The sequence below is a fragment of the Muntiacus reevesi genome, chromosome 3 (genome assembly GCF_963930625.1).
Source record: "Muntiacus reevesi chromosome 3, mMunRee1.1, whole genome shotgun sequence".
In the NCBI taxonomy this organism is placed as follows: domain Eukaryota; kingdom Metazoa; phylum Chordata; class Mammalia; order Artiodactyla; family Cervidae; genus Muntiacus; species Muntiacus reevesi.
In genome coordinates this window covers 42,596,594-43,173,309 of record NC_089251.1, presented here as the reverse complement: position 1 = coordinate 43,173,309, position 576,716 = coordinate 42,596,594, and the positions used below count along the sequence as shown (strand labels likewise).

General features: G+C 37.7%; 2 protein-coding genes and 1 non-coding gene across 8 annotated transcripts; 1 reads left to right on the top strand and 2 right to left on the bottom strand.

Moving 5' to 3' along the window:
- Nucleotides 1-95,087: 95,087 nt before the first annotated feature.
- WDPCP (WD repeat containing planar cell polarity effector) lies at nt 95,088-383,385 on the bottom strand. 6 transcript variants are annotated; one of them, XM_065929069.1, is made up of 17 exons: nt 343,466-343,563; nt 332,773-332,797; nt 286,618-286,702; nt 273,648-273,695; nt 272,791-272,835; nt 271,176-271,246; nt 270,841-270,900; nt 243,991-244,105; nt 241,700-241,833; nt 237,988-238,179; nt 219,088-219,697; nt 196,438-196,626; nt 193,239-193,362; nt 156,205-156,268; nt 118,683-118,785; nt 110,972-111,154; nt 95,088-100,019 (listed from the first exon to the last, which is right to left on the bottom strand). In XM_065929069.1, exons 3-17 carry the CDS (start codon nt 286,676-286,678, stop codon nt 99,982-99,984), a joined length of 2,037 nt encoding a protein of 678 aa, XP_065785141.1. In that variant the 5' UTR covers nt 286,679-286,702; nt 332,773-332,797; nt 343,466-343,563; the 3' UTR covers nt 95,088-99,981. The 6 variants fall into 6 exon arrangements, with proteins under 6 accessions (XP_065785141.1, XP_065785140.1, XP_065785139.1 ...); XM_065929068.1 differs by lacking the exons at nt 332,773-332,797; nt 343,466-343,563 and adding an exon at nt 382,814-383,385; XM_065929067.1 differs by lacking the exon at nt 332,773-332,797 and having other exon boundaries at nt 343,466-343,561.
- Nucleotides 383,386-383,506: 121 nt separating this feature from the next.
- On the top strand, nt 383,507-405,580 carry MDH1 (malate dehydrogenase 1). The gene is made up of 9 exons (XM_065929073.1): nt 383,507-383,660; nt 388,528-388,626; nt 389,667-389,763; nt 392,189-392,364; nt 394,596-394,718; nt 403,269-403,445; nt 403,901-404,014; nt 404,582-404,671; nt 405,242-405,580. Exons 1-9 carry the CDS (start codon nt 383,658-383,660, stop codon nt 405,365-405,367), a joined length of 1,005 nt encoding a protein of 334 aa, XP_065785145.1. The 5' UTR covers nt 383,507-383,657; the 3' UTR covers nt 405,368-405,580.
- Nucleotides 405,581-564,361: 158,781 nt separating this feature from the next.
- Nucleotides 564,362-564,468, bottom strand: LOC136165633 (U6 spliceosomal RNA). Its single transcript, XR_010662638.1, has one exon. It is a non-coding gene; the product is annotated as a U6 spliceosomal RNA (small nuclear RNA).
- Nucleotides 564,469-576,716: the final 12,248 nt, after the last annotated feature.

The window sequence follows — 576,716 nt, the reverse complement described above, 5'->3', positions numbered from 1 at the left end:
AGTTGTTTAAATACCATTTATTGAAGAGTATCCCTTGTTCATTGAATTGTCTTTATACTTCTGTTGGAGATCAGTTGGGCATATTTGTATGAGTCTACTTTTGAGTTCTCTGTTTTGTTTCATTAATTTATGTCTATCCTTTTGGTAACACCACATTTTAATTAGTTTAGCTTTAGAGCAGGGAATGACAAACAACAATCCATAGCCAAATCCAGCCCATACCTAGTTTTATACCTATAATTTTATTGAAACAGAGTCATTCATTTACATATTGTCAATGGTTGTTTTATCTTTACAGTTACAGCCTTTTGTAGCTGTGACAGGGACTGTATGACCTGCTAAACCCAAAATATTTACTAACTGGCCCTTCACAGAAAATATTTGCTGCCTCCTGCTTTAGAAAGACTTAGGATCATGTATGATTCTTCAAACATTGTTTCCCATTTAAAAATTATTTTTCCTGTTGTGATTTCTTTGTCTTTCTCTATGAATTTTGTAATCACCTTGCTTGTGTCTACAAAAATCCTTACTGGGATTTTGCTTAGAATTGTGTTAAATCTTTAGATCAGTCAGAAGACCACTGATATCTTCACTATATTGAGTTTTCCAATCCATAAACTAGGTGAGTGTATCCATTTATTTTGATCCTTTATGATTACTTTAAATAGTATTTTATAGTTCTTGGCATACAGATTCTATTCAAGTTTTGTTAGATGTATTCCAGAGTAACTTCTATTTTTTTTTTTTTTTTCAGAGTAACTTCTAGATTAATATATTTTGGAGCTACTGTAAACTTTAAAAAATTTGACTTTCGATTGTACGCTACTTTTATATAGGAATACAATTGACTTTTATGTGTTGGTTGTATATTCTGTGATCTTGTTAAACTCACTTGTTAGCTGTAGTTTTTGGTAGATAATCTTGGGATTTTACATGTAGATAACCATGTTGTCTGCAAATAGGGGTGGTTTTATGTCTTTCACAAGCTATATGTTTCTTTCTTTTTCCTATCTTATTACATTGGCTAAGACTTTTAGCACAGTGATATATATGATTGGTGAGAGTGGACATCTTTGCTATTTTCCAAGCTGTGTAGTTTTGTTTTTGTAGCTTCTCTGTATAGATTGAGAAAGTCTCTTGTTTTTTTTTTTCTTTTTTTCTGAGTTTTAGAAAATCCTAAATGGATATTAAATCTGGTCAAATGCTCTTTTTGTATCGGTTGATCTGATCTACCAGTTTTTGTTGTTTGAACTTTCAATATAGTAGATTTCACTGATTTTTCAAAATTGAATGAGTGTTTCATTTTCCAAGGTAAACTACACTTGTTTGTGTTGTATTTTTTAAAAACACGTTCCTGAATTACATTTCTTAATCTTTTGTTGAGAATTTTTGCTTCTATATTTATGCGAGATACCAATATAAAGTGGTTTTTTGTTTGTTTTGGTAGCTTTAGAAACTAAGTTGTGACAAGTTTCGTAATCTTTATTTTCTTTTTTTTTTTTTTTTTTTTTTTTTAAATATTATTTTATTAGTTGGAGGGGGGATCGGGATGGGGAATACTTGTAACTATATGGCTGATTCATGTCAATGTATGACAAAATCTTTATTTTCTGATAGCAATTGTGCACAATTGATCATTTTTTTCCCCTCTCAATATTTGATAAGAGTTCACCAATGAGACTGTCTGGACTTCGATGTATCTTTTCTGGAGTTTTCTTTTTCTTAACTATAAAGTCAATTTTTAAAATAGCCTTAGAGTATTCAGATTATCTTCTTCATCTTCAGCAAGCTTGGTAGCTTGTGGTTTTTAAATAATTAGTCTGTTCCAACTGTGCTATCAAATTTATGTGCATAGAGTGGTTCATAACATTATTATCTATTTAATGTCTGAGGTCTATTAAGATATCCTTTCTTTCCTGATAATGAGAACTTATGTCTTCTCTTTTTTTTTTTTTTTGGTCAGTCTGACCAGAATTTTATAAATTTTATTGATCTTTTCAAACAATAACTTTTGACTTCATTGATTTTCTTTGTTTTTCTATTTTCAGTTTCAATGATGTATGCTCTTATGTTTACTATTTCTTTTCTTCTGCTTGTTTTGAGTTTATTTTGATATTTTTTTCCTCTAGTTTCTTAAGGTGGTAGCTTAGACTGTTCATCAAGACATTCTTAAAATAAGCATTTAGTGGAATAAAATCTCCACTAAGCACTGTTTTAAGTTATATCCCACAAATTTTGATATGTTTTATTTTGATATTTTTCAGTTTATATTATGTCCTGATTTCCTTGAGATTGCCTCAGTTCATTGGAGACAGATAAAACCGAAGAGAAAATGAAAATATTCATTTTGTTCTTCAGCTCCCATTATCTTTCTTATATTACCTTCATCTGCATTCTTAAACATAGGTAGAGATGCAGTGAAAACCTGTAAACATCTTTAGGTTGTCAGATTGCTGATACCCTTTCATGTTTATGTTTTAAAAGAGCTTAATATTGTCTATCTTTGGAAATATGCTTAAAATTAGCCAGTTTTAGCCCTATATTGAGCTTTAGAAAAAGACTTTTTAGTTTCTAGTTTTATGGCAACAGACACTTAGTAGGGATAATATGAACTTAACTAGTTCTATCTAATATACAATTAGCTACCTTAATAGCCAAACACATTGGATATGTTCAGTATATTCTACATTTTTTTCAGTTTAAGATGCAGAAATGGACTTCGTAGACATATGCCATATGTTCTTCTCTTATGCCAAGATAACAGGAATTAAAAGACTGAGATGAATAAACAAGGTCAACGTAGACTGAGCCAAATTAGACAACAGAATAATTGTCAGATTTTCTGTTGGCAGGGACAGTTTGTTTTGAGCCAATCTTCATGAATTATAGGCTGTAAATTTGTCTTTTTCTGGAAAGTCTACCACCAGGGATTCTGTTGACAATTATCTTTGTTTTGTAAACACTGAAGATTTTCATCAATTATATTGTTTATAAGCACACATAAGGATTCTGAATAGATGGCCATTTTTTTTTTTTTTTTGGTTCCAAGTTAAAGAAAACTGCTTTCATATGAATAAACACCAAAACAAAATTTAATAACTTTTAACAGGATAGTATTTCACTTGGAGTTTCTTAGGTATGAATTCAGATATAACAAAGCAAGAAACTAACCAATATTATAATAAATTTGTGACAGTAAATATCAGAGTAGATAAATTTGCTAAAATACAAAGTTTATTTGCTCTACAATAAAGAATTTTAGACATCAAAGGGGATTATTTAGTACAAATGAAAAATTGAAGCAACTAGAGAAGTTGACTACTTGAAATAAAATAACTAGGATGATATCACATATAAAGTAGCTTTTGCTTAGTCCTAGGATCATTTATTTGCTTATCATTGCTGTTCTCACGCTGTGTGGAATTTTTTCCTTCTAAATTGTTTTTTCTTTGAGTTGGGTAACTTTAAAAATTGCTGATCAAAAATATGAAAAATGAGCTATTTGAATAATGGTTGTCTTGGCCACATCAAAAATATGAAAACCAACTTGTTGAATAACGTGTTAATTGCATATAAGGTATGAAGTCTCAGTCAATTCACATAATGGTGGTATTTTTTAGAAACTCATTTATACCAAAGTGTTGTAACTGTTTTACATGCGAAAGTGTTTGATTCTTTTGTATATCTAAAATGTCTACTTTACACACTTAATACCAGCTATGTATTCTTATACCCTATACCTTTTCTTGAATTATAAACATAATCTTTTTATTTATTCAATATATATCTATTGAGTATCTGTTGCATGTCAGGCACTTTTCTTGAGTTATAAAGAACCAGCTAAAAAGTATCTTTATTTCCTTGTAAAACTCTCATAAATAATGGGAAATTGAGAAATGTGTTACACTGAATCCCAACGCTAGGCTGAATTTGGAATAAGTTTGGCTTCTATAGATAACCTCCATCTCTGCTTCATTCTCTTGCTGCTACCAGGCCCTTTTCAAAGTCCTGGAGGATGAAGCAGTGCATAATAAACAAAGAAAAGGCAAACATCTCTACCATCAGTTTAAATGCTAGGAAGTTTGTTTATAAACTCAAATGCAGTACAGTCTATTTAAAACCAGTTTTCAATTGGTTTCTATGTTACTTTTAGTTCAAATTAATTTGGTTTATTAATTTTGCCACACATTACCCAGAAATTAAAATTTTGTTCAGTGATTTTTAAGTATGTGAAGAATGAGAATAGTATATGGGAAAGATTTACAATTAAGAAAACACATTATGGTTCATTCATGGATTGTCAAAAGTCAAAGTGTTAGTTGCTCTGTTGTGTTCAACTCTTTACAACCCCATGGACTCTGGCCTGCCAGGCACCCCTGTCCTTGGGATTCTCCAGGCAAGAATACTGGAGTGGGTTGCCATTTCCTTCTCTAGGGGGTCTTTCTGACCCAGGGATTGAACCCGGGTCTCCTACATTGCAGGCGGATTCTTTACCACCTGAGCCATCAGGGAAGCCCATTCATGGATTGAATATTTGTTAAATGCTCACTCTGTGACTAGTATTGGGTTAGATGCTGTGGAGACAACAGTGAGCAAAAACAGACAGTTTTAACCACTGGTGAGTAGGTCCAGGCTATGGGCCATGCTGCCTTGCTCTTTTTCTGCCTCTCTGTCTTTTAGAGATTGAGACATTACCAAGCTCCTATAGAACTTTCTTTTTCTTGTCTCTGGTTAAACTTGCTTTGTCTACTGAGAGAGAAGTTACAACAAAAATTTTAATTATCTTTGGGAAGCTAAACTTCCCAAACTAATATTCAAATTAACTCCTGAGCCATAGTATTCAGATGGTGAAGCGTGAAAACAGACCTCACGTCAAAACTTCCCTTGATTTCAAGGCAGGTTTCCCTGTCAGTTCAGCACAATCAAAACGATCTATTAAAAATACAGACCACATCCTAACACTTTGTATCAGTTTTTTCTTCTACTGTAACAAATTACCACAAATTTAGTGGCTTAAGCAGCGTACATTCTTTCTGGAGATTGTGGAGGAGAATGTTTTTTTGCTTTTTGACTTCTTGCTTTCCTTGGCTTTATAGTCTTCTTCGTAAACTTTTCAACTTGTAGTGGCAGGTTGAGTCTTCTTACTGTGAATCACTCTGATAGTGTCTGTTCTGCCTCCTCCTTCCATGTTTAAGGACCTTCTTCCACATTTAAGGATTACATTAGGCCCATCTGGATAATCCAGGATAATCTCCCTATTTTAAATTTAGTCAGATAATTAGCAGTCTTAATTCCATCTGCTACCTCAGTTCCCCTTTGCCATGTAATAAAACATAGTCTCAGAATTGGAGGATCAGGATGTGTCTCTCTTTGAGAGACCATTATTCTGTCATTCATTCAGATGTCCTGTAGTGGCTTCTCACTGCAATCAGAACAAAGATCATACAGCATAGCATGGCCTACAGAGGCCCTAACTAATTTATCATCCTCCATTTGCCTTAACAGTTTGACTCTGCATACTGACTGCCTTTACGTATTGACTCTTTGTCACTCAGTTCAGTTCAGTTCAGTCACTCAGTCGTGTCCGACTCTTTGCGACCCCATGAATCACAGCACGCCAGGCCTCCCTGTCCATCACCAACTCCCGGAGTTTACTCAAACTCATGCCCATCGAGTTGGTGATGCCATCCAGCCATCTCATCCTCTGTCATCCCCTACTCCTCCTGCCCCCAATCCCTCCCAGGATCAGGGTCTTTTCCATTTAGTCAACTCTTCGCATGAGGTGGCCAAAGTATTGGAGTTTCAGCTTCAGCATCAGTCCTTCCTGTAAACACCCAGGACTGATCTCCTTTAGGATGGGCTTGATGGATCTCCTTGCAGTCCAAGGGACTCTCAAGAGTCTTCTCCAACACCACAGTTCAAAAGCATCAATTCTTCAGCACTCAGCTTTCTTCACAGTCCAACTCTCACATCCATACATGACCACCGGAAAAACCATGGCCTTGACCAGATGGATCTTTGTTGGCAAAATAGTCTCTGCTCTTTAACATGCTATCTAGGTTAGTCATAACCTTCCTTCCAAGGAGTAAGCGTCTTTTAATTTCATGGCTGCAATCACCATCTGCAGTGATCTTGGAGCCCTAAAAAATAAAGTCTGACACTGTTTCCACTGTCTCCCCATCTATTTCCCTTGAGGTGATGGGACCAGATGCCATGATCTTAGTTTTCTGAATGCTGAGTTTTAAGCCAACTTTTTCACTCTCCTCTTTCACTTTCATCAAGAGTCTTTTCAGTTCCTCTTCACTTTCTGCCATAAGGGTGGTGTCATCTGCATATCTGAGATTATTGATTTTTTTCCCAGCAATTTCAATTCCAGTTTGTGCTTCTTCCAGCCCAACGTTTCTCATGATGTACTCTGCATCTAAGTTAAATAAGCAGGGTGACAATATACAGCCCTGATGTACTCCTTTTCCTATTTGGAACCAGTCTGTTGTTCCATGTCCAGTTCTAACTATTGCTTCCTGACCTGCATACAGGTTTCTCAAGAGGCAGATCAGGTGGTCTGGTATTCCCATCTATTGAAGAATTTTCCACAGTTTATTGTGATCCACACAGTCAAAAGCTTTGACGTAGTCAATAAAGCATAGATGTTTTTCTGGAACTCTCTTGCTTTTTTGATGATCCAGTGGATGTTGGCAATTTGATCTCTGGTTCTTCTGCCTTTTCTAAAACCAGCTTGAACATCTGGAAGTTCTCGGTTCATGTATTGCTGAAGCCTGGCTTGGAGAATTTTGAGCATTACTTTACTAGCATGTGAGATGAGTGCAATTGTGCGGTAGTTTGAGCATTCTTTAGGATTGCCTTTCTTTGGGATTGGAATGAAAACTGACCTTTTCCAGTCCTGTGGCCACTGCTGAGTTTTCCAAATGTGTTGGCATACTGAGTGCAGCATGTTCACAGCATCATCTTTCAGGATTTGAAATAGCTCAACGGGAATTCCATCACATCCACTAGCTTTGTTCATAGTGATGCTTTCTAAGGCCCTCTTGACTTCACATTCCAGGATGTCTGGCTCTATTTGAGTGATCACACCGTTGTGATTATCTGGCTCGTGAAGATCTTTTTTGTACGGTTCTTCTGTGTATTCTTGCCACCTCTTAATATTTTGTGCTTCTGTTAGGTCCATACCATTTCTGTCCTTTATCGAACCCATCGTTGCCTGAAATGTTCCTTGATGTCTCTGATTTTCTTGAAGAGATCTCTAGTCTTTCCCATTCTATTGTTTTCCTCTATTTCTTTGCATTGATCGCTGAGGAAGGCTTTCTTATCTCTCCTGGCTATTCTTTGGAACTCTGCATTCAAGTGGGAATATCTTTCCTTTTCTCCTTTGCGTTTGCTTCTCTTCTTTTCACAGCTATTTGTAAGACCTCCTCAGACAGCCATTTTGCCTTTTTGCATTTCTTTTCCATGGGAATGGTCTTGATCCCTGTCTCCTGTACAATGTCACAAACCTCCATCCATAGTTCATCAGGCTCTCTGTCTATCAGATCTAGTCCCTTAAATCTATTTCTCACTTCCACTGTATAGTTATAAGGGATTTGATTAGGTCATACCTGAACGGTCTAGTGGTTATCCCTTCTTTCTTCAGTTTAAGTCTGAATTTGGCAATAAGGAGTTCATGATCTGAGCCACAGTCAGCTCCTGGTCTTGTTTTTGCTGACTGTATAGAGCTTCTCCATCTTTGGCTGCAAAGAATATAATCAATCTGATTTTGGTGTTGACCGTCTGGTGATGTCCATGTGTAGAGTCTTCTCTTGTGTTGCTGGAAGAGGGTGTTTGCTATGACCAGTGCGTTCTCTTGGCAGAACTCTATCAGCCTTTGCCCTGCTTCATTCCGTACTCCAAGGCCTAATTTTTTTTTAATTTTTTAAATTTTTTTATTAGTTAGAGGTTAATTACTTCACAACATTTCAGTGGATTTTGTCATACATTGACATGAATCAGTCATGGAGTTACCCAAGGCCTAATTTGCCTGTTACTCTAGGTGTTTCTTTACTTTCTACTTTTGCATTCCAGTCCCCTATAATGAAAAGGACATCTTTTTTTGGTGTTAGTTCTAAAGGTCTTTAGGTCTTCATAGAGCCATACAACTTCAGTTTCTTCAGCGTTACTAGTTGGGGCATAGGCTTGGATTACCGTGATATTGAATGGTTTGCCTTGGAAATGAACAGAGATCATTTTGTCATTTTTGAGATTGCATCCAAGTACTGTATTTCAGACTCTTTTGTTGACTATGATGGCTACTCCATTTCTTCTAAGGGATTCCTGCCCACAGTAGTAGATATAATTGTCATCTGAGTTAAATTCACCCATTCTAGTCCATTTTATTTCACTGATTCCTAGAATGTCGACATTCACTCTTGCCATCTCCTGTTTTACCACTTCCAATTTGCCTTGATTCATGGACCTAACATTCCAGGTTTCTATGCAATATTGCTCATTACAGCATCAGACCTTGCTTCTATCACCAGTCCCATCCACAACTGGGTATTGTAAACCTCCCAAATTAGTTCCCACCCAAAGGCTTTGCATGTACAATTTCCTCTCCCTGGAATGCTCTGTCAGTTCACCATATCTTCATATAGATGACTCTGTCATCAAGATCTTAACTCAGATATTTTCTTAGTGCATATGATATCTCTCTGATCACCGCGTCTTTGTATTTTTTACTAATAATTAGTTGGAAAAAATTTTTTTTGTTTTTCCGTAAGATGTTAGGAAGAACCCAAATGAACTTTGGTCAGCCCAGTACTTATCATTAATTGACTTTTTTACTTATGTATTTTTGCTTCTTACATATATGATTTTTCTTCCTTCTTTCATGCACCTGAGTGAGAACTCTTAAGAAAGCAGTGGTCCTACTGTGTGCCAACTATGTATCCTGAATTTTTTTCAGTGTTTTCATAGGTATTTCTGTGGGCTTATTTTTTATGTGAACTTTAGTATCAACTTGTCTAACTTCATAAAAGTATGTTAAGATTTTTACTGGGATTACATTAAATTTGTAAGTTAATTTAGAAAGAACAGACATCTTTATAATGTTGAGTCATCCCATCCACGAAGACGGGTTATTTTTTCATTTGTTCAAGGCTACTTTTATATCGTTCAGAGTGTTTTTAAGTTTCCCTCATATAGATTTTGCATATTTGTTGTTCAATTTATTACTAAATTTTTAATCTTTGTTGAATTCATAAATGGGATTTTAATCAACCATTCTCTAACTGGTTATTGTTTGTGTATATGAAAGCTATTGATTCCTACATGTTAATTTTATATTCCTTACTGAATTTTTTTTTGAGGCAAGGAATATGACTATTTTGGATGCCAGCAGGCCGAGAAGTTGACAGACTAATGTCTTAAAATAACCATCTTCTCCTTACTGATTTTTTAAAATATTTTATTTTCTTATTGATTCCTTAGGGCATTTCAGTTATATTTTCATTTCATTGCCAATAGAATTTTATTTCCTTACTAAATCTTATGTATCTCGTTTGAAAACTGGCAAACGTTTTTAGCAGAGGGCAAGACAGTATGTATTGGATTGGCCAGAGTTTGTTTAGGTTTTTCTATAACATCTTATGGAAAAACCAAATGAACTTGTTGGCCAACTCAGTACTTTAGGTGTTGAGCTGTATAGTTTCAACTATAAAGTCATGGACAGTAAATAAATTAATAGCTCTGTCTGTAAAACTTTATTTACAAAAGTAGGCAGCAAGTTTGTATCTGGCCTGTAGGCTATAGCTTGCCAAGTGTTGCTCTAGCTGACTTACCTAATGATACTGGCTTAATACCTCTTGTACAGTTTTGAATCATAGCAGAGGTATTGGGCATTTTGGCTTTGTTTCTGGTCTTAGTGGAAATGACCTTAGTTTTTACCAGTTAAATAAGATACTGGGATTAGGACTAAGTATATATATATTAGTATTATGTATGTAATGTATACTAATGTATATGTATTCTCTTGTTAAGAATATATCCCCCGATTGCTATTTTCTTGAGTGTTTTTTTAATCAGATATGGGGGGTGAATTTTGTCAAAGAAATTTTTATAGCACCTAAAAGAGATAAATCTTATGATTTTTATAGACCTTAGATTTATTAATATGTATGATATTAATGGATTTGGTTTGCTAATATTTTGTTTAATAGGAATTTAATTTTTAATTTTGACACTGATATTTATGAATGATATTGCTTTATAGTTTTCTTTTTCTGTACTTCAGAAAGTTTTTCTTTATTTTTAACAAATTGGGAAAATTTGTAGAACACTGAGAATATCTTGGTAGAATTCTCCTATCAAACCATTTGCGCTTGTTGCTCTGTGTGTGTGTGTGTGTGTGTGTGTGTGTATGCACGCATGAGCACACTCAGTCACTAAGTTGTGTCTGACTCTTTGCAGCATCATGGTCTGCAGCTTGCCAGGTTCCTCTGTCTGTGGGATTTCCCAGGCAAGAATACTGGAGTGGGTTGCCATTTCCTTCTCCAGGGGACCTTCCCAACCCAGGGATTGAACCCATGGAGTAGGATTGCTAGATCCTATAGTAGCTCTATTTTCAGCTTTTTAAGGCACCTCCATACTGTTTTCCATAGCGGCTATACCAGTTTGCATTCCCATCAACAGTGCAGGAGGGTTCCTTTTTCTCTACACCTTCTCCAGCATTTATTGTTGGTGTGGCCATTCTGACTGTGAGGTGATAACCTCATTGTAGTTTTGATTTGCATTTCTGTAATAATGAGTGATGCTGAGCATGCTTTCATGTGCTTTTTCACCATCTGCATGTCTTCTTTGGAGAAATGTGTATTTAGATTTTCCACTCATTTTTTGATTGGGTTGTTCTGTTTTTTTATACTGAGGTGCATAAGCTGTTTGCATATCTTGGACATTACTCCCTTATCAGTTTCTTGCTTTGCAGATATTTTCTCTCATCTTGAAGGTTTTCTTTTCATCTGATTTATGATTTCCTTTGCTGTGAAAAAGTTTATAATAGGCCTCATTTATTTATTTTTATTTTTATTTCCATTAATCTGGGAGGTGGGTCAAAAAATATCTTATTGTGATTTATGTCCAATTCTGCCTATGTTTTCCTCTAAGAATTTTATAGTGTCTGGCATTCCGTTTAGGTCTTTAATCCAGCTTGAGTTTACTTTTGTGTATGGTTTTCCAGCACCACTTGCTGAAGAGACTGTCTTTCCCCATTATAGTCTTGCCTTCTTTGTTGTAGAATAATTGGCTATAGTTGTGTGGGTTTATCTCTGGGCTTTCTACCCTGTTCCATTGATCTATATTTCTGTTTTTGTGGCAGTGGCATACTTTCTGGATGAAGGTAGCTTTGTAGTATAGCCTGAGGGAGACTGATTTCTCTAACTCCATTTTTATTTCTCAAGATTGCTTTGGCTATTTGTGGCCTTTTGTGTTTCCATACAAGTTTTAATTTTTTTTTGTTCTAGTTCTGTGAAAAATGCCATTGGTAATTTCTCAGAGATTGAATTGAATATGTAAATTGCTTTGCATAGTATGTCATTTTTTCAATATTAATTCTTCCTACCCAAGAGCATGTTATATCTCTCCATGTTTGTGTCATCCTTTATTTCTTTCATCAGTATCTTATAGTTTTCTGAGTACAGGTCTTTTTCCTCCTTAGGTAGGTTTATTCCTAGGTATTTTTTCTTTTTGTTGCAATGGTAAATAGGATTATTGCCTTAATTTCTCTTTCTGATCTTTTGATGTTAGTGTATAATAATGCAAGATATGCTTGTATATTAATTTTGTATCTTTCAACTTTACCAAATTCATTGATGAGCTCTAGTAGTTTTCTGGTTGCATCTTTAGGATTTTCTATGTATGTATAATGTCATCTGCAAACAGTGACAGTTTTACTTCTTGTTTTCCAATTTGGATGCCTTTCATTTCTTTTTCTTCTCTGACTACCTTGTCTAGGTCTTCCAAAACTGTGTTGAATAATAGTGATGAGAGTGGACATCCTTGCTTTGTTCTTATCTGAGAGGAAATGCTTTCAGTTTTTAACTATGGAGAATGATGTTTGCATGGATTTGTGTATATTGTCTTTATTATGTTGAGGTAGGTTCCCTCCATGCCCACTTTTTGGAGAGTTTTTATCATATGTAAGTTACGTGATTTCTTTACCAGCTGGCCTTGAAGATTATTAAAAAATTAATTTTCAAAATATAGGATTTTTGTTGGGAAATGTCTTAGAGCTGATTGTTCTAAGATAATTTTTCTCAGGGACTTGGTAGAATCTTCTAATATATAGATCCAAATGTTTGTTTTTTTAATTTAATTCTGAAATATTTTCCTGGATTATAGTTTTAAATCTTAATTCTGTTCCACTGTCTTAGTTTTCTTTTTCAAGGAATCAAAATATGTAAGTGCTGTTGCTATTTTGCTTTATCTCCCACTGCATTACTTTCTCCTTGACTTCCAAAAAATTTCTTTACTACCTCTTTATTCTCTTGTTTTCTGCCATTTTTAGTGCATTTTATTTAAGTTTAATTTATTCATTGGAATGCCTTGAATTTATTTTTCATTTCTCAAATAATATAATCTTTTCTTTCCTTTTCTTTCTTGAGTTCAGTTAACTTACACTCTACTGTCCTGCTGTCTCCTCTCTTTTTTCCTCTCCTTCTTAGTTTATGTCTTTTTAATCCAGTGGTTTCCATGTACTTAGTTGCTTGTTTGAGTATATTTAATTCTGCTTGCAATGTTGCTATATGATTTTCTTCTATTTCACAGTTGTTTTGAGGGAGAGAATTTTCCTTAATTAATGTGTATTGATTTTCATTTTCTGTTCCTTTAAAGTAACTCTGTGTGGAATTGTTTTATCTTCTTCTTTTTGTTGTGTTGGGTATATTTTGTGAAATTCTGGTTCACTAGTGCCCTCAGAGTAGCCAAGTCTAGGGAAGGTGTAAGGACAGATGTAGTAACCAGTGGAACTTAATGGCAAATCCAGATTTAATTTGCTTAAAGGCAAAACCTTTACATTTATATGGTCAACTGATTTTTGACAAAATTGCCAAGGCAATTCAGAGGGCGAAAGAAGTCTTTTTCACAAATGATGCTAGGAAAGTTGGATTTCTGTGTAGAAAATGATGAAGTTAGATTCTTACATCACATAATATGTGAAAATTAACTCAGAATGGGCTTACATGTAAGAACTAAAACTGTAGAACTTCTGAAACCAAACATAAGTAAAAATTGGGGGATTCTTAGGTTATAAAAGTACTTCAAAAGCCATTGTTAAGAAAATGAAATGGCAAGCCACAGACCTGGAGGAAATATTTGCAAATCACTTATCTGATAAAGGACTTACATTCAGACTATATAAAGAAATTTTGTAATTCAGTAATACGGGGACAACCCAGTGAAAAATGCATGTATGTTTTTTATAAGAATTTCACCAGAGAAGGTGTACTAATGGCTAATAGCCATATGAAAATATTCAGAATCGTTGGTCATTAAGGTAAGTTCAGTTCAGGTCAGTCGCTCAGTCATGTCCGACTCTTTACGATCCCATGAACTGCAGCACACCAGGATTCCCCGCCAATCACCAACTCTCAGAGCTTACTCAAATTCGTGTCCATCGAATCAGTGATGCCATCCAACTGTCTCAATCCTCTCTTGTTGCCTTCCCCTCCTGCCTTCAATCTTTCCCAGCATCAAGGTCTTATCCATTGAGTCAGTTCTTTGCATCAGGTGGCCAAAGTATTGGAGTTTCAGGTTCAGCATCAGCCCTTCCAATGAATATTCAGGACTGATGTCCTTTAGGATTGACTGCTTGGATCTTCTTGCAGTCCAAGGGAATCTCAAGAGTCTTCTCCAACACTACAGTTCAAAAGCATCTTTTGTTTGGTGCTCAGCTTTCTTTATAGTCCAACTCTCACATCCACACATGACTACTGGAAAAATGAGAGAGCTGATCCTTAGGTAGGTTGATAAGGAGTCTGAGCCCCTCAGGGAGGAAGGGGTCCAGGGTCCTTGAGAAGGAGAAAGGGGCCCAAGGCTCTCCAGGAGGAGAAAAGGACAATTTTTTTCCAACATTCCTTCCTCTTAGTCACATAAAAGGTTTTTTCTTTAAGCCCAGAGGTAATGGCTCAAGGGTATGTTTTTCCTTAAGCTCTATATTATGTATGTAACAACAGTCTATCTTGCTTGAGGATATGTTTCTCCTTAACAGGAACTTTCTGACTAATCCTGTTATCTTAAAACATACGTTGTGGGAGTGGGTCTGGTAAAAGTATATAAGGCCTTAATAAGACTAGTGAGTGGGGGCATCCTCCATCCTCCTTCTGATGTCTATGTCAGAAGTTTTCTCTGTCCCTTTTTATACTTTAATAAAACTCTGCTACACAAAAGCTCTTGAGTGATGAAGCCTTTTCCAATCAATCAGTTCTTCACATCAGGTGGTCAAAGTATTGGAGTTTCAGCTTCAGCATCAGTCTTTCCAAGGAATATTTAGGCCTGATTACCTTTAAGATGGACTGGTTGGATCTCCTTGCAGTCAAAGGGACTCTCGAGTCTTTTCCAACACCACAGATCAAAAGCATCAATTCTTCAGTGCTCAACTTTCTTTATAGTCCAACTTTCACATTCATACATGGCTACTGGAAAAGACTCTGATGCTGGGAAAGATTGAAGGTGGGGGGAGAAGGGGACGACAGAGGATGAGATGGCTGGATGGCATCACCTACTCAGTTGTCGTAAGTTTTAGTAAACTCCGGGCGTTTGTGGTGAACGGGGAAGCCTGGCGTGCTGCAGTCCATGGGGTCGCAAAGAGTAGGACTAGACTGAGCGACTGAACTGAATTAAGAGCCAGAAAGCAGACCAATGACTGACTCAGGGGTGAGATGGGAGTGGAAACTTTTTTGTAAATTGGCACACGGAACCTATTTGGGGTGATCGAGATATTCTAAAACTACACAGTTGTAGTTGCACAACTTTATAAATTTACCAAACATCACTGAATTTTATACTTAAAATGGGTGAATTTTATGGTACATATAAATTAAGCCTTGGTAAAATAGTTTTTTAAAAAGTAAGTAAAGACGTAGTAGGACTTCCAGGTGGCTGAAGATAATAGAGGCTGTCTTCATTTTTACCTCTATAAATGACACAGAGCATAGGAAAGGGAGGGAGGATTGAACCTCATGAGAGAAGCGAAACTACGTGAAAACTATACATTTGGCCTAACTTGAAGACAGAGAATGTCCAAATTTCAAAATAATTGTAAATAAAATGGGAAAAAATCCCAGTGCCTCATTTCTCGAACTCCTGGTGGCCTTGTAAATCAGTTATCTAGTTGTAATTTGAGTCATTTTTCTCAAGGGTGTTAAAAGTATATAGGTACAGTTGATAAATATGAAATATATATCATATTTCATGTATCACATATCATAGCTTATATTCACATATATAAGATATATATATGAAATGTGTGGCCTTGTGATAATTATTGTATATAATTGGAATCCTCAAGAGCAGGTGTACAAACTAAAGACAAAGAGCCAAATCCTGTCCACTACCTGTTTTTGCGTGCTTCCTGGTGACTCAGCTGGTAAAGAATCCACCTGTGATGTAGGAGACCTGAGTTCAAACCCTGGGTTGGGAAGACTCCCTGAAGAAGGGAATGGCTACCCACTCCAATATTCTGGCATGGAGAATTCCATGGGCTTTCAGTCCATGGGGTTACAAAGAGTTGAACATGACTGAGTGCCTTTGACTCACCTATTTTTGTAAATAAAGTTTTATTGTAACACAGCCATTCTCATTCATTTGTATATTGTCTGTGGCTGCACTCATGCTACAGTGCCAGAGTTCAGTAGTTGCAAGAGTCCACGTGGCCCACAAAGCCTATACTATCTGGCCTTTTACGCCAAAAGGTTTTTAACCTTAATTCAAAGCATTATCATTATTATAATTAATATTATAATTATCATTATAAAAAAATGCTATTACTTTGTCCAGTGTTTTTTATTTCACTTGTATTCTTTCTTGTTTTCTCAATAACCCAATGCAGCAAGCTGGATAGTTAAATGATCATTTATCATATTTCAAAAACAAATAGCAAGCTTGCATAAGTATGAACATATAGAATCCTAATGCTAAGTAAATATTCTAAGAATATTTTAATATTATAATGATACTAAAACTTAGCAACAGAATACAAATAGAATTTAATATATTATAGTAATTTCATTTGTCCTGGAGTAACATTCATTCTAACAGTGTACTTTTCATATTCTAGCTCCTCATGCCTGCTCTTCCATGACGAAACTGCTGCAAAATCCTGGCTGTGAGAAAATGCATAGTTTTTCCTTTGACATTTTGTAATTTCCTTGCTTAACTGTTAGTTTGCTTTTAAACAGAGAATATTTCCATTGTTTAATACTAAATACTTTTCCTTTATAGAGAAATTTTCTCAGTTTAGCATAGTTTACCTGTCAGCAGAGACATTCCGTGTTCTTTGTTGAATAATATGTCTGTGGATTGAACAATAAGGAGGGAGGTTATCTGTAAATGTGTCTTTAGCACCTTTAGCATGAGGTGCTAAAGATAGGCCAATAAAACCTTCATTTAGCATATCCCATTTGTCCAAAGGCCCCAGGGGTTTTGTTAAAAAAGAATTAAATTATAAGTCAAATACGAATGTAATTTCTAACTTGTTCATAAGCACAGATAAAGGAAAATTTTCACATATCCCAGTGAAACACACAATGGAAATCTTGTAGTCATGGTTCCCGACGTCTTGTGTTTTTCTTAGACTTAGCTCAGTCAAGGTAGTTTGATAACTGAATTTTTCTTAATTCAAATTTTCAAAATTCATTTATAACTTGTAATTCATAGTGTTTTAAAATAGCATTTTAGTAATCAAATATTCTGGTTTTTGGTTGTTTACCAATTAACTAGAATATATTATATTGGAAACTTGTATGAAATTTTTTATTTTACTCTCACATGTAGAACATAATTTGAAAACAGAAAGAAAAATCTTTTTTCCAACATTTATTCCTAGTAAGAATTTTAAAATGTCTGTAGAGTTTGCTGTTCCCACGTCATAGAAATGAATAGAGAACACTTTAATATTGGCAAATTTGATACAACATTGCTTGAAAAAAATCATTTGAAATATAATGACGTGTGAAAAATATATCTTGAAACACATAAACCTTGTTAAAAACTAACAGCTCTTAGAACTGTAGTGTATCTGTATATATTCTTCTTTATTGAAAAAAATTTTAATTGTAAAAATAGTAAACACATAATTTTTACTGTGTTGAGCATTTTTCAAGTGTATATCCAGATCTTGCAAAACTGATCCTGAACATCTGTTAAACACTCCCTATTTTTGCCTTCCTCCAGCACCATTTTACCTTGTTCCCTATAAATGTAACTGCTTAAAATGCATCATGTAAGTAGTATCATGCAGTATTTGTTATGTAACTGGCATATTTCAGTTAGCATAATGTCCTCATGGATCATCCATACTGTAGCATGTGACAGGATTTTCTTCCTTTTTAAGGGTAATATTCCACTGTATGTATATACCATATTTTGTTTCTCCATGAATATTTCGGTTCTATTTCCACTTCCTGGTTATTGTGAATAACGCTGCTATGAACATGGTGGGTCTGCAGATGTATTTTTGATACCCTGAATACAATTTCCTTGGATATGTACATATATAAATGGGTTTCCTAGATCATATGTAAGTTCTATATTTAATTTTTTGAGGAACTACCAAATAGTTTTCATTGTGGTTGCACCAATTTACAATCCCACCAACAATGCACAAGGGTCACAGGGTTTCAGTTTCTCTACATCCTTACCAACACTTGTTATCTTTTGGTTATTTTTTAAATTTCATAATATATATATATTTTATTGAAGCATAGTTGACTTACAGTGTTTCAGGTGCACAGCAAGGTGATGCAGTTATACATATATGCACATATATTATTTTTAATGTCATTTTCCATTATAGATTATTACTGTAATATAAGATACTATCTGTAGTTCCCTATGCTATACAGTAAATCTTTGTTGCTTGTTGCATATCTATTTGTTTAAACTAAAAATCTATCATTCTATTCACACTAAAGCAAACAAGTGGAGTCACAGTGTCATAAATTTTTTAGTTAAGCAAAACCTCCATAAATTTTCTAAGATATATATATTATACATACTATTTATGTATATGTATACAAAAGCTTTTCAATACTATGCTTGATAAAGTCTTGATAAAGAACATAAAAGGAGATGGAGAAATCGGAAAACAAAGTAATTGAAATGGGAGCATAGAATATGAAATAGAGAAAGTGAAAACAGACTAGATAAAAGTAAAAGATCATCATGTAGTCCAGTTGTTTTTAAACATGGTTGCTCATTAGAAAAATATCTGGAGCTTTGGGGAAAAGCAGTATCTGGGAATTTCTATTTTTCAAAAAATTTCAAGATAATTCAGATAGCATCTGTATTTTAAAAAGTGGTTACAAGTTTTTCTGCTAAATGGTAATTTTGGTGCTACAAAATTCTGTTACTTTTCTGTCCACCAGTTATGATAACAGCGGTATTAAGTGGATAATAGTTAACATGATCACAATAGTATCAGTGTATCAGTTTTCACAATCAATAGCCAGATAAAAAATAATGGAAAAATGATTGCAAGCCATAATGGAAAAATGATTGACCTAACAATATAAATACATACTTGTAGTTTGTGGGGTCAAGCAGATTGATTTGGTAAGTGAAAGTGCATATATGCACATGTTTTCATATGCTCAGCCAGTCTACTCTTTTGGTTGGTGCATTTAATACATTTAAATATAAGGTAATTATCAATATAAGGTAATGATCTTTTGATTATTAATTTGATCATTTGATAATTATCAAAAGATCATATTACCATTTTCTTAATTGTTTTGGGTTTATTTTCTGTAGGTCTTTTGCTTGTCTTGAGTTTCCTGCCTAGAGAAGTTCGTTTAGCATTTGTTGGAAAGCTGATTTTGTGGTGCTGAATTCTCTTAACTTTTGCCTGTCTGTAAACCCATTGATTTCTCCATCAAATCTGAATGAGAGTCTTGCTGGGTAGAGTATTCTTGGTTATATAGAGTATTCTTTCATCAATTTAAGTATATCATGCTGTTTCCTTCTGGCTTGTAGTGTTTATGTTGAGAAATCAGCTGATAACCTAGTAGGATTCCCTTGTATGTTATTTGTCACTTTTCCCTTGTTGCTTTTAGTATTTTTCAGCTCAGTTCAGTCGCTCAGTTCAGTTCAGTCGCTCAGTCGTGTCTGACTCTTTGTGACCCCATGAACTGCAGCACGCCAGTTCTCCCTGTCCATCACCAACTCCCAGAATCCACCCAAACGCATGTCCATTGAGTTGGTGATGCCATCAAACATCTCATCTTCTGTCATCCCTTCTCCTCCTGCCCCCAATCCCTCCCAGCATCAGGGGCTTTTCCAATGAGTCAACTCTTTGCATGAGGTGGCCAAAGTATTGGAGTTTCAGCTTCAGCATCAGTCCTTCCAGTGAACACCCAGGACTGATCTCCTTTAGGATGGACTGGTTGGATCTCCTTGCAGTCCAAGGGACTCTCAAGAGTCTTCTCCAATACCACAGTTCAAAAGCATCAGCTTTCTTCACAGTCCAACTCTCACATCCATACATGACTACTGGAAAAATCATAGCCTTGACTAGACGGACCTTTGTTGACAAACTAATGTCTCTGCTTTTTAATATGCTGTCTAGGTTGGTCATAACTTTCCTTCCAAGGAGTAAGCATCTTTTTATTTCATGGCTGCAGTCACCATCTGCAGTGATTTTGGAGCCCCCAAAATAAAGTCAGCCACTGTTTCCCCATCTATTTGCCATGAAGTGATGGGACTGGATGCTATGGTCTTAGTTTTCTGAATGTTGAGTTTTAAGCCAACTTTTTCACTCTCCTCTTTCACTTTCATCAAGAGGTTCTTTAGTTCGTCTTCACTTTCTGCCATAAGGGTGGCATAACTGAGGTTATTGATATTTCTCCTGGCAATCTTGACTCCAGCTTGTGCTTCCTCCAGCCCAGCGTTTCTCATGATGTACCCTGCATATAAGTTAAATAAGCAGGGTGACAATATACAGCCTTGACGTACTCCTTTTCCTATTTGGAACCAGTCTGTTGTTCCATGTCCAGTTCTCACTGTTGCTTCCTGACCTGTATACACGTTTCTCAAGAGGCAGGTGAGGTTGTCTGGTATTCCCATCTCTTGAAGAATTTTCCACAGTTTATTGTGATCCACACAGTCAAAGGCTTTGGCACAGTCAATAAAGCAAAAATAGATGTTTTTCTGGAACTCTCTTGCTTTCTCAATGATCCATTGGATGTTGGCAATTTGATCTCTGGTTCCTCTGCCTTTTCTAAAACCAGCTGGAACATCTGGAAGTTCACGGTTCACGTATTGCTGAAACCTGGCTTGGAGAATTTTAAGCATCACTTTACTAGTGTGTGAGATGAGTGCAGTTGTGTGGTAGTTTGAGCATTCTTTGACATTGCCTCTTCTTGGGATTGGAATGAAAACTGACCTTTTCCAGTCCTGTGGCCACTGCTGAGTTTTCCAAATTTGCTGGCATATTGAGTGCAGCAATTTCACAGCATCATCTTTTAGGATTTGAAATAGCTCAACTGAAATTCCAGCACCTCCATTAGCTTTTTTCATAGTGATGCTTCCTAAGGCCCACTTGACTTCACATTCCAGGATGTCTGGCTCTAGGTGAGTGATCACACCATTGTGGTTATCTGGTTTGTCAAGATCTTTTTAGGTTTCTTATCCATTTTTTTATTTGGTTGTCAGTTTTTTATTTTTTAATGTGGCCTGATTTATGTTTGAACATTAACCCTCTAGTGGTGACAGTATTTGTCATTTGCAAATACTTTCAGTTTATAGGTTATTGTTTCTTTTTTTTTTTTCTTTTTTTAATGATTTCTGTTGCTGTGCAAAAGCTTATAAATTTGACTAGATCCTATTTTTTTCTTTTATTTCTTTTGCCTCGAGAGATTTATCTAAAAAAATCATAAGATTTAGGTTTCACCCATTTTCCTTCAGCATCTTTGATGAATATAGATTCAATTTACTAATCTTTAGATTCTTTAGATGTGGATTTTTGCATCTATATTCATCAAAGATACTGTCCTGTCCTTTTTTTTTTTTTTTTTTTTTTTTGTAGTGTTTTCTGTCTGTTTTGGTATCAAGGTAAAGATGACCTTGGAGAATGAGTTTGGAAAGCTTTCCTCCTCTTCAGTTTTTTGGAGTAGTTTGAGAAGGATAGATTTACATTTTGCTTTCTATGTTTGGTGGAATGCCCCAGTGAAGCTGCTCAGTCTTGAAGGGTTTTTTTGGGCCATGCCAGTCACACAGGTTACAGGATCTTAGTTCCCTGGCCAGGGATAGAACCCTGGGCATGGCAGTGAAAATGCTGAGTCCTAACCACTGGACCTACAGGGAGTTTTTATTATTACAGATTCTATTTTGCATATAGTGATTGGTCTTTTCAAATTATCTTTTTTTCCTTGACTCAGTCTTGACAGGCTACATGTTTCTAAAGATTTGTCCATTTCTTCTAGGGTGTCTGACTTCTTGACATACACCTGTGCATGTTACTCTTTCGCTCTTTTTGTATTTCTTTGATACAAGTTGTTGTTTCTCCTCTGTTATTTCTTATTTCATTTAAGTCCTCTCCATTTTTGGCTAAAGGTTTGTCAGTTTTATCCTTTAAAAAACAAACCCTTGATTTTATTGATTTTTTATTTGTTCTCTTATTTTTCGTATTACTTTCCTTTTGCTGACTCACAGCTTAGTTTTTTCTTTTTCTAATTCTGTCAGGTGATAGGTTAGGTTATTTATTTGAGATTTTTCTTGGTTCTTGAGAAAGGACTGTATCACTATGAACTCTCCTCAAGCTGCTTTTCTTGCATCTAGAGATATTGTAGCTATGTTTTCATTTTCATTTTTCTTGAAGTATTTTCTGATTTCTCTTAATTTTATGGTTGACCTATTGAATTTTTTTCCTCCACATTTTTGTGTTTTTTTCTGTTTTTCTTTTTGTAGTTGATTCCTAGATTCATACCATCATGGTCAGAAAAAATGCTTGATATATTTTCTTTCAACTTAAATTTGTTGAGGCTTGTTTTGTGGCCTAGTTTCTGGTCTATCTAGAATGTTCCTTGTGTGCCTGGAAAGAATGTGTATTCTAATCTTTCTGGTAGTGTCCTGTAGATATCAATTAAGTCCAACTGGTCTATTGTGTCATTTAGAACTTCTGTTGCTTTACTGATTTTCTGTTTAGAAAATCTGTCCATTGATGTTTGTGGGGTGTTAAAGTCTTGTACTGTTATTATGTTTTTATCCATTCTCCCTTTAAGTCAGTTATTATATTTTAAGAATATATTCCGATGCTCCTGTATGTTAGCAAGTCTAATATCCACTTCATGTGTTCATCCCCTTATCATTATATGATGCCCTTTTCTTTCTTTATGGCTTTTGTTTTAAAGTCTATTTTGTCTGACATGTGTATTGATACTTTCACTTTCTTGTTATCATTTGCCTGAAATATCTTTTTCTATATCCTCACTTTCAGTCTTTGTGTATCTTTGTCCTGAAGTAAGTCTCAGGTAGTCAGTATACTGCAAGTTCTTGTTTGTAATCCATAGCCAGTCTGTGTCTGTGATCAGAGCATTTAGTTCATGGACATTAAACACATTATTGATTGGAGGGTTTCTGCAGAAACTAATGCCTGAGGCCAGTGATTTGTTACATAAATGAATACTGAAGCACCCTTGTTTGGGTAAGTATCCACTTTCTTTCATTTAATGTGTTTATTGGAAACTTCGTACATCTCTTCCCAAAGCTTTCTAATATCTTGTTAGCTTGGTAGGCAATATAACAGGCATCTCTAAGCAGGGGAACAGAACATCTGTTATAAATATACCATGTTTCACATTGCTTTCCCCTGAAGAGCAGACACTACACTTTTCTGGCAGCATTTCTTATTTAGTCCTGTGAGTATTATTTCTTTTAGAATATGTTGTTTTATTTTACCCAGTAGTCAACAATGTTTATATTTGTGGTGGGTTCTGTTAGAAATGAGAAAAATTTTTTTCCATTTATTTTTATTAGTTGGAGGCTAATAACTTTACAATATTGTAGTGGTTTTTGCCAAACATTGACATGAATCAGCCATGGATTTACATGTGTTCCCCATCTCGATCCCGCCTCCCGCCCCATCCCATCCCTCTGGGTCTTCCCAGTGCACCAGCCCTGAGCACTTGTCTCATGCATCCAACCTGGGCTGGTGATCTGTTTCACCCTTGATAGTATACTTGTTTCAATGCTGTTCTCTCTGAACATTCCACCCTCGCCTTCTCCCAGGGAGTCCAAAAGTCTGTTCTGTACATCTGTGTCTCTTTTTCTGTTTTGCATATAGGGTTATTGTTACCATCTTTCTACATTCCATATATATGCATTAGTATACTATATTGGTCTTTATCTTTCTGGCTTACTTTACTCTGTATAATGGGCTCCAGTCTCATCCATCTCATTAGAACTAATTCAAATGAATTCTTTTTGATGGCTGAGTAATATTCCATGGTGTATATGTACCACAGCTTCCAAATCCATTCGTCTGCTGATGGGCATCTAGGTTGCTTCCATGTCCTGGCTATAATAAACAGTGCTGCGATGAACATTGGGGTGCACACGTCTCTTTCAGATCTGGTTTCCTCGGTGTGTATGCCCAGGAGTGGGATTGCTGGGTCATATGGCAGTTCTATTTCCAGTTTTTTAAGGATTCTCCACACTGTTCTCTATAGCGGCTGTACTAGTTTGCATTCCCACCAACAGTGTAAGAGGGTTCCCTTTTCTCCACACCCTCTCCAGCATTTATTGCTTGTAGACTTTTGGGTAGCAGCCATTCTGACTGGCATGTAATGGTACCTCATTGAGGTTTTGATTTGCATTTCTCTGATAATGAGTGATGTTGAGCATCTTTTCATGTGTTTCTTAGTCATCTGTATGTCTCTTTGGAGAAATGTCTGTTTAGTTCTTTGGCCCATTTTTTGATTGGGTTGTTTATTTTTCTGGAATTGAGCTGCAGGAGTTGCTTGTATATTTTTGAGATTAATTCTTTGTTTCTTCATCTGCTGTTAGTTTCTCCCATTCTGACGGCTGTCTTTTCACCTTGCTTATAGTTTCCTTTGTTGTGCAAAAGCTTTTAAGTTTCATTAGGTCCCATTTGTTTATTTTTGCTTTTATTTCCAATATTCTGGGAGGTGGGTCATAGAGGACCTTGCTGTGATTTATGTCAGAGAGTGTTTTGCCTCTGTTCTCCTCTAGGAGTTTTATAGTTTCTGGTCTTGCATTTAGATCTTTAATCCATTTTGAGTTTATTTTTGTGTAAGGTGATAGAAAGTGTTCTAGTTTCATTCTTTTACAAGTGGTTGACCAGTTTTCCCAGCACCACTTGTTAAAGAGGTTGTCTTTTCTCCATTGTATATTCTTGCCTCCTTTGTCGAAGATAAGGTGACCATAGGTGTGTGGATTTATCTCTGGGCTTTCTATTTTGTGCCATTGATCTATATTTCTGTCTTTGTGCCAGTATCATACTGTCTTGATGACTGTGGCTTTGTAGTAGAGCCTGAAGTCAGGCAGGTTGATTCCTCCAGTTCCATTCTTCTTTCTGAAGATTGCTTTGGCTATTCGAGGTTTTTGTATTTCCATACAAATTGTGAAATTATTTGTTCTAGTTCTGTGAAGAATACCGTTGGTAGCTTGATAGGGATTGCATTGAATCTATAGATTGCTTTGGGTAGTATACTCATTTTGACAATATTAATTCTTCCAATCTATAAACACGGTATATTTCTCCATCTATTTGTGTCCTCTTTGATTTCTTTCATCAGTGTTTTATAGTTTTCTATGTATTGGTCTTTTGTTTCTTTAGTTAGATATACTCCTCTAAGTATTTTATTCTTTTTGTTGCAGTGGTGAATGGTATTGTTTCCTTCATTTCTCTTTCTGTTTTCTCATTGTTAGTGTATAGGAATGCAAGGGATTTCTGTGTGTTAATTTTGTATCCTGCAACTTTACTATATTCATTGATTAGGTCTAGTAATTTTCTGGAAGAGTCTTTAGGGTTTTCTATGTAGAGGATCATGTCATCTGCAAACAGTGAGAGTTTCACTTCTTCTTTTCCTATCTGGATTCCTTTTACTTCTTTTTCTGCTCTGATTGCTGTGGCCAAAACTTCCAAAACTATGTTGAATAGTAGTGGTGAGAGTGGGCATCCTTGTCTTGTTCCTGATTTTAGGGGAAATGCTTTCAATTTTTCACCATTGAGGGTAATATTTGCTGTGGGTTTGTCATATATAGCTTTTATTATGTTGAGGTATGTTCCTTCTATTCCTGCTTTCTGGAGAGTTTTAATCTTAAATGGATGTTGAATTTTGTCAAAGACTTTTTCTGCATCTGTTGAGGTAATCTTATGGTTTTTATCTTTTGATTGTTAATGTGGTGTATTACATTGATTGATTTGCGGATATTAAAGAATCCTTGCATTCCTGGTATAAAGTCCACTTGGTCATGGTGTATGATCTTTTTAATATGTTGTTGGATTCTGTTTGCCAGAATTTTGTTAAGGATTTTTACATCTATGTTCATCAGTGATGTTGGCCTGTAGTTTTCTTTTATTATGGCATCTTTGTCTGGTTTTAGTATTAGGGTGGTGGTGGCCTCATAGAATGAGTTTGGAAGTTAGAAATGAGAAATTTTCTGATGTATTGCTTTTGATAATTTTACAGTAATCAACTTCCTTTTATAATATACATAAGCTTGGAACAAAAACCTAAGGGAGCAAAATGTAAATGATAATGACAATCATAAGTTGTATAATTAACCTGTGATCAATTTTAAGCTTTAAGAACTTTGAATGGTGATGTTAATTGTATCACTCTCTAGAAACATATTGATTTATCTGTGGTCAGTAAAATTTGAGCAACAAAAAACATTATTATGTCTCTGGTCAATGATGTGTTAAAATAATTATTGATAGGTATATACTTATTGTCATTTTATTCTTGTTTTTCAATTGTTTTGTAGTTGTTTGTTCATTTCTTTTTGTTTTTGCTTAGTGGTTTGAGGATTTTCTTCTGTTGTGTGCTTGCGTTCCTTTCTTCATTTTTTGTGAATCTGCGGTAAGATTTTTGACCTGTGGTTACTGTGGGGTTCCTATGTGTTTACCAATAACTATTTCTACCTACTTTAAACTGATAGTCATTAAGTTCCAAGGTATTTTTCAAGATTTATGTTTTTTACTCCCCTCCCCTACATTTTGTTTAGATGTATATTTAGATGCCCTATTGTACATCCTTACTCTTAGCCTTTTAGTGTTTAATAGCTATAATCACTTTTACATTTTTTGGTTTGTTTTTTAATTATGTACTGTCTTATTTAAGTGATCTTCAATCCTTTCAGAAAGTTGCTTGCCTTTTGTGATTTTCCTTTCCTATATATTCTTGCTTTTCTATTTAGAGAAGATGTTTCAGTATTTCTTTTAGGTTAGGTTTAGTATTACTGAATTCTTTTAGTTTTTGCTTGTCCAAGAAAATCTTTATCTCTCCTTCTATTCCAAATCATAATCTTGCTTGGTAGAGTACCCTAGTTTGCAGGTTTTTTTTTTTCTTTTCAAGACTTTGAATATATCATTCCACTCCCTTTTAGCCTGTAATGTTTCTGCAGAGAAATCCACTGATAGCCTTAAGGAGGTTCCCTTGCAGGTAACTATTATTCTTTTTTTTTTTTCTTTTTTAAGTTATGAAAGTATGATAACACATTTGCAGGAGACTTGGAAAATACCAAATAAAATTTATATTCTTTCACTATACAACTGTTTTTTAAGTAGATAAGTTAAGATTTTTAGTTTAAGTTTCTATTTCAAACTCGAAAATTAATAGAAAGAATAGACAGAAAAGTAGAAGGATATAGTAGACTTGAGAAACACTATGAGCAAATTCAACATAATTAAGACTTATACAGTTTTCACACAACAACAGGATACAAATCCTATTCAAATTCCCATAGACTATGAACCAGTAGACACTGGAACATATCCAGAGATGTAAAACAAAGTGCAAAGTTTTCATGGTCTAGAGGTATTGAACTCATAGAGTCTATTCTCTTATCACTGTGGAATTATATTAGAAATCAATATTGAAAGCAATTTGAAAATAACCACATATTTTCAAGTGCAGTGTGACATTTACCAAGAGAGATGTTTGACTTAGCCATGGAAAGCCTCAATAAAGTTAAGAGCCTGAAAAATACACAGAAGGTGATTGCAGAGCAGAAAGCATTTAAGAGAGAGATTAATATCAAGGATACTTAGTAAAACCCCACATATTTGGAAATTAAATGTCCACTTTTTTTTAAAAAAAGCTTTAGTTGTAATATTCTTTGTTCATTGTCTGAACTGATATTACTAATGTAGGAATTGCAAACTGGACAGTAAATTTACACTTTTAAATGATGGGTATATCTAAGAAGCCATGACAAGGAAAATTAGAAAACATTTGTAAGCAACTCTTTGCTTTTCTCTTACTGCTTTTAGAATCCTCTCTTCAACTTTTGCCATTTTAATTATATCTTAGTATGGGTCTCTTTGGGTTTATCTTATTTAAGATATGTCCTTATGTTCTTTCTGTACCAGATATTTGTTTCCTTCTTTAGATTTGGGAAGTTTTCTGTCATAATTTCTTCAAGTAACCTTTTCAATCCCCTTCTCTTTGTCCTCTTCTGGAGCCCTTATTATATACAGGTTGGCTTTTTTTTTTTAAATCATATCATATCATAGAGCTTGTAGGTTGTTTTCTTTTTCCTTTTTTTGTTATTATGTCTGCTGTTCTGTTTCAGTGATTTTCATTGTTCTGTCTTCCAGATCACTCATTGATTTTTCTGTGTAACTTAGTTGGCTCTTCACTGCTTCTAGCTTGCATTTTATCTCAGAAGTTGAATTTCCTATTTTTGATAGGTTAATCTTTGTAGTTACTAGTTTCTTGTTACAGTTCCAGTGTTTATATTGATAATCTTTTGTAATTTAGTTGTACTTTAAAAATATTAATTGACTCATTCATTTGACTGTACTGGATCTTGACTGCGGCATCTGGGTTCTTCAGTCATCATTGCAGCACGTGGATTTTTAGTTGCAGCATGTGGGATCAAGTTCCCTGACCAGGGGTCGAACCTGGGCTCCCTGCATTGGGATTACGAATTCTTAGCTACTGGACCACATGGGAAGTTCTCAGTTACATTTTTATTGGCACCTTTTGAACTTGAGGTCTTGTATGATGATAGGCTTTGTTTTATTATTTATTATTCCAGGGGATCTTTTTTGTCCTTTTAATAGGGAGTAGTCTTTTTGCCTTTTCATTTAATTAAATTTCTCTGTCTTATGTGAGGTTTTATGTGAGAGCATGCTTGTGTAGACTGTGTGTACACTGTTTTTGATATAAGGCTGGTTTTGGTTTGGATGCCAGCCACGACTTTCCTCGGGGTGTACTGTTCAGTATCACCTTGATAGGGGATTTGCTTGTTGGGATATCTAGTCTGTGTAGGTTGTGAGGTGGGACTTGCTCTCTGCTCCATGTCACCTTCGTGTCAGCGGTGGGGTCTGCTCCCCAGTTGCTGGAATAAAAGCCCTGAGCGTTGGGCTTGATCCAGTACTGTTCCTCTTTAGTGCATACTCTGTCCCAGAGGAGGGGAGTGCTAAAGCAAGTGAGGCCATGTGCTCACATACAACTGATGTACCATCTGGGTAGGCATCCATAGCACTGCTCAGATGCAGCCCAATGTTGCATCCCTTCCCCTATTAGTTTCATCCCAGATCTAGTGCAAAATTGTGGCATGGTATGGGCACTTACTCAGCTTGTAGCTTGGCCAGGAGTGGGAACCAAGTCATGCTGGTTCTCAGCACCACCTGAATAAATATTGACAAGGGTTGCCACTGCCCTACCCCAGGCATATCTAGGCACTCCACGTCTCCTGCCAGTTTTCAGTTGTTTTCCATGAGAATTATTCCACACATAGGCGTATTTTTTATGTGTTTGTCAGGGGAGGTGAACTCCATGGTGAGCACCCTGTTGTCTCTGCATAGCTAGACTGAGTCTTTTCCCCCAGGCTGGCTGGCCCAGATTTTGTGCCAAGTTGTGGTGGGGAGTGAGTGGGGCCAGGGTTTTCACCCTACTCAGAGTGGGGAGAGTGGCAAGGTGACTGGACCAGTGCAAAATTCTCTCCACTGTGGTTGTCGGCAGGCCAGCATGTGTGCACTTTTTTGAGTAATGTCTAGGCTTCTCAACCCCTTCCATCTGTCCCAGGGGTTCATCTGTCCCAGCAAACAAGGGAAACCTTCCTGTAGCCCAGTCTGTGGCTCGACCAGCTTGCTCGCCATGATGAGAATCTATCTATGCATACTTTCTGTTCTTTACAGAGCCCTCCCAGGGGCAAAAGTCATGACCTTATGTCTTTTCTCCATCCTACCTAGTTAAATAGAACTCTTTCTTGTATTTTTGATTGTATAGAAGTTCTCCTGCCAGTTTCCAGTTAGTTTTCCATGAGAATTGTTCCACACATAGGCGTATTTTTTGATGTGTTTGTCAGGGGAGGTAAGCTCCATGTTCTCCTGCTCTGCTACCTTGATCTGATCTACTATTTTGTTTTTGGAGCATGGTCTTGAAGGATACAATAATCATGGTTGACAGTTTTTTCTTTCATCAGTTTAAACATATCATCCCCATTACCTTCTGACCTACAAGGTTTTCTGCTAGGAAATCTGTTCATAATCTGAGGCACTCTGCATGTGATGAGCCATTTTCTATTGCTATTTTTAAGATTCTCTTTTTGTCTTTGACTTTCAACAGTTTGACTATAATGTTGGTGTCTCTGTTTATACTAGTTGGAGGTCATTGATCTTCTACAGTTTGTATATCCATTTCTTCAGATTTGGAAAATTTTCAACCTTTATTTCCTCAATAAACTCTCTTTGTGTATGTGTTTTCCTTTTAGGACTCCCTCAATGCACACATTGGCCTCTTTGATGATGTCTCAGAAATCTTTTAGACACTCTTCACTTTTTTGCATTTTTTTATCTCTTCACTTTTACTTGATGATTTCTAGTGACTTGTGTTCAAGATTTGTGATTCTTTTGCCCAGTCAACTCTGTTTTTTAATCTCAAGTGAATTTTTCAGTTCCATTGTGGTATGAAATTTTTCCATGAAAATGTGAAATGGAAATTTTCAGTTCCATTTTTCAACTCCAGAATTGTTGCTTTTGCTTTCAATAGTGTCTGTCTCTGCAGATATTATCATTTTATTCATGCACTGTTTTCTTGAGTTTGTATAGCTTTATCTGTTCTCTTTCAGGTTATTTATCACCCTTATGACACTTATTTTAAATTATTTGCCACATAGTTCATAGATAGGACTACACAGAGGAGGTGGAACTGAGGGAACAGCAGATTATGTGCCTGCAATCCAGGCCCTCTGACTATGGCAGCTGAGCTAAGTGAAGCCAGTCAGATGGAGAGAGACAGATACCATAAGATTTCACTCATATATGGAATATTTAAAAAAAAAAAACAACTAATAAACACAAAAAAAGCCCAAAATGAATGAACGAGCCAAACAAGAACAAACATGTATGTAATAGATACAGAGAATAATTATGGTTACCAGAGAGGGAGGGCAGTGGGGGAGAATGTGAAACGGGTAAAGGGGATTTACCTGTGTGGTGACAGATGGAAACTAAATTCTTGGCGTTGAGTAGATTGTAGGGTAAACAGGAGTAGAAATATGTTGTACATGAGTCACATAATGTTATAAATCAATGATATGTCAGTAAAATTATTTTCTAAGTACAGAGTTCTGACTTTTTGAAAAATCATAAGATCTGGCAAAATCAGACCTCCATTTCTTAACAGCAGAAATTTGCTGAATAAGAATGCTATTGCCCACTTTAGTGGGATAGACATACTCCAGTTCATACCACGGGCTCCATCATACCCTATTATTTCCTCAACACTGAAGCTAAGTATCTGTTCTGGTTATCATCAGGCTTATACCCCCATAGGCATTCACATGCCTTCTCTTAGACACTCAGTTGTGTTCAACTCTCTGAGACCCCATGGACTGTATACTACCAGGCTCCTCTGTCCATGGGATTCTCCAGGGAAGAATACTGGAGTGGGTAGCCATTTTCTTCTCCAGGGGATCTTTCAGACCCAGGGATTGAACCCGGATCACCTGCATTGCAGTTGGATTCTTTACTGTCTGATCCACCAGGGACATCAAACTACTGGTCTTGGGCCAAATACAGTCAGCTTTCCATCCAGTTTTATGTGGTCCATGATGTAAAAATTTTTTTTTTTTTTACATTTTTAAGTGGCTGGAAAAACAGTTATATTGAGGCATGTGAAAATTACATGTAATTCATATTATATGAAATTCAAAAGTTTTATTGAAACATAGCCATGTTTATTTGTTTACATATTATCTGTGGCTGTTTTTGTGCTATGATGTCAGAGTTGGGATAGTTACATTACCTGTAAAGCCCAAAATGACTTCCCTGTGTCTCCGACAGTAAAAGCATCTGCCTACAATGCAGGAGACCCAGGTTCGATCCCTGAATTGGGAAGATCCTCTGGAGACGGAAATGGCAACCCACTCCAGTACTCTCGCCTGGAAAATCCCATGGTCGGAGGAACCTATTGGGCTACAGTTCACGGAATCACAAAGAGTCAGACACGACTGAGCGACTTCACTTCAAAGCCCAAAATATTTGCTAATGAAAGAATTTTGCGTAGTTCTGCTCTAGAACAAAAGGGGAAATGTCTCCTTACTCTTTTTTCTTTAATCTTTTCCCTTTTCTTGTCTTTTATACTGTTTTCTTGTTCTTATACACTTGCCTTCAGACCCAGGATAAAATTACATTATCAAATTTCATTTCACATCAAGACAGAAAACTGAAAAACCCAGGAAATGACAGTTCTCATCTATGCCTTTAATTCTATGTGATCTTAGACAATTTATTTAGTCTCTTTCAGCATATATTTCCTCATTTATTCAACAAAAATGATAAATAAGATAGTCTCTAAAATATTTTCTCACTTTGAAGTCCATGAAGCTGCAGGATAAAAAGGAACAGGGAAGCTAAAAGGTGCATGAATAAAGATGTAAAATACAGACTAAAGAATGATTGGGAGTCTCCTGGTTGCTAAGTATGTAAGACAGAATAATAACTGATACTTCGATTGAGTTAGACCCTTAACATATATTACCTCTAGTTTTCATAATGACCCTGTAAGGTAGATATCATTTTCCTATTGGCAGATTAGTCAAACAGATTAATTGATTTGTTCTAAATCAGTATCTACTAAGTAGCAAAAGAACAGAGGCACGTACCTGTAATGTCTGGCTCCAAAACCAATGCTGTTCCATTTCAACAAACTGCCTGAATCAAAAGAAGTGAGCTAAGAGAACTTAACTGCTGTTACACATTAGTCTACGAAATAAATGGCACAATTTCCCTGATGATCTTACACATTTTTCTTTAACTCTATTCTTTTGTTGGCCTTGTGCTTTAAAAAATATATATCCTTTCCAGTCTAAAATCTCAAAGGATTTTCAGGGTAAAATACATTATAAGATGTGTGATCATGTGAAAGAATGAAAATCTTAAAACTGACAGTGCTACTTAACAGAAGCCATTAAAATATTTACAAAGTAGCAGCTGCTCTTGCAAAAAAAAAAATACAGCTTCTTGGAGGTATAAAAATAAACAAGTTGATAAGTACAAGATAAAACATTTGATGGCTTCTTTGTGTACAGTGCACAAGATATAGAAAATGCTGATATTTACAAAACAATTATACTATAAAGCCTTGTAAGTTATAGGACATAGACCCAGACCCAGTAAGCTGTTTACAAGAATTCTTCATATGCATTTTCTAAACAAAATTTTAGGAAGCCATCGAACATAATAATCCTTTAAGAAGTATGAGGTTTTTGGTTTCTTTTAAAAATCAGCTTTGTTCTTAGAAGATAATTAATTTACCTATCTATCTATCTCAATTGGGAATTCTCTGTTGATCTAGAACTTCAGTCAGCAATCTCAAAAAAAAAAAAAAGGGCAAATCATAGGAAATAGACCAAAAAACCAAAAATGTTAAAAAGTAACTGAACCATCTGCATTTTAACACCTTCACTTCAGTTGCTCAGTTATGTTCGACTCTTTATGAACCCATGGACCACAGCACGCCAGGCCTCGTTGTCCATCACCAACTCATGAAGTTTACCAAACTCTTGTCCATCAAGTCGGTGATGCCATCCGCCCATCTCATCTTCTGTCGTCCCCTTCTCCTCCTGCCCTCAATCTTTCCCAGCATCAGGGTCTATTCAAATGAGTCAGCTCTTCGCATCAGGTGGCCAATGTGTTGGAGTTTCAGCTTCAGCATCAGTCCTTTCAATGAACACTCAGCACTGATCTTTAGGAAGGACTGGTTGGATCTCCTCGCAGTCCAAGGGACTCTCAAGAGTCTTCTCCAACACCACAGTTTAAAAGCATCAATTTTTCAGCACTCATCTTTCTTTATAGTCCAACTCTCACATCCATACATGACTACTGGAAAAACCATAGCCTTGACTAGATAGACATTTGTTGGCAAATTATGTCTCTGTTTTTTAATGTGCTGTCTAGGTTGGTCATAATTTTCCTTCCAAGGAGTAAGCGTCTTTTAATTTCATGGCTGTGCTCGCTTCGGCAGCACATATACTAAAATTAATTTCATGGCTACAGTCACCATCTGCAGTGATTATAGAGCCACACCAAAAAGAGTCAGCCACTTGTTTCCACATCTATTTGCCATGAAGTGATGGGGCCGGATGCCATAGTTTTCTGAATGTTGAGCTTTAAGTCAACTTTTTCACTCTCCTCTTTCACTTTCCTCAAGAGGGTGTTTAGTTCTTCACTTTCTGCCATAAGGATGGTGTCATCTGCATATGTGAGGTTATTGATATTTCTCCCGGCAATTTTGATTCCAGCTTGTACTTCATCCAGCCCAGCGTTTCTCATGATGTCCTCTGCATGTAAATTAAAACAAGCAGGGTAACAATATATAGCCTTGACGTACTCCTTTTCCTATATAGAACCAGTCTGTTGTTCCATGTCCAATTCTAACTATTGCTTCCTGACCTGCATACAGATTTCTCAAGAGGCAGGTCAGGTGGTCTGGTATTCCCATCTCTTTCAGAATTTTCCACAGTTTATTGTGATCCACACAGTCAGAGGCTTTGGCACAGTCAATAAAGCAGATAGATCTTTTTCTGGAACTCTCTTGCTTTTTTGATGATCCAGCGGATGTTGGCAATTTGGTCTCTGGTTCCTCTGCCTTTTCTAAAACCAACTTGAACATCTGGAAGTTCACGGTTCACGTACTGTTGAAGTCTGGCTTGGAGAATTTTGAGAATTACTTTACTAGCGTGTAAGATGAGTGCAATCGTGTGGTAGTTTGAGCATCCTTTGGCATTGCCTTTCTTTGGGATTGGAATGAAAACTGACCTTTTCCAGTTCTGTGGCCACTGCTGAGTTTTCTAAATGTGCTGGCATATTGAATGCAACACTTTCACAGCATCATCTTTTAGGATTTGAAATAGCTCAACTGGAATTCTGTCACCTCCACTAGCTTTGTTCATAGTGATGCTTCCTAAGGCCCACTTGACCTCACATTCTAGGATGTCTGGCTCTAGGTAAGTGATCACACCATTGTGGTTATATGGTTTGTCAAGATCTATTTTGTTTAGTACTTCTGTGTATTCTTGCCACCTCTTCTTTTTTCTTTTTTCATTTATTTTTATTAGTTGGAGGCTAATTACTTTTCAATATTGTAGTGGATTTTGTTATACATTGACATGAATCAGCCATGGAGTTACATGTATTCCCCATCCCGATCCCCCCTCCCACCTCCCTATCTACCCAATCCCTCTGAGTCTTCCCAGTGCACCAGGCCCAAGTACTTGTCTCATGCATCCAACCTGGGCTGGTGGTCTGTTTCGTTCCTGCCACCTCTTCTTAATATCTTCTGTTTCTGTTAGGTCCATACCATTTCTATCCTATTTGAGCCCATCTTTTCATGAAACGTTCCTTTGGTATCTCTAATTTTCTTTAAGAGAGCTCTGGTGTTTCCCATTCTATTGTTTTCCTCTGTTTCTTTGCACTGATCACTGAAGAAGGCTTTCTTATCTCTCCTTGCTATTCTTTGGAACTATGCATTCAATTGGTTATATCTTTCCTTTTCTCCTTTGCTTTTGGCTTCTCTTCTTTTCACAGCTATTGGTAAGACCTCCTCAAATACCCATTTTGGTTTTTTGCATTTCTTTTTCTTGGGGATGGTGTTGATTCCTGTCTCCTGTACATTGTCACAAACCTCCATCCATAGTTCATCAGGCACTCTTGTCTATCAGATCTGGTCCCTTAAATCTATTTCTCACTTCCACTGTATAATTGTAAGGGATTTGATTTAGGTCATACCTGGATGGTCTAGTGGTTTTCCTCACTTTCTTCAGTTTAAGTCTGAATTTGGCAATAAGGAGTTCATAATCTGAGCCACAGTCAGCTCCTCAGTGTTGCTTTTGCTGACTGTATAGAGCTTCTCCATCTTTGGCTGCAAAGAATATAATCAGTCTGATTTCGGTGTTGACTGTCTGGTGGTGTCCACGTGTAGAGTCTCCCCTTTGTTGTTGGAAGAGGGTGTATGCTATGACCAGTGCGTTCTCTTGGCAAAACTCTGTTAGCCTTTCCCCTGCTTCATTCTGTACTCCAAGGCCAAATCTGCCTGTTACTTCAGGTGTTTCTTGACTTCCTAGCACCTTACTCTACTAATTTGACATTTTATATTTAAATTGAATGATTGATTTTGCCTTTTTAAAATGAAACTTTTTAAAAAGCAAACATTACAGAGCTGCTTTGTTGATAAGTTTTATTAGCAATGATATACAATTTTATGATCCAAAAGTATTTATGAAGTGAGGATAAAATATAAGAAGGTGGCTTTTGTCAGTCTTGATAGTTAAATGGAAGACTGACACTTGTCATGGTCCTATGATACAAACTTGGAAATTTTATTTAATGACTTCTACTTTAACATTCAGAAAACTAAGATCATGGCATCTGGTCCCATCACTTCATGGGAAATAGATGGGGAGACAGTGGAAACAGTGTCAGACTTTATTTTTTTGGGCTCCACAATCACTGCAGATGGTGACTGCAGCCATGAAATTAAAAGATGCTTACTGCTTGGAAGAAAAGTTATGACCAACCTAGATAGCATATTAAAAAGCAGAGACATTACTTTGCCAACAAAGGTCCATCTGGTCAAGGCTATGGTGTTTCCAGTAGTCATGTATGGATGTGAGAGTTGAACTGTGAAGAAAGCTGAGTGCCAAAGAATTGATACTTTTGAACTGTGGTGTTGGAGAAGACTCTTGAGAGTCCCTTGGACTGCAAGGAGATCCAACCAGTCCATCCTAAAGGAGATCAGTCCTGGGTGTTCACTGGAAGGACTGATGCTGAAGCTGAAACTCCAGTACTTTGGCCACCTCATGCGAAGAGTTGACTCATTGGAAAAGCCCCTGATGCTGGGAGGGATTGTGGGCAGGAGGAGAAGGGGACGACAGAGGATGAGATGGTTGGATGGCATCACCGACTTGATGGACATGAGTTTGAGTAAACTCTGGAAGTTGGTGATGGACAGGGAGGCCTGGCATGCTGCGATTCATGGGGTCGCAAAGAGTCGGACACGACTGAGCGACTGATCTAAACTGAACTGGACTTTTGGTAAAAGTGTTAGAAGGAAAGTGAAGTCACTCACTCTTGTCTGACTCTTTGCGGCCCTGTGGACTGTAGCCTAACAGACTCCTTTGTCCATAGCTTTCTCCAGGCAAGAATACTGGAGTGGATTGCCATTTCTTTCTCCAGGGGATCTTCCCGATTCAGGGATCGAACCCGGGTCTCCTGCATTGCAGGCAGACGCTTTACCCTCTGAGCCACCAGGGAACCCAAACATTAAAAAAAGATACTTTAGCTGAACAAAAATATATTACTAATTTCTAAATCTGTGATATTAACAGTTTGAGAAAACCACATATTATAATTTGATTATTAAATACTCATGTATGTTACAGGATTATTCTGATCTTAAAAACATTTTGATAACATTTTTCCCCACCATCAAGTTCAATTTTTCTTGTCCTTTCAAACACGTTTACCATGTTCTTAAGAAATATAATGTGTTTGTATTTTTTAGAGCTGGAAAAGGGCAGGAACCTAAGGTGATAATATGAGAAGTGTTACGATGGTCAGGCATCATCAGTGTATCAAATTTAAGGAACAGCAGGAGGAAAGAGCCAAAAAATGTGAAAGAGGTGAGCATAAGCAGCTTATCCTTTAGTGTTAATGTTAATGAGGTCCAACACCATTCTCAGCAATTTCAGTGCAGATGATCTCTATGAAAGTCATGCCCTCTGATATAATGGTTCAACAACATATTTTGTTGAACAGTTATTGTTTTCATTAAAAAATATGCAAGCATAAATGGTAAAAGTATATATGTAATTGGATCACTTTGCTGTACACCTGAAACTAACACAACCTTGTTAACGAGCTATATTCCAATATAAAATAAAAAGTTAAAAAAGTAATGTCTTATCATCCTATCTGTGAGTAAAGTTTGTTGTTTTAACATGGAATTTTTGGATGTCATTGCTTGAGACCTTAGATATAAACTAATGTGCCTCTACAGAAATAATTAATAACAACTCATTTGTTGCTGTTGTTTTTCAGTTGCTAAGTCATGTCCAACTCTGTTACCCCATGGACTGCAGCACACTAGGTTTCCTGTCCTTCACTAGCTCCTGGAGATTGCTTAAAGTCATGTTTAAGCATGAGTTGATGATGCCATCCAACATTCTCACCCTCTGTTGCCCCCTTCTCCTTTTGCTTTCACTCTTTCCCAGCATCAGGGTCTTTTCCAGTGAGGTGGCTTTGCACATCAGATGGCCAGAGTATTGGAGTTTCAGCTTCAGTGTCAGTCCTTCCATTGAATATTAAGGGTTGATTTCCTTTAGGATTGACTGGTTTGATCTACTTGCTGTCCAAGAGCCTCTGAAGAATCTTCTTCAGCATCACAGTTTGAAAGCATCAATTCATCAGTGCTCAGTGTACTTTATGTCCAATTCTCATATCTGTACATGACTACTGAAAAAACAATAGCTTTGATTATCCCTGATAGCTCAGTTGGTAAAGAATCCTCCTGCAATGCAGAAGACCCTGGTTTGATCCCTGGGTTGGGAAGATCCCCTGGAGAAGGGAAAGGCTACCCACTCCAGTATCCTGGCCTGGAGAATTCCATGGAGTGTATAGTCCATGGGGTCACAAAGAGTCAGATTGAGAGACTTTTCACTTTACTTCACCTTTGTTGGAAAAGTGATGCCACTGCTTATTAATATGCTGTCTAGGTTTGTCATAGCTTTTCTTTCAAGGAGCAAGCGTCTTTTAATTTCATGACTATAGTCACCATCCACAGTGATTTTGGAGCCCAGGATCTTGGGCTGCTTTACTTATCACTGCTTCAACTTTTTTCCCTTCTATTTGCCATGAAGTGATGGAACCAGATGTCATGATTAGTTTTTGAATGTTGAGTTTTAAGTCAGCTTTTTCCCTCTCCCCTTTCCCCCTCATCAAGAGGTTTATAAATTCCTCTTTGCTTTCTACCTTTAGAGTGGTATCATCTGCACATCTGAAGTTGTTGATATTTGTCCCAGCAATCTTGATTCCAGCTTGTGATTCATTCGGCCTGGCATTTTGCATGATGTATTCTGCATAGAAGCTAAATAAACAGGGTGACAGTATACAGCCTTGATGTACTCCTTTCCCAATTTTGAACCAGTCTGTTGTTCCATGTCCAGTTCTAACTATTGATTCTTGACCTTCATACAGGTTTCTCAGGAGACAGGTAAGGTGATCTGGTATTCCTATCTCTAAGAATTTTCCTCAGTTTATTGTGATCCACATAGTCAAAGGCTTTAGCATAGTCAGTGAAGCATAAGTAGATGTTTTTCTGGAATCCCCTTGCTTTTTCTATGGTTCATTGGATGTTGGTAATTTGATCTCAGTTCCTCTCCATTTTCTAAATCCACCTTGCACATCTGAAAGTTCTTGGTTCACATACTACTAAAGTCTAGCTTGAAGGATTTTGAGCATTATCTTGCTAGCATGTGAAATGAGTGCAATTGTGTGGTAGTTTAAACATTCTTTGGCATTGCCTTTCTTTAGGATCAGAATGAAAACTGACCTTTTCCAGTCCTGTGGCCACTGCTGAGTTTTCCAAAATTTGCTGGCATATTGGGTGCAGCACTTTAGCAGCATCATATTTTACTATTAGAAATAGCTCGGCTGGAATTCCGTCACCTCCACTAACTTTGTTTGTTGTAATGCTTCCTAAGTCCCAGTTGACTTCACATTTCAGGATGTCTTGCTCTAGGTGAGTGACCACACCATTATGGTTTTCTGGGTCATTAAAACTTTTTGTGAACAATTCTTCTGTATCTTCTTGGCATCTCTTCTTAATCTCTTCTGCTTCTGTTAGGTCTTTGCTGTTTCTGTCTTTTATTGTGCCCATCTTTTCATGAAATGTTCCCTTGATAGCTCCAATTTTCTTGAAGAGATCTCTAGTCTTTCCCATTCTATAGTTTTCCTCTATTTCTTTGCATTGTTCAGTTAAGAAGGCTTTCTGATCTCTCCTTGCCCTTCTCTGAAACTCTGAAGTCAGTTGAGTATGTCTTTCCCTTTCATGTCTCTTTTTCTCAGCTATTTGTAAGACCTCCTCAAACAACCACTTTGCTTTCTTGCATTTCTTTTTCTTTGGAATGGTTTTCGTCACTGCCTCCTGTACAGTGTTGCAAACCTCTGTCCATAGTTCTTCAGGCACTCTGTCTACCAGATCTAACCCCTTGAGTCTATTTGTCACCTCCACTGTATAAGCATAGGGATTTGATTAGGTCATTCTTTGGGGTGATGTAGATATATTGAGATTAAAGTACTTTATAAGAACTTTGATTTTCAGTTATTTTTACTGTGTATTGATTGATGGTTGAGTTTCAGTGTACGTATATTATCAAAGTGTATCATATGGCAGTTACTTGAATCAGTCTAGTCAGAGTGATTTGGTGCGAAAATAAATCTCATTAACCAAGATCAAATTTTGTTTTTCAGTGTTCGTCCCAGGTTAGAAATTGTAGTGAATATCAAGAATCTCTATTATTTATTATAATATCTATTGTTTATTATATTTCACTTGGTAATCAGTTTGTTTTTGAAAACTGAAATTTAGTGGTGAGATACTAGTAATCATTATTCTATTTCCATATGTGCTACGTCCAAGTCACTTCAATTGTGTTTGACTCTTTGCGACCCCATGGATTATGGCCTGCCAGACTCCTTTGTCTGTGGGATTCTCCATCAAGAAGCCTGGAGTGGGTTGCTGTGCCCTCCTCTAGGGGATCTTCCTGACTCAGGAATCAAACCCGCGTCTCTTATGTCTCCTGCATTGGCAGGTGGGTTCTTTACCACTGGCACCACCTGGGAAGCCCTATTTCTCTACATTTCCTCAAAAATGTATGATAAGCTTACAATGAAATATGAGGGCGGTAAAATATGTAAAGTTGAAGTCCTGTTTAAGTATGATTTATTAAATGATTTACTGCTGCTGCTAAGTCTCTTCAGTCGTATCCAACTTTGTGCAACCCCACAGACGGCAGCCCACTAGGCTCCTCTGTCCCTGGGATTCTCCAGGCAAGAACACTGGAGTGGGTTGCCATTTCCTTCTCTAATGCATGAAAGTGAAAAGTGAAAGTGAAGTCGCTCAGTCGTGCCTGATTCTTAGCGACCCCATGGACTGCAACCTACCAGGCTCCTCCATTCATGGGATTTTCCAGGCAAGAGTACTGGAGTGGGGTGCCATTGCCTTCTCCCAAATGATTTACTAATAGTCTTTAAATTTCAAGGATTCGTTACTCTTATTTTTGAGTTAAAATTAATGGAAACCTATTTTCACTTATTCCATAAACTTTTATTAACTTGTAACTAGATTTTTAAAATAACTGGTAGAGGGTGGACTTTTTATTCAAAGTTTTAAAAATGCAAATTTAAAAACTGTTCCACTAACAAAGGCAAAATGATAATTATTGATCATTATATGAACTTTATTCTAGACCATACCATCTGGTCTTAGGTAGGTCATTTTTCATATTGTTAATGAGGGTGTTTAGACGTGAGCATCTTGCACATTGTTAATTGTGTATTGTTGTTAAATAAATCCTTTTTAAAGAGAAGTTTTTCAGTCTCTATAGAAATAAAAAATTTTCATACTCTTTTCTACCTTGGAAATCCTGTATCTTGAAATTTATCCTTTATAAACAATAGCATAACACGCACAAAGATATTTACAAAGATTTTTATGCCAACTTATTAAAAACACACACGTTTTATTATGAAATTTCAACATGTCTGAAATCAGGGAGAATACTGTAATGAATCTCTAAGTTAGTTGTCCATCATCTAGCACTTAGCAATTTATGGTCAACCTTATTTCTTCTACATCTCCAGCTACTTTCACGTTCTGCCCACTGGATTATTTTGAAGCTAATCCCAGACAGATAATTTTATTTGAGATATTTTATAACATATCTCTTAAAAGATAAGGGCTTCTTCCTCTTAAACATAACTCAGTCAAACCTGTACAGAAATAAAATCATTAAATATCCAGTCAGTATTTAACCTGGTTAGCTAGTTGTTATATATATATTTTAAGTTGCTGTGTTTGAATTAACAGCCAAATGAGGTCCACTAATTGAGTTTGGTTTGTAAATTTCTGAAATACTCTTTAGAATAATTATTCCCTCTTCTTGCACATTTAAAAAATTGGGTCATTTGTCCCACAGAGTTTCCCAGAACCTGGATTTTGTTGATTGAATCTTTTGGGGGTGATTTAACATGTTCTGCTGACCCCTGTATTTTCTTATAAATTAGTAGTTAGGTATTGGGACTTGATTAGACTTTCATTACTTATTTGGAGGGAAAGGAGATTAAGACTTCCTCATATATAATGTTACACCCTTCCATCACAAAATATATAACTTATGGTTATTTCTTTTCATAAGGTTAGTAGTTGGGGATGGTGACTGTGTCTGTTAATTAATCAGAGTTTGCAAGATAATTATGTTCTAATTTTGTCATTTGACTTTTAACATATGATATGTTCTGACCCAATACAGTGACTATTCTTAATGATGCTCAAGTTATTGAAATTTTAGCCAGTGGGACTCTATTCAACTTAGTTTTATGTCTTTCATAAATGACCCTACCATTAGTTCTTGATACAGTCTTTGCATTCTGCTCTGAAAAAGTGCTCCAGGATCATCTTAAACATTTCCAGCTACAGAATAGGAACTGACTTTCTTGCCAAGAACTTCTCAATCCTTTTAATGGGAAAAGTGGTATTCAGGAATCACAACCTGGTCAGTAGTGCCTTTTGATTTAGGAATGGTATTGTCTCTAGAAACTTTCAATGATAAAACCAGGATAAAGGTTTGGTTTTGTTTTTTAATTAAAAAAAATTTTTTGTTGGAGTATAGTTGTTTTATAATGTGTTGGGTTTTTTTAAAATTTTTTTAAAAATATAAACTGCATCACTAGTTTATACTTATATTGTCAATTCAGTATAGGCCTACAATGATTCATCAATGTTACTGTATTTATATCTTCATTCTAGCATGTTGAAGATTCTAGCTCTTACTGTTCATTTACTTTTATTCTCCACTATATGTGTGACTTTGTCACAGATTGTCTAACTCAATGAAACTAAGCCTTGCCATATGGGGGTACACAAGACGGATGGGTCATGGTGGAGAGGTCTGACAGAATGTGGTCCACTGAGAAGGGAATGGCAAACCACTTCATTATTCTTGCCTTGAGAACCCCATGAACAGTATGAAAAGTCAAAGTGGTAGGATACTGAAAGACAAACACCCCCGGTTGGTAGGTGCCCAATATGCTACTGGAGATCAGTGGAGAAATAACTCCAGAAAGAATGAAGGGATGGAGCCAAAGCAAAAACAACACCCAGTTGTGGATGTGACTGGTGATAGAAGCAAGGTCAGATGCTGTAAAGAGCAATATTGCATAAGAACCTGGAATGTTCGGTCCATGAATCAAGGCAAATTGGAAGTGGTCAAACAAGAGATGGCAAGAGTGAATGTCAACATTCTAGGAATCAGTGAACTAAAATGGACTGGAATGAGTGAATTTAACTCAGGTGACAATTATATCTACTACTGTGGGCAGGAATACCTTAGAGGAAATGGAGTAGCCATCATAGTCAACAAAAGAGTCTGAAATGCAGTACTTGGGTGCAATCTCAAAAATGACAGAATGATCTCTGTTCGTTTCCAAGGCAAACCATTCTATATCACGTACTCCAAGCCTATGCCCCAACCAGTAACGTGGAAGAAGCTGAAGTTGAATGGTTCTATGAAGACCTAAAGACCTTTAGAACTAACACCGAAAAAAGATGTCCTTTTCATTATAGGGGACTGGAATGCAAAAGTAGAAAGTAAAGAAACACCTGGAGTAACAGGAAAGTTTGACCTTGGAGTATGGAATGAAGCAGGGCAAAGACTGATAGAGTTCTGCCAAGAGAATGCACTGGTCATAGCAAACACCCTCTTCCAGCAACACAAGAGAAGACTCTACACATGGACATCTCCAGATGGTCAACACCAAAATCAGACTGATTATATTCTTTGCAGCCAAAGATGAAGAAGTTCTATACACTCAGCAAAAACAAACCTGGAGCTGACTGTGGCTCAGATCATGAACTCCTTATTGACAACTTCAGACTTAAACTGAAGAAAGAAGGGAAAACTAGACCATTCAGGTATGACCTAAATCAAATCCCTTATGACTATACAGTGGAAGTGAGAAATAGATTTAAGGAACTAGATCTGATAGACAGAGAGCCTGATGAACTATGGACGGAGGTTTGTGACATTGTATAGGAGACAGGGATCAAGACCATTCCCATGGAAAAGAAATGCAAAAAGGCAAAATGGCTGTCTGAGGAGGCCTTACAAATAGCTGTGAAAAGAAAAGAAGTAAAAAGCAAAGGAGAAAAGGAAAGATATTCCCACTTAAATGCAGAGTTCCAAAGAATAGCCAGGAGAGATAAGAAAGCCTTCCTCAGTGATCAGTGCAAAGAAATAGAGGAAAACAACAGAATGGGAAAGACTAGAGATCTCTTCAAGAAAATTAGAGATACCAAGGGAACATTTCACACAAAGATGGGTTTGACAAAGGACAGAAATGGTATGGACCTAACAGAAGCAGATGATATTAAGAAGAGGTGACAAGAATACACAGAAGAACTGTACAAAAACAATCTTCATGACCCAGATAATCACAATGGTGTGACCACTCACCTAGTGCCAGACAGCCTGGATTGTGAAGTCAAATGGGCCTTAGAAAGCATCACTATGAACAAAGCTAGTGGAGGTGACAGAATTCCAGTTGAGCTATTTCAAATCCTGAAAGATGATGCTGTGAACGTGCTGCACTCAATATGCCAGCACATTTGGAAAACTCAGCAGTGGCCACAGGACTGGAAAAGGTCAGTTTTCATTCCAATCCCAAAGAAAGGCAATGCCAAAGAATGCTCAAACTACCGTACAATTGCACTTATCTCACATGCTAGTAAAGTGATGCTCAAAATTCTTCAAGCCAGGCTTCAGCAATACATGAACTGCGAACTTCCAGATGTTCAAGCTGGTTTTAGAAAAGCCAGAGGAACCAGAGATCAAATTGCCAACATTGCTGGATCATCAAGAAAGCAAGAGTTCCAGAAAAGCATCTTTTTTTGCCTTATTGACTATGCCAAAGCTTTTGATTGTGTGGATCACAATAAACTGTGGAAAATTCTTCAAGAGATGGGAATACCAGACCACCTGACCTGTCTCTAGAGAGATCTGTATGCAGTTCAGGAAGCAACACTTAGTACTGGACATGGAACAACAGACTGGTTCCAAATAGGAAAAGGAGTATGTCAAGGCTATATATTGTGACCCTGTTTATTTAATTTATATGCAGAGTACATCATGAGAAACGCTGGGCTGGAAGAAGTACAAGATGGAGTCAAGATTGCTGGGAGAAATATCATTAACCTCAGATATGCAGATGACACCATTCATATGGCAGAAAGTGAAGAAGAACTAAACAGCCTCTTAATGAAAGTGAAAGAGGAGAGTGAAAAAGTTGGCTTAATGCTTAACATTCAGAAAACTAAGATCATGGCATCTGGTCCCATCATTTCATGGGAAATAGATGGGGAAACAGTGGCTGACTTTATTTTGGGGGGCTCCAAAATCACTGCAGATGGTGACTGCAGCCAAGAAATTAAAGGTGCTTACTCATTGGAAGGAAAGTTATGACCAACCTAGATAGCATATTAAAAAGCAGAGACATTACTTTGCCAACAAAGGTCCGTCTAGTCAAGGCTATGGTTTTTCCAGTGGTCATGTGTGGATGTGAGAGTTGGACTGTGAGGAATGCTGAGCGCCGAAGAATTGATGCTTTTGAACTGTGGTGTTGTAGAAGACTCTTGAGTGTCCGTTGGACTGCATGGAGATCCAACCAGTCCATCCTAAAGGAGATCAGTCCTGGGTGTTCACTGGAAGGACTGATGCTGAGGCTGAAACTCCAGTACTTTGGCCACCTCATGCAAAGAACTGATTCATTGGAAAAGCCCCTGATGCTGGGAGGGATTGGGGGCAGGAGGAGAAGGGGACGATAGAGGAGAGGATGAGTTAGCTGGATGACATCACCAATTCAATGGACATGGGTTTGAGTAGAGTCCTGGAGTTTGTGATGGCCAGGGAGGCCTGGCATGCTATGATTTACGGGGTCGCAAAGAGTCGGACACGACTGAGCAACTGAACTGAACTGAACTGATATATGTGACTATTGGATTCTCATTACCTACATTACTGCCATGGGGTGATATGATTACTATAAAAGCACAGAGTTTTTTTCTTTTTTCCCTTTTGGTATATCTATTTAGGATGTACAGTCACTATGGTTTTTAAAGTCACTTCTTATGATTTTTGTTTTATTATGTCCATGATTGGGACTTCCCTGTGGCTCAGATGGTAAAGAGTCTGCCTGTAATGCACGAGACCCAAGTTTGATCCCTGGGTTGGGAAGATCCCCTGGAGAAGGAAATGGCAACCCACTCCAGTATTCTCGCCTGAAATATCCCATGGATGGAGGAGCCTGGTGGGTTATAGTCCATAGGATGGCAAAGAGTCGAACATGACTGAACCATTTCACTTTCTTTCTTATGGCAGTGATTGGGTAGATTGTTTCATTTTTAGAACTGCTTTTTGTTTTATAATTATGTAAAATTTCTTGGTTCCAAAGTTTAACCTATAAAGCAACACATGCTCAAGGAAATCTAAATTCTATACCTGTTTCCTAGTTTCTTCTTCTCTATATATAATAAGGATTATAAAAATTAATAGTCATCGTTTGATTAAAAGTTAAAAATATATTTAGGCAAATGGTAGCATACCCTTTTCCCAACTTGTTTGTTTTTTCTTTTCACAATAGACCCTGAAGATCACTCTGTTGTATGCATATGTATATGTGTGTGTATTCTTTAATCCTCTCTAGAATGCTCAGTTCTCAATTATGTGGACATGCTATCATGTTTTCAACAAGTATCCTTTTAATAGATATTTTTGTTGTTATTCAGTCATTGAGTTGTGTCTGACTCTTTGCGACCCCATGGACTGCAGCATGCCAGGCTTCCCTCTCCTTCACCATCTCCCAGAGCTTGCTCAAACTCATGCCCATTCCATCTAACCATCTCGTTCTTTGTTGTTTCCTCCTCCCCCTGCCTTCAGTCTTTCCCAGCATCAGGGTGTCTTCTAATGAGTCTACTCTTCCCACTCTTCAGATGGCTAAAGTGTTGGAGCTTCAGCTTCAGCATCAGCATCAGTCCTTCCAATGAATATTCAGGATTAATTTCTTTTATGATTGATTAGTTTAATCTCCTTGCAGTGCAAGGGACTCTCAAGAGTCTTCTCTAACAACAGAGTTCAAAAGCATCAATTCTTCGGTGCCCAGCTTTCTTCATGGTCCAATTCTCATACCCATACATGACTACTATAAAAGCGATAGCTTTGACTAGATGAACCTTTGTTGGCAAAATAATGTCTCTGCTTCTTAATACGCTGTCTAGGTTTGTCATAGCTTTTCTTCCAAGGAGCAAGTGTGATCTTGGGCTCCCAAGTCACTGCAGATGGTGACTGCAGCCATGAATGAAAAGGCACTTGAATAGATATTTAATAGTGCTATAATAGTTTTTTGCATTCACCTGACCATGTGTGTGTATGTTTATACATTTTTCTTCTTTTTTGGCCAGGTCTTCGGTTAGATTTCTAGACATGGGATTTCTGGATCAGCAGGTAAATTAGATATTGCTAAATTCTCTTATATAGGCTTTATACAATTTTGTACTCTCAGACTTTTGAAATCTAACAGGTGAAAAATATCTCAGGGTAGTTTTATTTTGCTGTGAACTCTGTTCAGATCTTTGGCCCACTTTTTTAGAATTGGGCATCTTTTTCCCCCCTATTTTTAGAAGATATTTATATATTAGATAATTAAAATGTATTCATGTACATTACAAATATTGTCCTTATTATTTATATCTTAACATTTTGTTACTGTGCAGTTTTTTTGACCTCTGTTTTAATTTTAAGTTATCATATTTACCCTTCTTACTTCTAGATTTTGAGACATAATGTACTGATTTTTCTGTTGCTGCCATAAACAAAGTGAAAGTATTAGTTGCTCAATCATGTCTGATTCTGCAACTCCATGGACTGTGCCCACCAGGCTCCTCTGTCTACGGAACTCTCCAGGCAAGAATACTGGAATGGGTAGTTGTTCCCTTCTCCAGATGATCTTCTCAACCCAGGGATTGAACCAATGTCCCCTGCATTGCAGGCAGATTCTTCCATGTCTGAGCCACCACCAAACCGAGTGGCTTAAATCAACACCCAACTATTTCCTCACTGTTCCATGGGTCAGAAGTCCAGGTACAGTGCAGTTCAGCTTAGGTCCCTTGCTCAGAGCCCTATGAGACTGAAATAAAGTTGACTGGGCTAGACTATTGTGTGGTGTTTCTGTAGTTAAGATTGTACTCCCAAGCTTATTCAGGTTTTTGGCTGAATGCAGTTCCTTGAGGTTATAGCACAGAGATCTCCCTTTCCTTACTGGCCACCAGCAAGGGACATTTTTGCTTGTAGAGGTTACCTGAATTCCTTGTGAGCTTTCCATGGGGATTCCTTCAGCAACAGAAAGTCAGGTCTTTATCACACTTGAAATATTTTTGACCTCCCTTACTATCACATCTTTCTGACTCCTCTAGCTAGTGTGATAGATTGGGCCCATCTTGATAATCTCCCTGAAAATGTAATTATATTTGCAAAGTTCCTTTTTTACCATAATATAGCATATCTGTGGGTTTCCCTGGTGGCTCAGTGATAAAGAATCTGCCTGCAATGCCGGAGACTTGGGTTAGAACCCTGGGTTGAGAAGATCCCCTGGAGAAGGAAATAGCAACCCACTCCATTATCCTTGCCTGGGAAATCCCATGGACAGAGGAGCCTGATGTAGTATAGTCCATTGGGTCACGAAGAGTCAGACACGACTTAACTATTAAACAACAACGAGTGTATTCATATGTTCTGGGGATTCAGATATGGAAATCTTTGGGGGACCCATTTGGCCTACCACTCATTTTTAGGAAAAGTCTCCCCAATTCCCCAGCTTATACTAGACTTCACCCATGTATTCTAGTACTTACGTAGCTTACATTTAAATCCCTCATCCTTCTGGAATTTATTATGGTGTGAGGAGTAAATACAATTTTATCATTTAAAAAATCTAAAATAGCTATAAAGATTCCATTTATGAAAATGTTTAAGTTAATGTTTTCCTCACTGATTTGGATGGCCTTTGCATTGCTCAGTTGTGACTGACTCTTTGTAATGCTGTGGACTGTGGCCTGCTAGGCATTTCCCAGTCAGGAATACTGGATTGGGTTGCCGTTTCCTTCTCCAGGAGATCTTCCTGACCCAGGGATCAAACCCACGTCTACTGCAGTGCAGGTGAATTCTTTACCATCTGACCCAGCAGGGTAGCACTGGACTGCCTTGATTGTATACTAAATTTCAATGTAGATCATCTACTCTGTTCCATTGGGATGTTAATATAATACTTTTAAGTATAGAGTCTATAGAGTATTTTTCAGTGTCTGTGGGAACAGCTTCTCATTGTTATTTTGTAGGATTTTCCTGGATTATTTTGGTTATTTATCGTTCCAAAAGAATTTTACACTTGTTGATCTCAGGGGGAAAAAGTCTTGTGATATTTTTACATACATACTGTTAAATCTGTTAACTTGCAGAGAACTGATTTTGTCAAATGCCTTTTTGTGTGTCTGTGGAGGTGATCATGTTTTTATTCCTCAACTCTACAAATATGAATAAATATATTCCCTAGCAAAGCCAGTCTTGCAAATGGAAATAAAATACTTGGTTATAACTGTTTAAATGTGCTACTGAATTCCATTTCCTAACATTTCATTTTAGTTGCTTCAAGGATATTTATAAGTGAGAATGGTCTGCAGTATGGTCTTTAGGTTAAGATCAATGGTTTACTTTCCTCATAACAAGAATTTTGAAATTTTCCTTTTTTTAAAGTGGTCTGGAAAAGTTGAAGAGCCACTGAAATAATCTGACTTTTTACAAGTTTGGTAGAATTTCCCTATTAAATTATCTGAGCCAGGAGTTTTATTGTGGGGGGAGCCCTTTAGTTTTTCTGTTTTCTTCTAAGGTAACTTGCCATTTCAGTCTGGTAAATTGTGGCTTTTCTTAGAGATGAACCATTCCAACTAAGACTTCAAAGTTATTTGCATAGATACACAAAACAGTCTCTTATGATACTTTAAATTTCCTGTCTCAGTGATTATTCCCCATTTCTCACATCTGATTTTGTGTATTTGTGATTTCTTCTTTTCCCCATTAACTGATTAGGTTAGTAACTGATTTGTTTATGCTGATATTTTCTTCAAATGACCAAATTTTAGACTTAGTAGTTCTACTGGTTTTATTTTATAGTTTAAATTTCTAGAACCTAATTTCTGCTCTTATTTTATTCTTTCATTCAGCTTTTTTGGGGGGAGGGAGATTTGCTTTGTTATTGTTTCTGAAGTTTTTAAAGTTATGTCTGATTTTTAAAATTTTATTTTTAATATAAGTATTAAATGCTATATTTTCCTGATAACTTAAATATATTGAAATATTTTAATTATTTTAAAGAAATTTTGTAATTTAACTTGATCTAAGAATTAATCACTACTATGTTTTTAAATTTCCAAGTGACAGGCCTATTAATTTTTGTTATTCATTTCTCATTTTACTGCTTTCAGAAAGGTTATTTTTCCATGTTATATGGCTAATTTTCCTAAATGTTTTCATGAGCATTTGCAGAAATTTATATCCTCCATTATCAGAATTTAAAATATATTATTAGAGATCTAAAAGAGTTAACTTACTAATTACCTACATCATTAACCTACATAATTAACCTTAACCTACATAATTAGTAATTAACCTTACTAATAAGCCTATATCATTTGGGTCTTCTTTTCCCTAAGTTTTTGTCCAATTCATCTGTCTTATTTTGAGAAAAGTATAATAAAGTCTCCTTTGATTGAGCAGTTTTCTTTTTATCTCCTCTTGCATCTCTTGTAATTTTTTGATGAAAATTTGTTGCTGTATTGTTTGGAATTTTCCATAACTGTTACACCTTCATTGTGAGTTGCATCCTTTAGTAGTATGAAGTGTGCTATTTGTTTCTTCTTTTGGTCAAAATTCTAAATTCTACCATATCAGATATCAAGAGTGTACCCTCTTGTTTTTTTTAAAATTTGCATTTGTCCACATCTTTATCCTTTTATTTTTAACCTTTCTGAAAATCTCTCCTTTTCCCTCTCCTTCCATTCCTCCTTTACCCACTCCCTGAGAGAGTGAGACCATTTGTATCTATTTTGCAGGCAGTATAGTATTGGATTTTGCTTCGCTAGATAATCCAAACCTTTTTCTTTTTGTAAATGAGATAAACTAAGTTTTATTTATTGATGTATTTGTTAGGCTTCACCTGTCATATTGTTTCACTGTACAAGCACAGTCTATGTGATCTGATTTACTTAGTGTATATATCTAATAAGAAGTTCTATATTTATTCTGATGTTTACATTTCTGTATTATGTCTGTTCAGTTCACTTCAGTCGCTCAGTCGTGTCTGATTCTTTGCAACCTGATGGACAGAAGCACACCAGGCCTCCCTGTCTATCACCAACTCCTGTGTTTACTCAAACTCATGTCCACAGAGTCAGTGATGCCATCCAACCATCTCATCCTCTGTCGTCCCCTTCTCCTCCCACTTTCAATCTTTCCCAGCATCAGAGTCTTTTCCAATGAATCAGTTCTTTGCATCAGGTGGCCAAAGTATTGGAGTTTTAGCTTCAGCATCAGTCCTTCCAGTGAATATTCAGGACAGATTTCCTTTAGGATGGATTGGTTGGATCTCCTTGCAGTCCAAGGAACTCTCAAGAGTCTTCTCCAACACCACAGTTCAAAAGCATCAGTTCTTCAGCTCAGCTTCCTTTATAGTCCAACTCTCACATCCATACATGACCACTGGAAAAACCATAGCCTTGACTAGACGGACCTTTGTTGGCAAAGTAATGTCTCTGCTTTTTAAATTTAATATGCTGTCTATGTGGGTCATAACTTTTCTTCCAGGAAACAAGTATCTTTTAATTTCATGACTGCAGTCACTATCTGCAGTGATTTTGGAGCCCCCCAAAAACAAAGTCTATCACTGTTTCCTCATTTGCCATGAAGTTCTGGGACCAGATGCCATGATCTTAGTTTTCTAAATGTTGAGTTTTAAGCCAACTTTTTCACTCTCCTCTTTCACTTTCATCAAGAAGCTCTTTATTTCTTTTTCACTTTCTGCCATAAGGGTGGTGTCATCTGAATATCTGAGGTTATTGATATTTCTCCTGGAAATCTTGCTTCCAGCTTGTGCTTCATCCAGCTCGGCATTTTGCATGATGTACTCTGCATATAAGTTAAATAAACAGGGTGACAATATATAGCCTTGACGTACTCCTTTCCTTATTTTGAACCAGTCTGTTTTCCATGTCCAGTTCTAACTGTTGCTTCTTGACCTGCGTACAGATTTCTCAGGAGGCAAGTCAGGTGGTCTGGTATTCCCATCTCTTGAAGAATTTTCCACAGTTTGTTGTGATCCATACAGTCAAAGCCTTTGGCATAGTCAATAAAGCAGGAGTAGATGTTTTTTCTGGAACTCTCTTGCTTTCCTGATGATCCAGTGGATGCTGGCAATTTGATCCCTGGTTCCTCTGCATTTTCTAAATCCAGCTTGAACATCTGCTTGTTCACAGTTCACGTACTGTTGAAGCCAGGCTTGGAGAATTTTGAGCATTACTTTGCTAATGTGTGAGATGACTGCAATTGTACGGTAGTTTGAGCATTCTTTGGCATTGCCTTCCTTTGGGATTGGAATGAAAACTGACTTTTTCCAGTCCTGTGGCCACTGCTGAGTTTTCCAAATGTGCTGGCATATTGAGTGCAGCACTTTCACAGCATCATCTTTTAGGATTTGAAATAGCTCAACTGGAATTCCAGCACCTCCATTAGCTTTTTTCATAGTGATGCTTCCTAAGGCCCACTTGATTTCACATTCCAGTATGTCTGGCTCTAGGTGAGTGATCACACCATCGTTGTTATCTGGTTTGTCAGGATCTTTTTTTGTTTAGTACTTCTGTGTATTCTTGCCACCTCGTCTTAATATTTCTGCTTCTGTTAGGTCCATACCATTTCTGTCCTTTATTGAGCCCATCTTTTCATGAAATATTCCCTTGGTATCTCTAATTACCTTGAAGAGATCTCTAGTCTTTCCCATTCTATTGTTTTCCTCTATTTCTTTGCATTGATCACTGAGGAAGGCTTTCTTATCTCTTCTTGCTATTCTTTGGAACTCTGCATTCAAATGGGTATATCTTTCCTTTTCTCCTTTGCTTTTTCACTTCTCTTCCTTTCCTAGCTGTTTGTAAGGCCTCCTCAGACAACCATTCTGCCTTTTTGCATTTCTTTTTCTTAGGGATGGTTTTGATCATCCTCCTGTACAATGTCATGAACCTCCATCCATAGTTCTTCAGACACTCTATCAGATCTAATCCCTTGAATGTATTTGTCACTTCTACTGTATAGTCATTTAGTGTACTGTACTGTATGGTCATTTAGCCTACTGTATAGTTATTTAGTTCAGTTCAGTTGCTCAGTCGTGTCCAATTCTTTGCAACCCCATGAATCGCAGCATGTCAGGCCTCCCTGTCCATCACAACTCCCGGAGTTTACTCAAACTCATGCCCATCGAGTTGATGATGCCATCCAGCCATCTCATCCTCTGTCATCCCCTTCTCCTCTTGCCCCCAGTCCCTTCCAGTATCAGGGTCTTTTCCAATGAGTCAACTCTTTGCATGAGGTGGCAAAAGTATTGGAGTTTCAACCTCAGCATCAGTCCTTCCAGTGAACACCCAGGACTGATCTCCTTTAGGATGGACTGGTTGGATCTCCTTGCAGTCCCAGGGACTCTCAAGAGTCTTCTCCAACACCATAGTTCAAAAGCATCCGTTTTTCGGCACTCAGCTTTCCTCACAGTCCAACTCTCACATTCATACATGACCACTGGAAAAACCATAGCCTTGACCAGACGGACCTTTGTTTGCAAAGTAATGTCTCTGCTTTTTAATATGCTGTCTAGGTTGGTCATAACTTTCCTTCCAGTGAGTAAGCATCTTTTAATTTCTTGGCTGCAGTCACCATCTGCAGTGATTTTGGAGTCCCAAAAAATAAAGTCTGACGCTGTTTCCACTGTCTCCCCATCTATTTCACATGAGGTGATGGGCCCGGATGCCATGATCTTAGTTTTCTGAATGTTGAGCTTTAAGTCAACTTTTTCACTCTCCTTTTTCACTTTCATCAAGAGGCCTTCTAGTTCATCTTCACTTTCTGCCATAAGGGTGGTGTCATCTGCATATCTGAGGTTATTGATATTTCTCCTGGCAATCTTGATTCCAGCTTATGGTTCTTCCAGCACAGCATTTCTCATGATGTACTCTGCATATAAGTTAAGTAAGCAGGGTGACAATATACAGCCTTGATGTACTCCTTTTCCTATTGGACCCAGTCTGTTCTTCCATGTCCAGTTCAAACTGTTGCTTCCTGACCTGCATACAGGTTTCTCAGTGATTTAGGTCAAACCTGAATGGTCTAGTGGTTTTCCCTACTTTCCTCAATTTAATTCTGAATTTGGTAATAAGGAGTTTATGATCTGAGCCACAGACAGCTCCTGGTCTTGTTTTTGCTGAGTGTATAGGGCTTCTCCATCTTTGACTGCAAGGAATATAATCAGTCTGATTTCACTGTTGACCTTCTGGTGATGTCCATGTATAAACGTTTCTCTTGTGTTGTTGGAAGCGGGTGTTTGCTGTGACCAATGCATTCTCTTGGCAAAACTCTGTTAGCCTTTGCCCTGCTTCATTTGGTACTCCAAAGTCAAATTTGCCTGTTGACTTCCTACTTTTGTATTTTCAGTCCCCTGTAATGAAGAGGACATCTTTTTTGGGTGTTAGTTCTAGAAGGTCTTGTAGGTCTTCATAGAGCTGTTGAAGTTCAGCTTCTTCAGCATTACGAGTTGACACATATACTTGGATTACTGTGATATTGAATGGTTTGCCTTGGAAATGCACAGAGATCATTCTGTCGGGGATCATTCTTTCATTTTTGAGATTGCATCCAAGTACTGCATTTTGGACTCTTTTGTTGGCTATGATGGGTACACCATTTCTTCTAAGGGATCTTGCCCTCAGTGGTAGATGTAATAGTCATCTGAGTTAATTTCACCCATTCCAGTTCATTTTAGTTCGCTGATTCCTAAAATGTTGATGCTCACTCTTGCCATCTCCTGTTTGACCACTTCCAATTTGGCTTGATTCATGGATCCAACATTCCAGGTTCCTATACAGTATTGCTCTTTAAAGCATTGGACTTTACTTCCATTACCAGTCACATCCATAACTAGGTGTTGTTTTTGCTTTGACTCTGTCTCTTCATTCTTTCTGGAGTTACTTTTCCACTCTTCTCCAGTAGCATATTGGGTACCTACCAACATGGGAAGTTCATATTTTAGTGTCCTATCTTTTTCACTTTTCATACTGTTCATGGGGTTCTCAAGGCAAGACTGCTGAAGTGGTTTGCCTTTCCCTTCTCCAGTGGACCATATTTTGTTAGAACTCTCCACCATCTTGGGTGACCCTACAGGGCACAGCTCATAGTTTCACTGAGTTAGACAAGGCTGTGGTCCATGTGTTCAGATTGGTTAGTTTTCTGTGATGGTTGTTTTCAGTCTGTCTGCCCTCTATGGAAAAGGATAAGAGTCTTATGGAAGCTTCCTGATGGGAGAGACTGACTGAGGGGGAAACTAGGTCTTATTCTGATGGGCAGGGCCATGCTCAGTAAGTCTTTAATCCAATTTTCTGTTGAAGGGCGGGGCTGTGTTCCCTGTCTGTTACTTGACCTGAGGCCAGACTATGCTGGAGATACTAAAGATAATGGCTACCTTCTTCAAAAGGTCCCCTGCATGCACTGCTACTCTCATAGCCCCCACCCTGCAGCAAGCCATCAGAGACCCATGCCTCCACCAGTGACTCGTGGACTCTCATGGGCAAGTCTGGATCAGCCTCTTGGGGGGTCACTGCTCCTTTCCTGGTTCTGTTTGTGCTCACCCTGTACCTTCATGTAAATGCCCTTACGCCTAAGAAAGAGGGTTTTGTCTGTTGGTTCCCTACTGTGAACAATACTGGAATTAACTGTTGGCACCTTTTCCACTTTATCCTTCTTCTACAGTATCAGATTTGAAGTAATACTCCTTTTACCTCCAGCCAGTATCTGTAAGGCAATCACTGTAATTATTTTACCCTTATAATTTTTTTCAACACTTCTTGGTAGTTACATTGTGTCATGTCATTCTGTCCGCTGCAACTATCATTTAGGTTTTTTTTTTTTTTTAATGTGTGGTAAAAATAATGCAAGTTAAAATTTGTCATCTTAACTTTTTAAGTACACAATTCAGTATTGTTAAGTATAGTCACATTGTTCTGCAACAGGTCTCAGGAACATTTTAATCTCACAAAATGAAACTCTGTGTCTAGTAAACACTAGTCCCCCACCTTCTGCCTCAGCAACCACCTTTCTACTTTCTGTTGGACTACTTTTGATACTTCATGGGAGTAGAATCATACAGGATTTGTCCTTTTTGTCACTGCTTTCATGACTTTTGTGACTGGTTTTCAATAAATGTTTTTTTTTTTTTTAATTTTTAATTCTCACTACTGGTCTTCATTTAGATGTCTTCATTTATTTTGGTTGTCTGAATATCTTTCTCTTTTAGATTTCCCAGGAATGGCTAATGGGAATAATAGGTTGTTTTGAATGAATTTGGTTGAGATTTTCTTTTCTTGAGTGTCTTACATATATTACTATATTTTGTACTGGAATAAATTGATGCTATAAAAAAGTAATCATAATCTGATTTTATTTGCTTTATAAGAACCTATTCTTGCCTAAATGACCAAAGGATTTCATTTGTCTGTTTTCATTAAAGTTTAAGAATTTCATTAACATATGTCCTGGTGTCGGCAAAAGTACACTGATTTTTTCCTAGTTGTGTGACATACCTTTTAATCTTATAGTATAAAGTATTAAAAAAATTTTATTAGAATATAGTTGAATTACAGTGTTGTGTTAATTTCTGCTGTACAACAAAGTCTATCAGTTAGAGGTATATATATATATCCACTCTTTTTAAGATTATTTTCCTATATACCTCATTATGGAGTATCGAGAATAGTTTCCTGTGCTATATACAGTAGGTCCGTATTAGTTATCTATTTCACATAGAGTAGTGTGCATGTCATTTGTCATTCCCAGTCTCCCAGTTATTTCCTCTCCCACCTGCTGGCTTTCTCCCCAGTAAGCGTAAGTTTGTTTTCTACATCTGTGACTCTATTTGTGTTTTGTAAATAGGATCATTTGTACTGTTTTCTTTTTTTTTTAATTCCACATATACGTGGTCAGTCAGTTCAGTCAGTCATATCTGACTCTGCGACCCCATGGACTCCAGCACGCCAGGCCTCCCTGCCCATCACCAACTCCCGGAGCTTGCTTAAACTCATGTCCATCAAGTCGGTGATGCTATCCAACCATCTCATCCTCTGTTGTTCCCTCCTCCTCCTCTCTTCAATCTTTCCCAACATCAGGGTCTTTTCCACATCAGGTGGCCAGAGTCTTGGAGCTTCAGTTTCAGCATCAATCCGTCAAATGAATATTCAGAACTGATTTCCTTTAGGATTGACTGGTTGGATCTCCTTGCAGTCCAAGGAACTCTTGAGAGTCTTCTCCAGCACCACAGTTGAAAAGCCTCAATTCTTTGGTGCTCAGCCTTCTTTATGGTCCAATTCTCACATCCATACATGACTACTGGAAAAACCATACTTTTGACTATATGGATATTTGTTGGCAAAGTGATGTCTCTGCTTTTTAATATGCTGTCTAAGTTTGTCATAGCTTTTCTACCAAGGAGCAAGTGTCTTTTTAATTTTATGGCTGCAGTGATTTTTGAGCCCAAGAAAATAAAATCTGTCACTATTTTCATTTCCCCCCATTTATTTGCCATGAAGCAATGGGACAAGATGCCATGATCTTCGTTTTCTGATAGCTGAGTTTTAAGCCAGACTTTTTACTCTCTTCTTTCAACTTCATCAAGAGGTTCTGCTCTTTAGTTCATGTTCACTTTCTGCCATTAGGGTGGTGTCATCTACTTAATCTGAGGTTATTGATATTTCTCCTGGCAATCTTGATTCCAGCTTGTGCTTCATCAAGCCCAGCATTTCGCATGATGTACTCTTCATAGTTACACATTTTTTTTTTCTTTTAATGAGGACTTACATGATCCATACTCCTAGCTAATTTTGAATATGCAACACCAAACTGGATGCTTGCTCCCTTGCCAACACTTACTGACAAAGGTCCATGTAGTCAAAGCTATGGTTTTTTCAGTGGTCATGTACAGATGTGAGTTAGACCATAAAGAAAGTTAAGTGTTGAAGAACTGATGCTTTCGAACTGTGATGCTGGAGAAGACTCTTGAGAGTCTCTTGGACAGCAAGGAGATCAAACCAGTCAATCCTAAAGGAAACCAACCCTGAGTATTCATTGGAAGTACTGATGCTGAAGATCCAATACTCCGGTCACCTGATGTGAAGAGCCAACTAATTGAAAAAGACTCTGATGCTGGGAAAGATTGAAGGCAGGAGGGGAACAGGGTGATAGAGAATGAGATGATTGGATGGCATCACTGACTAAACGGACATGAGTTTGAGCAAACTCCGGGAGTTAGTGAAGGAAAGGGAAGCCTGGCGTGCTGCAGTCCATGAGGTTGCAAAGCACTGGACATGACTAAGGGACTGAACAACAAAGCTATAGTCACCAAGTTGTACATTACCTCCCTATGACTCATTCATTTTAAAACTGGAAATTTATACTTTTTGACCCTCTTCAACAATTTTGCCTGCACACCCTTCCTCTTACCCTGTTTCAGGCAACTACCAATTTGTTAGCTATATCCATGAGCTCATTTTAATATTGTTTTTGTTTTTAGACTCCACATATAAGTAAGATTGTATGCTCTTTATATTTTCCCGTCTGACTTTTTTCACTTGGAATAATGCCGTCAAGGTCTATCCATGTTGTCAAAAACGGCAAGATTTCATTCTTTTTTTATGGCTGAATAATATTCCACTGTGTGTTTGTGTATATGCCACACTATCTTCATCCATTCATCAGTTGGATAAAACAACACTTCAGTTTCTTCAATGTCTCAGCAATTGTGAATAATGCTGTAGTGAACATGGAGTGAAGATATTTCTTTGAGATCCTGATTGCAGTTTTTTTTGGATTTATACCCAGGAACAGAATTGCTGAATTATATTGTAGTTCTGCTTTAAGTTTTTGAGGAATCTCAATACTGTTTGCTGTAGTAGCTCTACAAATTTACATTTCACCACAATTGCACAGACTTCCCTTTTCTCTGCATCTTCACCAACACTTGTTATTTTTTTTTTCTTTTTGATAACCGCCATTCTCACAGGTATAAGGTAATACCTCATTGTGATTTTCTTTTCCTAAAGTTATGTAAGTATGGTAGCACTTTTATAGGAGACTTGCAAAATACAGAACAAAGTTACATACAGAAAGGATCCTGATGCTGGGAAAGATTGAGGGCAGGAGGAGAAGGGGTCGACAGGATGAGATGGTTGGATGCCATCACTGACTCAACAGACATGAGTTTGAACAAACTCCAGGAGATAGTGAAGGACAGGGAAGCCTGGTATGCTACAGTACATGGGATCACAAAGAGTTAGACACAACTGGACAACTTAACAACAAAATATATTACAATTATTTTCTAGTAGATTCAGTGAATTTTCAATATCAAACTCCAAAAAATTAATAGATTGAATAGGCAGAATAGGAGGACATAGTAGGTTAGAAAAGCACTATGAACCAATTCAACATAATTAAGAATTGTACAATTTTCTCACAACAGCAGAATACAATTTCTATTCAGCTTCCCATAGAGTATCAATTAGTAGAAACTGGAACATATCTAGAGATGTAAAACAAGGTACAAAAATTTCATGATCTAAAGGTACTGAAATCATAGAGTTTGTTCTTTTATCACTGTGGAATTATGTTAGAAATCAATATCAAAAAATATTTGAAAATAACCCACATATTTTCAATTGTAATTTGAAATTTACCAAGAAAGATCTTTGACTTAGTCATTTGAAAGTCTTAATTAAAAGACTGAAAAAACACAGAGGGTGATTGCAGAGAAGAAAGCATTTAAATGAGAAATTAATATAAAAATGAGAGATTGCTTTCAAAGGTACTTTAGAAACATTGTGTTTTTGGAAATTAAATGTCCACTTTTAAATGATGAGTGTATCTAAGAAGCCATAACAAGGAAAATTAGAAAATATTTGTAATGGAATTTTTAAAATGAACGGAACATTTATCAGATTTGAATTTGCATGCAGGTGAAGCTGCTCAATACAATGTAGAATGTTGAGTAAGATATGAAAACAAATAATGGATACTAGCATAAAATTTTGTGAAATCTGAATGAAATCTGTACTTTAGTTAATAATACTGTATCACATGTTAATTTTCTATGTTTTTTACCACATAGTATTTTACATTCTCAGAAACAGATTAGAACTTCAAGCTTCATTCAAAATGTTTTTTTTAAAAAACCACTAAATAATAAGCTTTCTAAATTTTTAGCTATTATAGTCGATGTCAGAATAAATGGAACTATATCAAAATTTTTAGCAAATATAAATTAGATATCTGGCATTCCATTCATACTTAGTCAAACAAATGGACCCAGAATGTCATAATTTTTTCAGCTGAGCAGAAACTTGTAAGTTTCCTAAAATATTTTAATATGATGCATACTATTTATATATTGTTGTTCAGTCACTCAGTTGTATCTGACTCTTTGTGAACCCATTGACTGCAACGTGCCAGGTTTTCCTGTCATTCACTATTTATATATATGTATATGTATACAAAATCTTCTCTACTACACTTGATAGAGACTTGAGAAAGAAAATAAAAATGGAGAAATTGAAAAACAAACTAAATGAAATGGGTGTATTGAATATGACGTAGAAAAAGTGAAACAAACTAGATGAAAGTAAAAGGTCATCCTATACTGCAGTTGTTTTTTAAACTTGGCTGCTCATTAGAATCACATCTGGAGTGTTGGAGAAAAAAAACAATAACTGAATATTTCTATTTTTCAAAATATTCCAAGATAATTGTAATGCACATCTGGATTTTGAAAAATGATTATGCATTGTTCTATTATATGATAGTTTTAGTGATACAGAATCCTATTATTTTCTGTTGACCAACCATGATACAGTGATAGTAAAACAACTAATAGTTACATAATCACAACATAAAAAGATGTTTATCAGTGTTCATAATCAATAGCCAGAGGAAAAAATCATAATCGCAAGCCATAATAGAAACATTATTAACCTAACAATATAAAATAATTACATACAATCTGGGATATTAAGTAGAGTGATGTGGTAAGTGGAAGTGCACACATACATGTGTTTTCATGCACCTAGCCTGTCTGTGTCTTTTGGTTGGTGCATTTGATTCATTTACATTTAAATTAGTTACCAATATGTATGATCCTATTCAGTTCAGTTCAGTCGCTCAGTCGTGTCGGACTCTTTGCAGCCCCATGAACTGCAGCACACCAGGCCTCCCTATCCATCACCAACTCCCGAAGTCCACCCAAACCCATGTCCATAGAGTCAGTGATGCCATCCAACCATCTCATCCTCTGTTGTCCCCTTCTCCCCCTACCCTCAATCTTTCCCAGCGTTAGGGTCTTTTCCAATGAGTCAGCTCTTCACATGAGGTGGCCAAAGTATTGGAGTTTCAGCCTCAATATCAGTCCTACCAGTGAACACCCAGGACTGATCTCCTTTAGGATGGACTGGTTGGATCTCCTTGCAGTCCAACAGACACTCAAGAGTCTTCTCCAACACCACAGTTCAAAAGCATCAATTCTTCGGCACTCAGCTCTCTTTATAGTCCAACTCTCACATTCATAGGTGACTACAGGAAAAACCATAGCCTTGACCAGACGGACCTTTGTTGGCAAAGTAATGTTTCTGCTTTTTAATATGCTGTCTAGGTTGGTCATAACTTTTCTTCCAAGGAGTAAGCGTCTTTTAATTTCATGGCTGCAGTCACCATCTGCAGTGATTTTGGAGCACAGAAGAATAAAATCAGCCACTGTTTCCCCATCTATTTGCCATGAAGTGATGAGACCGGATGCCATGATCTTAGTTTTCTGAATGTTGAGCTTTAAGCCAAATTTTTCACTCTCCTCTTTCACTTTCATCAAGATGCTCTTTAGTTCTTCTTCACTTTCTGCCATAAGGGTGGTGTCATCTGCACATCTGAGGTTATTGATATTTCCCCTGGCAATCTTGATTCCAGCTTGTGCTTCCTCCAGCCCAGTGTTTCTCATGATGTACTCTGCATATAAGTTAAATAAGCAGTGTGACAATATATAGCCTTGATGTACTCCTTTTCCTATATGGACCCAGTCTGTTGTTCCATGTCCAGTTCTAACTGTTGCTTCCTGACCTGCATACAGGTTTCCCAAGAGGCAGGTCAGGTGGTCTGGTATTCCCATGTCTTCCAGAATTTTCCACAGTTTATTGTGATCCACACAGTCAAAGACTTTGGCATAGTCAATAAAGCAGAAATGGGTGATTTTCTGAAATTCTCTTGCTTTTTTCATGATCCAGTGGATGTTGGCAATTTGATCCCTGGTTCCTCTACCTTTTCTAAAACCAGCTCGAACATCTGAAATTTCACGGTTCACGTGATCCTATTACCATTTTCTTAATTGTTTTGGGTGTAGTTTTTTTAGGTCCTTTCCTTCTTTTGTGTTTCTTGCCTAGAGAAATTCCTTTAGCATTTGTTGGAAAGCTGGTTTCATGGTGCTGAATTCTCTTATCTTTTGCTTGTCTGTAAAGGTTTTGATTTCTATGTCAAATATGAACAAGAGTCTTGCTGGACAGAGTATGCTTGGTTGTAGGCTCTTCCCTTAATATAATGTGTCATTCCTTCTGGCTGGTAGAGTTTCTGTTGAAAAAGGAGTTTCCTTGTATGTTATTTGTTACTTTCCCCTTGTTGCTTTTAATATTTTATCTTTGCCTTTAATTTTTGTCAGTTTGATTTCTATGTGTCCTGGTATATTTCTCCATGGGTTTGTCCTTCCTGAGACTCTGCTTCCTGATCTTGGTTGACTATTTCCTTTTCCATGTTAGGGAAGTTTTCAGCTATTACCTCTTCAAATATTTTCTTGGGTCCTTTCTCTCTCTCTCTCCTCCTTCTGGGACCCCTATAATATGAATGTTGGTGTGTTATCCTAGAGGACTCTTAGATTGTCTTCATTTTTTTTCCATTCTTTTTTTCTATATTTTGTTTTGCAGCAGTGATTTCTAACATTCTGTCTTCCAGGTCACTTATCTGTTCTGCCTGTTTCTCTGCTTTATTCTTTCTAGTGTATTTCATTTCTGTTCATTTGTTCTTTAGTTCTTCTAGGTCTTTGGCAAACATTTCTTGTTACTTCTCCATTCTTTTTCTGGAATCCTGGATTATTGTAAGTATCATTATTCTGACTTTTTTTTCTGGAAGATTGCCTGTCACTTCATTTATTAATAGTTGTTTTTCTAGGGTTTTATCTTGTCCTATCATCTGGGATATAATCCTCTGTACTTTCATTTTTATTAACTTTCCATGGTGTAAATTTTGTTCTGGTAGATGCAGGATTGTAGTGCTTCTTGTTTCTTCTGTTTAACCTTTGGTGGATCAGGCAAAGAGGCTTCTTTAAGCTTCCTGATTGAGGGACTGGCAGTGCGAAAAACTGGGTCTTGCTCTGGTGGGCAAGGCCATGCTCAGTGAACCTATAATCCAATTGTCTACTTATGGGTGAGGTTGTGCTCCTTTCTTGTTAGTTTTTTGGTCTGAGGCAACCCAGCTGTGGAGTGTACAGGCTCTATGATAGGGTTAATGGCGACCTCCAAGAGGGCTTACACCAAGGGCACCTCCCAGGATCGCTGCTGCCAGTGCCCCTATCCCCTCAGCAAGCTATTGCCAACCAACACCTCCACAAGAGACCATCCAACACTAGTAGGTAGGTCTGGTTAAGTTTCCTGTGGGGTCACTGCTCCTTTCTCCTGGGTCCTGGTGTGTGCAAGATTTTGTTTGTGCCCTTTAAGAGTGGAGTCTCTGTTTGCCCTGGTCCTGTGGAAGTCCTACAATCAAATCCCACTAACCTTCAAAGTCACATTCCCTGGGGATTCCTAGCCCCTTTGCCAAATCCCCAGCCTGGGAAGCCTGACGTGGGGCTCAGAACTTTCACAATAGTGGGATACCTTCTTTGTGTTATTGTTCTCCAGTTTGTGGGTTGTCCACCAGGCAGGTATGGGATTTGATTTTATTGTGATTGTGCCCTGCCTACCATCTTACTGCAGCTTCTTTTTTGTCTTTGGATGTGGGGTGTATTTTTTTGGTGTGTTTCATCATCTTCCTGTTGGTGGCTGTACAACAGCTAGTTGTGATTGCAGTGCTCTCACACAAGATGAACACACGTCTTTTACTCCACCATCTTGAACCAATCTCTCGATAGCTCAATATTCTAAATATGTTGTATTGAATATTTATCGAGATATGTGCATGAGATTGAGTAACCTTGTAGAGTTTGTGAACTAAGTATTAATAAGAATGAACTTTAGAGCTTCCCGGGAGATTCAGTGGTAAATAATCTGCCTGCCAATTCAGGAGACACAAGTTTGATTCCTGGCCCAGGAAGATCCTACTAATGCCCATGTGCCACAAATACTGAGCCTTTCATTGTGGTTTTGATTTGTATTTCCCAGATGATATGCTGAACACCTTTTCATGTACCTGTAGCCATCCATTAATCTTCTATGGGAAAATGTCTGTTCTGCTCCTCTGGCCATTTTTTAATCAAATCATGTGTCTTTTTGCTATTAAGTCATTGAGGTGCTGTTAAGTTATTGAGTTCTTTATATATTCTGGATATTAAGCTGTAATCAGATTTATGATATGCAAATGTTTTCAAACTTTTTGTTGATGATTTCCTTCACTGATTTCTAATTTTTAAATGTTTCCACCTTTAAATTCTCTAGTTTTCAAAAGGCATTGAGTTCTCTCTTAAGGCCATAGTAAGTCCCTTCATGTTCCTAATTAGATGATAAGGCATTTGGCTACCTTAAGAGATTCTTGGTTACTTTTATCATTTACCAGAACTTCATTGTATTTCTTCATTTTGACATTCAGAACACTAGGCAGAAATCATACTGCATTAGCACTCAATATGGGCCTTTGTGAATGTATGAAAATTTTAATACATTTTGCTGGTTATTTGTTCTAATCCACTTATATTTGGTGATTGATGGGAATATGTTGTTACTAGATTTTGGTGTAGATAGATTTTGGGGTTTACTATCCTATTTGCTCTTTATGTTTTACAAGGAATTTCAAAGAGATTGCAATAATACAGTGATGCCATCTTTTCAGAATCCTCTGGCAGCACTGATTTTCATGAAAACTGAGAAAAACTCAAATATCCAGCAATAGAATACTAATGAAACAAATTATAGTATATCCATACAAATTAATAATATAGCTGTTTAATAAAAAGGGGTCAATCTAAATACACATGAAACTTTCCAAAATATTGTTAAAACTTTTGTAAAGGAAATTTGTAAAATAAAGCAATATGTGACCATATTTTGTTAAAATATGTTGGGGAAAAACTAGAAAAATATGTAAAATGTTAAGATTTCTTTTGTGGTAGGTGGGGTTATACACAGCTTTTATTTTTCCTAATTAAACATTTCATCAATGCTTGAATTTTATGTAATGGACATGTATAATTAATGTTTGTTATCAGAATACTTAATACCTCACAATACTTAATACTCATCTAAAACAGGTATTTTGGAAGTGGCCAAACTTACTTTCTTTTCCTGAAAGTTCATTGGCATAGGAAATTTTAAAACAGAATAAATGGAGCTAGATTTTATACTGCAAAATGATGTTTTCTGTTCAGGGCTACTATAATAATAATGTGGTCTAAAGTCACTGGATTAGGTTCATCTAGAAGAAATATTTTAAATGGCAATGTTACCATTTACTCATTCTAGCAACTCATTGATAAGATTTTAAAAGATCTATCGAATACTTTGAATAAGATTTCAAAAAAAAATTTAAAAAACCTCTGTGACATCCTTTTCTTTTGAAGCATTGAAATAATTCACAAAGCAAGAACCCAAATAATCTGTTAGAACAAGGGTTGCCAAACTATGACCAGGCCCAATCTAGTCTGCTGCATTTTTTTCTGCAACCTGTAAAACTAAGAATGATTTTTCCATTTTCAGTGGTTGGAAGAAGATCAATAGAAGAATACTTTGTTACATGTGAACATTATAGAAAATTAATATTCAAGTGTCCATAAAGAAAGTTTTATTGGAACACAGACTTGATCTTTCATTTACACATTGTGTATGGCTGCTTTTGCACAATTTCAGATAAAGAGTTGAATTGTTGTGATAGAAACTATATGGTTCACAGATTCTAAAATATTTACCATCTGGACCTTTACAGATAATAATTTGCTAACCTCTGCCTTAGAATACTTCATTAACTTAGAAAAGTGCAGTCCATTAGAATTATAGGTTTTAAATCTCTCCAATTCTATTTTGGTTTAAATAGAGTGATGAACAAAACAATTTGTTTGATCCTCAGTAAATAGTTTTTTTGTTTTCATTCATGACTTAACATAAATTCTTGAGAGCAAAAGGTAAAATAAAATATTTGAAATAGCTTTCTTTATCCTGAACTAAAATCCTACCTCACATCTGTCATGCTAGAGTAAAAGGGATGACTAACATATCATTTTGTGTTGGGCCACATAATTAATGGACCAGTGCACACATTGATGAGTTTAGATGAAAAGTGACTGAAATTTGAACTGTTAGCTTTCCCTTTCTTGTTACTTCAAAACTAGTTTGGGCTTTAAACATCAGCTTAACAGGTGCTTATCTTTTCTTGTCAGATAAATAGGCTTCCTAAGACATAGTACTGTGGTTTGGTCCACCTGAAAAAGAAAAACCCAAGATTCCTACAAATGAATAACAGATAGACTAGATTATCTCATGCCCCTAAAGATTGCCTCCACCCATTGACACAGCCTTCATATCCCTTCAAATACAAAAATTAGAACTGTCACCACTGAATACCAAGTGACTGAGTAATCACACAGAAAAGTTTTTACCTTAAATTTGAGCACTGACTAGAATTCAATTTGGTAATTCATGGTATGATTCCTGCGTCGGGAAGATTCCCTGGAGAAGGGAATGGGAACCCACTCCAACAGTCAATGTATGACAAAAACCACTATAATATTGTAAAGTAATTAACCTTCAACTAATAGAAATAAATGGAAAAAAAAATTCCATGAACAGAGAAGCCTGGTGGGCTACAGTCCCTGGGGTTGCAGAGTTGGACGCAACTGAGCGACTAACACACAACACAACAAATTCATGGTACAGGTATTAAAACCTTTAATATTTAACCTAAAAGGTAGATATTTGAATTATTACCTTATTTAAGTTTAGACCACAAAAATTATTTTGTTGGAAGTAAGATTTTGGTCAGATTAGCAGGGGAAGATCATGGGGGATTTTTATTGACTTTATTGTGCTTTTCTGTACAGTTTCTACTTTTTGACGAGTTTATATTTTATTAAGATTAAATTATCTAAAATTCAGGAAAGAATATTTAGAATATTATTAAAACTGTAATACTTGTTTTCCTTATTTCAATCCAAAATTATGTAGTTGTTAGAAAAGTATGATGTGAATATGTATTTGTTTTTGCATTTAATATTTTAATGTAACATTAGTCATTTCTCATAAGCTATACCATGCTTTAAAAGAGATTTCCCCATAGTTCTTTACAAAGATAGTAAAGGTCTTCAGTGAGACGTCTCATATTAATAGCAGTTTAAATTCAATATATATTAACAGTATGTTTTAAAATACTTGTTAAAGGGAGGGGGGATCGGGATGGGGAACACATGTAAATCCATGGCTGATTCATGTCAATGTATGGCAAAAACCACTACAATATTGTAAAGTAATTAGCCTCCAATGAATAAAAATAAATGAAAAAAAAAAAATACTGGTTAAAAACTGCCAACAATTAATAAAATTATTTTCTTCATCCTCAATCTGAAATAGTTGCTGAACTATAATGAAGTTTGTTTTATCTAATTGTTATGTTTAAATATTCAATTTATATACATACATAGTGCCATAAATATTCTTTGCCTTCCTCTTTATTGTTTGGATTTTTTATTTAGTTATTTCCCAGATGGATGATTTTATGAGCCAAAACACAGGAGCACTTTCTGAATTTACCTTTAGGCATTAAGACAAAAGAAGTAGGAGTATTATAACCTGACTTGTTTAAAACATCACCATGCTACTTTGAATGACAGTTTACAATTTACAAGTAGGGTGTGGCTAATAAAGTCACTGAAGCAGACATAAGCATAGGTTTTCCTTTATACACAGTTCTGGCCTGTCAATCATACCTCCTAAATGCTTTGTTGCACAGGCATGCCAATAACTAAAACCACATTTTATCACTTTGTACCCAAAGGCTTTAAAAGGCCATGCAACCACATCAGCGTTTGAAAATCCAAGATTAAAGTGTAAGTCCTCAAGGAGAGACTTCTATTCCACCTACAAGAGTAAAATTTCCTTGCAATTAAAATAATGTATTATAAGAATTATAAATACTACATTTTAACAAAATTGTTAAAACTTGGTATTAAAGTGCTTGTTCTGACTTGCTTCCAAATTTTCTATAAGGGAACTTTCACACATCTAGAAAATATTAATATGAATGACTTAAATATGTGTATTATCTACAGTGGTATAATGAATATTTATGCATGTTAAGGCATGGTAAAAACAAAATAACAGCAAAACAAGAAAAAGCTATGGCTATGAATATGCTGACTGTACCTCTTTCCCATGCTGCCCAAACATGGCATCCTTAGTAATTTTTTTTTATGTGTTGTCCATGTATATTCCATCTTTTGTGTAGTAATCTGGTACATAGTTTTAACTCAAGGAAATAGATTTTGATGGTAGAAGCAGGGTTTAAGCCAATAAAAGTTCTCTATATGTCTCAGTGCTTTTTAGTTTTAGAAAATTGGTTCCTGTTATAGCAGATTGGAAAGCTGGACATGAGGTTTTTGGGAGCTTGTTAACTTCTTGCATTCCTTCTATGACTAGGGCATGGGATGGGAAAGTTAACGAGAGTTGTAAGGTGCAGCAAAAGAATGAGTAAATCTGATTGAACATGCATAACACTAAGCTAAATGTGAGGTAGTTGACTGTAAGTATGACTCTGAAAGGCTCTAGTAAATTTTTAGCTAAAATGAATAGATGGATGTGTCCTGGAGGAAAATGTTTTTTCCAGCTTTGATGATGTCTCCTGATCACTGTTGTTTTTTGTTTGCCATTTTAGAAAGTTTTCACTGCCTTACTAGGTGTCTGAAGTTCTCCCTAACTAGTGATTGGTGAGAGTTTATAAAGTTATCCAGTACTGCAGATAGAAAGCAGGTATAGAAGTCAAAATTACTATGCAGTAATATTCATCAAATGAATGTAGTAAATTATTATTTACTGGTTAGTGCTGGACCTATGTTTGAATTTTCTTTTAGATACTGAGCCAGGTATATTTGCAGAGAACTTCTCCATTTCCTGGCCTGTATCTCTTTTCTTTTTTTTTAAAATAAAATTTTATTTTGCTGATTAGTTTACAGTGTTCTTGTGGTTTTTGCCATACATTGATGTGAATCAGCCATGGATTTACATGTGTTCCCCATCTTGAACCCCCTTCCCACCTCCCTCCCCACCCCATCCCTCTGGGTCTTCCCAGTGCACCAGCCTTGAGCACTTGTTTCATGCATCAAACCTGGAGTGGCAATCTGTTTCACAATTGATAATATGCATGTTTCAATGCTATTCTCTCAGATCATCCCACCCTCGCCTTCTCCCACAGAGTCCAAAATCTGTTCTATACATCTGTGTCTCTTTTTCTGTCTTGCATAGAGGGTTATCGTTACCATCTTTCTAAATTCCATTTTTATGCATTAGAATACTGTATTGGTGTTTTTCTTTCTGGCTTACTTCACTCTGTATAATGGGCTCCAGTTTGATCCACCTCATTCGAACTGATTCAAATGTATTCTTTTTGATGGCTGAGTAATATTCCATTGTGTATATGTACCACAGCTTTCTTATCCATTCTTCTGCTGATGGACATCTAGGTTGCTTCCATGTCCTAGCTATTATAAACAGTGCTGCGATGAACACTGGGGTACACGTGTCTCTTTCAGATCTGGTTTCCTTGGTGTGTATGCACAGGAGTGGGATTGCTGGGTCATATGGCAGTTCTATTTCCAGTTTTTTAAGGAATCTCCAAACTGTTCTCCATAGTGACTGTACTAGTTTGCATTCCCACCAACAGTGTAAGAGGGTTCCCTTTTCTCCACACCCTCTCCTGCATTTATTGCTTGTAGACTTTTGGATAGGAACCATTCTGACTGGCGTGAAATGGTACCTCATTGTGGTTTTCATTTGCATTTGTCTAATAATGAGTGATGTTTTCATGTGCTTGTTAGCCATCTGTATATCTTCTTTGGAGAAATTTCTATTTAGTTCTTTGGCCCATTTTTTGATTGGGTCATTTATTTTTCTGGAATTGAGCTGCAGGAGTTGCTTGTATATTTTTGAGATTAATTCTTTGTCTGTTTCTTCATTTGCTATTATTTTCTCCCATTCTGAAGGCTGTCTTTTCACCTTGCTTATAGTTTCCTTTGTTGTGCAAAAGCTTTTAAGATTCATTAGGCCCCATTTGTTTATTTTTGCTTTTATTTCCAATATTCTGGGAGGTGGGTCATAGAGGATCTTGCTGTGATTTATGTCAGAGAGTGTTTTGCCTCTGTTCTCCTCTAGGAGTTTTATAGTTTCTGGTCTTGCATTTAGATCTTTAATCCATCTTGAGTTTATTTTTGTGTATGATGTTAGAAAGTGTTCTAGTTTCATTCTTTTACAAGTGGTTGACCAGTTTTCCCAGCGCCACTTATTAGAGAGGTTGTCTTTCCTCCATTGTATATCCTTGCCTCCTTTGTTAAAGATAAGGTGACCATAGGTGTGTGGATTTATCTCTGGGCTTTCTATTTTGTGCCATTGATCTATATTTCTGTCTTTGTGCCAGTACCATACTGTCTTGATGACTGTGGCTTTGTAGTAGAGCCTGAAGTCGGGCAGGTTGATTCCTCCAGTTTCATTCTTCTTTCAGAAGATTGCTTTGGCTATTCAAGGTTTTCTGTATTTACATACAAATTGTGAAATTATTTGTTCTAGTTCTGTGAAGAATACCATTGGTAGCTTGATAGGGATTGCATTGAATCTATAGATTGCTTTGGGTAGTATACTCATTTTGACAATATTGATTGTTCCAATCCATAAACACGGTATATTTCTCCATCTATTTGTGTCCTCTTTGATTTCTTTCATCAATGTTTTATAATTTTCTATATATAGGTCTTTTGTTGCTTTAGGTAGATACATTCCTAAGTATTTTACTCTTTTTGTTGCAGTGGTAAATGGTATTGTTTCCTTAATTTCTCTTTCTGTTTTCTCATTGTTAGTGTATAGGAATGCAAGGGATTTCTGTGTGTTAATTTTATATCCTGCAACTTTACTATATTCATTGATTAGGTCTAGTAATTTTCTGGTAGAGTCTTTAGGGTTTTCTATGTAGAGGATCATGTCATCTGCAAACAGTGAGAATTTTACTTCTTCTTTTCCTGTCTAGATTCATTTTATTTCTTTTTCTACTCTGCTGTGGCCAAAACTTCCAAAATTATGTTGAATAGTAGTGGTGAGAGTGGGAACCCTTGCCGTTTTCTTGACTTTAGGGGAAATGCTTTCAGTTTTTCACCATTGAGGGTAATGTTTACTGTGGGTTTGTCATATATAGCTTTTATTATGTTGAGGTATGTTCCTTCTGTTCCTGCTTTCGGGAGGAATTATTTTTTATCATAAATGGATGTTGAATTTTGTCAAAGGCTTTCTCTGCATCTACTGAGATAATCATATGGTTTTTATCTTTTGATTTGCTAATGTGGTGTATTACATTGATTGATTTGCGGATATTAAAGAATCCTTGCATTCCTGGGATAAAGTCCACTTGGTCATGGTGTATGATCTTTTTAATATGTTGTTGGATTCTATTTGCTAGGATTTTTGTTTGTTTGTTTGCTAGGATTTTGTTAAGGGTTTTTGCATCTATGTTCATCAGTGATATTGGCCTGTAGTTTTCTTTTTTTGTGGCATCTTTGCCTCATTTTGGAATTAGGGTGATGGTGGCCTCATAGAATGAGTTTGGAAGTTTACCTTCTTCTGCAATTTTCTGGGAGAGTTTGAGTAGGATAGGTGTTAGCTCTTCTCTAAATTTTTGGTAGAATTCAGCTGTGAAGCCATCTGGTCCTGGGCTTTTGTTTGCTGGAAGATTTCTGATTATAGTTTTGATTTCCATGTGTGTGATGGGTCTGTTAAGATCTATTTCTTCCTGGTTCAGTTTTGGAAAGTTGTACTTTTTTAAGAATTTGTCCATTTCTTCCAAGTTGTCCATTTTATTGGCATAGAGCTGCTGGTAGTAGTCTCTTATGATCCTTTGAACTTCTGTGTTGTCTGTTGAGATCTCTCCATTTTCATTTCTAATGTTGTTGATTTGGTTCTTCTCCCTTTTTTTCTTGATGAGTCTGGCTAACGGTTTGTCAACTTTATTTATCTTTTCAAAAATCCAGCTTTTAGCTTTGTTGATTTTTGCTATGGTCTCTTCTATTGCTTTTGCATTTATTTCTGCCCTAATTATTAAGATTTTTTCCTTCTGCTAACCATGAGGTTCTTCGTTTCTTCCTTCTTTAGTTGTCTTCGGTGTAGAGTTAGGTTATTTATTTGACTTTTTTCTTGTTTCTTGAGGTAAGCCTGTACTGCTATGAACCTTCCTCTTAGCACTGCTTTTACAGTGTCCTATAGGTTTTGGGTTGTTCTGTTTTCGTTTTCATTCATTTCTATGCATATTTTGATTTCTTTTTTCATTTTTTCTATGATTTGTTGGTTATTCAGAAGCGTATCATTTAGCCTCCATATGTTGGAATTTTTAATAGTCTTTTTCCTGTAATTGAGATCTAATCTTACTGCATTGTGGTCAGAAAAGATGACTGGAATGATTTCAATTTTTTTGAATTTCCCAAGGCTAGCTTTATGGCCCAGGATGTGATCTGTTCTGGAGAAGGTTCCGTGTGCACTTGAGAAAAAGGTGAAATTGATTGTTTTGGGGTGAAAAGTCCTATAGATAACAATTAGGTCTAACTGGTCCATTGTATTATTTAAAGATTGTGTTTCCTTGATAATTTTCTGCTTAGTTGATCTATGCATAGGTGTGAGTGGGGTTTTAAAGTCTCCCATTATTATTGTGTTATTGTTAATTTCCCCTTTTATACGTGTTAGCATTTGCCTTACATATTGCGGTGCTCCTATGTTGGGTGCATATATATTTATAATTGTTATATCTTCTTGGATTGATCCTTTGATCATTATGCAGTGTCCTGCTTTGTCTCTTTTCACAGCCTTTATTTTAAAGTCTATTTTATCTGATATGAGTATTAAACTCCTGCTTTCTTTCGGCCTCCATTCGCGTGAAATATTTTTTTCCAGTCCTTCACTTTCAGTCTGTATGTGTCCCTTGTTTTGAGGTGGGTCTCTTGTAGACAGCATATATAGGGATCTTGTTTTTGTATCCATTCAGCACGCCTTTGTCTTTTGGTTGGGGCATTCAAGCCATTTACATTTAAGATAATTATTGACAAGTATGATCCAGTTGCCATTTACTTTGTTGTTTTGGGTTTGAGTTATACAACCTTTTTTTGTTTCCTGTCTAGAGAAGATGCTTTAGCATTTGTTGGAGAGCTGGTTTGGTGGTGCTAAATTGTCTCCGCTTTTGCTTGTCTGGAGTGAAGGTCGACATGCTAGGAATCAGCTAACTAAAATGGACTGGAATGGGTGAATTTAACTCAGATGACAATTATATCTACTACTCTGGGCAGGAATCCCTTAGAAGAAACGGAGTGGCCATCATAGTCAACAAAAGAGTCCGAAAAGCCGTACTTGGATGTAATCTCAAAAGTACCAGGATGATCTGTGTTCGTTTCCAAGGCAAACCATTCAATATCACGGTAATCCAAGCCTATGCCCCAACCAGTAACGCTGAAGAAGCTGAAATTGAATGGTTCTGTGAAGACCTACAAGACCTTTTAGAACTAACACCGAAAAAAGATGTCCTTTTCATTATAGGGGACTGGAATGCAAAAGTAGGAAGTCAGAAAACACCTGGAGTAACAGGCAAATTTGGCCTTGTAGTATGGAATGAAGCAGGGCAAAGGCTAATAGAGTTTTACCAAGAGAATGCACTGGTTATAGCAAACACCCTCTTCCAACAACACAAGAGAAGACTCTACACATGGACATCACCAAATGGTCAACACCAAAATCAGATTAATTATATTCCTTGCAGCCAAAGATGGAGAAGCTCTATACACTCAGCAAAAACAAGACCGGGAGCTGACTGTGGCTCCGATCATGAACTCCTTATTGACAAATTCAGACTTAAACTGAAGAAAGTAGGGATAACCATTAGACCATTCAGGTATGACCTAAATCAAATCCCTTATGACTATACAGTGGAAGTGAGAAATAGATTTAAGGGACTAGATCTGATAGACAGAGAGCCCGATGAACTATGGACAGAGGTTTGTGACATTGTACAGGAGACAGGGATCAAGACCATCCCCATGGAAAAGAAATGAAAAAGGCAAAATGGTTGTCTGAGAAGGCCTTACATACAGCTGTGAAACGAAGAGAAGTGAAAAGCAAAGGAGAAAAGGAAAGATATTCCCATTTGAATGCAGAGTTCCAAAGAATAGCCAGGAGAGATAAGAAAGCCTTCCTCAATGATCAGTGCAAAGAAATAGAGGAAAACAATAGAATGGGAAAGACTAGAGATCTCTTCAAGAAAATTAGAGATACCAAGGAACATTTCATGCAAAAATGGGCTCAATAAAGGACATAAATTGTATGGACTTAACAGAAGTAGAAGATATTAAAAAGAGGTGGCAAGAATACACAGAAGAACTGTAAAAAAAGATCTTCACAACTCAGATAATCACAATGGTGTGATCACTCACCTAGTGCCAGACACCCTGGATTGTGAAGTCAAATGGGCCTTAGAAAGCATCACTACGAACAAAGCTAGTGGATGTGATGGAAGTCAAGTTGAGCTATTTCAAATCCTGAAAGATGATGCTGTGAAAGTGCTGTACTCAACATGCCAGCACATTTGGAAAACTCAGCAGTGGCCACAGGACTGGAAAAGGTGTTTTCATTCCAATCCCTAAGAAAGGCAATGCCAAAGAATGCTCAAACTACTGCACAATTGCACTCATCTCACATGCTAGTAAAGTAATGCTCAAAATTCTCCAAGCCAGGCTTCAGCAATACGTGAACCGAGAATTTGCAGATGTTCAAGCTGGTTTTAGAAAAGCCAGAGGAACCAGAGATCAAATTGCCAATATCTGCTGGATCATTGAAAAAGCAAGAGACTTCCAGAAAAACATCTATTTCTGCTTTCTTGACTGTGCCAAAGCCTTTGACTGTGTGGATCACAATAAGCTGTGGAAAATTCTTCAATAGATGGGAATACCAGACCACCTGACCTGCCTCTTGAGAAACCTGTATGCAGGTCAGGAAGCAACAGTGAGAACTGGACATGGAACAACAGATTGGTTCCAAATAGGAAAAGGAGTACATCAAGGCTGTATATTGTCACCCTGCTTATTTAACTTATATGCAGAGTACGTCATGAGAAACACTGGCTGGATAAGGGCAAGCTGGAATCAAAATTGCCGGGAAAAAATATCAATAACCTCAGATATGCAGATGACACCACCCTTATGGCAGAAAGTGAGGAGGAACTAAAAAGCCTCTTGATGAAAGTGAGAGAGGAGAGTGATAAAGTTGATTTAAAGCTCAACATTCAGAAAACTGGAGATCATGGCATCTGGTCCCATTCCCTCAGGGGAAATAGATGGGGAAACAGTGGAAACAGTGTCAGACTTTATTTTTGGGGGCTCCAAAATCACTGCAGATGGTCATTGCAGCCATGAAATTAAAAGACGCTTACTCCTTGGAAGGAAAGTTATGACCAACCTAGATATCTTATTAAAAAGCAGAGACATTACTTTGCCAACAAAGGCCCATCTAGTCAAGGCTGTGGTTTTTCCAGTGGTCATGTATAGATGTGAGTTGGACTGTGAAGAAAGCTGAGTGCCGAAAAATGGATGCTTTTGAACTATGGTGTTGGAGAAGACTCTTGAGAGTCCCTTGGACTGCAAGGAGATCCAACCAGTCCATCCTAAAGGAGATCAGTCCTGGGTGTTCATTGGAAGGACTGATGCTGAAGCTGAAACTGCAGTACGTTGGCCACCTCATGTAAAGAGTTGACTCATTGGAAAAGACCCTGATGCTGGGAGGGATTGTGGGCAGGAAGAGAAGGGGATGACAGAGGATGAGATGGCTGGATGGCATCACTGACTCGATAGGCATGAGTTTGAGTAAACTCCGGGAGTTTGTGATAGACAGGGAGGCCTGGTGTGCTATTATTTATGGGGTCGCAAAGAGTCGGACATGACTGAGCGACTGAACTGAACTGTAAGCTTTTGAATTCTCCTTCATATCTGAATGGGATCCTTGCTACGTACAGTTATTTGTGTTGTAGGTTATTCTCTTTCATCACTTTAAGTACGTCCTGCCATTCCCTTCTAGCCTGAAGGGTTTCTATTGAAAGATCAGTTGTTATCTTTATGGGAATCCCCTTGTGTGTTATTTGTTGTTTTTCCTTTGCTGCTTTTAATATTTGTTCTTTGTGTTTGATCTTTGTTAATTTGATTAATATGTGTTTGGGGTGTTTTGCCTTGGGTTTATCCTGTTTGAGACTCTCTGGGTTTCTTGGACTTGTGTGACTATTTCCTTGAACATTTTAGGGAAGTCTTCAACTATTATCTCCTCGAGTATTTTCTCATGGCCTTTCTTTTTATCTTCTTCTTCTGGGACTCCTATTATTCAAATGTTGGTGCATTTTACATTGTCCCAGAGGTCCCTGAGGTTGTCCTCATTTCTTTTGATTCTTTTTCCCTCTGTGCTTCATTTATTTCTACCATTCTATCTTCTACCTCACTTATCCTATCTTCTGCCTCTGTTATTCTACTGTTGGTTCCCTCCAGAGTGTTTTTTATCTCATTTATTGCATTATTCTTATATATTAACTCTTTTATTTCTTCTAGGTCCTTGTTAAACATTTCTTGCATCTTCTCAATCCTTGTCTCCAGGCTAGTTATCTGTAACTCCATTTTGTTTTCAAGAATTTGGATCATTTTTATTATCATTATACTAAATTCTTTTCCAGGTAGATTCCTTATCTCCTCCACTTTCATTTGGTTTGGTGGGCATTTTTCATGTTCCTTTACCTGCTGAGGATTTCTCTGCCTTTTCATCCTGTTTAGATTGCTGTGTTTGTGATGGCCTTTCTGTATTCTGGTAGTTTTTGGTTCCTCTTTATTGTGAAGGTTCCTCCCTGTGGGTGGGATTGGACGATTGGCTTGTCGATGTTTCCTGGTTAGGGGAGCGTGCATTGGTGTTCTGGTGGGTGGAGCTGGATTTCTTCTTTCTGGAGTGCAGTGGAGTGTCCAGTAGTGAGTTTTGAGATGTCTATGGGTTGGTGTGACTTTGGGCAGCCTGTATATTGACACTCAGGGCTATGTTCCTGTGTTGCTGGAGAATTTGCGTGGTATGTCTTACTCTGGAACTTATTGACTCTTGGGTGGTGGTTGGTTTCAGTGTAGGTATGGAGGCTTTTGGATGATCTCTTATTAATTAATGTTCCCTGGATTCAGGAGTTCTCTGGTGTTTTCAGGTTTTGGGGTTAAGCCTCCTGACTCTGGTTTTCAGTCTTATTCTTCCAGTAGCCTCAAGACTGCTCCATCCAGATAGCACTGATAATAAAACTTCTAGGTGAATGGTGAAAAGATTCTCCACAGTGAGGGACACCAAGAGAGGTTCACAGAGTTACATGAAGAAGAGGAGAGGGAGGAAGGAGATAGAAGTGAGCAGGAGGAGAAACAGGGGGACTCAAGAGGAGAGATACATGTCCAGGCAGTACTCTGTTCCCTGAGTGTTCTCTCCTGTCCAGAACACCCACAGAGATTCACAGAATTGGGTTGAGAAGAGAAGGGAAGTGGGGAGGAAATAGAGGTGACCTGGGGGAGAAAAAGGAGAATCAAAAGGGGGAGAGAGTAATCAATCCAGTAATCACTGTCCTGAGTAAAAATGGGTACTGAAGATTGGATTCTTACATGTACAAAGTTGATATCAAATACTGAAAAACAAAGATTAAAAATCTAGAGTAGAGGCTAGACTCTTAAAAATACAATATGAAAAAAAACAAAAATAAAAAGTATAAGAAATATATATGAAGTTTGCTTTAAAAATAGGGTCCTCTTTTTTTTTTTGCAAGGTAATAGTGGGTTATAAAAATGAAAATTAAAGGAGTAATAGAGGACTTAAAAAAAAGAAAAAATTTTTAATTAAATAAAATAATAATAGTAAAAATATATCTAGGAATTTCTCTGGAGCTGTTGTGGGCAGTGTGGGTTCAGTTCAGTTTCAGATAGCTCCTTGTTCCAGCTAATATTTCTCAATATCTATAGACCCCTTCCAGTGTAGTCGGTGTTAACCACAGGGATTTTAATCTGTTGCACCTGTCACTTTTAAAGCAGTTCCCTTTGTTTATTTAGTTTGTTTGCAGGTCTGGTCTGTTCAGTATCTAATTTCCGCCCTGACATAAGGGGATGGAAGTGGTCTCTTGTTTAGGCTCACTTGCTCAGTCGTGCTGGGGGGCGGGGGAGGGGCACTGCAAATATCACTGGCGTGTGTGGGGAGCACTTGCACTGTTCCCGCCACACTGGGTTTGCCCCCGCTCGCGGCGTTGTGCTTTCCCAGTCTACACTGCTCAGGCTCCAGGCTGCACTACAGGGAGCGGGCCCTGAGTTGCCTGCACTTCCCAGGCCTAAGCCACTCAGGTTCAGGTTCTTGGATACTCCACAAAGGCACAGACTCAGTTGGGCCTGCGTTTTGTGCTGTTTCCAGTCTGAGCAGCTCAGGCAACCAGGTGCTTGTCGAGCACACTCTCTTCAGGTGCAATGAGACTTATCTCTCCCCATCCCTGCCTCGGTTTCTGGGCGTGCCTGGTCCCGTGTGCCTTGAGTCTCTTCTGAGGAGCTGATCTCTGGCTTCGACCCTCCTGGCGGATGTCAGCCATCCAGAATCTCAGGAAGTTTTTGGTTAGAAACTGGAAGCCTGTTTGCAGTTTGGTAGGGGATGCCCTCTCTGGGGCCGAGTTTGCCTCTTTCCGGCTCTAGCTAGCGCCTGCCTCCCTCCCTGCCTCCTGCCTTCTGCAGCGGATGGGTCGATCTGCAGAGGGCTAGCTCTTCTCCCGTATTGCTCAGTCCTGTGTTCTGTGAATGGCTGGCAGTGCCTTAGGTGAGGGCTTTTCACAGTTAATTCTCTCTCTCTCCTCTCTCTCTCTCTTGCTATCCCACAGTTTAGGTTGCTATCTCACGTTAGCTCCCTCAGATTGCCCTCAGGGCATTCAGGCCTGGTCCTTACCCTAAGCAATGCCTCCCGCTCTTCTCCGTTCAGCCCCCACTTGCTGGTGGCGGACGCCAGCGTCTGGGGTACTTTCCTGCTCGGAGTTGCCTTTAGGCTTATAATCTGTGGGTTTTATTTACTTATTTTTCCTCCCGTTTAGGTTGCCCTCTGAGACTCGAAAACTTCCCCCAGACCCGCCGGTGAGAGGGTTTCCTGGTGTTTGGAAACGTCCTCTATTAAGACTCCCTTCCCGGGACGGATCTCCTTCCCTAACTCTTTTGTCTCTCTTTTTATCTTTTATATTTGGTCCTACCTCCTTTTGAAGACAATGGGCTGCTTTTCTGGGTGCCTGATGTCCTCTGCCAATGTTCAGAAGTTGTTTTGTGGAGTTTGCTCAGCGTTCAAATGTTCTTTCGATGAATTTGTGGGGGAGAAAGTGGTCTCCCTGTCCTATTCCTCAGCCATCTTAGCTCCTCCCTGGCCTGTATCTCTTACCCTGAGGGGCCTGTCTCGAAAAGATTCCTGATTAGGTTAGGCATTGCTATGTGTAGACGTCCAATTGTTTATTCCTATTGTCTCAGTTTATTAAAACAGTGGAAAATTTATGATTAGAACTCAGGCAAAGCTTTATACACTTTTTTAAAGGTTAATTAAGCAGGACAATGAGGTTATAAAAATAGAAGATGAAATAATGTGTGAGTCCCAGAAGAGTTTAAATATTTTTGATGAGGGGGTTTGTCATCCTACTCTATGCTGGATCCTTTCCTATAGTTGCATAGAATATTGCTTAGGAGAATCATCTCCAGGCTCTTAAAGATGCATTGTTTGGGGTTGGTCAGGTGGTGTTACTCTTACAAGAAATTTAGCCTTACCTGGATAGAAACTTATATAAAGCTGAAAATTAAGATTAAAAATCAAAATCATCCATATATATGATTACTCCTGATACATTATAAAACATCAGCCTTTGGAGTCTGGCTGAAGCATTGCACGGGTTTAAAGGGCCATCACAAGTTTTAGCTCAAGAGTATTTGGAAGACTTTTTCACTTACAATTCTACCCAGTAAGTCCAGATCCTTTAAGACTCACACCATCAGAGCTGTAAGGTATTGGCACAGTAGGAGTTCCCCCACCCTCACCCCCATTTTAAAAAACAAGACAGTGGCTAAAATTGAAGATATTATGTACCATGGCTGGAAATTGGAATACAGGAACAAGAACTGCTGGCTTGGATAATAATTACATTGCTTGCCATGCTAAATAACAAGTCTTTTACTTGCAGTTATAGTGATCATGTAACTCTTTTTGTCTCCTGGTCTGAGGAGGCCAAGAGGAGGCAGCACATTTGGTCAGAATTCTACTAGTGGATAGAGCAGATGGTGCACATAGCTAGGTGGTTTTTCGACTATGCTTAAGGCCCTGCCTAGAGGTGAAGCTTGCAGCATTTGAGTCCTCAGTACAACATTGATATATCATTCTGCATTTATAGTGATTACATTTACAGTGATTTTATATACATCTATAAGCTAGTTAATACTTCATTATACCTTTCAGTATAGAAGTGTCACAAGGACTTAAAATTTTAAAATAGTAAGACTAACTTACATTTATTTCTAATCTACATTAAAATTATAACAATGTATTATCTTATTAAAATTATGTATGTGTGATAGGTACATATTATCTATGACTGATTATAGCAAAGGAAAACTGATGTCACATATTTGTTTTAGAAGAGGAAAAGGTAGAAAAATGTTAAGAACAGCTGATCTAACCTATAAAGCATAAAAAACGGGGAAGTAGCACAAGAAACCAATTATCTATAAAATGGATAAATTCTAAAAAAAAGGGATAAATTCTTTCATTCTTTTAGTCCCTGATGGACAAAAATGAGAATTAATTATATCAGTACTGAATAAATATTGTTGTTGTGTTCAGTTTCTAAGTCGTGTCCAACTCTTTGCAACCCTATGGACTGCAAATCTGCTCACTACTTTATTGTTGCTGTTCAGTCCTTACATCGTGTGCCACTCTTTGTGACCCCATGGACTGCAGCATGCCAGTCTTCCCTGGTCTTCACTATCTTGTGGAGTTTGCTCAGACTCATGTCCATACAGTTGGTAGTGCCATCCAACCATCTCATCCTCTGTCATGTCCTTTTCCTCCTGCCCACAATCCTTCACAGCATCAGGGTCTTTTCCAGTGAATCGGCTTTGCACATGAGGTGGCCAAAGTATTGCAGCTTCAGCATCAGTTCTTCCAGTGAATATTCAGGGTTGATTTCCTAGAGGATTGACTGGTTTGACTTCCTTGCTGTCCACAGGACTCTCAAGAGTCTTCTCCAGCACCACAATTTGAAAGCATCCATTCTTTGGCACTCAGCCTTCCTTATGGTCCAACTCTCACATCATACAAGACTATTGGAAAAACCATAGCGTTGACTATATGGACCTTTGTTGGGAAAGTAATGTTTCTGCATTTTAATATGCTGTCTAGGTTTATCATAGCTTTCCTTCCAAGGAGCAAGCATCTTTTAATTTCATGGCTACACTCACTGTCTGCAATGATTTTGAACCCCAAGAAAATAAAGTCAGTCACTATTTCCACTTTTTTCCCATCTATTTCCCATGAAGTGATAGGACTGGATGTCATGAGCTTAGTTTCTTGAATGTTGAGTTTTAGGCCAGCTTTTTCATTCTCCTCTTTCACCTTCATCAAGAGGCTCTTTAATTTGTCTTCACTTTCTGCCATTAGGGCAGTGTCATCTGCATATCAGAGGTTATTCATTTTTCTCCCGGCATTCTTGATTCCAGCTTGAGCTTCATCCAACTCATCATTTGCGTGATGTACTCTGCATATAAGTTAAATAAGCAGGGTTACAATATACAGCCTTGATGTACTCCTTTCCCAATTTTGAACCAGTCTGTTGTTCCATGACCAGTTCTAACTGTTGCTTCTTGACTGGCATACAGGTTTCTCAGGAGGCAGGTGAGGTGGTCTGGTATTCTCATCTCTTGAAGAATTTTCCACAGTGTGTTGTGACTGATCTACACAAAGGCTTTAACATAGTCAGTGAAGCAGATGTTTTTCTGAAATTCTTTACCTTTTTCTATGATCCAATGGATGTTGGCAGTTTGATTTCTGGTTTCTCTGCCTTTTCTAAATCCAGCTTGTACATTGGAAGTTCTTGGTTCAGGTACTGTTGAAACCTAGCTTGAAGAATTTTGAGCATTACCTTGCTAGCATGTGGCATGAGCTCTGTTGCATGATATTTGAGCATTCTTTGGCAATTCTCCTCTTTAGGATTAAAATGAAAACTGATCTTTCCAGTCCTGTGGCCACTGCTGAGTTTTCTAAATTTGCTGTCACATTGAGTATAGCATCATCTTTTAGGGTTTTAATTAACTCAATTAGAATTCCACCACCTCCACTTGCTTTGTTCATAGTAATGCTTCTTAAGGCCCATCCTTCACACTCCAGGATGTCTGGCTCTAGGTGAGTGATCACACCATCGTGGTTACCCAGGTCATTAAAACCTTTTTTGTACAATCCTTCTGAGGATTCCTGCCACCTGTTCTTAATCATTTGTTTTTGTTAGGTCCATACTGTTTCTGTCCTTTATTGTGCCCATCTTTGCATGAAATGTTCCCTTGGTATCTGATTTTCTTGAAGAGATTTCTAGTCTTTCCCATTCTGTTGTTTTCTTCTATTTCTATGCATTGTTCACTTAAGGTTTTCTTATCTCTCCTTTACTGTTCTTTAGAACTCTGCATTCAGAGGGGTATAGCTTTCCTTTCCTCCTTTGCCTTTCACTTCTCTTGTCCTCTCAGCTATTTGTAAGGCCTCCTCAGAAAACCATCTTACCTTGTTGTATTTCTTTCTCTTGGGATGGTTTTGGTCACTGCCTCCTGTACAATGTTATGAACCTCTGCCCATAGTTCTTCAGGCACTCTGTCAGATCTAATCCTTTGAATCTATTTGTCACTTCCTCTGTGTAATCTTAAGGGATTTGATTTAGATCATACCTGAATGGTCTAATGGTTATCCCTACTTTCTTCAATTCAAGTCTGAATTTTGTAATAAGGAGTCCATGATCTGAGCCACAGTCAACTCCTGATCTTGTTTTTGCTGACCGTGTAGAGTTTCTGCATCTTCAGCTACAAAGAATATAATCAATCTGATTTTAGTACTGAACGTCTATCTGGTGATGTCCATTTATAGAGTCATTTCTTTGTTGGAAGAGGGTGTTTGCAATGACCAGTGCAATCTTTGGGCAGAATTTTGTTAGCCTCTACCCCGCTTCATTTTGTTCCAAGACCAGACTTGCCTGTTACTCCAGGTATCTGTTGACTTCCTACTTTTGCATTCCAGTTCCCTATGATGAAAAACACAACCTTTTTTTGTTTTTTATTGTTAGTTCTAGAAGGTCTTTTAGATCTTCACATTACCATTCAACTTCATTTTCTTTGGCATTAGTGGTAGGGGTGTAGACTTGGATTACTGTGATATTGAATGGTTTGCCTTGGAAATGAACAGAGATCACTCTGTAGTTTTTGAGATTGTACCCAAGTACTGCATTTTGGACTCTTGTTGACTATGAGGGCTAGTCTATTTCTTCTAAGGGATTCTTACCCACTGTAGTATATATACTTTAGCAAAATAATCATTTGCAAAAAGCATAGAGAGAGAAATGAGCATTAACATGATGCATAATATAATGACATTTATTAAGAATATATTCCAATATCAAACAGCAAATATGAACAGTGCAAAAACCGTAATTATGTTTGCACCAACCTAATATGTAGCTATCAAGCTTTCCTAACACTGCTTGTTGAGGAGAATGTCTTTTCTTCATTGTATATTCTTGCCTCCTTTGTTGTAGATTAATTGACCTTATGTGGGTTTATTTGGGGGTTCTCTATTCTATTCCATTGAGCCAGATGTCTGTGTTTGTCCCAGTGCCATGCTATTCTGTTTATTACAGGTTTGTAGTATGGTCTAAAGTCTAGATGGACTATGCTTCCACCTTTTTCTCCTCAGGATGCTTTGGCAATTTTGGGTCTTTTGTGCTTTCCTATAAATTTCAGGATTATTTATTAAATAATAAATATTATTTTTCACTTTGATTTATAAGGCAGTAGTTGAGATGCAGACATAGAGAACAGACATGTGGACATTGGTGTCTTGATAGGGATTGATTAAATCTATAGATTGCTTGGGTAGTATGGACTTTTTAACAATAATTCTTGCAATCTTAATTCTTGCAACCCAAGAATGTATATTTGGATATCATTTCCTGTGATATAAATGAAGTCTAACTGCTCTATTATGTCATTTAGGATCTCTGTTGCCTTATTGATTTTTCTGCTGGATGATTGGTCTATTGATGTCAGTGCAGTATTAAAGTTCCCCGCTATTATTGTGTTACTGTCAACTTCTCCCTTTATGACTGTTAGAAGCACCTCAAAATACTATGTTGGGTACATATATATATTTACAATTGTTATATCTTCTTGGATTGATCCCTTGATCATTATATAGTGTCTTTTTTGTGAAGCCATCTGGTCCTGGATGTTTGTTTGTTGGGATTTTTTGAAAATTTATTTTTAATTGGAGAATAATTGCTTCACAATTCTATGTTGGTTTCTGCTGCACATCAGCATGAATTAGCCATCCATATACATATGTCCATGGGTTCGTAAAGAGTCAGACATGACTGAGCAACTTTCACATACAACCTTCCTCCCACCTCCCACCCAATCCCACTCCTCTAGGTTGTTACAAAGCACTGAGTTGAGCTCCCTGCATCATACAGCAAATTCCTACTAGCTATCTGTTTTACATATAGAAATATATATGTTTCAGTGCTATTCTCTCAGTTCATCTCATCCTCTCCTTCCTTCACTGTGTCCCCAAGTTTGTTCTTTGTGTCTGTGTCTCTATTGCTGCCATACAAATAGGTTCATCAGTACCATTTTTCTAGATTACATATATATGTGTGAATATACAACATATTTTTCTCTCTCTGACTTTGTTGTTGTACAGTTGCCAAGTATTTTCCAACTTTTTGCAACCCCATGGACTGCAACATGACAGGCCTCCCTGTCTCCCACCATCTCTTGGTGTTTGCCCAAGTTCATGTCCATTGAATCGGTGATGCTAGCTCATCCTCTGTTGCACTCTTCTCCTTCTGCCTTCAGTGTTTCCCAGCATCAGGGTCTTTTCCAATGAGTCAGTTCTTCGCATGAGGTGGCCAAAGTGTTGGAGCTTTGGTTTCAGCATCAGTCCTTCCAGTGAGGATTCGGGGTTGATTTCTTTTAAGATTGACTGGTTTGATCTCATTACTGTCCAAGGGACTCTCAAGAGTCTTCAACCATTCAAAAGCATCAATTCTTTGGTGCTCTGCCTACTTTATGGTCCAACTCTCACATCTGTACATGACTATGTGAAAGACCATAGCTTTGACTATATGGACCTTTGTCAGCAAAGTGATGCCTTTGCTTTTTAATACACTTTTTAATGCTTTTTAATACTCTTCTGCTTCTATTAGGTCTTTACCATTTCTGTCCTTTATTGTGCCCATCTTTGCATGAAATTTTCCTTTGAGATCTCCAGTTTTCTTCAGGAGATCTCTCGTCTGCCCCCTTCTGTTGTTCTCCTCTATTTCTTTGTGTTGTTCATTGAAGAAGGCCTTGTTTCTTTTTCTCTTCTCTGGTACTCTGCGTTCAGTTGGGTGTACCTTTCCCTTTCTCTGACTTACTTCACTCTCTAATTGGCTCTAGGTTCATCCACCTCACTAGAACTGACTCAAAATCATTCCCTTTTATGGCTGAGTAATATTCCATTGTACATATCTACCACAACTTCTCTATCCATTAATCTATCATGGATATCTAGGTTGCTTCCATGCCCTGGCTATGGTAGACAGTGGTGCAATGAACATTGGTTTACATGTATCTTTTAGAATGGTCTTCTCAGGGTATATGCTAAATAGGGGGATTGCTGGTTTATATGGTAGTTTTGGGATTCCCTGGTAGCTCAGCTGGTAAAGAATTTGCCTGCAGTACAGGAGATCTCGCCTCTATTCCTGGGTTGGGGAGATCTGCTGGAGAAGGGATAGACTACCCACTCCAGTGTTCTTGGGCTTCCCTGGTGGCTCAGCTGGTAAAGAATCTGCCTGCAGTGCAGGAGTTCAGTTCAGTTCAGTTGCTCAGTCGTGTCTGACTCTTTGCAACCCCATGGACCACAGCATGTCAGGCCTCCCTGTCCATCACCAACTCCCAGAGTTTACTCAAACTCATGTCCATTGAGTCGGTGATGCCATCCAACCATCTTATCCTCTGTCATCCCCTTCTCCTGCCTTAAATCTTTCCCAGCATCAGGGTCTTTTCAAATGAGTCAACTCTTCACATCAGGTGGCCAAAGTATTGGAGTTTCAGCTTCAGTATCAGTCCTTTCAATGAACACTCAGGACTGATCTCCTCTAGGATGGACTGACTGGCTGGATCTTCTTGCAGTCTAAGGGATTCTCACGAGTCTTCTCCAACACCACACTTCAAAAGCATCAATTCTTTTGTGCTCAGCTTTCTTTATAGTCCAATCTCACATCCACACATGACTACTGGAAAAACCATAGCCTTGACGAGACGGACCTTTGTTGGCAAAGTAATGTCTCTGCTTTTTAATATGCTGTCTAGGTTGGTCATAACTTTCCTTCCAAGGAGTAAGCGTCTTTTAATTTCATGGCTGCAGTCACCATCTGCAATGATTTTGGAGCCCCCAAAAATAAAGTCAGCCACTGTTTCCACTGTTTCCCCATCTATTCGCCATGAAGTGATGAGACCGGATGCCATGATCTTAGTTTTCTGGATGTTGAGCTTTAAGCCAAATTTTTCACTCTCCTCTTTCACTTTCATCAAGAGGCTCTTTAGTTCTTCTTCACTTTCTGCCATAAGGGTGGTGTCATCTGCATATCTGAGAGACCTGGGTTCAATCCCTGAGTTGGGCAGATTCCCTGGAGAAGGGAAAGGCTACACACTCCAGTATTCTGGCCTGGAGAATTCCGTGGACTATATATAGTTCATGGGGTTGCAAAGAGTCGGACATGACTGAGTGACTTTCACTTTATTTCATGGTAGCTTTATTCCTAGTTTTTTTTTTTTTTCTTTTTTAAGAAATCTCCATAGAGGCTATATCAATTTACATTCCCACCAACAGTGCATATGTTGAAAAGCTCAGCATATGTGCTGAAATCTTAGTTTTTTCTTACCTGAGAAGCTTTGGATTTCTCCATCAAATCTGAATGAGAGCCTTGCTGAGTAGAGTATTCTTGGTTGTTAGCACTTCCCTTTTATCACTTTAAAACTTCCTTCTGGCCTGTAGTTTCTGCTGAAAAATCAGTGAATAACTCATGGGATTTCCCTTGTATGTTATTTGTCAGTTTTCTCTTGTTGCTTTAATATTTTATTTTTGTCTTTTTGTTTGATTACTATGCGTCTCAGCATGTTCCTCTTTAGGATTGTCCTGCCTGGGACTGTCTGTGCTTCCTGGACTTGGGTGGCTCTTTCTTTTCCTATGTTAGGGAAGTTTTTAGCAAGTAGCTCTTCAAATATTTTCTCGGGCCCCCTCTCTCTTTCTTGTCCTTCTGGGACCCTATAATGAACATTTAATGTTACCCCCACAGGTCTCTTAGACTGTCTTAATTAAATTCTTTATTCTGTGGCAGTGATTTCCATTATTCTGTCTTCATGTCACTTATCTGTTCTCTGCCTAATTTATTCTGCTATTGGATCCTTCCAGTGTATTTTTAATTTCAGTTATTGTATTGTTCATCTCTGCTTTTTTGGTTTTTAGGTCTTCTAGGTCTATGCTAAACATTTTAATGCATCTTCTTGATCCTTGTTCCCATTGTTTTTCCAGGATCCTGGATCATCTTCACAGTCATTATTCTGAATTCTTTTTCCAGAAGGTTGCCTATTTTTACTTCACTTAGTTGTTTTTCGGGGGTTTTATTTTGTTGCTTCATCTGGGACATATATGCTTGCCATTTAATTTTATCTAATTTTCTGTGGTTGTGGTTTCTGTTCTACAGGCTGAAGGGCTGTAGTGCTTCTTGCTTCTCCCGTCTGCCCTGTGGAGAATCAGGCTATCTAAGAGGCTTGTGTAAGCTTTCTGACAGGAGGGACTGGTGGCAGGTGGAGGTGGGCCTTGTGCCTCTCTGATGGACAGGGCTGTGCTCAGCAACACTTTTAAATTGCTTCTCTGATGATGGGTGGGATGCTTCTCTGATGATGTTCCTACCCTGTTGGTTGTCTGGCCTGGGAACCTACAGGCTGTTTGGTGGGGCACATAACAGCCTCCAGGAGGACTCAAGCATCCCACAATTGGTAGTGTCTGTATCCTTGTCTCCACGGTGCCCCAGCTGCCCGCCACCTCCACCAGAGGCCCTTCAATACTAGCAGGTTGGTCTGGTCCAGTGTCTTAAGGGGTCAATGCTTTTTTCCTCTGGGCCCTGGTGCACATGAGATTTTTTGTGTGCCCTCCAAGGGTGGAGTTTTTTTCCCTCAATCCTGCAGTTGAAGCCCCACTATCCTTTAAAGCTGGATTCCCTAGGACTCTTCTACCTGCTCCCAGACCCCAAGGCTAGGAAGCCTGACATGGGGCTAAGAACTTTCACTCCTGTGGCATAACTTCTGTGGTATTCCTGTTTTCCAGTTTGTGGGTTGCTCACCAGGTGGGTATGGGATTTGACTGTATTGCATTGTGTCCCTCCTACCATCTTACTATGGCCTTCTCTCTGTCTTTGGACGTAGGTGTAGGTTCCAGAATTTTTTTCGTTGATAATTGTTAGGCAGTTGGTTGTGATTTTGGTGATTTTCTTTTAAAGAAGAGGTTGAGCTCACATCCTTGTTAACTATCTTATGGTAATCCGACTTATGCCATTTTAATTATATCTTGGTGTGGGTCTGTTAAAGTTTCTCCATGCTTTCTGTATCTGGATATCTGTTTTCCTTCTTTAGGTTTGGGAAATTTTTAGACACAATTTCTTCAAATACACTTTCAATCCCCCTTTATCTCTCTTCTCTTTCTGGAGCCCCTATTATGCATAACTTGGCATGTTTTATATTATCTCATAGATGTTGTATGTTGTTTTCAATTTTTTCTTTTGTCTGTCTTCTAATTAGTAGATTTCCATTATTCTATCTTCCATATCAATTAACTGTTCTGTTTCATTTAGTTGACTGTCGCTTCTCTAAGACTTTTATCTTGGGCAACTATCTGTTTTTTATTGGTTAATCTTTATAGTTTCTAGTTCCTTGTCATAGTGAACTGTGTTTCTATCAATAAGCTTCTTTAATTCTTTGAGTATTTTTATAACCACATTTTTGAACTTAGGGTCTAGACTGGTAAGCTCTGTTTCATTATTCTTCAAGGGGATTACTCTTGTTCTTTCAATTGGGAGTAGTTCCTTTGCCTTTTTATTTAACATTCTCTGTTTCCGTGAGCTTAGGAGAAAGAGTTATGTATTGTGGTCCTGAAGAGTGTGTTTATGAGGGAGCATCTCTGTGTAGACTGTGTGTGCCGTGTTTTTGGTGCAAGGCCTGTTTTTGGTATGGATGCCAACCACATCTTTCTTCAAGCATGTTGGCAGTTATCCCCTTCATAGGGGGTTATCGTTATGCAGGGTGTGAAGTGAGGCTTCATCTCTGCGGCTACTGCCGTTCTGACAGGGGTGGAGTCTGCTCCCCATTAGTTAGTAGGAGTCCTGAGGGTTTGGTTTGCTTAGGCTCTGTTGCCCTTAAATGTGTGCTGTGCTCCAAAGGAGGTGAATGCTGAAGCAATGGAGGCCTGTGTGGTCACAGAAGAGCTAAGTGCCACCTGTGTTGGCATCTGGGATTCCATTCAGATGTTACCCAAGGTCATGTCCCTTTCTCTGTTGTTTTGTCTCAGATGCTAAAGAATCTTCCTGCAGTGCAGGAGACCCGGGTTTGATCCCTGGGTCAGAAAGTTCCCCTGGAAAAGGGAATAGCTTCTGACTCTAGTATTCTTGCCTGAGAAATCCAGTGGACAGAGGAGCCTGGAGGGCTACAGTCATGGGGTTGTAAAGAATTGGACATGACTGAGTGACTTCCGTATTAGTTCAGTTCAGTCACTCGGTCATGTCTGACTCTTTGCGACCCCATGAATCGCAGCATGCCAGGCCTCCCTGTCCATCACCAACTCCCAGAGTTTACTCAAACTAATGTCCATCGAGTCGGTGATGCCATCCAGCCATCTCATCCTCTGTCGTCCCCTTCTCCTCCTGCCCCCAATCCCTCCCAGCATCAGGGGCTTTTCCAACGAGTCAACTCTTCGCATGAGGTGGCCAAAGTACTGGAGTTTCAGCTTCAGCATCAGTCCTTCCAATGAACACCCAGGACTGATCTCCTTTAGGATGGACTGGTTGGATCTCCTTGCAGTCCAAGGGACTCTCAAGAGTCTTCTCCAACACCACACTTCAAAAGCATCAATTCTTCGGCACTCAGCTTTCTTCAGTCCAACTCTCACATCCATACATGACCCCTAGAAAAACCATAGCCTTGACTAGACGGACATTTGTTGGCAAAATCATGTCTCTGCTTTTTAATATGCTATCTAGGTTGGTCATAACTTTCCTTCCAAGGAGTAGGCGTCTTTTAATTTCATGACTGCAGTCACCATCTGCAGTGATTTTGGAGCCCAAAAAAATAAAGTCTGACACTGTTTCCACTGTCTCCCCATCTATTTCCCATGAGGTGATGGGACCAGATGCCATGATCTTAGTTTTCTGAATGTTAAGCTTTAAGCCAACTTTTTCACTCTCCTCTTTCAGTTTCATCAAGAGGCTTTTTAGTTCCTCCTCACTTTCTGCCATAAGGGTGGTATCATCTGTATATCTGAGATTATTGATATTTCTCCCGGCAATCTTGATTCCAGCTTGTGCTTCTTCCAGCCCAGTGTTTCTCCTATGTACTCTGCATATAAGTTAAATAAGCAGGGTGACAATATACAGCCTTGACGTATTCGTTTTCCTATTTGGAACCAGTCTGTTGTTCCATGTCCAGTTCTAACTGTTGCTTCCTGAAGGCTATAGTTTGGAGTTGGTTGGGGCTGGGATTTGAAGCTCTGTGGCTATAGGAATTAAGGTGACTGTGCTATTCATTGCCTGAGATCTTGGCTGCCCCTGTGTCCTAGGGATTTTTGCAGCAGGAAAGGGGGCTTTTCTTCTCTTTACAGGACTCCTGGACTGCGATGCCTAGATTATGACTTGATCTGCTCACTCCCTAGGGTGTGGGTCTGCCCATGCAGACCTCTTCCTTAGATCCCTCCCAGGGGCACAGGTCCCAACCCAGTGGGTTTTTATCCCCATCATACCTGGTTATGTGAAAATCTTTCATCCAGCTTTGGTTATATAGGAGTTATGCAAGTTTCTAGTTAGTACTCCATGAATATCATTCCACATATAGATGTGTTTTTGATGTTTTATGACGGGGTGGAGAGGGTAAGTCAGTTTCATGTACTCCTCCATCATCATGATTCCACTGTTCCATATAAAATTTTCAATGATCTTATCTGTATCTGGCATTAAACTTCCTAGGATTTTGATAGAAATTGATTTACATCTGTATAACAGTTTGGAGAGAACTAGTGCCTTTCCTTTGGTGAATCTTCCAATTCATGAATGTGGTATGTTTCTAGATTGATTAAGTCTTTCATTTTTTCATGTGTGTTATAGTTTTCAGCAGAAAAGTCTTGAATTTTTTTGTCACATATACACCTAAATATTTGATTGTCTTGAGCAGTTGTATGTGTATTGCATTTTAAATCTTGGTATCTATGTGCTTATTATTAGTTCTATGGAAATACAGCCAAGTTTCAAAATCTCTCATCCTGCAACCTTTCTGAAATCATTTATTAGCTATAAACGGTTTTATTGTTTTTAGATTCCTGCAATTTTCTATATAGACCATCATGTCAACAGCAGACAGAGATAGTTTTAATTCTTCTTTTCAGTTTGTATGCTTTTTTCCCCCTACTTTTTGCCTAATTGCACTGGCTAGAACTTCAAGAACTTTGCTGAATGACAGTGATATGTGTGAATATCTTTGCCATGTTCCCAACTTAGGGAAAATAATTGTCTTTCATCATTAATTACAATGCTTACTCGAGGCCTAACATAGATGCTCCTTATCAAATTGGAGAAGTCCCACTCTTTTTCTGTTTTTCTCAGTTATTTCCATCATGAATGAGTGTTGAATTTCCTTAGATGCTTTCTTTACATTGACTGATATGATCATGTGATTTGTCTTCTTTAGCTTGTTCATGGAGTAGGTTACATTCAGATACCAAACCAGTCATTTATGCCTGGTATATTCCACTTCATAATATGAATTAATTTTATATGTTGCTAAATTCCATTGCTTAATATTTTGTTAAAATTTTTTCATTTATCTCCATGAAGAATATTGAGTTGTTCTTTTCTTTTTTGTACTGTGTTTGCCTAGCTTTGGTATCAGGGTCATTCTGGCTTTATAAACTAAGTTGGAAAGTGTTCCCTTCTCTACTTTTTTCTTAAAGAGATTGTGTTGAATTGGTGTTTATTCTTCTTTTAAGCTTGATAGACATCTCCAACATAGTCATCTAGTCCTGAAGAAGCTTCTGAAGTTTTCATATTATGAATTTTATTTCTTTAATGTCATAAGACCATTTAGATTATCCATTTCATACTGGAAGTTTTGGTATATAGAGAATTATTTATACTATTTCTTTATTATCCTTTTGATGTTTGCAGAGTAACAACAGTTCCTTTTTCTTCCCAGTAGTAGAACAGAAAGTTTTCTTCCCTCCCCCTCTCTTGTTTTGATCAGCCTTGCTAGAAGTTTATTTCATTTTATTTACCTCATCAAAAAACCAGTCCTGTCTTTCTCTAATATTTTCCCGTTTTCAGTTGTATTGACTTATGCTTTTCTCCTTATTATATTCTTCCTTCAGTTTATTTTGCTTCTCTTTTTCTAGTTTCTTGAGGTGAGAACTTAAGAGAATTGATTTGAGACTTTTAATGTAATAGAAGCACTTAATGCTAGAAATGTGCCTTTTGACATTTCTTTAACATGTCCCATAAATTTCAATTTTATTGTTACTCAGTTCAGTATATTTTAAAATTTCATTTGAGATTTCCTTTTTTGATTTATGGATTGTTTAGAAGGGTACTTTTTAGTTTCCAACTGTTGGAGATTTCTTGTTATATTTAGATTTTGTATATTATCAGTATCTACTTTGACTTCATAAGATCCAGAGAACTCAGTTGTTTTAAATTTGTTGACATTTGTTTTTTGACTCAGTATATGGTCTTTCTTGGTATTTATATGGTCTTTCTTGGTATTTATTTCACGAGCAATGGAAAGTATATATATTCTGATGTTGTTGGGTATTTGATGGTGCTGTTGAATTCTTTGTCTTTGCTGAATTTCTCTAGTTGTTCTAACAGTTGTTGAGAGAGGGGTGTTGATGTCTTTGAGAGACATGGGCTTGTCTAATTCTTCTTTTTGTCCTTATTTAGCTTCACTTATTTGGTAGCTCTCTTGTTCAGCACATAAAACCTTTAGGCTTAGTATGTCTTCTTGCTGTGTTGCTCTTTTATGATTATGTAATGTCCTATGTCCATGGTAATTTTCTTTTCTTTGAAGTCTACTTTATCTGACATTAATAGAGCTAGTCCTGATTTCTTCTGATTGTTTTGACAATGCCATTTCCTTCTCTAGGTGATCTTCCTGACCCAAGAATGGAACCTGGGTCTCCTGCATTGCAGGAAGATTCTTTACCAACTGAGGTATGAGGGAAGCCCCTCCTATTTATTACTCTCCCACAAATGTGTTTTAAAATTGATGTGTTTAGACCACTGACATTATTGCTGTGGAAAGGCTTATGTATGTAATTTCATTTTTTGTTTTTTCCTTTAAAATGATACATAACTGATATATGACACTGTACTAGTTTAGGTGTACACATAATGACTTTTATTATTATATATCATAAATATATGTGTAAATTATATAAGATTAGTTTCCATCATCATACAGTTACAGTTCTTTTTCCTGTGATGAGAACTTTTGTATTTACTTTTGAATACGCAATACAGTACTGTTAAGTGTAGTCACCATGATGTATATTACTTTACCAGAACATTATCTTACAACCAGAACTTTGTACCTTTTCCACAACTTCATTTCATCTCATCCAGCCTCTGCCTCTAGTAACTACAGATCTGCTCTCTGTATTCATGGGTTTTTCTTAGACTCCACGTATAGTAAGACCATATAGTGTTTGTATTTCTCTGACTTATTTCACTTAGCATAATGCTCTCAAAATCTTTCCATGTTATGACAAATGGCAAGATTTCCGTTTTCATTTACTGGCTTAACAACATTACGTTGTGTGTGCATGCGCATACCTGTATACCTACGATGTCTTGGCTATTGCAAATAATGCTTCAGTGAATGTGAACGTGCAGATGTCATTTTGAGTGTCTTTGTTTCCTTCAAATAAACGACCTAGAAGTGGAATTACTTGATCATATGGTAGTTCCATTTTTAATTTTTTCATACTGTTATCCATAGTGGCTGTGCTGGTTTACACTCACACCAAAGGTTAAAGGTCCCTTTCCCCATATTCTCACAAACACATGTTATTTCTTTTAAGAACAATCATTTCACAGGTGTGAAGTGCTATCCCATTGTTTTTTGATTTGCATATCCTTAATTATGAGCATTTTTTTCATGTACCTTTTATCAATCTTTATGTTTTCTTTGGAAAAATGTCTATTCAGATCCTCTGCCCACTTTAAACTGGATTGTTCAATTTTTTTCTGTTTAGTTGTATGAGTTCTTTATATAGATTTTGGATATTCACCCCTTATCAGAAATATGATTTGCAAATATTTTCTCTCACTCTATTAGTTGCGTTTTTATTTTGTTGATGGTCCCAGTTATTTTGCTTTAGTCCTACTTACTTGTTTTACTTTTGATGTCAAATCCAAAATATCATTATCAAGACTGATGTCAAGGAGCTTTCCTATGTTTTCTTCTACAAGTTTCATGACTTCACATCTTATATTCAAGTCTTTGATCCATCTTGAATTAATTTTTTGTATGCTGTATATAAGGAGTGGTTCAGTAATTCCTTTGCACATGGCTGTACAGTTGTACAGTCCTAACTGTTTATTAAAGAGTCTGCTCTATCCTCATTGAGTGTTCTTGGCACCTTTGTTGTAAGTTAGTTGACTATATTTGCATGGATTTATTTCTGGACCCTCCATTCTATGTTATGGGTCTCTGTGTCTATTTTAATGCCTGTACCACACTCTGTTTTGATTACTACAGTAATGAGGAAGCTTGATGTTACAGCTTTGTTCTTCCCCAAGACTGTTTTGGCTATTTTGGGTCTTTTGTATTTCTGTACAAATTAAGATTGTTGGTTTGATTTCTGTGAAAAATGCCACTGGAATTTTGATGGGGATTGCATTGAATCTGTAGGTTGCTTTTGATAGTATGGAAATTTGAACAATATTCTTCCAATCCATGAACATGATTTATCTTTCCACTTACTGTGTCTTCTTCAATTTCTTTTCAATTTTGTAGTTTTCAGTGTTCAGGTCATTCACTTTATTGGCTAAATTTATTCCTAGTCTTTCTGGTGCAATTGAAAATAGGACTGTTCTCTTAATTTTTCTTTCCAATAGTTCAATATTAGTGTATAGAAATACAACAGAGTTTTGAAAATTGATTTTGTATCCTGAGAGTGTACTAAATTTGTCTAATAGTTCTTTGTGGGGAGTCTTTAGGGTTTTCTATATATATTATCTGCAAATAGTGACAGCTTTTCTTCTTCCTTTCTGACTTAAATGTTTTTTATTTCTTTTTCTTCCTTAATTGCTCTTGTTAAAACAGCCAATACTCTATTGATTCAAAGTAGCAAGGGTGGGTGTCCTTGTCTTATAACTCATCTGAGAGGAAAAGTGTTAAACTTCCCACTAAGTGTTAAGTATGATATAAGTTATGGGTTTGTCATATTTGGAATCAATAGCAGAAAAAAAATGAGGTGGAAGTGAATAAGTGAGCTAGAAACTCCAGAAACTGGTTATAGAGGGAACCTACCTCAACATAATATAGCCCATATGTGACAAATCCACAGTAACATTATTCTCAATATTGAAAAACTAAGAGCATTTCCTCTAAGATCAGGAACAAGATAAGGATGTCCATGCTTACCCCTTTGATTCAGCATAGTTTTGGAAGTCCTAGTCATGGCAGTCAGAGAAAAAAGAGAATCCAAATGGGAAGAGAAGAAGTAAAATTGTCACTGTTTGTAGCTGAAATGATACTATATATAGAAAACCCTAAAGATGTTACCAGAAAACTACTAGAGTTTATCAGTGAACTGGGTAAAGTTGCAGGTTACAAAATTAACACACAGAAATCTATTGCATTTCTTTACACTAGCAATGAAAGATTCCGAACAGAAATTAAGGTAATAATCCCATTTGCCAACACATTGAAAAAGAATAAAATCCCTAGGAATAAAACTACCTAGGGAGACAAAAGAACTGTACTGTGAAAAACTATAAGACACTGATGAAAGAAATCGAAGATGATACCAACAGATGGAGAGATAAACCATGTTCTTAGATTAGAAGAATCAATATTGTCAAAATGACTGTACTACCCAAGGCAATCTAAAGATTCAGTGCAATTGCTATAATTCATATGGATACAGAAAAGACCCAAATAGCCAAAAAAATCCTAAGAAAGAAAAACAGAGCTGGAGGAATCAGGCTTCCTGGCACCAGACAAAGCTATGGTCATTAATAAAGTATGGTACTGGCACAAAAATATATAATAGATCAATGGAACAGGAGAGAAAGCCCAAAAATAAACCTCTGAACCTGTGGTCAACTAGTGTACAACAGAGAAGACTATACAATGGAGGAAAGATAGTCTCTACAACAAACAGTGCTGGGAAAACTGGGCAGCTAAACGTAAAAGCATGAAATGAGAATTTTGTGTATGCACCATACACAAAAACTCAAAATGGATCAAAGACCTAAATGTAGGGCCAGAAACTATACAATTCTTAGAGGAAAACATAGAACACTGTTTGACATAAATTGCTGCAATATCTTTTTGAATCCACCTCCTAGACCAATGAAAATAAAAACAAAGATAAATGGTTATTATCTTTGTAATTACCAAAAACAAAGATGCGATTCAACTTAGCTTTGCACAGCTAAGGAAACCATCAATAAAATGCAGAGACAACTCACAGCATAGGAGAAAATATTTGCAAATGAAGTGACCAACAAGGGATTAATCTCCAAATATACAAATAGCTCATGCAGCTAGCTGTATGTCAAAAAAAGAAAAGGGGGGAAAAAAAAACAAAAAATGGGCAAAAGACCTAAATAGACATTTTTCCAAAGAAATGTCCAAAAAGTACATGAAAAGATGCTCAACATCACTAATTATTAGAGAGGTGCAAATCTGAATTGCAATGAAGTATCATCACCTCATACTGGTTAGAATGGCCATCATGAAAAAGTCTAGAAACAAATGCTGAAGAGGATGTGTAGAAAACTGAACCCACCTACACTGTTAGTGGAAATGTAAATTGGTACAACCACTATGGAGGTTCCTTAAAAAAAATTAAACAACAGAACTACTATATGATCCAAGAATCCCATTCCTGGGCATACATATATCCAGAGAAAACTATAATTTGAAAAGATACATGCACCCCAGTGTTCACTGAAGCACTGTTTACAACAGCCAAGACATGAATGCACTCTAAATGTCCACAGGCAGAGGAATGGATAAGGAAGAATTAGTAAAAATATCAGTGTAATACTACTCAGCCATAAAAAAGAATGAAATAATGTCATTTGCAGGAACATAGATGGATCTATAAATTATTATATGAAGTAAAGTGAAGTCAGATAGAGATAGACAAATATCATATTATCACTCATATGTAGAATTTAAACAAATTATATAAATGAGCTGATTTTAAAAAAAGAAAAGAAAACCACACTCATACAGATTTCAAAAACAAACTTACGGCTATCAAAGGAAAAAGTTGCGGGGAGGGATAAACTAGGATCTTGGGAAACAGATAACCAGGATCTACTGTATAGCATGTAGAACTGTACTTAATATTCTCTAATAACCTATATGGGAAAAGAATCTGAAAAAACGGAATATATCTGTAACTGAACCACTTTGCTGTATACCTGAAATTAACACAATATTGTAAGTACACTAATATCCAATAAAATTCAAGATTTACTTGAAAGATAAGACAATATTAAGTAGGGTGGAAGAGTTTGCAGCACACCAGATTTCCATCTGAGAAGAAATAAAAATCTGGATTAAAATTTTTTAATTTTTTCACTTGCCACAAATTGTATCATATACAATATATATAACATTATTATGTGTCTTTGTGTATGTATGTATGTACACACACACACACACACACACACGTAGGTATAAAGGAAGGTCAGAGGTAGGCTGAATTTTACTAAAATTACAACCCAGCATCAATTTAGCACATTTACTGATTGGATTAAAGTTGTCATCCCTCATTCTTCTTGCCCAGCACAGGAAAAGGAAAATCTTCTCTGGAGGAATATAACACCATTGATACATGTATAATTTTTTTAATTCAATAATTAGAATTCAGAAAAAATATCTGGCAATGTTAAGAGATAATATCATACCAATGGAAAACAGAATATGTAGAGGATAAAAACCAGTTTACAGGATATCCAGGTATAAGCCATTAGTAGACAAGGACCACTATAATTTGCTTATTAGTTTTGTTTTATTGTTGTTGGTTTGTAGTCTCTCTTAACTTCAGGAGCCACTCTTTTCTTTCTTTCTCAATGGTGCTTCTGTTCCCCATATCTGCTCCAGTCTCCTTTTTAAAAAGAAATCAGTGCATATAAGACAAATACACAAAAATTTATTTATGAAAGCATACAGAAAATGAAACCCAAAATATAATACTACTTATAATCACATAAATATCCTAAATATTTAGAAATTAAGAATTTCTGCATTGAAAATTATCAAATATTCATAAAAAGTAAAGACCTGAATAAATGGAAAGATATGTGGAAGATTCAATGTTCTACAGATGTCAGTTCCTTTTAAATTGATTTTACAGATTAAATGCAGACCCAATTAAAGTCCTAACAGAGCTTTCTGTGTTGATAGTTGTTTGTAAAATGGAAATGCAAGTGCATAGGGCCAAGAATAGTCAGGCAATTCTGAACAAAAACAAACGGAAAAGACTCACATAACTAGAAACCCAGACCTTTTATAATTCTATAGTAGTTGAAACAGTGATGATAGATACAGTGCAATTACCTGATTTAAAACAAAGGTGACAGTGAAGAGCAATAGAGAAAGGTCAATCTTTTAAGTAATCGGTGCTGGTTCTTGTGGATATCCATGTGGTTAAAATACACATTTTTAAAACCCTTTCCCACAATGTATACAAAAATAAATTTTATATGGGTTATAGATTGAAGTATAAAAGGTAAGACAAAGATCTTGAAACATAATATATCTCTGCAATACCTTGGAGTATTACAAACATTTTTAAACAGGGCACAAAATCAACATAATGAGAAAACTGAGAAACTGCAGTACATTACTACTAGAAAGTTCTCATCAAAATATAATACTAGAAAAGCAAAAAAGGGAACTCGAGTAGTAGAAAATATTTGCAGTTAAATATCAGGATTATATAAAGAGCTGAAAAAAAACATGAGAAAAAGAGTTGTACAAAACATACTCAAACTGCCAAAAACATATAACTAGATGCTCAGTTTCAGAAGTCATCAAAGAAATACAAACTACATCTATAATAGCAGTATACACCCTTCAGATTGAGTTAAGATGATGGCGCTAACAACTGTTGGCAAAGATGAGACTAAACTGTAGTTCTCATGTACTGATGACAAAAATATAAATTGTTTTAGCTACTATGAAGAAATCTTTAGAGGTATCTATTGAAGTTGAATATATATAGAAATGGATGGGTATATTCACAATGGATATTTAGAAGACTATTTATAAGAGCCCCAAACTGGAAACAACTGAAATACTTATCATTGACAAAATGAATAAATACATTGTGTTATATATTGCTATATACAATGGAATAATATACATAATATGGGTGCATTTCACAAAAGTAACCTTAAGTGAAATAAGTCAGACCCCAGCCCTGCCCAAAAAGACCCTACTAGTCATCAACATACGTTACTGAAGTACATACATTTATGAGTGAACCTATTAATATTTCTAGAGAAGGACAGACAATTTTCATACAAGATCAGTTAAAACTGACTTGTAGAATTAGAAGTCAGAAATGTTTATCCTTTGGAGGTTTGAGAAGGTGGGGCAAGGGAGACTTGTTAGGGTGTTGTGAAGTTCAGTTTTATTATCTGGCTGTTATATGGGTATGTTTACTGAGTTGAACACTTACAGTATATACATTTCTCCAAGTGTATGTCATACTTTACCATTTACTAATGTACACAGTTGTTTTCCTATGACAGAAAAAAAATTCAGCCCTTTAAAAGCAAACTTTGTGATCTAACCATGTTCTTTGTTGAAATCCCATCCTTTGGGACAGGAATTCGTAATGAAAGCTAAACAATTGCAAAGGCTTCAGACAAAAAGGAAAAGTAGGTAATGGAATCGTTATCATTGAATTTTTGGTCAACAAATAGATACATAAACTCTAAACAAACAGATATGTCTGCCGGTAGGCACTCCTAATTTTAAAGGAAACAAGAGATTCCTCCCCAACCCGAATTGGCAGGGCACATTACCCTAATTCACTTTCCTCTGAGTAAGAGACTTTCCTCAACATTTAAGCAATTGAACTCAATTCTTTTTGATAGATAACAGGGTTTAAAAAAAAAAAAAACTATACTACACTCTACAGATCTTTTAAGTACTATTTATTTAGGCCCTTTTAAAAGGTACTGTTTTTCTGACTTCTTGCAGTTCCTGACCTGAGTCATCTCTGTGATATGTCATACCCTGTCACATCTAGTTACCTTACACTGAATAAAGAGAAGAAAGGTTATAAACAGCATGCATACCACCTGACATAAAACATTTGCCAGCTATTTCTTCTGCTTAAATGAATACATCACAAATATCTAGACTATTAGCTTGAAAGACTATATATTTTCTAAAAAATAATGAAACAGCCATCTTATTATAGTACATATATTTATGAGTACACCTAATTCTAGATAAGGAATGAGTTTTACTAGAAACAACATGCTTCTCTTTCACATTTTGTCTTCACTTTTGATCGTGCAATATATATGTATATGCACAAACTTTTTTTACTTTCTTCTTAGAGGCAATCTTACCAGGAACACAGTAACTAACTAGTTGTGGAATTTAGCCAAAAAATAAAAAAGAAGCAATTGAATTTTAACAGAAAATTTGCCCCAGAAGGGCAAATTTATCATACTCAGGTTAACATACCCTTTGTTATGAAAAAGTGTTAAGAAGATCTAAATACTTGTCTTTCTGATTATTAAGGCAAGGTGAAATGAGAAGTCCATAAGAAAAAAGATTTTTTTGACTTAAGAAATCACTCCGCACCTACACCTCATGGCCTCTGTTAATGTAAATTATTTAGCTACACTTTAAGCAAATTTACTGTAACAATGCTTAGTTTTCTATTCCATATTTTGTTGTTATAAATACAACTTTAAATCAAAACACTCAACAAACAAGTCAATTTCCTTTAACTTTGGAGAAACTGCTGATATTTACCACTGAATAGGTGAAGGAACTGTTTAGAGCTCAAAGTCTAAGGTAGGGAAATTCAGTTCCATAGTAGTCCTATAATCTGTCAGCCTACTGCTCAAGGTTATTCTAAAGGTTGTAGGAGACACCCATCAAAGCTACTCTCCTGCATTATGCTGTGAAAATTGTGTAAGTACTCACTTTTGGCATCATTAGGATAATTCAGTAAACAAAGGTGACAAAGTAAACCTCAGGATAATTTGGTAAACAAAGATGACAAAGTAATCCTATCTTTTTTTTTAATGACAACCTCCCACCCCACAAAAGACAAAACAACTCAAAAAATAAGTAACATTACACAGTAAGAAATATATGGGAAATTACAGTGAACTAGCAATTCAGAAGCAGAATGACAGAGTGGTTCAGAGTCTAAGATTTGAAGTCAAACAGGAATGGTTTTAAATTCTGCTTCTGTCACTTGAGTCTCTGTCCTTACTTATAAATGGGAAAACTAATATTTAACTCTTAACGGTTGTTTGGTTGTTATAAATATGAAACATGATGGTAATTGCCAAGCATAGAACTATGCTGGGCAAGTAATGTGTGCTAGTCTATAGTAATTTTTGTTTGATGAAGATTGGTTCTTTTATTCTCCTACTTTGATAATAGTTCATTTCTGGACTCAGCAGAGTAGAGAAGAATACTTGCTTTCAGAAAGAAGGACTTATATGTAACAGTCTCTGTGCATCATACTTTCTTCATCTGTAAAATAGATACAAGATTACTGTGACCATTAAATGAGATAATGCAGTGTTCAACATATTCACCAGCTAAAAGTATGCACTTGATAAACAGTGGCTGAACTCTAGCTGTTGCATTGATCACTATGTAATATGTACGCAAGGCACTCGGCCTCTCTGAATTTCATTCAAAAAATTGACAAAACATCTGTCATGTGTATCTTTTAGAGTTGCTAAGATAATAAAATGATGCAGGTAAGCACTCAGAAAACCGGAAGGCGCATAAAAATGGATGGTGTTATTATGGTTCTGATGGCAGTTTAGATGTTAAGTACCATAAAAATGGGGCTTAAAAACCTTTTTCATATAATCAAGAAAGTTGTACTTGTTTCACAGACAGTACATAAATGCTGACTGTTACAAAAGGACTTTTTCTGTGTTGAGATTAGTTTATTGTAGTCTGGATCAGAAAAGTTACTTAAGGTGAACATTTTTTCTTGTTCATCTCTCAGGAGTGAGATATTTAAGACTTGAATTTATATACACTGTAGTATAGATTATATGACAAATTGATTGTTGAACATTTTTGTTACATAAAAAGGCCTTCTCTGACCTCAGGAATTCACTAACAGGAACAATACATTATTATAAGATTAATTATAATTAATCTTGTAAAGTCCTTTAAAGAAATTCTATAAATGCTTAGCATTTTTAGCTACTAACATCTAACAAGGTTAAGCTCTTCTTCAAAATGAGCTACTGCTTGATGAGTTGGTTTTAAAATAACCTGACATGCCACAAATGGCAGCTGCTCTATCATGTGAGTGATTTAATGATTATAGCAATCATTAGAATGTCTGATTAAATAGTTGAATTAATAACTGCTTATTCCTCTAAGATTGTTGTTGTCTCAGAAAACTAAAGCACCAAAGAGTTAAATAAATCATTTTATCCACACATCACACTGGCACTGTGTTAAGGCTCAAGGGTCTGCAAGACTTTTGAGATGCTGATGCTTTATAGTTGCACTGTCCAGTATGGGAACTACTACTATGGGTGGCTGTTGAACTCTTGAAACATGGCTAGTATGACTGAGGAATGAATTTTTTAATTTCATCTATTTAAAAATTTTAAATTCAAAAACTGATTCTCAGTAATTGTAAAAACTTTTAAAGAATGTATGGAACAACTTGGGTACCTGAAGTTACTTCTTCAACTGAAAACTATGAACTCTAAATACAGATAAAGTATTTCTGATGAAATTTAACATGTAATTTAAGATATACTTTTAATATGTACAAAATTTAAAGTTAATAAGTATGTGGCTTGCATTATATTTCTATTGAACAACATTGCTATATAGGTTCAAAGACAAGCAATAAATTACCTATTATATGGACCTTACTCTCTCTCATATCCAGCTGGAGAAGGATTAATGAAAGTTAAAAATTCAGTTCTGGGAGTTGTACAAGTAGGGACAGTTACAGGTCTTGTCTTTGATATATGGACACTTGGCTGTCAGGAACCATAACCTGGGATTACCTCAGTCATGGGCTATTAAATGACTAACAACCAGCTCTTCAAAAACCAAACCCAACAAAAGCCCCCAAACCAACCATTTTCCTGATTTCTGTGGTGTAAAATATTTCTACGATAGCCAGTTTTGAGTTACCAACATCATGTCCTTGAACTTGGAACTGGGAGGAGATAGCCTTAATTGGCACTTGCAAGGCCATTGGAGTTAGTCATAGTGAGTGAAAGTCGCTCAGTCGTGTCTGACTCTTTGCAACCCCATGGACTATACAGTCCATGGAATTCTCCAGGCCAGAATACTGGAGTGGGTACCTTTTCCCTTTTCCAGGGGATCTTCCGAATCTAGGGATCAAACCCAAGTCTCCTGCATCACAGGCGGATTCTTTACCAGCTGAGTCACAAGGGAAGCGTTAGTCATAGTGCATCACTGGAATGCTTTACAAGTTCCTGACATCTGTGTTTCTTGAGAGGTGTGTATGTCTGTGGTGGAGGCTGAAGTAGATCAGCTTGAAATGGAAGGCTACATCACAGCAAATTGTAGGATGATTAGACCTGGGCATGAGGGGCATTTTATTTTCTTTATGTCACTAGAAAAACCCTGATTCTTCTCTTACTCCCCTTGAGAATATAGATTTATGGTTATATGAAGCCATTTTGTAAGCTATAAAGATAGTTTAAAATAGCTAAAGATACTACCTCATTCTGATAAGAAAGATGCATGATTTTAATTCAACCTTTATACACCAACAATATAACAAATATTTTTTGTGTGCAAAGAGACATCCTGGGGACATGGTAAAAGTATAGGAAGAATTGATATAAATTCTGAATGGAGAACTTAATACATGTAAAATATCTGTAAGAAGTCCAAATTCAGCTCTAAAGTTCAATAATTTAATTTTATGACTTTTGTTGGCAAATATACGTGAAATCATTCTATTTACTTAGAAATTATTCTTTCTACATTAGCTCCTTTGCTTGGACACCTTGATATTACATCTTATGTAATCTTATGATCGAGTAAATTTCCGCATAAAGTAAGTCTTTTAAAGGCAGTATGTAAGAGGATTTAATTCAAAAGCATTTTTGAATAAAGTAGTTCACCCTCTAAGAGAATATTCAGATTTATTTGTACCACTAGGTGTGCTGTGCTTAGTCATTCAGTCATGTCCAACTCTTTGCAACCCCATGGAGTGTAACCTGCCAGGCTCCTCTGTCCAGGCTCCACCTAGAATTCTCCAGGCAAGAATACTGGAATGGATAGCCATGCCCTCCTCCAGGGGATCTTCCCAACCCAGGAGTCGAACCCAGGTCTCATGCATTGCAGGAGGATTCTTTACCATCTATGCACAACTGATTCCCCCCCCCCCCCACAGTTGTATATTGTATATAGCATTTTAATTGTTCTGTTTAATTATATGCACTCATATGCATAGAATTTTAGTGCTGAAAAGACTCGTCTAGTTATCTCTTATTTTATAGATGAGCAAACTGAGATCCCCAAAAGTGACTTGTCACATGGTTAGTCTTGACTAGTTTATCCAAACTAGGACTCGGCTTTCTTGACTACCACCATAGTATTCTTAAAGTTTGCAGCATAAAAACTGCCTGAATCTGTCTGTCTACAATTGGGGACTATTGATACAAGGTATTTTTCCTATACTCGCCAAGTTGGCACCTATTCTTTTTGCTCTTAACTTCATGGTTTAATTGTTACTTTTACTACAACATCCTCAGGCAAAATTCTTCATTATTTACTTGCAAAAATTTATTTGAGAACAATTCTATCCTGGATCAGCACAGTTAACTAGTCTAATTAATAAGTAAGTCAGAGAAGGTTTGAGACATTGAAAAGGAGAAAAAGTGGGGTTAAAGCCCAAATTGTTTAATGTTTGCACCTAAGATTATTGTTATCTTTTGCTAACTTACTGTCCATTTATGAGTAGGAGGATTCTGAAAAGAAGACATCTTGTTTTATAGTATTGTGATCTAGTATATTAGAATTCAAAAATATGTTAAATATTTAAATCATAGGTATAACCTGAAAATCCACATCTAACAGGAAAAATCTATATATAAGGGTAATTAAAAGTTGGTGTTAGTATGTCACACTCTATGATTGACGTTATGTCACCACGAAAAGTAAAGGTTGGATAATCATGCTTTCTTAGGAATTTTACTGGAAACTTTTATGTCTCTGTTAAGTTACACATGTAATACAGTCCTGTATAGATCTCTGCAGCTAGGCAAAGAAGATAGTCTTTGATGTGCTTATAATTGTGATGGGCTTAGGGCTGCCTTTCTAGGCAAAGATGCCTAGAGGTAGGAGGTATAGATCAAAACTGACATCATGACACAATAAATAGACAATAGGAAAAGTGGAGCCGAAAGTGGATTGGCCTGAATGTATCACCTTAATCAAACAAGTAATATAGCCTCAAAACGTAGGTAAACAGTTAACCACAATTTCAAATTGTTTGTAGAAAGAAAAACTTTTGTATCTTAATTTTATAATGATTTTATATTAATAACGAGATTTTAAGTATAAAAGAATCTTCCATGTTTTATCATCTGTAGTTCTCTACAGTTTTACAATGGTACCATGATTTTATAGTAAAACCAGTAAGGCATTTAGGAAGAAGATAACATTAAAAATGAGGCTATTGAATGTTTTTTAATGACATGGGAATGTAGGCACAACATACCACTGGGTAACAAAAAGGAAGATAAATAAATGTGTTTTGTTAAACATATGCATAAGAAAAAAAAATAAGTTGACTAATATTATCAGTTATCTCTGGGTGTAATAAAATGAGTAATTTCTTTTAGCCATCCCATGTGGCATGCTGGACCTTAGTTCCCCAGCCAGGGACCAAACCTGTGCCCTCTGCAGGAAAGCATGGAGTCTTAATCACCGCACTGCCAGGGAAGTCCTCGATACTCTCTAAAGTTCAAAATTATGCACAAATAACCTTTCATATCAGAATTTAAAAATATATTTTAAAAGGAAATGGCAAAGCTTCAGCTTTGGAAATTATAAAGCTTCAGCCATTTATAGTATAATATCTAAAAGATCATATATGATGAGTGTATTTGGAAATATAATACATTTGGAAGAATTTCTAAAATATATAGACAGCCATATTATGTGCAGCTGGGAATAATTTTTGAAATAGGTTTTTAAATCATTTTATTTCTGTGCATATGAGGATCATATAAAAGACGTTCTCCCATTTTGCTTTTCTACTTCTAAATACTGTTCTTTAAAACTCAGTGTAACAGATGAACAGGTAGCTTTCCCTCCAGTGGTGACTGCTTTTAGCTGTGTTTCTTTTTGCTGCATATATGGTCATCTCAATTAACATAGTTTCCAGATTTTCTTACAGTTAAGTGTAGCTTTGTGACCAGGATTTCTCCAATGGGATATGTGTAGAAGTGGTGGTGTGTAACAACTCCCAAGATTGTTACATGAGGAAATAAAAATCTTTCTTAAATTATTGTGGTCTCTCGTGGAGCAGCCTGGAGTGTTATATACTTAACATTGTAGCACCATTATACTACCACTAGGGCACTAACAATGAAGCTCATGTTACCCTGGCCACTTTGATTCAATATTATGGAGGTCCTAGCTACAGAAATTAGGCAAGAAAAAGAAGTAAAAGGCATTCAATTCAGAAAAGAAGTATTCAGAAAAGAAGTAGTAAAACAGTCTTATTTTGCAGATGACATACGTAGAAGACTAAAAAAAAAAGTGAAAACAGATAGTGATTTATCTAGATCTGACAGACAGAGTGCCTGATAAACTGTGGACGAAGGTTCGTGGCATTGTACAGGAGACAGGGGTCAAGACCATCCCCATGGAAAAGAAAAGCAAAGGCAAAATGGTTGTCTGAGGAGACCTTACAAATAGCTGTGAAAAGAAGAGAGGAGAAAAGGAAAGATATTCCCATTTGAATGCAGAGTTCCAAAGAATAGCCAGGAGAGATAAAGCCTTCCTCAGCGATCAATGCAAAGAAATAGAGGAAAACAACAGAATGGGGAAGACTAGAGATCTCTTCAAGAAAATTAGAGATACCAAGGGAAAATTTCATGGAAAGATGGCCTCAATAAAGGATAGAAATGGTAGGAACCTAACAGAAGCAGAAGATATTAAGAAGAGGTGGCAAGAATACACAGAAGAACTGTACAAAAAAGATCTTCATGACCCAGATAACCACGATGGTGTGACCACTCACCTAGAGCCAAACATCCTGGAATGTGAAGTCAAGTGGGCCTTAGGAAGCATCACTACGAACAAAGCTAGTGGAGGTGATGGCATTCCTGTTGAGCTATTTCAAATCCTGAAAGATGATGCTGTGAGAGTGTTGCACTCAATATGCCAGCACATTTGGAAAACTCAGCAGTGGCCACAGGACTGGAAAAAGTCAGTTTTCATTCCAATCCCTAAGAAAGGCAATGCCAAATAATGCTCAAAGTATAGCACAATTGCACTCATCTCACACGCTAGTAAAGTAATGCTCAAAATTCTCCAAGCCAGGCTTCAGCAATAGGTGAACTGTGAACTTCCAGATGTTCAAGCTGGTTTTAGAAAAGGCAGAAGAACCAGAGATCAAATTGCCAACATCCGCTGGATCATCAAAAAAGCAAGAGAGTTCCAGAAAAACATCTATTTCTGCTTTATTGACTATGCCAAAGCCTTTGACTGTGTGGATCACAATAAACTGTGGAAAATTCTGAAAGAGATGGGAATACCAGACCACCTGACCTGCCTCTTGAGAGAGCTGTATGCAGGTCAGGAAGCAACAGTGAGAACTGGACATGGAACAACAGACTGGTTCCAAATAGGAAAAGGAGTACATCAGGGCTGTATATTGTCACCCTGCTTATTTAACTTATATGCAGAGTACATGAGAAATGCCGGGCTGGAGGAAGCACAAGCTGGAATCAAGATTGCTGAGAGAAATATCAATAACCTTAGATATGCAGATGACACCACCCTTATGGCAGAAAGTGAAGAGGAACTAAAAAGCCTCTTGATGAAAGTGAAAGAGGAGAGTGAAAAAGTTGGCTTAAAACTGTTAAGTTTCAGAAAACTGAGATTATGGCATCTGGTCCCATCACTTCATGGGAAATAGAGGGAGAAACAGTGGAAACAGTGTCAGACTTTATTTTTGGGGGCTCCAAAATCACTGCAGATGGTGATTGCAGCCATGAAATTAAAAGACGCTTACTCCTTGGAAGGAAAGTTATGATCAACCTAGATAGCATATTAAAAAGCAGAGACACTACTTTGCTAACAAAGGTCCGTCTAGTCAAGGCTGTGGGTTTTCCAGTGGTCATGTATGGATATGAGAGTTGGACTGTGAAGAAAGCTGAGTGCCGAAGAATTGATGCTTTTGGACTGTGGTGTTGGAGAAGACTCTTGAGAGTCCCTTGGACTGCAAGGAGATCCAACCAGTCCATCCTAAAGGAGATCAGTCCTGGGTGTTCATTGGAAGGACTGATGCTGAAGCTGAAACTCCAGTACTTTGGCCACCTCATGCGAAGAGTTGACTCATTGGAAAAGCCCCTGATGCTGGGAGGGATTGGGGGCAGGAGGAGAAGGGGACGACAGAGGATGAGATGGTTGGATGGACATGAGTTTGAGTAAACTCCGGGAGTTGATGATGGACAGGGAGGCCTGGCATGCTGCGATTCATGGGGTTGCAAAGAGTCGGACATGACTGAGTGACTGAACTGAATTGAAAAGAAAGTGAAAGTGAAGTGGATCATTCGTATCTGACTCTTAGCGACCCCAGGGACTGTAGCCTACCATGCTCCTCCATCCATGGGATTTTCCAAGCAAGAGTACTGGATTGTACTGCCATTTCCTTCTCCAGAGGATCTTCCCAAGCCAAGGAACGAACCTGGGTCTCCACATTGTAGGCAGATGCTTTACTATCTAAGCCACCAGGGAAGTCCAAAACTAAAGATGCCACCAAAACAATTTTTGGACCTAATAAAAGAATGCAGTAAAGTTAGAGAATACAAAATCAGTACACAAAAACCAGTTCAGTTTCTATATACTAGTAATAGATTATGATAGAGAAATTAAGAAAGAAATCTCATTTATAATTACATAAAAGCAGAATAAATTTAACCACAGTAATGAAAGATCTATACACTGAAAACAATGTCTTTGAAAGAAATTGAAAATGACAGAACTGGAAAGATAGACCATATTCATGAATTAGAAGAATTAAACTTAAAATGACTATACTACATATCTATAGATTCAGTGCAGAACAGACAAATCCAGATAAAGAACAAAGCTGGAGAAAACACACTTCCTGATTTTAAACTATACTATAAAGCTACAGTTCTGGGATAAAAACAGACATACAGATCAATGGAACAGAACAGATAGAAATAAATGCACACATATGTATCAACTAATATTTGACAAGGGAGTTAACACTCAGTGGGGACAGGATAGTCTCTTCAATAGATGGTACTGGGAAAATGAAAAATACATGCAGAAAAGTGAAATTGCACCCATATCTTATACCATTCACAAAAACTGACTCAAAATGAATTAAAAACTAAATAACTGAAATCATAAAGTTCCTAGAAGGAAACATAGGGAAAAGCTCCATGACCTTGGTCTTGGCAAAATTTTTTTTTTTTTGGAAGCATCAGCAAAAGCAAGTGACAATGACAAAAATAAGTGTGGTTTTGGATATACAAATGCAATTACAGAAATATTGAAAAGATATCTGCACTCCCATGCTTATTGCAGTGTTATTCACATAAACCAAGACATGGAAACAACTTAAATGTCCCTCAGTGGATGACCTGGTAAAGAAGAGGTTGTGTGTTTGTTAAATTACACACAATGGAATATTATTCAGCCATGAGAAAAAGGAAATCCTGCTATTTGTGCCCACTTGGATGGCTCAGGAAAGCATTATAAGTGAGAAAGAGCAAGTTCATATCACTTACATGTGGATCTTTAGCTCATCTTGTAGAAACAAAATTACTGATGGCTACTAGGGAGTGAGGGGTAGTGGGATGAGGGAGATATGGTCAAAGGGTGCACATTTCCAGTTATAAGATGAATAAGTTCTGGGGATGTAATGTACAGCATTGTGATTATAGTTAATAGTTATGTACTGGTTTATTAAAAATCACTAAGAGTAGAAAAAAAAATCACTAATGTACTGGTTTATTAAAAATCACTAAGAGTAGAAAAAAAAATCACTAAGAGTAGAGTTTAAATATTCCTCACAACAAAAACAAAATGGTAATTATGTGATGTGATGGAGGTGTGTTTTTTTTTCATTTTCTCCTTTTCCTTTTTAATTTTGTATTATAACTCTTCATGCATTCACATATTCATTCATTCAACAAATACTTACTGAGTTACTTATTGTGGGAAGGTCTACACCATGTGCTATGAATATGAATTCAATTTAGTCTGTATTTATTAAGTCCAACATCTGGACTTCCTTAGAGTCAGTTTCTTTTTATTTACTTATTTATTATTGTTTATAGGTCATACTTTGTTTCATTAAATATCATATGTTAAGTGAGGGGGGAGGGGAGAATCAAGATGGCAGAGGAGTAGGATGTGGAGCTCATCATCTCCCACAAATACATTAAAAATACATCTACAAGTAGAACTATTTGCACAGAACATCTACTGAATGCTAGCAAAAGATGTCAGACTTCTGAAAGGGCAAGAAAGCCTCCATGTAACCGGGTAGGACAAAAGAAAAAAGAGAAAGGAATCAGGACAGGACCTGTGCAGGGATGGGACTGTGAAAGAGGAAAGATTCCTGTACCCTGAGAATTCCCCTCACTGGTGGGGAGATCAGCCTGGATGGAGTAGCTTTGAGAGTGCAGCAACCAGTTTGCCGTAGGCGAAACAGAGAGTAACAGGCACAGACAGTACTGATGCCCTGTGTTCTCCTGTCTCAGATGCTAGGCCATCAGCATGGGTGAGGGCCCGGTGCTGAAGCTCAGGCTTCAACCATCAGACCTGGGATTAGACTGGCTGTGCAGACATAGGCTGAAGAGGCTGGAATGTGGCAACAAAGGGTAAACTCAGAAAAGCTGGGACTCACCAGAGAGGCAAGGAGCCATTATTTGGGAGCATGTTAAGAAAGGGATGGGAGTGCCATAGAAGCCTCTTTCTCTGCATGCACTCTCAGGCAACAGGACACGTTCTTCATGAGTTCCAGGGATGGTGTGAGCTGCCATTTCCATCCTGGCTTCCACAGAAGGGCACGGGCCACCAACCCCACTAAGTCCTGCATCCAAGGGCCAATCACTGCCCCTGATGTCCCAGAAGTGCACAGACCCTTGTTGTCACTACAAGACCTGCAAGAAGTCACCAACCACTGTCTCGAGAGTGCACAGGCCACTGCTGCCACTATAAGACCTGCAGTAAGATGATCATTGCTGCCCCTATTGTCCTAGGCTCATCCCTCATGAAAACACCAAAATCACAACCAACTGGTAAACACCCATTGACAAAAGACATTGGAACCTACCAAAAAAGATATTTTACATTCAAAGACAAAGATGCCACAACTAGAAAATAGGAGGAACACTTCAGTCAAATCCCATTTCCACCAGGTAGACGATCCATAAACTGGACAACAATTATATTCCAGAGGTTCACCCATGGGAGTGAGAGTTATGAACCCCAGATTAGGCACCCCAACCTGAGGATCTGGCATTGTGAGGAGGATCCCCTAGAGCATGTGGCCTTGAAGACCAGTGGGGCGTGAGTGCAGGACTAGGGGAAACAGAGTTCACTCTTGAAAGGTGCATCCACGGTTTCATGTGCACTGGGAACCAGCACAAACCAGTGACTCCATAGGAGCCAAGGTTAAACCTGCCTGCAGGTTTTAGCGAGTATCCTGGGGAAGCGCGGATCAGCTGTGGCTCACTGTGGGGGCAAGAACACTGGTGGCAGAGGCCCCAGGGAATACTGATTGGCATCAGGCCGCCATTTTGGCAGTAAAACCTGGCGGCAGTCAACAGTGTGCAAGCTCCAGTGTTGGATGCCTCAGGCCAACCAACCAGCAGGGTGGCACAGAGCCCCACCCATCAGCAGATGGGTTGCGAAAGTTGTACTGAGCTCACAGCCACCTGTAAACACACCACTCAACATGACCACCAGAGGGAGAAGATCCAGCTCCACCCACCAGAGGGCAGGCACTAGTCCTTCCTAATAGGAAGCCTCACAAGCTCCTGGACCAACCTCAACCACCAGGCAGCAGACATCAGAAGCAGTAGGAATTATGACCCTGTGGAAAGGAAATCACAAACACAGAAAGTCAGACAAAATTAGATGGTAGAGATGTATGGCCAGCAAAGGACAAGATAAAAACCTAGAAGAACAACTAATAGGCAATCTACCTGAAAAAGAACTGAGTAATGAAAGTAAACATGATGTAAGATTTGGAAAAAGAATGGAAGCACAAACCAAGAAGATACAAGATAGGTTTAATGAAGAGCTGGAAGACTTAGAAATGAACAATAACTGAAATGAAAAATTAAGAGGGACTCAAGAGCAGAATAAATGAGGCAGAAGAACAAATAAGTGAGCTGGAAGATAGAGTGGTGGAAATCACTGCAGAACAGAGTAAAGAAAAAGGGATGAAAAGAAATGAGGACAGTCTCAGAGACTTATAGGGTAATATTAAATGCACCAACATTTGCATTATAAGGGTTCCAGAAGGAGAAGAGAGAGAGAGGACCTGAGGAAATATTTGACAGTTATAGCCAAAAACTTCCCTAACATGGGAAAGGAAACACTCACTCCAGTCCAGGAAGTGCAGAGAGTCTCAGACTGGATAACCCAAGGAGGATATTAATTAAACAAAGGCCAGGACATATTAATTAAACAAGGAAAAAACAATCAGAATATATTAAATGCAATGAAATAAAAGCAACAAATAACATACATGATAATACCCTTGAAGATATCAGATAAATTTTCAGCAGAAACTGCAGGCCAGAAGGGAAAGGCACAATATATATAAAGTGATAAAAGGGGGAAATCTACCCCTTTTAAGAATACCCTATCAAGCAAGGTTCTTGTTCAGATTTGATGGAGAAATGAAAGGCTTTATAGACAAGGAAAAGCTAAGAGAATTCAGCACCACCACCAAACCAGCCTTACAATAAATGCTAAAGGAATTTCTCTAGGTGGAAAAGAAAAGGTCACACTTAGAAACAAGAAAAAATTATGAATGGAAAATCTCAGAGGTAAAGGCAAATATACAGTAAAGATAACAAAGCATCCACAGACACATATGACAAAGCCTGCAATCACGAGAGAGTACAAATGCAAAATATTGGAAATGCATTTGAAATTAAAATGCAACTTAAAGCAATCTTCATACATATATATAGACTGCTATATTAAAACCTCATGGGAGCCACACTCCAAAATTCTACAACAGATAAAACTCTACAACAGATACAGACACAATAAAGAAAAAGCAGTTCAAACACAACACTAAAGATAGTCATCAAATCCCAAGAGGAGAGAACAAATCCAAACAACAAAATGGCAATAAGAACATACGTATGACAATTACCTTAAATGTAAATGGATTAAATGCTCCAACCAAAAGACACAGACTGGCTGAATGGATACCAAAAAGGAAAAACCTCATATACATGTGTCTACAAGAGACCTACTTCAGATCTAGGGACACATACAGGGAGAAAGTGGGGATTAAAAGAAATCATGGGTAGTAATACTCATATCAGACAAAAGAAATCATGGGTAGCAATACTCATATCAGACAAAATAGGCTTTAAAATGAAGACTGTTATGAGGGATAAGGAAAAACTACATAATGATCAAGAGATCAATTCAAGAAGAAAATATAAAAATTGTAAATATATATGTACTCAACATCAGGCTTCCCTGATGACTCAGCCAGTTAAGAATCTGCCTTCAATGCAGGGGATACAGGAGACGTGGGTTCAGTCCCTGGATTGGGAAGATTTGCTGGAGGCGGAAATGGCAACCTTACCAGTATTGTTGCCTGGGAAGTCCCACGGACAGAGGAGCCTGGTGGGTTACAGTCCATCGAGTCACAAAGAGTTGGACTGAGCTCAGTCATGTCTGACTCTTTGAGATGCTATGGACCGACTGTATTCTTCCAGACTCTTCTGTCCATGGAATTTTCCAGGCAACAATACCAAAAAGTGCAATTTCTTCCTCCAGGGGATATTCCTGATCCAGGGATTGAACCTACACCTCCAACATTGGCAGGTGCATTCTTTATCACTGAGCCACCAGGGAAGCCCCTGGAGCACCTCAGCGCATAAGGCAAATGCTCACGGCCATAAAAGGGGAAATGAACAGTAACACAATAGTGGGGGATGTTAACACCCACTTGCATCAGTGGACAGCTCTTCTAGGCAGAAAATAAGTAAACACAGGCCTTAAATGACAGACCAGATGGACTTAATTGATATACCCATGGGACACAGCAAAAGCATCTCTAAGAGGGAAGTTTAGAGCAATAAAATCCTACATCAGGAAAGAATAAAAATCCAAAATAAAGAACCTAATCTTATACCTAAAGCAACTAGAGACAGAACAAACAAAACGAGAGTTACTAGAAGAAAAGAAACCATAAAGATGGAAACAGAAGTAAATGCAATAGAGAACAGAACAATAGAAAAGATCAATGAAACTAAAAGCTGGTTCTCTGAAAGAATAAACAAAATTGATAAACCTCTAGCAAGACTATAAAGAAAAAAAAAAAGGAGATGGCTCAAATCTATAAAATTAGAAAGGAAAAAGAAGGTACAACTGACATTCCAGAAATGCAAAGGACTGTAAGAGACTAAGCAATTATATACCAACAAAATGGACAGCCTAGAAAAAAATGGGCACATTCTTAGAATGGTTAACCTTCCAAGACTGAACCAGGAAGAAATAGAAAATATGAACAAACCAATTACAAGTACTGAAATTGAAAATGTGATTTAAAAAAAAAAAACTCCTAACAAAAAGTCCAGGACCAGATTAATTTATCAAACATTTAAACAGTTAACACCTATCTTTTAGAAAATCATCAAAAAAATTGCAGATAGAACACTCCCAGACTCATTCTAGGCCACTGTTATACTGATAACAAAACCAGACAGATCCCACACAAAAAAGAAAATTTCAGACAAGTACCACTGATGAATGCAAAAGTCATCAACAAAATACTAGCAAACCAAGTCCAATAAAAGGATGATACAGCATGATCAAGTGGGGTTTATCCCAGGGATACAAGGATTCTTCAATATCTGCAAATCAATGAGTGTGATACACCACATTAAGAAATGAAGAATAAAAAAAAAAAAACAGCACAAGAAATGAAGAATAAAAACCTTATGATCATCTCAATAGCTGCAGAAAAAAGATTTTGACAAAATCCAACACCCATTTATGATAAAAACTCTATAGAAAGTGGGCATAGAGGGAACCTGCCTCAACAATAAAGGCCATATATGACAAACTCACAGCTAAAATTCTCAACACTGAAAAGCTGAAAGCATTTCATCTATGATCAAGATCAAGAGAAAGATGTTCATTCTCATTACTTTTATTCAGCATACTTTTGTACATCCTAACCATGCAATCAGAAAAAAAAGAAAAGTAATTCAAATTGGTAAAGAAGTAAGACTGCCATTCTTTGCAGATGGAATGATACTATACATTGAAAATCCTAAATGTGTTACCAGAAAACTACTAGAGGTTATAAGTGGGTAAGTTTCAGGATACAAAGTTGATCAACAGAAATTTCGTGCGGGGTTAACATTACACACTTATATATATATATATATAATTACACATTTATATATATATAAAATATATAAATAACAAGGACCTACTGTATAGCTCAGGGAATTCAATATTTTATAATAATCTATAGGAAAATATCTGAAAGAGAATGGATATATGTATAATTGAATCACTTTTGCTATACACAGGAAACTAACATAACATTGTTAATCAACTATACTCCAATATGAAATAAAAATTTAATTAAAAAAATAAAATTTTGTTTAAACACTAGACATTTAATATTTAAACATTATAAATATTCAATACATATATAACTTAGTATACTTAAATATAACGTGGAAACTCTGGAAATCACTTTTCTGTAAGGTTTGTTGTTGCTATTTGTTGTTTGTTTGGTAACTTTTTTAAACTGAATCTGCAAAGTCTACATCCTTTGCTGTGTGTAGCCAGTGACATTTCTTTTCAGTTACCTTAAGAGTCACCTATAGATGAACACAATTTCAACTTAAATATCCATAGTGTACTATGGATACACTAAGTGTATCTAAGTACACTTAGTGTACTAAGCTTCTTTTTTTTTTAGACACTGTATTCACAGAAAAAGTAATTCAAATTAACCAACCATGCCCTACAAATGTAAACAGAAGTGATACCAAATAAGCATTGATGAAAACAAAAAGCACTTTAAAAAAACAGCATTAAATCTTACCAACTCCAGAGGTTATTGATTCTGCATCAATATCACTAGCTCTCCTTCTTGCCACTTCAGCTAGTGCTAGTTCTCCCTTATCTAGTGCAAGGTAATGGATGTCCTTTGGAAATATAGCAAATAAAAGATTAATCCAAAATGAATCTTAGTCAAGTTACAAAGGAGATTCTGAAAAAAAGAACTTATGGTTTAGATTACAAAACAGACATGGCCGATGAGCTTTCTTTTTTATATTTTAATTTTCTGAGTTTTCTAGTACAAGCAAATTTTCGTAAATTGCAAATCCTGGCTGTAACTAGTGACAGTTACTTAAATAAATTATTTTGAGTCTTTAGGGAAAAAGACAAGCTGTTAAATGTTTAATATACTCAGTTTTATCAGGGAATAAAAATCTTAATTGCTGTTTTCTATAATGAAATTTTACTATCTCAGATAGCTTCTTCAAAATTCAATTGTTCATTATGATAAGCAGTTTACAAGGAATATTATTACACAAATTGTTTCTGATATTTATGCACTTGGCACATATTACTTTGTTAATATTATTAATACTACTATTATCTTGAATTCATTCAGTCAACAGATAATCAGTGCCTATTAAGTGCCAGGCACTGTTGTGAAAAGAGAGGTGAATTACAATACCATTTCTCAACAAGCTTTGAGTCCAGTAGGGAGAAAGACCACTGTAAACAAGAGTTAATAACTCAGTGTGATAGGTTTTATGGCAGAGTTAAGAATGGTATGGAACCAAAGAGGAGGAACTGATCCTTGATCTGTGTTTTGAAGGATAACTAAGAGTTATACTAGAAGGGAAAATGGAGGTAAGCCAACAGAAAATGAATGGTATCTGACACACATATGTAGAGAAGATTGAAAAACCACAGTTCTATCAGGCAATAACAGGTCTTTCAATATGGAAGGAATGTTTGATGTGTGAGAGAATGCAGTGGAAAATAAGGCTAAACAAGTAGACAGAGCTACTAAAAAAGACTTAGAAATCTTTGGTATACAAAATGATTGTTGGAATGAGAATTTTATTGCAATAAAATGGTTAATAGAATATGAATAAATTTTTAATGATAAAATATAAGTGGCCTATAATCATGAGCTTTCAGGGCTTTCCTGATACCTGAGTTGGTAAAGAATCCACCTGCAATGCAGGAGACCCTGGGAATTCCCTTCAATTCCTGGGTAGGGAAAATTCACTGAAGAAGGGATAGGCTGCCCACTCCAGTATTTTTGGGCTTCCCTTGTGGCTCAGCTGGTAAAGAATCCGCCTGCAATGCAGGAGACCTGGGCTTGATCCCTGGGTTGGGAAGATCCCCTGGAGAAGGGAAAGGCTACCCACTCCAGGATTCTGGCCTGGAGAATTCCAGACCATAGTCCATGGGGTCACAAAGAGTTGGACACAACTGAGCGACTTTCACTTTCATAGTCATGAAAAGATATTTTACTTTCCCAATATTCAAAGTTGAAAAATGTAACTTCAAACTGCACAAGTTTTTTAAAGCTGTTACTTATTGGTTGCAAAGTTTTGGGGAAAACAGGTATTTACATTTACTGGGAACATAGACTTTATACAGCAGGGGTTGGTAAGCTATGGCTTACTAGCCAAATACAGCCTGCCTTTTATACAGTCCTTGAGTTTTCAATGCTATTTACCTAGCATAATGCCTTCCAGGTCCATTAATGTTGCTGTAGATGGCTAAAATCTCATTCTTAATTAGGGCTGAGAAGTATTCTCTGTGTGTGTGTGTGTGTGTGTGTGTGTGTGTGTGTGTGTAGTCTTCTTTATTCATTTATCAGTTGATGGACACTTAAGTTACATTTGTATCTTGGCGATTGTAAATAGTGTTGCTATTAACACTGGGGTGAATGTATCTTTTCAAATAAGTGCTTTTGTTTCTCTCAGATATATTCTCAGGAATGGAATTGCTGGGTCATAAAGCTATGACAAATTTAGACAGCATATTAAAAAGCAGAGACATCACTTTGCTGACAAGGTCCATCTAGTCAAATCTATGGCTTTTCCAATAGTCGTGTATGATGTGAGAGCTGGACCATAAAGAAGGCTGAGCACTGAAGAAATGATACTTTTGAACTGTGGTGTTGGAGAAGACTCTTGAGAGTCCCTTGGACAGCAAGATCAAGCCAGTCAGTCCTACAGGAAATCAATCCTGAATATTCATTGGAAGGACTGATGCTGAAGCTGAAGCTTCAGTACTTTGGCCACCTGATGGGAAGAGCTGACTCACTGGAAAAGATCTTGACGCTGGAAAACATTGAAGGCAGGATGAGATGGTTGGATGACATCACTGACTTGATGGACATGAGTTTGAGCAAACTCTGGGATACAATGAAAGACAGGGAACCTTGACATGCTGCAGTTCATGGGGTTGCGAAGAGTTGGACACAGCTTAGTGACTGAACAGCAACAATGGTAGTTCTATTTTTAGTTATTTTGATAAACCTCTGTGCTGTTTTCCCCAATTTACATTCCCACCAACAGTGTATGAAGATTTCCTTTTTTCTACATTCTTGCCAGCATTTGTCATTTGTGTTTTTTGTTGATGGCCCTTCTGTCAGGTGTGAGTGATATCTCATTGTGGTTCTGATTTGCATTTCCCTGATGATTGTACATCTTTTCATGGCTGTCTACATTTTCTTAAATTTTGGAAAACTGTTCAGATCCTCTGCCCATTTTATAATCAGGTTGTTTCTTTTTTGATGTTCAGTTGTGTGGACTGTTTATATATTTTGGATACTAACACCTTATTGGTTATATTATTTGCAAATAATTTTTCCCATTCAGTAGTTTTGTTTTGTTGTTATACTAAGTGAAATAAGTCAGAGAAAGACAAATACTAGATGATATTACTTATATGTGGAATATAAAAAATACAATTAACAAATGTAACAAAAAAGTAGACTCACAAATACAAACAGCAAACTAGTTACCAATGGAGAGGAAAGAAGGTCATGATAGGCATAAGGGATTAGGTATAAATTAGGCTACAAGGATATATTATATAACACAGGAAATATAACAAATATTTTATAATAAATGGAGTTAACCTGTAAAAATTGTGAATCACTATATTATATATAGTATATACAAAGTATATATACTATATACTGTATATATGATAATGTACAGCAACTATACTTCATTGTTAAAAAGAACAGTGTTTACATTTTTAAATGGTTGGAAGAACTGTATTCAACCTCTCAAATCTGAATGGCTCTGGAATTAGCTCATGTTGCAGACTTGAAAATGTTTCAATTTAAAAACAAGTCAAATAGTATTTATTGTGAAACTTACATTATGATAAAGTTTCTCAGTGAGAACTAACATTGTTTTTACTTGCAAGTAATACCAGGCTGTGTTACACACTTCCTGTAAAAATGAAAAGTCAAAACTGTCAAAAATTAAATGTGAGATCTCCATTCTTATACAAAGTCTGAGCAATATATTTCAGTCCATGGCATTTTTCAGCGTTGATACAAGTGCCAAGGAAATGCTTCCATAGCTCAAACTCTGTCTAATGGTGCAATTAAGGGAAGTAATTAATTTTCAATGTACTAACATATTAAAAGGCAGTCTAGTCTTTAGCTGATAGCGTTCTAAAAATGCCTTCTGATCAGTGAATATGTGCAATTAACCATACACTCATGTCATATATATCAATATTTGGCAGTAGTTGTCTATGAGGAAAGAAATTTGCAAACTGAAAATAAATTTCACCATAGATCAGTATCCACAGACAAATATTTACAATGGATTTTGTTGACAAGGAATAGCACCTTTCAACTCTTATTCCCCCAAAAGAACTCCCTTATTTATATCTGTAGAACTTCATTATGAAAACTGTACTCAATTATTAGATTTTTAACTTTATAAAAAATATTTATGTAAATTTGCTTTCTATCATACTCAATTATTACATTTAAAATTTTATTTTATTGATAAAGATCTATGGAAATTTGTTTTCTCAAGTACCTATATAATAACCTCGATTTTGCTTCATGACCCTTAAGTCTATACTATTTGCTATTTGGTGCTTTAATAGAAAAAGTTTGATGATTCCATATTTAATTAATATATCAGAATTTAAAATTAGCATATATATACTTTCGGAAACTTTTCCTAAGGAAATGATGTGATCAATCTTATGTCCAAGATTGGTGATGTAGAAAAGGAAGAGTCAAAAGAAAAGAGAGTAATCAAGCCAAAAATCAAATAATCATCCAATTAAAAATAAAATTAAAACAGATTGGTGATGACAGGAATACTTATTTTTTCTCACAAAGGAATCCTACATTTATTTACCAAAAATATTACATCTACCTTTTGTGCTTATAAGATATAACATGATATTGTTTTTGAGGGGCTAACTCCCTAGATGAGTAGGTGCCCAATATGCCACTGGAGAAGAGTGGAGAAATAGCTCCAGAAGGTATGAAGAAGCTGATTGAGACAAAGCAGAAACAACACCCAGCTGTGCATGCGTCTGGTGGTGAAAGTAAAGCCAGTGCTGTAAAGAACAGTATTGCATAGGAACCTGGGACGTTAGATCCATCAATCAAGATAAATTGAAAGTGGTCAACAGGAGATGGCAAGAGTGAACATCAACATCTTAGCAATAGTGAACTAAAATGGACTGGAATTGGCAAATTTAATTCAGATAATTATATCTACTACTGTGGGCAAGAATCTCTTAGAAGAAATGGAGTAGCCTTTATAGTCATCAAAAGAGAACAAAATGCAGTACTTGGGTGCAATCTCAAAAATGACAATGATCTCTGTTCGTTTCCAAGGCAAACCATTCAACATCACAGTAATCCAAGTCTATGCCTCAACCACTAATGCCAAAGAAGCTGAAGTTGAATGGTTCTGTGAAGTCCAACAAGGCTTCCTAGAACTAACACCAAAAAAGATGTCCTTTCTTCATCATAGGGGACTGGAATGCAAAAGTAGGAAGTCAAGAGATACCTGAAGTAACAGGCAAGTTTGGCCTAGGAGTACAAAATGAAGCAGGGCAAAGGCTAACAGTTTTACCAAGAGAAGACATTGGTCATAGCAGACACCTTCCAACACAAGAGACGACCATACACATATATATCACCAGATGGTCAATACCAAAATCAGACTGATTATAGTCTTCGCAGTTGAAGATGGAGAAGCTCTATACAGTCAGCAAAAACAAGACCAGGAGCTGTCTGTGGCTCAGATCATGAACTCCTTATTGCCAAATCAGACTTAAATTGAAGGAAGTAGAGAAAACCACCAGGCTATTCAGGTATGACCCAAATCAAATCTCTTAGGATTATACAGTGGAAGTGACAAATAGATTCAAGGGATTAAATCTGATAGAGTGCTTTAAAGAACTATGGATGGAAGCCAGTGACATTGTATAGGAGGCAGTGATCAAAACCATCCCCAAGAAAAAGAAATGCAAATGGCTGTCTGAGGAGGTCTTACAAATAGCTGAGAAAAGAAGAGAAGTGAAAGACAAAGGAGAAAAGAAAGATAAACCCATTTGAATGGAGAGTTGCAAAGAATAGGAAGGAGAGATAAGAAAGCCTTCCTAAAAAAAAAAAAGAAAGCCTTCCTAAGTGATCAATGCAAAGAAACAGGAAAACAATAGAATGGGAAAGACTAAAGATCTTTTCAAGAAAATTATGATACCAAGGGAACATACCATGCAAAGATGGGCACAATAAAGGACAGATATGGTACAGACCTAACAGAAGCAGAAGATACTAGGAAGAGATGGCAAGAATACACAGAAGCAGCATACACAAAAGGTCTTAATGATCCAGATAACCACAATGGTATGATCACTCACCTAGAGCTAGACATCTTGGAGTGCGAAGCCAAATGGGCCTTAGGAAGCATCACTACGAACAAAGCTAGTGGAGGTGATGGAATTCCAGTTGAGCTATTTCAAATCCTAAAAGATGATGCTGTGAAAGTGCTGCACTCAATATGCCAGCAAATATAGAAAACTCAGCAGTGGCCACAGAACTGGAAAAGATCAGTTTTCATTCCAGTCCCCAAGAAGGGCAATGCCCAAAAATGTTCAAACTACCACACAATTGCACTCATTTCACATACTAGCAAAGTAATGCTCAAAATTCTCAAAGTCAGGCTTCAATAGTATGTGAACTGAGAACTTCCAGATGTTCAGGTTGGATTTAGAAAAGGCAGAGGAACCAGAGATCAAATTGCCAACATCTGTTGGATCTTAGAAAAAGCAAGAGAATTTCAGGAAAACATCTGCTTCACTGACTATGCTAAAGTCTTTGACCGTGTGGATCACAACAAACTGGAAAATTCTGAGAGATGGGAATACCAGACCACTTGACCTGCCTCTTGAGAAACCTGTATGCAGGTCAAGAAGCAACAGGACATGGAACAACAGACTGGTACCAATAGTGAAAGGAGTACGTCAAGGCTGTACATCGTCATCCTGCTTATTTAGCTTATATGCAGAGTACATCATGGGAAATGCCGGGTTGGAAGAAGCACAAGCTGAAATCAAGATTGCTGGGAGGAAATATCAATAACCTCACATATGCAGGTGACACCCCCGTTAATGGAGGAAAGTAAAGAGGAACTAAGGAGCCTCTTGATGAAGGTGAAAGAGGAGAGTGAAAAAGCTGGCTTAAAACTCAACATTGAAAAAAAACAAACATCATGGCATCCAGTCCCATCACCTCATGGCAAATAGATGGGGAAACGATGGAAACAGTGACAGACTTTATTTTCTTGGACTCCATAATCACTGCAGATGGTCACTGCAGCCATGAAATTTAAGATGCTTGCTCCCTGAAAGAAAAGCAATGATAAACCTAGACAGCATATTCAAAAGCAGAGACATCGATTGCTGACAAAGGTCTGTATAGTCAAAGCTATTTTTCCCTGTGGTCATGTACAGATGTTACAGTTGGACCATAAAGAAAGCTGATCGCCAAAGAATTGATGATTTTGAACTGTGGTGTTGGAGAAGACTATTAAGAGTCCCTTGGGCTGCAAGGAGATCCAACAAGTCCTTCCTAAAGGAGATCAGTCCTGGGTATTCACTGGAAGGACTGATTCTGAAGCTGAAGTTCCAATATTTTGGTCACCTGATGCAAAGAGTCGACTCACTAGCAAAGACCCTGATGCTGGGAAAGATTGAAGGCAGGAGGAGAAGGGATGACAGAGGATGAGATGGTTGGAGGGGCATCACTGACTCAATGGACATGAGTTTGAGCAATCTCTGGGAGATGGTGAAGGACAGGGAAGGCTGGTGTGCTGCAGTCCATGGGGTCACAGAGTCGGTATGACTAAGTGAGTGAACAACCACAATTAGTTATCAAAGGTACCATATATTATCTAGCTCTATTTCTTACTGAATTCTTACTGAGTACAGAAGTGTTGGTATCTATCAGTTGTTGCAAAGGTTGTTAGATACTTGATTAAGGTTACATAGCTGCTCTGGTATTGTCTTAGTACTGAAAATCATTAGCTACTTCAAATATCTTATGGATGAAGAGACAGGATTTACAATCCACTGATTGACTGACTGACTTAAGGTCCAGTAGAAATCTTGTCACTTGCTGTGGTATGTTCCTTCTATTCCTGCTTTCTGGAGAGTTTTAATCATAAATGAGTGTTGAATTTTGTCAAAGGCTTTCTCTGCATCTATTGAGATAATCATATGGTTTTTATCTTTCACAGCAAGCATCACCCTCAATGGTGAAAAATTGAAAGCATTTCCTCTGAAATCAGGAACAAGACAAGGATGCCCACTCTCACCACTACTATTCAACATAGTGTTGGAAGTTTTGGCCACAGCAATCAGAGCAGAAAAAGACATAAAAGGAATCCAGATAGGAAAAGAAGAAGTGAAACTCTCGCTGTTTGCAGATGACATGATCCTCTACATAGAAAACCCTAAAGACTCTTCCAGAAAATTACTAGAGCTAATCAATGAATATAGTAAAGTTGCAGGATATAAAATTAACACACAGAAATCCCTTGCATTCCTATACACTAACAATGAAAAAACAGAAAGAGAAATTAAGGAAACAATACCATTCACCATTGCAACAAAAAGAATAAAATACTTAGGAGTATATCTACCTAAAGAAACAAAAGACCTATACATAGAAAACTATAAAACACTGATGAAAGAAATCAAAGAGGACACAAACAGATGGAGAAACATACCGTGCTCATGGATTGGAAGAATCAATATTGTCAAAATGGCTATTCTACCCAAAGCAATCTATAGATTCAATGCAATCCCTATCAAGCTACCAACGGTATTTTTCACAGAACTAGAACAAATAATTTCACAATTTGTATGGAAATACAAAAAACCTCGAATAGCCAAAGTAATCTTGAGAAAGAAGAATGGAACTGGAGGAATCAACCTGCCTGACTTCAGACTCTACTACAAAGCCACAGTCATCAAGACAGTATGGTACTGGCACAAAGACAGAAATATAGATCAATGGAATAGAATAGAAAGCCCAGAGATAAATCCACGAACCTATGGACACCTCATCTTTGACAAAGGAGGCAAGGATATACAATGGAAAAAAGACAATCTCTTTAACAAGTGGTGCTGGGAAAACTGGTCATCCACTTGTAAAAGAATGAAACTAGAACACTTTCTAACACCATACACAAAAATAAACTCAAAATGGATTAAAGATCTAAATGTAAGACCAGAAACTATAAAACTCCTAGAGGAGAACATAGGCAAAACACTCTCCGACATAAATCACAGCAAGATCTTCTATGACCCACCTCCCAGAATATTGGAAATAAAAGCAAAAATAAACAAATGGGACCTAATGAAAATTAAAAGCTTTTGCACAACAAAGGAAACTATAAGTAAGGTGAAAAGACAGCCCTCAGATTGGGAGAAAATAATAACAAATGAGGAAACAGACAAAGGATTAATCTCAAAAATATACAAGCAACTCCTGAAGCTCAATTCCAGAAAAATAAATGACCCAATCAAAAAATGGGCCAAAGAACTAAACAGACATTTCTCCAAAGAAGACATACAGATGGCTAACAAACACATGAAAAGATGCTCAACATCACTCATCATCAGAGAAATGCAAATCAAAACCACAATGAGGTACCATTACACGCCAGTCAGGATGGCTGCTATCCAAAAGTCTACAAGCAATAAATGCTGGAGAGGGTGTGGAGAAAAGGGAACCCTCTTACACTGTTGGTGGGAATGCAAACTAGTACAGCCACTATGGAAAACAGTGTGGAGATTTCTTAAAAAACTGGAAATAGAACTGCCATATGACCCAGCAATACCACTTCTAGGCATACACACTGAGGAATCCAGATCTGAAAGAGACACGTGCACCCCAATGTTCATTGCAGCACTGTTTATAATAGCCAGGACATGGAAGCAACCCAGATGCCCATCAGCAGATGAATGGATAAGGAAGCTGTGGTACATATACACCATGGAATATTACTCAGCCGTTAAAAAGAATTCATTTGAATCAGTTCTAATGAGATGGATGAAACTGGAGCCCATTATACAGAGTGAAGTAAGCCAGAAAGATAAAGAACATTACAGTATACTAACACATATATACGGAATTTAGATAGATGGTGGTGATAACCCTATAAGCAAAACAGAAAAAGAGACACAGAAGTACAGAACAGACTTTTGAACTCTGGGGGAGAACGTGAGGGTGGGATGTTTTGAAAGAACAGCATGTATATTATCTATGGTGAAACGGACCACCAGCCCAGGTGGGATACATGAGTCAGGTGCTCGGGCCTGGTGCACTGGGAGGACCCTGAGGAGTCGGGTGGGGAGGGAGGTGGGAGGGGGGATCGGGATGGGGAATACGTGTAACTATATGGCTGATTCATGTCAATGTATGACAAAACCCACTGAAATGTTGTAAAGTGATTGGCCTCCAACTAATAAAATAATATTAAAAAAAAAAAAAAAAGAAATCTTGTCACTTTAAGTCAGAAACAATATACTAAGGGAATCTTATCAACTAGAACAAGATGGAAATTATTATACACCTAAAGTACATATTTAATATTCTTTCAGAGATTTTTCTTTTCATTGAACACCATTTGGTAATTTAGGAGTTTGATCATATTTTTAGGAAAGCAAAGTTTTAGGGTAGAATATATCGATTAGGTATTTCAAGTAATGTAACTACTGGTGGCCTTTGCATGGGAGAGTTGTCCTTTATAAATAATGTCTTTTCTTGGTCTAATTGATAAAATTTAATTTTGTTAAATTGGCTCAGGATATGAATAGCGATTTTAAACTGATAGCAATACTTAATAAAAAATTGGAAGCAACTTAAATGTACATCAATGGAAAAAATCATGTTGTTTTTCTTTTTATAATCCAAGAATGCCATGATACTTTCAAAATAGATCTTTATATTCAATAAAGAAATTAGCAGTAATTTAAAAATATATTTCCATGTTCAATTTGCTAGTATTTTAATATTTTGGCAACTTTTAAAAATCTGAAGTATTGTTGCTATATAGTATTATATAAGTGCATCTATAGTCTTAGAAATTCTATCACCTTACTTACACTTGACTGCTAACAAACCCTCAACTTATATCAAGGTTATAGTAGCCATGCAGAATAAGTTAAAGTGGCTTCTTTCCCCTATTTTTTCATCTCTGGCAAAATTTTTATATGAGTCTTCACTGAAAATAAGCAAAACATATACAATGCACTTAAGAAGAAACTACCATCCATTATTAAGTGACATAAATGAACATCCGGTTAAAATAAAGATAAGACTATCCACCTGCTTATGGCTGAATGACTATAGATCATAAATATATCAATTCTGACCCAAAATAACCTCTAAAATTTAGTAGAATTCCAATCAAAATCCCTGTAAGATTTTTCATGGAACTTGATAAGTTGATCTTAAAATTCACTTGTGAAAGTAAATGGTCAAGAATATCTAAGACTTATTCTAGTTAACATTAAGACTATATAAAAGCATTAGCATGAAAATCAAAGAAAAAAGAAAGTTACCCATAAAAAATATCCCTTTTTTGGGTGAGTTACTAATGTTAGCAATTCATGTTTTAACAGTGATGTAAGTGTTGATGATGAGATCTCTGGTCCACAAATTTATTGCTGGAACATGTTCTCTGCCTCTCACTCCTCCTTATTTCTGTGATTTCTACTAGTTATTTCATTCTTATTGGAAATTTGGGTCATTAATTTCAAGAAGATAATAAAGCTTAACAGGTCTTGAGGTGATATTGTATCTGTACCATGATTTTCACTTAATATTTCTGTGGGCCTTCTCACTATTTATATATCTGAATGTAGATTTTAGTAAAATGCAGTAGACAGTATATTTCTGTAACTCCATGTCTCTCAGTGTGAGTTCATGAATCTTTATAGCCTGAAAAAAACACATCTATTAACAATGTCTAGTATCTGTATTATCCCTCAACTAGCTTTCTTCTGGCTACATTTGTTTTAACTTTTAGATAGTTTTAGAGTTGCAATTTAGTTTAAATGTTGGATATAATTAAATAAGCTCATACATCCCTAGGAAATGGTTGTAATTCTAAACAAGTCAAAAAAGTAAAAGCCACTTGGCTATATATTTCATTTTCATGTCTTTTACTTGCCTTCTTAAGTGAACAATGCAAAAGAAATAGACAAAAACAACAGAATGGGAAAGACTAGAGATCCCTTCAAGGAAGCTGGAGATACCAAGGGAACATTTCATGCAAAGATGGGCACAATATAGGACAGAAATGGTAAGGGCATGACGGAAGTAGAAGGGCTTAAGAGGTGGCAAGAATACACAGAAAACTATACAAAAAAGGTCAGAATGACCCAGAAAACCAGGATGCTGTGGTATCTCACCTATAGCCAGACATCATGGAGTGTGAGGTCAAGTGGGCCTTACGAAGGATTACCACAAACAAAACTAGTGGACGTGATAGAATTCCAACTGAGCTATTTCTAATCCTAAAAGATGATGCTGTTAAAGTGCTGCACTCAAAATGCCAGCAAATTTGTAAAACTCAGCAGTGGCCACACGACTGGAAAAGGCCAGTTTTCATTCCAATCCCCAAAAGGGCAATGCCAAAGAATGTTCAAACTACCACACAATTAAACTCATTTCACATGCTAGCAAGGTAATGCTCAAAATCCTTAAAGCTAGGCTTCGACAGTATGTGAACCAAGAACATCCAGATGTACAAGCTGGATTTAGAAAAGGCAGAGGAACCTGAGATCAAATTGCCAATATCCATTGGATTGTAGAAAAAGTAAGGGAATTCAAGAAAAACATCTGCTTCTGCTTCACTGACTATTTTCACAAACTGTGGAAAATTCTTCAAGAGATGGGAACACCAGATCACCTTACCTGCCTCCTGAGAAATCTGTATGCAACAGTTTAGAGTCAGAACAACTTCAAACAACAGAACAACAGACTGGTTCCAAATTGGGAAAAGAACAATCAAGACTGTATATTGTCACTGTGCTTATTTAACTTCTATGCAGAGTACATCACAGGAAGTGCCAGGCTGGATGAGGCACAAACTGGAATCAAGATTGCCGGGTGAAGTATCAATAACTTTAGATATGCAGATGACATCACCCTAGCGGCAGAAAGCAATGAGGAACTAGTGAGTGTCTTGATAATGGTAAAAGAGGAGAGTGAAAAACCTGGCTTAAAAGTCAACATTCAAAAAACTAAGATCATGGCATCTGATCCCATCACCTCATGGCAAACAGATGTGTAAACAATGGAAACAGCAACGGATTTTATTTTCTTGGGCTCCAAAATCACTGTGGACGGTGAATGCAGCCATGAAATTAAAAGACATTTGCTCCTTGAAAGAGCAGTTATGGCACTCCAAGACAGCATATTAAAAAGCAGAGACATCACTTTGCCAACAAATGTCCATATAGTCAAAGCTATGGTTTTTCCAGGAAACACGTTCAAATGTGAGTGTTAGACCATAAAGATAGCTGAACACTGAAGAACTGATACTTTTGAATTCTGTGGTGCTGAAGATGACTCGAGAGTCCCTTGGACAGCAAGGAGATCAAACCAGTCAACCCTAAATGAAATCAACCTTGAATATTCATTAGAAGGACTGATGCTGAAGCTGAAGCACCAATACTTTGACCCCCTGATGCGAGGAGCCGACTCACTGGAAAACACCCTGATGCTGGGAAAAATTGAGGGGAGGAGGAGAAGAGGGTGACAGAGGATGAGGTAGTTGGACGGTTTCATTGACTCGATCAACCTGATTTTGAGTAAACTCTAGGAGATAGGGAAGGGTAGAGCAGCTTGGCATGCTGCAGTCCATGGGGTCACAAACAGTTGGACATGAGTGAGCAACTGAACAGCAAAAATAAAAAAATTATTCCACATATAATTATGGAATATTTACTATGTGCCAGATGTATATAGGTGAATTTACTACAAAAGTTAATGAAGCTTAAGCTTCTCTGTCTTATCCTTACATGTCGTTCCAGTACCTAATTTTGTACCTGAAATATTAAATTCTTTTTGAAATTGAAGTATAGTTGATTTACAATATTACAATAGTTTCAGGTGTACAGCATAGTGATTCAGCATTTTTGTAGATTATATTACATTTAAAGTTATTAACAAAATAGTGGCTATATTTTCCTGTGATGTATAACACATCCTTGCTGTCACCTTTATCATAGATAGTAGTTTGTAGCTCTTAATCCTGTACTCCTACCTTGTCCCTCCCTGCCTTCTCTCTCCCCACTGGTAACCATTAGTTTCTTTTCTATTAGTCTTTTCTTGTTTTGTTATATATGTTGATTTTTTAGATTCCACTTCTAAGTGATAACATATAGTATTTGTCTATGACTTACTTTATTAAATATAATATTCTCTAGGTCCCTAAATTGTTTTTCTTAAGAAGTATAAGCTTCAAACCCCATAAAACATGGATCTACCCCCTGATGCCCATTCATCAAGTTTTCACATACTGTACCATGCTTAGTTGTTTAGAATCATGTGTCTGGGAGCCACATGGCACAAGGAGACACTGTAAGATATGCAGTCGTTTTTTGTGTTGTTCGTCTCTTTTTGGATACTTACTGTACAAGGTTTAAATGGCATGTAATGAGTCTAAAGAGACAATATAAATAAAAATATATTTGAAAAATGTCATATTGATTAATCCCAACCTTTACTACCACCCAATCAGGATTAACTAGTGAATGGCTTTATTTAAACTGTTACTAATTGGAAGTTAAAAAAAAATATTCAGAAGAATGAATCACTTAGTTTCTGTCATTCTCAATGAAAATTTTTAGTTTATCATTTGCCAAACTGACTTATATTAATAACATCATTTAGCACTATTAAGTGAAATTGACTTCCACTGAACAAAAGATGACAAACACTGATAGTCTTTGGCCATGATCCAGGTTTAAAAATTTACACATATCCTGTCTGTATCATCTAAGATCTATTTAATAAAATAAAAGACTTGCTATTCCTGGGAGCTCATTACCTTTCACAGATGATGTTTAATGTACTATCAGAATGAATATGCAGATTTAAAAGAATAAGTATTTAAAGTTAGGGAGTTCTCTGACAATCCAGTGGTTAGGATTTGCTGCTTTCACTATTGAGGACCCAGGTTCAATACCTGTTTGGGGAACTAAGATCCTTCAAGTTATGCAGCATGACCAAAAAAAGAGTATTTAAAGCTTAAAAGCAAACAGTGCAAAACAGAAGAAAACAACAGAATGAGAAAGATTAGAGATCTCTTCAAGAAGTTAGAGATATCAAGGGAACATTTCATGCAAAGATGGGCACAATATAGGACAGAAATAATAAGGACATAATGGAAGCAGAAAGGATTAAGAAGAGGTGGCAAGAATACACAGAAAACTATACAAAAAAGGTCAGAATGACCCAGACAACCACAATGGTGTGGTCATTCACCTACAGCCAGACATCATGGAGTGTGAGGTCAAGTGGGCCTTACGAAGGATTACCACAAACAAAACTAGTGGACGTGATGGAATTCCAGCTGAGCTATTTCTAATCCTAAAAGATGATGCTGTTAAAGTGCTGCACTCAAAATGTCAGCAAATATAGAAAACTCAGCAGTGGTCACACGACTGGAAAAGGCCAGTTTTCATTCCAATCCCCAAAAGGGCAATGCCAAAGAATGTTCAAACTACCACACAATTAAACTCATTTCACATGCTAGCAAGGTAATGCTCAAAATCCTTAAAGCTAGGCTTCGACAGTATGTGAACCAAGAACATCCAGATGTACAAGCTGGATTTAGAAAAGGCAGAGGAACCTGAGATCAAATTGCCAACATCCATTGGATTGTAGAAAAAGTAAGGGAATTCAAGAAAAACATCTGCTTCTGCTTCACTGACTATGATAAAACAACCAACTGTAGAAAATTCTTCAAGAGATGGGAACACCAGATCACCTTACCTGCCTCCTGAGAAATCTGTATGCAACAGTTTAGAGCCAGAACAACTTCAAACAACAGAACAACAGACTGGTTCCAAATTGGGGAAAGAACAATCAAGACTGTATACTGTCACTGTGCTTATTTAACTTCTATGCAGAGTACATCACAGGAAGTGCCAGGCTGGATGAGGCACAAACTGGAATCAAGATTGCCAGGTGAAGTATCAATAACCTTAGATATGCAGATGACACCAACCTAATGGTAGAAAGTGAAGAGGAACTAGTGAGTGTCTTGATGAAGGTAAAAGAGGAGAGTGAAAGCCTGGCTTAGAAGTCGACATTCAAAAACTAAGATCATGGCATCTGATCCCATCACCTCATGGCAAATAGATGTGTAAACAATGGAAACAGTGAGAGACATCATTTTCTTGGGCTCCAAAATCACTGCAGATGGTAACTGCAGCCATGATATTTAAGATGCTTGCTCCTTGAAAGAAAAGCTACAATAAACCAAGACAGCGTATTAAAAAGCAGAGACATCACTTAGCCAACAAACGTCCTTACAGTCAAAACTATGGTTTTTCCTATAGTCAGGTATGGATGTGATAGTTGGACCATAAAGAAGAATGTGCGCCAAAGAACTGATGCTTTTGAATTCTGTGGTGCTGGAGAAAACTCAGGAGTTCCTTGGACAGCAGGGAAATCAAACCAGTCAATTCTATACAAAATCTACCCTGAATATTCATTGGAAGAATTGATGCTGAAGTTGCAGTTCCATTACTTTGGCCACTTGATCCAAATAGTCGACTCATTGGAAAAGATCCTGATGCTAGGAAAGATTGAGGGTTTGAGAAGGGAATGCCAAGAGGACAAGATGGTTGGATAGCATGATGGACTCAATGGATACGAGTTAGAGCAAACTCTAGGAAATAGTGAAGGATGAGGAGTTCTGGCATGCCGCAGTCTATGGCATCGCAAAGTGTCAGACATGACAGCAACTGAACCACAACATATGGCAGTTCATTATTTTATTCACCACTTTTTATCTATGATAAAAATAAATTCAAAACAAAATGGATAGTTTTCCTATTTAAAAGAAAATTTCCTCCTTTGCCATAGTTACGTCCTTTTCAATCCTAACTTTTTTTGTGTGTTTATCTTCTTTTTCTGTGCCTTGATGACATTTTTTCTAAAGTATTACCTTACAAGTTTCTTCTAGAATGACTTTGATTTTGTTGAGGAATTCTGTTTTTAAATTTTTGATTTAATTTTTTTATATTCTTTATTTTCAGTTCTGTATATTGTTTGTATTTGTCTTTGTCTTCTTGAGATGAAAGCACAGGTCATTTATTTTCAATCTTTTTTAAAAATAATTCATTTAAGGCTATGAAGTTTCTTCTGAATATTACTGCTCTGGTTGCAAGCCACAGATACTGATATATAATATTTTCATTGTCATTAAGTTGTAAGTTTATAATTTCCATTTGATATCACCTTAGCCCAAGAGTAATTAATAAGTATGCTATTAAATTAGCTCAGGTTTTCTATTTATGCTATTCAAGTTGTTAATATCCTTACTGTTTTTTTCCTACATCTCATACACCTCATGTGTTGCAGGCAGAATTTTTACCACTGAGCCACTGAGGAAGATTCAAGTAGATATAGCATTAAATTCACTTAACTACTGAGCTCCAAACTTTTTTTAAAAGAAAAACTTTCAAGGAAAAATTGAAACATCCACAAAGCGCAAGATGTTAGTGCACCCTTCTCTGAAAAACATACTGTAACATCTTGTACTTCGTGGATTTTTCAACATTTATAAGACGCATCTGTTATCTCATTGCATAGGCTGCTTGAATGTCCCCTTGACATGGCAGCCAGCTTCCCCCAGAGCAAGTGATCAGAGAGAAAGGGGCAAAAAGGAAGCCACAATACATTTTATCACCTAGTTTCAGAAGTTACACATCATACTTGAAGTGAGTTACCAGGTCTAGCTCATTCAAGGGATGAGAGGTTAAGGTACCACCTTTTGAGAAGAGGAGTATCAAAGAATTTCAGCACACATTTTAAAGCTGCCTCATGTTTTTTCCCTTTTTAATACTTTGTCTTCGGATCTTTTGTCTGACACTTGGTTTTCGAAGCATTTATTTATATATTTCCCCATTTGAACCATGATATTTTGAGTTTGGAGTGTTTTTTAATATGCAACACATAGTTGGATATTTAAAAATCCAATTTTATGGTCTTTGATTTTCTATAGGTGAATTTAATTCATTAACATTATAATTACTGATGCTTAGACATTCTTGACAGCTTATTTTTTACTTTTTATTTGCCATACCTTTAATTATTTCCTTCTGATTATTTCCTATTTGCTTTCTAATAATTTATCAATTTTTCTTTGTTTTTTTTTTTTCTTATTTACTGATTCTAAAGTTACACCACTTGTATTGGTTGGTTAGGGCTACTGCCAGAAGAAAACAACATAGCCTGAGCACATTAAATAAGAGAAGTATTATTTTCCCAGAGCTTTGGAGGCTGGAAGTTTAAGATGAAGCTGTTGACAGGTTTGGTTTCTCCTGATGCCTCTGTCATTGTCTTTCAGGTGACCATCTTCTTGCTGGATCTGCCTCTGTGCACATACATCCCTGTTGTTGGTCTTTCTTCCTCTTCTTATAAATACACCAGTCATACTGGATTAGGGCTCCACCTCCATGGCCTCATTTAACCTTAATTATGTCTTTAAAGGCTTCACTTCCAAATATATTACATTGGGAGTTACAGCTTCAGCATATCAATTTGGAAGGACAGGAGGACGTAATTCACTTCGTAAAACCACCCACTCCTATGTTTCTGGTGAATATTCTTAAATTCTTTACATACTCGTATCAGCTTATTTTTCTAACAATACATGGAGTTTATCAGTATTTACTTATTTTGACCTCTCCATTCACCTGCTTTGCTACAACTTAATTTTCACCCTTCCTTTCCCAGGAACATTTTCTTGATTCTTACTATCCCCTTTTTACAACATGGAGAACTTTTGGCACTTCTGTCAACTTTAGGAGTCATCTTATCTGGATATTAGATTTCTGCTTTCTTTCTTCAATCTGATTGTTTGTTTTCCCGTTTTCAGTGGATTCTTCACAACTTCTGGGCCCTTTATGTATTGTTGACTTGAATTCCAGTTATAAGTCTTAAACACACAGACACACACACACTTATATTTCATCATTAATAGAGGTATGGCAGAGGAGGGAGAAGCTGATGAATACACTCAATCCACTGTCTTAAAACAGAAGAGGTACATTTCCTATAGAAGTTAATTCTGACTAGGAAAATTTGAACTTGGAAATTCAAGACAGGTTTGAGTCAACAGAAGTCAAATAAATTTATATTCATAATATTGTTTACAATTATTTTAATTAATTTACATTGATTACAGTTATAATGCTAAATGGTAATTCTTGCTTCAGAAGTGTACAGGTATAAGACTCTTCTAAATAAAAACAGTGCCAAAGAAGCTATTTTATGTCAATCTGATCACCAAGTAAGTGCCTTAGGAGTGGCAGATGTAAGCCATGCTACAGAAATCATGCCAAGAGAAGACAAGCTACCCATATATTATGCCAAGGGAAGGCCCAGGTGGCTGGAGAGCAGTGGCCACAGGTCCTTTCACAGTGTTACCAAATGGCACACACTTGATGCCAGCGGCCAAGGTAATCAGGGATGCCAACGTGAGAGAGTTCAGAAGGCACGTTCATCCTCATGCCATCCAACACTGGAGCAGAGAAACAGTCGTGGGTGGCACATTAACTGGCTTTTGTGCCACAGTAATAATTAGGTTGGAGAGGTCACTTAAACTTTGAAGAGCAGGATAAGGTCCTAAAGGCACAGAAAACCACACAACTTCTACCTAGAGAAAGCAGGGACAACAAAGAGTCTAGAGCTTCAACGACAGTGAAAATTTTAAATATTCTTAGAGTTACAGAAAAGTTTGCAGTACAAAGACCTTTTCTTCTGGAATCATTGGAGAGTAAGCTGCCAACATACTCTTGAATATGTTTGTGTTTATCTCCTACAAATTTGGATACTGTCAATCAAATCATTAGAATCATGAAATGAACACTGATAACATTACTCTCATTTAATCACTGAAATTTCACCATTTGTTGCAGTAATGTTCTTCACATCATACAGATCCATTTCTTGATAGATTTAGCTGCTGTCTCTCTTTAGTATAAAATATTTCTTCAGTCTTTCCACTGATATGAACTTAGAATTTTTGAAGAGTATAGGCTAGATATTAGAATGTCTCTCAATTTGAGTTCAATTGGTGTTTCTGCATGATTAGATCCAGATTATGTTCATTTTTTTTATTTTTTGCAGGAATGTCACAGAAGGGCTATTGTTTCCTTATTAAAATATATAAGATAGCAAGTTATTTTCACTTGTTCAGTTTTGATCATTTGATTAACATGGTGATCTACCAGCCATCTCCACTGTAAAGTAACTCTTTTTCCTTTTGTAAATTGCCTTGTGAGGAAATATTTTAAGACTATATAAATAATACTCTGCCACATTCATTAATGACTGTTGCCTTACTCAAGTACTGTTATAATATTTGCCAAACTGTGATTTTCCTCATTTTATCATTCCTTTTATATGTATTAAACAACTTTATTTACTAATGTAATTACTTATATCAGTATGAATGCAGGGTGCCTCATTTTATTACATAATGAATTACAGGCATACTCTGGAGATACCGTGGGTTCAGTTTCAGACCATTGCAATAAAGCAAGTCACAAGGATTTTTTTGGTTTCCATTGCATATAAAATTTATGTTTACACTATACTGTAGACTATTAAAAGTTTGCAACAGCATTATGTCTTAGAAAACAATCTACATACCTTAATTTTAAAATGCCTCAGAGTGCCTGAAGAACTATGGACAGAGGTTCATAATATTGTACAGGAGGCAGCAAATACAACCATCCCAAAGAAAATGAAACATAAGAAGGCAAAGTGGTTGTCTGAGGAGGCTTTACAAATAGCTGAAGAAAGAAGAGAAGTGAAAAGCAAGGGAGAAAGGGAAAGCTACACCCAAGTAAATGCAGAGTTCCAGAGAAGAGCAAGTAGAGATAAGAAGACTTTCTTCAATGAACATGCAAAGAAATAGAGGAAAACAACAGAAGGTGGAAGATGAGAGATCTCTTTAAGATAACTGGAAATATCAAAGGAACGTTTCATGCAAAGGTGGGCACAATAAAGGACAGAAACAGTAAAGACCTAGTAAAAGCAGAAGAGATCAGAAAGAGATAGCAAGAATATACAGAACTGTACAAAGAAGATTTTCATGACCCGGATAACCACAATGGTGTCGTCATTCACCCAGAGCTAAACATTCTAGAGTGTGAAGTCAAGTGGGCCTTAGCAACAGTACTTCCAGTAAAGCTAGTGGAGGTGATGGAATTCCAACAGAGCTATTTAAAATCCTAAAAGTTGATGCTATTAAAGTGCTGCACTCAATATGTCAGCAAAATTGAAAAAGCAGTAGCTACAGAACTGGAAAATGTCCATCTTCATCTCAATTACCAAGAAGGGTAGTACTAAACAATGTTCAAACTACTGGACAATTGGACTCATCTCCCACGCTAGTAAAGTTATGCCCCAAATCCTTCAATCTAGGCTTCACCATTACGTGAACTGAGAAATTCCAGATGTTCAAGCTGGGTTTAGAAAAGGCAGAGGAACCAGAGATCAAATCGCCAACATTCGCTGGATAACAGAGAAAGCAAGGGAATTCCAGAAAAACATCTACTTCTGCTTCATTAACTATGCTAAAGCCTTTGACTGTGTGGATCATAACAAACTGGAAAACTCTACCTGTCTCCTGAGTACGCAGGTCAAGAAGCAACAGTTAGAACCTTACATGGAACAACTGACAGGTTCAAAATTGAGAAAAGAGTACAAGTCTGTTTATTGTCACCCTGTTCATTTAGTTTATAAGCAGGGTATATCATGCAAAATGCCAGGCTGGATGAGTTACAAGCTGGAATCAAGATTGCTGGGAGAAATATAAACAACCTCAGATATGCAGATGATACCACTTTACTGGCAGAAAGTGAAGAGGAACTAAAAGCCTCTTGATGAGGGTGAAAGAGAAGAGGGAAAAAGACAGGGTAAAACTTAACATTAAGAAAACTAAGGTCACATGGTATCCGGTGCCATCACTTCATGGCAGACAGAAGGGGAAAACGTGGAAGCAGTGACAGATTTCCTCTTCTTGGGCTCTAAAATCACTGCGGGTGGTGAACTGCAGCCATGAAACTGGAAGAAGACTGCTTCTGGGCAGGAAAGCTATGACAAACCTAGACAGTGTATTAAAAAGCAAGGACACCACTTTGCTGACAAAGGCCCGTATAGTCAAAGTTGTGGTCTTTCCAATAGTCATGTATGGATGTGAGATTTGGCCCATAAAGAAGGCAGAGTGCTGGAAGAATTGTATTTTCTAACTGATGTTGGAGAAGACTCTTGAGAGTCGCTTGGACTGCAAGGAGATCAAACTAGTCAATCCTAAAGGAAATCAACCCTGAATACTCACTGGAAGGACTGATGCTGAAGCTGAAGCTCCAATATTTTGGCCTCCTGATGCAAGGAGTAGACTCACTGGAAAAGAGCTTGATTCTGGGAAAGATTGAAGGCAGAAGAAGAAGGCAACAGAGGACGATATCGTTGAATGGCATCACCAATTCTACAGACATGAACTTTGCCAAACTCCAAGAAGTGGTAAGGGACAGGGAATCCTGAGGTGCTGAAGCCCATGGGGTTGCAAAGAGTCAGACACGACATGGCAACTGAACAACAAAATTGTTTAACAAGTGCTATCGTCTGAGTCTTCAGTGAATTGTAGTAGTAACCTAAAAGATTATCACATATCACCATAACAAATAATGAAAAAGTTTGAAATGTTGCAAGAATTACCAAAATTTGACAAAAAGTCATAAAATAAGCAAATGCTATTGGAAAAATAGTGTGATGGACTTCCTTGAGGTAGGGGTGCAACAGACTTTTGATTTGTAAAATACGCAGTATCTATAAAGGACAGTGAAGTGAATATGCAACGAAATAAGGTATACCTGTATAATCATCCCATACCATTTTCATATATTCATTTAAAATTAAAAATATTTCCTAGTTTCTCCTGTGATTTCTTCTTTGATCCATAAGACTTTCACTGTAGCACTGTTTCATATGCTGTTAGTTGGGAAATTTGTATATGTATGTATGTTACTGACATAATTTAATTCCTTTGGTGTCATACTTTATTCTTCTAAAGTGTATTATGCTTTATTTTATGGACCAGCAGACAGTCTATGTTTAGTTAATATCCCTAGACATTTGAAAAGAACGTGCATTCTAAAGTTGTTGGATATAAGTTCAAAAACTGTCAGTTTAAGCTGGTTAAAAGGTTCAACATATCTTTTTTGGATTTTTTTTTTTTTTTACTGCTTGTTCTTTGAATACTGCATTTGTCTGTTACTCTTTTTGTGTCAGCTTTTGCTTCATATATTTGAAGTTCAGGTATTTTGTACATAAACATTTAGAAATATGTCTTTCTACTCAACTTTATCACAAGTGTCATTTTTTATCTCTGGTAATACTTCATCATGAAATCTAATTTGTCTGATACCTTACTGTTTGCAGGGTATTATCTTTATGATTTCAATCTACTTTGTCATAACAACTTAAGTATTTCATCTTAGAGACAAAATATAATTAGGTCTTCTTTTTATCCAATTCCTCAATCTTGGACTTAAAATTCAGTCTCTATTTTTTAATTGGAGTGTGAATTTAATTGAATTTAATATAATTATAAATATTTGGGTTTCAGTATGTTGGGTCTTATCACCATCTTGCTTGTTTGTTGTTATCCTGTACTGGCCTCTTTGGGACTTTTAAAGTATTTTTACATTTCTGTATTGACTTTTTATTTTTTATTTTTGGCTGTGCTGGGTCTTCACTGCTCTGCGGGTTTTTCTCCAGTTGCAGCAAGCGGGGCTACTCTCTAGTTGTAGTGCATGGGCTTCTCACTGCAGTAGATACTCTTGTTGCAGACCATGGGCTCCAGGCACAAGGGCTTCAGTAGTTGCAGAACATAGGCTCAATAGTTGTGGAGACAGCTTAGATACTCTGTGACATGAGGGATCTTCCTGGATCAGGGATTGAACCTGCATCTCCTGCACTGGCGGGTGGACTCTTCACCATGAGCCACCAGGGAAGCCTTCTCTATTGACTTTTTAAAGTTGCATATCTACTTAAAATTTTAAGAAAATCATCTAGGCACTATAACATGCAGTCTCATCACAGTTTATTTAGAATAATATCATACCACTACAGGTAAAATGTACAAACGTTGCTGCTGCTGCTAAGTCACTTCAGTTGTGTCCGACTCTGTGCAACCCCATAGACAGCAGCCCACCAGGCTCCGCCATCGCTGGGATCCTCCAGGCAAGAACACTAGAGTGGGTTGCCATTTCCTCCTCCAATGCGTGAAAGTGAAGTTGCTCAGTCGTGTCCGATTCCTAGCGACCCTATGGACTGCAGCCTACCAGGCTCCTCCATCCATAGGATTTCACAGGGAAGAGTACTGGAGTGGGTTGCTATTGCCTTCTCCAAAGTACAAACGTTACAGCATTGTAATTTTTATTTACCCCAACTCCTTGTGATATAATTTCATATCTATATATGTTATAACTACAATAGTGTATTGTTGGTACCTTTGTTCTAAACAGTTTTAAAGACATTTTTCCACTAGGAAAAATAGTTTTATTACTATGACTAGTTTTATTATTAGAAGTATTATTAATAATACTTTTATTGATTTTGTTAAGAAAATACTTTTATTGTTAATACTCACCATCTCCAGAGCTCTTCATTCTTTTATGTAGATCCACATTTGTTAGCATATTTGTTCTACCTAAAGATTTTCCTTGTGGTGCAGGAACTTTTCTTGTGGTTCAGATCTGCTGGTGTTGAGTTGTCTCAGCTTTTATTTATTCAAAAGTCTCTTTACTTCATTCTCATTTTAGAATAAATTTCACTGGATATAAAATTGTGTTGAAAGTTTTTATCTTTTTCAGTACTTGTGCTCCATTATCTTCTGTCATCATTGCTTCTGATGTGAAGTCAGCCATAATTCCTATTAGCTGTTAATATTTCTACATAAATTTTTTATGGGCATTTTAAAGATTTTTCTCTTATTTTGGATACTGTGCCAAGATATTGTGGGCCTGAGTAAAGCTGCCTTCTGTTTGGAGCTCACTGAGCTTCTTGTGTCTGTAGACTAACTTCTTTCACCAATTATATATGTTTTATAGAGTACTTGATTTTGTCTCACCTGTTACTGAGGTGAGGCTTTGTTCATTTTTGCAATGTTTTCTTTCTTTTCTTCAAATTGGATGATCTCTATTGAACTATCCTCCTATTCACTAATCCTTTATTATATGGTGGCCAATACTTTTTTAAGTAGAATTTTTCATTTTAGATTTCATATTTTTCATTTCTAGAATTCCTCCTCTCACACTTTTTTAAGTAGTTTGTGTCTCTGCTAAGAACCGCTATATATTCAGTAATTATGTTCTTTTAAAACTCTTGAACATGTTTGTAACAGCTGCTCCAAAGTGCCTGTCTGCCCATCTCAATCTCTTGGTCATCTTAGGGTCTGTTACTATTAGCGTCTTTTTCTCTTCATAATACATCACATTTCCCTGCTTCTTCACAAACGTAGTAATATGTTTATGCTGGACATTGTGGATGTCACATTGGAGGAAGTTTGGATTATACTGTCTTTCTTTAAAGGATATTGAATCTTCTGTACTAACAAGCATTAAATTAGTGGTGGATTACTTTGATCCTGTCAAGTTGGTTTTATGATTTTTTTAAAGGCATATCTATATTTGTTTTATAAATTGTCATAGGATGTGGCTCTTATTCTTAAAGCATGACATTTCTGGGGTTTCATATAAATGCTCAGAGGTTGCTTCACTTTGGCTGAACCAGAATTAAAGCATTATAAATTGTCATAGGATGTGGCTCTTATTCTTAAAGCATGACATTTCTGGGGTTTCATACAAATGCTCAGAGGTTGCTTCACTTTAGCTGAACCAGAATTAAAGCATTTCTCAGCACTGTGCAGCCTCTCCATTCAGCTCTCTGTCACAGCAGAGGCTCTTTGATAAGTTTTGTCTACTGGGTCCCCACTCTTCACACAGATTCTCCCTTTCTGGTATCTTGCACCACAAATTCTAGAACCCTTATCATCCCTGAATTCTGAACTCTTATCTCTTGCTCTTCAGTTGAGTGACATCAGTGGTCTCTGCTCTGGAAATAGTATACAGGGCTCATCTGTGTATTCTCCACTTACTGAGGATCATGGTCCTGCTGTCCTTACTGTACACTGCCTAAATACAATTTTCTTATGTATTTTGTCCAGTTTTACAGTAAGAGGGCAAGTCTGAGAACCAATTTGTCCATTGCCTGGAAGGGGAAGATTCCCTATTTTAAATCAGTTGAACTATTTTAAATCAGTTGAACCACTATTAAATATATCATTATTTTTCTTTGTTTGAATTTAGTAAGAAACAACAACATTGAACTATAGGGACCAGTGAGAAGCTGATGCTTTTCTAAAGGACAAGAGATTGAGGATGGTCACAAAAAAGTGTTATATCTGTTCAGTTCCCATGACACTCTAAGATACAACTCTTCTTTGAGTCTTCCAAGATGCAGATGAGTTCTCAAACAGCTGACTCATGCATGGCTCAAGGTTCTGAAAGAGCTATTAATATGATGTGTAGCATAAACCACATCTACTTGAGAGAAAATCATGCATAAACATGAGAAAGTATTCTTTTCTGGGACTGTTAATGAGAAAATAGGGAAACAGGCAATAGGGCTACTTTTCTATGATCCTTTTTTATATTCACTGCACAATGGACTTTTCCTTTTGCTATAGACAAGCTTTAAGAGCACTTAATTTGGATTAATCATATTCCAATAAATGTGGTTCTGTAAATAATTCAGACTAGATCAGATTGTCATGTAGATTGTCATTCTACAAAAAGTAGTCTTACTGAAATCTTTGTATATTTTCATAAAGATTAAAAAAGACTAGCTTTCTTAGACTTAGTTATGTGTAGTTATCAAGTCATAAATTACTAAGCTCTGGGGAACTTTCTAATCTTTATATGAGCAGTTTGGTATAATTGGAAATGGCATGGATTTTATAATCAAACATAAACATATCTCAGTTTGAATCATGATTTTCGGTTTTCCTTATCAATTTATCAACTGTAAAATAGGTATATAATTCTATTGGTTAGAATTATTATGCAAATTGAATAATAACATACATAGCCTCTGGTATAATGCAGCCCTTTTGCAGTTGATTAAGAAAAGTTAACTCCTTTAATTTTTTAAGCTGTAACGATTTTGTTACTGGTAATCATAAAGCACTGCTATAAATTTAAGCAGGCATAAAAACAAGTATCTTCTACTGTTATAAAAAAGAAAGACTTGCATTCTTCATCCTACAAGATTAAAACAATTCTTTAAATGGAAGAGCTGAAATTTTATTTTTTTACTTTCTTTGAAATGAGTTAAAACTGGAAAAAAATTAGGTTTTACTCTTTCAATGCTTTTACTTGGAATCATAAACCCTAGTATGCAACATTTTATAGTTTTATTTGATCTATTTTGGACACAAAATTGATGACATGTCATGCTTAAAAGTAGAATTTGTGACATTTAAGGCTCTTAGTTGAAACATAATAGCATGTTACAGGGAGCTATACAGAATTAGAAAGCAGCTAGTGCCAAGTTTAACACTTATAACTCACCTTCAAAAAATATACTGAAAGCTTCTGATTCCAGTTATCCATTTAAGAATACATAAGAGGATACTCTTGCTGATAACAACTAGAACAGCTCAATAAAATAATTTTTAAAATTGTTTATTTTTTTGAAGACACTGGAGTCCTACCAAGACAGTATTTGAATGACCAAGATCCTAGACAGAAGCAAAGCCCAGAGAGGTTAAGTCTGACATTTGGTGCTGCTTTTGCTTTCAAAGCATTTGCAGATTTGTAATTGGTGGCTCAGAGGCTGAGAAACTTAGCAGAAAGCAGTGTTTGAAAAGTTGACAAACCACACAGATCTTTAGGTAAGAGCCAGGCACCTCTGTCCTAAACTTCCTCCCGGAGTTTGCTCAGTTTCATGCCCATTGAGTCGGTGATGCTATCTAACCACCTCATCCTCTGCTGCCCTCTTCTCCTTTTATCTTCAGTCTTTCCCTGCATCAGGGCCTTATCCAATGAGTTGGCTCTTTGCATCACGTGGCCAAAGTATTGGAGCTTTAGCTTCAGCATCAGTTCTTCCAATGAATATTCAGGGTTGATTTACTTTAGGACTGACTGGTTTGATCTCTGTGCAATCCAAGAAACTCTCAAGAGTCTTCTCAAATGCATCAATTCTTCGGTGCTCAGTTTTTATGGTCCAACCCTCACATCTGTACATGACTACTAGAAAAACCACAACTTTGACTATATGGACCTTTGTCAGCAAAGTGATGTCTTCGTTTTTTAATACGTTATCTAGGTTTGTCACAGCTTTCCTATCAAGGAAAAAGCATCTTTAATTTCATGTCTGCAGTAACTGTCCACAGTGATTTTGAAAAGGAAAGGAGTATAACAAGAATATATATTGTCATCCTGCTTATTTAACTTATATCCAGAATACATTATGCAGAATGCTGGGCTGGATGACACACAGCTGGAATCAAGATTGCCAAGAGAAATAAAAACCACCTCAGATAAGCAAATGATGCCACTCTAATGGTAGAAAGTGAAGAGGAACTAAAGAGCCTCTTGATAAAGGTGAAAGAGGAGAGTGAAAAGGATGGCTTGAAACTCAACATTCAAAAAACTAAGATTATGGCATCTGGTCCCATCACTCCATGGCAAAGAGAAGGAGAAAAAGTGGAAGCAGTGATAGATTTTATTTCCTTGGGCTCCAAAATCACTGTAGACACTGACTGGGCTAAGGTTACAAAGTTATCAGCCTCTGCTGAGAAGTTAGAGGCTTAAGCTGGGACTCCTGAAGGGCTACAGTCTTGATGTAAGTATAAAGTGGAAATACACTCTCAGACTGAGACTCAGCTTCAAATAAACTCAATTCCAGAATAGATTAAAATGTAGTTTAACCTTAACCTAACTATTACACTTGCCAGAAACAAAGTAAATTCTTTATGGAGGAAAATAACATCATACATAGTCTTAAATTATCACTAAACTTTAAAAATCTTATGCCAAAAATTCAATTTAAAAAAAGGTAAGAGTAAATAATCCCCAAACAACAGCAACAACCAAAAGGCTTACCAAAAAGGCATTAGTCTGGAGAAAAAGAGGAAAAATACACTAATAAAAGAGAAAAACGGAATAAATATAGTTAATACAAAGAAGGGCAAGAATGGTTGGGTGAAAGAACATATAATAAGTTGGAGAAACAGAAAAGAAATAATGTACTATTATTTATGTCATATGTCAACTAAATAATCCAATTATAGATAGACTGCCTTTTCTTTTTCTTGGTGGTTTCCTTTGCTGGGCAGAAACTTTTTGGTTTGACATAGTCCTGGTTGACATATATTTTAGCTTTCACTGCCTTTGCTTTTGGTGTCTTACTCAAAAAAATTACTGCCAAGACCATTGTCAAAGGGCTTTTTCTCAATGTTTTCTTCTAGGAGTTTTATGATTTTAGATATTACATGTAACTCTGTAATCCATTTTGAGCCGTTTTTTGAGTGGATCCAGTTCCATTCTTTTGCATGAGGCAAAAGTTTTCCCATCACCATTTACTGAAGGGACTATCCTCTCCCCATTGTGTGTTTCTGGTGCCCCTGTCAAAGATTACTGCTGCTACTGCTAAATCACTTCAGTCGTGTCCACCTCTGTGCGACCCCATCCCTGGGATTCTCCAGGCAAGAACACTGGAGTGGGTTGCCATTTCCTTCTCCAATGCATAAAAGTGAAAAGTGAAAGTGAAGTCGTTCAGTCATGTTTGACTCTTCGTGACCCCATGGACTGCAGCCTACCAGGCCCCTCCGTTCATGGGATTTTCCAGTCAAGAGTACTGGAGTGGGGTGCCATTGCCTTCTCCGTGTCAAAGATTAGTCAACAGTATATGCATAGGTTTACTGCTAGGCTGTCTATTCTGTTCCATTGGTCTCTATGCCTGCTTTTATACCAGTACCATTAAAATATGGAGTACAATGTAACCATTAAAGTAATGATATAGATCTATATTTACTTTATGGAAAACTGTCACTGTAACATTGTTGAATGAAAAAATTCTAGCTATAAATAAAAAGTTTAATATATAGACTTACATAGAGAAATACTTTAAAGGATGTTCATTTCTGCATAAGAAAATTCCAAGTGATTTTTTTACTTTTTGTTCTTTATATTTTATGGTATTATTTTTTTATATTATTATTTAGTCCTATAATTAAAACATTTTATTTTCATCTAAGGGCTTCCTGAATCAATGATTTTGCTTACAAAGTATATTATCCTATATATTCATGAAATTTGGGTCCTGTTTCAGGTTATTATTTCCTGCAATTGGTATGTAAAAGCCATCTCTTACTAGTAACAACACATGATATCTCTTTAGTATTTCCTAGTTTACAAAGTACTTTCAATACAGTATTTGCATGGAGACTCAAAAACAATCTCAAAATGGATTAAAAACCTAAATATGACACCAGATACTATAAAACTCTTAGAGGAAAACATAGGCAAAATACTCTTGTATAAATTGTGGCAATATTTTTTGGATCCATCTCATAAAGTGAAGAAAACAAAAGCAAAAATAAACAAGTGGGACCTAATTAAACTTAAAAACCTTTGCACAGCAAAGAAAACCATTCACAAAATAAAAAGGCTGCCTAGTAAATGGAGAAAATATTTGCAAATGATATGACCAGTAAGGGGTTAATATTCATACATCTCCTGGATCACAGCCTTGTGGTGGTGATGGGGCTTGTGTAACTCAGTGACGCTGTGAGCCATGCTGTGCAGGGCTATCCAGGACAAACAGGTCATAATGATGTTCTGATCAAATGTGTCCACTGGAAGAGGAAGTGGCAATCCACTCCAGTATTCTTGCCATGAGAACCCCATTAACAGTATGAAAGGCAAAAAGATATGACTCCTGAAGATGAGTACCCCCAGTTGGAAGGTGTCCAGTATGGTACTGGGAAGAACAGAGGGCAAATACTAATATAGCTCCAGAAAGAATGGAGGAGCTGGGCCAAACCAGAAATGATGCTCAGTTGTGGATATGTCAGGTGGTGAAAGTAAAGTCTGATGCTGTACAAAACAATATTGCATAGGAACCTGGAATGTTAGGTCCATGAATCAAGGTAAAGGGGACGTGACCAAGCAGGAGATGGCAAGAGTGAACATTGACATTTTAGGAATCAGTGAACTAAAATGGACAGGAGTGGGCAAATTTAATTCATGTAAATATTATATCTATTACTGAGGGCAAGAATCCATTGGAAGAAATGGAGTAGCCTTCATAGTTAACAAGAGTCTGAAATGCAGTACTTGGATGAAATCTCAAAAAGGAGAGAATGATTTCTGTTCGTTGCCAAGGCAAACCTTACTCAATATCACAGTAATCCAAGTCTCTGCTCCAGCCACTGATGCCAAAGAAGCTGAAGCCGACAGTTCTATGAAGATCTACAAGACATTCTAGAACTAACATCTAAAAAAAAGATGGCCTTTACATCTAGGGGATTGGAATGCAAAGTTAGGAAGTCAGGAGATATCCAGAGTAATAGGCCAATTTGGCCTTGGAGTACAAAATGAAGTAGGGCAAAGGCTTACAGAGTTCTGTCAAGGGAACATGCTGGTCATAGCAAACATCCTTTCCCAATAACCCAAGAGATGACTTTACACATGGACATCACTACATGGTCAATACCAAAATCGGCTTCTTTGCAGCCGAAGATGGAGGAGCTCTATACAGTCAGCAAAAACAATACCTGAAGCTGACTGTGGCTCAGACCATGAGTTCCTTATTGCAAAATTCAGGCTTAAACTGAAGAAAGTAGGGCAAACAACTAGGCAACTCAGTTATGACCTAAATCAAATCTCTTATGATTTTACAGTGAAAGTAACAGATTCAACAGATTAGATGTGGTAGACAGAGTGCTTGAAGAACTATGGACAGAGGTTCATAACATTGTACAGGAGACAGGGACCAAAAACATCCCAAAGGAAAAAAAATGCAAGAAGGCAAAGTGGTTGTGTGAGGATTTTTTTTTTTATAAATGCTGAAGCTTTTATTATAAATAAAAGGTTTTTTTAAAATATAAATAAAAGCTGAAGAATGAAGAGAAGCAAAAGGCAAGTGAGAAAGGGAAATATATACCCAACTGAATGCAGAGTTCCAGAGAATAGTGAGGAGAGAGAAAAAGGCCTTTTACATGAACAATGCAAAGAAACAGAGGAAAACAAAAGAATGGAAAAGACTAGTGACCTCTTCAAGAAGACTAGAGATATCAACAGAACATTTCATGCAAGGCTGGGCATGATAAAGGATAGAAATGGTAAGGATCTAACAGGAGCAGGAGAGATTAAGAGGTGGGACGAATACGCAGAAGAACTACACAAAAAAAGTCTTAATGACCCAGATAACTACGTTGGTGTGGTCACTCACCTAGAGCCAGACATCCTGGAGTGAATGTCAAGTGGGCCTTAGAAAGCATTACTGCAAACAAAGCTAGTGGAAGTGACAGAATTCCAGCTGAGCTATTTCAAATCCTAAACATGATGCTGTTAAAGTGTTGTACTCAGTATGTGTTTAAATTTGGAAAACTCAGCAGTGACCACAGGACTGGAAAAGATTAGTTTTCATTCTAATCCCACAGAAGGGCAATGCCAAAGAATGTTCAAACACTATACAATTACACTCATTTCACATGCTAGCAAGGTTAGCTCAAAACCCATCAAGTTGCATTCAGCAGCACAAGTACTGAGAACTTCCAGATGTAGAAGTTGGGTGTCAAAGAGCCAGAAGAACCAGAGATCAAATTGGCAACATTTGCTGGATCATGGAGAAAGCAAGGGAATTCCAGAGCTTCAGTGACTACATTAAAGCCTTTGACTGTGTGGATCACAGCAAATTGTGGAAAATTCTTAAAGGGATGAATTTAGACTGCCTAAGACTATCAGATTACCTTCCATGTCTCCTGAGAAACTTGTATACGGGTCAGGAAGCAACAGTAGGAACCAGACATGGAACAATTGAGTGGTTCCAAATTGGGAAAGGAGTACCTCAAAGCTGTATATGGTCAGCTTTTTTGTTGTCACCTACTGTCACCTATTTATTGTTTTTTATTGTCACCTATTTATATAACTTATATGCAGAGTACATCATGTGAAATGTCAATGTGGATGAATCACAAGTTGGAATCTAGATTGGTGGAAGAAATATCAACAGCCTTAGATCTGCAGATGATAGCACTCTAATGGCAGAAAGGAAGGAGGAACTAAACAGCTTCTTGATGAAGGTGAAAGAGGAGAGTGAAAAAGCTGGCTTAAAAATCAACAGTAAAAAAACACAGTAAAAAACTAAGATCATAGCATTCAGTCCCATCACTTCATGGCAAACAGAAGGGGAAAAAGTGGAAGCAGTGACAGATTTTATGTTCCTAGGCTCCAAATCCCTATGGATGGTGACTGCAGTCATGAAACCAAAAGACGTTTCCTCCTTGGAAGGAAAACTATAACAAGCCTAGACATATTATTAAAAAGCAGAGACATCACTTTGCCAACAAAGGTCTGTATAGTCAAAGCTATGTTTTTTCCAGTGTTGTGTATGGATGTGAGAGTTGGACCTTTATGAAGGATGAACACCAAAGAATTGATGTTTTCGAATTGTAGTGCTACAGAAGACTCTTGAGGGACTGCAAGGAGATCAAACCGTCAACCTTAAAGTAAATCAACTCTGAATACTCATTGGAAAGACTGAGGCTGAAGCTGAAGCTCCAGTACTTTGACCACCTGATGGGAAAAGTGGACTGACTGGAAAAGATCCCGATGCTGAGAAAGACTGAAGGCCTGTGAAGTAGGGGGTGGCAGAGGATGAGATGGTTAGGTAGCATCATTGACTCAATGGACATGAAATTGAGCAAACTCTGGGAAACAGTGGAGGACAGAGGAGCCTGTTGTGCTGCAGTCCATGGGGTCACAAAGAGTCAGATATGACTCTGTGACTGAATGACAACAATAACATTCATTATATATAAAAAGCTCCTACGACTCAACATCAAAAACCCCCAAAATCTCGATTACAAAATAAGCAGAACTGAATAGACATTTGCTTCAAAAAGGATATGTAAATGGCCAACAGGCACATGAAAGGATTCTCAGCATCACTAGTCATCAGGGCAATGCAAATCAAAACCACAATGAGATATCTCCTCATATCAGTCAGAATGGCTGTCATCAAGAAGAACACAGCAAATGTTGGTGAGGATGCAGTACTAAAAACAGTACTACTAGCAATTCCACTCCTGGATATATATCCGAAAAACAAAAGCCACTAATTTGTAAAGATACATGCACTTCAATGTTTATAGCAGCATTATTTACAATTACCAACAAGGTATTAGATAAATAAATAAATAAATATATATATAAAACACATTTTCATATATATATATATATATATATATATATATATATATATATAAGCATCCTACTCAACCATAAATAAGAATGAAATTTTGCCATTTGAAGCACTATGGGTGGACTTGGAGGGCATCATGCTACGTAAAATAAGTCAGAGGAAGACAAATACTGTATGTTATATAAAAGCTACAGCAAATTAGTGAATATAACAAAAGAAGCAGACTTAAGGAACAAACTAGTGGTTACCAGTTTGAAGAGGGAAGCAGGAGGGGCAGAGAGAAACAAATGGTTATTATGGGATTGTATGAAGTCATCTGTGTGAAACTTAGAAATTTTAAAGTATTATAGAATTCAAAACCTCTTTTATTCAATTAAAAAAATCCAACGTATGGATAGGTACTAAATAATTATCATCATTTACACATAAAACTCAAAAGTTACTGACTTTGAAGACAACTTATGACCCAAATTCCATGTATCTTTTATATCTTGTATCTTCCGGGTATCTTCTATCTTGTATTTATATCATGTATCTTCCAGGTATCCATTATACCCTCCCATTACATCCTTCCTTAACATGATCTGGATATAACAAAGAGTAGAGTATACTTCCCAGAACTGAAAGAAAGCTGATATAGCTGAGAGTAGGGGGGGTGTAGATGCCACTTCAAGGAGTTAGAATTTATCCCAAAGGCAATGAGAAGATGCTAAAAGGTTTTAAATATGGAGGAGTCAAATTATAAATTATGATTGTTTTGACCAGGGGTCTGTAAACATATTTTGTAAAGCACCAGAAAGTAAATATTTTAGGCTCTACAAGCCAGAGTCCCCTGCAACCACTCAACTCTGCCATCGTAAAGCAGTTACACATTACATAAGTAAGTTTGGCTATGTTTCAATACCACTTCATTTATGAAAATCTGAATTTGAATATCTGAATTTGAATATCATGTATTTTTAATATCATATTTTAAAGTATATTGATACTATTTTTTTTTTTAATGATTTAAAACTGTAAAAAAGCCATTTAGGGGTTAAATTTGCTTGGTAGGCCATAGCTTGCTGATCCCTAATTTAGAAGATGATCACTTAGGCTATGTGTAAAGTAGACAAAGAGGTCCTTTCTGGCTCATTTCATCAGGTCTAGTACCCACATACTGACTTTGTAATAGTCAAGGTCTGCTCTATCATGCTATATGTCTTTTATCTTTCTACCACCAACAGATATGCTAATGCAAAAAGAATATTCTCAGATTAAGCATTACATTTTATTTGCGACCCCTTTGTGTTCAATGTAGTCATATTTTTATTCTTTAAGGATGAGATATCTTAGGGGTAGAAGGTAATGTATAGGTAAGAATAGTACTGTTTATTTTATAAATTTTTAAATCCAAAGAGGTAATAATTCTTAGTATATAGGCTAGATCATAATTTAAATAGTAATAATTGATTAGAAAACATGATAAATTCTTTAGACAATTTCAAAGTGGAGCATCAAATGTATATGGTAGATTCATAAGCTTAAATGGAACTTTAAGGCCTTAATGCTCTCTTAAGGCTTTTAATGCTTCTTAAAGGCAGATCATGGGCTATAAATAAATAGTCACATATGAAGAATAAGGATGTAGCGTTTTGATTGTTCACTTTTACAAATAAAAAGGAAAGCAAAAGTATCTAATTTCCTTATTTTAGATTTTTATCTTTTACTAGTAAAAGCCCTCATGGATTAAGGTTAGCCTATTAGTAGAAAATCTGTTTGGCTTTAAACTAACATGGAGACTTTATATTGTTACTGCCTAAATTGAGACTAAATGCTGAAACATACATGATTTGAAAAGAAGTTTGTAAGATGGCTTTGATGAGTATGGGTGCGTGCTCTGTCATGTCTGACTCTTTGCAACCCCATGGACTGTAGCCCACCAATTTGTATTGGTTAATACAAATTAAACAATTATGTATTGGTTAATAGTTAATGTAGCATAAATTACAGAACAGTATAATACTACATTGGGAAAGAAAGTTTATCAGACACTAAACATATAAATATTCATCTCTTTAGTTATTATCTTGGCTAGAAAGAAGACTGGGACTACAGACATAAAAAAATAAGGAAATAAGAAGAAAATCTACCTTTATTGCTGAGCAGTGGCAGAGGTGAGGAGGAAATAAAGTGACAAAGTCACTTGGGTCAGATAATCTAAGAAGTGTTGTAATTAAATTTCTGACACTGTGATGTTTGAATGCATAGACTTTGGTGAAAATAATAAAATGTTCCCTTAATATACTAATATTCCTGATCAATGTGACCTTACAAAATACAGACAACCAACAGATAACAAAAGGTTCATACATTTGAAGTAATTAGATTTTTTTCCCATGATCAATGAATGCACAAAGTACAGTTTTAATTGAGTGATGCAAAATTAGAATTTAAACAGCAAACTCATTTCAAAGACAAGATAAACTAATATCATGAACCCATATTAACATCTAAAGCATCAAAGCTTAAAGTACAAAATGTCTTCACTGTACAGAAGATTCAGATAAAAGAATCTTCTCGAAGTTTTTGTCGTTTTCAAGATTTTTTGACAACAGTGAAATTTCTATGGAGCAGAATGTGCTGAAAATCAGGAACCCTGCCTTTGTTTATCTGATCTCATTGTGGCAAAAGATCTTATAAAATAAGAACCTAATACAGAGCACAAAGATGTATAAGAAACTAGTATATTTTACTGTTCCATAACTAATAAGTAGAGGATTAAAGCATATTTGAACTTATATTCTCTTGGATCTACTTTGCACTGTGGTCACTTAAAAAATACTAGTGAGAACATTCAAACTTACTTCTCACTAAAACCTAAGGGACAAACTGAGCACATTCAAGATCTTGGGGACATGTCTTGTCCTGTGTCCTGGTTTCTGAAGCTGTACTTCTATAGGGAATGGATTAGAAAGAAATTTAAGTTTGCTAGATACGAAGGTGTCATCCTCTCACATCAAAGTACACGAGGAGAGACATTCAAGAATTATAAATTCTTAGAAAACATAAAAAATCCTTTGGGTCTGGCAAGGAAAATGTCAGCAAATCAAAAGAGGCTAGATGGCTATTGACCAGTTTCATGAAGGCAAAGCTGCAAGCCAAGATGGAATAATGCTTTCCCACCATGTGTCGAAGGCACAAATGACACTAATCCTTTTTAATGGTCACAAAAGCTGACAACTTACTCAGTGTTAGAACTGAAGGTACAAAATCATCTCAAGGAATGACTCACCATAAACAGGTCACGAGCACCAATGTCAACAGCTAACAGAAATGCCTTTTCAAATCTTTGGTACCTGTAAGGAAGAAATGTTATATGCTGTGAACAAAACTATAGAAGAGGAGAGAGAAGTTTGCTTATTGTACTTATATGCTATTGTTTTTGTTCTGATAAAAATATTCTCAAACAGTAGGGACTTCGCCTGCTGGGATCTTCCCTTTGTGAACTCTTATTGTACTTAGGAGGTGCTGATGGACACAGCCTGTAACTGTCAAGGACAAACATAACCAGATTAGGTGCTGCTAAATGTAGAGAAATGATAACTTAGGAAATACATTTTCTCATTATTTTTTCCTTTGTTGTATTTTGTTGTATAAGAGGAAAGTAGGAGGATATGGACAATACAGCAGGATAAGAGCAATTAATAAATCATATAATTATATTTTATGTTTCTTAGGTAAAAGTTGAGAAGTCAAATGTTGCATTTTTACAAAACTCTCACATTTGTGATCTGGGGTAAAAACATCCCCTGCTGTTGTAAATGAAAAGAATAAGTGGTTTCTAAGTATTTTTAAAAGGTATTACTTTCCTACTATTTCATCACAATCATACCATCTTTCCCTTAGGTATAACTGAGAATTTTCTTTGTGAGAACAAACTTTAGTTTACATTAATTACCTCTACAGAAAATTTAAAGCCCTGAGAGAAAAGCATGTCATGAACATATAATTTGCACAGGATTTTGGAATGAAAGGTCATCTATGCTGAAACTTACACAGATGTAACTATCAGTTTTTCTGACTCAAGAAACAAGCAGATATATAACCAAGTTGTTCTGTTCTATATTGTGAAATATGATGGTATAAAATATACTAAATTTTCAAATAAAACATAGCAGAAATGTGGAATATTATTAACAGAGTATATAAAGTTTATTAGTGAAATAGCTAATATAATTAAAATTCAAACAAGGCTTATTATTATTCCATATGAACTGGTAGGCCTGAAACTAAAACACTCTGTAATTTCCATACTGTGTTTAATAGCTGTTCTCCCATCTACTCTCTGGTTCTCCTTACTGGTATCTCCAGTATTTGCTGAATCCTTTTCAACTATGGAAAATCAGAAGAAAATTGTGTTCATTTTTGTTCCAGGAAAATGGCTGACTCTATATATTCAGTGGACTTGGGAGGTAATAAGGAAGAGGACAGACGATCAGCAAGTTGTACTATTACTACTATTCAACATTTACTGCCATTTTGCATTTGCTCCCACCTACTACATTGAAACTTTTCTAGCAATAGTAATTATTCATCCTCTAAATTCAAACTTAAAGATAAGTTCTTATCTTGTGTGCTTTTTTGGCCACATCTGACCCTATTAACTTCCCCTACTTGAAACCCTCTTTCTTTGCATTTGGAGATCCATTCTTGCATTTGGAGATTCATCTTTTGTTTTCTCAGTTCTTAAATTTCACCTTCTTAGTCTCCTTTTTAAGTTTTCTCTGCCTATTCCATGAAGGAGCAGGCAGTAACCTACTCAAATAGGGTTACTACCTCAGTAACCATAACTACTCCTATGGCACTGATACATCAAAGACACAAATCTCTAGTATCCATTTATTTCTGGAGCTCTAAACTCTTTTGTTCCAGGTATCTCAAATTTAACATGTCTAATAGGTCCATTGACATACCAGTCTGGCAACCATATATGTGATTCATTGGAATTGGGAAATATGAAATTAAGGTGAGCAGCTTAGGAGGTACAGTTCCTTCTAGGTAAGAGGTAATGATTCACATTATGATAAAATGAAAGAATTGGCACTGGCATCTGGTTGTATGATCAACCGAAAATACCAAATGGTGCTCCCAACTATACTGCTTATAAAATACATCTTAAAGTACAACATAAGACTCTTAAAAGAAAAAAAAAAGGAAATTTCCAAGGACAACACATTTTCAATTAAAAACAAACAAACAAACAAACAAACTAACCAAAGTTCTTCGACTGAAACTAGAGTTAGGATCCATAACCAGAGATCAAAAATGGGGGAAGGGCAGAACTACTCTGGCCATCACCCTCAGAAGACTGAGCCTTGACCAAGTCTTAAGGTAAAGGTGCTTAACTTGAGACTTCTGATTAAGCCAGGGGCTAAAATGATCCCAAGTTTTAAGTGCTCTTAACATCGACAGAAACAGTAAAAAGAAAATTCATGTCTGGATTAAAGCACTTTTGATACAAGTCACCAGAATTGCCATAAATTAAAACAAGTATGAGCTCACACTGAAACATAGTACTAAGTACAAAAGAAACAAGCTACTGTGATGGGAAATTAGAAAATAAACAACGGATTTACTTCTCCGTGGATTTCAGATGATTGAATTATTAAAGTTAGAATGTAAAACAGTTCAGCATATTTAAATAAATAATGATGGGGCCATGAAAATAAGCTTACAACAGGATATATTAATAATAAAAGTGTTACCCAGTAGATTTTTTAAGAAATAAAAATTTAAAAATAAGAGAAAAAGAAATAAAAATAGAACTTTTGGAAATGAAAAATTGAAGTTAAATAATTTGGTATAAAGAGAATTAGTGCAATAAAACAGGCATAAGTAAGGAATTACACAAAATGTTAAAGAGACAGGAAAAAAATATAAAGGGAAGTTAGCAATACAGAGAACATGGAAGTTAGCAAAACAGAGAACATGGAAGAGTCTTAACACGTCTAATCAGGTAATTAAGGTAAATGTGGACAATTTTCCAGAGCTGATAAATGATATGAATCAATAAACACAAGAGGGAAACACAAGAGGGACAATATCTATCAACCAGGATACACTGAAAAGAATCTATAATTATGCAAATATACAATGAAGATGCAGAACTCTAAAAAAGACCTTAAAAAGTAAGAGAAAAGACAGGTCACCTACAAAGAAGATAACCTACAAACAGACTGACACCAGACCTCTCAATTATAGCGATGGGTGTAGAAGACAGTAGGGATATATCTTCAAATGATAGAAAATAAGCATTTCTCTTGTATACTGCAACAATGGAATTCTCAACAGGTAAAGCAAAATAAAGACACTTTAAGATATGTAAAAACTGAAAGCATTCAACAGATCTTCAATAAAGGGACTTCTAGGGGACATAACTGAGGAAAAAAGGAAGATGATCCCAGAAGGAAGGTTTGAGAAGCGAGAAGGAATAGCTTAAAAAAAAAAATTTGGTTAATATACAGGCAGATAAATACACACAGACATACATGCACATACATGAATGTTTTGCTATTTTTAAGATCAGAAAACACTAATTAGATATGTCATATTAGTCAGAAAAAAGTTATAGTGCTATGGCCCTTGCTTTTTGAATTGTCGAAAATAATTGATTTTGGTAACTATCACAACCAAATTACAAATGGCAATCATTAAAAGTTTGTATAAATACTTAAATAGTAATACAAGTAGAGTGGGGTGAAGGGTGAGCAAATTGAAAAATAAGAAAATTCAAGAAGTATTAAAGAAAAGAACACTGGATCTACCGCAGTACACTGGTGAAAACAATGCCTGAGAGACACCAGGGCCAATTGCCAGCAAACCTACAGTTAAAGTGTGGCCAAGAGAAGTGCCAGTCAAGCGTGTAATCTGAGGGCCCACACAACAGGGGAAAGGTGACAGCAGAGCACAGCCAGGGGTGAACATCTCCAGAGGGAGAACACTAGGTGGCTTCTCTCCCAGTGGGAGTTCTCTAATCCCACCTACCTCACACCACAGATCAGAAAAGAGCTAAGAAACAGATCTGGGGACCTCTGCTCCAACAACCAAGGAGCAGACCCCACCCCTGACAAGGCAGTGATAACCAGAAAGTCTGTCTGGTATGTCCTTTTATACATCAGTTTGGCAACCATATATATGATTAACTAGTTCAGGATGGGGAACACATGTACACCCATGGAGGATTCAAGTCAATGTTTGGCAAAACCAATACAATATTGTAAAGTAAAATAATAAATAAATTAATTTTTTAAAAGGAAAATAAAAAGAGAAATATGAAATTAAAGCAGACAGCTTAGGCAATACACTTCTTTCTAGGTAAGAGGTAATGGTTCACATTCTGAGAAAATGAAAGAATTGGCTTTGGCATCTGATAGCATGATCAACCAAAAATATCAAAGAGTGCTCCCAACTAGACTGCTTATAAATATACGTTAAAACACAACACAGAACTCTTTAAAAAAAAAGTTTCCAAGAATACCACATTCTCAATTACAAAATAACTAACTAACCAAAGTTCCTTGATTGACACTAGAGTAATGCTCCCTGAGCAGAGAGCAAAAGAGGGGAAAAAGGCAGAACTAGTCTGAGCCATCACCCTCAGAAGACTGAGCCTTGAACAAGTCACAAGATAAAGGTGCTTAGCCTGAGACTTCTGATTAAGCCAGGGGCTAAAATGATTGCAGGTTTTAAGTGCCCTTAACATTGACAGAAACAATAAAAAGAAAATTCATCTTTGGATTAAAACACTTTTAATAGAAGCCACCAGGATTGCCATAAATTAAAACAAGTACAAGTTCACAATGAAACATCACCAAATACAAAAGAAAACAAGCTACTATAATGGAAAATTAGAAGATAAACAAAAGATTTACTTCTCCTTGGATTTCAGATAATTGAGTTATTCAAGTTAGAATATAAAATAAATCAGCATAAGATATTTAAAAAATAATGATGGAACAATGAAAAGAAGCATACAAGAGGATATATTAATAATAAAACATTATCAGGTAGACATTTTAAGAAATAAATAGAACTTTTGGAAATGAAAAACTGAAGTTAAATATTTCAGCACAAAGAGAGAACTAATGAAGTAAAAGAGGCATAAATAAAGAATTACATAGAATGGTATACAGAGAGACAAGAGAGAAAAATATAAAGTAAGTTTAGCAATGCAGAGAACATGGAAAAGTCTAACATGTCTAATCAGGTAATTAAAGGCAGAGAATATTCCAGAGCTGATAAATGATATGAATCAATAAACACAAGAGGGACAGTATATACCAAGCTGGATATATTGAAAAGAATCTATAGTTATGCACATCTATAGCAGAGATGCAGAACTCCAAAAATAAAAAGATCTTAAAAAGCCAGAGAGAAGAGAGATCACTACAAATGAGATAACCTACAAACAGACTGACACCAGGCCTCTCAATGGTGACAATGGGGCACAGAAGACAGTAGGGGCAAGCAGTAAAGTCAGTAAAGAAAGAGAGGTCTTAAACAACATAATTACACAGCTGGATTTATTAGATACACAGAACTTGTTACTCATTAATTAGTAAATACACATCTATCTCAAAATACATGGAATCCTTACAAAATTATGTTAGTAAGAAAAAAAGCATGTCTCAATACACTGTAAGGAATACTATATATAATGAATCTATTAGCAATGCAGTTTTTGATACCAAGATAAGCAATATATTTCATACACATTTAGAAAAGTCACTAATCAAAGAAAAATTATTAATTTTAAAACACTTAGAAATAAAAACTTGAGCAAACAAGACAATTGAGAAATTTGCAGCCTTAAGTGCTTATACTAGGTAAGAAGAAAGGTTAATGATTGATGAGCTAAATATCCCATTAAATAATTTAGATTAAAACAGAATAAAGGCAAATAGAATGGAAGCAGTGTCAGATTTTATATTGCTGGGTTCCCAAATCACTGTAGATAGTGACTGTAGCCATGTACTTTTTGGAAGAAAAGCTATGACAAATCTAGATAGTGTATTTAAAAGCAGAGACATTAAAAAACAAAGCACAGACATCACTTTGCTGACAAAGCTCTGTATAGTCAAAGCTGTGGTTTTTCCAGTATTCATGTACAGATGTGAGAGTTGGACCATAAAGAAGGTAGAGCACTGAAGAATTGATGCTTACCAATTGTGGTGCTAGAGAAGATTCTTGTGGTGCTAGAGAACTCCAAATCCCCTGGACTGCAAGAAGATCCGACCAGTCCATCCTAAAGGAAATCAGTCCTGAATATTCATTGGAAGGACTGATGTTGAAGCTGAAACTCCAATACTTTGGCCAGCTGATGTGAAGAGCTGATTCATTTGAAAAGATCATAATGCTGGAAAAGATTGAAGGTGGGAGGAAAAGGGGACAACAGAGGATGAGATGGTTGAATGGCATCACCGACTCAATGGACATGAGTTTGAGTAAACTCCAGGAGTTGGTGATGGACAGAGAGGCCTGGAGTGCTGCAATCCATGGGGTCGTAAAGAGTTGGACGTGACTGAGCAACTGAATTGAACTTATAACATATGTAGGTAATATATGTGGCAACTATATATAAAGAATGGGGTAAGGATGGTAAATGAACCAGTTGAGATCTAAGATTTCTGCATTTTACATGAAATAGTACTATATTAATTTGAAGTAGACTATGGAACATTCAGTTCAGTTCAGTCGCTCAGTCGTGTCCGACTCTTTGCGACCCCATGGACTGCAGCACGCCAGGCCTCCCTGTCCATCACCAGCTCCTGGAGTTTACTCAAACTCATGCCCATCGAGTTGGTGATGACATCCAGCCATCTCATCCTCTGTCATCCCCTTCTCCTCCTGCCCCCAATCCCTCCCAGCATCAGGGTCTTTTCCAACGAGTCAACTCTTCGCATGAGGTGGCCAAAGTACTGGAGTTTCAGCTTCAGCATCAGTCCTTCCAATGAACACCCAGGACTTACTCCTTCAGGATGGACTGGATGGATCTCTTTGCAGTCCCAGGGACTCTCAAGAGTCTTCTCCAACACCACAGTTCAAAAGCATCAATTCTTCGGCACTCAGCTTTCTTTATAGTCCAACTCTCACATCCATACTGACTGTTGGAAAAACCATAACTTTGACTAGATGAACCTCTGTTAGCAAAGTAATGTCTCTGCTTTTTAATATGCAGTCTGGGTGGGTCATAGCTTTTCTTCCGAGGAACAAGTGTCTTTTAATTTCATGGCTGCATGATGTGAAGAGATATAGCTAAAAAAGCTTATAGATAAAACACAATTCTGAAAAATACTCAAATAATCAAAAGAAATGAAAAGAGGAACAGATATTAGAAGAGGTAAACAGAAAAAAAAATGGTAGATTGACTTTCAACTGCATATATAAGTATGTAATTATTAATGGGTCAAACACTCCAATAAAAAAACAAAAGATTGCTAGAATGGGTAAAAAAGCAAAACTCAATTTTATGCTAGTTTACAAGAAATCTACTATATAGACACAGTGGACAGTAAATGGATGGAAAACAATGCTAGAATGATTAAAATTACTAGATAAAATAGACTTCAAAACAAAAACAAGGAGGCATAACAGGAAGACATTAACAGTCATAAATGGGCTTCCTTAGTTGTCCAGTGGTTAAGAGTAAACCTTGCAATGCAGGGTACTGGTTTGGACCACAATGAACACTGGTTCAATCATTGGCCCAGGAAAATGCCACATGCTGCAGAGCAACTAAGCCTTGGCCCCACAATGACTGTGCCTGTGCACCACAGTGACTGAAGTCTGTGTATTCTGGAAGAGCCTATGCTCTGAAACAAGAGAAGCCACCAACAATGAGAAACCCCATACACTGCAAGTATAGAGCAGCCCCCATTCACCGCACCTAGAGAAAGCCCTTGTGTAGCAATGAAGAACCAGCACAGCCAAATGTAACTAAAAAAAAAAAAAAAAGTATATATATATAAAAAATGATAATTGTCTCTAGGGTTAATTGCAGTTGCTTCCTGCCTCTTTGGAGATTCCAAGATCAGCAGGTAGGTCTCACCCAGACTCCTAGCAGATTACTGTTTCTGTCATGGATCCTGGAGCATGTGAGATTTTGTCTGTGCCATTTAAGAGTGATGTCACTTTTTTGCTTGAATATATTTTTCCATCCTTTCACTTTCAACCTATTTGTGTCTTTGAGTCTAAAGTGAGACTCTTCTAGACAGCATATAGTTGGGTCATGTTTTTTCCTACTCTTTGAATCTCTGTACTTTAATTGGTGGGATTAATGTATTTTCATTTAGAGTGATTACTGATAAGGAAGTTTAGTTCTGTCATTTTACTGTATTCTACATCTATCTTTTTGTTCCATAACTCCTGCAATACTGCGTTCTTTTCCATATGGTTCATTTTGTCTAGTGTACCATTTTGATCCTTCTCTTTCCTCTTTTGTATTTATTTTAGTTATTTCATTAGTGGTTACTCTAAAGATTATAATATCTTAATTTTATAAAAATGTAAGTTTAAATGATACCAACTATATAGCATACAACACTTTGCTTCTATATATAGCTCTATCCTCTCCTTTTTTATTATTGTCAGAAAATATCTTTAAACACTGTGTGCCCATTAACAGATTTACAATTTTTGTTGTATGCATTTTTTTTTTTTATTTTTCAGTGGGTTTTGTCATACATTGATGTGAATCAGCCATAGAGTTACACGAATTCCGGTTGTATGCATTGTTTTTAAAATCAAATGGGGAAAAAGAAGATTTACAAACCAAAAATATAATAACACTGGAATTTTTATTTACCTACATAGTTATCTTTCCTTGTCTTGTTTATTTCTTCCAAGAGCTTTGAATTACTGTCCTTTCATTTAAGCCTGACAGATTCTCTTTAGTATTTCTATAAGGAAGATCAACTAGCAGTGAACTTCCTCAGTTTTTATCTGGGAATATCTTACTTTTCCTTCATTTTTTTAAAGGATAGTTTTGCCAGGTGTAGAATTCTTGGTTGACTCTTTTCTTTAGATCTTTAAAATGTTATCCTGCTACCTTCTGTCTTCCATGGTTTCTAATGAAAAGTCAGCTGTTACTCTTATTGAAGAGCTCTTCTACAAGACCAGCTGCTTCTTGCTTGCTGCTTTTAAGACTCTCTGTCTTTATTTTTTGACATTTTGATTTTGTGTGTTTTGATGTGAATCTCTTTGAGTTGATTCTACTTGAATTTCATTCTGTTTTTTGGGTATGTAGATTTCTGCCTTGAGTCAAAATTTTCTTTCCTTCTAAGACTCCCATGATGGATACTCTTGAAAGCAACCCACCTGCCCCTCAGATTCTGTTCATTTTTTTCATTCTTTTTCCTCTCTGCTTCTCTGATTTGATAATTTTAATTGTCCTATTCTCTGATTCTGTCTTTTGCCTGCTCAAATCTGCTGTTGAGCCCATCTAGTGGATTTTTCATTCTAGCTATTATACCTTTTAAGCTCCAAATTTTCTATTCAGTTTCTTTTAATTATTTCAATCTCTATTGGTATTCTCTATCTGGTAAGACATTATTTTTCTGATCTCCTTGACATCTGTTACTTCTCTAAGCTTATATAAGATAGCTAACTTAAACTCTTATTCTAGTAAGCCCAATGTTTGTGCTTCCCATGCTATTTTTCCCCTGTGCAAGGGCCACACTTTCCTGCTTTTTTATATGCCTTTTAATTTTTGTTGGAAATAATGTTTTGAATATAATACAGTGATAACTTTGGAAATAAAATTATTCCAGGTTTTACTGTTGCTTTTGAGGGAAATCATCCACTTGTCTAGTGATATTCTCAAAGCCTGTATTTATTGTCATATGTGATCACTGAAATCTGTTTCATTACCTCAGCAATCAGTCAAATATTTTTAACATCCTGACAGACTGATGTGACAGATTCTTTTAAATAATTCTGAAGCAACAAACAAGCAATCCTCTCAGTCTTTGTAGATTGGATCTGAGCTAAGGCACACTTTCACTACTTAGCCAGTGTACCTATGTACAGTTCAGCCTCAGAAGTCCATTCATGCTTGTGCAGAGCCCAAAACTGCTCCAGCGTTTTAACTCTGGGGTTCTCTCAGGTTTTTTATGAGCAAGCATCCAGATCTGGGCATATGTTTGGAACCCCTGGTTTCCTGGCATATGAGGTAGTCCTTTAAGGACTTTATTTCCCTTATATTTAAAATGGAAAACTAAAAAGGACCCACCGTATAACACAGGGGACTGCTCAATGCCGTACGGCAGCTTGGATGGAGAAGGTCTGCAGCAGAATGGATACGTGTCTGTGTATGGCTGAGTCACTCTGCTGTGCCCCTGAAGCCATCACAGCACTATAAGTCGGCTGCATTCCAACATAGAATAAAAAGTCAAGTTACAAAAAGAACTTAATTCCTCCCCAGTCTTCCTTTTAGCCTTCTCTTTCTCAGGTTTTTCTGTCGATCCACTGCTTTACCCACTCTTCATCCTTTGCCTAAGAGACAGCTATGCATATTATGTCTTGAAATGCTTTTGATGTACACAAATGCTTTTGCCAAACATGTTGTTCCAGTCTGAAGGAGGTGGAATAAAACCAAGTGTCTACAACGGCCCCTTTGGAAATGACAAGACCAAATTCATGACCAGTCTTTGAGGTAGAAGTCCATTGTTGATCTCTGGCAGCTAGCTGACACCAGAAATGCTGACCGCTGTCCTCATGGCCACTGTCATGCTAGGGAATGGGGGATGCAGACAGGTAAACAAAAATGCAGCAATGTTTCCTTACTGAGCTAGCGGTCTCTGTCCTTATTAAGCATATCCCTGATTACTGCAAGTTTTAAAAAATATGATCCTAGAGTTTTTTAAAAGTCAATTTTGTCAGTTTTTGTTTGCGTAGTGTTTGCTTCATTGGAAGGACTGATTCTTGGAGCTCTACTCTGATGTTTTCATGGTGTCTCTCCCACTTCTATTTATAGGACCCAATGTGGCATTCATGAGAATATCATTCTGAGATCTCCTACTGAAGGGAATGTAACTGACAGCCCCAGCTGTTCGATTTCGAAATCTGTTGTTGTGTTTTTGTGTTAATGCTACACTTTCCACAAGCTCCTCTGAGGCAATAAACGAGGGCACTGAGGGATACTAAGGCAGTTCTGTTCCTGACTGACATCAGACTGTTAGAGTGGGCAATATTGGCTTGAGGACTCCTGATAGATGAGCCCAACCTTTCTTTGAATTGTTCTGTGGTGTGCTGGAATGGGGGTGGAGACTGTGAATGGGCAGTGGTTAGTAAGTAGACAGTAACATAGGGTGACTACTACTAAGTTGTATTAATGTCCTAAGGAAGAATAATCAGAGACTGAGTGTTCTTTATAGTTAATGGCTAAGTGTGACAGCCAGAAAGCCACTCTGGTAGCTTACTCGTTGTTGTTATTGTTCAGTCACTAAGTTGTGTCCAACTCTTTCTGACCCCATGAACCACAGCACACCAGGCTTCTCTGTACTTCACTATCTCCTGGAGTTTGTTCAAATTCACATCTATTGAGTCAGTGATACTATGTAACTATTTAATTCTCTGCCAAGCTCTTCTCCTTTTGCCTTCAATCTTTCGCAGCATCAAGATCTATTCCAATGATTGACTCTTTGCATCAGGTGGACAAAGTATTGGAGCTTCAGCATCAGTCCTTTCAATGAATATTCAGGGTTAATTTCCTTTAGGATTGACTGATTTGATCTCTTTGCTGTCCAAAGGACTCTCAAGAGTCTTCTCCAGCACCAAATTGGAAATCATAAATTCTTTGGCACTCAGACTTCTTTATTGTCCAACTCTCACATCCATACGTGACTACTGGAAAAACCACTGCTTTTGACTACACAGAACTTTGTCACCAAAGGGATGTCTCTGTTTTTTAATATGCTATCTAGGTTTGTCATAGCTTTTCGTCCAAGGAGCAAGCGTCAAGACGGTGTTTAGTTCCCCTTCACTTTCTGCCATTAGAGAGGTATCATCTCCATATCTGAGGTGGTTATTTCTCCCAGCAGTCTTGATTCCAGCTTGTGATTCATCCAGCCCAGAATTTCACATGATGTACTCTGTATATAAGTTAAATGAATAGGGTGAAAATACACAGCTTTCTGAAACTCCCTTCCCAATTTTGAACCAGTTCGTTGTTCCATGTAAGGTTGTTTTTGACTGCATACAGGTTTCTCAGGAGACAGGTAAGGTGGTCTAGTATTTCCATCTCTTCAAGAATTTTCCACAGTTTGTTGTGCTCCACACAGTCAAAGGCTTTAGTATAGTCAGTGGAGCTGAAGTAGATGTTTTTTCTAAAATCCGCTTGCTTTTTCCATGCTCCAACGAATGTTGGCAATTTGATCTCTGGTTCCTCTGCCTTTTCTAAACCCAGCTTGTACATCTGGAAGTTCTTGGTTCATATACTGCTGAAGCCTAGCTTGAAGGATATTGAGCAGAACCTTACTAGCATGTGAAATAAGTGCAACTGTACAATAGTTTGAACATTCTTTGGCACTGCCCTTCTTTGGGACTGGAATGAAACCTGATCTTTTCCTGTTCTGTGGCCAAAGCTGCCTTTTCCAAATTTGCTGACATACTGAGTGCAGCATTTTAACAGCATCATCTTTTAGGATTTGAAATAGGTAAGGTGAAATTCCATCACCTCCAGTAGCTTTTTTTGCAGTAATGCTTCCTAAGACACACTTGCCTTTTACACTCCAAGATGTCTGACTGTAGGTGAACACTACCATGGTTATTTGGATCATTAAAACTTTTTCTCTCTACAGTTCTTCTGTGTATTCTTGCCATCTCTTCTTAATCACTTCTGCTGCTGGTAGGTCCTTGCCATTGCTGTCCTTTATCATGCCCCTCATTGCACAAAATGCTCCCTTGATATCTCCAGTTTTCTTGAGGAGATCTCTAGTCCTTCCCATTCTGTTGTTTTCCTCTACTTATTTGCATTGCTCATTTAAGATAGTCTTCTTATTTCTCCTTGTTATTCTGTATAACTCTGCATTCAGATGGGTATATCTTTCCCTTTCTCTCTTGCTTTTTCTTCTCTTCTTTCCTCAACTATTTGAAAAGCTTCGTCAGACAACCACTTTGCCTTCTTGCATTTCTTTTCCTTTGCGATGGTTTTCATCACCACCTCCTATACAATGTTATGAACCTCCATCCATAGTTCTTCAGAAACTCTGTCTACCAGAAAATCCCTTGAATCACCTCCACTGTATAAATATAAAGTGATTTGATTTAGATTATACCTGAATGCTCCAGTGATTTCCCATACTTTCTTCAATTTAAGTCTGAATTTTGTAATAAGGAGTTAATGATCTGAGCCACAGTCAGCTGCAGGTCTTGTTTTGGCTGACTGTATAGAGCTTCTTCATCTTGGCTGCAAAGAATATAATCTGTCTGATTTCAGTACTGACCATTTGGTGATATCTATGTGTAGACTCGTCTTGTGATGTTGGAAAAGGATGTTTGCTATGACCAGTGTGTTCTACTGACAGAACTCTGTTGGCCTTGCCTTGCTTCATTTTGTACTCCTAGTTGTGTTACTCCAGGCATCTCTCAACATCCAACTTTTGCATTCCAATCCCTATGATGAAAAGGACATCTTTTGCTGTTGTTCTAGAAGGTCTTCTAGGTCTTCATAGAAACAATCAACTTTGGCTTCTTCAGCATCAGTGGTTGGTGCATAGACTTGGAATACTGTGATATTGAATGGTTTGCCTTGCAAATGAACCAAGATCATGCTATCATTTTGGATGCTGCATCCAAATTCTGTATTTTGACTCTTTTTTTTTTTCTTTTTTAAACTATGAGGGCTACTCCATTTCTTCTAAGGGGTTCTTGCCCACAGTAGATATTAATACTCATCTGAATTAAGGTCTCCCATTTCTGTCCATTTTAGTTCATTGATTCCTAAAATGTTGATGTTCACTCATGCCACCTCCTGTTTGACCACATGCAATTTACCCTGATTCTTGGAACTAACATTACAGCATTCTAGTTTACTTCTACCACCAGACACATCCACAGCTGAGCATCATTTTCACTTTGGCCCAGCTGCTTCATTATTTTTGGACCTAGAGGTAATTGCCCTCTGCTCTTCCCCAGTAGCATACTGGACAGCTGCCAACCTTGGGGGCTCATCTTTGGTGTTATATTGTTTTGCCCCTTCATTCTGTTCATGGGGTTCTCGTGGTGAGAATACTGCAGTAGGTCGCCATTTCCTCCCCTAGTGTACCACATTTTGTCAGAACTCTTCATTATGACCCATTTGTCTTAAGTCACCCTGCACGGCATGGCTCATAGCTTCACTGAGTTATGCAAACATCTTCACCACAACAAGGCGGTGATTCATGAAGGAGTATCAACATAATAAAGGACATATATGACAAGCCACAGTTAACATCATTCTCGATGGTGAAAAGCTGAAAATATTTCCTCTAAGATCAGGAGGAAGACAAGATGTCCACTCTTGCCACTTTTATTAAATATAGTTTTGGAAGTCCTAGCCTTGCAATCGAAGAAGAAGAAAAGGAATCCAAATTGGAAAAGAAGTAAAAGTATCAATGTTTGCAGATGATATACTGAATGTAGAAGATCCTAAAGACACTACCAGAAAACTAATACTAGAACTTATCAGTGAATTCAGTAAAGTTTCAGGAAACAAGTTTAATACAGAAACCTGTTACATTTTTATACATTAACAATGAAAGCTCCAAAAGAGAAATTTAAGACAATCTCATCTGCCAATGCTACAAAAAAGAATAAAATACCAAGGAATAAACCTACCTAAGGAGACAAAAGAACTGTACCCCAAAACTGTAAGATGCTGATTAAAAAAGTTGCTGATGACACAAACAGATGGTGAGATATACTGTGTTCTTGGATTGGAAGAAGCAATATTGTCAAAATGACTATACTGTCCAAGGCAACCTACAGATTCAATGAAATCCCTATGAAATTACCAATGGAATTTTTCACAGAACTAGAATAAAAAAATTTTTTACTTTGTGTGAAACACAAAAGACTTCAATGAGCCAAAACAATCCTGAGAAAGAAAAAGAGAGCTGGAGGAATCAGGCTCCCTGACATCAGACTATACCACCAAGTTACAGTACTCAAAACAGTATAGTATGGGCACAAAAACAGAAATATAGATCAATAGAATTGGATAGACAGTCCAGAAATAAATTCACAGACCTGGGGTCAATTAATATACAACAAAGGAAGCAAGCTAATACAATGAGCAAAGATAGTCTCTTCAATAAGTGGTGTTGGGATAACTGGACAGCTACATGTAAAGAATGAAATTAGAACATTCTCTTAACACCATGCACAAAAATAATGTAAAAATGGATTAAAGACCTACAGGAAAGACCACAACACAATAAAACTCTCAACGGAAAACATAGGCAAAACATTCTTTGATATAAACCTCAGCAATATCTTTTTGGATCCACCTCTTAAGAGTAATGAAAATTAAAACAAAAATAAACAAATGGGGGTACTTCCTTCTTGGTCCAGTGCTTAGGATTTCACCTGCCAATGCAGGGGATGTAGGTTCAATTCCAGGTCAGGGAGCTAAGTTCCCACACACCTCATGGTGGAAAAGAAAAAAAACATAAACAGCAAAAAACTATGTTAACAAACTCAAGAGGCTTTTAAAAATGGTCCACTAAAAAGAGGGGGGGGGGGGTACCTAATTAAACTTAAAAGCATTTGCAGAGCAAAGGGAACCATAAACAAAACAAAAAGATAACACACAGAATGGGAGAAAATATTTGCAACATACAGATAGCTCATGCACCTAAATATCAAAAAAGCAAACAATCTAATCAAAAACTAATTAGAAAGGGCTTCCCTGGTGCCTGTCTCAATGCAGGAGACATGGGTTCGATCCCTGATCTGGGAGGATCCCACATGCCAAGGAGCAACTAAGCCTGTGTGCCACAACTATTGAGCCTGTGCTCTAGAGCCCGGGATCTGCAACTGCTGAAGCTCACACATCCTAGATCCCACGCTCTCCATCACAAAAAGCCACCGAGTGAGAAGCCTGTGCACTGCAGCTAGAGAGTTAGCCCTTCGAAGCAGCACAGCCAACAATAAACAAACAAAATTATATATTAAAAGTTGTTTTTAAATGGGCAGAAGATCTGAATAGATATTTCTCCAAAGAAGACATATAGATGGGCAAAAAGCACATGAATAGATGCTCAACGCCACTACTTATTACATAAATGCAATTAAAACTTGCAACGAAGTATCACTTCTCATCAATCTGAATGGTCAGCATCAAAAAGTCTACAAATAGTAAATGCTGCAGAGGATGTCGAGAAACAGGAACCCTCCTACACAGTGGAAGGGAATGCAAATTGGTACAACCAACATGGAGAATCAGTATGGAGCACTGTATGGACATTCCTTTAAAAAGTAAATATAGAATTACTATGTGATCCAGAAATTCCACTCCTGGGCATACATCCAGAGAAAACCATAATCTAAAACGCGTCCAAAGCCCAGTGTTCACTGCAACATTGTTTACAATAGCCAAGACGTGAAAGTCAGGCAGTCATGTCAGACTCTTTGCTACCACATGGACTATACAGTCCATGGAATTCTCCAGGCCAGAATACTGGAGTGGGTAACTTTTCCCAAATATCATATGATATCACTTATATGTGGAGTTTTAAAAAAATTATACAAATGAACTTAACTAGTAAACAGAAACAGACTCAAAGAATTAGAAAATAAACTTATGGTTACCAAAGGAGAAATGTGTGTGGGAAAAGGGCTCAAGTAGCAGTTTAGGATTAACATGTATATATACTACTACTCATCTCACACACTACCAAAGTGATGCTCAAAATTCTCCAAGCCAGGCTTCAACAGTACGTGAACCGTGAACTTCCAGATGTTCAAGCTGGATTTAGAAAAGGCAGAGGAACCAGAGATCAAATTGCCAACATCTGCTGGATCATTGAAAAACCAAGAGAATACCAGAAAAACATCTATTTCTGCTTTACTGATTATGCCAAAGCCTTTGATTGTGTTGATCACAACAAACTGGAAAATTCTTAGAGATGGGAATACCAGACCATCTTACCTGCCTCCTGAGAAATCTGTATGCAGGTCAAGAACCAGGCATGGGACAACAGGCTGGTTCCAAATTGGGAAAGGAGTACCACAAGGCTGTACACTGTCACCCTGCTTATTTAACTTATATGCAGAGTACATCGTGTGAAATGCCAGGCTGGATGAAGCACAAGCTGGAATCAAGATTGCCGGGAGAAATATCAATAAACTCAGATACACAGATGACACCACCCTTATGGGAGAAAGCAAAGAAGAACTAAAGAGCCTCTTGATGAAAGTGAAAGAGGAGAGTGAAAAAGTTGGCTTAAAACTCAACATTCAGAAAAAAAAGATCATGGCTTCAGGTCCAATCACGTCATGGCAAATAGATGGAGAAACAGTGGAAACAGTGACAGACTTTATTTTAGGGGGGCTCCAAAATCACTGCAGATGGTGATTGCAGCCAAGAAATTAAAAGATGATTGCTCCTTGGAAGGAAAGTTATGACCAACCTAGACAGCATATTAAAAAGCAGAGACATTACTTTGCTGACAAAGGCCCATCTAGCCAAAGCAATGGTTTTTCCAGTAGTCGTGTATGGATGTAAGAGTTGAACTATAAAGAAACCTGAGCACTGAAGAATTGGTGCTTTTGAACGGTGGTGTTGGAGAAGACTCTTAAGAGTCCCTTAGACTGCAAGGAGATCCAACCAGTCCATCCTAAAGAAAACCAGTCCTGAATACTCATTAGAAAATCTGATGCTGAAGCTGAAACTTCAATACTTTGACCATCTGATGCGAAGAACTGACTCATTTGAAAAGACCCTGATTCTGGGAAAGATTGAAGGTGGGAGGAGAAGAGGATTACAGAGGATGAGATGGTTCAATGGCATCACTAACTCAATGGACATGAGTTTGAGTAAACTCTTGGAGTTGGTGATGGACAGGGAGGCCTGGAGTGCTGCAGTCCATGGGGTCGCAGAGAGTCAGACACAACTGAGCTACTGAACTGAGCTGAATCTGAAGAATATTTTGTTACAGAAGCCCAAATGGATTAAGACAATCTGTGTGCCAGACCTTGCCTCCAGTAAGACAAAGGACACCCATGTAGGGATGTCTTTCTCCAGCTTGAGGGCACTAGCTCTGTTCCTTGGAAGCATGTGTTCTTTTCTTACAAATAAGGTATTGTGGAAATGACATGAATTTCCTGACTCTTGCTATATCCTAGAAGGTAAAGAATGATATGCTATACTAAGAAAAATTAGTAATGCAATAGCTCTCTTTAATAAAAATTTGCCAAGTACTTTTTAAAAATCATAGTTGTATTTGTATTCATTTACTATTTCAGTCCTGTTACTGTTTATTCATGGTTTCAAAAATTAGTAATAACAATTTATCTGTGGAATACCTTACAGATGTAAAAGTGGGGTTTTTTTTTTGTTTTTTTTTTTTTTGTAAAAGTGTTTTTTAATAATTGCTTTATTGGATACAGTACTCCCAAGAGATAGCAGAGGCAGGTGATTTGATTTTCCATTTTACAGATAAAGAACTTGCCACCTGTTTCTTGAGTCTTTGGAAGAACTGGGATGACTCCAATTCTCTTTCAACTCCACCAATCAGATGCTTAGGTACTATTCACAGGCAGTTAAAATCTCTGTATTTCAGGTAACGATTTACTTAAAACATCTCCCAATCTTCTATATGGTCTACCTCAGTCTCTGCTTTCCATTAGTCCCGGAGACACTTCCTGGCCAACTGAGAAAAGCCCTTGGTCCCAGGGTGTACTTAGCTTTGCAGTATTTCTTCTTTCTCCTTGCAGCCATTGTATCTGTTACTTATCCTCTATCATCAATCTTCCTGTTATCTGTCTTTATCTCTTCCTTACTGCCCCTCTATTCTCTCTCCATACACTGTTTCCCTCCTTTCTCCTCTCCCTATTTTCTCTCCCTGTTACATGCATATCTCAATACAATCACCCCAACGTTAGCTTCGTAAGATAATTCAACCACATCATTCTGGAACCTGCAACTGCATGAAAGCATCCACAATGTCATCAAATGGTCTTGCGCTATTTCTCTCATGCTTACAAATATAAAGTTGCATTCCCAAAGCATATCAACAAACTTTATTAAAGTATATTTTCAAACAATCTCATTAGAAAATAGACAAAGGACATGAAGAGATATCTCACTAGGATATAAAGATGGAAAGTAAACACATGGAAAGATCCTCAACATCACTAGCCATGAGGAAAACACAAATGAAAACCACAATGAAACATAAATACACATCTAAAATTAAAAAATCATGATAGTGTTGCCACGGATGATGAGAAACTGAATTTCTGACACATTGCCAGTAGGAATGCAAAATGACACAGCCACTCTAAAAACAGTATGGCAGCTCTGTACAGAACTAAACATCCACAGCCTAGCATGTGACTTAGCAGGCACTCCTCAGCATTTATGCAGAGAAGTGAAAATTCACATCTACACAAAAACTTATAGTTGAATGTTCACAGAAACTTTATTTGCAGTAGTCCCAAACTGAAATAACCAAAATGCCCCATGATATGCAAATTACTTGATTTTTAAAATTGTACCTTACAAAAAATTGTACCTTACAATAAAATTGTACCTTACAGAATTTCTTAAGAGTCAGATTGATGGCTTTATATATATCTGTTAAAAAAGTAGTATCCATTTAAACATTTCTGAAAAACTTTTGAAGCTTTTTTTTTTTTAAACTCTCTTTTATAAAGAGATGGGAATACTAGACCACCTTACCTGCCTCCTGAGAAACCTGTATGCACATCAAGAAGCAACAGTTAGAACTGGATATGGAACAATGGACTAGTTGAAAATTGGGAAAAAGGCTGTATGTTGTCATACTGCTTACTTAATTTATATGCAGATTTTTTTTTAAACTCTCTTTTATAAAGAGATGGGAATACTAGACCACCTTACCTGCCTCCTGAGAAACCTGTATGCACATCAAGAAGCAACAGTTAGAACTAGATATGGAACAATGGACTAGTTGAAAATTGGGAAAAAGGCTGCATGTTGTCATACTGCTTACTTAATTTATATGCAGAGTACGTCACGCGAGATGCCAGGCTAGAGGAAGCACAAGGTGGAATCAAGATTGCTGGGAGAAATATCAATAACCTCAGATATGCAGAAGACACCACCCTTATGGCAGAAAGCAAAGAAGAACTAACAGCCTCTTGATGAAGCTGAAAGAAGAGAATGAAAAGAGCTGGTTTAAAACTCAACATTCAGAAAACAAAGATCATGGCATCCAATCCCATCACCTCATGGCAAATAGATGGGGAAACAGTGGAAACAGTGAGACTTTATTTTCTTTGCCTCCAAAATCACTGTGGACAGTGACTGCAGTTATGAAATTAAAAGACGCTTGCTCCTTGGAAAAAAAGCTATGACCAACCTAGCCTAGCATATTAAAAAGTAGAGACATTATTTTGCCAACAAAGGTCTGTATAGTCAGGGCTATAGTTTTTCCAGTAGTTGTGTATGGATGTGAGAGTTGGACCATCAAAAAGACTGAGCACCGAAGAACTGATGCTTTTGAACTGTGGTGTTGGAGAAGACCCTTGAGAGCCCTTAGACTGCAAGGAGATCCAACCAGTCCATCCTAAAGGAAATCAGTCCTGAATATTCACTGGAAGGACTGATGCTGAAGCTGAAACTCCCCTGCTTTGGCCACTTGATGTGAAGAACTGACTCATTTGAAAAGACCCTGATGCTGGGAAAGACTGAAGGCGGGCGGAGAAGGGGACGACGGAGGATGAGATGGTTGGATGGCATCACCAACTTGATGGACATAAGTCTGAGTAAACTCCAGGAGTTGGTGATGGACAGGAGGGCCTGGAGTGCTGCAGTCCATGGGGTCACAAAGAGTCGGACGTGACTGAGCGACTGAGCTGAACTGAACTGAGACTTTTGAGGTCAGATGGACTCAAGTTACAATCCTGGTCTGCCATATATTATATATAATTGTTGGACAAGTTAGTCTATCCCCCTGAATGTCCTCATCTATAAAACAAGGATAATACATGCTTACATATTATGACGTGAAGATTAAATGTGATCATGTATAAAGTCCTTAGCTTTAACTGGAACACAATAAATAGTAATCTTTCACAAAATACAAATAGCTTTTATATATATACACACGTATCTATATATGAAAATGTATGCTTATAATGATTAGTAGAAAAAAGAGATCAATATTAAAGCAGGTTGGGGAGAGAGCATATATTGGAAATCTCCAGATTTTCCTCTCAAGTTTGCCTCAAATTTCATTGCTCTAAACAATGAAGTTTATTACCTAAAATTTTTAAATAAGAATGAATTTAATATGACAAAAATTAAAGCAGCAGGGTGCCAAATTTCACCTATTTGTCATCACTTTAAGATATTATTTCAACTGTGGTTATGATGACTAATTTGACAAAATGGTGACAGGAATATTTGACAAAAATATATCAAGAACCTTATAAATGTAAGTAACTTCTGACTAGGAAATTTCACTTACAGGAATTCACTCTCAGGAAATTATCAGATAAATGCACAAATATAAGTGTGTGTGTGCATGCCTGTGTGCGTGCATGAATACACTTGTGAGGATACATGAATATGGTGTCTATTACAGCATTGCTCATAGTAGCAAAATTTGGAAATAGTCCATGTCCATGAATAAGAGAACGGCTGGTGGTACGTCTTTATAATGCATGATGTGAATCTATTTTTACTGACATGACAAGAAGAAGGCAATGATACTATACTGTGAAAGAAAATCATCTATTACTTCTACAGTCAGGAAGTTACTTTTATTTAGGCCAAAATGTAGCCTAATGTTCTAAACTGCAATGACAATATGCAGCCCTGTGGATCAGGAAGAGTTGAATTCATGGGAGAGCTTTAGGTTTAAACAGCATTTATTCATAAACTCTATGAAATAAAAGACAAACACATATCCTCTCACAGCAATAACCACATGTGATCAGAGTGTTCAAGAAAGATTTCACCAAAGTACTGTCTTTTTTTCAGTCATTTCAACACTTCTGAGGCACATATGTTACCTTTTTGAGGGAAGCTAATATTTGTTACATCTCTAAAAATTAGATAGATGCTCTGTAGTTCTCCAGGTACTGACAAAAATCAAGCATCTCTTTAAATAAAATTTTATGAGATAGTTAATAAGAATCAGAACCTATATAGCAAGTTGAATATTTTATTATTTGACCATGGTTGTCAGGGAAAAGCAAAATGGAAGTGAGGAGAATTTAAACAGTTGGAACCAAATGGTACTTATCCTATCTACTCTAGAATATTTCAGACGGGTGCCGATACTTACTATAAGTGGAAATAAGGTTACAACATCTATTCATAGTTTTTTGAGTTCTAATAAGTTTAAAATGTAATAAAAGAGTAAAGAATTATTAATGTTATATCTATACTTTATGAAGCACACAAGAAGCATTTCCCATAAAAATAAACATATTCTGAAACTTATTTATTGCTGCTGCTGCTGCTAAGTCACTTCAGTTGTGTCCCACTCTTTGCGACCCCATAGATGGCAGCCCACCAGGCTCCCCCGTCCCTGGGATTCTCCAGGCAAGAATACTGGACTGGGTTGCCATTTCCTTCTCCAATGCATGAAAGTGAAAAGTGAAAGTGAAGTTGCTCAGTCATGTCCAAATCTTCTCGACCCCATGGACTGCAGCCTACTAGGCTCCTCCGTCCATGGGATCTTACAGGCAAGAGTACTGGAGTGGGTTTCCATTGCCTTCTCCACTTATTTATTGAGGTTCATTTATTATACTCTATCATGGTCTTTCCTTGAGCTATGAGATCTGCAGATATAGACAATCTGCCTAATAAATTGTTGATTGTATCTTCTCTGTATGTCTCTTTTCCAGATCTCAACAGGTTAGAATATGTAACAAAGCAGAATTTCTCCTAGACTTTATGAAGTATTCAGTAGCCAAGAATCATTTCTCTCTTAATAGCCACAATTTGCATATCAGGTATGTCCTTCACTATCAGAGAAGACATCTCTGATTTTTGCATTGTTGATAAAGGGTGTCTTCACACCACAGCTTTAAAATAGCTATAGTTGTGTTACATGGTCTATGTTACATGTCCATAGTCATCTTGAATACACAGCAGTTGTGGCCAGGTGCTACACTCAAATGTGCCCAGAGGTCATGTATTTAATACAGTTGATGTGAATACCTCCTAGTGTTTTTTAGTCACTTTCATCTGCTAAACTAAAGAGGGTTAAGACTTCCTGACAAGAAGCAGAAGGAGGTCATCAGTTGGGGCAAGTCTGGAGTTTAAGGTCAACAACTGTCTTGGTCAGCAGTGTCAAACCTGCAGACACAGTTTCCTTACTGATAAATGTGGCCTTTTGCCCAGGCCCAGGAAATCATTCATTGAAGAAGAGTAACAGAGAAGACCATGAAGAGCTAACATCCAAGAGAAAATAAGAATAAACAGTTCTGAATAAACAACTCAGAATTTAGGCAGAAAATGAATTCTGTACATCACAAATGTAAACAGTAATGACTGGAGTGAAAAAAAATCTTAGGATTCATCTATTCAATATAATGCCTAATAAGCAAACTGTCACTACTCTTACCTCCACCTCTATAAAGAATCTAGTGTATTTCTTTCACACTGGACAACAGAGAGTTCTTAAGGCCATTACAGTAATTCAAGTGGAACAGAATGGTTATTATCGTAGCTTTTTACATAATCATGATTTTCTTTATAATAATGCAAGTTTTACCCATTTGGGTGTTCATTGGAAGAACTGGTGTTGAAGCTGAAACTCCAGTACTTTGGCCACCTGATACGAAGAGCTGACTCATTGGAAAAGACCCTGATGCTGGGAAAGATTGAAGGCAAGAAGAGAAGGGGATGACAGAGGATGAGATGGTTGGATGGCATCATCAACTCGATGAACATGGGTTTGGGTGGACTCCAGGAATTGGTGATGGACAAGGAGGCCTGGTGTGCTGCAGTTCATGGGGTTGCAAAGAGTTGGACGCAACTGAACTGAACTGACCCATTTTTATTTTTAGACATAATATCTGAGAGAGAATGTTAGCAATATAAGTAAAATTTAAGGACTTATTTCACTGGTATAGTTATATATATATAGGGAAGTGACGCTGTAAAGGAAAGCCATACTGCCAAATGTAACACAGTTTGGATGCTTTGGGACATTCCCTGAGTAACTATGAATTGAACTGATTACAGTTACAGTTACAGACCTTTGTTTAGGAAAAGGATCAAAGAGCAAAACGGGATTAGCTCTAAAAGAGAAATCTTGAGGAAAAAAAACCAAGTCTGTGGAAACAGATTTCATGAATCTGTTCATGAAATGGCCTTCAAGTTATTTGTACCTATCCTGAACCAATTTTGTTTAGTTTACTACTTTACTGATTAGCATCACAAGTTTTTTTCAAACTGTCATTATGGTAGAACTTTCCTCACCTCTTGGCAAGAATCTCAAGTTCCCCGATACCCACAGTTTTCATTTCCAAACTGCCCTAACTGGGCCCACATGAAAATAAGCTCCTGCATCTATAAAAAAGCACACTTATCAGGGGCTTTCAGTTTAAGCCTTAAGATTTTGTCCTTGTTCCCTTCTGCTATTTTTCCATTTTGTTGCTTGATCCTTTTCCTAAAAAGTTCTGCTCACATGTTAAGAGTCACTTTCTAGAGTCAATCTTTAAATATAATTACCATATCAAAGAAAATAAAAGTCTCTTAGAAGGTCATCATGGTGAATCAATTCAGGATTTTTTTTTAATTTCATGTGCAACAATGTAAATAAATATTTATTTTAAAAAAACAACTAAAACACAATGAAGAAAAAGTATAAGTATAGTGTAGACTCTCATTTGTTAAAAACACCTTGGGACTGGCTTACTTTGTGGGAAAAGTGTTAATTACTAATTTAATGGTTAATTACTAATTTAATGGTTATAGAGCTATTCAGATATTCTATTTCTTTTTTAGTGAGCTTTGGTTATTTTTATTTTTTAAAGAAATTTCATCTAATTTTTCAAGTTTTTTTGTAATGAACTTATTTATAGTATTCCCTTTACTTTTTAAAACTTTCTGACATGTCTAACATTAGATCCCTTTTACATCCCTAGTATTGTTTACTATTTTCTATTTTACCAAATTTGTCAAAGAACAAATGCTTAGCTTTATTAATTCACTTCTATAATTTGTCATTACATTAATTTCTGAACATATTTCTTTCCTTCTACTTTTTTTAGGCTTATTTTATCAGTATTTTCTTAAATTACATGGTGCTTTTTAAAAAACTGAAGTATAACTGATCTACTGTCATGGTGATTTGCTATCTCTGTACATTATAAAATGATTACTGCAATAAGCCTAGTTATTAGTTTTTTAAAATGTTTTTGTTTATGAAAAAAGTATAGTCTCCAGTTGTATACAGTACTGTATACATGTCCATTAAATCAATATTCTCTATTTCCTTAATGATACTTTGCTCATCTAATCTATCAATTACCACACCAAAGGAATTAAAATTTTTAACTGTGAAAAGTTGATTTGTCAATTTTTATTTTATGTGTAATTGTACACATTTAGAACTGTTATATCAATTGATTTTTCTATTGATACCGATCTCTAGTAATCTCTACTACTGATTTTGCTTTAGAGACTATTTATATAACATTACTAGCTCTCTTTTGACCTAGCATAATTCTTTACCCATTCTCTAGCTTTTAAACTAACTACATTTTAGGTGTTTCTTGTAAAAACTTATAAAAAACTGTTTCAACAATCTCTGCAAATGAAAATTTTAATCTACTTACATTGACAATGATTATTGATTTTTAAAATTCATTTCTACTATTATTGTGTTTCTGGTTTTCATCTTTTTTCTGTGGTTTTCCCCTCTTCATGATGCACCCTCCCCCAATTCTTGCCTTCTTTGGGATTCAATCTTTTTTTCCCTTATCCAACATTTTCACTCTATTTGTTTGAAAATTATACACTCTATTTCTGTTCTTTCAGTGAGCACCCCAGAAATTTTAACATGTATCTTTTATTTATAAAACCTGGTATTAATAAGTATCTCTACCTTCACTTTAAAAGTCGGGAACCTTAGAATGCTTTAACTTTTTCACTTCTCTTCTGATTTATGTGTTACTATTGTCCAGGATTTTATCTTAATTTTAATCACTTGAATTAGACATCAGTGTTTATGTTTTACATGATCAATTTTTGTTTAGGCTCCCACAAGTTTAACCATTCCTTTCTGCATCTCATACCTTCCTTCTTTTTAGATCTCTCAAGGAAGATGCTGCCCTTCAAGGGTCCTAAATTGATGTGGGAATCCCTGATCCAATTTCCCATTCTGCTTGAGCCCTAGGCTTTGTCGCCAATCCTCTGAGTACACAGCCTTTATAAGCCAAGCACCTCACTGCCAGGTGCCAGCAAATGCCCTCAAGACAAACTGTGACTTTGCTTACTCTTACGGAATCAAGCATCCTTGTCATTTCAACCTATGAGTGTTTCCCTAAGTTTCCTGCCAGCTCAATCATGCTTCAAACAAATATTTTACATATATTATCCATTACATAGATGGTCTGACTAGTAAGTTTTTCTCTGTAGATCATTCTTATTCTCTAAATATTGTTTTATTTACTGAATGTGTTTTATTAGTGAAAAGTAAATTTTAAAGTCTTTTAAAAATCAAATTGGCTAACAGTTTCTTTTTGTCTAACATACATACTTTTCATAAGCTAAGAGTCATTTCTAAGAGATTACTTTTCCCCCTGAATTCCAAGTATAAATATTGATTCCAACATAATACGCATTATCCTCCAATATTATACAAATTTTCAAACATCCAGGAAAGTTGACATAATATATATATATATATATATATATATATATATATATATATTTTACCACTTAGATTCTATCATCATTTTACAATACTGTTTTATCACATATGTATTCATTTCCCTTTCTATGCATCAGTTCATCCCACTTTTTCTGTTGCAGTGCCAAGGAAAATGCAGACATCAGTACATTTCCCCACAAATATTTTATAAACATGATATTTTTATTTCTAGGAAATAAAGCTCCTTCTCCCAAGATTTTGCTTACTATTTCATAGGCATTAAAAAAAAAAAACAACTCTAATGTGCCACAGTCAATAATACCATTTGAGAGCTTCCCTGGTGGTTCACTAAGGAATCTGCCTGTCAGTGCAGAAGACACAGGTTCGATCTCTGATCCAGGAAGATCCCACATGCTGCGGAGCAACTAAGCCCATGAGCCACAATTATTGAGCCCATGCTCTAGAACCCGAGAACTGCAACTACTGAGCCATATGCAGTAACTACTGAAGCCCACGTGCCCTAGAGGCTGTGCTCCACAACAAGAGAAATCACTGCAATGAGAAGCTTGTGCACCACAGCCAGAGCATGGCCCCTGCTCGCCACAACTAGAGAAAAGTCTGCACAGCAAAAAAGACCTAGCACAGCCAAAAATAAATAAATAAACAAAATTACTAAAAAAAATAGTAACACCATTTGAGTCAGAAAATGATACTCTCACAGTTAAGAGGAGAAATAAACAAGTAAAATGAATTATGTTTCCATGTTAGTAAAATAAGCTTCATATGTGGCACATTCATTTGAAATGTTTGCCCTTTTATTTCATCATTATCTAGGAATTTCTCTTATACTTCCCATCTGTTTATAGTGAAAAGCTGTTACTTGCTAATACTTCCTTATTCAGCAGTTCTGGAAGAGTATTCAATTTTATGGAAGCAGAGAAATGAACAATCACCTTTCGAACTTAATTTAGGCAAACTTACATCTTCCTTCTATGATATTGTGATTTATAGTAATATGAAATATATATTAGATCTTTGTCCTGTTTGTGACAAAGGAGCTTCCTGGAACTTCCTAAGTGATACAGAGCCAAAAGTCTTTTGTTACTTCTTTCAACCATACCTGAGTTTAGATGAATGAGTTGACTTTCTAAAAGCCTCTACAGATAGGGGCTGAAGTGAGGGAAATCAACCACATGATTAGCAGAACTTCAGTCTCACTCCTGAACTTCTGGGGGGAAGGGAAGAAAGGGGAGCTACAGGTTGAATTAATCACCAATGGCCAATTATTTAACCAATCATGTCTATGTAATGCAGCCCCCATAAATACTCAAAAGGAGGAGATGCAGAGAGCTTCTGGACTGAAAGTATGGAGGAGCTGGGAGGTGGTACACTTGGAGGGCATGGAGGCTTCGAGTCCTTTCTCACATTATTTGCCCTGTACATCTCTCTATCTGGCTTTTATTTGTATCCTTTAAAATATTGCCAGTAGTAAGCAAGCTCTATTTTCCTGGGTTCTGTGAGCCACTCTAGTATACTACTGAACATGAGGGGATGGTAGAAACGTATGATTTGTAGAGAAGTCCGACAGAAATTGCAGGTAACCTGGGAATCTATTACTTGTGAATGGCATATGAAGTAGGGCTAGTCTTACAAGACTGAGCTCTTAATAATGTGGGATCTGAGTTAACTCTGGTTAGTATCAGAATTGAACTGAACTGTAGAGCTGGTGTCAGAGAATTGGTAGGTGTGGAGGAAAAAACTCACATATTTGGTGTCAGAGTGTTTGGAGTGTGAGAGTCAAGGATAACACACGGAATTTTTTTCAGGTCACATTCTAGAGGTCAGTTCTTCCAGCTTAATGATTTTATGAATCGGGCTGTACAATCTCTTAAAATTTTATTGTAACAATCCCCTTATTTAGCTACCATATCAAGATTGTACTTCTGCTGATTTCTATCTTTATTTATTTTTTTTAGTTTTTTATTTTTCATTTTTCATTTTTCAGTGGGTTTTGTCATACATTGATATGAATCAGCCGTAGAGTTACACGTATTCCCCATCCCGGTCCCCCATCCCACCTCCCTCTCCACCCGATTCCTCTGGGTCTTCCCAACCCACCAGGTCCAAGCACTTGACTCATGCATCCCACCTGGGCTGGTGGTCTGTTTCACCACAGATAATATACATGCTGTTCTGTCGAAACATCTCACCCTCACCTTCTCCCACAGAGTTCAAAAGTCTGTTCTGTACTTCTGCGTCTCTTCTTCTGCCCTGCATATAGGGCCATCGTTACCATCTTTCTAAATTCCGTATATATGTGTTAGTATACTGTAATGTTCTTTATCTTTCTGGCTTACTTCACTCTGTATAATGGGCTCCAGTTTCATCCATCTCATTAGAACTGATTCAAATGAATTCTTTTTAACGGCTGAGTAATATTCCATGGTGTATATGTACCACAGCTTCCTTATCCATTCATCTGCTGATGGGCATCTAGGTTGCTTCCATGTCCTGGCTATTATAAACAGTGCTGCGATAAACATTGGGGTGAACGTGTCTCTTTCAGATCTGGATTCCTCAGTGTGTATGCCCAGAAGTGGTATTGCTGGGTCATATGGTAGTTCTATTTCCAGTTTTTTAAGAAATCTCCACACTGTTTTCCATAGTGGCTGTACTAATTTGCATTCCCACCAACAGTGTAAGAGTGTTCCCTTTTCTCCACACCCTCACCAGCATTTATTGCTTGTAGACTTTTGGATAGCAGCCATCCTGACTGGCGTGTAATGGTACCTCATTGTTTTGATTTGCATTTCTCTGATAATGAGTGCTGTTGAGCATCTTTTCACGTGTTTGTTAGCCATCTGTATGTCTTCTTTGGAGAAATGTCTGTTTAGTTCTTTGGCCCATTTTTTGATTAGGTCATTTATTTTTCTGGAATTGAGCTTCAGGAGTTGCTTGTATATTTTTGAGATTAATCCTTTGTCTGTTTCCTCATTTGCTATTATTTTCTCCTAATCTGAGGGCTGTCTTTTCACCTTACTTATAGTTTGCTTTGTTGAGCAAAAGCTTTTAATTTTCATTAGGTCCCATTTGTTTATTTTTGCTTTTATTTCCAATATTCTGGGAGGTGGGTCATAGAAGATCTTGCTGTGATTTATGTCGGAGAGTGTTTTGCCTATGTTCTCCTCTAGGAGTTTTATAGTTTCTGGTCTTACATTTAGATCTTTAATCCATTTTGAGTTTATTTTTGTGTATCGTGTTAGAAAGTGTTCTAGTTTCATTCTTTTACAAGTGGTTGACCAGTTTTCCCAGCACCACTTGTTAAAGAGATTGTCTTTTTTCCATTGTATATCCTTGCCTCCTTTGTCAAAGATAAGTTGTCCATAGGTTCGTGGATTTATCTCTGGGCTTTCTATTCTGTTCCATTGATCTATATTTCTGTCTTTGTGCCAGTACCATACTGTCTTGATGACTGTGGCTTTATAGTAGAGTCTGAAGTCAGGCAGGTTGATTCCTCCAGTTCCATTCTTCTTTCTCAAGATTACTTTGGCTATTCGAGCTTTTTGTATTTCCATACAAATTGTGAAATTATTTGTTCTAGTTCTGTGAAAAATACCATTGGTAACTTGATAGGGATTGCATTGAATCTATAGATTCAATGGGTCGAATAGCCATTTTGACAATATTGATTCTTCCAATCCATGAACACAGTATGTTTCTCCATCTGTTTGTGTCCTCTTTGATTTCTTTCATCATTGTTTTATAGTTTTCTATGTATAGGTCTTTTGTTTCTTTAGGTAGATATACTCCTAAGTATTTTATTCTTTGTGTTGCAATGGTGAATGGTATTGTTTCCTTAATTTCTCTTTCTGTTTTTTCATTGTTAGTGTATAGGAATGCAAGGGATTTCTGTGTGTTAATTTTATATCCTGCAACTTTACTATATTCATTGATTAGTTCTAGTAATTTTCTGGAAGAGTCTTTAGGGTTTTCTATGTAGAGGATCATGTCATCTGCAAACAGCGAGAGTTTCACTTCTTCTTTTCCTATCTGGATTCCTTTTACGTCTTTTTCTGCTCTGATTGTTGTGGCCAAAACTTCCAACACTATGTTGAATAGTAGTGGTGAGAGTGGGCATCCTTGTCTTGTTCCTGATTTCAGAGGAAATGCTTTCAATTTTTCACCATTGAGGGTGATGCTTGCTGTGGGTTTGTCATATATAGCTTTTATTATGTTGAGGTATGTTCCTTCTATTCCTGCTTTCTGGAGAGTTTTAATCATAAATGAGTGTTGAATTTTGTCAAAGGCTTTCTCTGCATCTATTGAGATAATCATATGGTTTTTATCTTCCAATTTGTTAATGTGGTGTATTATGTTGATTGATTTGCGGATATTAAAGAATCCTTGCATTCCTGGGATAAAGCCCACTTGGTCATGGTGTATGATTTTTTTAATATGTTGTTGGATTCTGTTTGCTAGAATTTTGTTAAGGATTTTTGCATCTATGTTCATCAGTGATATTGGCCTGTAGTTTTCTTTTTTTGTGGAATCTTTCTCTGGTTTTGGAATTAGGGTGATGGTGGCCTCATAGAATGAGTTTGGAAGTTTACCTTCATCTGCAATTTTCTGGAAGAGTTTGAGTAAGATAGGTGTTAACTCTTCTCTAAATTTTTGGTAGAATTCAGCTGTGAAGCCATCTGGTCCTGGGCTTTTCTTTGCTGGAAGATTTTTGATTACAGTTTCAATTTCCTTGCTTGTGATGGTTCTGTTAAGATCTTCTATTTCTTCCTGGTTCAGTTTTGGAAAGTTATATTTTTCTAAGAATTTGTCCATTTCATCCAAGTTGTCCATTTTATTGGCATAGAGCTGCTGGTAGTAGTCTCTGATGATCCTTTGGATTTCAGTGTTGTCTGTTGTGATCTCACCCTTTTCATTTCTTATTTTGTTAATTTGGTTCTTCTCTCTTTGTTTCTTAATGAGTCTTGCTAATGGTTTGTCAATTTTGTTTATTTTTTCAAAAAACCAGCTTTTAGCTTTGTTGATTTTTGCTGTGGTCTCTTTAGTTTCTTTTGCATTTATTTCTGCCCTAATTTTTAAGATTTCTTTCCTTCTGCTAACCCTGGGGTTCTTCATTTCTTCCTTCTCTAATTGCTTTAGGTGTAGAGTTAGGTTATTTATTTGGCTTTTTTCTTGTTTCTTGATGTAAGCCTGTAATGCTATGAACCTTCCCCTTAGCACTGCTTTTACAGTGTCCCATAGGTTTTGGGTTGTTGTGTTTTCATTTTCATTCGTTTCTATACATATTTTGATTTCTTTTTTGATTTCTTCTATGATTTGTTGGTTATTCAGAAGCGTGTTATTTAGCGTCCATATGTTTGAATTTTTAACAATTTTTTTCCTGTAATTGAGATCTAATCTTACTGCACTGTGGTCAGAAAAAATGACTGGAATGATTTCAATTTTTTTGAATTTTCCAAGACCAGATTTATGGCCCAGGATGTGATCTATTCTGGAGAAGGTTCCGTGTGCACTTGAGAAAAAGGTGAAGTTGATTGATTTGGGGTGAAATGTCCTATAGATATCAATTAGGTCTAGCTGGTCCATTGTAGCATTTAAGGTTTGTGTTTCCTTATTGATTTTCTGTTTAGTTGATCTATCCATAGTTGTGAGTGGGGTATTAAAGTCTCCCACTATTATTGTGTTACTATTAATTTCCTCTTTCATACTCGTTAGCGTTTGCCGTACATATTGCGGTGCTCCTATGTTGGGTGCATATATGTTTATAATTGTTATATCTTCTTCTTGGATTGATCCTTTGATCATTATGTAGTGTCCTTCTTTGTCTCTTTTCACATCCTTTATTTGAAAGTCTATTTTATCTGATATGAGTATTGCGACTCCTGCTTTCTTTTGGTCTCTGTTTGCGTGAAATATTTTTTTCCAGCCCTTCACTTTTAGTCTGTATGTGTCTCTGGTTTTGAAGTGGGTCTCTTGTAGACAGCATATATAGGGGTCTTGTTTTTGTATCCATTCAGCCAATCTTTGTCTTTTGGTTGGGGCATTCAACCCATTTACATTTAAGGTAATTATTGATAGGTGTGGACCCGTTGCCATTTACTTTGTTGTTTTGGGTTCACGTTTATACAACCTTTCTGCATTTCCTGTCTAGGAGAAGATCCTTTAGCATTTGTTGAAGAGCTGGTTTGGTGGTGCTGAATTCTCTCAGCTTTTGCTTGTCTGTAAAGCTTTTGAATTCTCCTTCATATCTGAATGAGATCCTTGCTGAGTACAGTAATCTAGGTTGTAGGTTATTCTCTTTCATTACTTTCAGTATGTCCTGCCATTCCCTTCTGGCCTGGAGGGTTTCTATTGATAGATCAGCTGTTATCCTTATAGGAATCCCTTTGTGTGTTATTTGTTGTTTCTCCCTTGCTGCTTTTAGTATTTGTTCTTTGTGTTTGATGTTTGTTAATTTGATTAATATGTGTCTTGGTGTGTTTCGCCTTGGGTTTATCCTGTTTGGGACTCTCTGGGTTTCTTGGACTTGGGTGGCTATATCCTTCCCCATTTTAGGGAAGTTTTCAGCTATTATCTCTTCGAGTATTTTCTCATGGCCTTTCTTTTTGTCTTCTTCTTCTGGGACTCCTATGATTCGAATATTGGGGCGTTTCACATTGTCCCAGAGGTCCCTGAGGTTGTCCTCATTTCTTTTGATCCTTTTTTCTTTTTTCCTCTCTGCTTCATTTATTTCCACCATTCTATCTTCTACCTCACTTATCCTATCTTCTGTCTCCGTTATTCTACTCTTGGTTCCCTCCAGAGTGTTTTTGATCTCATTCATTGCATTATTCATTTTTAATTGACTCTTTTTTATTTCTTCTAGGTCTTTATTAAACATTTCTTGCATCTTTTCAATCTTTGTCTCCAGGCTATTTATCTGTAACTCCATTTTGCTTTCAAGATTTTGGATCATTTTTATTATCATTATTCTAAATTCTTTTTCAGGTAGATTCCCTATCTCCTCCTCTTTTGTTTGACTTGGTGGGCTTTTTTCATGTTCCTTTACCTGTTGGGTATTTCTTTGCCTTTTCATCTTGTTTAGATTGCTGTGTCTGGAGTGGGCTTTCTATAATCTGGAGGTCTGTGGTTCCTTTTTATTGTGGAGGTTTTACCCAGTGAGTCGGGTTAGACGATTGGCTTGTCAAGGTTTCCTGATTAGCGAAGCTTGCGTCAGTGTTCTGGTGCGTGAATCTTGATTTCTTCTCTTTGGAGAGCAATGGAGAGACCAGTAATGAGTTTTGAGATGGGTCTGTTAGGTGTGACCTTGGGCAGTCTGTATGTTGACGTTCAGGGCTATGCTCCTGCGTTGCTGGAGAATTTGCGTGGTATGTCTTGCTCTAAAACTTATTGGCTCTTCGGTGGTGGTTGGTTTCAGTGTAGGTATGGAGGCTTTTGGACGGTCACTTATTACTTAAAGATCCATGTAGTCGGGAGTTTTCTGGTGTTCTCAGGTTTTGGGCTTAAGTCTCCTGCCTCTGGATTTCAGTTTTATTCTTCCTGTAGTCTCAGGACTTCTCCAACCATACAGCACTCCTTTCGAAGACAATGGGCTGCTTTTCTGGGCGCCTGATGACCTCAGCTAGCGATCAGAAGTTGTTTTGTGAAGTTTGCTCTGCGTTCAGTTATTCTTTTGATGAATTTCTAGGAGAGAAAGTGGTTTCTCCGTCCTACTCTTCCGCCATCTTGGCTCCTCCTGATTTCTATCTTTAATGTTAGGAACAATGATTTACACTGATAAGGAGCATTTCTTTAATGAACACTGACCACTTTGAACACATACAAAACGTTGTCAGTAAAGGACATGAGAAATAAGTTTCAAAGTTTAGATTCATCTGGATTTGAAGGAAGGCTGTCAAAATAACTTTCATATTTGCTCAAGACAAAAAAGGTCAAGAAACAAAAAGCTGTCTCTAGACTTCTACTACTATCAAGATAAAAACAAAATTGTAAACATTTGTTTTAAAAGCCCACACAGTATACATTTGTATCAGCACAAATTCATACTATGACCTCACTATATACTTTTTGATATTAAAATCAATATAATGTTTTATTCTTTTTTTAATCTGGACTCGAGCAATCTGACTCCTCAGCTTAACCAGTGAGTGATCTTAGATATATCCCTACTCTGCATGGTGCTCCTTTTCTTCATCTTTAATTTACTTTATGATGGTCTTCACTGTTAGGACTTACTCCATTATCTAACAACTTTTTTTAGAGTATTAAAATACTGGCTAGCAAAGTACAGAAAAAAGTGAAAAAGTGATGCAATTCTAGTACTTCACAAATACAAAATTTTACTTGGCCTTTTTCTCCTCACGCAGGAGAACTTCTTGTTGGCAGATTAAACAAAAGGGTGGTTCTAACTTAAGCTATCTCATTCAATTTCTTCTAAACTTACGTCTCTTTTTTCTAATGCCATGTATAGCCTACTGTCAAAAGAACTACCAAACATTCCTTATAATTGAAATAACAGGAAGCATACAAAAAAGGAAATATGAAAAACCTAGTACACTCTAGGAGACAATGTTCAATTTCAGATGTAATCACACAGAAAAGTTACAGTCTAATAATAATGACAGTAATAGTCACCTCATCAAAATACATTCAAATAATAATTAGAATACTATGAGAAAACTCAATGAAAAAATTGCACATCAGTAGAACGTGTGAACATTAGTAGGATATGAGTATTCTAAAGTCAGCAGCATTATAAAATGTGATACTTATGCACAACCAAATCACTACATAAAATCAGGCCAGAGACAGTGAAGCCACTAAGAATATGCCACCAGAATGTCAGCTTCATTAATGTTAATCTTTTTGTGCTCTTCAGGCAAGAGGTGAATTAATTAATTTTCCCCAGAAACAAGGAAAGTAGACTAATAGAGCAAAGAATAAAGCCCTAAGTCCAAATAAATGTGATGTCAGTTTCAGTATCTTTGTCATGAAGATGTATATGTTTATAGATAGAACACTGCTTCATTTAGGGTGAAGGATCTCTTGGAATATACCAAAGTCATTCAGATAAAAAGGCAACATTCAATTGTAGGTCATAACTTATACAATATATTAACATTTCTAGCTTCTAAGAAGACTTGTTTTCCAAAGGTTTCACTGTTTGGTAGAGATCAAAGTGCCACTTTATATATAGTTTACTCATTTGTCAATTGATAAACTCAGAAATTTCCTGAGTTAAAAAGAACTGTAACAGTTAGGGTACACTAGAAGTAAAATTGAAACCCAGTTCGACTGGATGTAGTAACTGAAAATTCTATTACTTTCTATTATAAAATATATCATATATTAAAGTATAAAAATGTATACTTTCAGCTAAAAGATTTATACTTTTTAATGGACCCTGATATATACTGCACTCACTTTAAGAAAAGGAATATTACCAATACCTTCGAGGCTCCCATGGGCTTATTCTCTTGTATTTCTCTTAACCCGCTCCACAATGTCCTAAATTTTGTTCTGAACACTTCCCTGTTTTTATCTCTAGCATTGATATTTTTAGATGTATCCCTAAAGTACCTGGCTAGTTATTTATCTCCATCCATCCATTCATCTTCCACCCCATTTTTTGCAATTTTATATATAGAGAATATGCTCTATATTCTCCTTCGACTTCTACAGCATCTGTCTCAGAGTAATTTCTTGACATTACCTAATTTTTCATATAATCCTTAAAACTAATGGAATTAAAGGAATTTTAAGGCGGGAAAATGAGACAGTGAAGCTAGCAAGTTGCTACATTATATAGGAAAACAATGGACAAATCTCTCTACAGTAATTCTGAAAGTAAAGCAAACCAGCCGACTGTCTTGTAACTTTATAGTACATTTATTTTAGCTGCAATTAAACATTTCTCTGTTCTTAAGAGTACAATTAATATTTTTAAAACAACTTTATATAAAGTTAGTAATTTTTGCTTTCATATTAAAGGGGCAGTTATATTAAAGTGCACTGATGATGTAAAAGACCTCAATGATACTCCAGGATAGTCCTTAATAGGAAAACAAGAGCAAATTAAAGAAAGAATATCAAGAGCTTATTTGTTTTTCTCTTCAGGGACAGACTATTAGGAAAGAGATAGACATATTACGGAATATTCTAATTAAAGAAGATGGTTCCTTAAATAGGTAATTAGTCTGACACTAATCAATCCGAAGTTATCCTTTACCTGAGCAAGTGGTGGAAGAATCTCCTTGCATACTTGCTGATTTGGTCTCTGTATTCTAATACAGTTGTATCCAGGAGTGGTCTTGTTGGAGCATAGAAGGTTCCAAGGCTTGCCTCAAGCTGTGCTGTGGAATTCAAACATAGCAGCAATAAAACAAGTGAAACTCCTTCAATTACAACAGAATACTCATGTTTGCAGTCAGTCAGGTTTTGCAAACTTGGATGAAATGTGAGCCTGTTGCAGGAAAAGATGAAATGAAAATATGACAGCTGGTACAAAAACAAACCTGTGTATAAACTTTCACTTGAAGCAAAGCTGACAATGACTCTGAGCAACAAAAAGCTGTCACAACTGAAGAAATCCATAATGAATCAACCTCTCACCACAAATGGGTAATTAAAACAGTGACTCATCAGAGTAACACAATTTGAAACTAGTATTTCCAGTAAAATCAACTCACAGTGTGCACATTTACTCTCTTTAGCTGAAAGGAGAAAACTAGTCTTACTACATTAGGCATTGAAATCAGTACTAGAAATATCTTTTAAAATAATGCAAATAAAAATAGACTTATTGGAGTAATAATATTTCTTTGTTACAACTTAAAAAATCCCCCTCCGTTTCCTAAATACTGTCCTAAACAACACAACACCCTTGGTTTTGTCCAAGGGTGAAAGCTAACATCCCTGGGAGGGATCCCATGCTAATCTACTCTGGTCAACTGACTTCCTGATAGCAAAGAAGGACCAGAGAGCAGATTTGATAAGTCAAAGGGCCAGTGATTGGGAGAAAAGGGCACTTTTTGTCTAATTTACACTTTTGCCAAGACATGCCAGTGGGGTTGTGTTACCTCCAAGAAATAACTGTGAAATATATAATTACCATGATGGTGAGAGCTGTATGAGAATGCAGCTCACAGCAGGATTCCACTGATTTTTTTTGCACTAGTAGCACTAGGTTGGATAAACAATACCTTATTTAGCAGAACTCTTTTAGGTATATTTGGGTTTGAAAGTATTAAATACCTCATCAGAGTAATTGCTATGGACTTTGCTAAGCTGCTGGTAATTTCTTTTTTTTAATCTCAGATCTAGACAGTAAAGTAAGATGAACTTTGGGGGTATTTTCTTTCAAAGCAGCAGTCAATTTAGATTAAAATTGAATACAGCAATGCCATTGTGAAAACAAGCCAGATTCTCTTGCTATTGCTTGTTTTCTTGACAGCATGTTTTGTACATCTGAAATGTTTGAGCCTACATGGAATACTTGTAGCTCCCAGCACAGTTACAGATTCATTAGATAGCCCAGCTTGATGTTTAAGGCAGAAATGAAGATCTTGAAGATAACCACAGCCCCAGCTACAAATAAAAGAGCTCACTGGGCTCCATTAATAAAAGGAAACAAATTACCATGTCAAATTTGTTAGATTCAGATAGAATAAATCTCAACAGAGAAGAATGCGAATGTTTTAGAAAAGTGTTTTGCAATTACTTGGGGGAAAATGCATACACCTACTTAAAATGTACATATTCTGATAACCTAGCATCATGAAAGCATTTTATTTTAATAGCCTAGTGTATCATACAAATTTTTTATTTCTCTATCCACCCAATATGGTTCCTTGATAATATCCTTTATTAAGGCAGGAACCTGATAATACCCATTTGTGAATTCCCTAATAATCTTACTTACTACACAGGAATCTTACAACACAAATTCACTACGGTGCTAACAATTTCACGGTGTTCTGAGTAAGAGTCAATATATTGTTGTCTTCATATTTCCTCAACTGTAAATTTATCATCTCTTACATGGGTTATGTATACCACAACAGGCTTTCTTTAGGGACCCTGCTATCTACCTAATCTTGAAAGTATACCAATACTAACAAATAATTACTTGAGATAACTCTGCAGGTGAAAATATTACAGTAATCTTAGAGCCCCCAAATTCTGAAGTTATACTCTTTTTATTTTTAACTAATATCCATTGAGTACCTACTGTGGGTCAAGCATGTGCTAGGCATTTTCTCATTGCAGATGCACTGGAATCTCCATAGATGTGTTGGACTACCTCCAAAAAGCACATTCAATTAACATTAAATAAATATTGTGGGCCTCCTTTGAGTTGAGGCCAAGTCTCATGATGCAGACTTCTTAAAAGAACATGTTCATTCTGATTATTCTTCTTCAAAATTACTAAAAAGAAGGTTAGGTACAGAATACTATCTACCATGTTTACTTTGAAATGGAATAAAATGGAATAAGAAAATCTATAAATATGGAAAGAAAACAGTGAGGGAAAAAGCTCTCCAGTAAAGGCTTTTTGACATATTTCCTGTTTTCTTTACTTTGTAAATCATGTATAGAAACGTCTTCATTGGCCATGGTTTCCCACTATTAATGTCAATGCTAATCACAAACATTTGAAATAAAGATACAAATTCAAGAATGTTTAGATGCATTTTACATTAAGAAAATAAATTACTCATAATAAAAATAACATATACTGGAAAATATAAAAACTGATTTCATTATTGCATGTGGCACTTTTTTTTCCCTTTTTTTGGTGGGGAGGTTACAGTGCCTCATCTCTCTCTGAAACATCTGAGATCCTATGGACAAAAATTACTTATTTACAGAAGGTTAGGAAATCCTAGCAGCCAGAAGGTAGAGGGCAATTAGAAGCCTAAGTTAGAATGAAAACAAGAACAACAACCTAAGCTGTAATTCTCTCTCTGTCACACACACAAACACACACAATCAGTGGTAAGGTCTACTGTCTGGACAAAGAACTTGGGATGTGAGAAATACTAATGTTTAAAGTGAAGGAGAAATAAGGATTTTTGTTTAGAACCCTTTGTCTTCCAAACCCTAGAAAGTACATTATAGTCCTCATCAAAGTTTAAAATCTGAGCATATTCTACATATGAATTTAGTCTGAAATGTGCAATGACTTCATTGTGAGTTCAATACAGGTATATACAGAAAAGTTATTATGTTGACAAATACTATACAGTAAGTTACCATATGGGAGTAATTATTTGATACCTGATTTTGTCAGTTTAATACAGCATGAATATTTTTGTCTTTTAAGTTCCAGTAACACAACTCCAAAGCATCCTCAAAAAATAACCAACTCATAAAACATATTTCATGTATATACAAAACTCACTTATGAAATATATTTTAATTCTGACCTTCTCTCTCTGGTGTGAGCTTTTGTCTAAGAAGATGGTTTACAATGGCACACATGCTGATAAAGCACTCATAGCCCAGAGTGTCCCAGTTCATACTACTCAGGATGTTTATTGCCTCATAGATCTCATCACAGTGAACATACTGGAAGATGATGTCTACCAGACCCAGGTGTCCTTGTGTGAAGATACCTGTCACAAAAAATATATAAAATCAAGTGAATCATTTAAAAATAAAAATAACAAAAACACATTTAATTCTAGAGAGGAAAAAAAAAAACAGTGATCTTTTCTTGCATAAAGAGCTTGAAACGTGGGGTTTGCGGGGGCCAATACTCATATATGGCACTGTGGTCAAATCTTCAAGTATCACCTACCAACTCCATCTTGCTTATGCTTACCATTCACCATATATTAAAACTTTTTACTCTACATGATCAAATGAGAACTTTTAGGTAAATCACAATAGCTAACTGAATTTCCCATATGTGATTTAGGCCTCTGTGGGGGGGAAGGGGTGTGTGTGTGTGTGTGTGTGTGTGTGTGTGTGTGTGTGTGTGTGTGTGTGTGTGTGTGTGTGTGTGTGTGTGTGTGTGTGTGTGTGTGTGTGTGTGTGTGTGTGTGTGTGTGTGTGTGTGTGTGTGTGTGTGGCAGAAAAAAGTACAAATACTCATGACATGCATATTATTCAGTGTGAAACAGGTCGCCAGTCCAGGCTGGATGCATGAGACACGTGCTCGGGGCTGGTGCACTGGGATGACCCAGAGGGATGGGATGGGGAGGGAGGTGAGAGGGAGGTTCAGGATGGGGGACACATGTAAATCCATGGCTGATTCATGTCAATGTATCATGTCAATGTCAAAAACCACTAGAATATTGTAAAGTAATTAGCCTCCAACTAATAAAAATAATTGAGAGAAGAAAAATAAAATAAAATAAAAATAGAGAAAAAAAAAGAATACCACATACCAATTTACTTTAAATTGGCATTTAAAGATTATCATCTTTGATTACTAATGATTATTCAGTTCAGTTCAGTCACTCAGTTGTATCTGACCCTTTGCGACCCCATGGACTGCAGCATGCCAGGCTTCCCTGTCCATCACCAATTCCTGGAGCTTGCTCAAACTCATGTCCATCGAGTCGGTGATACCATCCAACCATCTTATCCTCTGTCGTCCCCTTATCCTTCCACCTTCAATCTTTCCTGGCATCAGGGTCTTTTCCAAGGCATCAGTTCTTCTCACCAGGTGGCTAAGGTATTGGAGTTTGACCTTCAGCATCAGTCCTTCCAATGAATATTCTGGACTGATCGCCTTTAGGATGGACTGGTTGGATCTCCTTGCAGTCCAAGGGACTCTGAAGAGTATTCTCCGACACCACAGTTCAAAAGCATCAATTCTTCAGCCTGCAGCTCTCTTTATAGTCCAACTCGCACATCCATACATGACTTAGGAAAAACTATAGCTTTGATTAAACAGACCTTTGCTGGCAGAGCAATGTCTCTGCTTTTTAATCTAGGTTGGTCATAGCTTTCCTTCCAAGGAGCAAGCATCTTTTAATTCCATGGCTCCAGTCACCATCTGCAGTGATTTTGGAGCCCCCAACATAAAGTCTCTCACTGTTTCCATTGTTTCCCCATCTATTTGCCATGAAGTGATGGGACCTGAAGCCATAACCTTCGTTTTCTGAATGCTGAGTTTTAAGCCAACTTCTTAACTTTCCTCTTTCACTTTCATCAGAGGGCTCCTTAGTTCTTTGCTTTCTGCCATAAGGGTGGCGGTGTCTGTGTATCCCTGGTTACTGATATTTCTCCCAGCAATCTTAATTCCTGCTTGTGCTTCATCCAGTCTGGCATTTCACATGATGTACTCTGCATATAAGTTACATAAGCAGGGTGAAAATATACAGCCATGCAACTGCTGAGCTTTCCAAATTTGCTGACATATTGAGTGCAGCACTTTCATAGCATCATCTTTTAGGATTTGAAATAGCTCAGCTGGAATTCCATTCCCGCCACTAGCTTTGTTAGTAGTGATACTTCTAAGAGCCACTTGACTTCGCATTCCAGGATATCTGGATCTAGGTGAGTGATCACACCATCGTGGTAATCTGGGTCATGAAGATCTTTTTTGCATAGTTCTTCTGTGTATTCCTGTCACCTCTTCTTAACATCTTCTGCTTCTATTAGGTCCATACCATATCTGTCCTTTATTGAGTACATCTTTGCATGAAATGTTCCCTCGGTATATCTAATTTTCTTGAAACGATCTCTAGTCTTTCCCATTCTATTGTTTTCCTCTATTTCTTTGCAATGATCAATGAGGAAGGCTTTCTTATCTCTCTTTGTTATTCTTTGGAACTCTGCATTCGAATGGATATATCCTTTTCTCCTTTGCCTTTAGCTTCTCTTCTTTCCACAGCTATTAGTATAGCCCCTTCAGACAACCATTTTGCCTTTTTTGCATTTCTTTTTCTTGGGATCGTCTTGATCACTGCCTCCTATACAATGTCACAAACCTCCGTCCATATTTCTTCAGGCACTCTATCAGATCTAATCCCTTGAATCTGTTTGTTACTTCCACTGTATAGTCATAAGGGATTTGATTTGGGTCACACCTGAGTGATCTAGTGATTTTTTCCCTACTTTCTTCAATTTCAGTCTTAATTTGGCAATAAGGAGTTCATGATCTGAGCCACAGACAGCTCCCAGTCTTATTTTTACTGACTGTATAGAGCTTCCCCCTCTTTGGCTGCAAAGAATATAATCAATCTGATTAAAGTATTGACCATCTGGTGATGTCCACATGTAGAGTCTTCTCTTGTATTGTTGGAAGAGGGTGTTTGCTATGACCAGTGCCTTCCCTTGGCAAAATTCTATTAGCTTTTGCCCTACTTCATTTTGTACTCTGAGGCTGAATTTGCCTGTTACTCCAGGTATCTCTTGACTTCCTACTTTTGCAATCCAGTCCCCTATAAAGAAAAGGACATCTTTTTTGAGTGTTAGTTCTAGAAGGTCTTATAGGTCTTCACAGATCCATTGAATTTCAGCTTGTTCAGCATTAATGGTTGGGGCATAGATTTGGATTACTATGATATTGAATGGTTTGCCTTGGAAACGAACAGAGACCATTCTGTCATTTTTGAGATTATTGTAAAGAAATGATTATTTGTAAAGAAATAATTTAATCTTGTTATTGATCCTCTTGCATAACTAAAGAAAATCCACTTCTAAGCTAAGAGAAATAAGAACATCAAACAAAGTAGGGAGTAGGGGGAGAGAGGCATTCTGTTAGAATTTTATCTTATCTTTTAAATATGGAAGAACTCTTTTGAAACTAACAAATTCTGTGTAATAAAATGACAATAAGTACTAACACCTTTTAAGTTTTTTTTAAGCTTTTAAAAAATATTTGTTTGTAAAATATTTTTCCTTCTGCAAACGTTTACTGATTTGAGTGAATCTACAAAAACTTTTCAGTACAAATAATCATAAAGTTAAATAAGAAAATGTATGTGAAGTTATTTGGAATCTGTAAAGTATATAATATACTACTATAACTCTTCATTACTGTCATCATCATCATCATTTACCTGAAATAGTTATAGGTTTCAGAATTTTTAAAAATGTATTAGCTCATGAGAAAGATCCTGAAATTATTTATATTAACTTCAAACTCATATAAAAATGAGATCTTGTGCTATACCAGCAGGACTCAACTTGATAAGGAATCTGGGGAATTACCCTGACTAGTCTGGAGGGAAGAAATAGCAACCCACTCCAGTATTCTTGCCTGGAGAATCTCATGGACATAGGAGCCTGGAGGGCTACAGTCCACAGAGTCACAAAGAGTAAGACAGAACTGAAGCAACTTACACCAGCACCCCCACTATACTAAGCAATAAAACTTTACTATTCTTTTTGTGTTGGCAGAATCGACAAATGCTACTGTCCAAAAGTCTTCATGCTGCTGCTGCTGCTAAGTCACATCAGTCATGTCCGACTCTGGCGACCCCACAGACAGCAGCCCACCAGGCTCCTGTCTCTGGGATTCTCCAGGCAAGAATTCTGGAGTGGGTTGCCATTTCCTTCTCCAGTGCATGAAAGTGAAGTCTCTCAGTCGTGTCCAACTCTTCGCGACCCCATGGACTGTAGCCTACCAGGCTCCTCCATCCATGGGATTTCCCAGGCAAGAGTACTAGAGTGGGTTCCCATTGCCTTCTCCGAAAACCTTCATGATCCTACAGTAAACTGCTAGAAGTCTTCATAAGTCAGTATGGTTCCTTTACAGTAGATATTAATGTTTAAGAATTTTGAAGACAACAAAATATCTGAAATCTATTGAGTCTGTCTATATCCTAATACTTCTAACATGAGAAATAATTGATGTATTGAGAGGAAAAGCTAACATATAGTCATAATTCAAATTGTTTAAAAGGTGATAAAGAGAAAAACTTAAAAAGCAGCCAATTAAAAAAGACACATGATGCAGAGGGAAATAAAGATTTAATAAGTGTCAACTTTGTTTCTGAACTAATACAACCTAGAGACAACAGTAGGGTTTTTTAAAATGTTGAGAGATAAAAATGAATCTTGTCTAGAATTCTAGAACTTTATAATAAAACATTGAAAATTCATGAAGAAACATAACAATAACAGACCTCTAAAATAATAAAGTAAAAATGATGAAACTAAAAGGAGAAAAAGTAACATCCACAATTATCACTGGAGATTTCAGCACATCTCTCTAACTAGTTGAGAAAATGTATAAACAGAAAATCTGTAACAACAGAAAATACTCGAAAAACATTATCAGTGAATTGGAACTAACTGACATTTACAATACTCTTCACCCAACAACAGCAGAGTATACACATTCTTTTAAGTGCATATATAACACCAACCAAGACGGACCATTATTCTGGGAGATAAAACAAGCCTCATTAAGTTTAAATGCATTAAAATAATACAAAATAGTTTCCCAAACCACAGTATAACCAAAATCGATATAAAACATAAAGATATCTGGAGGATTTTTGGTATGTAAGGATTTATACATCAAGATTTTCAAGTGACAAAACATCCCACTGATATCCTAAGTGTGCTGGTAAATGTAAGTGGTATAACTACCCCCACTACGGTTGACTTCAAGCACTAATGTGATGTCATGGAGCACGGAACAAGGAAGTGATGTACCACTGCACACTGTTATGTAATATTTCTACCATACAAATAAAACAGGAGAAGGAAATGGCAACCCACTCCAGTACTCTTGCCTGGAAAATCTCATGGACAGAGGAGCCTGGTAGGCTACAGTCCATGGGGTCGCAAAGAGTCGGACACGACTGGGCGACTTCACTTGACTACTTCACTTCATACTTTATCACTGGAGAAGGAAACGGCAACCCACTCCAGTATTCTTGCCTGGAGAATCCCATGGACAGAGGAGCCTGGCGGGCCATGGTTCACGGGGTTGCAAAGAGTCAGACACAACTGAAGTGACGAGGCACACACAAATAAAACAACTGTAATCTCCCCAAAGACAGAGATAACAGCAAAATATAGTAAAATAACTAGGAAGTGCGGGAAAAAACGTGAAAAATCTTTAAATATTTAGAAATTAATCAATATTGTATAAAGTATATAGAAAATATTTTGAAATAAATGAAAATATAACAATAAAATTTGTGAGATATAGCTGTGGTTATGGTATTACTTAAAGGGAAATTACTAGCATTACATTTCAGTTAGAAAAGAAAAAAGGTCTAAAATCAACAATCCAAGTTTCCACACTAAGAACACTTAGAGAAAGAAGAGCAAATAAGACCTAAAAGAAAGAGAAGAAATATTTTTTAAAGTATATTTATAATATATTATTATATTTATAATAATGTTATTATATTTATAATATTATAATAAATATTACATACTTATTATAGAGAAAATTAATGAAAACAAAAGCTGGTTCTTTGGAACAATGTATAAAATTGACCAACTTCTGCCTAAATTGAGGAAAAGAGAAGATACACTTCTCAGTATCAACAATAATCACTACAGGACCCACAGACATTAAAAAATAGTAAGTGAATAATATGACTAACTTTATAGATATAAATATAATTTAAATGAAATGTATTCCTTGAAAGACACAAATGATCAAATCTCATTTAAGAAGAAATAAAAATAGATAACTTGAATGATCCTATATTATTTAAATTTGGATGTTTAAAAACCTTTAAACATACACACACAAAAAACCAGATGACTTCATTGGTGAACTGTCTCAAACAGTAAGAGAAGAAATAATATCACCTTTACATAACTCAAAATATAAGAGGAGGGAATGATTCCTATTGCATTTAATGATATCAGCATTACATTGAGACCAAAACTGACAAACATTACAGGAGAAGAAAAAGAAAACTAAGGTCAGTACCTCCTGTAAACAAATACAAAAATCCTTAACAGAATATTAACAAATTAAGCAACATATTAAAAGATAATATACTAAGAACAAGAGATTTATCCCACAAATGCAAGGTCACTGAAGCATCTGAAAACTAATCAGTTCACTATATGACCAGAAAAATCACACAATCATTTTAACACAGAAAAAGCACTTGAAAAAACCAAATATCCACTGAAGAAAACATAACCCAGTAGACTAGGACTAGAAGGGGACTTCCTCAACCTCCTGCCATCGTGTGTGCGCACTAGTTGCTCAGTTGTGTCTGGCTCTTTGCAACCCTATTGACTGTAGCAGCTAGTTTCTCTGTCCAAGGGATTTCCCAGGCAAAAATACTAGAGTGGGCTTCCAGGTCAAGATGACGGAGAAGGAGGACATGAGTTCATCTCCTTCTGCAAGAGCACCAAAATTACAACTATCTTCTGAACAACCATTGACAGGAGAATGCTGGAACCCACCAAAAAAAGATACCCAATGCCCAATGACAAAGAGGCCGGAGGGAGATGGTAGGAGGGGCACAATCATGATAAAATCAAATCCCATGCCCACCAGGTGACTGGCCCACAAACTGGAGAACAATAATATCAAAGAAGTTTTCCCGCCATTGTGGAGGTTCTGAACCCAACATCAGGCTTCCCAGTCTAGGGATCTGACAAAGGGACTGGAAATCCTGAAGGAATCTGACCTTGAAGGCCAGTGGAATTTGATTATCGAACTTCCACAGGACTGGGGGAAACAGAGGCTCCAGTCTTGGAGGGCACAAACGAAATCTTGCATGCACCAAGACCCAAAGGAAAGGAGCAGTGACCCCACAGGAGACTGAATCAAAATGTCCTTGTTAGTGTTGGAGGTGCTCCTGTGAAGGCCTGGGTCAGCGGGGGCTCACCATGGGGATGGGGACACTGGCAGCAGCAAATCGAGCTGGTGTAAGCCTCTTGGAGGTTAACCCTACCATACAGCCTGTAGACCCCAGGACTGGGTCATCTCAGGCCAGACAACTACCAGGGAGGGAGCACAACCCACCCATGGCAGATAATTGGATTAGTTTTATTGAGCAAGGCCCTGTCCACCAGAGCAAGGCCCTGTTTTTCCTACCACCAGTCCCTCCTATCAGGAAGCTGACACAAGCCTCTTAGCCTCCTCCATCAGAGGGCAGACAGAAGAAGCAAGAAGAACCACAGTCCCATTGCAGCTAGAAAAAAACCATTACAGAAAGTTAATCAGGATGAAAAAGCGGAAAGCTATGTTCCAGATAAAGAGACAAGGTAAAATACCAGAAAAAAAACTAAATGAAGTGGAGATAGGCAACCTTCCAGAAACAAAATTCAAAAATAATGTTAGTGAAGATGATCCAGAATATTGAGAAAACAATACAGAAGATCCAAAAAATGTTTACCAAAACCTAGAAAAATTAAAGAACAACAGATGAATAACACATGAGAAGAAATCAACAACAGATTAACTGAGGCAGAAGAAGGGACAAATGACCTGAGGAATAGAGTGGTGGAAATCACTTCCACAGAACAGAATATAGAAAAAAGAATAAAAAGAAATGAAGACAATCTAAAAGACCTCAGGGACAACATTAAACACACCAACATTCGCATTATAGGGGTTCCGGAAGGAGAAGAGAGAGAGAAGGAACCTGAGAAAATATTTTGAGAGAGAATACTTGAAAACTTCCCTAACATGGGAAAGGAAATAGTCAACCAAGTCCAGGAAGCACAGTGTCCCAGGCAGGAAAACCCCAAGGAAGAAGATACCAAGACACGTAGTAATTAAAACTGACAAAAATTAAAGACAAAGATAAAATATTAAAAGCAATAAGGGAAGAATGACAAATAACATACAAAGGTAACTCCCATCAGGCTATCAGCTGATTTCTCAACAGAAATTCTACAAGCCAGAAGGGAATGGCATGATATATTTAAAGTGATGAAAGGGAAGAAGCTACAACCAAGAACACTCTCCTCAGCAAGACTCTCATTCAGTTTGATGGAGAAATCAAAAGCTTTACAGACAAGCGAAAGTTAAGAGAATTCAGCACCACCAAACCAGCTTTACAACAAAGGCTAAAGGAACTCCTCTAGGCAGGAAACACAAGACAAGGAAAAGACCTACAGAAAATAAATCCAAAACAATTAAGAAAATGGTGATAGAATCATACATATTGATAATTACCTTAAATGTAAATGGATTAAATGCACCAACCAAAAGACATAGACTGCCTGGGTGTATGAAAACATGTGCATGTAAGCACTTCCACTTATCACATCACTCTGCTTGACCCCCCCAAACTGTATGTAATGATTCTATATTGTTTAGGTTAATCATGTTCCCATTATAGCTTGCAGCTGTAACTATCTTTTATTTTTTGCCTGGCTACTAACTGTGAAAACTGATAAACATCTTTTACTATTGTGATTACATAACTGTTACTCACTTAATACCATAGTATCATTACTGGTCCACAGAAAAATGAAAGAACTCTATTATCAATAAAACTACAGTTTAATAGAAAAACCTGTAGTCACTTTTTAAAATCCAGATGCATATTAGAATTACCTTGGAACTTTCTGAAAAATACAAATGCCTAGGTACTGCTTTTTTTTCTCCAGAGCTCTAGATATTTTTCTAATGATCGGCCATATTCAGAAACAACTGAACTATATGAGGATCTTTTATCTAGTTTGTTTCACTTTTTCTATTTCATATTCAGTGCTCTGATTTCATTTAGTTTAGGTTTTCCAATTACTCCATCTCTTCTTTAAAATATGTATAATATATATATTTTAGAATACTTATGAATTTTTGCCTAACTAAAAAATTTATGACATTTTGATTACACTTGTTTGACTTAGTAGGAATAGAATGCTAGATTTCTAAGTAAAAAAAAAAAAATAGATATGCAAGAAGCAACTAAGGTGTACTGTATACTACAGGGAACTACAGCCAGTATCTTATAATAACCTATAATGGAAAATAATTCCAAAAATAATATATGTGTATGTGTTTAACTGAATCACCTTACTCTGCACCTGAAACACGGCAGGTCAACTATACTTCAATAAAATATATATATTAAAAAAAAAGAATACTGGAGTGGGTAGCCATTCGCTTCTCCATGGGATCTTCCCAACCCATGGATCGAACCTGGGTCTCCAACATTGCAGGGAGATTCTTTACCATCTGAGCCACCAGGGAAGCCCAGTAACATCATACATTCGCTATATTAAATGCTGTCCACCTAAGATTGGAAACAAAGCAAAGATATCCTCTGTTTTCACTCCTATTTAATATTGTACCATCCTAGATAGTAGAACAGAGAAGAAAACAAAAGGCCTGCAGGTAGGATAAGAATATATGAAACTTGTTTTTCATTATAGTTGTCATAATAATCTATGTAGAAAATCCTAAGTTATCTATAATAAAAAGTCACTACAATGAATGAGTTTAACAGGACTGCAGGATACATGTTCAATATTTTCAAATTTTATTTTTATAAAATCCCAATGAACAATTAAAACTTGCAATTAAAAATACTATTTACAATAGCATCCAAAAACATGAACAAACTACTTACAAGACCTTGTACATTTTAAAATATAAACACTGCTGGGGGAAATTAAAGGCCTGGATAAATGGAGAGATATATTGTGTTCATAAATTGGGAGATTTAATATTGTTAGCTCTTCCCTGTTGCTCAAACAGTAAAGAATCTGCCTGCAATGCAGGAGACCTGGGTTCGATCCCTGGGTCAGGAAGATCCTCTGGACAAGGGAATGGAATTCACTCCAGTATTCTCGCCTGGAGAATCCCGTGGACAGAGGAGCCTGATGGGCTACAGTCTGTGGGATGGCAAAGAGTTGGACACGACTGAGCAACTAACACTACAATATTGTTAAATTGTCATTCTATCCCAAACTGATCTATAGACTTAATATTCACAATACTAGTATCCAAAAAAGAACTTATGTTCAGAATATATAAAAACTTATGATTCAATAAAAAACAATCCAATTCAGCTGGGGCAAAAGATTTGAAGATATCATTCATAAGGGAAAATATATAGAAATAAGCACATAAAAGATGAACAACTCTAAGGTTCATCAGGGAAATGCCAACTAATACCAACTACACCTACTACAATGGCTAAAATTAAAAACAGCAATAATGCCAAGTTTTAGTGAAGATGTAAAGTAACTGGAACTCCAAACTATTTTCCTCTTAAACTTAGCGTAGCGCTCAGTTCCAAGGTTTTTCGCAAAAGAAATCAGAATAGACCTCCATACAAAGACTAGTACATGAAAGAACAGACCATTTTGAATGAAACTGGCTAAAATTGGAAACAACTCAAATGCCTGTCAACATGTGAAGATAAATTGTGATATCTCTATATAATGGAATACTACTCAATAATGTAAATAAAAATTTACAGATATATATACACACCAATATGGAAAATTCACAAAGATTAATACTGAGTGAAAGTAGCCAGATATGAATGAGTAACAGTTTATTAGTCTACTTCTATGAAATTCTAGAAAAAGCAGATCTAACTTGTAATAGACAACAGATCAATGTGCTTTAGCTTTGAGGGAGGCAGGGACTGACTGCAAAGGGGCTTGAGAGAATTTTGAGGGTGGTAGAAATGTTTTACATCTTGATTATGGTGGTAATCACATTGTTGTTCAGTCTCTTAAGTGGTGTTCAACTCTGCGACCCCATGGACTGAAGCATGCCAGGCTTCCCTGTACTTCATTATCTCCTGGAGTTTGCTGAAACTCATAGTCATTGAGTCAGTGATGCCATCTAACCATCTCATCCTCTGTTGCCCTCTTCTCCTGCTCTCAGTCTTTTCCAATGAGTCATATCTTTGCATCAGGTGGCCAAAGTACTGAGGCTTCAGCTTCAGTATCAGTCCTTATACTGAATATTCAGGGTTGATCACCTTTAGGACTGACTGGTTTGATCTCCTTCTTGTCCAAGGGACTCTAGAGTCTTCTCCAGCACCACAGTTCGAAAGCATCAGTTTTTCAGTGTTCAGCCTTCTTTATGGTCCAACTCTCACATCTGTACATGACTAATGGAAAAACCAGAGCTTTGGCTATATGGACCTATATGACTATACAAACCTATATAACTATAGGTACTATATAACCATATAGGTCCATAAAGACTATATGACTATATGAGGTTTAAGACAGCTTTTTAACTCTCTTCTTTCAACATCATCAAGAGGCTCTTTAGTTCCTCTTCACTTTGTGCCACTAGAGCAGTGTGTGCATGCTAAGTCACTTCAGACCTGTCCGAATTTGTATGACCCAATGGCCTGCATCCTGCCAGGTTTCTCTGTCCATGGGATTCTCCAGGCAAGAATACTTGAGTGGGTTTCTATACCTGCCCCCAGGGGATCGTCCCAATCCAGGGATTGAACTCACATCTCTTATACCTCCTTTGTTGGCAGGCAGGTTCTTTATCACCAGATCCATCTACGAAGCTCCATTAGAGTGGTATGATCTGCATATATGAGGTTGCTTATATTTCTCCCAGCAATCTTGATTCCAGCTTCTGATTCACCTAGCACGACATTTTGCATGATGTACTCTGCATAGAAGTTAAATAAGAAGGGTGACAATATTCAGCCTTGAGATACTCCTTTCCCAATTTTTAAACAGTCCATTGTTCCATATCTGTTTCTAACTGCTGCTTGTTGACCTGCATACAGGTTTCTCAGGAGGCAGGTAAGGTGGTCTGGGATTCCCATCTCTTTAAAAATTTTCTACAGTTTGTTGTGATCAACAGTCAAAGACTTTAGTGCAGTCAGTGAAGCAGAAGTAGATATTTTTCTGGAATTCCCTTGCTTTTTCTATGACACAGTGGACGTTAGCAATTTGATCTCTGGTTCCTTTGCCTTTTCTAAATCCAGCTATACACCTGAAAGTTTTCAGTTCATGAACTGCTGAAGCCTAGCTTAAAGGATTTTGAGCATAATCTTGGTAGCATGTAAAATTAGTGAACTGTATGGTAGTTTGAACATTCTTTGGCATTGCCTTTCTTTGGGATTGGAATGAAAACTGACCTTTTCCAGTCCTGTGGCCACAGCTAACTTTTCTAAATTTGCTAGCATATCGAGTGCAGCAATTTAACAGCATCATCTTTTAGGATCTGAAGTAACTCAGCTCGAATTCCATCACCTCCACTATCTTTCTTTGTAGTAATGCTTCCTAAGACCCAGTTAACTTCACATTCCAGGATGTCTGGCTCTAGGTGAGTGACCACAACATTGTGGTTATCTGGGTTACTAAGATCTTTTTTTTATAGTTCTTCTGTATATTCTTGGCACCTCTTCTTAATATCTTCTGCTTCTCTTAGGTCCTTGCCGTTTTCCTTTACTGTGCCCATATTTACATGGAATGTTCCCTCAGTATCTCCAATTTTTTTGAAGAGATCTCTGGTCTTTGCCATTCTGTTGCTTTCCTCTATTTCTTTGCTTTGTTCACTTAAGAAGGCTTTCTTATCTCTCACTGCTATTCTTTGGAACTTTGCATTCAGATGGGTATATCTTTCCCTTTTCTCCTTTGCTTTTCACTTCTCTTGTTTTATCACCTATTTGTAAGGCCTCCTCAGACAATCACTTTGCCTTCTTGCACTTCTTTTTCTTTAGGATGGTTTTGGTCGCTCCCACCATACAATGTTACAAACCTCCATCTGTAGTTCCTGAGGCACTCTATCAGATCTAATCCCTTGAATGTATTTGCCACCTCCGCTGTATAACCATAAGGGATTTGTTTTAGGTCATACCTGAATGGTCTTGTGGTTTTCCCTACTTTCCTTAATTTAAGCCTGAATTTTGTGATAAGGAACTGATGATCTGAGCCACAGTGAGCTCGAGGTCTTGTTTTGCCTACTCAATAGAGCTTCTCCATCTTCGACTGCAAAGAACGCATCAATCTGATTTCTGTATTGACCATCTGATGATGTTTATGTGTAAAGTTGTTTCTTGGGTTGCTGGGAGAGGGTGTTTGCTATGACCACTTCATTCTCTTGACAAAACTGTTAGTCTTTGTGCTCCTTCATTTTGTACTCCAAGGCCAAACTTGCTTGTTCCTCCAGGTCTCTCTTGAGTTCCTACTTTTGCACTCCAATCCCCCATGCTGAAAAGGACATCTTTTTTTGGTATTCATTCTAGAAGGTCTTGTAGGTCTTCATAGAATTGTTCAACTTCAGGTTCTTCGGCATTACTGGTTGGGGCACAGACTTGGATTGCTGTGATACTGTATGGTTTGCCTTGGAAATGAACTGAGATCATTCTGTTATTTTTGAAGTTGCACCAAAGTATTGCATTTCAGACTCTCTTGTTGACTATGAGGGTTACTTCATTTCTTCTAAGGGATTCTTGCCCATAATAGTAGACATAATGGTCATCTGAATTACATTCACCCATCCCTTCCCAAGATGTTGATGTTCACTCTTGCCATCTTCTGCTTGACCATGTTCAATTTACCTTGATTCACAGACTACTGGTTTTTCCAGTAGTCATGTATGGATGTGAAAGTTGAACTATAAAGAAAGCTGAGCACCGAAGAATTGATGCTTTTGAACTGTGGTGTTGGAGAAGACTCTTAAGAATCCCTTGGACTGAAAGGAGATCAAACCAGTCCATGCTAAAGGAAATCTGTCCCGAATATTCACTGGAAGGACTGATGCTGAAGCTAAAACTCCAATACTTTGGCCACCTGATGCAAAGAAGTGACTTCTTAGAAAAGACCCTGATGCTGGGAAAAACTGAAGGTGGGAGGAGAAGGGGACGACAGAGGATGAGATGGTTGGATGGCATCACCGATTGGATGGACATGAGTTTGAGTAAGCTTCAGGAGTTGGTGATGGACAGGGAAGCCTGGTGTGCTGCAGTCCATGGGGTCATAGAGAGTCAGATATGACTGAGTGACTGAACTGAACTGAATAATCATTAGTAATCAAAGATGATAATCTTTAAATGCCAATTTAGAATAAATTGGTATGTAGTATTCTATGTCATGTATATTTGTACTTTTTCCCCCCTAGTACATGGGGTTGAAGACCAGACTTCTCAGGTGGCAGGTCAGGTGGTCTAGTATTCCTATCTCTTAAGAATTTTCCACAGTTTGTTGTGGTTCATATAGTCAAAGGATTTGGTGTAGTCAATAAAGCAGAAGTAGATGTTTTTCTGGAACTCTGTTGCTTTTTCAGTGATCCAACAGATGTTGGCAATTTGATCTCTGGTTCCTCTACCTTTTCTAAACCCAGCTTGAACATCTGGAAGTTCTCAGTTCACATACTGTTCAAGTCTAGTTTGGAGAATTTTCAGTAGCGTGTGAGGTGAGTGCAATTGCGTGGTAGTTTGAACATTCTTTGGCATTGCCAGAATCTCTTCTCAATGGGAGATACTGACTGTGGGGAAAACCTGGTCTTGCACTGTTGGCCAAGGTCATGCTCAGTAAATTTTTAATCCAATTTTCTACTGATGGGTGGGGCTGTGTCCCCGCCCCGATCCTAACCCCATTAATTGTTTGGCCTGAGGTGACCCTATCCTGAGGCTACAGACTGTATGTTAGGGCTAAAGGTGACCTCCAAATGGACTTTTGCCAACACGCACCTCCCCAGACCCCACAGCAGGCCACTGCTGACACACACCTCTGCAGGAGGCTCTGCATCACTCACAGGCGGGTCTGGCTCAGTCCCTTGCGGGGTCATCTCCTTTCTCCCGGCTCCTCGGGCACATGATGCTTTGTCTGTGCCCGCCAACAGTCTCTGGGAATCATGAGGATATACACATTTCCCAAAACTCATTGATCTATACATTTAAAATAGGTATAATTTATTTGTAAATTATACTTGAAAAACTTGATTTAAAAATCTGTCATCACTTTTGTATGAAGAAAGCAGAATGCCGTCTGGAATAGCAATCCATCTCAAATGACACGAGATCCAGTTTTAAGATGACTAGGCATCTAATAAATTACCTGACATTTTCTTCCAGCAATAAGTTGCCACCAGTTACCACTTTGGTAAAGTAAACTTTAAATAACTTATTAAAAATAACTTTTAAAGAACACATACTTCTTACAAAAGGTCTGAGAGAGAAATCATACTACTTGCTGTTTAGATGAAGTGACAGATACATACATAATATTGCCCATGATTTTCAAAATCCTATGAGAGGGAAGAAGTTAGCTTTAATTATTTGTTTAATATCACCACTTGGACATTAAACCTTTTCCTAACTTTGCAGGTGTTATGAGCACACTGTAGGAGCCCTGTGAGTAGATGGAATAATCAACGCACTATGGAAAGAGGAGTGTGAGAGGACATGCTGTGCCTGGGACGCGCCTAAGGCAGCAGAGCTGAGAGATGAAACCTGGGAGACAGACGGGGCTTATTAACTCCTGAAGGATTTCAAGCTGCAGAAAAGAGAAAACTGAAAGTGTCAGTCACTCAGTTATGTCCAACGCTTTGCGACCCCATGGACTGTGGCCTACCACGTTCCTGTGCCCGTGGAATTCCCCAAGGAGAATCCTGGAGTGGATAGCCAATCCCTTCTTCAGGGCATCTTCCTGACCCAGGGATCAAACCAGGGTCTCCTGCATTGCAGGCAAAATCTTTATCACCAGGGAAGCCAAATCTATGACCAGATGTGCACTCTGGTAGCAATTAAGGGGATTAATTGAGCAGTAGGTAGGGAAGATGGGAAGGCAGAGCATTACAGGCAGAGGGCCACTGTTTGATCACGGTACAATAGGGAAGGTCTAGATTTAAGGTCACAGCAAGGCTGAATAGAATGAGATGTTTTAGGCAGTGATGTCCTTTTCATCATAGGGGACTGGAAGACAAAAGCACGAAGTCAAGAGACACCTGGAGTAACAGGCAAGTTTGGCCTCGGAGTACAAAATGAAGCAGGGCAAAGGCTTCGTTCTGCCAGCATTTGCCTAGAGAACACACTGGTCATAGCAAACACCCTCTTCTACCAACACTACACATGGACATCACCAGATGGTCAATATCAAAATCAGACTGATTACATTCTTTGCAGCCAAAGATGGAGAAGCCCTATACAGTCAACAAAAACAAGACCGCGAGCTGATTGTGACTCAGATCATGAACTCCTTATTGCCAAATTCAGACTTAAATTGAATAAAGTAGGGGAAAACCTCTAGGCCATTCAGGTGTGACCTAAACCAAATCCCTTATGATTATACAGAGGAAGTGGCAAATAGATTGAAGGAATCTGAGCTGGTAAACAGGGTGCCTGAAGGACTAAGGCAGAGGTTCACGACACTGCACAGGAGGTGGTGATCAAAACCAGAAGAAAAAGAAATGCAAAAAAAGCAACATGTTGTCTGAGGAGGCCTAACAAACAGTGGGGAAAGGAGTGAAAGGCAAAAGGGAAAAGGAAAGATATACCCATCTGAATGCAGAGTTCCAAAGAACAGCAAGGAGAGATAAGAAATCCTACAGAAGTGAACAGCACAAAGAAATACAGGGAAAAAAAATAGAATGGGAAAGACTAGAGATCTCTTTGAGAAAATCAGAGATACCAAGGGAACATTCCATGCAAAGATGGGCACAATATAGGAAAGAAATGGTATGGACCTAGCAGAAGCAGAAGATATTGAGACGAGGTGGCAAGTATATATAGAAAACTGTACAAATAAGGTCTTAATGACCCAGATAACCATGATGGTGTGATCACTCACCTAGAGCCAGACATCCTGGAATGTGAAGTCAAGTAGGCCTTAGGAAGCATTACTACAAAGAAAGCTAGTGGAGGTGATGGAATTCCAGTTGAGCTATTTCAAATCCTAAAAGATGATGCTGTTAAAATGCTGTACTCAATATGTTAGCAAATTTGGAAAAGTCAGCAGTGGCCACAGGACTGAAAAAGGCCATTTTTCATTCTAATCCCAAAGAATGGCAATGTAAAAGAATGTTCAAACTACTGCACAACTGCATTCATTTCATATGCAATTAATGAAGGTAATGCTCAAAATCATTCAAGGTAGATTTCAACAGTATGTGAACTGAGAACTTCCAGATGTACAAGCTGGATTTTGTACCAGAGATCAAATTGCCAGCATCTACTGGATCATAAAAAAAAGCAAGAGAATTCAAGAAAAACATCTACTTTTGCTTTATTGACTACACTACACTAAAGTCTTTGACTGTGTGGATCACAACAAACTGTGGAAGATTCTGAAAGAGATAGGAATACCAGGCCACCTTACCTGCCTCCTGAGAAATCTGTATGCAGGTCAAGAAGCAACACTTAGAACCAGACATGGAACAACAAACTGGTTCAAAATTGGGAAAGGAGTACGTCAAGGCTGTATACTGTCACCTTGCTTAATTAACTTATATCCAGAGTGGTGGTTTGGTTTAGTCGCTAAGTCATGTCCGACTCATTGCAATCCCATACTATATAACCTGCTAGGCTCCTCTGTCCATGGGATTCTCCAGGCAAGAATATTGGAATGGATTGCCATTTCCTTCTCCAGGGGATCTTACCAACCCAGGAATCGAACCCGGGTCTCCTGAATTGCAGGCAGATTCTTTACCAACTGAGCTATAAGGGAAGCCCCTCACAGAGTACATATATGCAGAGCAGATGATGAGAAATGCTGGGCTGGATTAAACTCAAGCTGGAATCAAGATTGCCAGGAGAAATATCAACTACCTCAGATAATCAGATGACACTACCCTTATGGCAGAAAGCTAAGAAGAACTAAGGAGTCTCTTGATGGAAGTGAAAGAGGAGAGTGAAAAAGCTGGCTTAAAACTCAACATTCAAAAAACTGAGATCATGGCATCCAATTCCATCACTTCATGGCAAATAGATGGGGAAACCATTGAAACAGTGACTCTATTTTGGGTTCCAAAATCACTGTGGACAGTGACTACAGCTATGAAATTAAAAGACACTTGTTCCTAGGAAGAAAATCTATGACAAAGCTAAACGTTGTATTAAAAAGCAGAGATATCACTTTGTGGTCAAAGGTCCATATAGTCAAAGCTATGGTTTTTTCAGTAGTCATGTATGGATGTGACAGCTGGACCATGAAGAAGGTTGAACACCAAAGAATTGATGCTTTTGAACTGTGGTGCTGGAAAAGATTCTTGAGAGTCACTTGGACAACCAGGAAATCAAATAAGTCAATCCTAAATGAAATCAACCAAGAATATTCACTAGAAGGACTGATGCTGAAGCTCCAATACTTTGGCCACCTGATGTGAAGATCCAACTTGTTGGAAAAGACCCTGATGCTGGGAAAGATTGAGAGCAGGAGGAGAAGAAGGCAACAGAGGATGAGATGGGTAGAGGACATCATTGACTCAATGGACATGAGTTTGAGCAAACTCCAGGAGATAGTAAAGGAAAGGGAAGCCTGGCATGCTGCAGTTCATGGGGTCAAAAGAGTCAGACACGACTGAGTGACTGAACAAAACCTCAGAAGGCAGAACTGATGGCATTTCATTGCTGACTGGATATGGGGTTAGGAATGAGGGAGGATTCTAGGATGATTTCTAACTTGGAATTCTGTCCATCTAAATAACTATAACATCCCTTAACCTGGAATATATAGGAGGAGAAGCAGGGAGAAAGATGACAACTTCAAGTCTGCACATAATAAATCTGATGCAATCGTGTAGACTCAGGGGGGAGGTTTCCTGTAGTCCAGGTTAACATGCGGGGGTGGAGAGCAGTGGCCTGGGCTGAGGTCAGAGACAGGATACCAAAATCAAAAATAAACTCTTGGTTCGATGCATGAGACAGGGTGATCAGGGCTGGTGCACTGGATGACCCTGAGGGATGGAATGGGGAGGGAGGTAGGAGGAAGGGTTCAGGATGGGGAACACATGTACATTCATGGTGGATTCATGTCAATGTATGGCAAAAACCACTATAATACTGTAAAGTAGTTAGCCTCCAATTAAAATAAATAAATTTTAAAAAATAAACAAATAAAGAAACTCTCATTTTGCATAAAGTGGGAGGGGGGAGCTAAAGATGGAACCTTGGAGAGCCTGAATATTTTCATGAGGAGGCAGAAGAAGAGCAAAAAAAGCACCAAAAAGTTGCATCGAGAGTCACAGAAGGCAAGAACAATGAGAGGAGCCATCAAATGCTGAAAAGTCATCAAGTAACTGAAGAGAAATATGTGTATCAAGTAGGAAGTCACTGGTGACCTTTCCAAGAGCAGTTCCAGGAGAACATTGAAGAGAAGAGCCAGAAGGTGGTGCTGTGAGGGGGAATGGGAGGTGAAGAAGCAGAGAAATTCAGTGTTCACTATTCTGTTAAGAGCTTGACTGTGAAAGGACAGTGAACATGTGATCAATAACAGAGGGGAAACAATTTTAAGGAACAGATGTATGTATGTTGCTTTGTTTCATGGTGTGACTTGGGCCCGAGACTGCCGATGTAGCAAGATTCATGGGGAGAGCGGGGAAGGTGACAGAGTAAAGGAGTCAAGGGGAATGCTGTGGGATCCGGCATGGAACTAGTCTTAGGTAAGAGGAAGGTTCCTATCCCACTGAATTGAAACCGAAAAGATTTATGTACATGGAGGTAAGTGGTTGGGTGGGTGGTGAGGAGCAGATAAAGTTAATGAAGTACCTATTAAAAGGGGAGATTCTCTGTTGAAAGGGCAAAAAGCTAATCACATGAGAGAGCAGTGAAGGTTGGAAAAACTGATGATGAGAATGGAAAAGCTTTAATATCTCAGAAATACAAACTAGGAACTCCTCTTTTTAAAATTAATCCCAGTTTACATATATGGAAATATGAATGATGATTGTTAGGTAAAGAAATTCTGATTACACACTGCCTCTACCTAGGAGAATGACACGTCTTGCTCCCTCCTGAGGAAGACATGCTAGTTTTTCACATTCTTATAGTAACCGTGGTGATGGCCTTTTAACCTCCAGTGGCATCTGTGTGATAATTATAAGAATTTAGAATTGAAGCTCTAGCCTTCAACAGAGTTTTCCTTCAACATTACACTAACTGACCTATTCTAAGAGTCAGACTCCAAAAATCTTAGCATATTGGCAGCAGCCACTGACACGTTTACATATGACAGCATTCTATTTTAAACTATGATCTATCTCAGCTTCTTAAATTGTATGCTACACCTTTCATGTCAAAATTTCCAAAGGCTTGCATAACAAGCATATGAAAAACATCTCATAAATGCTCCCTAGTGGGGAAACTGCACATGAAACTACCTGTTTATATATGCAGTAACTTGAATTATACATGAAAATTCCACATGGATGCCCAGAATCAGCACTGTGTTAATTCAAGAAGTATATTAAAATTTCTGGATGTATTTAGTAGCAGATCCTAAGAAAAATCTGTTCTTTAAACAGGGTTTTCTTTAAAAAAAAAAAAAAAAAAAGAAAGAAAAAGATCTGTTAGCTGGAATATACTGTTTCAAGGAATCTACTCTTCCTAGGAAAAATAATATATAATAAACACTAATCTTATAATACATTTTCAAAAATCCTGGGAAACTCCATGTTTTGTTCTTTTAAAGACCCTGTAAGACTGTAAAATTTCCCTATTCTATAAATTGTAGAAGTCATAATGAAAATAAAATTTAAATGATAAATGTCAGTTGCAGAAGTTATCACCTTTTCATTTGAATGCTTGACTTCTATTGGATAATTCTCTTCCAAGAGACCTACTTGGGAAAAAGAGGTGACAGCCAACTCATTGCCTAATTGATTTAGGAACAGTGCCCAGGGAGATAGTCCAATTAAGTTTACAAGCTGGCAATTAGCAGGAAGCCCTCTAAATCCCTACACTGAGAGCCTGTTTACTTTAGTAAGAAGGCAAATGTGCTAGAGATAGGAAGAGAAAGCTGTGCTTTTTGCAAAGCTGTTGTGAGCAGGCCCACAAGGGAGGGCTGAAGAAAAGCTAGGTATATGTTAGTAGACTGCCTTCTTGTTTGACAGGTAACTGGGATATACAGAGAGAGGCAGAGAGTTTCAACAGATATGCAGAACATCTAACAGCCACTTTAATAAGTGTTGTGCATGGAGACATACTACTATTAAACGTGTAAGCTAGTCAAAGTAGAACTGGATTATCTCATAATAGATGAGATTCCAAACATATTTTTCTTAAATAATACTAATGTTATGAATGGATTTAGGTTCTTTTTTTTTTCATGTGAAAAGAACACAGCCCTCACTTATATCCCTGATAGCTTTCAAGTTAAGTCATTTTCATTAGACTTATTTCATTTGTTCTATTTCAGAGGCAAGTAGATCCATTAAAAACAAAAAGTAAACTGACTGTTATTTAACAAACACCACAATGTTTTTAAAAACAACTTTGTACCACAGAACCAGATCCTATAAGGGGTTTTGAAATGTATCTACTTTTCTATGTTTTCAGGTTTCAATAATGTGCACTAATTGAAATATATTTTTTAAAACCTAAGTGAGTTCCTCTCAAGAATGTTAAATTATCAAAACTGCCTAAAAAATATCATATATTTTAGGACATAGCTGGTAATGCCAACCTTTAGAAGGCAAATAAAATTCTGCTTTAAAGCCTCCTGGTTGAAATAGTATACATTAATACATAATTTTCCTAATATTGAAATAATTTTTTGAATATTTTTATCTAGAAGAAAAACATAAAGTTACACAAATATCTTTAGCAAATTCTAACCAAGCATTTTCTTTCCTCTTCTTTTAAAACATTTGTTTTACACATTTTCAATCTGGAAAGAAATCAACACTCATCTAAAATAACTTAATAGAAAAAGTATTATATCCCTACATACAGAATTTTACAATGGACATTGTAAGTACTTTTAAAATATTTTCATATGTACTATTTCTTAAGGAATCTTTTTAGTAGACAGTTTATTTTGGAAAGCGTCATATATGGACAATTCAGGCTTTTTATTCATGTGATGGAAAATTAATGCAATTTCAAAATTTTTGAATATATAATGGACCTTGACATTTTAGAAAATCATCCACCAAACTTTCTTAAGGAAACTACATGTTTGAAATGTAAGCATATTGACGGGATGAGGAACAAAAAAAATCTGCATTCCAGGAATAGTTTTACTGTCTTAATTATACTGTCATCATAAAAAAATTTATTTACTCACCAACTTCCTTGACTTACCAAGTTTAAACAGAAGTACACCCAAAGGTCCTCTGTCAAACCTGAGGAAGAGGAGATTATAGATGTCCCCACTTTCAGGCTTCTTAGAAACAACCTGAGGCGCTATCCACTGCATTTGAACAAGACTGCTAGAAACATCAAAGAATTTTTTGAATTGTAGAGTCTCCTTAGGTGAGTTGTCTTCAGCCAAAAGCTGGATGTTAATAGGAGAAAGAGCCATATCGAATATTTGCAGCTCCCCTTGGTTACTGCCAACTAGGAGAATGGCCCCACTTGGGTGGCAGCTTATTAATGAAGGCAGAAGTTCAGCCTGAGCTAAGAGAGTCACTCTACGGTGAGTTTCATAAAGAATTACTGAAGAATCTTCACAGCCCAGAATCAGTTTGTCTTCAGTAGCATTCCTGCAACAACTAATGGCCTTTGATTTTAGTGGTATTCTGGTGACTGATACACACTGGATTTTGTTCCGAACACATTCATAGACACAGCTGTCAGCCGCGGGCTCTCTGTCTACACTGATGGAGCACTCCACTGTCAACACCTGATTAGGATGTTTGGTGTCAAAGCGAACATCCAGTGGGTCCCATTCTGTGCGTACAGAACTCAGAACCTGTAAGAAATAAAACAAGTATGTTCAGATAGACTGTGGTTTTTCTTCAGCTGTCACACACAGCACTGCATATTAATCTAGAATGCTACTGAATACAGTCAACTACCACCTTAAGTATCAGCAGCATATTAGCAGGTATGTATGTATCTCATATAGAATATATATAAATGTGTGTGTGTGTGTGTGTGTGTGCACACGCTCAGTCATGTCTGACTGTAGCCTGCCAGGCTCCTCTGTCCACGGGATTTCCAGGCAAAAGTACTGGAATGAGTTGCCATTTCTTTCTCCAGAGGATCTTCTTGACCTAGGGATGGATCTCCTGTCTCCTGAGCCTCCTGCATAGGCAGGTGAACTGATTACCACTGAGCTATCTGGGAAGCCCATATATAAATATATATAGCATATACCAAACACAGCTGCAGAAATTAAATTATAAAATTTTAACTTAAGCATTTTGTTTTAGAAAGTCTGTAAGTAACAGAAAGACAAATATTTCCTACAATATACAGAAACTAATGGAGTGGGCTTTTAGTAAAATAATATGGCTAGCAAATTATCTAAAGACATCAGAAGCGTGATTTCTAAAGGATAAATAAAGGATTTTAACAATTCAGTTCATCTCCTTCCAACCCACTACCCCTGCTGATTCTAAAATTACCAGTAAATTATTTACCAGAAATATATTCCTAATTAGTAGTGTAAGAAATAAAAAACCAAAATGGTCCGTTGTCAAGAACAAAGAGCTTTGAGTGATAGCTTGCTGATGTAATAGCCAATAGCAGATACAAAACTAGAAAGTCTGGGTAAACAGAGAGAGAGTGAGATATCTAGGATTTTTGTGCGGGTTCAGCCTACTGGTGAATTCAAAACCTAAGAACTGGAACAGGTATACAGAAAAGGAGGAAATAAGACATATCGGGGTGGTGGGAGGAGATCATAAAGAGGGAGGGAACAAACCTAGGTGACATCCAGGAAGACCGTTTACCCCTTGGTACTCAGTCAAAGAGGAACTGGGGGAGGGACTTGCATTCTAGAGATAAGATCCTCCCTGTTAATGACTCTGGGTATGCCTGCCCATCAGACACCAGATCTTGCAAGACAATCATTAAATCACTTCCATTCTTTGGATTTGGGCTGGTGAGCGTGTTTCTCACAAGCAGGGCAGGGTTGGCAAAGGAAAAAACTTTAGAACCCTGTTAACATTCCTGTAGAAATATGTTCTGTTGTTGTTTAGTCACTAAGTCATGTCAGACTCTTTTGCAACCTCATGGACTGTAGCCTGCCAGGCTCCTCTATCCAAGGGATTTTCTAGGAGTAGATTATCATTTCCTTCTCCAGGGGATTTTCCTGACACAGGGGTTGAACTGTGTCTCCTGTACTGGGGCAGGAGGATTCTTCTACCACTGATTTTATGGTCAGAAAAGATATGGAGGATTGTTAAGTAGGTCAATGATCAGCAGAAAAAAATAAGGTTATGTACTAGTTTTAAAATTAAGAAAAGACCTGGTGAGTAATATGATTTATAATACTGAAGTGAAGTGAAGTGAAGTTGCTCAGCCGTGTCCAACTCTTTGTGACCCCATGGACTATATGTAGCCCAGCATGCTCCTCCATCCATGGGATTTTCCAGGCAAGAGTACTGGAGTGGATTGCCATTTCCTTCTCCAGAGGATCTTCCCAACCCAGGGATCGAACCCGGGTCTCCCACATTGTAGGCAGACGCTTTACCGTCTGAGCCACCAGGGAAGTTCTTATAATACTAGCGAGGCAAAATTTGAAAAGCATTTCTAGTGTGGAAGGGAAAGGCAACAAGAAGAATAAAGGAATAAAGCAGGCCATTCACCTTATTCATATGTAAATGTGGGGGGGGGCCAAAAATCTGCAGAGTGGTATCTGAGATCATTTCTAACACTGCTGAAAAACCTCAAAATTAGATTTAGAAACATTACAAAGCACATGTCTACACGAGACAGGATTTCACAGAACTCTGCAGGTGTGTTCGTGCACTCGCAGAAGTTCACGCAAAATCTGACGAGATCCAACTGTTAAGGCCAGTATCTGAGTTAGTAGTATTACACCAAGGTCATGTTCCAGGATTTGACAATGTATTGCAGCAGGGAAACTAGGCAAACTAGGGGAAGAAGTACAGGAAGGGAATATGCTTTTAGCCATTTTGGCAATTAGTTCAGCAGTTTCTTGAGAGTCGAATTATTCCATTTTGTTTTTTTAAGAGCACACAGCTTTGCTACATACTTGGGGATGAAATGGGGGTTGACGTGAATTTTTAAAAATCCATCCTAAACATTATTAGCAAACTAATCTTCCTAAACTAAATGTTCTTGCTGTCATTCCCTTGTTTGAACCTTTTAACTGTTAACACAATTTTGCTTCCCTGGTGGTTCAGATGGTAAAGAATCTGCCTGCAATGTGGGAGACTCGGGTTTGATCCCTGGGTTGGGAAGATCCCCTGGAGAAGAGAATGACAACCCACTCCAGTATTCTTGCCTGGAGAATCCCATGCACAGAGGAGCCTGACAGGCTCCAGTCCATGAGTTCGCAAAGAGTGGAACATGACTGAGCAACTAACACACATACAACTAATGAATTAAAGTTTTATTCCCCTGCCAGGTATTCCATATGGAACCACATAGGATCCATATCTAACTCTTTCCCTCCCTCACACCCACTGTCCTGCTCTCACTTTTCCTTTTTGTCTAATAAATGCTTGAGTATGAGCTACATGCCCGGCACAGGTCCTGGCACTGGTGGGGATACAGCAGTGAGGTCCTCATCCTCAGGGAACATACACTCTAATGGCTGAAGATAAGGTTAACAATTCACAAGCAAACATACACAGTATGTTAGCGACTCTATATGTGTACCTTCTAAGTACTCAGAAGAATGGGAAGGGGAGGCAATAGAAGTCAGGACAGGCCTCTCTTGTAAAGTTGACCCGAAAGAAGTGAAGAAGTGAAGGCGTGCAGTCACCTGGAGAAGAGGGCTCCAGGCAGAGGAAGCAGACATACTAAGATAGCACTCTTGGCCTGAAGAAGAAATAACGGGAGAGCAACATGGCTACAGAAAAAGGAGCAAGGAAGAACAGTGGGAAGTGGAGGAGGCGGAAGATTGTGAAGTAGCTTGTAGGCCCCTACAGGGACTTTGGCTTTTCCTCTAAACAAGATGAGAAGCCAAAAGCAAAGGAGGAACATGGTCTGCCTTGCAAATCCCAGCATTATCTCCTACAGTGTCTTCTCATTACTCTATTCTGAGGTCAAACTAAAGCTGCATTTTCCCAGCTCTGAAATCTGTTAAACAAGGAGGTCATTCAACTGATGAATCCCTAATGCCATTGTGGCCCAAGAAAGCAAACCAAAACCTAAACCTATAAATGCCTCAATGTACAAAATCAAAATACCAAAGATAACCAATTACAACAGCCAATTAAGCTTTAAACTATAGCCAATCAAACAATTTCCTTTCTCTGCTTCTGTACTTTCTTTCCCAATCTTTCCCGTCTCATATTAGTAGAGTGTTCCTAACCACTTTCAGCTTGGCATGGCCCCCCAGAATTGATTTGCTCAAACTCTGAAAAATTTTAGTATGCCTCAGCTTATCTTTCAACAACTTCTTTCATATCCTTTACCTGAAATCCACACTCTTCACCCACAAAGGCTCAGTCTGTCTTATACCTCCCAAGGTGAAAGTCCATTATACCCAACCCCCTTCTCCTCCACTCCTAATCCCAGATACTTCTAAAAAGCTAGCCAAGGCCAGATGGAATATCAAATTCTGATTTTAAATAAAGCAACACTTTATTTATATTTATCTGTTGAAGTACAGTTGATTAACAATATTATATACTGATACAGTAGTTTTACAGATTGTCCTCCATTTAAAGTTATTGTCAAATAATAGCCGTATTTCCCTATCTCTTAATGTGCTACCTCTATTTTGCCCCCACTCCGTCTCTCTCTCTCTCTCCATTGGTAACCATTAGTTGGTTCTCTATACCTGTAAGTCTGCTTCTGTTTTGCAATATTAATTTATTTATTAGATTTCACATATAAATGTTAATATAGAGTATTTGTCTTTTTCTGACTTATTCCACTCTCTCGATCTTAAAGCAATCAATTGCTCCATACAGGATTTTAACTGTTGCTTCTTGACCTGCATCCAGGTTCAAGATTGAGAAAGGAGTGTGACAAGGATGTCTGCTGTCACCCTGTCTGTTTAACCTATATTCTGAGCACATCATGAGAAATGCTGGGCTGCATAAGTTACAAACTGGGATCAAGATAAGCAGAAGAAACATCAACAACCTCAGATATGCGAATGATACCACTCTAACGGGAGAAAATCAAGAGGAACTAAATAGCCTCTTGATGAGGGTGAAGGAGGAGAGTGGAAAAGCCGGCTTAAGACTAAATATTAAAAAACTAACAAGGCATGTAGCCTCATTACTGCATGGCAAATAGAAGGGGAAAAGATGCAGGTATTGACATATTTTGTCTTCTTGGTTCCAAAATCACTATGGACGGTGAATGCAGCTATGAAATCAGAGACGATTGCCTCTTGGTGGGAAAGTGATGACAAACCTAGACAGTGTGCTGAAAAGCAGAGACATTACTCTGCCAAAAAAGGTCCATACAGTCAAGGCTATGGTCTTCCCCATTTCATTATAGGGGACTGGAATGCAAAAGTAGGAAGTCAAGAAACACCTGCAGTAACAGACAAATTTGGCCTTGGAATATAGAATGAAGCAGGGCAAAGGCTAACAGAGTTTTGCCAAGAGAATGCACTGGTAATAACAAACACCCTCTTCCAACAACAGAAGAGAATACTCTAAACATGGACATCACCACATGGCCAACACCAAAATCAGACTGATTATATTTTTTGCAGCCAAAGATGTAGAAGCTCTATACAGTCAGCAAAAACAAGACTGGGAGCTGACTGTGGCTCAGATCATGAACTCCTTATTGCCAAATTCAGACTTAAATTGAAGAAAGTGGGGGAAACCACTAGACCATTCAGGTATGACTTTAATGAAATCCCTTACGATTACAGAGTGGAAGTGAGAAATAGACTTAAGGGACTACATCTGATAGACAGACTGCCTGATGAACTATGGATGGAAGTTCATGACACTGTACAGCAGACAGGGATCAAGATCATCCCCAAGAAAAAGAAATGCAAAAAAAGCAAAATGGCTGTCTGAGGAGGCCTTACAAATAGTTGTGAAAAGAAGGGAAGCAAAAAGCAAAGGAGAAAGGAAAGATATACCCATTTGAATGCTGAGTTCCAAAGAATAGCCAGGAGAGATAAGAAAGCCTTCCTCAGTGATCAGTGCAAAGAAATAGAGAAAAACAACAGAATGGGAAAGACAACAGATCTCTTCAAGAAAATTAGAGATACCACGGGAACATATCATGCAATGATGGGCTCAATAAAGGACAGAAATGGTAGGGACCAAACAGAAGCAGAAGATATTAAGAAGAGGTGGCAAGAATACACAGAAGAGAGAATAGCATGTATATTATCTATAGTGAAACAGATCACCAGCCCAGGTGGGATGCATGAGACAAGTGCTTGGGCCTGGTGCACTGGGAAGACCCAGAGGAATCAGGTGGAGAGGGAGGTGGGAGGGGGGATGGGGAATACATGTAACTCCATGGCTGATTCATGTCAATGTATGACAAAACCCACTGCAATGTTGTGAAGTAATTAGCCTCCATCTAATAAAAATAATTGGAAAAAAAAATAAAAATAAAATTTGGAAATAAAAAATAATAATAAAATAAAATAAATTAAAAAAAAAAAGAATACACAGAAGAACTGTACAAAAAAGATCTTCACAACCCAAATAATCATGATGATGTGATCATTCACCTACAGCCAGACATCCTGGAATGTGAAGTCAAGTGGGCCTTAGGAGGCATCACTAAGAACAAAACTATTGGAGGGGATGGAATTCCAGTTGAGCTATTTCAAATCCTGAAAGATGACGCTGTGAAAGTGTTGCACTCAATATGCCAGCACATTTGGAAAACTCAGCAGTGGCCATGGGACTGGAAAAGGTCAGTTTGCATTACAATCCCTAAGAAAGGCAATGCCAAAGAATGCTCAAACTACTGCACAATTGCCCTCATCTCACACACTAGTAAAATAATACTCAAAATTCTCCAAGCCAGGCTTCAGGATTACGTGAACCATGAACTTCCAGATGTTCAAGCTAGTTTTAGAAAAGGCAGATGAACCAGAGATCGAATTGCTAACATTCACTGGATCATCGATAAAGCAAGAGAGTTCCAGAAAAACATCTATTTCTGCTTTATTGACTATGCCAAAGCCTTTGACTGTGTGGATCACAAAAAACTGCGGAAAATTCTTCAAGAGATGGGAATACCAGACCACCTGACCTGCCTCTTGAGAAACCTGTAAGCAGGTCAGGAAGCAACAGTTAGGACTGGACATGGAACAACAGACTGGTTCCAAATAGAAAAAGGAATATAGAATGATATACAGAGCTGTACATTGTCACCTTGCTTATTTAACTTATATGCAGAGTACATCATGAGAAATGCTGGGCTAGATGAAGCACAAGCTGGAACCAAGATTGCCAGAAGAAATATCAATAACCTCAGATAATCAGATGACACCACCTTTATGGCAGAAAGTGAAGAAGAACTAAAGAGCCTCTTGATGAAAGTGAAAAAGTTGGTTTAAAGTTCAACATTGAGAAAACTAAGATCACAGCTTCAGGTCCCATCACTTCATGGCAAACAGATGGGGAAACAGTGGAAACAGTGAGATTTCATTTTGGGGGGCTCCAAAATCACTGTAGATGGTGATTGCAGCCGTGAAATTAAAAGACGCTTACTCCTTGGAAGAAAAGTTATGACCAACCTGAACAGCATATTAAAAAGCAAAGACATTACTTTGTCAACAAAGGTCCATCTAGTCAAGGCTATGGTTTTTCCAATAGTCATGTGTGGACATGAGAGTTGGACAATAAAGTAAGCTGAGTGCCGAAGAATTGATGCTTTTGAACTGTAGTGTTGGAGAAGACTCTTGAGAGTCCCTTGGACTGCAAGGAGACCCAACCAGTCCATCCTAAAAGAGATCAGTTCTGAATATTCATTGGAAGGACTGATGTTGAAGCTGAAACTCCAATACTTTGGCCACCTGATGGGAAGAACTGACTCATTTGAGAAAACCCTGATGCTGGGAAAGATTGAAAGCGGGAGGAAAAGGGGACGACAGAGGATGAGATGGTTGGATGGCATCACTGACTCAATGGAGATGAGTCTGGGTAAACTCCAGGAGTTGGTGATGGACAGGGAGGCCTGGCATGCTGCAGTCCATGGGATCGCAAAGAGTCGGACATGACTGAGCAACTGAACTGAACTGAGCTGATGGTCTTACTAGTGGTCACGTACAGTTGTGAGAACTGAACCATATAGAAGGCAGAATGCCAAAGAATTGATGACTGATGCCTTCAAACTGTGCTGCTGGAGAAGATTCCTGAAAATCCCTTGGACAGCAAGGAGATCAAACCAGTCAATCTTAAGGGAGCTCAACCCTGAGTATTCACTGGAAGGACTGATGCTGATGCTGAAGCTCCAGTATTTTGGTCATGTGATGTGAACAGATAACTCTTTGGTAAAGTCCCTGTAGCTGGAAAAGATTGAGGGCTAAAGGAGAAGAGGATGTCAGAGGATGAGATGACTGGACGGCATCTCCGATGCAATGAACATGAACTTGGGCAAACTCCAGGAGATGGTGAGGAACAGGGAGGCCTGGGTTGCTGCAGTTCATGGGGTCACAAAGAGTCAGACATGACTGGGGGACTGAACAACAACAACCCTATTCTCTAGGTCTATATACATTGTTGCAAATGTTTTCATTCCTTTTTATGGCTGAATAACACTCCATTATACATACATTCATATATATACACACACACACACACATACACACACACACACACACACACTCACACACATACGTGTGTGTGTGTGTGTGTGTGTGTATGTGTGTGTGTGTGTGTGTATAGACGCATGCATATACTACAACTTGTTTTCCATTCATCTGTTGATGGACATTTAGGTTGCTTTCCATGTCTCAGCTATTGTAAACAGTGTGGCTATGAACACTGGGGTACATGTATTTTTTCTAATTAGTTTTCTCACGATATATGCCCAGGCGTGGGATATCAGGATCATATGGTAATTCTACTTTTGGCTTTCTGAGAGACTTACATACTGTTTTCCATAGTGGTAGTTCTAACTTATATTCCCACCAACAGTGTAGGAGAGTTCCTTTTTCTCCACACCCTCTCTAGCATTTATTATTTGTAGACTTTTTAATGAGGGGTATTCTGACTGGTGTGAGGTCATACCTCATTGTAGTTTTGATTTGCATTTCTCTAATAATTAGTGATGCTGAGCATCTTTTCATGTGCCTATTGGCCATCTGTATGTCTCCTTTGGAGAAACATGTATTTCTTCTGCCCATTTTCTGATTGGGTTGGATTTTTTTCTGATATTAAACTGCAGGGATGAGCTATCTACATATTTTGGAAATTAATCCCTTGGTAGCACAGTATGCAAATATATTCTCCCAGTCCACTGGTGAAAGGTCTTCTTTGCTGTGAAAAAGCTTTTAAGTTTAATTAGGTACCATTTGCATGCTTTTATTTTCAGTACTCGAGGAGACAGATTCCCCCCCCACCCTGAAAAATATTGCTGCAATTATGTCAGAATGTTCTGCCTATGTTCTCCTCTAGGAGTTTTACAGTTTCTATTCTTACATCTAGGTCTTTTATCCATTTTTATTTTATTCTTGTATATGGTGTTAAAGAATGTTCTAATTTTATTCTTTTAGATTAGCTGTCCAGTTTTCCCAGCACCACTTACTGAAGAAACTGTCTTTTCTCCATTGTATAGTCTTGCCTCTTTTGCTGCAGGTTAATTGACCATACGAACGTGGGTTTATTTCTGGGCTTTCCCTCCTGTTCCACTGACCCATATATCTGTTTCTGTGCCCATACCAAACTATTTTGATTACTGTAGCTTTGTAGTATAGTCTGATGTCAGGGTGCCTGATTTCTTCAGCTCTGCTTTTTTTCCTCAAGACTGACTTGGCTATTTGTGATCTTTTGTGTTTCCATTGCATACAAACTGTAAAAAAGTTTTATTCTAATTCTGTGAAAAATTCTGATAGAAATTGCATTGAATCTTTAGATTGACTTGTATAGTAGAATTATTTTGACAATACTGATTCTTCCAATCCAAGAACATAGTATATCTCTTCATCTGTTTGTGTCATCTTTGATTTCTTTCATAAGTATCTTATAGTTTTCTGAGTACATGTCTTTTTCCCCCTTATGTATTTTATTCTTTTTAATTCATTGGTGGGCTTCCCTGGTAGCTCACCTGGTAAAGAATCTGCCTACAATGTAGGAGACCCCATTTTGATTCCTGGGTCAGGAAGATACGCTGAAAAGGGGATAGGCTACCCACTCCAGTATTCTTGGGCTTTCCAGGTGGCTCAGAAGGAAAAGAATCCACTTGCAATGTGACTGACCTGGGTTCAATCCTTGGGTTGGGAAGATCCCCTGGAGAAGGTAATGGTTACCCACTCCAGTATTCTGACCTGGAGAATTCCATGGACAGAGGAGCCTGGCAGGCTACAGTCCATGGGGTTGCCAAGAGTAGGACACAACTAAGCAACTTTCACTTAATGGCAAAAGGTATTGTTTCCTTAATTTCTCTTTGTGAACTTCTGTTGTCAGTGTATAGGAATGCAAGAGATTTCTGTATTAATTTTGTATCCAGCGACTTTACCAGATTCATTGAGGAGTCTAGTAGATTTCTGGTAGCATCTTTAGGGTTCTCTTATATAGTATCAGGTCAACAGCAGAGACACTTTTACCTTTTCTTTTCCAACATGGATTCCTTTTCTTTCTTTTTCTTCTCTGATTTCCGTAGGTAGGACTTCCAAAACTATGTTGAATAAAAGTGGCAAGAGTGGGCATCCTGTCTTTTTCCTGATCCTAAAAGGAATGCTTTCAGATTTTCACTACTGAGTATGATGTTAGCTGTGTTTGTCTTACATGACCTTTATTATGATAAGATATGTTTCCTTAATTGGAGAAGGAAATGGTAACCCACTCAACTATTCTTCCTGGGAAAATCCCATGGACAGAGGAGCCAGGTGGGCTACCATCCATGGAGTCGCAAAGAGTCAGACACAACTGAGCATGCATACATGGTTCTTTAGTACCTACTTTCTTGAGAGTTTTTTTTTTAATCATAAATGGACGTTGAATATTCTCAAAAGCTTTTACTTTATCTACTGAGATAATCATATAGTTCTTATTCTTCAACTTGTTAATGCAGTGTATCACATTGATTGGTGTATATTGAAAAATCCTTGTATCCCTGGGATAAATCTCACTTGATCAAGGTGTATGGTTCTTTTAATGCATTACTGGAGTCAGTTTGCTAGTATTTTGCCGATGATTTTTATATCTATGTTCATCGGTGATGTATGTCTGTAATTTTTTTCATATCTTTGGTTTTGGTATCTGGGTGATGGTGGCCATATAGAATGAGTTCAGAAATGTTCCATCCTCTGCAATATTTTAGAATAGTTTCAGGATAGGTGTTAACTCTTTAAATGTTTGGTAGAGTTCACCTATGAAGTAATTTGTTCCTGGACTTTTGTTTGTTGGGAGTTTTTAAATTACTGATTCAGAATCAGTACTGGTAGTTGATGTTTTCATATTTTCTATTTCTGGTTCAGTCTTCCGAGACTGAACTCTTCTAAGAATCTTTCCAGTTCTTGTAGGTTGTACCAGTTCACTGGCATGTAGTTCCTTGCAGTAGTTTCTTATGTTCCTTTGTGTTTCTGTCCTAACTTCTTTTTCATTTCTGATTTTGATTTGGGCCCTCTCCCTTTTTTTCTTGATGAGTCTGGCTGAAGATTTATCAGGTTTGCATATCTTCAAAGAACTAGTGTTGTTGATCTTTTCTATTGGTTTTAGTCTTTATTTCATTGATTTCTGTCCTGATCTTTGTAATTTCTTTCCTTATACTAACTTGGGGTTTTGTTTGTTCTTCTTTCTCTAGTTGTTTTAGGCATAGGGTTAGGTCATTTACTTTAGATCTTTCTGGCTTCCTGAGGTAAGCTTGTGATCCCTATAAACTTCCCTCTAAGAACTGCTTTTGGTGCATCCCATACATTTTGGATAATCTTGCTTTCTTTTTCATTTGTCTCTCAAAAAATATCTCACTTAATTTTTTTATTTCCTCTTTCATTTCTTTAGCGATTCAGAAACCAGACCTTATTGAATAAATTAAGAATTCCATGTTTGCAGCAGGAAATGCACAAGATAACCATGGACTATATTTTTATACCGGACAGAGGGAAGCTACCCAAGATTACTAAGGTAATGACAAGAAGAGAAGCCAACTTGAAGAGAATCCCATTGCTCTAGTTAAAGAATCTGTGCTTCCAAAAGGATAACAATTACAATTTATGAAACCCATTAAGTCAAATATGTCTAAATCCATGAATTAATAATGTTATTTAAAAACAAAAACTAATTGATTACCTTCAGGAGTGACAGGGAACCAATCCGATCTTGAAAACTAGTAAATAAAAGAAACAGACACTTATCCTGATTTCACTATATGAATCCAGCTACTGGGAAAACATGTAGGAGATGAGTAGAAGTGTCTCATTATAAAAGTATTCCAACTAATTAAAAAATAATGTCATTAGATATCACAATTCTTCCAATTAAAAAACACTCCTTCACACACAGTCTTGCCAAAACTGACCACTAACTTGAAGAATTTTCAAAAGACAAAGAAGCATGCTGAACCACATCATGATAATGGGAACAACAAAATCCAGACTGTGGGACACTACAGTTTCAACAGATAACTTTCAAAGAAAAAATTTAAAAAGAGGATGGATCAGGAACCTGTAGACTAAAAGAGATTTCAAAGACACATGAACATGTTTCAGGACTTCCCTGGTGGTCCAGTGGTTAAGAATTTACCTGTCAATGCAGAGGACATGGGACTGGTAAGATTCCACATGCTGCAAGGCGAGTAAGCCTGTGTACCACTACTGTTGAGCTGGTCGGTGCTCTAGAGCCTGCATGCCACGACTAACTGAAGCCCACAGGCTCTAGAGCCCATGCTCTGCAACAAGAGAAGCGATCTCAGTGAGAAGTCTGCCTCACTGCAGTTAGCGAGTAGTCCCCGCTCCCCGAAACTAGAGAGAGTCCCACATAGCAACAAAGACCCAGTGTAGCCAAAAATAAATAAATAAAAGACACATTAGCATGTTTTAAATAGATAATATTAAACTGCAGTTTTGTGAGATACACACTTAGGTGATATATGAGAAAAAGTGTAAAAGTCACAACAGAGGATAATCTGGGGGACTAGGAAAGGGTTGCGATTAAAACAGAGTAAGTATCTGGCACTATTTCTGGTGCCTAGGCAAGTCTATTTCTTGACCTGAGTGTGGTTACAGGGGTGTTTCTTTAGTAAAAGATCATTAAATTATATATCTTGTCTCTATGGTTTTCCTTACTGTACTTTATAATAAAGAGTTTAAAACAACCCCACCATCCCTAAGATAGAAAATCTTGGTTATTTAGTTGAAAAATAACACAGTATATACATCCCTTTGGAAGAGATGTCTCTGAAATAGTCTCGCTTTTCAGTTGAATGCATATGTAATACTTTCTGAATGCTTCTTTTATCAAATTACACTGTATTAAGAGCTGGTCACATTTTTACTTTCTCATCAATTGGCTGCTCCTCTAAATCATTCCTTGACAACATGTTTTAAGGTTTAACAGCTCTGCTAATATGTTTTTTATTAATTTGGTTAAAGAGATTCAAGTGGCCTTTTCTGAATAAGGTATCTTGAAATTATTGCCATACTCAGAAAGCTTTATCAAATGCTTATTGCTGAAAAGTTAAAATATCTACTCAAATAAGGTAAGAGAAAAGTAAGGTGGGTTGTCATCACATTTTTGACAAAGCTGCTGCTGCTGCTGCTAAGTCGCTTCAGTCGTGTCTGACTCTGTGAGACTCCAGACGGCAGCCCACCAGGCTCCCCCGTCCCTGGGATTCTCCAGGCAAGAACACTGGAGTGGGTTGTCATTTCCTTCTCCAATGCATGAAAGTGAAAAGTGAAAGTGAAGTTGCTCAGTCGTGTCCAACTCTTAGCGACCTCATGGACTGCAGCCTACCAGGCTCCTCTGTCCATGGGATTTTCCAGGCAAGAATACTGGAGTGGGTTGACAAAGCTAATGAATTAAATATTTCTAGGATGATAGCAAGTACTTTTTCCAAAAGTAAATATAAAGAATGTGCTCAGCCACTCAATCATGTCCAACTCTTTGCGACCCCATGGACTGCAGCCTGTTGCGCTCCTCTGTCCACAGAACTTTCCAGGCAAGAATCCTTGAGTGGGTTGCCATTTCCTACTCCAGGGGATCTTAAGCATGTGTGTGTTAGTCAACTTAGTTGTGTCCGACTCTGTGTAGCCTGTCAGACTTCTCTGTCCATGGAATTCTCCAAGCAAGAATAGTGGAGTGGATTGCCATTCCCTTCTCCAGGGCATCTTCCCAACCCAGGGATTGAACCCTGGTCTCCTGCACTGCAGGCAGATTGTTTATGTTTGAGCTACAGTGAAGTCCTATATTAAATAAAAAGGACTATCATGTTATGTATGATAATAAACACAAATACCACAGAAAGGTATTTTTAAATGAATTTTATAGATAAAAATGTTTTTCTTCATACTATTTATTGTATATTTTTCAAAACAATTTTTTTTTCCTAGACAACAAAACTCTCTCTTGTTCTATGTGTCTAATTAAGATATATACTGTTGTTTAGAGCTCTGTGGTGTGCAATTAGACCTGCAGTTTTCTAATATCCATAAAATAAATTAAAAAATGTTCCTCCTCTGAAAGACAGATAATTCAGTCATAGAGAGCTTATTTCTGTTTCCTTTGTTTCCTTGTTTTTTTTTTTCTTCCAGCTGCTTGGTAAGCCAATTTTCTACTTAGAGTATACTATTAGAACACTCACTTGGTTCAGTATGTGGGCTTTATCCTTTCCATGGTCTGTTATGCAAAAGGGATGGCTTTAAACAATTTTTTTAGTTTGTTGTAAAGCAGTGCTTCTCAACTTGGATGCACATGAGAATCACCTAGGGAACCTGTAAAAGAATACTGATGCTGCCTCCCCCTCTGGAGATTCTGATGTAACTGGTCTGGGTGGGTCCCTTTGTAAAAGCTCTGTAGGTGACTGTAATGTGTTGCCAAGGCTAGGAACCACTACTGCAGGATCTTGCCACAGTCCAAATAAAAGCTTATTATCTTTTCTGACTGAACTTGGATGGGAAATGATTTTTTTTTAATTGTCATTTAATAGATACAAAGATTAAATTTCTTTAGTTGTTACTTTTGTAGTCTGACTTTTAGGGTTTAAGAGTATATTGTATCTCTTACTCTGAAGATTAGCGTAAGAAGTCTATTGGTTGCTAGTGAAAAATATTTAAAGAGATATGCCTGAATATTACCTTTATAGACTAGTAGTTTTAGTTCATGTTTTCCTAAAAAATACGCTACAATTCATGGTTAAGACTGTCTTCTTACACATAGAAAGAAACAATTATTTCCCCAAATAATTATTCCAAAAGACATTCACTTTTTTGCATATAGAAGTTCACATGAGGTTCTGAAAAAAAAAATTAATTTTTCCAAAAATTTAATTTTGACAGATTGAAAGGACCAAATCTAAGACAGAAGCTACTTGACAAAAAATATATTTATTATTATCCATCTTAATATATCAAGATAAAAAAGGGGACATTAGCTATGCAGTCAGTGGTGATAAGTAAAAATCAAGTACAAATATCATATAAAACTTAATGAAAATCTATTCAAATACTTAAACAAGATGGATAATTTTCCAAAAACACAAAATAAGGAAAATGACTCAAGGGAAAAACAGAATTCCTGAAAAACAACTGTTGAAAAATGGAATCAGTGATAAAAAATAAATCCATCTTCCTTGAAAGACAGCACACCCAGACGCTTTTATGTGTTTTACCAAACATTCAAGTATGATATAATTTCTTTTGGTACTGTTTCAGAGAGGAGAAAAGAGAAAAGCTAGTCAAATCACTCCACAGGGCTAGTACAGTTTTGATATGAAACTTAGGATAGTAACAAAAAAAAAGTAAAATTGTGTACCAGCCTTGAGCAAGTTGTAAATCCTCTTTGAAAGTTCCCCCCTTATTATCTCTCTAGGTAGAAACAATCATTTCCCACTGGCTCCTGTACAGCTAACACATACTCTATCCACAGCACTTTAACACTTTAGTGTATGCATGTGTTTTCATATTTGTCTCTCACTGGTAGACACTAAGATCCTTGCAGGCAGGGAAAGCTCTGTATTCATATCTTCTGGCATGAAATACAGTGCTTACTCCATGGTCAGGGCTTCCCAGGTGACTTAAAAAATTCACCTGACAATGCAGGAGACATGGGTTTGATCCCTGTGATGGGAAGATCCCCTGGAGGAAGAAATGGCAACCCACTCCAGTATTCCTGCCTGGGAAATCCCATGGACAGAGGAGCCTGCTGAGCTATAGTCCATGGGGCTGCAGAAGAGTAGTACAGGACTTAGGGACTAAACAACAACAGCTACTCCATGGTCATGCTCAACAGCTGATGAATGATATGAAGAGAGAGAAAGTGAAAGTGTTAGTTGCTCCATCATGTCCATTTCTTTGCGACTCCATGGACTGTAGCCCACCAGGCTTCTCTGTCCATGGAATTCTCCAGGCAAGAATTCTGGAGTGGGTTGCCATTCCCTTCTTCAGGGGATCTTCCTGACTCAATGATTGAACCCAGGTCTCCTACATGGCAGACCGGTTCTTTACTGTCTGAGCCAGTAGGAAAGCCCCAAGACTAGAGTGGGTTGCCATATCCTCCCTCCAGGGGATCTTCCCAACCCAAGGATCAAACCAAGGTCCCCTGCATTGCAGGAGGATTCTTTACTTTCTGAGCCATCAAGGAAGCCCACGAATATTGGAGTGAGTAGCCTATCCCTTCTCCAGGGGAACTTCCCGACCCAGGGATTGAACCAGGGTCTCCTGTATTGCAGGGGAATTCTCTACCAGCTGAGCTACCCGGAAAGTCCAGGGAAGGGTCTTTCAGGTAGAAATACCTGTAATCTGTACAGGTGTGCACTGCTTGCATGCTCAGTTGTGTCTGACTCTTTGAAACCCCATGGACTATAGCCTGGCAGACTCCTTTGTCCATGGAATTTTCCAGGCAAGAATACTGCAGTGGGTTGCCATTTCCTACTTCAAATTTGTATAGGCAGAAGGTGAGAAATAAAGAAGCAGTGAGTACATCATTTGGCTAGAACATAGATTTGTATAAAGAAATAACACTGGAACAGTAGGTCACGGCCAGTCAGGGTAGGGGGGTGCTTTTCAGTGCGGAAGCTAAGTTTAGCTCAAAATCTACTAGGCATTTGAACAGGCAATGGCAAAATCAGACCTTTGCTTCAGGGTTCAGATGAGTACTTTTTTTTGAGCTGCCTGAGACCCATATGGTTTAAATCCATCATTTTAAAAATTAGAAAACTACAGTCAGGGTAGGTGATCTACCCAAGACCAAAGAACATATCGTTAGTTAAAAGCAGACAGAACCTTACAGGAGTAAACTTGATTCAAGTCACACAGTATATGGTCCAAGCAATAGGCAAACTGAAGTTTATCAAACTACAAAGTCCATAAACTAGACAGAGGGAGATGAAGTATGTGGACCATATGTATATACCCTTTTCAAACAGTCCTAATTTTAGGTAATAAGTTCATTTCAAATAAAGGTAATTTGTGTACTGTAAAACTAAAGGTTGATTTATGCTTTTTTTTTTTCACTTTTGTTGTAAGACAGAACATTTAAAAGAATTCTAGTTGGCTTTATTACATGAAGTCATTGTGATTAGGTCTTTTATTCAGTTAGCCTCTAGATCCAAGATCAATATGATGGTAGGCATGAACAGGAAGTGAATAGGAATAAAACACTTCTTTATCCTTACAAAATCCATACCTGGAGCATTAAAAATTGTCTTAGTTACTACAACAAAACTGGAAAAGTTCCAGAAAAAGGTAAATTAATTAAAAAGGGCTCTTCAGTCTTAAAAGATAGCCTGTAAGTTTATAAAATCAGAAGAGGTAAGTGGGGGATAGAGAAAACTTTTATTTCTTCATTATCTCACAATACTAATTCTGGAAAATACTTCTTAAAGTCTAAATGATAATGGATTTAGAGAAAATACAGGAACATACAATTTTACCTAGACAAAACATACCATTTTACCCACTGAAAAACCACGTTGAGGAGGTTATTTTTTTCAATTTTAAGTTACATTAAGAAAACAGAATTTCAGACTCAAAGTACTGATACAAGATGAAAATATCCACAGGTACATGATAATGAATGATGACGGAACATTTTCAGAAATAGAGAGGGTGAGATCTCATATACACTTCCTAGATTAACCCTTTTGGTGCTTGTGTCCCAGGCAGGACACTAGATCGAGAAGGCTGCTCCTCTAGGCCCTCCTTACAAATCCTTGCCCCAAGCCATGGTTTGGCACCACAGTCTTATAGAAAACAGGCATTTGACTACTGTTTGCTAACTGACTAACTGATGTTTAAAGAAGGTGGTTAATAACACAGTTTTGAAAGGCATGAAATCATGAGCAAACAGTAATGACAACACTAATAATGATAATGACAAGAATCACAATAGTAATTGAGATTATTAATTAATACATGTAATAATAGTATTACATCATTATTGTTCTAAATCATCTGTTAACTTGGATATCTTCATTCATTCTGTTTTTCAAATAATGAAATCACAGCACATAGCAGTTAGTAACCCGCTCAAGGACAGAGAAGTAGGTTGTGGTTTAGCTAGGATTTGAACCCAGAAGCTTGTGCTATTAATCATTATGGTATTCAGGTGAGTCCTGAAACTGTCTGTGGATCCTCTAGATGTGATACTTTAAAGGATCCCATTTCATATGTAATTACTTTTGTTGAATATTTGGAAAAACAAACTATAGACTTTAAAAAGTATTCACACTTATTTCAGAATAGAAGACTAATAACCCTATTTTAGTTTCTCTTCAACAAAATGTATATATTTGCTTTAGATTTACCTCCAGCCTTCCTTGAGCATAACTCAGGAGCAGCAGATTGGCTCTGTCCTTCTCAGAAGAAATCGGGGTCCAAGGCCAAGCATCATCACTGACCAGTGGCCACCAGCAAACAATTGTATCTTGAACACAATTGATAGCGAGACGACGCTGTGTTGTCCTATTTACTGGGCCAGGGATTTCATAATAGGAAATCTAGTGGTTAAAAAAAAAAAAAAACAAAACAGAGAAGGATCATCTTTAAAAGGCAAAATCCTCAAAGTATTACAAAAATTAAAGCATCTGTAAATGTAGATAAATGCAAGTAAATATGCATGTTAAACATGTGCTTAAGGAGGTGTCAGAATTTACCAAATTCTTTTGACACATACATAAAAAAGACATATGTTCAAAATTCTCCCCATTTTTAGCAGAGGAAAGGAAAAGGAGAAATGTGAGTTGGGGAGGAATTGGCCATAGCAATCCCAATCAATACCAAAATGTACAGTCATGGTTGCTTGACAGCATCGACCTACACATAGGATTTAAGACCAGCTATATTAAATGACAGGTTCAGTACTGCTGACCAAGAGTGTCGGACTACTGTTTAAGACATAACATGTTAACAGTGACTGACAACAACAAAAGGAAAAACAACTTGAGGCAAATATCGCTTTAAAGACATATATACAAAAATTCTGCATAAAGGGATAAGTCACAGCATCATGAGTAAAAGTTTATGCAGCTTCTGAGAATTATGCTTTTCTTTCTTAGGACGGATTTGTAGAATTTATTATTCAAACTATGTTATTTTGGAACATGGTTATTTGAAAACATAAGCACGGCACCATCTGGGTGACACATGCCAAGGAAATATAGATTGCACCGTATTTCTGCTTAAGGAATTAATGGAAGGTTGATAGCTTGGAAGCAAAAAAAAAAAAAAACTATCTTGCCATTGCTGGTCAGCAATAATCGAACCACTTTCTGGGGATTAAGCGCATGGCTAAGCCTACTGGACCAGACACTAGCAAAGGGCAGGGGGTCTTCTTATCAGAGAAATGCTTCTGGAGCCAGTCTCACTACATGACAGATTGCTTTCATATTCCTGTCTGCAAGGCAACAAAGGATGGCAGTAATGCGATAATGCCAGAGTGCAATGGGTGTTAAGAACCCGTTGCATTTATGTATTGTATTTAGTAAATAATCAGGCTCATCCAAATTGTGATCTCACCACTCAACCAAGGCCATTAAAATCAAGGTTAATGCTTTAATAATCCTCTGCTATTTTTTTTTTAATATGGTCAAAAGGAACCCTTTTCTATTTGCATGGCCATAATATTATTGACCTCTTCATCCTCTGAATGCACATCAAAAGGAACTGAAATCAAAGTAATTACCAGTGTTGTTCTCTCACAGTAAACATTTAACTCCTTGCACTGTCCCTTCACTATTAAATAAATTGAATTGGATTTTTTAAATGTAGACAGGAAAACTTGCTAAAGGTCAATAATTTCATGATATTTCCCCTACATTTTTCTCTGCCAAAACTGTTTCAGTCTCAAATAACTAAATTATGATATAGCTATAATGAAGAGCAGGATTGTAATATTCTACACTATTTCCATGTTTTAAAATCCAAGTGGGCAATGACAGACAACACAAATTACTTTACACTCTAAAGTGCAAATTCTTATATTTAAGCTCTCAATATCACTATTTTAACTAGCTATCTTCTTATTTGAGGGAAATACCACAATGAAATCGCTAAGTCCTTAAAAATACACAAACATTATTTTGACATCCTACCTGGCATTTACACATGTTACTTAAGAACTTCTATATGAGAAAACAGGAGTTAAAACAAGAGGCTGCCACTTTCAATCCTCACATAATGTAAATCATGTATATTATCTGAAATTTAATGTTTGAGTATTAATGGTTTACTGTTCTATCACAATGGTCAAGAGGGCAAGTGAAATGAACATGTTTCTTAAAATGTCCTTCCAATGGATAAATGGCAGTTTTTATCAAATATTAAATACCTATATTTAAAATATTGAACCAGAAAATGAAATCCATGGGTTTTCCAGAGGGAAGCAGGCTCCTTCTTCTCTAATGTAAAGAAATGACATGGAGTGCTCATATTTTTAATTTCTCATATCTAATGACAGAATGAACAAACACATAACTCCCTTACTCAAGGTGTAGGGCCCACATACTCAGTCTATTTTTCACATCTTTTCATCAGAAAAGATGACATCCTAACAGTTTCTCTCTGCTCTCATTAATGAGGAGCTACTATCCTTAAGCTGAGAAGACTCTGCCAAACTACCCACCACACTTAAAGAAAGTAGGCATACAAAATTTTATATAAATGCATTAAAAGCAGTCACTTTAATAGTTAATGCATTAAAATTAATGCATACTGGTGCATTTTAAAGACCAGTATTAGTAAATTAACAACATTTCAAGGAAAGCTAGCCATTCTGGAAAATAGTATTCCATTAAGAATGTTAAACCATTTTTTACTAGACAAAATATATGAGTACTACAGATTTTCAGTTTAAAAGAATCAATATTATACAAAGTGTTATAGAAGCTACACAAGGCTCGCAAACAAAACCAAATTATAGTTTATTACCATGATGAAAAAGTTAATGTATTTTATCCCATGTTAAAAATCTTTTTTATAAGAGTAGATTTTTCCATTAAATAAAATTAAATCCTCCCACATCACTACTATCTCAGTCACAATAAGAAATAACCCAAAAGAACCCACAAGGGCAAAAGGTTAGGTCAAATACTATTAGACTTTTCAAACACACGCACAGTTTCAAGCCACAAAGCTGGCTTTTGAGAATCTTTGCCCTTGTTATGGATACTCCTGGTACAGTGTAAGTGTGCATCTTTTTTAAGGAAGCTGTATATCAGTCTCGTTCCCAGTGAACAGTGAACTGTCTCAAATCCACGTCACAGAGGCTGGATCAATCTTGCAAACACAAGTCACTGCTGAAAAGAGGCCTTGAACTGAAACAGCCTGGAAAATGTATGAGATACTCATTCTAGCAGAGAGTATGCCTTCCAAGCAGTTAAAATGTAATGTGGCAAAACTTAAATTAAACACATCATTTAAAATAAAAATCCTGCCTTAACAGATGTAAAGTCCCTGATACAAGGAAACAAATTACCTGGAGTTACTGAAGGGAAAGAGACCAATACATGAAGGAGAATTTTTTGCATTTTTCTCCATAGTTACAACTGGATGTCAGGAGGAGGGGGATCTTCCCACTCCTTGTTTATTACACTTTTCTATTAACCTTTGAAAGTGTCCTCTTCTCTTTTTGCTTGTAAAATGGAAGCAAGAGCAGCTACCCTTGCCTAGAACAGTGATGTGGGGTCTTAGGGAAAAATGAGAATAGTACATATATTACCACCAGCAAGAAAACTATTTTCAAATGTGTAACTTGCCTCTATTATCTTTCCGATTTCCATACGGACGATGTAAACTGCTCCAAGCATGCCACTGTTAACAGACCCCCATAATGAGAGTCAAAAAAGAAAACTTTGGATGGTCACTGTTTCTAGTTGATCAAGCTTAACCCTATACTATGAATAACTCTGGTTTTTCTGAAATCCATAATCATTTAAGAAAAATGAGCATAACATCAACTCAAGCAATACTCTAGCATACCTTAATAATTAACAATATGACCATGTACGTTCAAATCTCTACCTTATAGTCCAAGGCTGAGAGCTTTTCCAGCCTTCTGTTTGTATCAGGAGAGCTCATCTTCTTGGCAAACTGAATAAAACACAGTTTGTTTTGTGCCAAAAACGATAGGATGATGAAGCCGTCTGTGAGAAGAGCTTAAAAAAAAGATTTCATAATACTATCAAGTACTAAGTTACAATAAAATAATAACAAATAAATAGTTTCTTCTATTGAAATGTTACAGAAAGCTATTTTCAGAAGATAAATGAATATTAATTGAAATAACTGAGTCTCATAAATATCATTGTGGACATTTTCCAACGATAACAAAGATATTAGAAAAAAACAACAATAATCAAGCTAATCATGCATGGATTTGATATTTTTCCTTTCCATGAGACCATTTCAATATACACTGATATTTGGGGACAACTTACAAATGAGATGTATTTGGAATAGAGGTAGGAAAAGCATAAAACACTGTTTCATATCTGAACGTAAAGACAGAAAGACTTATTTCTACTTAGCTTTTAATCCTGTATTTATATGATATAAACCATCTGAGAATAAACTGGATTTATTAGAGGATACAGATCAGTGTTCTCCACCGATTTTTTAAAAAAATTTTCATCAATGAACTTTCTTTCTGAAAGTATACTAGCTGAATGAACTAAAACATCTTATACCCAATATGCATATTATATAAAGTAATACTTGATAATGAAGATTAGCAAAGACATTTCTACACCTATATTTCTAAAGCACACAGATAATTCATTTGCATGGGTTACATAAAGAGTCATTAATGTTATAAAAATTACTGATAAAAACATATAGTAGGAATTTGAGAAATGTTTTACAGTGTTCCCAGCATAAAGCAGTTATTGGATGTTTTATATATTTTTCTTCACTTCCATATCCCTGGCTGTGCAAGCAGTAATCACAGTAGATCTACACAATTACAGGAGAATCTGGAGAACTGCCAAGAAATCACATTGCTATCATGTACTCATGAGAATGGATGTATTATTTGTGGTTTAAAGAAATAGGTGAAAAAAGATATCTCAGTAACATGAACAGTTTTGGAGATCTCCTTTTAATTCTAATGGAGGACCACCAAAATGACAAAATCATCACAGCCACTATTTTACTTGCAGCATCAATGAAGGGGTTAATTATTAGACATATGAAAATGGAACCTCTTCCACAGGGAAGCTTCCTTAGCACCATGATCCTATAAGGAAGAGGAAGTGACATACTCATAACCCTACCCCCAGCCTATCATCATCAGGAACACTACTAACGACAGCCACGCTGCAGTGCTCCTCTCTAGGAAATTGTGTCTGCATTATTCAGAAATACGATTGAGCACACCTCGGTCCTTTCCACTAGACCACACTTTCCTTTAATTATTCAATTTAAGCTATGGATAAATTTTAATCTCTAATGATAATCCAATCAGTTTCTTAGACCTTTTTTTTTTCACCTTGAATTAAAGTGCAATCTTAAAACTTTAGGAGTCAGCACACTACAGTCCAAAGAAAATGGGTTCAAATTTCAGCCCAGTCATTTTGGGACTATTCCTTGGTACCTCATTGGTGGGCATGTTCATTAGTATCTCAGCTTCAATTTCCTTATCTATAAAACAGAAATAACTATATCTTACAAGGAATAGTTGTTTTAATTAAATTATATAGGTAGGCTGGCACAGCAAAGAGCCTTTTAAGGATTAATAAATGCCAGTATGCTACCTTTTCAATAATTGGCTTAAAGTCTTTATGTGCTTTGTAGCAATTACATACTAACTGTGATATCACTTTACAGGATTTAGATTTATCTGGTATTTTTGGCACTGATTTTTTTATTTTTAGAAATACTGCTCAAACTCTCTCAGAAGTTAGTATTCATAGACTTTAGTAACAAAGAATTGTTCTAAGAGCCAAAGAACAGATTTTGTTTTTGTACTAAGTGGCTATGCTGACAAATTGGGGTTATTTATTCAAAATTCATGTGAAAGTGAAAAATATTTGAAATGTCAACACACCAAACGAAAAACCCACCTCTTTCAAAAATATGTTCACTTTTTTAAGGAAACAGTAAAAAATACTCAAGAATACTAACAGTTGACAAAAACTTTGACATTAAATATTAGTCAAAACTTGTATTGGTCCCAGGGGTTGTAACTACGCTTTTACAAGCAATTACTTGTGTTTTCAAGTCCCTGGTGGTAATAATTAGTCTACCTGTTGACACACTATTTCTCCTGCCCCACTGTTAACGTAGGCAATTGATTTGCACATGGGGGTAATTACCATCGCTGATGGTGTCTGAGATGAGCTTCCCCACCAGGCTTCTATCAATCACCACTTTCTCCAGCTGCGGCCCGGAAAGGCTTAGGGACGCCAGCACACCTGAACCAAACAGGAGCTAAAAACAGGTAAAGGGAGAGAGGGGGAGGGAGATACACTAAGAATTAGACTCTCTAAAAAATTTCTCCCCAAATGTACAACTTATACACATATGTACATGTATATCTATACCATGGAATTATAAAGAGTTCTTTGAAAAACCATCATTGACATTCTGAGTAAAAAAAATCAAGGTGGTTAAATGGTGGAACACATAAGTGCACTGACCAGTGCTATATGAAGAAACTGAATTTAGTCCATGTTTATTAGAAGTGTAATCTGTTAAATACTTGAAAAATAACCATGTGGAAAAAACTTCCTTGCAATGTGATGTGTCTTATTGAAATATTTTCGAAGATTAATATTTATATTAGTAATTATAAGAAGATTTCTTAACATTTGAGTAGGCATTGCTACATATTAAACAGCAATCATCATTACAATGTTAACATCAAGTATTATGATTTATCCAGAATTTAAACTCCTTCAAATAAAGATCATGTCTAAAATATTAAAATACATGTAAATCCAAGGCAACTAAAGCACAATGTTAAATGTTAAAATTCATAAATAAGTACCACATACCAGAAATAACTTCTCAAGGAGAGATAAACATAGTAAAGTATACAGGCTTTATTAATATTAGTGTTCACCCAACCACCCAACAAAAGACGTCTGGATATCACCATTATGGTTTTATACTGTTCCTTTTCATTTGCGGCAGTATAATTCATTCATCTCCAAATGTTTAAAACTTCTGAAAGGACTATGCATATGTGTATGCTTGTTATCTATGAGATTATGAAATATCAACATTGGAAGAAATTGTTTCACCTTCAAGGCAACAGACTCAAAGCAGATGAATCATGTAATAGCATATGGTATAAGAAGAAAAAAACCAATTGTCAGTAAACTAATCACGAACATGCTAGTCAAATCCAAAGACAACTATGATTTTAAACAAAACAGGGGAATTCCCCACCTACCTAGGCATCATGCCCCAGCTAGAGAGGATGATTCTGTGACAAGACATACTGGGATATGTGTGAGCAATGAGCAGTGAGAGGGACCAGGTGATTATTATATTAAAAAAGACAACCATTCCCCTACTGTGTAACAGATTCCAGGCATATGAACCAGAAAAGAAACTGAAGGGCCCCATGTGATTAAAGGAACTGTCAATTTCACGTTAATATACCCCCAAGGGGCTGGAAGGCAGGGGAAAGGAAAACTTAACTTTATTGGTTTGGGAGACTAAGAGAAGTTGAAGGTACGTTTGTTCCTAGAATTTCAAACTACTTCATAAATTAATTAATCTCTACTGAATTATGAATTACATCCAGTCGTGCCATATACCTTGATGACCAGCACTAATATTTTCCTTTTAGGGAATACCCCCATAACAATATAACATGTGGTCTTTACCCCTACATTCTCCCCTCTCAAGCAGGCAATTTTAGGGTCATCTTTCATATCTAGTTCTCCCCCTTATAATAGTTTTTCCTCCCCTCATTTATTCAATCTCTTCCTCATTTATTCAGAAAAGTGAAGTCGCTCAGTTGTGTCCAACTCTTTGTGACCCCATGGACTGTAGCCTACCAAGCTCCTCCATCCATGGCATTTTCCAGGCAAGAATACTGGAGTGGGTTGCCATTTATTCAGAGCACCTCTAAAATTTGTCCTTTTCTATTTATTTTTATTTACTAGAATTTTACACCCGTACTCTTAAGCACCTCTTTTTTTCATTATCTACTAGTAGTTCCTAATGGATACTAGCTAGGTCACTTTTATCTTTATATCTTAAAGATATATATATCTTTATATCTTATAGATATATCTTAAAGATATATATCTTTATATCTTATCTAGTGCCTAAACAAGGTCAGACACAGAGGAGGTGCTAACTAAATTCTTAGAGAAAGAATCATAATTAATTCATGATAGGATTAAATAATTTCCAGTTAGAAGGAAATCTGGTCTAATTTTCTACTCCCACATGACATGGAAGTTCCTTCTTTAGCATCTCTGCAAGCATCCTTCAAGGATCCAGCCCATGCTTGAATACTGCCAGTAACCAGAAGCTGCTTTAAACAGATGACTAATAAAGAAGTAAAAAGGTCTCTGAGGAGACAATGCTTGAGTACAGATCCAAATGAAGTGAAAGAACAAGCCATATGATTACTTGAAGAAAGGGAATCTGAGGCTTAGAATAGTAAACGTAAAAACTCTTGAGGTCAGAATGCGCCTGGGAAAACTGACAAAAGGTAGGCCAGTGTGCCTTGAGAGGTGAGGAGTGAGTGAGAGGGATGTTCAGAGGATGGAATCAGCAAGGCAGTCAGGGGACCTTGTTGAGGAGAAGTCATAGGGTTTTAAGTAGCAGTGAATTATAATTTGTATTTTAAAGAAGGATCAGGGCAAGAGTAGGGCTTTCCTGGTAGCTCAGATGGTAGAGCCTCTGCCTGCAATGCAGGAAACCCGGAATTGATTCCTGGGTTAGGAAGATCCTCTGGAGAAGGAAATGGCAACCCACTCCAGTACTCTTGCCTGGAAAATTCCATGGATGGAGGAGTCTGATAGGCTACAGTACATGGGGTCGTAAAGAGTCGGACACGACTGAGCGACCTCACTTCATTTCACTTCACTTTAGGGCACTTCACTTTAGAAGCAGGGAGACCATCAGGAGGCCACTGCAGTGGCCTGGGTGAGAGATGATGATGGCTTGAACTAGATGGCAATGCTAGAGGAAAGAGTACGTGGATATATTTGAGGCATACTTTAAAGGGGAGCAACCAGGGCTCACTGAAGAGAAAAACTCAAAGGTTTTGGGGCTGAGCAACTTGGTTTACTGAGATGGGGAACACTTGAGGAGAGGTAAATTTAGATTGGGAGAATCAAAAGTTTGATGTGGACATGTTAAATTTAAGGTGTCTATGGACATATAAGTAGAGATATTAGTCTGAAGTCTAGGGTGAAGTGGAGGCTGGAGATTATATTTGGGAGTCATCAACAATGTATGGTAGTGTTTAAAGTGTTGGAACAGAATAGTGAAAGTCGCTCAGTTGTGTCCAACTCTTTTCAACTCCATGGACTATACAGTCCATAGAATTCTCCAGACCAGAATACTGGAGTGGATAGACTTTCCCTTCTCCAGGGGATTTTCCCAACCCAGGGATCGAACCCAGGTGTCCCACATTGCAGGTGCATTCTTTACCAGCTGAGCCACAAGGGAAGCCCAAGAATACTGGAGTGGGTAGCCTATCTCTTCTCCAGTGGATCTTCCCAACCCAGGAATCAAACCAGGGTCTCCTGCATTACAGGCAGATTCTTTACCAACTGAGCTAAAAAGAGTGAAGAGATCATAAGGGTGGAACCCTAATCTAATAAAACTGGTGTCCTTACAAAGAACACACAGCAGCAGGCTCTCTTTCCAGGTGCACACATAAGGAAAAGGCTAAACAGCAACAAAGAAGACAGTTGTTTATGAATCAGGAAGAAAGGTCTCACCAAAGACCAGCCCTCACAGCAACCTGGTCTTGGACTTCTAGCTTCCAGAACTGTGAGAAAATAAATTTTTTGTTTAAGGGGAAAAAAAAAATGGAGAGAAAGAGGCCTAACAACTGAACTCTGGGACATCTCAATCTTTAGATGTGTTAAAAGATCAGGTTAGCCCTCTTATTGACACCTAATTGGGGTACTTATTAGGATTAAGGTACGTCTATCATTTCTGATTTCCAAATGTCATGTGTTCTACAAGTAGCCTAACATCAGATTTTGGAATAAGAAGGTATAAGCAAATTAATAAGTTAATTAATACATTTTTATAAAAACAACCTCTGGGGAAGCATAAGTTTCCAAGTATTGGTGCCAAAGGTATTTCCGGATATGGTAATGGCGATAACCAGAATTAGGGAAAAAAATAGTATGAGTCTCAGGAAAAGAATATGCTAGCCCAGACAGGAAAGTATCTCTACCTGTTTCCCCAAAATGTTAGTTCTTAAGCCCTCCAAAATGGAAAAAGCCTATCTTAAGATTTGGCAGGACAAGAAGGAAAAGGCACCAAGATATCCCATTTCAAAGAATCAGAGAATCCAACAGTTCAAAAAATCAAAAAGGAGCAGCCAAAGAAGCAAAGGGAGACACCTCCAGAGCAGATCTGAGCTTGAGAAGAGATCCACAGGATGAATAAATGAGAGGGCCTGTGGGATTTCCCAAAACTCTGCCAATTTTTATGTAGTTCCCTGTGCAGAAGATGACTAAGGCAAAATAGGAACTGAAACTTTTTCTTTCCCCCAACACCCTTCCAGACAGGGAGCATCTCCCAAGTTATGCTCTGACCATTATTTCTTTCTATTGCCTACATAACTTTTTCCTTCTCATGTTTTTAAAATAAGCTCATACCAGAGAGGTGTGTCTTTTTTTAAGAAACTAGGAAATGATCCCCATGATCTTCAGATGGTTCCTCAAGTTGGTTTCTCTTAACCTTATTTTGAGTCCTTAATTAGAAGTGAAAGGCACTGGGAGAAGAAAGAAATTTTTACCATCTGACATCATTAAGCAAAACAAAAACATAAGCAGAAACAAGAATCCAAATTTCATTCACTCAGTAGGTCAAAAATACATGAATGCCTCCTATATATGCCAAGTATATAGATTGGGATAAGATGATGAATGATCCAGGCAAGTATTGGTAAAATGTGTGTAGAATATAGTGGAAGATCTCATCTCAGAGAAGTGGAGGTTTTGGTTAAGAGAGATGACTGCTTCCTAGAAGAGGTAGATTAGTAGCCATAAAGAGAAGTACATCATACATCATGTATTGATCAATGCATCACAGTCTCAAGTACTGAAGAAGAACTGGTGCAGTAAGTAACTGTGAATGAGCTCTTTTATAACAGTGATCACAAATAATTCAACTGAATTCAGTATTCTCACTGGCTAAGGAAACTCCTCCCAAATCCATGTGATCATTGTCATATCTGAGAGAAGTGAAAAGTAAAGAAAGGCATACAGGATCAGTACTAAAAATCAACCCTAGGTTATAGGTTTAATCCACCATTTGAGAGGTAAGTCGTGGACAGGTAGCCAAGATTGATCCCATGAAATCATCAGGTGACATGTGGGACACAACAGGTGCTACACACTACAATCTAGAGAGGTAACAAAGTATTATGACCAATGGAGTAAATTCTAGGGTTGAAGCAAACATTTAAAGTATTATTAACCACTCCTCAGGAGGCCCAGGAAATTTGCATCAGGGTGGTACCCGACACCTCCCTCAACCTTGACCCCCCCATCCAATCCATGGGATAACTTCTGGAGAAATTCAGAACTATAGACAGGCAAACCATTTTACATTGAGGAAATCTATAATGAAGGGTAGGGTCACTGATCATTTTAACAGATAACCTGCTGGAAGAGAGATAACATGTTTTCTGTAATTTATTCCTTCATTCAGCAAACATTTATTGAGTAGAGAGAGAAATCATGCCTGACTAATCCATTAAAGTAGAGAGACATAAGTGAATGCAGTTAAGACAAGGATAAGAAAAAAATTTTAATTGACTCACTATAGGGAACTGACTAAAGCACAAGAAATAAAAGGACAAGAAAACATGTATTCTTCTGGATAGAGAAGTGCTAACAATGGGGCTTCCCAAAGATTTGTGTGATGTTATGCAATATAGGGAACAGATACATTCCTGGAAATTTGTCTGCTAAATCTATTGCAAATTACAAAATCTCATTTTTCTCACCTATTCTCATTATAAAATGAGCGATGCTACACTTTAATCCCTAATGTAATTTTAAATCCAGCTCTTACATATATACATATATATACACATACACACATATACACACATACATAAATTAATTACATACATTTAAAAGTGAGAAAATATTTATAACATTTTATGAAATTCACAAAAGAACATGGTTCAAAGGTAAATCTTGTATTTGCCCATAGTTCTAAAGATCTCAAGGATAAAAGCAGTGGTAAGAAGTGAACAGGATAACACATTACTTTTGTACAAAATTTTACAGTTTACAGAGGACTTTAATACATACTCTCTAATTCATATAAAATGTCAGTACAACTCTGGTACATTGTATGCATGTAAATTAAAAAAGAATAATAACAATAATAATCCTCATACTAATTCACAATCAGGAGGGTAAAGCAACTAACCAAAGTGAAAGTGTTAATCACTCAGTCATGTCCAATTCTTTGCAGCCCATGGACTATAGCCCACCAGGTTCCTCTATCCATGGAATTCTCCAGGCAAGAATACTGGAGTGGGTATCCATTTCCTCCTCCAGGGGATCTTCCCCACCATAGATCGAACCTGGGTCTCCTGCATTGCAAGCAGATTCTTTACCATCTGAGCCACCTAGTCAAAGGTCTCATAATTAGTGGAGAAGCAGACACCAAGACACAGGACAGATCCGATGTTCTTTCCCCTGCTGCTCAGGAACTGACATCCTCTCACTTTCAGAGTTGATTTCCATGTAGTAGCCTACCTGGTTTTCTTCTCTCTAGCTCCTTCTTCAGTCTAAACCAGCTTCCCTCTACACCAGTGGTTCTCAAGCAGGGGTGATTTTGACCACCAGGGGACATGACATTTGGCAATGTCTGGAGACACTGTGGCGGTCACACCTCTATGTGTTAGCCGCATCCATGGAAGCTCACCTGAACAAAGTGCTTGTAAATGAGTTGCTATGGAGGCAAAGGTGTTTTCCATGTCTTCCAACAAACAGATGATTTGGGAGATCCTCAAAGTCTAATCAGCACTTTTCTCACAGAAAGAAAAGTTAACGAATGAGGGCCACGTCACAGATCTTAAATGAAATAGTGCGTAGTGTGTAGTTCAGATCAGAGCCTGGAGGAAACCTTACCAAATATCTGTAACCCCGTTCAGGGCTATGACTCTGATGACTAATGGCAGCTGTCAGGAAAGAAAAAGCCGAAGGGCAAGTCAGAGCTCTAGCCATAGCCTGATAGAAATATTCTGTAAGAACACCTCGGCTCACCAATCAGCCTTATCTATAATTTAGTCTCTTGAATAATTCATCCATCAGGTGGGAATGCCCCAAGCAAATGAGCAAAGTCTATGATGTCAGATATATTTCATATTGTAAGTAAACAAATTACCATGCCAGTTGATACATTAGTCCCTTTTTAGTTTGGTTATTGTGAATGTTGTTACTACAAGAAAATAAATGGAGATAACGTAAAAGATAGACAGGTTTAATTAATCAGAATTTTTTTGCCCTAGCCTGTGATATAGAGAAGTGGCGTGAAAATTTTTTAAAGTTGCAGACCTACATGAATAGCACCATTCCATTTTATTAGAAAAAAAAAAGGTGTGATATACGCATACACATGCATAGAGAAACTGTATAAACACAAGAAAACGCAAGAAAGAATTTGACCAAAACATCTCAGTAAGTCCCTTTAAGAAGTGTAACTGGGAGTTGAAGGCATAAACTTTAACCTCTAGACAAAAAGTTGTTTTAAAATTGGAATTGTGGGTAATTTTTTAACTTTTTAATATGTTATTTGTTATTTTTCTAAAAAACCTTTCAAAAACAAAGAAGCAGATCTTAAAGTATTCTGCTCACAAATAGTTTTAAAGAATGCTTTTATGCCATAAAATGTGTTTCTGAGAAATCAGAATTTGAATCATACTGAAAATGAACTACAGTAACAGTTAAAAGGATCGAGTTCAGGAAACTGAACTAAGACCCTCTCCTCTGCATTTTCACTTATTAAAAAATAAGACACTTTTTTATTATATTGTCTTATTAGATTGCTTACCCATGTCCAATTTCTTTATTCACTAAAAAGATTCTAAGTAACGACTGTAAAGTATGGTTTATTCAAACTGGATTACTCTGCATCTACTAAAAATAAGGAAGAGAGATGTAGATCATTAACAGGTATATGTTGTTATGTGAAGTTACAGAAAAATATTTACAGAGAATAATATATATAATACCTAAAATATATTTATATACTATTTATATATATGAGCATTTGTAAATGCTTGAAGGAAGGACATAAACAACTGTTGACTGCTTACCACGGTGAGGGTAGTACTCTGAATGTTTATCTGCTTGTATTGCATGCCATTTAACAATGTTAAGGAATCAATTTATTATTTTAAAATTAAAACCTTAAAAGTGGGAATAAAGATCACCATTGAATTCTTTCAAAATTCCTTTGCTTTGAGAATACTATTTTTAATTTTCACCTTTGCTCAGAGATTTCAAATCCACAGGTAAATTCTGCCAATACTCTCAACTTCTCTCAGATCTACCGTTTTTAATATAACTCCTTGTCCACCCTCTTTTTACCAGGACCACACTCAACAGATGCCCTTGACACCTTCCACTTCTCCTTCCCATAGTACATACTAACAGCATAAATGTAAAAGAGTATTTCCCAAAGCTTCGTCCACAAAATAGTGATCTTTGAAGATACTCCAAAGTAAGCCTGGAAACATTATATATGACAGTCTCCTCTTGGGGCTGATAATAGCACTCCCTAAGTAAATTTAAACACACACATATACACACACACTCACACCTAATGTAAAATAGGATATTATGGTAGCTTTAAGCATAGCAGGATTCTTTTAGGATTAGTACTTTTAAACTGTTACTACAATGGAACTTTCATTCAGATTGATGAGGCAGATGGTAATTAGATGGTCACACAGTTAAGTGTAAAACTGCAGTGAGTATCAAGAAGTCCATGGTATAACAGCACATAATAGGGAATAGAGCTCATCAGGGAAGGCTTCCTAAGAAAGTGGTAACTCAATGTCAGAGACCTAAGGATAAGAATGTGTTACCTCAGTAACAGGAGGAGCAAAGGGCATTCAAGGCAGAGCTAAGAATAGTTTGTGCAAGGGCCTCAAATCAGTAGAAAGCATACAGAGCATAAGCAATGGACAGAAGCCTGTTAAGGCTGTGGCACTGAAATTAGAAAAGAATTTGGTAATAGATGCAATTAAAAAGATAGGTAGGTTGGGACCAGTTCAGTTTAGCCTTTAAGAACAGTGTCATGCTATAATTTTTTTAAACTGAATTTACTGATTTAATTTTTGGAAGAAGTAACACATCCTTGTAGTTCCAAAAGAAAATGACAACAAATTATACAGAGGTATACAATTTTCTACCTTTGTATCCCTCCTACCTCTTCTCCCCTACCCTGCCCTAGTTCACCAGTTTCCAGTTTCTATCTATTCTCCAGAGTTACAGAAGCATTTGAAGCTGGAAAAAGATTTGCTTTTAAAAAATCATTTTGGCTACAGGGTGGAGGACAGACTGGTGGGAGCAGGTAGAACAGTGAAGATGAAGACACGCTGAAGTAGTCAAGAGGGAGATGGAGAGAGGTGGCTAGAGTTATGAGGGAAAGGCTAGAGACCCTCTGGCGGAGAAGAGTGACTTAGGAGATAAAATCCAGTAGCATCAGACATTAGGTGAATACGTGGCAAGGGGACAAAGGAGAAATGCGTAAAGAAGAGGTTAATTTCAAGTACAAACAGGTGGCTTCCAGGTTTCTGGTTTCCATAAATAAAAGGAAGACAGGCTGTTTACTGAGACTGAAGTGGTAGAAGAGCAACAGGGAGAGGGCTCTGAATTTCATTTTAGAGATACTGTGTTGGAAACATCTTTGAGGCACCAAACGAGAGATATTAAGTAGGTAACTGGATTAATGACTGTGGAGCACAGGGGCGAGGCCTGAGCTCGAGAGAAGAGGCACTGAAGCTATAAGCTGGATATCCCAGGAGTTCAGAGTAAAGAGGAGAGGACATTCAAGGACAGGAGAAAGAAGCACATGCCTTGAAAGAACACAGAGAAGAATACTGGAGAGGTAGCAAGAATACTAGAAAAGTGTCATGGAGAATTAATACAAAAAAGTATTTCAAGAAAACTGGCGTGGCAGGTAGTAATGAATCCCCTTGTGTATTTAAGATTATGCCTTTAAAAAAAAAAGTCACTAAATTGGATTTAGTGATAAGGGAGGGTTTTCTGTAACCTCAGTGTAAAAGGTTTTCAGTGTAATCAGGAGAAAAGTATGGCCAAAGTTGGTTAAATGCTGAGTGAGCAATAGAGAAATGGAGACTCCAAACAGAAATTCTTCTGAGAAACTTGATTCTGAAGAAAAGGGATAAGACATGGTGGTATCTGAGATGAATGCTATTATTATTATTATTATTTTGCTTAAATAGAAAAGAGTATTTAAGTTGACCAGGAATCTCAAGGGATTCCAAATGGTGAAAATAATTTTGAAAAAGAAGAACAAAGTTCTCATACTTCCTGATTTCAAGACATAGCACAAAGACACAATAATCAAAACAGTGTGGTAATGTCAAAAGACAGATCTACAGACCAATGGAACAGAAAACAGGGCCCAGAAATACACTCTCACAAATATGGTCAAAATGATCTTCAACAAGAGTGCTGAGACCACTCAATGTGGAAAGAATAGTCTCTTCAACAAACGGTGCAGGGAAAACTGGATATCCTCATTCACAAGAGAGAAAATGGACCCTTATCTTACAGCATACATAAAAATTAATGCAAAATGGATTAAAGATCTAGACTCAGACCCAAAACGATAAAATTTCTTGAAGAAACCATAAGGGAAAAGCCTCATGACATTGGATTTGAAAATGATTTCTTAGATAAGACTCTAAAAGCAAAAACAGACAAAAGTTTAAAACTTATGCATCAGAGTACACAGGTAAGAGTGAAAAGGCAACCTACAGAGTGGGAGAGCGTGTCTGCAAATCATATATCTGACAAGGAGTTAATATCCAAAATACACTTTTAAAACTCTTAAAACTCTACAACAAAAAAATTAAATAACTCAATTAACAAATGGGCAAAGGACTTGAATAGACATTCCTCCAAAGATGATATACAAATGGCCAACAAGCATATGAAAAGATGCTCAACATCACTAATCTTTAGAAAAATGCATATCAAGATGCATTTTTCTACGACAAATATCATAGAAATAAGAAATCATCTCATACCTACAGAAGAGCAACTATCAGGGGAAAAAAACAAAAATAAAGTGTTGGTGAAGCTATGGAGAAACTAGGACCCTTGTGCACTGCTGGAGGCATTGTAATATGGGGCACCTATGGAAAACAGTATAGAGGTTCCTCAAAAAAGTAAAAATAGAACTACCATCTAATCAGCAACCCCATTTGTGGGTATATAGCTAAAAGAAACCACTGTCTCCAAGAAGTATCTGTACACCCATGTTCACTGCAGTATTCACAACAGCCAAGAGAAGGAAGCAACCTACATGTTCATCAATGGATGAACAGATAAGCAAAATGTGGTACATCCATCCAGTGGAATATCACTGAGATTTAAAAAGGAAGACAATCCTGTCACATGCTACAACTTGGATGAACTGTGAGGACATTATGCTGAGTAAAGTAGGCTAGGCAAAGAAGGACAGATACTGCATGGCTCCACTTACATGAGGCAGCTAAAGCAGTCAAGCTCACAGAAGCAGAGGGTACAATGGTGGATGCCAGGGGCTGGGGACAGAGGTAGCGGAGCTGTTGTTTAAGTGTACAGAGTTTCAGTTTTGCAAAATGAAAAAGTTCTGGAGATATTTCACAACAATGTGAATATACTTAATGCTACCAAACTGTGCAGTTAAAAATGTGTTAAGATGATAATTTTGGGGTTTTTTTGTTACAATAAAAACTGTTTAATTTAAAAATTTAAAGTTTATCAGAAAGGTCCATTTGACAGAAAGGATAAATTTAATTATTTCTAAAAAGCAGGTATTTGTGCCAAAAACTATTTCTAAGCATTTTACATATATTAACTTAATTCTTATAAAAAACATATGAGTTAGATATTTTTATCTCCATTTCACAGTACATGAACTCTGGCACAGACAGGTGAAGTAACTTCCCCAAAGTCACACAGCTAATAAAGCCAAGACACGATACCGAGAAAAACAGAACAGCTTGTGCTTTCCACCAGTATGCTGTACCTAAGAGAAGGAATAAAATCAGGTGGGATTCTGAGAAGGCCAAAGGGGATGGGATCCAAATCTATGCCAGAGGAAGAGTGCAAGAGTGTTCCCTTTTCTCCACACCCTCTCCAGCATTTATTGTTTGTAGACTTTTTGATGAGGGTCATTCTGACCGGTGTGAGGCGATATTTCACTGTGGTTTTGATTTGCATTTCTCTGATGATGAGTGATGCTGAGCATCTTTTCATGTGTTTGTTAACCATCTGTATGTCTTCTTTGGAGAAATGTCTATTTAGGTCTTTTCCCCACTTTTTGATTGGGTTGTTTGTTTTTCTGGCACTGAGTTGTATGAGCTACTTCTATATTTTGGAAATTTATCCTTTGTCAGTTGTTTCATTTGCTATTATTTTCTCCCAGTCTGAGGGTTTTCTTTTCATCTTGCTTATAGTTTCCATTGCTGTGCAAAAGCTTTTAAGTTTAATCAGGTCCCACTTGTTTACTTCTGTTTTTATTTTCGTTATCCAGGAGGTGGGTCACAGAGGATCTTGGTTTGATTTATGTCATCGAGTGTTCTGCCTACGTGTTCTTTGAAGAGTTTTATAGTTTCTGGTTTTACATTTAGGTCTTTAATCTGCTTTGAGTTTATCTTTCTGTATGTTGTTAAAGTGTTCTAATTTCATTCTTTTACATGTAGGGCTGCCCAGTTTTCCCGGCACCATTCATTGAAGAAGCTTCAGAAATTTTTATACTTCCCTTGACCAAAAGAAATACCAGAATTTAAACAACTAAATAAGTATTTATGTCCCAATAACTTGGTAGTCATTTGAAACATAACACACAAAGAATCAAAGAAAAATACCTTTACTTAATCCCTAGGAGGTGTGCACTAGTAGAATTTGGACAGCACATGCAAATTCGCAATCCCTGGAATCAGACTGGATACTCTTAATCTTGTGTTCTATGCTAATCGTTGTGTGGTACTGGCTTTTTATCACAGTTCAGTTCAGTTGCTAAGTCGTGTCCAACTCTTTGTGACCCCATGAACCTCAGCATGCCAGTCCTCCCTGTCCATCACCAACTCCCAGAGTTTATCCAAACTCATGTCCATTGAGTTGGTAATGCCATCTAACCATCTCATCCTCTGTCGTCCCCTTCTCCTCCTGCCTTCAATCTCTCCCAACATCAGGGTATTTTCAAATGAGTCAGCTCTTCACATCAAGTGGTCAAAATATTGGAGTTTCAGCTTCAACATCAGTCCTTCCAATGAACACCCAGGACTGATTTCCTTCAGGATGGACTGGCTGGATTGCTTTGCACTCCATGGGACTCTCAAGAGTCTTCTCCAACACCACAGTTCAAAAGCATCAATTCTTCAGCACTCAGCTTTCTTTATAGTCCAACTCTCACACACATACATGACTACTGGAAAAACCATAGCCTTGACTAGATGGACTTTTGTTGACAAAGTAATGTTTCTGCTTTTCAATATGTTGTCTAGGTTGGTCATAACTTTCCTTCCAAGGAGTAAGTGTGTCTTAATTTCATGGCTGCAAGAACCATCTACAGTGATTTTGGAGCCCAGAAGAATAAAGTCAGCCACTGTTTCCACTGTTTCCCCATCTATTTGCCATTAAGTGATGGGACCAGATGCCATGACCTTAGTTTTCTGAATGTTGAGCTTTAAGCCAACTTTTTCACTCTCCTCTTTCACTTTCTTCAAGAGGCTCTTTAGTTCCTCCTCACTTTCTGCCATAAGGGTGGTGTCATCCGTTTATCTGATTTTATTGATTTTCCTCCCGGCAATCTTGATTCCAGTTTGTGCTTCCTCCAGCCCAAGGTTTCTCATGATGTACACTGCATGTAAGTTAAATAAGCAGGGTGACAATATATAGCCTTGACGTACTCCTTTTCCTATTTGGAGTTAGTCTATTGTTCCATGTCCATTTCTAACTGTTGCTTCCTGACCTGCATACAGATTTCTCAAGAGGCACATCAAGTGGTCTGGTATTCCCATCTCTTGAAGAATTTTCCACAGTTATTGTGATCCACACAGTCAAAGGCTTGGCATAGTCAATAAAGCAGAAATAGATGTTTTTCTGGAACTCTCTTGCGTTTTCGATGATCCAGCGGATGTTGGAAATTTGATCTCTGGTTCCTCTGCTTTTCTAAAATCAGCTTGAACATCTGGAAGTTCTCGGTTCACGTATTGCTGAAGCCTGGCTTGGAGAATTTTGAGCATTACTTTACTAGTGTGTGAGATGAGTGCAATTTTGAGTAGTTTGAGCATTCTTTGGCATTGCTTTTCTTTGGGATTGGAATGAAAACTGACTTTTTCCAGTCCTGTGGCCACTGCTGAGTTTTCCAAATGTGCTGACATATTGAGTGCAGTACGTTCACAGTGTCATCTTTCAGGATTTGAAAGAGCTCAACTGGAATTCCATCCCCTCTGCTAGCGTTGTTCATAGTGATACTTCCTAAGGCCCACTTGTCGTCACATTCCAGGATGTCTGGCTGTAGGTGAGTGATCACACCATTGTGATTATCTGGGCTGTGAAGATATTTTTTGTGTAGGTCTCCTGTGTATTCTTGCCACTTCTTCTTAATATCTTCTGTTTCTGTTTGGTCCATACCATTTCTCTCCTTTATGGAGTCCATCTTTGCATGAAATGTTCCCTTGGTATCTCTAATTTTCTTGAAGACATTTCTAGTCTTTCCAATTCTGTTGTTTTCCTCTATTTCTTTGCACTGATCACCGAGGAAGCCTTTCTTATCTCTCCTGGCTATTCTTTGGAACTCTGCATTCAAATGGGTATATTTTTCCTTTCTCCTTTGCTTTTGGCTTCTCTTCTTTTCACAGCTACTTGTAAGGACTCCTCAGACAGCCATTTTGCTTTTTTGAATTTTTTTTTCTTCGGGATGGTCTTGCTCCCTATCTCCTGTACAATGTCATGAACCTCTGTCCATAGTTCATCAGACACTCTATTATATCTAGTCCCTTAAATCTATTTATTACTTCCACTGTATAATCATAAGGGATTTGATTTAGGTCATACCTGAATGGTCTAGTGGTTTTCCCCACTTTCTTCAATTTCAGTCTGAATTTGGCAATAAGGAGTTCGTGATCTGATCCACAGTCATCTCCTGGTCTTCTTTTTGCTGACTGTATAGAGCATCTCCATCTTTGGCTGCAAAGAATATAATCAATCTCATTTCGATGTTGATCATCTGGTGATGTCCATGTGTAGAGTCTTCTCTTGTGTTGTTGAAGAGGGTGTTTGCTACGACTGGTGCGTTTTCTTGGCAAAACTCTTATTAGCCTTTGCCCTGCTTCATTCTGCACTCCAAGGCCAAATTTGCCTGTTACTGCAGGTATTTCTTGACTTCCTACTTTTGCATTCCAGTCCTCTACAATGAAAAGGACATCTTTTTTGGGTGTTAGTTCTAAAAGGTCTTGTAGGTCTTCACAGAACCATTCAACTTCAGCTTTTTCAGCATTACTAGTTGGGGCATAAACTTGGATTACTGTGATATTGAATGGTTTGCCTTGGAAACGAACAGAGATCATTCTGTCATTTTTGAGAGTGCATCCAAGTACTGCATTTCAGACTCTTTTGTTGACTATGATGGCTACTCCATTTCTTCTAAGGGATTCCTGCCCACAGTAGTAGATATAATGGTTATCTGAGTTAAATTCACAGCAAGCTCTAAAAAGCCAGCTTCATACTTATATGACATCCTCAAAAGGAATCTATTGTGTTCTAATGTTGAAAATCTGCTCCACCTGGAGCTACTTATCTGTGAAGTATCCAACAGAAGTCTTGTGTTTCTCTTGAATTTTTAAAATATCCTGCAGGATTCCTGTGAATTTACTATAATCCCCAGGGTGCCTAGTGTACAGACTAAGAACTGTGGTCTACATGGAATGCCTATTACGGCAGAAGGAGGGATACAGATACAGAGAGATTTACGTGTGTTTGGCACACAATGGTAACTGGGATCTCACAATTTAACCTAGGATTCTACTTAGACCAAGGAGAATACCAAATGATAGGTACTTCATCGTGAAGAGCTGCTGTGAATGTCTTATATAAAACACTATTTTATGAGAAGTATAGTTACAGCTGCTTTTAATTTCATAGTTTCTTAAGTATATTGTATAAATACTACCTAGTAGTTTTATATTTTTAACTTTATTTTGAAAAATAACGGGTATAAATCACAATTGGCAAAAGCACTTGATGTGTTTTCTCTATCAGTTATTTTGGCATATATATATAACATAATATTCTCAAATATCATGAATGTAAAGTTGATGGGTTCTCACACCCAATGCTATATACTTAGTTTATTTCTAATTCGTACATCCAAATAGTGTATCTAACACAAAGTTCTAAAGCTGAAGTCATATTTTAAGTTTCTGTATAAAAACTCAGTACATGTACTCAAGTATAATGCATTGAAAGTCTTCTCATTAGCTAGCTTTTGATATAAAATGTCACTCTCCTTATACAAGAGAGGCATTAGATTATTCAGATTTTGAACTCATTTAGATTTACACATATTTACTATTAACCATAAGTGGACATAAGTGAAAGTGTTAGCTGCTCAGTCGTGTCCAACTGTGACCCCATGGATGGTAGCCTGCCAGACTCCTCTGTTCATGGGTTTCTCCAGGCAAAAGTTACTTCCCATTCTCCAGGGGATCTTCCAGACCCAGGGATCGAACCTAAATCTCTTGCACTGCAGGCAGATTCTTTACCATCTGAGCCACCAGGGAAGCCCGTAACTGGATATATGAAGGAAATTCATAGTCCTGAACTGGCTTCCTTTGTGGCAAAATACCTTGGAGCTTCCAAAAACATTATTATATTCAAATGCCAAAGGTGGAGGCAGGGAATTATGACTTTCTTTAAAAGAAATGTTTTTAAATGAAAACAATTAATAAAAGAGAAGAGAAAGACCATTTATGAAAAGAATAGGAAGGAAATATTGATTGATAATACAAAGACACATTATTAAGAAGATCAAAATTTTCTTTGTATCATAATCAGGTTACCAAACTGAGCTCATATATTACTATTTAAGAGTAAATAGTTAATGTAAATGTGAATTATCATAGGTCATTAAACTTTGGATTGAATCAGTCAAGATACACTGTAAATTTTCTATTTATTGTGGAAAAGAATAATTTTTCTTTTGCCTAAGAAGGTATTAGGGCACGATATTAAGATTATGCAGGTATACACCTGAGTACAAGATTATCGTGCATACACAAAAATACAGGTATACATTCTTGATGGCCATGGACATGCATCACTCAGAGCTCCTTAAGGATGAACGAAGACTGGGAGCACAGCTGACTGACAAAGTCCAAATATTTCCCAGGTGGCTACTAGCCAATGACTGAGCATGGTGTGGTACTAGTCCAACAGGGGACTCCCCTAATAAGCAGGTTTGGTTCAGGAACTCTCCTGTGGCTGAAGCTTTCTGAGTAACATGCTGCAGTCTGAGGCTCTTTATAATCCAGTCCCTTCTTCTCCTTGCTTAGTGTTCAGACCAGCATCACAGTTAAAAGGATCTCCCACCTGATTCCTTCCCCTTTATCTTTCCCATCTCCCCATCAATCACTGCAGTCCTAGTACTATCCTGACATCTGCTTCACAGAAGCACACTGGGCATGTTTAAAAAGTATTTCAATTGAAAAAACACACACATAAATTGTTAAAATGTCAAAGAATACTTGGAATTAAAGCAGCTGTTAACTGTCTTTATTCCACCACAGCCTCTCATCCCACGCTCAAACATAACCAATCAACTCTTGGTCATTTCTTCTGATTCTACCATCCTATTTCTAAATATGTATGTCACTTAGAGTTGCATTCAGAAACCTTAAAAAAAAAAAAAAAAAGTAACAGAAACCTAAAAAGCCATTACTTAACCAAACAGAAGTTTGCTTTTCCTCACTGAACAAGAAAGATGGCGTTAGGCTATCCATGGGTGAAAAGACAGTTCCATGACATCTACAGGTACCAGGCACCTACTTTTCATCCCCTCTCCCTTTATTAAGTAGTTTTTGGTCAACATTACTCCAGCGATTAATTTTTCCCCTTTCAGGACCAATTTTCCTACTCCTATTTGCTTACCAACAGAAAGAGAAGTTATTTCTTACATCTAAAAGAGAAATAAAAACCCCTTTTAACCCCAACTCTCTCACAAGCACCATCCTATTTCTCCATTTTCCTTTATAACATTATATTTTTTAAGGTTATAAACCCCTAATTTCTATCCTCCCATATTCCTTAAATATATTCCAGTCAGGCTTCCACCCATACCATCTACTGAACCTGCTCTTACCTAGGTCACCAATGACCTCCGTGCTCCTTCCATTGGTCATCTCAGCCAACTTGTTACTGGTATGTTACATACTCAAAGGCTTTCTTCCTGAAATCTCATTTCCAGGGTGAAGGGAAAAACATTCCCTTCAGGTGCTCCGCCTCTTCAGCTACTCCTTATTAGTCTCCTTTCTGCACCTCTCCTTTTCTCTCTCTCTCCAATCCCCAAAGCCCGAGGACCCAGAACTCAGCTGTTCTGCCTCCTCTAGTTCTCTGACTACACTCACTCCCTGGCATTCTTTAATGAATTCCTGGCCTTAATACCAACTGCATTGCTGTCTCCCAAATTTCTATCACCAGCCCAAGCATTTCTCTAAACTATAGATTCGTATACCCAATTGTCTTCTCTACTTGAAAATCTAAATAGGCATTTCAAACACTCATGTCCAAAACTGAACTCTTGATATTCCCCTCAAAAATGCCTCTTCTCAAGCTTCAACAACTCAGTAAATGTCCATTCTTCTAATTGCTCAGGAATTTTTATTCTCCACATTTGACCATCAGCAGCATCTGGCCACTTCTCACCACTTAACTGCTCCATCCAGTCAAAACTACTGTATGTCTCACCTGGACCATGGCAACAGCCTTCTAACTGATGGTCCTGATTTGATCTTTGCTTCCTTCAATTTGTTCCCATCAAAAGTGCCAGTTACCCAGTTAAAAAGTATATCAGATCGAGTCCCTTCTCAGCTCAAAACCCCTCAAGACTTTCTAATCATACTTAAGAGTAACAGCCAAGTTCTTTCAAAGGCCTGGAAAGCCCTATGTAACCACTGTCTCATTTCCTCTCCAATCTCAATTCCTACTACCCTTTCTCCTGCTCATCCCACTTCAGTCACATTGACTCTCTGCTGTTCTTCAAAACATGCCACATATATTCCCATCTTGGCACCTCTGGAATCCTCTTCTCCAGATACCTTCTGTGGCTTGCTCACTTATGTCTTAATCACATGGTGTCTTTCTTGGTCACCAGATATCAGGCCCATCCTGCCCTACCATCTCCCACACATACTTCCTATTTTTCTTGCTATATTTTTCTCTAACAATTTTTATTATATACTTTCTTACTTGCCCATCTTTTCTTGATTGTCTGCCCCATTAGAACTTAAGTTATAGGGGAATAGGAATAATGGTCATTTTCATCTGTTTTATTACTCACTGGCATCCCCAGCAATGAGAATTCTATCTGACATACAGTAGGCACTAAATATATATTTATGCCTTGAGTGAAAGAATGGTCAAAAAGCAGGCCCCTTCAGGCATATTTCAGAAACAGACTCGAAGAGCAAAAGTTGAAAACGCACATCCCTGTTGAGTCTAACATAATACATAGGTATAGTAAGTACATATATTTTATATGTAAAAATATATTTAAAGAATGCAATATTTGTACAATATTTTGCTTTTCTGTAAGCTGTTCGTGGGTCAGTGGGTGGACATTTTATTGTTAACGTCTTAAAGACTAACTTCTGAGTATGTTCCATAGCACACATGAGAACTTCTCATACCGAAAAATGAGCAGTAGACGAATTTCAAATGTTTCAGCCTGTTGAACACATATTTTTGGATGGGGCAGTGGTCTGTGGAAAATGATACCTCTAATTTGAATGTCTTACTCTGCCCTCATAGGAGGCAGTAAAGTGCTCTGTGGAGCCTGGAAGTCCCAGGCAACAGAAAAAGTTGGTAAAAAACATGCAATCTTTCCTTAAAATTCTGATATTTTGCTCATTATAAGTCTTTAGGGGGAGCATTAATTCTGATTTTAAAACACTGTACAGAAATGTTACTTTTAAAAAAGTAAGCTTTCTTGTAAATCCTACCAGGGACCTCTGCTTACTCTGACCAAAAGTGCCTCCTAGGGTCACCTCTAGTTTCAAAAGCAACAGGGAAGCTAAGTACTTTAAGTTGGTCATTTTGCCACTCTGAACAATAGGGTCAGTTCATAAGACAAATGGATATTGGACAAGCAGCTAGCAATGTCTTCCACATATGTTATTTCTTGCATTAATCATTACTTACTGATTTTTTATCAGTAATATTTAATTATCCTATATATTTTATCTCTTATTAAATATTATTATTATTATAAATTCTCCTAGATCAGATCAGATACCAGATCTATCAGTTCCTTTTCTTCCCTCCCTCCAACATCGCTAAGAGAACCTTCTGTATCCTGCCCTAATTTGGATCAGTGGCTCTCTAGGTCTAAGGCATAGTCATCCTAAGATTTCATTTCTCTCCTGTGTAAGTTTCTCCATTTCCTGAATCCTAAGAATCTTGTTTCTTGGTTCATTCTGTTGCTTTAGAGAAGCATATCTTCCAGTAACTTCCTGAGAAAAAATGCATGACAGGTAGGCAAGATTTTCTGAGTGCTAACTAGGCTGAAAATGTACTTGCTTTAATGTCAATCTGGAATTCTAGAAATAGAATTCTAGGCTAAAGATCACTTCCCTTCAGAATTTTGATTCCACAGTCTAACTCTTTGTGTTGCTATTGAGAAGTCATGTCTGATTCCCATTCTTTTGTATGTACTTTTACTTTTTTTTTTTCTGTGAAAACTTTTTGGATCTTCTCTTTAACTTTGATTTTCTAAAATTCACAATATATACCTTGATATTAATCTTTTTCAACCACTGAGTCCTTTCAAACTAGAAACAAACATCCTCCAGTTCTGGGAAATTTTCTTTTATTACTTTTGTTGTTTGCTTCTTCCCTCCTATTTTCTATCATGAGTAAGATATTGGATCAACCTGCTACTCTAATTTTTCTATTTTATATTGCCTACCGTTCACTACTATGTTCTTTTGTCACTCTGTTCTGCATTATAGGGATATTTTACTAATAATTTTATCTTTCAATTCTTCTACTAGTTTTTCTATCTATGCTGTCATATTTTTAATTTGCAACAGCTCCTTTCCTTTTCCTTGAGTATTCATTTTTCAAATAGCAACCAATTCTTATTTCAAAAATTCAAGAACTTCTCTTATTTCTCTGTGGGAATTAACTTTAATTCCCTGAATTTAGTTCTGTCTATAGAACCTTACATGGAACAGCTGACTGGTTCAAAATTGGGAAAGAGGTATAAAAAGGCTGTAAACTGTCACCCTGTTTATTTAACTTATATTTGGAGTACATCATACAAAAGCCCGGGCTGGATGAATCACAGGCTGGAATCAAGACTGCCAGCAGAAACATCAACAACTTCAGATGTACAGATGATTCCACTCAAATGACAGAAAGTAAAGAGGAACAAAAAAGCCTCTTAGTGAGGGTGAAAAAGGAGAGTAAAAAACTTGACTTAAAATTCAACATTCAGAAAACTAAGATCATGGCATCTGGTCCCATTACTTCATGGTAAACAGATGGGGAAACAATGGAAACAGTGACAGACTTTTATTTTGGGGGGCTCCAAAATGACTAGATTGTGACTGCAGCCATGAAATTAAAAGACACTTGCTCCTTTGAAACAAAGTTATGACCAACCTAGACAGCATATTAAAAAGCAGAGACAGTACTATGCCCACAAAGGTCTGTCTAGTCAAAGTTATGGTTTTTCCCAGTAGTCATGTATGGATGTGAGAGCTGGACTATAAAGTAAGCTGAGCACCAAAGAATTGATGCTTTTGAATTGTGGTGTTGGAGGAGACTCTTGAGAGTCCCTTGGACAGCAAGGAGATCCAACCAGTCTATCCTAAAGGAAATCAGTCCTGAATATTCAATGGAAGGACTGATGCTGAAGCTGATACTCCAATACTTTGGCCACCTGATGAAAAGACCTGACTCATCTGAAAAGACCCTGATGTTGGGAAAGATTGAAGGCGGGAGGAGAAGGGGACGACAGAGGATGAGATGGTTGGATGGCATCACCGACTCAATGGACATGAGTTTGAGAAAGCTCTGGGAATTGGTGATGGACATGGAAGCCTGGCGTGCTGCAGTCCATGGGGTCGCAAAGAGTGGGACATGACTGAGCAACTGAACTGAACTGGGAGTAACAATCTACTTTGTTAGAGAGGAATCCTCTAAGTTACAGTGAGATATAAACCTCAGTGCTGGAAGAGGGAAGGAGCAGGGGAAGATCTCACCATTGCAGATACAGACTCTTAACTTAATCTCTGTTATTTTCAGCCTGGGCATCTTACTTCTACTCTGTGCTCAGCATCTTCAAGTACAGAAATCCCCTAGTTTGTGGTTTTCAGAAAATAATTATCCCATTTCATTTGCCTTTTGCACAAACCACCTCTGGTTTTCATGTTTTAGCCTACATCCCAACTGTCAGGTTAATCTCTGTGCTTTCTCTAAATTCTTACTTTTTAAAAAAAGTATTTATTTTTCATTGAAGGATAATTGCTTTACAGTATGGTGTTGATTTCTACCAAACATCAACATGTAAATTCTTACTATCTTTTTAACTTAGTGTCACACAACTCAGCACTCACTAGCATCCTAGTGATTTTATATATCTCTTTTCCTTGACTAGATTATGCTGGCAACTCAGCTTACACTTTATACACATTTTTATTGCCTCCCACAATGGTGGCACTGAAGTGCCTGTCAGTAAATACTGTGTGATGGGTTTTGTTATAAATAAAATGCTATTACTAATAATTGTAACTTAAAACCATGGTTTGTCAATTATTGTTTTATGACAAAACCAAAATTGGTTTTCACACAAGTTGTTGAAATGAAAGATCAGGTAATGATACTATACATTCTACAACTGAGGAAGTCATGATTAAATGAGCTCCATAAGGTCACAGTTCATCTGTGACAGGCTTGGAAAATAATTTCTACTTTTACATAGCCTGTCAAGTAATTTATTATAAGAACTTAAAAAGAAAACTATCTTTTCTTGGCATTTTAAAATTGTATCAGAAAATGTCAAACAAATATAGAAAGAAATCAGGGTAAAGATGACTATATCATACTTTTATAGTTGAATGTATATATGTGATTTAAACAATTTAACCTAAAATCAATATACATGAAGCTAAATCTATTTTAATAATTATATTCCTTTTAACTACTTATGTAGTAATCTGAAAACATCAATGTGACTTAAAGAACAATTTAAGGAATTAAAAATTTTCACCTCAGCAGTGTACAATTTAATAGTACATTAATGCTGAAACTATTATTCCCTAAGAATAGTTTGGAAAATCAATTAAGAAATTCAAAACAGGAAATTATTAAACATTTTCTCAAAATAATTTTAGGAGACAGTAAAAACAATGAGAAATATATGTGATAGCTAGTAAAACTACAACTCTAAATTATATCTCACTTTTTATTCATTTCAAACTAGGAATAGGTACAGTCTGAAAAACCAACTTCAAAAGACAATTTCATAAAGAATGTATGTATAGGTAAGTCTAGATTTATAAATTGTTCTGAATTTACAAGTAGAAGGAATTAGTTTTTAAATGGTACAATTTATGTGTCACTGAATCAACAACATGAACTTAGCTTTGATAATAATGATAACCTATTAAAAAAAAAAAAAACCATTCATCAGAGGGAAAAATCCAGGCTCAGATTGCATCTTCTGAAATTCTTTATGTTGCTGTAGATGCCTTGCTAAATCCTGAACAATTGAACCTTTTGAAGAAATAAGGATCCCTTGAAAAGAAGATAACCATGAGAAAATCTATATAGCCTAAAGTTGTCCCTTTCCTGGGGAAGAGGGGCAGGTGGGGCTAAAAGATTTACATTAGTTAAGGAGTGGCCACAGTCAGAAACTGAAGAGTACAATTATGTTTAGCACCACGATACTGAGGAACTTTTTCCACTTCTTTTCTAAGAGTTACAGAATATTATGTTGTGGTCAACTGCTGCCATTTTAGGGTTAAATACATGGAGAAATTATTAATAAAAATTTAAGCTCATGTTATCTTTAGAGTCACCACACTGGATAATGCACAAAAAAGGGGACCCCCCCTGGAGAGTCTGTAGAGATGGTTTGCTTATTTTCCAACTAACAAAAGGTTAAGGGGATCCTTCTGAAAATTTAGCTTGAGCACCAAATTTTTAATTTACTGTCCTACTAGAGATCTTTAAGAATAAGACAAACATATTTTCAGAAGACCTAGCTAACAGTCCTGTCTAGAAACTGAGGAAGTGGGTGGATAATGCTAGGAGGTCTTTCAAAGGCCTAGAAGGAGAAGGTGGCATGATTTGAGAGAACAGCACTGAAACATATACATTACCATATGTAAAACAGATAACCAGTGTGAGTTTGATGGATGAGGTAAGGCACCCAAAGCTGGTGCTCTGTGACAATCTGAAGGGATAGGATGTGGAAGGAGGTCGGGGGGGGGGGGGTTCAGGATGGAGGGGACACATGTATACCTATGGCCGATTCTACTGATGTATGGCAAAAACCATCACGATATTGTAAAGTAATTATCCTCCAATTAAAATAAATAAATAAATTTTAAAAAATAGGCCCTAATGAGGTGGAGACTAACCTGGACTTGTGGGCAGAGAAGGTCAAGTTATCTTGTTGAAATATATCACACCAAAGATGTGCTGATATTAAAAGGTTAATTTAAAGAATATCATATCAATCATAGAAAGAAAGTACAAAATATGACAGAACATAAAGATAAGTTCCATTGGAAGTGTTAAAAGCAGAGTCATTGGTACAACGGCCTAAGAAATCAGTATTATCAGGTTGCTGTAAATGATGGCAGTAATTTTATATATATTCTATCATGCAAATTCATTTTCTGAGTTTAATTAATTCAACAGTGAGGGATATCCCTCTTCATATTCTCCCATACACATGTACACACAAACCTGCTTATTAAAATACAATAAAGTCTATTTTAAAAGTATTGCCTAGTGGGATGCTCCACTGCATATTTTAAGATGCCTGACAAGTTCCAACTTACCTGTGCAATGGTAAGGGTGGAGGCCATGAGACACACCTCTTGCTATAGGTGGTAGGCTTGCCCTCCAGTCAAGGAATTTTGAACCAGTTTTTAAAGTGAGTAACGACATTGAGAAGTACAATTTGAATTGTACTAAGTTTAAAACTTTCTGGTACATATTTTGTATTCAAGTTTTAAAGTTTGATTAAAACTTTTATGAAAACAAATTATGAATTTTTAAATAATTTCATCCTTTTCAACAATACCCTGTTTATTTTAAGCACTCTTTTCAACAATATCCTAAGTTCATTTTAAGAAGTATTATGGTTCTAAAATATTAATTCAGCTTTGTAAGCAGTCTCTGAAAAGTTCTAATTGTGATGGTTGAGGAGGTAACTAAAGTCACTTCTCTGAGTAAAAGGAGACTAGTTTAAACAAAAAATGAGGAAACACTAGAGTCCACTAAAATGAGAGTCTATACTCACTTAAATAGTGATAAGTTTGTAATTACTACAAATTCAATGTTGTAGATTTATGGATGGAGCCACAGGTCTAAACGTCAAACAAGGGTAGTCAGACCTAAAATATGTAAATCACATTGTAAACCAGTAAGAATTTGAGTTGATACAGGATATTTAATTCCATAAAATAGCTATAATTATGAGTAGTACTGATGTAACTTCAACTACATGTATGAGTAGAATATGACTAATGACTTTTTATCATAAGCAAGTAACATTTTTCCAGGCAGATAGTATTTTTTAAGCCTATTGACACAGCTGAGACATTTGTCCATTATTTTGTGATCAGTGGACAAGTGATTATTATGTCCTGAATCTAGACCCATTCAACATGTACCTCACCTTGTCCATGCTCTAATAGTCCTATCCCAAAGAACATTACATGATGGAAATGCTCTGTAGATATATTGTCTACATGATAATACGTGGTGACTGAGCACTTAAAATGTGGGTAGTGCAACTGAGGAACTGAATTTTTAATTTTAATTATTTTAAATTTACATTTAAATAGCCACAGGTGACTATTAGCTACCATATTAAACAGTGCAGCTTAGAGGATTCGAAAAGTTACAGCAAATGTCTTATGTTAGGTCTAATGCTAGAAGGCTTGTCAATTTCCGTAAGCATGCTGTGCACAAATGCTTACAAGAGTGGTCAAAAAACTTTTTCTCCCATGGTCTCACCTTCATTCAAAAATATGATTAAATCTATGACAAAAAATACCATCTGAAAAAATGGTTATTCGTGCTGATAGTGTCAGTACAACTATACTCATTAATGAGGCAGCCTGAGTCAATCAAATGTTAGTTCCAGAATGACTAGAATTCAAACTATGAAATACCTGCTCCTGAAAAGTTTATGTCCATTACCTATCATAACACAAGAATACCAATTACCGCATAGTTTTCAGCTCCACTGGTTAAACACTGCAAAAGCATGTCAAGCCTTTTTACCTGACAGACGTATTTGTTCTTCCATTTGCTCAGCACACACTGACTGTTTTGCATCAGCTCCTGAAGGAAACAGAAAAAGAGAGACTGCAGTTGGCTATACACATTGTCGTTATCAGTTAAAGAGCTTCTGACTCGCAAGCAAAAAAAAAAAAAAATATATATATATATATATATCAGCATGCCACACAAAGATGCAACTGTTTTGGAACTCCTCACTGGACAAAAGCAACACTATCATCACCACGAGAACTGATCCTTTATGACAATTAAAGCTGTTGAAAGATGTTTTAAAACAGATTTGTTCGTTGCCATTTTTGAAACTTTTGGAAAGATACCTCCAACTCCTTGAGTGAGTCTCGAAGTTTTTCTGGGCGTCTGTTTTTGAGCGTCCATGGAAAATCTCGTGCTGGAAAACAAAACATGTACTACAGTTAGCTGAACATGATTTAAAAAGGAAACTCTGCGGAGCAGTGTGCCTTAGGAAGATTAAAATAAAACACCTCCTTACTTGAAAGGAAGTAGCCTTCATTTCCATCATCAAATGACAGTCTTTGAAAGGCTTTGTCATAGAAACAGGATTTTTACCACAAAACAATCTCCATGATCATAATTTTATGATGACAACTAGCAATGCTCAGAAAATCCCTGGCAAAGTTTCCGAAGCTTGTGAACCTAGTATGTAACAGTTAATGATCCACTCTTTACCACAGAAGCAAATTTATTTTCATATAAATAATTTAAAAATTCAATACAAAAGAAATTCTAAACTCTGCAAATAATCTATCAGATCTGAAAACTCCTATAAGTAAATGAATAGTGAGGAAAGAAAGAAAATTTTAAAAATAATACACAGAAAACAAATTTAAAATTAAGCATCACACATTAAGGATAAAATTGAGGGAAATCTAAATTTTAATAAATTAGACACAGTGCTCTTTTCTATATAAAATAATTCTCTCTAAAATCTACACAATTCAATAATGATAAGCCTTTGCTTTAAAAGTTAATGTTATTTAGTAGAGTCTCAATGATAGCCGAAAACAAACTAAAAAGTTCTATTTAAAAGAATTAAAAAATAATAAATTCATTACAGTGATATGACACCTATTTCATCACAAAAATGAATTCATCTCTGAATTTTCCTAAACAATTTTAAATGTGTGCACATGTGTTTTATGTGCATATATATGTAGTATAAAATATATACAGACATTAAAATTTTTATAGGAGAATGCTGTTTTATTTAAGCAAATTAATGACTTCTATAAACATAATTTACAATGTGCAGAGCATATGTAAAAAGTTTAAATCTCTGCCACACGTACTAATACAGTACTTTTAAAAACCAAATGTTAGCTTGACCATTTAAAATGAGGACAAGTAGAATATTTAGCCCCGCTTATATTCTAAATAAAACAGCCATATTTTAGCCATATTATACTGTAGCCATATTACATATATAACATGTTTATATATTTGAAATTAGTAAAGACTAGAGAGAATAAAATGTTAATACTGATAATTACAAACCTTATTTTCTTACAATGGTTAAAACAAAATAATAACTTAGGTATAATATGGATAATAAAATGTTAACAGAACCATGGTACACTTTGTTTAAGTATATTAAATAAGATAAATGCAGTTCATTAAGAAATACAAAAGCATATATCTTAGTCATAAGCATATATCATAAGCTTATGCTGTTTACATAAGCACATATCTCACCAAAAGTTGAGAGAGATTTCAATGGTCTAAATCAGAAATTTCTAAGAATATAATTCTTACTCATATGTTTATGCACCTAAACAATAGAAATTTTTAAGAAATTTGGAAGGAATAACATTTCCTATTTGTACAGACAGCTTAAAATATGTTTTAAAACAGAATCTTCAGGGATATTAAAATTCCAGTTTTATAATAATTCAAAAAAATATAAAGTAAACTTACATTCTGCCAGTCTCTGCTTTTCTTCTAAGTTACCATGATCTGTTGCTGATTTTGCAGATGATTAGAAAAAAGACAAAAAGGTGGAAATTACTTTTATTATACTTAATTTTTTATGTGCATATGCACATAATTGAGATTAATAAATTATGCTAAACTTTTTAAAAGGCAGTTGGAAAATGCTATAATTTGGATGTTTTCATTTCATGGAAGATTTCCTAAATTTGAAGTGAAAAGGCTTACACAGCACAACGGGTGGGCCAATATCCTGAGTTTGCAATCTCATCAGATAGGGAAAGGGAACTGCAACTGAGCCCAGAACAGAAGCTACTTCAGTCTGTCATCAGAACCATGAAGTCAGCCTATTAACCACCAAGCTAAGCACCTGGGATGCCCACACAAGCTCCACTTCAACAGAGACCAAACAGGAAGTAACTCTAGCTGGGAAGACCTTTTGGCCCATCAAGAAACTTCTGGGATTAACAGGATTAATCAGATAAAGAAAATTGATCATTCACTCAGAAATGCCTATTCCAGATATCAGGTAAGGATCCAGGAGACCAGCATTAGTGGGACCCATGCATTAACAATGCCCTCTACTGGGACAGTGATAAAAAAACGAGAACATACTGTCCAGTTATCAGTTTAATCAGACGTAAAATGAAAATTTTCATGTTCTGCTATAGCATTTTCTTAATACTGCTTTATTTTACATAAAACAGCATTTTTCTAAAGAATTGGAGTAAACTTACCTGAAATTCTAGAATTTAAGGTGCATAAAAACAGAGTTTTTAAGTCAGTATTTTATAATTTAGAATAGTAAGTTTATAAAAATCAGTTTAGTAGAACAGATACTTTACCTGATGGCTCTTTCTTGTCATAATACTGGTAGATCCCAATGTCTCTATCTATAGAAAGGAAGAAATAACACTAGATTATAGTAAAAAGTTATGGAGAACGAGAAGCCAACAATTATCCGGGCATGGGTTCGTCTATTCTAGGGATATGCACGAAATGCAAAGTTTATCAGTCCACTTAGAAAAGAAATATACAAAACTAGAATGGCATGAGGAAAGGAAGGGTAAAGAACTGACGTCAAGGATGACCAACTTTTTTCTCTCACGCTTTCTCTGTATTTTCCAAAAGGAACTACTTACCACTAAGCAATACCAAATGAAAGTGGCTAGAAGAATTCTGAGCTGTGGCTTTTTTTTTTTTTTTTTCCTCTGACTTAACTTGAATCCAGAAGGGTATTTGGGGGAAATGTGCAGAAAAGGAAGGATTAAAGGAAGGTGTGGATAAATTATCTGAAGCTTGTTTAGACTCAAAAACCCTTCTGAACCCATTCAAATTCAGATGCTCTGCTGGGGTTACAAAAGCAAAGCTAGGTTTCCTAAATGCTGAAAGAGATTTAACCATGGAATCTGTCCTTGCAGTTGATTTACAGGAGAATAAAGTAACTGTGTCCATTTTCTTCCTATCTGTGAACACTGAAATACTTCTTTCTTTGAGGTAACATTTGCTTCCTTCCATGAAAAATAATTCAAGTTACTAACAAAAGGATACAACTATTTCTAAAGGGGAAGCAGTGCAGGCTGCCCCCTAGTGACTGACTGCTCTGAACTTTCTCAAACTGAAGGATAAAACTTCTCGCCAAAAAGCTATAATTAACTTCTCCAATATAGTTTTTCAAAATAGCCAATCGTGTATACTTACTGAAGTTCCATTTTTTTTCATTATGCCACTAATTGAGACATATAATTTAAAGAGTGTAGTTTATTTCTGTTGGTTATATTGACAGTCTCTAATAAGGAATGCCAGGGAAAGGTCATGGGTCAGGCTCCTAGGATAATGATATTTTATTTCTTGATCTAGGTGACGATTTTATGGCTATGTTCACTCTTTGATAGTTCAAAACATATCTTTGTAATCTTTACACTTTTCAAAACATATATAATACTTTAATAAAGTGAGTGAAAATCGCTCAGTTGTTTTCAACTCTTTGCGACCCCATGGACTATACAGTCCATGGAATTCTCCAGGCCAGCATACTGGAGTGGGTAGTCTTTTCATTCTCCAAGGGATCTTCCCAACCCAGGGATCGAACCACACCGCAGGCAGATTCTTTACCAACTGAGCCACAAGGGAAGCCAAAGAATATTGGAGTAGGTAGCCTATCCTTTCTCCGGGGGATCTTCCTGACCCAGGAATAATAAAAAGATTCTTGAAAAAAAAAATCTAAGAACCATAGGCATTATTGTACACAGTCAATATCCTCTAATACTCCATCATTTCATGCATCCAAATATTACAACTCTAGAATAGAACTATGAAGATAACAAGTGGCCATGAATTCTGTGCACAAGTCTGAACTACTGCATTTGGACCAGAGTATGGCTCTTAAAACAAAAGCAGGACAAGATGGGGATACAGAGAATGAGTCTGACATGGTATGTCAGAGCCCTAGCAGGGTGAGAGGGACATTCATAGGAGCAATGGCCTCGTGTTGGCTGTCAGAGGCTGAATAAAGTGTGGAGGACATCTACATACAGGGGGAGCCCAACAAAGGGTGTCAGAACTTACAAAGATATCCACGCAGGGAAGAGAGTTGCCAAAGAGATAGAAGACTGTCTGCATACAGAGTGATTTTAAATAAATAAAATAAAGATACAGAAGCCCCAGCTCTCCCACTGTGTGAGAAGTACAAATATAAAAAAGAGAGAACATCAGGATGAACCCTGTGGTGATAGTTTTGAATTTAAGGTACTGGTGTGAACTGATGGTTTTCAATATACAGAAGTACAGATGTGAATGTGGATGCAAGTAAGTGTGTATGTATACATACATACATACATACCCTAAGCTCTGGCCACTGACAGTTCCTGGGAGCAACAATACTCCAAGAGCAATGAGTGTACCTGAAGCAAACCTTGGCTTCTAGAAACCATTCTCCTCCAAAAGGAACCAAGCTCCTTAGAGAACTGGCCGATTCTAGCACTGAGGAAGGGAAGGTATCGATATAATAACAGTCTGATAGATCAGATCTGTTATGCCAGAAAGAATGGAAATGTCCAAGTATTGACAGGGACGTGGCACAATGATAAGAGAAGTCAGCTTGCAAGGTGTCCCACTGACCACTCAGGGACAACTTAAACATAAGAATAAATAATGGTACTAATGGATTAAAATCACCGAATAAAATGGTACCTGAGCCCATAGGGACAAATTAAGTTAAAAATATATTTAGGGACTTCCCTGGCATTTCTACTTTATTGACTACGCGAAAGCCTTCAACTGTGTGGATCACAATAAACTGTGGAAAATTCTGAAATAGATGGTAATACCAGACCACTGTATGCAGGTCAGGAAGCAACAGTTAGAACTGGACATGGGACAACAGACTGGTTCCAAATAGGAAAAGGAGTCCATCAAAACTGTATATTGTCACCCTGCTTATTTAACTTATATGCAGAGTACATCATGAGAAACACTGGGCTGGAAGAAGCACAAGCTGGAATCAAGATTGTCGGGAGAAATATCAATAATCTCAGATATGCAGATGACACCACTCTTATGGCAGAGAGTGAAGAGGAACTAAAGAGTCTCCTGATGAAAGTGAAAGAGGAGAGTGAAAAAGTTGACTTAAAGCTTAACATTCAGAAAACTAAGATCATGGCATCTGGTCCCATCACCTCATGGGAAATAGATGGGGAGACAGTGGAAACAGTGTCAGACTTTATTTTTGGGGGCTCCAAAATCACTACGGATGGTGACTGCAACCATGAAATTAAAAGACACTTACTCCTTGGAAGGAAAGTCATGACCAACCTAGATAGCATATTAAAAAGCAGAGACATTACTTTGCCAACAAAGGTCCGTCTGGTCAAGGCTATGGTTTCTCCAGTGGTCATGTATGGATGTGAGAGTTGGACTGTGAAGAAAATTGAGCACCAAAAAATTGATGCTTTTGAACTGTGGTGTTGGAGAAGACTCTTGAAAGTTCCTTGAACTGCAAGGAGATCCAACCAGTCCATCCTAAAGGAGATCAGTCCTGGGTGTTCACTGGAAGGACTGATGCTAAAGCTGAAACTCCAGTACTTTGGCCACCTCATGCGAAGAGCTGACTCATTGGAAAAGACCCTGATGCTGGGAGGGATTGGGGGCAGAAGGAGAAGGGGGCGACATAGGATGAGATGGCTGGATGGCATCACTGACTCGATGGGCATGAGTTTGAGTGAACTCCGGGAGTTGGTGATGGACAGGGAGGCCTGGCATGCTGCAATTCACGGGGTCACAAAGAGTTGGACACAACTGAGCGACTGAACTGAACTGAACTGAACTGGCAGTCCAGTGGCTAACACTCTGTGCTTCCAATACAAGGGGAACGGGTTCAAACCCTGGCCAGAGAACTAAGAACCCACATGGCAAAATAAATAAATAAAATAAAAGATCATCACAGACCACTCATGTTTTTTAAAAATACATATACATATTAAAAATATATTTAAAGTTTAATGAAGAATAAGATATTCACATATTTTCAAGGTAACACCTTACAAAGTATTAATTCTAAAGGAGAAAGTAACTTTGCAGTGGAGTAGCCTAGCAGACACCACCTTAACCAAGTGATCATGAACACCGTCAGTAAAGACACGGATTGGAATTGTGCACTGCATGTTAGGATACACTGAGAATACAGCATTATTCTTCTGTATACTTCCCACCAAACAAGCATAATCTGTACCTACTTATGAGGAAACTTCAAATGTATCTAAATTTAGGGATATACTACAAAGTAAGTGGTATAAAATCTTCAGAAGTGTTGAAGTCACAGAAGTTAAAAAATAAACTTTAAAAAATTAAAAAGTTGAAGGATTTCTTCCAGAATTACAGACTAAAGAGACAAGATAACTAAATGTAACATAATTCTAAACAACCATTTTCTATAAAAAAGGATAATTGGGGCTTCCCTGGCGACTCACTGGTAAAGAATCGGCCTACCAATGCAGGAGACATGGGTTTGATTCTTGATCCAGGAACCCACATGTCATTAAGCAACTAAGCCCATGTGTCATAACTACTGAGCCTGTGTTCTAGAGCCTGGGAGCCACAACTATAAGCCCACAGGCCACAACTACTGAAACCCATGTGCCTCAGAGCCTATGCTCTGCAACAAGAGAAGCCACAGCAATGAGAAGCTGCACAGTGCAGCTACAGAACAGCCCTCTCTTGTCAACAACTAGAGAAAGCCCGCACAGCAATGAAGACCCTGCACAACCAAAAAATAAATTTTTTTAAAAAAGGACAATGGGTGAAACTCTTGAGTGTTAGATGGTAGTACTATTATTACCATTAATTTCTTGATTCTGATGGTTATATACGTGATGCTGGACAACACTTTTTCTTTAGGAAACACACACTAAAGTATTTGGGAGTGGTGAGGCATCAGGTTGATAACTTACCCTTAAATGGTTCAAGAAAAAAAATTCTCTATAGTAGCAAGTTTTCGATAAAACTTTGTGATTATTTCAGATTATCTAGAATAACATTTATCAAAAAGATAAGAAACAACAAATGTTGGTGAAGGATGTGGAGAACAGGGAACACTTCAGCACTGCTGGTGGAAATGTAAATCAGTGTATTCACTATGAAAAACAGTAAGCAGGATTCTCAAAAAATTAACAGTAGAAATATCATGTGATCCAGCAACTTCCCCTCTGGGTATTTATCCAAGGAATATAAAAACATTAATTCAAAAAGATATAGGTACCATTATATCATGATCATTGCAGCATTATTTACAATAGCCAAGATCCAGGTACCCATCAACAAATGAATGGATAAAGAAGATGTGGTATATATTCAGGGTGGAATTAAGCCATCAACAGAATGAAATCCTACCATTTGTGACAACTTGAATGGACCTTGAGGGCATTATGCTAAGTGAAACAAGTCAGAGAGAGAGAAATGCCACAGGACTCCACTTACACGCAGAATCTTAAAAAAAAAAAAAATAAATAAACCACAAGCTCACAGACCCAGGGTTGCCAGTCAGGAGGGTGAAGGGGAGGGTAGATGAAATGGGTGAAGTGGATCAAAAGGCACAAACTTCAGTTATAAAATAAACAAGTCATGGGGATATCATGTACAGCATGGTGACTCCAGCTAATAATGATGTATTACATCTTTTAAAATTGCAAAGAGATAAATACTAAAATTTTCTATCACAGGAAAAAACAATTATAACCACGTATGGTGGTAGATGTTAACCAGACCTACCAAATCATTATGCTGTATGCTAGAAACTAACTTAATGTTATAACTCAGTTATACCTCAATTCAAAAACTACTTTAAATGTTAAAACATAATGAGAATATGTAAGAGGGTTACGAACTTAGTCTCAATGGCAGCGAAGGCTTCTCTAGGTGACTTAGTAAAGCTGAGCCCTAAAAAAGTAGGATTGCACATGGGTTCAAAAGGAATGCTCCCAGGGAGGAGAACAGAGAAGCCCTGCTGAAGACCCAGTTGGGGCAGATCTTACTGCCTCCTGGGAACTGTGTGCACCACTGTCTTTGGTCAGAGCATTCATTTCCTTTTTTTTTCTATCATTGTTATGCCTATGTCAATATAATTTGGCTTCTTGATTACAGAAGTAACGTGTTCACTGTATAAAGTCAAGAACAAAACAGTTTAGTTTCCTGTATTTCCACTCTTCAGAGACAGCTATTCATAACACTGTGTTTTTCTCTTGAGTTTTTTCTGAATACATTCGTTGTTGTTGTTCAGTGGCTCAGTGTCCGACTCTTTCCAACCCCATGAACTGCAGCATGCCAGGCTTCCCTGTCCTTCTCTTATCTCCTGGAGTTTTCTGAATGTGTATTTATTACTAAATAAAAGTTATGCCAAAGAATTGATGCTTTCAAATTGTGGTACTGGAGGACTCTTGAGAGTCCTTTGGGCTGCAAGATCAAACCAGTCAGTCCTAAAGGAAATCAGTCCTGAATATTCATTGGAAGGACTGATGCTGAAGCTGAAGCTCCAATACTTTAGCCACCTGATGTGAAGAGCCAACTCAGTGGAAAACACCCTGATGATGGGAAAGACTGAGTGCAGCAGAAGGGGGTGACAGAAGATGAGTGGTTGGATGGCATCACCGACTCAATGGACATGAGTTTGAGCAAACTCCTGGAGATAGTGAAGGACAGAGAAGCCTGGCATGCTGAAGTCCACGGGGTTGCAAAAAGTTGAACAGCATTTAGCAACTGAATAACAATAACAATTCCTGAAGACACAGCAATATTAAAATTAAGCCAATTGATAACCCTACAGAGGTCTCTAAGTGTCCAAGTGAAAGGAAGATTTGCACTTTAAATCACCTTAAACCAAAAGTTAGAAATGATTAAGCTTACTGAGGAATGTGAGAGACCCATAAGCTTACTGCCTGCAATATGGGAGACCCAGGTTCGATCCCTGGGTTGGGAGGATCCCCTGGAGAAGAGCATGGCAAACTACTCCATTTTTCTGGCCTGAAGAATTCCATGGATATAGGAGTCTGGCCTGCTACAGTTCATGGGGTCACAAAGAGTTGGACATGACTAACATATACACTGAAGAATGCATGTTGAAAGTCAAGAAAGGCTGAGAGCTAGGCCTCCTGAGTCAAACAAATAAGTTGTGACTGTAAAGGAGAGGATCTTAAAGGAAAATGTGTTACTCCACTGAACACACAAATGATAAGAAACACCTTTATTGGTGATAATGGAGAAAGAGTTAGCGACCTGGACAGATAAGCCATAACATTCCATGCCTAATGCAAACCACGGTCCTAACTCTTCAATATTATGAAGACTAAGAGAGGTGAAGAAGCTGCAGAAGAAATGTCTAAAGCTAACAGAGGCTGGTTTACAATGTTTAAGGAAAGAAACCATACTCAGAACATAAAAATACAAGGTGAAATAACAAGTGTAGATGTAGAACCTGCACCAAGTGATCTAGAAGATCTAGCTAAAATAATTAATGAAGTGCTTGTGTTCAGTTGCTCAGCTGGGTCCAGCTCTTTTGCAGCCCCATGGACTATAGCCTGCCAGGCTCCTTCGTCCATGGAATTTCCCAGGCAAGTATACTGGGGTCAATTGCCATTTCCTCCTCCAAGGGATCTTCCTAATCCAGGAATCGAAGCCGCATCTCCTGTGTTTCCTGCGTTGGCAGGTGAATTCTTTATCACTGAGCCACCTGCTAAGTCCCAATTAATGAAGGTGCCTACGATAAACAACACATTTTCAATGTAGAAAACAACCTTCTATTGAAAGCAGATGCCATCTAGAAATTACATAGTTAGAGAGGAAAAGTCAATGACTGTTCAAAGTTTTGAAGGACAGGCTGACTCTCTTGTTAGGGGCTAATGCTGCTGGTGACTTCAAGTAGAAGCCAATGCACAACCAATCCCAGGGGCCTTAAGATTCTGCTACATCCACTCTGACATGCTCTATAAATGGAACTGCAAAGCCTGGATGGCAGTACATCTGTTTATAACACGGCTTACTGAATAATTTAAGCCTACCATTGTGACCTACAGCTCAGAAACCAAGACTACTTTCAAAATATTACTGTCCATTGACGATGCATCTGGTCACTCAAGAACACTGACAGAAGATGTACAATTAGATTAATGTTGTTTTTATGATTGCTAGAACAACAATCATTCTGCAGTTCATGGATCAAGGAGTAATTCTGACATTCAAGTCTCATGGTTTATGAAAAACAGTTCTTAAGGCTATAGCTGCCATAAATAGTGATGCATATAATAGATCTGGGCAAATTCAACTGAAAACCTTTTGGGAATTCCCTAGTGGTCCAACAGTTAGGACTCATCACTTTCACTGCTGGGGCCTGGTTTCAATCTCTGGTCCAGGAATTAAGATCCTGTAAGTCATGTGGCATGGCAAAAAAAAAAAAAAAAGAAAGAAAAAAAAAAAAAACCTTCTGGAATGGATCCATCATTCTAGTTGTTCAGTTGCAAAGCTGTGTCCAACTTTGCAACTTCATTCTGGACGTCATTAAGAATATTCATATTTCATGGGAAGAGGTAAAAATATCAACATTAACACAGGTTTGGAAAAAGCTGATTCCAACCCTCATGGACAACGTTGAAGAGGTCAAGACTTCAGTGGAGGTAGTAATGTGGTGAAAATAGCAAGAGAACTAGAATTAGAAGTGGAGCCTGAAGATGAGACTGAATTTCATTGCAATCTCATGAGAATGCTTTAACACTTAAGGAGATGCTTCTTATGTATGATTAAACAAAGTGGTTTCTTGAGATAAAATAAGCCTGCTCCTAGTATGGATGCTATGAAGATTACTGAAATGACGACAAGGGATTTAGAATATTATGTAAACTTAGTTCATAAAATAGCAGCAGGATTCGAGAGGATTGACACCAATTTTGAAGGTTTTACTTCAGGTAAAAATGCTAACAAACAGCATTGCATGCTACAGAGAAACCATTTATGAAAAGTCCATCAATGTGGTGAACTTCACTGTCGTCTTAAAAAAAAAAAAAAAAGAAAGAAATTACCATAGGCTCTCCAACCTTCAGCAACCAAAACTTATCAACAATGAGGCAGGGCCCTCTACCAGCTGAAAGATTAAGACTTGCTTAAAGTTCCTATGATGTTCAGCAGTTTTAGCAATAAAATACTTTTTAATTAAGGTATATACAATGTTTTTAAAGACATAATGTTACTGCACACTAAATAGATGATTATTGTTGTTATCGTTGTTCAGTTGCTAAGTCATGTTCAACTCTTTGCAACCCCATAGACTGCAGCACGCCAGACTTCCCTGGCCCCACTATCTCTAAGAGTTTGCTCCAACTCATGTCCATTGAGTTGATGATGCTATCTAACCACCTCATCCTCTGCCACCCTCTTTTCCTTTTATCTTCAACTTTTCCCAGCATCAGGGTCTTTTTCAATGAGTCAGTTCTTCACATCAGGCGGCCAAAGTATTAGAGCTTCAGCTTCAGCATCAATCCTTCCAATGAGTATTCAGGGTTGATTTCTTATAGGATTGACTGGTTTGATCTCCACGCTGTCCAAGGGACTCTCAAGAGTCTTCTCCAATACCACAGCTCAAAAGCATCAATTCTTCAGCACTCAGACTTCTTTCTGGTCCAACTCTCACATCTGTACATGACCACTGGAAAAACCATAGTTTTGACCATATGGAGCTTTGTCAGCGAAGTGATGTCTCTGCTTTTTAATATACTATCTAGGTTTGTCATAGTTTTTCTTCCAAAGAGCAATAACCTTTTAATTTCATGGCTGTAGTCACCATTTGCAGTGATTCTGGAGCCCGAGAAAACAAAATCTGTCACTGTTTCCATTGTTTCCCCATCTACTTGCCATGAAGTGATGGGACCTGATGCCATGATCTTAGTTTTTTGAATGTTGAGTTTTAAGCCAGCTTTTTCACTCTCCTTTTTCATCTTCATGAAGAGGATCTTTAAGCTTTCTGCCATTAGGTTGGTTCATTTGCATATCTGAGGTTATTGATATTTCTCCCAGCAATCTTGATTTCAGCTTGAGCTTCATTCAGCCCAGCATTTTGCATGATGTGCTCTGCACAGAAGTTAAATAAGCAAGGTGACAACATACAGCCTTGACATAGCTCTAAAGTTTTTGCTGTATTTTCTGATTGGAATGTCTCATTTTGCCTAAGTCTCCCTGTTTACATGTATGTATTAAGGAAATCAGTTATCTTTCCCAGTCTTGAAGGAGTGGTCTTCATAAGAAATGCCCTGTGACATCTCTGGCAGTCCAGTGGCTGACTCCACACCTCCCCTGCAGAGTGCAAGAGTTCAACCACTGGCTGGGGAACTCCAATCCTGCATGCTGCAGTCCTGCATGCAGACATTTTTTTTGGTTTCAGCCAGTATGTCAGTTCCCAGGGAGTGTCCCAGTTGGTTCCTGACTCTCTGGCAGATGCTTTAAGATTAGTAACTGGGTCCCCTTTACCTACAGTCCATATGTTTCTCAATCTTGTGTTTTGTGTTGAACACTCAGATCAACTGAGTTTCCATGCACCCCTTCAGGAGTGGGTTTTCTGTTCCCTGCAGTTTTATAATTTTCCTGGATACATTTCCCATTGGTTTTCAAAGTCAGGTATTTTAGGGGCTTGTCTCTCCTGCGTAGGATCTAGGGGTTGGGATGGCTGATGTGGAACCTGAATCCCTCACAACTGAGAGAGAAGATCCGTACCTTTGTTATCTCTCTCAGTTGTGGATTGATGCGGCTGGGATGTGGTTTTTCCTCTTGGCAATACTGTCTGTCTGTCCTACCCATCTCAGTGCTATCCTTTTACCTTTTGTTGTGGAGGCTCTCTTCATCCATGTTCCATATGTACTTAATTAAATTTGTTGTGCCCATGAGAGTTCAGGCTCTTCCTATGCTAACATCTCAAACTCTCTCCTAAGAACATTATCTTTAAACTTGCTGTATGCCCTTTACTATTTTACTTCCACTCCGTTCCTTGTCAGAGCTATACTAAATTCTGTGTCTATAATCTAATGTTCTTTATAGTTCTTCCACATATACTTGTCTCCTGAAACAATACATTGTTTAATTTAGCCGCTGTTTTTGAACTTTCTTTTAAGTGCAAGCATACCGTATGTATGCTGCAGCTTATTTTTTAAACTTTTTCCCAATAACATATTCCTGACATTCATCTATGCTGTTGCATACAGTTTCAACTCATTCATTTTCTCTGTTGCATAAATATATTTATCCATTCTCCTGCTGATTTTCATTTGGATGGTTTCTAGTTAACGATGAGTACTATTAAGAACATTTTCATACATGTTTCTTGGTGTATTCAAGTTATCAAGGCTTTCACTATGGTATATATCTAGGAGTTGAATTACTGGTCAGTAGGCAAAATACTTTGCCTACTTTGCCTACTGTACGAAACTCCAATACTTTGGCCACCTGATGTGAAGTGCCAACTCATTAGAAAAGACCCTGATGCTGGGAAAGATTGAAGGCAGGAGGAGAAGGGGACGACAGAGGACAAGGCGGCTGGATGGCATCACTGACTCGATGGATGTGAGTTTGAGCAAGCTCTGAGAGACGGTGAAGGACAGGGGAGCCTGGCGTGCTGCAGTCCGTGGGGTCGCAAAGAGTCAGACACGACTGAGCAACTGAGCAACAACAACAAGGCAAAACAGGTAATGCCAAATTATTTCCTAAAACGGTTGGACCAACTCATACTTTCATCAGCAGTGAAATAAGTTTCTTCCCCTGTTTTTTTCCCCCAATTTCTTTTACTCATTTGAATTAAAATTTTTTTTCTGCTACATACTTTTACTTTCCAAAAGATTAATATAATTTTCAACTGTTTCCTGAAACATCTATATTTCATTTCTGGCTGCTTGTATTTAAAAGTGAGGCACCAGAAAGCTGATTAAAAGCTCAATATACACGAACAGGGCTTGCCAACAGTGGGTTTCACTGACCACTCAGGGATCTGGGTGTTTCACTGGAAGACCACGTTAAATATCAATGTAAATAGGCCTTTTTCCTGAGGCCAAGTAGTCTCCCCAGAGAGGACTCCCTCAACTTCTTCCTTCTGTGACATTCTGAGATTAAGATTAATTTGATTATAAAGGGATTAAGAATATTCCTATGTAGGCTTTCATTTCAGTTTTCCCTGTTTTCAGTTCAGCACCTCTCCCCTATCTTTTTCCATTGCAGCTAGTTTTGAACTTCCCCAAATCAAGTATTTCCAGTGTCTCACTACTTCTTACATAGATTTTCAAGTCTCTTTCTGATCACCTCATGCCACAGTCTCATCCTTTTGCATTATCTGACTCCTCAATTTCTGTACCTCTCAAGACTTTTGAAACCCAAGTTTGCTGTCAGTGGAATTTTCTGTAGATATCTGATATTCAGATTTTTGAGCTTTGGTAACTTCTCTATGCCTTCCAAAAACAATTCAACAGCAATTGTCTCCTTTCCTAGTCGCTTAGTCCTTGTGGGTTTACACCTTTATTAGAGTAATTCATTTACTCTCATCTTAGAAGAATCTTGGGAGGAAGCAAGTATGTGTTAAGTCCACTTTAACTGGAAATTCTTTCCTTACATATTTTAAGCACATTAAATGTAATGAAATTATAATGACATCATCTGTAGCTGTATATTTGTTATAAATAAACAATGCTTTGCAAGGTAAATTGTTTTCTTAGAAATGATGCTGAAGACATTTAAATACATATGTCCTCCTAAATCAAGAGCTGCTTTAGATTTTCAAAAGGAAAAGATTTTTTAAAAGATGTTTCCTAATGACATATACTTCATCCTCAAATACTAATAAACATTGTTAAAACAGATTTACATTATTCCCTTCCCAAAAAAATATGAAATGCAAAAAACAAGGATACAATTGTACATATGAGCTGTATGTTTGAAATACTCCTTTTATATCAAATAGAAATGCATTTACCATTTGCAAGCCTGTAAATATTTATGAATATAAACATGTTATTATGAACAATCTCAGGGAAAAAAGCTAGAAAATCTTACATATATCTTAAGAGGAAATAGATATTAGATGGATAAAGTTAATGTTTTAAATAGAAAATGTAACTCAAGTTGAAAAAAATAAGTTAATCAGAGTTAACTAAAAGAAATTCCTTTCCACCAGCCGATTTTTCATTAAGTATAAAGAAAATGATGCAGTTTCACGGAGAATCTAGGCTCTAACCTTTGCTATTAGGTATTTATATTGTTGCAATTTATATTTGAAAAATATTGAAATTAATCCAGTTTATTTACCGCCAATGTGTAAGGTATTCTTCAAAGACCACAGGTGCAGTTCAGTCAAGCAGAATGACATCTGATGGCAGAAGGAATCTCTATCCTGTTTAAAAAATAATTAAGAAGAGGTGTCAATTAATTATCTTCTATTGCCAATAAAATCAAGATCCCTTAGAAATAATAAGAAGAATCATTTGTCACTACTGATATTTGAAATACAGTTCATCATAATAAACACAATTTAATATATCCTTAGTTAACCACCCAGAAATAAATGGAAAAAAATCATTTTTCCTAGATTTAGTACATCATCACATTGAGAAACACAGTAAGAAGAATATATATATATTTGGGTTTCCAATAATATATGATTTTTACAACTCAGTATATTTAGAATTATTTAGTATTTAAAGTAAGGAAAAGAAATATCTGCTAGGTAGTTATTAAGTACAAAAACATTCTGTGGTGCATTTTTAATATAAAAAGCAAATATTTGCAATCTTTCACATGCAAACAGGCTAATTAAAATGGAATTCCCAAGATAAATGGTATATAGTTACTATTATAGGAAACATATTTACTTAGATGTAAACTGTGTGAAACCACATTAGCATTCAAATTAATTTGTTCATCTGCATGTCATGATAGATCCAGATATTCTATACTACATTCATTTTTTTAAAAAGACAGCAAAACTTTACATCTTATATTTCCTCCCAGTTCTAACAGCAGGGCCTAGTGATGGATATTATTTATACTTAAAAAATTTAATTAGCGCTTCATTAATTTTGACTAATTGGAGGAAGGCCAATCTGGAAAAAAAAAAGAAAAGTAACATTTTACAAATATTTGAAAGGAATTTAAGTAACTTTCCAATGTTTGCTTGGAAATACATGTAATTATTATACTACATGTAAATTTTCCTGTATATTAGAAATGCATAAACTATTGACATTTTCTTTATATGGATCATAAAAAGAACTGTTATTTCCAACAAACTTCTGAATATTTTGTGACATCTACTATATGAAAATAATAGCTTGAAAAATATCTTATGACATTTATTATATGGAGAAAAAAGCTCTCAGCTTCTTTAACATTAGGAGTGACTAAAAATATTTCCCCATACTATTTATGAATGATAATCCAAAATAATTTTAGACACAATACAGACTTTGTTAGTCTTTACTTCACCTTTACTTTTGACCTCATTGCACTTACATCATCAAGATTCAGATGCATGTTCAACTAATGACACATAGTTACTAATTATTGAAATGGCAGAGTAATCAATTTCACAGTATAACAGAAGGGCTCAAGCCTGCTTGGAACAGCTGGGCACTGAGAAAGCTACTGAGAAATTATAAAATGTTCACAGGACCTCAGAGAAGAAAAGGATTTCACCAGTTAAATGATGATGATAGCAGCATTTAATACTATGTACCTACCTGTGACAGGCATTCTTCTAAAATTTTATAGATATTAACTCAAATATGTAACTCCTTGAAGTAGTATCACTATTAATCCTAAAATGAGGTAACTAAGACACAGAAAAGACATATAGCCAGCAGGTAGTAGAGGTGGGCTTTGAATCTAAACGGACAGGTTTTCAGACTCTGCCCGCAACGACAGGACACTCACTGTATTGGGGTACACAGAAGTGTAGGGAGTGTATACACAGTAGTTCGAGTAAAACAACAGTGTTAGATCAAGAGGCATGGCAGAAAACAATAGAAAAATGAAGTTGAAAAGAGTAGCAAAAAATAGGCTATAATAAATAGTAAATTTTGGATTGATCTGAATTCACTTTCTTCCTTGTACTAAAGTGCCTTAAAAGTTTAGAGATGAAACAAAAGACCCTTCAACCTCCAGATATGGTATTCTAACCAGAAGATGGCTACCACATATATAGATATGGGGTAAGAGAGCTAGTGGGCTCATTACCATGAAGGATGTAGTTCCTTACTAGCAGGCAATAGAGAAAAAGGGATATTAAAACTAACCTGTATTTTCCAATTCAACTATTATCTTTCTGAGTTGTCACCTGGGAGTGACTAGAGAGGCTGCCATTATTCAAAATATTTCCAAAGCTGTGTTCTTTGAAACTGCTTTGAGTCAGTTTCATGAGACTTATTCAGAATTATCATAGTTGTACTTTTTTAAGACTAAAATACTTACTATATTAGAATATGTAAACCACACCTTTGTCATTCAGATAGGTGAGGCCTGGAATATTGGTTTGAAGAATCAATTAATGAATGGGATTTCTGGCAGTCCAATAGTTAAGAATCCGAGTTCCCAATATAAGGGACATGGGTTCAATCTCTGGTCAGGGAACTAAGATTCTGCATGTGTCATGGCACCGCCTAAGAATCAATTAATAAATTAAATAAATTTCATATTTATTAAACTTAATATGTGGACTCTAGACTCTTAACTACCTGGCTTCTTATTCTAACCTCTCACACACACGTACATATGTGCTCAGTGCTCAGTCATGTCCGACTCTTTGCAATCCTATGGACTGTAGCCTGCCAGACTCCTCTGTCCATGGAATTTTCCAGACAAGAATACTGGAGTGGGTTGCCATTTCCTACTCCAGGGAACCTTCCTGACCGAGGGATCAAACTCAAGTCTCCTGCGTCTCCTGAATCGCAGGTGGATTCTTTTACTGCTGAGCCGCTAGGGAAATTCTCTAACTTCTCAAGTTACTCACTAATTTGCATAAATTACTTAACTTCTCTAAGTTTCCCCAAACATATAATGGGTATAATAAAGTAGCTACCACAGGACTATTTTGAGGGTACTTTTATTTAGTTATCTTAATATTGCTACTGTAGTATCTGCTGCTATTACTCAAATGTCTAGCACCATGTAAATTTATATGGAAAACACAAAGAAGCATTAAACATGATCTTAAAGGTCCATATAGTCAAAGCTATGTTTTTTTCAGTACTCAGGTAGAGATGTGAGAGTTGGACCATGAAGAAAGTTGAGTGCCGAAGAACTGATTTTTTCAATTGGTGTTGAAGGAGATTCTTGAGAGTCCCCTGGACTGCAAGGAGATCAAACCAGTCAATCGTAAAGGAAATCAAACCTGAATATTAATTGGAAGGACTGATGCTAAAGCTGAAGCTCCAACACTCTGACCACCTGATGCAAAGAACTGACTCCTTGGAAAAGACCCTGATGCTGGCAAAGACTGACAGCAGGAGGAGAAGGGGACGACAGAGTATTAGATGGTTGGATGGCAAACTTGGAGTTTGAGCAAGTTCCAGGAGTTGGTGATGGACAGGGAAGCCTGGCATGCTGCAGTCCATGGGGTTGCAAAGAGTCGGATATAACTGAGCGACTGAACTGAACTACCTTACATAGGGAGAAATGAATGAATGACTTAGTACAAGAGAGATTTTATAATGGAAAAGTACCTATATGTGGAGAAGCTTCTACACCAGAGGAAGTATTGAATTAGGCCATGCAAATGGATTAATATTTCACTAGGAACAGGGAAGAAAAGATACGATGAAACAGGCACATACCTTCTTAGACACTGAGCAGTAAAGTCATAACTTGTAGACTATACTAGAAAATAAAAGCACGCTTCAATTTAGTGTTTATTTAGATGCCAATAATGAGAATTTATGAATTCTAACTAAGGCTGAAGTTTAGCTGTTGGTAGCTACATAATAAGGTTTCATCATGCAAATTAGAGATAAAATTTTAGCCAAAAACAGAAGGCCACACTTTTACTTACATATCAAAAGACGACTACACTTGTAAGTCCACTTTTCAGTTTAAGTCAATCAGTAATAAAGATTTTGTCAAAACATTCCCCCTGAGACTTTCCTTGTGGTCCAGTGGTTAAGAGGCTGCATGGCAAAGGACAGGACATGGGTTCAAATCCCCGGTCTGAGAGGATCCCACTTGCCACGGAGTGACTGGACCCACCCGCATCATAACTCCTGAGTCCTTGCACCTAGTTGTGATCTGCAAAAGAGAAGCCACCACAAAGAGGAGACTGTGCACCCCAACAAAGACTAGTCCCTGCTCGCTGCAACTGGAGAAGCCTGAGCAGCAACAAAGACCCAGCACAGCCATAAATAAATAAGAAACATTCCCCTGATGACAGAAATGAAGAGTCAATCACAGCTCTTTTTTAATCCATACTGGCTATTATTTATAAGAGGTAGAGAAGCTTTTAACTTGAAAACCCACAGGTCTACTGCTGCTGCTGCTGCTAAATCGCTTCAGTCGTGTCCGACTCTGTGTGACCCCATAGACAGCAGCCCACCAGGCTCCCCCGTCCCTGGGATTCTCCAGGCAAGAACACTGGAGTGGGTTGCCATTTCCTTCTCCAATGCATGAAAGTGAAAAGTCAAAGTGAAGTCGCTCGGTCGTGTCCGAGTCTTCAAGACCCCATGGACTGCAGCCCACCAGGCTCCTCCGTCCATGGGATTTTTCCAGACAAGAGTAGTGGAGTGGGTGGTCTACTGCGTATCTTTACTAAATTTGAAAATCCTAAACTGCTCGGAAATTATGGAGGAGAATAAGCAAAATGATGTCTGTAGACAGCACAGAATGTCAAGTACAAAGCCTTGACTCTTTGCATTTGGACATAAGGGGAAATTCTGAGACTAGCACAGTGTAAAGTCTTTGATCTGGACTTGAAAACAGGATTCATTTGTAGTTTCACTGGAGGTGGGAGGACTGAGAAAACTGTACAAGTGGTTTCTAAAAATGCTCTGATGTATAAACAATATTGCTCCAGTTTCCCACAAAAAAAGAATAGGACAAAGGGGAGAGAGACATTCTACCTAGAACAGCTTTAAGGCCCCTGGAAACTTGGTTTAAGGGTCGTGAAGTGGTCACAGGGGTGGGTGCCCAGTAGAACATAAGTAGGACTGGCAGCCCTTTACATTATTGTACTCAGAGTGGTGATTTCCTATCCACACCCAGCAAAAGCAGACATGGTGGCAGCAGTAATGTGTTGATGGAGCAGGTGTGGCAGGTGAGGTGAGAAGAAAATGGCTAGTGCCCATCAGGAAATGACTGGACTTATTTATGAATACATGTGACAACTAACTCTTGCAGGTTCCCCAAAATATGTCTAATCAGGGAGGAGGCTTTGCAGGGTCATGCATTAGCGGGTAGGCAAAAGATAGCCAAATGCGGCTTATTCATCCTTATTTTCCTCTGAACTTCAAATATCCGCTATTAAGACCATATAAAATTAAAAAGAATTAATACGGCAAATTTTTTAATATTTGTAAAAATCCATAGTTACTAGATCGACGTGGTGGGAGGAGACCAAATCAACATCCTTTCTAGTCCTCAACATGTCTTGCCATCTTTAAACTGTGCAGGTTTTTTCAAACACTCAGACTTTTAAAGGTCTAGCATCTTACTCAAGAATGCCACCAGTTAAAAAGAATGCTGTAATTTCCATGTTTGAAAAATCTGCCTGAAGGAAGCAGTCAAGACTGAGCTCGTATCATTCAAATAGTGTATCAGTGCATAAACAGTTGTTTTTGAAGGAAGAAAGAAAAGAATTTCAGAAGAATTCTGGTTTCAGCATTCTGAGAGGGGATGTGGCCAAGGTTTTAAAACGCAGTGAAACAGAGAGTACCTAACAAAGTGGAGAAATACTGCCCTACTCAGCGCCCCTGTGCATTTCTCTAGGGATAAAACCCAATACACAGGACTTAGATGGAAACCTAAAGTAGTTATATAGGGAAAAATGAATAAAACAATGAATGACTAAAAATACAGCAAATTTTCTTAATACTGACTGGGAAAAAGAATTATCCAAGTGAAAAGAACAGCAGAAGAAAAAAGCTAAACAAGAAAAATTGTCTAATAATTTTTCATTTATTTTTAAATATCTTTTTATTTTCTGTTTAATTTTATAAGGCGGTTGATGACAGGCTCAGATGTCTCAGAAGGTCATTCTGAACTCAAACGTCCAGTCTTCATAACAGAATAAGAAGCATGATTTCAATTGAACTTGATTTAAATCTCAATTGTTCTCCTGTAAGGGGGAGAATCTATGATAGCCAAATTCTGAGGATAAAAAAATGAGAGGATCTTAGAGAACCTTTCTCACTTTCTAGTTACATCTTCAAAAGGTTTAAAGCCTTCTTTCCAAAACAGATCACAGTATAATAAACACTTGTCTTAAGATTGTGAGTGTGTGCTAAGTTACCTCAGGAGTGCCCAACTCTATGTGACCCTATGGGCTGCCACTAAATCAATCTGCAGAATCTCTGTCTTCCCTGGTTTCTTAGGTCAGCTATTTTGACTACTCTGGAAAGGAAAGGAAGCCTGAGGGTAAATAAAACCCTAATATAAAACACAATGGAAAAGAAAAATAAACCAAGAGAAGACACTGCTGCAATTTAACAAAGACAGATGATACCATGGGCTAACAAGACATTTAAAATGAAATGTATGTTAGCAAAATACCCTAAAGAGCCTAAGGAAATCTTTCTTGGGCATAAAGTTAGAACATGTTATTTATTATCAACAGACTTTCTGAGGATTATCTAGTCACCAATTTAAAATGTACAAAATTATAGACAATTAAATAGCACAAGTTTAAAATAAACCACTAGTTGAGTTAGGTATTCTAGTCATCATTAGGTAATTTCAAAATTATCTAAAATATAGTGTATTCCCCCATAATTCCTTGTCTATTGCCATCTACACAGAATTATATTAATTATCTGTTACCCATACACATAAACATATTTAATCAACGTCACATTATCAGAAATAAAGATATTTGAAATATTCAACACTGAACCAAACAATTAGACAATAATAAAGTTTATGTAAAAGAGCAGAGGAGTCTCAAAGAGACTTCAAACTTAGGTTGAATTTATTCAAACAAAAGACCGGCGTATTGGGAACACTGGGTCATCTGTACCTCAGAGAGTCCTATGATATCTAGTTATTAATTAAATATCACGAAAGCTCTGAGCACCTTAGGTGTCTGACATTTTACTATGAGTCACAGATACAGGTATTTATAAAACAGGGTCCCTATTATCAAATAGCTAAAATCTAGCATAGCAGATAAAATAATCACAGAAACAGTAATATGCAGTTTGTGATTACTGCAAATTTAGCAACATAAACAAAGGGCTATAAGCATTCAGTAGATGTTCTAGTTGGATAATAAAGAAACGTTCTTATAAAGTAGGAAGACATTTGAAGATAGTTAAGACTTTGATAAAGAGAGAGAAAAAAGATGAAACAATATACCAAAACATAAATTAGACAAAAGATGCAAGGCATATTTAAGGAGTAGTCAGAAAGTGGTTTGATGCACAAATAGAAGAGATAAATCAGTTCCATAATAAGTAAGTTTTGTTGTGTTTTTTTTTTCTAAGTAAGTTTTTAAATGCCAAACTTAGGAATTAGGACTTTATATTTTGGTAAGTTTCTACTGAAGAATAATGAATAGTTTCTGATCTGGTAAGGTAATTTAGAAAGGAGAATCAACAGATCAGAACTGCTGTAAGATTAACTTTGTGAATGGGAATATTGGAGGGATTTTTTTATACAACTGATCTATATAAGAATAAACACAACACCAATATTTAGCAACAAGGGCTTGTTGGGATGCTGGGAGTTGGAATGTAAATAAAGCATCAGATTCAAGTGATCATTTGAAGAAAGTATCAAAGGTGTATGGGAACTGATCAATTGTAGAAGTGAGGAAAAAGGAAGAATCCAGAGTGACCACCATGATATGGGGATCTGCTTACTGTACAGACATGACCCTTGCCTTGAACACGACTCTACTGAGCAGCACACCTCCATCATCATGTGCTGGTAAAAGAGGACCAGCGCATTCTGTTCACACGACTGACTCAACTAATTCAACCAACAACCTCCATTTTCCTAGCCACTGACCTGGCCATAGGTCTAAGCCACTGAAGGAGAGCCCAGAAGAAAAATAAAGTCGAGGATAGGTATTTTGGGAATTCTCCAACACAGAGACAATGGGAAACACAGATTGAGGCGATACCGAGCCAGAAGGGCACGGAGGAGAAAACGATGTGTGTGTGTTTAAATGGTTGTATAGTGATCAAACCTGTTGCTTCTGAATTTTAATACAGAGATGACCTCATTATGGTTTCATGAGAAGTAGTTTTATCAAGGACACAAAGATTAAGTCTTCTAAAGAAGGTGTGGTTCTACTGCTCTAAATGCTGGGCTCTGAGCCCAAAATGCCTCAATTCTAATCCGGCTATAATAAACTTATCCCATATCATTCAACCTCTCTGTCTCAATTTCTCCACCTACAAAAACAGAGATAATGATACTGACCTACATTTCTAAGAACACTGTAAAGATTAATTAATTCTGTACAATGCTTTGAAGATGAAAAGCACTGAACATTATTAGTGGGTATTACATAACTAATTGCTTGTAACACTGAAAATTTCATCCCCAAATTTTACTCAAACAGTAGTCATCAAATAAATGTCCTAGTTCCCTTAGTAATATTTATCTCTAAATGTTACTAAATTATTAACTTAAATGTATCTAATTTTTTTTACATTATATCATGTTATCTCATAGTATATAAAGATCTACATCACTCCAGAAATCTAGAACACTTTTTCAACCTAAATAATCAGGATACATTTATCTGAAAATTAGCATCTATTGAGAGTAGTCAATAAATGCTAAAAGATAATAAATACTTCAAGTTACAAAATTTTAATTTAATAAATAACACTAAGCAATTAAATGGCAGAAGCAAAAGCACAAAGCAGTATGCTGAAAACACTATCAAGTCCTTATTCAAGTTACAGAACCTAAAAGCATACAAAAACCTATCTTCGTACAAAAAATGAAGATTGAAACTTTTAAATCCATTAGACACTCTGTGCGGTCTTTTGTGTCTTCTTGGGTTTTAAAATTATAATCATAATGCATACTTATTGTTTTATAAAATGGAAATACAAAAGTATTTGATGTTAAAATGAATTCCCTTCCCAGAGGACCCCCCTACTCTGAAGGGACCCATTACACATGGTAGGTGGCCTTCCAGACTCTGAAGTACTTAACAGCATGTCCATATACATCCTGATTTGTTTTGTATTTTAGTAAAGACAGTATTTTACTCAACATACAATTTGCTTTTTTTCACTGAACACAACAGCATGGATATCCTGTTAGCATATAAAGATTTATCTCATTGTCTTTTTAAAAGGTGCCAGATAGTCCATTGTATACTGATCATAATTTACTTAATGAACATGACTGCTCGTTTCAGGACTATTTTCATCTTACAAATAAAAATACTATTAAAGTAAATATGCACACCTCATATTTTAAAAGGTACTGACAAACTGGCCTCCAAAATGACAGTACCAATTTACATGGCCACCAGTAACATGACTGCCCTTTTCCCTACGTCCTTCCTCAATATGCTATGAGACATTAACAAAGTTTTTAATTTTTGCCAATCTGGAAGGTAAAAATGAAAAGGTAAAAAAACTCACAGTTTTAAGTTTCATTTTTCCATTCATTAAAGAGATCAAACAGCATGTCATGTATTTTTTAACAACTGTTTCTTCTATAAACTACCACTTCCCATGGTACGTACTTTGCCCATCTTTCTACTGTGTTCTCCACCTCATTCTTTGTGCATTAATATTAACCCTTTGTTACATACATTAGACATGTTTCTTTTTAAAATTTATCTTTATACATGAAAATAAGAGAACATAGAATTCACATTTTTCAAAAATCAGGCACGACATCACAGAAAACTCTTTGAACTCAATCTAGCTATTGTGGTGCAGGAGTGCCAAGGCCAGGATAGCTCTTCATAGCTGCTAACCAACTGGTCAGGTGATGCTACTTCTAAACAAAGTCAAAAGCAGTAGGTTCCTATTTTAAGAGAAGTTGTGCACCATACTCTCTTAAGAATAATAGCAGTCTCTTCATTTTCCCAAAATAAATCATGGCAAAAAACTTTATAAATCTCCTGTTATACTTAAATTTGGAAAATATTTCTCTAGAGCACTGTTCAAACTGTTTAATTCACTTAGGTAAATAGATCACATCAATTTAACACTTCCTTTATTGTAAGCAGTTTTGACATTTGGACAGCTCATCAATGGCTTCTTCATTGTGGCCTGCTTCCTCCTCTTCTACTACTCTCTACATGCAACAAATTAAATTTCACTAATATTTAAAGATCAGTATTGACCTTTGCATAGCCATTTTCTAGGTTCCTGTTAATACAAACATCTTGTTTGCTGATGCTCTTTTCAAATATTTTACTGCACACAATTTTCCATTATTCCAAAGAGACTTGTGTCTAGTTGAAGTGCATTTTTTCCATGATCCTGCAAATAATCACAATGGCTTATATCAGGCATTTTAGGGGGAAAAAGTATGCTTGCCTAAGCAAGTAATAACAGCAACCACAAAATCTTTGCTCACCACCATCTCCAACACATGTACCCACCCTTCCGATCTTTAAAAATATGGACTTCACTCTTTTTAGGATGTATCTCAACCACAACAATAGAGAGACAGGGAATACAGAAATGCTGGCAATGTGATCATGATAAGTAATTCTAGATTGTAATTCCATAGATATAGTTTTATGCTACATTTGAATAGATAGAAAAGAAATGCAACTTTGAAGAGAAAATAAACTGAATTTCAAGAATTCCTAAGGAGATGAGTTAAAGACAAAAGAACACTGAAATGTTCTTATCTAAACCAATGCTAACTGTCGAAATAATTTGTCAGTTTAGAGTCACTATTTTAAAAAGCATATAAATCAAAGATTATTACAAAGTGAGCAAGAATGAAAAAAGAGATCCTTTCTCTTCAAATAGGAAAGAGAGTGAAAAAATCCTGAAGTTGCCTGCAGCTATACCACCTCAACCTTGTCAGATTTCACTTGTCAACACTTTGATGACAGATTGCCACCTCCTCCTCTAAAAAACAAATCTTACTAACTGATGAAAGAGATGGCTTCTTATGAAAAGTGGAATATTATCCATGCAATTTGATAGTTGTACACTTTAAAAACTTTTTTCCCCAAAGAGACTTGAAAAACATTTTTCTGTGACTTTTATCAAAACTTAGAAACTAGAGAACCAATGTGAGGAAGTAAAGGGTGATTTAAAATACCTACTAAATGTACTTCATATTCACTATTTAATTCTCCCAGTAACTCCCTGAAATTATGTACTAAAGTGCGTGTGTTTGTTACTTAAGTATTTCTCTGAGCAGGGAATAGCAGTTTTTCCAAGGAGTCCATTTATCCACTACTGTCCCCCATCAACTCTGATGGACTCTAAATTTACAGCTATGGAAACTGATGTATAGGGCGGTAAAATAATTTATACAAGTTCAGTCAGCTTGCTAGGGAACAGGACTAGAATTCCCATTCATGATATCTGTGCGGTGCTCATCCAACTTTACCTTTCTCTGCCTAACACTGTGCTAGAGCCTTTTAGTTAAGTTTCTGCTTAAGAATCTGAGACAGGTGTCAATTTAGGCTTGTATCCATGGTGAAAGATGGAACCTATTTTCTGGCCAAATTTACTTTATTTTGATTAAGAAAGCCCTTGAAAGAAGTTATTCAAATGACTAAGGATTATTTTTCATTGGTGTATCAGTAAATTGTAAATAAACTGATGTATCTAAAACATGATTATAATTGGTATTTCTTAGGCACTAAAGAGTATTCATACTATTTGCTTAGCAAGCTTCATAGATAATATAAAAATAAGCTCCAACATGTCATATTAATGCCTTGAATAACTGTTAAATAAATTAACCTCCTTTTAAGTTACTGTCTCAGAGAAGCTTTATTTCTGTGTTGACTTCCCTCATTTGGTAGCAGCTCTCACCAAGTTCTTGGGTCCTCACTCTATGACAAGTTTTTTAAAAAAATGTAAAGAAGCCCTAAATGCTCACAGTTTTTAAGAATTTTGTGGTGAATCTTTTTATACTGTGATTAGATCCTCCTTCTCACTCTTTCTTCCCTGATTGGTTATTTTAACCTTTACTAATGGTTAATCACAACATTATTACTTAGTATACTTTTAGTATTTTTGTTTAACTGGTTGAATGAAGAACCAAAGCAGTTCACTCAGGAAAGAACAGTCTTTTCCTACTGAAATGAAGGGCCTATGAATAACCATCAAGGTCCCCAGAGAAGGGATCAATTTCACCTTAGGACTTAAAAATGTTAATAATCCTTTAATACAATGGGAAATTATCACCTGATATTTAAAAATCAGTAGAGTAAAAATAAAGAAGATTCAAAATTATGATCATGTTTTCCCCTAAAACCCAAACAAATAGTGCATTAATAAATAATTTGCTGTTTTTAAAGGGCATATTTTATGTAAAAAGTTACTGAGAAGTACATGGGATAATTATTTGAAAATATGTGGAAAACAATAATTATTCAATGATTCAATGTCAGTTGCCTTTTCCTAAATATTCAGTATCCACAGATTCTATTTTCAATAATATCTAAGGAAAATTATTTAGAATTTATCATTCTGTTTCAGCTTCTAATTATTTTCAGTTTGATTCAACCCACATTTGTGAAGCATCTACTAAGTGGCAACCAAGGGGCCAGGCACCGTGCTAAGTATTCAGAATTTAAAAAAAAACAAACAAGTACTCGCACTTGAAGAGGGAACAGCTTAGTAAGGGATGGGATGATGGGAGGATAAAAAACAGTGAATACAATTATTGATACATCAGAGTATGGCAAATAAAATGGAACCGTGTCAAAAGAAGAGAGTACAGAAAAGAAAATTGTTAATTATAGCATCTAATGTATTCTCAATCACAAAAATAGACATTATATGTCCATTATCAGAACCTGAGACCTCTTCAGAGAAAATGAATAACTAGCATATAACCCAATGGAAACAGTGACAGACTTGATTTTCTTGGGCTACAAAATCACTGCAGATGGTGTTTGCTGCCATGAAATCAAAAGACTCTTGCTCCTTGGAAGAAAAGCTATGACCAACCTAGACAGCATATTAAAAAGCAGAGACATTACTTTGCCAACAAAGATCCATCTAGTCAGAGCTGTAGTTTTTCCAGTAGTCATGTATGGATGTGAGAGTTGGACTATAAAGAAAGCTGAACGCCGAAGAATTGATGGTTTTGAACTGTGGTGTTGGAGAAGACTCTTGAGAGTCCCTTGGACTGCAAGGAGATCCAACCAGTCCATCCTAAAGGAAATCAGTCCTGGGTGTTCATTGGAAGGACTGATGTTGAAGCTGAAACTCCGATACTTTGGCCACCAGATGTGAAGAACTGACTCATCTGAAAAGACCCCGATTCTGGGAAAGATTGAGGGCAGGAAGAGAAGGGGACAACAGAGGATTAGATGGTTGGATGGCAGCACTGACTCAATGGACATGAGCTTGGGTGGACTCCGGGAGTTGGTGATGGACAGGGAGGCCTGGCGTGCTGCAGTCCAAGGGGTCACAAAGAGTCACAGACAACTAAGCGACTGAACTGAACTGAACTCAGTCACATGAATATATGGTATTTTCTTAATTCCAGCATCACCATAATTCACATTTCATGGTTACTGAAATGGTATGTATCTTGTAATCATTGTGTATATTTAATATAGTGCGGCTTTGGTAGTTCTCTATTATAACATTCTTGCTGGGAGGGGAAATCAAGATGGTATAGCAGGGGGACATGGAACTCATCTCCCACCACAAACACATTAAAAAAAAAATACATCTGTGTGTGAAGTAATACTCACTGAAAACCAGAGATAGAAGAAACACTTCTGTACAACCAAGGCTATAAGAAAGAGTCACACAGAATCAGGAAGGAGGGGAAAAAGAAAGATCAGGTTGGGACCTGTGACCCTGGGAGGAAACACAGAAGAGGGTGGAATACAATGGCAGAGATCCTCCTGAGGAGTGAACAGTTTGAGTCACATACTGAGCACTCCAGCTATGGATGTGACAACCAGGAAGATGAATTCTTTTGGCTGGAGGTTGGAAGGCTGGTGGGACTAACTAGGATCTGCTAGTAAAGAGTGTGAACACACCTGCTTACTCCCAAAACAATGTGGGAAAAAAACAAATTAAAACCACATGAGGTTCTGGGCAGTTTCCCATAACCACTCCAGTGTGCACCCCGGCCTAAGTCCAATGCCCACTCCATCCTGTGTGTGTGGCTACACAGCTCCACATGGCAGAATGAGGGCTGCCACAGCAAAGAAGAGTGCTCAGTTGTGAAGGATGGTTCCAGCTCAGACCCTGCAGCATTTGAACTGGGTAAGAGCAGCAGAACAGCCACTACTGGCTTTCAGAGACATCAGAAGTAGTCCCAGACTCCAGCTGCAGCCAAAGCTGTCATAACACACACCCAGACCTACACTGAGCACTCATAACTATTTTGCTTGCTCTGAGATGCAGCTCCACACTAAGGAGAGGGTGTTGGTGCTGGAAGTGGGGAGAGCACACACTCCCCACTCTCAGGGCTTCTACTCCAGCAACTTGGGACCTGACCCTGTCCCTAGTAGGGTGGCGTTGGCCAGTAAACGGCAAAGAAGCCTCAGGTCACACCTAGCTCAGGCTCTAACACTTTTGTCCCTAGCTCCATCTCCTTCAAGGTGATATCAGCCAGTATACCCTGAGGAAAGACAAAACTTGTGTACACATCAAACCTAGCTCTCTCACCACAGCCCCCAGGCACAGACATATTATTTAGGGATGCTCCCACAAAATGACATGCCTTCAAGACCTCAATTAAGTGACTGCTTCACCTAAATTCAGAGAGACAAAGAAAATTAAGGAAAATGAGAAGATAGAGGAATTAGTTTAACTGAAAGAACAAGAGAAAACACATGAAAAAAAACAATGAAAAAGAAATAAACCATCTATCAGTTAAAGAATCCAAATCATTAGTAATAAGAATGCTACCTGAATTAGGGAAAAGAACAGATGAACACAGTGAGAATTTTAATGAGGAAATAGAAAATATTTTTTAAAATCAAACTGAAAACACAGGAGCTAAAATGAAAACCACACTAGACGAACTAAACAACAGACCCAAATGATACAGAACAATGAATAAGTGATCTGGAAGGCAGAATTATGAAAATCACCCAACTGGAACAGCAAAAAGAAAAATAAAAAATAGAACAGTTTAAGAGACTTCTGAAAATCATCAATCACAAGGGAAGAAACAAAAAGAAGAACAGAGAAGAATTTAAAAAATCAAAAAGTAATAAAATGGTAATAAGTATATAGCTATTTATAATCACTTTAAATGTCAATGGACTAAATGTTCCAATTGAAAGACAGTGTAGCTGACTGGATTGAAAAACAAGGCCAGGGACTACCTTGGTGATCCCATGGTTAAGATTCCAGGCTCTCAATGCAGAGGGCACAGGTTCAAGCCCTAGTCAGGGAACTAAGATCCACATGCAGCATGGTACAGCCAAAACAAACAAACAAAAAAGGCCCATCTGTATGCTGCTTACAACAAACTCACATCAGAGCTAAAGACACACAGACTGAAAGTGAAAGGTTTTAAAAAGATATTTCATATAAATATAAATGACCGAAACCAGGGGCACAATACTTGTATCAGACAAAATAGGCACCTGATACAGGAGCACCTAAATATATAAAGCAAACATGAACAGACAAAAAGGGAGAAATTGACAATAATACAGTAACAGTAGGGGACTTTAACACTCTACTGACATCAACCAACAGTCACTCAAGACAGAAAACCAATAAGGAAACAGTGCCTTTAAATGGCACAACAGACCAGCTGGACCTAATGGATAGCTACAGGACATTCCATACCCGAATAGTAGAATATACGTGTTTTTCAAGTACATATGGAATGTTCTCCACAGTAGATCATATGCTAGGCCACAAGACAAGTCTCAGTAAATTCAAGAGGATAGAAATTATATCTGGAGAAGGCAATGGCAACCCACTCCAGTACTCTCGCCTGGAAAATTCTAGGGATGGAGGAGCCTGGTAGGTTGCAGTCCATGGGATTGCGAAGAGTTGGACATGACTGAGCGACTTCACTTTCGCTTTTCACTTTCCTGCACTGGAGAAGGAAATGGCAGCCCACTCCAGTGTTCTTGCCTGGAGAATCCCAGAGACGGTGGAGCCTGGTGGGCTGCCATCTATGGGGTCTCACAGAGTCGGACACGACTGAACTGACATAGCAGCAGCAGAAATTATATCAAGTAGTTTTTCTGACTACAACAGTATGATACTAGAAATCAATTACAGGGGAAAAAAAAATGGGAAAAACATGCAGCTGTGGTCAATTAATTTATAGCAAAAGAAGAAATAATTCAAAAAAATTTCCCATAACGGAAGTACATGAATTTGCCAGGTTGAAAAAAAAATCACCAAGTACAATGAATATATAAAAGACACAAACGCTACACATATCATTACAAAAATCACAGAACACAGAGGAAAAATAAAAATCCTAGAAGTTTCCAAAGAAGGAAAATAAAGCAAAAACTGCTCACTTAAACAGGATGAAAGGAATCCAAATTTTCAATAGCAACATTAGATGTTAGAAGATAAGGGAGTAACATTTTCAATTTTTGAAGGAAACTAATTTTCTATCTATAATTCTATATGTAGCCAATTGTCATTTCACTGTGAGGTTAGAATAAAGACATAAAAGAGGCAACATCTTAAAATTTAATTATCACGTATTGTTCTTCAGGCAGTTACTAGAAGATCTGTCCCACCAAATGATGGAATACACCAAGAGAGATGATGAGATCCAGCAAATAAAGAATCTAACATAAAAACAAGGGGAAAAAAAGAGTTCTAGAATAAAAATAAAGAGAAATCCTACAAGGATAATTGTATCTCATACAGACTGAAGCAGGAGAGCAGAGAACTCTAGGAAGGATATTGCCAATGAAAACTAATATTGAAAGTAATAGATTACCTGGTCATTTAAACTTACTAGAAGAAGGTTTACACTTCTGCTAAAGGTGTTAATGAAGAAACAATAGGTCAATAAAAAATAACCAAATAAAAGGCAAGGCAACTACTGACTACACAGACAACAAAGTTATAAAAGAAAAATATAATCATAGTAAGCTACATGGTTAACTTTGATTATTTACATAGTTAGAATATATAAACATACAATATTAACAAAAAATTATGGTATACTATGTTAGAAAGGAGAGAGGAAGTGTGCGTGGGAGGGAATAAGTGTTGTAAAAGTGTGTTGGTCGCTCAGTTATATTTGACTCTTTGTGACCCCATGGACTGTAGCCCACCAGGCTCCTCTGTCTATGAGACTCTCCAGGCAAAAATATTGGAATGGTTTGCCATGTCCACCTCCAAGAGATCCTCCAGACCCATGGATCAAACCCTAGTCTCTTACTTCTCCTGCATTGGCAAGCGGGTTCTTTACCACTAGTATCACCTGGGAAGCCCACAAATATTAATACCAGAAGAAATAACTAAAGAACTGAAAGTGGTTGCCTCTGGAGAGTGCTGGGAAGATGAATGCCATTGTTAGTTATGAGTCTATAGAACTCAATTTTTTATACTGTGTTATGTGTTATTTTGATTTAAAGAAAAAGTTTCCTACCTCCATCAAGTTTATTCAGTATAAATTTGTAGATGGAAACAGCACTGAACAATGAGTAAATGCCTCATTCCCCCAACAGCACACCTACTTTTGTGCTAATGGCTTTTATTGTAAACATCCTTTGTGTGTGTGTGCTAAGTCACTTCAGTTGTGTCTGACTCTTTGCGACCCTTTAGACTGTAGCCTGCCATTCTCCCCTGTCCATGGAATTCTAAGAACACAGGAGTGGGTTGCCATGACCCACTCCTGGGTATCTTCCTGACCCACGGATAGAACTTGCTATTCTCCTTCAAAATGATGGAAAATCACACAGTTACAGCATTGACAGAGCTAATCGTATTGCTTTGACAGGCACTTTCTATAAAAGAACATTTTCTATTAAAAATACAGCTAAGATTCTTCTGGGATAAGTTACCACTTTTGACTTTGTGACATTCCATTATGTCACCAGGCATTTTAAAATACATGCAACATGGCTAGGCTGCCCACAGCTACCAATTACTATTTAGGAGATGCATATTCTGTGGAGTATCAGCCTAACTTAAAGCTTTAGGCAGACCTTAAACATCCAAACAGAGATACATAGCTCAGGAGTGAGACCTAAAATGAAAAGATGGGGTTAGAAGCCAATGACAAAGTTAAACCCATAAATGTGGATGGAGAGAGAGGGTGGCAGCTAGAGGAGTTTCAACATGGAGGGAGGTGTTTTTTTGTTTGTTTGTTTTAAAGATAAAAGAGACATAAACTATTAATTATTTTTATCACTCATATTTGCAACCTCTCTTCCCATGTCCTACTTTCTAGAGGAAACAGGGCCAGGGCTGCAAGGAGCACAGCATCAATTGGTTTTGTTGCCAACTCAGGCTGCAGCTGTGTGTCTGTAAACAGTGCAATTCAACATTTGTCACAGACGGTGTCAGTCAATGAGAAGGTACCTAAGCATTCAAAGCAGGGTTTGCTATTTTTTTCAGGAGTTAATAAATATTATGTGCCAGTTATTTTCCAATAAAGGAAATGTAGGTGACATACCTTAACTGCAAATAACTTCTTTATTTATAAAGCAGCACAGATAATACAAATAAATGGTGGATTTGACACGAACACTGGTAACTATGCATCCTCTTTTCATGAGCATCCCAATTTACACTCATGAAAGTTATCTAATTTATGAAAGCGATGTCTGGACATGATTTAGTTATTTCAAATGTAAGTTTTATGGTGTGACTTTGTTACAAATTATTCAATACGTGGCTCACTCAAAAGTACTTTCCATTAAAGATACTCAATAAAAGGTTTAACACTGTTACAGTACAATGGTCCATTCCTGAAAACTACATTTGTGTTGTGTGTTGTTACCACCCACATCTAAATCACTGATAATGCCAGTAGGGATATATGTGTAATTTGCCTTTAGAAATTACATTTACTTGTTCCTCACCAAGTCTGGAAAATCTCCAAGGTTTTAGTGTTATTCATTTTATGTTTGATCAAGAAGAGAGAAGAAAGATCTCATCTAATTAAAGAGCACCTACCGTATGCTAAATGCTTTATATTCATTTTCTCATTTAGACTTTACAACAACCATAGGAGGAATTACTCTATTATACAAAGCACAACAGTGACAGAGATATACTTTTAACACAAATGTTTCTAATTTCAAAATCCATCATTTTGTCACTATGTGCTACTTTCATTGTGGGGTATTTAAAACAATTTTTTTTTTAAAGTTCTGACTGCTCTACCCAGTGTTCCAACTGCTCTAGCCCTCCAAAAGCCAAGTCTTCCTTCACAGACACCCATCACCCCAGGCCAGAGGAGGGGGTGTGACCGGCCACCATGCTGCAAAGACACTCAAACAGCCTGTGAAAACAAAGTTATGGGAGGAACAGCCAGCCTCTCACAAACACCCAGCAACCCCTTGCCAGCCATGTGTACGAACCACCTGAGACTTAGATTCACCAGCTCCAGGCCAGCCTTCAGATGACCGCAACCACGTGAAAGATCCTCAGCCAGAACAGTTCAGCTATGCCACTCTGAATATCTGATGTGCAGAAACTATAAGGATACCAAATGCTTATTTTTTAAGGTCTGCTAGCCTTTTATTAAATATATGAGTAATAAATTTGAATGAGGGCAACTTTTCCAATCTTCTTATCACCAACAACAACATAAAGTACACTCTGGCTACAGAGAAATGCTCAGTTTTACTGAAAGAGACAGGGAAACAGGGGTGAGCATCCAGAGTGTGGGAAGGAAAGAGGCAGGGAGAGTGAAAGAAAAGGAAAAGAAAAGAAAAACAAAAAACTCATTCTTTAAGTTTTCCTATCAGTCACCACTGTCATGCGTTCTTTTCCCTTTTTGGCTCCATCTCAAACATATCCCAACCTTTCTACTTCTTTCCATCTTGGTTATCATTATTCTAGTTTAAACTACCATCTTATCTTGGCTGGGGCATTCCAATAGCTTTCTTGACTGGTCTCTCTTTTGAAATTCTGAGCCTCTATAATATATATCTAATAGTAATATTAAAATATTTTAACTTTAATATTATGCACAAGATATAAATATATTTAATAAAAATATTTTAAAATATATAAATTAGGTCATTTTATTTGTCTGAAAGTGAAACTGTTAGTCACTTAGTCATGTCTGACTCTTTGCGACCCCATGAACTGTATGTAGCCTGCCAGGCTCCTCTGTCCATGGGATTCTCCAGGCAAGAATATGGAGGGAATACGCCATTCCCTTTTCCAAGGAATCTTTCTGACTCAGGGATTGAACCCAGGTCTCCCACACTGTAGGCAGATTCTTTACCATCTGAGCCATAAGCTTCTCACTGCATGTTTTAAAGTCTTTATACTAACTTACATACCCTGTGTGAGTTGCCCCTGCTTTTTCTACATAAGCTCTCTTCACTCCCCTCAGAAAAACAAGTTAGGGTAAAACTGTAAAAAGTCTTGAATAAAACTGTAAAGAGTCTTGAATAAAACACAGTAGGCCTGAACTTTATCCCATATATCAACAGTTTTTCAAACATTTTTTTTTCCTGGCAAAACACTTTTTCCTTGGAGAAAATATTGCACATAACGCCAAAATAAAACTTGGATAAGTAGAGATGTTCCAGTTGAAGGTCCAGGAATCCACTCCCACCACTAATATCAACAGTTCCTCAAGACCAAATGATCACATGGCGGCAGAGTGGGGAAGGGAGAACATCCTGTAGTTATCAATTTCTACCTGTATTGCATTGCTTGGATTGACCTTCTATGGCTCAACTTCTTGTTTACATTCTGCTCTTTAAGAACATATCTTTGATTTTACCTTCAGATTACTATTTCAGTCTGTAGTTAATTTGCTACATTGTTTTATTCCTCAAAAATATAAATACATATTGTAATTTTAACAATCACATTTTTAATTTCAAAGACCTCTTTCTCTCATTGCTTCTTTTAGATAGTAGCCTGTTCTTGTTCCTTTATCTTCTGAAATCTCTCGAAAGTTACAGATTAAAACATTTTATATGCTTTTTTGTTCCTTGAATTGCTTCACGAATCAGTTGTCTGTTCATCTCTTTTCCTGCTGTGGATTTTATTAAGTGTCTGATGATCCTTGGCTCCCTCTTTATATTTATTTGTAAATGAAGACCTAAGCTGATGAGTACACGCAGCTGACTCAGGTTTTCTCTCCAGTCATAGAGCTCTGTTTCCCCCATCCGGGATCTTTCTTGTACAGGAGGGATGACTGTTGGTGTGACAGTGGCTTTGGGCACATTAAGATGTGCAGGCTAAAAAAACAAACAAACAAAAAAAATAGATGTGCAGGCTAACCCACAGAAGCAAGGTGAAGAGGCCCCAACTGGCAAAATCAGAGAAGAGTTTTAACTGTGATGATAGAGTACTCTAATGTATTTCCCTCTGGGCAAGACTGCCTTGCTTTTATTTTTCCTCCTGTCTATGTCTGTTATATAGCTAAGTTCTCCCAGGTCATTTCATTTTCTATTCTTTTCTCATGCACCCACAGCCACATTGGAAGCCTTTCTGAGATAGGCTGTTTACCTTACATACAGCTTTTGAATTGCAACAACTGGTAAATGACACTGCGGCGCCACACACACACACACACACACACACACACACGGGAGAGAGGGGGGAATAGGAGGGAGACAGAGCATGTGTGTGTGTATGATCAAGATATAGACTTTTAAATAATTACCCATACCACCAAGAACTTGAACACACACACACACACACACACACACACACACACACGAGAGAGAGGGAGGAATAGGAGGGAGACAGAGCATGTGTGTGTGTATGATCAAGATATAGACTTTTAAATAATTACCCCTACCACCAAGAACTTGAAAGTTTTGAAGCTCTCCTTTCATGCACAGTTATTTTCTTTTTGTCATTCTGGATACTCATTTTCCAGTCTTCTGCTTTCTATCTCTGAGGACTTCCTCACAATTTTAATGACACCATTTTTATTCAATAGATATTATTCTTTCCCTATTTTGAAGAATTTGGAAAAGAAAAGGAAGTAGTGGCATCTATAGAAAAGTGATTTAGAAAGTGAAAAGGCCCTAGAATATCTAGAAATTAAGAAGAAAGATGTAGTGGAGTAACAACGGTTAAAGATATCAATCTTGCCATGATCTACCTCTTCAAATTCATCATTTACCACTTTCCTCAACTTAATATACTCCAAGAAATATGAACTTTCAGTTCCTCAAAAACTGTCAAGCTTATTCCTACTTCAAGCTTTTGTATTTGCTGTTCTTTTAATGTGGAAATCTGATTTTTTCATGATTCAGATCTCTGTGCAAATGTCATTTCTTCCTAAATATCTTCTTCAATGACCATCTATAAAATAGCTCCCTTCCAGTTTCTGTCACATCATTCTGTTTTGAGCTGTATTGAGCTCATTCTATTCTAATATTATCTTATTTTTTTTTTTTTTTGCTTACTTGTCTGAGTTCCTCAGCAAGCATAAATGCTACATAAAGTTATTCTGTAGTATTCCCCACTGTACCATGAATATTCAGTAAATATTTGATGAATGAAGATCTGGGAAAGACGACATAGCCAATGACACAATGTCTCAAGGAAGGCAAGAGAAACAGCATCAGCAGCAAAGTCGAGGTGCTAGACATGAAAAGAAATAACTTATTTTTGAGGTACATGGGAATGAAAGAAAGATAATTAAGATGTATTTTGAGATGTTAGGAGACAATTTTCCATAGGTGTCTCATGTTTCCTTGAGAGGCACAGAATGCCTTTTGTTCTAGACTGTCTTTTCAAAGACAGCAAATAATCCTGGAAAATGAGATAATGTCTCTCATGGGGCAAAGACCAGGCATAAGAGGTTGGGTTCCTTAGGCTCAGGGCTCCTTTCCTCTGATGTAACCCACTACACACACAGGTAGTCACCTGAGCTGCTTCATCTCACCTAAGGGAAATGGGGCTCAGGGAAAGTAAAAGTGGAAGTCGCTCAGTCTTGTCTGACTCTTTGCAACCCCATGGACTGTACAGTCCATGGAATTCTCCAGTCCAGAATACTGGAGTGGGTAGCCTTTCCTTTCTCCAGGGGATCTTCCCAATTCAAGAGACTAAACCCAGGTCTCCTTCATTGCAGGCATATTCTTTACTGCAAGGGAGGCCCAAGAATACTGGAGTGGGTAGTCTATCCCTTCTCCAGGGGATCTTCCCAACCCAGGAATTGAACCAAGGTCTCAAGCATTGCAGGCGGATTCTTTACCAACTGAGCTATGAGGGAAGCCCTGGGGTTCAGGGAACCAGCCCAAAAATTCTGATACATCAACTACTCTTATTACTATGAGTAAACTGTACTTCATCTCTGACCCAGGAGTTGTATATTTTCTATCAGCATCTATGAAGTTGGCAGGCTAACATTTTAATTTGCAAGTAAGGTAAAATCTCAGACTCTTCACAGTTCTTGATGTGAAGCAGGAAGGGAAAAAGTGAGACATGAAAGCTTAATGTCTTATTTTTTCTAATGAAAATTGAAAGGATGTCGTCTGCTGAGTGAGGCAGGGAGAACTATGGGAGATTTAACAAAAGTGGTTTTGGATATAGTCACTCTGATGAAAAGGGAAAAAAAGCAAACTAGAAATGAACACTTCCTTTTTACCCTATCCCTTTCATCAGTTGGGAAACACTCTTTTGTTTTGTTTTTTTTTTGTCTCATTTATATTAATTTTATGCCCTCTCCCACACTAAGGTTTGATTTGGTTCAGGCCCTCCACTTCTTTCCTGGGTTATTTTAATAACCTCTCCAAAGAATGTCTCTTTGCCCTAACACAGTCTACTGATAGATTTGTTGTTGTTCAGTCACTAAGTCATGTCCAACTCTTTGTGGAGATTTCTTAAAATCACTCAGTGTGGAGATTTCTTAAAAAACTGGAAATAGAACTGCCACATGACCCAGCAATACCACTTCTGGGCATTCACACCAAGGAATCCAGATCTGAAAGAGACACGTGCACCCCAATGTTCATCGCAGCACTGTTTATAATAGCCAGGACATGGAAGCAACCTAGATGCCCATCAGCAGACGAATGGATTTGGAAGCTGTGGTACATATACACCATGGAATATTACTCAGCCATTAAAAAGAATTCATTTGAATCAGTTCTAATGAGATGGATGAAACTGGAGCCCATTATACAGAGTGAAGTAAGCCAGAAAGATAAAGACCAATACAGTATACTAATGCATATATATGGAATGTAGAAAGATGATAATGATAACCCTATATGCAAAACAGAAAAAGAGACACAGATGTACAGAACAGACTTTTGGACTCTATGGGAGAAGGCAAGGGTGGGATGTTTTGAGAGAACAGCATCGAAACATGTACACTATCAAGGGTGAAACAGATCACCAGCCCAGGTTGGATGCATGAGACAAGTGCTTACAGCTGGTGCACTGGGAAGACCCAGAGGGATGGGGTGGGGAGGGAGGTGGGAAGGGGGATCGGGATGGAGAATACATGTAAATCCATGGCTGATTCATGTCAATGTATGGCAAAAACCACTACAATATTGTAAAGTAATTAGCCTCCAACTAATAAATGGGAAAAAAAATTAAAAAAAAAAAAGACCCCATGGATTGCAATATGCCACGATTCCCTGTCTTTCACTGTCAGAGTTTGCTCAAACTCATGTTCATTGAGTCAGTGATGCCATCCAACCATCTCATCCTCTGTTATCCCCTTTCCCTCCTTCCCTCAATCTTCCCCAGCAACAGGATGAGTGAACTCTTTGCTTTAGGTGACCAAAGTATTGAAGCTTCAGCATCAGTCCTTCCAATAAATATACAGGGTTGATTTCCCTTAGGATTGACTGATTTGATTTCCTTGCTGTCCAAGGGACTCTCAAGAGTCTTCTCTAGCACCCTGGTTTGAAAGCATTAATTCTTTGGTGCTCAACCTTCTTTATGGTCCAACTCTCACATTCATACTTGACTACTGGACAAATCATGGCTTTCAATATATGGACCTTTGCTGGCAAAGCGATGTCTCTCCTTTTTAATACGTTGTCTAGGTTTGTCAAAACTTTTCCTCCAAGCAGCAAGTGTATTTTAATTTCACAGCTGCAGTCACTGTCTGCAGACCAACCATCTCATAAATGTTGGGTCCCTCAGTGTCCTTCCAGGATCCTGCTCTCTTCTCTTTATATCCTCCCTTCAAAACACCATATGAACTCTAATTATTACCTACATGCTGATGACTCTTAGTTACTAGTTCCCATTTCTCCCCTTGGCATCTGATTATATAATATTCAACTTTTTTACTAGCCATCTCCATGCAATATTTCACATTAACTTTAAGTTCACCATTTCTCTAACTGAATTCATTTTCTTCCCTTTCAGACTTCTATGGTTCCAATCACATTGAATGGAAGCACTATCCACCTAGTTACCTAAGTCAGAAATTTAGGTGTCACTTTTATTGCTATTTCTTCCACAAGCCTTCACATGCCATCAATCACCAACCCTACGGTTCTTACTAAATATTTCATAAATTCATCTATTCTCTCCAGCTCTATTGCTACCAAAAAAGGTTTAGACTCTAATGCACCTCAAACAATTACTCAGAAAATCCTCACATTATGTCCTTGCTTCTAATTTCACTCCTTCCAATTCATTCTCCATAGTGCTGCCAGTGCAATCCTTCCCAACAGTAATAACCATGTTACTTCTCTGAAATGCCTTAATGACTTCCCACCGCATCAAGGATGAAATTTCAACAATACAAAGACCATACATGAAATGGTCCTTGCTCAAAGGTTAAGCCTTGTCTCTGAACACTGAAGTCTTAAGAGTCCCGTAAGTCTTACCAAGTTCTTCAACTCCTCCTTGCCTTGCCACAGACAGTGATTTCATATGAAACACACTTAACTATCCCCACTTCTCTCTCTCTCTCTTGCAATACTTCATCTGGTTAACTCTTTCACACACTAGGCCTCAGACCAGCCAAAACCTTCTCCAGGAAGCTTCCCCCAACACCAGGCTCCACTAACAGCTGGTTCATCGGTTAAACCTAATGCCATCACATGTACTTTCAGAGTGCTTTGTACTTTCCCCAGTCATGGCACTCATCAACTTGTATGTTTAAATTTTAATTACTTATTTACTTATCTGTTTCCACCACCAGAATGTAAGCAACTTGAGCAGTGATAGGTAACTTACTTACTCATATAAAACATACCAGATGTTTTATGAATATGTGCTGTCAAATGAATGAATGAAGGAATGCCTTATCTTTGCTAAAAAAGAAGACTCCCAAGGGCTTCCCTGGTGGTCCAGTGGTTAAGAATCCCCCCTGCAATGCACAGGACACCAGTTTGATCCCTGGTCCAGGAGATCCCAAATGCTGCAGAGCAACTAAACCAGTATGCCACAACTATTGAGTTTGTACTCTAGAGACCAGAAGCCACAACTACTGAGGCCACATGCCCTAGAGCCCATGCTCCACCACAAAAGAAGTCACCATAATGAGAAGCACACTTATCGCAACTAGAGTGTAGCCCTAGGTCACTGCAACTAGAGAAAGAAGCCTGGGCAGCAACAAAGACCCAGCACTGTCAAAAATAAATAAAATTTTTAAAATAAATAAAGTCTCCCAATGCCAAAATCTGGGCCTAATAAAATTGTAATCACCATATACTAGGCTCAGAAAAACAAGAATTTTTGAAAAAATTTCAGATATGTTAAAATAAGGCTTAAATTTCAAAGACCATCATCTGAATTATAAACATACACCTCAAAATACCAGAAAAGAACCTCAAGAGTCATGCAATCTAGGACTCTGCCTTTAAACAAGTAAAATATTATCAATCCCTCAGTTACATATGACCAAGTATTTGTAAATTAGTGTTAACTATATTATTTAAACTAATGTAAAATTATAAAATTAGATCTACAGAATCCCAACTAAGATATTAAAATAAAAATTGACTCATTGCATACAAAATGATTGATTAATACGATAGTGTAGAAAAACAAGAGAAACGTAACTATTATAGAACCGCTTTTTGTTGTTTAGTCGCTAGGTTCTGTTTGACTCTTCTGTGACCCCGTGGACTGCAGCACGCCAGGCTCCTCTGTTCATGGAATTTTATAGGCAAGAATACTGGAGTGGGTTGCCATTTTCTTTCTCTAGGGAATCTTCTCAACCCAGGGATTGAACCTGTGTCTCCTGCATTGACAGGCAGATTTTTTACCACTGAGCCACCAGGGGATTAAGCCATGCTATAATTAATATGCTGTAATCCATATGAGTTTAGAACTTTTTACCATTTTAAAATATTTTAAACTATCACTTCAAAAGAAAAAATGTTCTTTTGACAAATTGTTTTGAGTATTCAAATGGAAAGAAATTTATACAAGCAAGGTCATCCAGCTATGAAGATGTTTTCTATAACCCAACAATTTTAGCATATATTACTAATATAAGTCTGTTTTAAATGTACTATATCATTCTGTATATTTTCTTTATAGCTTAATATGAGTAAGTATCATTGGTGTCAACACCTCTTTTAAAAACATTCATTCACGTATCATTCAAGGAAAATATTTTTAAAGTATATATTATTTTGACTTGTATTTCGAAACTGACAAGAACTCAACAATTATAAGGGTTCATGTTTTTTTAATGTAATAAAGCTAAAGGAAAAGAAGGAATTAGCCTGATAGAATTTCACCATCTAATGGTTCTCAGAGTCAGAATTCTGTCACTTCTATTGAAGAAACATTTTAGAAAAATAAATTATTTACAGAAATTTGTTGCTTTTATTTTGTTCTGAAAATCGCATGAGGTATGATACAACCACTATCTGTGATTAGTGCAGATAGTTTCAAAGCAATATAGTGTTAGTCATTTGAATTCATGGGCTGCTGTCTTTCTCAGACTTTTCTCAATTTTTCCCTTTGCAGTTTTTGAACCCAATCCTCCTAGAGCTTTTAATAAACTGTTAAAATTGTTTCAACATCTGTTGCGAAAGTATTTCAAAGAAACCTAAAATGTGAAACTTTCCCCAAATATATGCAATTATTATCTTTTTTTAAATCAACGTGTATTTTCTTCTAAGACAGTAAACTCACAATTTATATCTATCTAGAAAACTGTATTGTATCACTGCAATCTGGCTAATTTTTTGAAACAGAAAGGAGCTCTTTACATTTGCAGTAAAAACTGTACAGACATTATAAGGTGAAAGTAGATAGAATTCTTTCACATTGCCAAAGCTTTTGTAATACAGAATAATCTGAGTGTGCTAAGGTCTGTTCCATAAACAATGGCTAAAAAAAAAATTCTAGTAAACTGATTACTCCAAGTATTGTCATACTAATTTTTTATTAATATACTTCTTTCTAGTAGTATCTACAGGCAATTGAAGAATTTGAAATAATAATTCTATTAAGTATTATAATTAACTTATAAATAAATGGACAAATAGGTAGATAAAAAAATAATTTCTTGAGTGACTCAGGAAATGTATTCTTAATTTCTTAAACAGTAAACAATTTCATCATATTTATTGGTATTCTAAATAGAAGCAAGATATTCTATTAAAAGTTTATGTTCTAGGAGCTTTGTAATAAGTATTACTTTGAAAAGCAATTACATTTTAAAAAACAGCTAGACTTTGAAAAACTATACAAAAATTGTGTTTTGTATGATTTAAAGGCGGCCTGAAGATGGTCTACACAATTCTACTCAAGAAAAAAATTAATTTTCTATTAATTTTAATTTAATTTTCTATTAATTTAATTTCTATTAATTTTCTAAGAAGTAGCATTTAATTTACCAATTATTTTTCATACGGGAGACATAAATATTTTGGCATCTCTTAAAACTCTTCCAAAACATCAAAATGTTTTTCTTTTACAGTTAGGTTATTTAAACTCTTATAAAGTCAGTATTAACAGCTAATGTAAACAAATTAATCTGATGAATTAAAAGAAAAGTAAGGAATTCAGAAAATTCACTATATAATGTGTTCACTTTCAGAGCAGACCATTATGTACACCATTCAAGTAAAGAGAGTAAAGACGGCAGCTTGTTGATACAGAAACCCTCTCTCACAGTTGGTTAAAGAATGAACTTGGTGCTTGCAAAAGACACTGCTAGCCCTTCACACATAAAGAAATGCTAACAGTGAACCAGAAAACATGCAAAGAGTATGTTCCATATTATATATTCTAATAATCGTATCTCTGTACATGATTGCTTACAGTAAATATGAAGTGCAGAAAAGCCGAATGCTAGAACTACGTATTTTTCTAGTTAAAACATGATTAAATTCTGTATTTCAGTTTTTAATTGATCCCATTTTGATTTAATAAGCTTTTAACTCAAATGGATGTCAGTAACCCTTGATTTTTAAAAACTGTATGCAGACAGTGCTCAGTCAGAATTTATAATTCAATAAAGTAAGTTACCATCATACATTTTTTTTTACTTCATGTTATTCTTAATTATACTAATATAATATTAAAAACTCATTTCTTTCATATGAAAGATTACTTTCATAAATTTTGCTTTTTACCACAATTTTCTCCCTTGTTTTTTCGAAATCACTTAACATTATAAAAATAGAGGAATAAATACTAAAATACATAGCAAATGTTTCATTTTTGCCTCAGTGGGTGTTAAAGTAGCAATTGCTGAGTTTCTGCCCTTTTCTTTCCCCTCATTCTCTTACTGACAAATGTATTATTAAATGTTTTAAAATAAGCGTAGAAGAGTTGAGTAAAAGCCATACTACCTAATAACTTCAAACTAATGAAACCACAGACTAACTTGATTTTGTTTTCATCATCACTTTCACATCTCTTTCAGCCAAATGTTCATCAGCCGAAAACAGAATCAGTCACAGCAATCCCACTACCCTAATGCATATTCCGTATGTAACTCCCCACGCACCAAATATAAAGTTTGCACAGTTTATCTTTCAAGCATCTAAATAAATATGTACATATAGAATACAAAATCCAAATTACTTATAAAGCCTTAACAAATTTATATGTGTAAGCACATACACACATATTTATACTTCAATAATATATATACATATCCCCCCAACAAACACACCCCACATGTATATATCTCCATACTCTACCAGTCTTCTACCTAGCTGAGAAGTTGAGTTACAGTCATTAAAAGGATTATCCAAAATAACTGGCTGAATAACAATACCTTGGATAGGGTCTGAATGAGCTATATATTTAACAGAGCATGTCAAATGTGAGGATTCCCATTCTGAAGACTATATGTGTATGACCTAAATGAAACTGTTTGAAGCCTGAATACTGCATTCAATAATACAGACCTGGGAAGGAAGTATTTTTTTTCCTTCCTGAAGTGAATTTGATGCTTCTGACTGACAGATTGAGAAGAAAAAGTATAGCTCCAAAGTAAATTAAGTATTCACAGAACAAACAGTGCAGCTGCAGGAGCAATTCAAATTTCCTATCACCAATGTTTCAATCCTCTTTTAAAAGAACCATTTCTGAGGTCAAAGGTTACTCCCATTTTCATAGCTATTTAGCCCCCCGGCTAATGTAGCTAACTAACATGGGTGCCATTAAATAGTGACAACTGCGATAATGTATATATCTACCGAGAGCAGCAAGTCATTCTATAAAGGCTGCCAACTGCTACAAAAAATAGTGATTTTTCAATTCCACAAATTGTTTCCATGATAATTTATCTAACACCGGTTTACATTACTGAAAAACTAAATCTATATTGTTTAAATAAAATATTAATCATATTACATTCCAAAAGTTACAAAGGAGACTGAAAATTAATTCTAAATAACAATATAGATCATCCAATAAGCCACAGTCCAACCACTTGGACTTACAAAGTAATCCCAAACTATCTCTGATGTGTGTGTGTCTGTGAGTCTGTGCACATATATCCTCCTGTTTCACAAAAAGAAAATGACTCTGCCTTATGAACCTCTGCCAATTACTGATAATAGCCTACCTGGTATTATACATTAGAAAGAAGCTTGAAGATATTCTGAAATAAATAAGTAATACACAATTTGGTCAAAATTTGAAATATCAAAGATTCAAAAGAAAAATACTAAAAGTGATAGAAAGAGAAGTATTATTATAAATGTTAAAGGGAAAGAATTCCATACGATATAAATTTAAATTTCTAATAACGTAATTTTTGAATAGTTGCAAATGGAAAATAAGTTTGTAAAAAATTTAAAATTCTATGTTGTTTCATTACATTACTAAGATATACAGTCATTTTTATATAGCTCTGACAGAGGATATATGAGTCACAGAAAAGTGTAAAAATGCACATATAGGTTGTGTAATTCTATTAGTTATGAGCCTATTGAAGTACTTAACACTGACTCTGATTTTTCTGTGATTATTCGTGAATGTTTTAAAATGGTAAAATGGTAAGATGGCTTCACTTTGTACTTCCATAATATTGACTTTTAAAAATGAATGTAACTGAAACATTATTCACTAAATTGCTGGAAGACATAAATTAATTTTTTTAAAGAAAAAAAAAAATCCTGTATATCAAACTGGAAAAAAAGCGAAAAGGAAAAATAACTTTCAGAATTAAGACTTAAGGCTTTAAATAATTATCTGTAGAGAACTATTTTCTTCTCTTTAATATACAAGTAAATCAACAATAATTACTTTTCATTTTAGAAACTAAATCTTCAATTTAATAATTTAATGACCCGAACTTACACAGGAATTTGCAAGGGTTTTTTTTTTTAAGTGGATAAAAGAAGACAAAAAAATGCCAAAAGGAAAGCTATTGTCTAGTTTTGACTGATCAACAATCACATGATATGATGAAATATATTATTACAGATAATTGTTCAAGTCCTATGGCATCTTAGAATGACTTGAAATAGTAAAGGGTTGGCCTGTTTTAACTGCAGTCACAAAGCAATTCAATATTTAAATATTTATAGAAAACCAAATTAGATTAGTTTTCTTTTCTGCTTTTGTGTTTTTTTTTTCTTCCTCTTCTGTAGTTAGTTGAGCTTTAAAAGACAATATAAAGAGTATACAAATACTTTGGGACCTTTGTTGTTTAAAGTTTAAGACAGGCCCCCATTTTAATCGCAAAACATGTTCACTTTAAAATTTTGAGAATTCTCATTTCCAAAGAGTCAGAATATTCCTCAAGTCAGAATGTTAATTTCATCCTCCTAGCTCCCTAAAAACCAAAAAAAAACCTCACAACTTCCAAATAATTCACTATACGGTCCTTACACAATTGCGCCACCTAGTGTTTACTATCCAATAATCATACAAATTTAGTACCGTTTTCTCAGTATTTAAAACAAAACCAAACCACTGCCATCACCCAAAGGATAGCACCACACTACATCAACCACACAAACTTCAACTTATCTTTGTTTAGCTTCAAAAGTGTAATAGTTTAATGTACTAACATTTCAAATTTTAACTGTGATCTACTTAAATATTCTCAATGTCCACTGAGTTTAGCTCTCAACTCTGAAAATACATATTTCAAAAATGCTCAAATTGACATGTATTACTTCAAGAAAAAAAATTATTTTAAAATCTAGAGTATGTTTCAATATCAAAATTAACAGGGAAAAATAAGAATGGTGATGGCTTCTTCACGGGCAAAAGCAACAACATACTTTCTCTTCTGTCTACTCCTTTGGCTTCCTGAGGGCAACAGAAGGTTAGTTTCCTGTTCTCTACCCAGAATCACAGTTTAAATACTATATAGCTATATATAAGGAAAACATACTACTATAGTTTCTGCAGTAAATTATTTGATTTTTTTAAATTGATGCTCTTGCTATAGTGTTGAGCAATAACTTCTTTAAATTGCATCCATGAGTGATAAAATACCATAATTATATGAAATTTACAATAGTAACCTGACATTTATTTAATGTCATAATGATTAAAAGTCATAATTACTGTTCTTACATGATAATCAAGCATAAGTGCTAAATTCCTGTTCATAGGAATTACCATAATCCACATGGCCTTCAGGTAGTTAAAATCAAACATTCCTAAGGAAAGGCTGGAGGAAGACAAAAGAAATTCAGGTGGAAGAGAAAGGTACTCTAATGCCCTATCAAAGTCGTTAGATCTATATTCTATTAATACACTTGGGAGAGTCAATCCTACTTCTTTCCTATTAACGATGTGCCATGGTCACAGGTTACTTAACTCCCTAGGTGGTAAGTATATCAGTTCTCCAACTTGTGAACCTCTACTGTCAAAAGCCAGGACAGAACCAACACACTTTGGCTAAGAGTGGTTAGTGTGAATGTGTATGGAGTGTGTATGGGGGCAGGGTTTGAAGGAGGGAAGGGGAGAGGTGGAGGGAAGGAAGAAGGGAGAAAGAAAATGGAGGGCTTGAACCCAAACTAAAAACTATTCCAGGTTCCCCATTTTAACAGCAGAGGTGTGCAATCAAATCTTTGGAAGAGTGTCATTTCCCTTTGTTTTCCAGCACTAGATCTTTATCAGCCACGCATTTTCTTACCTCAAGTCCACTCTATGATAATCTTCCCTTTCGTCTTTGGACATTTCATTTTTTATGTTCCCCCTAGTTAAAAGATATGATTATATAATTTATCTAAATCTGAACATAGCAACAATCTCAAGTAGAACTCATATCTACCTAGAAATATTTAAGTGTTTACAGAACACTCTGTATCTCCTAGAGGCTGAAAGTATGTAAGGATATTACACTTCTATGGCAAAAAATGAAACAATGGTCCGCAAAGGTTTGCTTTAGAGTTTCTTCTAACATATTCATAAGATAACTATTACCTGTCATGAAAACTAGATTCTATGGTAATAAAAGAGGCTCAGATGATTTTGCAGAGAAGGCAATGGCAACACACTCCAGTACTCTTGCCTGGGAAATCCCATGGACCGAGGAGCCTGGTGGGTTGCAGTCCATGGGGTCACGAAGAGTCAGACATGACTGAGCGACTTCACTTTCACTTTTCACTTTCATGCACTGGAGAAGGAAATGACGACCCACTCCAGTGTTCTTGCCTGGAGATTCCTAGGGATGGGAGGCTGGTGGACTGCTGTCTATGGGGTAGCACAGAGTCGGACACGACTGATGTGATTTAGCAGCAGCAGCAGCAGATTTTGAATCTATGAAATGTGGCTATGGTGCAGAAATTTTTTCAAACTTAAATAAAACTCACTAAAAAATTTCCCTGTGCTATACTGGTCTAGAATTTCCATGATCCTACAAGCCAACTCTGATAATAGAGTCTCCTAAGATTCTGAGACCCATGGCTCTCAGGACCCTAAATCTGATTTAGAATCCCAAAGCACAATAACTACTAAAATGTTCTGGAATATTATATCCAGGGAAGCAGAGAAAAAAAGAGGATGTCTGTGGCCTATAATTAGCTTAGCAAAAAGAAGATATATAGGTGACATTTGCTCCTATTCCTCCTGCGGAATCAAATAAAATTAGAGAATGCTAAAAAAAAGGTTTTTATATGTAAGCTATGTGGTGATAGATAACCCAGAGCCTTGAGCATGAACTAAGAGCAAAAGAGTAATATTAGCTTTTAAATTCAAGGTGAAAAAAAGGCTAGGCCTCTCAAAGATAGGGAATCCAACAGGCAACCAATCCCACTGTAAACCTTGAACCCTTAAGTTCTACATTCTCAACATAAGGTGCTAAATTCCCACCCAACTTCTCTTACACCTAGAGGACTCTCAAGAAAGCTGCCTTGGTACTGAAGGCAAAGGTAAGGGAGGGCAGGGGAAGGATCCTGTTCCTGAGAAACTAACTCAAAGTCAGCCACCACATAGAACTGCAAACCAAATTTTCTTGACCTGGGTATCCAAAACACCTTAAGTTTTTAACTTAGCCCAAAGTGGTTCCAGACAGGTAGTGAACATCAACAGTAAAAATGCAATTATGCTTGGGGGAATTAATACACACATTCATTCCAGACCCCAAAGACTCCCCAAAAGTAATTTTTCAAATAAAAAGTGACATAATGAAATATGGCATCATGAGCAAGAACCAGTAAAAATAGTAGAAACCAGAAACAAACAAAAAGAATTAGCATATTAGAATCAACAGGTACAAATGGGCTTCCCTGATAGCTCAGTTGGTAAAGAATCCACCTGCAATGCAGGAAACCTGGGTTTTGATCCCTGGGTTGGGAAGATCTCCTGGAGAAGGGAAAGGTTACCCACTTCAGTATTCTGGCCTGGAGAATTCCATGGACTATAGTCCATAGGGTCGCAAAGAGTCAGACACGACTGAGCAACTCTCACGTCACTTCACCAATTATAAAGTAACTGTGTTCGTTATATTTAAGCAAATTAAAAACTCAAGGTTGAAAATACTCTAGCAAACAGTAAACTATTAAAAATAAACTTAGATTTTAGACAGAAATAAAATTCTTAGAAAGAAAACATAATAATTAAAATTAAAACTCAATGGAAAAAATTAACACATTAAAGAACTGGAAGACATGAAAGCATTAGTTTGAAAGTTAGTTTAAAATATTTAAGCATAGTTTAAGAAACTTAGAGTGCAAAGTGAGAAGTTCCATGGTATGTCTGATGTTGCTTAATAAGAAGAAGTGGGGGCAGAGGCAAAATTTGAAGAAATACTAAGAAATTTCCCACACTCATGTAAAATAAAAACCTACAGACACAACAAGCTCAACAAATGCAGAGCAGGATTTTAAAAGAAAGAAATATTCATGTCTAGACACATCACAGTGAAACTGTACAAGGAGAAAGAGAAAGCCAAGATTTCAAAAGCAGTTAGACAGATAGGTTTGAAATCAGCAACACTAAGACATTTCACGTCAATAAACACAGGAGAAACTATGTGCTCTGAAAAGATCTGAGACATAAAAAAGAAAAGTAAGAAATACAAGTATGAAACCATGTATTAAAGGCATAATAGCAATTTCTCTTGAGGTTTTAATAAAAGCAGAATTGAAATACAGTAAGATATAAGCCGAGACTCAGGCAAAAGTATTAAAAATAAATGAAAAATTCTAAGGTCCAAAGATGGGCTCAATAAAGGACAGAAATGGTATGGACCTAAGAGAAGGTATTTAGAAGAGGTGGCAAGAATACACAGAGGAACTATGCAAAAAAGATCTTCACAACGCACATAATCACAAAGGTTTGATCATTCACCTAGAGCCAGACATCCTGGAATGTGAAGTCAAGTGGCCCTTAGGAAGCATCACTATGAACAAAGCTAGCGGAGGGGATGGAATTCCAGTTGACCTATTTCAAATCCTGAAAGACGATGCTGTGAAAGTGCTGCACTCAATATGCCAGCAAATTTGGAAAACTCAGCAGTGGCCACAGGACGGGAAAAGGTCAGTTTGCATTCCAATCCCAAAGAAAGGCAATGTCAAAGAATGTTCAAACTACCACACAATTGCACTCATCTCTTACACTAGTAAAGTAATGCTCAAAATTCTCCAAGCCAGGTTTCAGCAATACGTGAACCGTGAACTTCCAGATGTTCAAGCAGGTTTTAGAAAAGGCAGAGGAACCGGAGATCAAACTGCCAACATCCACTGGATCATCAAAAAAGCGAGAGAGTTGCAGAAAAACATCTCTTGCTGCTTTATTGACTATGCCAAAACCTTTGACTGTGTGGACCACAATAAACTGTGGAAAATTCTGAAAGAGATGGGAATATCAGACCACCTGACCTGTCTCTTCAGAAACCTGTATGGAGGTCAGGAAGCAACAGTTAGAACTGGACATGGAACAACAGACTGGTTCCAAATAGGAAAAGGAGTATGTCAAGGCTGTATATTGTCACCCTGCTTATTTAACTTATATGCAGAGAACATCATGAGAAACGCTGGGCTGGAGGAAGCACAAGCTGGAATCAAGACTGCCCGGAGAAATATCAATAACCTCAGATATCCAGATGACACCACCCTTATGGCAGAAAGCTAACAAGAACTAAAGAGCCTCTTGATGAAAGTCAAAGAGGAGAGTGAAAAAGTGGGCTTAAAGCTCAACATTCAGAAAACTAAGATCATGGCATCCGGTCCCATCACTTCATGGCAAATAGATGGGGAAACAGTGGAAACAGTGGCTGATTTTTTTGGAGGGGGATCCAAAATCACTGCAGCTGGTGACCGCAGCCATGGAATTAAAAGACGCTTACTACTTGGAAGGAATGTTATGACCAACCTAGACAGATTATTAAAAAGCAGAGACATTACTTCGTCAACAAAGGTCTGTCTAGTCAAGGCTATGGTTTTTCCAGTAGTCATGTACAGGTGTGAGAGTTGGACTATAAAGAAAGCTGAGCACCGAAGAATTGATGCTTTTGACCTGTGGTGCTGGAGAAGACTCTTGAGAGTCCCTTGCACTGCAAGGAGATTCAACCAGTCCATCCTAAAGGAAATCAATCCTGAATATTCATTGGAAGGACTGATGCTGAAGCTGATACTCCAATACTTTGGCTACCTGAGGCGAAGAGCTGATTCATTTGAAAAGACCCTGATGCTAGGAAAGATTGAAGGCGGGAGCAGAGAGGATGTCAGAGGATGAGATGGTTGGATAGCATCACCGACTCAATAGATACGAGTTTGAGTAAACTCTGGGACTGCAGCCTAGCGTGCTGCAGTCCATGGAGTCACAAAGAGTTAGACACGACTGAGCGACTGAACTGAACTGAAGGTCCTTATATTGTCTGAAAAGGAAATAGAGGTATTGATTAGCCTTAGATTTTAAAAGTTGGTCTCTCCTCCCCTCAGTCCTACTCCCCTCAAGTGACCCATATTAAGTTACCTCATCTTCCATAATGCTATTTTACAGGTGAAGCAACAAAGACTTGGGGGAGGCTGCTGGGCTGACCCAGAGTTGCTAGACAGATCAGATCCATTAGCACAGCTTTCACTATTCTGACTGCAGCAATCCTTGTACAGTAAACAGTAAGCACAACTTGTGATCTCCTGGGGCCTCCAAATCTTCCCCAGTTTACTTCAAGCCAACAATTCCCTGGAAGGGTCTAAAAGAAGACAAATGAGTACATAACTTCCAAAGTGGTGGAAAGAGAAAATGGAGTAATAAAAAAAAATACTAATCAACAATAAGAAATCATTTCACACCTATTACAATGGTGAAAATCCAAAAACACTGACAATACCAAATGTTAATAAGAATGTGAAGCAATATAAACTATCATTCATGACTGGTAAGAATACAGCCACTCTGAAAACAGTTTGGCAATTTCTTACAAAATAAAATATACTCTTACAATATAATCCAGCAATCAGACTCCTTGGCATCTATCAACTAAAAAAAAAAAAAAATCAAAACCCCTGTGCACACAAAAATCTGCAAACAGATGTTTACAGCAGCTTAATCCTAATTGCCAAAACTTGGGAGCTAGCAAGATGTCCTGGCAGCTAGCAAGATGTCCTATAGCAGTGATATATCCAGACAGTGGAATATTATTCATCACTAAAAAGAAATGAGCTATCAAGCCATGAAAAGATACAGAGGCCCTTTATCCATTCATCTGCTGATGGGCATCTAGGTTGCTTCCATGTCCTGGCTATTATAAACAGTGCTGCAATGAACATTGGGGTGCACGTGTCTCTTTCAGATCTGGATTCCTCGGTGTGTATGCCCAGAAGTGGTATTGCTGGGTCATATGGCAGTTCTATTTCCAGTTTTTTAAGAAATCTCCACACTGGTTTCCATAGTGGCTGTACTAGTTTGCATTCCCACCAACAGTGTAAGAGGGTTCCCTTTTCTCCACACCCTCTCCAGCATTTATTGCTTGTAGACTTTTGGATAGCAGCCATCCTGACTGGCGTGTAATGGTACCTCATTGTGGTTTTGATTTGCATTTCTCTGATGATGAGTGATGTTGAGCATCTTTTCATGTGTTTGTTAGCCATCTGTATGTCTTCTTTGGAGAAATGTCTGTTTAGTTCTTTGGCCCATTTTTTGATTGGGTCGTTTATTTTTCTGGAATTGAGCTTCAGGAGTTGCTTGTATATTTTTGAGATTAATCCTTTGTCTGTTTCCTCATTTGTTATTATTTTCTCCCAATCTGAGGGCTGTCTTTTCACCTTACTTATAACCAACTAATAAAATAATATTTAAAAAAAAAAAAAAAAGATACAGAGGCCCTTTAGATGCACGTTACTAAATGAAAGAAGCTAATCTTAGAAAGGTTACACACTGTATAATCCAACTGTATGACATTTTGGAAAAGACAAAACTATGAAGATAGTAAAAAAAAAAAAAAAAGGATCAGTGATTGCAAAGGACTGGGCGGGGGGAAGAATGATTAGGGAAAGCAGAGGATTTTTCGAGCAGCGAAACTTCCTCATACTATAATAGTGAATAGGTATCATAATACATTTGTCAAAACTCATAGAATGCAGAACATCAAGAGTGAATCCTAACATAAACTAAGGACTTTGGCTAATGATGTGTCAAAGTACGTTAATCAATTGTAACCAACGTACCATTTTGGTAAAGGAGGCTGTGGGAAGGGGGCGGATTTGGGTGGGGTGACTAGTAGGTATATGAGAACTTTCTATACTTTCTGCTTAATTTTTCTGTGAATCTAGAAGTACCCTAAAAAAATACAGTGCATCTTTTAAAAATTCAACCAATGCAAAAGTAGGCAAGAAAGGAGAGGAAAAGAAACATAGACTAAGAAGAACCAATAAAAATCACAAAATAAGATGGTAACCATAAAGATGAAAATATAAACAATTACATCAAATGTAAATGGATTACGTGCTCCAGTTAAAAGGCAGAGATTGTCAGACTGGAAAAAGAAAACTAAAAGCAAATCTGTGATACTTAAGAGATATATATAAATATAAGGATACACAAAAATTCAAGATAAGAAAAAGGATTCATTAAGAAAATGCTAACCAAAAGATGCCTGGTGTAATATTAATACTAAGCAAGAAAATAAGGTGAAAGGCATTCTAAAAATTGCTACAGTAAAAAGAGTCAATTCATAATCATAGGGGTTAGGTTCACCATGAAAAAATTAACTTTCATTGAGTATACGTCCAATAATACAACCTTAAAATATCAAAAATTTAATAGAACAAAAAGGAAAAATAAATAAGTCTAATATTTCCTCATTGAAAGTCATAAAAAATGGGGGACCGGGATGGGGAATACGTGTAACTCTATGGCTGATTCATATCAATGTATGACAAAACCCACTGAAAAATAAAAAATAAAAAAAAAAGAAAAATAAAAAAAAATTAAAAAAAAAACAAAGAAACGAACACTTAGTTCACATAAAAGTGTACACAGAATGTTTACATCTGCTAGATTCTCAGCCGCTAACAACCTAAATGCCAAGAGGCAAAATGGATAAACAAACAGTGACATGTCTGAAAAGTGAACTGTTACTCCACAAGAGGAGGGGATGAACCAGTGACGTGGGCAACAACACAGACAAATGTCAAAGGCGTTACGCTAAGGGCAAGACCCAAGGGGTTACTTATTGAATGATTCCATTTCAGTGACCCTCGGAAAAGGCAAAATTACAGTGACAGAAAGCAGATGGGTGGCTGCCAGGATCTAGGGACGGGGAGGGGCTGACCACAAAGGGGCACAAGGGAATCTTCTAGAATAGCTGTTTTATTTCTTGAGCACAGTGATGCTTATATGACTGTACACATTTGTCAAAACTCGTCAGCCTGTACACCTCAAAGTAATGACTTTTACTGTGTGTAAATTGAATTTTAATAAAGCTGACCCTGCAAAAGGTAAAAAAAAAAAAAAGAAAGTCATAAAAATAGGATATATATATTAAAAAATTAATAAACTTTCCTCAATAAACAGAAAGCACTACACTCAAAAGCTTCTGCAGAATATACACTCTTTTCAAATTAAATTTGGAAATTAAAAAATCAAATGGGTCAAAACAAATCTTCAGAAATAATAAGGGGTTTAGATCATATAAAATATATTCTCTAATTAAACTGGAAATAAAAAACAAAAATAGCATTAAAACAAATATCCATATGTTAGAAATTAAGAAACACTTCTAAATAACAAGAAAAGGTTAACGGAAAAAAACATTAAATATTTTGAACTAAATAATAATGAAAATTCACTTGTGCAAAGCATCTACCTTAAGAAGTTAAAAATAAAAAGGGCTAAAAGTAGCACAATTCACAGTAGTCAAAATAAAGATATCACCTAAGTGTCCTCAGTAAATGGAAAAGGAGAATGTGGTATACCTATACAATGGATTATTACTCAGACTTAAAAAAGAAAAGACTGCCATTTGTAACATGGATAAACTTGGAAGACATCATGCTAAGTGAAATAAGTTAGACACATGATCTCCCTTATATGTGGAATCTAAAAAAAGCTCTTAAACAGTAAGAATGGTGGTTACCACAAGAGACCAGAGGATGGGAGAAAGGAGAGATACTGATCAAAGGATACAGACTTTCAATTATAAGATGAATAAGTTCTACGGACCTAATGTACAGCATGGTGACTGTGTGTGTGTGTGTGTGGGTGTAGATCTCGTTTTCAGCAGCAGCACCGTGTGTGTGTGTGTGTGTGTGTGTGTGTGTGTGTGTGTGTGTGTAGATCTCGTTTTCAGCAGCAGCACCGTGTGTGTGTGTGTGTGTGTGTGTGTAGATCTCGTTTTCAGCAGCAGCACCGTGTGTGTGTGTGTGTGTGTGTGTGTGTGTGTGTGTGTGTGTGTGTGTGTGTAGATCTCGTTTTCAGCAGCAGCACCACCCCTCCACCTCCTGCCACAAAAAAGGTAACTGTGGGAAGTGATGGATACATCAGTTAGTTTGACTGTGGCAATCATTTCACAAGGCATATATTTATTGAAACATCATGGTGTTTACCTTAGATACAATTTTTGTCCAAAATAAATTAATAAAAAAATTTTAAGAGCTTGAAAGTAAATTCAAAGTAATTTGGAAGAAAAAACAAAACGGTAGAAATTAATTAATTCAGAAACAAAAACACCATAGAGAAAGTTAAAGTACTTTATATTTCAATAGAAACTAGAAAAAAAGTAACTAGCATAAAAAACATTTTAAAACTATATACTCTTACAAATAGTTAGCAATTAGAAAGACAGGCAGATGTAAGAACAAACCCATAGTAAATGCTGCTTATCCCCAAGGTTCTGAATTGTTCCAAATGCTAAGGAGGGGAGGTTTGAAATAGGCTGTTAATTATACAGGGAAGATGGAGACTCAGTTCTTCTTTCCGGCATTATCTCCCACTGATCCCCACACTCCCCCAAGCCAGACCTTTCTGGAGCAACTTTTGAATCCCTGTTCTGTCCTAAACATCTTCAGATACATTTACAAATGCTTTCTCTCCCTTTTTTTGCCTTCTATAAAACTGATTTGTCTTACATTCCCCAGTGATGGTCCTTTCTCCTTATCTCATGCCTTCCTAACAGCACTGTTTGTCTCCTATCTTAAGAAGAAAAACAAAAAACTTTTCTCTACCCTCTGTTAACATTACTTTCCAATTTTTTTTTTAAACCAACTCTTGAATGAGTTTTCTCCACATCCTCCATTGTGGTCTCAGTCTCAACTCCTACACTCTGACTTCTATCTTCACCATCTATGAAACCTGCTTTCTCTAGAGTCACAGTACCTCCCTGCTCCTAAAGCTAATGGACCTCTTGCAGGCCTTATCTTACTTAAGGTCTCTCCTACTCTCTGACACCATTAACCATATCCTCTTTATGGAAAGATTCTCTTTCCCACACTCTCCAAATAGCTTACTTCCTAGCTCTCTAACCACTCTTCCTTAAGCATCATATTTTTTCTGTTTATACCAGAATTCTGACCTGCGTTCTGTTTTCTTCTCACTTTATATACAATCCCTAGATGATCTTACCTTCTATCATAGTTTCACGTCCCATTTACAAAATTAAATCTCAAGCACATAACCACGCCATCTCTTCTCCAACTATTTCAACTCCTTAAATAAGAATTTCTGCATATCATGTTGCCAATCATGGACCAAAATTGAAGCCCTCATCATTACCAAGCAAACCTGTCCATCTTCTTGTGGTTCCAGTTTTAGTAAATGATATTTCCATTCACTTAACTGATCAAGGTAGAAACTTACATACTCTTACATATTGTTCTTGTGGCTCACATCTAATCAATTACTATCCACTAAATTCTACTTTGGGCTTCCCTTGTGGCTCAGCTGGTAAAGAACCTGCCTGCAATGCAGGAGACCTGGGTTCAATCCCTGAGTTGGGAAGATCCCCTAGAGAAGGGAAAGGCTACCCACTCCAGTATTCTGGCCTGGAGAATTCCAAGGGGTCGCAAAGAGTCAGACAGGACTGATCGACTTTCACTTTCCTTCAAATTCTACTTTATAAATATCTTTCAAAATTATCCAAATCTCTCCTTTAAAATATCAGCATCTATCCTAAGATTTCAAAAACCAACACCCTAAAATTCATCACTTCTTATAAATAATATGAACTTTTTCTACTTTCAAAGGAAAAATTAGGTTAGCTTTCAAGTATTTATATATCAATCTGTATACACTTAACTATGTTTAACTACATCCATATGTAAAAAAAAAAAAAAACCTCCCTCTACTTCCAACTACTTTCTTCTACTCCCAATTGAATAAATTCATCCATTCTTTCAATTCATTCATTCAATCAAGATTTCTTGAGCACCTGAAGTATTCCAGCCACTGTGCTAGGAAATGCTAGGAAATGGGGGCAGTTTGCCCCCAAAGAATTATACAGATTTCTACACCCACCATTAATTTAGGGGGGAAAAATGTTTAGCATAGGAAAGGTCAATCCAAAAGATCCCATTCCTTCAAACAAAAGGACTTTGGGATGTCAGATCAAGGGTGACCTTAATGTACTACAAGTGTAAAAGAAAACATGTGATCTCACAATTAAAAATAGCCCTAAGTAATAAGGACAACAGCTAAGTAGAAATCACACTGCCACATGACTTTAACCCAAGTCCCTGTGGGACGCAGAGGCTTAAGCCACAGAACAAAACTTTTCAGGACAACACATGAAATCAGACTCCTTGAAATACCCTTACTACCAGTATCAGCAGGACTGCCACCTATGAGCCCTCAAAACCTAGTCTGCCAGACATTTTGTATTTTCCTCTGAGAGGTCTTCATACTTCAGAATTACCTGGTTCTAAAAGCTAAGCTTTCGTATTTTAATTGTCTCCCATCTCAGAAGGGCCCTGTTCAAACAAAGACCCATTCTCATCTCAGCCAGCCAACTCAAACAATCAAGTGAGATACACGAATGCACCTTAGTGGCAGGCCTTATAACTACTCAGGGTGCAAGTGAGTCCATGCCTTCCGCAAGGAGTTATAACTAGAATGACTCTCAACTGAGGAGGTAGAGAAGAATTCAGATTCACCCAAGAGGCTTTGTCAAAATACGCCTTAAAGATTACAGTATGAAATATGCATTTATAATTGGACCCAGCAATCCTCTTCTAAGAATGTCAAAAATACAAAAAAGACCTATGCCCAATACAATTCACTGCAGCACTTTTTTAACAGCAAAATAACAGAAACAACTCAAATGTCCATCAATATGCAACTGGCTGAATAAACCATGGCACAACTACACAATGCAGTTCTATACAGCTATTAAAAAGAATGGTAAGTATCTCTATATACTTGTACAGATTTCCAGAATAGAGTGATTAGTGAAAAAAGCAGAGTATATAGCATCTTGTTATTTATCTTAAAAAAGAGAAACACACATATGAATGATTTTTTTAATGAAAGGATAAACCAAAAAATAATTTTTTAAAAATGGTGAGACAGGCTAAGCTAGAGTGGAAAGAAATGAAAGCTAGATTTCTCTAAATGTATCTCACCTCATAGGTTTGATTTGGAAATCATGCAATGGTTTACAAAATTATAAAATAAAATTAAATAAAAATGAAGGGGAAAAGCTATTCCCTAGAACCAAAAACTAAAGGAAGTTCAGTCACACCAATGACTTTAAATACAGCAACTTACTATTCATCCCTAATGGAATATCCAAAGGGAGAGATACGGGAGGAATGCCAAATTAGTTTTTGATAATCATGTCACTACTAGTGATTTATTACACTAAAATCATATCTGTTTAAGTGCAAGATTAAATAATTATGTTGCTATCACCTAGAAAAAAATTTTTAATAAAATCAAAGTAAAAACCCTGTATAACTGAATCTGAATCACAATTACCAGCATGAACTTACGTATTTTCTCTGCAAAAGAAATACATATTTATTATCCCCATCCACTAAGAAGGCCCAGACCAATAATGGGCACTCCTAATAACCAAATTGTGCCTTCTATATACATTTCCCACAAAAACAACAGAGTTCCTTGGAGAAGAGGCAGGTTTCAGACCTAGAATAGGAAATGTATAAGATAAGCTTCATATACCTTGTCATACTGAAAATACAAAGAATCTTTCAAAGATGAGTAGGATTGTATCAAAAGGATCCAGGAGGCAATCTGAAGAGACTAACATTTTGGAAAACATTTGGATTATCATCTAAAACTCAACATCCACATCCAATATGGCCCAGAATTTCTACTCACAAGTATGCGCTATGCTGTGTGCAGTCGCTCAGTCAGGTCCAACGTTTTGTGACCCCAAGGACTGTAGCCTGCTAGGCTCATTGGTCCATGGGGATTCTCCAGGCAAGAATATTGGAGTGGGTTGCCATGCCCTCCTCCAGGGGATCTTCCCAACCTAGGGACTGAACCCAGGTCTCCCACATTGCAGGTGGATTCTTTACCATCTGAGCCACCAGGGAAGCCCAAGAATACTGGAGTGGGTAGTCTATTTCTTCTCCAGGGGATCTTTCCGACCCAGGAATCAAACAGGGATCTCCTGCATTGTGGGCGGATTCCTTACCAGCTGAGCGACAAGGTATACAATCCCCAAAACATGTACAAGAGAAAAAATGTGTAAGAATGTGTACTTGCTTGTACTCACTTGATTGCTTCAGAATACCAAAAACCTGGAAACAAAAAACCAAATGCCTGTCAGCAGGAGAGTGGAGGACAAATCACGCAATACTCAAAAGAGAATACTACACAGCAGTTGAAACCAATAAAGCACAGTGGCACGCAACAGTGTGAATGAATCTTACCAATATAACATTAGGATGTGGGTAGTTGCCAAAGTTACTGGGGTTTTTTTGCCCAACGTTGAGTTTAGAGTTGTTCATTACTTTAAAAAATAATCAATAGTAGGAAGAGGAAAAAAGACGATGCTTATGCTAAAAGTTTTAGATGTTTTAAAAATCTGGTCAAAAACATTAACTGTTATAATGCAAATGAATATTGTTCACACCAATATTAGGTAACATTAAAGAAATTAAGGCCCAAAATATTTTAAAAGCAAAATGCTGGTATAATGTTTTGGTTCCCTAAAGCCAAATACATACATGCGAATTATCTGTTGAAATAAACGGCACCCACCTGAAAAAGTAACAAATATTTTTACAATCTTCTAGATTTCTAGTTTCCCTTTTTAAACTAATGCCCAGTATATTCTCTTTCTTTCTTAATTCTTGTCATCCTAGTATACATCTAAGAATGAGCACTTCGTTTTCTTTAAAACACTGTATATTTTGTACTCTATTAAAAAGACAAGTACTGTATTATATTATCGAAAGAAAACTATAAAAATTTCTTCCAGTGATATATTTAATGTGTGAGTATTTGGGCATTCTCAAAGTGAAGGCGGCAGTGGCGGTGGGTGGAGGCCGAGAGGAGACACCCCATGTCCAAGGTCAGCAGCGGCAGTCCTGGAGATACCCCACGTCCAGGGCAAGAGCAGCAGCTGTGCCTTGCTGGAGTAGCCGTGAAGAGATACTCCACGTCCAAGATAAGAGAAATCCCAATAAGACGGTAGGTGCTGAGAGGGCATCAGAGGGCAGAGACTGAAACCACAATCACAGAAAACTAACCAATCTAATCACATGGACCACAGCCTTGTCTAACTCAACGAAATTAAGCCATGTGGTGTCAGGCAACCCAAGACAGATGGTCATGGTGGAGAGTTCTGACAAAACGTGGTCCACTGGAGAAGGGAATGGCAAACCACTTCAGGATCTGTGCCTTGAGAACCCCATGAACAGTATGACAAGGCAAAAAGATAGAGCATTGAAAGATGAACTCCCCAGGTCGGAAGGTGCCCAATATGCTACTGGAGATCATAACTACTGGAGAAATAACTCCAGAAAGAATGAACAGATGGAGCCAAAGCAAAAACAACACCCAGCAGTGGATGTGACTGGTGATAGAAGCAAGGTCCAATGCTGTAAAGAGCAATATTGCATAGGAACCTGGAATGTTAGGTCTACGAATCAAGGTAAATTGGAAATGGTCAAACAGGAGATAGGAAGAGTTAACGTCGACATTCTAGGAATCAGCAAACTAAAACAGACTAGAAAGGGTGAATATAACTCAAATGACCACTATATCTACTACTGTGGCCAAGATGCCTTAAGAAATGGAGTAGCCATCATAGACAACAAGAGTCCAAATGCAGTACTTGGATGCAATTTCAAAAATGACAGAATGATCTCTGTTTGTTTCCAAGGCAAACCATTCAATATCACAGTAATCCAAGTCTGTGCCCCAACCAGTAATGCTGAAAAAGCTGAAGTTGAATGGTTCTATGAAGTTCTACAAGACCTTTTAGAACTAACACCCAAAAAAGATGTCCTTTTCATTATAGGGGACTGGAATGCAAAAGTAGGAAGTCAAAAAATACCTGCAGTTACAGGCAAATTTGGCCTTGGAGTTCAGAATGAAGCAGGGCAAAGGCTAATAGAGTTTTGCCAAGAGAATGCACTGGTCATAGCAAATACCCTCTTCAACAGCACAAGAGGAGACTCTACACATGGACATCACCAGATGGTCAACACCAAAATCAGACTGATTATATTCTTTGCAGCCAAAGATGGAGACACTCTATACAGTCAGCTAAAACAAGACCAGGAGCTGACTGTGGCTCAGATTATGAACTCCTTATTGCCAAATACAGATGCAAATTGAGGAAAGTAGGGAAAACCACTAGACCATTCAGATATGATCTAAATCAAATCCCTTATAATTATACAGTGGAAATGAGAAATATATTTAAGGGACTAAATCTGATAGAGTTTCTGATGAACTATGGATGAAGGTTCGTGACACTGGACAGGAGACAGGGAGCAAGACCATCCCCATGGAAAAGAAATGCAAAAAGGCAAAATGGCTACCTGAGGAGGCCTTACAAATAGCTGTGAAAAGAAGAGAAGCCAAAAGCAAAGGAGAAAAGGAAAGATATACCCATTTGAATGCAGATTTCTAAAGAATAGCAAAGAGAGCTAAGAAAGCCTTCCTCAGTGATCAGTGCAAAGAAAGGAAAACAATAGAATGGGAAAGATTGGAGATCTCTTCAAGAAAATTAGAGATACCAAGGGAACATTTCATGCAAAGATGGGCTCCATAAAGGACAGAAATGGTATGGACCTAACAGAACAGAAGATATTAAGAGGTGGCAAGAATACACAGAAGAACTGTACAAAAAATATCTTCACAACCCAGATAATCATGATGATGTGATCACTCACCTATGAAGTCAAGTGGGCCTTAGGAAGCATCACTATAAACAAAGCTAGTGGAGGTGATGGAATTCCAGTTGAGCTATTTCAAATCCTGAAAGATGACACTGTGAACGTGCTGCACTCAATATGACAGCACATTTGGGAAACTCAGCAGTGGCCATAGGACTGGAAAAGGTCAGTTTGCATTCCAATCCCCAAGAAGGGCAATGCCAAAGACTGTTCAAACTACCACACAACTGCACTCATCTCACAAGCTAGTAAAGTAATGCTCAAAATTCTCCAAGCCAGGCTTCAGCAGTATGTGAACCATGAACTTCCAGATGATCAAGCTGGCTTTAGAAAAGGCAGAGGAACCAGAGATCTAATTGCCAACATCCACAGGACCATCAAAAAAGCAAGACAGTTCCAGAAAAACATCTATTTCTGCTCTATTGACTGTGCCAAAACCTCTGTGTGGATCACAACAAACTGTGGAAAATTCTGAAAGAGATGGGAATACCAGACCACCTGACCTGCCTCTTGAGAAACCTGTATGGAGGTCAGGAAGCAACAGTTAGAACTGGACATGGAACAACAGACTGGTTCCAAATAGGAAAAGGAGTACGTCAAGGCTGTATATTATCACCCTGCTTATTTAACTTATATGCAGAGGACATCATGAGAAACGCTGGGCTAGAGGAAGCACAAGCTGGAATCAAGATTGCTGGCAGTAATATCAATAACCTCAGATATGCAGATGATACCACCCTTATGGCAGAAAGTGAAGATGAACTAAAGAGCCTCTTGATGAAAGTGAAAGAGGAGAGTGAAAAAGTTGGTTTAAAGCTCAACATTCAGAAAACTAAGATCATGGCATCCGGTCCCATCACTTCATGGCAAATAGATGGGGAAACAGTGGTTGACTTTATTTTTCAAGGCTCCAAAATCACTGCAGGTGATGACCGCAGCCATGAAATTAAAAGACGCTTACTCCTTGGAAGGAAAGTTATGACCCACCCAGTCAGCATATTAAAAAGCACAGACGTTGCTTTGCCAAGAAAGGTCCATCTAGTCAAAGCTATGGTTTTTCCAGTAGTCATGTATGGATGTGAGAGTTGGACTATAAAGAAAGCTGAGCTCCGAAGAATTGATGCTTTTTTTTTTTCATTTATTTTTATTAGTTGGAGGCTAATTACTTTACAATATTATACTGGTTTTTGTCATACATTGACATGAATCAGCCATGGATTTATTAAGATCTAAATGTAAGACCAGAAACTATAAAACTCCTAGAGGAGAACATAGGCAAAACACTCTCCGACATAAATCACAGCAGGATCCTCAATGACCCACCTCCCACAATATTGGAAATAAAAGCAAAAATAAACAAATGGGACCTAATAAACTTAAAAGCTTTTGCACTACAAAGGAAACTATAAGCAAGATGAAAAGACAGCCCTCAGATTGGGAGAAAATAATAGCAAATGAAGCAAGAGACAAAGGATTAATCTCAAAAATATACAAGCAACTCCCGCAGCTCAATTCCAGAAAAATAAATGACCCAATCAAAAAATGGGCCAAAGAACTAAACAGACATTTCTCCAAAGAAGACATACAGATGGCTAACAAACACATGAAAAGATACTCAACATCACTCATTGTCAGAGCAATGCAAATCAAAACCACAATGAGGTACCATTACACACCAGTCAGGATGGCTGCTATCCAAAAGTCTACAAGGAATTGATGCTTTTGAACTGTGGTGTTGGAGAAGACTCTTGAGAGTCCCTTGGACTGCAAGGAGATCCCACCAGTCCATCCTAAAGGATATCAGTCCTGAATATTCACTGGAAGGACTAATGTTGAAGCTGAAACTCCAATACTTTGGCCACCTGATGTGAAGAGCTGACTCATTTGAAAAGACCCTGATGCTGGGAAAGACTAAAGGCAGGAGGAGAAGGGGATGACAGAGGTTGAGATGGTTGGATGGCATCACCAACTCAATGGACATGAGTTTGAGTAAACTCTAGGAGTTGGTGATGGACAGGGAGGCCTGGCATGCTGCAGTCCATGGGGTCACAGAGTCAGACATGATTGAGCAACTGAACTAACTAATGTACATTAAAAAGCAATTCAATAACAACAAAAAACAGTTAGATGCTCTTTAGAAGATTATGAAGTATAAATATAGTATGTCTTTTTGGGTGTTTATCAAATTAGTTGAGAAGACAGGAAGTATAACACAAACAGTAAAACAAAAATGCAGAGGATTTAATAGGAAATATATGATTAAATGTCAGAAAAGGTTTCAATAAACAAGCTATAAAATTTAACATGAGAATTCACCATAGAACAATAATGATTAGAAATACCTTTAAGGAAGAAATGGAACTGACAAAATATTTTTCAGATGAGTAATGAACATTCAGAAAATAGAGGTGAGAAAAATCACATATAATTAGGGCCAAAGATTTTTCTTTAAAATGAAATAAATAAGAGTGTGTTCTCGAGATGATTTCTACAAGGTGGTAAAGAGGGAAGTTAGAAAGATAGGTTATCACTGAACTATAGAAGACTGTGAATACCAAACTAAGGGGTATGAAATGAAATTTAACCTGCTTGGATCTAATAGCACTGAAATGAAAGCATTCAACAGTCCTTCACTGACACTTGGGGAAAGAAATTAATATTTTAAACGCCTCTGGTTCCCCTAAAACACCAAAGAAGGAAAGGATGGATATAAAAATAAGCTTGATTTAACTTTACCAGCTTTTCCAAACTAATAACAAAATCACAAATGAATAATGTGAGCTCTTCAACTGTTAAATTCTATTTATGAAATATGAGACTACTTTTTCTTTTGTTCTCTTCAAAGACTAAGCATGTATTTCAAGGTTGCAGGACGTATTTCCCCCATCTTGGTACATGTCAGAGCCAGTTATTTCTGCAGCTTTGAAGTCGCTTCAAGGTCTGTCATTTTGTTAGCTCAGGGGATGAATGCCTGGGGTATTCTGTCCTCATAGATGCTATTTTTCCTTAATGCATCCCTATTTAGAAATGATTTATGCACTGTAGAGTATATGGTATTTTAAGATTTAAGAAAAAAAAAATCAAAACTCCCAAGTCAACCTTCATATATTTAAGGCATAATTTTCCACTCATCTATTTTGTATAAACACTCGAATTCATTTTTGTATCAATCTGATCATTTTAAACTTTTTTTTTTTTTTTTGGCCACATCACAAAGCATGTGGGATCTTAGTTCCCCAACCAAGGACGGATAAAACTCGCCCCCACTAAAGTCAAAGTGTGCAGTGTCGTAACCACTGGACCCCCAGGGAAGTCCCAATCTGATCATTTAAAAAAAAAATTTTTTTTCTGAGTAAACAGAGCATCCAATGTGAACTTGGTCATTGATAGTCAATTTTAGAAGAGAATTTTTTCTTTCAAAAAAAAAAACTGTACTGTGAAACAACTTTAATAGAAAGGCTGTATGAAGAGTACAAAGACTCTTATACACCTTCAATCCAGCTTTCCCAATGGTTAACACTTTACCTCATAAAATTTACATTCTCTCAGACACACACATTTTCTCTGAACATCTGAAATTATTAGGTTGGTGCCAAAGTAACTGAAGCTTTGGACCGTGAATTTTAAATCATTATAACTAGACTCAAATACATTTTTATTAATCAAAATAGGAACTATTACAATCAATACTTTTTTGCCAATGAGAAATAAACTGGTTTATTCCTGTGGTATAAATAATCTGTGCTTTGGGATTTGATGAACTCTTGGAAAGCATTTTCCTGCCTCCTGCTGGTTGTGAAAGTGTTTTCCCTGCAAAAAGTTGTCAGGATGCTTGAAGAAATCGTATTTGGTTGGCAAGAGGTCAGATGAGTATGGCAGATGGGACAAACTCAGAGCCCAATTCCCTCAACTTTTGAAGTGTTGGTTGTATGACGTGCAGTGGGTATGGTCATGGAGAAGAACTGGGCCCTTTCTGTTGACCAACGCTGGCTGCAGGCATTGCATTCAGGGCGTCTCATCAGTTTGCTAAGCATACTTCTTAGATGTAATGGTTTTGCTGGGATTTAGAAAGCTGTACTGGGTCAGATGACCAGCAGACCACCAAACAGTGATTGTGACCCTTTTCTGGGGCAAGTTTGGCTTTGGTAAGTGCTTTGGAGCTTCTTCTCGGTTCAACAACTGCTACTAGACTGTCACTATTTCTAGGCCCTCTCAGATCAAAGCCAGGAATACACTTGTGGGTATACACTCACATATATACATAAATCCTTACATACAGCCCACAGCTGGTTCAGTAATTAAAAGAACTGCATTTGTAATTGTAGTCTTAAGATCATCCAAAGAAAAAGGTTTTATTGCATTATAACAGTTCTGACATGACCTCACAAAAAACCTTACCGGAGACAGAACAGATAATGGAAGAGAGCAAGGAAGATGACCTCCCCTCTACTGGCCCACTAGTCTGAGAAAGTGTCATACAAGTCACTTTGCTATACAGCAGAAAGCAACACAACACTAGAAATAAATTTCAGCAAAATTAAAATAAATAAATGGCATGCACACAAGTGCAATAATGGGCACTATTTGTCTTTTTGAAAAATGGTATAATAGCATAATCACTGCAATGTGGAAATTAAAACATTCTAAAACACTGCTAATTAAGATTTATAGAGTCTTCAAAAAGAAAGGATCAGAAGACACAAAAGGCCACATGTTGCAGAATCTCACATAAATGAAATATATAAACTGGACAAATCCATGGAGACAAAAAGACTACTAGCCAAGGGCTGGAAGGAGGGAGAAATGAGAAGTGGCAACTAATGTACAAAGGATTTCTTTTGGGGGTGATAAAAATGTTCTAAATTAGACAGTGGTGATGGTTGCAAACTATAAGTATATTAAAACCCACTGAATTATATACTTCAAAAGAGTAAATTTCATGGTATGTGGATTATTATCTCTATAAAAAAGGGAGGGTCAATAATTCAAGACTTCCTAATGGTACACCAAATGCTAACATTTGTGTTTTCTGGTGTTGCCAAACTTCCTGAGGCTTTTCTGTATACTGAACACAGCAACTAATGTGATAAATAATACTGTCACTTAAATGAAAAGGTGCTCCATCAGAAAAGGTCAACCTGTCTAGAATATAATTGGAATTTTCAATTTTTCACTTCATTAGCTGACAGAAGTACAGTAATCTTCTCGTAGCATTTGAACAGGTAGGTATGCTTTGGAGTTTCACTGTCAGAATTCTATCTCCTGTGGTTTGGGGAATATTTTATTCAGCAGATCTGCAGGGCATATTTGAGGACTCTATGCCAACACTGTCTCAATTTTACCCACAATCTCTGGCTTGCCAGCATCTCCCAGATCTGGGCTTGTAAACTAAGACCAGTGTCCCTAACTTTTTCATCCAGTTGCAAATCAACATCTGTGGGAAGCCTCCTACTTATGATAGGAAGTGAATTTTTTTTTTTTTTACTGTCATCATGAACTTGATCTCACCTAACAGAAGACACAATTAACTTTTTCTTCAATGTTAGCCATCTTCAATCAATAGGACTAAAACAAAAAAAAAATTATTCAAAATTCACAAAGATATGCAATTATAAAGTAAATTTGAATCATTAAATCTCCAAAATGATTTATTCCCAAGTCTAGGTATTTATACTTTTGAAGTCATTAAAGCTTAAAACTACACTTTTAAGACTTTGGGTATATTCTTTTCTTAAATAAAATACCAAATTTAGTCACAGTCATATAGAAACATTTAGTCATTCAGAATATTCAGAAGACCATAACCAACAAAATAAGTTGCACCCCTGAATACACGAGATGATTTTCTCCCCCACCCCCCCAAAAAAAACAGTTATCTGGGAGAATATCAAGCACAAACAAGCAAGCACCAAGTTAAGGATGACCTAACCGATCAACATCCCATCCCTAAGGAGGCCACGCCAAAGGATGCTCAAACTACCCCACAATCGCACTCATCTCACACACTGGTAAAGTAATGCTCAAAATTCTCCAAGCCAGGCTTCAGCAATACATGAACCATGAACTTCCAGATGTTCAAGCTGGTTTTAGAAAAGGCAGAGGAACCAGAGATCAAATTGCCAACATCCACTGGATTATCGAAAAAAACAAGAGAGTTCCAGAAAAACATCTATTTCTGCTTTATTGACTATGCTGAAGCCTTTGACTGTGTGGATCACCACAAATTGTGGAAAATTCTGAAAGAGATGGAAATACCAGACCACCTGACCTGCCTCCTGAGAAATCTGTGTGCAGGTTAGGAAGCAACAGTTAGAACTGGACATGGAACAACAGACTGGTTCCAAATAGGAAAAGGAGTACGTCAAGGCTGTATATTGTCACCCTGCTTATTTAACTTATATGCAGAGGACATCATGAGAATCACTGGGCTAGAGGAAGCACAAGCTGGAACCAAGATTGCCGGGAGAAATATCAATAACCTCAGATATGCAGATGATACCACCCTTATGGCAGAAAGCTAACAAGAACTAAAGAGCCTCTTGATGAAAGTGAAAGAGGAGAGTGAAAAAGTTGGTTTAAAGCTCAACATTCAGAAAACTAAGATCATGGCATCCGGTCCCATCACTTCATGGCAAATAGATGGGGAAACAGTGGCTGACTTTATTTTTCGGGGCTCCAAAATCACTGCAGATGGTGACTGCAGTCATGAAATTAAAAGACTCCTTGGAAGGAAAGTTATGACCAACCTAGATAGCATATTAAAAAGCAGAGACATTACTTTGTCAACAAAGGTCTGTCTAGTCAAGGCTATGGTTTTTCCAGTAGTCATGTATAGATGTGAGAGTTGAGCACTGAAGAACTGATGCTTTTGAACTGTGGTGTTGAAGAAGATTCTTGAGAGTCCCTTGGACTGCAAGGAGATCCAACCAGTCCATCCTAAAGTAGATCAGTCCTGGGTGTTCATTGGAAGGACTGATGTTGAAGCTGAAACTCCAATACTTGGGCCACCTGATGTGAAGAGCTGACTCATTTTAAAAGACCCTGATGTTGGGAAAGATTGAAGGCAGGAGGAGAAGGGGACGACAGAGGATGAGATGGTTAGATGGCATCACCGACTCAATGGACACGAGTTTGGGTAAACTCCGAGAACTGGTGATGGACAGGGAGGCCTGGCGTGCTGCGGTTCATGGGGTCGCAAAGAGTCAGACACGACTGAGCGACTGAACTGAACTGAACTAACTGATCAATGAAAGGCATACTGTGAGGCTAAAAAACTAAGTGAATAATTAAATAAAAAAATTAAAAAAAAACTTGGAGAAATGCCTAAAGATCAGAAAATTTCCATTGAGACACAGAATGTTGAGTGGCAGGATATTAATTAGGCTTAATTAAGGTTTCATTTTCTGAATTAGTATAATACAAAAGTTAGGAGCACAAACCCAAAAGTCAGGCATCCTGGGTTCAAACTTGGCTCTGCTACTTACTAGCTAGGAAACCTTAGACAAATCATTTAACATCACCATGCCTTGGTTTCCTCATGATAAAAAGTAACAATAGTAACTACCCAGTTAAGTTGCTGTAATGAACAAGGAATGTAACACAATGTTTGACCCATAGCACTCAGTATTATTTATCAGAGAATCCTACATTATTTCAGTTCCTTTTACAGGCTACTGGTATTTTCAACTCTACCATTTAAAAATGACCTGATGTCTGAATATCTAATCAGTTACATAAATTTGTAACTCTTTGAAATTTACATTTGGCTATATGGCAGGATACTGAAAACTGCTGACCTCACGCATATTTTAGCAGTACCTCAGTGGTTGTTCTGAGGATAACAATATATATTGCTACTTTCACAGTCTAGTGAGAGTTAATATTGTACCACTTCATATTAAATGCAAGAATCTTGCAACTGCCTTCTCTCAACATTATACTTCAATCATTGTATGTATTCTATTTACACATGATATAAATATCACAATACAATGTTATAATTTTCACCTACACAGTCAAATGTATCTTAAAGAAACTGGGGAAAATAAATATACTTACCAACATTATTTTCCATTTCGGGTTCTACTCATTCCTCCAAAGACCCTAGTTTCCATTTGGCATCATTTCCCTTCAGCCTGAGGAACTCCCCTTAGCATTTCTTGTAGTGCAAGTCTGCTGGCAACAAAATCTCATTTTCATTTATGCCATGTTATTCTCTCTTTCCAAGTGTTGACTCTTCAATTTCTTCCTGCTATGGTCATTCTCCAGTGCCTCCAGAGAGCCATAGCAGTTTTGTATTTTGTCCAGAATTTATAATATTTTTCTGCAGGAAGATTAGTTCAATACAAGCTACTTCACCATTATCAGAAGCAGCTCATATTTTAAGATGCCAGAAAATTTTTAAACATTGAAAGGATATTCTTGGACATGTGACCATAGGTAAAAGATGGATTACACAACTTCAAAATGATAATATTCATGGCTATCACTATTATTCCATAAACTGATTCATAAGGTCTATTAGGTTATAATTCAGCAACCTAAATTATTTCAGCACTGTTATTTTTCCCACATAAAATATGTACACTTCACTTTGATCTTTGTACACTTGATAATGATCATATACCTAGAAACATAACCCTGTATTTGGTTGTTTCTTTTACTAGTTAGACTTTTGTTTTGGTTCTTATTTGTTTGCTTTATAAACAACAGAAAACAACTCCAGTTCATTTCAGCAGAAAAGAAACAGTGCAAGAAAATCAAGTGGGTCACAGAGTCAATGGAAGCCTAGAAAATCAGACTCCAGAGAAACCAAAGGAGACAAGGTATGATGAAAATGCTATGGAACTCAGGTCCCATAACCCTTGAAACCCATGGAATACTCTTCCCCACTCTCCACCCATACTGCCAAACTCTCAACTATTCCTGAGTCATCTAATATAATTTAACATCTTGTCTGTGTTGTTTTTAGTCACTAAGTCGTGTCTGATTCTTTGCAACCCCATGGACTATAGCCGTCCAGTAGGCTCCTTTGTCCATGGGATCTCCCAGGCAAGAATGCTGGAGTGAGTTGCCATTTCCTTCTTCAGGGAATCTTCCCAACTTAGGGATCAAGGCTTTGTTCCTGCATTGCAGGTGGATTCTTTAATGCTGAGCCATTAGGAAAGCCCTAATTGAACTCTCCCACTCCATCAGAAGTTGGTGTCCTGGACAGATCTGACGGGTTCACAGTCTAACTGCCAGGGGTGGGGTAGAGCCTACCTTACCACACACTTGGTATTCCCCCAGAATGAGAAAGGATATGCAACTGAAAGTTAGTTCTGATGTATTATTATTAATTATAAAATAGAAAGTATAAACGATTGGTGAGGGGTAAAACATCAAGAGCAAAATCATACACTGTGAGGATTTTGTAAAAGTAATATGCTGTGCTTGGTTCTTTCATGGTTCAGTACCTCTAATTATTTTGGAGTTAAAGTTATACCCAACTTAAAATCAAGAACACAAAGCTCTCATTTATAAAACAAATAAGGCAAGGAGGAATTAATTTCATTAGAAGAGGATTCTTGATTTTTCAAAAGTATTCACTGCTGGCTTCCTTCAACTAACTGGTTCCTCCAATACAATTAAAATAAGATTAGATTTATAAAACCCTCTTTTCTTCTACTATCTGAACCAGGACACAGGTTTTTACCATTCAGCTTTTGTATTTACACCCAGATCATCATTCTATTGCTTTATAGATTAATGCATTTTGGGGTGTTTGCCCTCACAGAATTTACATAACTAAAATAAGTGGAGGGACAGGAAACAATTGCTCTCTTGTGACTACTAAAATCAAGTTAATATGAACAGTAGAGTAAAGTTGTGAAAGACTGAAAGTCAATCAGTACCTTGACTGGGGAGGCCATTTGTATTTCACAGACTAGGATTTTTGTGGGAGGCCTGCCCTGCATAGCTTTCAGGATTGTAGTTTCCTATCAGGGACAGAACCTGGGGTCATTGCAGTGAAAGCACTGGGTCCTAACCACTGGACAACCAGGGAATTCCCCTTGGATAGGCCTTTTTTATAACTCTGTAGAGAGAGAAAGTTAACTTGTAGAAAACTTATATATATAATAAAAGAAATGATTTCTGGCCACAGACATGCAAACTGGCCGTGATCACTAAGTGGATACTAATCAGCTTTGCCTATTTTGCATTGTACTTGTAAATCAGCATTACTCATTTGACTATGTCTACTTTGAACTGGCAACAATATTATAACTAGTGAGTTAAATAAGGGCTCCCCAGGTGGCTCAGTCAGGAAGATCCCCTGGAGAAGGAAATGGCAATCCACTCCAGTACTCTTGCCTGGGAAACCCAATGGACAGAGGAGCCTGGTGGGCCAGGCTCCTGGGGTTCATGGGGTTGCATAAGAGTCAGACACGACTTAGTGACTAAACAGCAACAAGAGTTAAAAAAATCTTTGACACAAGTTCATTTATATGTGTATAAAAGTCATGATCATATACTCCCATATTTTAACTCTTTACCTAGTTGTTTATTACAATGAAGAGCACAATTCATAGTCTGGCATCAAGAGTTTATTTTTTAACTCGCACATAGTTAGGTAATTCTATTTTTTCAACTAAACATAGCTTAAATATCCACTAGTTAATAGCTTTCTCATAACAGACTTACAATAATAAAATCAATTTTTCACCAGAAAAGGCCATGTTCTTTTAAAGCCCTCACTGTAAGGGAGCCCTACAACTCAACTTCAAACATTCTTAAAGTAATTTGAAATAATGATAATTAAATGCTTTTTAAAAATTCCCCTGGCAATGAGTCCTATTTAGTATGAAACTTAATTCATACACGCATGTTTCACTTTTACATTTAATCCTACCTACACAGTAATTTCCAAAGTGATATTTCCTGAAGCCAAAACCCAGACTTCATGTCTCTAGAATAATCTTGCCTTGTAGTGGTTTCAAATCAGTAAGTCTATATGCCCTTCCCAAAGTAGTTCTGACTGGCCCGGGCTTGTTGTAAATAGTTGGTCCAGTTAGACAGCTTTTTAAATGTCAACACACTTAATTCACATAATGTACAAGGAAAGTATTGTATTTTAAAACAAAGATGCATTTCCTCTTGTGAAATAAAGCTAATCATTTGAGGAGAGTCTGCTTAAGCGAAATGGGATAGTTTTACATTCTCTAGAAAAGAACTGAGAAGCTAGTTCATCTCACTATTCCCTCCCTTTATCCCACTTTCAAGCATGACCAAGAGATCAAATGTTTTATGTATGACAGAAAAAGAAACATATCATTAAAGGATGCAAACCTGCTAAATCTAAGTCATATAAGCCTGTGAGATTCCCCAAAACTGTTCTTTTTATCTCTGAAGAATCATATCGCTGAAGAATCAAGTAATTTTATGCTAAATACAAATTTTTCAAGCTCTCAGGCATATTCCCTCTACAATTTTAAATAAATATACTTGATATGAAAAATAGCATTTTATCCAAATATCAAATATTATACTGAGTATTTGAACAGCAAACACAAATAGTCCTAATCCCAGTCACAGACTATGTTGTGAAATGTTAATGTATTTAAATTTTTTAATTATACATGGAATTAACTGAAATACTGCACTTTAAACAATTAGTTATTAATATTTCAGTCACATTAAATAACAAGTACACAGGAACAAGTGATACTCAATGTACAAAATTTTCAAAAGCAAACTGTACATTGTGGGAAGTCTGGTTTTTGCTTCTGAAAAATGCTAACTGCAAACAATCCAGTCCACACAGATATTCACAGAAGTGCTAAATAACTCTTTTTAAGGAACGCACTAAATGATGATGCCATAAGAACTGAAAAATAGGAGGAAATACACTGGTAATTTATACCTCTTAATCAGGCCAAATTAATAAGCCAGACTTAATTAACAGTCATGTTTCACAATATTTTTCAAGAATACAAGGTATTAAATTACTGAAAATCCTTGTCCCAGTTTTATATCAATTTTTAGCATGACCACGATTTAAAATAAAACAAATATCACAATATTAATATTCTAAAAAGAGCTCAGAAAATGAATTACTTAGCTTACACTGCCTACAGACAGACCAGAGCTCTAATCTAGCAGGATGACAAAATCAGGATGCAGATACATAGTGCCAATGATGTTCACAGTAGCCATGTAGGGAAACTGCCTGCTCTACCAAACCTACTCCAAGAAGAGCTAGTCACAGGATATGCCATGAAAAGAACATGTGTTTTGAATAATTCCTTTCCAACTGCCCCACCACCACATACCACATATTGGCTGGGAATGGGTACTGACATAGTCTGGAGATCGCTAAGCATCCTATCTACACCAGGCAAGGGGAAGCAGAGGGACAGGATTGGTAGAAGAAACACTATTCAAACAAAACAGTGAAAATCTCCGAGGTCAATCTAATCCTCCGAATCTCTATGTCTCTCTCTGAGGAACTATGGATACATCAGACAGGTTAGAGCAGGAAGAAAAGCTGAAAGACTTATTACACTGGTCTCTGCCCCAAATTCTGACACAGAGCTCATAAAAGCCCTATAAACAGGGGTGCCAGGAGAATCTTTTTGTCCTCATAGTTAGTCTTTGACCCCAGTTTCCAGCAGAAAGCTCCTAAAACTCTTAAATTTCCTAAGTGATAAGAGCACTGAGAGCACCTTTTATTTGCATATTTGATCTCTGACCCCAGTTCCTGAAAGAGGACTCTGAAATCCCTTGGAATTCTCTGGATGACAGAAGTGTCTTTGGCTCTGATAAGGCAACCCTGAGTAGGCTTCTGGATGGCTTTTGGATTGGGCTGGTCACTGGAGAGACCAAACTATGATTGGAAGTTTGGAATTTCCATCCCCACCCCCTATTCAATAAACAGAGGAAAGGAGCTGTAAATTAAGTTAATAACTGATCACATGTATAAGACAAAGCCTCCATAAAAATTTCAGTATTATGGGATTTAGAGAGCTTCCAGACTATGCTAGTAAACACATCTAGGTACCAGAATGGTGATGCTCCCCAATTTCACAGAGACAAGATCCTATACTCAGGACCCTCTCAGAACTTGCCCTATGTATCCCTTCATCTGGCTACCTGTGTCCTTTATTTCATCCTTTATTATATGATAAAATTGGTACATGTAAGTAGCTGTTTCCCTGAGTTCTATGAGCTGTTCCAAAAAAAAAAAAAAAAAAATCCAAGGGAGAGGAGACCAGGGATATACAATTTGTAGTCAAGATGGACAGAAGATACAGGTAATCAGGGAACGAAACACTTGCAATTCCTTCGCTAAAAAGAAAAAAATAAAAGGAGGAGCTGGGATTTCCCTGGCAGTCCAGTGGTTAATACCCTGTGCTTCCACTGCCAGGGGGCATAGTTTGATCCCTGGTCAGTAAACTAAGATCCTGCATGAAGCGGCCAATAAATACATAAACAGTAGAAACAAAAAACTAGACTGGCAGGCAATAAATAAGTAAATAAAAAGTACAAAGTAAAAACCAGACTGGTTGGCATATGAAGCTGTGTTAGGAGAGGGAAGGTATGTACAGGATGAGGGGAAATGTATCAGTTCAGTTCAGTCTTTCAGTCTGTCCGACTCTTTGCGACCCAATGAACTGCAGCACAATAGGCCTCCCTGTCCATCACCAGCTCCCAGAGGATACCCAAACTCCTGTCCATTAAGTCGGTGATGCCATCTAACCATCTCATCCTCTGACGTCCCCTTCTCCCCATGCTCTCAATCTTTCCCAGCATCAGGGTCTTCTCAAATGAGTCAGTTCTTTGCATTAGGTGGCCGAAGTATTGTAGTTACAGCTGCAACATCAGTCCTTCCAATAAATATTCAGGACTGTTTCCTTTAGGATGAACTGGTTGGTTCTCCTTGCAGTCCAAGGGACTCTCAAGAGTCTTCTCCAACACCATAGTTCAAAAGCATCAATTCTTCAGTGCTCAGCTTTCTTTATAGTCCAACTCTCACATCCATACATGACTACTGGAAAAACCATAGCCTTGAATAGACAGACCTGTGCCGCCAAAGTAATGTCTCTGTTTTTTAATATGCTGTCTAGGTTGGTCATAACTGTTCTTCCAAGGAGCAAACGTCTTTTAATTTCATGGCTGCAGTCACCATCTGCAGTGATTTTTGCAGCTCCCCCAAAACAGTAACTCTCACTCTCAACACTCTCACACTGTTTCCATTGTTTCCTCATCTATTTGCCATGAAGTGCCATGAAAACATGAATGGGATCTGCAAAAATGAAAATTCCTTCAAATGGTTTAAAAGACTTGAGAGAGAATTCTATTCTTTTCAAAGTTGCTGTTCCATAAGCATATAAAAAGCTCTAAATTACTGTGCATTTTTTATAAATCATACAAAAAGTCATAAAGGCATAATGTATATTTTAAATATAGTAAACATATAATAAAACATAAAAATGAATAATGAAACAAATATTCATCCATCCACACATCTTAAGAAGCAGAAGACAATTACCAATACTGAAGACACCAGTGTATCCTCCCCTACTCTCTACTTCAGGCAAATACTATCTTGAATTCAGAATTAATCATGGTTTTACCAGATGTGTATGAAACTCTAAATAATAGGATCTTTACATATTTAAAATTATGAAATTAGGATCATACTGCATGTGCTATGATTTACTTTTTTCACTCAACATTATATTTTTTATATCCAGTTATGTTCAGATGTGTTGTTACGGCCCATTCATTTTCAACATTCTCTTACTGACAGACAAATGGATGCTTCAAGTTAGAAGCAGTGCCTATGAACATTCCTATACGCCTCCTGATTTAACTGGATTTCCATAAGAGGGGAATTGTTACACTATGTTTCTAGACTTCATGGTCATGCTGTATTACTACCCACTGTATCAATTAAAAGAAACCAAGACACTTATGCAGGGTCATAGAGCTAGGTAGTAGAGTTAAAACCTATAAACTTTACTTCTCTTACTTAAAGGTTAAAACTCAAGGTTAGGTAACTCATACTCCTGGAAACTATTATCAAAGGGAATCCTGAGAGTAAATAGAACAGAATAGGGAGCCCAGAGATAAACCCACACACCTACAGTCAACTAATCTTTGACAAAAGAGGCAAGAATAGACAATGAAGGAAAAAAGTCTGTTCAACAGGCATTGCTGGGAAAGCTGACCAAATGCATGTAAATCAATGAAGTTGAACACTCTCACATCATACGCAGAAATCAACTTAAAATGGCTTCAAAACTTAAATGTAAGACACTACACCACAAAACTTCTAGGAGAGAAGAGAGGCAAAACATTCTCTGACATACAATGTAGCAGTCGTTTCTTAGGTCATTCTCCCAAGGTAACAGGGAAAAAATAAACAAGTAATAAACAAATAAATAGATCCCAAAATAAACAAGTCGTTTCTTAGGTCATTCTCCCAAGGTAACAGGGAAAAAATAAACAAGTAATAAACAAATAAATAGATCCCAAAATAAACAAGTGGGATCTAATCAAGTCTTAGAAGAAAAAAAACATAAACAAAATAAAAAGACAATCTACAGAATGGGAAGAATATCTGCAAATGATATAACCAACAAGGGCTTAATTTCCAAAATATTCAAATAGCTCATACAGCTCAATAACGACAACAACAATCAAAAACTAGGCAGAGTATATAAACAGACATTTCTCCAAAGAAGACATACAGACGGCCAAAAAGCACATGAAAAGATGTTCACCATGGCTAACTAATCGAGAAATCCAAAATCAAAACTATAATGAGGTATCACTTCATACCAGTCAAAATAGCTATCATCAAAAAGTCTACAAATGATAAATGGTGGAGAGGGTATGGGAAAAAAAGGAACCATCCTACACTGTTGGCAGGAATGTAAACTAGTGCAGCCATTATGGAGAACAATATGGAGATTCCTTAAAAAACTAAAAATAGAGTTACCATATGATCCTGCAATCCCACTCCTCGTCATATATCCAGAGAAAATTCTAATTCAAAAAGATACATTCACCCCAGTGTTCACAGCACAACTGTTTACAATATGCAAGACATGAAATCAACTTAAATGTCAATCATCAGATGAATGAATAAAGAAGATGTGATATATATATATATACACACACAATGGAATATTAGCCATAAAAGATAGTGAAACAATGTCACTGGTAGCAACATGCAACATGACTGGACCTAGAGATGATCATATGCAGTGAAGTAAGTCATAGAAAAAATATGATATCATTTACATGTGGAATCTAAAAATTATATAAATGAACTTATTTACAAAACAGAGTCACAGATGTAGAAAACAAACCTACGGTTACCAAAAGGGAAGGGAGGGAAGAAGAGATAAATTAGGAGTTTGGGATTAGCAGATACAAACCACTATATATAAAATAGATAAACAACAAGGTCCTAATGCATAGAACAAGGAACTATATTCAGTATCTTGTAGTAACTATAGTGGAAAAGAATCTGAAAAAGAATCATTTCGCTGTATACCAGAAGCTAAAAACATTGTAAATTGTCTATACTTCAATAAAAAATAAGATAGAATTCTGATAGGTAATATTTTATCTTATTTTACACAAAATTGAAAGAGGAGGTGTCAGTAGCTGACTCCAGTCCATTCTACTTCTTAACTACTCTTGGCAACTTGATTACATGACATTCACATGACCACAACTTTCATCTTGTTAAAATAGTCTGTACTTCATAATTCCTGAAAATTCCAGCCAAATACTTTATAGTTAAATACGCTGGGATGTATGTAAATCATGTGTGTATGAAATAATAAAATACCAGGACTTCCCTGGCAGTCCAGTGGCTAAGACACCATGCTCCTAATGCAGGCAAGAGGGGTTCAATCCCTGGTCAGGGAACTAAGATACTGCATGCCATGCAGCATGGCCAAATAAAATAAATTAATAATAATAAATAATAGTAAAGCACTATTCATTGTGATCACATTTTAAGTAAAATTACAAGCACCTTAATTTCTTTCATGACTAAATTTGACTTTGGAAATTCTGTTTAAGACTCACTGAAGTGAATGTAATAATCATCTTCAAATTACTCTGTATTCATTTTAAAAGTTATTTAAGAATAGTTTCAAAAATTGTTGTGCATGTCATTCAAATCAACCAAATAATTTCCAAGATACGTAACATTATTCCTGCATTTAAAAAAGAGTAAGAACCCAAACTTTTCTTTTTATTAGCTAAGTCAACTGATCACTCCTTAGCCCTGGACAATCCTCCAATTTAAAAATATTTATGTGAAGAGGATTCTAGGAAAATAGAAGAGTAGGAGACACCAGAAATCAATCTGTCTCCCTACCTGGATGACAATTACATTAGCAAAATCTGTCTAATACAAGGAACTCTGGAGTCAGCTGAAGGCTTCCAACTTCCAGGGAAAACTTTAAATATACAATATCAGTTAATTTTAGTCACTAGCAGCTACCATCCCCTAGCCACATAGCAGGCAGCTGTGTACATGTTCATGGAGCCATTTACACACGGCTTATGGGGGCTAGGTGGAGTAAAAGAACTCTATCCTTCAAATATTGGGCATCTGTGATCCGATCACTAATTACTCCTTCTCAGACAAACAAGTGGGCAGTCAATGTTGCTGCACCTTCTCTCACTGATGCAAGCCCCTCTCCCTCTGGCTAAAGTGACTTCCCAAAGATATAAACAGGCAGGGCCCCAGGCTTCCCAGGTGGCACTAGTGGTAAGGAATCCACCTGCCAATGCAGGAGACACAAGAGACGCAGGTTCGATCACTGAGTCAGGAAGATTCCCTGGAGGAGGTCATGGCAACCCACTCCAGCATTCCTGCCTGGGAAATCCCAGGGACAGAGGAGCCTGGCTGGCTATAGTCCATGCAGTCACACAAAGTCAGACACAAATGAAGCAACTTAGTATACACACACACCCCAGACATCCCTGGTGGTACAGTGGATGAGAGTCCGCCTGCCAGGGCAGGCGACATGGGTTCAATCCCTGCTCCAGGAGGATTCCACATGCCACAGAGCAACTAAGCCCATGCACCACTACTACCAAAACCCATGCACTAGAGCCTGTGGTCCACAAGAGAAACCACCACAGTGAGAAGTCCTTGCATCTCAAGAAAAAGTAGCCCCTGCTCACGCAATGAGAGAAAATCCACAAGCAGCAACAAAGACCCAGGCAACCATAAATAAATAAATTAATTAAAAAAAATAAAGAGGCAGTGCCCTTTTTCACCCCTCTTACATTTTTTCCCCCATTTCTTCTTTTAGGAATCAAATATTAAAGACTAGGATATTCATAAACCTCTGATATACAAGAAAAATTAGAAAGTGACCACATATGTCAAGAGAAAGGTACAAAAAAAAATCTGAATAGACAATAAATTTACACCTTAATCTGATTTTCAACATAGACAGGTCACAACAATCAAAATACAAAAACAGCAAATCCTGGGAGAGGCAGACAATCTCATTTCCAGAGTTACACTATCAGAGTCAAATGTCCAGTGCTCAACGAAAAACCACAAGGCATACAGAGAAAGAGGGAAAGTTTGGCCCATTTAAAGCAAGAAAAATATAAATCAAGAGAAACCACCCCTGAAAGACGTAATGGTAGACATACTAGATGACTTTAAAACAACCGTCTTGACCAGGAAGGAGCCAAGATGGTGGAGGAATAGGATGGAGAGATCACTTTCTCTCCTACAAATTCATCAAAAGAATAACTGAACGCAGAGCAAACTTCACAAAACAACTTCTGATCACGAGCTGAGGTCATCAGGCACCCAGAAAAGCAATGCATTGTCTTCGAAAGGAGTGCTGTATAGTTGAAGAAGTTCTGAGACTACTGGAAGAATAAAATTGAAATCCAGAGGCAGGAGACTTAAGCCCAAAACCTGAGAACACCAGAAAACTCCTGACTACATGGATCTTTAAGTAATAAGAGACCATCCAAAAGCCTCCATACCTACACTGAAACCAACCACCACCCAAGAGCCAATAAGTTTTAGAGCAAGACATACCACACAAATTCTCCAGCAATGCAGGAACATAGCCCTGAACGTCAACATACAGGCTGCCCAAGGTCACACCTAACACATAGATCCATCTCAAAACTCATTACTGGGCACTCCATTGCACTCCAGAGAGAAGAAATCAAGTTCCATGCACCAGAACATCGACGCAAGGTTCCCTAACCAGGAAACCTTGACAAGCCAATCGTCCAACCCCACCCACTGGGAAAAACCTCCACAGTAAAAAGGAACCACAGACCACCAGATTACAGAAAGCCCACTCCAGACACAGCAATCTAAACAAGATGAAAAGGCAGAGAAATACCCAACAGGTAAAGGAAATATCCACCAAGTCAAACAAAAGAGGAGGAGATAGGGAATCTACCTGAAAAAGAATTTAGAATAATGATAATAAAAATGATCCAAAATCTTGAAAACAAAATGGAGTTACAGATAAATAGCCTGGAGACAAAGATTGAAAAGATGCAAGAAATGTTTAATAAAGACCTAGAAGAAATAAAAAAGAGTCAATTAAAAATGAATAATGCAATGAACGAGATCAAAAACACTCTGGAGGGAACCACGAGTAGAATAACAGAGACAGAAGATAGGATAAGTGAGGTAGAAGATAAAATGGTAGAAATAAATGAAGCAGAGATGAAAAAAGAAAAAAGGATCAAAGGAAATGAGGACAACCTCAGGGACCTCTGTGACAATGTGAAACGCCCAACATTCGAATCATAGGAGTCCCAGAAGAAGAAGACAAAAAGAAAGGCCATGAGAAAATACTCGAGGAGATAATAGCTGAAAACTTCCCTAAAATGCGGAAGGAAATAGCCACCCAAGTCCAAGAAACCCAGAGAGTCCCAAACAGGATAAACCCAAGGCTAAACACCCCAAGATACATATCAATCAAATTAACAAAGATCAAACACAAAGAACAAATATTAAAAGCAGCAAGGGAGAAACAACAAATAACACACAAAGGGATTCCCATAAGGATAACAGCTGATCTATCAATAGAAACCCTCCAGGCCAGAAGGGAATGGCAGGACATACTTAAAGTAATGAAAGAGAATAACCTACAACCTAGATTACTGTACCCAGCAAGGATCTCATTCAGATATGAAGGAGAATTCAAAAGCTTTACAGACAAGCAAAAGCTGAGAGAATTCAGCACCACCAAACCAGCTCTTCAACAAATGCTAAAGGATCTTCTCCTAGACAGGAAATGCAGAAAGGTTGTATAAACGTGAACCCAAAACAACAAAGTAAATGGCAACGGGACCACACCTATCAATAATTACCTTAAATGTAAATGGGTTGAATGCCCCAACCAAAAGACAAAGATTAGCTGAATGGATACAAAAACAAGACCCCTATATATGCTGTCTACAAGAGACCCACCTCAAAACAAGAGACACATACAGACTAAAAGTGAAGGGCTGGAAAAAAATATTTCACGCAAACGGAGACCAAAAGAAAGCAGGAGTCGCAATACTCATATCAGATAAAATAGACTTTCAAATAAAGGATGTGAAAAGAGACAAAGAAGGACACTACATAATGATCAAAGGATCAATCCAAAAAGAAGATATAACAATTATAAATATATATGCACCCAACATAGGAGCACCGCAATATGTACGGCAAACGCTAACGAGTATGAAAGAGGAAATCAATAGTAACACAAAAATAGTGGGAGACTTTAATACCCCACTCATAACTATGGACAGATCAACTAAACAGAAAATTAACAAGGAAACACAAATCTTAAGTGACACAATGGACCAGCTAGACCTAATTGATATCTATAGGACATTTCACCCCAAAACAATCAACTTCACCTTTTTCTCAAGTGCACACGGAACCTTCTCCAGAATAGATCACATCCTGGGCCACAAATCTGGTCTTGGAAAATTCAAAAAAATTGAAATCATTCTAGTCATCTTTTCTGACCACAGTGCAGTAAGATTAGATCTCAATTACAGGAAAAAAATTGTTAAAAATTCAAACGTATGGAGGCTAAATAACACACTTCTGAATAACCAACAAATAATAGGATAAATCAAAAAAGAAATCAAAATATGTATAGAAATGAATGAAAATGAAAACACAACAATTCAAAACCTATGGGACACTGTAAAAGCAGTGCTAAGGGGAAGGTTCATAGCATTACAGGCTTACATCAAGAAACAAGAAAAAAGCCAAATAAATAACCTAACTCTACACTTAAGCAATTAGAGAAGGAATAAATGAAGAACCCCAGGGTTAGCAGAAGGAAAGAAATCTTAATAATTAGGGCAGAAATAAATGCAAAAGAAACTAAAGAGACCATAGCAAAAATCAACAAAGCCTAAAGCTGGTTTTTTGAAAAAATAAACAAAATTGACAAACCATTAGCAAGACTCATTAAGAAACAAAGAGAGAAGAACCAAATTAACAAAATTAGAAATGAAAATGGAGAGATCACAACAGACAACACTGAAATACAAAGGATCATAAGAGACTACTACCAGCAGCTCTATGCCAATAAAATGGACAACTTGGATGAAATGGACAAATTCTTAGAAAAGTATAACTTTCCAAAACTGAACCAGGAAGAAATAGAAGATCTTAACAGAACCATCACAAACAAGGAAATCAAAACTGTAATCAGAAATCTTCCAGCAAACAAAAGCCCGGGACCTGATGGCTTCACAGCTGAATTCTACCAAGAATTTAGAGAAGAGCTAACACCTATCTTACTCAAACTCTTCCAGAAAATTGCAGAAGAAGGTAAACTTCCAAACTCATTCTATGAGGCCACCATCACCCTAATTCCAAAACCAGACAAAGATGCCACAAAAAAAGAAAAATACAGGCCAATATCACTGATGAACATAGATGCAAAAATCCTTAACAAAATTCTAGCAAACAGAATCCAACAACATACTAAAAAAATCATACACCATGACCAAGTGGGCTTTATCCCAGGAATGCAAGAATTCTTTAATATCCACAAATCAATCAATGTAATACACCACATTAACAAATTGGAAGATAAAAACCATATGATTATCTCAATAGATGCAGAGAAAGCCTTTGACAAAATTCAACACTCATTTATGATTAAAACTCTCCAGAAAGCAGGAATAGAAGGAACATACCGCAACATAATAAAAGCTATATATGACAAACCCACAACAAGCATCACCCTCAATGGTGAAAAATTGAAAGCATTTCCCCTGAAATCAGGAACAAGACAAGGGTGCCCACTCTCACCACTACTATTCAACATAGTGTTGGAAGTTTTGGCCACAGCAATCAGAGCAGAAAAAGAAGTAAAAGGAATCCAGATAGGAAAAGAAGAAGTGAAACTCTCGCTGTTTGCAGATGACATGATCCCCTACATAGAAAACCCTAAAGACTCTACCAGAAAATTACTAGAGCTAATCAATGAATATAGTAAAGTTGCAGGATATAAAATTAACACACAGAAATCCCTTGCATTCCTATATACTAACAATGAAAAAACAGAAAGAGAAATTAAGGAAACAATACCATTCACCACTGCAACAAAAAGAATAAAATACTTAGGAGTATATCTACCTAAAGAAACGAAAGACCTATACATAGAAAACTATAAAACACTGATGAAAGAAATCAAAGAGGACACAAACAGATGGAGAAACATACCATGTTCATGGATTGGAAGAATCAATATTGTCAAAATGGCTATTCTACCCAAAGCAATCTATAGATTCAATGCAATCCCTATCAAGCTACCAACGGTATTTTTCACAGAACTAGAACAAATAATTTCACAATTTGTATGGAAATACAAAAACCTCGAATAGCCAAAGTAATCTTGAGAAAGAAGAATGGAACTGGAGGAATCAACCTGACTGACCTCAGACTCTACTACAAAGCCACAGTCATCAAGACAGTATGGTACTGGCACAAAGACAGAAATATAGATCAAGGGAACAGAATAGAAAGCCCTGAGATAAATCCACGAACCTATGGACACCTTATCTTTGACAAAGCAGGTAAGGATATACAATGGAAAAAAGACAACCTCTTTAACAAGTGGTGCTGGGAAAACTGGCCAACCACTTGTAAAAGAATGAAACTAGAACACTTTCTAACACCATACACAAAAATAAACTCAAAATGGATTAAAGATCTAAATGTAAGAGCAGAAACTATAAAATTCCTAGAGGAGAACATAGGCAAAACACTCTCCGACATAAATCACAGCAAGATCTTCTATGACCCACCTCCCAGAATATTGGAAATAAAAGCAAAAATAAATGGGACCTAATGAAACTTAAAAGCTTTTGCACTACAAAGGAAACTATAAGTAAGGTGAAAAGACAGCCCTCAGAATGGGAGAAAATAATAGCAAATGAAGAAACAGACAAAGGATTAATCTCAAACATATACAAGCAACTCCTGAAGCTCAATTCCAGAAAAATAAATGACCCAATCAAAAAATGGGCCAAAGAACTAAACAGACATTTCTCCAAAGAAGACATACAGATGACTAACAAACACATGAAAAGATGCTCAACATCACTCATTATTAGAGAAATGCAAATCAAAACTACAATGAGGTACCATTACACGCCAGTCAGGATGACTGCTATCCAAAAGTCTACAAGCAATAAATGCTGGAGAGGGTGTGGAGAAAAGGGAACCCTCTTACACTGTTGGTGGGAATGCAAACTAGTACAGCCACTATGGAAACCAGTGTGGAGATTTCTTAAAAAACTGGAAATAGAACTGCCATATGACCCAGCAATACCACTTCTGGGCATACACACTAAGGAAACCAGATCTGAAAGAGACACGTGCACCCCAATGTTCATCACAGCACTGTTTATAATACCCCGGACATGGGAGCAACCTAGATGCCCATCAGCAGACGAATGGATAAGGAAGCTGTGGTACATATACACCATGGAATATTACTCAGCCATTAAAAAGAATTCATTTGAATCAGTTCTAATGAGATGGATGAAACTGGAGCCCATTATACAGAGTGAAGTAAGCCAGAAAGATAAAGAACATTACAGCATACTAACACATATATATGGAATTTAGAAAGATGGTAATGATAACCCTACATGCAAAACAGAAAAAGAGACACAGAAATACAGAACAGACTTTTGAACTCTGGGGGAGAACGTGAGGGTGGGATGTTTCGAAAGAACAGCATGTATATTATCTATAGTGAAACAGATCACCAGCCCAGGTTGGATGCATGAGACAAGTGCTCGGGCCTGGTGCACTGGGAAGACCCAGAGAAATCGGGTGGAGAGAGAGGTGGCAGGGGGGATCGGGATGGGGATTACATGTAACTCCATGGCTGATTCATGTCAATGTATGACAAAACCCACTGAAATGTTGTGAAGTAATTAGCCTCCAACTAAAAAAAAAAAAAAAAAAAAAAAAAAAAAAAAAAAAAACCGTCTTAAATATGCTGAAAAAATCAAAGAAAAATGTAGACAAATTCATGAAAACAATGTGTGAACAAAATAAGAGCATCAATAAAAAGAAACACAATCTAAAATAAATCGAAAATAATGATGCTGTAAAGTATAGTAACTACAAGGAAAAATTCAGCAGGTGGAGTCAAAGGCAGACTTCAGCAAGAAGGCAGAAAAATCACTGAACTGGAAAATCAGACAATGGAAATTATTAAAGTTCACAAAAAGAAAGAAAAAAGTTTTTAAAAAAAGTAAACACAGTCTAAGGGACCTATGGAACACCATTAAGTAGACTAATAAATGCATCATGTAAGGCCTAGAGGCAGAATACAGGAGGAAAAGGCAGAAAATATTTGAAGAAATAATGACTGAAAACTCCCCAAATTTAAATAAAAACATGAAATTAACATCCATGAAATTCAACAAATGCCAACTGAGATGAATTCATACGATCCAGACTGAGACATATTATAATGAAACTTTTAAAAGGGAGAATCTTAAAAGCAGCAAGTGAGTCATCACACTGAAGGGATCCTCAGTAAGATTATATGTAGACTTCTCATCAGAAATTTTGGAGGCCAGAAGACATTCAACATGATAAAGAAAAAACTGTCACCCAAGAATCCTATTTCTAACCAAACTGTCCTTCAAAAGTGAAGGGGAAATTCAGACATTTCCAGATAAACAAAAGTACAAGGTATTCATGACCACTAGACCTGTTCTACAAGAAATATTCAAGGGAGTCCTGATAGATGAAATGAATGGAGAAGGCGATGGCAACCCACTCCAGTGCTCTTGCCTGGAAAATCCACGGACGGAGGAGCCTGGTAGGCTGCAATCCTCTGGGTCGCTAAGAGTTGGACACAACTGAGCAAATTCACTTTCACTTTTCACTTTCATGCACTGGAGAAGGAAATGGCAACCCACTCCAGTGTTCTTGCCTGGAGAATCCCAGGGATGGGGGAACCTGGTGGGATGCCGTCTATGGGGTCTCACAGAGTCAGACACAACTGAAGTGACTTAGCAGCAGCAGCAACTGCATGTCTGAGGTTATTGATATTACTCCCAGCAGTCTTCATTCCAGCTTGTGCTTCCTCCAGTCCAGCGTTTCTCATGATGTCCTCTGCATTTAAGTTAAATAAGTAGGGTGACAATATACTGCCTTGACGTACTCCTTTTCCTTTTTGGAACCAGTCTGTAGTTCCATGTCCAGTTTTAACCGTTGCTTCCTGACCTGCATACAGGTTTCTCAAGAGGCAGGTCAGGTGGTCTGGTATTCCCATCTCTGTCAGAATTTTCCACAGTTTATTGTGATCCAATAATCTCCTTATCAGTAATTATTTTAAATGTAAATATAAGAAAACAGTGGCAGTTATACTAATGTCAGACAAAACATACTTTAAAACAAAAAAGGTTACAAGAGTCAAAGATATATGTTTAAAAAAAAAAGCTTCCACACAATAAGATACAATTATAAACATTTACACACTAATGATAGACCATTAAAATATATGAAGCAAGAATTGACAGAACTGGAGAGAGAAACAGACACTTCTAAAATAGGGTTGAGGACTTCAATATCCCGCTCACAATAATGTATAGAACAATGAGAAAGAATGTAACTAAGAAATTGAAAACTAAATGCAACAAACCATCCAAATCTAACAGACATATACAAAACACTCAACCCAACAATAATGGCATATACATTCTTCAAGTATACACAGAACATCTTCTAAGACCCACTATATATTATGCTACAAATTAAAACTCAAAAGGCTTTAAAAGATGTAGCTCATACAAAGTATATTTTCTGGCCACAATGAAATAAAGTTAGAAATCAGTAACAAGAGTCAAACTGGAAAAGTCAAAAAATTGCAGAAATAATACACTTTAAGTAACCAATACTTCAAAGGAAAAAAATCACAACCAAAGTTAGAAAATACTTAAAGACAAATGAAAATGAAGATACAACACACTAAAACATATGGGTTGCAGCAAAAGCAGTGCTGGGGGGAATTTATAGTTATAAATGTTTACATTAAAACACAAGGTACATTTCAAATCAACAACTTAATTTTACAACTGAAGGAACCAGAAAAAGAACAAAACCTCTCTAAACCCAAAGCTAGCAAAGGGAAGAAATAATAAAGATTAGAACAGAGGCAAATGTTTAAAAAACAGGAAAATAATCGAAAAAAGTCAATAAAAACAAAAGTCGGGTTTTTTAAAAAGTCAACAAAATTGACAAAAAGGAGGAAAGACCAAATTATTAAAATCAGAAATGAAGCTGAGGACATAACTACCAATTTTTCAGAAATAAAACATACTATAAGAGACTACTGGGAATAATCATACACCAAAAAATCAGTCACTTAAATGAAACAGACAAATGCCTAAAAACACACAAACCTACCAAGACTCACTCATGAAGAAACAGAAAATCTGAACAGACCTATAACTAGTAAGTAGATTGAATCAATAATAAAATCTCCCAATAAAGAAGTCCTGGACCTGACAGATTCAAAGGTTAATTCACCAAACACTTGAAGAACTAATACTAATCCTTCTCAAAATTGAAGAAAGTACTAATCCTTCCCCAAAACTGAAGAAAAGTGAACACTTCTTAACAAATTCAATGAGGCTAGCATAACCCTGAAAATAAACCCATGCAGAGACACTACAAGAAAACTACAGACCAGTATCTGTCATGAATATTCATATGAAAACCGTTACAAAACACTAGCAAACAGAATTCAACAGAATATTAAAAGGATAACACCAGGACAAAGTAGGACTTATTACTGGAATGCAAGGATTGTTTGACTGATGTAATGCACATTTATGTAATAAAGAAAAAAAGCACATAATCATCTCAATTGATGCAGAAAAGTATGACAAATTTCAAAACCCTTGAATTATAAAAACACTCAACAAAGTAGAAATAAAAGGAAGCTATTTCAGATAAAAAAGTTGTATATGGAAAACCCACAGCAAATACACTCAATAGTGCAAGACTAAAAGCTTTCCCTCTAAAATCAGAAGCAAGGTAAGCATGCCCACTTTTACCATTTCTATTCAACATAGTACTAGAAGTTCTAGCCAGAGCAATTAGGTATGAAAATGAAATAAAAAGCATCCAAATCGGAAAGGAAGAAATAAAATAATCTGTTTGCAAATATGATCTTATATGGAGAAAACTCTAAACACTCCAGAATAGAAAACTGTCAGAATAAATGAATTCAGCAAAGTAACAAGATACAAAGTCAACAGGCAAAAATTATTTGTATTTCAACACATCAGCAATGAAGAATCTGAAAAGGAAATTACAAAATCAATGCCATTTACAAAGGCATAAAAAACAATACTTAGGAATTAAGAAAGTGAAAGACACGTTCAATGAAACAACAATGCTGAAAGAAATGAAAGAAGACAAATAAATGGAAACACATCTCATGGTCATGGGTTGGAAGATTTAATATAGGCAATGTCAATACTACCCAAAACAACCTTTGGGTACTACAGATTCAACACAATCCCCATTAAGGTAGGAGGTAGATGGATTCCCCTGCCCTGAGGGTAAAGCAACTGGAGGTTCATTCTCTATTGACTGAAACTCCAAGACAAGAAAAGTAGGACAATTAAGGGAGGAGGCTAAACCCTGCACAGAACACATACTTCTCATTCCTGAAGTCAGGAGACCTCCTAACCACACAAGCACAGAAAACACTCCTTGGAGGCCAAAGGAGAGTTATGTCAAGGGATGTTCTACTCAGATGCCTTTTCAGTAAAATCCACCTCAGCTAAGAGATGCATGTGCATCGAGGGCATGACTCAGTCTCTCTCTCTCTCTCTCTCTCTCCTCTCTCTCTCTCTCTTCTCTCTCTCTATCTTCTATCTTCTCTCTCTCTCTCTCTGCTCCCCCCCTCTCTTTCTCTCCTCTCTCTCTCCTCCCCCCCTTCTTTCCTCTCTCTCTCTCCCTCCCCCCTTTCTCTCCCCCCTCTCTCTCCCCCCGCTCTCTACCCTCTCTCTCTTTCTCTCTCTCTTCTCTTTCTCTCCTCTCTCTCTCTCCTCTCTCTCTCAGTCGACCCTTGTGTCTATCCACAGGTACTGTATTCTTTTTTCCTCTTAAATACTTCACTTGTTTCACTGCTTTCCATCTTTGTAGGAATTCTTTTCTGCAAAGCCAAAGGGCCAGGGCCCTTGTCACTGACCTCTGGTCTAGTGGCTAGTATCTGGTACTTTCACTGCTATGACCCAGCCCAGCCTTCACCTGGGAACCCAAGCCCTGTTCCAAGCCACTGCAGGCCGAAGCCACCCGAGGTCACTGTCAAAATCCCAATGACATATTTTGCTGAAATATTAATAGAAAAACTCAACTTAAATTTTAAATGGAATCTCTAGAAACCCCAAATGGCCAAAACAAATGGAAAAAAAAAAAAAAAAAACTGAAAGGCTCATAGTTCTGTTGCTGCTACTGCTAAGTCGCTTCAGTCGTGTCCAACTCTGTGCGACCCCATAGACGGCAGCCCACCAGGCTCCCCCATCCCTGGGATTCTCTAGGCAAGAACACTGGAGTAGGTTGCCATTTCCTTCTCCAATGCACGAAAGTGAAAAGTGAAAGTCAAGTTGCTAGTCATGTCCGACTCCTAGCGACCCCATGGACTGAAGCCTGCCGGGCTCCTCCGTCCATGGGATTTTCCAAGCAAAAGAGTACTGGAGTGTGGTGCCACTGACTTCTCTGCATAGTTCTGTTAGGTAGTTAGAATAGGAAAAAAGAGTCCAGAATGGTGGTGGCTGAAAGACAAGGAAGGGAAAAGCTCGCAAAAATAGAACAAAGGAAGGTAGGAGGACCGGAGTGAGGACCTTAGGAAGAACAAACAGCACTCCTGGCTAGCCCAATTTACATAGGGAAAGCTCAGGGGGAGGAAAAAACATATAAAAAGAGGAGCCAAAGGGCTGGGGGTCTCTCTCCTGCGCGCACATGCTCTCTCTCTTCTCTTTGTGTCTTTCGGATCAGCATGCCCTCACACCTCGAGGATGTATTTTCCTTTATTTTCTAAATAAAACTGAGCTGTAACACAGAGCTGTAACACTGTCCGAGAGCTGTGGCGCTCAAGGGCTTTAACATCTGTCGCTTCAAATTTTTGTTGTGACGAGACAGAACCGAGGAAATTACACACTCCCCTGACAGTTCTTAATATCAAAACTTATTACAAAGCTAGAATAATTCAAACAGTGCAGCACTAGCATAAAAACAGCTACATAAAACAACAGAACAGAATAGAAAGCCCAGAAGTAAACTGTCACATATAATGTCAAATTTTTGACAAATGTGCCAAGACCATTCAATGGGAAAAAGGACAAATCTTTTTAACAAGTGGTACTGGCAAAACACCATATCGATGGGCAAAAGAATGAAGTTGGGCCCTTACTTAAAACCATATATAAAAATTAACTCAAAATGGGTTAAGGACTTAAATCTAAGAGACCTAAAACAATAAAAGTCTTAGAAAAGACATAGGAACAAAAGCTTCACAACACTGGTCCTGGCATCAATTTCTTTGGTATGATAGCAATGACACAGAAAACAGACAATTTGAAGTTAATGAAAATTTTTAAATCTGGAGCATCAAAGGACACTACCCTTAGTAAAATAACACATTACTTAAAAAATCATCCATTAATACATGATCCATTCAATGGGCAAGAAAGGCCTACGGATTTTAATGCGACAGAATAGGAAATATTCAATGATTTTTTTTCGGGTTACATTTTGAAAATAACCTTTGAGAAACTACCACTTGTGTAGTTTAACTTAGTATCAAAGATGAATATTACCTGAAAGAGTTATTTAAAATACTACGCCTTAAAAAAAAAAAAGAAGAAGAAGAAGTTAACTATCCAGAGATCTACAGAGTAAAAAGGGAACCCACACAATTGGAGAAAATATTCACAAACCACATATCTGATAAGGTACTAAGACAGAGAATATATAGAGAAGTTCTAAAACTCAACATCAGAAAAACCAAAGAATCAGATTTAAAAAATGGGCAAAGGATTTTAGTAGACATTTCTCTAAAGAAGATATAGGAGTGGCCAATAGGCACATGAAAAGATATTCAAACCACTAGTCATTAAGGAAATGCTAATCAAAACTACAAGGACATACCACTCCATAGTATTAGAATGGGTACTACAAAAAAACAGAAAACAAAAAGTGTTGGCAAGGATACTGAAAATCAGAACCTGTGCAGTGTTGATGGGAATGTAAAATGGTGCAGCTGCTAATGGAAATATGGCAGTTACTCAAAAATTAGAAGTAGAGTTACCACATAATGCAGGAGTTCCACTACTGGGTATATACCTCACAGAGCTGAAAGCAGGGTCTCTAAGAGATATTTCTACACCCATGTTCAGTGCAGGGCAGTGTGCACACACTCAATCGTGTCCAACTCTTTGCAACCTCATGGGCTCCTCTGTCCATGGAATTTTCCAGGCAAGGATACTGGAGCAGGTTGCCATTTCCTTCTCCAGGGTATCTTCCCAACCCAGGGATTGAATCCATGCCTCCTGTATTGCAGGCTGATTCTTTACCTCTGAGTCACCACTACACCAATGCTATGTAAAGCTCATATTGCTATATGAGCAGATACCTAAGCCAACAGTAAGGGCACATTAGGTTACTCTCCAAATATTACTTTGCTAGTTTCAATTAAAGGGAATCAGATTACAAAACTGTTACACAAAAAAAGCCTAAAAGTTTAACTGTATTTCATTAAGGAAAACATTAAAGTGAATTATTTTTAACTAGATGCATACAACTTTTATATACACTATAGATAAAATTAACAGGAGGTTAAGTAATTTCATACTGTAAAAGTATAAAATCTTCTAAGTTCCAAAATACCTACAGTATAAAGAGCCAATATTCAAGTTTATGGATCTAAAACTTAACACTCCTTTAATATCTGCTGGAAGTTGTTAGAATGGTATTTCAAGTATTTTCTCTAATTTGAATTAAACATTACCTAAAAAATGCTAAGCTGGGGGAAAAATGCTAAGAACATCTCCAAATCCAGCATAACAGTTCAATGCTCTATTGTTTGTTGCTTTAACAAAATGAATGCTTACAACGAATTCAGAAACCACCTGGAGATTCAAGCTCACAATGAAACTGCAATGGCAAATTATGCTACTTGACATTAGTTATTACTAGAGATGGTTCTTTGAGAAGACAGACAACCTTATTATTAGTATAATTGGAAACATGCTGATACTTCCACCTACTTCTCTCTTCCAACATATATTACCTGTGAAATGTTCACCATTGATGCATTCCTTCATCTGATTAACAAGGGGAAAGGGAAAGTGTTACTTGCTCAGTCGTGTCCTACTCTTTGCGACCCCGTGAACTGTAGCCCTCCAGGCTCCTCCATCCATGGGATTCTCCAGGCAAGAATAATGGAGTGGGTTGCCACTGCCTTCTCCAGAGGATCATCTAGACCCAGGTCTCCCACATTGCAGGCAAATTCGTTACCATCTGAGCCACCAGGGAAACCTGATTAACAAGGGGAACTAACTCTGAAGAGAGTGAGGCCTGTGAACTACTAGACAGGAGACTATGGTTGTGTGCATCTGGGTTGGTGGACAGAGGCATACATGTTTGTAGCCTTACTGGAGTATGGATATGTCCCAGCCTGCTAAAAGACTGTGACAAGAATTCTGCTTACAAAAGTTCTTCCTTGTAAATTCATTGTAAATCAAGGACAGAAATTATGAGATTTTTAAGGACAACAGGGGGAAATATTTTTCTCTTAGCAGCTAGTAGAATTCATTTAGTGGAATACAGAAATTTTAAATAAGGGTTTGAGGTGAAAGTTAATACTCTTGAGAAACTAGATTTGGGGAATAATGCATACTTACTCTATATGAGAAAAGGAGATCTCATTTGCTCCTCAGAGAGGGAGGGATAGCCAGAGGCAGCTGCTGTGTCCTGTCCCACAAGAGCCATTCAGGCACTGTAAGCCCAATGTTTAGTATGGAATTTAATGTAAGCCACACTCTTCCAGCAAATTACATAATGAAATATTTATTCCAATTACAATCAGGACTGATCTTAGAAAATGTTACTTTCTACTTTCTATTGACAAATATAAAATAATCTGCTAACTGTCAGACCAACTCACTTTCAGCAAGTCACTTTCTTCCTTTATTAAATACATACACACAAAAGTTTGTGAAGTGTTAAGAAGTTTACTGAAGGAATACCATTCCTTTTATCATACTCCTAACTTCATAAATAACATCATTTTAAGCCCACTTTGCACCACTTTAATATAAATTAAGCAATGAGAAATAGCATTATCATGATTCATGTGATTTTAAATATTTACACTTTATTATCACTGCACCATTTTAATCTTAACTTTTAGTAATCTCTCTTTCAAGTACATTCTATAATTTATTTCTCAGTTTTTTACAATATTCCTCAAAACTTAACTCATTTATAATATATTGTAAAGGAAATTATAACCTTTACAACTGTATAAACATGGTATATTTTAGATGTTAATTTTTAAATATGTGAGGGAATATGGAGGGTTTTTTTTCTGTTTTTAATGTAAGATCTTAGTTTTCTTGCTTAGTTTTCTTAGCAAGAAGCCCTCAGACAAGTCACAACCTTTGAACTGAGTTTCTTAACCTGTAAAATGAGGATGATAATCACTCATTCTGCTGCTGCTGCTGCTGCTAAGTCGCTTCAATCATGTCCAACTCTGTGTGATCCCATAGACGGCAGCCCACCAGGCTCCCCAGTCCCTGGGATTCTCCAGGCAAGAACACTGGAGTGGGTTGCCATTTCCTTCTCCAAAGCATGAAAATGAAAAGTGAAAGTGAAATCACTCAGTCGTGTCTGACTCTTCGAGACCCCATGGACTACAGCCCACCAGACTCCTCCATCCATGGGATTTTCCAGGCAAGAGTACTTGAGTGGGGTGCCATCGCCTTCTCTGATGTATATATGTATACACATATATGAATATGCTTTCTGTTAAATGTAAAACAAAATGATTAAATTCATGAGGGCCTAGAAAAATAACACCAATTTTGAGTCCTTCATATATGAAATAGTTCAAGGAAGACATCACATGACAAATCTCAGCTGTAAGTCATGAAAACTTGATTCATTTCCAGGTTCTATATATTCAATTTAACATATAAGTAAATTCCTTATGCGCCACAATTCTTTAAACTTGGCAAAATATGGGTGAGCTATTATAAAACCAGACTTGGGAACTAAGGCACTGAAATGTTCAACTAAAAAGGAACAAAGGCTTTAGATGCAGCAGCAGTGTTGTAGAGAGCCATCCTTACTCAGGGAATCCCATCTTTGGGGACAGTTTGCAACTTCCTATCTTTACAATGAGCACTTTGCAACATAAATTCTAAGGTCTGTCTTAGAAAAGTACAACCTTCCAAAACTGAACCAAGAAGAAATTGAAAGCATGAACAGGCCAATCACAAGCACCAAAATTGAAACTGTAATAAAAAATCTTCCAACAAACAAAAGCCCAGAACCAGATGGCCTTACAGGCGAATTCTAGCAAAAGTTTAGACAAGAGCTAACATCTATACTGCTCAAACTCTTCCAGAAAACTGCAGAGGAAGGAAAACTCCCAAACTCATTCTACATAGCCACCATCACCCTGATACCAAAAACAAAGATACCACAAAAAAAGAAAATTACAGGCCAATATCACCGATGAACACAGATGCAAAAATCTTCAACAAAATTCTAGCAAACAGAAGCCAACAGCACAATAAAAGGATCATACACCATGATCAAGTGGTTTTGTCCCAGGGATGCAAAGATTCTTCAATATATGCAAATCAATGTGATACACCATATATCAACTAACTCAAAGATTAAAAACCACAAGATCATCTCAACAGATGCAGAAAAAGGTTTTGACAAAATTCAACACCCATTTATGATAAAAACTCTCTAGAAAGTAGGCGTAGAAGGAACAACATACAAAGGTTCAATATAATAAAGGTCACATACAACAAACCCACAGAAACATTATTCTCAATGGTGAAAAGCTGAAAGCATTTCCTCTAAGAACAGGAACAGAACAAGGGCATTCACTCTTCCCACTGTTCTTCAACATAGTTTTGGAGGTCCTAGCCATAGCAACTAGGGAAGAAAAAGAAATACAAGGAATTCAGATCAGAAAAGAAGAAGCAAAGCTCTCACTATCTGCAGATGACATGATACTATACACAGAAAACCCTAACGATTCCACCAGAAAATTACTAGAGCTAATTTTACTACAATCAAGGAATACAGTAAAGTTTCAGGATATAAAGTAACACAGGATATCCCTCGTATTCCTGTACACTAACAATGAAAAATCAGAAAGAGAAGTCAAGGTAACAATCCCATTCACAGCTGCAACAAAAATAATAAAAACACCTAGGGATAAACCGACCTAAAGAGACAAAAGAGCTGTATACAGAAAACTGTAAGGAACTGATGAAAGAAATCAAGGGTGACACAAACAGATGGAGGGATATACCATGTTCTTGGATTGGAAGAATCAATACCATAAAAATGACTATACTACCTAAAGTAACCTAGAAAGTCAATGCAATCCCTGTCAAACTACCAATGGTATTTTTTACAGAACTAGAACAAAAAATTTCACAAATTTGTATGAAAACACACAAGATCCTGCAAGAAGAACTGAGCTGGAGGAGTCAATCTTCCTAACTTCATACTATACTACAAAGCTACAGTCATTAAGACTCTGTCATATTAGAACAAAAACAGAAATATAGACCAATGGAACAAGATAGAAAGCCCGGAGATAAACCCATGCACGTATGGGCACGTTCTCTTTAACAAAGGAGCCAAGGATATACAGTACAGAAAAGACAACCTCTTCAATAAGTGGTACTGGGAAAACTGAACTGCTAAATGTAGAAGAATGAAACTAGAACACTTTCTAACACCATACACAAAAATAAATCCAAAATGGATTAAAGATTTAAGTGTAAGGCCAGAAACTACATAGGCAGTACACTCTTTGACATACATCACAGCAAGATCATCTTTGACCCACCTCTTAGAATAATGGAAATAAAAACAAATGTAAACAAAAGGGACTTAATTAAACTTAAAAGCTTTTGCATAGCAAAGGAAAAAAATAAACAAGATTAAAGAACAACCCTCAGAATGGGAGAAAACAATTGCAAACAAAACAACTGACAAAGGATTAATTTACAAAACGTACAAGCAGCTCATGCAAGTCAATACCAGAAAAACAAACAACACAATAAAAAAACAGGCAGAAGACCTAAACAGACATTTCTCCAAAGGCAAACAGATGGCCAACAAACACATGACAAGATGCTCAACACTGCTCATTATCAGAGAAATGCAAATCAAAACTACAGTGAAGTATCACCAGTCAGAATTGTCATCATTAAAAAATCTACAAACAAATAAATTCTGCAGAGAATGTAGAGAAAAAGAAACCCTCCTGCACTGTTGGTGGGAATGTAAATGGATACAGCCACTATGGAGAGTAGTATGGTGATTGTTTAAAAAACTAGGAATACAATTACGATATGACCCAACAATCCCACCACTAGGCACATACCCTGAGAAAACTGTAAGAGACACATGTACCCTAATGTTTGTTGCAGCACTTTTTACAATATCTAAAATATGGAAGCAACCTATGTCCATGAACAGATGAATAGATACAGAAACTGTGGTATATAATATGCAATGGAATACTGCTCGGGTATAAAAAAACACATATTCGAGTCAGTCCTAATGAGGTGAATGAATCTAGAGTCTAGTATACAAAGTGAAGTAAATCAGAAAGGGAAACACAAATATTGTGTATAACATGTGTATGGAATCTAGAAAGATGGTACTGATGAACCTATTTGCAGGGCAGCAATGGAGACACAGACATACAGAACAGGCTTGTGGACACAATGGGGGAAGGAAAGAGTGGGACAAATTGAGAGAATAGCATGGAAACATATATATTACCACATGTAAAACAGACAGCAAATGAGAATTTGCTGTGTGAAACAGGGAGCTTGAGCCCCAGTGTTCTCTGACAACCTAGAGGGGCGGAATGGGGAGGGAGAAGGGAGGGGGGTTCAGCAGGGAGGGGACATATGTATACCTGTGGCTGATTTGTGTTGAGCCCAACACAATATTGCAGAGCAATTATCCTCCAATAATTGTATTTTGTTCTATACTTCTAAATATTGTACAATTATAATCTTTGATTTTTTTTTAAATAAAAGGGGAAAAAGTAACTAAATGAAGCTATGTCAAATAAAACGCAAAAGAAATTATACCCAGAATATTAGAAATTATCATTTTAACTAATATATTTGCAAATTATGTTGTACTAGCCTGGTCACTGTTGGGAAATAAGTCATAACAGACCTAAAAATTGCACAGTGACTAGAATATTGAGATACCTGTCAGAAAACTTGAATCAACTATTTAAGCCATATCTTTATAGCCTACTCTATCATTTGTTATATTATCAGAAATAACAAAAAATGGCAGCTTTCAACTGTAGGATCCAAATGAAAACCAGGTGTGATGAAGTCTGTATTATTCCTTTCATTGGGAAAAATTATGTAATTATAATGCTAGTAAATGCCCATAATTATGATCGGAGACAATGTACTGAATTATCAAAAATATTATAAAGATTAAACACTATCATTATTAAAAATTCTAAGGTCTGCAGAAAGGTTATTAAACAAGTAAGCATAATATATGCCCATTCTGTGGGACTCCATTTATTTCTCATTTGTTGTATGGCGTATGGAGCCAACCATACTCTCCAGGCAAACCAAGCACACCAGATAATAAATACATTATACTGAAACAAAAGACAATTTTAAGTATACATTTTATGATCTAAACTAGCCTTAATTCTACCTATAGCTTAAGTCTGATAATTTAGCTGAATGATTTGCTAAACAAATTAATAATAAGCTATTTACCAAAACATGATAATAAATTTTTACTAAATTATCAAAATACATCTGGGAAATTTCTGATATTCTCAATATTTTGCAACTTCTTCCAATTACTTTCCAGTATTATTTGCATTTACAAAATTTCTGTTTAGCAAGAAAAGTTTGGAGGGTTTAGGTTCTTTAAGCCAAGATTAGTCTTCCAACTCCACGATGGCAATTTTAAAGGCATTTTGTTTGTTCCTATTGTGAGAAAGGTATGTTGTGTTCCATGAGGCATTTACAGATGTACAAGACACAGTCTCTGAACTTGAGGAAATTTCAGTCTAATAACTGATACAGAAAAGCTGAAAGTAACCTACAGGGACTTCCCTGGTGGTTCAATGGTTAAGAATTCACCTCACAATGCAGGGGACTAAGGTCTCACGTGTCTCAGAGTAACTAAGACCACAGGCTACAACTAGAGTCCACACATCACAACGAAAGATCCCGGACGATGCAATGAGGATTCCACGTGTTGCAACTAAGACCAGATGCGGGCAAATTTTTTTTTTTAACTAATATACAGTAAACACCACCAAAATTGTACAATTAACATTTTATTACATGCGTATTTTCTCACATTACTGTATTTGCTTTGAAAGTGAAAGTCGCTCAGTCATGCCTAACTCTCTGCAATCCCATGGACTGTTGCCTGCCAGGCTCCTCTGTCCATGGAATTCTCCAGGCAAGAATACTGGAGTGGATAGCCATGCCCTTCTCCAGGGGATCTTCCCGACCCAGGGATTGAACTCCATCCAGTCTTCCACACTACCATCTGATGGTAGGTTCTCTACCATCTGAGCCACCAGGGAAGCCCCATATTTGCCTTATTTAGATTTTTATGGACTAATTATTCATCTTTCTACACTTCCGTCAATCCACCTTGTATTTTTAATGCATTTCAAAGTTTCTGGCATAAGTATGTTTCATCCCTAAATATTTTAGCATACCTATCACTAACTAGAGTTTAGTAATTTTTACAGATGTTTTTAGAAAAAAAATTACAAATATGAAATGCACAAATCTCGTATCATTTGCAGATTTTTACAAATTCTTATACCTCTGTAAGGTAAACTCCTATCAAGATATAGACCATTACTGTCACCCAAAAAGTTCCTTCATGCTCATTCCCAATTAATCCCCACCTAGAGGGAGCCACTTTTAGTCATTTCCACACCCGACTCCCGGCCCCCTGCCCCGAGATTAATTGTACAAGTAATTTTTAAAATTCAAAACAAAGAGCCACCAGGCTGAAGGAAAAGACTTCATGTGGATGGACAGGTGTGCAGATACACAATAAAGTAAATAAAGCAAAATGCATAACAAGTGTAGAAATTAGATAGGTACTATACAGGTGTGAATAGATGAAAGTCACTCAGTCATGTCTGATTCTTTGTGACCCTGTGGACTGTAGCCCACCAGGTTCCTCTGTCTATGGAATTCTCCAAGCAAGAATACTGAAGAGGACTGCCATTCCCTCTCCAGGGGATCTTCCCGACCCAGGGATCAAACCCAAGTCTCCTGCATTGCAAGCAGATTCTTTACCATCTGAGCCACCAAGGAAGCCCCAGCTATACAGGTGTGCCAGTTATCAATCTTTTCTCTCTCAGCATCAAATCTACCTTTCTTTGTCCCACTTTATGACAATGGAACTAGAGTTCTAAAGGCTTCTCCTTCACCAGCTTTAGAGAGGGCAACGGGGTGACCCTATCACGTCACCATGTGTGCTGCTGTGCTAAGTAACTCAGCTGTATCTGACTCTCTGCAGCCCCATGGACTACAGCCCACCAGGCAGCTCTGTCCAAGTAATTTTCCAGGCAAGAATACTGGTGTAAGTTGTCATTTTCCTACTCCGGGGGATCTTCCCAACCTAGGGATCAAACCTGTGTCTCTTGAGTCTCCTGTACTGGCAGGTGGTTCTATGCCACTATGCCACCTAGCAGCAGAGAAATACTTCCATTCTGGATTCTGGTTCTCTATTATTATTATTAATTAGAGTGAAGGCCCAAAAGCACTGATGAGGAGACAGGTTCCAGTTGTGGCTTCACGGTCTGTAGCCAAAGTAGGTATGCCCTTTTTGAAGAGGCTTGCATCCAAGCTCTGGGAAGGACTCTCTCCCATTCTTTCTTCCTTGTCCAAGTAGTAAGAGCTGCTCTTTTGCAACTGCTACTTCTGGGACCTTTAAACTCTGAGCTCTTTTACCTCTTTTAATAGTTAACCACCTCTCCTTGTTCTGGTTAACAATTCGTCATATTAAATTTTTAAATAACCAGTATAGTTCTCTCTCCTGACTGAACTCAGAATACTGTCAAGGATACTCACTGTACAGCTTTTCTGCATGTTTGAAAATGTTGGGGGAGGTAGGAAGCAGGGAGATATATTTTAAAAGACAGGGAAAATGTTAATAATTATTGAAGCTGTATGATGGACTGAAAAATTACACTATCTCTTCATTTTGCTTATGTTTGTAACTTTTTGTGATAGTTTTTAAGTGGGGGGGGGGGGAAGCTTCATATACACCAAAGCATTGGAGAGAGCCTGGCAGAATGGATTTTAACAGACAGAAATAGAGTCTGAGAGTCCAGGTGAGGAAAAGCACACTAAAAGTAGAGGCAGAATACTGTAGGACTTGTTTGTTGCTTGTTTGAGCAACAGCAAGTAAGCTGGCTAAAGTAAAGGTGTACAATGCAAATGAGTATCTTTGCTGAGATCTTTTTTCCTCCTCTTTAACTTTCACTTCAATGTTAGTTCTTCATATTCAATTGCTTTTCCCCCCTACTCTCCTGTCCCTCCCCATACTTCTACTTACTCTCCAAAATCTAGCTCTCACCCACTCTTCCACACCCCTTATTAATCATAAATTGATCCATTCGGAGTCTTTTCACACGTCTTAATTTTTTTAAACAATGAGCGTAATTATTAAATATCTATTTTGGACATATTTATGAGAAAATGTAATTATGCTTGTGCTTATATAGCACTTTACATGTAAAGTCATTAGCAGTGACACAAGACATGTTTTCATAATCTCTAGTTAGTAGGAGATAAGAGAAAATATTAATTTATTATTTTTATTATTATTGAATAACTTACGACTTTTTATGATTGTAAAATACATTTGTACACACAAGAGTGACTATGTGTGTGTCAACACATTATCTCCAGGAAGGAGTTGGTAATATTCTTTGTTTAGCTGAGTAGTTAATTGAACAAACAATAAAATTAACACTCTCCACCCACCAATATATTTAAAGCACCCTTATGCTATTCCCCAGTGACATCTCTCTCTCTCCTTCCTTAGGAATGACAAAAGTCACAAAATTTGACTTCAAAAAGCATTTTTGTTTAAGCCAAACTGAAAATATTATAAAGTATAAAACCAGCTATACATGTAATAAGAACTCATAATAAAGGTAACATAATAGAGAGCACATATACTATGTAAATAAAACATATATCGTGATTCATAAAAAGCACATATGCATATGCACCTGTTGCACACATTAAAATGTACAAACACCCCAACTGAGTTCCTTTCTCTGTTAACCTTCATTATCGGCAAGGTCTGAACCAAGTGGCACATGCTCTTCTATCTACTTAGAACGTGACGGGACATAGGCGTCTTGCTGTACCTCACTGTGCACACGGTTTGCTGAACCCACAGTAGGCAAGGCACGAGCCAAGAGGTTGGAAGAAGCAGCGAGGAGCTGTAGGAACTGCAGACACGTTTCTCTCCTGGCTGACACAGCAGTTGCAGCAGCAGTCATAACCTAAACTTCTCTCCTGGCTGACACAGAAGCAGACTTAACATAACCATAATGGAGCCCACAAGGGCTTTCCAGATGGAGTTTATGCATGCTTACAGAACAAAAGAAGCCCATGGCCAAGCGAGTACCTTGTGAGGCGCATGCACAGTGCTATAAGTGATCTCAGCTATTACATAATCATTATTTACAAAATGTGGGGAGAGAGAGATCCTGAATACTGCCATCTTGGCTAATTTGCTCTTTCCCTGTAATAGGTATTCCAGAACAGTAGACAGTAGAAGACAGATGTTGTCTGTGTCACTTAAGCAATGACTATGCTTTCCTATCCCCTCCTGATGATGCCAGCTTGCAGGTGCTAGGTTTCACTCATGACCTAGGACAATGCATTGTTTGTAAACTTTGCACACCAAAACTGTTAATGTTAGTTCTTCCAGAAAAAATCAGCAACGATTAAGACAAAAACTGGGTTTCTCTCTTGCCTCGCACAGGACTCCTCCTGTGTAGTCAGAATCACTGATAGTGATGCCCTCCATAGGGTATACACACGGGCAGAAGAAATGCCTCCACAAAGATATGCTACAGCTGCTCCTGCTCTGGAAGATGCCTTGCTAATCCACTAAGTTTTGGAAGCCATGCAGCAGAACTTTGGGTGATAACAAAAACATACTATTCTGTCACCTGTGGCTACTGAGCACTTGAATTGTACCTGGTGTGACTGAGAAAACGTTTTTAAATTAATTTTACATTCACATATAGTTGACAAACGATATTATGTTAGTTTCAGGTGTACTACATAGTGACTTGATATTTGCATACCTGGTGAAATGATCATGATGAGCCTTGTAACCATCTGTCTCCATACAAAGGTATTACAGTATTACTGGCAATATCCTTAATGTCGTGTATTACACCCCATGGTTTACCTATTATATAACTGGAGAACTGCACATTTTAATCCACCACACCTATTTTATCCACCTGTCTATCCCCTCCCTTCTGGAAACTACCTGTTTGTTCTCTGTTTCATTTGTCTTGCTGTTTAGATTTCATGTATAAGTGACAGCATGTGGTATTTGTCCTTCTCTGACTTATGGACTGAGTATAATACTCTCAAGATTGATCCATATTGACAGAATTGTCAAGATTCATCTTTTTACGGCTAAGTATTATTCACATATCACATCTTCTTTTCCCATTAGTCTGCCACTGGATCCTTAGGTCACTTTCATACCTTGGCTACTGTAAATAATGCTGCAATGCACATTGGAGGGCATATATCTTTTTGAATTAGTTTTTCTGTTTTCTTTAGGTAAACGCCCAGAAGTGAAACTGCTAGATCATATGGCAGCTCTACTTTTATTTTATAAAGAACATCAATGCTGTTTTCCATAGGAGCTGCACCTATTTACAATCCCACCAAGACAGCTTAGCAATATTTTTTAGTTAAGTCCCCTCATGCAAGGGAAACAAAAGAAAAACAAACAAATGAGACTATATCAACTGAAAAGCTTTTGCACAGCAAAGGAAACAATCAAAAACACAAAAAGGCAGCCTAGCAAAAGTGAGAAGATATTTGCAAATATATGTACAATAAAGAGTTAATGTCCAAAATATATAAAAACTCATATAACTCAACTTTAAAAACCCAAACAACTAAATTTAAAAACGGACTGAGGACCTGAATTGAAATTTTTCCAAAGATGATGTACAGATGGCCAAAAGACACATGAAAAGATGCTTAATTATCAAGGAAACACAAATCAAAACCACAGTGGGATACAAATTCACACCTGTCCAAATGGTTATTATCAAGAAAACAAATAACAAGTGTTGGTGAGGATACAGAGAAAAGGGAATGCTTGGGCACTAATTTTATTTAATTTTTAATTAATTTGAATGTAATAGCCAAATAACACCACAATTCCAGACTTAGTTTGCTAAAAAGCAGAGCCTTATAACACGTATGTTTCAGTCAGTTCAGTTGCTCAGTGATGTCATACTCTTTGTGACCCCATGCACTACAGCACGCCTGGTTTCCCTGTCCATCACCAACTCCTGGAGTTTGTTCAAATTCATGTCCATCAAGTCAGTGATGCCATCCAACCATCTCATCCTCTGTCATCCCCTTCTCCTCTTGCCTTCAATCTTGTCCAGCATCAGGGTCTTTTCCAATGAGTCAGCTCTTAGCATTAGGTGGCCAAAGTATTGGAGTTTCAGCTTCAACATCCGTCCTTCCAATGAATATTCAGGACTGATTTCCTTTAGGATTGACTGGTTAGATCTCTTGCAGTCCAAGGGACTCTCAAGAGTCTTTTCCAACAGCACAGTTCAAAAGCATCAATTCTTCGGCGCTCAGCTTTCTTTATAGTCCAATTCTCACATCCATACATGACTACTGGAAAAACCATAGCTTTCACTACGTAGACCTTTGTTGGCAAAGTAATGTCTCTGCTTTTTAATATAATGTCTAGGTTGGTCATAGCTTTTCTTCGAAGGAGCAAGCATCTTTTAATTTTATGACTGCAGTCACCTTCTGCAGTGATTTTGGAGCCACCCAAAATAAAGTCTCTGTTTCCATTGTTTCCCCATCTATTTGTCATGACGTGATGGGACCAGATGCCATGATCTTAGTTTTCTGAATGTTGAAGTTTAAGCCAACTTTTTCACTCTCCTCTCTCACTTTCATCAAGAGGCTGTTTAGTTCTTCTTCACTTTCTGCCATAAGGGTGGTATCACCTGAGTATCTGAGGTTATTGATATTTCTCCTGGCAATCTTGATTCTGGCTTGTGCTTCATCCAGCCCAGCATTTCACATGATGTACTCTGCATGTAAGTTAAATAAGCAGGGTGACAATATACAGCCTTGACATATTCCTTTCCCAATTTGGAACCAGTCTATCGTTCCATGTCCAGTTCTAACTGTTGTTTCCTGACCTCCACAGAGATTTCTCAGGGGGCAGGTCAGGTGGTCTGGTGTTCCCGTCTCTTTCAGAATTTTCCACAGTTTGCTGTGATCCACACAAAGGCTTTGGCATAGTCAGTAAAGCAGAAATTGATGTTTTTCTGGAACTTTCTTGCTTTTTCGGTGACCCAACAGATTTTGGCTATTTGATCTCTGGTTCCTCTGCTCTTTCTAAATCCATCTTGAATATATGAAGGTTCACAGTTCAAGTACTGTTGAAGCATGGCTTGGAGAATTTTGAGCATCACTTTGCTAGCATGTGAAATGAGTGCAACTGTGCAGTAGTATGAACATTCCTTGACATTGCTTTTCTTTGGAATTGGAATGAAAACTGACCTTTTGCAGTCCTGTGGTCACTGCTGAATTTTCCAAATTTGCTGGCATATTGAGTGCAGCACTTTCACAGCATCATATTTTAGGATTTGAAATAGTTCAAATGAAATTCCATCACCTCCACTAGCTTTGTTCATAGTGATGCTTCCTAAGGCCCACTTGACTTCACATTCCAGGATATCTGGCTCTAGCTGAGTGATCACACCATCATGGTTATCTGGGTCATTAAGGTCTTTTTGTATAGTTCTTCTGTGTATTCTTGCCACCTCTTCTTAATATCTTCTGCTTCTGTTAGGTCCATACCGTTTCTGTCCTTTATTATGCCCATCTTTGCATGAAATGTTCCCTCAGTATCTCTAATCTTCTGAAGAGATCTCTAGTCTTTCCCATTCTATTGTTTTCCTCTATTTCTTTGCATTGATCACTGAGGAAGGCTTTCTTATCTCTCCTTGCTATACTTTGGAACTCTGCATTCAAATGGGTATCTTTCCTTTTCTTCTTTGCCTTTAGCTTCTCTTCTTTTCTCAGCTATTTGTAAGGCCTCTTCAGACAACCATTTTTCCTTTTTGCATTTCTTTTTCTTGGGGATGGTCTTGATCACTGCCTCCTGTACAATGTCATGAACCTTCATCCACAGTTCTTCAGGCACTCTATCAGACCTAGGCCCTTAAATCCATTTCTCACTTCCACTGTATAATCGTAAGGGATTTGATTTAGGTCATACCTCAATCGTCTAGTGGTTTCCCCTATGTTCTTCGATTCAAGTCTGAATTTGGCAATAAAGTAAGGTCATGATCTGAGCCACTGTCAGCTCCCAGTCTTATTTTTGCTGACTGTATAGAGCTTCTCCATCTTTGGCTGCAAAGAATATAATCAATCTGACTTCAGTATATACCGTCTGGTCATGTCCATGTATAGAGTCTTCTCTTCTGTTGTTGTAAGAGGGTGTTTGTTATGACCACTGGGTTTTCTTGGCAAAACTCTGTTAGCCTTTGCCCTCCCTTCACATTTTGTACTTCAAGGTCAAATTTGACTATTACTCCAGCTGTTTCTTGACTTCCTACTTTTGCATTCCAGTCCCCTATAATGAAGAGGACATTTTTTTTGGATATTAGTTCTAGAAGGTCTTGTAGGTCTTCATGTTTGCAAGATGTTAAATGCCAAAACACTACCCGCAATGCTGCAAATGTGGTTCCACCTCCTCTACCCTAGCTGCCTGGAAGAAACACATGTTTGTTCTCATTAGACAGCACCTCTTTTGTGAAATTGTGGCAACCCAGAGTTACTAATTTGCTACCTAACTACTACTAACCAGGTCACACCATGATGCCATTATTGGTTTACACATCTGTGTTCCCTGCTAAACTGGGAGTTCTAAAAAGGCAGCAACTGTGTATTACTAATAACTGGATCCTTAGCGCCTAACAGAATGCCACACCCTAAAATTCTTGCTCTATGCTCTCCTGGCCAGTTTATTACAACAGTCTTCATCTAACCAATCCATATTCTCCACTACTCCTATTTGAAACCTCATAATCCCATCCATAACCAACATCTTAGAACTGGAGAAATTATAGGTCATATTATTAATATCTTTACCAAAGGATGTAGTGTTTTACTTCTACATACAATTGTTCAATAGAAAACACTGTAGAATAGTGAAAACTATGCATACTAGAAACTCAAGTTCTCTAAAGACAAATAACAAGGCAGCAGACACTGGGGTCTGGAATTCAGGACTAGAAAAACTTGAGAATGTCTAACACAGAGGTGGCATTTGAAACTAGCAATTCATGAATTAGATCTCTAAGGAATTAAATGCAGATAGAATACAGGTACTCCAAAGTTAAGAGATTAGAGGCGGAAAACTCGCAAAGAACACTGAGAAGCAGCAACCAATGACAGAGGAAAACTAGGAAATAGTTGTCTGAAAACCAGGTGAATAGTTACTTAAGAAAGAGAGTCATTAAGCTATGATAAACACTACTGATAGCTCAAATTAGAAAGTAAGATTCTATTTCTTTTCCATAATAGCAAACCCTCCAAAACTGAGGAAAAAAACTGAAACATACCACTTGCATTCAATTACCAGTGAACAGAGTAAAACTGAAAGATACCTCTTGGCCTTTAATTAGCAATGCATCCAGAAGTTACACCAATGTTATCTAACATAGATATTTCATTTATTTCACACACATGCTTTTCTAAAGCATTACATCTTAATACCACTTGCAACAAGCTTTCAGAGAACACAACAATTTTCTTGGGCAGCATTAACTTCAAACGAAAACCTCGTTAAGTTGTTTTACCAGCTGAGACCCCTAATTAACAATCAGAGTCTCCCATTCAGCTGCCACGCTTTCCTCAGAAATGCAGGTTTTGCATAATTTAAAGCTCAAGATGGTTTAAAGAGCATCCGGTTTTCAAAGGAGGACGGACAAAAGTATCAACATTCCCAGAGGACTTAAAAGTTAGACTGTGTACACCAGTAAGGGACGGGCTCATTTCCCACAAAGCAGAAGCTCAGTATTTTTCACGTATCTTGAAAAAAGCTGTATCTTACAGCAGGGACATGGCACGAACTTCAGGGCCCTCCACAATATCTTCCCCCTAACAGTGCGCGGAGAGAAGTACTGGCAAGCAAAACAGCTGTACCTGTGTCCATAAAGGCAATGCGGGACGGCGCACAACCGCAAACCAGACCCTAGGGTCTAGCCTCGGGCTGGGACTCACCTGTCTCCTGAGTGTGGAAGATGCGCAGCCCCCAGCCGCCTCTGAGAGGGCGTCCCCGCAAACCCCTCACCACGGCACGGGACACTACGAGAGCGAGTCCTCTAATTAGAGAATAAGGACCCTGGAGGACGCAGAGCGTTCGCTGCGTCCTTTCGGTCTCGGAGATGCCGCACCACGCATCCCTTAAGAACTCTTCAGCGGCTCCAGCGTGCGCGCGCTCTCCCGCCTCGTCGCTTAGCAACCTGCGAAGCCGTCCAGCCTTCCCTACTAGTCACATTCCTCCCGCCCCTGCAGATTGTGAAGAGTTTTTAAAAAGATTTTATTTCCGGGTCGACCCAGCTTTACGCAGCGGAAGATCTCTTTACCTCCCAAGTTTACCCTTGCCGGGAGGATAAAGTCTCCGTAGCGGTGGGGAGGGTGTTGTAGCTAAGGGTCTGTCTCTCCTCCCTCGAATTACACGCGCCTCCCCTCCCGCCAATTGCTGGGCGCCATCCGGCAGGTCCTTTTCCCTGGAGCCCAAATCATCCGCTTGTCGCTATCCTCCAATCACAACCGCCCGCCCTCGGGGACTACTTTGCAATCGGAGAAGAGCGCAGGGAGCAGAGCGTGAGCAGAACCTCTGAGATCGGGAAGTGTAGTTCTAACACTTGAAGGAATTGCATTGGAGATTGCGCCAGAATCAGGGCAGAGTAAACTACGGTTCCCAGAGGGCCTCGCGGTCGGGAGCCGAGTTTTTCCTTTTCTAACACCGCTCGCCCTTTCCGAGTCGGTTCCGCGATAGAGGTGACCCGACTGCCTGAGGCTCATTCGGCAAGTGCAGAAAGTGTCCGCGCCCTTCCCAATCATGGTGAGTGTGGGCCCCTGCATGCTGCCCACCTACGGCCTTCGCGCCCCTATGTGGCGTTTCTTGCGCTTGAAGGAATGTTGGGGGAAGGCTGTCCAAGCAATTGTCCTTCGCGCCCTCTGGAAAGTCTCGATTCATCTTCTGGGGACTGTCGCAGTGACCTAGTTAGTTATTGGGAAAGAGTTTATTTCCAATTGAGGTTCTCAGAAGGACTTTAGAGAAATCACTGACCTTGGCGAGGCGAGATCTCAGCCCTTCTGCATGTTCGGGGTACAAAATACGAAACTGGGGGATTTCTCCCAAGCACGCTCTGGGGGATTGATAAGGCCGATAAGGTTTGAAATGCGGAGTGTTGGACCTTAACCTCTTTTCTCCTCTTAAGTGTTTTTAAGGGCTTTTGTCACAAAGCTTTTGAAAGCAGAATGCCCTCAATGCAAAGGTAGTGCATCTGGTGATGCTCGGGATTACAATCTGCCTTTTCGGGAGAAGTGCTTCCGCCATGTCTAATTTCACGAAATGTGATTTAAAACCTGTTCATTGATCTCCTTCTGTGCCAGTACATGTTACAGTGACGGCGCCCCTAGACAGATAATTTGTGCTGGTGTTTTTTACTAATCTGTATGTTACGAATTCTAGAACCAGCACTTTTAAATGTTACACAACGTAATCATCTTGTCATGAAGATTTGGACACCAAGATCTCCATATCTTGTCTCTGTTGAAAGGGAGAAGGAAGGGGGTGGGGGTGAGGGAACTCTGACGTATGAATAATCAGCATGCTGGTTGAAGGTGACATTTGATATCAACCTGAGAGAAATTGCTTCAGTACTTGTGTTTATAGTTGAGAATGGTTTTTCTCCATTGTTTCAAAATACTAAAATGAATGGGGAAATATTTGAAGGAATTGGAACATTTCCAGAACCTGAAAAGACGTGTTTTCAGGGCACGGGGATAACTCCTTCCACTTTTGAAAAAGAACCAGTGGGAACAGCTTCCAATTTTTAGTGATAAACCTAGATTCCCTACTTATTTTGTCAGATAACATAATTAGTCATTTAAACGATGGACTCAGTGGTTTCTGACCTAATCATCTTAGCAAGAAAGCAGAGGTACCTATTAACAGAGAACCTCAGACTTCATAATTTTAAAACTGGATGGAACCTTTTAAAAAAAATCTTGACCATCTTAAAATTGAGTTTACTGAAACCCAAAGCGAATGTGATTTTCTCAAGATCACACAAGTTTGCCTCCAAGGACCTCACACTCTTTCCATCTTACCATATTTTGTCATTTAGACAGGTAAGTCATTCTGAAATTTTATTTTTAGTTGCTGAAGTTCTGGATGAAGATGCAAGTTCATACTGCAAATACAAGCTAAATTATATATCAGCATTTATATTACTTGACGGTTTTACAGTGAGAATATTCTAGAATTGGAAGGGAATTTGGAAATTATTTCCTCTAATCTTCAAAAGTATGGTTAGGTCAAATGATTTTCCCAAGGTCACACAAAGATCCTGGGCCCCCATTCTTTCTATGTTTTTCCTGCATGGTAGATCAAGGCAGGCCTGACCCCTGGAAGGTCGCTGGAGCACCAAATAATGTCCTTGAGGAAGAATCCTCCTGTCAGATGACTCAATCGCCTTGCCTCCTCAGGAGGGTGTGTAAACAATCACTGTGTTACAAAAGAGCCATCTTATGTAAAGCCGTTAAAAATCAGGATTTTGTGTTTTTTGTCTTTTTTTTTTTAAGGAGGGGATCCTTTCCTTGTGTCCGTTGGGAATGACAGCAAGAATAAACTGTATGAAAGAATCTGAATACTGTTTATGTGTCTTTTATATAACAGAAATATGTATAAATAAGAAAGTAAAAATGGAATATATGGATCTTTCTGTAGAATAGCAGAAGGAACACTTAAATTCAAACTTTACAAACAAAAGACTTGAACACTTGCTTAGGACAGAGCCCGCATCTGCAGGAAGGTCATTAATACCCTGCCAAGAGCAAAGACATTCCTTCTTTGAATGTTGGCAGACTGCCCAGATATCTAAGCAAAGAATAGTAACCTCCCTTCGTACTGTAACATTGTGAAAAGTCAGTGGGAATCTCCCACCCTCCTGCTTTTCAACTGCAATGATGCAAAGAGCAGGCAGAACCAAATACTGCGCTTTCTTTTCTGTTTCATCATCAGAGATTCAGATACTAGGCTTCATACTACTTATAATGAGATGGAATTAACTACCTATGAAAATAATTTGCTCAGTGATACACAGGAAGGAAACTGCTGAGATAGGATTAATGGCTATTTATTAGTTGCCCACAATCCCTTCACTAGGGACTGTGATACTTGGAAACTTCCCCCCCCCCCCTTTTTTTTAGTAACTAAAATTAATGCCTAAAATTGACTGCATTATTCTAACAGTCTACCTGCTTTCTGGGAGGTTTTAAGTTTTATACGTAGTAGTACTAGTCACTTTCCCCTCATTTCTTATTCTAGGTTGCTTTCATTGAAGTAGCATGTGTTCGTATTTCTCTTAACCCTTGCTTTCCTTCATTCAACATATCCTTTTTGAATGCTGTATGGGAGTGCAAATTTGAGTCAAAGGCAGACTTTTCTCACAGGAGTTCCACAGTGTAGTGGAAAATAAACATAAGCTGCAAGAGTCCTTAGAGGGAAAATCTATGGTGACAGAGATGTATTATTAGAGTGCTTGCCCCGTACTGGTCTTACCACTTTGTGTGTTAACTGTCTCAATCCTTACTGCCTTGTTAGGTAGCTGCTATTAACTCCATCTTAACCTTAGAGAAGCAATGCAGTAACTTGGCTAAGGACATACAGCTGAGTTGAGGAATCCAGATTTGAACCAGAAAGTCTGGCTCTAGAAGCCATCTCTTCATCACTCTACTGCATCTCTAACCTCCTCTTAAAAAACTGCCTTATCCTCTTGTTTCTTACATATGGTTCACTAATGGATTCTCTGGCATGTATTATGTACAAGGTACATAATAAAAGACTTTGATTAGAACTACTGAGCTAAATAATTTTGCTAACCATACCTGGAACTATTGTCACTATTTTCAAGCTTCTCAGTGCAAGTATATAAAACAATTCTTTAAGCATGTTGGGTTTGCTTCCAAACAATTCTTTTACATTCCCAAGGTTTGGATAGTAATTTTACAAGAGCCAGCTACTCCTTCAGCAAATATTTGATGAGCTCTAACTACATGCCAGGCATTGCTCTAGGCAGCTGGGATACAAAGTAAAAATAGACAAAGCCCCTATCCTTAAAGAGCTTGCATTCTAAAGAGGAAGACGAAATCATTTCTATTATCATGTACTACAAGGAAAGAGAGGGAAATGACAGAATTTAAAACATGTAAAGGCCATGTGATAGAAAATAAATATATAGAATAACACATAGTGTTCTTTAAAACCTAAAGCCTATTGGGAACATAAATATGTATTGTTTTAAACTGGATTATTTGAGAAATTATCTTATTTTGTTTATTTAGATATGAAAGCATGGGGGAAGTTGGTGAAGAGTATAGGGAAGAGACACAGAAGGTCAGGAAGAAACTCCATAGCTTTTTCCCTTGTTCTCTACTCACTCTGGGCATCGCTGAGGAAGAAACATATACATAGTCTGCAGTGTTCAGATTCATTTCTCTACAACATTGACACTGTCCTGAGATTTTTTTCTTTTTCCCGTCTGAATTTTATAGATACCAAACTGCTAAGAGCTGGCCCCTCTTAAGAGGGAATTCTTAATATAAAGAAACCTAATGCTTCTCTCCCCAGTCAGTTCAGCCACTTCTCTCATGTGGGTAACAAATGAGGTGACACATTTACCACTTACAGAGTGTAAGTACATTTACCCACCATTGTCAGAGAAAAGAACAATTCCCTTGATTGAATTTTTCCATCTAAACTTACCCATTAAGTTTCCAGGGATTTTTGTTCAACTCTTTTTTATTTATTTATTTTTTTATTTATTCAACTCTTTTTAATAGAGATATGTCTCTCCTTTTAATTTTCTGAGGTTAATTTAACTTATTTCTAATAATTCAGGGTCATCACTCTGAACTAGATATATATACTCTTCATCCATATGTTCAGATTTTGCTCAAGGTCTATGACTTCCTTCTATTATATGTTCTTTGTACTTTTTCCTCTCCCTCCCCTTTAATATTAATTTTCCTTTGGAATCAGGTTGTCAGCTGTGACTACTATTGCTACTGTTGTTTGTTACTTAATGCTAAAATTTATTATAATCCAGATAAAATGTATTTTAATCCATCATTTTTTTCTTTTTTTTTCTCATTTTTTCTTCTTAAATAGATTTATTTTTCTTCCCCCAAGGATTTGAATCATGATTAATAAACTTTCTGGTTCCTTGTAAATGGAAAGTTTTTACCTCTGTTTCTCTTCCTGGTGTGAAGGGTTCTTGTGAACAGAAGGGAGTGGGGGGATTTGCATAAGAGGATTTGTAAGGTTCTAGTAGCCGCCCAGGTTCGTATCATCATATGATGCACATCAAAATCGTTAGGACTATTTTTAGTGGTAAAATATCCTAAAAGAGATGGATAAAATTTTATAAGTAAATCGAAGAGAGCAGGGAGAGTTAACTAACACCACATAAATGTGCTAAAGGACACGTGTCCCAGAAGTCACTCAATTGCTTTGTGCATGCTCTGTTTACCGGGACAAGTCTGGAATGAATATCCTCTACTAAGCCAGATGTGAATGGTCTTTAAAATTTTACATTAGCTTTTAAAGTATGTGGTTGTCTTATTATAGAGAAAATAATGAACATCTTTAGGGTAGAGTAGCCTTTTTTAAATAAGATGTTAATGGGTCTCTTTCATTACAGTCTGAACCAATCCGAGTCCTTGTGACTGGAGCAGCTGGTCAAATTGCATATTCACTGCTATACAGTATTGGAAATGGATCTGTCTTCGGTAAAGACCAGGTAGGGGCAAGTGTCAATAAATCTTAAGTAAAAGTAAGAACACTTTCAATAAAACCCTCTATTTAGTTGCAAATAAATTTTTAAATATTAAAGGAATGAATAATTCCAATAAACGTCCGAGACACGCAACTATAAATGGAATCTGGCAGGTTCCATGCACCTCTCTGGGCACTGAAAATGCTTTGCAAATTACAACTGTTCCATGTACTGTTGACTTGGTGCTGCCAGCAAATGTCATAATGACAGTAACTGATATGGAGAGTCAAATGGGAGAGAAAGCTGCTGAATCAGCACTTTCTTGTTCATAAATGGTCTTTAGACCCAGAAGAGTTACACAGGCAAATCAGTTTCCCAGTGTGAAGCAGGTACCCTCTATTCCCTGGTAGCTCAGTCAATAAAGAATCTCCCTTCAGTGGAAGAGACCTGGGTTCCATCCCCAGGTCGGGAAGATCCCCTGGAGGAAGAAATGGCAACCCACTCCAATATTCTTATCTGAAAAATCCCACAGACAGAGGAGCCTGGCAGGGTATAGTCCCTGGAGTCAGAAGAGTCAGACACGACTTAGCAATTGCACCACCACCTCCCTCTACCCTAGCAGGTCCGATTAATGTATACTAAAATCCTTTTCTATGATAATCATCTATCCATTGTCCTTACCCATGGATATCAAGTTCTTCCTTCATGCAGGATACTGTGCTTAGCTTTTTATGAACTGAAATTGGATACACAGCCATCAACAACAAAAGCATGGTGGGGCATGTCACTTCAATCTGGTATTTCTTCCATGTACTCCTTTAAAAGTCAGTAAAGGTGATTCCTCTTAATGTGTCTGTTAGCAAACTATTGCTGGTTTTATAGTATTCCTCTTTTTTAGAGTAGCCTGCTGTTAGACACCTGACTTCCTAAAATAATTATGATTAATTAATGGGAATTACACACATATACACACCAATTAGCAAAAACTCTGCAAAAGGACTTTTTCTGTGACTAAAGGACATAACGGACACTGACAGATGCTGTCCTTGCTGTTTGTCTGGCAGCCTATCGTTCTCGTGCTGTTGGATATCACTCCCATGATGGGTGTCCTGGATGGTGTCCTGATGGAGCTGCAAGACTGTGCCCTTCCCCTCCTGAAAGGTGAGCTGGGGAGTGGAGGAGAAAGGGATTTTATAGTCTTTTATCTCTTTAAAACATTAGATTTTAGAGCTTTGTTAACTGGCCTTTCAGTTAGAAATTATTTCATTAAAAGTTTTTTATTTTTGGACTACTATGACTTGGTAAGATGTATGTATACCAAGAATGAATAAATAAATAGCAAATGTCGAAAGATTCATTAAAATATTAGGTCAAGCTGTAAACTAATTTGAATGTTCTTCTTCAGCTCTACCTTCATCATTATCTTTTTTGGGAAAAGGAGGGTAAGAATTAACAATACTCTCAAAGAACTTGCACAAATCAAAAATATATAGATGCCCAAGATAGACCATGCTCAGAATTCATGTGTCTGTTCAATAAACAGTTACTGGAAGGGCTGCTCTGCCACCTCAGTCATTTGATTGCAAAGTTATGTAAGAGAATGCATTACCCTGTTCGAGCTGTTCTGCTGGATGTTTTTCCTCACCCACTGTTTCCAAATCAGCTTCCTATGTTGCTTTTTTCTTTTTATTCCCTTCTCTGCTGAGTTCCCTCTGCTGACTCTTATGTACCCAGGTTATAGTCAGCTTGACCTTGGTCAGCTATGAATATAAAGTTTCAGCAGATAAGGCTGCATGACCGGGAAGAAGATGGATTGTTTTTTTTCTCCAACTGATGCTCTTATGTATACTTATTTGGGGACTTAGAGCAGCCTGATTGACACAAGTTTCTGATCTAAACATTTATCGGTGACAGCACTATATTCTGATTGTCTTAGTATTTGGGGGCTGCTATTGGCTCAGGTGGTAAAGCATCTGTCTGCAATGCTGGAGACCCAGGTTCGATCCCTGGGTTGGGAAGATCCTCTGGAGAAGGAAATGGCAACCCACTTCAGTACTCTTGCCTGGAAAATCCCATGGACAGAGGAGCCTGGTAGGCTACAGTCCATGGGGTCGCAAAGAGTTGGACACGATTGAGTGACTTTACCTTACCTTATAACAAAAATACCATAGAGTTTATATGTTTATAAACAACAGAAATTATTTCTAATGGTTCTGGAGGTTGGGAAGTCAGTAATCAAAAAGCCAATAGCTTGGATATCTGGTGAAAGCCCAATTCCTGCTTCATAGACAGACATCTCACTGTGTCTTCACATGGCAAAAGGGGTGAGGGAGCTCTCTGAGCCTCCTTTATAAGGCACTAATCTCATTGTGAGGGGTTCTCTGCCCATGACCTAATCTTTTCCCAAAGGCCCCACTTCCTAATACCATCACACTGGGAATTAGGTTTCAACATATAATTTTATGGGAGTACATCCAGTCTGTAGCACTGGTCATGGCCTTTTTAATACAGTCACCTAAAGAACCATGATACACAGCTGATGCTTTAACAACTCAGGGCTTAGGGGTGCCAACCTTCCCTGCAGTGAAAAATTCAAGTACAATTTATAGTTGGCCCTCTGTTCACACTTCCTCTGTATATGCAGGTCCAACCAACCTCAGATTGTACCTTACTGTAGTATTTACTATGGGGAAAAAAATCCACATATAAACTTGACATGCACAGTTCAAACCTATGTTCAAGGATCAACTGTATGTTCTTTAATCAAAAAATATTGTGGTATATGTTTATTGGACTGCAGCATAGTGGTTGAACTCTGAACCAATCTGGACTTGAATGACAGTCCCACTCCTTTTTGACAGGTAGCTAATTGATCTCTTTAAATTTCATTGTCTTCACCTATAAAATGTTTGGGCTTCCCTGGTGGCTTGAATATGCCTGCAGTGCGGGAAACCTGCGTTCAGTACCTTGGTTGGGAAGATCCCCTGGAGGAGGGCATGGTGACCCACTTCAGTATTCTTGCCTGGAGAATCCCATGAACAGAGGAGCCTGGCGGGCTACAGCCCATGGGGTCGTAAAGAGTTGGACACAACTGAGCAACTAAGCACACAGCACATAAAATGTTAAAATTAATTGTGACAAAATAAATCTCTCAGTGTTATTCCTTACAGAAAAAAACTCCTCAAGAAGCACGATTTTAATTTGGGTGATACCTTAAAACTTAAAGTAATTGTAACTTAAAGGTTAGGTGAGTTAGATTCTCTTTTGTGTTATCGGTGGTAATTAATATGAATAATTAATGTTGCTTTGAAAGGTATATTATACCTTGCATCATAATAAAAGATGAAAGCTACAGAGTTTTGAAATTAAGATAAGCAAAATAAATGTATTGACATTTCTGCTTATGTTATGGTTGTTGAATTAATATATTGCCTTTCTTGTCTTAGGCCCTTTAAACTTTGATCACTGTGATTTGTAAAAGTAAACATTTGCTGCAAAGTGGAAGAGTTACTGGGTAGATTCAGTATGAAAAAACCTCAGACTTCAGTGTTTAAGTAGCTCTGCATATTTATTGCCATGTTCACAGATGTCATCGCAACAGATAAAGAAGAGATTGCCTTCAAAGACCTGGATGTGGCCATTCTTGTGGGCTCCATGCCAAGGAGGGACGGCATGGAGAGGAAAGATTTACTCAAAGCAAATGTGAAAATCTTCAAATGCCAGGGTGCAGCCTTGGACAAATATGCCAAGAAGTCAGTTAAGGTGACCAACAGAATATTTTACAGGGTTTTTCACTATCAGCATTTGAAACTTCTGCTTTCAGCATTTAAGTGAAAATGAAATAATTTGTTTTGTTTTTTCCCCCAGTTCTGTACAACGGTCAGTAAATACAGATATAGGGTTTTGCTTGATTAATCCTCCCTTTCAGGGCTTGTTCATATAGTGTAGAAATCTATATTCTAAGGGGCTTAAAAATATTTTGACTATGACATGGAGATTTAATATTAGTTTGTAAACCTGTAGAAAAGGCACAGAACCTTCTGGTGCCCTTTTAGCTGCACAGGACTTTTTGTTCAGACATTTGGATTTGTGTGTGGTTGTGAAGGAAGATGGCTGTAAGCTGTGTTTATTCTCAGTGACAGGAAGTGGTGGCTTCTGAGTGCTCAGATTTTCTCAATCCAGAGAAATTTTGATATAAGTCTGTTGAGGAGTTGAGTCAATTATGACTTCTGTGTGTTAAACCTATTGGTTTGAAATTTATCTTACAGTAAAGCCTCCTTTTACCAATTAAGTATCAGTTACCTGGAACTTAAGAGACTGAAAGTTGCTCAGTGTGTTGGACTCTTTGTGACCCCATGGGCTATAAAGTTTATGGAATTCTCCAGCCAGAATACTGGAGTGGGTAGCCGTTCCCTTCTCCAGAGGATCTGCCCGACCTAGGGATTCAACCCAGGTCTCCCGCATTGCAGGCAGATTCTTTACCAGCTGAACCACCAGAGACACTTGAAAATCTTCCCTGTAGCTCAAACAGTAAAGAATCTGCCTGCAACACGGGAGTCCCGGGTTCAATCCCTGGGTCGGGAAGCTCCTGTGGAGAAGGGAATGGCAATCCACTCCAGTATACTTGCCTGTAGAATCCCATGGATAGAGGAACCTGGCAGGCTACTGTCGATGGGATCCCAAACAGCTGGACACGACTGAATGACTAACAGTACTACCTATCCACCTAGAACTTAACTGTCACAGCAAAAAGGCTTGCTGGTTAGAGGTTTTACTGATTTTAATACACTTCTTTCTCCCAATCCTGAATCCAAAGAAAGCTAAAAGAAAATTTTATAAGATTTTCTAATGTTTCCATTTATAATGTTCTATTATAATACTTCATAAACACCTGGATTTCTGCTCTGTGCAGACTTTACTTCAAGTAGTTAACTTTTATTTTTTGTAATCATTAACAGAAAATACTAAAAATAAATTGAGTAGAAGTCCCCAGGTCTCTTAGTAAAAAAATTACAAGGCTGCTTGGAGTTATTGTGCTACTTGCAGAGTAATTACCTCTCAGCCAAAAATGTCTTTCTAGGGGGAAAGACACACCTACACTGGAGTAGCTAGGGATATTGGAGTATCATATCTGCAGCTTGCTCATGGACAGACTCAGAAAAGACTAAGGGCTGTGTGTGTGTGTGTGCATGCGCACACGTGTGGACATGTGCGCACACACAGAAGGTGAGAGAGATGGGGCAAATTGTAGAATCTAGGTAGAGGGCATGTTGGAGTTAGTCTTTGTAAGATGCTTATAGCTTTCTGTAAGTTTGATATAATTTCACAGTAAGTTTTTTAAATCATTTTATTAAAGATTTTTAAGACTTGTAAAAAAAATTCATGTATTTGTTTTCCTATGCTGTATTGTAATTCACTGTATCCCCCTTTTAAAAAGAAAAAAAGCCTGAAGTATTTTCTCCTGAAGATGGATTCAATGAGTATGAAGGGGTGGGACCTGGTATTTTAGCAACTGTCCCAGTTAATTCTTAGGATTAGGCAAGAATGAGAAACACTTTTCATTCATAAGGGCAAATCATTGCCCTAAAACAAACTCCTCAAAGAATTTCTTTCTTGGGCTACTTTTATGAGACAGGAAATTTTTATGATTGACTCGAACCCTGAGATAGAGTTTTCGGTTACTAGTTTTTTATGGCAAGAAAATAAATACTGTCTCTGTTTTAGCAGAAAACACAATCACTTGTATATATAATGGTGGTTTTAGTAAATGTTTTCAGTAGTCACATCAAATACTAACAAGAGGAAAAAAAAATATTAGAAGGGAGGATAGAAACCTCCTAGAATCTAGAAACTAGGGTAATAACTATACATATTTAGCTCACACAAACTTGATAAAAAGGCCACACATTACATCAGTTCTATCCTATTGATAAGTTGGTTTACTTAAATCAGTGTATGGTCTGAAGCTCTGCTGTGCCTCTTGTACATCGTAGGTTATTGTGGTGGGGAACCCAGCCAATACCAACTGCCTGACTGCCTCCAAGTCTGCACCGTCCATCCCCAAGGAGAACTTCAGTTGCTTGACTCGTTTGGATCACAACCGAGCTAAAGCTCAGGTAAGAAAGATGCCTTTTCAAATCTTGAATGTTCAACTTTAAACCTTTTTTCTCACCCTTAAAGTAACTGAATCTTAGTTTGTACTTTTTTCCTTGTTTTGTTTTAGTAGGTAGCTATTCCACTTTGTTAGGACATCTTTAAATCTAATCTCTTAAGGCAGCTGAACTTTGTACTTAATTTTCACCATTATATTCCATTTCCTTTCTTTAATCACATGTTACTGCTAATGTCCTCTTGGTACAGTGGTTAAAAATTAGTCATTAGTATAGATAATTCACATAATGGTACACAATTATTTTTGTCAGGTACATAGGAAATTATAAAAACAAAGGCTTGAGTTTTGTGTGTTTCATGTGGTTCTGCTTTTTTCACTCAGATAAGCAATCAAATTGATTTAAATTTTATATTTAGTTTCACTTTCATTTTTATATCCTTCTCATATTCTACTTCCAATTTACCTTGATTCATGAACCTAACCTTCCATGTTTCTATGCAGTATTGTTCTTTATAGCATCATACTTTACCAGATGCATTCACAACTGGGCATTATTTCTGCTGTGGCTCAGCCTCTTTATTCCTTCTGGAGCTATTTCTCCACTCTTCTCCAGTAGCATATTGGACACCTAATGACCTGGGTGGTGGGGGTTACAGCTGGAGGCAGGGGTTCATCTTTCAGTATCATATCTTTTTGCCTTTTCATACTGTTCATGGTGTTCTCAAGGCAAGAATGCTGAGTGGTATGCCATTCCCTTCTCCAGTGAGCCATATTTTGTCAGAACTCTCTACCATGACCTGTCCATCTTGGGTGGCCCTACACAGCATGGTTCATAGTTTCATTGAGTTAGGCAAGGTTGTGGTCAATGTAATCTGCTTGGTTAGTTTTCTGTGATTGTGGTTTTCATTCTGTATGCCCTCTGATGGTCCATGAATCAAGCTAAATTGGAAGTGGTCAAACAAGATGGCAGGAGTGAACATCAACATTTTAGTTATCAGTGAACTAAAATGGACAGGAATGGAATGGACAAATTGAATTCAAATGACCATTATATCTACTACAGTGGGCAAGAATCCCTTAGAAGAAATGGAGTAGCCCTCATAGTCAAGAGTCCGAAATGCAGTACTTGGGTGCAATCTCAAAAACAACAGAATGATCTTGGTTTGTTTCCAAGGCAAACCATTCAATATCACAGTAATCGAAGTCTATGCCCCAATCACTAATGCTGAAGAAGCTGAAGTTGAATGGTACTGTGAAGACCTACAAGACCTTCTAGAACTAACACCAAAACAAGATGTCCTTTTCATCATAGGGAGCTGGAATGCAAATATAGAAGTCAAGAAGATACAAGAGTAACAGGCAAATTTGGCCTTGGAGTACAAAATGTGAAACAGGGCAAAGGCTAACAGTTTTCCAAGAGAACGTGCTGGTCAGAGCAAACACCCTCTTTCAACAACATAAGAGACGACCACACATAGACATCACCAGAAAGTCAATACCAAAATCAGGTTGATTATATTCTTTGTAGCCAAAGATGGAAAAGCTCTATACAGTCAGCAAATGCAAGACTGGGAGCTGACTGTGGCTCAGATCATGAACTCCTTATTGCCAAATTCAGACTTAAACTGAAGAACGTAGGGAAAATCACTAGGCCATTCAGGTATGACCTAAATCAAATCCCTTATGATTATACAGTGGGAGAAACTAACAGATTTCATGGAATTAGTTCTGATGAACAGAATACCTGAAGAACTATGGATGGAGGTTCCTAACATTGTACAGGAGGCAGTGATCAAACCCATCCCCAAGAAAAAGAAATGCAAAAAGGAAAAATGGCTGTCTGAGGAAGCCTTACAAATAGCTGAGAATAAAAGAGAAGCTTAAGGTAGAGGAGAAAAGGAAAGATATACCCATCTGAATGCAGAATTCCAGAGAATAGCAAGGAGAGATAAGAAAGCCTTTTTTAAGTCAGCAAGGCAAAGAAATATAGGAAAACAATAGAATGGGAAAGACTAGAGATCTCTTCAAGAAAATTAGAGATACCAAGGGAACATTTCATGCAAAGATGGGCTCAATAAAGATGGAAACAGTATGGGCCTAACAGAAGCAGAAGATATTAAGAAGAGGTGGCAAGAATACACAGAAGGACTGGTACAAAAAATACCTTAATGACCCAGATAACCATGATGGTGTGATCACTCCTCTCGTGCCAGACATCCTGGAGTGTGAAGTCATGTGGGCCTTAGGAAGCCTTAGGAAGCATCACTACGGGCAAAGGTAGTGCAGGTGATGGAATTCCAGTTGAGCTGTTTCAAATCCTGAAAGATGATGCTGTGAAAGTGCTGCACTCAATAATGCCAGCAAATTTGGAAAACTCAGTAGTGGCCACAGGACTGGAAAAGGTCAGTTTTCATTCTGATCCTAAAGAAATGCCAAAGAATGTTTAAACCACCATACAATTGCACTCATTTCACATGCTAGCAAGATAATGTTTAAAATCCTTCAAGCTAGGCTTCAACAGTACGTGAACCGAGAACTTCCAGATGTACTTGCTGGATTTAGAAAAGACAGAGGAACCAGAGGTCAGATTGCCAACATCCATTGGATTAGAGAGAAAGCTAGAGTATTCCAGAAGAACATCTACTTCTGCTTCATTGACTACGCTAAAGCCTTTGACTGTGTGGATCACTACAAACTGTGGAAAATTCTTAAAGAGATGGGAATACCAGACCACCTTACCTGCCTCCTGCAAAACCTATATGCAGGTCAAGAAGCAACAATTACAACCTGACATGGAACCATGGACTGGTTCCAAATTGGGTACGTCAAGGCTATATATTGTCACTCTGCTTATTTAAACTTTATGCAGAGTAGAAATGCATCATGCGAAATGCCAGGCTGGATAAAGCACAAGATGGAATCAAGATTACAGGGAGAAATATCAATAACCTCACATATGCAGATTACACCACCCTTATGGAAGAAAGGGAAGAAGAATTAAAGAGCCTCTTGATGAGGGTGAAAGAGGAGAGTGAAAAGGCTGAGTTAATATTCAACATTCAAAAAACTAAGATCATGGCATCTGGTCCTGTCACTTCATGGCAAACAGATGCAAAAAAAGTGGAAGTAGTGGCAGATTTTATTTTTCTGGGCTCCAGAAGCACTGTGGACAGTGACTACAGCCAGGAAATTAAAAGACACTTGTGACAAACCTTGACAGTGTGTTAAAAAGCAGAGACAACACTTTGCCGACAAAGCTCTGTATAGTAAAGGCTATGGTTTTTCCAGTAGTCTTGTATGGATCCGAGAGTTAGACCATGAAGAAAGCTGAGCACTGAAGAATTCATTTTTCTGAATTGTGATGCTGGAGAAGACCTGAGAGTCCCTTGGACAGCAAGGAGATCAAACCAGTCAATCCTAAAGGAAATCAACCCTGAACATTCACTGGAAAGACTGATGGTGAAGCTCCAATACTTTGGCCACCTAATGTGAATAGCCAACTCACTGGAAAAGACCCTGATGCTGGGAAAGATTGAGGACTGGAGAAGGGACAATAGAATATGAGATGGATAGCATCACTTATTCAATGGACATGAGTTTGAGCAAACTCTGAGAGATTGCGAAGGACTGGAAAAAGTCTGATGTGCTACAGGCTATGGGGGTCACAAAGAGTAGGGCAGGATTTAGCAACTGAACAATAACAATATGCATATTCATGAGTGAGTATAATCTTCCATGTAAAGCTGGGTTTCTAGATGCACTTGCATAGTACAACATGCTCAAACATACATGCCTTGCATGTTCAAAAATGGCAGTCCTTGGGGTAGAGGTTTTAAGCATTAAAATGAGGCAAAGTTCACTCTAGGTTGACAAAATCCAGGTACCTATTGAGTGAAGTCACAAGGGTCAGCAAAGTCTCATTCCTTAGACTCCAGTTAATCTGATGAGTGAATGCTTAAGGGGTTTTGGATGCTACAAAACAGCTCAAGAATGTGCTTCTGATTGATCTTTACCTTTGAAACAGGAGAGAACAGGGAGTCTTTGCAACTGATTTGTTACATTTGCTATGGTTACTTCTCTTGCCTAATAACAGTTTTTTTGTTCTTGCAGTCTTTGTTCTTTTTAAAATCATTAATTACTGAGATCTATTCTTTGTTTCCACATGAAGACCTAGGAGGCCTTAGTTCACCTTTCTCCCAGTCTCCTTAGAACAGAAGCCTTCTGGAATTCCCAGTCTAGTTCTTAACTCAAGCTTGTCCAGTGCGTGTTACAATTTCTCTTTTTGCCCAGGATTTTGCTTCTGCAAAATATGACAAACTCTGGTATAACTGCATACCTTCCTTATTACTGTCTGGCTAAGAAAACCACTGCTTTACACTGAGAGCTGATAATCTTTCAGCTCTGGAGGGCCCAGTGAAGGAGAAAAGAATTTACATTTAAGTTTCTACACTAAACTGAATGTTTTACATTTAATTTGTCATTTACTTCTCATAGTAACCATATGAGGTATCTGTTATTATCTCCTGTTTAACAGACAAGAATTCTGAAGCTTAAAAAGGTCAGGGAACCTGCTCAAAGTCACAGAGCTAGTCAGTAAAAGGGTCTGCCTAACTCCACACCCTCGTGTGTTCTTACACAATGGTATGGGGCATGCATGCTAAGTCGCTTCAGTCGTGTCCAACTCTGTTTGACCCCATAGATGGCAGCCCACTAGGCTCCTCTGTCCCTGGGATTCTCCAGGCAAGAACAATGGAGTGGGTTGCCATTTCCTTCTCCAATGCATGAAAGGAAAAGTCAAAGTGAAGTCGCGCAGTATGTCTGACTCCTAGCAACCCCATGGACTGCAGCCTACCAGGCTCCTCCGTCCATGGGATTGTCCAGGCAAGGGTACTGGAGTGGGGTGCCATTGCCTTCTCCCTGAATGAATACTGGTCTTACATAATTTGTTTTAGAAATCAGAGGGCCTCACTGCCTAGTGACTGTTTATCCCCTGCAGAATTCACCTGTGTATTTACAAACCAGAGCTACGTATGTTGTCTCCTGGCCGGCAAGGTAAAATTTGTCAATGAAACCAGTTAGGTAGTATCACAGAGAAGAAAATTAACTAGAGCTGGAGAACGAATCAAAAACTGTTCAACAGGTCTGTGTGACAAGCATGAAAATGCCTGGAGGAGCAAGGAGCTGCTTACTATCCGGGGTACATGGTAGTTTAGCTCTGACCTGCATGATATTCAGAAATCACATCTGCTGGGTGCCAAGTACTGGCCTTTGCTATCCAGAGAGAAGCTGATTAGCTCAGGAGATCTAAAGAACAAGAGGAAATGGGCAAACAGGACACAGGAAGTCGGGGGAGCCTCCTGTAGGGAGGAGAGGCCTGCAGGCAGCTTGTCCTCACTGTACTTTGGAGTTGACCTTCAGCAGAGTTAGGATTTCTAAATTGTTGATAATATACATCTTGGCTCACTTGCCTGAGTATAAATTTTCCTTTTTCTCAATGATGCCAGCTAAATATAAGTAAGAACAGTTCTTTGCATGTCCCTTCAGGTCATGGCACACACAGAAAATGGTACTCATTGCATAGCACATCGCTCTACCCCTACCACTAAGCAGATCAGTAGCCTGCTGCCCCAGAAACCAACCACCCAACTAATTTGTGAAGACCGATATGGTAGTTAATAGTCCTAATTCTTGCAGAACTCTAGATGAAGTAGGGATTAGATCAGAAGTGATTTTAAATGTCAAAAACAAAATTTTAAGCTATTTTTAAAATCTATTTTAGGACTTAAAAAATGAGTCTCAACTTATAAGGGTCAGTGAAAGTAAGCACAACTTGCTTTTTCCTTGACTGAATAAATTAGCATGAAGATGAGTCAAGGCATTGCAAACATTTTAGGTAATGGCTTTTTTCATTTGTGTCATTTTGGTTGGTTGGTTGTCATTTTTTACTTTTTATTTTAGGATAATTATAGACTTAGAAGAAACTGCAGAAATAGTACAGAGAACCCCATGTACCTACCACCCTCCTCCCCCAGTGATGACATTTTACATAACTATAGAGCATTATCAAAACTAGGAAATTGACTAAACTACACACCACACTGTTAAATAGCTTTACTCAGATTTCTACAGTTTTCATGTCTTTATGAATGATCCTATGTCATCTAATTATATATTAGATTACTATAACCACAAACTGTACCATCACCCACAAAGAACTCCTATTCATGTTGCCTCTTTATAGTTACACAGTCCCTCTTCTTTCCTAAACTCTGACAACCATTTATCTGTTCTCCAACTCTATGCTTTTGTCATTTTAAGAATGTTTTAAAAATAGAATCCTGCAGTAAGTAACCTTTTGACACTTTTTTCATTCAGTTTAATGCTTTTAATAGCCATTCAAGTTGTTACATGTATCGGTAGTTCATTCTTTTTATTGTTACTCCATTTATTTAATTATATGAATGTACCACAGTTTGTATTGGAAGACAGAAGAAATGAAAAGTGCCCACCAAACTAAGAAGGCATCTTGAGACCAAAAAACAAGGCAGGCAGGTCCATATAACCAATGAATCGGTTTATTACACGGTAACTTACTCACAGGGTGGGATTGGGATCAGGCAGACAGTGACCCAGAAACATTTGCAGCTGCACACCATACCACAGAGGAGCCGCAGGGACAATTTTGTAGTTACCCTCAGGTATGAGTATAGGTGCTTTGAAACAGGACGTTTCTGAATTAAGATTTATGAACGAATAACTGGTCTCGTGGGTGCCAGAAATGTCAAGGGAGGTTTTCATCATTGTTTGGAAACCAGCAGAGCAGAGAGGCTGGCTACCTGATCCTGATGTTTATTAAACCGTATAATATAAACTACAAAGCCCTAGATGTGATTCACTTCACAGGTCAGTTTTAAAGGATGGGAGAAACTATAAGGGCCCAAGATGGTGTCAGTTATGCTAGCAGCCATGTTTTATTTAACCATTCTTGAAGGACTTTTGAGTTGTTTCAAGTTTGGGGCTAAAATATCAGGCTGTATTTTCTTTGCTATATGGTGAACACACAACCAGAGCTTTGATGGGTGCTGCTATTATCTGTGTATGCAAAAGCTGTGATTCTGGCACAACTATTTTTTTTTCCTTTCGTTCTTATTGCAATGTAAAGGGAAGAAGAATCACAATGTAACCCTAACACATCAGCTTTTAAATTCTTTTTCTAAAACCTTTCTATTTTAGATCCTTATAAATTCTGCTATCTAATTAGAAAGAAATTACAGGAAAGCAAGTATTAGAATTCCCTAGTAGCTCGACTGGTAAAGAATCGCCTTGCAATGCAGGAGACCCTGGTTCGATTCCTGGGGGCAGGAAGATCTGCTAGAGAAGAGATAGGCTACCCACTCCAGTATTCTTGGGCTTGCCAGGTGACTCAGCTGGTAAAGAATCCACCTGCAATTCGGGACACCTGGGTTCAATCCCTGGGTTGGAAAGATTCCCCTGGAAAAGGAAACAGCTACCCGCTCCAGTATTCTGGCCTGGAGAATTCCATGGACTGTATAGTCTATGGGGTCGCAAACAGTCGGATATGACTGAGTGCTTTCACTTTCTAAGTAAAGTATAGGAATAAAGCCAGCCAATTAATTTTTTGGCTTCCTAGTACATATAAAAGTTTTATTTGTATGTAGTATGTTAAGTATGCAAAAACATTATGTCTAAAAAATATATACATACAATATATACATACCTTAATTCAAAAAAAGCTTTGTTGCTAAAAAAAAATGCTAACTATCATCTGAGCCTTCAATAGGTCATAATCTTTTTGCTGGTTGGGGGGTCTTACCTTCATGTTTATGGCTGCTGATTGATCAGGGTGGTGGTTGATAACGGTTGGGGTGACCGTGGCAATTTCTTAAAATAAGACAACATTGAAGTCTTCCTTTCGCAAAAAATTTCTCTATAGCATACAATGCTGTGTGATTTACCCTGAGTAGAACTGATTTCAAATCTCTCAAACCTTGCCACTGCTTTATCAACTAAGTTTATGTAATATTCTGAATCCATTCTTGTCATTTCAACAACCTTCACGGCACCTTTACAGCTAGGAGTGGATTCCACCTCAAGAGCTTTAAACATTATAGGGTACAGTATTGAAGTAGAATGCTTAAAAGTAAGGATCATCTTACAGTTTATGGATGACTTATTTGTATAGTAGCTTAATCAAATATAAAACACCAAAGTTTAATATTGCTTGAATATGTAATGTGACCTTTGTTTTGTTGTTAATACTTGGAGATGTCACCTAAGTGTTTCTGACCAAAGGGTATTTAGATACTTTCTCTACTATTAAGTTCTTTTGGGAAACTTACCAAACAGTAAAATCTATGGGGGGTTTTTTGTTTTGTTGTTATTGTTTTACAAATAACAAATCAATATAAGTCTTGTGTTCTCTTAAAGTTTCAGAGGTTTTTATCTTAAGGACATTTGTCAAACAGATCACAATTTGAAATTTAAAACAAAAAAAAATTTGTCTAAGTAATGTATTTGTTTTTTGTTGAACAAGATTGCTCTTAAACTTGGAGTGACTTCTAATGATGTAAAAAATGTCATCATCTGGGGAAACCATTCCTCAACTCAGTATCCAGATGTCAACCATGCCAAAGTGAAACTGCAGGGAAAGGAAGTTGGTGTTTATGAAGCTCTGAAAGATGACAGCTGGCTCAAGGGAGAATTCATCACGGTGAGAAAAATCCAGGAGATCACTTCACAGCCAAGCATCGAGAACTCTTGAGAGACACACACATTACTGACCTGAGTCTCCCCACAGTGGGTGGCAGGAGGAAACCCAAAGACAGCAGGCCTTTAATGAGTGTATATATTCTTTGGGAGTCATACTGAGGCAGTCAAAATCCGATCTGATCTATTGTGTGGCAGTCAAGATTGATAAAGTGGGAAAAACTAGATACCCTCCAATCATCCAGCTATCTTATAGAGGTCCATTTCTTCATATAAAGTGTGGTCAACTTTCTGTGTGGGTCTTTAGTTGTCCCTTTTCAGGAAGACTGGTGCTTCTAAGCAAAAGAGGCTAATAAGGCCACCATGGGGTAGTTGTGTGATTTTGGAGGGGACACAGTAAGCTGTAGTTTCAGCCTTTCACCCCAGGAATAACCCTGCTGTCTTTGCCTGCCCTCCCAGACTGTGCAGCAGCGTGGTGCTGCCGTCATCAAGGCACGGAAACTGTCCAGTGCAATGTCGGCCGCAAAAGCCATCTGTGACCACGTCAGAGACATCTGGTTTGGAACCCCAGAGGTGAGAACTCAGTGACTTCCACAGGCCACTCTTTTATTTTTTCCTCTGATGCTATAATGTAAAAAATCAAACAAAAAGACATGTGGCCTTGCAGTCAGGCCAGTTAGGTTCCTATCCCAGCTCAGCTACTAACTAGGTGAGTAGCCTTGGGAAAGTTGCTTAACCTCTCTGAGCAGTTTTGTGATCTCTTACATGGCAGTTAACTCATAGGGTTATAAGGTCAATGAGATGAAATGTGGAAAGCACCAAACATAGTAGAGGTGGCTTTATTTTTCTTCTTCAAACCTATATTGGGCCATCAGCTTCCTCATTTATAAAATGAGGGTTATGTTTCTCTGGCTTACTTGACACATGGATTGGAAGAGTGGGCTGAGATAGTAACCATGGAAGTTGCCCTTCTGTGTAAGTGCCTGATGCTGATTCTTTGTACAGTAATAAGTTACGCACAGAGTATCAATAAGAACCTATCACCTGGTCTAATTTTGTTAGTTCATGTGTCCTTCGGTTATGAAAAGGAATTCTTTATCACCATGCGAATATAAAACATTGCCTGTTACTTCTTTTCAGGGAGAGTTTGTGTCCATGGGCATTATCTCGGATGGCAACTCCTATGGTATTCCTGACGATCTGCTTTACTCGTTCCCTGTTACAATCAAGGTAAGGTAGTATGGGGTTTTTTTTAAACCCTCTGTCCCCTAATGGGATACCAGTTGTGTGTTTTTATTAACAATGGTATATTTTAGTCTAGAAAGTTGTTCCTTTACTAAATTAGACATTTTTCTCAGCTTTAAAACCATGTGAAGCACAACTTCAGGTCACTAAAAGATTGAAATTAATCTGGAAAGCAAGTTTCAACTCTCCCGACTAGACACTTTTTGTTACTATGCCTCTCATATTGGATATCTATAAATATTCTCTTATTTCTAAATGAAACAATGGTTCTCAGTATTGTTGCTCTGTATTAAAACTGTACTGAAGTCAATAGTTTTTTATATTTGCTAATTAAAGCCTAATTTAAAGATGATTTTTCTAGATTTAGTCAGTTTCAAATTCAAATGTTGAGTTTTTATCAGACTTATGTTAATTAAGATATGGATTTTTATTTGCTTCTTTAGATTCACATTTTAAAACATACTCCTCTAAATTAAGTTCAAACTAAGTTGTTGCTTGCTGGAACAACTTCTAGTTTAATCATAAATCTCTTAATTTGCATTTATTTTCAAACAGGATAAGACCTGGAAAGTTGTTGAAGGTCTCCCTATTAATGATTTCTCACGTGAGAAGATGGATCTTACTGCAAAGGAACTGGCAGAAGAGAAGGAAACTGCATTTGAATTTCTTGCCTCTGCCTGACTAGACAATCATTTCGATGTTACTAAATGCCCCAAAGCTGAAGAATCTAAATGTCGTCTTTGACTCTAGTACAAAATAATAATAATGCCATACTTAAATTACTTGTGAAAAACAACACACTTTAAAGATTGTGTGCTTCTTGGTACAAGTTTGTGACGGTTTATCATCATGCTGTTAGTGTCGCATTCTAAAATAAATATATATTCAAGTGAAGATGACTTGGACTCTAATATTAGATATTTTGTTTCTGTTCAGAAAACAAATGTGCATGTTTCCCAGCTTGCCTTAAGGGGGTTATGGTTTAGGGAAAAAAAAAAAAAACAGTAAAAGGGAGTAAAGATAGAAAATGTTACAAAGTAAAGCACAATTCTCTCATATTTAAATAGAATAGGAAAATCCCACCTCATAACCAGTCTATTTTGGAACGTAATTTTAAGTCAGTCTTTTCTTTTTGGCCGCACCATGTATGGGATCTCATTTCCCCTCCCGGGGAGTGAACCAGTGCCCCCTGCAGTGCTAGCACAGAGCCTCAACCCCTAGACCACCACGGAAGTCCCCAGAATATAATTTTAAACATTACATACATTAGGCAGTTTAACATATTTTTCTCAATCTTAATTTATGCTTTGTGGATAATTTGGTTTTAACAGCTGTTAAGTAGACGGCAGGTAATATTCTGTTAAGTTTAATGCTATTGGTAAGGGTGGAACAATCATTTTCATGACAGAAAAGAGAGATCATAAGCTGTCCCTCGAGGCATTCTATAGCAGACAAGGATTCATTTACACTTCGTAACTGGTAAATGGCACAGAACTTTATACTAGTAGAAATATTCTCAGTCTAAGCTTATTACTAGAAACATACTCCTATTCAAAAGAACTAGCCTTTTCTTTTTCCAAAATTCTCGAAGACAGGAAACATCTATCTTTTTCATCTTTGTTGTTAATTCTGTACATAAAAGATACTCAATATCATAGATCTCTCAGGGTTTACTACAGTGCTGTTTGTGGGTGTCCAAATACATGAACTGGGTTTGTTACTTATTTCATATGTAGAAAAGAAAGCAAGAAAGCTTTTAGAATTGCTATTAATTAGATTTATAAAAATTTTCATAGAACATTTTTAAAATTTTAGAAAAGCACAAATGTGTACCAGTTGTTAAATTATTTTCACTTGCAAACACACCCTTCTTTTCTCTTCTTGGGACACTGGAACTGGGACTCTGCAAACATTTCTTTACCAGCTACTCCTTGTTAAAATCTGACCATAAAGTGTACCAGAGGGAGAGTAGGCTGAGGAGGAAGGAAAAGAAGTGCGCTCCTGCTCCTCCACAAATGAGTCAAATGTACCTTTAAAAGAGCAAGGAGGGCTTCCCTGGTGGTTTAGTGGTGAAGAATCCACCTGTCAATGCAAGGGACACGGGTTCAGTCCCTGGTCTGGGAAGATCCCATTTGCCACGGGGCAACTGAGCTCCTGCGTCACAACCATTGAGCCAAGAAGGCACATCTGCTGAAGCTGGTGTGCCCTAAAGCCCAAGCTCAGCAACCAGAGAAACCCCTGCTCACCACAACCAAAGAAAACCCAGGTACAGCAATGAAGACCCAGAGCAGCCAAAGATAATTAAAAAATAAATCTTAAAAAAAAAAAGGCAATGATGTGGAAGCACAAAGTATTTCAGGTGGAAATTAAAAAATGCTATATGAAGTAAGCATATGAGTATAAAAGTTATACAAGCCAGGAGACACAACTGAAAGATAAAGTACAAAGTTAGACTTATTCAATAATGTGTTCACCTCTATTTTATCATCCATTTTTATACACTGGCCTATTACTGGATTCTGTAAATTAACCTCACCCAACTTCTTACAATCAGGGATGACATAAATATAAATGAAATGATAGTACATTTGAGAGAGAGCTGGGAGACTGAGAGATCCTTCTATAGAAATAAGTAGTTTCTCACGAACTATGCTTCTGAAACAGCTTTGTGTTGCATATATTCACCTTGTGAAATAACCTTTATGATTTCACTTCTGTCACCTTAACTAAGAAAACAAAGCATTTTATTGCCTCCTCTCTTCCTGGACAGGGTCCAGGCCCAGGAAATTGTGCCCTTAAGAAGCATGATAATTTGTGGAAAGCCCATACCTTTCATAAGCATTTTAGTAGAATTTGAAGAAATTCACATGGGTGAGTATAGGGCAAAAGACGGTACATTTTAAACCAATGAAGTTGGATTCAAAAACTTCGCAGAAAAGTTACAATCTGAATAAATAAATAAAGGCCTTAGGAGGCCTTTAAAGATCCTTACCCTCATAATGTTTCCCAAACAACAGAGAAAGATGGCCAGCAAAAGCTTTTTTAAAACATTAAAATGTATTGGATTGTTTTTAATTGTAAGAAACCATAAAGAAGGAGGGGGTGGGGAAACCCCTATGATCTCCCTGCCAATCAAGTCATATTTTACATAAAAATAGTACATACATGTTAGAAAGTCAGCAAAATGGTGTTAAATGAAAACCAAAAAAGCCCCTCCCTTCTCCCAAGGATAAACTCTCTTGAAAAAAAGGAGTTTCTTTTTATCCTTACAGGAAGAAAAAATACAAACACACATTTATTTTGAAAGTTAAAAAAAAAAGTGAAAGGCTATACAATGAAAAGAAATTTCCCTTATTCATCTAACTCCCACACACTTAAACCCATTTTTATCTCCTTGTTGAGAATATAGAAATAATTGATGCATAAACCAAGTATGTATGTGAATATGTGGGGGTGTGTATAATCTTCCCCTTATATACATAAATCATAACATACTAAATAAACTGTCCCACACTTTGCTTTTTTCTCTCAATTACATCTCTTAGAGCTATGTTGATATCTACAGTGCCACTTCATTTATTTAATCAGCTGTGTAGTACTCCATTGAATGGATATACCAAAACTTACATGCTTCAGTCACTAGTCAATGCACTGTCAGAGTCTTTCCAATCTTTTACCATACTATTAAGAGGCTATACTATTTTTGTAAGTAGGTTATTTCACACATGTGCAAGTACATATGTGGAGTGAATTCTTAAAATGGATTTTTTGTAACACTGTTGAATCTGATTTGCTTTAAAAGCAGCAGTCTTCTGGGTCCTTTAAACCAGTTATATTTCTCAAGGAATGTCAACCAGGGACAAGGTCTATTAGAAGGTACTTTTCTGAAAACAAGACAACAGAAATAGTTGCTAAGTTGTCCTTTTGAAATTGGAATAAGAATCCATGATCTTTATGATCTTCTCAGCTTTAAACAACCTTAACAAAACAAGAAACATATCCACAAGTGGGTTTCTGAATATCAGTTGATTCTAACATTAATAGAGCCTGAAAGGGTTAGTAACTCAGCAAAAGTATGTAAGCTTTGTGATTATTTTCCCATTAGTGTTCCCTAATTGCTGACGTACTGTGTGGGCTATACTGACACTATTAGCCATCTTACAGTTTCATAACGTTTATGACACCTGCCACACAGGATTGTGGTAAAATTAAATTAGGTAATATTCCCATAGGTGCTTGACACTCAGTAGATGAAAGATAAATGTTACTTTTCTTCACTACTTACACCGTGCTTGGTGAAAGATGAAAACATTTCATCCATTACTAAGGTACCAACTAATCTAGTAGAAAATTATACAGGCTAAAATTTTTTTAATATGAAAAAGAAAGTCTAATGTGTAAATTTAAGTCCTTTCTATATCTTTTATAGCTTATAATAAGAAATATCAAAGAAAAATAAAGCTAATTTTAAGATTCCAGTGGCTTTGGTATTGCTAATAATGTCAATTAGTAGACACTTTTGCTTATCCAGAAGGGAAACAGGCCATATCACTCTACTGCCTTCCTTTAGTATTACAATTCAAATATAGCAGAATTACTTAAATGCAGCAGTTCATGTGTAGAAAAAAAATAACATAATGAAAAAGTATATGCAAATAAGGATATTAGTGATAATGTGAAAAAGAACTAAACAAAATTACAATTCATAGAAGGATTTTACAGCAGGCAGAAATCTTTAAGATTATTTAGTAAAACCCCTTTGCATTTATTTTTTTAAAAAAGAATTGATCTAATGACAAAGATCTTTAAAGTTTAAGTATCTTGGGTTTGTTTATAAAAAACAAAAGGCCTTTCTATAACATGCCCCCCCACAAAGAGCAGATTAAATGAAAAAACACATTTAGAAATGGATGCAAACCAGGAGCTTTGGCCTGCTCTCCTGGCAGGTCCTCTGGGGCAGAACTGAGCTCCAGTAATTAGCACTTCACCGGGGAGGAATTTTAAAGAACTCTCAACTAAGCCATTCACAGCACAGAGTTAATTCTTGCACTTAGGAGGGAAAAAAAAATCTACACTGACCATGCTTTTGCAATCCCAAGAGATAATAATTAACCATGGTTTAATGTGTTTGTTGGAGTAATAATGTAGACCAATTGCCCTTCAACTCAGCTATCAAACTCAAAATTTTTCAGGATTATTTTGAACTTAGAGATGGGTTGAAAGTAAGATTAAAAGGATTACATTGTACTTTCAAATGAAACTATGACCTCATTCCTTCATATATGTATATATTTACATATAAATTTTTATCTTAATCTTTCAGTGGGAAAATAAAAACAAATATCTTAGAAACCATACCAATTTTAGACAAAACATGAAAATGAAAGAAAGATATTTTGTTAAAATTCTTCCTCTGTACTGTTTGTCTTCTCATAAGTTTTTTCTCATTTAGTAAAAAAAAATTCATCTTATGCATTTTGCATTTCAACTACTAAATCCTTAAGGATTAAGACAGATTTAAATGAAAGAGGAGCTTATGTAAATATAACCACCTTTGAGTTGGAAATGGGAACAATTTTCTCTTCTGCTCAGATACCAACGTCCTGTTGAGAAGAAGATTCTCCAAAATGCTCAAGCGATTGCTGTGAATGAAAGCTCAGCCAGCATGGAATGGAGAACTAGGAAGATGAGGAGGATGCTTTATTTTCTGGGGACGGGAGTGGGGGACTGCACTTTTGAATTTAATAACTTAAGGGGAGGTACAATCTGTAACTTAGATACAAATGAATTTCCTTGTATTCCTACAACACGTTCAGTACAGTTAAGCATAATCAGTAATTTACGATTAAGAATTTAATTGCCCAGGTGTCAGGCCATTTTTTCCCGAATCTATTTACTACAATTGTCTAATGATAAGTGATTATCTCCTATGTTCATCCCTTAGATGCTGAGCACTGGGCATGCTGGAACAATTTCTCTTTTAATACCCCTGGGCTCTAGTTGACACAATTCTGCATGCCCAGGGTTCGCTTTTCTAAGCATAGGCACCACAACCCTTTTTAAGATATGTTACCCTTGATAGAAGAGGGATAATCATTTGGTTTTAAATTGGTTGTAAACTGTATGTTGTGAGGAGGGTCTAGTTCAACACTGACCCATGTTAAGATGTAAAATTAAACACAACCACTATCAGGTTTCCCAGGAGGATTTTCTTTATTCTTTGATCCTTCTATTGCATTTCTTGACCACTGCCTCCTTCCCCAACCCATGTTAGTCTGCTGACCATCTGGGGAACAAGAAAAAAGAATGAAGGGCAGTGAAGAGTTTTAAGCTGGTATCAGAACGTTGGGTGATGGGTAACTCGGATCATCCATGAAAATTATCCAAACAACTTCCTTTTAAAAGACAATGGCAACCCACTCCAGTATTCTTGCCTGGAGAATCCCGTGGAGGGAGGAGACTGGTAGGCTGCAGAGCCGGACACAACTGAGTGACTTCACTTTAAAAGACTAACAGAGGGAATTTCCAGGTTTGATATGATCATCCTCCTTCAACTCCATCTACCCACAACTCTCCTATTCTTCAAGACAGCTTAATTGTCATTGTCTCTATAAAGCTCCAATCTAAAGTGATTCTTTATCTTCAACTCCCATAGAGTTATTCAGTATAACTAGCTCACATGACTTGGCAACATCAACTCCCATTGCATTCAAACTGCTGTTATTACTTACTATTCCATGGGTCTATGTCCTTTTCCACTAGATTGTAAACACCTGAAGGACAAGATCTACATTTTTTATTTTCTCTAACAGCCTAATGCTTTAAATAATTGTTGATTTTAAAATAAGCAAGAGGACTTCCCTGGTGGTCCAGTGGCTAAGAATCTGCCTGCCAACGCAGGGGACATGGGTTTGAACCTTGGTGTGGGAAGATCTGACATGCCAAGGAGCAACTAAATCTGTGTTCCACAACTACTGAAGCCCACAAGCCTAGAGACAGTGCTCCACAACATGAGAAGCCCCTGTTTGCTATAACCAGAGAAAACCCATGTGCAGCAATAAAGACCCAGTACAACCAAAAATAAATAAAATTTTGTATAAAAGGAAATGTTAAAAAAATAAATTTTAAAAATTAAAGAAAATGAAAACAAGGACAAAGCAACTGGTTCACATGAAAAGTCGAGGACTTGGGTAAATGACACATTTTGTGAGTATTCCCTAAAAAGGATAATTTTCCTGCTTTGATCTTGATTAGCACTTTTTGTTTTCTAAAACTTCAGTCTCAGATGCTGAATTTTTTGTTTCCCAAGAACAGGATTCCTAGTAGACTATCTTTAACTCAAACACAAAGCTCATTTATTCTTAACTTTTCTCAGGATTTTCATGATCTAAAGTCACAAGAGTCATGATATTCAAGGAGCATTTCACTGACAATATTTACATTCTAGTTAATGACTTTTGTACTTTAAAAATACTGAAAACCATAACTTTAATGTTATATGGTCTGCATACTAGCTTCTTGTATTATAAAATAGGATCACCTTTCTATTTTATACCAACAAAAGGCAGTTTTTTCCCTCTCACAAAAAAAAATTATACCATTTTCCCACTCTTAACTCTCAAAACAAAATGAATATCATACAGTTAATTATATCTACTCAGTAAAAGATGGCATCAATAAATGTAGGAAATCAGAATATATACCCCCAAATATGCCACTCTGGCATAAGTGCTAAGTCGCTTCAGTTCAGTTCAGTTCAGTTCAGTCGCTCAGTCATGTCCGACTCTTTGCGACCCCATGAACTACAGCATGCCAGGCCTCCCTGTCCACCACCAACTCCTGGGATCCACCCAGACCCATGTCCATTGAGTCAGTGATGTCAGCCAACCATTTCATCCTCTGTCATCCCCTTCTCCTCCTGTCCTCAATCTTTCCCAGCATCAGTGTCTTTTCCAGTGAGTCAGCTCTTCACATCAGGTGGTCGAAGTATTGGAGTTTCAGCTTCACCATCAGTAGTTCCAAGGAACACCCAGGACTGATCTCCTTTAGCATGGACTGGTTGGATCTCCTTGCAGTCCAAGGGACTCTCAAGAGTCTTCTCCAACACCACAGTTCAAAAGCATCAATTCTTCGGCTCTCAGCTTTCTTTATAGTCCAACTCTCACATCCATACTAGACTACTGGAAAAACCATAGCCTTGACTAGATGGACCTTTGTTGACAAAGTAATGTCTCTGCTTTTTAATACACTATCTAGGTTGGTCATAACTTTCCTTCCAAGGAGTAAGCATCTTTTAATTTCATGGCTGCAATCACCATCTGCAGTGATTTTGGAGCCCCCTCCAAAAAAGTCAGCCACTGTTTCCACTGTTTCCCCATCTGTTTGCGATGAAGTGATGGGACAAGATGCCATGATCTTAGTTTTCTGAATGTTGAGCTTTAAGCCAACTTTTTCACTCTCCTCTCTCACTTTCATCAAGAGGCTCTTTAGCTCCTCTTCACTTTCTGCCATAAGGGTGGTGTCATCTGCATATCTGAGGTTATTGATATTTCTCCCAGCAATCTTGATTCCAGCTTGTGCTTCATCCAGCCTAGCGTTTCTCATGCATCAGTTATGTCTAACTCTTTGTGGCCCTGTGGACTATAGCCTGCCAGGCAACTCTGTCCGTGGGATTCTCCAGGCAAGAATACTGGAATGGATTGCCATGTCTTCCACCAGGTGATATTCCCGACCCAGGGATAGAACCTGTGTCTCTTACATCTCCCTCATTGGCAGAAGGGTTCATTACCTCTAGCATCACCTGGGAAGCCTACTGGTGTAAGAGCTGAAGACAACTGAGAAAAAGCAGAGAGAGAATAAGCTGTCTGATGTTCCTAAGTTACCTGAAAACAGATCATAAATTCCCCTTGTGACGGTGTCACCTTCCCCTGTCTCCACTTCCTAGAACAGGAGGGGAATAACAACTTTATCACCAAAGACAAGATGACACCAAGAAAAAATTCTACACAAACTAGCCCTAACTAGCCCTTATTGACCATTAGTTCTGTACATATGTGCCTTCCTACAAGTTACTGCCCCTAAAGTCCCAAAGTTCCTTGTCACTTCTCATTAAATTTGTTCTCCTTTGACCAAAAGGTATGAAAGTTTCCGAGCCTAACTGTGTCTTTAAGGATTTTCTTTATTGTCTATGTTGAAGCCCCCAGAAGCAGGTAAAACTTGTAACTTTAAATAAATCTGTATGCATTTTCTCCTGTTATCCTGCCTGATGTCAAGTTTATTTCACAGAACGAGCCAAAGAACCTAAGAGAGGAGGGGACGAATGTCCTCCCCCATATAAACATATTCTGATAGTGAACATGAGGCAGGAGATAGATGGGCTACAGGTTAGACATGTATAGCCAGCCTCCTGTTTACACTTTTAGATAGAAATAACAACACGAACAGGGTAAAGAGCTGCACTTAGACTCTGATGGACACTTTAAGATAACAGTCACGGCAGGGGCAGAGAGGAGCCGAGTCCAGCCCCGATAAAAGATAAAGAGAGCACATATTTCTCATTCCTGAGGTCAAGCAGACCTTCTTGATTACACATGCACAGAAAGACTCCTTGAGGATCAAAAAAGAGGAGGCATTGCCCCAGAATCTGTGATGCCAAATCTCCCACAGACCTCTGCAGTGGAATCCATCTGGCAAAAAGTCGTTCACACATGTTGGGGAGGGTCCTGGGGCAGGGCAGGTGGAAAAAGAAACAAGATAATTGGCCAAAGGTAAACAAAGCCCTGGAAGAACTGCCTTATTTAAATAAATGATTTAACCACCTCTTTATGGTGTTCCTCCTTAGTGGAGAGGATGAAAGTTAAAGTGTGAAAGTATTAGTCTCTCAGTCACGTTCATGGACTTCTCCAGGCAAGAAAACTAGAGTGGGTTGTCATTTCCTACTCCAGGGGATCTTCCTGGCCCAGGGGTCGAACCTGGGTCTCCCATGTTGCAGGAAGATTCTTTACCATCTGAGTCACCTGGAAAGCCCCTTTAGAGAGGATGTCCACACCATTTTCTCTCTGGGTGTGTATCTCTATTTTGCTTCTGTCTTAAATAAGCAAACTGTTTCTCTGTGTACTCTCCCATTAGATGTGCTGTGTCTCTAATAATAAGCTTTGCATCTGTTCTTACAGTTTTTGTCTCCTTGAAACACTCTTGCTTTCAAACAAGGCAAGAGCCAGAGGAACTCTGCTTCTAGCCTCTAGCTCTTTCTGGTCTAGTGGTTGGGATTTTCTGGTTTTCATCCATCTACGCAAGTTTAATTCCTGGGCAAAGAACTAAGAGATCCTGCTTCAAGTCACCACTTACTGCTTTCTCTTCCAGACAAGAAACAGCTTCTGACCATTCTATTTTTGAATTTAGGAGCAGAAACAAAAGACCTCATCTTTAAAAATTTATTTAAAATGCATAAATGTCTAAAAAATAAAGTCTACTAAAGAAAAAAAAAAAAAGGCATACATGTCAAATAAGGAAAAACTAAGACCAGAAGATGTTAAAATAAGGAGAGAGATCTCATTCTAAAATTCAAAAAATATTTTTTTGCTACTTCTTTTCTGTTAGGGAATTCACAGCTACAAGTTTAAACTTCATCTGGTTTCGAGGAATTCATTTTTTCCATACAGAGCATCAGCTCTCAACTTAACACCTTGGTATGTAGCCTAAGGAAGTTCAAAGCCATCTTCAATAGCTGCCCACATTTTTTTTTTTTTAAGTTGGAGGCTAATTACTTCACAACATTTCAGTGGGTTTTGTCATACATTGATATGAATCAGCCATAGAGTTACACGTATTCCCCATCCCAATCCCCCCTCCCACCTCCCTCTCCACCTTTTAAGTAAAAAATCACAGGAGTCTAGGAGCAGGGCACATCCTATGAGTTAGTTTAGCAATCATTTGGGTTAAGTTGGAGAATACTAAAGGCCTTCAGTTCAGTCACTCAGTTGTGTCTGACTCTTTGTGACCCCATGGACTGCAGTATGCCAGGCCTCCCTGTCCATCACCAACTCCCAGAGTTTACTCAAACTCATGTCCATTGAGTCGGTGATGCCATCCAACCATCTCATCCTCTGTTGTCCCCTTCTCCTCCCACCTTCAATCTTTCCCAGCATCAGTGTCTTTTTCAATGCGTCAGTTCTTTGCATCAGGTGGTCTAAGTATTGGAGTTTCAGATTCAACATCAGTCCTTCCAATGAATATTCAGGACTGATTTCCTTTAGGATGGAGTGGTTTGATCTCCTTGCAGTCCAAGGGACTCTCAAGAGTCTTCTTCAACAACACAGTTCAAAAGCATCAATTCTTCGGCAGGTCTCTCCTAAAGAGCCCAGACCCAGGACCAGAACACAGAACACTGCATCTCAGGGCTGGAACGGGCCTCATTGCAGCTTAGTCCAGTGGCCCCAAACTTGAACTCATCTACAAGCTTAAAAAAAAAGCCCTCAGGACTTCTGCTTCCAGAAAAGTAGAATAGACATTATTTTCTCTATTCCTCCCTGTATAACTTAAAACCCTGTCATTATATGTAAAATAAATATTAAAAGGCTCTGAAAACTTGAGAGAAGGTAGACAGGATCGAATATGCTCTCTGACCATGATAGAATCAAATTAGAAATAAAAAATGGAAAGGTAACATAAAATCTCCAAACACTTGGAAACAACAAATGAAAATACAACATATCAAAAATTGTCAGACACAGCTGAAGCAATGCTGAGGGGAAATTTAATAGCACTAAAGTGCATACATTAGAAAAGAGGAAGAATCTCAAATCAATTATTTAAACTCTCACCTCAAAAACCTGGAAAAAGAAGAAAGAGGAAAAAAACAGAGGAAGAAAATATTAAAGATGAGAACATAAATCAGTGAAATTGAAAATAGAAAAATAATAGAGAACATCTATGAAACAAAGAGTTGTTCTGTGAAAATATCAAGAAAATTGACAAACCTCTAGCATGAATAACAGAAAAAACAGAGGGAAGACACGAATTACTAATATTAGTAATAAAATTACTAATTAAAATAAGTAATTAATTAGTAACTAATGACTAGTAACTAGTTACTAGTAACTTTAATTAGTAATAAAAATTACTAATTAAAATTAGTAATTAATTAGTAACTAATTGTTAGTAACTAATTAGTTACTAGTAATTAGTAGCTAATTAGTAATAAAATTAGTAATTAATTACTAATATTAGTAATAGTAATTAGTAATAAAACAAAGACATCACTACAGGCTCTACAGACACTAAAATAATAATAAATGAATACTAAAAACAACTCTACATTCAGAATTTTGACCACTTAGGTGAAACTGATTCCTTGAAAAATACAAACTACCACAACTCATACAATATGAAATAGGTCATTTGAATCACCCTATAACTATTAAAGAAATTGAATTCATAATTTCAAAGCTTCTAAAATTGAAATCTCCAAACCTAGAGTTTTCCAGAGAATTTTTTTTAAGTGTTTGAGGGAATTAACACTAATTCTACACAATTTCTTCCAGAAAATAGAAGAGGAGGAAACACTTCTCAATCAATTTTATGAATTTAGCACTACTCTGATAGCCAAACTAGACAAAGACAGAAAAAAGAAAGAAGACTACAGGCCAACATGTCTCATGACTACAGATCAAAATTCATAAAATATTAACAAATAGAATTCATCAACATTTGAAAAGAACTATACATTATGACTAAGGGGAATTTATCCCAATATTTGAAAATCATTCAATGTACTCTATCATAAGTAACAGACTAAAGAAGAAAAACTATATAATCATATTAGTTGATACAGGAAAAGTTTTTTACAAAATTCAACACATTCATGATTTAAAACGCTTAGGAAAATAGAAACATTAAAGGCAAATACAAAAATAAAAAAAGGAACTTTAGCTCAATGGTAAAAGAATGAACGCTTTTGTTACGAACTGAATTGTGTCCCCCAAATGCATATGTTGAAGACCTAAACCTTCATGCTTCAGAATTTGACTATTTAGACATAGCACCTTTAAGGCATAATTAAATTAAAATGAGGGTCTTGGAGTGTCAGATTGGTGTCCTCATAGGCAAAGGGAGATTAGGACACCCAGAGAGACACCATGGGTGTGCATACATTGAGGGATGACAGTGTAAAGAGACTGTAAGAGGCCAGACCAGCCATGCGTAACTCAGAGAGAGTACTCAAAAAACCCCATACCTACTGACACTTTGATATCAGCTTCTAGTCTCCAGAACTTTGAGAAAATTAATTTCTTTTATTTTAGCCACCATTCTGTGTTATTTTTGTTATGGCAGCCCTAGTAAACTAGTATACTTTTCCTTCCAATATCAGGAAAAAGCAAGGATATCTGTTCTCTCCACTCTTAACATAGTGCTGGAAGCTCTAACTAGTGCAATAAGGCAAGAAAAGGAAATAAAATGCATACAGATTTGGAAGGAAGAAATAAACTCCCCTACTTGTCAATGATATGAATATCCATGTAGAAAATCCCAAGGAATCTACAAAAAGTATCCTAGAATTAATAAATGATTTCAGTAAGATCATAATATATAAGGTTAACATATAAAAATTAGTTCTGTTTTTATATACTAGCAATGAATATACTGAAAACATCAAAATTTTAAATGGTTGGTTTCAGGTATACAGAAAAGTGATTCAGTTATATATATATATATATATATATATATATATATATATATATATATATATGTATGTATTTTTTCAGAGTCTTTTCCAATATAGGTTATTATAATACATTGAATATAATTTCCTGTACAGTAGGAGCTCATTCTTCATCTATTTTATTTATAGTAATCTGTATCTGAAAGTGAAAAGTGTTCATTGTTCAGTTGTGTCCAACTCTTTGCGATACTATGGACTATAACCTGCCCGACTTCTCTGTACATAGGATTTTCCAGGCAAGAATACTGGAGTGGCTAGCAATTCCCTTCTCCAGGGGATCTTCCCAACGCAGGGATTGAACCCAGGTGTCTCTCATTGCAGGCAGATTCCTTACCATCTGAACCACCAGGGAATCCAATCCCAAGTTCCAGATGTATCTCTCCCCACCTTTTCTCTATGGCAACCATAAATTCTATGTCTGTGACTCTATTTCTGTTTTGTAAATAAGTTCATTTGTTTCATTTTTTAGATTGCACCCTATGATATCATATGATATCTGATGATATCTAGGTCCATCCCTGTTGCTCCTGAGGTCATTATTTCATGCTTCTATACGGTTGAGTAATATTCTGGTGTGTATGTAACACAGCTTTCTCCACTCATCTGTCAATGGACATTTAGGTTGTTTCCATGTCTTGGCTATTGTGAATAGTGAGTGCTGCTATGAACACTGGGGTGCTTGAATCTTTTCAAGCTAGAGTTTTCTCTGGATATATGCCCAAGAATGGGATTTCTGAACTGTCTGACAAACTTTTGACAAAGTTTCAAAAGCAATTCAACGGAGGAAAGACAGTCTTCAACAAATGATGCTGAAGCACTTAGACATTCATAGGTAACAAAGAAAACCTAGACCTCAATCCTCATGTAAAAATCAACTCATAATGGATTACAGACTTAAATGTAAAACATAAGACTAAAAAAATTTTAGGAAAAAACACAGGCAATGTCTTCAAGATCCAGAGCTAAGCAAAGCATTTTTGGACTTGACATTAAAAGCATAATCCATAAAGGGAAAATTGATAAATTGGACTTCATCACAACTGACAATATTTGCTCTGTGAAAGACCTTGTTTATAAGATGAAAAGACTAGGCATAGACTAGGATAAAATATTTGCAAACCACATATTTAACAAAGGATTAGTATCTGGAACATATTTTTAAAACTCAACAGCAAGAAATCAACAGTTTAATTAAAAAATGAGTGAAAGGCATGAACAGATATTTTACTAAAGAGGATATACAGGTGTCAGGTAAGCATATAAAAAGATATTCAACATCATTAGCCACTGTTGTTGTTGTGTTAGTCACTCAGTCATGTCCAACTCTTTGCGACCCTGTGAACTGTAGCCCGCCAGGTTCCTGTGTCCATGGAATTCTTGAGGCAAGAGTACTGGAGTCAGTAGCCATTCTCTTTTCCAGGGGATCTTCCCAACCCAGGAATTGAACTCGGATCTCCTGCACTGCAGGCAGATTCTTTACCATCAGAGCCAACAGGGAAGCCCCACCAGCCATAAGGGAAGTATAAATTAAAATCATGAGTTATTGCTACATGCCTATCAAAATGGCTTAAATAAAAAACAGTGAAAAATGCCAAAAGCTGGCAAGAATGCAGAGAAACTAGATCACTTATACATTGTTGGTGGGACTGTAAAATGGTACAGTCATTATAGAAAACTAAAACTTGAAAACTAAACATGAAATCACCATGTGATCCAGACCTGCAAATAAGTGTTTATAGCCATTTTATTCATAATAGACTCAAACTGGAAAAAAACTAGATATTCTTCATCAGGTGAACAGTTAATCATATTGTGGCACATCTATACCACATGTAATACTACTCAACAATAAAAAGGAATAAACTATTGATACATGTAACTACCTGGATAAATCTCCAGAGAATTATTTTGAGTAAAAAAACAAAAAAACAAAAAACAGTCTCAGAAGATTATATATTGTATGATTCCATTTATATAACATTCTTAAAATAATAAAATTACAGACATGGAGAACAGATTAATAAATAGCCATATCATTCCTAAAGCTCACAATGACACTGAATCAGTTTCCCACCAGTCAAACTGGAGACTTTGCTGAATATGTGGGGAGTTTGGTAGAGATCGCTGATTGGTCATACCTTAGTAGTGGAGCTAAACCACTGCACCATAGCCTACACCATAACCTTAGAAGTGTCCTAAGAGAAAGCAAGACTGAAAAAGATCAAGTTAATCTGTGAATAACTCCTACCAGAATAAAGTCAAACACTTTATAGGAACAAAACAATAGCTCTTACTCAGTAATGTGAAATTAAGTCCAACATCTAATAAAAATCACTAGACATACAAATTACATGGGAAAATGTGACCTATAACCCAGAAAAAAAGTGATTGATAGGAACAGACCCAGAAATGACAGATGATGAAGTCAGTAGACAAGAACTTGAAAAGAACTATCAGAAGCAATAGATACATACTCACTGTTCTCTACTGGCCTGAGTAGTGGTCTACATCTTTACTGTGGTGAATAGAGCAATTGCTTCACATTATAGCTCTGATTTTGACTCTTGGTTAAAAAAAAAAAAAAACAGTGTATTTTAAATGGCTTGGATAGAGTTGCTGCATGTATACCCTGTAATAGTGCAAAGAGCGTGTCCAAAATCCAGATGATCTATGTCCTGAATAATCTCTTACAATCTCAAAATGCATTTGTGGAAAAAGATGGAGTGGGTGGTTTAAGAAAGTCCTTGCTGGGATCTGCCAGTTGTTTTGCAGCCAGGTACTTTTTTGCCCCACTTCTATGACGGGGTAATCTGCCCTATATACTTACTGATTATGCAGAAAGGTCACTTGGATCCAGTAGAGAGGTTGAGTTATTTCAATCAAAAGAAAACTTGAAAAATATTGCTTATCCTGTTTATCATAAAATCAAGACACCGTAGTAATACATACAAGTTAGTAGTTCCAAAAGGCAGGAGTTACTTATACGTCCTTTAAACATCCAATAACAATAATTCACACCCCTCAATCCTGTGTAATGGCAGAAAGTTCAGTAGTTTACTGAGTCCTCTGATCTGAGTGTTACCAGAAACACTTGGGAAATGCTGACATGTTCCACAAGGCTGAAGTGCTTTTTGTGGATCATCTTAGTCGTCTAGCTCACTATGGCTCACTGCTTCCCTCTCTTATGCCTCCTCTAACTTTTACACTCAGTTGGGCTGTTGTTGACAACTTCATCTCAAGTGGATGAGTCTCTGCCAAAACAAGACTAAGTTTGACCTCACCTGACAGAAAAAATGTAGGACAACAAAAAAAAATTATCACACTCATAAGGGAAAAAAATCACTGCAGATGGTGACTGCAGCCATGAAATTAAAAGACGCTTGCTCCTTGGAAGAAAAGTTATGACCAACCTAGACAGCATATTAAAAAGCAGAGACATGACATTGCCAGAAAAGGCCCGTCTAGTCAAAACTATGGTTCTTCCAGTGGTCATGTATGGGTGTGAGAGTTGGACTGTGAAGAAAACTGAGCTCCAAAGAATTGATGCTTTTGAACTGTGGTGTTGGAGAAGACTCTTGAGAGTCCCTTGGACTGCAAGGAGATCCAACCAGTCCATCCTAAAGGAAATCAGTCCTGAATATTCATTGGAAAGGACTGATGTTGAAGCTGAAACTCCAATACTTTGATCACCTGATGTGAAGAACTGACTCATCTGAAAAGACTCTGATACTGGGAAAGATTGAAGGCAGGAGAAGAAGGGGATGGCAGAGGATGAGATGGTTGGATGGCATCACCGACTCAATGGACATGAGTTTGAGCAAGCTCCGGGAGTTGGGAGTGGACAGGGAAGCGTGGTGTGTTGCAGTCCATGGGGTCACAGAGTCGGACACAACTCAGCAACTGAACTGAACTGATGAAAAATAAATAAATAAAACTAGATATAGTAGGCTGCATGGTGGCCCCCCAAAAGACATGTCCTAATTCCCGGAACCTGTGAATGTTACCTTCTTCAGATGAGTCTTTACAGCTGTAATTTTAAGTTGAAGATCTTGAGAAGAAAAGCTTACCCTGGATTAACTAGCTGGGTCCTACACTTAATCACATGTATTCTTATAGGAGAAAGAGAGATTAAACTGAAAAACACAGGGGAGATAAACACACAGAGATGAGGAGGAGGCAATGTGACCATGGAGACAGAGGTTGGTGTGTTGTGGCCACAGCCAAGGAATGCCTGTATCCATCAGAAACTGGAAGAGGCAAGGTATGAATTTTCCCCAAGAGCTTTGGAGAAATGAACACTTTGATTTTGGATACCTGGGCTAGAGAGAGGATAAATTTCTGTCATTTTAAGTCTTCCAGTTTGTAGTTATTTGTGACAGCAGTCACAGAATCTAATACTAGATATTGATATTACTGACTATGGATCCACAGTGTCCCAAAATGGCTACCCCCAACCTATGCCCCCAGTCTGTGGCCACACTGTAGGACCAGCTTCCATCCTCATGATCTAGTTGGAGTATAGACCAATTTCTCTTTTATTCTGAAGAATGAAGAAAACCCTTCCATTTTAATGATCCAACCATTTCAAGAACCTCTGCATGGGCTTCCCTAGTGGTCCAGTGGTTAGGACTTCACCTTCCAATGAAGAGGGTAGGGGTTCAATCCCTGCTCAGGGAACCGAGATCCCACATGCCTTGTGGCCAAAAAGCCAAAACATAAGACAGAAGAAATACTGTAACAAATTCAATAAAGACTTTAAAAATGGTTCACATTAAAAAAAAATTCTTAAAAAAGAAGAATCTCTGCAAAGACACAACTCTGGCCAAAATAAAAACAGCAGGAGGATTATAGGAATATGAGTGCCCAAAAGCAAGTGTATGTAGGGAAAAGGGTAGAGGGGAGGTGGTGTAGAAGAACAGAGAAAATGAGATAGAGGAAAGAAGTGATGAGAGCCTATAGTTGCTGGAGATTGTGCTTCCATCCACCCTTTATCAATTATGTCAATGTCTAAATAATGTCTTAGTAACAGAGCACTAGTTGAGCTTAGTGAGAACTCTTCACATAAGAATATAGTCAAGTATAAATTATTACTGCAAATGTTTTTCCATCAGTAAAAAGGGTCTTTTAACTACATGTATTTGACAGAATTCAATTCCAGTTGGTAGAAGACAAATCTAAATTTAAATTAGGAAATCCTGTTATAATTTCTCATTCTATATCCTTCTATTTCACAGCACTTACCATCATTTGTAGTTACATATTCAATTGTATGAGTGTATACAACAAACCTCTTCAAAACTTAGTGGTTTAAAACAACACACTTTATTATCTCACAGTTGCTAAGAGTCAACTTCAATAGGTTCTACGTGCACAGCTTAGCCGGGTCTTCTGCTTCAGTGTCTCTTACAAGGTTGAAATCAAGTTGTCAGTTGGGGATGTCATGTCATTTGAAAACAACTGGGGGGATTTACTCTCAAGCTCACTCAAGTGGTTGCTGGCAGGATTCACTTCCTTGCACTGTTGAATTGAGGTCTCAGTTCCTCAGGAGCCTTTGACTCCATGCCACATGGCCCTTTCTATAAAGAATCTCCCAGCATGGTAGCAAGCAAGAGGACAAGAGAGACAGAATCAGTAAAAGAGAGAGTTATTCATGTACAACAGATCTTACAGTCTTCTGTAATCTAATCATGGACATGACATCCCTTCACTTTTGCTATATTTTTTTCTTTAGAAGATTTAGAGGTGAGTCACTAAGTTTAGCTCACACATAAGGTGAAGGAATTACACAAGGGACTGAGGACCAGGAGGTGGGGATTATTGGGGTCATCTTAGAACCCTGCCTACCACTGAAGAATTAATGTCTATCCTTTCTACCTCCTCAATTGATGGTAAACTTTTTGAAGGACATGATCACATATATGTGTTTATGACTGCTTTCCTAGCATCAAGTACAACTCATGGCAAAGAGTAGGATTTAATACATTCTTCTCAAAATAATAACATACTTACTGGCTATAATTATTGATGTTTAAACAACCATGGATATTTCTTTTATCATCCATAACATGTAGTGTTTGAATCATCTTTAACACACACACTCATCTACTTTCTGTTAAAACTTTGTTGTCAGTCTAAGTGTCTTTTTAAATGCAAAATGCCATGAAGATAAATAACAACACACTGATGCTATATTTTGTAGTATCTATGAAACAAACAAAATGGCAAGTGAAGTAATAGAGGCCAAATACAGTAGGAGGCAAATGACTACTGCAGACAATGGGTGCTATTGAAGGGCCATCACCAAGGCTCTTTTAATGATTCTTGTGCCTTCATTGATCAATAAGACCTTCGTAAATGGAGGTTGGTAAGGAGAGCTTCCAAATAGGAACAAACATCTAGACAAAGACTTGAAGGTAAGGGTGTATGTGTTGTGCTCAGAGATTCATAGTAGAACATCTGGCAAGAGAGAAGGGTGCTTACAAGCAGAACTTGGAAATAAGGCAGGAGGGAAAGCATAAAATTTTTAAATGATGAAATTGGAATGGAACTTAGTGGTCATATCATATGAGCTTTAGAGAGGACAAGTCCATAGCAGAGTAGGAAATATTAAAGAACAAAGAGTGTGTACTTTACTGTCAAATAGCTGGATTTGAAACCCAGCTCTGCCATCCATCAAATTAACTTTAGGCAAACAGATACTTCACTAAACTTCAGTTTCCTCAGCTGTAGTAATAACAGTTCCTACCACTTGACTTTTTTTTTTCAGGTTTAGGGGCTTCCCTGGTGGCTCAGATGGTAAAGAATTTGCCTTCCATGTGGGAGACTGGGGTTCAGTTCCTGGGTTGGGAAGATTCCCTAGAGAAGGGAATGATTACCCACTCCAGGATTCTTGCCTAAAGAATTCCACGGACAGAGAATCCTGGCAGGCTACAATCCATCGGGTGGCAAAGAGTCAGGTATCATTTGGTCTGTGTATTTATGTATGTAAGCGCATATATATTCTGACAGGAAACACTAGATCTCTGAATCAGAAAACAGATACTTTATTACTTACAGAGCATCTTAGAACTGGTTCCCTAAGACCTATGGGCAACATGGTTAGATCCTAATGCCACAGTGCATAAGCAAGAAGACTGCACCATAGAAGAACCCGAAAATCATAAGACTCAGAGCTTATAAGGCTGCTGGCATATCTGCCCATTCTTCTATAAAGAAATGGATAGATACCTTATCTTCACTCTGGACGGTAAGCAAATGTTTCTAGAAGAGGAGCAAATGGCTCTGGGGAAAGTGAATTACTCCCGAAGAATACTCTATCTCCCGCTTCCTAGATGCATTTGCTGTAAAATCATTCTTTAGCTAAGTCAACTGATGCTCTTTGTTCAAAAAGCCCAGAGAGTGCAGAAATGTGAAAACATTCTTGGAGAGCTGCCTCCCAACAATAGGTAACCAGTAAATGTTAGCTGCCTTCATGAGCCCAAAACAGCGTTCTTTACTCCAGTCTCTCAAACCTTTCCCACAGTTGCCACTGTTGCTAAGAGCCAGAGGCTCACGGGCCACCAGATACCCTAAGGTGAAGAGTCTCACTATTCCATGTCATACATACTTCTACTTGGTCACTACCTGGCCTACAACTCAGCAATCTTTTGGCTGCACTCCTGAGTTTCTTTCCCAAATGTAATTTCTGTAGATGTGAGATTCTGGAAAGCAACTTGTATGTAGTGAGATAATATTTTGAACTATTAATTAATGGTTTTCTTGTGCTTTGCCCATTGCCCTTCTGCAAATGTGGCAGCTACACCTGGGATCACTATTATTTGAGGAAGTTTTACCACCAGGGAATCAGAGAACAAAGATGCCAAGTACGTCAAGAGCTCTGATTCAGACAGCTCTGACTCAGATATTTAGAAACTACCTGATCTTAAAAGACACACAATGTACTTACAATTACACAATGTACTCCTTTCCTACCCTAGGACTAAACATAGACCCCTCCAAGGGAAAGTAAGAAAAGAGAGTAACAGTGCACTCTGTTGTAACTTGGCTCCCAACCTGACCCAGACTGAGGGGATAGGGAGGAAGCAGAAACAGAATCCCCCACAAAGTGGCAAGTGGAGAGTACAGAAATGAAGGCTGAAGGATGAACTTCAGAGGTTTTAAGATTTTGTATGTGGCATTTAAAAGATTTGGTTGGAGACCAGAGTGACTTGGGTTTCTAAAGTTAGGTATTGTGTGACTAAAATATTTGGAGGGAGTTTATAGATTAATTGGATGTTGTAATGATAGGCTTTTACCTTATAGTTGCTTTAACTCTTATTATGAAACAATTAGAACTGGAATGTTTTAATTTGACAATTGGTGTTGATTTTATACATTTGTTGATTTTTTTCATGTTTTCAATAGAAACAATTTTTTTTCCTAGTTTGCAGAGTTGGGCATTTGCCCCCTATGTCAATATGCTCCCCACACCTAGCCCACGCTGGGCTGAGGGGCATTTGAGCATCTGATAATTCCATTAAACTGAGAATCTATAGTTAAGGGAGACTTGAGATAACTAAATCAGCATTACAATTGGTTATGGGCAAGTTTGCTTCAAAGTCATATCCTTTTTATTGAAGTATAGTTGATTTACAATATTGATTTAGTTTCAGGTGTGTAGCAAAATGATTTGGTTTTATATGTACACATGTTTTTTGATATATAAGTATTTCAGATAATTTTCATTATAGGTGATTATATGATACTGTATATATTAATAGTTCCCTGTACTATACAGTAAATTCTCTGGCTTATCTATTTCAAGGTCATTTTTAGAACATGGAGAGGTCCAGATAGAATTCTAAGTGAGAAGTAGAGGCTGAAGCTCCAGGTTTGGAAATCATCAGTATATAAGAGGTCATTGAAACCAAGGTTACATCTATCAAGGTTTTTGGTTACAAACAACAGAAACCAACCCTGGTTATTTAAGGAAATAATTTATTAGAGATAATAGGTAGCTTATGGAGTCTCCAGGAAAACAAGAGATCCAAGCTTAGAGATTTTATGATAAGAAAGAGTTCCCAATTCACATTGCAGGTGCTGGGTCCTGACTCTGCAATTGGTACCCCCAATCCTGCCAACACATGGCATTGGGTGCTACCATCAACTTCTGTGGCAACTGCTTCTGGACACTGGAAGTGCTGCTTCTACCTTTGCCAGAAGGGCTCTGTGAGAGGCTCCTCTTTCCTTTACTGGTTTCCCAATTCAGTCTGGCATGGGTGCAGTTGAAATACCTAGGTTCTAGCTGCAAGGGAGCCTGGAAATGTGCCTATTGTTATGGCCTCCTTAGTAGTATGCCACCAGGTGGTTGGTGGTGTAGTGGTTAGCATAACTTCCTTCCAAGCAATTGACCCAGGTTCTATTCCAGGCAAATGCATGCCCTTGGGCTTTCCTAGTGCCTCAGACAGTAAAGAACCCACCTGCAATGCAGGAGACCCAAGTTTGATCCCTGGATCAGGAAGATCCTCTGGAGAAGGGAATGGCTACTCACTCCAGTTTTCTTGCCTGGAGAATTCCATGGGCAGAGGAGCATGGTGGGTTATAGTCCATGGAGTCACAAAGACTCAGACATGACTGAACAATGAACACTTTTTTCACTTTTAGAAGGAAGCAAGGCCTTTTAAGGAGGAAAGAGGGCTAAATGTGCAACGTGGTCAAGTGCTAAGTCACTTGAGTCATGTCTGACTTTTTTGCAACCCTATGGACTATAGCCTGACAGGCTGCTCTGTCCATGGGATTCTCCAAGCAAGAATACCGGAGTGGGTTGCCATTTCCTTCTCCAGGGGAATCTTTCCCACCAGGGATCAAACCCACATCTCTTACTTCTCCTGCACTGGCAGGCGGGTTCTTTACCACTAGCGCCCCCTCGAAGCCCTTAATGTGGCCAAAAAGAATAACAAATGTCCACTATAAGAACAGAAGCTGAGATGGTGAAAGAGCAGATGTGGAAATAAAGAGAGAATATAATAATTAACAGTAAATATTTATTGAGTGCTTACATCTTCAGTACTTAATATATGTGAAATAATTTACTCCTTAGAACAACTGTCTCAATTAGAAACTTTTTATTTAAAATAAACAGCACATGTTTGAGAAGTGGACAGTCATTTTTAGTTGCCTCACAGAAACTATTGGTTTGCAAGTAGGGAAACTGACTCAACAGAGAGATTAAACTCATTATCCAAGGTGACCCAGCAAGGAGTGCTAACTCCAGAATGCACTATACTGCCTCTCCATGGAGAGGACTGAAGATGGAATTCTAGGAAACACAGATATTTAGGCAACAGATAGAGGAAGTGAAATGGATTGAGAAGAAATAAACGGTCACAGAGCCAGAGGAAACTCAAGAGGAGTATTCTATATCAGGAGTCCTGGAATAAGAAATGGTAGTTGTGTAAGTTTCCTAGGGTTGCTGCAACAAAGGAGCTTAAATAACAGAAATTTATTGTATCACACTTCTGGAGGTTGGATGCCTGAGATGAAGGTACCAGCAGAGTTGGTTCCTTCTAAGGGCTAAGAGGGAAGGATTTGTTTCATGCTTCTCTTCTAGCTTCTAGGGCTTTGCTGGCAATCTTTAGCATCCTTTGGCCTGTAGGTGCATCACCTGAGCTTTGCCTCCACAAGGCATTCTCTTCAGTCTTCCCTCTTTATATGTCTGTCTCCAAATTCCCCCTTTTTAGAATGACACCAATCATATTGGATTAGGAGTCTATAATACGCTTGTGTGACATCATCTTAGATAATTTACATCTGTAGTGGCTCTACTTCCAAATAAGATTACATGCTGAGATACTAGGGGTTAAAACTTTGACATATGAATTTGGGGCACTATATGACTGCTGCAGAAAGGTCAAGAACAGTGAAGGCTGCATATAAACTACTGGATTTGGCAACTAGTAGCTTATAGAGATTTGGCAAGAATCACATTATTATTTCAGTAATATGATACTGGTAGACATATATTATAAAGAAGTTGACATAGGACAGGTACTTAAGAGAGGACACTGACGGAAGTGAAAGTGAAAGTCACTCAGTCGTGTCTGACTCTTTGTGACCCCATGGACAAGTCCATGGAATTCTCCAGGCCAGGATACTGGAGTGGGTAGCCTTTCCCTTCTCCAAGGGATCTTCCCAATCCAGGGATCAAACCCTGGTCTCCCGCATTGCAAGCGGATTCTTTACCAGCTGAGCCACAAAGATGCATATACAATTCTCTATGTGTTTGATGGGACAGGAAATGTATGGCCATCTCTATAGAGGGAGGCAGATCCCTGTGAATTCTTTACCAAGTAATCAATGGTATAAATAGAAATTTTATGGTTTGGTGGTGTTACTTCCTATGTGTCAAGCCAAATCTTTAGGAATTGTGATTTGAAATCAACAACTGGTTTGGGGCGGACATCTATAACACATGTGGTAGTGTTGCCATAGTGATAGTCACTCTAAGAAATTCGGAAGACAAAATTTTAGATACTAAGGACCTTTCCATATATCCTTCCTGAATGTTAATATTATTCAAATGCGTAACAGAACACTTCAGATACTTTTGTTCCTTGAAAATGAAACACCTTCCTTCCTCTGTCTGAAGACACTCTTCTAAAATGCAAGAACTCAAATAACTGCAAATTCAAATACAGTTTTTGAGCTGTACCACAGGAAGGAATAGGCTTCAGAAGGCCAGTTTCAGCACCTGCTGTTTTCATTTCTCTTTGCTAGGACCAGTTGCTCTGTTTCAGAAACAGAAGCTCTGAAAGTGAAGATGTATGACTGAGAACATGGAATTGGTTCCCTACATATATTTAAAACTCCAGTTTGAAAGAAATACTTTTTCAAACTTCCCTACCGTTGCAGTGAATTCATTTCTTACATGATCCCACAGGACTGAATTTTTTTATCCCAACTTCAGGCTGGAAATAGTTTAGTCCTGTGTGCTAATGACTGATTCTCCCAGAGTGTGGCCACCTGGCTGCCAGGGCTTTTTGAGGTTCCTGCCATAGCCAAGTTGCTCATTGTTGCATATTTTTCACTTCCTTCTGTTTCTACTCCACTGCTTTCATCCATGAACACCATGAGCATGCTTGTGGAGTGTGTTGGAACCTCACCATGAATCCTACTCCACACAAACAGCCTATTGTCTTGTCTCCATGTTCCACAGGTGTTCTCTGCAAGAGAAACAAGGAAATCAAGCTTGGAAACTTGTTAAATTTCTGCTGATAGAGCCTAACAAATCTACCAAAGAAAGAAGGCATAGATAGTCACAGTGCAGATGCTTTTTGTAAAAAGACTTTAGGAAGTTTATTTCATTTGATGAGACACTTGATTCAAAAAGAAACCATCTCCTGGAAACGTCCAAAAACGTTTATTAGAATGGTGGGGCCCTATCTTGATTGTAGTGGAGGATGAGGCAACAAATAAGTGGCTGTTACTGGGCAAGAACAGAACACAAAATGAGATGTTGGGCACCTTGGTTCCTTTGCAGGGAGGCACTGGTTGTCACTGATCAGCTCTCCTTAGCAATCTGGGGTGGCCTCTCACTCTCTTCTGCACTTCCTCTTCCACCTGTCCCAGGCCTCAAAATGCCAGGTTCGGTGTTCCCAGGAAAACTAAGAAGTCTAAAAAGGCTTAACACAAAAAAAATGTGTCCACCAAAAGAAGCCAGTCCTTTTACAACAACCAGCAGAAAAGTTTTAGTTCACACAGTTCTGTTTTTTTTCTGGATTTGGCTTTAGCACAACTAAAAAAGTCACTCGTAGCACCATCCCAAGAGAGCTGCTGCCTAACCTAGAAGAAAATATAGATCTGTACTTTTAGAAAAATAAGATAAAAACTTGATTAAAAACTGTGAAATTACACTTTTTATTTATAGTGTAAATATACATTCATAAACAGGACTCGAGATTAAGGTTCCTACATTTCCCTTCCTGACTGACAATGCCACAGATAGAGTAGGGATGGGATATAGATTGCTTTATCACACACTCCACCCTCCTCCGATCCCACCCCAACCTTTCCAGGCAAACTGAGGAATTTGACTCTGTCATTCATTTCTCCTTTCCATCCTCCTCTCTTCCATACACTCCTGTCTCTTTCTTAGGTATCTTTACTTGTTTTGTGGGAGATCCTAATAGACCAGTTGTTTGTTTAGTTGCTAAGTCGTGTCCAATTCTTGTGATCCCGTGGACTGTAACCTGCCTGGCTTCTCAGTTCACGGGATTCTCCAGGCAAGAATACTGGAGTGGGTTGCCATTCCCTTCTCCAGGGAATCTTCCTGACTCAGGAATCAAACCCAGGTCTCCTGCAGGTAGATTATTTACCAACTGAGCTATGAGGGACGCTCTAACAGACAGGAATTAGATCTAAATCTGATCTTGGTCTATCACCCATAAATGATTTCTGATGTAACTTTGAGGACGCTAATTGCTGTCTATAACAATCCTCCTTTCCCAAAGTGTTATGAAACTGCTACCAGCATCCTTTCAGCCAGATCCTAATCATTTTAAAAGATCAAAACTTAGTAGCTATTAGGTAATGTGCTCCAGGAAGTATAGGTCAGCAACAGATTTGGTTTTCTTTGGTACCAAGTAGATAAATGCCCCAAAAGCCACACCCACATAAACTCTTGGGAGGAAAGCTTCAAACTGGCTTCTCTGAACTCTACCCCTTCCCTTTGGAACTCCAGAAGATAAAACCATGAAGTCTGGTAGGATACAAACAGCAGTTAAAGCCCGCACAGTGCAGAGTAGCAAAAAAAAAAAAAAATAAAGTCTAAACACGGCATGGATATGTACTTAAACTCAATCTAAGCAATTTGATTCTTCCACAAGGTTTAACTTTTAATTTAAAGAATACATGCTCTTCTATATACATTTTAAAAGTCCTTCTCTACCTACACTTACTCAAAAGCCCAGTGGTGTGCTTAAGCACTTTGGCTTTGTCAGGACTCCTACAGTACCCACTCTAGTCAACGTACCACGGTCTACGTGAGTAGCTCTCCCAGGAATTGTCCAGTGTGCAGCCTACATGACAGAACATGGAGCCCCTGGTTGGAGTTCTGGTATACTACTATCCAGCTGTGTGAACTCAGGGAAGCTGTTTTTTCTCTAAGTCTCATATTCCTCATCTGTAGAAAGGAGATGCTATTGGTACCTCACTCTTAGGATTGCTGTGAGGATTAAATGAGGTCAATTAATTAAGGACATGGTAATAACTGTTTCCCTAGTAGCTCAGGTGGTAAAGAATGCAGGAGACCCAGGTACGATCCCTGGGTGGGGAAGATCCCCTGGAGAAGGGAATGGCAACCCGCTCTAGAGTTTTTGCCTGGAAAATTCCATGGACAGAGGAGCCTGGTGGGCTACAGTCTATGGGGTTGAAAAGAGCTGGACACAACTGAGCAACTAATAGACAATAATTGTTAGGTATATTGATAAACATAACAAATGGGTACTGAATACCCTAAGGTCCCCATTCCTCTGGTATTGAGTCACGGAGAACACATCTGTAAGAGCAGTAAATGAGCATAGGGCAGGAGCACATTGCTACACCCACAGCAACATAGTTTTTCAAGGCTCTAATTAATGTAATATTATGAATCTTGAAAGCTCTTTCAGGGTACCAGGCTTTTCTGTTACCAGTCTATAACCCCTTAGATCTGCAACAGACCTGACATCACTAGGTACCCATTGTTGTCTGACTTGCCTTGGCTCTGGCCACCTAGCTCTTTTCCTTCAGCTCTTCCACTCTCCATGACTGTCCACCATGGAGATTTAGTTATTACCCAGGGAAGGTGGGATCCTGAAATCTAACATTGGGAGCTGCAAGTTCTATGATCGAGTACGCTGGGAAAGGTAGCTTCTGTTTTTTTTCCCCTCCTGTCCTTGAAATCCAGGTCTAGCTCCATGGGGAGAAGCTACAGAGGTAGCTTTTCAGTGAGATTCTACTGAAAACTGCAATGCAGCAGGAAAATTAAAGGAACATGAGTGTCCAAAGACGAATATAAGGGAAGGGTGAAGAGAAGGTTGTATAAAAACAGGGAATAAGAGCAAATGAGGTGAAGGAAAAAAGTGATGAGAGTCTCCAGTTGCTGGAGACTATGATGACATCTGCCCTTTATCAACCTATGTCAAGATCTAGGATCTGGTCAGAAATGGCTTCTGGGTTTATTAATCACACTAACCTTTGTACTGAGTTAGCATTATAAATAACAAGGGTCAGTGACCCCTTATTATCTAAAGTAATGGGGACAAATTTAAGGCACAAGTGTGAAATAAGAGAGAGAGAGAGGCAGAAAAAGGAAAAAGAAGACTGGAGAAAAGGAGGCAGGTAAAGGAAGGCTGAAAAAAGTTATTGCTCTTGAAGAACGACTTAACAGGCATAGTTGCCACTGCTACACATAACATATTTTGCAGAGAAGGGAGCGAAAGAGGTGAAGCCTGTTGCACAGCCGGGACCCTTAATTCCGTCCCTGCTCAGGCCCAGCTTTGAGATTCTGAGAGACTAAAGTAGTGCTCAGAGCGCCCAGGGAGGCGGTTAGGACCCTCTTCTGTTTGTCGACGTGGTCCTCGCCTGTCCCTGTGACTGAGAACGTGCCTACCAGACCTCCAACTACTGGGAGTGTAAGTAGATGAACGGCCTAGCTCCTGTGCTCTGAAATCCGTCATTTTGTTCCAAGGCCAGGTTCACCACAGACTGCTCCTGGCAATGACAGAGTACAGCGGGGATGCTAGGGCAGGCCACTTCTGGGAAACACAGGAATCTTCTGGTGATTTTTTTTTTTTTTTTTTGGCTCTCCAATAGCCTTGCTGAGGCTTTCTTAGTTCATGGCAGTCTAAGATCTTCCATCCATCCTCCTCCCTTCTCTCTCTTCTTCCCTTGGTATCGGATTACTTGCTTCCTGAACTGATGGCTCTCCCAGCCTTGTTGGCCTCCCTGCTTATTTTCTTTCACAGGTGGTCCCTCCTAATAAAATCCTTGCATATTTAATCTCAATTTGATGCCTGCTTTCCAGGCTCACATAATCTCCAAGCACTAACAGAAATAGGAAGTCCTAGCTCTTACTACTCATCATGCACAATGCAAGGTCCTAAATCACTGCTTGTTCACTTCTACTTAGACAGTCTTCACTGTGCTACAGGTGTGACTTAAAAGCTTTGGTGGTTGCCAGGTCATTCCCATGCTCGAATGCAGCAGTTCTGGCTTTGTTTATGAGCATTCCCTTGGTCCATTTCTGTGGGAAAGTGGGATATTCTACTTTCTGGGTAAAAGGCTTGGTTTTACTCCTCTAATTCCTTTATAAAGGAGTCAACAGCAGCATCAACTTATTTGATCTCAACATTATAGGTGTCTAACATGCAAGACATGGAGTACTTGTTCCCCATTTCTTCCCAACAGCCTTGACCTTCAATTGCCCCATCCAAGGGAAGAATCCTATTTGGAATGACACATGGGGCACCTTCTATGTCTACCCACACCTGCAGATCCTGTATTGTATCATTACATCTATGAAAAGTCACAATAATTCCACAGCTTTTCAACCCATAGAGACAAAACTGAGTTCTGTCTAAGGCTATGTTCTTAGTTTTTTCTGAGAAGCTTTACTTAGTGAGCTTATAATTTATAGGTACAGTAGAGCATAGGAACATAATGAACATATATTTTGGGGATGTTGGCATAGGAATATTTGGCAAAAGAAACATGCAAACCATAATATTTTCTCTTGTTTGAAAAAGTCTACCAAACTTGTAGTCTTCTAAACAAGAAGGCTTATTTGTATTTCCTTGAGCATCTAAGATTTTGTAGTTTGTTTTTTTATTGCGGTAAAATACACATAACATAAAATTTACCATTTAAAACTGTAAACTTCAGTAACATTTGATACATTCACAATGTGTGCAACCATCACCAATATCTAGTTCCAGAACATTTCTATCACCCCAAAAGACAGCCCAATACCCATTAAGCAATCACTTTTTTCACCTCCCCATCACTCCAGTTCAGTTCACTTCAGTCGCTCAGTCATGTCTGAGTCTTTGTGACCCCATGGACTGCAGCATGCCGGGCCTCCCTGTCCATCACCATCTGCTGCAGTTTACCCAAACTCATGTCCATTAAGTCAGTAATGTCATTCAACCATCTCATTCTCTGTTGTCCCCTTTCCTTCCTGCCTTCAATCTTGCCCAGCATTAGGGTCTTTTCCAATGAGTCAGCTCTTTGCATCAGATGGCCAAAGTATTGGAGTTTCAGTTTTAGCATCAGTGCTTCCAATGAATACTCAGGACCAATTTCCTTTAGGATGGACTGGTTGGATCTTCTTGCTGTCCAAGGGACTCTCAAGAGTCTTCTCTAATACCACAGTTCAAAAGCATCAATTCTTCGGCTCTCAGCTTTCTTTATAGTCCAACTCTCACATCCATACATGACTACTGGAAAAACCATAGCCTTGACTAGGTGGACATTTGTTGGCAAAATAATATCTCTGCTTTTTTTTTTTATCTCTGCTTTTTAATATGTTGCCTAGGTTGGTCATAACTTTCCCTCCAAGGAATAAGCATCTTTTAATTTCATGGCTGCAGTCACTATCTGCAGTGATTTTGGAGCCCCCCCAAAATAAAGCCTCTCACTGTTTTCACTGTTTCCCCATCTATTTGCCATGAAGTAATGGGACCAGATGCCATGTTCCTAGTTTTCATAATGTTGAGCTTTAAGCCAACTTTTTCACTCTCCTCTCTCAATTTCATCAAGAGGCTCTTTAGTTTTTCTTCACTTTCTGCCATTAGAGTGGTGTCATCTGCATATCTGAGGTTATTGATACTTCTCACAGCAATCTTGATTCCAGCTTGTGTCACCCCAAGGCAGTCACTAATCTGCTTTCTCTTTTTACAGATTTTACTTATTATGGATATTTCATATAAATGAAATCATATAATATGTAGCCTTTTGTGTTTCCTTCAGATAACAAATTATTTTCAAGATTCATTCACATTATCACATGTCCAAGTATTTCATTCCTTTTTATGGCTGAATAATATTCCATTGTATGCTCAGTTAATCCTTATTGCTTATAGATTCTGTATCTGCAAATTTTCCTACTTGCTGAAATTTATCTGTAAGCCTCCAATCAATACTTGTAGTGTTTTTGTGACCATTCACAGACATGCACATGCACAGAGTGTTGAAAATTTCTGGTCACTTGATGTGCATGTTACCAGTGAAGGTATAAAAAAAGCAATATTCTGCTTTTTTTGTTTCAGTGCTCACACTGTTAAGTGTCCCTTTCACACCCTATTTAGTTCCACTCAGGTTTTTGCATTTGGGGGATTTTTGTTGGTGATTTCACTGTTTAAAAGGCCCTCCCAGGATAGTATTAGAATGCTGTCTAGTGTTCCAGCATCTAGTGAAAGAAGACTATTATATGTCTTATGGAGAAAACATGTGCGTTAGACAAGCTTCGTCCAGAAATGAGTAATAGTACTGTTGGCCACAGGTTCAATGTTAATGAATGAACAACATGTAGTAATGTGTCTTTAAATAGGAACACACATAAAACAAGGCTATGTATTGAACAGTTGAGGAAAATGTTGTGGCCACAGGCTTGCAGGAACCTAGCCCTCTATTTCCTGTATAGTAATAATTCAGTATTTGCTGATTCAGTGTTTGTGACTTTTTTATAGAAAACTGTTTCTCTTTATTGTGAATAAAGAGATCCGGCTGTACGAATCACATTTTGTTTATCTTCTCATCAGTTGATAGTATTTGGGTTGTTTCCATTTTGGGCTGTTATGAGTAATACTGCTATGGACATTTGTGTACAAACTTTTGTTTGAACACCTGTTTTTTAATTCTTGGGGGCATATAACCAGATGTCCTTAGTTTTCTTTCTTTTTCTTTAATTTTTATTGGAGAATGGTTGATTCATAATATTGTGTTAGCTTTAACCAATATGACCCCACAAGAAATCACTGCCACAAGAAATGATGAAGGTTTGGGGAGTAAAAGGTGGAGAAAGAAAAGAGACAGAAGGCAAAGTATGTGAGTTGGGCTCAGGGTGAAAACAGAACTGGGCTTTGAGTTGCAGAGCAAAGAAGATGCTTGAAAGGAGGCCAAGGACAAAGAAAAACAAAAATTGAACAGATAAGGAATAGAACCAAATCAAGATCAAAATTAGACAGGTCCTTATGCTAAGGGTCCACCCAAATGGGCCAGGGAGAAGGCAATGCATGAGACAGAGGAGAGCAGATCAGAGAAGAGGAAGATGGGAAGAACTAGAGAGAGTCCTAGAGCTGTTAGACATACATCCTGGTGCTCTTTTTTCCTTTTTTCTAATTGAGGTATTGTTGACATAAAACACTTATGTTAGTCTCAGGTATATAGTATAATGATTCAATATTTGTACTTTGAAGTGATGACTTTAATAAATCTAGTTAGCATACATCACTACACATAGTTACAATGTTTTTCAACATTTTTTTCTTGTGATAAGAACTTTTTGGTGCCCTTGATAGGTGCTTGCAACTGCTGTTAGAGGGCATTTAGCACAGCTCTAAGAGTGTCACATCTGAAGCCAGGTCTAACCTGGTGTATCAGGCCAGTGGTATCATACTAGATGAGTTGTTCAGTCTTTCTGTTTCAATTTTCTCATCTTAAAACACCACCAATAATGGCATTTATCTCATAAGGTAATTGTAAGAATTAAATAAGATAACGAATGTGAATTAATTAGCATAGCACCAGGCACATAAGTGCTTGATAAATGTAGATTGTTGGCCCTCTGTATCTGTGGATTCTGCATCTATGCATGCAACCAACCCTGGATCAAAAATACTTGAATAAAAATTCCAGAAATTTCCAAGAAGCAATTTTTAATTTGCTGTGTGCTGTCAATTATTTACATAGTATTTACATTGCATTTACAACTATTTACATAGTATTAGATATTTTAAGTAATCTAGAGATTTAAAGTTCATGAAAGACTGTGCACAGTTACATGTAAATACTACACCATCTTATATAAGGAGCTTGAGCATCTGTGGATTTTTATATCTGTGGAGGGTCTGGAACTAATCTCTCACAGATATGGGGGTGTGACTGTGTATTGACTCTATGTATGTAGACATGTGTGGTCGGGGAGGATGGTTAGAATGGAGAGGAGACGTTGACAATTATGCCATACTCAGTTTTTAAGCAGAGACCAAAATGGGATTAGATATGCAAGAGATTTATTGGGGAAATGCCTGTGAAGGATAATGTGGGAAAGAGCAGGAGCAGGTAGGAAGTGCCATCACATCACAGTGTAAGTCTGGCACATATGTAAGGAGAGAGGGAAGGAAGGAGACTGGGAAGAAAGATCCTCAAACATAGCACAGTTCTGAGCAAGTTTTGGCCAGGCTGATGGGGAGACCTTGAGCTAAAGTTGTCTGTTAGGGGAATCTCCCCGTGGTTATCCTCACTTGAATATCCACACTGTGCCCAGTCATTGAATGGGAGTCACTGGAGGCTGCTGGTCAGCAATGTTCTTCGCAAAAGTTTCTCTTAACAGAATATCTGAGGAGTGTATCTCTATGTCCCTTACCTCCCAACAATAACTTATCAAAACCCATTTACTCACTGACTGAATTTGCTATAAGGATAAGAGAGTGCTTTCCATGATGTGTTTGTACCTCCTATAGAAGCCCCTTGTACTATAAGGAGATCCAACCTGTCCATCCTAAAGGAAATCAGTCCTGAATATTCATTGGAAGGACTGATGCTGAAGCTGAAATTCCAATACTTTGGCCACCTGATGTGAAGAACTGATTTATCTGAAGAGACCCTCCCTGTCCATCACCAACTCCCGAGTCTACTCAAACCCATGTCCATCGAGTCGGTGATGCCATCCAACCATCTCATCTTCTGTTGTACTCTTCTCCTCCTGCCCCCAATCCCTCCCAGCATCAGGGTCTTTTCCAATGAGTCAACTCTTCGCATGAGGTGGCCAAATATTGGAGTTTCAGCTTCAGCATCAGTCCTTCCAAAGAACACCCAGGACTGATCTCCTTTAGGATGGACTGGTTGGATCTCCTTGCTGTCCAAGGGACTCTCAAGAGTCTTCTCCAACACCACAGTTCAAAAGCATCAATTCTTCGGCTCTCAGCTTTCTTCACGGTCCAACTCTCACATCCATACATGACCACTGGAAAAACGATAGCCTTGACTGTATGGACCTTTGTTGGCAAAGTAGTGTCTCTGCTTTTTAATATGCTATCTAGGTTGGTCATAACTTTCCTTTCAAGGAGTAAGTATTTTATTACTCCCCTCCAAAACCTCTTCTCCCTGACTGCTGTTCAAATTTCTTGCTTCCTTTTTTTCCCGTGGGGACAGGACACAAAAAAATGGCTATTATATACGGCATGCACTCTTCTCTACTCTTTTTTACAATAAACTATTCTTAACCCTCAGAGTTGGCACTTTCTATTTAAATCTAGTGTACAATTACAATACAAATTTTTTTCTCTTTTAACAAAAAAACTAAGTCTTACAAATCAAAAGCTTCCAGCCTATTGTTTCTGAGCAATAATATTTTAGAATTCATCCAAAATTCAACTGACAATTTTTATCTTAGTAGCTAGACATTTTCCCCTTGAAGTTCAGATATATAAACTGATATCACTTGTTTAAGTGTGGTGATAAAAATGAATGTAAAATATAATTTAATATCAAAATATTGCCCAATGTAACATAAATTTATGGTTCAATTGTAGAAAACATGAAAATCTAGTGATAAGATACTCTATGACCAATTTTCCCCCCATAGCTTATAATTATAATAATCCCCATTAGTCTACATATTTTCTCTAGGCTCACTGTTTTAGTTTTATTTAAATATTATTAAATAGAGTTCTACCTCTGATAATGACTGAGTAGTTTATTTGGAATTAATCCTGACACTGATAACAACTGCCTAAGATGGAGAAAATAGAAAGCGAACATTTTAAAGTCACCAGAAAACTGTTGAAATGGTTAATAGGGTCAAGATCCCCAAAAGAAAGAAGTCTAGAGGAGGAGCTCAGCATTTGATCCTCTTTTCCATAAAAGGAGTTGTTGATTATGAAAGTGAGGGCATGAGAGGCTGAGCAACCTTCTTGGGCTGGAAAAAACCTATCAAGGAGGAGTGGTCCTGGGAAACACCTCATGCTTTTGTTCGGGAAACTGAAAGGATACACTAAGGAGTAACAGTGGACAGAAAACAGTCCAGCCCTTACAACATGGTTTTCAATCATGAAAGCACATCAGAATTACCTAAGGAGACTGAAAAAGATATTAATACCCTACAATTTAAAAAATATCTGTGCAATTATGCTGAGTGAGAAAAGCCAATCTCATGATGATATGCATGATTTGTCTATATTAACAATTATAAAATAACACTAACTGGGATGGACAGCAGATTAGTGACTGTCAGGGTTTAGGGATGGAGGGGAGATGATGGGTGTGGCTATAAAGGGTGTCACAGGGAGTGACTGTACAGTTGAGCATACCTATTGTGATGGTGGTTATGGAAGGCTACAGATGTGAAAAAATTACACTGAACTCCACCCCCTCCACACACACACAGGTGCCTGTATAACTGTTGAATATGTTGCTTGAATTGTGCCAGTGTCCACCTCCTGGTTTTCATATTGCAGTTCTGTGTGATGTTGGCATTTGGTGGGAGAGATGTACATGCATGCAGGCTAAGTTGCTCAGTCGTGTCTGACTCTTTGCGACTCCATGGACTGTAGCCCACCAGACTCCTCTGTCCATGGGATTTTCCATGCAAGAATACTGGAGTGGGTTGCCATTCCCTTCTCCAGGGAGAGATGTGGGAAAGGAGTAAATGGGAATTCCCCATACATTTCACGTTTCTTTGTAACAACATATGAATCTATAAATATTTCAAATAAAATTTTTAAAAGACTACCAAAAAAAAAAAAAAATCAATGCCTCACTCCAAAAAAATTGAATCAGATCTCTGGTGTGGAGTCTAGTCACCTATATAATTTTAAATCTTTTACTGTGATTCTAATGTTCATCTAGGGTTGAGGACTACTGCCTTACTGGTACTGTTAGGACACTTTGAATAATTTCAATACTTGGTTAAGGTTATCTGCCACTAGTCTAGTTTCTTCCAGAGCAAGAGTAAATCCTCTATGGAAGAAAATAACACATTCAGGGTCAAAAATTGTCTCTATAATTTTTCAAACCGAACGCCTATCAAGAAGACAAAATTTGATCTAAACAGATACTAGAAACATCCACAGAAGATCAGGATACTGAAATTACCAGCCAATGATTTAAAAATAACTATACTTAATGTGCATTGATGGATAAATGGACCAAGAAGATGTGACACACACACACACACAATGGAATATTATTCAGCCTTTAAAAAAAGAAGGAAATCTCACCATTTGTGACAACATGGGTGAATTTGTGGAGAGCATTATGATAAATGAAATAAGCCAGATAGAGAGAGATAAATACTGCATGGTATTACTAGCATGTAGAATCTAAAAAAAAATCAAACTCATAGAAACAAAAAGTAGAATAATGGCTGCCATGGACTGCAGAGGTGGGAAAAATGAGAGAAAGTTGATAAAAGAGTACAAACTTTCAGTTATAAGATTAATAAAATCTGAGGCTCTAATGTGTAGCATGATGATTACAGGTAATGATATCATATAAAAGAAATTTGCTAAGCATTCTCACCAAAAAATGGTAAATATGCTAAGCAATAGATGTGCTATTTAACTAGAATTATGGGAATCCTTTAATAATGCAAATGTATATCAAATAATCATTAATTATGACTATTAACCATTAATTATTAATTAAATATATTACAGTTTTCTTTGTCAATTATGACTCAACAAAGCTGAAAATAAACAAATAAAAGCATTCTTAAAAATAGCTCCACAAAAAACACAAAGAAAAAACACAAAGAAAAAAATTCTTAAGCAATAAAAATACAAAGCAAACCACACCTATGCACATTATAGTAAAAGTACTAAAATCAAAGACAAAATGTCTTAAAATTAAGCAACAGAAAATAAAAGGCATAAAGGAACAGTAATAAGATCAAACCAGATCTGAAAGAGACACGTGTACCCCAATGTTCATCGCAGCACTGTTTATAATAGCCAGGACATGAAAGCAACCTAGATGCCCATCAGCAGATGAATGGATAAGGAAGCTGTGGTACATATACACAATAGAAAACAAACAAACAAACAAAAGATCAAACAGTGTGATTTTTAACAGAAAAATTAAAGTCTGAGTAAAGGCAGTAATATCTCCAAAATACTAAAAGAAAATTAGTACCTACCTAGAATTATATACCCAGTGAAGACATCCTTCAAAGATGAAATAAAATAAAGTCATTTTCAGACTAACATAAATTGAGAGAATCTGTCATTAAAGGAAATAAGAAAGGGTACTCTGGAACAGAAGGAAAATAATCCCAGATAGATATATAGGTCTGCATGGATTGAAAAACAATAGGATAACATGTGGGTAAACCTGCATGTATATTGGTAGTATATATTTTGTTGATTTCACACCTTGGTAGAAGTCAAAAGATTTGCTTACATAGCATTTAATACTTTAAAAAGTATTCTTAAATAAGGTATATAATTTTATTTTTATAACTATTCTGTGGTAGAAAGTGAAGAGGAACTAAAGGGCCTCTTGATGAGGGTGAAAGAGAAGAGTGAAAAAACTGGCTTAAAACTCAACATTCAAAAACCTAAGATCATAGCATTTGGTCCCATCACTTTATGGTTAATAGATGGAGAAAAAGTAGAAACAGCGGTAGGTATTATTTTCTTGGGCTCCAAGATAACTGCAGATAGTGGCTGCAGCCATAAAATTAGGAGACGCTTCCTCAAAAGAGAAGCTATGACAGATCCTTGTTGGCAAAATGATGTCTAGGTTTGTCATAGATTTTCTTCCAAGGAGCAAGCGTCTTTTAATTTCATGGCTATAGTCACTATCTGCAGTGATTTGGAGCAAACACATCAGTTTGCCAACAAAGGTCTGTATGGTTAAAGCTATGGTTTTTCCAGGAGTCGTGTATGAATATGAGAGTTGGACAATAAAGAAGGTTGAATGCTAAAGAACTGATGCTTTTGAACTGTGGTGTTGAAGAAGACTCTTGAGAATGACTTGGACTGCAAGGAGACCCAATCAGTCCATCCTAAAGGAAATCAGTCCTGAATATTCATTGGAAGGGCTAATGCTGAAGCTGAAGCTCCAATACTTTGGTTACCTGATGCGAAGAACTGACTCACTGAAAAAGACCCTGATGTTGGAAAAGATTGAGGGCAGGAGGAGATAAGGGTGACAGGGGTTGAGATGGTTGGATGGCATCACTGGCTCAATGGATATGAATTTCAGCAAGCTTTGGGAGATAGTGAAAGACAGGGAAGCCTGATATGCTGTAGTCCATGGGGTCGCAGAGTCAGACATGATTTGCAACTGAACAATAATGACAGGAAAGTCCGTACATCATTTAGGAATGTTTGCCTGCAAGTATTTGAAAAGTGAATAATAGTTTAAACAAACAGGGAAAGTTTATTTTTTTCATATAATAAGAAATAAAAGGCAGGCAATCCATGGCACTAATCAAGGACTCAGACATTTTCTCTTTCTGCTCCATTATTCTTAATTTGCTAGCTTTCAGCCTTATGGTCAACAGATGGTTGTCCCTCCAGGCAGCACATTTCCATTTTTGGAAGGAAGAAAGGAAAGATCAAAAGGATTCATCACCCAGTTTGTTCTGGCTTGGAGAATCCCATGGACAGAGGAGCTTTGTAGGCTACAGTTCATAGCGTCGCAAAGAGTCAGACACAACTTAGGACGCACTCATGCACACAGGGGGAAAGCAGTGCTTTCCCAAGTCCACTTAGCAAACTTCTGCTTACACCTTATTGGCCAGAACTGTTTCACAAGGGCACCTCCAGTTTGCAGGAGAGACTAGGAATTGACAGAACCTTTATCTTTTCAGTCTCTATTGCAACGGAAGGCAAAAGGAAAGGGGACTGGGAAATAATGGGAAGTCAACCTACAGTACTCTTGCCTGGAAAATCCCATGGATGGAGGAGCCTGGTAGGCTGCAGCCCATGGGGTTGCAAAGAGTCGGACATGACTGAGCAACTTCACTTTCACTTTTCACTTTCATGCTTTGGAGAAGGAAATGGAACCCACTCCAGTGTTCTTGCCTGGAGAATCCCAGGGATGGCGCAGCCTGGTGGGCTGCCATCTATGGGGTTGCACAGAGTCAGACACGACTGAAGTGACTTAGCAGCAGCAAGCAGCAGCAGCAACCTACAGTACTTGCATAGTGGATAAGGTAAACTGGCTGTCAAAATATTCACTCCACCTTCCTTTTAATGTACCTTTCTGTATTGCAGAGGTTAGAAAGCTGAAAACAACTTTTCCCAACTAGGATTCTATATGAGTTGGCTTTTGCTAATTAGATGCTCTTAAGATTTGGGAGGTGGAAGTGAATGAGGTGAAAGCCATTCTGCTGTTTCTTTGACCCTTCCTGCTAGCAGGCATAAAGCACTGGCTTCTCCTGCGACAGCATTTTAGTAGCAAGTTGCTAGCTTCATGGGTAAGAATGGGCCTCTTTTAGAGGAAACCCAGCTCAGAGATTCAGCATAGATCTGAAACGAGCAGTGTGGTGGTGATGGCAGCAGCTACCTGATTCCAGGTATATGCTCTGGAAGCCAACAGTCCCAATGATGGTCTCCAGCTGGTAGCAGAAGTCACATTTCCATCAATGGTTAGTTCAGCAAAACTGTTCTGATAGTTATTTTTGAAAGTATTGCTTAGAACTTAACCCTACATCTCTAACTAAAATCTTTTAAGTTTCTAATTAAATGTGATAAACATCTTTGTTTAAAATAGTTCCATAGTTTATCTTGACTCATATAACTGGTGCTGGTGGTAAAGAACCTGCCTTTCAAATGATGGAGACAGACAAGAGACTTGGGTTCGATCCCTGAGTCAGGAAGTTCCCCTAGAGTAGGAAATGACAACCCACTCCAGTATTGCCTGGAAAATTCCATGGACAGAAAAACCTGGCGGGTTATAGTCCATGGGATTGCAAAGAGTCGGACATGACTAAATGACTGAACAAATACCTTTCTAGGTTCCCAATACCTATACTTAAGGGTGAAAGTTGCTTAGTTGCGTCTGACTCTTTGCGACCCCATGGACTATAGCCTGCCAGGCTCCTCTGTCCGTGGAATTCTCCAGGCAAGAATACTGGAGTGGGCAGCTGTTCCCTTCTCCAGGGGATCTTCCCAACCTAGGGATCGAACCCAGGTCTCCCACATTGCAGATGAATTCTTTACCATCTGAGCCATCAGGGAAACCCACATATACTTATCTTTTCATCAAACATACACTTAATTTGAAGGGGTCATTCCATCCCCAAGATATCATTCAGTTGCTGCATTCAGTTTGAGAGACTCTCATCCCTATCAGTTTCATAGTGGTTCCCCACGAAGCCATGGAGTTAATCTGCCTTCAACATCCCCAGCCTAAAATGTGAGGAGAGAAAACAGGATGACTGCAGTATGAACAGGAAACCTGGAGCCATCAGTGATCCAGGAATCCCTGACACATGTGGAATCCCGCTGGAGACAAATGGGGAGGGCTCTGATAGGGAAGTCAGCTCCATGGCTGAATCATCTGACTCTTAGTCCTACCTCTGCCCTTTGAACTATCTCCCATTTACCCTCCATGGTCACATTTTATTTGGTCATTGAAGAGTATACCACTCCTGTACAGATTTTATAACCCACTTCTTACAGACATGGATTCAGGGTTCCAAGGATTGCTTTGGGGTCTAAATTTTCCATAACTGGTTATTGGCCAGCCAGGCCTTGCATTTTTTTGAAGCTTCCATGAGTCTCTTTAGGAGGTTTCTTTTCAATCCCATGTGTAAATCACCATAGTCAAAGGCTTGCTTTGATACAATCTTGAGTCCAAAGATTTTTTTTTTTTTTAACCTGCAGGCTTATTTGCTGTATTCGTCTCTTCAACCCTTCCTTAACTTCACGGTCATTGTTTTTTAGACTGGCTCCTCCTAAGTCAAGTTCATCTCTCTTGTTAACACTTTGTAGAAAGTGGCAATCATTATGAATAGGGTATGTATTGGGGGCAGTATTAGGAGGAGCATAATTGAATAGATCAAATTGTTGTTTCTAAACTCTCCATTGTTTTCTCAGCAACTGGTTTACTCTCCTCTATATAGTTTTCTTCAACTGAAATGATGGTGTAAGAGACCCCAGCTTCTGTCTTTCCACAAAAATCAACAATCAGACAGAAATTCATGAACAAATTCAGCTCTGGGGAGAGATACATAGTCGACCTAAGGAACTTCAGCAACAAGGTCGAACAAAGCAGGGCAATCTGTGCACAATAAAGGAAAGAAAATAGCTTCATTTTGCCCGCAGCCTCCCATCCCCTAGGCTGGCACTGCTCAATGTCAGGAAAAAATTCCCTGACTGGAAAGAGTTCCCATTGCTGGGAGAGCAGAGTGAGCAATCTGGTCCCCAGGCTTTTGGTGCACCACATGAAGGACCCTCTTTGGTTTTACTTCATCCAGAGAACTACAAATCTGAGATCTATAGAGGTGGCTACAAACAAGGAGAAAAGCAGGGGCTACCAGTGTCAGCCACGCAGTAGGAGCAACCAGTTTCCAGTGACCTGCTTGACTGAGGACCTCAGTAACTTTCACCTATGAAGAACCCAACAGCCAGCACAGCTCCCACAGAATCCCTCCAGATTTCACCATTTTTTGCCCCACGGGTATTCATGTGCACAGACACCAGCCAGCTGAGTCTTTCCCATCTTCCTCTCATCTCCCCACCTTTGCTGAGGAGCTTAGGACCTGGACTGGTAGCTGGTCCAGGCCTCTGCAGCTACTTGAATGCAAGACACCACCCTCACATCTGTGCCCTATCAATGTGTACACTCAGGGCTAGTCCTTCAGCTATCCCCCTGCAAGCTGCTAGGCTTGCATCAGCCCCCACTGATGTGTGTGTCCCTGTGGCAAGATCCATAGCCACATGTGCACACTGACCCTGTTTCCTGTCACCGGCCTGCACCATGAGACTCATCAGAAGCTAGGCCCTCCAGCTATGTACCTGAACACCCCAGCCTGACTTCCAGCACTGGTCTCCACTGCTCCCGTGGTAAGACCTGGCAGTGTGTGTGCTAACAGCTGGGGCCTAATAGCTGCAGGTGCACCACCGCTTGCCTGGTCCCTTCTGTTTGCTGTGGGCCCACCACTCTGTGTGTCTGCAGCAGGCCCCGTCACTGCATGTGTGTGCACACCACCAGCACCAGCCACTCCTCTCGCATGTCCTGACACCTAACACCTGGACCTGGAGGTGCTAGTGAGGACCCCAACAGCATCTGCAACCACTAGAGATTCCCCATGGTGCCAGCCAAGACGCACATAGTTGATGCTGTGTACTCCAGCAGCCCGAGTCAAAGAGCCATGATGCCTCTTTGGATCTGGAGTCACCACAAATGCCCACACTTGTTGCCCTGTGCCACTAGACTCAAAATCACAGTGTACTCTAGTGTGTCCCCATTCACAAGTGAAGGTCTTTCCTAACTGAAGTCAGTCCACAAAGCATGGAAAATGCGATTGCTTCTTCAAATAGCCACATACCTACACAAGACTATAGGAATCACAAAGAATCAAGGAACCATAGCACTACCAAAGGAACATAGTAAACATTCAGTAACTGACCCCAAAGAAACAGACACATGAATTACCTGACAAGAATTCAAAATAATTGTTCTAAAAATGCTCAGAGAGCTACAAAAGGACACAGACATACAACTTACAAACATTAGGAAAACAACATAAAAATAAAACAAGAAGTTGCACAAAGAGGAAGAAAAGAATCAAACAAATTTTGGAGCTGAAGAATATGATGACTAAACTGAACTGATGAATTTGTTGAGAGCCTCAATAGCAGATTTGATCAAGCAGAAAAAAGAATAATTGACTTTGAAGACATTGAACTTAAATAATGTGTTAGATTAGCTGGTGTTCACATAAAGATATAGAACATCCATCCAAAATGAACATAACATATATTCTTCTCAAGTGCAAGGCCACAAAACAAGTCTTAGTAAATTTAGGAAGACTGAAATCATCTCAAGCATCTTTTTTGACCACATGGGTATGAAACTAGAAATAAACTACAAGAAGAAAACTGGGAAATCCCCACATATGTGGGGATTAAACAATATACTACTGAACAACCAATAGGTCAAAGAATACTTATCAAAATAGAATCAAAAATATCTTGGGATGAATGAAAATGGAAATACAAGATACAAAACTTAAGGGATGTAGAAAAAGCAGCTCCAAGGGGGAAAATCAGAGTAATAAACCCCTACATTCAGAAGCAAGAAAGATCTAAAATAAACAATCTAATTTCACACTTCAAGGAACTAGGGAAAAAAGAACAAACAAAATTCAAAGTTAGCAGAAGGAAGGTGATAACAAAGATCAGAGTATAAATAAAATGGAGAGTAGAAAAAAAAAAGGAAAGATCAACAAAATTAAGAGTTGGGTTTTGTTTTTTAAAGATGATCAAAATTGACAAAGTTTTAGTTAGATTACCAAGAGAAAAGAGACAGAACTCAAATAAAAATAATTAGAAATGAAACGAGACAGTACAACTGTCACCACAGAAATACAAAGGATCATAAGAGAATAATGTGAACAATCACATACCAAAAATAGTATGAAATGAATAAATTCCTAGAAACATACAACTTAACAAGGTTGAATTAAGAGTAGGAAGCCTGAACAGGCCAATATAAATAAGGGGATCAAAGGAGTAATTTAAAAAAAGCATAATATTGAAAACCCCAATTCAGAAAAGTCCAGTACCAGATGGCTTCACAGATGAAATCTACCAAACATTTGAAGAATTTAGATCAATTCTTCTTAAACTCTTCCAAAAAAACTCAAAGAGAGAACAGTCACAAATTCATTTTATGAGGCTAGCCTTACCCTGATACCAAAGCCAGATAAGGATACTACAAGAAAAGAAAGCAGAAGCCGATATTCCTGATGAATTTAGATATAAAAATATTTAACAATATACTAGGAAACCCAATTAAACTGCACACTAAAAGGATTGTACCGCATGATTAAATGGGATTTATTCTTGGGATGCAAGAATGATTCAACATATGCAAACCCATAAATGTGATAAACCACATTAAATGAATGAAACACAAAAATCAAATGATCATCTCAATAGATGCAGAGAAAGCATTTAACAAAATTCAATATTCTTTCCTAATAAAAAATCTTAAAATGGGTTTATAAGGAACATACTTCAACATAATAAAGGCCACATATGACAAATCCATAGCTAATATCATTGTCAGTGGTGAAAGATTGAAAGCCTTCCTCTAAGATCAAGATCAACATAAAGGTGAGCACTCTCACCACTTCTTGTCAATATAGTATTGGAAGTCCTAACCAGAGCAGTTAGGCAAGAAAAAGAAATAAAAGGCACCCATTCTGGAAAAGAAGAAGCGAAATTATGTCTGTTTGCTGATAATATGAAAATACTAAGGACTGCACCCAAAAAACTGTTAGAATCAATAAGTGAATTCAATAAAGTTTCAGGACACAAAAAACAACATACAAAAATCAGTTTATTTCTATATAAATAAAATAAACTATACAAAAAGAAATAATGAAAACAATCCCATTCATGATAACACCAAGAACAATAAAATACTTAGAAATAACTTTAACCAAGGATCTATACACTGAAAACTATAAGATGCTGATGAAAGAAATGGAGACACAAATAAGTGGAAAGATATACTATGTTCATGGACTGAAAGTTAATATTCTTAAATTGCCCATACTACCCAAAGCCATCTATAAATGCAATTCCTATGAAAATTTCAATGACAATTTTCACAGAACTAGAGAAAACAATCCTAAAATTCATATGGAATCACAAAAACCCCTAAAGAGCTATAGCAGTCATGAGAAAGAATAAAACTTGAGGCATCACATTTCCTAATTTCAAATTATATTGCAAAGCTATAGAAGTAAAGTCAGTATGGTAATGGCATAAAAACAGACACATAGATCAATGTAACAGAATTGAAAGCCTAGAAATAAACTCATGTATACATGGCAAACTAACATTTGACAAAGGATCCAAGAATGCTTAATGGGAATAAGATTGTCTCTTCAATAGATAACATTGGGGAAACTATATATCCACATGCAAAAGAATGAAAGTGGATCCTTATCTTATAGCACTCACAAAAATTAACTCAAAATGGATTGAAGACTTAATTGTAAGACCTTAAACCATAAAATTACTGGAAAAAAATATATGGGAAAGCTCCTTGACATTGGTCTTGGCAATGATTTTTTGGATATGACATCACAAGCATAAGCAACGAAAACAAGAATCAATATGTGGGACTGTGCATGAACATGCTAAGTCACTTCAGCCATGTCCGACTCTTTGTGACCCTATGGACTTTAGCCCACCAGGCTTCTTTGTCCATGAGATTCTTCAGGCAAGAATACTGGAGTGGACTGTCATGCCCTCCTCCAGGGGATCTTCCCAACTCAGGAATCAAACCTTCATCTCCACAGCTCCTGAATTGGCAAGCAGGTTCTTTATCACCAGGGCCACCTGGGATTATATCAAAGTAGAAAGCTTCTTCAAGGCAAACAGAAACAATCAACACAATGAAAGGTAACCTATGGAGTAGGAAAAAAATATCTGCAAGCCATATACATGATAAGGAGTAAATATCCAAATCACATGTGGAACACATAGAACTCAATAGCAAGAAAACAAATAATGAAAGTAAAAAGTGAGCTAAGGACCTGAACAGACATTTTTCCAAAGAGAACATATAAACAGTCAAAAGGTACATGAAAAGGCATTCAAGATCACTAATCATCAGGGAAATGCAAATCAAATCCACAACGAGATGCTGCCTCACATCTGTTAGAAAGTGCTGTGCTGTATGTACTTAGTTGCTCAGTTGTGTCCGACTCTTTGGGACGCCAGGGACTGTAGGCCGCCAGCCTCCACTATCCATGGGGATTCTCCAGGCCAGAATATTGGAGTGGGTTGCCATGCCCTCCTCCAGGGGATCTTCCTAACCCAGGGATCGAACTCACGTCTCCCTCATTGCAGGCAGATTCTTTACAATCTGAGCCACCAGAGAAGTCCTCTGTTAGAATGGCTATTATCAAAAAAGACAAGGATGTCAGTGTTGTTGTTCTCTATTTCCTCAACCATGTTTTTGATTGTGGAAGGCATGGGGAGAAGAGAATCAGCTCAACAGCAAGATGGGCACGTAGAACGTTAGCAGATGAATGCTGTATTGATGTCCATGGCTCTGGAAATGTTATGTGTTCTTCTGTTTCCTTTAGCATCACCAGCATGTCTGTCACAAGACCAGCCCTTTCCAGAAGCAGTTACAAAAGAGTTTGTGTTAGTTAGCAGCTGATTTTTTCTCTTTATGCAATTTTCATTCCAAGTGGGAGTAAAAATATATTTCACCATAATAACTGACTGAGCACAATCAGTTCAGTTCAGCTGCTCAGTCGTGTCTGACTCTTTGTGACCCCATGGACTGCAGCACGCCAGGCTTCCCTGTTCATCACCAACTCCTGGAGTTTACTCAGACTCATGTCCATTGAGTTGGTGATGCCATCCAATCATCTCATCCTCTGTCATTTTCCTCCCACCTTCAATCTTTCCCAGCATCAGGGTCTTTTCCAGTGAGTCAGTTCTTCACATCAGGTGGCCAAAGTATTGGAGTTTCAGCTTCAGCACCAGCCCTTCCAATGAACACGCAGGACTGATCTCCTTGCAGTCCAAGGGACTCTCAAGAGTCTTCTCCAACATCATAGTTCAAAAGCATCAATTCTTTGGCACTCAGCTTTCTTTATAGTCCAACTCTCACATCCATACATGACTACTGGAAAAGCCATAGCTTTGACTAGACAGACATTGTTGGCAAAGTAATGTCTCTGCTTTTTAATATGCTATCTAGGTTGGTCGTAACTTTTCTTCCAAGGAGCAAGCATCTTTTGATTTCATGGGTACAATCACCATCTGCAGTGATTTTGGACTCCAAAAAAATAAAGTCTGTCACTGTTTCCACGGTTTCCCCATCTATTGATTGAGCAAAATAATTGGTTTTGTATACATTATCTTATTTATAATGCTTACTAAAACTTATGAGGCAAGTACAATTAATATTCTTATATCATTAATATATTTTTTCCATTCACAAAATGTAATTTTGTAAACGGAAAAAATCCTGAGACTCAGATAACATTTCATGGGTTCACTCCCACTGACTGTTAATTTACAAACTTATGACAAATGTGCAGTGATTTTTTTAAAGGAATTACATATATCTCAAAGCATTGGTTTACTTCATATTTTAAAATTAAGTTTAGAACAGTCTATAATACCTGTTTTCAACTTAATACAGCTTATAAGAGTGTTTATAAGAAATACACTTGTTTCTGAATATTATTTACTTACTTGGTGACTTTCAAACATTGTTTTCAGTATTTGCTTAAGAGGTCAAAAGTTTTTTTAAAAAATAAGTAAACACAGTTCAGTGATGTATGAGATCCTGAACTGTAGAGGAAATGCTTGTGAAATAATAGAGGTGCAATAAGATAGAGATTCAAACCTTCAGAGAACACAAAGAACAACAACAACAACAAAATTTCAGCTATGAGGCAAGAAGAGAAACATGATGTAAAACTTATCACAGACAAGCTCCAGGTGAGAATAACTAATAAGCAATAATCAGTCAGAAAAAACTCTGACTTAGAGAATAATGGATTCTAAATGTGAGACCACAACATTAAGAACAGGAGTTAAACACATGATAGACACTCATTAGAGGCCATCATGAGGGAAAGGCTTTACCTAATCCTGATATCAGAACACCCACAAGAGCTGTTGATGCAGGAAGTAACAAAAAACTACAGAGATCCTGCTAGCAAGTCCATGTAACAGTGACTTTCAAACCAAAGGCATCTCTTTTGTTTCTTGTACTTTCAATGCTTTATCATGATTTTATTGTGCTTGCAAGCAAATAGATGAAATTTTAAAATTAAGTAAGGCCTGACCCAGTATTTTCCCATTATTCTCTATTACCTCTTGACTGTCATACAAAATGAAGACTCCAGAAATTGCCAGGTTCTATTCAACCTTCCCTAGCAAGAGGTCACCTTGATCTATTATTAGCACACTATATGACACAGAAACCCCAGAATAAAAGTCGTAAAACATCATTATAAGGCAAATAGCAAGACTTTAAAAGACCTGAGAGAGACGTGAGCAGTATCTTATTACTTGTATATACCCTTCATCTTTGCCTTCAGATGGTAGGTGGAAACTGCAATGAGTGCTTAAAGAGGTCAAGAGTAGGGCATGAGTAAGAGTCAGGCAAACTGGGTGGAACCATTAGCAAACGGTGGTCAAGAGTTAGACCATCTGTCCCTTTGAACAGCCTGTTCTACTCTGTTCAAAGTACTTACAATCAGTTATTTTAATTAACCTGAAAAATGGTTTCCTGTGGAGTAGGATGGAGAGAAAATTATTATAAAAGTACATCTAAAACTGTTAAATTCAGCTGTAAAGGTTAATTATCATAATTTTACAAATGAGGAAACTGAGACAACTATTTTAACTCCTGGCTCTGTGGTCTTTTCACACCATCCCAATAAATCCCTACCAAAAACAACCTTAGCCTTCTACATTTTGATAATACACATCAAAAAATGCCAAGCAGATTGTCCTAAAGGTAATACTCAAGGATATATGTAAAATTTATCTAGGATACCATTGAACAGCTGCTGAAGGAAAAAGATCAGAGCTAAATATATATATACTATATAATAAAGTATGTTATATTATGTTAATATAGAATAGGTACATATAAATAACAAATATATAAATAATAAGTATAATATCAGAGCTAAATACATTTTATTACATATAATACAATGTATTAATTATAAATATAATTTATATTTATGTAATTATACTTTATATTTATAATATACATATAAGGTATAATGTATGCAATATACATATAACATGTATACATATGTGTATATAAACACAAATGTAATACATATAAATATTAATATAATTCATATTTGTAATATATAATATGTAAATGATATTTATATAATATAAATACCATGTAATAAATATAATGTAAATATATAAATGTTTATATAAAGATGAAAATTAATTAACACAGGGAAATGTCATGGTGTAAGAAATAAAAAATGTGAACACATTACAAGAGGCTTCCCTGATAGCTCAGTTCGTAAAGAATCCACCTGCAATTCAGGAGATGCCAGTTCAATTCCTGGGTCGGTAAGATACACTGGAGAAGGGATAGGCTACCCACTCCAGTATTCTTGGGCTTCCCTTGTGGCTCAGCTGGTAAAGAATCTGCCTGCAATGTGGGAGACCTGGGTCTGATCCCTGGATTAGGAAGATCCCCCTGGATAAGGGAAAGACTACCCACTTCAGTATCCTGGCCTGGAGAATTCCATGGACTGTATAGTCCATGGGGTCACAAAGAGTTGGACACAACTGAGCGACTTTCACTTTCACACATTACAAAAGAAGTATAGAAACATAATACTGTAAATCAAATTGGGGGGTAAAATCAATGCACATGCATGCTCTTAAAATACACTTATTAACTTAGTTCTGTTATAAGCAACAGTAATATCAACAACAGCATTTTTGCTCACAACCTAACCTCCCGTGGGCACCGTTAGTACCATGACTTTCGTCTGTAATACTATTGATCTATATGGCTTTTAAAAAACTACATACTATAAAGTATATATGTGTGTGTGTGTGTGTGTGTATACCCTGGTGGTTTAGCTGGTAAGGAATCTGCCTGCAATGTGGGAGACCTGGGTTTGACCCCTGGATTGGGACGATATCCTGAAGGAGTGAATGGCTACCTACTGCAGTATTCCTCCCTGGAGAATTCCATGGAAGAGTTAGACATGACAGAGCGACTAACAGTTTCAGTTTCATATGTTTTACTCATTTCAATTAGCAGGGAGTTTACAAAAACTTGCTGAATGAATGAAACAATTTCCCCCAATATACACTCTATTTGTTTTCTAAATGTGATTGTCTCCATTATCTTAGAGTCAAATTGCTCTCATTTTTTATATCTGGAAGGATATTTTCTGTAGGTTTTGCTAGAGTCACAAATTCATGCCTTCAAAAAATTTTATATACCTATAACACCACTTACCAGCAGATGGCTCCACAGAGCAATAAAACTCACTTGATTTAAGGTTGATACATGTGTAAATCATTAGTGATGGAAATCTTTATGTTTTAATCATAACAAATTTGACAGCAGACATTTAATTTGCTAAATTAACCTAGGAATGTTTTGAGAAATGTTTTGAGAAACTTTTAGAAACAAATATTTTTCAAAAAGCTCCTCATGAAATTGCTATTATCATTTTCTACTTCAAAATTAACCCATACTTTTTTACAAAAGTAGCTCAACACAGATATAAACAGGAAATCATCTGGAATTAATTGCTGCTTTTAAGTGCTATCTTCTAAATAACGTAAAACAAAGGAATATGCAGCAATGATATTGATTCGGTAATGTCTAGAAAAATAAGTGTACCAAAATCTCTTCTATATAAACCTTACATGAATTTTTATTTGAAAAATACAAAACAATATTGAATATAAACTTCACCCTGAAAAGTCTCTTCAGGAATAAATATACACATCATGACACATCTTGAGGGCTTCCCAGGTGGTGCTAGTGGTAAAGAACCTGCCTGCCAATGCAGGAGACTTGAGACACAGGTTTGATCCCTGGATCAGGAAGATCCCCTGGAGGAGAGAATGGCAGTCCACTCCAGTATTCTTGCCTGGAAAATCCCAAGGACAGAGGAGTCTGGTGGGCTATGGTTCATAGCATCACAAAGAGTCAGATACGACTTAGCATGCATGCATGACCTATCTTAAAGAGTATACTCAGTTCCCTTAATATTCTTATGTACTATATTATTTTGCACTCAGCATTCTAGGGATAATAAAAATAGTCATTATTTTTTCTAGATTTTAAAATATAGTAGTCCATTCTGTTTTGTTCATTCATTCAAATAACTAATACTTATGGAATACTTGTGTGCTAAGCTTACTTTGTAAGTCACTTTACATGTATGATTTCATTTAATTCTCAAAGCAATTCTATGAAGTAGGTACCATTATTATCCCATTTTATAAATAAGGAAACTGAAGTGGAGATTAAATAAATACTTTCAATTCAGACAGATAACGTGTCAAACGCAAACTACGGTGGTTTAGCTCCAAGTCCACTGACCCTCCATGCATTCATTCATCAGAAAGTATTTTCAGAGGGGCCGTGGAGTATGCACTGCTCTCCCTGTTGTCATACAAAAGTCTATGCACAATCCCCATAACTTGGGGAGTGTTATAAACTAGTTAATAATGATAATAACATGTGCATTAGTATGAAACTTTATCATTTACAAGTATGTTCAAACATACATGAATGTTAAATAACTCTTTAAGAAAACACTGCAGATGTTGATACAGGCTAGTATGTAATAAAATGCCACAATAGTGATACAGTGATCTAGCAATATAGGCAGGCAAAGAGAGGATGGCTGTGAACTAGAGTAGGCAGACATAATTTAATGAAGGTGGTGGGTCTGAGCCAGTCCTGGACAGTGGGGGGAGGATTTGGGTGGGCAGGAAGAAGCTGGTATTCTGGCAGCCCCAGGGGCACAGAACCAAAAAAGAGACCAGATCAGAAATAACCCAAGGCAATTGGGGGTTGTGGGAGATAAAGGTGTAAAAGTAGGTTGGGGATAGACTTTAGAGATCTCTGTCAAAGAAACATCAGGGATTATAAGAGCAACAGTTGGTAAGTAATTGGTAACAACCCAGCAGGTTCCTGGGCGGTTATTTAGCTGCTAAAGGTCACTATTGTATTTGCAACGGAACTCTCAGAGTTGAAAATACTATTCCAAAAAAGAGAAAATACAATTTCAGTGTTAAAGATTCTGCAGTTGTCTACATCATTTACTGATTAATAAACCTTTTAGTAATACTTATAAAGTGTTCTGAAAAACCAGAGCTACTTGATTTATGTGTATATGCTAATACTGTTTCATAAAAATTAAAACCTTTTTTGCCTTGTTTATGATGCTTTTATACTAATTTGTCTTTGCATACTTTGAAATTCTCCTCTGCACACATTGAGTCTCTATCATTATACCCCCATCCCCTCTCTCCTTCTTGCTCTCTCTCTCTCTCAGCAAAGGAAATTGGTCACAGTAAAACTTATTAACACAGGAGTAAAGAATATATATATATCCATATATATATATACATGATATATATATATCTCCATATGTATATATATATATATACACACACATGATTTTAAAAGGTTTAAAAGGAGTAATGGATATATATATATCCATATATATAGATATATATACATGATATATATATATATATTCATATATATATACATGATTTTAAAAGGTTTGAGTTTCCACAACAAGATAGCCAATCAGTTCAATCAATTGTGTGAAAAATAATGTGGAAATGTGTTGCCCAGAATCATTCAGAAATGATTTGGTCAATGATTACTGAAGTGATTCAATCAGAAATATACATCAGTGATAACATTACAGAAAATTCACTCACTTTTTAAAAGATCAGGCAGCTGCAGTCTTTAGAGCAAAGGTTCCAAATATCGGTTATTGAGATATATTATGATCTTTCTTTGATGTGGGTGTAACTTCCTTTTCCCCACATTTCATACTCTCCTCAAGCATTTCAAGAGATGTACTTATTGTTTAAATAAAAGTATATCAAAATCATTTTTGACTTGAGAATTTTAATCTAAATTAAGTGGGTAGTTGTCTTGGCATTACAAAAACCACAACTTGGATGCCTTCAGGGAAGCAGGAAGTAATTTCACTTTATTATGCCCATCTCTATGAACTGAAAATACGGCAAAGCACAAAACCTTTGGCATTTGATTCCATTTGCTGGCAGAGCCTATTCGTCTCTGATAACTAGGACTTGTTATAATTAATATTTTGGACTTGAATTTCTTTACCTTTAGGAGTGGAAATTATAGAAAAGGAAGGTAGAATTCTGAAAACTTGGTTCAAATGTGTGTAAGAAGCATAGTTGAAATGTCCCAGGTGCGTATTATTGTTGGAGAGAGAAAAAGGAAGGGTGACCTTTCAGAGATCGATAACAAATAGATTTTTCAAGGTTAGTCTAAGAAACCTAGTAGGAAAAGGCAGGAAAAACACTGATTATACTGAGAAGGATTCAACTTCCATCTGAGCAAAGGTTACAAAGTTCTGAGGAAGGGAGAAATAGAGAGAGGGGGAAAAAAAGGAAGAAAAAAATAACATAGACAAATCAGGATTGAATTTTCAGAAACACCAACTAACAGAATTGCAGATTCAAACAATGAAAGCATAAACGATTTGGGCACTACTTTATTTCTTTTGCTTATCTTTTTTTCCCCTCTTTTCTTTGATATGAATGTGGTAATGAGGAACCGAAAACAGGAGGAGAGAGGTATGAATGAAGGAGGAACGGAGAAAGTGAAACACTACAGCACTTATTCCCTCATTTCTACCTCTTATATTTAAATTTCAGATAAACAATAAGTACTTTTATAGTACAAATATGTCCCCAATATTGCATGGGACATACCAGCAATCCCAATCTTGGGCATACACACTGAGGAAACCAGAATTGAAAGAGACACATATACCCCAATGTTCACTGCAGCACTGTTTATAATTGCCAGGACATGGAAGCAACCTAGATGCCCATCAGCAGACGAATGGATAAGGAAGCTGTAGTACATATACACCATGGAATATTACTCAGCCATTAAAAAGAATATATTTGAATCAGTTCTAACGAGATGGATGAAACTGGAGCCCATTATACAGAGTGAAGTAAGCCAGAAAGATAAACACCAATACAGTATACTAACACATATATATGGAGTTTTAAAATATGCTAATGATAACCCTATATGCAGGACAGATAAAGAGACACAGATGTACAGAACAGAATTTTGGTCTCTGTGGGAAAAGGCGAGGGTGGGATAATCTGAGAGAATAGCATTGAAACATGTATATTATCAAGTGTGAAACAGATCGCCAGCCCAGGTCGGATGCATGAGACAAGTGCTCAGGGCTGGTGCACTGGGATGACCCAGAGGGATGGGATGGGGAGGGAGGTGGGAGGGGGGATCGGGATGGGGAACACATGTAAATCCATGGCTGATTCATGTCAATGTATGGCGGAAACCACTACAATATTGTAAAGTAATTAGCCTCTAACTAATAAAAATAAATGAAATAATAATAATAATAATAAGACATACATACACTAAAAAATCATTTGCTGTTTATTTGAAGTGAGTATCCTGTACTTTTATTCACTAAATCTGGTAGCCCTAGGAAAGAGTCACTAGTCTTAATAGAGTTGAATCGCCCTTTGTTTATACTCTTTTTAAAAAATTATTTTAATTGAAGTAAAACACTTATACAAAAAGAACACTTATCATGAGTGTATATAGGTCACTGAACATTCACAAATGAAGACACTCATGTAGCCAGGACCCAGGTCAAAGTGCAGACTGTTAGCCCCCTAGAAGCCTCCCCTGTGCTCCTTTCCCTCCAATAAGAATAATTACTACCCTGACTTCTAACAGTAAATCTTCTAGATTTGCCCATCTCACCACTCCTTCTATTTAAGGTTGGTGGCCTCATCCTTATATTCTAAGGTTTCCACCTACTTGGCAGAAACATAGACCCATGGCACCATGTTAAATGTCCTGTTGACTGAACACACTTGAGGTTAGGGAAGAGTGCTCCTGCCTCCATGTGTTAAGTGAATTCTCTAGGAAGTGTATTTATCCAGTACCTTACAGGAGAGAGGGTGGGCAGAACCTTCCAGGGAACCTAGGAGGTAATACTTTCCAGAGGAACCAGTAGATAACAAAGGCAGAAATTCAGAAGTGAATCTTCTAGGATATATTATAGTAGGTTATGTACTTTGGACCAGGAGTGATTTCGTTGGTGGTACACTTAACAGAGAGATAGTAAGAACAACCATTCAACAGACTTTCCCATGTAGAGTTTGAAGGTGATCTTATAAGTCATTGTCCTCGCTCATCCTCCAACAAATAATGCCCATTAGTAGTGTTCATCTGCACTGGCACAGCTTTTTTTACATAAAGTTGTTCCACGAGGCCACCTGATACATCTGAGTCTGTAACTCCTTCAACCTGTAGAGAGGATACTGGTCTCATGTTATCAGAATGCATTGGAATCATTCCTATAACTAAGGACAGAGGATTAGAACAGAGAAGAAAGTCCCTTCCCATTCTCTCCAGTAGTGCTGGGAAAGATAACTGCAGGAATTGAGTCTTAAGAGAGAATAGGATCATCTCTGACAGGACCTTTACATGAAACAGCCTGGAAAAGATGGAGGCTCCAGCGACACAATGAGTTTACTAAATATCCCCAAGTCTTCCTTGCAGCTGAGCCCATAGAGCTGAGTCATTTTACGATAGCTCCTGCATGAAGAACTAGAAGTATATGACATGGCTGGCCAAGGCTCCTTCACCAATTGGATCTGAGAATGGGATTACTGGTGATTCAGCCTAGGAAGGACTTTCAGATATTAGACTGGGTAGTGCTCAAAAGTCTGAGAGTTTCTGAGCAGTAGCATTCCAGGCAAAATGGAGGCAATGACATTCTCTCTGCCTCTCCAACCAAGTTCAAAACCAAGAAGGTAAAACATGGTACTTCCACTTCCTGTCACTGTATTCCTTCCTTACCTGGTATACAGACTGTCCTGTTACAAACACAATGAAAGAAGGACATTTAATATGGTATCACTTACATGTATAATTTAAAATACGACATAAACAAACACATCTATGAAACAAAAACAGATTCACAGATATAAAGAACAGACTTGTGTTTGCCAAGGTGGAGGAAGAGGAGGCAAAGACTATGAGTTTGGGATTAGCAGATGCAGACAATTATATATAGGATGGGTAACCAAAAAGGACCTACTGTAAAACACAGGGAACTATATTCAAAATCCTGTAATAAACCAGAATGGAAAAGAGTAAGAAAAAGAATATGTGTGAATAACTGAGTGACTGTACAGCAAAAGTTAAACACAACATTGTAAACCAACTATTTTGTTATTTAGTCACTAAGTTGTGTCTGACTCTTTGTGACCCCATGGACTGCAGTATGATAGGCTTCCTTGTCCTCCACTATCTCCTGCAGTTTGCTCAAACGCATGTCCATTGAGTCGGTGATGCCATCTAACCATCTCATCCTCTGTCTCCCCCTTCTCCTCCTGCCTTCAATCTTTCCCAGCGTCAGGGTCTTTTCCAATGAGTCAGCTCTCTGCATCAGGCAGCCAAAGTTCTGGAGCTTCAGCATCAGTCCTTCCAACGTATATTCAGGGTTGATTTCCTTTATATATCAATAATTTTTTAAAAAGGAAGTCTATTTGCACTGTTGTTCATAATATCAAGAAAGTAGAACACTATGTAACAATGGGACCTTGATTAAATGCATTATGTTATATTCCACACAATGAAATCTTATCCAGTCTTTAAAATGACATTGTATTTTTATTATTATCTAGGGTGAAACAGATCACCAGCCCAGATTGGATGCATGAGACAAGTGCTCGGGCCTGGTGCACTGGGAAGACCCAGAGGGATCGGGTAGAGAGGGAGGTGGGAGGGGGGATCGGGATGGGGAATACATGTAAATCCATGGCTGATTCATGTCAATGAATATGACAAAAACCACTACAATACTGTAAAGTAATTAGCCTCCAACTAATAAAAATAAATGAAAAAAAAATAAAATGATATTGTAGAAGAAAATACTACTGCAGTAATAGTAGCCAAAGCTAGTCCTATTGATATAAATCCTGTACTTCTACTTGCCAGGTACTATTCTAACTACTTGACAAATGTTGACTCACTTAAATTTTCACGACAACTGTGTGAATTAGGAACAATTATTATTTCCATTTTTCAGATGAGGAAACTGCAGTACTTTTATCAATTAAAGGACATGCCTAAGGGTCACACAGCAAGTAAGCAACAAAGTTGGCATTCAAATCCAGACAGGCCAGCTGCAGAGCCCACACTGCTAACTGTATGATGACAAAGGAAATTGTTACTCATTTATCAGTAAGGGAGAAAAGCCAGGTTAAAATAAAAAAATAAGGTTGGCAAGTGTGATTCCAATTCTATATCAAACATTTAAAAAAATCATCTGACTATATTATTACAGAAAAAATTACTGTAATGATACATGCCATAGTGTTAACAATGACAGAGTTTAAATGATTCTTAATTCCCTCTTTACAATATTCTGAATTGTCTACATTTTCTGTAATACATACTTATTGACTATTTTAATGAGGAAAAAATTATTTAAACAAAACCATCTCTTGGTGAAATCAACTCAGTAATTGTGACCTTTATGCAAGGCCTCCTGATATGAAAGCAAGGAGAGCAGTCATATCCTACGGCAAATGTTCAACAACGTGCCCAGATCACATCATGCCAACCATCTTGCCTCAGAGAAAAGTGAGCTTCAAACTTATTAATGCGTAAATCCAGTGCATGGGAAGTGAGCTCTGCAGAGCAGCAAGCAAATGTTAGAAAGCTGAAGCTGGCAGGGACCTCAAACTTCTTGAATCTATGCCCTCATTTGGTAGAGACTGAGGCTTGAGACATTACCCATAGGAAGATGGCTAACTGGGAGGCCCATATAGAGAAATGGCATTATCCTCAAGAAACAGAATTCAGCGGGAAATCTCACAAGTCATTTAAAATTTAGTCACAAAAAGCCATGGCAATAGCAAGAGGGCATTTGAGAAGATTTTTTAATCTTCCTGTGGCCACGAAAGTTTGCTCTGAGTAAGCTCTGTGAGTGTATTGTAGCAACAATTCATGCATATAATTTGGGAGAGTTCAAAATGAACTATAACTGAGAAGAATCTACCGCAGATGATGACATGGACACATAGCCTTCTTTTTCCAGGCTACACCCTCTGACAGGGCTGGGTTACAGACAATCTCCCCAAAGGTGCCAGTGGAGGTAACCCAGCGTTCTTGGACTTCTACTCTAGTCTGGATTCCCCGAGGGAAGAGTAAATTGAAAAACCAAGTCTCCCAACCAGCCCCACCCTTCCAAGACATCATGGTGACTCATGGGAGGATGGTAAAGAGAGCTGACAATCTCTAAGCAACATGGTTTTTCAAAGCTTGACCTTTTCAACAGCTACTCCCAGGAACAGGGCCAATTAGTGAGTCCTGCAGATAGAGCCGCCTGTCCTAACATCTCCCCTCCCAGCTGCATGCCTTCCAGTATCTCTTGTTGATTCCAGGTCTTGAGTCTCCCTAGCTGTGTGGAGCACAAAAAACTGTGGAAAATTCTTCAAGAGATGGCAATACTAGACCACTTTACCTGCCTCGTGAGAAATCTGTATGCAGATCAAGAAGCAACAGTTAGAACTGGACATGGAACAACAGACTGGTTCCAAATCGGGAAAGGAGTATGTTAAGGCTGTATATTGTCACCCTGCTTATTTAACTTATATGCAGAATACATCATGTGAAATGCCAGCCTGGATGAAGCACTAGCTGGAATCAAGATTGCCGGGAGAAATATCGATAACCTCAGATATGCAGACGGAGAGGGCAATGGCACCCCACTCCAGTACTCTTGCTTGGAAAATCCCATGAACGGAGGAGCCTGGTAGGCTGCAGTCCTCGGGGTTGATAAGAGTTGGACACGACTGAGCGGCTTCACTTTCACTTTTCACTTTCATGCATTGGAGAAGGAAATGGCTACTCACTCCAGTGCTCTTGCCTGGAGAAGCCCAGGGACGGGGGAGCCTTGTGGGCTGCCATCTATGGCGTCACACAGAGTCAGACACGACTGAAGCGACTTAGCACCAGCAGCAGCAGATATGCAGATGACACCACCTTTATGGCAGAAAGCGAAGAAGAACTAAAGAGCCTTTTAATGAAAGTGAAAGAGAAGAGTGAAAAAGTTGGCTTAAAACTCAACATTCAGAAAGCTAAGATCATGGCATCTGGTCCCATCACGTCAAGGCAAATAGATAGGGAAACAATGGAAACAGCGACAGACTTTATTTTTTTTGGCTCCAAAATCACTGCAGATGGGGATTGCAGTCATGAAATTTAAAAAATGCTTGCTCCTTGGAAGAAAAGCTATGACCAAACTAGACAGCATGTTAAAAATCAGACATTACTTCACTGACGAAGGTCTGTCCAGTCAAAGCTATGTATTTTTCAGTAGTCATGTATGGATGTGAGAGTTGGACAATAAAGAAAGCTGAATGCTGAAAAATTGATGCTTTTGAAGTGTGGTGTTGGAGAAGACTCTTGAGTGTCCCTTGGAGAGCAAGGAGATCAATCAGTCCATCCTAAAGAAAATCAGTCCTGAATTTTCATTGGAAGGACTGATGCTGAAGCTGAAACTCTAGTACTTTGGTCACCTGATGTGAAGAACTGACTCATTGGAAAAGACCCTGTTGCTGGGAAAGATTGAAGGTAGGAGGAGAAGAGGATGACAGAGGATGAAATTGTTGGATGGCATCACCAATTCGATGGACATGAGTCTGAGCAAGCTCTGGGAGTTGGTGAAGGACAGGGAAGCCTGGCAGTCCACGGGGTTGCAAAGAGTCAGACACGACTGAGTGACTGAACTGAACTGGCTCAATGATGATGTGCCACCTCTAGAGGGCAGCTCAAAGCAGGGCTTTAACTGAGTTCTGGAATGACAGCACCGCAGATTTTAACTGTTCAAATGTCCTGGAGTACATTAATGAAACAAGCCTACCCTCTTCCACAGAATGTCACAATTTTCACTGCCTTCTCAAGTCATTTGCAAAACTCTTGGACTCCTGTGTACAGACCAAAAATGTATACAAGTATTTAAACTAAATGGAACTATTTCATAAGAGTTGCTAGTCTTACAAAGAAAGAACTGAGAGGTTTCAAAGGGAAGGTTTTTTTCCAGCTGAGATAGTGAACAAGGCATTCACTGAGGTGATGACCTTTGAGCTGGACCTTACAGATGGACCTAAATAAGAAGAGATACAGCAGAACAGGAATGCCTAGACAGTGAGAAATGTTTGAACAAGATTTTGAAGCTATGAAAGAGTCAGCACAGCAAAACGAGAAGTTGTTTTTTCTAAGACAGAGGTGTCCTATATCCAAGCCAAGACCTGAGAAGAGAACAATATTTTATCAAATCTATGATGGCACAAATGTATCAATCTCAAGATGCACTCTGATTTCAGAGATGTTTTCATCATTTAAAAAATGTGCTTTACATTTCTCCATAGAAGAAATACAGATGTCCAACCAAAATATGAAAAGGTGCTCAACATCACTAATTATTGGAGAAATGCAAATCAAAACTACAATGAGGTATCATTTCACACCAGTCAGAAGGGCCATCATCAAAAAGTCTACTAACAATAAAGGCTGGAGAGGGTGTACAGAAAAGGGAACCCTCCTGCACTGTGGGTAAGAATGTAAACTGGTACAACCACTATGGAGAACAGTCTGGAGGTTCTTTAAAAAACTAAAAACAGAACTATCATATAACGCAGCAATTCCACTCCTAGGCATATATCCAGAGAATGTCAGAATTTGAAAGGATACATGCACCCCAACGTTCACTTCAGCACTATTTACAAGAGCCAGGACATAGAGGCAATGTAAATGCCCATCAGTGGGAGACTGGATAAAGAAAATGTGGTAGATATATACAATGGAATATTGCTCAGCCATAAAAAGGAATGAAACTGTATCATTTGCAGAGACATGGATGGGCCCAAAGACTGTCATACAGAGTGAAGTAAGCCTGAAAAAGAACAACAAATATTGTGTATTAACACATATATGTGGAATCTGGAAAAATGCTAAAGATTATCTTATTTGGAAAGCAGAAATAGACACGTGAACATGGAGAACAAACATGGATACCAAGGGGGACAAGAGGGTGGAGGAATTGGGAGACTGCGATTGATATATAGCACTACCGTGGATAAAATAGGTAACTAATGAGCAACTGCTATATAGCACAGGGAACTCTGTTCATTGCTCTGTGGTGATGGGAAGGGAAGGAAATCCAAAAAGCGGTGATATATGTGTACATATGGCTGATTTACTTTGCTACGCAGCAGAAATTGACACAGCAGTGTGAAGCAACTATATTCAAATAAAAGAAATAGATGGATAAACTGTGGTATGTTCATGGGGTGACATAGTATTCACCAATAAAGGAAATGAAGGCTGAATAGCACAGGATATGGCAGAACTTGAAAGCATACTGCTAAGTGAAAGAAGCCAGTCTGAGAAACTCTAAGTTTATGATTCCTACTCTTTGACATTCTAGAAAAGGCAAGACTTTGGAGAGAGCAACAAGATCAGTAGTTGCTAGGAAGTTCAGGTGGCTAGAGTGAGGCGGGGAATGGATGACTAGGTGGAACACATGGGATTTTTTTAAGGCAGTGAAATGATTCTGTATGGTACTGTAATTGTGGATTCATGTAATTATCCAGATGCAACCTATGGACTTCTGTTACAATTAATGTATCAGTATTGGTTAATCAATTGAAGTAAACATAGTATATTATAGCATGTTTATTTATAAGAGGAGAAACAGTGGGGAGGGTAATGACAGGGTGTAAAGGAACTCTTTGTACTTTCTACTCAATCATTCTATAAACCTAAAACTGCTTGAAAATACAGACAATTAAATAAAATCACATCACTAACAAAAAACAAGTGTCTTAGAATAGATGAAATGCAATTAGTAAGGGTCATAAAGGTCAGTAAAGGTCAGTAAGGTCTTAAAAATCAGATAGGAAGGGTAAATGGTAAGGAAGGGGGACCCTAGAAGGCTTCTGAGCAGGGTTGTGATATGTTTTATGAAGATTGCTCTAGTTTCTGCAAGGAGGCCAAGGTGAGCTATGTTGTGCTAAAGTCACTGCGTTAGTTTAGGGCCAAAGGAGCTAGAGGGGTGGCGATAGGAATATAAAGGTCAGACATAAGAGATATTTTCAAGGAAAACCGAAGTGAGTCAACCACATAGACATGCTGAATGAGAGAGGAGTCAAAGATGAATTCCAGATGGGTAATGAGGAAGAATGTGCTATGCCTGTCATATTTTATGTTTCCAACTTATGTTTTCTTCTTGCATGTTTTTTCCTTTCCTGATTTTGTCTAGATAGTAACTTTTGCAATTCCTTTTCTTCTCTATTTACTGTTTTAAAATTTTGTATTTCTATTTTTATATTAATAATGGTGCCTCTTACATATTTAAGCCTACATTTTTACACAGACACAAAAAATTAATAGCTACTTCTTCTCAAACGGAATGGAATATTTAATTGATTTTTCTTTCCTTGTCCATCCACACCCTCATTCCTACCCCTTTCAGGCTTTGCTGATATTATTACATTTAGAATTTTATTTGGGTGCTAGATTTAGGCATGTTTCATATCTAGTCATAAGTGTTAATTAATTATGCTATAGAAGGCAAAGGAGAAAAGGAAAGATATACCCATCTGAATGCAGAGTTCCAAAGAGTAGCAAGGAGAGATACAAAAGCCTTCCTAAGAGATTGGTGGAAAGAAATAGAAGAAAACAATAGAATGGGAAAGACCAGAGATTGCTTCAAGAAAATTAGAGATACCAAAGGAACATTTCATGCAAAGATGTGCTCAATAAAGGAAAGAAATAGTATGGACCTAACACAAGAGAAGGCAATGGCACCCCACTCCAGTACTCTTGCCTGGAAAATCCCATGGACGGAGGAGCCTGGTAGGCTGCAGTCCATGGGGTTGCGAAGAGTAGGATTTCACTTTCACTTTTCACTTTCATGCACTGGAGAAGGAAATGGCACCCCACTCCAGTGTTCTTGCCTGGAGAATCCCAGGGATGGTGGAGCCTGGTGGGCTACTGTCTATGGGGTCGCACAGAGTCAGACATGACTGAAGTGACTTAGCAGCAGCAGCAGCAACAGAGGCAGAAGATACTAAGTGGGGCAAAAATACACAGAAGAACTATACAAAAAAGATCTCAATGATCCAGATAACCACGATGGTGTGATCACTCACCTAGTGCCACACATCCTGGAATGTGAAGTCAAGTGGGCCTTAGGAAGCATCACTATGAACAAAGTTAGTGGAGATGATGGAATTCCAGTTGAGCTATTTCAAATCCTAAAGGATGATGCTGTGAAAGAGCTGCACTCAATATGTCAGCAAATTTGGAAAACGCAGCAACGGCCATAGGACTGGAAAAGGTCAGTTTTCATTCCAATCCCAAAAAAAAGGCAATGCCAAACAATGTCTAAACTACTGCACAATTGCTCTCATCTCACACTCTAGCAAAGTAATGCTCAAAATTCTTCAATCTAGGCTTCAACAGTATGTAAGCTGAGAATTTTCAAATGTTCGAGCTGGATTTAGAAAAGGCAGAGGAACCAGAGATCAAATTGCCAACATCCACTGGATCATAGAAAAAGCAACAGAATTCTAGAAGAACATCTACTTCTGCTTCATTGACTACGCCAAAGTCTTTGTGTGGATCACAATGAACTGTGGAAAATTCTTCAAGAGATGGGAACCAGACCATCTTACCTGCCTTCTGCGAAACCTGTACGCAGGTCAAGAAGCAACAGTTAGAACTGGACATTGAATCACAGACTGGTTCCAAATCGGGAAAGAAGTACATCAATGCTGTATATTGTCACCCTACTTATTTAACTTATATGCAGTGTATATCATTAGAAATGCCAGGCTGGATGAAGCACTAGCTGGAATCAAGATTGCTGGGAGAAATATCAATAATCTCAGATATATGGAAGAAAGTGAAGAAGAACTAAAGAGCCTCTTGATGAAAGTGAAAAAGGAGAGTGAAAAAGCTGGCTTAAAACTCAGCATTCAAAAAACGAATATCATGGCATCCAGTCACATCACTTATGGCAAACAGATGAGGAAACAATGGAAACAGTAAGAGACTTAATTTTCTTGGGCTCCAAAATCAGTGCAGATGGTGACTGCAACCACAAAATTAAAAGACGTTTGCTCCTTGGAAGAAAAGCTATGATCAACCTAGACAGCATATTAAAAAGCAGAGACATCACTTTGCCAACAAAGGTCTGTCTAGTGAAAGCTTTGGTTTTTCCAGTAGTCGTGCATCTAGTCATACATGGCCATAAAGAAAGCTGAGCACTGGAGAATTGATGCTTTAGAACTGTGGGTTTGGAGAAGACTCTTGAGAGTCTCTTGGACAGCAAGGAGATCAAACTAGTCAATCCTAAAGGAAATCAATCCTGAATATTAATCAGAAGGACTGATGCTGAAGTTCCAATACTTTGGCCATCTGATGCAAAGAGCTGTCTCATTAGAAAAGACCTGATGTTGGAAAGACTAAATGCAAGAGAAGAGGACGACAGAGGAAGAGATGGTTGGATGGTATCACTGACTCAATGGACATGAGTTTGAGCAAGCTCCAGTAGATGGTGAAGGACAGGGAAGCCTGGCGTACTGCAGTTCATTGGGTCAAATAGATTCGGACATTACTGAGTGACTGAACAACAAATGCAAAATACTCCCCCCAAACAGGATCAATTTCAAGCCATAAAAAATATATTAAAACTTATGGAGACTTCTACTTCAAGGCCTGCTATGAATTTCAGTTTATGGTCCATGTTGTGCTAATTCCTAGTAATTCCTAACTACCTCTTAATTGTTACAATTTTTAATACTGCTGTAATTTGTTTTCCTAATTTTTTTTAGCTCTACTGCTCTTAAAACTCTGACTGATTTAGCATATGTCTTATTCTTATCCCAAGATGCATGTTTCTAGAAAAAAGTGTACAGTTTTAATTGCTGCACCTTAACGAAACCATGAGAGATATTCAGAAGGAGCACAGAAATACAATAAAGTGCTTAAGGAGCAAGAGTTGCTGCTGTGTAGGGACCAACAATAATCATTAGGGATATTATGTTTGGGAAAGAAATGACTTCTAGGGCATATGGTCATGCGTTTTGAAATCAAGAGGCAAAGATGAGGTAAGTTTACTGGTAGAATACTTACACTAATATTAGAACATTTTATGAAAACTTTTAAGAAATAGAAAAATTAAAGCTGTTGAGTTTCACAAGAAGTTGTTTTCCTAGACACCTTCTTTTGCCTCTTCATGTATAATCATTATCCTTCTCTGCCCTGCTCTGGCCCTGGGAGGCTGACTAATATGGACAGTATCAACAAATTCCCTTTTCCTCTTGCCAGGGTTGTGTCTGGCCAGTGAGGTGGTGATGAGAAGCCCAGAGGAAGGAGACGGGGAGGTGGAGGGGAGCAAGGTTGGGATATTTGTTCCCCAGCTCGCTCTCTACCATGGTGTGCAGGGTTGGCTGAGTCTATCTACTGCAAGTTGCCACTCTTGTCAGACAGCTCTCTCCACAGTCTTTCTGGGTTCTGGAAAACATATCCTCCCTTGCCCACTCAAGACTTGTGGGCAATAACAGCTCTCCATTGTGCTCCCCAGATAGGTTTATACCTTGTTGATGTCTATAAACTTTGCTCATACCTTGTATATACTGTGTTTACTAACTTCCTTCAGTTGCCTGAATGGAGTATGCCATCCATGTCCAGACACATGCTGGACCCTGACTGACACATTATTGCATCTAGAGATCCCTGCACCCAAGAAATAGTAATAGTAGAAAGCACACATGTGAAAATGTGACCACGGTTAAAAGAGATCACCCTGACTTTGGTCACTATGTAACATTTTGAGATTGTATTATTGGAACCAGGGGATACCAGTTGGGCTGGGTGGTTGAGTGAATATAGGCTTTTGCTTTTAGAGAATGGATATTTCCACCATCAATAATCTTGACACATGGTTAATCCCCATGTAGGAAATAAAGTGATACTATGTACTGTGGAAGGAGGGGCTTCCATGTGTCTCTGGATTAAGGACCCATTTGTCCCTAGACCTTGAAATATGAAGAGCAGATTTATGTGGGTGGTTAACTATTTTCAGGGCAGTAGCATCATTAAGCTTCTGTTTTTGTCAGGAATGGCAATGGAGACAATAGCAGCTCAGAGATGAAAATAATCAGCACTTGAGGTCTTGGGGTAAGGTACCCCTAGCCTGGAAAAGCCTTGTATCTACTTCTTAGTCACAGTGAAAAGTGGAAAGTATTATCAGGATGTTCTCTTTGGACCAAAGGGAAGAGTTTCTTTTTCCCGAAGCTAAAGTGGGGGCAACAGTGGGCATTGGTGGAAAGAACTAAGTCCATGACAGAGAACACTCCTGAAGGTCAACGCAGAAAGGAGAAGGCCAGAGGGAACACTTGGGAAAGCTCTATTTCAGAGAGCTTTATATACCAACAAAGGTAGTACAAAGTTTCAGATATTGTTGAGGGCACTTTGAGAGAAGTGAATTTCCAGCACACAGGCCGGTAGGAGAGAATGCTGTCATAATTTTAGTATAAAATGAAAGGATACTTTCCATTGTAAGTCATAGACTGTGAAGTTGGGAGTACATTGGTTGCAGAAATAGCTTCCATAGGGTCAGGTAAACCTTATCTTTAGTGGACTGATAGCAGTTTACTTATGGAAAGTGAAACATATTCCTGAGGACTGATACTGAAGAAACCAAGGTTCCCTTCCACAAAACTCCCTTTGAACTTCTGCTTCAGACAGAATGCAAGATTAGATGGGTATGGCAACATTTATGGATTTTGTTTTCATTGAGGTTCTGCAATTCACTTTTCCCTGTACTAGAGACAGGAATAGTTCTTGGAGCTTTCACAGGGCTGATGTGACGCCTGATTCCTATTTTGGTTTAAAGGAACTTAGACTCTCATTAGTGGCCAAATCAACTCTCATTAGTCATATGAACCTTGCACGTTTACTAAGAACTTGCCCTCTTCTCTGGCAAGAAGTAAGGGCCCTATGTGCCAGCTAAAAGCACATCACCTGACAAACTCTAATATAATGTGAAGCCTGGACTCAGTTTATGTAAGCAGTATACCCAGGTATCATCTAAAAATATTGTTATGTTATTAGCTTGGATCAGATACACTTCTCAAGGTTTTTTAAATGTATCAAGAGTAGCTTCATATATTAAGAGTTCTGTAAAAGCCCAAGAAGAGAAATTACTGAGAAATAAATATCAACTCTCATAGGAAAAATAATTCCTCCTGTCCTTGGAAAACGTTAATCAAACTTATGAGGTCCAGCTAGCTTAGCATCTCAAGATGATAACCTGGGATAAAGAGAAACTGATACTTAAGGTTTTAACATAAACTTTCCTGTGAACCAGATCCTCCTGAATATGGTTAGAGTCTGAAATGTCAGGCTTTCTCCTGTCCACTACCACCATTTATGTATGACTGGGTTCAAATATACTACCTCAGGGACATTTTGTTTCTCCACAGGCATAAACATTCCTCTCTTCCCAGGAACTTGTGAGCCCTCCTCAAGGAGTTTTTTGCCATGTGAGGGAGGGAGACCCCACATAGTCTGATGTACCTAATCTGTTCCTGTGACATCTGATGGAAGAGTGCATCTGCACGGCTCCCTTGCCTCCCTGTCCTCTTTCGACCTTTCTGTTTAAACTTGAAGTTATCTCCAAGAGCATGTGATTCAAGCTGCATGGGATCAGGGATCAGGGCTGAAATATTATAGACACAGTGGATCAGCAGCCAAGGCGCAGCTCCTCTGACTCAGGCTACGCAGTGTTCTGAGGTTTCGTTTTCTGGCAGCCATGTCACTCAGACTGTAATGGCTTTGTAACTCTGAGGAGTAATTCTGAATTACAGCATGGCAAGATTCCTGATGGATGAGCTCATTTTCTGGGTGTACTATTTGGGCACATTATGTCAACTATATTAACTTGAATAAAACCTGCAAGAAAGAGGAGGGGTTTTGTTTCTAATTTAGTTCATCTTAACTCTGTTAAGGTTGTGATTCCATTGCTCATCTGACTAGCATGTGGTTACAGGGATGGCAAAGTGTTTCCTGTATCAAGAGGTCAGACATCCTAACATTGCCTTTTTATTGGCACTGTAGGACAGCTGTTGGCTGTCTACCATTCAGTATCTACTATATCTTCAATATCAATGTCACAAAAGGAAATGTCTATGGGGACATTCAGAAAACTGAACACAGGCATGGGCTTTCAAGAGTCTAGTCTATTTCTACAACAGGCAAGTTAGATTAGTCTTCATACCAGTTTGCCCACAGCAGAGCAACAACTTTTAGGAAAATAGGCAGATGTCTTCTTATGTGAAAACTAAATGGTAATTAATTTTAGTCAAACAGTCAAAGTATGCTGAAAGGGCAAAAACCTGACTCCTGGAAACTTTAAACTGTTTTTCAGATTTTTTTTTTCTCAGAACAGACCTCATCAGAATTGGCTTCTTCCCTTAAAGCAATTCTCTTAATTGACTTAGAGGTTAATTATAGTACAAATGTGGCCAAAGGGCAATAGATCTGCACTGATGGAAGTATTTCAAGGAACACGTGGCAGAAACTTACCTGTATGGTTGCTTTAGTTCTGTCTGTCCAGGAGCAGAGGTCAGTTGGCTAAAACACCTTTGCTGCCAATAACTTTATGCCCTTTGATTCTTCAGAGAATTCTCCTTAGAGGCTCCCAGGGATGTGCTCCTCCTACTAAGAAAATGTTCATTGCATTAATGCCATGGGTTTTCCCCTTCAGAAGTAAATTTAGGAAAACAGTTTATCAATTTCTTAAAAGGTTAAACAGAGTTTATTGTGTGACCCAGTAGTTCCATCCCAGGTATATAACCAAAAGAATTGAAACAGGTACTCAAACAAACACTGTATATGAATTTCATAGTAGCATTATTCACAATAACCAACGGGGGGAAACAACCCATCAATAGATGAATGGATAAACAAATTATGGTATACACATATAACAGATGGAGGAGGGCATGGCAACCCACTCCATCCTCATGGACAGAGGAGTCTGATGGGCTACAGTCCTTGGGGTCGCAAAGAGTTGGACATAACTAAAACAACTTAGTATGTACACAGGCACATGTAACAGAATATTATTCAGTCATAAAAAAAAAAAAAGGAACGAAGTGCTGATAATGGTACAATGTGGACGAACCTTGAAAACACTGTGTCCAGTGAAAGAAGTCAGATACAAAAGTAACATTCTATATGAATCCATTTATATGATTTACAGAATAGGTAAATTTATAAGACAAAGAACAGACTGATGGTTACCAAAATCTGGGGGTATGGGATTGCTTTTTTTTTGACTTGTGCCGGGTCTTCGTTGCTCTCCACAGACTTTCTCTAGTCGCAACAAGCAGGGGCCACTCTTTGTGGCAGTGCGTGGGCTTCCCATTGCAGTGGCTTCTCTTTGGCACTAGTGGTAAAGAACCTGCCTGCCGATGCAGGAGACATAAGATGCATGGGTTCAATACCTGGGTTGGGAAAATTCCCTGGAGTAGGAAATGGCAACCCACTCCAGTTTTCTTGCCTGGAGTGGGTTGCCAGAGGAATCTGGCAGGTTACGGTCCATAGGGTTGCAAAGCGTCAGACATGACTGAAGTGACTTAGCACGCACATACTCTTGTGGAGCACAGGCTCCAGGAGCGTGGGCTTCAGTAGTTGTGGCTCATGGGCTGAGTTGCTCAGCATCACCATATGATCTTCCCAGACCAATGTGTTCCCTGCATTGGAAGGCAGATTCCTATCCACTGTGCCACTAAGGAAGTCCAGTATGGGATTTCTTAATGGGGCAATGAAAATATTGTAGAACTTGGCATAGATGCTAGTTACACAGTATTGTGAATGTACTAAATGCCACTGGATTCTTCACTATAAAATGGCTAATTTTATGTTATGTGAATTTCACCTTAATAAAAGTTCAATTATCTGCATTATGTGCTGCGCAACTCAGAATATCCTTCGATTCAAGGCAACAGGACTATAAGTCATAGGGAGTGAAACAAGGGTTTGGGCCAGTTACTAACAATGAGAATCTACTTCAGCCACCTGTAATGTTCCAGATTCAAAAAGAGGAGCCTGACAGTTCACCAAGGAGAGAAATGATACCTAGTCCTCATATTTGTTGGCAGCTGCTTCAAAATAGAAGAGGCATTCATCTCTCTGACAGCAACGGCACTTGAGATTCCATTTTTTTCATGCTTTACAAAAATGTGTTTTCAATTGAAAATTATGCTTTGCTTTGTATGAAAAAAAATCTTGCAATTGGTGATGTGCAGAAGAAAAATGACCTATTTTTACTTGTATATTCCACCGCATTTAAATTCTTACTGCAAAGATAAAGCCAAGAATTCTCTGCTTCTCAGGGTCAGAGGTGTCAGAATTGCCATTCACCATAAAATCAGAGGGGCAGCAATGGTAATTAAGTCTTTGGGAAACAAACCAGTGAGGACTCGGGGCAGGGGGGTGGGGGAAGAAGACAATGATATAGGGATTTAGTATTTAAGGTATAGAATCACGTGGAATGGTGATTATCTGTCCTCTCTTTCAAAGGAAAGAGGAAATAAGTCTAAATATACAGATAGGCTTCTATTCAGCATTAATGTGTTCTTGCTGCAAGGATTAAAAGAGCCTGAAATAAGGCACCAAGGAGGGCTACCACATTTCTTTAGGAGATATTTAAACTCTGGGAAGCTGATGGATGTGATGAGTTCTGAAGTGACAGTTCACTTCTCTGACTCTAGGGAAGCTGTCACGGATCAGAATCTTTTTTCTCTTTAGAAAAAGGCATCTACCTGTCTGATGTCTTAATAGACCTCTCTACCTGTATGTAACATAATTCCTTCATGATTACTTTCTTGTCCTAATCTTAGTGGAGATAAGGAACAAAGACATTATTTAAAATACAATCTTTCAAACAGTTGAAGCTGATTGCAATAAGCTCATCTCCACCTCAGATAAGTTTTGCATTCTCTGGGTAAAAGAATACCAGTCCTTAACTTGATCATCTGTGGCATTCTTATCATTATTCTAAACCTTTTTATTGTAGTCCAAAATCACCTTTATGATTGGGCAGCCTAACTTTAGAAAAGAAGCATAAGTGCCATCTGAATAAACAGGCAAACAAACCCAGAATGTATTTGAGTTGTTCACTTACTTGGTTCCTAGGATAGTGGTTACTGTTCTATGGACCACAAAAATGCCTTCATTAGGGAGAAGATGGAGCATGCGGTAAAGGGCCAAGGGGCGGCCAGGGAACAAGGAGGAGGAGCCATTGAGTAATTTATTAGAAAATAACTGGCCCTGCAGGTAACAATTCCTCAAATTAAATATTAAGAACTCAACTGGCCATGCCTTATTCTTTTCCTAACTTTTACGTTTTACAAGGCCAAAGGCAAAGAAATAACAGACCCAGAGCCACCGTACAGTAGAACTGAAGTTAGAATCCAGGAGAACTTTACTGCCAATCTAGTGCTCAGTCCACTAAACTAGGTAGGCTGCTCAAACATGGAAGCCCAGTTAACATAATAAATAGATTGTGATGGTGTTCACATAAGCACTCTGCAAAAAATATCCTGTAATCTCATTCTGGTAGTAATTTGATGTTTAGATCAAATTGACATCTCCACACTTCTTTAAGCATGAAATATGTTATAAAGACTTATTGTTGCTTCATAAAACAATAATGCAAGCAAGACCATAAACTTAAACGTTTGAATAACAAGTAATTCTCACGACACTCGCATTAATTACTTTTATGGGTCTGTATGGCACAGAGGTTATGGTGGTGATTTACCAGGTGTGAAGTCTCTGAATACCTGTTTGGTGGGGGAAAATGTCAGCCTGTAGATCAAAGTCACATGATACACTCAGTTGTAAGATTCTAGTGTTAGAGCCCCAGGTCAAAGGCTAGACTTGCTCCTATACTTTTCACTTTTCACCTTCCAGGAGAATTACAGTGCATCATACTTATGAGCTGCTAACAAAATTCTCAGCTAGATCTGAGTCATTTAGAAAACAAATGGCTGGAAAACAGGAAACAAAGCATGATGAAATTTATTTTCAAATGGGAAATTGTAATTGGCTCATTTTGAAGGGAGAAAGAAAGAACATACTCATCAAGAGAGCAGAAGATAAATTATGAAAAATGAAATGGAGAATTCAGACAAGAAATAAGATGGGTTTACCTCAAAGCATATCTAAAGTCCAATTTTTAAAAATAGAATATTATAAAATTCAGAACCAGTCCTTCTGAGTGAAAAGGAACTTCTAGACAAAAGGCAACCCTGGAATATAGAGGCTCTGGTACACTCTTGTTTTCTGTCACCATGGAGGAGTATAGCTCCATGTTGATCCTAGGGTTATAAATGTTTATAAGCATAGTTCCGGGTAGGCAGTAGTTTCCAGCTCCACACAAGCCATTTGGAGAACCCTTGGGAGGTCACTGGGTCATATCCTTATGCAACAAGGACTTGACCTACTGAAACACTAAGGGTGAGTCCTAACAGTACCAAGACTGGGCATTGAGGGAACAAGCCATGCTGAGCACAGAGGGTGGCAATCTGAATGGGTTGCATCAGTCAATAGAAATCATTCAAACAAGAGGATACCAAGAGTGATCCTAGAGGTCAAGCCAAGATGAGAACCAAGATGAGGAACCAGATGTCAGAGCCAAGGGCAGAGCTTAAGCCCAGTGGCAACATTCAATTACTTGGGGCTGAGACAGTGACCTTTTCATGCTGTTCATGGGGTTCTCAAGGCAAGAATACTGAAGTGGTTTGCCATTCCCTCCGCCAGTGGATCACGTTCTGTCAGAACTCTCCACCGTAACACGGCATGGCTCAAAGTTTCATTGAGTTAGACAAGGCTGTGGTCCATGTGATCAGTTTGTTTAGTTTTCTGAGATTGTGGTTTTATTCTGTCTGCCTTCTGATGGATAAGGGTAAGAGGCTTATGGAAGCTTCTTGATGGGAGAGACTGACTGAGGGGGAAACTGGGTCCTGTTCTGATGGCAGGCAATAAAGGACAGAAATGGTATGGACTTAACAGGAGCAGAAAGATATTAAGAAGAGGTGGCAAGAATACACAGAAGAACTATACAAAGAACATCTTCATGACCCAGATAATCACGATGGTGTGATCACTCACCTAGAGCCAGACATCCTGGAATGTGAAGTCAAGTGGGCCTTAGGAAGAATCACTATCAACAAATCTAGTGGAGGTGATGGAATTCCAGTTGAGCTATTTCAAATCCTGAAAGATGATGCTGTTAAAGTGTTGCACTCATATGTCAGCAAATTTGGAAAACTCAACAGTGACCACAGGACTGAAAAAGTCAGTTTTCCTTCCAATTCCAAAGAAAGGCAATACCAATGAATGCTCAAACTACCATACAATTACACTCATCTCACACACTAGCAAAGTAATGCTCAAAATTCTCCAAGCCAGGCTTCTACAGTACATGAACCATGAAATTCCAGATGTTTAAGACGGATTTCGAAAAGGCGGAGGAACCAGAGATCAAATTGCCAACATCTGCTGGATCATCAAAAAAGATAGAGAGTTCCAGAAAAACGTCTACTTCTGCTTTATTGACTATGCCAAAGCTTTTGACTGTGTGGATCACAATAAACTGTGGAAAATTTTTAAAGAAATGACAATACCAGACCACCTGACCTGTCTCCTGAGAAATCTGTATGCAGGTCAAGAAGCAACAGTTAGAACTGGACATGGAACAACAGACTGGTTCCAAATTGAGAAAGGAGTATATCAAGGCTGTTTATTTTTACCCTGCTCATTTTACTTATATGCAGAGTACATCATGAGAAATGCTGGGCTGGATGAAGCCCAAGCTGGAATCAAGACAGCTGGGAGAAATATCAATAACCTCAGATATGCAGATGACACCACCCTTATGGCAGAAAGTGAAGAAGAACTAAAGAGCCTCTTGATGAAAGTGAAAAAGGAGAGCGAAAAAGTTGGCTTTAAGCTCAACATTCAGAAAACTAATATCATGGCATCTGGTCCCACCACTTCATGGCAAATAGATGGGGAAACAGTGGAAACAGTAGCTGACTTTATTTTGGGGGGCTCCAAAATCACTGCAGATAGTGACTGCAGCAATGAAATTAAAAGATGCTTACTCCTTGGAGGGAAAGTTATGACCAAACTAGGCAACATATTAAAAAGCAGAGATATTATTTTGCCAACAAAGGTCCATCTAGTCAAAGCTTTGGTTTCTCCAGTAGTCATGTATGGATGTGAGAGTTGGACTATAAAGAAAGCTGAGCACCGAAGAATTGATGCTTTTGAACTGTGGTGTTGGAGAAAACTCTTGAGAGTCCCTTGGACTGCAAGGAGATCCAACCAGTCCATCCTAAAGGAAATTAGTCCTGAATATTCATTGGAAAGGACTGATGCTGAAGCTGAAACTCCAGTACTTTTGCCACCTGATGTGAAAAACTGACTCATTGGAAAAGACCCAGATGCTGGTAAAGATTGAAGGCAGGAGGAGAAGGGGACGACAGAGGAGATGGTTGGATGACATCACCAACTCAACAGACATGAGTTTGAGTAAGCTCTGGGAGTTGGTGATGGACAGGGAAGCCTGCCGTGCTGCAGTCCATGGGGCCACAGAGTAGGACATGACTGAGTGACTGGACTGAACTGAATGAAGCACTGACCAGATATCTCAGACAAGACCAACATATGAGGTGTTGGAGAAAGAGGGAAAATTCAAAATCCTTCACCTAATACTTTGATTTCTAACACTGATGATTTTTTAGGCCCACCTAATTTGCAGTGTGTTAAATTGTAGCTGCCCCCCACCCTCCAAAAAATCTGCTCATGTAATAATCCCTGGAATGGTGAATGGGACCTTATTTGGAAAAAAGGGTCTTTGTAGATATAATTAAGATAGAGAAAGGATCACCCTGTGTTAGCTGGATGGGCCCTAAATTCAATGACAATTGTCTTTATAAGAGATGGCAGAGGAGAAGACACAGACAGAAAGGAGAGGCCATGTGAAGACAGAGGCAGAGACAGGAGTTATGGAGCCATGAGTCACTGAATGCTTGGAGCCCCCAGAAACTGGAAGAGGGTGGAGAATTCTCCCCCAGAGCCATTAGAGGGAGCACAATCCTGCCTATACCTTGATGTCAGACTTCCAACCTCTAGAACTGTGAAAGAATAAATTTTTGTTGTTTTAAGTAATTAAGTTTGTGGTCATTTATTACAACAGCCCTAAGAAACTAATACACCAATTATACTGTGCTTCTCATGAAGGGGTGTCTTAAAAGCCCACATGACTTCTAATACCACCATCTACCTCTGCACAATGCACACACACTCAGCAGCCTAAAACAAGGGCTCCTAGCTTGGCAAATTGGGCATAACTATCTGAGGACTGAGTATGAATATGTGGGAGCTCAATCTGTTTCTGGGTGTTTCTGGTACCTACAGAAGTGGCAGAAACAGTATATATGGGGGAAATAAATCTATTATTACTTAATAAATGGGATTTGTTTAAAGCATTGAATTTTTCAAAACACGGGGTACAAAAGTAAAAAAGAGTTTGCAGAATTTGGTTGATGAAACAGTAATTGCTGTTTTGGACCATGAATTTTAAATCATTATAACTAGGCTCAAACATTTTTATTAATCAAAAAATGAACCAAACAATCAACACATTTTTGCCAAAGAGAAACAAGTTTGTTTATCCCTCAGCATAAAAATTCATGCTTTGGAATTCGACAAACTTAGCATTTTCTCCCTCCTACTGGTTGTGGAAGAGTTTTCCCTGCAAGATGCTTGAAGAAGTGGTAGTCAGTTGGTGAGAGGTCAAGTAGAATATGGCAGATGAGGTGAAACTTTGTAGCCCAATTTATTCAACTTTAAAAAAAAGTATTTATTTACTTATTTGGCTGTGTGGGGTCTTAGTTGCAGCATGTGGATTTAGTTGCCCCACAACATGTGGGATCTTAGTTTCCTGACCAGGGATTGAACCTGCATCCTTTGCATTGCAAGGTAGATTCTTAACCACTGGACCACTGGAGAAGGTCCTCCTTCAACTTTTGAAGCATTATTGTGTGACTTGTAGTAGGGCATTTGTCGTGGAGAAGAACTGGGCCCTTTCTGTTGACCAATGCTGGCTGCAGGTGTTGCAGTTTTTGATACATCTCATCAGTTTGCTGAGCATACATCTCAGATGTAATGATTTCACCAGGATTTAGAAAGTTGCAGTGGCTCAGACAGGCAGCAGACCACCAGACCATGACCATGATCTTTTTTGGTGCAAGTTTGGCTTCGGTAAGTGCTTTGAAGCCTCTTCTTTGTCCAACCACTGAGAAGGTCATCGCTGGTTGTTGTATACAGTCCACTTTTTGTCACACATCACAACCAATTGCAAAATGGATTGTTGTTGTTGCATAGAATAAGAGAAGACAACACTTTAAAACAACAATGTTTTAAATTTGTGGTTAGCTCATGAGGTACCCACTTTTTTAGTTCGCTTCAAATGCCAAACAACTGTAGAATGTCAATATTAGTCAACATTGAGTTCTTTGGCAACTTCTCGTGTAGTTTTAGGAGGATCAGCTTTGATGATTGCTCTCAATTGGTTATCGTCAGCTTTCAATGGCTGGGCACTATGCTCCTTATCTTCAAGGCTCTCGTCTCCTTTGCAGCAATTCTTGAACCACCACTGCACTGTATGCTTGTTAGCAGTTCTTGGACCAAATGCACTGTTGATGTTGCAAGTTGTCTCTGCTGCTTTGTGACCCATATTGAACTTGAATTTTAAAAAATCACTCAAAATTACTTTTTGTCTAACATATTCTTTATAGTCTAAAATAAATATAAATGGTAAGTGGTAAGTCATTAGCAAAAAAATAAAGCAAGAAATATGCATTAAAATGATGTATAACACAACCACATTAATTTAAGAATGCATTCCAATATCAAATTGCAAAGTTCAACAATGCAAAATCACAATTACTTTTGCACCAACCTAACAGTAAAAAAATTTACAGCCATAGATCTAACTTGTTTACCTTTTTCTTTCGTACTGTCCCTGGGGTGGTGACAGGATCTTCTAAGACTGGGCTTAAATTGTCCCAAGACAGGGTCACTCCATACTATCCTTTTCTGTACTATTCTGTTTCTTCATTGTTGCATATATTATTTAAGTGAACTCAAGAGAAAAAATTCTGAAAGAGATGGGAATAACAGACCACCTGACCTGCCTCTTGAGAAACCTGTATGCAGGTCAGAAAGCAACAGTTAGAACTGGACATGGAACAACAGACTGGTTCCAAATAGGAAAAGGAGTACGTCAAGGCTGTATATTGTCACCCTGCTTATTTAACTTACATGCAGAGTACATCATGAGAAACGCTGGGCTGGAAGAAGCACAAGCTGGAATCAAGACTGCCGGGAGAAATATCAGTAACCTCAGATATGCAGATGACACCACCCTTATGGCAGAAAGTGAAGAGGAACTAAAAAGCCTCTTGAGGAAAATGAGAGAGGAGAGTGAAAAAGTTGGCTTAAAGCTCAACATTCAGAAAACTAAGATCATGGCATCTTGTCCCATCGCTTCATAACAAATAGATGGGGAAAGAGCAGAAACAGTGGCCAACTTTATTTTTGGGGGCTCCAATATCACTGCAGATGGTGACTGCAGCCATGAAATTAAGACGCCTGCTCCTTGGAAGAAAAGTTATGACCAATCTAGATAGCATATTAAAAAGCAGAGATGTTACTTTGCCAACAAAGGTCCATCTAGTCAAGGCTATGGTTTTTCCAGTGGTCATGTATGCATGTGAGAGTTGGACTGTGAAGAAAGCTGAGCGCTGAAAAATTGATGCTTTTGAACTATGGTGTTGGAGAAGACTCTTGAGAGTCCCTTGGACTACAAGGAGATCCAACCAGTCCATCCTAAAGGAGATCCGTCCTGGGTGTTCATTGGAAGGACTGATGCTGAACCTGAAACTCCAATACTTTGGCCACCTCATGTGAAAAGATGACTCATTGGAAAAGACCCTGATGCTGGGAGGGGGTGGGGGCAGGAGGAGAAGGGGACGACAGAGGATGAGATGGCTGGATGGTGTCACCGACTCGATGGACATGAGTTTGAGTGAACTCCAGGTGTTGGTGATGGACAGGGAGGCCTGGTGTGCTGCAGTTCATGGTGTTGCGGAGTTGGACACGAGTGAGCGATTGAACTGAACTGACTGAAGAGAACAAAAAATGCTTAGTAATTTGGAACTATACTAAAAATTTATGCCTTACTTTTGTGCATCAAATGCACAGTCTTCAACTGATAAATACAGAATGTGAACTCCAATTAAAAAAAAAAAAATCACTGCTTCATTACTCAAAAGCTAGATATAAAGTCCCTGCAGGGTGGGAACTTTGCTTTGTCCTTTTGTTTTGCTTCACTTCAGAACCAAGAACAGTGTCTGGCACATAGGAGGCACTCAAGATTAAAGCCCCATTTGAAGAAAGTAAAAATATTGAAGTGAAAGTTCTAGTTGTTCAGTTGTGTCTGATCCTTTGTAACTCCACAGACTATAGCCCACCAGGCGCCCCCGTCCATGGAATTCTCCAGGCAAGAATACCGGAGTGGGTTGCCATTTCCTTCTCCAGGGGATCTTTCTGACCCAAGGATCAAACCCACACCTCCTGCATTGCAGGTGGATTCTTTACCATCTAAGCCACCAGGAAAGCCCCAAAATATTTAGTGTATACCCAAACATACTTTATGTAAGAATCATAAATTAAAAGTGTTAGTGTTATTAGAATGAAGCATATACGTTTCAATAATAGAAATAAAATTGCAATTCTCAGTTTTAAAATGGATTCTCTTCTGGCCTGTTCCATTCTGCTACTCAATAAAGTCAGAAACTCTCATCAGTCAGGCTGAGACTGTTGGTAACAAGTGCATGGAGTCTCTGATTGCATTCGAAAGTGAAAAAAAAGTTATCTGGGTCATTTGTCATTTTAGATTATTGCCACTTCTTCTTTGTGTTAACACTGATAACTCTCTCTACTGAAAGTATTTGGGTTAGAGATGAAGTTAGGAACATGGTCTTGTACTTTCAAAAGATTAAAAAAATATATATGTGTATATATATATATTTTTTGTGTGTGTGTATATATATTTTTAGATATATCCACATAAAGCCTTACCCAGGGAAATGACAAGTCACTTCCTCTTTTTTTCTCAAAAACAACTGACAGTAATAGAAATAAAACAGTTGTTCTTCACACTTTCTGATGGGGATTCCTTTAGATGCTCAATTCCAGTTTTAGCTAAATGGTTTTGTGACTGCACCTATGACTACTTCTCCATCATGGTGATGGGGCATGCCCACATTCTCTAAAGAATTGCTGGTTTGACCACCAGAAAGCAGAGTAGGAACAAACCTTGTTCTAGATTAATTTAGCAATAGACCTGCTGTTAGAGTTCCTCTCACAAAAGGATGGGGGGCTGAAGACTAAAAGCAAGAAGAGAGGTGTTTACTGAATTCTGCATGTGTCTGATATTGTACCAAAAGTGATATGGTCATTAAGAGCATGAAATCTAGGGTCAAACTGCTTAGGTTTAAATCCTGGTTCCATGTCTTAGTAGCTGTGCATTCTTAGGTGAGTTAGTTAACCTCTCTGTGCCCCTTATAATGGAGAAGGAAATGGCAACCCATCTAGTATTCTTGCCTGGAGAATCCCAGGGAGAGAAGAGCCTGGTGGGCTGCCGTTTATGGGGGTTGCTCAGAGTTAGATACAACTGAAGTGACTTAGCAGCAGCAGCAGCAGCAGCAGCAGCAGTGCCACTTATAAAAATACTGTTATCATTAAAAAGGAAACACAAGTCTTAAATGATACATTAGATGAGATGGATCTCTTTGATATCTTCAGGACATTCCATCAAAGTGAAGAAGAATACACCTTCTTTTCAAGTGCACATGTTAAATTCTCCAGGATAGACCACACCTTGGGTCACAAATAAAACATCAGTAAATTTAAGAAAATTGAAATTGTATCAAGCATCTTCTCTGACCACAATGCTATGAGCCTAGATATCAATTACAAGAAAAAAACTGTAAGAAACACAAACACATGGAGATCAAACAACATGTTTCTAAATAACCAACAGGTTACTGAAGAAATCAAAAGGGAAATCAAAAAATTTCTAGAAACAAATGGCAATGAAAACATGACAACTCAAAACCTAAGGGAGGCAGCAAAAGCAGTTCTAAGAGGGAAGATTATAGCAATACAATCCTACCTCAAGAAACAAGAAAAACATTGAATAGACAACCTAACTTTACACCTAAAGCAACTGGAAAAAGAAAAAGAAAAAACCCAAAATTAGTAGAAGGAAAGATATCATAAAGATCCAAGCAGAAATAAATGAAAAAGAAATGAAAGAAACAATAGTAAAGATTAATAAAACTAAAAGCTGGTCCTTTGAGAAGACAAACAAAATTGACAAACCCTTAGCCAGGCTCATCAAGAAAAACAGAAAGAAGAATCAAATCAACAAAACTAGAAATGAAAAAGGAGAGATTACAACAGACAATGCAGAAATACAAAGAATTATAAGAGAATACTATGAACAACTATATGGCAATAAAATAGATAGCCTGGAAGAAATGGAAAGATTTATAGAAAAGTTCAATCTTGCAAGACTGAACCAGGAAGAAACACAAATTATGAACAACCCAATTGCAAGCACTGAAATTGAAGCTGTGATCAAAAATCTGCCAAAAAACAAAAGCACAGGACCAGATGGCTTCACAGGAGAATTCAATAAAATATTTAGAGAAGAGATAATGCCTATCCTAAAACTCTTTCAAAAAATTGCAGAGGAAGGAACACTTCCAAACTTATTCTATGAGGCCAGCATCACCCTGATATCAAAACCAGACAAAGACAACACACAAAAAAGAAAACTATAGGCCAATATCACTGATGAACATTGATGCAAAAATCCTCAACAAAGTTTTAGCAAACAGAATTCAACAACACATAAAAAAGCTCATACACCCTGGTGAAGTTGGGTTTATTCCAGGGATGCAAGGATTCTTCAATATATGGAAATCAACCAATGTGATACACCATATTAACAAACGGAAAGACAAAAACCATATGATCCTCTCAATAAATGCAGAAAAAGTCTTTGAAAAAATTCAGCACCTATTTATGATTAAAACTCTTCAAAATATGGGCATAGAAGGAACCTACCTCAACATAGTAAAGGCCATATATGATAAACCTACAGCAAACATCATTCTCATTGGCGAAAAACTGAAAGCATTCCCCCTAAGATCAGAACAAGACAAGGGCACCCACTTTCGCCAATATTATTCAACATAGTTCTGGAAGTCCTAGCTATAGCAATCAGAGAAGAAAAGGAAATAAAAGGAATCCAGGTTGGAAAAGAAAAGTAAAACTCTCACTGTTTGCAGATGCCATGATACTGTACATAGAAAACCCTAAGGATAGTATCAGAAAATTACTAGAGCTAATTGGTGAATTTAGCAAAGTTTCAGGATACAAAATCAATACACAGAAATTACTTGCATTTCTATAAACTAACAATGAAAAATCAGAAAGAGAAATTAAGGAATCAATCCCATTCACCATTGCAACAAGAAGAATTAAATCTCAAGAAATAAACTTACCTAAGGAGAGAAAACAACTGTAAACAGAAAATTAAAAGACACTTATGAAAGAAATCAAAGATGACATAAACAGATGGAGAGATATTCCATGTTCCTGGGTATCAATACTGTGAAAATAACTATACTACCAAATGCAATCTACAGATTTAATGCAATTCCTATCAAATTACCAATGGCATTTTTCACAGAACTAAAACAAAAAAATTCACAATTCATATATAAACACAAAAGACCCCGAATAGCCAAAGCAGTCTTGAGAAAGAAGAATGGAGCTGGAGGAATCAACCCTCCTGACTTCAGGTTATAGTACAAAGTCACACTCATCAAGGCAATATGGTACTGGCACAAAAACAGAAATATAGACAAATGGAACAAGACAGAAAGCCCAGAAATAAACCCATGCACCTATGGGTCCCTTAATTTTGACAAAGAAGGCAAGGATATACAATGGGGCAAAGACAGCCTCTTCAATAAATGGTGCTGGGAAAACTGGACAGCTATGTGTAAATGAATGAAATTAGAACACTTCCTAACACCATCCACAAAATGGATTAAATGGATCAAAGTGCATACACAAAGATAAACTCAAAATGGATTAAAGACATAAATGTGAGATCAGAAACTATAAAACTCTTAGAGGAAAACATAGGTAGAACACTCGACATAAATCAAAGCAAGATCCTCTATGACCCATCTCCTAGAATAACAGAAATACAAACAAAAGTAAATAAGTGGGACCTGATTAAACTTAAAAGCTTTTGCACAGCAAAGGAAACTATAAGCAAGGTGAAAAGACAGCTCTCAGAATGGGAGAAAATAATAGCAAATGAAACAACTGACAAACGATTAATTTCCAAAATATACAACCAGCTCATACAACTCAATGCCAGGAAAACAAATAACCCAATCAAAAAGTGGAAAAAAGACCTAAACAGACATTTCTCCAAAGAAGACATGCAGATGGTTAACAAACACATGAAAAGATGCTCGACATCTCTTATTATTAGAGAAATGCAAATCAAAACCACAATGAAATATCACCTCACGCCAGTCAGAATGGCCCTCATCAAAAAGTCTACAAACAATAAATGCTGGAGAATGTGTGGAGAAAAGGGAATACTCTTGCACTGTGGCTGGGAATGCATATTGATACAGCTACTATGGGAAATGGTATGGAGATTCCTTAAAAAACTAGGAATAAAACCACCATATGACCCAGCAAACCCACTCATAGGCATATACCCTGAGGAAACCAAAATTGAAAGAGACACATGTATCCCATTATTTATTGCAGCACTATTTACAATAGCTAGAAGATGGAAGCAACCTAGATGTCCACTGACAGATGAATGGATAAAGAAGTTGTGGTATATACACACAATGGAATATTACTCAGCCATACAAAGGAACACATTTGAGTCAGTTCTAATAAGATGGATGAACCTTGAACCTATTATACACAGTGAAGTGAGACAGAAAGGTAAATACTGTATTCTAACACATATATATGGAATCTAGAAAAATGGTACTGAAGAATTTGCTTGCAGGGCAACAATGGAGACACAGACATAGAGAATAGACTTAATGGACATGGGGAGAGGGGAGGAGAGGGTTAGATGTATGGAAAGAGTAACATGGAAACTTACATTACCATATGTAAAATAGATAGCCAACCGGAATTTGCTGTCTGGCTCAGGAAACTCAAACAGGGGCTCTGTATCAACCTAGAGGGGTGGGATGGGGAGGGAGGTGGGAGGGAGGTTCAAAAGGGAGGGGATATATGTATACCTATGGCTGATTCATGTTGAGGTTTGACAGAAAACAGCAAAAATCCGTAAAGCAATTATCCTTCAATAAAAAATAATTAAAAAAAAGAAGAAAGCAATGCTTACATTGACAGAACTAGCATAAAAAATACTGTTATTATTAGAATGAGAAGCAGAAAAGAAATATATGACATAAATAGAAAGAGACGAGGCTGAAGAGAAAGGCATAGCATTGTAAAGGTCTGACAGGGTTTCTTCATTGATAGTTTTTAAAGTCATTTTAGCGCATTTTCCCTGTGCACAAAATGAATCACTGATGGATCGAAGGATAAAGTTTTCTTTATACATAGCAGTTAAAAGTAATGCAAACATCACATGACATTTTCAGTGAAAGTTACATTTCCGATTTCAAATGAAAATACATATTAGGATTTCTTTATGGGAGAAGCTGAGAATGAAGTCTCAGGTAAAAAAGCACTTAACTGGCATTACTATACTGAGTCTTAAGGCTGCACTAAGATCATTTACAGTCAAGTTGCACATGTTGACACAGTGTTACACGGGTAAGTTTTCTGTAGAATTAAATGTATACTTACAGATACCAGCATAAGCATTTCTACTATATTTTAGTAGAAATTGTGACAATTAGTAGAAAAAGTCAACAATTGAGTGACTAACACTTTCATAGTTCATTTACATTATTGTGATAGTTTCAGGCGTACAGCAAAGTGATTCAGTTTTATGTAACATATACATATTTTTTCAGATTATTTCAATTATAGGTGATTATAAGATAGTATAATTCCCTGACAGCTCAGTTGGTAAAGAATCCACCTGCAATGCAGGAGACCCCAGTTTGATTCCTGGATGGGGCAGATCCCCTGGAGAAGGGATAGACTACCCACTCCAGTATTCTTATGGCTTCCCGTGTGGCTCAGCTGGTAAAGAATCCACCTGCAATGCGGGAGGCCTGGGTTTGATCCCTGGGTTGGGAAGATCCCCTGGAGAGGGGAAATGCTACCCACTCCAGTATTCTGGCCTGAAGAATTCCACAGACTGTATAGTTCATGGGGTCGCAAAGAGTCAGACATGACTGAGTGACTTTCACTTTCACTATACTTTAACTGAAACTGCCTTCTCAACATTTTCACTGAGAAGTTTATCACAGATGCTATTCTGTTTAGTTCAGTTGCTCAGTCGTGTTCAACTCTTCGTGACCCTATGGACCACAGCACGCCAGGCCTCCCTCTCCATCACCAACTCCCGGAGTTTACTCAAACTCATCTCCATTGAGTTGGTGATGTCATCCAGCCAATCTCATCCTTTGTTGTCCCCTTCTCCTCCTGTCTTAATCTCTCACAGCATCAGGGTCTTTTCCAATGAGTCAGTTCTTCGCATCAGGTGGTCAAAGTACTGGAGTTTCAGTTTCAGCATCAGTCCTTCCAATGAACACCCAGGACTGATCTCCTTTAGGATGGACTGGTTGGATATCCTTGCAGTCCAAGGGACTCTCAAGAGTCTTCTCCAACACCACAGTTCAAAAGCATCAATTCTTCTGCTCTCAGCTTTCTTTATAGTCCAACTCTCACATCCATACATGACTACTGGAAAAACCATAGCCTTGACTAGACGACCTATGTTGACAAAGTAATGTCTCTGCTTTTTAATATGCTATCTAGGTTGGTCATAACTTTCCTTCCAAGGAGTAAGCTTATTTTAATTTCATGGCTGCAATCACCACCTGCAGTGGTTTGGGAGCCCCCAAAACATAAAGTCAGCCACTGTTTCCACTGTTTCCCCATCTATTTGTCATGAAGCGATGGGACCAGACGCCATGATCTTACTTTTCTGAATGTTGAGCTTTAGGCCAACTTTTTCACTCTCCTCTTTCACTTTCCTCAAGAGGCTTTTTAGTTCCTCTTCACTTTCTGCCATAAGGTTGGTGTCATCTGTATATCTGAGGTTATTGATATTTCTCCTGGCAACCTTGATTCCAGCTTGTGCTTCTTCCAGCCCAGCATTTCTCATGATGTACTCTGCATGTAAGTTAAATAAGCAGGGTGACAATATACAGCCTTGACGTACTCCTTTTCCTATTTGGAACCAGTCTGTTGTTCCATGTCCAGTTCTAACTGTTGCTTTCTGACCTGCATACAGGTTTCTCAAGAGGCAGGTCAGGTGGTCTGGTATTCCCATCTCTTTCAGAATTTTTCACAGTTTATTGTGATCCACACAGTCAAAGGATTTGGCATAGTCAATAAAGTAGAAATAGATATTTTTCTGGAACTCTCTTGCTTTTTCGATGATCCAGGGGATATTGGCAATTTGATCTCCAGTTCCTCTGCCTTTTCTAAAACCAGCTTGAACATCTGGAAGTTCATGGCTCATGTATTGCTGAAGCCTGGCTTGGAGAATTTTGAGCATTACTTTACTAGCATGTGAGATGAGTACAATTGTGGTGTAGTTTGAGCATTATTTGGCATTGCCTTTCTTAGGGATTGGAATGAAAAGTGACCTTTTCCAGTCCTGTAGTCATTGCTGAGTTTTCCAAATGTGCTGACATATTGAGTGCAGCACTTTCTTTTTTTTTTTTTCCATTTATTTTTATTAGTTGGAGGCTAATTACTTTACAATATTGTAGTGGTTCTTGTCATACATTGACATGAATCAGCCATGGATTTACATGTATTCCCCATCCCGATCCCCCTCCCCACCTCCCTCTCCACCCGATCCCTCTGGGTCTTCCCAGTGCACCAGGCCCGAGCACTTGTCTCATGCATCCAGCCTGGGCTGGTGATCTGTTTCACCATAGATAATATACATGCTGTTCTCTCGAAACGTCCCACCCTCGCCTTCTCCCACAGAGTCCAAAAGTCTGTTCTGTATGTTTGTGTCTCTTTTTCTGTTTTGCATATAGGGTTATCATTACCATCTTTCTAAATTCCATATATATGTGTTAGTATACTGTATTGGTGTTTATCTTTCTGGCTTACTTCACTCTGTATAATGGGCTCCATCTCATTAGAACTGATTCAAATGTATTCTTTTTAATGGCTGAGTAATATTCCATGGTGTCTATGTACCATAGCTTCCTTATCCATTCATCTGCTGATGGGCATCTAGGTTGTTTCCATGTCCTGGCAGAGTGCAGCACTTTCATAGCATCAACCTTTAGCATTTGAAATAGCTCAACTGGAATTCCATCACCTCCACTAGCTATGTTCATAGTGATGCTTTCTAAGGCCCACTTGACTTCACATTCCAGGATGTTGTAAGACTACAAAATTGTAAGATATATCAAACTCTAGAAAGATACTTAATTACCTGGCCTTTACACAGTTACATGGATTCATTAAATGATCTCACTATACAATTTTAATATTCCATTAAAGTATTTTAGGGATTCAAAAATGAATCAGGCAGGGCTTCTTCTCTTGAGGAATTTACATGCTAGATGGGGCAAGAGTTAAAGTTCAGAGTATTATACACCTTAAGAAAATGCCACCAGATGGAAATATAAATTGGTGTAGCCACTATGGAAAACAATATGGATGAACCTCAAGAAATAAAGAGTTAACATATGATCCAGAGAAAAGTAATTCAAAAAGTAATTCACAGCAACACTATTCAAAATAGCCAAGACATGGAAACAACCTACATGTCCACCAGCAGATGAATGGAAAAAGAAGATGTGGTTACACATACACATAATGGAACACTACTCAGCCATGAAAAAGAATGAAATAATGCCATTTGTAGCAATATGACTGGAACTAGAGATGATCATACTAAGTAAAGTAAGTTAAAAAGAGAAAGACATATCACTTATATGTGTTACTTACGAGTGTAATCTAAAATATGACACAAATGAACCTATCTGTAAACAGAAACAGGCACAGAGAACAGACTGGTGGCCGCCAAGGAGGGTGTGGGAGAAGAATAGATTTGAGAGTTTTGGAGTAGCAGATGCAAAGTATTACATACAGAGTGGACAAACAACAAGGTCCTACCATATATCACAGGGAGCTATATTCAGGATACACCATAACAGAAAAGAATATGAAAAAGAATGTATATATATAACTGAATCACTTTGTTGTAAAGAAGAAATTAACACGATTTTGTAAATCAGCAACTGTGTAAATCAACTGTACTTGAATAAAACAAATTTTTAAAAAAGAAAAAAAATACCACCAGCGAAATTGAGATAAATTATGAGTTCAGGGAAAACTGATTACTTACAGCTGGTTGAGGTATAGATTCGATCGGTCTCCTTCCCCACATCTGAACCTACAATCTCTTGAATTAGAACAATTCACTCAGATCATTGCCCACTGCCCCTAAACTAAAAGGGAAAGTCACTCACTTTTATAGAGTCAACAACTAGTAGAATGCAGATTAGGCCAAGAAAGGGACTGGGGGTAGGGTCTACACTGCCAGTCCTTGTATCAGAAGGACATCCGAAGACTTTTCCAAAGAGCCTGATATATTTTTGATAGAAACAAACACAACTAGTTTTGCTCTAATTGCATTAGGACTATATGATAAACACATGAAAAGAGAAAATGATCAGTCTGGATCAACCGTTTATAACTGAAGTCATCTTGTTTTTTATTTATCTGAATAATTGAATTATACGAACAGTGTGTCAGCTCCTAGTCATAATAGCCCCAGCAGGTGAGAAGGGTCTAGCAATTAATTCAGTCTATTAGAGAAAGGTAAAAGTGTTTTTTAAAGGTGCATATTTAGATATTCTCTTGAGCTCCCAAGAAGAGGGACTGGTTATAACATATAATACTTAATAAAATGTTCCCTCATATGTGTGGATGTATGAACCAGCCTAGGTGTTATTTAACACATGTATAATCATCTTCTTGTGCCCCTTTTCCCTCCAAATAAACTAAAAGCAACAAAATAGTCATCTCCAGCCACTCCAACAGTTGTGGCATTCACTTTTCTTTTTGTATCTGGGGGAGATATCACATATTTTGACACCTGAATATTATTATGTCTTGCATTTTAAAAATTGTTTCATCTATGTATATTTCTTAAGTGGAATATTTCTTATTCCACTTACGAAATTACAAGTTCCTTGAATAGAAAGACATTTTCATGGATGTTGTCTGCCATTTATGGCAAGGAGCACAGTAGACGTTCAGTATAAACTTTGGCATTCAACTTCCAACCCAGATAGCACCGTAAATTTACACCTTGAGGCACATTTGAATGATACATAATAACACAATATGAAAGGAGAACACTTTGAATATACAGTTATCATCAAAATATGGTAAACATTTCTATATTTCAGAAGTGGTCACTCCATGTCCAAAGGGGCAGAGCAGCTCAGGACTGAATGCAAGAACAGGGCCACAAAGAGGCTTTCCCACCTGTGAAGCTGCCATCCTGGTTGCTGTCTGGGATTACAGATTATAAGAAGTTGCTTATCCAAGAAGGAAACAGGAAACAATAGTTTCGCGGGAAGGACCTGCCCAGTTACCAGCTTGTTCAGAGACTAGATTTATGGTACCTTCACATCACTGCCACCGGAGGACTGATGAAGCATTGGCAAATGCACTTGAACCACTCCTATAAGAAGACATCTTTATGCCAAAAGAGGTGGAGTTAAAGTTCTCTCTAATGATAAGGAAAACAGGGAAAGGTGTTTAATGGGAAGTTAAAATATGCTAAGGTCCATATTTTGTTAGGGAAGAGGATGGAGATATTAAACAATTTCATACTTTAGGGAAAATAAGAGTTAAGCATAATATAACTTAAAGTTTCCCTAGTAGCTCAGACGGTAAAGCATCTACCCGCAATGCGGGAGAATCAGGTTTCATCCCTGGGTCAGGAAGATCCTCTGGAGAAGGAAATGGCAACCCACCCCAGTATCCCTGCCTGAAAAATCCCACGGACAGAGGAACCTGGAGGGCTACAGTCCATGGAGTCACAAAGAGCTGGACATGACTGAGCAACTAACACACACACAACTTAAAGAGTAAGAATACAATCGATGTCAAAGTAGAAGAGGGAGTGAACAGAAAATTCAAAGTAATATGGCAAAAATAAGTTCAATTATATCAGTAAACAATAAATGCGAAAGGATAAAATTCACCTATGATTTTATCAGATTGGCTTAAAAATTAAACTGTAAGCTTTCTTAAAGATAAACACTTCAAACAAACACAGACAGGTTGAAAAGCAAAAGATAGAAAAAATATTATCACAGATAAATAAAAAACTAAAAGCAGACTGGTTTATCAGTTACTATCAGACAAAATAATACTTACACAAAGCCCATTAAAATATAAAAAGGAACCATCTACCAAAGACTTATGTGGGGCTTTCCTGGTGGCTCTGTGGTAAAGAATCCACCTGCCAGAGCAGGAGACGTGGGTTCAATCTCTGATCTGGGAAGATCCCACATGCTGCGGAGCAACTAAGCCCATGCTCCACAACTACTGAGCCCTCATGCAGCAACTAATGAGCTCCTGGTACCCTAGCCTCTGTGCTCTGGAACAGAAGAAGCCACTGCAACGAGACGTCCACACACCACAACTAGAGAGTAGCCCCCACTGCCCCTAACTAGAGAAAGCTCACTCAGCAGTGAAGACCCAGCACAGCCAAAAATAAATAAATAAAATTATAAAAGCTTAAGTGACAAGATATTTGGCAAGACAGCCTTGAAATAATAAAGCAAAAACTGAATTATAAAAAGAATGGAAAATCCAGTCAGTCTTGACAGGAAGCAGATATCATGTTCAGATGAGTTTACTTGAAAAGAACTGAATGAAATGACTTTTTATACAGGTGCATACAGGACTGAAAGGATAAAAGACGATGGTTGAGGCACCGAACAACTAACTGACAAGAGGGGAAAGTCATCACTCCTCCAGATCTGAAGGAACAAAGGGAGGAAACAGAATGACTGGAGCCCAAACAGAGACGGGGAGGGATGGCATTTCCCAGGTGACTCAGTGGTAAACAGCCCACCTGCCAATGCACAGGAGACAGTGGGTTCGATCCCTGGGTCGGGAAGATCTCCTGGAGGAGGAAATGGAGACCTTCTCCAGTATTCTTGCCTGGGAAATTCCATGGACAGAGGAGCCTGGTAGGCTATAGTCTACGGGGCCACAGAGTCAGACAGGACTGAGTGACTGAGCATGGGCACATGAGCAGAAACAGAGCCATGGAGGAGAGGCTGACCAGAGGGGTTCTTGCCCTTGAGGAGGGCAGATGCTGGGGGGGCAGGCAGTGGGCCAAACCTATGGACCTTTATTAATTTCAAGCCCGTCTTGTCAAATAGCTTGTCACTGAACAAACCTAACTGGAACCACAGGGCAAAGGAGTAGAGAGCTAAGAATAGATTTTTCAAAGGAATTTATTATTTAATACTAGTGGGTCTTTCTTTATGAGCATCTATAAATCACAGGGGAAATGGAGAATAATCACAATAATCCTAGTGAGAAATTTTAATGTCACTTTATCGGAAACTGATAGATCAAGTAACCAAGAATTAGTCAGATGTAGAAGACCTCACAATACAGTTAACAAGCTTGACTCAACAGATGTGTGTGTGTAGACAGAGAGAACCTGCTCCTAACAAATAGAAAATATACATTCTTTCTGAGTGTATTTGCAATGAAATATTTATAAAAGTTTACCATACTAGGTCACAGAGGATTGAATGCTAAAGAATTGATATTACATGGCACATAATACAGTTCAATTAGAAATCAGCCTTGAAAGATAAATTTCTATGTGCTAATATGAAATGACCCTCAAGAAATATTTCTAAATGAAAAGAATAAGATATGAATCATCATCTATTTTATACTAATATTTGCATAAAATAATCTGTCTCTACTTATATATGCACAGAATACATCTGGATACCCAAGAAATTATTAATAGTGGTTGACTGTGGGGGTGAAGAGTAATTTATCTTGTTTGTTTTCTGAAACTTATTCTATTTGTATCATTACTTAAAAATTTAAAAAGCTAGTTAAAAATTGCTGAATGGGATTGAGATAAGCTATCCACATTTTTTCAGTCCATTTTCAAGGAAGTTTCCCAAGTTGACTTTGTAGCCTGTAGGATTTTAACCAAAATGACAGGCTACCATGGCTTATCCTAGGTTATACCAAATTTCCACTTACCTTCCCTCATTTGTTTTTTTCCTACATAGAAAGCAATACCATAATTCCAGTGTATCTCTTCCCATTGACCCTAAAATGAGGCGATTTCTGAAAAAATAAAACCTGAGCTCTTGAACATAAACAACATTCCTGAGACCTCTAAATCTCAGTACAGTACACACTGTACTGTTCTTTGAGAATTCCTGCTATGGAATATGGAGGACATAAAATAATCAAGACAAGAAGTAAATATTAACACAACCCATTCAGATGAATTCCAAGAATGGGATATCTAATTTACATTATCTTATACATTTTTAAGCTTCATTCCACCAGTCAGAAATAGTTAACACTTCTCTGAGCATGCTGCCATTCCTGACAGAGACTCATTAACCCAGAGCCTGAAATGTCAATAGCAAAGTAATTTCAAGTGACAATGGGGACATCTGAACAGAAAGCCCCGAAGCAAACAGTTCTTTAACAGCCTTCTATATGTATAAGGGAGACTACATTGATGATCCCTTTTTTATAAGTCAGATACAGGGTTCAGATACAAGAGTCAAGGAGAATTGGCATGACTACATAAATAGAGCTGGCACTCAATTCCACAACATATTCACTTGCCAATTTATAAACTGACAGTGAATGCTCTCTATCTGCTTACTTCAGAGGGGCATCATGAAAGGAGCATCCTGGCTGGGATTAGAGGTAGTCCACTCGCAGGTATCCGAGGGCCTGGGCAGAACTCCTCAGCAAGCTAGCCAGTTTTCCTCTCTTACCTGGTGCCCACGACTTGGGAGCTCAGCTGGGCTTCTGCTCAGGTCTCGATGTGTACTTCATCACGTCAGGGCCTTATGCTAAACAACCCCTTCTTGATGGCACTCTGAGTTTTGGAGTCAAGACCCCGGATGGAAGACCCAAGTCCTGCTATTTTCTATTTGCTTCTGGTTGATCATGCCCTCCACCCCTTACCACCCAGCTCTCTGCCTTCTGGCTTCCTGTTGTGTTTGGTCAATGGGAGCCCTGACTGGAGACACATGAAAGAGAGTTGAATGAGTTGGTTTCAGCTGTGTCCTTGCACTGAGGATCACTATTCCTTTCAAGACAGCTTCCACACCCACAGCTATCTCCTTGCAGGGTGCAGGGTCTGGGAGCTACTCTCTCTGGATACTTTGATTCTAGGGGTGGTACAGCTCAGCTACTACTAGCCCCAGTTTCCTGCACTATTTGTCGTGGTCCCCCACTTTGTACCCTCATTTGGTAATCACTTGTAAAACAAACAACCCCTTCCTGAATTATCTTCCTTCAACTTTGTCACCTGTTTCTGGTTGAGACCCAGAGTGATATGCCCACCTGCACCACTGATGAGCTGAATGGCTTTGGACAGACCATGTAACTCCTCTTGGCCTTAGTTTCCTCATTGACAAGCTACGAAGGTATCCTATCCTGAGAGGAGTTCATAGGAAAATACTGGACACTTTGTAAATGTGCTTCTACCCACATCTCTAAAGAGCTACTTACAGTAGCCCCACATAGCAACTAACTGGCCTGATCTCCCTGGAACTAAGGTGATTTCACCTGCCTGACTACGAGTATTGCCCGAGGTTACTGCTGCTATATTCTTGGGATTTCCAGATCTTTATAGCTCACTATTTGACATCTCCACTGGGATGTCTCACAGCTATCTTAAAAATCCACTATGGCCCAAACAGAACTCATGTCCTTCCCTCCTAAACTCCCCATGTCCTCTAGTCCAGTAACATACCATCTACCCAGTTTTTAAAGTCAGAAATTTGGGGGGTAATTCTTGACAACTTCCCTTCTCCATAACCAGCCAAGAAACAACTCTTGTCAATTCTGCTTTCTATATCATCTCTGGAATTTGTCTATTATGCCCCAAGCTGGATCCCACAACCATCACCCAGACCACTGTTATCTCCCAGCTCAGTTCAGTTCAGTTCAGTCGCTCAGTCGTGTCCGACTCTTTGCGACCCCATGAATCACAGCATGTCAGGCCTCCCTGTCCATCACAAACCCAAACCCATGCCCATTGAGTCGGTGATGCCATCCAACCATCTCATCCTCTGTCGTCCCCTTCTCCTCATGTCCCCAATCCCTCCCAGCATCAGGGTCTTTTCTAATGAGTCAACTCTTCACGTGAGGTGGCCAAAGTACTGGAGTTTCAGTTTCAGCATCAGTCCTTCCAATGAACACCCAGGACTGATCTCCTTTAGGATGGACTGGTTGGATATCCTTGCAGTCCAAGGGACTCTCAAGAGTCTTCTCCAACACCACAGCTCAAAAGCATCAATTTTTCAGCACTCAGCTTTCTTCACAGTCCAACTCTCACATGCATACATGACCACTGGAAAAACCATAGCCTTGACCAGATGGACCTTTGTTGGCAAAGTAATGTCTCTGCTTTTTAATATGCTATCTAGATTGGTCATAACTTTCCTTCCAAGCAGTAAACGTCTTCTAATTTCATGGCTGCAGTCACCATCTGCAGTGATTTTGGAGCCCCCCAAAATAAAGTCTGACACTGTTTCCACTGTCTCCCCATCTATTTCCCATGAGGTAATGGGACCAGATGCCATGATGTTAGTTTTCTGAATGTTGAGCTTTAGGCCAACTTTTTCACTCTCCTCTCTCACTTTCATCAAGAGGCTTTTTAGTTCCTCTTCACTTTCTGCCATAAGAGTGGTGTCATCTGCATATCTGAGGTTATTGATATTTCTCCCGGCAACCTTGATCCCAGCTTGTGCTTCATTCAGCTCAGCGTTTCTCATGATGTACTCTGCATGTAAGTTAAATAAGCAGGGTAACAATATACAGCCTTGATGTACTCCTTTTCCTATTTGGAACCAGTCTGTTGTTCCATGTCCAGTTCTAACTTTTGCTTCCTGACCTGCATACAGGTTTCTCAAGAGGCAGGTCAGGTGGTCTGGTATTCCCATCTCTTTCAGAATTTTCCACAGTTTATTGTGATCCACACAGTTGAAGGCTTTGGCATAGTCAATAAAGCAGAAATAAATGTTTTTCTGGAATTCTCTTGCTTTTTCGACGATCCAGGGGATATTGGCAATTTGATCTCCGGTTCCTCTGCCTTTTCTAAAATCAGCTTGAACATCTGGAAGTTCACGATTCACATATTGCTGAAGCCTGGCTTCGAGAATTTTAAGCATTACTTTACTAGCGTGTGAGATGAGTGCAATTGTGCAGTAGTTTGAGCATTATTTGGCATTGCCTTTCTTAGGGATTGGAATGAAAATTGACCTTTTCCAGTCCTGTGGCCACTGCTGAGTTTTACAAATTTGCTGGCATACTTAGTGCAGCACGTTCACAGCAATATCTTTCAGGATTTGAAATAGCTCAACTGGAATTCCATCACATCCACTAGCTTTGTTCACAGTAATGCTTTCTAAGGTCCACTTGACTTCACATTCCAGGATGTCTGGCTCTAGGTGAGTGATCACACCATTGTGATTATCTGGGTCATGAAGATCTTTTTTGTACAATTCTGTGTATTCTTGCCACCTCTTCTGGATCATTATAATAGCTTTCTCCAGTGCTTGCTAGGTCCCCTTTGGTACCTTCTAGTCCAAAATACAGAGAAGCCAGAGTTTCTTTTTAAAATGTAAGTCCTTACAGAGGGTCTACAAACACATGAAAAGATGCTCAACATCACTAATTATTGTTGTTGTTCAGTTGTTAAGTAGTGTCTGACTCTTTGTGACCCCAGGCTCCTCTGTCCATGGGATTCTCCAGGCAAGAATACTGGAGTGGGTTGCCGTTTCCTACTCCAGGGAATCTTCCCAACCCAGGGATTGAACCCACATCTCTTCTGTCTCCTGCATTGGCAGGTGGGTTCTTTACCACTAACGCCACCTGGGAAGCCCCAAGTATAAGGCATAATGGGGCAGAATTTAAGAGTGGTCAAACCTTTTAATGGCAACACGAGGAAACTTAAATGGAAATACAGGCAACAAATTATAAAACTCTCCTAGTGAACAATTTTTAAAAGTTCTAAAACTAACCATTAAACCTAGCCTCCCTTTTTTAAAGAACTCAATGAGAGGTCTGTCTAAGCCCACCTCAGTCAGACACATATGGGCATGTGAACACTTCTTGAAAAGTCTATTTGTACAGAAGGGCAATTCATTTTTGTTTCTAGGACTGGCTGGCAGCCTAGAAGAACTGCTTTCATACCCATTCACCTCTCGATTTTTTTTTAATAACCTTGCAATATCTTTTTACTTGAAAAGTAAATTGCTTCTACCTTGAAAGCAAGTGATTTAAAGAAGATGGAGTTAAAAGATTCCCTCAGTACTGCAAATTCCAGAGAACAATAATCCAGACATGATATTATTTAGCAATCCATGATAATGTAGCCCTACCTCCAGAAGAACATCTGAGAATAAAATGAATGTATCTTGGAACACCTAGCCATGCACAGACATATGAGTAACAAAATAAGGGGACAGAAAGAAGGAAAAGGAAGTTAGAGGATGGTTTTATCCAAACAGCAGACTTAGAGTTTTGGGGGAGAAGGAACATCTGCTCCTAACCTACCTTAATGTAGGAAACAACAACAAAAATAGTCTTCTAGAAAACAGACCCACATCTGAAGCTGTAAGCTCCTATTCACAGGAACTGTGCTTGGCGGAACACCAAGGCCTGGACTAGGGCAAAACAAGTGAGAAACCTGCCTGCCAAACATTTAAGGAGGTGCTCACTCTCAGGGTGGATCAAGGGCAGGGTTAGTTCTGAGAACAAGGGCCTCCTTACAAGTTGAGCCCTGGCACCTCACTCACCTACTGGGGCCTGGGTTCTGCCAAATGCTACACAACAACATGCATGTGATACTTTTTCAAAGTAATGCTGCATACTTTATTTTATTTAAGCCTTATAACAACTTTAGAAGGTAGATATAAAATTACCCTCATTTTAAAGATGAGAAAACTGAGGCTCAAGGATAAGTGATTTACCCAATTATTCTATCAGCAAGCAGGCTATCAAGACTTGAATATGGCACTGGCATTCTTCCACTCAGTAACCCCCTCATATGCCACTCAGGACAACTTATCTCTGATTTCCAAGAGGATACCTTCCAGCAGGTACCAAAGAAATTTTTAACATATGGTCTCATGAACACAAACTGAAAATAACTTGAAAGTTACAATAAACTTACTCTCCATCTAACTATCCATCCAATCTCTATAACCAGCACCAAAAATTATACATTTCTACAAAAACAATCCTTAATCCATATTCTGTAAGAAAATACACTTTCCTATTTTGTACAGCTTTTGAAAAAGACTTAGTTATAACCCCCAAAGAGTCCACCCCATACTATTCCAAACTCATGTATTCCCCCTCAATATCAGGGTCAAAGTAAAAATCAATTATAATGCCATGTGTGCAAGCATGCTTAGTTGCTCTGTCGTGTCCAACTCTTTGCCACTTTATGGACTGTAGCCTGCCAGGCTCCTCTGTCCATGGGACTGTCCAGGCAAGAATACTGGAGTGGGTTGCCATTCCCTTCTCCAGGGGATCTTCCCAACCCAGGGATCGAACCCAGGTCTCTTGCATTGCAGGTGGATTCTTCACAGTCTGAGCCACCAGGGAAGCCCTATAATACCATATTTTACTAAATAAAGTATTTCTTTGAAAAAATATATTCTAAATAAAACACTGACACATGACTGTTTTCTAATCCAATATTGTCACAAAAGGAAATAAAGGATCCTGGTTATAATCTAGCAATTTTATTAAAATTATCTTAATTATTATATTTTTATTAAAATATTAACCTAAAATTCTTTTTTAACCTAAAAATCATTTCATAATATATCACATAAAATGATAAAATATTTAAAAAATTCCCAGAGAGTGGAGTTGTTCTCTATAAAGCAGTTCTCGAGCTCATAAAGGTGGGGCTGGTGGGAGGTTTGACTGAGAGCTTGCATTTTCCAGATGAATCAACAGACTCAGCCAGAAGTGTCCTGTCAAGGTCACTCAGTTAGTGGCAGGGCCAGGACCCACATCTCCTGATCCCCAGTCCAGCACTCTTTCCCTGAACCTTGCTGTCTCCTGATAACACATCAGTCAATTTCCCCTTCATACTAAAAACAAATCAGAAATACTGCACCACTCAAATTCCTATTTTTTTTAACACGTGGAATAACTTTCATCTACAGTTCAAGGTTTTCCCTCCTCCCCCTCCAGATTAAAGGGACACAGCAGTTTTAACCAAATTTTGGCACAATATTTAAGTTCCCTATGCTATTTCTGTGCAATGAGAAAAAAAACTTCCTATCAAAAAATAAACTTCCTATCAAAAAATAAGATTACAAAGAGGAATTATAAATTTTATCACATAGAGGTTGCTTTTTCTTTTCTTCCTGTGTCTGATACTTACTCCTGTGTTGTTTTTTTTTTTCCTTATAAGCCTGAAACTCATCAAATATAGTTCATGCTCAGTTTTCCACCTGGGTACTTCCTTGACTGGCATTTGTTTATACATACTGGGGATGGGAGAAAGAACCAATGCTCTGGGCAGAGAGAAGATAAAAGCAATTGTCACTCAGTGTTTGTAATAAAGAAGATGGAGTAGTTTCTGATAGTAGGAGAGAACTAGAAAAAGAATAAATGTGCATACGGAGACCTATACACATGCACATGTGTGCCCCAAATGGACATTTATATGTATTATCAGAGTCAATCTTCTCAAGGACCCTAGGAGGAGGATATTATTTTTACCCCCAGTTTTCACATTAGGAAACAGACTAGCCCAAATGACAGACCTAAGATCACACAGCTTGTATGTGAATCTGACCTCAGGCTGTCTGACTCTGAAAACTCAAAGAAAGGAAAAGTTTTCTCTCTTCAATTTCCAAAGACTCACTTTCTATCTCTCTCCAACAAAAATAAAAAGGGGAAGAAATGGTCAGTTGTGTATCTAGAACAAAAAATCCCATAACGATTGAAGTCTTCTATGAGTTCTATCTTCTTAAAAAGTCTCCAAGAGACAGATGACAACATTCTTTAGGGAACGGATTCAAAAGCAAAAAAAGATACTGAGAAAAAGAAAGAAAAAAATGGGCATGAATAAAAGAATGTCATTAAATGAACAAAACTGACTTACTAGTAGGAATGATACCTAGAGAATAAACTGTGACCAAATGCTGATGACTTCACTGCCGAGTCCTACAAAGCCAGACAGTTGCCTGGACCAACATTTCACTATTATTTTCAGTGGTATGTGAGAGAAAGGTGAAAGAGCCAAGTCCGTGAAAGAGAAGAATTAGCAATAACTTACCTTTCTTTTGACTTAATTTTTTAAAAATATTTTGAAGTCTTTATTGAATTTGTCACAATATTGCTTCTGCTCCATGTTTTGTTTTTATGGCTGCAAGGCATGTGGGATCCTAGCTCCTTGACCAGAGATTGAACCCACACCCAAACACCATTGCAAGGTGAACTCTTAACCAGTAAACCACCAGGGAAGTCCCTAGCAGCATTTTAAAAGATAAGAATCAGACTGTTTATAAACTGGTGGTTCTTTGTGTTCCTAACTCAAGTAATGAAGGTTTGTTTTTTTTTTAACTGAGGTGAAATTCACAGAACAAAAATTAATCATTAACTTTTTGAAAAGTGTACAATTCAGTTGCACTTAGCACATTCACTGGGGTGAGAAACCATCATCTCTAACTAAATCCAAGACATTTTTATCATCCAAAAGGCAACCCTGTACCCACAATAATACAGATAGAAAAACTGGCAAAAGAAGGGAGTAAAGCAAAAATTCTAGTGGTATGGCACAAAGTAAGAATTTAAAAGAAACAATGTATATTTTAAAATCTTATTTAAGGAAAATTTTGCTGAAACATTGTCAAGTATAATGTACTGTTCTAAGTGCTGGATACTTTTATAACAAAATTTCCTGGCAAAGCAAACCTTATTGTGGCCCTGAGGTCAGTTGCTGAAACTAGGCAGTTGGGGGTGAAGGGCTCTTGAATTGCATCTCTCACAACAGTTCCACCACCTTCAGACACAGATGGAGGGGGACTGGTGTAAGGGGCACCTTGAGTTTGCAATACACTCTGAGAAAGGCCGACTCACAGACCCTCAGCCACTGCAGCCAAGCCACTCATGGCTCCTCGTTTCTTGGATTCCAGCTTTTTAGGTCTAAATGTAGGTTTTGCTTTTCTCACAGGGCTCTCGTCTTTAAAACTGGGTCTCACTGTTTCTCTTCTTTCTCCACCTTTCTTTCCTTAGCAATTCGTCTGTTTCTGCAGCTCTAGTCTCTTGACTTGTTTGACAGGAGTCTCCTCCTCTAGGGATACCTCTGAAAGTGAAAGTCGCTCGGTGGTGTCCAACTCTCTGCCACCCCATGGACTACACAGTCCATGGAACTCTCCAGGCCAGAATACTGGAGTGGGTAGCCTTTCCCTTCTCCAGGGGATCTTTCCAACCCAGATCTCCAGCACTGCAGGCGGATTCTTTTACCAGCTGAGCCACAAGGGAAGTCCAAGTATACTGGAGAGGGTAGCCTATCCCTTCTCCAGTGGACCTACCCAGCCCAGGAATCAAACTAGGGTCTAGGGATACCTCTATATCATCATTATTCTTCTTCTCCCTTCCAGCTCCTCCTCTTCCCAGGTCTTCAGTGTGAAGGACAGGTTTGAAGCGTCATAACATTCTTGGCATGAAGAACACAGGTCCAAAGCCAACTTGAAACTGAAAAGTGACTGAGGAGAATGCTCTAACCCCATCAAGGTGACCTGGGTAGGATGGAGGTGATGTGATGGGTTCTGTCTTCTTGTTCTCCTGGTTTGCTGCAGACAGGATCTCCACAAGGTTCATCTTTTCTTGGGCTTTTTCTCCAAGCAAATCATACTAAGCAACAGCTTACAGTCCTGCTTCCCCTCCTTCTGGGGTTCAAAGGTCCAAGTCTGCTTCTGCTGGCTTAGCTCAGAGCCCCAGGGCATGGCTGTTACTGCCTTTGCAGCTGTGCTGCTAATGCTGCAGCCCTAGGATGAAGAAGGTAGCAAAAATATCTTCTAGTGTTTGTCTTCAAAAGAGTTTGCAATCCAATGAAGAATTCAGATGTGTAATCAAATGGAACAAGGTAAGGAAGAGGACCTAGAGAGAGAAGGGTTAAGATATCAAAAGGAGGTCATAGAAAGACTATTTCCTATATTTAGATAAAGAAAAGTTCTGGGCATGAATCAATGATGATCTCCTAGGACTACAAAGAGCAAGAAAGTGCCAAGTAAACTGCTAAAATAGGTGAGGATGTTACATTGGCACATGAACACAATCTCCACTCTCCAGGAAAAAATGAGGAAAGAAGGGAGGCTTCATGTGATCACAGGTCTTTCTGATGTTATGGTGTGTAGATCCTCTCACAAGGAAGTGCCAGCTAAATCCAAGAGACTTCAGGGAAAGATATGAAAAGGAGGTGTTATTATGCAGTTCTAGCCATAATGGCATCATTTGGCAAAAAAAAAAAAAGAATGTGAGTATTTAAGACACATAAAGAATAAGCAATATAAATAGGTATATATGCCAAGAACAACAACAAAAATCAATGGGACATAAAGAGGAATATGATAGCGCTGTAGCTCAGATGGTAAATAATCTACCTGCAGTGCATGTCTGACTCTTTGAGACCCTATGGACTATAGCCCACCGGGCTCCTCTGTCCATGGGATTCTCCAGGCAAGAATACTGGAGTGGGTTGCCATACCCTCCTTCAAGAGATCTTCCTGACTCAGGGATTTAACCCACATCTCTTATGTCTCCTGCATTGGCAGGTGGGTTACTTACCACTAGAGCCATCTGGGAAGCCCCATATATAAATATATAACCACTTTATATATGTATTTATGCATATCAATCATGAGCCCCCTGGCAAGTCATCTAACTGTATGTTCTCATTTAGGTGCATACTTTCCATTGAATGGCTATTCTTTGCCCCCCATTCCCCCACCAAAAGGAAAACAAGGCCTCAACTTTTCTCAATGCCTCACATGTAGCAATGCCTCAAGTGAATTCTTCACCTCACCAGATTAAAATTTGTCTGCAGAATTAATGTTGATCTTTTTCATAGAGTTGCATCAGCTTTAATAAACATTTGGACATCACAGTACATAAACTCAGGTGAACTTAAACCACTTTTGAAAGCTGACTACAGCACAATGCTTGAAAGAAGGGAACTAGATATTAATAACATGCTAAATCTGTGGTTTAACCTGTCATAACTTTCTCATTTTTCTTTTTATTTTGATTTTCCTCATTGAAACCAGAAATAGGCTGAGAAATTATAGGATAGATAGATAAATATTAGATAAATGGAGAAATTTCCCATGGTATCTCTGATAAATTTTATTCATCAAACAAACATTTGTGGAAGAACTATTATGTGCCAGGTACTTTGAGTAATACAAATATGGGGCAGACTTTATTTATGCCTTCATAAAGCCAATTATCTATGAGGAAAACACATGAACATAAATATCTGTAATATAAGGTAGAAAGTGATAACTGCTATGAAAGAGATACAGATAAGTTGCCACAGGAGTTCAGAGAGAAAAAGAGGCTACCTACATTTAGAAGAGATCAGGTAAAGCTGGTAGCAGAATCGTGGCCTTAAAGAGTATGTAGAATGTGAACAAGTAAAAACAGGATGCAAGAATCAATGGGACAAAGACAGACAGCCAGAACATTTCTGGGCATGTAAAGAAAGAGCAGGGAGCATGGAAGCCTGTGGTAAAAGAAGTAACAGGCCACAGGATGGGAAGCTGCACTGGGTTAGAGAATATAGGACTTTGTGTGCCGTGAGGAGTTTGTATTTAAGTAAACAGAAAACTTAATAGCTTTTAATAGTTTTCAAGCAGAAAAGTAACATGAGAAGAGCTGTACTTGGGATTACGCTGATAATTCAAGTATAAAATCATGTGTAAAAAGGGTTAGAGGGAAGAAGCCAGGTGAGAGTCAGAAGGATAGGCATGGAGGAAATAAAGATTATAAAAACAGAATCAAATAAATGTTTCATATTCCTGTGTTAATTTGTAGTCCAGGAAACTAATTTCTATTGAGTTAATATAGGAACAAGCCTTTGATTCATTGGTAACAATACAAGTCACTTGTACCCAAAGGTACATAGAAAGTTCCCCCAGATTTCTCTCTAAAAAAAAATAAATATGAACTATCAATAGCCTCTGGGTGTCCTTTCAAGGTGAATCTTTCTCCTTCAAATACTGTATCTGTTATTAGGATTCTTCAGGGAGAGCTCTAAAAATCCCCAGAGGTTAAGGAATGCAGTATACTAGTCACAGAATTCTGGACTAATCACAGAACTCGGGCCAATTTGCTCTACCTCCAACTTTACCAAGAGTGAAACAGAGCACCAAAGCAGGAACTGACTTGTCCAGGGAAACATGGCTGGTTAGAACTCCAGTCTCCTGAATCCTGTCCCACTCCCTAACTCACATTCCACTGTGAATACTCTGGGTTGGCTAGAACTGAGGTATCAAAATAAAATAACTCTCTTAATTTGCTTGGGCTTAGAACATGGATTTCAAACAAATGGCAATCAAGGAAGGAAAAAAAAAACACAAAACTCTCTGTCCCAGAAAGCTGGAAATCTGCACGGTAGATTTTTTACATAAATAAACAGCAAGGCATTACTATCTGGTTGGAATATTGACATACCACACACCTCGCTCATTAGGTATCATAAAACACTGAGTTAAGTGTAGTATAACAACTACTTGACTCTTTCTGGAAAATACTGGTTACTTAGGCAAATTCCTTATGTCTTACAGAGACTTGTGGTCTCCAAACTTCAAATATTTTTCATGGAAGATAACAAATATGTTTTTAATAGAATTCATTTTGGGATTTCAGGAAATAACTGAAAATCTGCAGCCTATAAGCATTGCACATGTGAAGAAAAAGGGCATCAATCTCTCAAAATTCTGGCAGGAAAGGAGTGGCTGTTTCCAAAGTTCTTTTTCCTTTGCAATAAGTTGCTTCTTAGTGCCAAAAAACAGCTCATCAGCAATGTTGTTTCATTTTATAGGGATGTTTTGAGAGAGAAAAAAAAATTAGTAATGTGTCCTGTGATTTTTCAAACCTTATGTCCCAAAGCCTATAATAATCTTGCTGCTTTTTATTTTAAAAAAGAAAACCAAATGTTTGAGATTTCATCTTTAAGTCTACTATGTTCACTGCAAGCACATACTTTAACCTTATTACAAGAAGCAACACGTAGTTTCTTTAAATGCTGCCCAGTCAAAAAAGAAAATTAAAAAAACCATAGATTCCATTAAGGACTGGGTGGGGTTCTATGTGTAACATAAGTTACACATAGTAAGAGTCACAGCTATAAAATAGCTTTTCCTTACCTCTGCTAGGGAGTTCAACCTCTATTACCCCTAAGTCAGGGTGCCCAGGGATGTCTCATGTGTGCTCATGTGTGCTAGCTCCCTAGGCTGCCAGAAGGTGTTCCCAGTTCTTCTTGCCTGATAAAAGCAACAGCTGCCAACCTTCCAAGCTTTGCCATCACTGCCCAGCAAAAGCACCACCACTGTGTGCAAGGAGGTCTGAAAGCCTGAAGTCCAGCCTCAAGGCATTGAAAGTGTTGACGATCCTGGCACCACTATTCATAGGACTGACAGGCGCACTCTCTGTGTCCTAAGATTAGCCAAATAAAGCAAAACTAACAGACAAACAAACAAAAACTCAGCTCCATTAGTTCTTACTAGATTTTATATTACAGCCATGCTGGGGCCACAGGGCTCAGCAACAGGCTGTTCAGTAACTATTTGTTGAAAAAATGAGTGAGTCCACCAGGCTGGGCTGCAAACAATCGGACGTCCTCAACTCCATCTGCTGCCCTTGATGCAACCTCTGTAACTTGATTCTTTCTTTTATTGGCTTCACTCTTTTTGGGAGGCAATTCTTTTTTTTTTTTTTCCTGGGAGGCAATTCTATAAATAGAATTTCAGAGGGCCCACCTCCACCAGACCCCAGGAATGCCCAGATATGCCTGAATCCTGGGGGGAGAAAACTTACTTTCAAGCATTCTTTCTTAGTCTTAGAAAAGGGAATTACAGAATTGACGTACAAAATTTATGTTTTTGATATGATTCTCATCAGATGTTATGAATTGGTAGCCTGAAGCCAAATCTGGCCAGATGATTTTTTTTTACGCCTACATGATTTTTTAAGCATTTGAATTAGAATACTCTAAATCAATTGTTCTCATACATACACATGTGTCAGAATTAATCTTGTTAAGAGTGCTGGGCTTCATCCCCAGTTTCTGATTCAGTATATCTGGGTTAGGGTCTGATAATGTGAATTTCTACCTAGTCTCTGATGCATTTCTGGTCTGGGGACATACTCTGAGAACCACTTTTGGGGGGTTCTCTGGTTTTCCCAGACTCCATCACTAGAGTATTTCATCTGGTCTACTTCACTTATTCAAGTTACCCATTTGGCTTTTGAGTTTGAAAGCTTGAAACCGTGTACAAGGCCCTGTATCCTTGTCTGTTGAAGTAAAATGCTAACTCAAGAACTAATGATTGGAAAATGAAAGATGTAGAAACAAAGAATAGCTGTTGGGCTAGGAAACTGGTAACAATTTAGACTATATATTTCTGTCACCTAGCAGAATAAGCAAACTCCCAGTTCCCTGAAAGACAGAGATAAAAGCTTGACACACATTCCTAGATTTTTTTGTAGGAAGCAGCCCCCTCTAGCTGAAAATTGCTGACCACAAGAATATAGCCCTAGACTGGCTGAAACCAGAAAATGGATGATGCTTGAAACTTCACCTTGATGCCAACCAGTCTAAGAACTGTCCATGAGCTGATCACGCCCTGCTTCTTGAATACTATAAAAATCCTGACTATGTCCTCCAGGATGGGTCACATGGTTTTGAGGGCATTAGTCCATCATGGCCCTCTTTGCCTGACAAGGCAATGAAAACTATTCTTTTTTACTTCACCCAAAACTCTGTCTCCATGTTTCTATTTGGCACTGGTGAACACAGGCCCAGTTCTGGCAACAAGCTGAGTCTCAGTATTTCAAGTGAAAATTCATGGAGATGACTGTATTACTCAATTTGTTTCACTTATAACATTTGGCTTACAATATTATAATATTATAACATTACAATAAAATGTTCAGTAAATGGTGTTTCTATTACACAGGTCCTTATTTTTCATTATGACTACTGCTGACACTTGATTATTCTTGCGATTACCATCACCTTTTCGTCCATGTACGTAAATTTGCTTGATATTAGCTAAATTCAGAAATGGGAAATGAAAAAGGCCAGATTGCTTATGACAAATGAGAAAGCAATTCAATTTTTGTCTATTTATGTTCAATACTCTCTTTTAAAAATAAATGGTGATGTTTCAAGCATATGTACATTTGAATTTCTAACCTGTACTTTGGTCAAAGACCAAATACTTCCTAAATGAAAAATACTGATGATATTCATAGCTATAGACTTATATATTTAAACCTGTCATAAAGAATGAATATTTTTACATTTTTGTTGTTTAACTTTTTACTGAAATACAACAAATAGAATAGCACATACACCTTAAGTCTAACAGGTCATTGAATTTTCACAAATTGAACATACATGTCTAACCAGCACCCAGAGCAAGAAATAGAACGTCACCAGCTCCCAGAAATCTCCCTTATGCCCCTCTCACAATTTTAACCCCAAGGGTAACCACTATCCTGACTTTTAACATCACAGATTTGTCTTGCCTGTTCTCTCAATTTATACAAATGGACTCACATTATATACTACATTGTGTCTGGCTTCTTTTGATCAACATTATGTTTATGAGATTCACTCACATTGGTGTATCTAGTTTGTTCATTCTCTCCAATACAGTATTCCATTGTGTGACCATCAATCAGTTCAGTTTAGTCACTCAGTCATGTCCGACTCTTTGCGACCCCATGAATCGCAGCACGCCAGGCCTCCCTGTCCATCACCAACTCCCGGAGTCTACTCAAACCCATGTCCATCGAGTCGGTGATGCCATCCAACCATCTCATCCTCTGTCGTCCCCTTCTCCTCCTGCCCCCAATCCGTCCCAGCATCAGGGTCTCTTACTACTGCTTATTCTTTCTACTGTTGCTGAGCACTTGGATCATTTACATTTTAAAGCCATTAGAAAAAGTGCTGCTATACACAAGCTTTTATGTCATTTGCTGTACATACATAGGCATTTCTGTTAAGTTTATACCTAGGAGTAGAATGGCTGGGTCATAGGGTATGTGTATGGTCAGCTTTAGGAGATATTGCTGGTTTTCCAAAGTGGTTGTACCAATTCATACTCACTCTAGAAGTGTACGAAAGTTCCAATTTCTCTACATTCTCACCAGCACTTTAGATTTCACTGACACTTTAAGAAAAGGTTTGCTTGGACTTAAGACACTGGTGTCTCCATTCGACTTTCACACATCTTAAGTTTACTGTACAATTTCTATCACTTTCAAGAAATTGAGACATGAATCTGTCTTTAATAAATGAATGGGTTTCACAACCAATTTGTAAATCGATACCTTAAATTAGTGAATTTTCTACCTAAGTGAAATTTTCTCCTGCCATGTATTATCTACTATTTGTTTTTAAGTCACAAAGAATATCTGTATGGGAAGATATGATTACTCCCTGCGTTTGCAGCTGTAATCTAAAGGTGTAACCAACAGTACTTTGTATTTGTTGACTGGGTGCTGTTGTTTGTAGTAACTCTCCTGCGAGTGATGCTCTTTTAGAACCACAATTTTAGTAATGCAGTAAGAAGTTCAAGACCTCACTCTACAACCTCGGTGATTTCTGGATGATGTCTGCCCACAGGGAAGAATGTTGGTAGTTTCTGGCCAAAGGTTGATTCTAATGATCCGTAACCAAGTTTCTAATATCATGCAGCTCCTCTCAACCTGCTGTAAGTCTCCCTCAAAAACACTGCAATAAAGCACACATAAAGACATTTTTTGTGTCACTATCAAGGACCAGTCTCAGGTTCCTGGGACCTTCTTTTTTTTTCCAAGGCTGGTTTTCTCCCCAGAATCTCGGGTAGCCAAGTGCTGTAATACAGTAAATATTTTATTAATTGTTCAATTGAGCAGGAATTAGACTTAGCAAAATCAAGTTATTATATATTTCCTGTACTTAATGTTAATTTCTTTCCTTTGCTTGTTTATTTCTTTCCTTTGACTTCCAGTGATTTCTGACTTTGATACTTTGCATCTTAAATTTTGTTGGTTCACCTGGTAATTACAATATTTACACCTTTCTTCTCTTAATATTTTACAGCTTAACAATGTAACTTCTCATTCCATATTTGTCATTTTTAACCAGCAGGTGGATAAGCAGAAAAATCATTGTTTTGGATGATTTTATTTTTTAAAAGTATAAAAACTTCAATTAAAAAAAGATATATACTCATTTTTTAAAAATTCAAGCAATTTAGAAAAGTGTAACAAGTAAATAAAAAGTTTGCTTCCTCTTATCACTCAGAAATTAACCATTGCTAACCTTTGGTGAATATTATTCTAGACATCTCTCTATGCCTATCTACAGATAAAAGGTTAGACAAACAGAAAGATAAAAAGATGTTATTACAATTGGATCACACAACAGTTAGTGGTTATTAAAAAATCACCAGCTAAATTTAACAAAAGAAATGCAAACTGAATGATATGAAATAGTTGAACTTCATATAAATTTTTCATCGCATTTCAGGCATAGTTTAGAGATTGGGCTAGTCTCACTCCTGATTGCTAACTCTTGGCTGAGCCTAGAGGAATTTCTTGACTGCATATGCAGCAATATTAGTCTCCTCAATCTCTGATAGTTCATCTTATCATAATGTGTGTTTTTGTCAGTAGCTTGTTACTTTGTGTAAAAAGATAAAATGGAAAGAAAGAAATAAAGAAGGGAAGGAAGAAAAGAAGGAAGGAAGGTCAGTTTCTATTCAACATCTATATTTCGGTTTGTCATTTTAATGGTCCCCTTAATTAAAGGACCATGTAAATTGCAGACGATGCTTGCTGAACATTATAGGGTGGACTAGTTTATTTTGTTGTTGTTGTTAAATCGGTCTGACCTTCCTACTTCATTCTGGAATAGGTCCAAAGGACCATTATGGTGTGGTCACATCAGAGATTACGGTAACCTGCCTGATCTATTTCCTCTTAGTGTGGAAGGAGTTTGCATTAAAAGCCTAGTCTTGTTCAGCCTGTTTTATGCAGCCTGTTATTGCTCCTGCTATGAGGCTTCTTTTTTTATCTGCAAAATTCTGGTGAGATTATCTTTAGATCATGAGCACAAAACCCCAGAGCTGTGGTTTCTAACAAAAAAGACCCATACAAAATGACATAAAAATGTTGATGGATTGTGTATTGTATGCTCTGCACAATGACACAACCATGAACTTGCAGAATGTCTGTGTAATATACCAAGAAGCACCAGGGAAACTCTATACTCAGTCCTTAAATTAACAACATAGAGCACAGTGTTATCAATTGCATCTCATAAACTAGACTGTAAAGAATCTCAGAAGGCTATAATTGAACATGAACTGTATATTCATTAAGAAAGACCAGTTTGACCCAGACAAATGCGAGGAAAAGGACTAACACATCTTGAGCTTCTATTTTTATGCCAGATAAGCTGTTTATAGATTGTCCTTTGCATTCTCAAGCAACCCTGTGGAATCGGTATTGTTTGCATTTTAATGTTACAGACAAGTAAACAGGGCTTTGAAGGAGCTGACGTAATGAACCAGAATCTGAATCTAGATCCGTCCAACATTAGGACTTTCATCCTGAGCTGTTCTCTCTTCCTGCAAACTGTTACCTCAAAAAAAAAATTCAGACTATACATCCAATGAAGCTTGGTATAAGGATGATATGGGCAGTCAATGTATGACTCCACTACTTGATCATTCCTCAGAGCATCAGACCCACTATCCAGTAAGGTCATCTATGTTCTCTCAGAGTCACACCTAACATCAGATGGATTTGGGTACTGCCTGTGCCTGCCACCTGATGCTGCCAAGAGAAACGGAAGAACAGCTGCTGGAAAGACTTACTAATTCCTTTGAATAGTTTGTGACATTATCTAAACTTTAGATTCTAAAGGGCTTTGTAGATACTGAAATTTAAGAGAAAAAAATATCAAGATATGTCTGGAAACAAGAGAATGAGAGGGTTTTTAAAAATTTTTTGTTAGTAGTATATGTAGACTTCTCAGACAATGTATATGAAACTTAACCCCAAGTTATGACTACTTGTGTGACAGTTTTGGCATTAAGAGATGGAATTCTATTTGAAAGGTCATGTGCACATTTGAGCAACCTGATATCAAGTGATCTTACTAGGGAGATTACATCGTAGACCTTGTGATATTAAAAGTATTTTTTAAAAGTCATGAGCTGCTTAAAGGTAGAAACTGATTGTCAATGTGGTATATTTGTCTTAACAAATTTAATACTATGGAAAACTACGTTTAGAAATGGATTCACTGTTTCATCACTCTTTGTGACTTAAAAATCTCTCTAAAAATACATGGGTAGAAAATTCATACCTCCTAAGGAACAGAGGGTATTCTCAATTAAAGTGTAATAGTCCACTTGACAGCAGGGACAACTTCTGTACATAATGTTCTAAAGAAAAAAATCAGTGATTTCTCTAACCTAAAGTCGTATGTTCCACATGTATGAATGGTGTGGGTACGGAGGGATAGAGGAGACAGGGTGTTAATTTTCATTTTATTTTATAACTGGAGAAACTGAGAGAAGTGTTGGACGTTACCATAGTTTTCATGGATTCATACACTTTTATGTGTATTCACATTCTCTCTAGGCAGAACTCTTATACTTTGGTTTGGATCAAGGAGGCCATACCTTCCTCTTGGTTTCTAATCTGCTCTAATTTGAAAGCTGCAATAGCCATGCAATTCCTCTCGCTCCCTGGCCTTGTTTTTTTCCTGTGGTTGAGAATGGCACTTCCCTTGTTTTTTGGTTTTAATTTACTAAAATTACTTATTGAGATAAGACTCACACCACCTTTATATCAAAACTTGTATATGTAAACTTTTGATATAAAACAACACTTTTATATATAAAAGAATCACCTTTATATCAAAGTAACTGAGTACTATTCTATGAACGATTGATTATGTTCTTCCACTGATAACACTTTTCAGACATCTCTCATGTTGAAGTAAAACAAATGATCCAGACTAAGGCATACAGGATTCGAATTCATCTTGAAAATTTGTTTCTCATACACTGAAGAAAATTATTAACCTGCAGTTGCTTAAAAAAAAAAAAAAAAGTAAAAGAACCAAAGGAAGAGAAAACAGTTTATACCCTAAAGAGAAATGAACTCACCATCACATTTTTCTAAGTATAGTTCTTCCAGTTCTTTCCCTTTGAGAACTCTTCTGTATGATTCTCCCCTTTTGGCTTCACAGCCTGCACAACCCAGAGAAAAACCTCTGATTATAGAAACTTTCCATGTGGTGAAATTTTAGTTTCCCCTTTCCCCTACCCACCCCCACCTTCTGCACAAATAGTTTCACCATCTGTCTATAACACAGCCTGAAATTCCACCCATTAAATATATTCCTTCAGATTACATATGTACCTATTTATTTTAAAAATCATAATCACTTCAACATTCCCATCAACCAAATACAGCTATTTATATTGTTTTAACTATCTCTGATATTTTCAGTGCTTCTGCTGATATTTTTAATCATACAGACAGTGGGTGAATGCATGTTTAGTTCTGGTTGCTCATTTAATGTTGTTTAGAATATCCATATGCCAATACCAGGCATATATTTATCACATTAATCTTAACTGTCAGTGCATTCTCCTTTGAAAATTTACAACACATAAGGAATTTGAATTGTTTTAAGTTTTGTTTACATAAACATTTCTCCCTTAAATGTTATTGTACATATTGGCTTGATTCTGACTTTTTGAGATTATTTTCTTAAATAATCTTAAATTTTCCAAAGTAGAAATCCTGAGTCAAAGAATGGCAATACTTTAGTATCTCATTTCATTTTTCTAACATGGTTAAACCTACTCCACTGAAAGAGCGTATCGATTTGTAATGTTATCAGCAACATTTGAGTACCAGTCTCTGTATACTGTTCAGTTCAGTTCAGTCGCTCAGTCGTGTCCGACTCTTTGCGACCCCATGACCCGCAGCACGCCAGGCCTCCCTGTCCATCACTAACTCCCGGAGTCTACCCAAACTCAAGTCCATTGAGTCAGCGATGCAATCCAAACATCTCATCCTCTGTTGTCCCCTTCTCCTGCTACCCTCAATTTTTCCCAGCGTCAGGGTCCTTTTTAGTTAAAAAATATACACATAGTATTTACATGTGCATAGCTAGAACTCATACTTGTTCATTTTATTTTTTACTAAACAAGGTCATGATTTTTCAATTATTGTTCCAGTATAGTTCTTTCATCTGGAAAGTCTAGAGTCTGGATATTGATCTTACGGTTCTGCATTAAGATCATACAGCAAGAAAGTGACTGAATTAAGATTTGAATTTAGATTTGTCTGACCTCAAATCACTCCACCATAAGGAGAGGGGACTGGGCTGGAAGGTTGTAGGGGAGCTGGCCACAAATATAGGAATGTTCTTTGTATATTTTATAAATTAAAAAATTTTAATACTATATTAGCTTCATTGCCAAACATAGTATTCATACTGAATAGTATGTATGTAATTCCAGACCACCTGACCTGCCTCTTGAGAAACCTATATGCAGGTCAGGAAGCAATAGTGAGAACTGGACATGGAACAACAGACTGGTTCCAAATAGGAAAAGGAGTATGTCAAGGCTATATATTGTCACCCTGCTTATTTAACTTTTATGCAGAGTACATCATGAGAAATGCTGGACTGGAAAAAGCACAAGCTGGAATCAAGATTGCCGGGAGAAATATCAATAACCTCAGATATGCAGATGACACCACCCTTATGGCAGAAAGTGAAGAGGAACTAAAAAACCTCTTGATGAAAGTCAAAGAGGAGAGTGAAAAAGTTGGCTTAAAGCTCATCATTCAGAAAACCAAGATCATGGCATCTGGTCCCATCACTTTATGGGAAATAGATGGGGAAAGAGTGGAAACAGTGGTTGACTTTCTTTTTTGGCCTCCAAAATCACTGCAGATGGTGACTGCAGCCATGAAATTAGAAGACGCTTACTTCTTGGAAGGAAAGTTATGACCAACCTAGACAGCATACTAAAAAGCAGAGATATTACTTTGCCAACAAAGGTCCGTCTAGTCAAGGCTATGGTTTTTCCAGTAGTTATGTATACATGTGAGAGTTGGACTGTGAAGAAAGCTGAGCGCTGAAAAATTGATGCTTTTGAAATGTGGTGTTGGAGAATTTCGAAGACTCTTGAGAGTCCCTTGGACTGCAAGGAGATCCAACCAGTCCATCCTTAAGGAGATCAGTCCTGGGTGTTCATTGGAAGGACTGATGCTGAAGCTGAAACTCCAATACTTTGGTCACCTCATCCAAAGAGTTGACTCATTGGAAAAGACCCTGATGCTAGGAGGGATTGGGGGCAGGAGGAGAAGGGGACGACAAAGGATGAGATGGCTGGATGGCATCACTGACTCGATGGGTACGAGGAAACTCTGGGAGTTGGTGATGGACAGGGAGGCCTGGCATGCTGTGATTCATGGGGTCGCAAAGAGTCGGACACGACTGAGAGACTGAACTGAACTGAACTGAATTATAAACTGAACTCTTGCTAGGAAATAGAACATTGCTAATAGTTTAGAAGTTCTGTGTGGGTTCTGTATTCTCTTCTAGAAGTAACCTACATAACCTACTCTCCCATTTCTGTGATTTTTTTTTCTTTGCTTTTCTTTATAATTTTACCCTTTATGTATGCCTCCTGAAATTACACATTGGTTGGGTTTTATCTGTTTCCAGATATCATGCAAATGGAATTATACTTTCTGTATTCTTCCTGACTCAACATCATGTTTATAAAATTAATTTATATTGATACATATAGCTATAATTTATTGAGTTTTATTTCTGTATAGTTGCAATAGTTTTATATGCTGTATAACAAATTGCCACAAATTTAATGACTTAAGACATCATTTATTATCTCAGTTTCCACGGGGTCAAGAGTTCAGGTGTGACTTAACTTAGTTCTTTCCTTGGAGTCTTACAGGTAGTAATCAAAGTGTCAGCCAGGCTATATTCTCATCTGAAGGCTTAACTGGGGAAGGATTGACTTTCAATCTCATTCAGATTGTTGACAGAATGCATTTTCTTGCACCAATCATGGAGTGATATTCCCTCACCTTGCCATACATCATAATCTAGTCAAGAGAAGAACATCCTATGATCTTTGTCATGTTTTCTCAGAAGCAAGTCATATATTCTGCCTGCATTCAAGTAGAGATTATGTACAGTATAATAGCAGGGGTAGAGATTATGGGGGCCAATTTAGAATTCTGCTTATCACAACAGTAATGTAATATTTATTGTATGTGTAAGCCATAATGTATTCATCTAATCTACCACTGATGGACATTTAGATTGTTTCTAGTTTGGGGACTGTGATGGTTAATTTTTTGTGTTAACTTGGCTGGGTCACTGTGCCCAGATTTTTAGATGTTTTTGTGTGGGTGTTTTTGGATGACATTTAAATTTAAATTGTTGGCCTTTGAGTAAGGCAGAGTGCCCCACATAATGTGAGTAGATTTCATTCAATCAGTTGAAAGCCTGAATGGAACAAAAGACTGACCTTCCCTGAGCAAGAGGGAAACCTGCCTGCAGACTGCACTTTATCTGCAACATTGACCCTTTCTGGTTCACCAGCAGACTGTCTTTGGACTCAAACTGTAGCTATTTCCTGAGTCTCCAGCATGCTGGCTCCCCCATCAAATTTTGGACTTGCCAAGCCTCCATAATGGCATGAGCCAATTCCTTAAAATACCTGTGTGTGTGTATGTATACACAGACATGCACACATACAGATCTTATTAGTTCTGTTGCTCTGGAGGACCCTAATACAAGGGCTATAATTGACAATTATTCCATGAATGTTCTCTGTATATCTCCTGATGAACATGAGGAAGAGTTATGGGTATATACTAGGAGTGGAATTCTTAGGCTGTAATGTGTGCCTCTATTCACCTTTATAAGGTAATGTCAAGCTATTTTTCAAAGTTTTTATGCTCGTTTATACTCTTACCAGCACAGCTGAGTTCCTAGTAATACAAATGCTCAAATTTTTGTCAACATGACTGTGTGTGTATGTTAGTTGTTCAGTCAGCCCGACTCTTTGCAACCCCATGGACTTCAGCCCACCAGGCTCCTCTATCCATGGGATTTTCCAGGCAAGAGTACTGGAGTGGGTAGCCATTTCCTTCTCCAGGAGATCTTCTGGACCCAGGGACTGAAACCAGGTCTCCTGCACTGCAAGCAGATTCTTCACCCACTGAGCTACCAGGGAAGCCGTTGTGGCTCAGCTGATAAAGAATCTGCCTGCAATGCAGGAGACCTGGGTTTGATCCCTGGGTTGGTATGAAATGCTTTCTCATTACGGTTACATTTTCTTCATAAGTGATTAGGTCGAACATGTTTTCATGTGTTTATGGGCCATTTAAGTTTCTTCTTTTGTAAAAGATTTGGTCAAGTCTCTTGCTTTTTATCCACTAGGTATTTTGCCATTTTCTTATTGATCTGTAGCAGCTCTTATGTATTCTAGGTATTAGATCTCAGCAATATGCTATCTTATAGTTCTTTCCTTGTCTACGATGTCTTTTGATGATCAGAAATCTTTAATTTTAATGTAGTTTACATATCACCTTTTTTCTATGTGTTTAGTATTTTATGCTTTAAGAAATCCTTCTATATTCTGCTGTCTTGAAAATGTTTTCCTATATTATCTCTCAAAGGATTCAATTTTGCCTCTGACTCATTGTTCTTTATTTCTCTCAGGAATTTATTTTGAAGAGTTAGATATTATTAAAGAGACACTGCAAGGGTGTACTGCCTTAGGACACTAGGTGGTTAGGACACACAAAGAGGTATCAGAATGGATGAAAGATATGCTTAAAGCTCCAAAAGATAGAAAGGCACTAAAATAAATGCCTATTATATCACAATTTTGCCTAGGTTTAGTTATACAACTGTAATTTGAGTAATCTATGACATAATTGAGTAGTGAAAGTGTTAGTTCTTCAGTCGTGTCTGACTCTGCAACCCCATGGACTGTAGCCCACCAGGTTCCTCTGTCCATGGAATTCTCCAGGCAAGAATACTGGAGTGGGTAGCCACTCCCTTCTCTAGGGAATCTTTCTGACCCAGGGATCAAACCCTATTGCAGGCAGATTCTTTACCATCTTAGCTACTAGGGAAGCCCATAATTAGAATAACCTATGACATAATCCCTAAGAAACAAAAAGCTCTAAATCAAAAGGAAAGTTCATTTGAACTCAAAGACATTTAAACAATTCCATTTATTTTACTCACAACCTTGGTAAAATAAATTGAAAAGCATAATTTTTAAAAAATATGCAGAGACAGTTTTACTTCTTTTCCAATCTTGCTTTGCTACCTAGATAGGACCTCCACTACAATTTGAATAGAAGTTGGGAAAGTGGGAACTTCTTGTTCCCAGTTTTAGGAGTGACTAACAGAAGAACAAACCTGACTAACCTTTGTGCTCTGTTGCCTGTGCTTAGTCATAATGGCTCTGCACCTTTGTGTTACCTTTAGACTGAAACATACATGATAGTCCATTCTTTAGGTCATTCATATAGAGACTAAAATGTTGCATAACAGAGAATAACATGTCTTGTTGGAGGTTGAGAGGAATACTGTGCCCAGATTTACATGGGCAGCTGCAAGAAAAAAGGTTTATCACATCTTTTTTAGGGTCTGACCAGCACCAAGAAGTTCTAAACAGCCAGGCATTCTTCTTCCCCTTTAAGTATGAAAAAAAGCCTGAATTCTTTTTTCTTCCATTTATTTTTATTAGTTGGAGGCTAATTACTTTACAATATTGTAGTGGTTTTTGCCATACATTGACATGAATCAGCCATGGATTTACATGTGTTCCCCTTCCCAATCCCCCCTCCTGCCTCCCTCCCTATCCCATCCCTCTGGGTCTTCCCAGTGCACCAGCCCTGAGCACTTGTCTCATGCATCCAACCTGGGCTGGTGGTTTGTTTCACCCTTGATAGTATACTTGTTTCAGTGCTATTCTCTCAGAACATCCCACTCTCGCCTTCTCCCACAGAGTCCAAAAGTCTGTTCTGTACATCTGTGTCTCTTTTTGTTTTGCATATAGGGCTATCGTTACCATCTTTTTAAATTTCATATACATGCATTCATATACTGTGTTGGTCTTTATCTTTCTGGCTTACTTCACTCTGTATAATGGGCTCCAGTTTCATCTATCTCATTAGAACTGATTCAAATGGATTCTTTTTAATGGCTGAGTAATATTCCATGGTGTATATGTACCACAGCTTCCTTATCCATTCATCTGCTGATGGGCATCTAGGTTGCTTCCATGTCCTGGCTATTATAAACAGTGCTGTGATGAACATTGGGGTGCACGTGTCTCTTTCAGATCTAGTTTCCTCTGTGTGTATGCCCAGGAGTGGGATTGCTGGGTCATATGGCAGTTCTATTTCCAGTTTTTTAAGGAATCTCCACACTGTTCTCCATGCAAACTGTACTAGTTTGCATTCCCACCAACAGTGTCAGAGGGTTCCCTTTTCTCCACACCCTCTCCAGCAATTATTGCTTGTAGACTTTTGGATAGCAGCCATCCTGACTGGCGTGTAATGGTACCTTGTTGTGGTTTGATTTGCATTTCTCTGATAAAGAGTGATGTTGAGCATCTTTTGATGTGTTTGTTAGCCATCTGTATGTCTTCTTTGGAGAAATGTCTGTTTAGTTCTTTGGCCCATTGTTTGATTGGGTCATTTATTTTTCTGGAATTGAGCTTCAGGAGTTGCTTGTATATTTTTGAGATTAATCCTTTGTCTGTTGCTTCATTTGCTATTCTTTTCTCCCAATCTGAGGGCTGTCTTTTCACCTTGCTTATAGTTTCCTTTGTTGTGCAAAAGCTCTTAAGTGTAATTAGGTCTCATTTGTTTATTTTTGAAAAGCCTGAATTCTAACTCAGATAAGATGATTCTCTATAACATTAGTCTATCATCTTCTCAGTCTGCTTGCTTTCCAAATAAAGTTACTATTCCTTGCTCCAACACTTCAACTGTCGTGTTGGCCTGTCATGGAGAAAGCAGTATGAGCTTGGATTTGGTTAGCATGATCAGTAAGTGTGGTATCAGATTAGGTTTTTACGAGCTTGAGAAAGCTCCTTCCTATTCCTAGTTTGCTAAGGGATAAGTGTGTGATGCATTTTGACAAATGCTTTTTATTCATATATGGAAATGATCTCTTTTTTTGCCTTCTTTATTCTGTTAATGTGGTTATAGTGATTGACTTTTGAGTCTTAAACCAACCTTGCATTCTTGGGCTAGATCCTTCTCGAATTGTCATGGTATATTATTCCTGTTACATATTGTTAGAATAAATTAACCATTTTTTCAAGGATTTTGACTGTGTTCTTGAAAGTATTGGTAGACAAATTTTTTTTCTGGTCTTGTCAGGTTTTAAGATCAGGTATGGTTACAAGCAAGCAGGAAGATACTTCTCCCTTCTCTATTTTACGTAAGAACTTTTGTAAGATGCATGTTATTTCTTTAGTGACTGCTTGATATTATAATAGAATTCACCAGTGAAACCATATGAATTTACAGTTCTCTGTTATGGCAAGTTTTTGACAATACATTTAAGTTATTTAATAAATAAAGGACTATTAGTGTTTTCTGCTTAATCTGTGCTGACTTTGGTAAATTGCATTTTTCAAGAAGTTTACCCACTTTAAGTCATCAGATTTTTTGGTACAGAATTTTATATTATTATTATCCTTTAATGTCTGTAGCATTTACAATGATAACTTCTCTTTTATTTCTGATATTAGTGATTTATGTTGTATCTTTTTCGTGATCAGTTTTAGAATTTATGAATTTTGTTGATATCTGAAGATTATCAGCTTTTGGCTTTCTTAATTTTTCTCTCTCATTTTTATGTTTTTAAGTCTTTTCCAAGGTTTTGAACTTGTCTTGTGACCTAAGACGAACAGAATGCCAAGATATTTCTCCAGCGAAGATCTGGTTCAGGGTCTGCAACAATAGTAAGCTATGTGCAAGTTCTGCATGACAAGAGAACTCCTTTATAGAGGGGAAAAGAAGTTGGTAGCGTTATAGTAAACAAAGGGCTTTCATTGGCTGAGTCCTTGCCAGGAAATAAGAAGAGTCCTTCTTCTTCGTGTTGGGCTCTGCTATTGTCCTAGGGCATGAGAACTCTCCATTCTGATTTGCTGACTCTGTTTAATTAAGGTTTCCATTTACTAACTATTTTACAGATTGGGAATACATTTTCTTCACTAATAAAGCCAATATATCAGTAATGTAAATAACAAAGAAGATCTCACCTCTCCTGTTCAGTTTCATGGAAATAGGTAGTCTTAGATCAAATTCCCCAGAAGTAGAATCTAAGATAGGGATTTGGGTGCATGTGGATTATTGAGGGAACATTCTTTGGGAAAAACTTGTAAAGGAGGGAAAGGAGCATAACAGGGAAGCAAAAGAACTGCCAAGCAAGGATTTGGTATTAGATAATGTTATCAGTGAAGTTGTTCAGTCGTGTCTGATTCTTTGCAATCCCATGGACTAAGCCTACGAGGCTCCTCCATCCATGGAATTTTCCAGGCAAGAGTACTGGAGTGGATTGCCATTTCCTTCTCCAGGGGATCTTCCCGACTCGGGGATCGAACCTAGGTCTTCCTCATTGTAGGCAGATGCTTTACCGTCTGAGTTACCAGGCTAGATAACGTATAACCTTGGTCAAATTTACATAGGGGAGGGCTCTGGATATAAACAGCACCACAGACTTGTCTTCCTTTTTGGCAATAGGGCTGCATTTTGACACATCATCTTATTTGACCATTGGCTGTGGATCATATATGGAAAGGACTTAATTTCCTGAGCGAGTTGGTTCCCATTGGTTGATGGAAATTTTCTGGAGAAGAAGGCTATCTGTAAACCACTAACAGCCACCCCCACAGGAGCTGGGGTTAGGTGCTTCGAGCAAGTAAAGGAGATCTGCAACTGTGCTAGTCAACATACAGTGCTAGTCAAATAAAATACAATTTTCAAGTGGAGAATATGCATTGAATATTTAATCACATGCCTTTTAAACAATAAAATGTTTTGATAGTGTTTAAAGAGCTACTTGAAGAATTACTATTATTCCAATAGTAATCCTTACTCAGAGGAATAATATCTTCATATATACATAAGGCTTAAAGTAAGAAAGAATAGAATACAAAGTTGATGTATTAGTTAGGACAGACTGAACCATTATAAAATTTAGACCACAAAAGGTAATGGCTCTAAAGAAGTTTCTTTCTCTCTCAATAATCCAGGTTGAGGTAGGAAGCTGAGAAACTAGCAAAGAAGGCTCTTCTCTACAAGGGCATCCAGGAACTTGAGGTGATTACCACTCTTAAACCCTTCAACACGTGGCTTCTAAGATTGTCATGGGCATTGCCATCCAGTGGATTTGCTATATAACTTATAGACTGCTGCATAACAAACTCAGAAGCTTAAATCAAAACTATAAGATTGACTATTTCATAGTTTTTGCAGGTCAGAAATTTGGGAGTGGCTTAGGTGGATGGTTCTGTCTCAAGATTTTTCATGAGTTTACAGTCAGACATCTGTTGTAACTACAGTCAACTAGGGCTTTCACTGTGGCTCAGTTAATGCTGGTTGTGGGCAGGTGGCCTCAGCTTCTTGCCACACAGGCCTCTCTCTAGGACTGTTTAAATATCCTCATGGTGTGGCAGCTGGCTTCCCTCAGAGAAAGTGATCTAAAAGGGCAAGAAGAAAGTCACAACATCTTTTATGACCTAGACTTGGAAATCATGTTCTCTCTCTTTTGCAATATATAGGTCAGCTATATTCAGCAGTGGGATTCCCTGGTAGCTCAGCTGGTACAGAATCCACCTGCAATGCAGGAGATCCTGGTTCAATTCCTGGTCAGGAAGATCTGCTGGAGAAGGGAGAGGCTACCCACTTCAGTATCCTGGGACTTCCCTTGTGGTACAGGTGGTAAAGAATCCACCTGCAGTGCAGAGACTTGGGTTCAATCCCTGGGTTGGGAAGATCCCCTGGAGAAGGGAAAAGCTACCCACTCCGGTATTCTGGCATGGAGAATTCCATGGACTATATAGTCCAAGGGTTCACAAAGAGTCGGACATGGCTGAGCGACTTTCACTTATATTCAGTGGAGGAGAGGATTACACAGGGACATAAATACCAGGAATCAAGAATCATTGAGAACTACCTTGGAGAAGCATTGTGGAAGGTATTCACAGGTCAAGACTACTTATATTCTATTTGAGTAAATTTATCACACATCTAAATAGCAAGAAAAGCAAGGACATGCAAAATAGATGACCAGCCATGTGTCTTTTGTTATAGTGGGAGAAGGGGGCAGGGCAGTATTTAGATGCACATCTGGCAGACTCTACTACAATTTGGAAAATGAATCAGGAAGAGAAAATATTCAAGAGATGAGTAACTAAAATAAAAACAACAAAAGTTGATCTTAGTGAGCAAATTTCCAACTATGTGTATCCATGCCAACATAATGTTTAAAAATTTCTTTCTGGTTTCATGAAATTGTTCCTGCCAACAGCATCTCAGAGGCAAAAGCTTTGAAATTCCAATAGGTTAACTGAAAAGTCAACATCCTAGTCTTAACTTTAACAAATGCTTTCAATTTATTTTAAGTAACTGACATTAAAAAAAACAGTGCAAAAAAATACTAATGTCTATTAGTGAAACCCAAGACTTAAACACAACAGAGAATATGTAATTTGTCCGCATACTCACTATCTAGAAAACTAGAAACTTAAGAAAAAAATAGCCCACCCCTTCTTTGAGAATCTCCCTTGAGAAAAATGTTTCCTATGCACTGGTTTAGGTCACAGACCAAATAATTCTCACTGCATTTCCTCTGAAAACAGTAAAACTTCAGATAGAAGACATAAGCATTCAATTAAAAGATATTTTCAATTATTTTTGCTTAATGAGGAAGAGACAACCTTATTTGTAACATGAACCTCAAGTGTGGGAAATTTTTCTTCCTAATTTGGCTGTCATATTCTGCATCAAGGAATTCTAATTCAAAACGTTATTGATTTCTCCTAAACATTTAACAGCTCAAAACTAGTTTTTGCTCATATTTCTCTTGAGGATAGGACAAATTCTTTTTAAAGTAAGTTTACTTGACTATACTTGGTTGGAACGACAGAAATAGCACTTGTAAAAATTCTATACTCTCTGAATTGTTTCATGCTGCCTTGGTTACTGTAATAATTTAAGGAGAATATAGCCTTATTTCAAGGTCTGTTAGTCCTTTAATAATGAAGAATTATGTAAATCAGATGGCAAAATTCTGGTCATGGATTATCATCACTCTGTGACAATTTGGTTTATGATAAAAAAAAAAGCAAATATAGTAATACATTATATGTGTTCAATGGAACTTAAAAGTTTTAACCCTGCAACTAGGAGCAGTCATGGTGGGAGGAGAACACACACAGGAAAATAAAATTGAGAACCTTGACTCACTCAGTCATTTGCTAGGAAATGTTAGGCAAGTCATTTAGTCTCTTTGAGCTCTGGCTTCCTCATTTAAAACAGGAATACTAAAAATGTCCTCACCAAGGTATCTGTGGATTAAAGGACGGAAAACAATGTGAAGGCACTTAGCAAACATTTATACAGTACATAAAGGTTTTGTCTGTAATAGAATTTCAGGAAAGAAAACTCAGAGATGTCAAGGGACATACCTAAGACCATATATTCATGGACATTTTCTAGTGTAATTACCACTACATTATGTTTACCCCAAAGCCTCTTGCAAAGGGTCTGTATACCAGTTAGTTGCAACATGATGGGTACAGGACTTAACTGGTTTTATATATAAAACTAGAGTTTCTGTTTTTGTCAGCATGTCAAGGGTGGGGTCTGATCATTTGCATTTCTAACAGTTCCTAGGGTATTGATTTTGCTGGTTGATTTGCTGAGAGGCACCCAGAAAATCTTTTCAATTGGTCAAAATGGCTCAGGAAAAAGAGATGAAGTGTGATTCTCTCAACAAAATCTAGTAAGTTCAAAGTACACACGTTTACAATTGAGAGAGAGAGAGAGATGGCAATAAGGAAGCACAGAAAGAATGGTAGAACCATATCTCAAAAAGAATTATACAATGGTCATAGGCAAGTAGAGCAGACAAGAGTCAAACAGGTTAAAAAATCTACTAAATTTTTAGGAGAGCTGCGTTTGAGCCACCTACCTAGACCAAAAGAGATTGTAATTTTTTTGAGATTTAAAACAATGCTTGGGCTTCTCATTGTCCACCATCAGAAACTGGGGTGAGAAAACTGCTCAGTCCTGAAAGAGGCATATTCCTCAATGTCTGTTTCAGATTCAGCCAAAGAGGAAAATGAAAAATAAAGACTCTTCCAAAAGGCATAGCCAGGGGTCACAAAGAACAGTGAGCAAAAGAAGTGTCTCAAAATCAAGGTGTAATTTGATAAAATTCGTTAAGGAAGGTGGCTCTCAAAAATTCTCCCCAGCAGGATTTCAGAATTCCTACAGATCCCTATTTGCTGTGTATTTGCCATTTTTCCCAAGGAGAGTATTTATTACAATCATCTTGTTTTCTTATGCTACCATTATAAATATATGCATTACATTTCACAGGTACAGGTAGAAGTAGCATCATGATTTGAAACTACCGCATCTTACTCAAAGATCTCAGATTATGTACTTCATGCTGTAATTGTATGGGATTTTGAGGTTTTCTTCCTTAGGGAGTGGGTGAGTATATCTTGCAGGTCATAAGTAGAGTGAACTAAATATTTGGTGACCAAAAGGGGATTAGCTATTAGGGTTGTTCTAAACATTCTGGTTCGTCTTCCAGAGATACGATAGGATTGTACTTCCATGTCCTTTGGCATTGGATATAGATAGGTGGTTTACATTGGCCAATGAATTGTGGGTAAAAATGGTATTTCTCACTTCCAGGCAAATCCTTTGAGAGTCAGTGCATTATTCATATTTCTCTTCTCTCCTATTGTAGTGATTACAGAAACACATGCTGAGATTTGGTCCCTGAGTCACCATGATGTGAAGACCCTCTTGGTGACGGGATTCTGCAGGTAGAGTGATGAAAATATAAATACTTGTTGTGATCAAGCTTCTGAGATAAGGGGTTGCTGGTTACTATAACAAAAGGCAGCACAAAACTCTTTAACTCATTGAGACCACGTCCTGCACAAATGAACTTCACAGGTAAGATCAATTTCAACCAACCTGAGATTAAGGTTTTTTTCCCTTAACTAACCTAATAAATTGTATTTCCAAATAGCAGGTGAAATTGTCTGCCAAAAAATTCTGTCATTGATAGAACCAACAAACTATCTATCTAGAATCTCCAACATCTATGTTCAGTCATTTCATTATAGACTTTGGCTACAACCTGTGCCATATAGTGTGAAATGAAAGGCAATTATCTGGTGAATTTTGTCAGGTTAGATGACTAATATGGATAATCAGGCTTTAAACAACATTTTCCCACAATGCAGTGAAATTTTGTTCTCCCTTGAATTACCCCAAGATAGAAGCTGCAATTTTTACTATATTCTACCTTTCTAGGAAAAGTTGATAGGAACAAACAACTGGTGTTGAGGAGGGAGTGAATCTCCAACAGAATTTTATAAAGATAAAGAATGTTCTAATTTCAGTAATTTTATACACATGGGTATATATATTGTTACATTTTCATATAATTTTTAATATTATTATTTTTAAATGGATTATTACATTTATTTGTGTTTTCAATTTGTGTACAACCATGTAGCTTCTCAGATAGGGATTAACCTAAGGAGAGACTGCAACAATTAAAGGAAGAGTTTTTTTTCTTCTTTGTATAATGAAATCATAAGCAGAACTCATCAGCCCAGCATCATTTAATTGACAAGAGTTTTCATAAAGAAGAGTCCAGGAATAGTTCAGCACAAGGGCCACAAATGACCCCTGTGTTTCAGAAAAGCAGAGTAGAAGAAAAATACTGCAGTCATGAGGGCCTTAACAAAAGTTTATTCTTTGCCCTGTCAAAAAAATATGACTACTTAGCTTGTGATCTGTGGGTTTCAGGGTAAGCAAAAGAGTTTTGTAACTCTGAAGAAACTTCTAGATTCTTAAAGGGAACCCATGAGTAGGCAGAGGGTATGGGTATGCTGGAGAAGGAAATGGCAACCCACTCCAGTACTGTTGCCTGGAGAATCCCATGGACAGAGGATCCTGGTGGGTTACAGTTCATGGGGTTGCAAAGAGTCAGACATGACTGAGCTACTAACACCACCACCACCACAACAACAATGCTATGAGTACAGGGTAGAGTGACCATAAAGCTAATGAAGCATGCATTTCAGGACTCCTCCCTTGAACAGGCCTCCTCCAAGGTCCTAGGAGGGGATGCAGCAATTCTGTATTTATAATTTTTTAAAGCAGTGACCCCTATATCACATAAGCTTCAGCCCCTGAGTTTACATCAGTTTCCATATGGAGGTAGCAAGCTGACTGGAAAGCATTGTCACATCTTCAGGTGTTGTGGGTCAGGTGCAGGACACTCACAAATAGAAAATTAGTCCTTCCCCGAGGAAAGGAGGCGTGAGAGTGGTACCAGCTACAAAACTGCAGGGTGTGGGACAAAATGAAAATGCAGGGCCAGGAAACGTATTTTGTTAAAGGGACTAAAATATAAATCTTTCTCCTTTCTTTCTCTTTCTCTCTCTCAACATGTCACAGAAGTTTAAAGTTGGTATTTAATGTAGTGCTGTCTCAGGCACGGGGATCCTTGTGCAGTGAATGTAGAATCTTTCAGACAGTGGAGAGGTGACCCCTGTTACCCACTAACTGCGGGGTGCTACCCCCACCATCAGCCACTACAGCAATGCACTGCTTTCCAGTCAGGGGTGAGGAAGTCTCCTCTTCCCAGCAGCCTACTGCCCCAACCCACAGTGGACAAGAGACCCCTGGATGCACTACATTCCTGCATCAGGGGTGGGCTAGAGACTCATTCTGCCAAGTCCCTGATCAACATGCTGTAATGACATTTCCCCAGGATGGGGTTGTCACTTCCACGTCCACCTGACCCCAACCTCTCTATGTCTACATCCAGGTCCCCATAGGGGTAAAGGGAAGCAGCCACTACTGGGAGGAGGCGGCGAGGGGGAGGCTGGATATGTCTCTGGGAATCAGAGAACAGGGTGGTGGGCAATGGAGAATCCATCCAGGGTGGTGGTGGGAGGTGGGGCTGTGCATGGGCTATGGGATGCATGTTTCACTGCTCTATCAGAGCCTGCATTTACAAAACACAAATCTGAAGGTGAAAGTACTAAAGAGCTTCAAGATGATGACCACAGACCATTTAAACTCTTGAGCACAGTCTCTAGGAGACTATACCCAAGCAGGTGGTCCTGCTTGAGGGCTTCATGTGCCAGCCAGATTTTTACTCATTCACTCAACCATTTTGATCACTGTGTATGTTAGTTGCTCAGTCATGTCTGACTCTTTGAGACTCCATGGACTGTAGGCCGCCAGGCTTCTCTGTCCATGGAATTCTCCAGGCAAGAATACTTGAGTGGAGAGGTATTCCCTTCTCCAGAGAATCTTTCCAACCCAGTGATCAAACCCTGGTCTCTTGCATCACAGACAAATTCTTTACCATTTGATCTATAGGGAAGTCCTATTTTGATCATTAAACTCTGCTATTTAAAGACTTTAATCCCACTGTCAATTGAAATCTCATTTCCCTGTCTCCCAAGGCAGAACTGAGCTGGGGCCCTGATTATTAGAGGGCCTGGTTCTGAGTTGTCTCCTCCTTCTCTCTTCCAAAGTTGAACTTTGCAGTGTTGGGCAGGACAGGCAAGTGACTGGGATAAAGATATCTTCCTCTTTCGATGGATTGTTGCTTCTCTCTGGTTAACCTTGTTGTTTTGAAGATGCCTTCTGTGTGACAGTCGATTTCTGCCCTCCTCGTAGGGTGTGTGTGTGAATTCTTCTGAGGTAAGGCTTGCCCACTGCAGGAATCCCTGAAGTAGAAGGTGTCACCCCAAATTTATGATTCCACAGCTTTCCACCTGGCCCCTCAATGCTTTATCTCACAGCCTCTTAAAACTATGCTTGTTACTGGCCTTTTCTGCTCCTCCTCTGCCCCCTTGGTTTGGGGTGGGGGAGGGGAAGACTCCCTCTTCTCCCCCAAGGGAGGATGACTCACAAGCCTGAAATTCTCCCTCCTTCTACTCTTCCTAATACATAGTCCAAGTGTGGGATGAGTGGGTGAGGTAATGATCCAGGAGAAATCAGTTGGTTTGGTCTACTTTAGGAATCTTGGAAAAGGCATGTTGTTGCCATTGTTGATCGTTATCTTACAATGTACCGTATAAACTCATTTTGTTTTGGGCTAGGTCCTAGCTGCTAATTCCTGGACAGTAATAATCTTTTTAAAAACATACACATTGGTTCTAGAAGTCAAACGTAATATGTCAAAACTTACCCAATTATTCATGTTAAATATGTTCAATGTTTGTATGTCAATTATACCTCAATAAAACTGTTATAAAAAACAAAAAAAAGACACACACATCAAATAAATAAAAGTGAAAGTCTTAGCCTGGTTCTTCACGACCATCACAAGATCACCACCACTTTCTGGCCAAGGTTCAGGGCAGGCTTGAGGTTAAAGTTGCATTGTTTTGCTGTTGTTATTTAGTTGCTAAGTTATGTCTGATTCTTTTGCGACCCCATGCCTGTGAGTGGGAGCATTATGAACCCAACTCTGGGCAATCAGTCCAGAGCTAAACCACTAAGTCCAAGCACCTTGGCAGAGAAGAGAGGCTGGTATGGACATCAGAATCTTCAGAGAACAGAGAAGATTTGATGACTGAAGGGAGTAAGGGGGATGGGGAGGAAGATGGATGCTTTTCTTCTGTATGGAATTTTCTATGGTCCTCAGTCCACTTATATGAACAGGACAAATGAATTAAAAGCAGCCAGTCTGAAGATTTGACATGAAAATGATATCTGCACATTGAGAATGGTGAGAAAGAAAGCATTAATTATCCTTTTCAAATTATAGCCAATAAATTAGTCATTTCTGGTTTGAGTCATGCTGTCCTATAGAAGGACCACATAAAACAGTGAAAATAGTGTATAATTGTGTGAAGCCTCATTCATTTATCAAAAAACATTTGATGAGTTTCTTTGATGTGCTAGACCTATTATATATTCTGAGGATGAGGCAGTGACCATGACAATGACTCTTGGTGCCCTGAAGCTCACCTTTGTCTTCTGATATAGCTTTCTATATTTGAAACATGATAATCTACATAATTAACATGATTATTTGACCATAAATTTTGGTTAGGTGTATGCTTATTCATGTCTATATTCCTAGCACCTAATACCTTGACTGACACATAGAAAGTTCTCCAAAATTATTTATTGACTAAGTGAATTCATTCACAGTGAGAATAGTATAGCTGTTGAAATTCATCAAAAACACACATATTGTTAATTTGGTGTGACTAAAACTTCATGGAACCAAAATCTATCTCATATATTCTGAAATGTGACACCAAAAAAGTATTTGATTAATGAAATTATGTAGAAAAACATTCTTATAAAGTATATATTCAGAGATCAGTCAGGAGTTACTTTTGTTTGCTTCCATATGGCTATTCCTCTATGACAACAATTTGCTGCTATAAGCCATTTTTTAAAATGGAATCTTTTTAGTAGATTAAATCCAGCTGGCTTCAAATGCAATAGGGGACAATGTAATGGTGGGGGGTAGAGGGGCATAGATGGGATTCTATGACCTCACTGATGACTGACCGAAATTCTTTCCTTGTGTGAGAAATTCTATGTTCCTGAGAATTATTGTTATTTTTTATTGAGGTAAAAACTGTTTTTTATTTATATAAAATTCATATAACATAAACCTCTACCAAGTTCCAAAATATTTTCATCATCCCAAAAGGAAACCCCACCCGGGTTCGATCCCTGGGTTGGGAAGATCCCCTGGAGAAGGAAATGGCAACCCACTCCAGTATTCATGCCTGGAAAATCCCGTGGACCGAGGAGCCTGGGGGGCTACAGTCCATGGGGTCGCAAAGAGTCAGACACGACCGAGCGACTTCAGCTCAGCTCAGCTCAGCAGCTGAGAATTTTTAAATTTTTGGCTCCATGTAAAACTAACCCTATCATCTCCATAATAGAGGAATAACATGAAAATTATTTTCCTCCCAAAAGTATAAAAATAGTTATAAATAATAGGGTTTTCAGGGCTAGCCAGGGGCCAATGTGTGATTCCAGGAGTGATGACTTCCTGACCTCTGGGTGATCCTAGAACACTAAAATGTCAACTGAGTTTTGAAGAATATTTAAGATTTTCAGACTTAAGTGATTTTGAATTATCAACAACCAGGCAATCAGCAGATTTGGCAAGTAGTTAAAAATAAAGTGTGGATTCAAAGATTATAAATGGACTGGGAGGTGAAGAAAGCTGCAAACACTACACTAACAGCCTCCAGAAATGGCCTCTTTACAACTCTGACTGTACTGATGGAGAATATGTACTAGGGAAGGGACGCAGATGTTTGGGGGAAGGACCAAGAGGCCTCTTGGAGAGAAAATCTGACCTAATAGAAGAGCCTGGAGGAAAAGTTTGGGCCAGAAACAAAGGCTGAGTCACCAGAAGGGCATGGTTTCTCTGATTCCAGTACTATATTTGTCATTCAGATTCCTCTTCTAACCCAGATTTCTCTTGGGGCTCATGTTGGGGTGGGGTAGGGTGGGAGACATGGTGAGTAAAAAAATGGAAAATTGAAAGAGCTGCTCAGCTAAAAAGGAGGAGTCCTGAACTAGACTAAGGCTTCAAGCAAATATGCATGGGAAGAGCTAAATGCTGGGCATTTATTAGACAAGGAGGATATAACGATATTATAAAGAAGATAGGCAAATTCCTGTCCAAAAGAAGTTTATAGTCTGGAGGTAGATATTTAAAATAGGACTACATAAATCCCAATTATTGAACAGGAAAGACAGTGCAGTTGGGAAGGAAATGGAAGGCTTTCCTGAGGAAACAACATTTCAGCTGAAACCTGAAGATTAAGGGTTGGGAAGGGTGTGTAAGTGTTTTCTGAGGTGGGAGGAGAGTGAGTTTAGGGCCAGTGGAGCCAACTACAGGAGATGGAGGGAAAAGCAGCAGAATACAGTTTATGAAGGAGAATATTCTGCTAGCAACACACCCAGCTCCAGACAGAGCAGAGAATCCTACCCTATTGTAAGAATGTGGGGTGTGACCTGAACTAGGCCCTCAAAGGGTTTGGTAAAAGGATTTGTCAGGTGTTCTGTTTCTCCTCCGAAAATGCACTAGGCCATTAATTTGGCCATATCACATGTCTCAGGCTTCTGTGTATTAATAACATTATTCCAAAGATGTGGATTCAATCTCTCCAAGAAAGTCCAAGATTATTCCAGAATCTGGATCAAGGAGTCAAAACTAAGATATGTGGTACTGGCAGGGCCCGTGTCCTTCCAGGTTAACACTTCTGGCTCAAATGGGGGGCACACGTGTTCATATGTCTGCCTGAGAAACCCCCCACAATATTAACTCCTCTCTGGTAGGAAGGGTGTGGCCATGTTTGTGCTTTTTCAACCATCACTCCTTCAGCAGTAATGAGCAAGCTAATACAGTAATTTTGAGATATAGACACACCACCATCATTATCATGATCACTAGTGGAGAGCGTGTGTGTACTCGGTCATGTCCAACTCTTTGCAACCCAGTGGACTGTAGTCTGTAGCCTGGCGTGCTGCGATTCATGGGGGTCACAAAGAGTTGGACACAACTGAGCTACTGAACTGAACTGAACTGAACTGAAAGATAAATGATTTTGAGAATATTTCATGTGTTTATTTTCCATCTGAATATCTTCCTTGGTGAAATGTCTGTTCATATCTTTTTTCCATATTTTAGTGTGTGCATTCTTACTGAGTTTCAAGAGTTCTTTATGTATTCTGTATACAAGTCCTTTATCTGATATGTGATTTGTAAATATTTTCTCCCAGTCTGTGGCTTGTCTTTTCATTCTCTTCACAGTGTCTTTTGAAGAGCAGTTCTTAATTTGATGTAGTACAATTTATTAAAAATTTAAAATGAATAATCCTTTTGGTTGTGACATCTAAGGAATCTTTGCCTAACCCAAAGTTATTATGATTTTTTCCTAATCTTACTGATAAAAGTTTCATAGTTTTATGTTTTATACTTTGGACTATGATCCATCTTGAATTAAGGTTTTATATGGTAAGAGATATGAAGTTCATCTTTTTTGCATATAAATATTCCATTGTTCCAGCACAATTAAAAAAAAAATAAAACCTGAACTATAACTCCTTCACTGAATTGCCTCATATCTTTGTTGAAAATAAATGGACCATATATGTGTAGACCTATTTCTGAAGTCTCTGTTCTATTCCATTGAATTACTTGACTATTCTGACACCAATATCTTTAAGTCTTAAAGTTATATTGTGTAAAGTCTCCAACTTTGTTCTTTTTTTTCAAAATTGTTTTGGCTATTCTAGATTCTCTTCATTTCCTTACAAATTTTGAAATCAATTCATCAATTTCTAAAATAAATGTCTGCTAAGATTTTGATGGAGGTTGCAGCTGTATCTATAGATCAAATTAGACAGAAATGACATCTTTAAAATACTAAGTCTTCAATCACTTGGGTGTTTAAAAATTACTGATGCCTGGCTACTCCAGATCAACTGAATCAAGTTGGGGATGGGATATGGGTATCATTATTTTCTGAGAAATTCCTCAGTTGATTTTAATGTGCAGCTAGGGTGGTAAACACTAGGCCCTGGCCTCTCTATTTGTGGGGTTCTTCCAGTTTAATCCTCTGAAAGGGGACTAAGTCATGGTGAATAACACAAGGAATTATGGAAGGAACAAGAGATGCTGAGCTTCAGAGAAAAGGTTTCAAGGATACGTGGACTTGAAAGGCTATCATATAGTTGAGGCATTAGATTGCTTCTAATCCAACAGACAGAAACTTGAGGGAATCAGGTATCATTGCAGCCCAAGGAAGTGCTTTCTAACAGTCAGTAATGTCCTCAGAAACAATGGACTTTCTGGGAGAGGCGACTGTGGCAGTCCTATGGGCTGGATAACTCTTTAGTGGGACTCATTGATACAACATTTGCCATGCCCCTACTACTTTACTAACAGAAAAGTTGCAGAGGCTTTTCAGCATCAGAATAATTTTTGGAAGAATGGTTTAGTTAACCACTGTGAATTTCTGATTCTATGAAATATTTATTGAATAATTTTCATGATTTTTTCATGAAATGGCTATTAGTATAGTCTTTACCACATCTCTAAATCTGGGGGGAAAAGAAATATTACTTATGGGTAACTAGTTCTGTGTGAGGGATTGGATACACAGGGGCACATAGAATTATGTGGGAGAGACAGTAAAAATGCTAATAATGGAGAAAACTTAGGCTTCCCTGGTGGTCCAGGGGTTAAGAATCTGCCTGCCAATGCAGGGGACATGGATTCAATCCCTGGCCTGGGAGGATCCCACATGTCATGGGCCAACTAAGCCCCTGCACCACAACTTCTAAGCCTGCATGCTGCAACTACTGAAGCCCACATGTATAGAGCCCATGCTCCACAAAAAGAGAAGCCCCACAAGGAGAAGCCCACGCACAAAAGGAAGAGTAGCCCCTGGTTGCCACAGCTAAAGTATGCAAGCAGCAATGAAGACCCAGAGCAACCACAAATAAATAAATAATAATAAAAATAATGGAGCAATCTTACTGGGAAAAGAAAGCTCAGAATCATGCAACTTCTGAAGGATGTATCTACTGTGTTGATTGCAAGAGAAGGGCAATGATATTGTGCTGTAAAGTTTATATGGAGATTAAAAAAAAATAGCAGTTAAAATGTCTGACAGATTTAAAAATATAATTAGTTTTTTTAAGTGCACATGAAGTGATGGCCATAATTCATCATATATTGGACCACAGAATCAAAAAATGCAAATGATTGAAACCATATAAGCATTTTCTTTAATTACAGTGCAATTAAGCTAGGAAATCAATTATAAAATAATTAGAAAATTACTAAGTATTTGGAAATTAAGTAATACACTTCTAAATAACCTATGGATCTAAGAAGAGACCACATTTAAAATTAGAAACTATTTTGAACTAAAAGAAATATTTTTTTCATATTATGAAAGTACAACATATTAAAAATAAGGCACAACTTAAATTGTGCTCAGAGGCATATTTGTAGCCTTAAATGTATATATTAGAAAAGAAGAAAGGCTGAAAATCATTGTAAGAGTTAGGGAAATAATACCAGCTTAAACCTAAAGGAAGTGTTAGGGTGAGTCAAATGAAATTATCTGTATTCAACAATTTTTTACTTTTACAAACAGTAATTTCATTTTGTTCAACCTAAAAGAAGGAAGGAAATAATAAAAACGGAACTTAATTTACAGTGAAACAGCAAACAAAGTTATAATGGTGAGAATAAAAACTAAAGTTGGTTCTCTATGAAGATTAATATTTGATGTTACAGAGTTCAAAGGTCCTCAGTTCATAAAGTTCAAAATTATTTTTCTCCTCCCCCATCTCTCCTTATTATCATATATTATTTTCCTTTTCCATTATCATTCTCTTACAATTATATAGTAAAGTTTAGTATTGCAACAGATTGAAAGTAAAAGTACATAAGAGAAACCAGCTCTCTTCTATTAAATCTGATATTAAGAGAGACTTGAAATGTGAAACAATGCAATTCTTGTCAATCAATTTTTGTTATAAAATATTGCTATTTTCATTTAAACAAATATTTTTTAATAAAATGGTGTTACTTGTTTAAATGTAATTGGTTTTTAATGAATTAATAAGTATTTTTAAATGGTCACAATTTATTTCTAATATGATAAATATTGATACATACAGACCACACAAAAGTTCTTTAAGGTCTTCAAAATTTTTAAGAATGTAAAGAAGTCTGAGAATCACTGGACTAATAAAATTGATTTACCTCTGATGAGGTTGGTCAAGAAAAAAGTAAAAAAGAAGGCATGAATCTCTACAATAAGAAATAAAAAGTAGATATCACTATATGTCCTACAGACACTAAAAAGATAATATTACAAACACTTTTACACTAATTCATTTGAAATTTTAATGAATTGGCAAATTTCTAGAAATTGTAACTCACTAAAATTGATGCAAAAAGAAGTGGAAAGTATGAACGGTTCTATATTTACTTAAACATTTTATCTCTAATTAAAAACCTTCCTCTAGTAATATACGAAAACCTATTTAAACCTGATGACTATGCTGGTGAATTTTACCAAACAATTAAAGAAGAAACAACACTAATCAATTAAGTCTTCAAGAGAATATAATAAAAAGGAACACTTGCCCACTTATTTACAGACAGCAACATAATTTGGTGCTAAAACCTCATGGGGACAATACAAGAAAGGAATATCACAGGCCAATCTCTTTCATGACAGATGCAAAATTCCTAAACAAAATATTAGCAAATTTAATCCAGTGATTCATAATAGGAGAATACATCACAACCAGGTTGAGTTTAATCCAAGAATCTAATATTAGTTTAATATTTGAAAATTAATGTAATTTATGACATTAATGGAGTAATGGATATCCATTACATGGTCAATTCAACTGATGCAGAAAAAGCATCAACAATTTTTAAAGTTCAATAATTACTCATGATATGAAGATAAAACAACACTTAAAATTAGATATAGAAGGGAATTTCACTAACTTGATAAAGGATAGTTACAAAATACCTATTGCAGACATCATACTTAATCTGAGATACTGAAAGTTTTTCCCTCAGATTGAGAATGTGACAAGGATGCTCAGTGTCACCACCATGATTCAGTACTTTTCTGAAGTCAGAGCAGTAAGTCAAGAAAAAATATATAATAGGCATAAGTATTAGAATAAAGGGAAAATGAAAAGACTATCATATTATTCAAAGATAATATGATACATATATATAAAATTCAAAAGAATCTTCAGAGAAACCATCAGCATTGCATTTCTTTACATTATTTCACTGCTGCATATGTATCCAGTAAAATGTATATATGTGTGCACCAAAAGACATTTACAGTATTTATAGCAGCATTATCTGCAATATTTATTAACTGGAAAAAATTCAAATGCCCATCAAGAGAAAAATGAAAAAATAAGTTGAGATATATTCATAAAATGATATACTATATGGCAATAAAAAGAAACAAACCAATGACAGATGCAATAACATGGAGAATCTCACAAGCATTATGCTAAATGAAAGAAACCAGGAGCAAGAAGTATATGCTGTGTGATAACATTTACATGACTCTCAGAAAAGGCAAAACTAATTTATTGCATTAGAAGAATAATTCCATTTAGAAAGCAGGGAAAGGAACTAGGAAGGGTACAAGATGGAGATTTCTTAAGTGCTGGTGGCGCTTTATTTCTTGATTTAAGTGGAGATGACATGAATACATTCTCTGTGTAAAAATTCATCAAGAATTTTGAGCAGTTAAGAATTTTCTACTTTTCTATATGTATAAATTTCAGTAAAATAATTCATAAAGGTATTTGTACAAGATATTGAAGAAGAGAGATCTTTTCACATGTACAGGCAAATGAAAGACTGTTGAATAAGAAGGCTTAGAGAAATTTCAGGACTGACACAAAAATATTTTGAGATAAATCAAACTGTGCCAAAAGAATGACCATAATATAATTATGCAATTTGACTCAACATTATTATGGGAGAGGAAAAAAATGTAAAAATCAAATCATTCTGTTTTGGTGTTGGAAATTTTTATTAAAGCTTGAGCATTGTTGAAGGATAAATTGGGAGATTGGGGTTGGCATATACACACTACTATACATAAAATAAATAACTAATGAGGACCTACTGTATAGCACAGGAAACTCTACTCAATATTCTGTAATGGCCTTAAAACAGAGACTCACAGATGTGGAGAACAAACTTATGATTGCCAGGGGGAGGGATGCAGGGAAGGATAGTTGGGGAGTGTGGGATGGACATGCGCATACTGCTCTGTTTAAAATGGATAAAGACCTACTTATAGCTTATGGAGCTCTGCTTAATGTTGCGTGGTGGCCTGGATGGGAGGGGCGTTCGGAGGAGAATGGATGTATAGTACGGATGGCTGGGTCTCTTTCTTTTCTGTTCACTTGAAACTGTCACAACATTATTTGTTGATTGGCTATACCATCGTGAAAGTTGCTCAGTCGTGTCCGACTCTTTGCAACCCCATGGGCCGGTCCATGGAATTCTCCAGGCCAGAAAACTGGAGTGGATAGCCTTTCCCTTCTCCAAGGGATCTTCCCAACCCAGGGATTGAACCCAGGTCTCCTGCACTATAGGCAGATTCTTTACCAGCTGAACCACAAGGGAAGCCCTAAAAAGGGGACACTGTGGCTGCATGGACCGGGAAAGGAACCCCGGCCTCCCACGTGGCAGGCGAGTATTCTACCACTCACCCACCCACTCCAATATAAAATAAAAAGCTTAGAAAAATACTCTGTAATGGCCTATAATAAAAAGTGGACATATGTATATTTATAACTGATTCACTTTGCTGTACAGTAGAAACTAACCAACAATGTAAATCAAATATCTACAATTAGATATTTTATGTTCATATTCTTTTTTTAATTTTAAATTTATTTATTTTTTAATTGAAGGATAATTGCTTTACAGAATTGTGTTGATTTCTGCCAAACGTCAACATGAATCAACCATAGGTATACATATGTCCCCTCCATCTTAAACCTCCCTCCCACCTCTCTCCCTATCTCACCCCTGTAGGTTGTTACATAGCCCCAGTTTGAGTTCCCTGAGTCATATAGCAAATTCCCATTGGCTATCTGTTTAACATATGGTAATGTAAGTTTCCATGTTACTCTCTTCATACATACCACCCTCTCCTTCCTCCCCACCCCCTATGTCCTTAAGTCTGTTCTCTATGTCTGTGTCTCCATAGACGCCCTGCAAATAATTTCAAGAGTACCATGTTTCTAGATTCCATATATATGTGTTAGTATATGATATTTTTCTCTTTCTGACTTACTTCACTGTGTATAATAGACTCTAGGTTCATCCATCTTGTTAGAACTGACTCAAATGTGTTCTTTTTTGTAGCTGAGTAATATTCCATTGTATATATGTACCACAGTTTCCTTATCCATTCATCTGTCAATGGACATTTAGGTTGCTTCCATGTTCTGGTTATTGTAAATAGTGCTGCAATGAGCATTTGGGTACATGTATCTTTTTCAATTTTTGTTTCCTCAGGGTATATGACTAGTAGTGGGACTGCTGGGTCATATAGTGGTTTTATTCCTGAATTTTTAAGGAATCTCCATCATGTCTTCAGAGTGGCTATAAACCAATTTACATTCCCACCAACAGTGCAAGAGGGTTTCCTTTTCTCCACACCCTCTCCAGAGTTCATTGTTTGTAGACTTTCCAATAAAGATTTTTTTTAAATGTGAACATTGTTTAGAAAATAATGGTATGGGGTGGGGATGGTAGGAAAGCTCAAGAGGGACAGGATATATGTATACATATAGCTGATTCACTTTGCTGTGCAGCAGAAACTAATACAACATTAAAGCAATTATACTCCAATAAAGAAAGAAAAAATAATGGTACAGAGAATTATAGATGAAATAACTCTCTGTGTAGTTCAGCAACTACATAAAATATCATACTAGAAGCCTTGGAAAAATTGAACCTCAAGTTTAAAAAGACCTCCTAATCTAAGAAAAATATATCATGGCTAAACATAAAATAAAGCAGACATAATTTTAGATGAGATCAGTAATGTCCATGATATGGTAGATCAGAAATTACTGATGGCAAAAAAGTATTACAGAAATAACTTTCAAGGGCCACAAAATCCAACAATAAAAGTTTTTTTCATGACATAAAATGTTCAAAATCAGGCTGAGAACCAACGGAACAAGGTCATCAGTGTAAAATGAAGGAATAGCCACAGAGAAAACCTTTTTTTCTTTCATCCTTATTGAAGAATATTTTAGAAAATGTCTTATTTCTAAACTTCCTATTCTCAGTGTTCCAACCTCTTCTCACTCCCCTCTGTAAAATCTCACCAGGTTATCTGATCTATTCCCAAAATTTCAACCACCGCCTACCTGTGTGTTGATGTCTTCAAATCTTTATCTCCAGCCACCCCTCTCTTTTGAGCTCCAGATCTCAAAACATTCTACTGCTATTTTCACTTGGATAATTCAAGCGCACAACCTCCAAATGTCAAAAGCCAAACTCATGATCTTTTCTGCAAACCTGTTCTTCCTCCTTTGTTCTAAATTGCAGTTAGTCATACAATCTTCCTCCTAGCTGGTCAATATAAAATAATCTTAGAGTCATTTTTAACTCCTCTTTCTCCCTCAACCTCATGTCAGAGATATGAGGATGATATCAACTCCATCAATTGCTTCTATCTCTGAAATTGCTCTTGAATCCCTACCTTGCCATTTCCACTACAATCACCTCATGGCAAGTCCCTTACTATCATTTACCTATACTATTCCAAAACTATCCTGGCTCCCTAGCTTCTCTGCCCATTTCAGTGCCCATTCTCTACAATGCTACCTACATCATCTTTCTAAAATATCAATACAAGTCACATCAATTCCATGCTTTAAAACCTCCAATGGAGGTTTCTTTTGTGGTCCAATAGTTAAGAATTCACCTTGCAAAGCAGAGGACACCGATTTGATCCCTGGTCCTGGAAGATCCAACATGCCACAGAGCAACAAAGTCCCTATGCCACAGCTACTGAACCAGCACTCTAGAGCCCATGAGCCACAACTACTGAGTCCATGTGCTGCAACTATTAAAGCTCACATACCTAGAACCTGTGCTCCACAACAAGAGAAGCTACTGTGATGAGAAGCCCACACAGCAAATGAGGAGCAGCACCTGTTCACTGCAACTAGAGAAAGCCGTATGAAGCAGCAAAGACCCACCACAGCCAGAACATAAAATTAATAAATCTTCAAAAAATGAAAAAAACAAACCTCCAGTAGGGACTTGGCTCTGCTTATGAGATTTCTTCAATTCTGGCAGTAGTGAGATGGCTCTGTTAGACAACAGCCTTTGCAAAGGGATGCTAGCCCCCAACTCAGTTGTCTTAACATATAGGTCTTGATGTAGGTTTTGATGTGCAGCTACTGGTGACAATACTGATTAAAAAAACAGATGTGGTGAGATGTCCTATGTATTTGAATGCTTGGAAACTTGTTTAGCTATTTCCTTATAGTTTATCTTGTTCCAGAAGAATTTCATGATCATTTTACAAGGATCTAAGAAACAGCATATTCAACAAGCATCATAGAGACAGGGAGCATAATTTTGGGCTCATCTTCCCAGCCCCCAAGCAATATTTATCAAAAACTTATTTGAGAGAAGGCACGAGTCATTTCCTAAAAGAAAAATCCTTCATCATTCCTTCTAATCCAGAGAGTCTAATATATACTCTGCATCTTTTATTTATTACAATTTAAAGAAACCATTTTTATTTCTAGAACTCCACACCACTTGGCAAAAGCAACCTTTTCAACTCAGATGTTTGAGCCAGAAAGCAAAAGGTTGGTCATTTTGCATCAATTTAGATCATCAGAGGGCTGATATCTATTTTAATGGTTCCATGAAAGATTGGTCTTTATTGAATTGTACCTATTCATAATGCAATCAACCCGCACTGAACTAATATAACAAATGGCCCTTTGAAACTCACCCAGAACACTGTTCTTCCCTTTTTATAAGTTTCTTCAGGAGACATTTATGTCTAAGCACTAGTATGTCTCTTAAGCAATAGGCTTGTTTGTATTTTATACACATTGAATTGCTGGAAAAGCTAGAAGCAATGTGTAGATCAATAAAGCATGAATTTTTAGCGCCATTAGTGGCTCCAGTTTATGTCCCACCCTTCTTTTATCTTTCTATCTACTTTCAAGTTATGTTTTCTTGGATCCTTGTAAAACGATCATGCAATCCTTCTGGAACAAGATGAACTATAAGGAAATAGCTAAACAAGCTTCCAAGCATTCAAATACATAGGACATCTCGCCACATCTGTTTTTTTATGCAGTACTGTCAGCAGTAGCTGCACATCAAAATCACTTTTGACATTTTATACACACTCAAATGTCCAAGCCTCTCTCTAGACTTACTGAAGATCTTGAGGGAACAGACCCAGGAATTAGTATTGAAATAAACATAAAACTACACAAATTGCTCCATAAAAGATAATAATTGATCAATTGGACTCCATCAAAATTAAGAATTTTTTGAAAATACTGTTAAGAGAATGAAAAGACAAGCCACAAAGAAGATAGTTGCAAATAATACATCAAATAAAGGACCTATATTCAGACTACATGAATAACTCTCAGAACTGAATAATATGAAGACAAACAATCCAGTACAAATACAAACAGAAGATCTAAATAACTATTTCATTAAAGAAGATATACAGATGGTAAATGAGCACATGAAATAATATTCACTATCTTTAGTTATTGTGGTTTAGTTGTGTTGCTGTTGTGTCCAGCTCTTTGCAACCTCATGGACTGCAGCATGCCAAGCTTTCCTGTCTTTCACCATTTCCCAGAGTTTGCTCAAACTCATGTCCATTGAGTCAGTTAATCTTTACTTATTAGGGATATGCAAATTAAAGCCATATCTATTAGAATGTCTAAAATTTAAACTCTGACAACACCAGGTATTGGTGAGGATGTGGAATAACTGGAACTCTCATTTGCTGCTGGTGGTAAAGTAAAATATTACAGCCATTTTGGAAAACAATTTGACAGTTTCTTAAAATGTTAAACATGCATTTACCATGTTAAAGGCATACAGCCGTACAAAGACTTGTAGTTGAATGTTCACAGAAGTTTTATTAGTAAAAGCCAAAACTGGAAACAATACCAATGTCCATCAACAAGTAAATCAGACAAATTATAGTATATCTATAAAATGGAATACCACTCATCAATAAAAGAACTAAACTACTGATACACACTACAATATGAATGAATCTCAAAATAATTTTGTTTAGTAAAAGATGCCAAACAAATAAAGGATACATGCTGTATGATTCCATTTACATAAAATTCTAATAAACACAAACTAATCTATAGTGACAGAGGCAGATCAGTGGCTGCCTAGAGATGGAGGGAGGAAGAAAGTGTGCAGGGGAGGAATTACAAAGGGATATAAGGAAACGTGGGGTGATAGAGATGTTCATAAGCTTGACTGTGGTGATGATTTCATGGATGTAAACATATGTCAAAACCTATCAAATTACACACACTTAAGTGCAGTTTATTGTATGCAATTATATCTCAATAAAACTATTTTAAAAAACTATATACATGGTCGTGATGAGGAACTAAGATTGAGAACCACTGGTCTTCAGGATAAACAAACGCCAAGTATGCCATTTAATACTTTCACAATCTTTCTATTCTATTTCTTTCAACTCTATCCAAACCATCCTGTGTTACTTACAACTTTTGAGTATGCCTTCTTCTTGTGTCTCTGAGCCTTTGACCATGGTGTGTCCTCAGCCTGCAGGTCATCTTCTCTTCTCCACTTGTTAAATTTCTGCCTATCCTTCAAAAGTCAGCTAAAATGTCCCTAACGTCTAGGATTTCCTCCAAACTCCCCCTACTTGTCCTTACTCCCTGTGTCCTAGGACGCTCTTTGTTTAAGTACCACTATTTTCAAACTTACAAGGCAACAATTCCACATTTTCTGTACACATCATGCCCTGTAACCACCCTGAGCAGCATTTCTCAACTTTTTAAAAATCCATGTTCTCTTTAATAAACATCAAGACTTTAGCCCTCAAAGCTATCCTTAATTCTGAGACTCTTTGCAACATCTGCATATACTTACTAGTCCCAAATTATTATTCAAGCTTTAATTTCTGTTGCTCACATTATGAAATAATATAGTTTGTCCAAATAAAAAACAATATTGTGTAATTTAATATACTTTAAGTTATACCTGTTTTCCCTCCCTCCAGCTACCCTGGAGGTTCTGACATACATCCCTCTCACTCCCAGTCAACAAACATCACACTAAGGAAGAGGAATATGTCTTTTTCTTCTTTGAATCCCAATGTTGGATGCACAGTAAGGTTTGGAATGAAGGTTTGGAAACTCTCATTGAACTTATCCTATAAGGGGCAGAGAGAGACTGTTAGAATACATAATAGTAAAATTCATAAGAAGGTTCAGATCTAAGTGACAAAATTTTTGTTGTTTAGCTGCTAAGTCATGTGTAACTCTTTCACGATCCCATGGGCTATAGGTCACCAGGCTCCTCTGCCCATGGGAATTCCCAGACAAGAATATTGGAGTGGGTTGCCATTTTCTTATCCAGGGAATCTTCCCAATCCAAGGATTGAACCCATGTCTCCTGCATTGTAGCATTCTTTACCACTGAGCCATCAGGGAAGCCCTGAATAACAAAATCAGTTCTGTTCAGTCACTCAGTCATGTCTGACTCGTTGCGACCCCATGGACTACAGGACACCAGGCTTCCCTGTCCATCACCAGTTCCTGGAGCTTGCTCAAACTCATGTCCATTGAGTCAGTGATGCCATCCAACCATCTTATCCCCTGTTGTCCCTTTCTCCTCCTACCTTTAATCTTGCCCAGCATCAGGGTCTTTAAAATGAGTCAGTTTGTCACATCAGATGGCCAAAGTATTGGAATTTCAGCTTCAGCATCAGTCCTTCCAATGAATATTCAGGACTGATTTCCTTGAGGATTGACTGGTTTGATCTCCTTGTAGTCCAAGGGACACTCAAGAGTCTTCTCCAACACCACAGTTCAAAAGCATCAGTTCTTTGGCGCTCAGCTTTTTTCATAGTCCAACTCTCACATCCATACATGACTACTGGAAAAACCACAGCCTGGACCAGATGTACCTTTGTCAGTAAATTAATATCTCTGCTTTTTAATATGCTGTCTAGGTTTGTCATAACTTTTCTTCCAAGGAGCAGGCATCTTTTAATTTCATAACTGCAGTCACCATCTGCAGTGATTTTGGAGCCCAAGAAAAGAAAGTCTGTCACTGTTTCCATTGTTTCCCTATCTATTTGCCATGAAGTGATGAGACCAGATGCTTGATCTTAACTTTTTGAATGTTCAGTTTTAAGTCAGCTTTTTCACTCTCCTATTTCACCTTCATCAAGATGCTCTATAGTTCCTCTCCACTTTCTGCCATTAGAGTGGTATCATCTGCATATCTGAGGTTATTGATATTTCTCCTGGCAATCTTGATTCCAGCTTGTGCTTCATCCAGCCTGGCATTTCGCAAGATGTACTCTGCATTTTAGTTAAATAAGCAAGGTGACAATATACAGCCTTGACGTACTCCTTTCCCAATTTGGAACCATTGACTACAAGATGGCAGAGTAGAAGGACATGTGTTCATCTTCTGTGAGAACTCCAAAATTGCAACTAACTGCTGAAAAACCATTGACAGGAGAATGTTGGATCCCACGAAAAAAAGATACCCCACATCCAAGGGCAAAGGAGAAGCCCCAACAAGATGGTAGGAGGGGTATCTAACTATGTTTAGAATTGAACCCCATAGCCACCAGAGATGCTTGGAGGGCTCAAATAACACCTTGTGCACAACAAGATGCAGGGGACCTACAAGAGACTAAGCCAGACCTGCCTTTGAGTGTTGAGTGCTTCCTGCAGAGGCACAGGTCAGCAGTGGCCTGCCGCAGGGACAGGGGCTTTGGCTGCAGCAGACCTGAGAGGAACAGCATGTGAGCCCCACTATAGAGTCACTGAGCAGACAACCCACAAACTGGAGACCAATTATACCAAAGAATTTCTTGCACTGTTGCAAAAGTTCTAGGGCCCACAAGAGATTTCCCAACCTGTGGATCTGGCAAAGACACTGAGAATCTCCAGGGAATTTGACTTTCTGAAGGCCACTGGAATTTGATTACAGAACTTCCACAGGACTGGGGAAATGGACTCTTGAAGGGCACAAACAAAACCTTGTGCACAACAGGACCCAGGAAAAAGGAGCAGTGACCCCAAAAGACACTGACCCAGACTTGCCTGTGAATGTCAAGGACTCTCCAGTGGCGGTGTGGGTCGACAGTGCTCTGCTGTGGGGTCAGGGGCACTAAATACAATAGTTCTTGCATAAGTCCTTTCGAAGGAGGTCACCATTACGGCCATTACCCCTACCACAGTATGGCCTCAGACAAAACTACAGGGAGGGAACACAGCACCACCCATCAACAGAAAATTGGATTAAAGATTTCCTGAGCATGGCCCCACCCATCAGAGCAAGACCCAGATTTCCCCACAGCCAGTCCCTCCCATCAGGAAGCTTTCACGAGCCTCTTATCCTTATCCATCAGAGGGCAGACAAAATGGAAACCACAATTACAGAAAACTAACCAAACTGATCACTTGGATCACAGCTTTGTCTGAATCAAAGAAATGATCTATGCCATGTAGGGCCACCCAGGACGGATGAGTCATGGTGGAGAGTTCTGACAAAACGTGATCCACTGGAGATGGGTATGGCAAATCACTTCAGTATTCTTGTGGACCCCATGAACAGTATGAAAAGACAAAAAGATATGACGTTGAAAGATGAATTCTTCAGGACAGTAGATGCCCAATATGCTACTGGAGAAGAATGGAGAAATAATGCCAGAAAGAATGAAGAGGCTGAGTCAAAGCTAAAACAACGCGTAGTTGTGGATGTGACTGGTGATGGAAGTAAGTCTGATGCTGTAAAGAACAATATTGTATAGGAACCTGGAAAGTTATGTTCCATGAATCAAGGTAAATTGGAAGTGGTCAAACAGGAGGTGGCAAGAATGAACATCACATTCTAGGAATCAGTGAACTAAAATGGACTGGAATGGGTAAATTTAATTCAGATGACCATTATATCTACTACTGTGGGCAGGAATCCCTTAGAAGAAATGGAGTAGCCCTCATAGTCAACAAAAGAGTCTGAAATGCAGTACTTGGGGGCAATCTCAAAAATGGCAGAATGATTTCTGTTCTTTTCCAAGGAAAACCATTCAATATCACAGTAATCCAAGCCTATGCCCCAATCAATAATGCCGAAGAACGTGAAGTTGAACGGTTCTATGAAGACTTGCAAAACCTTCTAGAACTAACGCAAAAAAAAAAAAAAAAAAAAAAGTCCTTTTCATCATAGGGAACTGGAATGCAAAAGTTGGAAGTCAAGAGATACCTGGAGTAACAGGCAAGTTTGGCCTTGGAGTACAAAATGAAGCAGGACAAAGGCTAACAGAGTTTTGCCGAAAGAACACGCTGCTCATAGCAAACACCCTCTTCCAACAACACAAGAGATGACTTTACACATGAACATCACCAGATGGTCAGTACTGAAATCAGACTGACTATATTCTTGGCAGCTGAATGGAGAAGCTCTATACAGTCAGCAAAAACAAGATCTGGAGCTGACTGTGGCTCAGATCATAAACTCCTTATGCCAAATCAGACTTAAATTGAAGGAAGTAGGGAAAACTACTAGGCCATTAAGATATGACTTACATCAAAGTTCAGTTCAGTTCAGTTCAGTCGTGTCTGACTTTTTGCGACCCCATGAATCGCAGCATGCCAGGCCTCCCTGTCCATCACCAACTCCCAGAGTTTACTCAAACTCATGCCCATCAAGTCCGTGATGCCATCCAGGCAACTCATCCTCTGTCATCCCCTTCTCCTCCTGCCCCCAATCCCTCCCAGCATCAGGGTCTTTTTCAGTGAGTCAACTCTTCGCATGAGGTGGCCAAAGTACTGGAGTTTCAGCTTCAGCATCAGTCCTTCCAATGAACACCCAGGACTGATCTCCTTTAGGATGGACTGGTTGGATCTCCTTGCAGTCCAAGGAACTCTCAAGAGTCTTCTCCAACACCACGGTTCAAAAGCAACAATTCTTCGGCTCTCAGTTTTCTTCACAGTCCAACTCTCACATCCATACATGACCACTGGAAAAACCATAGCCTTGACCAGACAGACTTTTGTTGGGAAAGTAATGTCCCTGCTTTTTAATATGCTATCTAGGTTAGTCATAACTTTCCTTCCGAGGAGTAAGCATCTTTTAATTTCATGGCTGCAATCACCGTCTGCAGTGATTTTGGATCCCCAAAAAATGAAGTCTGACACTGTTTCCACTGTCTCCCCGTCCATTTGCCATGAAGTGATGGGACCAGATGCCATGATCTTAGTTTTCTGAATGTTGATCTTTAAGTCAACGGTTTTACGCTCCTCTTTCACTTTCATCAAGAGGCTTTTTAGTTTCTCTTCACTTTCTGCCATAAGGGTGGTGTCATCTGCATATCTGAGGTTATTGATATTTCTCCCGGCAACCTTGATCCCAGCTTGTGCTTCATCCAGCCCAGTGTTTCTCATGATGTACTCTGCATATAAGTTAAATAAGCAGGGTGACAATATACAGCCTTGACATACTCCTTTTCCTATTTGGAACCAGTCTGTTGTTCCATGTCCAGTTCTAACTGTTGCTTCCTGACCTGCCTACAGGTTTCTCAAGAGGCAGGTCAGGTGGTCTGGTATTCCCATCTCTTTCAGAATTTTCCACAATTTATTGTGATCCACACAGTTGAAGGCTTTGGTGTAGTCAATAAAGCAGAAATAGATGTTTTTCTGGAACTCTCTTGTTTTTTGATGATCCAGGGGATATTGGCAATTTGATCTCTGGCTCCTCTGCCTTTTCTAAAACCAGCTTGAACATCTGGAAGTTCTCGGTTCACGTATTGCTGAAGTCTGGCTTGGAGAATTTTGAGCATTACTTTACTAGCATGTGAGATGAGTGCAATTGTGCGGTAGTTTGAGCATTCTTTGGGATTGCCTTTCTTAGGGACTGGAATGAAAACTGACCTTTTCCAGTTCTTTGGCCACTGCTGAGTTTTCCAAATGTGCTGGCATATTGAGTGCAGCACTTTCACAGCATCATCTTTCAGGATTTGAAACAGCTCAACTGGAATTCCATCATATCCACTAGCTTTGTTTGTAGTGATGCTTTCTAAGGCCCAATTGACTTCACATTCCAGGATGTCTGGCTCTAGGTGAGTGATCACACCATTGTGATTATCTGGGCCATGAAGATTTTTTTTGTACAGTTTAAGTGACAAATAGATACAAGGGATTAGATTTGAAAGAGTGACTGAAAACCTATGGACAGCGGATCATGACATTGTATAGGAGGTGATTATCAAAACCATCCCCAAGAAAAAGAAATGCAAAAAAGCAAAATGGTTTTTGCGTCTGAGGATGCCTTACAAAGAGCTGAGAAAAGAAAGGGAGCAAAAGGCAAAGGAGAAAAGGAAAGATATACCCATTTGAATAAAGAGTTCCAAAGAGTAGCAAGGAGAGATAAGAAAGTCTTCCTAAGTGAACAATGCTGAGAAAGAGAGGAAAACAATAGAATGGGAAAGACTAGAGATCTCTTCAAGAAAATTAGAGAAACGAAGGGAACATTTCATGCCAAGATGAACACAACAAAGGACAGAAATTGTGTGAACCTAACAGAAGCAGAAGATATTAAGAAGAGGTGGCCAGAATACACAGAAGAACTGTACAAAAAGATCTTCATGACCCAGATAACCATGATGGTTATCTAGAGCCAGACATCTTGGAGTGTGAAGTCAAGTGGGCCTTAGGAACATACTATGAGCAAAGCTAGTGGAGGTGATGGAATTCCAGTTGAGCTATTTCAAAGCCTAAAAGATGATGCTGTGAAAGTGCTGCACTCAATAGGCAGGCAAATTTAGAAAACTCAACAGTGGTCACAAGACTGGAAAAAGTCAGTGTTCATTCCAATCTCAAAGAAAGGAAATGACAAAGAATGCCCAAACTACCACACAATTGCACTCATCTCACATGCTAGCAAAATAATGCTCAAAATTCTCCAGGTTAGGCTTCAACTGTACGTGAGCCAAAAACTTCCAGATGTTCAACCTGGATTTAGACAAGGCAGAGGAACCAGAGATCAAATCACCAACATCCATTGGATCATAGAGAAAGCAAGAGAATTCCAGAAAAACTTCTGCTTTATTGACTATGCCAAAGCCTTTGACTGTGTGGATCACAACAAACTGTGGAAAATTCTTAAAGAGATGGGAATACCAGAACACCTTACATGCCTCATGAGAAATCTGTATGCAGGTCAAGAAGCAATAATTAGAATTGGACCATGGAACAACAGATTGGTTCCAAATTGGAAAAGGTGTACGTCAAGTGACAAAATAAATATAGACAAATCACTAGGATCAAGCTGGTATCCTTCCAAGAATTTGAAAAACCATTAGAAACTATGAAAATACTAGACTGTTTTCCATAATGTCTAATGTGTGGTATAAATGAACACTACTTTATGGGAGTATGAATTGCTATGGCATCCAACCATAAAACAGGTTTCCCAGGTGGCACCAGTGGTTAAAGAACCCACCTGCCAATGCAGGAGACATAAAAGATGCAGGTTAGATTCCTGGGTCAGGAAGATCCCCTGGAAAAGGGCATGGCAACCCACTCCAGTATTCTTGTCTGGAGAATCCCATAGATGGAGGAGCCTGGCGGGTTACAGTCCACAGGGTTGTAAAGAATCAGACACAATTGAAGCAGCCTAGCATGCATGCATGCACCAACCAGAAAACACACTTTTGAAAGCAAACAAAAAACTTATAATTTGGAGAAGGCTCAGGTAATAATAGACTTTGGAATCTCACTTCCATTCCTGTAGTAAAAACTAGGATCTTAGAGTACTTAGATAGTAAAGTTGTGAAGGAGCCAAAATAAAATTTCTGAGAAATAAGGCATCTGCTTGTCCTAGCATATTCTGTTTTTGCAGGAGTCTCAAAGGCAACGCACTGCAGTGTGGTTGAGTGGGCCTGTTCAACCGTTGTCTGACAGGGAGGGGCATCTACACCTCCTGCCTGAGGATAAACCATGATCTCTCTGCAAGTGTGTATTTCCTTGGGGCAGAGAATGGGGCTTGATGGCAATTAAGTACAGTGTGAGGAACAAATAGTAAATGTTTCACATTCTTTTTTTTTCTCCCATTCTTTAGTGCAAAAATGGGAGGCAGTTTTACAAATCTTTCAAATCTCTTTCTCAGATGAACAAAAAACACTTGAAAAAACTTTATTCAGCTTCATCTAATCCACTGTGTGAGCATGGGGCTTTGAAGTTTAGTATGGTTTCATGATAAATAAAATCTGTATGTATGAATTATCCTTTCATTTCTTTTTCCAAAATGATTCCAAGAACTAGTCTTTAGAATCAAGACATTGTCCTCATCTTTAACATACTTTCTTAATTATTAGTATCCTTAGAGTTCTTGGTATACACAAAATTCCTGACTTCCTGTGGCTCACAATCTTTCCCACAACTACCTGTAATATTTCCACAGCTGTTTTTTAGGTGCCAAACAAGTTAGGGAACTTAGTCTTTTATTCTTATTTCCAGCCCCGTGCCCCATACTCAGGTTTTCTGTGATGCACAGATGTTTACCCGTCTTGTATAAGTTGAAAACGTGTATGTCAAAGAGTGACTGTCAGTCATTGATCTTTCTAATCCTGGGTACAGTTTAATACATTTCTGTTTAATAAGTGAATAATATGTCTCTCACATTACTCTTTGAGAAACTTCCAAGCACCATTTAAAAAAGCTAATGGAAAGTGTTCTCTTGTGGCTCATGGGAGACTGTATCTGTCAGAATACAATCTGGAAAGAAAAGATAGGATAGTCTGCTCTTCACCAGGATATCCTGCAGAATGTTATTTTTCCTGTTACACATTTTTCCTTCTAAGCACAGAACTCTCAAGGACATACTTGGCCTAATCAGAAATAGGGACTAAAGTGTAACAAATGGAGGGCAACTTCAGGAGGAAAATCACAGTATTTAATTCAGCCCATAAGGTGTAATTCAAGACAGCTGCTGCCTCCTTGTAACAATAGCAGTCTTCTCAGGACAACACATCTTTCTTTGTTTCCTAGCACTGATGGCTAATATACAAGAACAACATTTACTATAGTAACTAACTTCAGCTACAACAGAAGTGATAATGAAAATAAATAGGTAGTTAGACTCCAGTGTTTTTAAGCTTTTTAGGTTCTAAAAAAAAAAGAACAACAAAAACAAAACCCCAACAACAACACGTGGGATATAAGACTAGATCAAGCAGTCATTTCGCATTTTTTCCTCCACAAAGAAAACCACTGCAGAAAAAGATGGGATCTCTACTCACAGTTGAAATTGAGCCAACAATGAAAAACTGAAGAATCATGTTTGTTACAGAATTAGTTTGAGAAGAGTTCATTGCACTTTAATCTGTTCAGTTTAATTAGTGCTATTTACGGTAAGACTCCACTGTTTCTTTCCTACATCATTTTCAAACTTAAAAGTGCCAACTTGGTATTTTCTGGGCATATGCATCATCAAACACTCCTGTCCATGCTGCATATGTCACACAGGCCAAAGATGTGCACCCAGAAACATGGGAATGGGACAGATGTGGGGTTACTTGGGAAGACAAAGAGAAGGAAAGGATAGGAAGATACACTTAAGTGCCTACTACATGCCAGGCACTCTGTAAGATATTTTATGCATTATCCTAAAGCTGGCCAATCTCCTCTTCTCTCCCACCCAAGGTTTTCCATTTAGTAGGGGTAGTGTGACTACTAATGGCATCATGCTACAGGAATCACCGGGCCAATCCCAAGCATTCTCAAATTGTGGAGAGAAGATACACTATGTCCACAGAAATGGTACATTTGACTTTCCTACCCTGAAGAGGAATTTAAGGAAGTCTTATTTCCCAGAGACTGCTGCTTGCACTGATAAGGGAAGTGCCAAGAAGGTTTTATCCCCCTCTGCATTTGTTGAATCTCAAATATCTTCAGGTTATAATAATCTTTATACCAAAGTACTCTTAAGATGGCATACTCTGATCTACTTTAGCAATGAACCCAAAGCAGTCGACCCACAGACAATCTATAGCATGATGCATGCGCATGTATGTATGTGCATGCACACATATGTGTATGTAGACATGTATGTTTATGCATGGTACACGTGTGTGCACACACATGCACTCAAAACGTCTGGGTAATGCAGAGAGAATTGAGTGGTTTGCCTACAAAGCTCTTCCTTGCCCTCTTCTGGGTGTTAATTCCTCCCCGAAGCTGTAGCTGAAGGGTCACTTTCTTACGAAGAAGCCTGGCCTGACTTCTGTGACTGTCCCAGCACCAATTTAGGGCCATGTCACGTCTGCAGTGTTGCTTTTGCTTGTGCAGCTTGTTGTTTGCTGGGTTAGCACCTAACTCACTTCTACATTAACTCCATGAAAGCAGTGACCATGTCTTTTCCCTCATAGTTGTATATCCAGCATCTGGCACTGACCTTGAGACATAATATGTGGGCAATAAATATTTGTTGAGTGAACAAACACAGGCGTTTTAACAAGGGGGAGTAGGTAAGACACTGAAGTGTGGCAGAGTTAAGGCAGACTGGGGTTGTCACCAAGCTACTCTGAGCAGCCAGGGCTCAGCAGGAAGGGGCCAGGAAAGGACCTCTGAAGCAGGTAGTGCCATGTGCTCAGTCAAGTCCAACTCTTTGCGATCCCAGGGACTCTGCCAGGCTCCTCTGTTCATGGGATTTTTCAACAATAATACTGAAGTGGGTTGCCATTTTTCTTCTCCAGGGAATCTTCCTGACCCAGAGGTCAAACCCATGTCTCCTGTGTCTCCTGCTTTGCAGGGGATTCTTTGCTCACTGAACCATTGGGGAAGCCTGTGAAGCAGGCAGAAAGGCACTCAAAGAAAGACAAGGAATCCCAAAGATAAACTTTGGCTCAACATGAAATAATGTCTTAGGTCAGCTGGTATACAAAATGTCTTTTGAAAATAATAAAATAAATCTCCTTTTGATAGCAGAATTTGGGTATAAGAAAATGTATGTTCAAAAACATTCTGATTCTTTCTATAATACTAATTGTATAAATTATTAGTGACAAACATATGAAAGCTGACTCTTAAAAGATGATTTTTTAAAACTCTGAACTTTTGGAGAAAAAAGTCTATTAAAAAATTGCAGCTTTTAGAAGGAATCCTGGACAAAGATCTTTCTACAATAAGGAAAGACAGTGAAGTAACAAGCAACTCAGAATTTTGACCCAATTACCCAACATAAATGTTATTAGTAAACTGAAATATTTTAAGATTCTTGTATTCTTATACACTGAAAATTACAAACCATGCATACAATTGCATTGAAGTACTTGAATTAAATTTCAGTACTGAAGTTGTACAAGGAGCTGATAAGTTTAAGAAATAGGCTTGAAAATAGGCAAAACTATGTGTGAATCCTGACAATTTGGATGGGATTCTTAACCCCTGGAAGTCTCAGTTCCTTAATATAGACTTATACCATGAACATAATTATGGTACCTCACAAAGTCATAAAGATGAAAGGAGACAACATATAAAAAGAGTTTGACTGTGCTTAGCATATGAGGGTTAAATAAGTGCTAATCATTGTGAAGTAACTGAAACTACCCCTTTAAACATTTAAAAACCGTTCTTAAAAACTTATTTCTCCATCAGATTTGCTCTTCAATTTCACCCAGTTGGGTTTTTTCTCATCCATAAGAAGAATATTTAAATATATTCTTATTTTTCCTATTCAAAGTTAGCAAAAATGTGTTCCATGGGCACATAGGAGAGAATTTCTTTTTTCCTTCCCAGGTTTCTTCTTGTACTGGAGGAATTATTTCCTCTCTCCTTTTCTTCTCCTCTGCTTTCTGAACACACCTAGGCTGACTGCTTGGCTAGAGTTCACACTCACTGACTCCCTGTCACTCGTATGGAGAGCTGAACTCATTCATTATTGAAGAAGGGGAGAGTCATTTTTCAGTCAGTATTTTGAAAGGATACTAACTTGGCATTAATAAATTAAGAATCTATAAATATTACATTATACATACTTACTCTTCTGTTTTAGTATTTATAAAGTTCTTAATGCAACCATCCTGTAGATAATTTTTTTCCTAGAGTGCTATATTTTAGGAAAGGTTTATCATGTTCCTCTGTCTCTTCCCCCCCACCCTTTCTTTTAAGCTTAAAGTTAGGCATCTTCCAGATGCAAGCATGCTTCAACTTAACTGAAGCTTAAGAACCACTAGTGTCTTCAATTCATTTCCTGTCACCTAATCTGAACCTTGCAAGATTTAACTTAGGTCACAGGGAGCAACTTGAACTGTTTAACACTGGGTTTTTATATGATTATATAGCAAGCTAAAGACATTTTTAAAATACATCAAGACAGAATGATGATGGTAACTATATCTATATCTATATCTGTATATATATATATATATATATATATATGTATATGTATATATAGAGAGAGATTAGAAAAAGCAGAGTACATATTTGGTAGCACAGTTCCCTGTTTTGAAAGCAAGATTAATAATACTAACCTGGCTTAGCTAAACATCTTTTGAAAGGTGTATGTTTTTCACAGACGGATGAATCCCTTATTCTAAATTTTTATGTTTCCATTTCATTTTTTTCTTTGTGTGAAAACCAATTAAGGAGATAATGAATATGCAAATTAAAAAGCAGAGACATTACTTTGCCAACAAAGGTCCGACTAGTCAAGGCTATTGTTTTTCCAGTGGTCATGTATGGATGTGAGAGTTGGACTGTGAAGAAAGCTGAAAAATTGATGCTTCTGAACTGTGGTGTTGGAGAAGACTCTCGAGAGTCCCTTGGACTGCAAGGAGATCCAACCAGTCCATCCTAAAGGAGATCAGTCCTGGGTGTTCATTGGAAGGACTGATGCTGAAGCTGAAACTCCAGTACTTTGGCCACCTCATGCGAAGAGTTGACTCACTGAAAAAGACCCTGTTGCTGGGAGGGATTGGGGGCAGGAGGAGAAGGGGATGACAGAGGATGAGATGGCTGGATGGCATCACTGATTCGATGGACATGAGTTCGCGTAAACTCTGGGAGTTAGTTCGTGATGGACAGGGAGGCCTGGCATGCTGCGATTCATGGGGTCGCAAAGAGTCGGACATGACTGAGCGACTGAACTGAACTGAACTGACTGAATATGCAAATAAAAAAATTCAGTCCCACTATAGACCACTTTTAGGTGAATGACTCTACACAGTTTTGAAGAAGGCACCTAAGTAAGTATTTTAATCTAGACTTTCAGGAGTCCTGGAGAAATTTTAATGGCCAGGATCTGCACATGTTATTGCTGGTGCCAAATATATGTGTTGCCTCCTTAGATCCTGATCTGCATCCTTTCTTCTATGAAAATGGTGAACTTTAACCTGTCAGTCCCTCACTTTTTTTCCAGTAAGGTGAGAAGCAAGTCTGTCACTGACTAGCCACTTCAATGACCACATCTAAGACCCTGAACTGTTTCATCAAGTAACACAGACATGACATAAAGTATGATCAGAGAAAACAGTATGAAAAAAATCCAAATTGTATGCACTGACGTTGTGACTCACAATTTGAAAAAGCATGATTCATACTCTCAAGAGATATAAAACTGCACAAATGTGATCACCCCAAGCACAGGGAATTTTATCTTTTGGCACTTGATATACTTCAAGTGCCTAGAACAGTTTCTGGCAAAATAAATAGATTTTCAATAGATATGTCAAAAGAGTGAATGATCAACACTATATAAATGAAGAAAGGACATCACTCCTAGTAGATTCTTGCGTTGCTTGATTCATGATTACTCTAGCTCTCTCCTATGAGTACAACTGCTGTGCCTTTTTAAAAATTACATGAACTAGTATATCCTGGAATCTTGAGGAAAATCAACACAGAACCAGAAAATTTTAATAAGAGAAAGAAAATATAGTACTCATGGTCTTACAGAATGAGATATTAGGAACTGAAAATAAAAATTTAGAACACAGTGTCTGAGATGGGACCCTAAGGGCAAGTGTCAGTTAGGGAACAAAGAGGCAGGCATCCAAGACAAATGTTACCTAATTTGTAATATTGCTCATGGTCACCTGGATTCCCACACCACAAGCAAAGTGTGTTTAAACAAGTAGAAAAATAGAATGAGAAATTCTACCTATTCTTATTGGTAAAACAACTGAACAAGAACAGATGAAAAATGTGTTGATTGGAGAAGATTTGTTTTTATTTTAGACTAGAGTAATTTTTACTTTGTTTTAAAAAATTATCCTATTAATGAAGGGGACTTAAATTGTGAAAATCAAATGTGTGACTTATTTTCATTGGCTGTTATAGAAAAGACTTTTTAAAAAGATATATTTATAACAAGTATACATCAGAGCAGCATTACCTAAAAGTGGAGGTAAACTTGAGGACTGACCATAATCCAAACTGTCAACTAAAATGATAGTAAATATAAGTAATTACTAGACTATGGAACCAAAATAGTAAGTCAATTTGATTAGTCCACTTGAGGGCCAATATCATTAGCTCTTTCTCTCTTAACCTTAGATAGAACTCATGATCTCTAGCATGTCTGCAGATGCATGTTGCAACACTTCAGAACCAGAATAATTACACAGCCTTTCAGACACATGTACAAACAAGTAGTATTTTCCAGACCATGATGTTCCAGACAGGCAAATATTACAAAAAACAAAACAAAAATGAGCAATACATCATTGATGGGTATGACTCACAGGACATTAGCCAATGAACTTTCCAAAAGAAGTCTGATCAACACATGTCATGGGAAACAGGAGAATTTTCTCAGTAATTTTTCCAACTTCATATTTTCACACTTGAGAAAAACATATGGTTCTGTACTTAACAGACTTAGCAGTAGTGGGAGGCCTGTGAAAACTGCTTGCAGCCACGACTTGGAGTATACCTTCAGGGTTTCTCCCAGAACTCTCTTAAGGACTTCCTCTTTTTCTGATGCTAAAAACAGATGTTGTCCTATCTTATTCACTTGTATCATTATTCATTATGATCAGCATGAATATTATTAGAAGAACATTTCTATTTTTACCCAGAGAAATAAACCATAACAGTTCAGTTGTATAACTATTTTTTTTAAAAAAAGAAAGAAATATTCTGCTTTCTTGTTGCTATTACGTTTTGTTATACTAATTCCGAAATGGTGTACAAAAATCATTAGTGAAGTGAAGTGAAGTTGCTTAGTCGTGTCCGACTCTTTGTGACCCCATGGACTGTAGCCTACCAGCCTCCTCCCTCCAAGGGGATTCTCCAGGCGAGGGTACTGGAGTGGGTTAGGAATATACAAATTTCACCTGCTTTGGATCCCCTCACATTTTCAGATCTCCTTTCTTTCTTTGCCTATCCAACCATATTGCCTTCTGCTCCTGACATTGCCAGACTTCAGTATCACATGCAACCATCTGTACAGTGTACCTGTAATTCTGGCCACTCAGATCCTAAACACAGATCCTCAGACAAGAACCACAATAGCAATCAGACAAATAATGCAAAGGAAAAAAATAACAAAAACAAAGAGCACAGCGTGGAGATCAGGGCCAGAGGACATAGTGAAAAGAAGTGCAAACCTGGGCATGATCTAGGAGCCTAGCAGTTGGAACTGGGACACTGGGTTCATATTAACATCCCTAATGGGATTTCATGTCCCACTAGAGTTGATGCAAGGACAAATCACAGACTACAAAAGCCTATATTCTTTTCCGTGTTATCTCAAGCATCCCCCTAATCCCAGAAAAACAAATGGGACAGGACTGGTTAAAGCTTTTCTTATTGACTGCATTAAATTCTTTGTGAAGCTAATGAAGTTTAAATTTTAGGAACCTTTTCTTGTACAGACCTGGGAGGGCTCTAGCAACATGCTCACATACTGGTCAAATACTTTTGCAAATTTTGCAAAAGTGAGGTATTCTACTGCCTACACAACTAAAGTAAAAGTACCCCCACTAGAGCTTCTCATACTTTTTCTTATGGTAAAGTAACTGCTGGAATAACTGCAGGTAGATTCAACTAAGGGAAATCTGAGTTGGAAATATATCTAGTTTGGGTTTAATGGGAATGTTCATGTGGTCTATAGTCACTTCTGGGTACATGTAAGTTTTTGCCAGTCATCTCAATGTAGGAATGACTCCCAGGAGTCATTCCTAACTCATCCATGACATCAGTTGTATCATGGCCATAAGGTAAAGGGGCCAGAGAGTGTATCATGATGTGAACAGGTCCCAAAGAGGCCAGCACAGAAGTATACAAGTAGTGGAAGAAAAACTAGATTTGAAATGTATGGAAACAGAAGCTAGTCTGGGGGAAATTCTTCAGTCATTAGATGTGTATCATTACAAGTGGAGGATTTAATTCTAACCAATGTTAGACAAAATAGAAGTTCTCTTCTGTACAAATGAACTTGACAGTGTCACTTGTATAATTATAAATACACTATACACTGTTTTCCATTTTAGTGAGAATCAGGCAAAATAGAATTTATCATTATTCTGGTATTCATGGGGAACAAACCTGTAGCAGTATTACAAATTTCTGTGTAGTATTTAATGCATCTCAAAGTATTAGCATATAAATACACTGACAAAAGATTTTATTTTATTTATTTTTAAATTTTATTTTATTAGTTGGAGACTAATTACTTCACAATATTTCAGTGGGTTTTGTCATACATTGACATGAATTAGTCATAGAGTTACACGTATTCCCCATCCTGATCCCCCCTCCCACCTCCCTCTCCACCCGACTCCTCTGGGTCCTCCCAGTGCACCAGGCCCGAGCACTTGTCTCATGCATCCCACCTGGGCTAGTGATCTGTTTCACCATAGATAATATATACGCTGTTCTTTCGAAACATCCCACCCTCACCTTCTCCCACAGAGTTCAAAAGTCTGTTCTGTACATCTGTGTCTCTTTTTCTGTTTTGCATATAGAGTTATCATTACCATCTTTCTAAATTCTATATATATGTGTTAGTATGCTATAATGTTCTTTATCTTTCTGGCTTACTTCACTCTGTATAATGGGCTCCAGTTTCATCCATCTCATTAGAACTGATTCAAATGAATTCTTTTTAATGGCTGAATAATATTCCATGGTGTATATGTACCACAGCTTCCTTATCCATTCATCTGCTGATGGGCATCTAGGTTGCTTCCATGTCCTGGCTGTTATAAAGAGTGCTGCGATGAACATTGGGGTGCACGTGTCTCTTTCAGATCTGGTTTCCTCGCTGTGTATGCCCAGAAGAGGTATTGCTGGGTCATATGGCAGTTCTATTTCCAGTTTTTTAAGAAATCTCCACACTGTTTTCCATAGTGGCTGTACTAGTTTGCATTCCCACCAACAGTGTAAGAGGGTTCCCTTTTATCCACACCCTCTCCAGCATTTATTGCTTGTAGCCTTTTGGATAGCAGCCATCCTGACTGGCGTGTAATGGTACCTCGTTGTGGTTTTGATTTGCATTTCTCAATTAATGAGTGATGTTGAGCATCTTTTCATGTGCTTGTTAGCCATCTGTATGTCTTCTTTGGAGAAATGTCTGGTTAGTTCTTTGGCCCATTTTAAAAAATATGGAACGCTTCACGAATTTGCATGTCATCCTTGCGCAGGGGCCATGCTAATCTTCTCTGTATCGTTCCAACTTTAGTATATGCGCTGCCGAAGTGAGCACTGACAAAAGATTTAAATTCTTTGCTGATTTGATAGAAAATACTGAATCAATAAAGATATTATAAAACTCATGGGAAGAAATATTTGCAAGTGGTATGGCCGATAAGCAGTTAATATCTAACATATATAAACAGCTCATAGAACTCAACATCAAAAAAGCAAACAATCCAATTAAAAAATGAGCAGAAGAAACGAATAGACATTTTTCCAAACAGGAAATGCAGAAGGCCAACAGGCACATGAAAAGATGTTCAACAATGGTAATCATCAGGGAAATTCAAATCAAAACCTCTCACCTGTCAGAATGGCTAAGCATCAAAAAGAACACAAATAACAAATGCTGGGAAGGATTTGGAGAAAAGGGGATCCTCGTACACTATGGGTGGGAATGCAAATTGGTGCAGTCACTGTGGAAAGTAGTATGGAGGTTTATTTAAAAACTAAAAATAGAACTACCATATGACTCAGCAAAATTTCACTACTGGGTATATATTAAAAAAAAACAAAATCCTAAAAACAAAAAACACTAATTCAAAAAGGTATATGCACCTCAATGTTCATAGCAGCATTATTTACAATTGCCAAGATATGAAAGCAACCTATGTGTCCATCAACAGATGAATGGACAAAGATATGGGATATGTATATGATATATAGCATGTATATATCATATATATATATATGAATGAAATTTTGCCATTTGCAGCAATATGGATGAACTTGGAGGGATATTACACAAAATAAAATAAGTCAGTCAGACAAATACTGTGTGGTGTCACATGTGGAATTTAAAAAATATAACAACCTAGTGACTATAACAAAAAAGAAACAGAGTCACAGATATAGAGAATGAACTAGGGGCTACCAGTGGTGAGAAGGAAGAGGGAGGGATACCATAGGGGTAGAGGCTTAGGAGGTGCAAACTATTAGGTATAAAATAGGCTACAAGGATATGTAATAAACACAGGGAATATAGCCAGTAATTTACAATAACTAAACTATAAATGGAGTATATAACCTTTAAAATTGTGAATTATGAATAACTATATTGTACACCAGTAACTTATATAATATTGTACATCAGCTATACTTCAATTTTAAAAAACCTTGTAAGATAACACTACAATGAGGACATCATTGACAATTCAGAGTGTTAAGATTAGCCCCTGTATAAGAATTGAAATTCTTCAAATTTTATTGCTTACATATGAAGAAAACTTAATAGAGGTTTTTCCTAAATCTTAAAAATGTGTTTTTTTTTTTTTTTTTTGCCAAGCCAGGCAGCCAGGCACCAGGGATTGAACCTATGCCCCCTGCATTGGGAGTGTGGAATCTTAACCACTGGTCCATCAGGGAAGTCCTTTTTAAAACATTTCCAAATGTTAAAAACTTACATGACATTACTAATAATGAGTAGTGAGACTGAAAGAAATTTTTATAAACTTTTAATTAAAAAAAATTATACTAATCACCCATGCTAGAGGTCTCCATTATTTCTATACAAAAATTTGTTTGTATAGACATAATTATTCTATAGAATAATTAAGCTTTTATAATTAAGAATAAGCTTTTAAAAACTTAAATTTGTCATGATATCTTTATTCATTTTCATGGGTTTCTCTGGTGGCTCAGTGGTAAAGAATCTGCCTGTAATGCAGGAGACTCAGGAGACGTGTGTTCAATTTCTGTGTCAGTAAGATCTCCTGGAGAAGGAAATGGCAACCCACTCCAGTATTCTTGCCAGGAAAATCCAATGAACAGAGGAGCCTGGTGGGTTACAGTCCATAGAGTTATAAAGAGTCAGACACAACTGAGCACAAACATTCATTTTCATACCTGCTTTTGTTTTGTAATTTAATATGATTTTTTAAAACAAGGACTCCAAATTATACAAGTTTCGGGTCACACAAAACATGGATCTGCCTCTGCCAGTGCCTGACTCAGAACCTGGCATATTAGGTGTTGTCAGAAGAATACACAAGAAGGGCTATTGGCCCAAGAATGGTGACATTCAGCTTAGTGAAGGAGAGGTGAGCATATGTTGAAATTCTTTAGAGTATCCAGGCTCCAGGCTTGGGCACTTTGGGATATGATGGTACTACACCTGCCAGTAGAAAATCTGGACCCAGTTAGCAGGAAGCCAAGACGGCACAGGCAGAGAAAATGAGGCTGGAACCTGACATATTGTTTCACAGTCAAGAAAGAATATTTTTCTTTGTGTGTTCATTCTTTTTTTTTTTTTTTTTTTGAGCAGCTTGAATCTTTATTTATTTATTTTTTAACACCCAAACCATTTTTATTGGGGTATAGTCAATTAACAATGTTATGACAGTTTCAGGTGAACAGTGAAGGGATTCAGACATACATATACATGTATCCATTCTCCCCCAAGCCCCACTCTCATCCAGGCTGGCACCTAACATTGAGCAGAGTTCCATGTACTATACAATAGATCTTTGTTCTTTATCCACTTTAAATATAGCAGGGTGTATATGACCTTCCCAAAGTCCCTAACTATCCCTTCCCCCCAGCAACCATAAGTTTGTTTTCTAAGTCTGTGAGTCTCTTTCTGTTTTGTAAGTTAATTTGTATCATTTATTTTTAGATTCAACATATAAGGGATGTTATATGATATTTCTCCTGTCTGACTTACTTCACTCAGTATGACACTCTAGGTCCATCCATGTTGCTGCAAATGGCATTATTTCATTCTTTTTAAAGTCTGAGTAATATTCCATCACATATATGTAGTATATCTTATATATCCATCCCTCTGTCGATGGACATTTAGTTTGCGTCCATGTTTTGGCTATTACAAGTAGTGCTACAATGAACACTGGATGCATGTATCTTTTCAGGCCATGTTTTTCTCTGGATATATGCCCAGGAGTGTGTGTGTTCATTCTTGAAGGATGCTGAAATTAATTTAAAAAAAGCCTTCCTCTCCCCAAAGAGTATGCAAACTAATTGTCAAATGTTTGGAAGTTTTTTCTTTTGAGTTATGTTTCTAATTTGAAGAAAATGGGTACTTTTCCTTCCCTTTAAGCTGAATAATGTAGAACATATGTGACTAGGATTACATCAAGTCCCGAGATATTAATGTTCAGAAGCAACTGAAGTCTCTCACATAGAGTTCCAAATTAAAATACCTTACTTCAATAAAATGCATATTGTGTCCTGATAATGCTATTCTATTCACATTCTTACTTGACAATATTCCCACTCTAAAACAATTTTTAACCTCAAAATTTCTAGATTGCTTAATTTTCATCAAGTGCTAAAAGTCCAGGAAACTCTACTAACTAAAGGCAAGGTAAATTCTAGATACACAATTTGAGTTAACTGTTTCCTGATGGAGTTGCCTCTGAGGTCTCAGCTCCTAGAATTAGACCCACCCACCAGTTAAGGCATGGGCTTTCCTGGTGGCTCAGCAGTAAAAAAATCTGCCTGTGAATGCAGGAGATGCAGGTTCAATCCCTGGGTCTGGAAGATTCCCTGAAGAAGGAAATGGCAACCCACCCCAGTATTCTTGCCTAGGAAACCCAATGGACAGAGGAGCCTGGTGGGCTATAGTTCATGGGGTTGCAAAAGAGTTGACATGACTGAGGGACCAAACAACAACAACCAGATGGGAAAGCTTTGGAGCAGACAGTCCTCTTTGAAGGTGCTGGGTTAAAGTATAGAGTAGCATGATATCTACAGGCCCCAGAAATAGGTAGATTCAAACAATTGATATCATTTGGGTTCTGTCACTCAGAGTAGGGTACCCTACAAGAGAGGAAACAGGGAACTCAGAGAAAAGCAGTGTGGAAGTCCTAGTAGGCAGAGAATCAGTATCAGGGATGCCCATCAGTAAGTAACTTTAGCTACCTGGCTGGCATTTAGGAATAGAGTCCAGTCTCTGAGAAAAAAGGTTGATAGTAGAGATGGATAATAACAAAATAGGACTCTGGTTGTTGAAGATACTAAGTCAGATACCAGCCACAAGGAAGCAAGGCAGAAACTCAAATAAACTGAAGCATAAGCAGGTCTTAGAAAATGAGAGGCTTGTAATAAGAACTTGAGCATAGAACTTGAGAGCTAGAATAGCAACAAATGTTGACACTGAATCCACCTAATTTCAGTTCCTTTGCTAAGTTTATGATTAGCCTCTCTGTCAAAAACTTCATTCCCTTTCATGTCCTGCCCCATTCCCTTCTGGATTGAGAAGTATCAAAGAAAACAGGTAATCAAAACTAAGCAAAAACTTGTGAGGCCTTCTCAGGTACAGAAGTCCCTCTGTGTCCCCCATTCTTTGTCTGCAGGAAAAAAACTTCAGTTCCCCAAGATCCAAAGAGCAAACACACAAGTTAACAATTACAGAAGTGAGGGAATGCAGAAACAAAGGAAAAGCAGTCCATCAAGAAAAGCATTGATAGGGTTGCTGTGTACCCGCATCACTCCATGGGCAGTGGGAGATGCTGTAGGAATTGTACTCGCAAACAAGAAAGAAGAGATTTGTCAGTCAAGACTGACAGAAAAATTAATCTTACTAAGCTCAGATTCTTGTACAGATTGTAAATATCTGCAAATGAATGTTTGCAAGCTCCTGTGATTGGAGGTGTGCTCCAGGACTGGTTGCTGATCCTGGAAGGCTCACCTCCCTCCTCCCACACCCCTCACCCCACTGTTTCTGTAGGCTTTGATTGCCATGGGCAAGGCCTTCAGATCAGTGCTTTTGAAGGACTGAGGGCTGTTGTTGCACAGAGATGAGGTCCTGAGCCTTTGAAGTGGGAGCACTGACTCCAAGACCCTAGACTACCAGAAAACTAACCGTAGGGAGTACCAAACAGTGAGAAATGACACAAAGGAAACCACTTGAATACAAGACCCAGCATCACTCAACTACCAGTAGCACCCTGTGCAGTATGCCTCATCTAAACAACTAACAAAAAAATACAAACCAAATCATCAGCAGACAGGGTTACCACCTCACTCAGCCTTGCCCATCAGAGGAAAAACAAACAAACAAACAAACAAAAAAACTCAGCACAAATCTCACCCTATACGAAGTTTACACAAATCACTGGACCAACATTAGGAGGGCAGAAACCAAAAGGAAGAAAAAAATTCAACCTTGAATCCTGGAAAAAGGAAACCTCAAACACAATAAGCTTAAAAAAAATAATGTAAAGGCAGATAAATACTATACAAATTAAGGAACAAAACAGAAACACAGAAGTCCAAATAAATGAAGAGGATATAGGCAAACTCCCTGAAAGAGAATTCAGAGAAATGATAGTAAAGATGATCAAGGTTTTGATCATCAAGATGAAAACAAAATGGAGAAAATGCAAGAATCAATTAACAAATATCTAGAAGAATTAAAGAATAAACATACAGAGACAACACAATTACTGAAATTAAAAACACTCTAAAAGGAAGGATTCAATAGCGGAATATCTGAAGCAGAAGAGTGAACCAGTGAGCTGAAAGATAAAATGATGGAAATAACTTCTGAAGAGCAGAATAAAGTAAAAAGAATAAAAAGAACTGAGGATAGTCTCAGAGACCTCTGGGACAATATCAAACACAGCAACATTTGAATTATAGGGGTCCCAGAAGAAGAAGAAGAGAAAAAGAAAGGGTATGAAAAAAGTTTTGAAGAGATTATAGCTGAAAATTTCCCCAACATGGAAAAGGAAATAGTCAATCAAGTCCAAGAGGCGCAAAGAGTTCCATACAGGATAAACTCAAGGAGAAACATGTCAAGACAAATACTAATCAAACTAACAAAGACTAAACACAAAGAAAAAATATTAAAAGAAGCAAGGGAGAAGCAACAAGTAACATACGAGGGAAACCCCATACGCTTAACAGCTGATCTTTCAGAAGAAATTGCAGGCCAGAGGGGAATGGCAGGATATATTTAAAGTACTGAAAGGGGAAAATCTACAACCAAGATTACTGTACCCCACAAGGATCTCATTCAAAATTGATGTAGAAATAAAAAGCTTTTCAGACAAGCAAAAGTTAAGAGAATTCAGTATCACCAAACCAGCTTTACAACAAATAATAAACAGACTTATATAGTCAAGAAATACAAGAGGAGAAAAAAGATCTACAAGATCAACCCCAAACAATTAAGAAAATGGCAATAGGAACATATATATCAATAATTACTTTAAATGTAAGTGGATTAAATGCTCCAACCAAAAGACACAGACTGGTTGAATGGATACAAAAACAATACCCATGACATATGCTGTCTACAAGAACCCACTTCAGACCTACAGACAAATATAGACTGAAAGTGAGAGGATGGAAAAATATATTCCATGCAAATGGGAAGCAAAAGAAAACTGGAGTAGCAATCCTCACATCAGACAAAATAGACCTTAAAATAAAGAAGATTACAAGAACAACATATGTAACAATCTGCAAAATACTGTAGGCATCTGTGAATTCTGTCGTAGGTACTGTAAACTTTCTTTTAATCAATGGATTATTTTGTGACTGTATTTATACATTGTTAAAATTTTTTTGAAGATGTTTCATTTAATTGAATGAATGTCTTTATTGGAGTGAGAGCTTTGAAGGTACATAACTTTATATTTGTATAAAACTCTACTGTTTACAAAGCAAAAAAAAAAGATTACAAGAGATGAGGAAGGACACTACATAATGATCAAGGGATCAATCCAAGAGGAAGACATAGCAATTGTAAATATCTATGCACCCAACATAGGAGCACCTCAATACATAAGACAAACACTAACAGACATAAAAGGAGAAACTGACAGTAACACAATAATAGTAGGAGACTTTAATGCCCCACTTCCACTAATGAACAGATCAGCAAAACAAAAAATTAACAAAGAAACACAAGTCTTAAATGAAACATTAGATGAGATGGATCTCATTGATATCTTCAGGACATTCCATCCAAATGAAGAAGAATACACCTTCTTCTCAAGTGCATGTGGAACATTCTTCAGGATAGACCACACCTTGGGTCACAAATCAAACCTCAGTAAATTCAAGAAAATTGAAATTGTATCAACAATCTTATCTGACCACAATGTTATGAGACTAGATATCAGGTGCAAGAAAAAAACTGCAAGAAACACAAACACATTGGAGATTAAACAATATGTTTCTAAATAACCAACAGGTTACTGAAGAAATCAAAAGGGAAATTAAAAAAAATTCTAGAAACAAATTATAATGAAAACACGACCACTCAAAACCTATGGAACGCAGCAAAAGCAGTTCTAAGAGCAAAGTTTATAGCAATACCATGCTCAAGAAACAAGAAAAACATTGAATAGACAACCTAACTTTACACCCAAAACAACTGGAAAAAGAAGAACCAAAAAAACCCAAAATTAGTAGAAGGAAAAAAAACATAAAGATCTAAGCAGAAATAAATGAAAAAGATGATAGTAAAGATAGTAAAGAAACAATCATAAAGATTAATAGTAAAAATTAATACAACTAAAAGCTGGTTCTTTGAGAAGACAAACAAAATTGATAAATTTTTAGCCATACTCATCAAGAACAAAAGAGAAGAATCAAATCAACAAAATTAGAAATGAAAAAGGAGAGGTTAAACAGACAATGCAGAAATAAAAAGAATTATGAGACTATTATGAACAACTACCTGGCAATAAAATAGATAACCTGGAAGAAATGGACAAATTCTTAGATAAGTTCAATCTTCCAAGACTGAACCAGAAAGAAATAGAAATTATGAAACCCAATTACAAGCACTGAAATTGAAGCTGTGATTAAAAATCTCCCATAAAACAAAAGTTCAGGACCAGATGGCTTCACAGAGGAATTCAGTAAAACATTTAGAGAAGAGATAATGCCTATCCTTCTAAAACTCTTTCAGAGAATTGCAGAGGAAGAAACACTTCCAAACTCATTCTATGAGGCCACCATCACCCTGATATCAAAACCAGACAAAGACAACACACAAAAAAGAAAATTACAGGCCAAGATCACTGGTGAACATAGATGAAAAATCCTCAACAAAATTTTAGCAAACAGAATTCAGCAACACATCAAAAAGCTCATATACCATGATCAACTTGCGTTTATTCCAGGAAAGCAAAGATTCTTCAATATATACAAATCAATCAATGTGATTCACCATATTAACAAATTGAAAGACAAATACCATATGATCATCTCAAGAGATGCAGAAAAAGCCTTTGACAAAATTCAGCACCCATTTATGATTAAAACTCTTCAAAAAAATGGACATAGAAGGAACCTACCTCAACACAGTAAGGGTCATATATGGCAAGCCTACAGCAAACATGATTCTCAGTGGTGAGAAACTGAAAACATTCCCCCTAAGATAAGGAACAAGAAAAGGGTGTCCACTTTCACCACTATTATTCAACATAGTTCTGGAATTCCTAGCTACAGCAATCAAAGAAGAAGAAATAAAAGGAATCCAGATTGGAAAAGAAGAAGTAAAGTTCTCACTGTTTGCAGATGCCATAATATTGTACATAGAAAACCCTAAAGGTAGTACCAGAAAATTACTAGAATTAATCAGTGAATTTAGCAAAGTTTCAGGATACAAAATCAATACACAGAAATCACTTGCATTTCTATAAACTAACAATGAAAAATCATAAAGAGCAATAAGGAATCAATCCCATTCACTATTGCTACAAAAAGAATTAAGTATCTAGCAATCAGCTTACCTAAGGAGACAAAAGAACTGTACACAGAAAATTATAGGACACTGATGAAAGAAATCAAAGATGAAATAAACAGATGGAGAGCTATTCCATGTTAATGGGTAGGAAGAATCAATAAGGTGAAAATGACTACTACCAAATGCAATCTACAGATTCAGTGCAATCCCTATCAAATTACCAGTGGCATTTTTCACAGAACTAGAACAAAAAATTTCACAATTCATATGGAAATACAAAAGACCCTGAATAGCCAAAGCAGTCTTGAGAAAGAAGAAAGCAGCTGGAGGAATCAACCTTCCTGACTTCAGATTTTACTACAAAGCTACAGTTATCAAGACAGTATGGCACTGGCACAAAAACAGAAATATAGACTAATGGAACAAGATAGAAAGCCCAGAAAAAAATTCATGCACCTATGGGTAACTTATTTTTGACTAATGAGGCAAGGATATACAATGAGGCAAAGACAGTTTCTTCAGTAAGTGGTGCTGGGAAAACTGGACAGCTACATGTAAAAGAATGAAATTAGAACACTTCCTAACACCACACACAAAGATAAACTCAAAATGGATTACAGACCTAAATGTAAGACCAGAAACTATAAAACTCTTAGAGGAAAACATAGGCAGAACACTTGATGACATAAATCAAAGCAAGGCCCTCTATAACTCACCTCCTAGGGTAATGGAAATAAAAACAGATGTAAACAAGTGGGACCTGATTAAAAGCTTTTGCACAGCAAAGGAAACTATAAGTAAGGTGAAAAGACAACCCTCAGAATGGGAGAAAATAATAGCAAATGAAATAAGTGACAAGTACTAATTTCCAAAATATACAACCAGCTCATACAACTGAATGCCAGAAGAACAAATAACCCAATCAAAAAGTGGGAAAAAGACCTAAACAGACATTTCTTCAAAGAAGACATACAGATGGTTAACAAACACATGAAAAGATGCTCAACATCTCTCATTATTAGAGAAATGCAAATCAAAACCACAATGAGATATCACCTCACACTGGTCAGAATCAGTCAGTTCAGTTCAGTCTCTCAGTCATGTCCAACTCATTGCAACCTCCCTGTCCATCACCAACACCAGGAGTTTACCCAAACTCATGTCCATTGAATTGGTGATGCCATCCAACCATCTCGTCCTCTGTCATCCCCTTCTCCTCCTGCCCCCAATCTTTCCCAGCATCAGGGTCTGTTCAAATGAGTCAGCTCTTCGCATCAGATGGCCAAAGTATTGGAGTTTCAGCTTCAACATCAGTCCTTCCAATGAACACCCAGGACTGATCTCCTTTAGGGTGGACTGGTTGGATCTCCTTGCAGTCCAAGGGACTCTCAAGAGTCTTCTCCAACACCACAGTTCAAAAGCATCAATTCTTTGGCACTCAGCTTTCTTTTTAGGCCAACTCTCACATCCATACATGACTACTGGAAAAACCATAGCCTTGGCTAGATGGACCTTTGTTGGCAAAGTAATGTCTCTGCTTTTTAATATGCTGTTTAAGTTGGTCATAACTTTCCTTCCAAGGAGTCAGCGTTTTTTAATTTCATGGCTGCAATCACCATCTGCAGTGATTCTGGAGCCCAAAAAATAAAGTCAGCCACTGTTTCCACTGTTTCCCCATCTATTTGCCATGAACTATCATCAAAAAGTCTACAAACAATAAACGCTGGAGAAGGTGTGGAGAAAAGAGAACACTCTTGCGTTGTTGGTGGGAATGTAAATTAATATAGCCACTATGGAAGGCAGTATGGAGATTCCTTAAAAAACTAAAAATAAAACCACCATATGACCCAGCAATCCCATTCCTAGGCATATACCCTGAGGAATCCAAAATTGAAAAAGACACATCTATCCCATTGTTCATTGAAGCACTATTTACAATAGCTAGAACATGGAAGCAATCTAGATGTCCATTAACAGATAAATGGATAAAGAAGTAGTGGGGTACATATACACAATGGAATATTACTCAGCCATAAAAACAAATGCGGTTGAGTCAGTTCTGATGAGGTGGATGACCTTAAAGCCTATTATACAGAGTGAAGTGAGTCAGAAAGAGAAAGATAAATATTGTATTCTAATGCACATATATGGAATCTAGAAAAATGGTACTGATGAATTTATTTACAGGGCAGCAATGGACAAACAGACATACAGGAAAAACTTATGGACATGGGGAGAGGGGAGGAGAGGGTGAGGTGTATGGAAAGAGTAACATGGGAACTTACATCACCATATTTAAAATAGATGACCAATGAGAATTTGTTGTATGGCTCAGGAAACTCAAACCGGGACTCTGGATCAACCGGGAGGCGTGGGATGGGGAGAGAGATGGGAGGGAGGTTCAAAAGGGAGGGGATAGATGTATACATATGGCTGAATCATGCTGAATTTTGACAGAAAACAAAAAAAATCTGTAAAGCAATTATCCTTCAATTAAAAATGAATTAAAAAGAAAAAAAAAAGAAAAGCATTGATAGCTTAAACAATGCAACAGTTCCTTCTCAAGGGATAGACCTAACAATCTGACCCATATCTTTGAGTTGTTCTGCAGAAATTAAGACTCCCACCCAGGTGGAGGATGATGACTACATGCTAACCACAGAACAAAGACCCTAGACTGAATGTAATGAGAAAGTTGATGACTAAGATTCCCAAAATATCATCCTGTTAACTTATTAACTACTGATCAGAAGAAAGTTCATGAGCTGACCACATTCCCTTCAACACCCACCCTAATACTGCCTTTTAAGACTCCTTCCTTGAGAGTTCAGGTCTCTAGAACATGAGCTGCCTATTCTCCTTGTCTTGTGCCTTGCAAGAAATGCTGTACTTTCCTTCATAATACCCTGTGTCAGTGACTGGCTTTGTTGGGCATGGAATGATGGGACCCCAGTTTGGTTTGGTAACAAGATGGCTTTTTGCTGAATCTCATAGCATTGCATTAGAGCCTCTTAAATCTCTTCTGTTCAAGGTCTGGACAGCACAAAAGGATAAGCTAAGTTCACAGTTAGGACCAAGTAGAGAAGAAGAGTACTATATATACTTGGCATCAGGTCAGACCTGACTGATGATAAAGTAAAGGAAGGGCCTACCTATGTACTAACTGTGGAAAATTCTTCAACAAATGGGAATACCAGAACACCTTACCTGCCTCCTGAGAAATCTGTATGCAGGTCAAGAAGCAACAGTTAGAACCAGAAATGGAACAACGGACTGGTTTCAAATTGGGAAAGGAGCACGTCAAGGCTGTATATTGTCACCCTACTTATTTAACTTACATGCAGAGTACATCATGCAAAATGCCATGCCGGGTGAAGCACAGGCTAGAATCAAGATTGCCAGGAGAAATATCAATAACCTCAGATACTCAGATGACACCACCCTTAATGCAGAAAGCAAAGAGGAACTAAAGAGCCTCTTGATGAAAGTGAGAGAGGAGAGTGAAAAAGCTGGCTTGAAACACAACATTCAAAAAACTAAGATCATGGCATCCGGTCCCCGCTCTCTCTCTTTGGTTGCTAGGTTGTGTCCAA

Coding starts and splice junctions, on each gene's coding strand:
- WDPCP (XM_065929067.1), bottom strand. Junction 238,180..241,699: donor TCTCAGCCTTGGACTATAAG/GTAGAGATTTGA, acceptor TTTAACCACTAG/ATTTCCTATTATGAAATCCC. Junction 196,627..219,087: donor TGTACTTCTGTTTAAACTTG/GTAAGTCAAGGA, acceptor TTTTTGTGACAG/GTATCTTCACACAAGGACAC.
- MDH1 (XM_065929073.1), top strand. Junction 392,365..394,595: donor ATGCCAAGAAGTCAGTTAAG/GTGACCAACAGA, acceptor TGTACATCGTAG/GTTATTGTGGTGGGGAACCC. Junction 404,015..404,581: donor TCTGGTTTGGAACCCCAGAG/GTGAGAACTCAG, acceptor ACTTCTTTTCAG/GGAGAGTTTGTGTCCATGGG.